The sequence below is a fragment of the Miniopterus natalensis genome, chromosome 21 (genome assembly GCF_054644295.1).
Source record: "Miniopterus natalensis isolate mMinNat1 chromosome 21, mMinNat1.hap1, whole genome shotgun sequence".
NCBI classification, from domain to species: domain Eukaryota; kingdom Metazoa; phylum Chordata; class Mammalia; order Chiroptera; family Miniopteridae; genus Miniopterus; species Miniopterus natalensis.
In genome coordinates this window covers 3,449,669-4,026,384 of record NC_142101.1, presented here as the reverse complement: position 1 = coordinate 4,026,384, position 576,716 = coordinate 3,449,669, and the positions used below count along the sequence as shown (strand labels likewise).

Genomic DNA, 576,716 nt, shown 5'->3' with positions numbered 1-576,716 from the left:
CCAGGCCTCCGTCCCCAGACCCCTGACACAGGCGCTCAGGGCCAGGACTGCTGTCCCCATGTTCTGTTCATGCTCCGGGACCTCTGTTCCTTTGCGGCTGTGTTTCCTCCTGGTAGAGTTTCAGTCTTGAGCTCCTGGGGGTGAAGAGAGCTAAACTTCTCCACGGAGCTGGGAACCTCTGTAGAAGCTGGCTCCCAGTTTTGTGTCACAGGGAACCTGGTACTAGAATATTCTTTCCACAGCATCTCCTCAGTTTCCCAGATAGTGAGACTCCTAGGCTTCTGTAGGCGCCAGTGCTGGTTTAGACTTAGACGCTGGCACCTGGATGGGGGCTGGGGCTCTGCATCCTGAGACCACACCTAGGGGAAGTGTCTGAGGGGCCCATTAGCCCCCGTTTCTGCCAAGGGAGGTCAGAATGTCACTGATTCCCTAATAGGGACCTGGCTGGAGGACCTGTGTCAGCCTGCTGGCTTCAGGCCTGAAAACTGAATTCCTGGAATGTGTCTCCCACAGCCCCTCTGGGGCAGAGGCCCTGGGGCAGCACCAGCCAGTAGCTTGCCTTCCAGAGAGGCTGGGCTGGGCTGAGCGGAGCCAGGCAGGACCTGCCGGCTCTGGATCTGATCTGTGAGGCTGAGAAATTCCTTCTCCCCAGCAGAGGGAGGGAGGGAAGGAGGGGCTGAGAGAGGGGTGTGTGCTGGGGAGTCCTTTGGGCAGTTAGGAGGGGTACAGCATCCCTGCAACACCCCAGGCCATGCAGGATCAGGGATATCTGGGGACAGGTCTCAGGGCTCCTGCAACACTGCCTTGGCTTCTTCACCACGAGGCTGTACTCTGCGCCCTCTGCCCCTCTAAGCTCATTCGACCTGTGACCCCTGCTGGGGTCACCTGTGGTGGCCACACTGGCCACACCTCTGCGTACACAGACCTGAGTAGTGGGTCGAATTCTGAAATCACAAAAATGTTGGCTGTGACCTGTTGCCTGTGTGTGTAACCTCATAACCAGGGGGGAACCTAGCCCCTCTCGACACGCACACTTTCATTTTGGAATACAGATTCACAGGAGTGGTGAAGAAATGCAGAGGGAAGTGCCATGTGCCCCGCTCATTTATTTAAAATTGAAAAATATAGAATTTTTTAAGCTGGCAGAGAACCTGCAGTTATATTTAGGCAGAGTTACTTGGAGAGAAAATTGCCTTGAAAGGAAGATTTTTTTGCATTGATTTTTGTCAGTGACGTTGGCTGTATGTTTTGGAAAATCTAAAAGCAACGTCTGATTATCTGTGCTTCTGGTCCCTAAAACCATTGCCACACCGAGCCTGTGGGTTCTCCAGGGGGGTCTCTGAGCTGGCCAGTGCCTGGGCCAGGAGTGGCGCGGGGCAGTCCATGGGGGCTGGGCATGGTGCACGCAGGCGGCTGCTCTCCCTGCAGTCCCGCACCTGGCCTGCAACGCAGTTGACCTGGGAAACTGAAAAAGTCTGGGGCAGGTGGGGAAATGGAGAAAGTTAGATGCTGGCTGACCTGGCTCCTGACATTTTCCAGGGAAGATAACCTCCAGGAGGGTTTTTTGCTGTAAGTGTTGGAAAAAAGTGATGTGAATAGATAGAGCTATTTAAAAATGGAGCCAGAGCTCCCATCCCAAAGGAACTGCCTTGCACGCGTTGTACCTCAAACCTGAGAACGTTAAAACAGGGCAAAATAACCTTTGGGCTGGGCCTAGGCAACCTTGTGTCCCCCGCATTCCCCCTAGGAAAAAATTGTTTGCAAGGATAACAGGAAATAGCTATGATGACGGCTGGACTGAAGCTTGAGAACATGTGTAGAATTAGCATCACTGTGTTACCTGCAGCAATAGCAATGCCTCTTCCTTCTGTGGACGGCACTGTCCCCTTCCCTTTCTTGTAAATCCCCCTTGCCTTTGACTGCAAACCAGAACACTGTTTAGGCTGCTGCCTGAATCAGTGCTTTTCGAACAGCTATTCTTTTTTATCTCAAATGTTTGTTGCCTCTCACTTTCAAAGGCCCTTTATTTTTGGGGTAACAGTGGTGTTCAGCCACATTTATTGAGCATGTGACCCAGCTAAGCTCCTACAGAATTGCCCTGGTAACTGGTTCCAGAGTTGGTCACAGTCACCCACGAGCAGCTGCATGCCTTTGCTAAGTGGAGCTTTCTGACAGACACGGTGGCCCGTGCTGTTCAGTATTAATTTTCCTTCAGGACCATAGGCCACAACTTAAAGTTCTGTGCTCCTGAATTGCCCTCCTGTTCTCAAACTTTAGGCTGCATCAGAAGTCCTCAGAGGACGAGTGAAAACAGATTGCATGTCCACCCCCAGAGCTTCCTTTCGATTAGGTGGGCCTGGGGTGGGCCTGAGAATATGCATTTGGAACAGGTCCCCAGGTGATGCTGAGGCTGCTGGCCCAGGGACCACACTTTGAGAACTGCCGCTCCAGGCAGGGCGGGAAGGTTCAGTTCCTCTCGGGAGCACAGCTCCTCACTTCCCAGGTAGGTGAGCTCTGAACTTCACAGCTCCGTGTCCTCACAGCTTCCCGCCTCCCTCTGGCCAGGGCTCTGCAGCCTCCTGCTGGGACCCAGCTTCCTGTTGGATTAATTTGGACGAAGGTGTCCATTCAGCAGCAGTGACACTTGCTACCTGGGCTGTGCCCTGTGCCCTGCTGCAAGGTGCTTTCATTTGTTATCCAGTGTTTACCAGACCTGCTGAGGCTAAACTGCTCTCCCTTTACGGGGACCAGAGAGGTAAATGACGTATTGAGGCGATGATGGGTCTTAACTCACGGCCCTTGGCCCTGGGCCCCCTGCCCTTCCCTCTGCCCTGAAGCCCGTCTCAGGAGCACTTGCCTGTATGACGCTGCTGGGAGGGTGCCCGATGTCTGCACGGTGAAGCCTGACACTGCTGTGCGGCTGCTGCCGGGCAGGAGGGCGTGGGGTCAGGGCGTTCACGGCCCTCCCGCAGCTTAGTTCAGCAGCGACTCCTCCCGCTGCCCCCCTTCCTCCGTCTGAAGTAGCGGAGCTGGGAGAAGGGGCCTGAACTGCCCCCGAGGGGAAGGGATTGCAGTCCACGCCTGTCCTCTCCTGCCTCCTGCCTCCCGCGCCACTGCCGGAGGTGGGTTTGGGGGACAGTGAAGGTTGGAAGCCCTGAGCATGCGGCGTGCTCGGGGAGCGGAACTGGAAGTGGAGCCTGTCAAGGGACACTGCCATCCTGGTGTCCTCCTCAGTCTGTGCTCACTGTGCCTGTCCTGTCAGGGCCACTTGGGGTGACAGAAGGCTCGTGAGCCGAGGTCGGACAGCCTGCCTGGTCTTGGCCCCACCGGCTCTGGCTCCGGGAGAGATGTGGGACGTGGGACGTGGGACGTGGCCTTGGTGTCTGAGCCTGTAGCCCTAGGATGGCAGCATGTGGTCCACTCCGTGCTGAGCTCCACAAAAGCGGCCACCGTGTGGGTCGCCCTGTGTCCCACCCAGCCCCTGAGATAGACACCCAGTCAGTGGTTCAGTCAGTGGGTCAGTTCTCCCCCCCCTTCTCTGCCCTTCAGTGATTCCCTTCTCAATTTCATCTGCCTTTTCCGTGTAAAGATTTTCTTAGCCCAGGCCTTAGGCCGGGAGAACCCCACCCTCTGTCTAAACTACAACATTAAAATAAAGCGGCTGGCTGACCCCTTCCAGGAAGACGTCTAGGGTTAAATAACTTCATGTTTTCTCCCTGGATGGAAAGCTCACCTTCCCAGCCCGCATGTAGTAATAATAAAAGTTTTCCATTCAGGGGACCTGCTTTTATTTGGCTCTGTCTGGAACGCTGGCCTCTGAGGAATGGGACCATGATTCTCTCGTGACAAGGAGCTGACTTTAAAATAACAGCGAGTTTCTGGCTTGTGCCTAGTTTATGCTTCATTGTGTGATTTGCTGGTTCTCTTGTGTTGAACTGGTTGGTCCCTAATCCTGTGTCTTGGTTGTTGGCTTTTCATCGCTGATGCCCTACCTCGCAGAGCCAGCACTGTGTAAATATTTACTCTCGCCAGGGCTCTGTGCCCATTTCCCAGGGGGGTATGTTTGGATCCCGGCAGTGAGTTGAAGATGGCCCTCAGCAGGCAAGGAGAGAGCCTCAGAGGAAACCAACTGTGCCGGCACCCTCACCGCAGGCCCCGGCTCCGTCTGTGGCGCAGCAGCCGGCCAGCCTGCCGTGCTGGGCACTGGCAGCGCCTGGCAGACCAGAGCCGAGCTTAACCGTCAGGGCCGCGCGCCTGTGAGTGTCGCACCGTGAGGCACCCGAGCGAGCGTCTCAGTGCTGGCCGCTGCCGACAGCGCGGGCTCCAGGTGCGCGGAGACCGCCCTCAGGTGCAGCGTGGTGCCCCAGGCTCCAGCGGCCCGTCTCCGAGAATGGCCGGCGTGTTCGGGAGACGGGGGAGGGAAAGCGAGGCCGGCCGCACGGCGGGCTCATGTTCACCCGCTGACGTCAGGCTGGAACGGGGCTGTCGGAAGGGAAGGGAGACCCGCAGGAGGCCTGTTCACCTGCATCCCTGTGGTTGGTTTGGGAAAACACATCTCGCTTGTCTCACCCGAGACCACTTTTATTCGTGGTTTTTGGGTTTAGTTCACAACGTGTATGTTCTTAAGTGGTAAATTACTTATCCTAATATTTTTTACTAATGGACAGAGCAGCTGCCCTTCTTGGAGAGTACAGGCGAGTACTTCAGGCAGGCACCCAGGCGCTGATGGTGAAAGTAGAGCTTGGTTTCACGCCTGTCTCCCCAGCTCGTTCCCTCAGCCTCCGTTTTCTCATCTATAAAGTGGTTTAATAGCCTTTTCATCATAGGGGCATTGGGAGGGTTAAGGAGGTGATTTATTTATGGCCGTGTCACACCACCTGACATGTAGGAAGAGCCTGATACATGTCAGATCCTGTGGTTATGTTACTTGAATATCTCATTGAAAAGAACCTGGGGGCCCTGGCCAGTGTGACTAAGTGGTTAGAGTGTGAGACCGAGCACCAGTGGGTTGCAGGTTCGATCCCCAGTCCCAGTTGGGGCGCGTGTGGTAGGCAGCCAATCGATGTGTCTCTCTCACATCTATATTTCCCTCCCTCCCTCCCTCCCTCCCTCCCTCCCTCCCTCCCTCCCTCCCTCCCTCCCTCCCTCCCTCCCTCCCTCCCTCCCTCCCTTTCTCTAAAAAGCAATGGAAAAAATATCCTCGGTGAGGATTAGCCAAAAAAAAATAAGAACCTTGTGGATTCCGGGGTCGGGATGTGCTTTGTTCCAGTGACTGCGCTGTCAGCTCCACTTCGGTTTGTGTCAGAGACAGCAGCCGACTCATCTTTCAGAAGCTGAGTTGTCCCGAGTCTGTGGAGGCGGCATTTCAACACGTGTGGGGTCTCGTAAATACACAGGGTGGGGCTGAAGTGTCCGCGGCAGGTGGCCGGAGCCTGGTTTGGGTCTGGCTCCGACACGGAGCAGTTCTGACCTTCAGCGAGTCTATGAAATCATCGATCCCAGGTTTTGGGGATTGCCAGGTGGCCTGGAGAGCTATGTGGTGTCCCCTCCTGTCAGGCGCATCCCCCCTGAGGCACTGGGCTGGGTCCAAGAAGGTGACCTTCCCAGAGCAGAGGGCAGCTCTGCAGGTGAAGGCGGAGGGAGCTTCCTTCTGTTAGAGCCCCCAGCCAGACTTCACTGCACTGCGTGTGTGTGTGTGTGAGCATGGGAGTGAGTGTGTGTGTGAGTGTGAGCATGGGCATGAGTGTGTGTGTGTGATTGCCAGTGCGTGTCACTGAGTGTATGAATGTGTTAGTGAGTGTGTGCGTGTGTGAATGTGAGTGCATGTCTGTGTCAGTGTGAGTGTGCCTGAGTGGGTGTGAATGTGGGTGTGGATGTGATTGTCAGTGTGTGTCACTGAGTGTGTGTGTGATTGTGAGAGGGTGTGAGTGTGTGTAAGAGTGGATGTGAGTGGTGTGTGAGTGTGAGTGTGTGCGCACACATATTTCATTTAGTAAGACTGCTGTGACACATGCAGGTGGCGTGGAGAGGGCACGGTACCCACGTCAAGGTGGCAACAGGAAGGATAAATATCCCGGAGAGGCGAGGCTTATGCAGTTTGCAAAATGCAGACAGACCACAACCATCCTCTTTTTGGGGGATATTTAGGTCAAGGAAGAAAATGGAAAAGAAATCCTTCGGCTCCTGGTGAAATAGAAAAAAGAGGAAGCAAAGGTTTCTGATACCAGCTTAGTGCCAGGCTCTGTGGCTGGTGCGTCACACAAATTCTCTTGGCTTAAGAACCGAGGATAGAAAGCGCTGGGCCCTGTGCCGCTCCGCGCTCTTGGCGGAGAAGCTGTGAAAGTGTAGGACTCGAGGCCCAGGGTGGGCAAAGGGAAAGCACACCCCAAGAGAGTCGGCTCCTGGTCTGGATCAGTGATGCCCTAGGAATTCTCCCATTTGTGGTGGGGCTGCCGAACCGCTCATTCGTCATGGGGGGGGTTGAGCCAGGAGACAGAATGAATCCTGCAGACTTGAGGCTGGGGTTTGGGTCTCAGGTGAGATTCCGGCCTGATGATCAGATTCCTAATGATCTGACACATTTTTTTTTTTTTAAATATGTCTTTATTGATTTCAGAGAGAGGAAGGGAGCGGGAGAGAGAGAGAAACATCAGTGATGAGGGTCATCGATCCGCTGCCTCCTACATTCCCCCCACTGGGGATCGAGCCTGCAACCCGGGCGGGTGCCCTGACTGGGAATTGAACTGCGATCTCCTGTTTCATAGGTTGATGCTCAATCACTGAGCCAGTCCAGCCGGGCCCAATACATGTTCTGGAAGAGAGGGAAGCAGGGATTCCCAGAGTCGGGGACGGTGGTGACCCGCTGGGTGTGTAGAGCAGAGTGTCCGGCTGTGGGAAGCACAGATTCAGATGCGGGCACCTGATGGAGGTTGTCTGGTGTCCTGGTGGAGGAAGTATATGGATGGTGGTCACCCGTGGGCAGTGTGTGGGTGGCGGTCACCCGTGGGCAGTGTGTGGGTGGCGGTCACCCGTGGGCAGTGTGTGGGTGGCGGTCACTCGTGGGCAGTGTGTGGGTGGCGGTCACTTGTGGGCAGTGTATGGGTGGCGGTCACTCGTGGGCAGACCAGCTAGTTCAGTGGCTGTGTCCTCAAAGTGACCACTGACTGACTGGTGGGCCAAGGTCACCTGCAGGGAAGCTGCCGAGCCCTTGGTTTCAAGATTTTCATCAGGGCTTTTTAACCCTCACCCGAGGATATGTTTATTGACTTTAGAGAGAGGGAGGGGAAGGGGGAGGACGAGAGGGAGGGGAACATTGATGTGAGAGAGACATTGATCGGTTGCCGCTGTGCGTGTCCTGAGCAGGAATCCAGCCCACGGCCTTTTGGTGTGCGGACGATGGACGCTCCAGCTGAGCCACCCGGCCGGGGCTCGTCAGTGCTGTGAATGAGGCACAGACGGAGCTTATGGGATCTGTGGGAAATGTAGGGTTGGTTGTGTTAGTGGCCGGGATCCCGGGGCTGCAGTGGAAGGTCGGGGCCACTGGGGGATGTCCCGTGAAGAGGGAAGGAATGTGGGATCGAGGGTGGTTTAGCAGTGAAGGCCCTTCACATGCTCCGTTGCCGACGTAGGATGGAAAATGGGTTTCTAAATTAGGAAAGACTTAACAGAATTACAGCTATTTCTTTTCAAAAGATAAAAGCCAAAGGGAACATGCTCAGAAACGATGGCCCGTGCAGGATGAATGAAGACTAGTCAGCAAAGACGGAGAAGCAGCCACCCGCTTTCTTTAGAACTTGCTGCCTGATTTTTGTTAGTCTTGCAGAAGCACTCATTTTTGTGATTTCAGTCAAATTTAAGCTGTTTGGAAATATGCCATCAAATAATTGTCATTGAAAGTTAACATGTTTTCTCTTTAAATATGTAAAAATGAAAACCTTATGTATGTAAGGGCTAAAATAGATTTTCCAGAGACTCCGAGATGAAAAGACATTTATGTTTTCCTTGAAGTTACCAAATGACAAGTGTCAGAGTTACAGTTGTGTGTATAACGCAGCTAACACTGTATCGTAATTTGTGTGTGTGCCCCTGTGCTAACCCGGTGCTCCTGTCCCCTCCCCTCCAGTGTAGTGGCTTTTAGACATTGTGGGCTAAAACCCACAGTGGGAATGTCTTGCATGGTGATCCGGTGTGTACACACATACACACACTCATACACTCACACATACACATACACACATTCACAGACCCACGCACACATACCCACCCCACATACACACACATTCACACACACACGCACACGCTTACCCCCCACATATACACACACACACACTCACACATACACACATTCACAGACCCACGCACACATACCCACCCCACATATACACACATTCACACACACACACACATACCCACCCCACATATACACACATTGACACACACACACACTCACACTCATACATACACATACACACGTTCACAGACCCACGCACACATACCCACCCCACATATACACACATTCATACACACACGCACACATACCCCACATATACACACATCCACACACACATGCACACATACCCACCCCACATATACACACATTCTCACACACGTGCACACACTCACCCCCCACATATACACACACACACATAGTCTGACACCCCCCCCGCACACTCATACACACCCATCCACCCCTGGAACAAAAAACTCATGAACTTGCACCCTCAGATGGTTTCTCACATTTCCTGCTTTCTTTGGTTCAGCTCTGTATTCTTTATAAACACTGAGGAAGCCCTCTGTGGATTTGTCACTCGCTGTGCTAAAGTGCTGCACGGCACAGCCTCAGTACCTGCCTAAAGGCTGTGGTGTCCCTCCCGTCCCAGGAGAAGGCGCTTGTTACCGCCTTGTGTCACGTCACTGCGACGGTGTCGAGGGCAGCAGCTGCCGACGGCGGGAGTGCCCGCTGCGCGGGTGGAGCGCGGTCCCCGTGAGCGGAGGGTCACAGCACACCAGCTGCGGTCAGGGCTTGTCCATTCTGGGGTGACTTCCCCAACCCCGTCAGCCGCCTCGTGTCTGGAAACGGGAGGAAGTGCTTGTTTACAGACTCGGAGCTGAGGGGTTGTAGAGATCACCCGTTACAGGTCCTGTCAGTGCAGGGGCCACTCCTGTGGTGTCCTCACTGGACCTTCAGCATCTGCTTGATTCCCTTCAGAGACAGGGAGCTTGCTCATTAGATCTCTGTTTCTGCTGTAACAAACCACCACACATTTAGTGTCTTAAAACAACACACTGTTGTCTTACAGGCTTGTAGCTCAGAAGCCTGGAATGGGCCTCCCGGGGCTCAGATCAGGGTGCCGGCGGCCTTCCTCCCTGAGCGTCCCTGCCTTTCCTGCCCTGGAGGCTGCTCCCTCCCGCGGCCCCTTCCCTCCAGGGCCAGCAGGCCCCCGAGCCTTTCTCACGCCCCATCGCTCGGCCTCTTCTGCTTCCCGCTTCCACTTTCAGAGGCCCCCCGTGATTGCATCGAGTCCCCTCGCCAGGTGAGGTAACATTCACAGGTCCCGAGGACTCGGGTATGGCATTTGGGGTCCGTCCCTGCGCCCGCCACGCTCGCTGTCTTCTGAGGTAGCCCATCCTATTGCCCGGTGGTTCCCATTTTGGAAAACCTATGTGCTGAATTGTGACAGGACTTCTCTTCATGTGCCTGGCGAGCTTTAGAATAAGGAGCCGGGGGGGGGGGGGGGGGCAGCTGTGAGAAAAGCAGCAGCCCTGAGTGGTGAGACTGAGAAAACTCGGTGGAAACTCAGTCACAGGAAGGAACGCCTCTCCCTGCTGGCCGGGACGTTAACCTGTGCATTTTGTAGAGACAGTTATTTGCTTAGTATTTGCCAGAAAGAGGAGAAACTATGAATTTTAAATAAAGGGTCCAGAACGGTCTGTAGGACGTTGGGCTGGTTAGTGTCTTAGCTGCACTGTCTGCTCGGTTGCTGCTGGGAAGGTAGTTTGAAGGTGGCTGGTTGTGAGGGCTTATGGGACATTCTGTGGTAGTTCTGATTCATTTTGGAAAGATTAAAATTTAACAGCAGACTGAAACAGATAAATTAAGAGATGATATAAAAGTATTAGCAATACATTTTCTATACTAAGTTCTTCAAGGTCATTTAGAAAATTATCAAACTGAATGAAAAATCAGTTTAGACACAGTTTTTCAAATTAAGGTACTTTGTGAAAAGCAAAGTAAACGTACAATTAAAGGAGTCTTAGTTTTTCCTTGGTACCTATTTTTGTTTTACTTTAGCGTGGGCAAGAAAAACCTTTGCCACTTATAAATGAAAATATCCGTTTTCGAAATGTCACTTTCTCTAATGTTCAAAACAAAGCAAATGCTGGTAGACACACACACACACACACACACCCAAACATGTGGCAGCCTTCAGAGAAGCTGCTGGGAGAGCGTAGTGGTGACAGCTCTTAGCTGGTGGACCTTCAGATACGCTGCAGAATTTACACCGAGCCCACACGTCCTGTGGGCTGCTCCTGTCCCATGACTAAGCCTAGTGGAGGGACTAACCTGGGCTCCTGCCACAGGGGACTCTTCTGATGGGCAATCCTTCCTCTCTCTTCCCTAGACTCCATCAGCCTTGCTCAGTCTTGCTCAGGGCTGCGCTTCAGTTTGAGGCTCCTCCTCCCTCACCCCCCTTCCTTCCTTCTCTCTTTCGTAGGTGCCAGACATGCATCCAGGTCTGAAGGTTTTCCTTGCCCTCTCAAAGTCACCTCTTTAGCTGATATTAGATTTAGGTGATCCTGGATTGTGGTCAAATATCTGGCAGAAGCAAATGTTAACCTCTGAGAAAGATAACATCACCAGAAGCCTCAAATTACTTATACAAACAATTTTTCAGGTACAGGGTCTAACAGAAATTTAAACTAACCCAGTTTATCACTGGTAGAAAGAAAATTGAGAAAGCCCTACCCCTGAGACACATACACAGGGCTGTATAAGACTGAGGCTGGAATAAGAGAAATGAATAACTCCTGTTCCCACCCTGAGCTTTATTCTGAGTAAAAAGCAACAGCATTGTACTACTTGGGGAGAGGCCAAAGCACAGAGAAATAGGGCCTCTGGCAGAGCTGTACAGAGTCTGCTGAGAGTGAAGGTGGAGCAGGAATACTGAGAAAAGACACTCCAGGCTGCCCCAGCTGGGTGGCTCGGTTGGTTGGAGCATCATCTGTACACCAAAAAGGTGGTGGGTTTGATCCCTGGTTAGGGCACATATGGGAGGCTACCATTGATCAATGTTTCTCTCTCACATTGATGTTTCTCTTTTTCCCCCCTTCCTCTCTCTCTAAAAATCAATAAACATATGCTTGGGGGAGGATTGAGAAAAAGCACTGGCCTGCACTCCGGAGGCTTGTGGTTCGATTCCTGGTCAAGGGCACGGTTGCAAGTGTGAGCCCCACCCCTGGTTGGGCCCATGTGGGAGGCAACCAGTGTGTCTTCTCTGTCACATTGATGTTGTTTTCTCTCTCCTCTCTCTCTCCCTCCCCTCTTCCTTCCACTCTCTTTAAAAATCAATGGAAAAATATTATTCTCACTCCTTGGGTGAAGATTGAAAATTAGACACTCTGGTCCTCACACTAAGCACAGAGTCATGATGGTTATCCCATGGAGAAATCTGAAGTCTGTGGAGCATTGAAGGTAACTGTAAGAATGACAAACACAAACCCAGTTTAACTGTACCCTAGGTTGACTCAACTTCCCACACTAATGGCCTGATGGAAGAGGCGTGCCCATTGCTGGTTGTAAATATTATTCATTTTGGTTCTTTTGAACGGAATGTTTGGCATTAAATTTAAAAAATGAGATAAACAAAAGAGCAAGGGTGGTGGAGAGGGAAAGACCCATGTCAAGAAATAAAATAGTCAACAGAAGCAGACAACGAGATGTCCCAGGTACTGGGACCATTGGACAGGGACGTTGAAAATAACTGATTAACATATTGAAGGGTTTAAGTGCAAAAGGTAAATAATAGGCATGAAGTGATGGGAAATTTCTGGAGGGAGATGGAAACTATAAAAATGACTCAATTAGAAATGCTAAAATTGAAAAACACAGTATTAGAGATGAAGAATTCTTTTGACAGGATGGTAGCCAGCCTCTGAGATGAGCCCTAATGGTCCCTGCCTCCTAGTGTTCATAGCCTGTGTACTGCCTTCACCCACTAACTGGGGTAACCTGTGCAGCTGGGGTGTTGTGGAAATGAAGGTGTGTGACTTCTGAGGCAACATCAGATATGTGGCTGCTCCCTTGCCCTCTGCTTGGTCACAGTGTCTGAGGGACCATCCCACCACGTGATGAAGACACAAGCAGTCTGTGCAGGGCCCCTGAGAAGAGGAACTTGGTCCCTACTAACAGTCAGCAGCACTGCGTCAGTGAGTCATCTTGGAAGCAGATCTTCCAGCTCCAGCCAGCAAGTGGTATGATTGTAACCACGGTGACATATCGACAGCAGCCTCAGAGAGGCCCTGAGCCAGAACTGCCAGCTAAGGTGGTTTTGAATTCCTGACCCACAGAAGCTGTGCTTTAAGCCACTAAGTTTTGGGTTAATTTATTATATAGCAAAGGATATATAATGTCAATGGGCTGGACACTTCAGAGGACAGAATCAGTGAACTTGAAGATAGGTCAGTAAGAGTTAAATCAGAACACACAGAATGAAAAGAATGGAAAATAAGAGAGAACACATCTAAGATCTGTGGGGCAAATATAAAATCCAGACCATTGCACTCACAGAAGGAAGAGATGCAGAAGAATTGTGTTTAAAAATAATGTGAGAGAACTTCCCAAAATTAATGAAAGACAACAAACCACAGATCCAAGATGTTTAGAGAACCCCAAGCATAATAGGTACATGGAAACACACACCTGGTCACATAGTTGTGAAACTGTTGATAACAGAACCGTCACAACAGAGGAATAAAGGTCCTAACACACCTGTCTTCTCATTAACCGTTTTCTCAAGAAGACAGTGGAGTCATAGCTTTAAAGTACTGAAAGAAAAAATCCTGTCAGCCTGGATGTTTTACTTATACAAAATCATTTTAAAAAAATGAAGATAAAATACAGACGTTTTCGGACAAACAAAAGTTGCAAAAACTCATTACCAACAGACCAGGAGTATAAGGAACTTTTTAATGAAGCTCATCAAGCGAATGGAAAATGATAGTGGAAGTTTGGATCTACACGGAGGAATGAAGAGTGCGGGAAGTGGTAACAGTGTGGGCAAGTGAAAACACATTTCCCTCTAAGTATGATCTCCTCAATGAGTAGTAAGTGTGGGGTTGTGGCATCTGTAGAAGTCAAGTCTGTGCCAGCGCCAGCAGAGGGCGACAGTGGAAGTGGCCGATCCCCGTGTGGAGTGGAGTCATCGCAGGAGACAGTCAGGGTAATGTGCATTGTAAACTCTGGAGGAGAGGCAAAAACTAAATAGAGAGACAGTTAATAGCCAAATAGGAGGGATAAAGCAGGGTCAAAAATTCTCAGTGAAAGATCAGGAAAGGAGAGAAAAGAAACTGAACAGATGGAACACGTAAAAGCAAACAGCAAGATGGTAGATACATATAATTACATTTAATATAAATAATCTAAACACTCAAAAGAGGTTGTGGGATTGGACAAAGAAAGCAAGAACCAATTATGTGGTCTCTATAGGAAGCCTACTTTAAGTATATAGACAAGTGTGGAAAATATTTTCCACTCCAGCACTAATCAAACCAAAACTGGAGTTGCTCTAGTAATACCAAAGTGGATTCTAGATAAGGAAATACTATAAGGGATAAAGAATGATATCACATAATGATAAAAGCATCAATTCATCAAAAGACATAATTTTAAATGTTCATCTAATAACTTCAGAGTTCATGAAGGAAAAACTAATAGAATTGAAAAGAGAAATAGATAAATCCACAATTATAGTTGGATAGTTCAACACTCCTGTCTTCATAATTAGTAGAAAAAATAGGCAGAAAATCAGTAAGGACGTAGAAGATTTCGACAGTGTTATCAGTCACAACCTTTGTAGACCATTTCCCTTAATCCAGTCCCGGAAGATGTGCACGGGGGATCCAGTAGATCTAGGAGCAAAGCCAGTGTCCAAAGATTCCATTCCATGGTGGAGCTGGGTCTGGTGTAGTACTAGGCTAGTAGGGGTCCATTAGTCGTCATGTGTGTGGTCCACAGGGCTGTGGGCAAATGCGGGGGAGCCGAGAGAGCACACACCCTGAAACCAGAGTTCTAGGAGTCCCGAAGGCACAAGAGAGTGAACTCCTTTGTTTAGGAGATTAAATATATCAAATCTTCCCCTGCTTGCAGTGGCCACACCTACTCTGGCCAATGACCTGTTCCCAGGTGTGACTCACAGGCAGGTACCTTCCCTGTGTCACCCAGACTTTACTGGGCAGGCGTCTATTCTCCCATCCGGCCCCTTCCCCCAGGATCTGCAGGGAACAGACCAGTGGCTTCCTGGGGAGTGTTAAACTGCGGGTTCCGGCAAAGCTGCACAAATGGCATGCCCATAATAATTGGCCTTCCCTTTGCTCCTTTCCAGTTATTCCTAACTAGGTTAAATTACAGCAGTATCACATAGACTGTAAAAGAAATGAAAAGGTGTATTAGAAAATATTTTAACTGAGTAAAAATGTAACAAAATTTCTAAATCATTTCAAAAGAAGGTAACATAGGAGGGAAAAGGGTATGGGACTCATAAAAAAAGCACATGAAAAGATGGCAGGTTTAAATCCAAATATACCAGTAGTTGCATTAAGTGAAAATCTAAAATTGCCAGTCAGAAGACAAGGATTGTTACACTGGATAAATGAATGAAACTTAAATAGACACTGTTTACAAGAGACACATTTAAAATATAAGGATGCAGCCTTGTTGAAAGTGAAAGACTGGAGAAAGCTAATCAACGTAAACACTATTCTAAAGAAAGGTGGTGTCATATGTTCATTTCACCTCTGGGTACTTATCTGAAGAAACCAATTTCACATCTGGGTATTTATCTGAAGAAACCCAAAATACTAAATTGAAAAGACATATGCACCCATATGTTCACTGCAGCATTATTTACAGCAGCCAAGATATGCAAGCAGCCTGAGTGCCTATCAGTAGATGACTGATAAAGAAGTGGCACAGCCTGGCCGGGCGTGGCTCAGCGGTTGAGTGTCGACCTAGGATCCAGGCGATCAGGGTTCGATTCCCCATCAGGGCACATGCCCGGGTTGCGGGCTCGACCCCCAGTCAGGGGCATGCAGGAGGCAGCCGATCAATGACTGTAATATTGCAGGGACTTTGTGCAGTGTCAGACGGGTGCTAGATTTATTGGGGTGATCACTTAGTAAGTTATATAATGTCAACTCTCTGGCTTGTACTGAAGCTAATAAAATATTGCATGTCAACTGTAGTTGAAAAAAGATTTAGAGAAAATAAATGAAAAAGGTGAGCTCACGGATACAGAGAATGATTGCTGGTCGTCGGTGGTGGTGGTGGGTGGGGAGAACTGGACGAAGAGGGTGTTAAATATAATAGCAGTAGCAATAATAATAGCATGAGTATGCCAACATGAAGGATCCAGTTGAGAGGGTACGTGGATGATGCAGGAGAGAGGGCAGTGGTGTCCTGGAATAGGAGACGGAGGGACAGGGCTTTGTGTTTCCAGCTGAGGCTGGCCCAAGTCAGAGGCTGAGCCCGTCTCCGTGTAGACATGGAGAAGGCGGAGAACATGGATTCAGGTGCAGTTAGTGAGCGAACGGGCAGGGAGCTTGTGCAGTTTTTCTGGTGGTTTATGTTTAGTGGGTGAAGTAGGAGGCATGGTCTTCCACGGAGGGTGAGGCTTGGGAAGGGGTTGGAGTTGTAAGGAGGGAGGGAAAATGCAGGCCTAGGATGCTGTAAGATTGAGTAGGGAACAGCCCACGACTCCCCTGGCCCCACTTAGCCTAGTGTCAGGTGGGCTGGGCTCCTGCCAGGCGCGGTTCTGTCGGGCAAGTAGAGGGAAGGAAGAGGGGACAGGGAACCGGGCGTGTAGGCCCGGGAGGGACGTGATGAGGGCTCGGAGACAACATGGGGAGGTGAGGGGAGTAAGACCGAGGGGTGTGGGGGTGGGAGACACTGGGCTGGTGGCAGGATGAGGGGTTGTAGGGCTCGGGGGGCCAGGCAGCCCTGTGCACCGAGCATGAGCAGGAAAGTGAGTGGGGTGCTGGGGGAATCGTAACCAGCGAAGTCGGGGAGTGGAGACCTGGTGGAGAGCAAGACCACTGGAGGGGAGGGACCAGGCAAGGGCCAGGCCTCACTGGGACAGGGTAGGCGGTGGGGTTTCGACCCTGGGTATAGAACGTGTTCCCAGACTGCTTTCCTCGCTTGAGATTTGATTGAAGCTGGTAAATAATTTGCCAGGTCAGATAGAGACCTGGGTGTGTGGTTTGCGCCGGCTGAAACGGGGTGGGGTCGGGCTCTCATGGCAGTTGAGCAGTCTGCTGTTCCGCCCATTCTGCAGGTCCCGGTGTCATTTAGGCACAGAGAGAAGGTGGAGAGCGGTGTGGGGGTGAGCTGTCCCCGCGTGGCCGGGCCGCATTCCCCTCAGAGGCAGGTGGACCTGCCTCCAGTTGCTGGTGCTGTGTGTGGCCGTCCCTCAGCCAGGACAGGGGCACCCCTGCGGGCCGCCACGCCTCTGTTTGCAACTGTTAGGGGTGTTTCCTTGGGGTTGAAGCCTGGAGCTCACTGGGGTGACTCCCATGTGATTTGTCCACGGGTGGGACTGAGCCAGCCCTTGGGCTGCTGCTGGGACCCTCTGTGGGGGACCCTAGAAAGTACTTGTTTAGTTATTTTTTAACTGATTTGCCTGAAGCTCTGTCTCCCTCTCTCTCTTTTTTCTTTTTTTGTTAATCCCCGCCTGAGGATGTTTTTCCCATTGATTTTTAGAGAGAGTGGGAGGGAGGGAGGGGAGAGAGAGAGAGAGAGAGACATTGATCAGTTGCCTCCCGTAGGTGCCCCTACCAGGGAACAAACCCACAACCCAGAATGTGCCCTGGCCAGGAATCAAACCCGCAACCTTTTGGTGTAGGGGTGAGGCTCCGACTGAGCCACTGGGCTAGGGCCGTCTGAAGCTCTCTTTAATTATAATGTAAAGATGAACAGGGCAAAATAGAATTTAATACTTCCTTTCAAAGCAAGTGGTGAAAGGAACTGTCCACACTTTTTACTCCATTGTCACCCTACGATGGTAGCTGCTGGGGAGAGTGCAGGGCTGCTGTAAGTGCGCTGCACTGATTAGCTTCTTTCATCCTCAGAGCAGACGGTGATGGTGGCTGTTCTCGTTCCTGCTCTACAGGTGGGGAAACTGAGTCATAGGGCTAGTACGAGGCAGGGCTGGGATTCAAACCCAGACACTGTGGCTCCGGACTCTTTGTCCTGCTATCCTGTGTCTCTCTGTAGCAGGAAAGATGAAACAATGGAGCAAAACCATGCCAGGAACTGGAAGTGGAGGCAGAATCCAGAAAACCCAAGTGTAGACCACTCGATCACTCTTCGTTAGCTAGCAAGCTGTTTGCAGCATATTTAGCATTCAAGCTCTTGGTGGCAGGTGACTCATGCTCTCAGTGCCTCATGCAAGGTCACTCGTTACATTTATTTTATCTTCAGGTATCTTCAAGAAATCTTAGTGACGGTGAGGGTGGTGTGCCACGCTTTTCAGTTATCTTTGTTATTTAATACTGGGAGGGAAATGAAAAGAGTTTCACGGGAAACAGGTTTCTCGTTGCTCCTCTGGCCCACACGTTCCAAGTCACTTGGCAGCCTTGTCAGGTCTCCTTACTGCTTCTGTTTACACCAGGTTTTGAGCGATGGCCTTGGAGGGTCCTCGTGTTTGATAGACCTGTCCGGTGCCTGCATCGTCCTGCACTCTGTGTGGTACCACCAGAGCAGCTTTCCCTGCTGAGTGCAGTCTTTCGGGCAGAGGGTGTGAAGCAGAGAGCAAGAGCCCGCTGTGCAGGTGGGCGTGTAGGTGGACTTGCGTGTGCGTCCACCATCAACTCCCCAGTGCCCTTCAAATAGTCAGCTTTACCAGCTGAATTTTATCTGTGTTGTTTGAGGCAGTGAGAGTGGAGAAGTGATACTGGACACAAGGGGACACCTGCCACTACTTGAGCCAAATTAAGCGGAGACAGGGTTGAATCATATATGAGCGTTTATTCCAAGAATGCCAGCAACGTGGGAGAGCAGCCGGTCGCCCTGGAAATTCTGCTCTGACCCCCTTGCCAGTTGTTTGATTATATCCCAGTGAGGAGAAGATAACTCGGGAAGCTGCGAGCTGCAAGTTAACAGGGAAAGGGGAGGGGAGGGTCTGCAGTCCAGCCCTCAGGAGCCAAAGTCCGATAACCAGGTGGCTAAACTTCTATGATGCTACAAACAACGCAGGCCATTCCTGGGACCAGAGAATGGTCAGCGTTCCTGAGGCAAACTCCCGGAGGGGGTCAGGGTCCGGGCACAGCAACTGAATCAAAGCGTGTCCTGTCCTTGGTCTGTTCTCAAAATGTATTTCTTTTCTGAGTGATGGACCCACTGAGGCATCTTATCTTTTTACTGCCTTGCTTCACCCTCCAGTTTCCCAGGATCTGTAAGAAAATCTCTTATCAATAGTTAGTAAGGTGAATGATTATTTAACAATGGTGGCTCTATTATTATTATATGCCCTTCTGCCTTATCAGGAGCAGTTGCCTGTAAAGAGAGTAGCAAAGTGTGGTGCAGCTATAGCACAGGGGTTCTTGGAGAAGTCTCAGATGGGGGTAGAGTTGTGTCAGGGGCTAAATAACCTTGGCTTATTCTTACTGTGAAAAAATCCCACCACCTTCTTAGAGTCACCTGGGCTGTGTGGTGTCCTGCATGCCCCAGTGATAGAGGACTGGTCAGGCCTTCCGCACCCGCCTCCTGCTTCCCCACCATATGGGCTGTGGGACTCCCAGCACACTTAGGACCAGCACACCTGCACTCTAGGCAGGCCCCAGGCAGGTGTGGCATCTTTGTGGTGGTGGTGATTTCAGACCTGAGCTCAGTGCTTTGGCTCTTTCCAGAGCAGTGTGTGTGGGAGGGAGAAGTTGGGGGAGGGAGAAGTTGGAGGAGGCAGAGGGTTTGCCTGTTCAAAGACACTGCAGTGTGAAAGCAAAGCTATGGTTCTTAGTCCATCAAAGGTTGCAGATTTGTGGCTAGAAAGGATGCAGATGAACTATTCTAGATCCCTCTAGCCAGTGCGCTTCACCTTAATGTGCACGGCCTATATTAGGGACCTGGTGAAAATTTACTTTGCTTCATGAATCACCACATAAGCTAATTTGTGTGTGTGCATGGTCTACACTGTAACCATTAACTTTATTTCCCTTAAGGAACATTCTTTGCCTGGGGTGGGAGTCCCAGTCAGCGGGAGCAGGGCCCTTCCTCCACCCTGTTCCTGCACCTTGCCTCATGTTTGCTTGCTGGGCGATCTCTCCTAGACCCCAGCTCTGCAACCATTGGCCAGAGAGCAGGCACTGGCTGGTCGGCAGTGTGGATACCAAAGCTTTCAGTAGCCAACGTGAGATTCCTTCCTGCTGCTGCTATCTTCTTGGTGATGATGAAGGTCAGGTGTGACCCTGAGGTTGTGCTTCCTTCAGAGTTGACAAGAATGCTGAGGATTTTATGACCTTGCGGAGGAACTGGTTATCTCTGAAAGGAACACACTGTTTATTTGCACAGAATACATTAAGATGTGCGATGTGGGTTCCATTAGAATAATATGAAGGATCAAAACAAGACAGTTCTCTCCTTTTAATTGTCAGCGTTGGATGGATTTTAAGCAATTTCTTTTGTAAAGCAAAATTCTTTCACTTTATTACTAAGTTTGCATTAGCAATAATTTTTTTAAACAACTTTAAAAAACTTAAAGGAACTTAATCTACTCATTTTTAAAAATTTATATTGTTGAAAGTATTACAGATCTCCCCTTTTTCCCCCTTGACCCTTTCTACCCCATCCCTGCCCCAGGCCTTCACCACACTATTGTCTGTGTCCATGGGTTATGCATATATGCCTATAAGTTCTTTGATTAATCTCTCCCCACCTACTCCCTGACCCCTGCCTGCCCACTGAGATCCCTCAGTCTGTTCCATGCTTCTGTGTCTCTGGATCTGTTTTGTTCCTCAGTCTGTTTATTAGATTCCACATATGAGTGGGATCGTGTAAAACAATCAGGAAGAGCCAGAAAACCTGAATAGGCTAATGCAACTGATGAAATCAAAGCAGTAATAAAAAAATTCACAGCAAAGAAAAGCCCTAGTCAGACAGTTTCCAGGGGAGCTTTATGAAGCATTCTACTTCTTATGACAGCAGTCCTTTAACATTTTCTGCACTGCTGACTTGGTGGTGATAAACTCCTTTAGCCTTTTTTGGTCTGGGAAGCTCTTTATTTCACCATCTATTTTGAATGACAGCCTTGCTGGAGAGAGTTGCCTTGGTTTCAGATCCTTGCTTTTCATCACTTTGAATACTTCATGGCACTCCCTTCTGGCCTGTAGAGCTTCTGATGAGAAATCAGCTGACAGCCTTATGGGAGCTCCTTTGTAGGTAACAGATTGCTTTTCTCTTGCTGCCTTTAAGATTCTCTCTTTGTCTTGGATTTTTGGCATTTTAATTATGATGTGTCTGGGCATGGCCTGCTTTGCATTCTTCTTGCTTGGAACTCTCTGTGCCTCTGAACTTGTGTGACTTTTTCCTTGACCAGGTTAGGGAAGTTTTCTGCTGTATTTTTTCAAACAGGTTCTCTATTCGTTGCCCACTTTCTTCACCTTCAGGTCGTCCTATAATGCAAATATTATTACATTTCATGTTGTCCCACACCTCCCCTCAGCTATCTTCCTGTTTTTAATTGTTTTTCTTTTTGGTTCTGTCATTGAGTGAGTTTTTCCTACCCTGTCTTCTAATTCATTGATCTGATCCTCAGCTTCCTCTAATCTGCTTATTCCTTCCAACGTACTCTTTATTTTTGCTCTGTCATTCTTAATTTCCTTCGTAGCCTCTGTATCCTTTCTCATGCTGTTGAGTATCCTTGTAATTATTATTCTGAACTCTATATCTGATAAATTTCTTATCTCCATTTCATTTAGCTCTTCTTCTGGAGAATACTCTTGTTTTATTTTTTTTTTTGTCTCCCTATTTTGGCTGTCTGTTTGGGTTTGTTTCTATGTATTAGGTAGATCTGCTATGACACCCAGTCTTTTTGGAGGGTCTCTGGTGAAGGCCAATGTCAGATGCTGTTTGTAACTGGACCTGAGTACTCTTGTTTTAAGTTTTCCACACTCCACAACTTGTGTTTCCCTCTGCTGGGGCTGGGTGTGTTTGGAAAGGACCAAAATATGCACCAAGGTCTACTTTACCAAGTCCTGGGCCCAGAAGCAGACCAGGCAAAACCTCAAAACATCCAGAGATCCAAGAATCTCTGCAGGCTGATTGTTATTCTGAGACTCATAATGTGCCACAGGCTGTAGACCACAGCAAAGTGTAAACTCCACAGGGGTGCAGAGAGAGGTTTTTCAACAGGGTGGGGCAGTTGTTCCCTCCCAAGCCAAAAGCTGCCTGGATGGTAAAGGTCTGCTTGAAAAAGATGTCCTCTGCTGTATGGGGGAATGATTTAGCACAAGAATCAGAGATCTAGCCCCAGAGCTTCCAACCCTGGATTCTCCTCACACAGCTCTAGTCCACTCTTCCCTCCCTCTGCCAGAGCCCAAGGTGAGTGGCTGCACCCCAAATTTTGTGATTTGACCCTCTAAGAGGGTGCCTGCATTTCCAGCTGCCTCTCCCTGGCAGATAGAAACCCTGCTGATTTTCACATCCAGGGCATCTTTCTCAGCTCTGGTGCTCTGAGTTGGGAAGCCCAGCTTGGGATTTAGGCCCCAGAGCTCTCAGTGGGAACCCCCCACAGCTGAGATATCTCTCCAGACCTTCAGCTGCTGCCTGTGGGAGCCCAGCCAGCCCTCTTGTGACTTCACATTTCCTACCAGTCTCTGTGTGGTCTCTGCTTTAGGTCCCTGGTTATGAGAGAGCTCTCCAGCTAGTCTTCAGTTGATTATTCAGGATGATTTTTCTGTATTTTAGTTGTAATTCAAGTTTGGTTCTGGGAGAGTGTCCACAATAATTTGTTTTAACTATTTATTGTTGAGTAGAAAGTTCATACAGCATCTATCAACAAATAAATAATTCAGAAGTGATCACTTGTCTAATCACTCTCCCAGAGAGGACGTTGTCAGCACTCCAGAAGCTCGACGTGCACTCTGCCCCTCTGGATAACACTGTCCTGACTTTGTGATCTGCATTTATTTGCTTTATGTTCTAGTTGTACCTCTTTTGTGCTGGGCATATTATAAAATGCTTGATGTGGTGTTTTCATTAATGTTGTTGTTTATCTCCCTCTGCTAGAAAGAGCTGTAGTTTGAGAGACAAGAGACTCTTATTATTATCTCTCCAGACCAACCTACTTTTGTCTTTTAGAGTGTATAGGCTTATTTTCCTGTGTGTGGAAAAAACAAGTGAGATTAGATAAGTGATTTAATAGTTGTTTTTCTTAAGGTAACATGAAGTTTATGAAACTTCAAAATAAAAACAAAAATTTAGAATTTATTTTCTAAGTTCAGATTTATAAAATTTACTCATTATAAAATCCACAGTGAGAACACATTAGCACATTGGCAGACTCAGCGTGTGAAATTTGTTATGTGGAGTCCCATATTTTAAAGGTGTGCAAAACTGAATGTGCAATATGTGATAAGCACAGGAAAAGATACTCAACACTGTTAGTTATTAAGAAACTGCAAATTAAGCCGCAATGACATAGTATTTCATACCCAGTAGCGTGACTACAATAAAAAAGATAGGTGTTTGTGAGAATGTGAAGCAGCTGTAACTCTCACACTGCTCGTGACGATGTAAGATGGTGAGGCTGGTTTGGAAAACAGTCGGGCATCCCTTAGAATGTTAAACATGGAGTTATCGTATGACCCAGCCATTCCACTACTAGGTATGTACCCAAGAGAGAAGAAAACATACATCCACATGCAGACTTCTACACAAATGTTAACAGCAGCATTATTCGTAACACTCAAAAGGTAGCAGCAGCCCAGACATCCATCAACTAACGGGTGGGTGGGTGCACAATATGTGGTCTCTCCACACGATGAAATATTATGGATTGAAATAGGAATGAGGTACAATCCATGCTACAGTGTGGATGAACCTTGAACACGATACTCAGTGAAGGAAGCCAGAGACAAGAGACCACATATTGTATGATTCACTGATATGAAGTCTCCAGAATGTGTACAGTGATAGAGACAGAAAGTAGGTTAGTGGCTGCCAGGGCTGAGGGTGATGGGAAGATTGAGGTTGGCCACTAGAGGTGCAGGGTTTATTTTTTGGGTGATGAGAAATAGTCTAAAGTGGGTTGTGGAGATAGTTGATGTACTGAAAACACTCGTTTTTGCACTTTAATGGGCGAGTTGTGTGGTAGATAAATCACATCTCAATAAATCTATTATGAAAATGTTGAATGTGCAAGGTGAGTAATAAACTCCCATGGTACAAGGCGGGGAGGAGGCAGAAGTGAATGAGAACCAGGATACAGTCCCTGTGGACAGTGTTTGGGATGCAGCCTTCCCCCGCCCCCCAAACTGAGCACCACCCAGTCCTCTTGTCCACATGCCTGATGTCTGAGGACTTTGTCTCATTATCAGTAGCTGTTGCATTTTCAAAATATTTCTATTTATATTCATTTTTATGAATAACAGGAGTAAAATGCACTGTTTCTAATAATTTAATAAATGCTGGGATGCTTTGTTTTACAGTCTGGGGGCTTGACCAAGCGCAACAGCTGGCTAGAGGCAGTGTTTGGTGGTGTGGTGAGGCCTACTGTGTGCACAGAGCTGCATGCAAGTCCAAGGGAAGTTTTTAATTAGGTGAGGTTTGTTGAAAAGCTAAGCATAAAGGGGTTGATGGCTGCCTGAGTACAATACGTGCTTGAATGTTTATGTTTCTTTAATAACAGTTTTGACAAGTTTGAGATCTGCTAGGAAAGGAAATCAGAATCAAATGTTTGTGGAACCCTGAGCACTTTTGTAGTTTATAAATCACTAGATCAGGTCATATCTTCAGCTTTCATATTTTATTTAGTTTAATGCTATATGTTAATATCTATTTACCTCCATCCAGAGGACGTCATGGATTGCCCTTTGATATGTGCTGTGTAGAATAACCATCTATGCTGGATTATTTGCATGATAGAGTTTAAGATTATCTTCACTGGTAGGGCACAGCCTCCCGAAAGATGTTGGCATGTCCCTCGTGCTGTTTTCTTTCAGTCCAGTAATAAAGTGAATACTTGTGAACCTGTGAACTTCCCACCTGGCTTGAGAACTAAACCTTGGGTGTCCTCTGTTCCACCCTTTTGAAGTTTGTGTTTATTATTTGCTTGCTTGGACCACATATGCACGTTTCCCTAATCATTGTTCTAACTAAACCCAGTTTAGTTATGCTTAGTTTTGAATTTCAAAAAACAAAAGGTATGCTGCAGGTAGTCTTTTGGGACTAGTCTTTTTAAATTAGCACTTTTAAAAAAGATTTTGTATTGACTTTTAGAGAGAGAGGAAGGGAGGGGGAGAGAGAGAAGAACATCGATGTAAAAGCAAAACATTAATAAGCTGCTTCCTGCACGCCCCCTACTGGGGATGGAGCCCACAACCTGGGCATGTGCCCGACCCAGAATCCAGCTGGCAACCCCTGGGTGCATGGGACAACGCCCAGCCAACTGAGACACACTGGCCAGGGCTCAATTAGTGTTTTCTTGCTAAGAGTTACATATGGTTGAATGCAGCTGGACACATTTGTTTTTGCCAATATCAAATATTCTGTTATGTGAACATTCGAGCACTTGTGTCTCCATCCTCCTGTCTATGGACCACTGGGTTCCCGTTTTCTGTAATGTGTCTCTGGGCATCCCCTGCAGGCGCTTCTGTGGTGTGCCCAGGAGCGGAATTGCTAGGCATCGTGTTCCGTTTTCCTCACAGCACTTATGCCTCAGAAAGTGTCTTGTTTGTCGGTTTCCTTGCTTGTCTGTGACCTTCCCTCTGGCACAGGGTGAGCCCTGCTGCAGTCTCGGTCTCGGTCTCGGTCTCGGTCTCGGTCTCGGTCTCGGTCTCGGTCTCGGTCTCGGTCTCCTTTGTGGACAGGTTGAGTCTCACCTGCTGTACACATGAACCTCAGGACCCCAGTCCTGACGTCTGGTTTTTCTAAGGAGACACTCCAGGGAACACCAGCTCCATTCCGGTAAAAAACCACTGAGGAGCGCTAGGAAACTGGTGGTCGCCAGCCTGAAATAGAAGTTTTAAAGGAGACATTATATGCCTTGGCTGTGTTTGTAAATGTAGGGGTCTCTGGCTGTCAGCATCTGTTATTAAAGCTGAAAGGGGTTTCCTTTCCCGTTGCCACTGTGTTTGAGTAAACAAAAGTCACGTTCAAGGCTTTGCAGCCTCAGCAAACAGGGTCATGTCAGTAGTAACAAGAAAGTTCGTGTAGCCCTGGCCAGTTGGCTCAGTTGGTTAGAGCGTTGTCCCGAGATGCTAAGGTTGCGGGTTCGGTCACCGGTCAGGGCACGTACAAGAACCACCCGATGATGCATAAATAAGGGGAGCAACAAATCGATGTTTCTCTCTCCCTCCCTCCCTCTCTCTAAAAATCATTTTTTTTTTAAAAAGAATGTGAGAGTAAATTTTTCCAAGTTACAGATATGCTGATTTAAGAGAATGAGGAGGAGGGATTGAAGAGGAGCATCCACTTGGATAGCAAATTTGACGTGTGGTGGTGTCTTCGGTATAATGAAAACATAATTGTCGAATTTTTCTTAAAAAAACATTTATCAGGTGGCCATGTTTGGAAATGTAGGGAGATTTCGAAGCATGATTTAAAATCTCACTCATTGATTGCACTATTTTTAATTTTTGTTTTTTCATTGTTTTATGTTTATTTTATTTGTCAGTGTAAACAGAACTGTTGACCAGCATTTATGCTGGAACTACACTCCCAAGTCAGTGGACAGTAACCAAGTGTTCACTTACAGTCTGATTTTGTGAAATCACGATTGAATCGCAGCCGTGGTTAACTAAGGTTAACTAAGACACTTGAATTTTTCAAAACCAAACGAACAGACAAAAATTACAAAAATGTGTGCTCTGGAATCAGTGGGCAACAGATCATTCTGTAACAGAGTACTGTGTGTTTTATTATAATACGTAAGGTGTAGGCTATACATCCTACAGTGTATTTATGTCAGTATATTTATAATAAACTTATGTACATATACACATGGGTACTTTTTTCTAAGGAGCCAGTGTAGCAATTTCAGCAGCACACTGACCCCACCTCCAGAGACTGAATTCATTGATCTGGGAAGTGGCCTTAGTGTTGAGATTTTAAAAACTTCCCCCAAGTTGGTGCAGTGTGTAGCCAGTGTTAAAAATCATGGCTTTAGGGGAAAGATCCACTTGCATGGAGCAGAATCTCCTTAAGACTATGTGCTCTGGGGTCAGAAAGCCCCCTGGATGTGACCGGGAGGTGCTGGAGGGAGCCCGAGGAAGGCGCAAGGCTGAGGGGGGTGGAGTCCCCCTGGATCTGGTTCCACTGTTTTAATCGCGTGTTTCCATGTAGCGCGTGGTGTCACAGGTGGAAGTGAGCCCTCTGAGGAGCACACCGAAGGTCTGTGTCTTCAGGAGAGTTGTGGGGTTGACTGGGGGAGGGGTACGTGGGAAAGCAGCCTGGACCTGAGGCCCTGAGGCCCTTTCTCCTGGGAAACCTTCAGATACCGGATACTCGAGGTCCGCAGCACAGTCCTGGCCCTGGGGTAACCCTTCCCACTGTTCAGGACGTGCTTCTCCCCTGGCACTGGCTGCCCGGCCAGCTCTCTCCCTGACTAGTGCAACCATGACAACTTGAATCCTTTCAAAATTCATTTCTACCAGTTCTGTCCCTTCATCAAAATCTCCCTCAGTCCCATTGGGAGGTGGGTATTTTGAATTGTCATTTTGCTGGTTTTTTTCTTTCACTTAGAAAGAAAATGTAATGTAAATCTATTTCCAGGATGTATTTTATGTATTGCTATAACCTATTCTAGTAGTTTAATTTCTGAATTTTAAACCGTAGATTAATCATCCTGTTGAATCTGAAAAAAAGACTACAGTTTGGAGACATCTGCTTTTGGAGTTTTTCCCCCACTTAAAATCTAGACAAATCAGCCATTTATAATTACTTTAGTGTCAAACATAATACCTTTTAAAAAACCGAAATTTGCCCTTAATTTTATACCAGCCTTAACATGGGGGGGACTGTAAAATGCCCTTTGTTCTGGCATGGGTGTGGTCGATGCCTAAACAAAGAAGTCTTTAGGGTCAACCAGACAACTTGAAAATGTAGATTTGAAATCCTAGGAAGCTCTTTTAACCTAAAAATATTAAGTGCCTGAGAAGATCAAGGACACTACGCTGAGTTATATATTTACATGCAAGGGACTGAGAAATCTTTCCTTTTGATTGAAATATAAAAGCAGTTTCTGCCCTAGCCAGATTGGCTCACTGGCCAGAATGCTGGCCCGTGGACTGGAAGGATCTGAAGGTCTTGGGTTTGATTCCAGTTAAGGGCACATATCTCAGCTGCAGGCTCGATGCCCAGCCCTGCTTGGGGCATGTGCCGGAGGCAACCAATCGATGTGTCTCTCTCACATCAATGTCTCTCTCTCGCTCTCCCACTTCCACTCTCTCTGAAAAGCAATGGAAAAAGGATTTAAAAAAAAGCAATATCAGAACATTTTCAGTTTAGCTTAATAATTAAACAAGTGAACACCTTGTTAATCTTGCTAATTTTGAGAAATGTCCTTAGTTCGGTTCCTATAAGAGGGAAGACGTCTGCAGCCATTGTGGTAATAATCACAATATCCTATGAAATAAAGCATCATCGGGTATGGGGGCAGGAGAAACACACAAGCAGTCTGTTGTTTAGGGAATTCTTTCTTCCCTCTTTTCATTTAAATCCTAGTTCCTTGCTAGTCTCTCTCCCTCCTGCTCAAATGATGACCATCTTACACCTTCAGCAGTTGGAGTTTGTCTGGGGTGACCACGCAATCTTGAGATTTCACTGGTGATCACATTTTTAAAATTTCATTGTGAAGTACTTTTTCACCAAGAGGTTGCTGCCGGCCTCCTCAATCTAATTTAACATCAGCTCCTTGATGAGAGGAGCCATTTCTTAACTACTGGTATGTCGTCCTCATGGTGTATCTGACACATACTTCTTGTGACCTGACGGTTTGCTGAGGTGTTTGGAATCCCAGAGTGCTGTGGCTGTCAGAGAATTGGCTTTAACTGAGCATAGCAAAGACCAGACACACAGTCAGTTACTGCAAAGCTTCTTATGTTGGGTTAATAACCAAACATGATGTCAATGGCAATCTTAATGGTCTTCTTAAAAAGACTTCCATTGCTCACCTTGACCTGACCTTGGCTTTCTCATGGTACCCCTACCTGGCTTGCTTCAGGCCAGACAAGACCGCAGCTGAGGACATGCACATGCACGTAGCAGCGCTGGAACTTGAACAAGATCCGTCTGACCTCTCAGCTGTGGCCTTGTCTTTTCTGGGTCTCTGCTTCTGTAATCGCTGCTTCCTGAGAGGCTGAAACTGAAAAGCAGGCACAGAGAGAGCACGTTTGATTTCACGGTGGACCGTGGTCAGGCCCTCAAACAAGAACGTCGCTGATGGAGCGAGGCCATAGGATGGGAGCTGTGTGGAAGCCAGCTTCCCGACAGGGCTGGGACCAAGCCTTTCATTTTTGCGTCCTCAGTGCTTCCCACAGTACCGGCTTGTGCAAAGCCCCTGCATATAGGTGTGGCAGGTAATTTTCTTGGATTCGCAGTTGGAAGGTTGTTTTTTCAAACAACATAGTCCGCACAACAAAGAAAGCACTACAGGTAGAACACAGGATGGTGGAAAGATTGACCATGTGGTACCCTTCACAGGTTTTCAATAATCAGTTTGGAGAATCTGAATGTGCATGGATGAAGTTCTGGAAATCCTCTGAATTTTATGTCCAGAGGACTTACTAGAAATCCACAGATTTTGGCTTCAGAGGCTGTAATTTTGCTTTTGATCGTCCAGGACCTGCTTAGCTCTGGGTGCTGCTGGAAGAAGAGACTTCCGATATGCTACCACGAGGGGCAGGGGTTGAACTTGGTGGTTGTGGTTTTACTCCTTCTGGGTCTCAGGGTCATGACTTTGAAGGTGAGATTTAGCAATAAACAGAGTCACAGAAGAAAGTAGATTGGGTTGATTAACTTTCATCTTGATTTTTACGTCTGATTAATTTCAGGTCTAGGAATAATAATGGTGCTGTCAGGAAGGTAGTTTTCGGGCTGTCTAATTTTGCATTAGGACTGTGCTGTGTCTGATTTTTAATTTTAAGCTTTGGATCAGGACATTAGTATTCAGATGCGATTCTGCAATTGGCAGAACTGTCTGGAGCCCACAGCTTCTTCTGAGAAACACCATCACTTAAAGCAGAGCGTGGACGTGTGCTGGCTCCAGTGTGGGCTGTGTTGGGGGAGGAATTACCCCATCAGAGGCAGGCACCCACACTTTTGGGGCTCTGACTCTAAAGATAAAGTGACTTTCAGTGCTGCATAAGGCACCTCTCAGAATGCTCTCAGAATGGTTATTTCTACATGTTACTTAGAAATAACACTGAGTGGTGTTTCCTGTTAGAGCCGAGCTCTAAGCAGACTCTCAGTGTGCCTGCAGACTTGAGTCAGAAAGACCTAAGTTCAGATTTTGCTCCCTGTAATCTTTCTGCATTTCCTCAGAAGCCCCATGTTCTCATCTGCTGAGTGAAGATGTAAGTACTTTAAAAGGTTTCTCGGTATGTGATACTCAGTTCAACGTGTGACCACTGTTACTGCTGGAGGTGATGTCAGTGTCCAGCTGATGGCTGGTGGAGTGGGCAGGGCCTGCAGTGGGGGGCTGAGCTTGGGGTCAGGTGTTAAGCAATGGGACGGGACATGGCCATCGATCCAGCAGACGCTAGTGAGGGCACTGCACTGTGTCAGTCACTGTGCTAGGTGCTGGACCACATTGGTGCTGGGAAAAGGTGAGTCAAGGTGCGTGTAGAGAGCCTGGAAATACCGACAATAGGAGGCTGTGTGGGTGAGAGCGCGTGGAGGTCTGGATGCGAGTGGACAGTGGCGGGTGCTGGAGGGGGGCTGGGAGAATGTTGGGGGTGCACTAGGAATGGTAAGGCCTGGCATTGGCAGCTGGGTAAACGGCAGTGCCCATGGCAACAGGACACGGGACAAAAGGAGCAAGTTGGTGGGGATGGGAGGAGAGAGTGTCTTCCCCAAAATTCTTTAATTGAGACCTAAATTGTTCTTTAAAAAAACATAACCATGGGCCTGTCCTGCTCATCACTCTTGAGGTGGTTCAGATAGCTGGCATTTTATGAGAGGATTGCGGTGCACGGGCCAGCACCTCTGAAGAAGGTCAGGCCGAGGCGGCTGGCGGGGAACAGTCACGGACAGTCCGAGCGACGTGTCGCAGAGCTTCGTTTTGGTGGTTCTTGGAGGTTACAAACCACAACTCAATAAATATCCTTTGCTTTTTCCTATAAGTTTGCCAACAGCCTACAAATCTACTTTTTAGGCCACAGGTTGGAAATGAACATCATTAATTTAGATGGTGCTTCCGTGAGTTTAATGTATTTTTCATGTAAACCTCCCACGGCTGTGTGGCGTTGGAAATAAGGAAGCAGCCTGCCCCTGCGGGAACTCTTTACCTTTGGGCAAAGAGTGTTCTTAGATTCTGGAAAAACAAGATTAATTAAGATAATGTTATGTTTTTTAAAGATTTGGGGGTTGGCACTTATTTTTCTCAAAATTTCCATTCTAAAGGAGAGAAGTCTCAGAGTGGATGACCTTGGGAAGCAGCTTTGTCATAAATTGATAGATGCGACTTAAGAGGAAGAGGTAGGAATAGAAGCTGCAGTGCCGGGCCCTGGCCGGGTGGCTCAGTTGGTTGGAGTGTCCCATACACCATAGGGTGGTGGGTTCAGTTTCCGGTCAGGGTTGTGGGTTCGACCCCCTGGTGGGGGCCCTGTGCCAAGTTATTTGCCATCCTTGAAGTACATCGTGCGTCCCCCAGTGACAGCTGAAGGGCAGTAGGGTTTCTGCAGGTGGAAAAGGGGACACTGTTTTGCACGTGCCTTCTGCTTCCTGGGTAGTGGTGACCACAGGGCCTCCTAGGAGGGAGTGAAGGAGCTTCCGATGCTTTGTTAACCCTCAAGGTCTTATAAGTGTGCGCTATGTTTCACACTATGTTTGTGGAGCTCCCGAGTGTGTGAGCTCATGGAGGATGTGCTTCACGTAGAGAGTTCTGGAATATGGTGTACGTTGTACCCCTGGATGTAATACTACCATTTGAACCTATCTTTGTGCACAGACGAGCTAAGAGGAGGTGAGCTTAGGGACTAAGGGACGGGGCACCCAGGTCGCCGACCTGGGAGGGAGGTGGAGGTGGGAGTCGGCCTCTCTTCTTGCAGGATCAAAATCATAATGTCCTGAGTGTCCTTGAGTCCATGGGACTCCTGCTTCAAACTCGGCAAGCTCGCAATGACAAGCTCACAGCGACCCGAGGGCTTGGATGTGTGGACTCTGAGAAGGTCCCAGTGGCAGGGCTGAGCTCTGCGTGGCCCAGCCGTCGCCTGGGACCTGTGCTGTTCGTTTGCTCATCAAACAGTAACTAGGCTCTTGGGTTCTAGTGAGAATAAGACACATGTTTGGAAGTGAGGGGCAGACACAGGCAATGCGTAAATAAAAGAAGGGGGAACTGCCCGAGAAGGGCGTGTGCTGCACAGGAGGGGACAGCAGGGCCGTGGCAACGAGGGGCCCTGGTGGCTCACGTGGCCTTTCTTCAGCTGGGTTCACAACTGCAGTGCAGCCTGGACCACAGCTCTTCAAGTCAGTGGTGCACATCTGTATTTACGATTTTGTTTGTGCTACTTTCTGCGTGAACACTTGAGAGAAACAGCCCCCCTCTTTCTGTTATTTCCCAGATTCAGTGGGGCTCTGGCTAGTTCCTGTTGCACCCCCTGCGCCTGTGTGATGTGTTTAAAATCATGAAATACTCCGGCCTGTGTAGGAATATATTTCAGATAGTTATTTGCAATATCAGCGATTTCAGGACCCCTGCTGTGTATTACTCATTGTCTTTTTTGTTCCTGGAATGAGAATGCTGGTGGGGAAGGCAGCACAGTGAGGTGAAGTGCTGGGCAGTTGAAAATCAGTAACGTTATAGGAGCGAAACATTTTCAGGAGAAAAATCTTTAGTATCGTTAACAAATTCATCTGCAGATTCCTGCTATCCTAAGAGAGGTGAACGTTCTGAAGCTGGATCCCTGTCTCTCTGTTTCAGACTCATTTCACCTGAAAGCCCTGGAGAAACAAGTTTGAGAATTACACATTTTTGACACTGGCAGAGACTGGGCCGGGCTTTCTTCCGGTTGGATTAAGTGGTGAACTGGCTGCCCCAGGGCCACAGTGTTGTTTCATAGAGTGTGTGCTTTCCCGTGCGATTCCCGTGTGTTCATGGGCTGGTCCCCTCACAACTCAGCCCAGGACTTGGCTTTGAAGGGACAGGTTCTGTCATCTGTCTAGAGGCCTCGGTGTTTTGCCGACATCCACCTGCTTCTCTGATATTATTTGTGAGCAATGTTTTGAAAATAATATTGGGCAACACCAGTGATAAAGCTGGTGCTTTCTGCATGGATGTGTCTGTAGGCAGAACTATGAGCCAACAAGGCGCTTTGTTTTCTGATGCATGAGCCATTTTACCCAGGGATGGATCCTTTGAAATTTACGATTTGCTACTGTTTACAATGAAATTTAGACTCAAGTCTCTTGGGGCTGGAGCCTGGATTTTAAAATTATTTGGGAAAAATTTTAGTGTGAAACTTTAGAGTGAAATTAGCCATGTGTTTTTAAAATGCACAAATAGACAGAGTTAACTGTTGAAAAGCAGGTAAAATCTAACATATTTTACCCTTTAGGCCTGTTACAATGAGCATTTAAGACAAAAGAATAATTCTCTGGACACGTAAACTCCTTGTTGGCAATGGGAACAATTGAGCATTTGCAATTCTGGTTACAAGCTGTTCTGCAGAGGGATGGTCATCACGCTCCCAGAGCACTCGCTGCTTCTCACAGGGATTCAGAGATGAGAAGATGACCTCAGGGCACACTTGTTAGGTTCCAGGGTCTCAGGCTCAATCTCTGTACCAAGTCATCAGAGAGTGTGCTTGGCATTACATTGCAAGACATGAAGCTAAATGTTTTTGTTTGAACAAAAATATTCTGAAAAATAAGGGAAACAAATAAATGAACAAACAAAACCAACGTCTTTGCTGTGGATCGGCCATTGACACTTGGCCCCCTGAGATGGTTGAAAGAGCTGTAACCAGAGCTGCTTGCCTTGGTTTGCAGAGCTGAGCTCTGCTGAATATCTGATGAGCAGACTGCGGATCTGCAGGGCGTCCTCGGTGAATCCTGCTGGCAGCTTCAGGAGTTGATGCTTTTAGAGATTTCCAGGGGTTTAGTCTCAGGCTGGAGAGCAGAGGAGAGAAGTGTGATTGTGATTGTCCAGTCATACAAGTAGACGCCAGAAAGATATGTGAACACTCAGAATTTTCTACCTTCCCCTGAAAATTCCACGTGCTCTTGGAATCATGGTCCTCACATCAGACTGTCCAGTTCTCCCTATGGGAACAGAGGCTGCTCGGAGGGCGGTGTGTCCCCAGGGGGGGGCAGCTTGCTGAGTAACAGCTCTGGGCAGGATGGTGAGGGTGTCCTTTTGTTTGCGGTCACTTTTCCGCTTGATGAACGGACAGCTTTGTCATTCTTGCCTAAGACTGAGAGGAAGCAGCACAGTCTGTCCGTGGTGGTTTTCCTGGGATGAGGGCCTCCATGTACTCCTGGGGTGTGGCTTGGTCATGAGGAACTCAGATGAGAGCTGTGATTCTAGGTACAGGCTGGCTTTCTTTCCCTTAAAACAAAAACCAAACAACGGTTCTTTCTTTCCTCGTTACCCACCCACTCCAAAGGAAACTGACTTACTGGGATTCTGATCTCAGGTTCTGTTGTGTTGGGGGCCAGGCCGGCTGGACACTGTGGCTGTCAGCGTGTGTCTTAGAGAAGGCCTGTGTGCCACTCCATTCACCTGTAAATGCTCGGTGTGGATCCCGTGGGATCGGTAGGCCTGGCTGGGACCGAGCATAGGGCGACCTGAGCCCCGGCCTGTCCAGGACCAGCCTTCTCGGGTTCCTGGGTGTTAGTGGGTCCCTGCTTGGTTAGGGGTGGAGCTTAAAGGGTCTTATCCTCTATATGTTGAGAGACTGGCTTAGGGGCTTCAGATTGGCGTTTTTGACATCATATTTCTTCTTTGGGTCCTTACCTGAGGGTTATGAACTTTGACTGCTGGTGTCTGTTCTCTCCTCCCCCTGCTGAAGTAGAGTCAGTGGTTTCTTAACTGACTGGTTGTCAAGTTGTAGCTTCCAGGCCCTCTCTCCTCTGTGTCATCTCTTTCCCACTGCCCTAGGGGGGTGTCTTCGTGCCTTCTGAAGACGAGGTGAAGAAATGTGTCCCTGCTGATACTCGGGTTACAGTTTTAGGGGAGATTTAAGAGTGGGGAAATTTAAAATATTTAGATTTCCTTTATCTGTGTTTCCTGGTTTTGTATACAAGTGTGAAAAGCTGGGGAGTGACTGCAGGAGGGCCCCCTGCTTCAGGTGGTGGAGGCCCTTCGTGTGCTGTGGGTGCAGCCTGAGGGCCAGAGTGGCTCTGCCTTTGGCATTTGATCGCTTACATCCCCCCATCCTTTCCTCCCATGTGGCCCATGCCATTGGGAACAATCGGTTTTTCTTCTTTTGTTTTATTCTTTGTCATCAACCAGAAGAACAGAGTTGATTAAATGTTTGCAGAGATATTTAGTCTATGATTTTTTTCACCTTGTGTCTTCCATAATAAAAGCAGGAAACCATGAGTATTTCTGATAGGCCACGGTGGTGGCTTTTTCCTTGGATTGTGATAGAATGAGATGTTTGTGATTGCATGAAATATTAAATCATTATTAAGTTGTAGTTAGGGTGAACATGTTTCATCACTTTCTGAATGTCATCTAATCAGGTTCCAATTTACTTTCCCCCAAACAGCAGGAGATCATTCGATTTTGTCTTGGCTGAGACACGGATGGGATGCTGGGTGTGATTGCTTTCACCAGATGAAACGTGCGTCTAACTTCTTGCTGGGTTTCAAACATAAATATGGCTGGGATTTTACTTCCACATTTCTAAATGAGCAGCGTAGTTGAAATATTTTGAGCAGAGAATAGTGAAGTGAGCAGGTCCGCGGGGGCCTGGAGATAATTGCACCACTTGGACTCAGGCGGTTTTGTTGGCGGGTAGCTCATGTCCTGCAGGACTGTGTGCTGTTTCCCGAGGCGTCTGGGAATGATTCCCCTGAAACTCCCACCGAGTATGGAATGTTAGACTCAACTTAAAACGTCTTATCTAAAAAATCCTCTAAAACTAGCTGTCTACTGTTGATTGAGCCGTAGTTTGGACGTCTTTTCCCCTCATTCATTTGTTGAGCGTTTGTTGTGTGAGGTCATCATTCTAGGTGCTGGGGATTCAGTGGTGAACAACTAGACAAACCCCTCTCTCCAGAAGCTTCCCTTGGAAGACGGAGTGATTCTCACAAAAAATAAATAAGAGAATTGCAGTCAGTGGTATTGTTTTAAAGAAGAAAACACAGCCAAGGGAAAGAGATCAACAGGGCAAGAGGGAGGGTGTCTCAGGCAGGTTGATCCGATGACTCTCTTTTCTGGGTGAGCCATTTGGGTTGAGTCATGGTGGTGAAGAGGAGCCGGCGCTGGATCCGGGAGAGCCGTCAGTGCTCAGAGGCAGGCAGGAGGGAGCGCGGGGTGGGGGCTTGTGGTGGGATTGTGTCCAGTGTGAGGATGAGGGCAGGGAGGTGGGGTTCAAACAAGGACTTGAACTACAACACTTAGCGCATTGGCTCTCACCAGTTTTAGACAGGTGGCCTGGGGGACACCAGTGGGTGACAAGCCCAGTGGACTAATTATAAAATGTGACAATGGAAACAACCTTCTAGTTAATCAAAGTATATATTTCATTTCATTTCACCGTCATAACAAGGCGATGTGTTTTTTGTTTTGTTTGTTTTTTAAATATATCTTTATTGATTTCAGAGAGAGGAAAGGAAAGGGAGAGAGAGAGATAGAAACACCAATGATGAGAGAGTCATTGATTGAGCCCACAACCCGGGCATGTGCCCTGACCGGGAATCGAACCCTTATCGCCTGGATCCTAGGTCAACGCTCAACCGCTGAGCCATGCCTGGCCGGGCAGGCGATGTGTTTTTTAACCTTTAAGAAATATTTATTAAAGTGCTTTGTAAGAATAGAAAAAGGAAATTGGGAAACAAAAGAGGTTATTATCGTATGGATCTAGAAAAGCTTTCAAAAAGCAGTGCCCGTGGTCGGATACTGAGCATCGTGGAGCAGGATGCAGATATAGCTGGTACCGGCTGCCTGAATGTAACAGTGGCTCTGGAAAACGCCTGCACTGTCACTTACACTATCAAAATATTATCAGATATTATTGAGGGACAACCAGAATCTCCGAGGCTTTTCTGGGACTTACTGTTCAGAATCCCCTCTCACCTGAGCTGCTGTCCCGGGCAGCAGTTTAGAAACAGGCTGTGACAGGGCCGCCTGCGCCTGCCTCTTGCTCGGAGGGTGAAGAACACAGAGCTCCGTGCAAACACCAGTGGGCTCTTAGCCGGAATGACACTTCTTTGCTCTGGGTTCTCTGCCTCACTCCCAGGAAGTGACCCAGCGCAGTGTTTCCTGGGCCTGGGCTCTGCCGTAACATCAGACAGCCTGCTGGGTGGCAGGTCGCTGGTTTAAATGGGCCCCTGAAAAGTAGCAGGTTCACAGAATGGTCTCAGGTTAAATGGTCCCCATTTCTACCATGCCTGTGTGAGCGTAATTAGATGACTGTGTAATTCTTTCTCTTAGGGAGGTCTAATTCCTTTTTAACTGAGTTCTTAATGTTTGCTCGTAGAAGAAGAATTGAATCCGGAGGCTCTTTCACTAGACTCTGACTTTCATTTGCTGGGGGAGGTGGGGCTCATCACGCTCCCAGGCATGGGTCCATGGACAGCATCCGGACGATCACCTGGTTTCCATCAAGGAGGCCGTGTGCGACCGTGTGTGTAATGCTGCCACCTGTGAGCAGCATTATTTAAAGAGAGCTGAGATCTAGAAAATTAATGTCACCTGGTTCATAGGCCAGTGTGCAGAGCAAACCAAAGAGATGGTAGTTTCCAAGCTGTTCCTTCATCTTAAATACCTATTTTTATTTTTTAAAAAAGGAAAGCCAGGATTCCAACAAGTAGAATATCCTCATAGAGCCAGTGACAAAATGGAATATTTTTATTAGGAGGGGAAAAAGAGATGCAGGGCAGAAGACAGTATTTTCAGAAATTTACCAGATTTCTTTTGCTCTGGGACGCTTCCAGATAAACCAGTTTTATTGGTTTGTTTTCTCTAAGTTCTCGCTGTGTGCAGAATATTGGAGCAGGAGGACCTCCAGCTTCTGCTAGGTCTGACTGTGACTGTGGGGCCCCAAAGAGGTTCCAGGGGAACCCAGACTTGCCCTTCTGGGGCCGCCTCCAGCATGTATCAGGCGGTGTGCTCAGTGATGCTGGACCTACCTCCCGGGGAAGGGTCTTCCTGCATCACGTCCCTGGCACGTCACATGCCGAAGCCTGAGCTGTCGCCGGTTGTTGCACAGGGTAATCATATGCCCATTGCATCCTCATGGAAACTCTGTTAAGGCGACTGACTACTACCAAGGTCCTATTGACTGACTTCAGGTGAGGAACAGAGGTTCTGAAAGGTGAGTTTGAAGTCGGTGCCTTGTTATAGATGCTACAGGCTCAGCTCAGACTCTCACTGAGCGGCTCCAGACGGTGAGGTGCGGCTCTGACTGCAAAGGGCAGTGCCACACAGCCTGGGGGTGCGCCCCACTGCTCGGCTCGCGGCCTCTGCTGGGGTCTGGGCCTGGAGGCAGCTGGTCTGGGCCTGGCCCTGTGCTAACTAGCCGTGGGCCTTGGGCAAATTACTTAACCTCTCCAAACCTGAATTTTCTCGCTTGTAAAACCAGGGCAGGAGTAGAATAAAACTCATCTTCCTGGGTGTGGTGTGCGCGAGGAGAGTGCCTGCGGGCAGCCTGCTCCCTGCCATTGCCGCTGGTGATGCTGTTATGGTAACAACTTCTCTGAGAAAACGACTGAGCAGGAGCTGAGAAGGGTTTCGGGAGGGCAGCTGGGTCATGTCACAGTCTTTCCCCTCAGGAGTGACTGGTCTCTCTCCAGTTCTCTGCACGCGTGGGCGGGGACACAGCCATGCCTGTTCATCCTCCGTCTTCCTGCGCAGGGCAGTTTTTACGCATGATCCTGGCTGTGCTGCAGGCACTAGAGGATTGGACACGTGTTAACTGACCTTCGGGATAGAAGACTAGCATAGCTTATTTTATTTAATATGAAAGAGGTAGTTCCAAGGATACTTGATTGAGGTAGAGTATTCAACATTAAACAAAAATGTTTCATTTTTCTTCATTCAGTTAGTTTAATATTTAAACAGAAGGCATTCAGTGAGGTTAGAGAGTGGTGCATTTGTCATAAATCAGTGTGGCTCAGTGTTTTCCTCAAGTATTTTGAGTTTTAGTCTGTCCTCAGATGAGTGGCGATATTAAACAATTGTAAACAACCCTTCTGTTCTTGTCATCATCAGCCTGGCTTGTGACACCTCTTGTGGTCTGGCTTCTTGTCTAGTTCTAAGGCATCATCTCTAGTCACTTTCTTCTGAACTATGCTTTGTTTAAACTGAACTTTGATTTCAAATGCGCCTACTCTCTCCTGATGCTGACCTTTCCCATTTATGAACCTTCCTCCCACACCGCCAGCCCCTCACTCCACCCCTAACCTCGGCCTTTGCTGACCTCACTGCCCCATTTGAGATCCACCTTCCTTCCTGTAGTGCTCAATACAGGGAGTTGCAATTACCTATATAGTTCCTTATTTTAAGTTTTATTTTTATTAAATTTATTGGGGTGACATTGGCTAAGAAAATTATATAGGTTTCAAGCATGCAATTCTGTAATACATCATCTGTATATTGTATGTGTGCCCACCACCCACGATCAAGTCTCTTTCTGTCACCATATTTAACCCCGTTTACCCTTTACTGCCCCCAACCCCCTTCCCTCTGGTAACCACCATACTGTTATCTGTGTCTATGAGTTTTTGTTTGTCTTGTTTGGTCATTTGCTGCTTTCAGTTTTATATTCCACCTGTGAGTGAAATCATATGGTTCTTGACTTTTTCTGACTTATTTTGCTCAGCATGATCTTGTCAAGATCCATCTATGTAGTCACAAATGGCAGCATTTCATCTTTTCTTATGGCTGATCGTTCTGTATTTTTTTCCTTAGACCTAATCTGAAATTTACCAACCTCACATTATTTCTGATACACCTACTGCTTCTTCAAATAGCAGTCAGCAGAGTGTGGGGGATACAGTTAATTCATGGTAAGTTTTAGGAGCAATTTTGTAATGGGGCTCTTGTGGGCTCTGCTGTTGGAAATAAATTTCAACAGTGACTCCGGATCAGGATTAAGTGGTGTTCGTAAAGTATTTTAATTACTACCAGGGAAAGGTGATCTAGGTGATAGGTGCTGCATTAAAAAAACCAAGTCATTGGCTCATGGAAGTTGATCAATGAAGGTTAAAAAATGCTATGTTAAGAAGGTTTCCTATTTACAGCATTGCTTAAGAAATATTTTCTCCAGATTTCAAGGGTATTATCATGAGTTAGCCTTCAGGATTGCAGAGCCTCAGTCTTGTAATAGTATGTGACTTCCAAATAAATCCTGCTTATCATAGCAGTTAAATACGCAGATTTTATAATAATCATCTGAAGGCTCATAGTTCTGTTTACTTTAAAAATGTTATTTTTCCTTTGCATTACATTTTATAGTTATATTGTGTACCATATAATCTCTGTACTTTTAGTCTAAATAGTTTCCCCCTAGGGTACCTTAATTATGTGCTGTTGTGTTTGAGTTCTTTTATGTATTTTTCAGAAATAATTTTCCTTCTGATGGATGGATCTTAAAATAGCAAAAATGGTTTCTCTGGAGCCTGCTGTTATGGATGTCAGTCTTTTGGAAGTGTTTCAAGTTATTTTATTTTATTTATTTTATTTTATTATTTTATTTTATTTATTTAATTATTTTATTTATTTATTTTATTTAATTAATTTTATTTTATTTATTTAATTTAATTATGTAATTATTTTATTTTTGGCCTTTAGGACATCTAGTGTTACTGTTGAGTCATGCCAGTGACCTGTGTGTGATTTCTCCCTTCAGTGTGTGTCTGTCTATATACCTGCATACGCGCATCCCCATGCTCACCTGTGCGTGTGTGCATCTGTGACAGACTTGAAATTGGTTGCGGTAGTGGTTTTAGTAGAGATCATTGAACCATTGATGTGAATTCCTTTGGAGTATAAAACACCACTCTTAATGCCTTTGGGATATCTTATATATACACCCAGCCTTCCATATCTGCAGGTTCAGAATCCGTGCACACACAGGCCAGCTGAGGAACTTGAACATCTGTGGATTATGGTATCCGAGGGGATTCCGAAAACCAGTCCCTGGTGCATACCCAGGGACAACTGTAATTTTGAATGACTTTGAAGCTAAAAGCGTCTGATTCTAAGCAGAGTGCCTGCTAGTAACACAGTCCCAGCAAGGACAACCTGTGTGGTTCCAGGCTCACCTGGAATCCTCACAGACAGAAGGGCCTATAATAGGGCCTCTTTCCTCTGTAGACACCTGTGTTTGGAAGCCCATAGTAGTTCTACTTGTGTTCTCCATAATGTTTGCAGGGTGTGCTAGGCATGTTGTAGATATCATAGATTGGGAATTATTTTAAAATTATAATAATTTCCCGTTAACTCGGACAAATGATAAATCTTATCTTATATTCACATTGTAAAATTTTCTCACATAACTTTGTCTAATTATAATTAATAGCGGTTCCTACTTTAAAATACACTATCCTATATAAACATTTATGGTTATCTTATGAAAATCACAGAAATCGGCTGAAGAATGATTATTGAGTTCAGTTACTTAGTTGCACTGAGAGTATTGAAATAAGAAAACCTTTTGTTTTGAGACTTTGAAGTCTTGCTGCTTAAAAGCCACCATCACCAAACTTTAATAGCACAGGTTTCCTTACGGTAACACATGAACTTGATCATTTCTGTCCACTTCCTGAATTTGTGCTCACACTGCCAGTCTTTCTTCCTTGGGAACTACGTGTTCTTTACGAAAGTAGGAATCTTTAACGCTGCTGGTGTCGTTTCTCTCGGGATCCCACTGACAGTAGTGGTGCTTTATCTGGTGCAGTGGGTGGTGTGTCCTGCATTTGCATTTTACTGCCCTGTCTGGGAAGATCTTCCGTTTTGTGTGAACCTTAGCAGAAGGCGCAGGAACACAGTATTTTAAGAAAACTGAGTCTGAAACACGGTAATAGTAGGAAGAGATAAGTGTCAATATTTATTGATGGAGGAGGAAATAATATCTTGATATTTACTGGGATTACCAGTGCTTTCACAGGTAGAGTAACTAGATCTTTTGTAAATGAAAAGATAGTCTTCAGTGCCTGTTAGGCTGCCCTTCAAAACTGCACCTCCTTACCTGCCTCGGAGCTCGGAGCTCGGAGCTGCTTTGCAGCCCATCCAGGGTTTCTCTGCCCTCTTGCTGGGATGCCTGTGCCCAGGCCCTTGGAATTGGCTGCTACTCCAGTCAGCTCCGCTCTCCACACTAGAATTGCTCTTTGATTTCAGGACAGATGTGACAGAGCAAATTTGATCTTAAAATTCTTTTCAAAATTATTCAACATTTCATATTTAAATGCTATTATAGATGTGTAAATTATTAAAGCCACAATCTACTGCAGATGTGTGAGCACCCCCGCCCCCAGCACCATCTCCTAGGGAGTATCCCCAGCCTCGGGAGGCCGTTCCCTGTGAGCACTGCCCTGGTGGGAGCTCCTAGCTTCCAGTCAGTGATCTCTCTCCTGAACTTCTCATTCTCTTGCTTTCCTGGCTTTTTAAAAATTACATATGAGTGTTACTTCGTGAACTTTAAAAATGATTGCAATGCTATGTATATTCTATTGCAGCTTGTTATTTTCACTCAACATTATGTTTCTGATTGATCCACTCTTTATGCTGGCAGCTCCAGGTCATGTATTTTCATGAGTGAGTAGTATTCCATTTTATAAATATATAGTACAGCTAACTCCTGAACAGCACAGGCTTGGTGCTGCTGACCCACCACGGTCGAAAATCTATAACTTTTCGAAAATGTGCAACTTTTAACTCCCCGGAAACTTGTAATAGTTTACTGTTGACTAGAAGCCTTACCAATAAGTCAGTTTTGTATGTTATATTGTTATATACTGAATTATTATAATGAAGTAAGCTAGAGAAAAGAAAATGTTACTAAGAAAGTCAGAAAGCAGAGAAAATACATTTACAGTATTTATTGAAAACCATGTATAAGTGGAGCAGTACAGTTCAAACCTGTTATTCAGGGTCAACTCTAATTTATTTATACAAACTACTGCCAATGGTCGTTGAGCGTTTCTTTATTTTTTCTTTTAAAACCAATAGCTGGCCCGGCCGGGCGTGGCTCAGCGGTTGAGTGTTGACCTGGGATCCAGGCGATCGGGATTCGATTCCCGGTCAGGGCACATGCCCGAGTTGCGGGCTCGATCAATGACTCTCTCATCATTGATATTTCTGTCTCTCCCTCTCCTTTCCTCTCCCTGAAATCAATAAAGATATATTTAAAAAAAAGTAATAAAACCAGTAGCTGCTATGAACAATTTTGCATACATCTTCTGGTGTCCATGGGTGAGTTTCATTGGGACTTATGGCTAGAAGGGAAGTTCCCAGCTTGTAGGGTATGGCAGGCACATAGTCACAAGATAATACCAAATTGTTTTCCGAGTTTTCAAAGAAATGTGTATAAAATATTTACGTGTGGAAAAAATGTTTTCCAGAGTAACAAATGTACGTTCTAGTGCAAGACAGTGCCAGACAGGCGCCTGGAGGTCCCAGCGTACACTCTCCCAGCGAAGTGTAAGAATTCTGCCTGGCCCATGTCCTCACCATACTTGATATTGTCACACATTAATTTTATCCATTATGAGGGATGTAAAATAAAATCTCACTGTGGTTTTAATTAGCATTTCTCTGATTCCCAATGTGCTTGAGTGTCTTTTCTATGCTTATTGGCCAGTTACCTTTCTTCTTCTGGGAACACTTGTCATTTGTCTGTTCAGTGGTCACCTTCCCTGCTTTCTCTCTGTACTCAGGATGCGGATTTTTAGTGCCACGAGCACCTGTCTTCCTCCAGTTTCTGGCTTGTCGCTTCCCTTCCTCTGGATTCCTACAGTGAATAAGCAGCCTCGGCTCTTACAGGAGGAGACTCTCTAAGATTCTCTGTTGTGTTTTGTAGTTAGGACTTTTCTGTATTTGGTTTCCTCACCTGTAAGGCCATAAAGATTTAAAAATATTTTTCTTCAAAAAAATATCAAAGTTTTACCTTCAACCTTTAGGTTCTTAATAACCATCACTTTTTACTTTTCGGGATGTTACGACCTATTTCCCAGCACTTTTTGTTGAACAGGCCCCTTTGCCCGTGGCCACCTTTGTAGATGTGTTTCTGAGCCCTCTTCTGTCACATTCGTTGTCCCTGCCTCGCCTCAGTTATAAGCCATCGTGAAGGCTGGTACGTGAGGGCAGCCCTGGCTCGTGTCTTCAGGAGTGTCTGCCGTGGGCAGGTCTCAGAGAGGCAGACACACTCGCCTCAGGAGTATGTCAGACACACTGACTCACAGAGCCTGTGGGGCAAGGTTAGCCCACTGGTTTCACTCAGCCCTTCTCATTGTTTACTTCACAGGAAAGCTCGAAGACTTAGAACGGAATTTAGAAGCTGGTATTAGATCCTTGGGACCTCCTGGAAATTTTGTAAATCCAGGAGGCCAGGGCGGCCCTCAGAGGCGGGAGCAGGAGGAAGCGAGGGGAAGGGCTGACATTTGTTGGAAACAGTGAATTCCCACTCTATTAAACCCTTTATTTGCATTATTTCCTTTAACTTCCCAGCGTCTCTGCAGTGGATTATTCCTCTTGTCCTGTAGCTGAGCCCCTGGCCGGAGGGGCAGGGTCACTCGGGGACAGTCCCGTGTGCATAGCTGACTCATTAGGGTTCACTCCCAGTGTCTGTACCGGGACCCGGGACCTCCACTCCGCAGTGTGCTCCCGCTGGGCTCTGGGACTGGACGCAGGGACCCGGGGGAGCAGGGAGGGCCCTGCAAGTCACCCTGAGCCTTGGGATCCCATGGTCCCCACAGAGCTTCCCTGGGACTGAATTCTGCTTTGGTGACCGAGAGGAAGCAAAAGGTCAAGAGGGCAGCATGCCCTTTGTGAGCCTGAGGACAGAGCAAGGTGCCCAGTGGCACTGGCTTGCTGACCGCATCTCAGTCTGTGACACCGTGATCGATAGGCTTTGACTCCTAGGCATGCAGTTGATGGGGAATCTCATTTACTGAACCGAATCCTTGTCTTCCACGAGGGGCCACAGTCCCACGTGAGGGTAGTTCAGGATTCCTAGTGGGGCCGGACGGCTGGGTGGAAGGGAGCCTGGGGCCATGGCCTGACAGGGGAAGGCTGCTTTGAGTCCTCAGGTCTGAACAGTGATTCTCTTGTGGGGTTGAGGGAGGGGTGAGCACAGCACCGGGGACCAGTGACAGCGGAGGGCCTGGCTTAGCCCTGGTCTGTCTGTCCTTTCCTTTCAACCGTGGACGGTGCCACTCTGTGTGGCCTGCGTTTCACATTTTTCTGCTTGGACCTCGGTTTCCCTCTTGGTTGCTCTGGGGTACAGACCCTCTGGGCCCTTGGTCTCTAACACACAGCTTGGCTCTGTGTCCCTCTCAGACCTTCCTGATGGTTGGTCTTCCAGAGCAGCGCCTCTTCTCTGCCTTGTCTTTCTGCTCAACTCAGACAGTAATAACAACAGTAACTGTTATTTTTGCTGACCCTCGCTGAGCAGATCCCACCCCTGGGCTCCCTGCTCTCATGCATCATCTCATCTCATTCTCACAGCAGCCCCAGAGGTTCCAGTGACTGCACCCATTTAAGTCCTTCACTCAAGGTCAGACCTGTTGGCGAGTGTGGAGCTAGGATTTGCACTCTGGCCGGGGGGGAGAGAGAGCCCTTGACGTCCTGCCTCCCCGACGGACAGGCGGCAGAGACCAGAACCGTCCAGGGCGTGTCAGCGATTTGGTTGGGGTGATGTGGCGGACCGGGCACAGCAGGGCATGGCCATGACCTGGCTCTGGCATCCTTGACTGGAGACTCAGTGGTATGAAGCAAACGAAGCGTCTGTTGCCAGCCTCCATGTCCTTGGACGTAAGGGCCGCGTGTGGCGCTGAGGCCGTGTGTGCTGAGGGACGCAGAGCAGGTCTGTGTGGACGGCTCAGGACTGGGGCGATACCGTTCCAGGTGGAGAAGGGTCTGTGCCGTAGCTGCATTTGAATCTACGCCCTGGAATAGCCGACTCGCTGTGTGGTGATGGGTCGGGGAGGACTGGAGTCAGGATCCCGCCGGCAAAGAGTGGCCACCGCGTCCCAGAGCAGGAGCAGGGGGTGGACGCTGTCCGGCGCAGGCAACCATGCGGTGGCACCACTCTGGGGCGACCATCTCTTCTTAAATCAGGAACATTTGGTTCATACGGAGGAACACGTGTGCTGTACAGGCCGGTTATGGGCTCAGTGATGAAACGCAGCGTCCAGGCTTCCTCCTGCCCCCGCCAGAGTCCCCTCCTCCCCGGGGACTGCCGCCTCTGGCTCTCCTGTCTCATTCTGTCCTTCAGGGATGTTCCTCAGGGATCTGACGTGTACTCCTCTGTTGTGTAAACATACACGATTTCAAAAAATCTAGAGGTTGGATCAGGAAGATTTGAAAGCCAGGCAGGGGCCAGCAAGATGGGTGTGGATTTCATTCGAAACCCACTGAGACTCCACCACGGGGATCTCAGGAGGCCTGACGTGGTGGAGTTTATGGAGAACTACCTCATCTTACCTTTATGACCCCCCCTTACCTGGGAAACCACCAGGAACACAGTGGCTCTGGTGCAGAGCGAGAGTGAAGACGTTAGGGGGCAGCCAGGCTGCGTCCACCCCCTGCTCCTGCTCCGGGGATGCGGTGGCTGCTCTTTGCTGGCAGGATCCTGAGTCTGGTCCTCCCAGGCTAGTGACAATGCAGTGAGTCGGCCGTTATAGGAATTAGATTCAAATGCAGCAGTGTCATCACGAATCCTTCTCTTTGTCCGAATGATGTCACCCGGCTTCTCAGCCCTCCGCGCACAGGGCTGCCTGCTGTCATTCGCTGCAGTTGACAGTGGAATCTGAGAGTGGGCCCAGCTAAGAGCTTGGCAGAGGAGGAAGGAGACCTGCGGAAAGGGACTGGGAAGGACAAGTTAGAGGAAAGGACTAGCAGCAGCAAAGGGGGCTGGAGGGGAAGCTTGTCCTCGGTGCAGGAGCAGCGGGACCAACCGAGGGCGCAACACCGAGAGCTAGTCCTCCTGGTTCAGTGGGGGGAGCCACCACCCTTCTGTAGCGGCTTTAGGAGGGAAGGGGTGGGAGCCACTGGGTAGCACTGAGGAAATTGCCTCAGATGTCAGTGTGACATATTCAGGTCCAGAGGAGAGACTTTCCAGGGAACAAACATGGCAGCCGGCAGGGGGACTCTTGCCTCAGAAAGAAGGTAAAGAGAGTTAGGTGATGAGAAACAGAGGACTGCGTGACTTCTCAGTGCCCTTCCCGGACCTCAGCCCGATACCGTGGCTCACCCTTGGCTCCGTTTAGACTCACCTTTGCTAAATACCGGTGACCGGGGCGGGGGGGAGGGGCAGGTGGGGTTTGTCTGGAAGTGGGCGCAGCTGGCACTGGTCAGACTCTCCACACCCCCTTTGAGTTTGTCTGATACCTGAAGACGTAGCTTCGGGTTCATATCAGTTTCTGGGGGAGTCAGGGACTAGAACTCGGAAACCCCAGGCACGTAAGGGAAGGAGGTTCCAAACTGGGAGGTCTTGAAGTTGCGTTGATGAGGATTCATGAGCCAGTGCTCTAGGGGCCGCCTGTGTCACTGTCCCCTCTGGAGGACCCGTTCTCCTGTCAGTGTGTAACCTTTGGATGTGCTGGAGGTTGGGCTGGCTCCCCCTGGGGGCCCGGCCTCCTCCGAAAAGCCTGTGTCCCCAGAGTCACTGTGACCAGGGATGTTGGGTACAAAGGGGGGTGAGGGGTTGGCTGAGGAGGGATTTATCTCGGCAGCCTCGAGGCACAGGTGGCCCCCGCTGTGTCTCCCAGTTATGAGCCGGGAAGATGCTGGCCCAGCCTTTTCTGCTCTGGATAGTGGGATACAATTTGAAATAAAGGACCACTTACAGGAACTGTTAATTTAATCAAGAACATGCTTTTTCTGAGGCTTACATGATTTATTTTCTGTTAAATAATAGACATAGCTGTTGACTTGTAGGTTTTTGACAGAGTATATAGACTTTGGCAAAAATAATGCTTACATAGTCTGCTTTTATTAAAAATTAGATAATTCAGGTATCACTGAAGTGGCATTTGGGGCATGGCAGTGGTCTCTGACAGCTGGGGGGTGTTCAGCCTTGTTTTCATACATTGTTAGTGTTTACCATGTGATAATGCTTGTTTTTCTTGCATGGTAATTTCTTTGCAGTTTTTAAGTTTTTGTACCTTTTTGTTAAAAGAGTAGGCCCTCCTGCAGGCACCCGGGAGCGGCACCGTTTCTTCCTCGATGGAGTCGGCGGCCCCGGGTGTGTGTGGCGACGTCTGAGCAGAACGTCCCGAGCGTGACTGCTGTGCAGCTGTGAGGAGCAGGCAGTTAGACCTGACATTTTTCCACGCTTACTTTAGTAGGTTTTGTGCTCTGCTACGAACTGTTTGTGTCATCTTCAAGCTTCCTGGGTCCTTTCATTGAACCTGACCCCACTGTGACGGGTCAGGAGGTGGGGCCACGGGAGGGGACGAGGTCATGGTGGCATTAGCCCTGACACACAAGGGCGCTGGCTGGCAGAGGGCAGGTGAGAAGTCTGCGCTCCTGAGTGGCTGTCACCTGATTCGGGACGTGTTGATCTCGGCATCCAGCCCCTTGGATTTTTTTTTTTTTTTTTTACATATATCTTTATTGATTTCAGAGAGAGGGAGAGAGAGGGAGCGAGAGAGAGAGAAACATCAATGATGAGAGAGTCATTGATTGGCTGCAGCTGGCAACCCGGGCATGTGCCCTGACCGGGAATCGAACCCCGATCTCCTGGATCCTAGGTCGACTCTCAACCACTGAGCCACGCCTGGCCAGGCGCCCCTTGGATTTTGAGGCGTAACTGCCTGTTGTCTGTAAGCCGCTCCGTGCATGACGCTCGGTTACACACCCACGCAGGCTCCTTATCTTCCCTAGAGCACTCCTCATCCACAGACCCCTCCACCAGCTCCTTCAGGACCGCTGATGCCCCTTGGATTCCACAGAGGTGTCGCCCTCTGTCCTGTCACCCAGTGACAAGCGGCAAACCTCTGTGGCCCTGCCATGTGCGGTGGGTGTAACTCTGTGGACCTCTCGTCCAGTGGGAGGGTAGGTGATGGCACATGTGTGGATGCTCAGGGTGAAGCGAGTAGAAGTTCCCAGCTGTTGTCGGGACCGTCTCTCTGGGGCGACCAGACTTGTGTAGACAACGTGTGTCCCTGAGGCCACTGCGGGCCAGGGAGCAGAGGCCTCCCGCCTCCCGCCTCTGCCCCCAGTCAGAAGGCAGCTCCTGGCAGCTCCCTCACAGTCTTCAGTTCACCCGAGTTTCCTACAACTTGGAAACCCTTGGGTGCCTGGTGGAAGTGTTTCACTGCCAGGATCGTATGGGCCCAGCCTGTCCCTGGTCTTAGGTTCCGGGGTCTGAGGGCTGCAGCTCCAAGACCTCAGGGGTCTGTACCTGGAGATGCTTCCCTGCCCTCTTGTGGGTAAAGGAAGGACCATCCTGAGTTATGAGAGGTGGGATCCTGTCCCGCAGGTTTGTGGTTGTGAATCAGGAAAACGTCTCTCTCTTCCTCTGTGTGCAGTTTCCACCTGTGGCAAAGCCTCCCCACTGGTACCCACAGTATATTTAGAACCATCTTAGCCCAGCGTTGTGGTTACATTAGCCTCTGATAACATACGAAGGGATCCTTCATACAATGGTGAGTAGTCAGTCTGGACTCCAGGCCAGAGTGGCGTCCGGTTTCGTTCAGCTGAACCCTGCCCAACGCGTGGGTCTGAGTATTGGAGTTGCTCTGACTTTTTGACTTTTAAGGTGTCCGTGATCCCCAGTTTTTCATTAGATGCTTTGAACTACATTTGCCTCTTTTTATCTTTGGTTACCAAGCCTGAAAGATAAGTTCTGGGTGATTCTTCTGGGCGTTCCCGCTAAGGCGAGAACAGCAACAGCTGAGACCCTCTTGCCTAACGGGCCACTTCCCTGCGCCTGAGCACAGGCTTCTCTCTCCCTCGTGACCCCAGAAACCCCATCGTCTTGAACTACTGTTGGAAATAGAGAGAAAACCTTTCAAACAGTAATCATTCGCGTTTCCCTGTGGTGGTGTCTGGGCGTGTTTGTGTCAGAGGCTGCGGAGAGCACCCCGGGGTGGCCCGGAGACCTGCTGCATCAGCGCCTCCCTCCGCTAAGGTGGCTTCAGGAGGACCCGCGAGGGAGCCTGGAAGGAAGTCAGCTTCCTCCACCTCGGAGCCGGGCAGCCCACCGTGGCCTCACCCATGCCTGGCTCCAGGCCAAGGTCACCCCGTAAGCATGGGTCCTCCCAGCACGCTAGGTCCCTTCCCTCCCACTAGCACTTCCCTCTTGTTCTGCTTAGAGCCATGATCCTCCCGGTACCCCCTCGCCCTGGCCAGTGCTGTGACAGACGGGTCTCGCCGGGAATGCCACATGCTCCTCACTGTGGAGTTGCCCTCCTGGCAGAAGGGAGGGCAGAACCGCACAGCCTTCTGGGCCGAGAGGTGTGGGGGGTGAGAGCCCAGCCTGCACCAAACCCCCTCCATCAGAGCAGGGACTTCTTGTGTTTCATTTTCTCTTCTCGTGGCTACGTGCTTTTTAGTCGTCACGTCCATGAAAAATCGTAGCGCTCTTTGTTGTCTGTCACCACAGACTCCTGAGCCGTCTCCTCTGCTCTCACTTGGAGGTCACTTCTTCAGCCCTTTTGCCCACGTTCCCGAGGCCGGTGCCTGGCCAGCAGCCGTGCGTGTCGCCGTCTGGAACCACGTGGCTCGCTGGCTGCTGGTGCTGGGCTATGGTGACATCTGCCTGCTGTCATTCTGCCGTGTGAGGTCAGGGACTGAGGACGTGCCCGAGTAAAGACACTCCCCAGGGTGGGTCTCAGCACTTACTTATAAACATGGGCCCAAAGGGAAGGTGTTACTGGCTCTCCCGTCAAAGTGGGAAACTGACAGGACGCCTCTGCTCACTCCTGTCCGAAGCTCGGCGTCAGCCTCGGCTGCTCTTTCTGGGTAATGCGGGGAGACGGCTGTGCCGTGCGTGGGTCCGTCCTGGTTGGGGGAGTGTAGCGCCCCCCAACCCTGGCTGCGGCCCAGCGGCTCCTAGCAGAGGGTGACCTCTCTGAGCCTCACTGTTTTATATAAAAAGGAGATCATAATTCTGACCTAACGATTGGGATTATTAAATGAGAAAGTATGGGCAGAGCTCTTAGCACAGTGCCTGGCATGTATGTTCACTCAGTGTTAGCGTGTATCATGGCTTCATTTGAAATGGGCTCCTCGGTGACTTTGTTTGGGGAGCCTGGTGTTGGAGCATTGTTCTGGCCGTTCAGGGTCCCTGGAGATGCTATATGAATTTTAGGATTTCTTTTCTCTTTTTGCAAAGGATACCGTTGGTATTTTGATAGGGATTGCATTGAGTCTTGACTGCCTTAGATTTTATGGGACAAACTGTTCACCGGTCTTAACAAGAAAAGTGAGCCGTTGGCTATAAAGCAGCATTTCTTTCGCTGCAGGACGGCCTGTGCTGCCAAGTTGTGTTCTGAGTGAGCCGGCTAAGGAGCAGCACGGCCCTCCCGTGCGGTGCCACCCGGAGACAGTGCTCTGAAATGGCGAAAAGACTATTTTTAACCACTTTTGATTTGATTTAATGATAGAAACAGTGAGCACTTATTTCTCTTGCTGACAGGTATCATTGTATGTGAAAAAATCTCAATCTAAAATATCAAGTGGCCAGTGGCCAGTTTTGACGGGGGAGGAGGTAGGTGGCAGGCGGGTTGTGTTGGTGCTCTTGTCATTACTATTTGCTGAGTAATATTTGCTACATTTTTGGGTCCGCCCCCGTAAGTGAGAGTAGCTGGGTGTTGTGTAAGTTCCTGACTAACCACCGCCTCTTCCCAACACTTCAGTGAAGGAGGTGGGACGGGAATTTCTGGAAACTGCTTCGTGTGAGGACGTGGAGCTGGGAGGCGTGGGGCCTCGTCCCCGGGGCAGAGCCGAGACTGGAGCCCAAGCTCCTGACACTGTGCCTGTGCTCTGTCCCGAACAACCGTTTCAGGTGGCGTTTAATACATTGACTAGCGATTTTAAATTCTTTGAGCTACTTACACAACAAATTGCACATTCAAATACCAGGTCAATTAATTAGTCTTTAGACAGCGCCTTCCCATGGAGCCAGAGATCTTGGGAGACGTTAGTCATCTTAGAATTCAGGAGAGGGAGGAAGGCAGAGGGCATTTATTTCCAGCTGAAACAGAGATTTGTGATTGTAAATATGATTTAGTAAAAGCCAATTTTTTGACTTTCATTTTACTCCTCTTAAGTGTGCCTTCTGTAGTGGTATTCTGGATGTCATGTAATTAAATAATTTGATGTTTAGAACACAAACATGACATAGAAAAAGCAGACTTGTTATTGTTCAGTATTCTGCCAAACCCAAAATCCGTGGGGAAGATGATACCTGTTTGGATTTTTTCTGAAAATGACATTTCTCTGCTTTAAAAAAATATTTTGAATGTTTTTTGAGTGGGTTCTAATTTGTCACAGTGATGATGTTAACCAGTTAAAACGATTAAGCCAGAGGGAGTTCATTGTCCTCCACAGATCAGCACCCTCACTCCCCAGCTTGACGGTGAGTGTTGCTTTTTGGGGAAGAAGCTGTTGTAAATTGCAGATGAATTTGGATCTCATTTTTATGTAACTCACACTTCTTATTTTTCAAAATCTCTGAGAACTTTGTGCAAATGAGATTTCTCCCGATGTCAAAACTGACATGTCCTCATAAAGAGACACAAATATATTACGAAACACTATGAAAAACGCATAGACATCAGGACTTTGACCAAATTCAAGAAGAATGAATTTGCTACACCTGTCACTTTTTATCTCACTGCATTTCCAGTGCCTGTCTTTCTCTTGAGTCCCCGTCATCTCACAACTGCCATTCCACCTTTCACTTCTCCTCCTTCGTCACCCGAGGGAGGGGCGTCGCTGGTCCTCGGCGCATGTGCCGTTGACAGAGCTCTTGAAAAGCAGTGGTGCTTGGAAATGTGTTTCTTCCGCATTCTCAAATATTTCCTTTGCATAATGCATTTAATTTCTTCTTTTCTTCACCTTGATGGAATCACTGTAGTGTACGGATCTGATTTTATCGTTGCTGATTCTTCTTTCTTATCCTGGACCAGGCAGGGCGGGCTAGGGGGACCCAGATTAGAAATGCACAGAGGAAGAGAGGTTTGTGGCTGTCACAGTTCTGTCAGCACAGAGTCAAGGTCATTCATGACTCTTATTCCTGAACCCTTTCCTGAGCCCGCTGTGGGCTTTGCATGAATGGGACACAGTCCTCCAGGGGTATTAGTCCGGTCCCTGAGGCCACTGCGGAAGAGTGAAGTCGGGAAGCATCCTGTGCTGATGGCAGGTCAGCCGAGATGGAAAGGTACCAGCTGACCCTGGCGTCAGGCAGGCGGGCCCTGAGGTCCCAGAGTTAAGGACCTCGGCACTGACGCAGGCCCCACCCTGCCCGCGGGGCCTTCTGCTCTGAATCGGGGAGCGTGGGCCGCGCCACAGGACTCACTTGCTGGAGAGGAGGGTGACAAGCAGCTCTGCTCTCCTGAGTGACGGGCACAGCCCGGAGTCTGAAGCAGTTTTAGCTGCTGGTTTCCCAACATCACATCGCCCCAGTTGAAGTTTCCTCGATGTAACAGGCAGCGAGGATGTGGGGCTGGACTCCTTGTTCTCTGGTACCTTGGAGCTCGTTTCTTTATAGTAAAGTGGGGCGGGCTCTGCGAGCACATGACATGATCACGTTCGCACAGGCGCCTCCCGCAGAGCCCGGCGCCTGCCAGGTGGTCGGCGAGTGTTAGCGGAACCTGGCCTGTGAATGGAGAGTTTAGCATTTCCCCCCACTCTGAACTCTTGCGCTGCATGCTCATGCTGTTAGGCTCACACATGTAAACATATTTCCTTGTTACTCTTCCAGTGTGCTTGCTTCTACTATCAAAGTTGAACGTGGTGATTGGCCAAATTTTGGAAAATACAGAAACTAAATTAAAAACTTCAATTATTGCCCTGGTTGGGTGGCTCGGTTGGAGTGTCGTGGTTGTGATTCCCATTTAGGGCACAGACCTACGTTGTGGGTTTGACCCCCAGTCCGGGCACGTATAGGAACATCTGAGCTGATGTTTCTCACATTGATGTTTCTCTCTCCCTCTCTCCCTTCCTCTTTCTCAAAAATTTATAAACATATCCTTGGGTGAGGTTTAAAGAAAATAATTTAAAAAATAACTTCAGTTACTAAATTTAATTTAAAATAAAAATAAGTCATTCTGGTGCTTAGAGAGAACCAGCCTTAGAATTTGGAAAGGGTCCTTTGGTGTTTTCTCTGCAGCGACTGGGAGTGTAGTCTGTCCTGGCTTTGCACATGCCCCTTTATTGTATGTGTGGAAGAGCGATCACAAGTGCCAGAATCGGCACCTGGCATGAATTGTGTTCTGGTCTCCAGTCTACCGTTAGTAATTACATAATCTTCAGTGGGCCATCTGACCTCTTCACACCTGTAAAAGGACATTATATTGCCCACTTCATTGTGTAAGGGTTAGCATAATGCCTAGGATTAAAAAACATTTTTGTCAAAACTTATAGAACTGTGCATTTTAAATGGATGCATTTGCATATAAATTATACCTCATTAAAATTCTAAAAAAAAAAAAAAATTACAACCTGTATTTAAGGAACTGTTGTATAAAACATGATCTAAATATTTTTGGTCCAGTTCCAACCTGTATTCCTAAAAGATGGAGCCTAAGCTGTATATAGGTAAAATATTTTAAAATAGTAAAAACAATCAGTAATTTTTAATAGTAAGCAAGAGCTCATGTAAAAGTCTACAATTGATGTTAAATTACATTTTTTTTTTTTTAATATACCTTTATTGATTTCAGAGCGAGGAAAGGAGAGGGAGAGAGAGAGAAACATCAATGATGAGAGAGTCATTGATCAAGCCCACAACCCGGGCATGTGCCCTGACCGGGAATCGAACCTTAATCGCCTGGATCCTAGGTCGGCGCTCAACCGCTGAGCCACGCCCGGCCGGGCTAAATTACATTTTAAATGAATTTTAATACAATAACCTTAGAAAGCTTATTTTTACTAATTTTCTTTCTAATTACTGCAATATCAAAACTGTTAATTTCTTTGTTTTTAAAGCCCAAAGATTTTTCTCTGTAGACACAATCCTAGTAGCCAAATCAAGAACATTCTACCCATGAATATGGTATCTCCATTAATTTTGGTTTCCTTTAATGTATATCTGTGAAGTTTTATAATTCTCTTCATGAAGTCTTATGTACCTTTTGTTATATATATTGTTAGGTAATTCGTATGTGTTTGTTTTACTGCTGTAAATGGAATCTTTAAAAAAATTACCTGTTCTGTTTGTTCCTGCTGGTATATATGATTTTTTTTTTTTTTTTTTGTATTCTGATCTTATATTAGCCACTTTGCTGAACTCTCATTTAAATAATTTGCCTGAAGGTTCTGTCCCCAATCATATTGTCTGTGAACAATGTCTTCTGTAACTCTCATCTTTTATTTCTTTTTCTTGTCCTACTGTAGTAGCTCAGATCTTTAGCACCGAGTTCAGTAGAAGTGGTATCACGAGGGTGTTAATGGTGAGGTGGTTATAGGGCTTTGATACACTTCCTCAAGTTGAGGAAGCTCCTATCCATTCTGATTTCATTAAGAGTTTTTTAATTGGTGTTGAATTTTATTAAAAGCTTTTCTGTTTCTATCAAGTGATCATGCTTTTCTGTCTCTTAGTCTCTTAATGACGTATTTCTTAACTTTATAATCACCTAACAATATGAAGGCAAAGCCTTTTCCAGATGAAAAGGACTTGGCTATTTTTGTCTCAATGAGGAAAATAACAAATAAATCAAGCAAATTTCTCAAAGATGTATTTGTGGAGATGTGGACTGTGGAGTTGATGGGATGAGAGGCCACGTCATCTTGTAGGCATGAGAGTGGGAGGGCTTGAACACCGGCAGGAAGAAGTGCTGGACTTTTGGGATTAGATGGGGGAACAGGAAGTGAATGGATGTTGGCGGCACACAGCTAAGATGAAAATGCACATTTTCCCCCTGGCCAGTGTGCTCAGCTGTTGAGCACTGACCTATGATGCAGGAGATCCTGGTTTGATTCCTGGTCAGGGCACATGCCTGGTTGTAGGCTTGATCTCCAGCAGGGGGTGTGCAGGGGGCAGCTGGTAAATGACTATCATCATTGATGTTTCTCTCGCCCTCTCCCTTCCTCTCTCTCTGAAATCGATAAAAAAATATTTTTTAAAAATGACATTTTCAGTAGCACTGTGTACCGGTCCTGACATTTTTTTTTTTTTTAATTTATCTTTATTGTTGAAAGTATTACAGGCGTCCCATTTCCCCCCGCCCCAATTGACCCTTTCCACCTTGCTCCTATCCCCTCCCCAGGCCTTTGCCCCATTATTGACTGTGTCCATGGGTTATGCATATCACATCTTTGGTTAATTTCTTACCACCCTCCACCCCCCTTCCCTCTTTCCTCTGAAATATGATCATCTCTTACATGCGTCAATGTCTCTGGATCTATTTAGTTTGTCAGATTCTTTTGTCCATTAGCTTCTTCTTAAAGAAGACCCTTCAACATTTCCTGTAGTGCTGGTTTGGTGGTGATGAACTCCTTTAACTTTTCCTTGTCTGACAAGCTCTTTATCTGTCCTTGGATTCTAAATGATAGCTTTGCTGGGTAGAGTTATCTTGGTTGTAGTTCCATGTTTTTCATCACTTTGAATATTCCTTTCCACTCCCTTCTGGCCTGCAAGGTTTCTGCTGAGAAATCAGCTGACAGTCGTATGGGTGCTCCCTCGTAGGCAATTAACTGCTATTCTCTTTCTGCTTTTAAGATTCTCTCTTTGTCTTTAACCTTTGGCATTTTAATTATGATGTGTCTTGCTGTGGACCTCTTTGGGTTCCTCTTGTTTGGGGCCCTCTGTGCTTCCTGGACTTGTAAGTCTATTTCTTTTCCCAGGTAGGGGAAGTTTTCTGTAATTATTTTTTCAAATAGGTTTTCAATTCCTTGCTCTCTTTCTTCCCGTCTGGCACCTCAAGAACCCAAATGTTTGGCCGCTTGAGGTTGTCCCAGAGACTACTTAAACTATCTTCATATTTCTGGATTCTTTTTTCTTTTTGCTCTTTTGGTTGGGTGTTTTTTGTTTCCTCTAGGTGTCCTGTAGGGTGCAGTGGTTCAGCCTCCCCAGTCACCTGAGCTGGGCCTTCTAGGTGCTCCCCTGTGTGGGCTGTGTGCACTGCCCTGTTGTAGTTGAGCCTTGGTTGCTGTTGGCATCACTGGGAGAAATTGACTCCCTGGACAATCAGCTGTGAGGACCAGCTGCAATTACAGTTAAAGGGCTACTGTGCTGGAGACACCCCTATGGAGCAGGATTAACTTCAGTGGAGCTTTGGTGTTCACCAAGTGCGCCCCTTGAGTGTGTCACTCGTGGATGTGGTAGGGTTGTGATCCAGTGTGGTCGAGTCTGACCACCAGGTGCACTGTCTCTGGGGCCTCCAGGAGGTGCAAAGTCAGCCTCTGTCAGTGCCTTGCCCAGGGCCACCCAGCATGAGCTACACAGCAAACTGTAGTTGGCTGCTACTTGTGCTGGGCTTGGAGGTGCCCAGGAGAGGCCAAGCTATGAGCCAATGCAGCTGCCGCTAGTGCCAGGCCTGGGGCCACTTATCAAGCCCTTATGGGGCCAGCTGCTGGTTGTTTGAGAGATTTTAGGAAAGTCCTAAGCATGGGGCTCCAGAGGCCACTTGCACAGAAAAGCCCCTGGAAAGGGCCCGGATGAGCTGCAGGTGGGGAGGGGTGGGGCCTCCGGGAATCACGGGGCGGGGCCGAAGGTGCGAGTCAGGTGCTGGCGACTCAAATATGGCGCCTGCCCCCGGCTGTGTGCGGGGAGGACTCGCCACAGGAGCCGTGGCCTCCGCCAGCCCCTCTGCCCAGGAGGAAGCCGCCCTCCGCCTCTCGCCTGGATCTCAGGCAGGTTAGTTCCTCCCCGAGTGTCCCGGGTCCTTTCAGCTGCTGCCCGGCGCTGGGCTCAGAGGGAGCGTCCGAGTGAGTCCGTGCCGGGACCTTTAGGAGGAGCTGCTGGGCTCCCGCAGCCTCCGTGACCCTCAGGACAGTCCCCGCTGGTTCCACAGCCCAGAGTTGTGGGGACGTCTCTTCCCGGCCCTGGAGCCCTGGGCTGGGGCCTGCTGTGGGGCTGGGACCCCTCGCTCCTCCGGGAAACCCCCGCCGCCGAGATTCCCTCCAGGGTTTACCCCGCGGCACCGGGTGTGGGCCCGCGGCCCGCGTCTCTGTGATTCAGCACCAATTGGCCGGCGTCTGCGCCCCTCCTCGGTGCTTCTTCAGCTCCCTGGTTGTGGGGCTTCTGTTCAGGCAGGTTTCAGGAGGCTCTGGGTGACGGTGGGTCTGTATTTTAGCTGTAACTTTGATGTGTTGCGGGAGGCGGCGGGTGCAGCTGCTACCTCCACCGCCATCTCGTTTCTCCCCCAAGTTAGATTTTTAATGATCTTTATTAAGGATGTTTGATTACAGCGTTGACTCACCTTTTTGAGGGTGTGATCTTTTTCCTAGAATTGTTTCTTCTGTGCCAGTTTGTATGCCTTTAGCATTGATAAATAAGTGAGCAAATCTTTGGTTTTCTCAATATCCTTCTAGCCTGAGAAGTTTTGAAAAATATGAAAGATACAGGTTTTCAGCTTGGAGGGTTTCTCGTTTGTTCTTAGTGTCTCAGAACAGACCAGTTAGTGTCCAGAATTTATTTTGTAATCCACAATTTTTAGGACCTTGGGAAACTGGAAAGATCCAGAAAGTAACTCTGGAAGAAATGTTTTTTTGGAAATTTATTTGATTTTCCCCCATGGAGAAGTGGTAGTTTGTGTCTGACCTAAGAGAGGTTTGCAAGAATTTGAAGGGCTACAGTCTCACCGAGTTGGCCAGTTTTTTTATATTTATACTAAGAGTTTAGCAAACTTAATTAAATTCCATGTCAATGCCATAAAGGTTGTACATTAATCCAGTTATGATTAATCCAGTTAATTTGACAAGTGCCAGTTTCATGCCTAGTGGGTTGCAGGGTCCTGCAATGTGTGTGAACACGTGAAAGGCTGATGTGGCCTTTGACTTTAAGGAAATTTCATTTTCATGACAGAGGCAATGCATTCTTGGGGCAAAAAGGTACAATACGGAACAGCTTAGGATTTCATCAATTCCTGGGATTCTTCCACTCTGTGGATCTACAAAAAATAATGTTATATCTGCAAACATCTCCAATGCATGGAAAAAACTGAATATAAAATAGTTTCCTATAAAAATTAAGTGATTTATCAATATCTACATTTATATTAATTTCAAAATTATGCTAATTTCAGAAACTTTTTGTTAATGAACAGATTCTTGCTCTATACCTGTACTAAGGGCTTTATAACTGATAACTCGTTTAACCTGCCATAGGAGCCCTATGAGATAGGTCTACTATTATCATCTTTTTTAAAGAGAAGGAAGTCAGAGAGGTTAAGTAAATTGTCCAAAATCATACAGCTAATGCATGGTAGAGCTAGGATTTGAATCCTGTCAGTCCAGCTTCAGGAGGCCTCTTTATTTTTAATTTCTTATGTTACTCTTTACCACTTATTTTCAATGTAGTCCTTTAATAAATGAAATAGAAATACTCATCAGAAAATAAGTGGAAAATTTGCAAATTTTAGGGAGATTACTTTTGCCATTCTGGGCATCATTTTAATACTTGTCAGTATGTTGATATTTTGGGTTTATAATGGTTCCCCCGCCCCTAAAACACAAAGAAAACACAGAAAGAGCAAGTGCATATTTATATGATAACGTAATTTTCGGTGCTTATCTCTGAATTTATTTCAAAGGAACCTTGATGTCCTCATCAATTTCTGAAGATACACATACTGTGACCATCTCCTAGTTTTTGCTCCCTGCACTGACTGGGATCTTACGCAGCACAGAGTGTGGGATGCAGCTGGACTGTCAGTCACTTGGGAATCTGGCTCTCTTGGTGTGTCCGTCGTAGAAGGCTGTCTTTAAAAATAATTGCCAATTCTTGTACGGTTCCCAAATCCATTTATTTCTGTTCCTTCTGCCAGGCCCTCCTAGATGGATTTTAATGTTACAGGATAACATTTGTGGAAAGATAGTAATTTCAATAATAAGAAACATCAGAGTATCATTTTTCTTGAGTTATGTTTTTAAAATAAGTCTCTTTTAGCCAAGAATTGAAAATGACTGGACTAGTGCATGTTTGATCTGTGTCTGTAAGAGCCTTGCCTGCTGGTAACCAAATGACAGACATTGCGCTGGCATGATGCCTGCTGACTCTGCATCCATTGTGTCACCCTGAGGTCCTGACTCTGCCCTTGCTCTCACAGGCAGAGCTTCGTCCTGACAGCTGTCTGTGTTTTCTCCCGTGGAGGGCAGGACAGATGTGCTGATTTGCAGCATCAGTTGAGATAGCTTTGTGATTCTTGCTGTGAAATCTCACTTGTATTTTTCTGGTTGTTATAGGGAAACTTCAGGAAGACATGGGGAGCATGTTGTTTTCCTTAAACTTGATGCACTAGAAACTAAATTAGTTCATAGGATCCGTGTTCGCAATAATTTTAGCAAGCCCTTTTCCAAAACTGGCATTAACATCCTTGCTCCCCACCCATTATTATCTCTGAGGCTTAAATGAAGGTCTAGCTTCACCGGTGGGATTCTCACTGGAGGCTGGGTCCTGGCGGCTGCCGTCCTCTGTTGCCCTTGGCTGTGTGGTGACTGTGACTGGGCCATGGGGAAAGTTTAGACGGGCCTGTGCGTACTCACAGTACCCGTCAGGTGATGCACTAAAGAGTATATATTCAGAACTAGTTTGATAAGTACCATCTGGTTCCATCTAAGTTACTTCATTGTATCTACTAATTTATTGAATCCACTGCTCAATGACTATGAGGTAGACTCTCACAGTCTGGCTGGATTTTCCCGAGAAGGCAGCTGCAGGTGAACCTGAGTGTGAGACATGGAGCACCGTCAGTAGGAGAGAAGGCAGGTCCTGGTGCTTGTGAGACATGGAGCACCGTCAATAGGACAGAAGGCAGGTCCAGGTGCTTGTGAGACATGGAGCACCGTCAATAGGACAGAAGGCAGGTCCAGGTGCTTGTGAGACATGGAGCACCGTCAATAGGACAGAAGGCAGGTCCAGGTGCTTGTGAGACATGGAGCACCGTCAATAGGACAGAAGGCAGGTCCTGGTGCATGTGAGACATGGAGCACCGTCAATAGGAGAGAAGGCAGGTCCTGGTGCATGTGAGACATGGAGCACCGTCAGTAGGAGAGAAGGCAGGTCCTGGTGCATGTGAGACATGGAGCACCGTCAATAGGACAGAAGGCAGGTCCTGGTGCATGTGAGACATGGAGCACCGTCAATAGGACAGAAGGCAGGTCCTGGTGCATGTGAGACATGGAGCACCGTCAATAGGAGAGAAGGCAGGTCCTGGTGCATGTGAGACATGGAGCACCGTCAATAGGAGAGAAGGCAGGTCCTGGTGCATGTGAGACATGGAGCACCGTCAATAGGAGAGAAAGGCAGGTCCAGGTGCTTGTGAGACATGGAGCACTGTCAGGAGGAGAGAAGGCAGGTCCTGGTGCATGTGAGACATGGAGCACCGTCAATAGGACAGAAGGCAGGTCCTGGTGCATGTGAGACATGGAGCACCGTCAATAGGAGAGAAGGCAGGTCCTAGTGCATGTGAGACATGGAGCACTGTCAGGAGGAGAGAAGGCAGGTCCTGGTGCATGTGAGACATGGAGCACCGTCAGTAGGAGAGAAGGCAGGTACAGGTGCTTGTGAGACATGGAGCACCGTCAATAGGAGAGAAAGGCAGGTCCAGGTGCTTGTGAGACATGGAGCATTGTCAATAGGACAGAAGGCAGGTCCTGGTGCATGTGAGACATGGAGCACCGTCAATAGGAGAGAAGGCAGGTCCTGGTGCACGTGAGTGTGAGACATGGAGCACCGTCAGTAGGAGAGAAGGCAGGTCCTGGTGCACCTGAGTGTGAGACACGGAGCTCTGTCGATAGAGAAGTGGCACAATGAGGCTGGCATTGACAGAAACCTTGGTGCAAGACTCAAAGGATTCTATTGGCTCTTATGAATTTTCTTATACATAAGAAATTATTTTCATCTTAATGTCATCAAAATCCTGTATTTACTTATAAAGTTCGCATTAAGAATTCCTCAAGATAGATGTATGTGTGATCTGAGGGATATATTTGTGTCTGATGATACTCTGCTCTCATTTCTTTGTCATTCATTTCTCTTTTAATCCTTACTTGAGGATATATTTTATTGATTTTTAGAGAGAGAGGTAGGGGGAGAGAGAGAGAGAAACATCAACCGTACTCACCCCAACTGGGGATTGTTCCTGAAACCTAGGTATATGCCCTGTCTGGGAATCAAACCTGCAACCTTTTATATATTTATTTTTGGTGTACAGGATGATGCTCCAGCCAGCTGAGCACCTGGCCAGGGGTCTTTTTCTCTCATTTCTAATTGCAAGACGTTTTCCCACCTGGCTTTGGTTATGAGCACTTTTACATTGGGAAGAGATTTGGTGATCTTTTGATAACCCGAATGTTTCCGTAGTCCATTTTCTTTGTAGATTATACACAGAGGGGCTTGTTAATGGAAACCTTTTCTGAGCAGTATTCAGTTAATAGTGTTGGAAATGGCCGTGGTGAGTGTTGTTCCTGCTCAGTTTTCCTCTTGCTCTGAGCCCTTAGCTCCACGACGGTGGGCCGTGGAGAGGGACAGGGCTGGGAGGCAGGTGAGGGGCAACATGGTTCGTGCCACCTCCTAAGTGGGATAGTTACTGTAGGAGCAACTTCACAAAGCAACTTAAGGAAAATTTTCTTTTCTTAATGGACTGGGTTTTTTACAATCCTAATCAACCACTTTTTGTATGTGTTTTTATAGTCCATGTAGATGTAATGATAATATAGACATTTTCACATGTTGAGTTTTACAGTTAACATTGTGTTGTACTATTATATTCACCCCATACTTTAAATCCCAAATAATATTGTATCAAGTAGATGTACCTTAATTTACGAAGTATTCCTTATTGTGAGCTATGCAGGTCATGTCCACTCTTTAGCTATTACAAATAATACGCATTGTTTATTTAGAAAATCCTCATTTGATTACCCATCAACCCACTGGAGGCTTTCCTGGGCTTTGTATTTTTATGGAAGAAGCCAAACATTTGAAAAACCAATGGTGATAAAAAATAAACATCAGCAACCGTTAGGATTAGCTATTATGGGAAAAGCCATTTTTGTGAAATATTTTGTGTTAGTTTACTAAACTGCTTATGATGACTATCCTTGTTGAATGTTTCTAACATGAATTATAGAAAAAGTCCATTTATCAACTGGTAGGATCCCAGCACTAAAAGAGTCCATTCTTGGCTTTTGCACATAATTTCAAAACTAGAGTGGCTTGTAAATTTTTTTTTTGTCTTAGATAGGATTTTTTTCAAAGTTGAAGAGTATTAGGTTCTAGAAAGATAAAAGGATTCAATTTGCTTTCAGTGAGACCCTTGTGGTGTAGCCAGCTGTGCCGCCCGGGATGGGCTGTCATTGGGTTGACCAGTGAGTCCTGGGCAGATGCTCACACATTAGGTCCACGTGCTCTGTTGCAGCCAGTGTGCGTTTTTGGAGTGAGCTTTGTTTTGGTGGATTAGGATGTGTGGAGTAGCTAATCATTTCTGAGTTATCTCTGATGACTGTTGAGTCAGGGACAACAGGTGGCGTCATCATGGGGCTTGCTGGCTTCACGATGTGTCCATGGTGGTGTGAATTTCGTGTCCACGGGGATGCTGACACCAGCTGCTGAGGGCTTCCTTCTGCTTAGGGCTGTGTGCGTGGTCCTCAGCTGAGGCCCTCTGTGCTCCGTGACATCAAAAAAGGTGCAGAGGTGCCTGTGTAACGTGATTTCTTCTGAAAACACTTGAATAATAAGTGGTTGCACTAGTCATGCGGAGCAGACCTGCTTCCCAAGATGCCTTGGATACATGGAGCATTCTGATGGACAGACATGATTGTAGAGGTGCTGTCGTCTTACATTTTTATTTTACATGCCAGTACCCGTATCTGACTATGTGGGCGCCCAGTGATTTACTCTGATGGTAGAGGGGCCGAGGTTTGTGGGAACTGGTTATGCTCTTTGGCTCATCCTTTTTAGTATGACAGGTTTACGTCTGCACCTCGAACAAGCGGACATTTTTCAGAGTTAATTTTTTTCAGGTGAGGACATGGAGCCTAGAGATAAGTTTGCTAGTGTTCTCGTAACAGCTAGTAAGTGGTCCGGCCAGGATGAGAGCCTGGTTCTCCCCACACCATGTCCAGGACTTTCCACCACTGGACCAATTCTTAAACCAAACCACGGAGTCATGTACTTCCCAGCAGGCAGTGTCACTCGATGGATGTATGCTTCGCTTTGTCACTTACCCACTTGACAGGACTCTGAACCATGATTGCCCCACTTTTAAGAAACATCAACAAGGCCATGCTTGATTTCCTTACATGCCCAAGTGCGTTCACTGTGCACTGAGCAACTGCAGTGTGTGCTTAGGGACCAGCCCTAGCAGCTCGCCCCCGTAGTTCCCTGCAGCCAGCACGATTTATTACTCCCGAGGATGGCGGTAAGGAGGGCTCTCGCTTGAGGAGGTGTCACCTTTAAGTGGCACATACTTGGGATAAAATGGATGTTAACACAAATGAAGTTAATCAAACGGGTAAATAAGATGTTTGAAGTCAGATCTGCACAGAGCGGTGAAGATTTTGCATATTTTCTGGTAGCTCCATCTTCAGTCTGCTTGGCAGGTGACTAAGCATTTAAACAGCTGCAGATCTCCTCTCTTTTCAGCTGTTTCTTGTCGTGTTTTGTCTGTCTTCTTGTTGTTTACAAAGAATGCTCTTTGAAAAAAGGTTCAAAAAATACTAACAATACAGAAAACATCATGCTCCAAATTATAAGCCTTTTATATTTCTTTAATTTCTATAACCTTATATTCCATTTGAATATAGAGCACTACATTTAATACTTTTTCCAGTATCTTTTTTGCTTTCTCAGTAATTTATCTTCCAGATGAACTTAAGGAGTAAAAATATTCACTGATTATATTTACACAATCTGTGTGAGAAGCATACTTGGAATTAGACTGTCTGCACGGCAGAGGCACCTTGGAGCATGTGTGCATCTGGCACTGAGGTTGACATTGGACGTTTCACAGGGTCTGCTGGTCTGGGCAGGAGAGAGGACATGGCCCGATGGGCTCCTCCAGCAGGTGAAGTCAGACCGGGAAGCGGGATATGCACTTTAGGTTCCTTCTGTCCCCTAAATCAGAACCAGAAACTTGATTCTGGTGCCGGTTTTGCCTCCATTCAGCCCAAGAATTGAGCCAGGAATCCGAGGGTAAAGCAGCCTTGAAATGTCTCCAGAATTATTTGAAACACTTGCCTGGAGGAATATCTGGAGCCGTAGCGAGATCTGCGTGAGGTGCTGCTTTCTCCTTGTGAAGTGCACGTGGAAAGGGGCGTCTCGGCCCGGCTGCAGCGGCTGGGGTGCCGTGGGCTTCTGCTCCCCTGTGACTCGGTCTGCACCCCTCTGACAGTGCGGGGCTCCAGCTACAAGCAGCCGAGCAGCTCTGTCTGTGACCAGCTGGCTCCTCGCCCCCACGCTCTGAGCCGCCCTTCGGGTTCCACTGTCTGTCCAGCCATTGCCAGCCCTGTACTTACAAACCCTCCGCTACTTCCCAGTCGCCCTCTCTGAGGGTGTCCAAGGTCTCCTATAGATCCATATAAGGTTTAAGATAGCCTCTGGTTCTTTCTGCATTTATTATGTAAAAATATGGCTAGAAGTTAGAAGATCAGACAAAGGGCATTTGCTGCCGACCTTCTTTCTTTAGAGTGTCCCTGTTGCTGACATTTTAAATCCTTTTCAGGTGAATAAAATCAAAAGCCAGTAGAGAATAGAGGCTAGATTCTGATTTTGGGAACGAAATAGCCATGGCTCAGCTCAGCCCAGCCCCAGTCATTTTGGATGATTCGTGAGCCTGCAAGTCAGCAGCGTATTTGGTGGAGAAAACCCAGCTCATACTTCAGAACCGTGCAGCCGTGTGCGGGCTCTGCGCCCCTCGTGCGGCGTGGCGCTGGGCTGGCTCGGCTCGGCTGCTATGCTCGCTTTCAGGGCTGTGTTATTATCATTTTCCCTTCCTGAAACAAACTCAGGCTGTAAGGGAGGGGTCCTGCTTATCGGAACTCCTGTGGGTGTTTTTCTTATGTATTTGTGTTTCCACGTGTCCCCTTCCTACTGAACCTTACTTCTCTGTATCCTTCTGGCTGGGTGTTCGGCCCGATAGTGGTCACCGTGAGCCAGTGCAGTGCTTTTATGCTGTTTGCACACAAAGGCACAGGCAAGGGTGAGAAGGCCAGCAGATGTGGCTGCACAGCCTTGCAACTTGGGGAAGTTGCTGTCTCCTCATCTTTGAAAAGGGGCTGGCAGGGGTGACATGCAAGCTGCTTAGCTCAGCTCTGGGCTCACCGCAGGCACCTCCCGTGGTGATGCCACAGCTTCCCCACTAACTCCTACCGGCAAGTGGTTTGGGTGGTTGATGCTGTTTACTGAGTCCCGTGCTGCCAAGATTTCATACTTCAGTGGGTTCACATTTTAGTAAAATAGATTTAGTAAAACTGGATTTTATAGATTGTTGAAAGTCTTTAAAATAGTTTCTGTTTTATTCTAGTGCTTATGTTACGAAGGTTGTGTGAGGTCATGGCGTTTGGGGAGTTAAAAATGTGGAGCTCCCAGGGTCATGTCGGGCCAGTGTCATTGACTCTTCGATTTGTGAAAGTTAATAAGTCAATATTTGCAAGTTTAGATAAATATAAAGAAAAAATATTTCACTAAGGAAAGAACATGTCATATCTTTCTAAATATAAATCCTGTGATCACACACGAAATGAAAAATACTGGTCCAATAAGATCATGTATTAGGGCCTTTTGCCTTCAACTTAACTTCGGTCCTGATTTTTGAAGGCTGGCTCATAGATTAAGTTTAGGTTCCAAATAACATTCAAATCTCTATGAATTCAGTCATCTCCATCATTATATCTGTTTTAGTCGTATGCAGAAGTACTACTTAGCCTTGAATATGTTTTTAAAACAAAAATCTCTCTGCCTTTTTTCCCCTAAAAATCAATAAAATAAAATATTTCAGGAACCTAAAATAAAACAGAAAAATGAAGCTTCTGACCCTTATGTTGGGTGTTGAATTAATTGTATCTTTCAAACATTGTAAAGTGTTCAATACATTACGTAGATATTGCAATTTGAAGCATTAGTATAGGGCCTGGTGTAGCACATGCTCAGTGAGGGGTGGTGCCCTGTACACACTACACGTGTTTAATCAATGTTTGTGAAAGTGAGGGCTGGCCCCACATCTCTCCTGCTCCTCCAGAGGACCGGGAACAACCACCACGAATGTTACAGCATCTAGTCTCTAGGCAGAAGTGGGGCTTCATGGAGTGGGAGCAGGGCTGGGGGAACAAGCCCACTGGAGCCTCTGCCCGAGGAGGGTGCCTTCTTAGGGGCGGCGTTCCTGGGCGCTCCTTCGCTGCCAGGTCCCTGAGAAGTGAGGCGGCTCACCTGTCACTCAGCTCTGACACGGGCGTTTGTCTCGCTTCCTTTCAAAGAAATCTTTATGACCCTTTTGCTCTGTGCAGTCTAGCTCCTGGTGACATTATCGTAATAAAAGCCTTTTCCCTCTTGGTAACTCAGGCTTTGGGTGACTTGATCTACTTGTCTTTTTTTAAAAAATTTATCTTTATTGTTGAGAGTATTACAAAGGTCCCCTTTTCCCCCTTTGCCCTCAACCCTGCACCCCCCAGACTTTCTCCACACTATTGTCTGTGTCCAGGGTTATGCTATATGCATATAAGTTCCTTGTTTAATCTCTCCCCACCCACGGCCCACCCCTCCTTCCCTCTGAGATCCCTCAGTCTGTTCCATGCTTCTGTGTCTCTGGATCTATTTTGTTCATTGGTTTATTTTTTTCATTAGATTCCACATGAGTGAGATCATGTGATACTTGTCTTTCTCTAACTGGCATATTTTGCTTATCATAATATTCTCTAGGTCCTTCTATGCTGCCTCAAAGGGTAAGGGATCCTTCCTTTTTACAGCTGTGTAGTATTCCATGGCGTAAATGTACTAAAGATTTTTTACCTACTCATCTACTGATGGGCACTTGGGCTGTTTCCAGATCTTAGCTATTGTAAATAGCACTGCTACAAACATAGGGGTCTTCTTGATAGAGTCTAAAAGACTTATTTTTTTCAAGAAAATGGGTGGGAAGTAACCATAGGAACACTTCAGAAAATTTAATTTGAATATCAGCTAGTTGTTACCAAGGGCATTAGGTAGTGGTTACAAGTGGAGGCTCTGGTGTCAGTCTCTTGGCTTCGCATCGTGGCTGCACACCACACATCAGCTGTGCCGCCCTGCGCTGGCCACTTCTCTGTGCTTCCGTTTTCTCTGCTGTCAAATGGGGGTAATAACAGCACTTGGGCACTGGATTGCAGAGTGCTTATGCGGTGTCTGTGTTAGCAGTGGTGATGGTGAGATTGTGTGCCAATTCTAAGGCACCGTGCAGGCACATCTCGAAGTGCTTGTGTCCTGTGATTAAATGGAGCAGGGACCACTGATTCCCTTCCCCGTGCCCCCCAGAGGGACTCTGAGGGTCCCCTAGAGGGAGCAGAGGTCTGTGCTCAGGATTTGTTTTCTGTACGTGGAGGCTTTGCTGTGTTTGTTTCAGAGGGCTTATTGCCCTGGCTTTCGGAATATGAAATAACAGTCCATGGGACAAGGGATTAATGGCAAACTTTAAAATCACTCTGTGACTAATAATTTAGTGCCCCATACAGTCGTATCTTGATATGCAGGGTAGCTCTCCTGTTAACATTGCTAAGCTGTTGATGCTTTTCCTCGCACTCATTTTTCATCTTTGCCTCTTCCGTTTAGGAAATATCAATAGGGCTTAATAATTCCCTGTCATTTCTGGGAGGATATATAAGATTATAGATTATTAAGGGTTATTTTTCATTTTGATCATGGCTAAACATTGAGGAACCCTTGCAGAATGAAAACTGTGACTTAGTAGTATGATAACAGGATTGATAGGAAACCACTCAAATGTTTCAGCACTCACAGACCCTTATTCAGTGCTGCTGTGAGATTCAGGAATGCTGAGGACGGTGATGGTTTACTGACTGTCGAATGCCTACCACCACATTAGCTTCTCAGAGCAGTGTTTTCTGCTGAGGAGGTGCAGGCGAGGGGAGGTGAGCGCAGGATGCTACAGGTTTCAACTGCTGAGCACACTTTCTTTCTGCCACACTTTGCAAGTCAAGGCTTTTGATACCACTGGCTTTAAGAAATTGTTTTCAGCTTTTATAAAATCTAGCCTTTTGTAGGAGGCAGTTCGTGAGGGTGGATTTAGTATTTGAGTTATAGAGTCATGGGGATGAAATTAAATAATGTATCACATGAAAGGGACCTGTCACAGTCTACGCTTTCTCTTTACCCGGCCACTGGCTTTGGGTGGGGCTCCCACTGTCCTTTCGAGGTCCGTGGTCGGCAGTCCGGAGCCAGCTGGGGGAGCAGGGACCAGAGCCTGAAGGTGGTGTGCTCTGACTCTGGACAAGGGGCCATTCGGAGTGGGTTTGGGCTGCAAGTAAGAGACTCTTATTTCAAAAAGCCTCATAGGAAAGGGAGTTATTCAACTGAAGCCGAGAGGCAGAGCCGCCCGGAGTGGCTGTTCAGCTGGCCCACCTCTGCTCTGTACGCCAGGCGAGTGCACACCTCTGAGCTCAGCTTCAGGCATCGCACTGCACGTGACCGTGTCGAGAGGAAGGGAAAAGACCGTTTCTGTCTTTCTTTCCTGGTAGAGAGGAACCTTCCCATGCCCCTTAGGCCCTCTCTGATGTCTCGCTGACCAGAGTTTGGTCAAATGCCTGTTCTACAGATAATGACAAAGTAAACCCCCTGCAGCTGGGAGTGGGCGGCGGGCCCCAGGCACACGGCTGCGCAGGCAGGACACTGTACAGCTGGGGCCTGTGTGAACGGGGCCCCCTCACACGGCTGTCAGCGAGACAGGCACCAAAGCCCGGCATCCGAGCAAGGCCCCGCCAGGGGTGTGAAGGACGCGGTGACCGGTGCAGCCTCTCCTCCCACTCAGTTTCCTGACGCTGCACAGACTTGAGCGTCTCGGAGTCTCCTTCTTTCATCGACTCGCCGGGCATCTTCTAAGAGCGAGCCAGGCGGCGGGCACTGCGGGGACCAGGGGCTGGTCGCCTGCCCGCAGGTCCACGGGAGCAACGCCCGTGCTGCCTGGTGGGCTCGACTGAGTGCTGGCCGCTGCGTGCCCGCCGTGTCTGCCCCACGCCGCAGCGCACGCTGTGTCCTTTGCCCGGGACCCTCACAGCCGCTTCGGAGCAGACCCTTCGCCTCGAGGAGGCTGAGGTGAGCGCTGCAGGCGGGGCCGCCGCGCCTCGGGCCCGGACGCCTCAGGGCGGGGACGCCTCAGGGCCGGGACGCCTCGGGCCCGGACGCCTCAGGCTGCAGCGCCTCGGGGTCGGGACGCCTCAGGGCCGGGACGCCTCAGGGCCGGGACGCCTCAGGGCCGGGACGCCTCAGGGCCCGGACGCCTCAGGGCCGGGACGCCTCAGGGCCCGGACGCCTCAGGCTGCAGCGCCTCAGGGCCGGGACGCCTCAGGGCCCGGACGCCTCATGCTGCAGCGCCTCAGGGCCGGGACGCCTCAGGCTGCAGCGCCTCAGGGCCGGGACGCCTCAGGCTGCAGCGCCTCAGGGCCGTCAGGCTGCAGCGCCTCAGGGCCGGGACGCCTCAGGGCCCGGACGCCTCAGGGCCGGGACGCCTCAGGGCCCGGACGCCTCAGGCTGCAGCGCCTCAGGGCCGGGACGCCTCAGGGCCCGGACGCCTCATGCTGCAGCGCCTCGGGGCCGGGACGCCTCAGGCTGCAGCGCCTCGGGGCCGGAACGCCTCAGGCTGCAGCGCCTCGGGGCCGGGACGCCTCAGGCTGCAGCGCCTCAGGGCCGGGACGCCTCAGGGCCGGGACGCCTCAGGCTGCAGCGCCTCAGGGCCGGGACGCCTCAGGGCCGGGACGCCTCAGGGCCCGGACGCCTCAGGCTGCAGCGCCTCAGGGCCGGGACGCCTCAGGCTGCAGCGCCTCAGGGCCGGGACGCCTCAGGGCCGGGACGCCTCAGGCTGCAGCGCCTCGGGGCCCGGACGCCTCAGGCTGCAGCGCCTCAGGGCCGGACGCCTCAGGCTGCAGCGCCTCGGGGCCGGGACGCCTCAGGCTGCAGCGCCTCAGGGCCCGGACGCCTCAGGCTGCAGCGCCTCAGGGCCGGACGCCTCAGGGCCGGGACGCCTCAGGCTGCAGCGCCTCGGGGCCAGGACGCCTCAGGGCCGGGACGCCTCAGGCTGCAGCGCCTCAGGGCCGGACGCCTCAGGGCCGGGACGCCTCAGGCTGCAGCGCCTCAGGGCCGGACGCCTCAGGGCCGGACGCCTCAGGCTGCAGCGCCTCAGGGCCGGACGCCTCAGGGCCGGACGCCTCAGGGCCGGGACGCCTCAGGCTGCAGCGCCTCGGGGCCAGGACGCCTCAGGCTGGAGGCCCGGCCCTTCCGCGGCCTCCTCCGAGTGCGCTGGAGACGCGCCCGCTCGCCTCGGAGGCGGAGCCGCCGGGTCCACCTCCCACGCGGACCACCCCTGCACCCTTCGCCCTCCTGGAAGACGCTGGTGTGTTGCTTCCGTTGGAGAAAGCCTTGAACCAGGACACGGGTTTGAGCAGGCGCCCCCAGGTGGGCCTCGCTGCTGCTGCTCGGACGCTGTGGAGGTTGCGGGATGTGTACCGGGAGGAGGGACGGCCGCCCGCCGGCCCCGCCCCCGCCAGCTTTCACGCACGGACGCCGCGGTTCAGTAGACCTGACGCCCTCCTGCGGCGTCGCCCAATGCCGCGTGACGTAACTGTAGACACCCTTCTTGTGTCTCGGCGCCTAGAAGACTAATGAGGCCACCTCGCCAAGAGCCGTGACAAGTTCCCGAGGTGCCTTCACTTTACGACTCGCGTTCCGCCGCCGGAGCCAAAGGAAGCGGGAGAGCAGTTTACGACAGCGTGGGTCGGATTTACGGCGCCGGGGCTGCGCGCGCACTCCTTCCTTTCCGGCTTCTCTGAGTGCGGGCGATTGCGAGCTCTCTGGCCCGGCCTCTCTGGCCCAGACTATCTGTCGCCATCCGGCCGGCCGAGGCCCTTGCAGGTTTTAGAAGATGGCAGAGTTCCTGACACCCGCGATGCAGGACAACCCCTCAGGATGGGGTCCCTGTGCGGTGCCCGAGCAGTTTCGGGATATGCCCTGCCGGCCATTCGGCAAAGGAGATCGGCCAGGAAAGGCTGCAGACTGACGGGTACCCCAGACCGAGATAAGGGGTGCGCGAACAAGTCCTCCTCTCCCTTGGGCGGCGGAAGCCAGCGCGCTTGCTTCCACGAGGAGGACGAGACGAGCTCCCGGCTGGTGGACGCCGCGCCGCAGAGACCGCCCGCCAGCGGAGCCTCCGCGGAGACAAAGATGGACGGGACATGTTGCAGTTCAATCTGCAGACCCTGCCTGAGCGCGCCGAGCAGAAAGAGAGAGGGCGCATACGACTGAGAAAGAATTTCAGAAACAACTTGGAGTGAGGCAGAAATGGGACCAGAGATCACAGAAACCCCGAGACCCCTCGGTTGAAGTTCGTAGTGACTGGGAGGTGAAGGAAGAAATGGACTCTCCTCAGTCAGTGAAGATGCGCTGCTTGGAAGGCTCAGCGCCCAGGACACTGAGTGTTGTGGGCCCTGGAATGCTGGGACTAAGCCTTTCAGCGCATCACCGCGAGGAGCGAGAAGCCCCTGCGGAGCGTCCAGCGCATCCTCCACACCGTCACCGCCGCAGACCCTGGCATCCGAAAGCTGGCAAAAACCCAGGGGAATGTGTTTGCCACTGACGCCATTCTGGCCACACCCGCTCCGTCTATTCCTGGGACACTGTCGCCCAGAGAGTCGGTTCCAAGCTCTTCTTTGACAAGAGGGATAACTCTGACTTTGACCTCCTGGCAGTGAGTGAGACGGCCAATGAGCCCCCTCAGGGTGAAGGTAATTCCTTCAACTCGCCCTGTAACCTGGCATGGAAGCAACCTACGTCAACCACAACTTCTCCCAGCAGTGCCTGAGGATGGGGAAAGAAAGATACAACTTCCCCAACCCAAACCCATTTGTGGAGGACGACATGGATAAGAATGAAATCGCCTCTGTCGCATACCGGTGTCGCAGGTGGAAGCTTGGAGATGACATTGACCTGATTGTCCATTGTGAGCATGATGGTGTCATGACAGGAGCCAATGGGGAAGTGTCCTTTATCAACATCAAGACCCTCAAGGAGTGGGACTCCAGGCACTGTAATGGCGTTGACTGGCGTCAGAAGCTGGACTCTCAGCGAGGGGCTGTCATTGCCACTGAGCTGAAGAACAACAGCTACAAGTTGACCCGATGGACCTGATGCGCTTTGCTGGCTGGATCCGAGTACCTCAAGCTCAGTTACGTGTCCCGATACCATGTGAAAGACTCCTCAGGCCACATCATCCTGGGCACCCAGCAGTTCAATTCCAATTAGTTTGCCAGCCAGATCAACCTGAGCATAGAGAACGCCTGGGGCATCCTGCACTGCATCATCGACATCTGCATGAAGCTGGAGGAGGGCAAGTACCTTATCCTCAAAGACCCCAACAAGCAGGTCATCTGCGTCTACAGCCTGCCCAACGGCACCTTCAGCTCCCAGGAGGAGGAGGAGGAGGAAGAAGAAGAGGAAGAGACTTAAGCCAGACAGTGATGTGGAGCTGGAGTTTGTAAATCCACCATGCCTAGGGGAGGGCCTTTGATGCCTAGTGGAATGCTTGTCCCATACTTGCTCTCTGGAGTTTCACAGATGGAACAAAGTATAAGTCCCTTTAGTCTCTTTAAAAAAAAAAAAAAAAAAGAGGAGGATTCTCAGGGCCTCTCAACCATTTTGCTAATAACACCGGTATTTGATTTAGTCACATATACTATCAGTTTCCCACAGAGAAGATTCTTTAGCATTTGCTTTACTGCAGATAGATTCAGAAGTGGAATTAGTATCTGGTTGCTTACCTGGCTCGTGATTGAGGCACTTGCGGAGTGTCTGGGTCATGAACCAGAGGGGATGCTCTTCTGTCTGTCCTGTGACTCACTGGAGTGGCCTTTCCTGGGCAGGTCAGTGTGCACGTGGTTTCTTTCCCACATCAGAGGTCAGTGCTGCACTCCTGGCCTGGACCTGGGGGTGTTGTGTTGGCATTTCCCATTTTGTAATGCCTAATGGTTAAGGACCGTGCTCTTTTTTTTATTTTTTAGTAAGTCAGGTATTTGAAATGTGAAGAGGAGCTTCCTGCAGAGCAGACAGAGTGAGAGGTTGTGAGTGGCTATGGGCAGGCACCATGGAGGGGGTGCCAGCGCCACGGGAGGACGCTGCCCGCTCCATCCCGGGTTACTGTGCTTCCGTCACTGTGGCATTTGTAGCATCTTTCAGAAGGTGTCACTGTGGAGGCGGCGCCGGCGCCTGGGCTGGCACCTAACAAACAGACCAGACAGGCTCTGGTTCCTCAGGCTCCTGGACACACCCTGAACCTCTTCTGTTTGGCAGCAGGATCCTGCCTTTTGCTCTCACTAGTCTCTTCCCTCAGGTTCTTGGTACCTGGTGGGGAATGGCTTTCCCCTTCCTCGGGGCTTCTAGCTTCTAGTGAAGGTTTGACAGTACCTGTGATGTAGTTGGACATGAGTTCTGCTCTTAGGCTTGGGAAATTCTAATAGTGCGATACCAACAGCCATCTTGGACCTCCCTCCCCAGACTCATGTTTCTTCATACTGGTGTTTTGAGGGTAAACATGAGTGCCAGCGGGTCCTGGGCCACCCGGGCACACTGTGCTTTTCCAAACTGACCCACCAGGCCAGGCCTACATATTTTATTATGATGATATTGTGGCTGATTATTGTGCTTTTGAAGACATTATCTTCGTAAATGTGATATGAGAGATTCTATTTAGAAAAACACCCCAGATCTCAGAGCAGCACAGCTCAGAATGCAGATCTGAGTGCACACGTTTGAGGCGACTTCCTAAATCTTTACCCTCCAGCTTGTGTCCTGCTGTCATAGCCATTCGAGAGTTTTAACCCTGGACTGCTACTCTGCAGGATAGACAGTGTGAATTGTGTCCTAGTCTGGGAGGCCAGACTTCAGTGTCTGGAATTGCTGTCTGGAGTGGGGTGGGTGGCGTCTGTCACATGGTTTTCAAATGCTTTTTGCTGTAGAGCTTGAGCTCCAAGCCCTTGGTGCATGAAGGAAATACAGAAAAAGAACAGTGATAGCTAACTCCTACCCCTTTTATCAGTGTCCAGCCACTGTGCCAACCACTCTGACCGTTGCTTCGTTCACTTCTGTGGCGTGTCCACCACCTGCAGATATGGAGTCGTGGGTGCAGTGAGAGGTTGCTGTGTGATAAGCCGTAACCAGCTGGGTGGATGTGCTGTGGGGTCTTCATAGCACGGGAGGTGATAGGGTGCTTTGTTCCCCCAGCTTAATCTGTTGAGGGAATAAACATGGAAAACCCTTAAGTTCCCACATATTAATAAATAGGAAATCGTGGAACTTTGCATGGGAAATGTTCTTCGTGGACTTGCGTGCACGTTGGGGGGGATAGCTCCATGTTACTGGAATGTCAGGTAAAAACAGCTCCCAGGGAAATGGCCAGTCCTGTAGTGCACCAGGCTGGTTGCATCATTCTGAGCTGAACTCATGGTCCAGAGTTGTAGCCATGGCCTCTCCCCTGGCCAGGCATCCGTCACCATGTGGACACTCAAATGGAGGGGAGCTTCCCACCAGTGAGTTGGTTCATTCAAGGGGGAGTTCAGTACTTATTTATACTTGTTCCTTTCCCTGAATGGTTGGTATGTCCACTATCTGAGCATCTCCACGTGCTCTCATTTCGGGTTCTCTCCAAAGTACCTGGACTTATTTCAATCCTCAGCTCTATTGATTGCTCTGAACTCTCACGAAAGACTAGTCCCATCTCTCCTGGGGTCCACATCCTCTCTGCATCTGCTTCTGGGTCCCTCATACTGAGCACTTGTTAGAAGTGCAGCATCAACCTCACCCAAGACCCCCTGAGTCAGAATCTGCATTTTAGCAAGACCCACAGGTGGTGGGTCGCATGTCAATGATGGAGTACTTCTTCTGATGACAAACACAGTAAAAACCAGCTGAGCCTCTAGAAGCAGCACAGGGCCGAGGGCTTCTAGATTCAGGTAAATCAGGTGGATGACCAGTGCCTGGAAATGGGTGTCATCAACCTTCTGTGAGTCACAGGTTCCTCTGAGCCCGTTTCCCTCACCTGTGTGTGGGTCATCTGTATGTCTCAGGGCTGTCGTGGGAGTTACCTGAATTAATGCAGGACTGGCCTGTGCTGCAGTTTGGTAAACACACGTTCCTCTCTCTTCCCCAGGCACCTGAGTAGCGCTGCTTTCTCCCTGTCTGTACCTTCTGTCATCTCGTATTCTCATTCCCAAGCTGTCTTTAATTAGTGCATTAATGTAAATGTACTAAATTTATTTAGCTAGCCTCCAGCCTTCCTACCCAGGAGTGTAGTTTGCACGCTTGGTTCCCCGGTGAGACAGAGATGAAGCCTGGTTTCGTGAGGCACGCGCCTGTCACAAGTGCATTCCTTGCCATGTGCCGCACATTTGGAAAACACAGAATGGCTTTGGCCTTGTAGATTACATAAGCAACAAAATACCTCATTATTTTTATTGTAGCCACGCTGAACATGAGTTAATATTCAGATGTACTCATTATATGAAAATAATGAGTTTTGTTTTGTTTTGTTTTTTTTTTAGTAAATGACTTTGTAAATGTAACAGTGGAGTGTTCACTGGAAATTAATGAGCACCTGGAGGGATAGTTGGGTGGTAATTGTGAGAGAATGGACTCGCCTGTGTCAGGTGCTGTAAGCTGTTAGGTGCCCCTGTGACCCTAAGAGGAAGAAAGCAAATGTGCATGATGATGGTTTTAAATGCCGATTAAAGCTGCACTTTCCCAGGTGATACATTCAGGTTAACCCAGAAGACTGGCTTTCTGCTTCCATGTATCCATGTCTCCTCACCTCCATTGCCATCTGCGACCATGCCAGGGTCTGCCAGGTACACTTACATGCCCCTCTCCCTCTGATTCTAACTAAAAGGGTCAGTGAATATATTTGTTCTCTTTGTACTCTGTTGAGTGTCCTGTTTCTTGGAGGTTGAAATGTCAAAATATAAATGGTTAGATGTTTTTGGGAATTTACCACTTAGAATCTGTTAAAGTGAGATACTTTGTTAAAAAATGATAATGGTACCTGCCATTTATTGTCTCTTTAGTGCCTTTGGCACGTCAGTCACTGTGTAGGGTACTTTATGTCTCCACATGGTTTAGGGATTTGCACGTTGCCTAGATCAACTGACCTGCACTGGGCAGACCGGGAGGGGGTTTGGCAGCCACTAATTCTACCCTCCCTGCTCTGGCTCCTGCTGCGGGTACCACTTACCTTCCTTTCCTGCTGGAGTTTCTCCTATAACTTTGCTGAATTCGCTGATTGGAAACCGGGTTTCAGTGACTGACCTAACAGATCGTCTCTCTGTACATGTTTCAGCAAAACCAGGGGCATTTCAGTCATGGTCAGGGCTGAGGGGTGGCAGCAAAGACGGCTTTTCTGGCCCATTGGAACCCTGAAGTTTTGTTATTGACCCATTTTCCTGTGTTGGTTTTGGAATGAGGTGTGTGCTGCCTATTAGCATCTGTTCCATTCTTGATGATACTTAATGTCTAGGAATATGTCAGATAATTCATTGCTGTGCTGCTTTTGATGACCGAGACAGTGTGTGAGAGGGCTGACGTCGCCTCTGGGGTCAGTATTGACAGTGAGAAAACTGTCAATTGATTGCCTTGAATGGCAGACACCGCCCCCCCCCCCCCCCACTCCATCCCCCAGGAAAAGTGCTCTACGAATTAATTTTGTGTTTGTTTTGACAATTGTTTTAACATTTTTCTTTGGTGTTTGGAATGCACTAAAGTATATTCTTGCAGGTCTGGTTCAGACGTAGTCCCATGCCTCATGTGTCCCCCCTGTCCCCGCAGGACGACCAGGTGGTGCTGCAGTGCACGGCCGCTGCCCACAAGGAGCCACGGAAACTCTGCTTGGCTGCGGAAGGATTCGGCAACAGGCTCTGCTTCCTGGAGTCCACCTCAAATTCCAAGGTGCGTTCAAGCCTTTGAGGCTGTGTGTAGGGTCGGTTTGCTCCAGGCGCTGAGGTTATTTATGAGCATTGTGGTTATTTATGGGCCTTGAGGTTATTTATGGGCCTTGAGGGTATTTATGGCCATGCTGATGTTTTCTGAGGAGCAGGTGAATGGAAGTGGACATGAAAGATGTCGTTGCCACTCATTAGGCAGATTTTTAATTGCTCCCCTACTCTTCGAGATGAGTGAGATATGATTGTTCATAAGGTTGGAGCAGTCCTTGCCTGTGATGCTTATAGTCCAGTGGACAGGTAAACAAGTAAACTTTGATGCGAATGCAGAACTAGAGCTACAAGAGAAGCAGAGAAATAGGGCAGAGCTGATGAGGCTGGGACTCCCCATCACAGGCATCACAGGGGGTGGGGGGGCGGCCTTCCTGAGGGTGACATTTGAGCAGAGGGAATGAAATGAGGGAGTGAGCAGTACTTAGTTCTTGGACGTTCTGGAAGGAGGAACCATGTGATTCATGGGCCCCCGGTTAGGAATGTGCCTACAGAGTGTTCAGGGAGCAGCCAGGAGGCAGGTAGCTGCGGGGACTGGTGATGGCCTAGGAGATCTCATGGGGACCAGGCCATGGGGGGTCTGCCCACCAGGGTCGGGAGGTGAGGTCTTTCCCTGGAGTGAAGGGAGGCCACTGGGAGAGGCGAGCGATGCCATGGGTTTAGATATTTGGAGGATTGCTGTGGCTGTCACATGGACTGGAGAGTTTGAGAGAGCAGGAGAGCAGCAGAGACCAGTGGGACAGTGCCTGCTGAGTGATGGGTTTCAGACCAGAAGCAAGGGTGGTGGGAAAACGGGGCATGGGATGTGCATTGGGGACTTAAAGCTATGTTGATAGATCAGATTGTGTGGAATGAGGGAAGGAGAGAAACAGAGACATTAGGGCTAGGAAATCAGTAGAAGGCGGTCAGTGTAATCTGTGCAGCACTTTCTCGTGTAGAGTCTGGTGACAAGCACGGTCTCACCTGTCACAATGAGAGCGTGCACGGTTATGGCTGCCATATCCTTTGCACAGATGGGAAATGGAAACCTGGAGGCCAGGGGTGGCGCCTGGATGCTTCCTGTGTTGAAGAGCAGGCTCGTCAGCAGCAGCTGCTCCCTCTCACACCTCGGAGTTTGGCTCCAGGTCCCCAATTCTTTCCTTTGTGCCACGTCCCTCGGCTTATTCTGTGAAATGGTGCTGAGCAATGTATAACTACAGTTTATTCATCATAATTTCATGCCAAGTAACATTATTAAAAGTGTCACAGTGGCTGAGAAAACAGGATGCATTTTGTAGCCCTGCTTAGATCTATGTTTAACTTGACAAGTGTTGAGCATTCTTTCTAAAAAATTTTTATTTATGGATTTTAGAGAGAGGGAGATGAGGGGGGAAGGGGGGAAAGGAGTTGGATTCGTTGCTCCCCTTATTCATGCATTCACTGATTAATCTCTATATGTGCCCTGCCTGGAGATCGAACCCGCAACCTTGGCGCATCGGGATGATGCTGTAACAGACTGAGCCACCCGGCCAGGGCAGGTGTTGAGCATCCTTCTTGCAAAAATGACTGTGATAAGTGTCAGTCGTGAAAATATTCTCGTTAAAAAGAACATATTGAATGTTTTAATATTTAGCTCTTTCCCTGTGGTCTCTGATACTTGTACTGGCTGGAACTAGGCAGCCCCTTAGTGGGTATTGATTTCCCACATGACATTGAACCCTTTACCAGCTGCTGTCCCGTTGGTGCCTGAACTTACCAGCTTTTTTTCGGTACTGAAAATGAATGCCGCGACATCACGTGGCAGCCAGGACACTGGGACAGGCAGCCTAGTTTCCGCTGCCCAGCTCCCAGCAGGGGTGCTGGACTGTCCGGTGGTCACTGAGGCCCCTGGTGAATGGACCGTTTTAACCATTAGGCTGTTGTCATGCTATCCTTTCTCTTCTGGCTTATCTGGAAATTTGCATATAGGGTGAGATATTGAAATTGTTGAGCAGTTGAAATCCAGTAAACCAGTCTGAATTGTTTTTGAAGTTCTTACAAAATAAATACTCTTTTCTCCCCCCCATCCCCACTCAGATTTCTTGAAGGTCCTCTCCAACTCTGTCAGTTTTTCTCTTAACTCCTTTGCCTCTGTTCTCTCTGATGCGTGATGGTCCTGGACGCTGCCTGCTGAAATGTTTCTGTCTCTTAAAGCCTGTCTCACAAGCTCCTCTTCTGGGCTGCTGTTTTCCAAATGCACTGAGGTCTCTCTGTGCTTCTTAATGCTGTGTTTCTACTTCTGTATTGCCAGTTGGGCTGAATTCTGTGTAATATCCACACCGCCCTCTCTTCCTAAATAATCCATATGTACACTCTCAGATGCACACACCAGCTTCTGAACTCCCTGAGGACCAGAGCATATCTCATTTATTTCCTTATTTCTCAGTACCAAGCACAGTGTGCCTTGAACTAGTAAGTGATAAAATCCACTAGATTATTCAGTTCGAAAGGGAACCACTAGTCTTAGGCCAATTATTTTTTTTATAAGATAGACTTAATTATCTATACTAACAAAGGGTCAGAATTCTAGATTTCAGTTCATGTTTAAACTGTGTAAGCTGGGTACAGGCTTGTTTCATGCAGATGAATCTGGATTGACTTTCGTTGGTAGAAAATTGGAGATGGCCTTTTTCTCCCTCAAATTGGCGTCTCCTGTGTTTATTATAGAGGTTGGGAGAATGGAGTCATTGTTGGCAGTGAGCAGGCAGTCCCTGTAAATTATATATGTGCTCCTGGAAATGATCCCAGAAATTTCTTAAGCTAGAGAATCTGTTAATCAAGAGCAGACTTCTTCAGAAGACTGGTTCCTGCTCCTAGGATATCTGTTCCAGCTGATCTTGGCCTGAAAGAGAGTGGTTCATAATTCCAGTGTAGATTTTCCTGCAGAAAATGTAAACATTCACTCTGATGGTTTCAATTAGTTATTCATAAGTTGTTCTTACAGATATTTGCTGTGCACTCTTTATGAGTAGCTTTTCACTTTTGTTTCTGTGTTTTAGAATTGAGAAGTTGGACTTTTGCTCTTAGTAACCAGTCACGTTCAGAGAGAACTAACTTGGGTATTTCCTTTATTGTTTTCAAAATTTCTCAATTATAGTTGACATTCAACATTTTATATTAGAGTCAGGTGTACAGCATAGTGGTTAGCATTTATCTAATTTATGAAATGATCCCTCAATAAGTCTAGTACCCATCTGGCACCGTAACTGGTTATTATAATATTATTGACTATATTCCCTGTGCTGTACTTTACATCTCTGGGACTATTTTGTGGTTACCAATCTATACTTTCTAACCCCTTCATCATTTTCACTCAGCCCCCCAGCCCCCTCTCTCATCTGGCAACCATCAGTTTGTTCCCTGTATCCATGAGTCTGTTTCTGTTTTGTTTGTTTATTTTGTTCTTTAGATTCCACATATAAGTGAAAACATGTTGTATTTGTCTTAGTCTGTCTGACTTATTTCACTTAGCATAATACCCTGTAGGTCATGGCACACACACAAACTCAAGTTTACATTAAGTTAGAAAGGGGACCAATAATAGTCTTAGGCAAATCATTTGTCAGTAGTCATAAGGTGGTTCCTTTGAAAAGAAAATTCATTGAAAACAAAAGGATTGTTTAATGACCTGAGTGCCACAAAAATAGTTTTCTGGTCTTACTATTTGTGGACACAGAACAGAGCAAGCAAGCGAGTCTTTAAGGTTTGTTTCAGCCCAATACTTCAGTGGTTCTGTATTTCTAAGACGGGTTCATATCCACCGTGTGTATAAAACAAGAATTGATTTTATCAGGCTTTTGCAACAGGAAGGTGAACCTTGGTATAGAACAATATCATGAGCTCTCCCCGCTTCCCCCAGTTTCAGTGGCATTACTTTAATTAAAAGTATTTCCTCTCATAATGGAACATGATAGAGCAATATTTTATCTTCAGTGACTTGTCATTTCAGGGTATTATTCATCCATAAATAATGCAGTAGGATATTAATGATGCATAATAGTTGTGATATTCCAGATGAACTGCTTTTCTTACTCAAGTGAGAAGTTTTGGGTAATAAAAAGTCAGTGTAAAATAAATGCTGTATGACACAAGAATCACTTTGAAAACAGACTTTGAAACATTTTAAACAACAGATGCTTGCTTCTAAATATGTTTCCCCTAAAAGTTAATTGATGTAATAAAACATAATTATATGAAAAGTAAATATTAACATCGTTATTGTTCTGTTCACTTTATTTATTGTGACTTTCAAATAATTTTGGGGGGCCAATGGGAAGGAAAAAGAAAGACCAGCGTGATTGGGAAAAAGCCATAAATGAACAGTAGCCATATTTGTTTCTCAAAATCCTTGTGCTTTAGTTAATATAATTATTTCTTTGCCAATACTTTAAGAGGAAAACAGAGTGGGTGTGGCAGAAAGGAAGTATCCTAATGACAGGTGTGTCGTCTCTGAAGAGTAAGTGATCGCACACCTAGACAGCGCTGGCAGAACACAGGACTTAGGAGAAAATGCCCAACAGTCTTGGACAGATTATTCTATCAGCCAGGATGAAACTGTTTGTTAAATTGTAATTTATATGCTGTGTGGCAATAGTTCTTCGTAGTGTTTAAACATGCATCAGCTGCTACCCAGTCAGGAAGGGTGGTGATGTGACAAAGATGACACAGTTGAAATCCCCAAACTAGGAAGCATTCTGTGGAATTTTAGAATAATTCAGCTTCGATACATTGTCATATCAGCTAAAGACTCGTTCTTGGAATATTTAAAGATTTAAAAGAATTTTCATTGTTGTGAAAGGTGAGTTCCTGATGTCGCATTATGTTTCTTGACATGAAATGAAAACTTAAAACACTGAATGAAATCTAAGACTTCAATCTATTGTAAAACAATCTAATGTAAAGTCTGGGAGACACACCCACTGGTTATAAGTTAGATGGAACCAGTGGGAGAAAGACCAGGAATTTGCCAGTTTTACCTCAAACACTGTGGAAAGATTGGCAGACATGTTAATCCATCACCTGCCTTCCTTTGACCCAGGGGCTGTTGGTTGTGAAAGTGAAATTTTTTTTTCCCACCACCAGTAAAAAATATATTTATTGATCTTACACACAGAGAGAGGAAGGCAGAGAGAGAGAGAGGCATCAGTTTGTTCCACTTCTTTTTGCATCAGTGATTGATTCTTGTATGTGCCCTGACCCAGGGATTGAACCCACAATCTTGGTGCATTGGGACAGCGCTCTGACCAGCTGAGCTTCCCCGCCAGGGCAGAGCGAGCAGTGTTCTCATACTTCCCGCCAGACCCCGCACCGGTGGCCTGGGAATCAGCACGTAGGAGGCCAGTGATGACCCGTGGCATTCTGGGAGATGTAGTTCTCACAAATAAGTACTGAAGGCACATGCAGAGGTAAGGTGTTGGTGGAAGATCAGGAGGGGATTGCAACTTTGATTCTGGAATATTTAGTGTGACAATAGAGGGCAGACCAGGTGTAGGGGAAGGAGAAGCTGCCAGGTCAGGTGCCTGTGAGCAGGGAGTAGGGGCCCTGCAAACCGTTCGCTTTCTAGAGTGGTGGGTGGGATTAGCCATTACTGAGAGAACACGGGCCCAGCACAGCATGGTCTACACGGGGTGGGCGTGATCTACACGGGGTGGGCACCATCTACACGGTGGACATAGTCTATACAGGGTGGGCATACTTTTCCTAGAAAAAGAGCCAGGTAATAGATACTTTAGGCTTCCTGGGTCATGCATTTTTTTGTTACAACTGCTCAACCCTGATGCTGACATTGACATGAAAACAGGGGCAGTGTGCAAACCACTGAGCATGGCTGTGTTCCCCAAAACTATTTATGGACCTGAAATTTGAATTTATGACTTTATGTGTCATGAAATTTTATTTATTGTGATTTTTTTCCTGCCATTAAGCAGTGTAACAGCCACTTCTAGCTTGTGGGCTCTACAGAAACAGGCAGTGGACAGATGGTAGGTTGTGTCTGTCTCCAGACCAACACATGGAAACTGTGACATTCTTAAAGAGAACCTAGAGCAGATGCAATAGGTCTGCTGTGGGTGAGATGGCTGGGGCTCAGTGAAGTTTGATGGAGGTGGAGGCAGGGCATGTGAGTGGGACTCCTCAACACATGGTCATTAGTTAGTTAATGATGTGTGTCACGTATGAGTGAGTGAGAGAACAGTGAGTGAAATAGTATAGATAAGCAGAGTATGCTGTGGAAGGAAGCACTTCATAAGGAGGACAGGACAGAGGAACAGGAGAAACATTTGTCCATGACTGGGATTTCCCAGGTGCCCTCTTGGGGGCGGGGCAGGCCTTCACCTGCCAGGGAACCAGCACAGCTATATTTGAAAGACAGAGAGAGCTACTGAAAGCTTTAGAACAGTGCATGGCATTGTTTCCTGTTCTGTTACCAGCAAAGATAAAGCGGGACACTGGTTAAAGTGGTGAGGGCAGATTTCCATCCATAATGTACTATTGTAACAGGGGAGAGAGCCCAGAGTGAACTGATCTCCGGTGATTTGTACACAGGTGATGGGGTTTTAAAGGGAGAGTGAGAGAATAGGGAGGAGGGTGAGCGGGGGGCCCATAGAGTCAGGGAAGTGAAAAATTATCAAGGGTTGGTCCCTGTAAATATGACTTGGCCCCTGTGTTGGCCAGCTGGCAATTGGAGAAAGTAGGATTTCAGGCAGGAGACTGGGGGACAGAGGCCCCACCCTTCCCAACAGTGACATTTCAAAGGATAGATTTCAGGTCCTTGAAAGACATGCCTGAGTTGTGGGAAGTACGGGCACATCTCAAAGGGACAGAGAAGGGTTCACAATTGTAAGGCCTCTTTAGAAAATGGTCTAAGGAAGGGCGGTCAGGGCCTGTCGTCAGGAGTTGGCTGAACAAACACTAAATTCTCCTGGCAGCCTGGGACTTTCTCAAATAGGCATTCTCAGGGGTCTGGGGTCATCCCAGGGATGTGACCTTGAGCTGTTAGAACCTATGTTAGTGTTTGTTCAAGTCTTTTAATGTGAGGGAGAGGATGGACGAAGTTATTTGTATTGAGCTTGTAATTTTTACAAACTGAAGTTGTGGCCTAGTTGAGAAGAGGGCTCAGAGGCACCTGGCTAGAGTTTGGTCAAGAAGCGAATCTTTGTCATGACTTGCTGATTTATACATTTAGACATGAATACGTTTCTCTGGAAATGTGAACAGCCCAGCTGATTGACTTTACTGCCAGACAATTGCCTTTGAATCTGCTGTTTTCTCTCTTCCTGGAACACCCTTGCCCAATCTTCACCTGAAGGAAGCCTGTTCATGCTTTAGGCAGCTGTCCAATGAGCCTCTTTTGTGAAGCCCGCCTGCGTTTCTAGGCACCCCCTTTCTCCCCTCAAAGGCCTTTCTCTGGCTTTTGCTCTCTCCCTCCCTCCATTCCTCCTTCTCCTTTCTCTGTCTTTCTGTCAAGCAAAATGTATTTGTACACTGCGTTTCTTGGTGCAGAATCACATGTCCCTTTACATTTGCTTTTTTTTTTTAAAATCCTCACCTGAGGATATTTTTTTCCATTGCTTTTCAGAAAGTGGAAGGGGCGGGGAGAGAGAGAAACATCAGTGTGAGAGAGACACGTCAATTGGTTGATTCCCGTACTTGCCCCGACCAGGCCTGGGGATCGAGCCTGCAACTTGTATACATGCCCTTGGCTGGAATTAAACCCGGAACCCTCAGTCTGTGGGCCAACGCTCTAACCACTGAGCAGAACCAGCTATGGCTACTTTTTTAAAAAAAAGAATAGCTTATTGATTTTTTAGAGAGAGAGGAAGGGAGAAGAGAGAAACATTAATATGAGAGCATAACTCCATAGCCTGCCTCCTGCACGCCCCCTACTGGGGATCGAGCCGGCATCCGGGGTATGTGCCCTGTCCAGGAATCGAACTGGCAATGTCTTGGTGCATGAGACTCTGCTCAACCAGCTGAGCCACACTGGCCGGAGCATGTGTGCTTCTTGAAATTATTATGAAATGATAATCATGGAAGCACCTGCAGGCAGAAACAGCACCTCCTTCATCTTGTATCTCAGGTTCATGGTACATTTTTGGAGGAAGTAGATGATGAATAATTGTTGGCTGATTTTAACTGATTTTCCTTCTTCAGACCAATGACTTAATTAATATTGATGTATCCAGTTTGACATTTAACCAATTAATTTGGCTTTTAAAAAATTCTACTGTACTTTCTAAAGCCTGCAGGTCTTCCTGTTTCAAGGAATTAACTTAACTGTCTTTAATGTTACCAGAATAAATATTCATACTTGTGACTGTAGTAATGCTGAATCCTGTAGAGATGTGTAACAGACGTGGCACACTGCACTCTCAGTAATAATTAATTTACTGCTTCATGTAAATGATAAATTTTTGGTAGTATGCTCATGCATAATTAAAAGATTCACATGCTTTACTGAAAAAGAATTAAAAACTATAAATAATTGGTGACAAAGTTGATGTAGAATAAAATGCCAAGATTTTTTTTTGCAAGCATAACTCTCTTGGCATAGAAATATTGATTTATGGTAAGTAATAAAGAACTTTGTATTTCTATTTATTTTGTTAAAATTAAATTATTGAGCAGGCAGCATTACTTATAAAATACTTAACATTTATTTTACCACTGAAATATCCTCTTTGTTGAAAAACATAAATCCAGGCTTCCACCGGAGAGAAGGAACATAAACAGCCAGAGGCCAATGCAGATGTTTACTTCATGGTGTCCAGTGGTGGGCCCTTCAGTGTGGGGGAGAGTCCAGCTCAGAGGAGGCAGCGCCGCTCTGAGGTGGGGGGGGGGGGAGGTTCAGAGCTGAGGTGGCCCAGAGGTGGCCTGACGTAGGTGTGGAGGCTGGACAGCGAGGAGTGTGTCATGTACGCACAAATGGGAAGAGTCGCGAGTGGGCCGTGGCCTGAACTTGAAGGTAGCCAGGATGGGGCTAACGCCAGGAGGAAGGACAGCAGGAGGACAGACTTGTTTAGAGTCGGAAAGGACAGGAGAGGAGAGCATTGCTGGTGGGAGCGAGGTGACGAATGGGAGCAGGAGTCTGGGGGTGGGGACTGGGAGGAGGAAAGGGCTATGTTCAGAGCGGCCTTTGGAGAACTCATGAAGAGTTGTTTCAACCTTGTGCTGAGATGGAAAAACGTCTCAGTGAAGGAGGTAAATAGTCCATGAAAAGATGAGCAATGCATGTTAAAACCACAGTGAACTACACTGCTCACCCACAAAAATGCCTGAAATTAAAGGCTCATAACACCAGTTGCTGACAATACCAAGAGCACAGGCACCCCTGCAGTGCTCATGGAATGGGAGACGGTGCAGTCACTCTGGAAAACAGTAGCTTACAAAGTTAATAAACTTACCATACATTACCCCAGTCCACTCCCAGTTATTTATCTGAGAGTTATTTACCCATGTTTCTGCCCAAAGTCTTGTTCTCATGTTTGGAGCAGTTTCACTCATAGTAGCCTGAAACTGGCAAGAACCCAAAGTTCCATCAACTGATAAAGGGACACTATTTAGCAACAAAGAGAATGAATTATTAATCTGTGCAACAACTTAGATGCAACTCACAAGCACCAAGTGAAGTGACTCCAAGATAATTTGTTGGATGATTCCATTCATAAGAAATTGTAGGCTGGCCAGTGTGGCTCAATTGGTTGGGCATCATCCTGTGCACCAAGAGGTTGCCAGTTCGATTCCTGGTGCCCACGTGCGGAATCAATCCCCAGTAGTGGGTGTGCAGGAGGCAACCTATTGATGTTTCTTTCTTTCCTTTTCCCTTCCTCTCCCTCAAATCAATAAAAACATCTTTTAAAAAAGAAGTTGTAGGAAGACAAAATTACAGTGACAAAAGCCAAGCAGTGGTTGTCAGTGGCTGGGGGTGGGGGCGGGAGTTTATGGTAGAGACAAGAAAACATTTTCATTCCATAAAATAGAAGGAAATGGCCTATTTCATGATTGTGGCAATGGTTATATGATTGTAAACAAGTGTTAAAACTCATTAGGTTTTATGTGTATTAGTGGTGAGTTTTATTGCACTAAATTATGTATAAATAAAGCTGATTAAAAAAAATCCAAAACCCAAATGGTTAAACAAAATAATGGTTTACAACATTAAAATGAATGATTTCTGGATGTCAACAAATTCCATAAAAATAAAAAAAAATAAGCCCCAAGTTGGGAGATGGCATTTTTAACATAAACATTTATTTTAATATAAAATATTGATAAAATGTTACTGTCTAGAGGCTATAAAGAACAAATGAGGAAGAAAGGATATCCAAGTATAAAAATATCCAGAAGGTTTGAAGAAGCAGCTTATAGAAAACTGAATGGCTTCCAAATACTTAGAAAGGTGCTCAAGATCATTAGTAATAAGGGGTGTGCAACTTAAAGTCACAATCTAACCCTCGTGCATGGATCAGCAGCAGTTGCTAAATATGGCATTGTCAAACCGTGGCAAAGACATGGAGCAGCGGGGATGTTCACACATTCCTGTTAGGACTGTGAATTGATGCACCCCTTTGGAGAGCAGTCTGATTATACCTAATAATGTTTAAGATGTAATATCTGGGACCTAGCAAATTCACTCCAAAAAATATGCCTGGCCTGGACCAGCCCTTGCACATGAGCTCCTGAAAATATATACATACGTAGTCATTTGAACAGTTTTGTAATAGCAAAAACAAATAAAACACTGCTACACACCTATTGGAGTTGTGAAATCCTAAACCCTGGTCACACCAAATGCTGGTGAGGACATGGAGCAGCAGGAACTCGCATTCGTTGTTGGTGAGAATGCAAAATGGTGCAGCCACTTTGGAAGACACTTTAGTTTCTTACAAAATGAAACATACTCTTACCATATGATCCAGCAGTTGTGCTTCAAGGTATTTACCCAAATGAATTCAACATTTATATGCACTCAAAGTACACACAGATGTTTATAGCAGCTTTATTGATAACTGCCAAAGCCTGGAAGCAACCAAGATGCCCTTCAATAGGTGAATGGATAAATAAACTGTGGTCCATCCAGATGATGGGATATTATTCATGCTAAAAAGAAATGAGCTATTAAGACATGAAACAACATGGAGGAACCTTAAGTGTATTTACTAAGGAAAATCAATTCAAAAAGGCTACATACTGTATTATTTCAACTATAGGACTTTGGAAAAGGCAAAACTATGGAGACACTAAAAAGATCAGTGGTTGCCAGGGGTTATGGGGAGGGAGAAATGAACAGGTGGAGCACAGAGGATTTTTAAGGCAGTGAAAAATACTCTGTGATACTGTAGTGGTGGATACAAGTCATTATATGTTTGTCTAAACCATAGAATGTACAATGCTAAGAGTGAACTCCAGTGTAAACTATGGGCTTTGGGTGATTAGATGGGTCATTTCAGGTTTACTGACCGTGATAATTGCACCGTCAGGTGTGAGGACAGTGTGTGTATGGAGGTGGGGGAGGTAGGGAGCTGTGGATATTTGGACACTATACTTTTGACTCCATTTTGCTGTGAACCTAATTCTGTTCTAAAAAATAAAGTCTATTTTAAAAACATACAAACTAAAGATACTAAATATTTTCAGTAGGAAAATGGATAATTAAATCATAGTACATTCAAACAGTGTTATACTGCACATAGCAAAACTATAACCATACATATAAAAAAGAATAAATTCTAAATACATGTTGAACAAAAATCAAAATATGGATAGACATATACAGTATGATGCCATTTACATCATATTACAATATGAACAGTTGTGTAATTATTTTAGAATATAGAAATATGTAATAAAATTCTGAAAAAATGCACTTGAACAATAAACCCTAAACTCAGCAGAATGGTTATTATTTCTTCAGGGGACCAAGCAGAATGGGGTCAGGGCTGGGAACCTAGTTAACATCAACTGTGTATGCAGTGATTTACGTTTTAGCTGGGTGTTGAAACATGGGTGTTTATTATAGTACTTTTAAACTATTTTGTACTTCTAAATTTTCCATTAGATTGTAACTTATGGAAAATGATGCTTGATTTGTAGCTAGAACATTTAAAAAATAAACAGTTAACACTGAAGTCATTAATCTAGAAAGTTTTGATTTGTGAATAATAATTTTTGTATTGTTGGGTTTACATTTCTCAAGGTCATTCCTTAAAAGCCTGAAGAAGAAGTTGCTTTACTGAAGATTATTGTAGCTCAGTGTGTAGTTTTGGGGGAGATAATCAGCTTGGTGAATAGGAATAAGGGAATGAGAAGAGCTTGGGATATTTGTGCTCAAGTAGACGGGGCATGAGCACTACCAGCTACGGTTTGGACTTACTGTTCAGGCCACTAGTAAATAAAGTCTACAACCCATCTTTTAGTTCATGAACCTCAACTTGCATAAATGTATGGCCAGGATACAGTCTCCCATACTTATGGAGGTGTGACTGAGCATGGCATTCCTTTCTAATTTTCCCAGACCTAGTCTCTCAATACTTTAAAAATACATTGTTCCAGGTCGTTACTACATCAGTTGCACCTGAAGTGAAACTGATTTGCCATCCTGGGTTTATCAAGATAGGCAAAGTTATGATTTTATAAGAAAAATTGTCTAAAATTGGTAAATTTAACTGAGTTCTTTTAGTATATGTGATAACTTTCTGTAAAAAAGGAAAAAATCAATGCCATGCAATTCATAGAGTTGGTTTATGTTTAAAGTAAATTCTTTATATTCATTAATTCAGTAAAAACTTTGACTGCCTACTGTGTGCCAAACAATGTCCAAAGTCATGGTGATAGGGCAGTGATTTGAGAGAGCATTTATCATCTCATGGATTTTTCATTCTCGTGGATGAAGACACAGAATAAATAATTTAGTAAATAATTAGTGCTACATGATGTAGAGAATGTTACTAGAGAGCTGCCCGAGTCAGAGCTGGCTCTCCCCTCCTCAGCTTTTGTCATACTTATGATAAAGAATTCAGACGAGTGACAAAAAGCAGTATTTGAAGCAAAGCAAGGGAATTTATTAAGAATGTACTTGGTGTAAAGGACAAGTGGGCAATTCAGCTAGTCCGAGTGCCCCGCTTGGTGGGGGTTCAAGGGTTTTATACTTCCCCTTATAGGTTTCAAGGTTCCCTTCTGTATAGATTAGATTTCAAGGTCCCCCTTTTACATTGCTGTGGCTTTTCCCAGAATTTATGAGAACATCTGGCAGGTTTTTTTTGGCAAGTCCTAAGACTGCTGACTTCTTTGTTCAGTAGGTGAGATAAACTCCCCTTCTCCCTTTTTTCCCCTTTCTTTCCCTCCTCCTGCCGCAGCAGCTATCTCTCCTGCCTAACAGAGAACATTAAAGTAAGTAAGGTGGTAGTAAATGATAGGATGTCTTGGTTAGATTGGTTTGGTCACAAAAGGCCTCTCTGATTGCTCAGTAACCAGAAGGAACCAGTCATTGGATATGTAGAGGAAGGAACCTTGTGGGCAGATAGAAAAGATAGTGCAGAGACTCTAAGGTAAGAATGAACATGGACTGTTCAAAGGACAGAAGAGGCCAGTGTGGTTGGAGTCTGGCAGGTGTGGTAGACAAGTGATATAAGATGAGGTTAGAAAGATAGGCCGGGACCAAGTCACCTGGCTTTGCAAGTTTTTAAGTTCAATGGAAAGCTATTGGATGGTTGTTAGCAAGTGTGTTGTATGATTTATGTTTCTAAATTATTGTATTGGATACTTAATGGAGAGGGAATCGGAGAAGATGAGAGAGGACAGTAGCCTGAACTGGGTGGTAGTAAAAGCAATGGAAGTAGTTAGATTCAGAATCTTTGTCAGCTCGGATTTCAGAGGTAAGGGAAAAGAGGAATGAAAAATGTTTGGATTCAAGTGTATTGTTGAGATGAGGAAGGTTGCTGGATGGCGTCTGGAAGGAAGACCACATGAAGAGTTGCATTTAGTGCTGGGTATGTGATATCCAAGTAGAGATGTCATATAAGCAGCTTAGTGTTAGCCTGGGGAACTGAGGAGAGGTCACACCTGACGACATAGATTTGAGAGCCCTGGGTTAAATTATGGTATTTAAGACTACGGGTTTAGACACCTAAGGGATGTGCAGTCAAGAAGAGAAAGGGGCTCAGGTCAGGCACTTACAATATGGAGAGGCAGTTTAGAGGAGACTGACGTCACAAAGAAAGCAGAGTTGTTGTCTTTTTTACTTCTAAGATCAGCATCTTTCCCCGAATCCCTATTGTCTAATATACTGGAAGATGCTCTATGAGTTTAATAACGCACAGAGCCAGGGGGCTAAACTGTAAATACTGTGTACAGTTGAATTTTAATGGCAGCTATATTTTGTCACTGCAAAAGTTAAAAAGTACCTGAAGAATACAAATAATAATAGCTTTGGAAATCATTTAACATATGAGTATATTTGGAAAAAGTCAGGAATGTAAAAGGAATGAAACAGTTGTAAAAATACAAATGATGAAAGCAAAGGTGTAATTATAATCATATCCCTGTGTGGGAGAAGAAGGAAAAATGAAACTAAATTTTTTCTTATTAGGGATTTTTCCCCCTGGTGATTAAGCAGCACTAATTTCTTAGTAATGAGGCTGATAAAACAGAGTCTGATGACTTTTGTATCTTCTCAGTGACAAAAGACAAAAGCAGCCTGGCTGGTGTGGTTCAGTGGTTGAGCCTTTGGTTCAATTCCTGGTCAGGGCACATGCCCGGGTTGTGGGCTTGATTCCCAGTAGGGGGCATGCAGAAGGCAGCCAATCAGTGTTTCTCTCATCAATGTTTCTATCTCTCTGTCCCTCTGCCTCTCCCTTTCTCTCTAAAATAAATAAAAATATATTTTTTAAAAGTGACAAAAGAAATCTAGTTATTACTACAGCCTGATCATCAAGAGATGAAATGCACTTGGTGAGACCAGCAGCCTCACCTGTTGAAGCCCATCCATTGCAGGACTGTCTTAGCTGGAGTGTGGTTGCCTTGTACCCTGTCAATGATACTGTCAAGTCCTTTGAAGCTGCTCTCTTTAAAAAACAAACTGGCTCATGACCTTCTAACAAAGGCACAAGTTAATTGAAATGTCAATGTGGTAGATTTATTATTGCAACATGTTTTGATTTGTGAAATTGTTGGTGAGAAGATAATTGATAATACAGATGGTTCCCAACTTAACAATGGTTCCACTTATGATTTTTTAAAAAAATATGTCTTTATTGATTTCAGAGAGAGGAAGGAAGAGGGAAAGAGAGAGATAGAAACATCAATGATGAGAGAGTCATTGATCGGCTGCTCCTGCACGCCCCCTACTGGGGATTGAGGCCGCAACCCTGGGCATGTGCCTTGACTGGGAATTGAACCCCCAATCTCCTGGATCATAGGTCGATGCTTAACTGCTGAGCCAAATGGCCGGGCTCCACTTATGATTTTTTGACTTTATAGTGGTGCACAAGTGATACTCATTCAGTAGGAATCGTACTTCAGAGTCTGAATTTCAGTCTTTTCCTTGCTCGTGATTTGCCAGGGATTTTGGATATTGTGTTCTGAGCTAGTTTAAGGTGGGTGGGCTAAGCTGTGATGTTCAGTAGGTTAGGTGTATTAAATGTATTTTTGACTTACGATATTTTTAACTTTTGATAAGTTTATCAGGGATGTAACATCATTGTAAGTTGAGGAGCATCTGTATATCTTTAAAAATGCTAAGCCTCAAGCTTCTGCTCAAAGTTTTTCTGTTATTTATCTAATTCATAAACTAATAAAAACAGAATTAAAAATCAGAAACTTGGATAAATGTGACTTCCCTTTGCCACCAGCTCAACAGCCTGACTTAACTTTTGATGTGATAGAGAATCAATATATCAACGTGACTCAACAGTTATGGTGAGAAGACAGAACGGGGGTGGCAGCCTTTTGACTAAGAGACCCGGCCGGGAATGCTGACCGATGTGCATTCACTTAGTAACCGATTCCAAGAGGGGCTTAGAACACAAGTCTCACTGTCTTCACAGTGGTGGACTTATTGAATTGATTACAAGTGTCCCTGGCTCTGCAGGTTGCTCCCGTCCCCACGGAATGGTCAGCTGGATGTCCCCTTCAGAATGCCCTGCATTCTATGGGGGTTGCTACAGGGCTAGGAAATAACAGCTGCTAGGCCAAGAGAATGGCGCCTCATTAGCAGGGCCCAGGCACTGAAGGTGGAAGGCCTGCAGCTGAAATCCCAGCTTTATCACTTATGTGTTTGTTTTCAGGTGTTGGGGTTTTTTTGTTTCGTTTTTGTTTTTGCTATTATAAACAGCACTGCAGTGAACATATACATACAAATATCTCTGGGCACTGCTCAGTTATTTCCTTAGAATGAGTTGTTAGATAAAGGCATATACTTTTTAGAGCCTTTGGTATTTACTGCCATGTTACCCTCTGGATAGTTTACAACCCTTTGAGCTGTGTTTATGAGCATATGTTTTCCCCACTCCCTATCCACTTCAGCATTTTAATTTTGTATAAGAAGCCAGCTAATTGGAAAGGCAAAAAGGTCTCTGTTTTGGAAAAATTGTACTTCTTTGATTACTGATAAGACCATTTATATACACACATGCACACACATTATCATATGTATATAAAAATTGCCAGTTTTCTTGTTAACATATTACTTTAGCTATAGTGTTTTTTGTTATATTGAAGTTTTAACAATGTATTTAATAAAATCTATCAGTTTTGTTTTTTATATTTCTGCCTTTAGAGAGGTTTTTAGAAAGGTCTTTCATACCCATAATTATAAAAATACATGTCATTGTTTTCTTTTAGTACTGCTGTTGTTTTCCTATGTTCTTAATCTTTATAGAGTTAATTTTGATATAAGGCATAGGAGTTTTGAGTTTTATTTTTAATAGGTGATTTACTGGTACAGAATTCAAAGGTACAATGAGAATCTCTTTTACACCCCTAACTATATGAGTATCACTATATTAGAGTGCCAAAGAGTTTAATTTTTAAGAATTTTATGTGTAGTCTTGTGAAAATGCTTTTGCGGTTTTCCTTTTAAAGTATCACTTTAAAAGAAAAGCTGAAAATTTTATGCATTTATGATATAAGCATACATATGTACCTATTCCTTTTTCCTGCCAATCGTATAAATTACAGTCGTCTTTGCAATCTTATCAAACATAGAGCTTTTCTCCAGTTTTCCAGACTCAAGTACATTTGGAACGAGCTCTACTTTGAGGGTAAGTTACCATATTGCTGGAGAACCTAGACACCCAGAGCCAAATCCACATACCTTTTGTCCCACCCAATGTCCCTAGTTCTCAGAGAATTCGGTAATTCCCACCGCCATAGCCATGTTTTGGGTGAGTCTGCTGTGAAGCGCAGGAGACTTGTGGCCGGGGGAGTCTTGACTTACTGGGGATGAGTGGTGGGGGGTACAGTGGCTGCGCTCTAATTCTGTTTTAGCTCTGGTCTCTAGAATTCCTTCTGAGTGCAACATAATCCTTTTATCAGCAGTCAGTACACCCTGACTACAGGGAGGTTTCAGGCTTTAAAAGGACGCTGTCCCCGCCTGGCACCTTCATTCCTTACCTTGGAAGGCAGGCGGTGCTGGTGCTGAAAAGCAGCCGGACCATGGGCGGGAGCCTGGACTTGCTGCCAAGCTTGCCCTGTTTTGGGCAAGTCCCTCCATCTTCTTGCTTTCTTAGTTCTGAAGTGGCCATGATCATTTCCTGCCCACCTGTTAGAATTGTTTGAGCATCATATAAAGTACGTGAAGTCCACTGAAAATACACTAAGCCCCACACGGGTGTGAGCTGCCCTGAAGGAGAGAGAAAGATCCTGCTAGGATCACTCTGTGAACTCAGTGCCCACAGATGCCTTTGTGCTCTGTCACCGGGGCTGCTGGCCTTGTGCTCTGTCACCTGGGCTGCTGGCTTCAATGGCTGCTGGGAACAGATGTGTTCACGTCCCCCAAGCGAGGCCACTTCCATATGCCGCCTTCACGTCCACGTGTGGGAATTGGGTCAAGTGTTCAGAATAAAAGTGAGGAAGTTTTTTCTCTTGGTATTTATTTATATGTAGATTATTCTTATATGTCAATATAACCATTAAAGAGCCATGCACTTTATAAAAATGGGACTTATCAACAAAGCAAAAAGTATAGACTGTCCAAGGAAACCCCAGTGTCATTACTTGGTTTGTTGCCACCAAAAGATGAAATTGAAGACCTAGAGTATCCAGAATATATGGAGTATTCCTGTCAACCAATATGAGAATGACAGATATTCAGACAGCCAAAATGAGACGTGCAGATGAATAGACATGTCTCAGAAGGGGAAATACAAATGGACCATGATGATAGGGAGACATCAGCCTCATTAACTGGGGAAGAAAAAATGAAAGGCACAGTGCTCTCTGCTTCTATGAGTGAATATTTTAGATTCCACATGTGTGTGAGACGGTGCAGTATTTGTCTTAGTCCAACATGTTTCACTTAATATGACACCGAGTTCGTTCATGTCCTTCTGTTTCAAGGCTATTATTACCCCCACCCCCACCCCCGACATTACCTTTCTAAGAAACTGGATTTTACATTGGCCATTTTATTTGTTACTTGCCTCCTGTTTTCTGTTGCGGTTCCTCTCTCTGTTATTTCTTCTTTGTGTTACGTGGTCAGTGTGCCATTTTGAGACCTCTATTTATTTATTTTTCCTACTTGGGGTTTGTTGTGCTTTTTGGGTGGGAAAACTGTTATTTATGACAATTTGGAAGTTACCAGCCATTATTTCTTTAACTGTATTTCTGGCCTTGCTCTTTCTTGTTTTTCTGGGATTCATGTTATGTACATGTTGATGTGCTCGATACTGTCCCACGAGCTCCTGACGCCCTGTTAATTTTCCCCCATGTTTTTTCTCTGTGTACTTCCAATCGGCTTATTTCTGTTGATTGATATTTAAGTTCACTGTTTTTTTTCTCTTTTCATCTCCAGTCTTCGTTTAGCTCCTCTGATGTCTTCATTATTGCAGTTATTATACTAAAATACAGAGTTTCCATTTGGTTCTCTTTGTGTAATTCATACGCTTTATTGAGAATTTTTATTTGCTGATTCATTATTCTACTTTCCTTTGTTCCTTAAAACATGGTTTCTTTTAGTTCTTTATATTAACCATTATCTTAAATATAATATAAGTGTGTTTAAAGGCTGTTTTGAAGCCTTTGTCTACTAACCCAACATCTGGGACACTTAGGGTCAGTTTTCTCCACTATAACAGAGGTTACACTTTTCCTGGATTTTGTTTGTATTTTTTGTCTGTGTCTTAATTTTTTGTTAAAACTATATTGTGGGAGCTTTGATTTCTGTTTCCCCTCTGAAGGCCCTTGTCCCTGGTTTTTGTTGTTGTTGATTAGCAGCTTTCCTGGACTGAATCTGTGCTGCCCCCCTGCGATGTATTGCCGCAGATGTCGCTGTTGCTGGGCTTGTTTTTCCCTCTCGCTTTACCCCAGCCTGGCTCCCGTGGGCTGTCGGCTTGTTCCCACACCCCTGGGTCTGGTGGCCCCTGCAGGGCTGTGCTCAGATCCTGAGCACTCAGGCTCCTGTTCCTCGGTGGGCCTGTGTGTGGCAGAGGAGGCCTGTGAAGCTCAGTCATTGGAACCTGCCCCAGGTTTACCTGCCGCTAGGTCCGTTTGTCTCTTGTGCACAGGCTCCTTTAGGGTTGCCCAGAGTGTGTGGATAGGCTGAGAGCACTCAGTCTGTCTGCAGCTTCACTCGGGAATTTGCTGAGTCAGGCTGTGGGGTCTCCCTGGGAAGTGTCACTTCCACTGACAGCGCTTGTTGTGGCATCTGCTCCTCCCATGTCCGGCCCCTCACCACGCTCCAGAGACAGCAGCAGCCTGGGAGAAGCCACAACCCTCACTGCTCCTCCTCAGGCTCGTGGTTTTCAAGCATTAAAATTTGTGTGTGTGTTTTTTTTATGCCTTTGGTTAAGCCCCACAGCCCTGAAGAGTTATTTTTTTTTAATCCATTTTATCCAGACTGTTTTTTAAAGAGAATTTGCCAGCCTCCTCACTTGGACATAAGGGAAAGGCCCCCTAATTTCTTTTAAAAATGTAGCTTTTAAGCCTTTTAATCTTCCTGAATTGATACTTGAACATAAGTGTCACACTGTGGCTCCAGCTGTAACCAGCTGACAGTTATCTTCCTAAAATACTACAGCCCCTGCTGAGCCAGATTGTACGTTAGAACACAGTCTGGCTTTGTGTCTGGCAGCTTCAGCTGTAGGTTTGTTCTTCGTGTGGATTAGCAGGACTCTCTAGACCACCTCATGCTGTGTCAGGGTTAAGTCTCACAAATACTAAAAACTTCAGTTTCAATTCTGTAGCATTTCTGGGCCTGATAACCTCAAATACCCACCCGGGTTTGCTTTTCCAACTCCACTACCTACCTCTCTAGTCAAGATTCTTTAACCAGAAATTATTATCTCCCACTGAGGTGGGGATTCTATCTGCGGAGAGCAAGGGGAAGACCCCTGTAGCCACCCCCACCCATGGGCACCCATCTGGGAAGCACGACTATTGAAACATCTTGTTACCCTTGGCTCCTGCTAGCACACTCCCAGAGGGACGCATGCCAGGTAATGAGCTTCAAAAATGTGCCGCAAGCCGGAGTCACAGTGTTTGGGGTATTCCTGACTGCTTCTGTGTGAGCAGCATAGAGCATACACTGTCACATTTAGGTTTAATTCATCAATCATAAATGTTAGCTCAGTGGACTAGGAAACAGAAAAGGGAACAGCAGAGAACCAGGCTGATGTTACGCTGTGGGAGGCAGTGGTGTGGTTTAAGGCTAAGCAGATATGCCTCTGACCTAGAGCAAGTTACAGTGGTGCCTCGGTTTTCAAACGTCTCCGTGGATGAACATTTCGGTTTATGAACGCCGTAAACCCAGAAAGAAATGCTTCGGTTTTCGAACATGCCTCGGAAGTCGAACATGCCACGTGGCTTCCACTGAGGGCAAGATCCTGAGGCCCAGCTGTCAGCTGTGGAGCCTTCTGTTTTCGAATGTTTCAGAACTCGGTCTCCCGGAACGGATGACATTCAAAAACCCAGGTACCACTGTATTTAATTTTCTGAATTGCCATTGACTCATTTCTAAAGTGGGAGCAATACTATCTTGTAGGTTCTGATGAAAATTGGGGCCTAGCACAAGGAGGGCACTTAGAAACTGATACAGCCATTACTGTTTACGTAATTGTGTCTCATGGTTATTTTTTTTTCTTGTTACACTTTTGAAAATCTGTAGAAATTCTATTCTAGCAAAATTCCTAGTAAGAATTCCAATGTGTTGAATGTGTCCATCTGAGCCTGCTTGGTTCCAGATTTGAAGTCAGGTAATGATGCTGACTCGAGTCCAGGGGTTTGTTCAAACAAACACCAAGTAATTAATTTAGCTCTTGCCATTTAAAATAACTTGGATGAAATTATCCATCACATATTCACGGGATGAGATACCTTTAAAGGGTGAGATTGTTGGTATATGTGAGGTTTTGCCTGAATAAATCTGCATTGTTCTACAAAGTTAATTAAATTTGAAGACATCATCCTAATGCCTCCATAACTTGATTTGGAAGCCTTAATTCTTGCTTTCACTTTTTTTCTTCTTTTGACTTTCTCTGGAGCTCTAGGTCAGTCAGAATCTGTTGGTTGCCCTCACCCACAAATTCGTGTGAACTGTTCCGCCTCCTTAAGCAGATTTCAAGACGAGGGACAGTAGTTATTGTGGCAAAGGTCCTAGACAGTTGACTAGGTTTTGACCTAGTTATGGTAAAAGTTTGTTTGTCCCAAATGCTTCCAGACAATGAACCTATGAGTAGATTCTACCTAAATCTTTTCACAAAAATCCATGGAGACAACACTGATCATCAGAAGTTTTCACAGGAGGATCTCTCAAGTTTGATCTCCATCTGTGGGTCCCTGGGATCTTGCAGGGAGGATGGCTGAGATTCCCCCATTCTGACAAGCACAGATACTTGGGCCAGCCCGACTCTTGTCTTAGTATCATTGTGTACCTGCTATCAGGGCAGTGAAGTGACCTACTATACATGTAACGAACATGTATGTATTTTGCTAACTCTTGAAAAAGGTCTCAAGTAGAGTGAAACTTTGCTTCAGTAATTTTTGTGGCTGCCTGAACTACAGTCATGGTTCCAGTATTTCCACTACTTTATTTGTTATTTTGTTTGTTTATCTACTTACCCATACATTTACTCAAACAGCTCTAAACTCTGAATTTAGTGGGGAGACTCCATAGCTTTTTAACAGTAGATTTGTCAACTTGAAGTCCAACTTCCCAGAACATCACTGCAATATGCTTCTTTGCTAGAAATTAGGTGTTTCCAATAGAAATTAAGTGTGTATCACTTGGATTCTGGACAGTTTGTCGGGTAAGGTTTTGTTGAGATTGTGACTGATAGAGGGTTTGACTAGCAATGTTTAGAAGCAGGAGGGTACATATGATAAACCATTGGTAACATATGTGACTTTTAAGATATCTGCATATTATTTTGAGGTTTAATTCATAGCAGGAGTCTCTCCTCTGGTTTCCCTTTGAGTGTTTTGCTTTCAAAATAACATGTAGTTGCGTTCTCACCAAGAATGGCTTCCACTCAAGAAGTGTGTGAATAGATCTGGCTTGAGACAGTAGTCCTGTTGTGATATTAGAATGACAAACCATTGCAAGACTTGTATTGACACATCTGAGTCATCTGAATGTTAAAGTGTCAAAAACAAGGTAACTTGCATATCTACTAGTATAATGTTCCAAGGACACTGTATTACAGAAGATAGCAAAATATTGTATGAAACTCTACCAGTCCACTAGGGGGTTTCATAATTAAGTGCTAAATTGGCACAGTTGTGGCCTTTTGCAGTGGCGATGCACTACTAAGTACCAGTCACTTCAGCCTGCTGATATACGCTCCCCCACCTGGACTGTGTTGTCAGGAGTGCCAAGCGGAACGACTGAGTTTCTCTGGAGAGAGTCAGAGGCTTTACGCCTGGGGAGGCGCAGGCCTGTCAGGTTCATCTGTTATGATTACACTGAACCTTGTCTTTCATAGAGCTGATCTGGAAGGATTAATTGATACAGAATAAACATTTCCTTCTCTAAGGCAGTATCATGTTAACCTTTGGGGCACAGTGGCATGAAAAGAAAATAATATTACTGGAAAAGCTGTCCAGAGCAGTGACCCCATGGGACAGTGTGCAGGCCTGCAGTCAGCCTGGTGCAGACTGGGAACGCGGTGACACGGGATTTTAGATTTGAAGAAATACCAAGAGGAAGAAGTGAATTAAGGTTTCCCCGTATCCTTCGTGACATTTCCTTTCCGCAGTACTTGAGAGAGGTCAGTGGGATGCACCATCATTAGATTGGGATGGGAGAAGATGTAAACATTTTAAAGGGTATTATTTTCCACCTGTTAGGTGAATTTTGCCTGGTCCGTATCTCTAGTTGGCAACTTAAAAACAACAGCTTAATCTTTTGGAGGGGATGGTTGGTGTCCCCATCATTTGTGGACAAGTTGACCGTCAGTGGTTACAGTGCCCTGCCAACAACGGTCACTCTGCAGACGGAGGTTGAGCAGAAACCAATGGCCTTAGCTGCACACCATCTGCTCCCCTCTCAACCATGCTGTCCTCACACTTCCCGGTAGGTGATCAGCTTTTCTCTTAATTTATGTCTCTGTGATTCAGCTTCCGATCTGACTTAGGCTTTTCTTAAATTAGGCAGATGAAATTATATTTTATTGGCATTTCCCAGCTTACAATGCATCGATTTTTTAAATTGGAACCTTAGAACGATTCTGTGAAATATGATAAATATTTTGCCACTTAAGGAATGGGGAAGCTCTGAGTCGTTCACCTGAGACCCTTTGGCTAATTATGCACCGAACCTGAATCCCATGTCCTCTGACACAGTGACCTACCCACTTCTGTATGCTCTCAAATTATCAAGATTCAATACCTCATTAACTTTCAAAATACTAGTTAGAGGTATCTCTTTGTTACCCCAAGGTTATTGGAGCACTATAGAAAGGTAATGTATTTGTCTTTCTCTGACTTATCTCACTTAGCATAGTACCCTCTAGGTCCTTCTGTGTTGTTGCAGATGGTGAGATTTCATTCTTTTTTATGGCTGAGTAATATTCCATTGTATAGATGCATTGCTTCTATATCCAATCATCTACTTAGGTTGCTCCCATGCCTTGGCTATTGTAAATAATGCTGCAGTGAACATAAGCGTGCATATAGCTTTCTGAATTAGTGTTTTGAATTTCTTCAAGTAAGTATTCAGAAGTGGAACAGAGAAAGACAAATACCATATGATTTCAGTTATATGTAGAATCTGAGAAACAAAATAATAGACCAAACAAAACAGAAACAAACTCATGGATACGGAGAACAAATTGATGGTTGCCAGATAAAGGGGGGTTGGAAGGATGGGTGAAAAGCTGAAGCGCAAATTACTAGTTATAAAATAGTCATAGAGATATACTGTAGTAGCCTGAGCTGAATGCAGTGCTATGTGGCAGAAAACCTGAACCATTTTCCAGGAGGAACATGGTACATCTAGACTCTCTAGCAGTCATGAAAAATGAACAAGATATGCATCTAATAACAGACAGTGACCTTTAATACATATTAGTAAAATTTTAAGAAATATAATTGTACAAAGTTAGCTCATTATTGGGAAAAGCCAATCTGTATACCTCTGCATTGAGCACACGCGTATATAAATGTATAGAAATAGGCTTGAAAGGAAGTACATCCCACAGTTTGTCAGACTATGTGGCTGCACCTGAGAGGGAGATGGAGTACATGGTTGACCTTGAACAACACGGGGTCACTTATAGACGGGTATTTTCCAGCTTACTTTATTGTAAGAATACAGTATATATTAACCAATGTCACCCCAATAAACTTAACAAAAAAAGAAAAAAGAATACAGTATATATATAATACATTTAACATAGAAAACGTGTTAATCCTAAAGCTCCCGGGAAGCAGTAGGCTATTAGTAGTTAAGTTTGGGGGAGTCAAAACTTACATGCAGATTTTTGACCCCACCCCCATGTTAAGGGTCAACTGTAGTTAAACTTGGAAAGAGAGTTTAAAAATTTTCAGTATTGTTTGAATTTTCAACGAGGAAAATGTGTTTATGTGTAATTTTTATTTATGAATGACTTTAGAATATGAAATAGCTTGTGCAGGTGGGGGCCTGGAGATGGGCATTTCAGGTAGAGAGAGGGGAAGCACAGCAAAGGCATGGGATGTCCCAAGGAGGGTGTGCGAATGTGTGGTTTCCACGGCGCAACAGGAGAGCTGTTCTGCTGGGGCTTGTGTCCCAGATAATTGGGTGCAGGTCAGCTGGGTAATGACAGCTTTCAGCAGGCTTTTCAGTGAGTTAGGCAGATACGTCTGCGGAAGCCAAATGGTTGGATGGAAACCTCAGCTGGAAACCGAACTTCGCGTGGACTCTTGGCGCCTACAAAGCCAGCTGCTGTGTTTGGTTGTTCTTGAGAACTTCCCCATGACTAGATCGTGTTTGTCAGGCGAGGAGAACGGTGACCGGTTTGTATTTTAACATGAAGGAAAGACACACGAAGCTTAAGGTTTGTGAGCTTTGGTCCTGGCCGGTGTGCTCAGTGATTAGAGCTTCAGCCAGAGCACCAGAGGGTCTCTGGTTTGATCCCCGGCCTCGGTCGAGGCTCATGTGGGAGGCCACCAATCGATGTGTCTCTCACTTCAGTGTTTGTCTGTCTGTCTCTCTCTCCCCTCTCCTTCCCTTCCACTCTTTCTAAAAATCAATGGAAAAAATGTCCTTGGATAAGGAATAACAACAACAGAAAAGTTTACCACCTTGCTGAAGGTAGCAGGCATCACATATCCTGGTCAGAGTGGTGGTGTCTCCATATAAAGAGCAGGGTCACCCTCCTCCCTGTCCAACTGGTACTGTCCTGGGTGGCCTAGACAGATGCTCAGATAGACTGGTTTCTCTGGTTTAATTTTGTGTGAGAGACACACCTGCCATGTACATGCCGGGCAGGTGGGTGCTGCGTGGGCCAGGCTGGGCTCCTGGTTGTGTGGTCGGGAGAGGCTATTCACTGTGTCCCCCTGGAAAGCTTGCTGCACCAGGGGCCTGTGATTTGGGGGCACACTCTGTAAGGGAGAGAAAAACTCTTTCAAACTGAAGTTCTGAAAATTAAGTTTCTCAGTAACAAGACTTGAGTTAAGACTAAAAATAATTAAGATTAAGAAAGACGGTAACTTGCAAATGCTTTCGAATCTGAGCTCACGCTGCAGAGGTTTGTAGAATGTTGTGCTCATCTGCTCTGCCGGGTGTTCGGGCTCATTTTGGTTTCCTTTTTGGGGCCATTTACTTGGTGTTTGATCAGTGAAATGAGACCTTTTATTTTCCACTGACTTGAGTTTATTTGGGGAGGTGCTAACAAAGACTTACCATAAATGCTGTGATGTGGTGTATATAAAAATTTCAAGGTTACTGAAGAAATATGCATCTAAATTAAGAAGTACTTTTAGTAGTTACTTTAAAAGGTAACACATCACGGTAATGATTCTTTTGCTAAAAGGACCAGACTGCCCTGGCCAGGTGGCTCGGTTGGTTGGAGTGTCATCCTGATGACAAGGTTTGGGAAGCAACCACTGAATGCATAAATGAGTAGAACAACGAATCAGTATTTCTCTCAAATTAATAAATAAAATTAAATAACCAGACCATTTTTCTTTAGAGCAAAAAAACATAATCCATGATTCTCTGGTTTGTGTTGTTCAACACAACACAAACTCCTGAAAGGAGTAAAAGATACTGTTTTGCTGCCTCAGCTTTTCTCCCACATTTATCTGTGTTCTGAGGGGGTTACGGGCGGGAAGAGAGAGTGATGAAGATGGGTCAGAAGATGGGTTGAGAGAAAACTGTTTCTCTGGGAGACAGATGCCTGCCTCTGTGCTTCGTCTGTCCCTTTATTCCTGCTGACACCCATGAGCTGGAAAAATACTGCAACGGGCACATCCCTCTGTGGCAAAATGCAATTAGCTTGGCAGGATTAATTCATTTCAGATCCCTGTGGTTTTCAAGGGTCTTTAAAATAAATATGAGATATTACAGAGATCAGATTTGAACAGTTTGTTCCAAGTGTAGCATGAAACAATATACATATGCTCAGTACGTAAACTTTTACATGTTTCCAGAAAGTGTCTTTTCTAGAAAATATGAGAACATTTTGGATGCTGTGAACAGGTGCATAATTATTGATTTGTGGTCTCAAACACTATTTCTCCAAAATAGAATCCACTTAAGAATCAATTTTGAGAAGTGATAGTGTTTCGTAAATGCCACAAATGGGGAGAAATGACAATAGGCAAAGCTAGCTGATGAGAACAGCTCACATTACATTGAGTTCAGGTTCTGGTCTAGATACTGATTAACTCTTTGCTCATATTATCTCCCTTATTTTCAGAACAACCCTATGAAAATGGTAGAATTATTACCTCACTTTTCAGGGAAGGAAGCTAAAGGTTGGAAACGTTACAGCTAGTGAGTATGAGGCAGGCTTCTTGCGTAGGTGACTGGACAGGGAGCGCAGAAGTTCATGAGGGGAGGGTTGAGGGATCCAGAGAAGGAAAGTTCATTCAAAACAAAACAACACGGGCTCAGTGGCCTGACTGCATTGCTTCTTTCATCCATAGGATAGTTTCGATTTTAATATTGCTGCCTTGTATTAGTCTTCCCGTGAAACCATGAAGCATTGTTTTCTGCTGAGAGTCACTCTCATGGGGGCCCTTCAGCTGCCTACAGACATAAACATTATAAATCATCATTTTGATGCATTGCTCCTAATGCTTTTTTATGAAGACACGCTCTTGCTAAAAGTTTGTGTTCAACGTATTTATAATGTTGTTCTTCTATGAAAATCCTCCTTTGAGTGTTTTCCATACCCAGTTGGTTGCTCACCAGATGCTGCTTCTCTAAAGCAAAAGCAGATGCAAATAATAATGTATTTGGTCCCTGTGGAGATAGTTCTCTCTAACTTGCCAATTAATTCCCATCCTGTTTCCTTCACTCTCTGGGTAGTTAGTTACCTTTTGGGATTTTCAGCATTTATGGAGCTATTGATTGGAGAGGAAATTTAAAGGAAGGAAAGAGAAGGGAAAAAGAATGAACGAGAAAATAAAGCCATACACAGAACAGAAGTCAAATGACCATAATCTTAGTTAGAGGCCAAATATAATGCAACTTGAGTGAAACAAAGGGATTATCTTTGAGGAGAAGGAGAAGCCAATGTGAATGAGTCTTTTATGTCAATTCAGTTTTATATTTGCTTTAATGTCATCATTTATTTGAGGCAAGCGTTATTCTGTCCTTTTACTTTTTGTCAGCTGACTGCTTGGTAGGTGAGAAGTGAGTGCTTGAGAACTAAAGAAATGTGGCTTCTTAATCCTGGCTTGAAAAATTGTGACTTTGGAAAAGTAACCTAACTTCTCTTTTCTTGTCCACACAATGATGTTGATAACCCTTAGCATAGATGGCCACAGGAGTTATTGATAAAGCTCTGAATGCAGTGCCTATCAGATTGGCACCAAAATGGTAGTTATTGTTATGCATAGATAAAAATGGATTAAGTGTGAGCAGTATAGACAATGTATAAGGGATGATTTGGGAGCTCATATTACATAATTGACAAGTACTCTTACTTTTTGTATGAAAAAACCTGAAGTAACATAAGGTAAATTGGGTCTGGATGCTTGATGATGATGATAATGGCGATGATGGTGGTGATGATGGTGATGATGGTGGTAGTGCTGATGGTGGTGAGGGTGGTGGTGGTGAGGGTGGTGGTGGTGAGGGTGAGAGTGGTGGGAGTTGTAGTGAGGGTGATAGTAATGGTGGTAGTGATGATGTTAGTGATGGTGGTGGTGATGATGGTGAAGATGGTGGTGTCTGGTGAGGGTGATAATGGTGATGATGGTGGTGATGATGGTAATGATGGTGGTGGTGATGGTGTTAGTGATGGTGGTGGTAATGGTGGTGAGGGTGGTGGTGAGGGTGATAATAATGGTGGTGATGATGGTTATGATGGTGATGATAGTGGTAGTGGTGATGGTGGTGGTGATGATAATGGTTATGATGGTGATGATGATGGTAGCTTTCCCTTTTCCACACAGAATGTTCCCCCAGACCTCTCCATCTGCACCTTTGTGCTGGAACAGTCCCTCTCTGTCCGGGCCCTACAGGAGATGCTGGCGAACACGGTGGAGAAGTCAGAAGGGGCAAGTACTTATTGTAGCACTTTTTTATGCAGTATTTTAAAGAACTGGGCTGCTCTATGACTGATTTATTTCACAGATATTGGAGATTTTCTTTTTGCTGAAATAATTCAATACATTTTACTTGTGTTTTCCTTGAGGTTGACTTTCTGCTTCATCTAGCGAACCTGTGATGTCTTAAAGAACTTAAAAAATATATAACCTCAGGATGATCCGTGTCATTCAACCTCATTCTTACGTCTTTGGTTTAAAATGGTATCCTTTGAGCATTTATGTGTTTTCTTCCATCTTCAGAGCTGTTATTATTACTGTTTTAATTTGTCATAATCTTTATTTCATTTTCAAAAGCCTCTAGCATGTACTCTGTCCTAAGCGTCTTTATGGCCACAGCGCTCACTATTTCAAGTAATGAAATTATGGTGACACAGCTTTAGTTGACTGAACTCCTGCAAACAGCTGATCATTTTCTTCTGCAAATTGAAATTCTTATTCTGTCTCCTAGTGCAGACAGTGTTCTTTGCAAGCTTATTTGGTAATTTAAATTATTTTCCATGCTGTGACTTGCTGTAACTAATTTCTGAGTTACTACCAATTCTTAGCCAATTCTTTAAAGTTTAGAATTAAGCAGGAGGATGAATGTTCAAGTGTTTGTTTTCTTTTTTGGCTCTATAATTACTGCAGGGCATGGTTTAATAAACTACACTGTTTCCAGGCATGAAACAGAACAGTTTTTGCCATTATTTTTCTGTGTTGCTTCTGTTGTTAATCATAGTTCAGGTCTGATAAGTGAAGAGATTGAAAAACAGTAATACCCTGTTCGACAGAAAATGAGCCATCAATTATGACGTAATGTACTTTCACTAGCCACCTACTTTTAAAAATGTTTGTGCTACACAGTTAGGATTTGAATTGGCTTGTGCATTAATTCTAAGTTAATTTAAAATTTTTATAGTATACTACTAAGTATGGAAGAGAAACCTTAGTGATTTTTATTTTATGTTAGGCTAAAAGCTTATTTTATGAAAGATCCAAATGTGTACTTTAATTTTCCAAGTTTATTTTTGGTTACAACAAAGTTTGAAATTACAGTATTAAACTATATAAAGTTTAAACATTTTTTTCTATAATGCAAAGCTTTTGGAGTGGACACAAATTAAAGAGGACTAAAATACTTCTCAATTTGACTAGTGTATTTCTCCCTGGAATAAGCCTCCTGGTCTTTAGATGCTGCTCATGCACATTGGCTTTGAAATTCAAGTCTCTCTTTACAGAGAAAGTCATTCTTTTTTTGCATGAGCATCGAGGAAAATATATTGTCATTTCATTGTCTTTGTAGAAACCAACTTACGACTAAATGGCTTTACATTTGATTTTGATATTGCTAAGCAGCTTTTTCTAAATCTGAACTTTTGAAAAGATGTTTTATCTCTCCTAAAGTCATGGAGTTGGACTAGGCCAGCTCTGAATTTTCTGTGTATACATGAAGTGTTGGAAATACAGTTTTAAAATTCAAGCTTACAATATTTATTAGTAAGACATTCTGGACACCACTCCACAAAAATATTTTTATTTTGCTGAGTTTTATTGTGAGTTGCAGTCCATCTAGAAAGGTTCTATCAGAGAGAAGGTGGCAATTATGTGGTGGTTGGAACACCACCTTGTAAGGCCCAGCAGAGCTACCATAAGATGCTAATTAGAAAAAAATGGAGAGAATCCTGCTACGGGAAAGGAATATGCTTCATTGAGCTGAATTTCGCTTCTACTGACTTGTAGGGAGAAACCCTGTCAGATTACTCAAAGGGCTGCTGTGCTTTGGGGAGAGAGAAATTCTGTCTTAGAACAGAGTTTTAATTATACACAGAAATGATATTCAAACTATTTAACAGCTACTTGGGCACAAGCATCAATTAATGAGAGTGGACCTCAGCTAGCAGTGATGCTAGAGGTGAGTCCTAGAGAGACTGTAGGGCTTCTGAGTGACTTGGGGCATCCAGGAGAGGCCAGGGGTGGTCAGCATGAGGGACACTTGAGACTTGGAGCCATGACTGTTGACCAAGAATGACAGATGTTTTCCCCTGTAACGGCCATCTTAATTATAAAACTGCAAATAGCTATAGAGTGGGTCTGATTACACATGACCAGGGGATGCTGCTGGCCTTTGTCGGAATCATGAGTTTGGCCTCCACATGTATCCGCATCCCTGTTCCCGGAGCCTCGTAAGTCACTAGCCTCTCCTTCGAATTCACCACGGGAGTCGATGGAAGCCCTGTGTCAGGCAGGTTGTCATCTCCAGCTTAGTTGATTACATGCTGTAGCTTTGCTTAAAGAAAGACCCACTTTTCCTGGGATGAAGTGTGTCAGCAGGGTGATGCTGATTTTCATGAAATTTTTCTTTCCTTTTAATTAACAGTGTATCAAAAAGAATCTTACGTGTCCCAGAGGGGAGGGGGTTGGGAAGCTGGGTGAGAAGATGGAGGGATTGAGAAGCCCAGATTGGCAGCTACAGAATAGTCATGGGATATAAAATACAGCACAGGGAATTTGGTCAGTAATATTGTAATAACTGTGTATGTTGCCGGGTGGGTACTAGACATAAATGTCTAACCACTATGCTGTGCAACTGAAACTAATATAATGAATGTCAACTGCAATTGAAAAAATTAAAATTAAAATTGATAAAATCATTACATTTTTTTTCTCTTTAGCTTTCTTTATGAAACCTTTCCTTAAAAATAGGTCTTCCTAAATTTTTTATGTAATTAAATAAATTGAATAATACTGATACTATTTAATGTCCCAAATGCTGTCATATACACATAGCAATAATACAAACATACCTGATGATGATGAGGAAAACATTTTCACCTAGAACCGTGCCTTTTCGTGCTTAAGTATCATTTTGCTCATGCTCTTGGGTCCCACTGAGTAGATGCTTGGTTTTTATAAAGCTGCAGGAAACCCAGCAGGGATTTCCACCATCCTGTGTGCCAAAACAATCATGAAAATTACTAACAAAAGGAGATGTGGAAGACAAAACAGGAGAAACATTACCTAACATACGATTTTGATCCCATAGCATTGCTTTTTGTGACTGTTAGTAAAATAATTAAATTTTTGTGGCACAAAAAGCATTCTGAAGGATTTTATCTGAAGGTATTCTTAAAAAGATCTGTTTAATTTTTAAAGTGTCTAAGAACTAGATCTGATATACTGTATATAATTCCACTGAACATCATTTAGCTTTTTGTTCTTACTCAAAGTACATCAGTATTAAGTAGGCCAAGAGCTGTTTGTCTTCACCCCCGTAGCTGCTCACAGAGCCGGCACCGTCCTGCAGGTGGGAGATGTTCCCCCAGCAGGAGGAGGAAGCGGTGCTGGGGCCATGCGTCCCTTCGCCTGCATCCCGTCAGGGCTCTGCACGCGCACCCCCGCTTCTGTCCCTCCTCTGTCCTTCTGGCTGTGTGGTCCCGGATGACTTGTGCGCTCTGCAGCCTCCTGTCACTGTTAAGACGTATTTTGCACACTGCTAACAGAGACAGGGCTGACCAGCAGGGCTCTGGGGCCTTGGAGAACCAACCGTGTGAGAACACCACGCTCTGCAAGGCTAGTGATAGTAGCTGATGGTGTAGAGAGAATATTTGCCATGCATTTAACAGTGGCTCTGGTCATTATTACATACTACATACTACAGTGGCTCTGGTCATTATTACATACTACAGTGGCTCTGGTCATTATTACATACTACATACCCGAACATCCCCTTGGCTGGACTGTTACTACCCCCTGCTGCCTCTCCCTGGCCTTGGCAGCTTCTTTCTCTGCGGCCTTGGCTGGTTTAGTCCCCCCTCCCCAATCCCCCAGTCGCCCCAGTCTCATATCCAACCAGTTCTGGCACATGGTTCTGCCAGTTTAATGATGACACAATTGTGTTAAAATGCAGAATCAGTGATAGCATTTGTTTATTTCTGTGTGTATTTGGTAGATAGTTTAATAACTTAAATGATCTTATGCTCTGGTATTTTATTTTATCATACCTTATTTAATTCACAAACATTTTCGATGGAGACTTTCTCCATACAATTTTATTTACTTATGTATTTTAAAATATGTTTTTATTGGTTTTAGAGAGAGAAGAAAGGAGAGGGAGAGAGTGACAGAAACATAGAAACATCGAGGAGAGGAAAACATAGATTTGCTGCCTCCTGCATGCTTCCTACTGGGGATGGAGCCCGCAACCCGGGCATGTGCCCTGACTGGGAGTCAAACTGGAGACCTCTTGGTTCGTGGGTCAATGCTCTGAGACACACTGGCTGGGCCAATTTTATTTTTCAATGTCTACTTTAATTTTGGGATTCCAGGATTCCATTTCATAGGAGCACAGATTTTAACACAGGTGACATAGTGTTATGGAAAGAATGTTGGTTTTGGGGTCCATGAAGTTTATTGAAAATTATTATTTTTTCAGGTATCTTTAATAATTGTCCCTTGTTGAAAAGGCATTGCTTTTGTTTAATGCCATGAGTATAATGAGTGGCTTACTTGGATATTCTGTTTAGGAGAGTATATTTTAAAATGACAGCATTGCCTGTCCTTTTTAGCCTTTCCGGCGGAGTCGTAGGGCCTGGCCGCCTTTACTTCGGCTCGTGCCCGCCTGACTGTTGGCCCCTGTTAGAGGATTATACCTTGAAGCCAGAAAACACCTGCAGCTAAGCCAGCACCTTGCCTCTTCTCTCCACCCTTTGGTGGGGAAGGAGGTTGGGACTTAGAGTTTAGGTGAATGTGACTGGTATCGTTGACTCAACTTACGCCATATGTTTTCCTCATTATTATAGGTTATAGGTAGGTTAGTGTAGTTTAATTCATGAATGATACTTCAAGAACTATAGCATTCAGAATGTGATATTATAAATGTTATGAATAAAACATAATAATTGATTTATTTAATGCAAATTCATTTATTCGAGCACTTATAAGATGTGCTTTCCAAGGCTCTGTGGATGGAAACATGAGTAATAAGTGACTTTCGTCATCAACACATTCAGGCTCATGCAGGTAAAGGAAACATTACAGTACAATTTCATGTGTGTTGTCATAAGAGTGTGTAATTACAGTGTCTGCATGAGGACTGGGTGTGTGGAACTTGTTATGCCTTTGAATTTTCTACAATAATTTCAGTAATTTCTACAACTATTGAACCGGGCAGAATCCTTGTCCATGGGCTCTACAGTCCGTGCTTTTCAGCTCCTTATTGTGAGTGTCCTGTAATAAGAGAAGAGCAGTGGGGGACCCTGGGGGTGTCACTGCCGCTGCAGGGGGAAGAAAGAGAGGAGGGCTCCGGGGCCGAGGGCCTGAGAGGTCAGAGCAAGGGGAGAGGTGGGCAGGACGCCGCCTGTTGTAGTGTCCATGGCTGCTGTAGCAAGTACCACCCACCTGGTGGCTGAAAACACCATGGATTTATTATCTTACAGTGCTCAAGGCTAGACACCTAAATCCGCCTCCCTGGGCAGAATCCAGGTGCTGGCAGGGCTGTGTGCCCTGTGGGGCTCTGGAGAGACTCTCTTCTGGCCTTTTTCAGATGACCTGCTTGGCCCACGGCCACACCCCATCTCTAAATCCAGCAACACGTGCTCATGTAACACGTTCATAGGTTCTGAGGATCGGGATGAGGGCGGCTTTGGGCACCATAGGTGGCTTAGTCCATCGTGGGAGCGGGCGTCTCAGTGCGATGTGCTGACAGGGTCCAGTGAACACCCGAGAAATGGAGCTGACTCAGGATGGAAAAGTGCTCTGGGTCTGACAGGAGCCTGGCGTTCCTGTAAACCAGTCAATATTAATTTCGGTCTTTCACATACATAGTTCATACATCACTCACATTTAACTTTATTCCCTGAAAAGTTTCTGGTATTTTTCGGTAGTTCCAGAGTGGCTCTTAGTGCTTCTATTCTGCCCTCTTCTTCTGGGGCATTGGCACAGGCCCAGGGCCACCGCGTCTGAAACACTGACTTGTCCAGGCTCTCGGCAGACAAGCCAAGGATCCAGAGTTAAAAGGGCTAATATTGTGTCCACCTGGTTGAGTTTATTTGTGTTTCTTCATTAACGTGAACTGGGGTAGTGTGGAAGAGAGAAAGCTTGACCAGCCTTGCTTGGGGTTTATATAAATAGTCTGTGTTCTGCACATTATTAAGAGTCAGTCTCACAGGTGGCCGGTTAATGACTCGTGGGAAGAGAGGCAGTTTATTTAACCACTGGATGCTGTTCATCCATTTTCAAATAGGTTACCGCTCTGCACACCCCATGTCTCCATTAAAATTCAGAATTAAACAGTTGGGAAGTAAAACTGTGACTACACTTTAAATACCATCGGGACGGTGGAGGTCTGCCTCTGAAGAGAGCAGGCCGGAGGCGCCCACGCTCACGGTGCTTCCTTGCACTGGCCTCCCAGGCACATCTGTGCCGGGCTCCAGTCAGGTGGCCACTCAGTCTTTGTTCATTTGTTTGATTAACAGTATTGTCAAAAGTAATTAGTGCCTAGCATGCATACAATATAAAAATCCACTTAAATTTCAGTTCAACTTCCAGGACCATTTCAGTCTTTGGTTCTCTTAATAGAAAGACAGCAGTGCACAGGTTGGAAAGGCTCCCTCATAGCCCCCTTCCCTCGACGATCACCCCAGCTGAAAGGCTGGTTTGCATTTATCTAGAACACCACACGCAGATGTAGCTTTATACAGCGGCGTCATATTACGGACTGTTGCGCCGTCTTTCACAGCTTAGTCATCTGTGGCTTAAAAAAATAAGGACACGGAGCCCAGAGGACAGGGATCAGGTGCCAGGGTGAGACCCTGGCTCCGATTCTCTTCAGCGTGCTGCCCTGTTCTCCTTGCTGTTGGCCTCGTTCTTAATCTTGCTTCCCTCCTGGTTACAACGCGGCTGCTGCAGTTCCAGGGGTGATACCTGAATTAAAACTATCTGTAGGCACAAAAAGAGGTGACTTTGTTATTTTTGTTTTAGAGAGTAAGCAACTTTCCTCAGAACCCCCTGCTGGACTTCCCCTTGTGCCCACTGTCATATATTCAAGCCTGAATCATTTACTGGCCCGGAAAATGGGCCACCACACTGACCAGAGCTTGGGGAGGGAGAGGACAGGGCACCTCTACACCATCAGGGTTACTTTTTGGATGAAGAAAGGTGGTCATGTGTGTAAATGAGTGTTGGATAATTTCTCATTTGTTGCAGTGGAAAGCAGACATGGAGGTCACATCCTTATGCCTTCATGGAATATTTATTCGAATTGAGATCCTCTAGGTTCTTGTGCCAAACTAGGTCTAGTGAGTGAAATCCTCACCAAGGAAGAGCCATCAGGGCCTGTACTCAGTTGTCTCCGTGGCTGGGAAATGGGAAACCTTTGTCCCCTCTTCACATGACTGATCCATACTCACTGCACTCACTCCAAAAACGTGTCAAGTTGCTGTTGCAAATTCTGGGCTAGACACAGAGATAAACAGGAAAGAGTGCATCCTTGCTCTTGAGGAACTTAGCAATTTAATAGTGAACAGAAAAGGTAAATAAATCCTTCTGATGGGGGTGACACGCGCTTTGACAGTAGTTCAGTGAGACTAGGAAGGGGAGCCCTAGTTACTCTCCCAGCTACTAGTTACTCCTCCACGAAGTAGCACATCCCATCCCAAACAGCTGACATCCTCAGCAGGTCAGAATCCTGAGAAGCTTATGGGTTAGTCAGTTTATGTTGTGGATAATACTATGTGACTAGCTATTTACGTTGAAACTGCAATTCCCAAATATCCACTGTAACTTAACATTGCATTTCCAGAGCCTGGGTTCTGTTCACCTCACTGTGCGGGAACATCCCTGGTAAAACATGAGCATTGCTCTGGGAGTGGAGCTAAATGCTAATAAATTAATATATCTACTAACTGGGCAGGGTTGTTAGTCAGCATCTTGTCCAGAGCCTCTGTACGTAGCCATGTGCCTGTCCTTCAGCTGTGAAATCAGGGCTGTGATTTAAAGAGTGAGTGCGATTAGAATCTCCTAACAGGCTTACAGCTAAAATCTTCACTGAGCAGCACTGTGTCTACTATGTAAAATGTGGCCGTTCGTCTATGGTTGAACCCTCATCTTGTTTTAACTGTCTTCCTGGCTCTGGAAACACTACTTTCCACTCCGAGGCTCTGGATGTGGCCTGTTTCTGGGCATTTGGATGCTGTTTCCCAGAGGGCCTGCGTCAGACTCAGTGAGGAGGCCGGTTCCATCAGTGTGGAGTCCAGCTGCCTGCACAGTTGCGCCTGTTTTAGATTATGAACCTTGAAATGGACAGATTATTTTATTTGATTCGCATCATGACATTTAGACATCTTCCTCAGATTTTTTTTTTGTTTAAAATGATGCAATATTTTTAAGTATAAATATTTGATAGCAAATGAATCAGATGGTAAATTTATGTGACAAACTATTCCTAAATGTACCAGCGACATAAAGATATTCGTAGTCTATTGGGAAGGCAACCTTTAGTTTTTAATTTTCTTAAAATTTAAACTTTGTTTTCTTAAAACATTCTAGTCTAATCTGAGAACAAACTTCCCTCTTCCACCAACTTTGCCAAGTGGGGCCTCCCCTAACCAGCACTGTTTCTACTATACTGTCTGTCCCCTTATAGTGTCCACCCACGAGGACGGGGCTTGGGGCGTGTCCACTTGCTTCCATCAACCCCAGGACAGGGCCTGCCATGACACGAAGTAGATTTTCAATAAGTATTTGCTGACTCAAGATTGTAAGATAGAATTTATAAACCAAAAACTAAGGGTCTGGAAAGTTCTGAAAAGCCTGTTTCTGCTGCAGAGTGATAGTCTTGCACCTGAGCCTGTGAGGTGAGGCTGTTTCATCTCGCCTCCCGACCGTGGGAGGGAGGGAACATTTCCGGAGGGAAATGAGAAAATGAGCGTTTGCAGCTAGGTGACCACACATTTTCGCTTACCCAGCATAGTCCAGATTGACCCCTGAAGTCCGGCTTATTTCCTGTTATGTCCTGCTTCCGCTGTCCCGCATCCCAGCCTGGGTGAGAGATTAAATGGCCATCTCCAGTCATGGACGTTTGTGAATCAGAGGAAAGTGACAGAGCCTTTTCCTAGGAAAATACAGCTAATATGCACACATATAAAATCTTTCACAGAGTTTCAGCCTTGAAGACCTAAAGCAGTGCAGGCAGCTCCTTCGACTTGAAGCCACACTCCCAGAAGCCACACTTTTTTTGCAATTGAGCTGTGGAGAAAGACCAAGACCAGTGGGTAACCCAAAGATCTGAGAGATCACAGGGACGTGCTGACAGCTTGAGGCCAGTGCTGACGGGACAGCCAGCTATGCTCATCTGGTTTCTGAGATAATGGCGAGGCCATTAGTGCTAAGGCCACCTGGAGCTGAGTTCTTTATTGGGATAGGAAACCTTAGACCTGTCCTTGGACCATCCCAAGGGCATGCACGGGACGGCCTTCCCATTGTTGTCCTCAGTCAGCATGGTTTTTGAGAAAGACAAGAAGACACGTTGAAAGCACTGCATTATTGGACACAGAGAAAAGTGTCCCGATGAGATTAGACAGTGCACAGAGAGTCAGATAAATGGCTGGTGAGTACAGCAGAGATGCAGGGAAGCAGCAGTGAGCCAGCGCCGTTGAGCACCTCGTGTGCTGGAGGCAGCTGACCTTGTGCAGGGTGCGGGTGCATCGAGAGTGGCCGCTCCTGGGGGAGCGCGTAGAACCGTGTAGAGTAAACACAGAGAGCCGAGGGGCCAGGTTTCTCTTCCAGGCCAGGACAGAAGTGTACTGTGTGCACTGTGAATGCAAACACTCAATAAATGCGTTTTATTGTGGGGGAGAGGGGATGAAGGAATAAAAGCAAGATTCCAGGGTCAAAGGTAAAAGCTGGGGTTGTTTATACACCCATGGCCTGGAGGTTTGGTTTTGCTGTTCTGCTCATGGTTTACAGCATAGAAATAGTAGTGTGTGCAACTGCACTGTTAGGGGTAGGGAAATGATTACGCCATGTATTTATTCACAAGGTATAGTCCCTGTACTTCCACAGTGGGTGTGAGGTGGATGCTGCACAGATACTTAAATTTAGCAGATTTGTATGTGTTTTCCCCATTAGGAGTGTGGTTCCCCTGGAAACCGTTCACACATTGCTTAGGAAGAGATCTGTGCAGCTGGTGGATTTGGCCAGTGACTAGGTAACCCTCGTGGTGTTCTGTCCAGGACCTGCTTGATCATGTCTTCTTCTAGCCTTTATCTTGCCTATAACTGTTGTGCAGACTTCCCCTAAGCAGACTGTTTAATTGTTACATGAGCTCAGTTTTGTTTTTTTTAATTGATAGAGAGAGAGAGAGGAACACCCATGTGAGAGAAACATCCATTGGCTGCTTCTCCCATGCACCCCAACCAGGAAGCAAACCCGAAACCTGGGAATGTGCCCTGACTGGGACTGGAACCCACCACCGTTTGGTGTAGGGGAAGCTGCTCCAACCACCTGAGTCAGCTGGGCCACACTGGCCAGGGTGCGACCAGTTTTGATGAAGGAATTTAAGGCCCGGGTTTTTCTTTATGTCTAGCTGTAGCTGGTTCCTTTTACTGTTCACTCCCTGCCCATCGTGGACTTTCTGAATGTGATGTTTTCCCAGCTACATATTCTTCTCATATTCTTACCACAGTAATTCTTCATTTAGAATTCGGGGCCTTCCATGAGTTCACCCTATCCTTTTGGGTGGATGTCTTCCACAGTTCTCCCGGGCAGAAGTAATATTTCTTCTTGTAGAATTCCATATCACTGCTTTTTAAAGTTTTCTCACATTTCTCCTATTTTATATTATGTATTAATTGTCTGATATGTATTTTATATAATTTCTTTAGAATATGTTTTTTAATGTCTGAAAATGTTATTTCACTCATTTTTAGAGCAGTTTTAGGTTTATAGAGTTTTAGGTTTTAGAGCAGTTTTAGGTTTATTTTGGAAGGTTGCACACACTCCCTTCCCATTATTAATATCCTGCGTTAGTGTCCTGCATTTGTTTTGATGAGCCAATATTGACACTTGGTTCTCACCCAGAGTCCATAGTTTACATCAGGGTTCACTCTTTGTGCTGTACCTTCTATAGTCTTGACAACTGTGTAATGTCGTGTTTGCCATTACTGTGTCACAGAGCAGTGTCACTGACCTAAACGTCCCCTGTGCTCCTGCCCCTGCACTCCCTGGTGACCACTGATCGTTTTACTGTTTCTCTAGTTTTTCTTTTTCCAGAATACCAAGTAGTTGGAATCATATAGGGTGTAGCCTTTTCATACTGGCTTCTTTCACATATCAGTATGCCTTTAAGGTTTCTCTATGTCTTTTCCTGGCTCCATAGCTCCTTTCTTATTGCTGATAGTCCAAGGTCTGGATGGACAACATTCCCCTAGGTGCTGCCAACTTTTGGGAATTATGAATAAAGCTGCTATGAACTCGCGTGCAGGTTTTCATGTAGATAAAAGCTTTCAACTCTTTTGGGTAAATACCAAGGAGTGTTAATTGCTGGATTGTAGGTTAAGAGCATGTTTATTTTTGTAGGAGACTGCCAAACTGTCTTTCAAAGTGGCTACACACTGTTGCTTTCTCACCAACAAGGAATGAGCGTTCCTGTTGCTCTGCAACACTTGGTGTGGTCACTTTTCAGAAAGTAGCCATTTTAGTGGGGGTGTGGTGGTGTCTTATTGTCATTTTAATTTGCATTTCCTGATGACATCTGATGTTGAGCACCTTTTCATATGGGTATTTGCCTTCTGTATATAGTCAAACCTCAGTACTCAAAGTCTCCCATCTCGAACAGTTTGGTTCTCAACCAAGTTGTTCATGGAAAAATGTCTCAGTTGTCGACCAAAACTTCAGTTTTCAACCTGACAACCTTTTCATGCTGATACCTCATGAAAAGCGTGACAGAAGCGTCTCTCAGGCAACAAATGAAGGGGAGAGTGCTTTCGTTGGTGGTGAAATCCAGACTAGCCCAATTTTAAAAGTTAAAGAGGCATCAAGGTGCTGATGTTGCTGAGGGTGTGACAGGCAACTGAAAAGGTGGAAACACTGTTGTTGATTCCCATAAAGGAAAAGCAGTTAGCTGGTGACAGCCTTTCCAAGGCAGTGATACGTGGAAAAGCGAAGATACTGCACTCTTGGAACGAGTGCTGAAAGGGATTCGGTTAAGGCAACTAATACATTAGACACGTACTGTGTATAAGAAAGGTTAAAACAGGGACTCATTAGGGGTCTGAAACAGATTAATTCAATTTACATTATTTCTAATAGGAAAAAATGATTTGGTTTTCAAACAAATCGCTTCTCGAACAGCCTTCCAGAACAAATGTAACTGTAAGAACCGAGATTCCTCTGTATCTTCTTTGGTGAGATGTCTGTTCAGGTCTTTTGCTGAGCTTTACATTGGATTGTTTATTTTCCTGTTGTTGAGTTTTAAGAGTTCTTTGTGTGTCCTGGACACCAGTCCTTTATCAGATGTGAGTTTTATAAACATGTTCTCCCAGCTGTGCTTGTCTTATCCTTCAGCTACCAGTGTCTTCCACAGAGCAGCAGATGTAATTTTAATGGATCCTAGCTCATTAATTTTTCTTTCATGGATCATCCTTTTGATGTTGTATCTGAAAGTCATCACCAACCCAAGGTCACCTAGATTTTCTCCTGTGTTATCTTTTAGGAGTTTTACAGTTTTGTGTGTTCCACGTAAGTCTGTGATCCATTTTGAGTTAACTTTTGCAAAGGGTTTAGATCTGTGTCTAGATTCTTTTTTTTTTTGCATGAAGATGCTCAGTCCCAGCACTGCTTCATGACAAAGATTATCCGTGTCCATTGAGTTACATCTGCTCCTTTCCACAGGTAGTTGCCTGCACGTGTGCGGGCCTGTTCCTGGGCTCTGTTCTGCTCCCTGACCTGGTTGTCTGTTTTGTCTCCAGGGCCGTAGTCTTCAGTCTTGATTCCTGAGCTTTGTAGCGAGTTGTGATGGTGGGCGGTGTCGGTCCTCCTGCTCCCCTCTTCTCCTTCCACGTGGGGTTGGCTCTCCTGGGTCATTTGCCTTCCTGTGTAAAGTTAGAATCAGTTTATCAATATCCACAAGATAACTTGCTGGGATTTTTATTGGGATTACATTGTTTGTTAAAATTACTGTCTTCCTCTTCGCACTCATCACTTTTTTAAATAGGAAATAGATCTGAAATTTATTTGATTTTATTAGTATATGAAGTTCATTATACTCCTAGTAGATCCATCCAGAGTTTATTTAAGATTAGTTTTGAGTTGATTTTCCCCCAGTAGCAAAGCATCAATCCCCTCGCTGTTCATGAGGGTGGTTCCCGGCCTGACTCATCGAGATACCTCTCCAGTCACATGCTCAGGTCAGACACCCCAGAGGCTACTCTAAACCAGCTCTCGTCACACATGCCTGTCTGTAATTGTGCCCAAAGAGTGCTGATCAGTCACTGTATTTTCGATGTTTTAATATTTGATAGGGCTAGTTCCACCTCATTGCTTTTTTTCCCTCACAGATTGTTCATTCTTATTTTTTTACTATTTCCCCAAATGAATTTATTTATGGTATTCGAACTTAGTAATTTTGATGAGAGCTTACATGGACGAGAGCTACTATGTTATTTGCTAACTACTCATCTGTCTCATTTCGTTAACACTGCAGTTTTTGCCAGAGCCCTTTAGACATATTCTGTGCTTAGAGAAAGGCAGTGTTGGCAATTTTAAGTTAGAAAGTGTATATATGTTCCTGAGGATGGGACAGATGCAGGAAGCAGCGTAAGTAGTGTTACAGGAACTGTTCCTATTTTAAAATAGGAATAATTTTGGAAGCAGTAGATCTTACTCTCCCTTTTTCTAGTTCAAATTTTACAAGAACAATTTTAAACTTCTGAATGACAATCTAAACCCTTTCTTTGAATTAAGTCAGGGGTGTTCGAATGGGAGATTGTCAAGTTTGCTGTATTATGTAAGCCTGTTTCATTGTTTGATAAGCCCCCAGAATGTGAGGATCCTGTCTAATCAATACCAAAATCAGAGTAAAGCCAGGGAATTGGGCTAACGTATAATTCGGTGAATCACTAGACTTACTTTTGTGACTTCATTTGCTTAATTAAATTTATGGTGAGTTTTTCCTCAAAAACCCTTTGTGATCTCATGTAGTTTAAAATGCAAATCACATTCTCTATTGCACGGAGAGGTGCTTTTTTCTTGTAATTTCCCCAACATTAATAACACATCTATTGGTCCTAATTTAATACTTTGTATTTTCCATTTTTTAAATCACTTCCTCCTGAGAGCTTTTGGGTAGAGATGTCAGTTTGAGGTCCAGTGAATTCTTAACTCTGTTATTTTAAAAATATATAAAATGAAATGAAAAAGAAATAAAGAGAAAGAAGAAAAAATGCTTGCTAACTAATAAAAACATAAAACATTATAAAACCAATGAATTTATAAGTCAGGGAAACTTCTTTAATCTGATAGAAACAATGGTAAATCTTTGAATCCTGAATTACTGCAGCTCAGTGTTCCATAAAGGTGGTGAAAGTGGCCACTATTAGAATTAAAAAGTGAATTTTGCCTGGCCAGTGTGGCTCAGTGGTTGAGTGTTGACCCGTTCACCAAGGGGTTGCCAGTTCGATTCCGGGGCAGGGCACATGCCGGGTTGGGGGCTTGATTTCTGCTGGGGTGTACAGGAGATAGCTGATCAGTGTTTCCGTCTCTCCCTCTCCTTTCCTCTCTTTCAAATCAATAAAAGCGTTTTTTTAAAAAGTGAATTTAGTGGTCACTGCTCAATATAACATTTCAGTTACATTTGTATATATTAGCAAAAGGCAATTATAAAATAAAAACTTCTAAATGAACTTACATTAGTGTAATAGTATATTATTATAATAAAAATGAAAGATGACCTGAAAGGACAGGAAGGACACACACTGTTCCCTGCTAGAGGCAGTGTCATGAAGGCTGCAGTTCTCTGCGCTCTAACCTGTAGATCAGGGCGGAGTCCGTCACAGTCTCCGTAGGCTTTCTTTATGTGTGCATGGAAATTTATGAATTGATTCTAAACAGTATAGGAAATTAAGAGGGTCAATATTAGCAAATGTCGAAGAAAAAAGCCCCCTTTGACTACCAGATATCAAGACCTATTTTGATGTCACAACAATTAAGGTAGTGAGGTAACAGCATAGACATAGAAAAATGGGCCAGACTAGAAGCGAGTTCATAAATAGGTCCACGCATTAGCGACCTGATTTGTGACGTGGGTGACCTGTAGTCCAGTGGGCAAGGACAGTCGTCTTGGAAGCCACTGGGTCAGCTGAGGGGCTGGATGAGGGAAAAAGAATCATGATTCCCCCCTTCTTCCCTCCATCTCCATACGCCAAAAAGTCAACACCAGACAGGTTGCAGCTCTCAAGTGGAAGGTAAAAGAATATATTTTCTATAAAGTAATATAGGAGAGTCTTTTCATGACAAAAACCACCAGGCATGAAGGAAAAGATTGATAAATTGTGCTATAATTAAGAATGTCTATCATCAGAGTCACCGGTAAGAGACTGTGAAAAGACACAGGCTGGGAGCACAATACTTGAAAAATATGAACAATTCTGGCAAATCAGTAAGAAAAAAGATAGGCAACCTAATAGGAAAAAAATGGATAAAAGACGTGAACAAAATCCTTCCCAGCAGCAGATATTCTAGTGTCTGCTTTACCCTAGCTGTCCTCAGAGAAGGGCACCTTAGGACTGTGATAGGAGCCAGCCCAGCAGAGGAGCGGACACTAAAGGGACTAGTGATGCCAAGTGCTGGCGAGAGGATCAGTTTATACCCCCACTTTGGAAATCTCTTTTGCAGTATCTACTATAGCTAAGTATTTATAAACCCATGCCCAAGTAATTTTACTCCTGGTATAGGTCCAGTAGAAATATACTCATGTGTTCTCCAAAAGGTGTGTTTAGGAATGTGCACTAGAGAAGTACTTGTAATAGCCCCAGGCAGGAGGTAGCCCTGTGTTCACCGGTTGATGGGTAAGTGAACTGGGATATGTTCATCCAGTGGAACAAGCAGGGGGATGAATGACTGCCACTGCCTGGGGCAGCGTGATGGCTGCTACCCCTGTAACGCCAGGTAGAGAAGCTAGATGAAAGAGAATGTAGTTTATATTTCTAAAACCAATAAAGGACAACTGACTGATGGTGATCAGTCACGCTACCTTTGGGGAGGGTGAGAAGGCAGCCTTTAGATCTTGGTGCTCATTACATGGGCTTATTGACTAGTAAAATTTTAGCAGCTGTATATGGTTTGTATATTTTTCTGCATTTGTTAAAGTTATTAAAACCACGGCCCCTCAAAACCATAATTTTACTTTAAAAAATGTAAATGACTTCATTATATTTTGAATCTTGGAATTTAGTGTGCAAATTTTAAGATTTCTCCCAATCTTAATAATAAACATGTGTGATGGGGAATTATGTATAGGGTAGAGTGTTTTTTGTTTCCCCCTCTAATTTATTATTTTAAAAAATATAACATCAGGGTAATGGATTGTAGGCATGCGTTAAATATTTTAATTACTTTTCCTGTGTAAGCCTTGATATTAAAAGCTTATCTTCCTGATGGATGTTTTATAGTTGTGATGTAATGATGCAGAAATGCATCTCTGCAGAAAACTAGACATGCCGTTTGAACAGTGGAGAAATAACATCGTTGATGTTATGAGTCTCTGGGTGCATTTTACATTCTCTTATCTTGGGTGTATTTACTACGCAATTCCAAATTAAATGTAGACTAACACTATGAAACAAGAGAAGAAGGGTGGTGTATCTGGGATTTTGTGCACATAGAGGTGGCTTGGGAGAGTGGGGCTTTGAAGTCAGAGGTCATGTTTCAAGGCCAGGCTCCATCGTTTAGTAGCTGTGTGACTTTGTTGTTGTGGGAGAGTCATAATGCCTTTATATGCCTTTCGATTTTTCATTTGTAAAATTCAGACAATAGGATTACATGTAAAGTGTTAGCTCAAAGCCTGGCACAGAGTAACTACTAAATATGTGGCCGATAGATTTAATATGCAGCTTGGAATAAGCAGCCTAACTTTTTATTTTATGTGCCCTGAATTAATTAATTAAAATATGAATACAAGTTGTCATATGAATGTTACACCTTTCATGTGATTTGGAATTTGGAATTCATTACTTCTGTATTGTATTCAAGTTGGTATTTAAAATAATACTTTGTGTTTCTTAATGGACATTTTGTTTTTATTTGAAAAATGAGGTTGCCCCTTTTTGTTTAGTCTAAAATGATAAAATATTTAAATTTCCTACAGATGTTAAAATATTTATTTTCTCTGAATTAATGGAATCAATATATATTTTAAAAATCCCACATAGTTGGATAATAAATTATTGGAATAAATATTCATTTGTTTTATATGCTCTGTGGATGTGTTAATTGCTTATACTCTAAAATTGGTTAAGTTTATTGTGAATTCTGTATTTCCCTTGATTGGCTCCATATAAACCATTATCCATGTCACTGTTTACAGTGATTTGATTAAATGATTCTTGTTAACATTCATAAGGGACATGCCATTAAATCACTCTGTTTCCTTTATGCACAATTACAAGTTTATTGCCCTTTTGCCGGTCTTCTCATTCTGTGGACCATCTGTCATCTTGTGGGTTTAGCTCAGAATTTGCCCCAGCACTTGCTGTTGCTGTCTTTTTGAGGGTATTTGGATATTGAGTCTGTTATACTATTGCTATTTTCTTGATACTTAAAAAACTGTTTCTCATTTGTAATACAGATAATTAAAGAGCGCCTATTACTAGTACTAGTAACATGAATCTTGACTACAAGTTCTCTTTTTTCTAGAAAAATCCCACAACACTTTATCTTTGCACAGATGCAAGTGTGGCTTTCCTGATAAATATGAGAACGAAATTATTTCATATTTCTTCGAGATTTTTGGGGGTTGGAGACTAAGTAATAAATACAAGAATTTGTCCTTTTGATGGTAGAGAGTGAATGATAACTGTGTTACACCAGGCATGACTAAGTTGCTTCCCTTTGCCCCAATATCTAAAGAAATAGATTCATCGCTCTAATAAATAGGCCAGTGTTTAAAATGAGGACTTTGTATAACAGCTAAATATCTTAAAAATGCATAGTGAGAACCAGGCTTTTCCATTCAGTAAATTGTTCTTTCTTAAATAACCATTGTGTGTTTTTAATTCAAAGGATGGGGGAGACTTAGAACAGATTTTTCTGGGGACTAAATAAAATACTAGAGAAGCCACAATGCTCTGTGATAAGTAACTTATTGAACCCATTGAATTTCACTGGGGCTTCAGAACAAGTCTGCTGTATGTTTAAGTTGATATTTTTATATCATTTCACAACATTTAAAAAATAATCACTGTGTATGTTGCATTTTCAGCATCTTTGCTTCCAGGAGCTTGCTCACCAGGGATGGAGACACTTAGCAATGGCCCAGGATTCCCACCAGGGGCTGCCTCTTGTTATAGTGTGAAATTTTAGGTAACGCTAGAGATTGGTGTAGAGAGCACTTACTCCTGTTTCATAAGAGATTTGTAGTTAGATCCCATTTGAAATTGACCTTTTCATTAAATAGATTCTTAGGGGACAGCAGTGGTTCCTAGGTAAGGAGGCCTCTTGGGCTTGAGAATGAGGCAAATATTCACGCTTGCTTTTGAATGTACTGTATTATTATTTCCTGTAGCTGCTGCGCTTCTAGCCGAATGCCTTTTGAAGTTCTGATCACTAATTAATTGAGATTCTTTTTCAGGAGATTCAATGTTATTAATTAAAAGTTGGAACAGTGTTTCTTATCCTTTAGAACTGGATGTAGATTTTGGTGCAGGGACCACACTTTCAATCCCCTTAAGTGACAGTAATTGAAATGTTGCCAGGTATTTGCTTGTTTGTTATTTATTTTGGCTTTTTCTTTCTACAGCAGGTTGATGTGGAAAAATGGGTATGTGTTTCCACGGGTTTGCAGAGGAACTGTGACCTAAACACGTGCACGTCTGCTGTTGCCTCTAACCCTTTCCGTGTGGCTGCCTGGTGTGGCTTGTACTGTTTGTCTTCAGAATCACTGCTGTGTTGTGATGAACGAATTGGGACAGTCTCCAGTTAGAACCTCCGTCTGGTTTGCCTCAGCTGAACTGGGGGATATTAAACGCCCTCCATCCCTAGAGCCATGTGGTTTCTGTGTAATTGGCTTTGCAAAACAATATGCTTCTGGTCGACAGGAGGGCTTTTAGTAATATTATATATCTTTTATCAAAAACCTCAACTAATCTTAAAATCCTACGGCTGAGTTCTTGTGTTTTTCCATGTACCACGGGAAACGGCTGTTACACGTATTCGTACAACCTTGAAAAGTGAGATGATCGTCAGTATCTTGAGGAGACAGTGGCAGGATTCCAGGGGCTCAGTTTGGGGACCAGCAGTGTGACAGTTGTGTGACATGGCCAAGCTCCATTACTACCATGGTCTGTTTCCTCCTCTGTTAAGTTAAGGAGCCAGAGAGAGGCGGGGGGGAAGAAACAGGTAGAATTTGTTACTGTGTCGTGTCTATATTGAAGGTCACAGAGAACAGCTACCCCGCCCACTCTCCTGCCCTGTGGGAGGCTTCTCCTCTGTCCCTGGGTTAACTTAGGCTGAGTCCGGTGACCTTTCTTGTATTCAGACAGTGAAAGGCCCCCAACCATCTCAAGTCACACAGTTTCATTTTGGTGATTAAAATGCCCAGCCCTGTGCAATAAGAGGATCTGAATTTAACTCAAGTTAACTTGTCTCCACAGCTCAGCCTCTCCAGGTGGGAGGCCCCCTGCCAGTTCCTTCTGATTTAGAGTCACTCTCTCTAGACAAAGTGGGAGGAGAAGCCCTGGGCCGCTCTCCTGCTGGTATTTCAGGCACCTGTGCAGCCCAGGGAGAGATACACGTGTCCCAGGGATAAAGTGTGAGGATTACAGTAGCTTATCAGACACGTTTGTTCTCTGTTACCCTCCAAGAGAGAACTAGATAATTCCAGGTGCATATATGTGTCAGATCCATTGCACTCAAAAGAAAAGACGTCGGTTAAACACTGTGCAGAGCTGTTGATAGCGTAAAAAAGACAACAGTTGCTACCAAACTGCCTCCCAAATACTGTGAATTCTTCTTAAAAATGCCAGGATGCCAGTGCTGGTCATGAGTGTGGGTAATGTGGGGCGTGGCCGCGGGGCACGGCCGAGGCTGTGTCATCACATGTGCAAGCGGGAGCCCAGCTCCTTTTAGATGCTTCTGGGGCTGACATCCACACGTCTGTCAACAGTGCAGTCTTGTATATTGTCAGTGGGGAGCCTAGAAAATTAAGCAAAAACATGGGATTTTTTAAAAAAAATTCTCACTTGATGTTTTATTGAATTTTAGAGAAGGAAGGAGAGGGAGAGGCAGAGGGAGAGGGGGAGAGACGAATGGGAGGTGGGAGGAGGGAGGAACTACGAGGTGAAGGAGGAACATTAGTCGGTTGCCTCCCATAGGCGCCCTGACCAGGGATTGAACCCCCAACCTTATTTTTGGCCTGTGAACAATGCTCCAAGCAACTGAGCCACCTGCTCAGGGCTATGTGGGATATTTTTATCATAAAACAAATAGCTGAGGTTTTCCACAAGTGTATATTCAGATATACTGTTGGGTAGTATATACTGATACGTGCTTGCAACTTGAAATTGTGGTCTTAAGTTCCTTTTGTCCCCTAAAAGGAATTTGCTGGGAGCATCATTAATCATCATTAGTTTAAAATAGCCACCAACAAGCCCAGGTCTTTGGTGGTGAAATAACTCTTTTGTCAGCGTAGTGCAGTCTAACAGATTGCCCTCCCTCCTAGAGGAGAGGTTACCAGTTGGAAAGTGAGGAGAATCCTGGCGTCTTGATTCATGGAGAGAAAGACTGCAGAAGAGCCCACAGTGTGGTGGTTGTTTGTGTGCAGGGTGGGACAGTCCATTGGGAGGAGGCCTGAGCCAGAATTCGGCCCCGCCTCCAGGATGGTCACATTTGGTCACTGTTTCTCGGAGTCCCCAAATGTTTATTTTGTTGCTTTGTTGCTAATTCCTTATTTTTATAATTTTTGAGAAGACATTTTAGCAAAGGTTCATTTAAAACTTCTAAGACAAATCCATATACCAGGAATATTAATGTTTTCGATGACTTTTCCTTTCAAGACACTGAAATAACTGTAAAAAACTGTCAAGGTTGAGCTGAAAGGCATAGTTATGGTGGAAGAGCTTTTTCTGTCACCCGAATTCCTGTTTCTTTCTTTGAATAAACAGTAACAGGTTGGATATAATTATGCCCTCTCTCAGTGTCCAACGTTTGATTACAATTTTCAAAATAAAGTATTGCAATTCTATTTTTCTACTCATAACCATTTACATATGCCGAGAAAATGCTTGAGGCCTTTTGGATCTACAGGGTCGCATGATACTCCCTTCTTTTTGTCACTCATCAGACTCTGAGGCCACTTGTGCTTGAGTTAAAGTTAACTCTGGTTTCACCCCCTGATGCAGGCGGGGGTCATGCCCTCAGCTCTGGCTCTCGCTTAAGGCTTCACCTGACCTGTCAGTTCTGAAGCAGTTAAACTAGACTGGGACAGTCGTTACTGCCATTTGCAGTTTCAGCCTAAAAAACTAAAATCCCCTGTTTGTGTTTCTGTGTAATTCATCATTATCCGCAAATTTCCTTAAGACAGAAGGCACGTCAGGGTCTAGACTGGTGCCTGGACTTGAATTGTCTTTAAGATCATCTGTTTCTGTATCTTGTTTGATGAAATTTTAGCTCTTATCTAATGAAATTTTCATGAGGAAAATAAATTAATTTCTTTATTGAACTTACCAGAAGCATAAAAATTATATTCTTTACACTGAAATTGAAGCTGTTTTCTTCAATATTTAACTTTCTGCATGTGTTTTGCTTTTTTTTTTTTTAAATCATGTCATCACCTTCAGAAAGATTTACGTTGCTCTTTTTCTGTTGCTGTTTATCATACCTGTGCTCTGTGTACGTTGAGATTAGAATAATATATTTGTCCTTTTTGTTTTAATGTGTCTTTCTTTCTTGCCCTTGAGTGATCTTTCTTGATAAGCTAACGATATTATAACTTTGGCAACACCTGGCCCTTAGGCTAACTTGACAGTAGGTGACTTGTACAAAAAGTAATGCCACAAATAATCCTTCCATTTCTTATCTTTCCAAAACAACGTGTCTTTTACACCTGCCGTTCTTTCCCCTGTAGGAGGATGTGAGTCTGCCGATTGCTCGTATTTGTTCTATCTCACTGTCCCCATGACTTGCTCTGCCCACAGCGTCCACAGCTTAGGCATCCAAACACTGGGCGCCAATAACTCCACTGACCGCTCCTTTTTGTACTTAGCACAATTCTAAAGTAATTCAATCTAGACAACTGACAAAGTAAGACTGAGTACATTTCTGAAAGAAAAATCTTCAATTTAACCTCATGAAGAAAGTGTCTGTTAAAAACCATGTTCTGCAGCAAAATTTTGGAGTTTTGTTTTTTTTAAATTAAGGCTTAAAATGACTTTTCCTAATTCTTCACGTAGTGATATCCTTTTGAAACCAGACACAATGGGTCTGAGGCTGTCTGCCACTGCTTGAGCCAAATTAAGCAGAAACTGGGTTGAATCACATATGTGCGTGTATTCCAAGAATGCCAGCAGTATGGGAGAGCAGCCGGCCGCCCTGGAAATTCTGCTCTGACCCCCCTTCCCAGTTGTTTGACTATATACCCGTGAGGAGAAGATAACTCGAGCAGCTGCAGGGGCAAGTGTAACGGAAAGGGGAGGGGAGGGTCTGCAGTCCGGCCCTCAGGAGCCAAAGTCCTATAACCAGGTGGCTAAACTTCTATGATGTTACAAACAGCTCAGCACGTTCCTGGGACCAGAGAATGGTCAGCGTTCCTGAGGCAAACTCCCGGAGGGGGTCAGGGTCCGGGCACAGCAACTGAATCAAAGCGTGTCCTGTCCTTGGTCTGTTCTCAGAATGTATTTCTTTTCTGAGTGATGGACCCACCAAGGCTTCTCTTTTTACAGCCTTGTTTCACCCTCCTGTTTCCCAGGGTCTGTAAGAAAATCTCAATCTCTTATCTATAATTAGTAAGGTGAATAATTATTTAACATCTGTGGCTCTATTCTTATGACCTGCCCTCCTGCCCTGTCACTTTAGCGATCACATGTAGGCCCATGATTGTTTGGTTTCAACACGAACAGTAGTCACCTGACGTCATTTCCATTGATATCAGTAACAGATATGCAACCAAACAGCCTGTACTTTCCAATCATAAGATGAAATGGTTCTTTACAACTTTTCCTAGAAATTATAATATTAAAAATGAAAAAATCAGTCACAGTAGAATTGTCACTGAGTAACACACATATCACTATGTTTCTATGTTTCAGGGGACCAACTGTGGTATCTATAAATGTGTAGATTAGAAAACCTGCTGTTTTCTGTAAAGCTAATGTGGATTCATGTATCTTTTCTCTGTACGACTGAGATGCTTGTGACAACTCCATTTAGTCCTAGGTTTGGAAAAGTAACGTCATTTCCTCTTAGCTCTTTTCATCTGTGTATGTGTCCTAGGGGTAGGTTAAAGAAATGTTATGGCCTAAAGGGAAACTAAGGGATATATGCATATATCATGTTTTGTAGAAGAAAAAAGAGCTATTATAAATCATGAGAAGAGGCCGTGTCTTTTTAAGAGAAACGTTTCTGTGATGTTTTCTTTGGAACTCATGTCTCACAACGTGTGGTGATGAGGGAGCTGCTCACGGTGATTTTCATCTCAGCACATTAGCAACAAACAGTCTTACCTGCTTCTAACCCACTGTTTTTACTAAAATTGGTTGTGTTGCTGTTTATATCACTGCATTTTCATGCAGAAGATGAAATGAAAAGGTTTTAAAAGCATTTTCAGAGTATAATTTTAAGGTTATATCTTTGGGGGTTTTCGGTTCTTAGATATGTTGTAAATTGACCACACATTAAAGTACACAGCATGTTTCACAGAAGAAGGGAGGACTGATGTAAAAACATTTTCAAAAGCGTTTTTGCTTGCTCCAGCTTTTACCTGGCATGCAGTTGATATTGTTTGTTGTGACAACACCGCGAATGTGTTTTTGTATGTTTATTATTCACATAATTCCAGTTAGAAATCTTTATAAATAAGAACTTTAAAAATGTCTTTAAAATAATATATATTTAATATTTTCTCTCTTTTCTTCTGCCCCCACAGAAATTCATGATGAAGGTAAGACATTGGATTGTCTGCTGTATGTTTGCTTTGTGCTTTTTAAGTCGGGTTTAATTTTTGAATTCATGGCACTTTTCTTCACATTCTAAAATTTCAGAAATTAAATAAAACTTTAGAGCTTTTAACTTTAAATGAATCAATTACATATTTAGATTTGTCAACTTAATAAACAGTATTTGACATCTTTGTGTCATATGGTAACATACTAAGTTAACTTAGCCAAGAATTTTCCCATTAAAACAGACATTTTTCCTAGCTCTCCACTGAGCCTGTTCCCTATGGGGGTTGCACGGGCTGTCCTGGGTTTCAGCACTCCCGCACGAACACAGTAGGACATTCAGATGCCCAGAAGTTAGAAGAGGCACTGAAAAGCTGCTTGAGCTTTGCTTCCTCCAGGAGACATGAAAACAGTTCAGTCGCTTTTCATTTTTCAACCAACTGGAAAAACATAGGCTTTAAAAGGAGACAGGAGAAGAGCGCATGGCACAGGGTCATGGTGGCGTTGAAGGAAATGGAGTAGGGGGAGCAGGATGTCATTTTCTGGGACAAGAAGTAGAAGGTTTTGATTTCAGTTTTAAGCACCTACTTCTTTTCTCATATAACAGCTGAAAGGTTAAGGTCGGTGGTGCGTCGGTGGTGTATGGGCAGGCTAAACAGCTGTCTCAGACTGCGGATAAAGAAAAATTGAATTTATTTAAGGAATGGGGCTGGGGGATGGGGGTATCCAAAGAGAAGGGCTACACAGCACTGAGTCAAAGGGTATTGGGTCCATGATGGCAGCAAAAATATACTTAGGACGGTGAGATAAGGAGGAGCATAGAAGCAGCCACAGGAGAGCCTCGCCGGGGAGTCAGAGAGAGAGGGGGCCCTGGAGACAGGTTCAAGGGGTAGGCCCAGGGCGCTCTGCTGCTGCCCATTGCTCCCCTGGTTGCAAGTCTCGTTGGTCCCCTTGGAGGGAAGAAGGGGGGTGGAGATGGCACTGGTGTGCTCCCCTCGTGGGGAGTGCACCCTGGGTCCTTGGTCCTTTGTATTTATGTCTTTCTTGCAGGTGGAAATCTGAGGGGAGGTCTCAGGGGAGGGTCGCAATAGAATATTCATCAGCTTTCAGGGTCGTGGTCTCTGCTGATTGGTCGGTGCCGGGGCAGGGTTATTAGTCAGTGGAGCTGGTCCTGAGGCAGCCCTGACGCCACTCATCTGGTTTTGCCACTTTTCTGAGCCTGGAGCTGAAATTCAACTGAGGCCTAGATGTTATCTTTAGGGAGGAAACACTCAGGGGTCTAAACCGCAGGACCAGCAATGTGCTGGGGGAGGATAGGTTACCTGGGGAAGAAGGTTGTTGTTTTACCAGTTTTGCTCCTTGCGAGGCATCCGGGGCTTTTTGCCCTGGTGGGTTTCTGTACCTGGGTTTCTGTATCCAGCCCATCATCTTTGCTCAGCGCATGTGTGCCTAACAACAATCACAAAATTTAATTTTTAATTTTAAAAGTGAAGAAACAATGTATAGAGAAATTTACTGTATTCAGTTAATAAAGTTTAAAATTTCAAAAGAACATCATTTCAGAAGATACCATCTCTGAAAAGTGTTAAATCAAAATTCTGGTGTCGAGGAAGAGGCTGCTTGGAAGGGAAGGAAGCAGGGTCCGCGCCTGGCCGAGTGGCTGAGCCGAGTCTCGTTCACACGAGACAAGATGGGACCAGGACGCCTGGGGTGCATAGCCAGGGCCCTGTGTTAGCACGAAGGTGACAGTCTGAACAGGATGGCAGAGCAGAGCAGTAATTTGCAACCCTTTATCAACAAGGACACAAAACGTTTTCCAAAGTTTCAAGTGACTCCGGCTGTTATCTTCCAGCAGAATAAAATACTCTTATTACATGGGGAAGAGAGGACGTTCATCAGCTACTCAGACATATCGTGAAACAAGGGTTTTGGTTAGGAAATTTATAAACAGCAGCAGACAACCATGTCCTCTCCTGGCCCATATTAATAAGTAACTAAAGAGTTTGAAAAAATTCAGTTTTCTTGCTAAGTCTGCGTTTACTGTCCTTGTTCATCTGTCTTGCCCCATCCCAACCCCTTTGCCATGGGAGGAGGGTGGAGGGAACCGTTGCCTGAAACACAGGCCTCAGGACCTTGCATGAGAGCAGAGTCGTATAAAAATCAAGGCCCATCGAGAGGATGGCAAAAGAGCCTCAGCTGGTGGACCTCGGACACTGGAGCTCGGCCCTGGCTCCCCTTCCTGTGGGCCGGAGCCTCGCGGCAGATGCTCACGCCTGCCCTGGACCGTCAGAAGGTTCGAGTGTGACCAAGCAGAGGGCTTGTGCCATCAACGATGGGAATTTAAACCGTGGGGAAGGGAAAGGATGGAAAATGCCTTCAGCTGCCACCTTTCAGTCAGGATTTGGACAGGTGTTGCACAGCCGCCTAGAACCAGGCCGACGCATCCTTGGGGTGGGAGCCGGTTCCTGCTGTTGGTGCTGAACAGTGATCGTCAGTCCTGCCATGGGCCTGGTCTACCCTGGGGGACCCTTGGCTAAAACGCCATCACGAGCAAGCCCTCCAGTGCCAAGCGGCTGCGCCCAAGACAGTGTTCGGCCGGCTTCTCAGACATGTTGATTTTGCGCTGAAGGCAAATTTCTCATTGATCACTGGAATCATCCTGTGAACCTGTCACAACTCACTGGTGGAGGTGGCAGGGCAGCTCGAGTAGCTCCTGCTTTGAAGGACCCACAGGGGGACCAGCAGTCCCTGTGCTCCTGACACCCATGTCTGCATGGGCAGGTCATTCTCAGGTGATGAGAAACTTGCACTCAGAGATATTTTTTATTTTTCTCTCTGAAACAACTCATTACCCAAGTGTTATGTATAATATTTGAGGGTAAACTCAGATATCTGAGCCCTGAGAAAGAAGGGCTCTAAAGCAAATTTCTTTGGTTGTTGCCTCTTGTTTTAAACTTTGGCGGTGAGGTTCAGTTTGCCCACAGTAATGCACACCCCGGAGGACTTCCTCCTGTACCTCCCTGGTGGCAGGTGGTGTGCTAGCGTCGAGGGATACAGAAAAGTTTGCTGTGGAGTCTGATTTATCTAAAAAACACCTCTTGCATAAGGAGGGCCTGGAATTATGAGAAATGATTAACAGCATTTTTGTATAGAAAAACAGAAAACCTTAAATATTTAGTAGTTATATAGCTAGCAAATCAGTTTTTAACATATTAGTACTAGAGACATGTTAATACATGTTAATACACAAATATATAGTACAAACATGTATTTAAAAAACACAGAGCCAAAACCACAAAACACAGAAACAGAACTTTTATGTGTATACAAACCTCTGCAGTTGATCTTAGCCAATACTATCCTAGTTTTATGTATTATTTTTTGGCTTCTTATATGCATTGTAAGCACATGACAGTAAAACGTCAGATGTAGGTACAATGATCCAGTCTGCCCCCTCCCCACAGGGGATGACAGATAGATAAATTATGCCCCAGGACTGCATCTGATTCTAAACAAATATAAATGTAGAAGCATTTCCATCAGAACTGTTGCTTACAGTATGGGTCCCCTCGTTCGACCTTTTTGGTGAGATCCTGGAAGCCTAAGGCTAAATGGTATTAAAATAGTTTGTGGAAAACTTGAGGTGAGGTTCATTTAGAACACATACGACATGTGCTTCGATTTTCTTTGAATGTTTTCTCAACTTTTAAGTCCATCTATAGTTCATGAGTTTGGATTTTTTTAGACTGTTGTGTAATGCTAACCCTGTCAGTCATCTCAGGGGTAATGGGACCAGACCCCCTACAGATCTCAAAAACAATTTTTAACTGATACTTTCAGAAAGTCAAATTTTACCTTTTATTAAATGATACTTGGCTCTGCAATTCCAGGAATATGTAGAGGGAAGATTTTGAAAATGGTAGTTGTTGTTAATTTCCCCCCTAAAAGGACAAAAGCTTCTAGACCCCCATAGCCTATGAGGTGAGTATGTAACAGAAGCTATATCAGGATCCAAGCTCTGCAGCCGGGCCACCAGGGCTGGGGACAGCTCACTAAGGACACCCCAGGCTCAGCCGGTCAGGAGGGCTGCTGGTGTGGTGGGCTGACATTGCATTTCCAGGGACAGATGGATTCCAAGTCACTTGAAAATGTAGGGATGTGTAAGTTCCAGGTAATACTTGTACTAAAAGGACCTGATAATCCATCATGTAGTTGGAGGTATTGAGAAACAGGCAAAGAATTAGTTCTTAAACTTTCATTTTTTTTGCTGATAGAGAACAAAGACCTTGAAGGAAATTACATGGGGCTTGGTGTGTAGTTGTTGAATGAATGCATAAGGCAAAGGAACAGACTGTGAGCTTGTTATGTCTGCACAGTGCCCTCAGCATCATGCACTATACTCCCAGACAGTAGACGCCCATAAACAGGTACATTCTAATCCTCACCGAGGATGTTTTTATTGGTCTTAGAGAGAGAGGAGGGGGAGGGAGAGAGAAACAGCGATGTGAGAGAGAAAGGTCGATTGATTGCCTCCCATATGCACCCGGACCAGGGATCAAACCTGTAACCTGGGTATGTGCCCCGACCGGGAATTGAACCAACAACCTTTCGATGTACAGGACAATGCTCCAACCAACTGAGCCATGCTGGCCATGCCACCCATAAATATATTTTGAATGAATAGGAAAAGATGTGTAATATTTACTGGAGAATTAGCAGGACTAACATATTGGTGGCATTAAAGTGAACTGAAGGCGTATTTGTGTTACTTAAAACAAAATTTCCTGATTCTTTTTTTATTTGGTGCAACTGCTCACTTTACTTATGTTTTAGATTCCAAGGAACAGTTAACAGGTTAACTTCCAAAATCACCAAGATTTTTCTTTTTTTTTGAGGTCTGATCTTGAAGGCAGGCCAGCCTCAAGCTGGCTGCCTCAGTAGCTCACTTGACAGGCATCTGGTTGGTCCTGGATGGCTTCCCAAAGGTCTGGTGGTCATATCATGCGCTATAGGTTTAGGTTTGGGTGGGCAGAGGGAGAGGGACCCTGCTCCAGAAGACTAAATTACTGCTGCTTTTGATGTAGCTGTCACCGGCAGTGATGGTCAGTCCTCACTGAGACTGAGCAGGGGTGTCTGCAGCCCTCCTGCAACCCCAGAAGTGGCACCATCTTCATAAAGTACCTAAGTCCCCTACATTGGAGGAAGTCCGTAAATACAGGGTGGGCCAACTGTGAACCTGCTTTTGTCCACCCTATATTTAGTTACATAGGTTAAAGAAGGACTGGCCACATTCAACAAGAAAATGAAGTCATGCATCAAATTAAAAAACACAGGAAAGAATCACTTACCCCTTTGGATTCATCCCCACACACAGTTCTTCTGATAAATGTTTGTTGAATGAATTAAGCTACCCAACCGGCTCCAAGAGTTGAAATTACACATTTTATTTTATCGGAAACTGAGTCAGTTAGATTAATGTTGTTTAAAACGACAAGTTAGAAGAAAAGTACAGTAGCACATATGACAGAAACGGCATCACTTTGTGATAGCAATGACATAATTAGTAACAATTAATTTAGTGTGGGTTAGGTGCAAACTTGGATGAGTTCTATTAAAACTAAATCGGGCATAATTGGCATTTAAGTGGTGAGGAAATCTCTAGTTAAAATCTATAATTGTGTAAAATCTATAGTTGGAAGAAAATTTAGTCACTGAAATGTCTCCTCTTAGCTTAGCCAATTTGCACATTTATACATATGTTCATATAAACATGAAATGCGTGGGCAGAACTTTACAGTAAAAGGAGCACTTAATCATTTTGGGTTAAGTCTTTTAAAGTCTTGTTTTGACTGATGTGACTGTCAGGAAAGTTCAGCTGGATCCCGTCTTTGGAGCTGTATCTGGTGTAAGAGTTCGGCTCTTGTCACAGCAGTGCAAACCAGACAGGTCAGTAAAAGTGTCCTTGGCCACAGTAGTCACATGTATCACAGAAAACTAGGGTGCTTCCCACAGAGGCCTTGTGCTGAGTGGGAATGTAATTTTACAAAGTACATTTCCCCCCTTTTCTTTCAGTATGTGAAAAAGTGACTTCCCTTTTGTTTTAAAAGCAGCTTTTAAATAATTTTAATAACTTTTAATATCGATTTTAAGAATGGTTCTGAGGTCTTTAGAGCATACTGTGTAAAGTTATTTTAAGAGAGTATTTGAAACATTTGAGAGGGATATATTTTTAGTAAAAAGTATGATAGTATTGATACTAAAGCACAGGCTGTACACTTCTCAAGGCGTATGTATCAGTATCATCAGTCTCATCCCTAAAACACTCAAAGACACCCCTTTCCTTTAGAAAAAAGTGCAAAGCCCTTGGCTTAACTTTCTGTACCCTCTGTGATCTTACCCTGATCCAGTTTGATGGGTCCTGCTCAGTTTCTGCGCCCACCACTGCACTCCGTGGTCCCTTCCCTTCGGAACACCTTGCCTTGTGAACCATGACACCTCGGGTCACACTCCTCACCCAGCCTGGACGGGGCTCCCCCATCAGTTCCTCGTTTATCAATGTTGACTGAGGGCTTTGTGCTGAGGGCTCAGGTCTCTGTCCTTGAGGACTTCACAGTCCGGCCCAGAAGAGAAAGTGCTCACTTTGTGGAGTGATAAGGCCGGGTACCTGGGGCTGTAGAGCACTGAGGGAGCAGCTAACGTTGTGGAAACCAGGTGAGGCTTCGCGGAGGAGGTAGCCTTGAACCTGAGTTTTGAAACACAGCTTATGAGGTAGAAAACGCCAGAGTGAAGGCCATCGTGCCCTGAGGCAGCGCCAGGAAAGCAGCGTGGCCGTTCTGGGCAGGGAAAGTGTGTGGTCGGAGCTTGGGGTGTGGGAGGTGGCCAGAAAGAGTTGAGACAGAATGTTCTCTATACTTGTACTTCTCCAAGTGTGGCCCCAGAACAGCACCGGCATCACCTGGGACCCTTTCGAAGTGAAAATGCCTGTGTTTACCCTGGACCTGCTAAGTCAGGCCCCAGGGGCAGGCCCAGGAGTCTGTGTCAGCCAGCTCCCCGGGGGCTCCTGTGCACACTCACATTGCGAGGCAGTTCTCTAGCTTGTGTGAAGGAATTTGGACTCTTTCCTATAAACAGTTGGAAAGTATGAAAGGTTTTTAAGCCTGTGGGTGATTTGATGGATTTTGTATTTTCGGAAGTAAGGCTCATTCACTGAGCAAGGTGCTTAGTCCTTGCTGTGTGCCAGGCTTCCTGCTGGGCACCTGGAGTACGGTGGCACCAAGGAGCCGTCGTCCCTCCCTCGCAGTGCAGAGCACATGCAGTGAGAGACACAGACAACAAATAACTGAATAAATAGTCACAAGTCATACTAAGTATTTACTGAAATCAGCCCTTTCTTCCTGAACTGGGTGACCTGCACCCCTGTGCAGGTCGTATGGACACTTCAGTCCACATGAGCATCTCCCCACAGCACTTGGCTGCCTGTACTAGCTCTTAACTTTTCCTTGAGAACAGAACTTTTTATTGACTTACTAAGTTTACTGCTTTGGTTTTTCCTCTCTTGTCGACCCTGTGTCCTTCCTCCCCAGACTGCTCAAGGCAGTGGTCACCGGACGCTCCTCTACGGACACGCCATACTGCTGCGCCACTCCTACAGCGGCATGGTGAGTAGGCGCGGCGCGCCGCCTCCCGGGTGAGCCCCGCACTGGGCCTCCTGGCCACTCGGGACAGCGAGGGGCGCGTTAGTGGGCTTGGACGCATCGTGTCGAATGTCTGCACCCTGTCCAGTTCTCTCGTTTGATGATTAGCTTAGATGACCTTTAAGGTCCTTCAATTCTCTCGTCATATGGCTCCTGTTTTTAGTATTTCACTTTTGATAGACTAGTTTTAGAAGATGTGTTAAGAGTAAAATAAGAAATATTCCTCATTTCTGGTGTTGTTTTAAACAGTTTATTTTTACTGAAAGATAATATTAGGAAATCTGCCTGAGTCCCACTGTCAGTTTCCCGCTAACGTCTCTTCCTTGGTGACCAGATGTTCCCTTTCCCCTCCCACATCAGCTCCTCCTCTCACCCATCTTCCCCTCACCCATCGAGCTCCTCTCAGGCTGATTACGCCTGGTTTACTATATATATGTATTATTTGTATTCATGTATTTTATTCTTATATGTGTAAAATACATAAAAGTTTCAATCTGTTATTTTAAATGCTTTATTAAATTATACAGACAATACATCTTCATCCTATAAGATTTGGAAATTATGGAAATTACAGAAGGAAAAATCTTCATGATGACACTAATGAGAGAAAATTCGTTGGAGTGTTTAAAATAAATTTCAGTGTTCTTGTCCTTAAATTTTGTTTTTACATAATTGAGATTTTACTGCATAACTACGTTGTTTTACACATAAGCACAGCTTAAGCATTATTTAAATTCTTCATCAAGCTGATTTTAGTAACATGATAGTCCAGTATCTGGAAGTATAATATAATCTATTTTTCCTTTTGAAAAGAAGGTCATGGGCAAATATGTAAACTGTTCCAGAGCAGGAGACTAAGCATACCTCAATAGCAATAATACAAACCCCACAAAGACCTGTCAGTTTCCACCATGACTACTGATGTGAAAAGTCTGGTTAATAAAATTCAAAAGTGCAGGAAAAGTGCAGATAGGAACTTAGGACTAATAACATTTTGTTTAGTGCGCAACATTGCATCAGTAGGCCAAGTGGGAAAACTACAGTCATCTTAGTGGGTGCTGGGAAAGGGTTTAATGAGACTCCGCGTCCATTTCTAGTAACCAGTGCTGAAGAAAATGTCACTGTCTGAGCAGTGGCCATCTTCTGAAACGCTAAAGCCGTTCTTGGCGGAAGAAAGGTGAGCAAATAAAGAAAGCAAGAGTAGGCTCTCTCACACCGATGGGAGCCTTGGCTGCCATAGCGAGATGTGAAATAAAATAAAGGAAAACACTTGTACGTAAAACAACCTGTCTGCATGTAGCAGTCTTGCATCCCAGCTCCTTGGAGAGAATTCCACTCTCACTGGCCACCAGACAGTGAGCGGGAGAGTCTGTTTCAGAGAAGTGCTGTCCGTACGTAGCAGGCGGGTCAGAGCCTGGACAGGCTGGAGGACCTGGCTCGGGCTTGCTTTCCCACACGCTGCCAGCCTTGGATACCCCGCTGGACTCTGCAGGCCTGTAATTGCATCTGAGAATTTCATCCATTCATTCCGTCAGTATCACTTAGCCCCTGCGTGTGCCGGCTCTGCCCTAGGAGCTGGGTATAGTGGTGAGTGGGCCAGGTCCTTGCCCTCCTGGAACTTGCCTACACCTCAGTGGCATAATCACAGTGTCCGCCTCAGTGGCCGTGGCATTGTGGGAGGAGACAGTGTGTTGATGGTGACTGTGCCCAGGACTGTGATGTTACTGAGAAAGGGTTCAGAAGACTTTAATAGGATCACTTATGTTTTTGCCTAGGAAGTCCACTGTGAAACTTTTTCTCAAGTAAAGTTAGACATTTAGTACATTTAAGTCAAAGTCCATACACCTCAAGGACCTGTCTTGGATCAGACTCACAATCCTCCGCTGGCCAAGAGCCTGTGAGGACCCTTGAAGCCCCTTTTCTATGACTTTGGGAGCCAGGGCTCTGTAGTCAGGAGACAGAATCGGGTTAGTTTCATTTCACATCCCCAGGACACCGACGGTCACGTGACGGGCTGGCACGTCTGTCCCTGGTAGCTCATCTCCTGCCTCCTCACACTAATGGACACCCACTGAGCCTGCCCTTGTCCACAGGAGGAGCTGTCTGTGGTTCTGGGAGTTCTGGGTGCTTGGTCCCAGCCCTGTCCCAGCCCTGTCCCAGCCCTGTGTGCAGGGCCCTGTCCTCACTGGCGGTGCACTGGGTGGGTGTAGATGGTAGTGTCTTGAGCTCAGACAAACTCATCTCTGTCTCCTATGGCTGTAACACTTATCAAGGTTTATGAGGTTGGGGTGGGGACAGGGGAGGAGGCCTGAGAAATTATCCTAAAGTTCATGTTCAAGAGTATAGATTAGGAGAACTTTTGGGGAGTGGCAGAAGTAAGGAGACAGTGGTGTTGCGAGAGTTGGGGTCCTCCTGGGAAACACATGTGCGTCCACGTGATAAACCTCACCCAGGGGCAACATGCTACTCACCCAGATCACATCTGGGTGCACCTCAGAGTTAAAATTTACAGATGAAAACACAACTGGAAGGTAAAAGTGAACAGTTTTCAAGGTTCTGTTGGAGAAGATCTGTCAGATCCGGCTCCACTCCTGCTCCCCATCCTGGAAATCCCACGGGTGAGAGGATGCACCCCGCCCCGCTCCCTGTCTTCCACCACAGCACCCTCTCCTTAGTCTTTGTGTGGCAGATGTGAGCGCATTGCCATTGCTCCTGTGAACCCGGGTACCGTGGAAAACCAGGCTTCCCTCAGAAGCATCCAGGTTTGATGCAGCAGAGAGAGACTGGCACCACATTGTGTGTCAGAGTTCCACTGGAGGGGCCTCTACCTGTGTAGTGACAGCTGCTGGTTCTGTGTCCTGCAGTACCTGTGCTGCCTGTCCACCTCCCGGTCTTCAACCGATAAACTGGCCTTCGACGTCGGCTTGCAAGAGGACACCACAGGTGAGCCTGTGGTCCGCGCTGAGGCTGGGGGCAGAGGCTGTGCTGGACGGAGCTGGGAGGCACCGTGAGGGTCAAACAGACGTGGATTATATATTTTTGAAACAAAATTGTGTATATTAACACATTTATTCTTTCAGAGAATCCAGATAGGAGAATGTAAGCTCTATTTGTGTTTTTGTTCTCAATGCTCTGACTTTACACTTTACATACTTCTGAACATTTCGACTGTGTTATCTTTTTATCTTTACAGTGAGCATGCATGACTCTGGAATTAAAAATAAGTAAAAGACCAAGTAGAAAAAAGAATGGGAGGAAATAGACCAACTATTACTAAGTTGTTCCCTGCACGGGTAGGATCGACCTGTTTTGCACACACCTTCTTCTTTTAAAAATACCCACAGTCTAAAGTTTTCACAGACTACAAATGGATCAAAATGACCAACTTAGTTAAGCTTTTAATAAAGGGACACATTGCCTTATACACAAAATTCTGAGTCTCAAACCTCAAAAATATAAATGTATTATTTCTTTTTCATTTTATGTAGGCTCGGTCATTTCCCTGTATTTTTGCTGTTGTTTCTTTTTTTTTTTAAGTTTTCTCATTGTAATAATTTTCTTCAGCACAAAATTACCTAAAAGAGAAAGTCTTCAGTTCTCTCTCTCAGACGTGCAGGACACGCACGGTGGGAGAGTTGTTTCGTACATTGAGGCTGCAGGATACCAGCAGGCAGCCCCCTCCCGCACCGGGGCTTACGCTGCGGTCCCCGAGCTCTCTGCTGTCTGAGTTACTAGTTAGTCAGTGTACTCACCATTCGTCACGTGTGGCCTTGATCAGAGCTAAAATCACAGGCAGATGATGTTTTCTTTTTTATGGCTGTATCCCCAGCTGCTAGAGCAACAATACACAGAGTGTGGGGGCTTTATAAATGTTTGCGTGAACAAATGAAAAACTCCTTTCTCTAAGCACATGAGTTGACTGAGTAGAGATGAGGAATCCTCTAAGACCCTCAAGGAAGACCGCGGCTGTGAGAAAAGCCACTCAGGGCACCGGTTACGTATTCACTGTAAACATGCTTAAGAAGCAGTATTTGCTGATTCACTTACTCACTTATGCAAAATGAATTTGTATTGAGTGGCAGAGCATTAAAAACAAAAACGCTGGCCTCTGGGGAAGCCCCGGCGAGCAAAACATGAGAGGCCCCTGCTGTTGCGGAACTTACATTCTGGCTTTGGGGAATCAGACAACAAAACAAGTGTTAATGGAAAAGTAAGCTGAGCAGAGGGAGAGAAGCAAGATCTTAGATAACATGTCACTAAAAAATTATCATTTTTGCACAGAACTTACGTTTATGTTTTAAAGGGAACTATGACTGACCCGGCTGGTGTTTGATTCTCGGTCAGGGCACGTGCCCGAGTTTCGGGCTCGATCCCCAGTAGGGGTGTGCAGGAGGCAGCCTGTTGATGATGCTTCTCTCTCACTGATATTTTTCTCTCTCTCTCCTTCCCTCTAAAAATCAACAAAAACATTAAAAGGAACTATGACCAGGCTGAGGAATTGTGTGCTAATTTGTATCTTAGGTTATAGCACTGAGGAATGGAGAACGGGCCTGTAGTTCATGAGGCTTATGCATGACTTGTTCTAGAAGAAATTATTTGATTATACCCAGATATTTTTATAAAGTATCCTTTTATAATGGGATTCTCTTTTATTTTACCCTTAGATTAATAGAAACAACCACATTTTTAAATAACAAAATAATGCATAGGATAGTAGTTTTGATGATAACAGTTGCACCCATTTTAAATCAGCACCCCCCAAAAGTATAGGGTTCTTTAAATAAAGCACATGGATCTTACACTAAGAGGCTCTGTGTTGCACCCTCCACCCCCCAGGCGAGGCTTGCTGGTGGACCATCCACCCCGCCTCCAAGCAGCGGTCCGAGGGAGAGAAAGTGCGCGTGGGCGATGACCTCATCTTAGTGAGTGTGTCCTCCGAGAGGTACTTGGTAAGTGTGGACGGTAGGGCACAGACTTGGTGAGATGATAAATGGCAGGTCAATAAAACTACCTCTTTAAAGTTTAGATTGCAAATTTTCCAGGAAAATTGCTTAGAAACAAGCCTGTATCTCCATTTGATGAGATATAAATAACTCCCGGGTAGGGGAGGGGTGTAACTCTCGGAGGTGCGGCTCCGCAGGCCCGTTTGGACGGGCTCCTGTGCGCCCTGATGCCTGCTCAGGACACTGTCACTAATAGCACCAGGTGCAGTCTGAGCAGCAATTCAGAAACTGTTCTGCAGCCATGAGAGGCTGCATTAGTGAGGTTGTGATTACCAATTTGGATATTTAAGAAAGCAAATTCTTATGTGAGAAATACTTGCCACGTTAAAAAAGCAGAAATGGATGAAGTAAGAATAGGTTGAGGTCTCTCGTTGACGTTGCATTGTTTCAAGCGTAGAGGCTGACGGTGGGGAAATGAAGAAAAGATTATGTTTAATCATTAAACGTAGATTTATTTTGTGGTGAGGCCAATATATATGTATTTAATAGAGCTCATTTAGTGAATTGTGTTTTTGCTAAAGAATAATCATTTGCAGAAGTTTGCAGATTGAAAGATGCCAGTGCAAAGTATTGTTATTATTTTATTTTCTGTCAGCTTTATTTCCATTTTGTTTAGGAGTTTGTGGATGGCAGCTTAAGACCACGCCATGGCTGTCCCATCTGCCTGGTGGCCTGAGCCGTGGGGCTGCAGGTGGCCTTCAGTGGCAACACTGAGCTGGCCCAGAGGGCACCTGGCCTGCAGACCAGTCTGCCACCTCAGGTGGAGCAACAGCGAACTTGGCAAAATATTATTTTTATCTTATGGTTGAAAACTTTAAACAAATGTAAGGTGGGTGTTGTGAAATTTATGTGAATACTCACAGAAAAGCCCACGTGTGTCAGCGGATGATGATTGAGACAAAATCAGAGTGTTGCCGTTGAGCCCAGGCCGTCCATGGGTGTGTGTTCCCACGGCTGTGGCACATCTCATTTGTGTGTTACCAACTTCAGGTTAAGTGAGTAGTTGGTACCTCTGCTCTATGAACATGGCAGTAGGGTGGGTTTGGGGGTTTGCAAATTAGTTTTTGCTTATGAACATGTTTAGTTCCGATTTTGAAATGTTTCTTGGAGGAGGGTTTGTGTCACTTGCTTTTTGGGAGGCATGATGGGAACAGGCAGGGGTGACGGGGCTCAGAGGCCTGCAGGGACTACTCTGGGCATCTGATGTCCACGGCTGTGCATCTGTCCTTTTGTAGGTGCAGAGAGGCACTGTGCACATTTTCAGGCCAGTGCAAGTGTGTCAGTTGTCAAATCTGCATTTATTAGGCACTTGCTGTGTGCATTGCTGTGACGTATTTTGATGCACGGTTTGAGTTGCAGTTTTACTTGGAAACCAGTAGCAGTAAACATGATTCATGCATCCTTCTCAACATGTGACTTTACACATCTTATTTGGATTTCAGCCTAACTATGTGTGTGTTGCTGTATAACATGTACTACCCAGGACATGCAGCTTATTCGACAGGATGGCTCAATCTGCTCTGACCGAGGAGCAAACCCAGATCTCACAGAGGCCGGGCTGCCAGCATCCATGTGCCACTGAATGCCTAAGACCATCACTTAGCTCCCTGGGTTCTGGCTTCCTCATTTGCAGATGGTGATGGTTACACTGAGCACCAAGGCTTCTGGGGTGAAGCAATGAGATCATGGATCTGAAAATGCTCTATAAGTAATAGCAACAGTCACAGTGCAGGAGGTTTACTCTCTGTCACCTTCAGGCATAAGAAAACCTGATGATTACTTAAAAGTCACAAACAATTTTCAAGCTACATTTTAGCCAATTTAACGTTCCTAGAATATGGGGCCCTTGCCTTGGTGCTTCCTGGCTCCCAGGCCTGCCTCTCACCATGTGCTCCAAGCCCAGGACAACTCTTCACTGCCCTTTTGTCCCTGTATCTGTGCGCCTCTGGTACATGCTTCCCTTTGCCACACCACTCCCCTTGTCTGAGCCACTTAGAGGTCCAGGGAGGCCCAGGCCACTCCTAGTTATGAGGTTTCTTGTTTATTAAAAATGAAAATCTCCAAAGTGGTTGGCAATAACTTTGGTATGCGTAAACACTTAGCAAATTAACATTATCAATACACATACCCAAATCCAATGTATGTGCTGACTATTTTGAGACATCTCTAAATATATAAATGGGAGGTCCAGGTGGATCCCGCTGGCTCCTCATGCCCTCATCCCCATGAAATCTGTCTGACCTGTGGAAATGCCACCTGTCCCCTAGCCCCAGTACAAGGACCTATGTCCCGGTAGGGCTGGTCTAAGTGTTCTCTTTTCTCAATTCCTGTAGCACTTTGATGACAGTCCACCTACCATTTTTAATACTGACTTGTAGCATTTTGTGTATATCACTTTCCCTTCTAGATTCCTGGCATCCTGGGGCGGGGAGGGTGTTCTGTTAATATTCAGCACAATGTTCTGTGCATAGTTTATTCAGTGAACCAGGATGAATTAACAAATGGTAACAATTTATTTATTATAATATGACGTGAGCTTTCACTTTAAGTCAAAGTAAAAATTCAGGCATTGGTGTTTAAATCATCTGGTCCTGTTCTGCTCAGAGCCATATGGTCTTATAGAGGTGTTTGTGTGTGTGTGTGTGCTGTGATTTTGGCTCAGGCCATTGAAATAGGTATATTTGTGGCATAACTTAAACTATTTTTAGGTCCAAAGCAGTGGTTCTGTGCTACTTTGAATGTAAAGGTTTTGGCTTCTGCAGGTACTTGTTGATTGAATGATGGTGCTGGATGCTGAGGATGTAGCTGTGAACTGTGTCAGACAGCTGCCAAGAAGAGAAAGAAAGAGGCACTAACGTACATAGTGTGTTGATTGCTACGAAAGAAAATACCTTCCTTGTTTGTGGAAGCAGAACGCATAGGATTTATTTGAAAGTAGTTAAAGAATTTTAACAGTCAAGGAGTCTCAGCTGGGATTATGTGTCAGAGGGACTTGCTGAGGTGGTGAAAAGGCGGGCTGGGAGGAAGAGCCGAGTCAGGGCGGGTTATTGCTAAGTCTGGTCAATCAGCTGGTAAACTTTAATTTTATTGATTGGAAAAATTATTGGTGAGATAATGACATATATGTCAAAACCGCCTTTGGTTTTGTTTTGAAGAGAAAGATAGTGACATGCTTATTTTTGCTGGTGCCCTGAGAATAGCATACTTAGACAAAAGAGCCCCTTGGGGTGCTGAGGCCTGGGGAGCTCACCGGTGTGATGGCTTCACGCTGTGATTCTCTTCGTCTAACGAGGAGGGTCGGTTTCTGGGGATGTTCAGGTATATTGAAACCTTTGAAAGGTCAGGCTGTCTGTCATTTGTCACCAGTATTGAAAAGCGTTACAGAAACATTACAGGAGTATTGGTGATGTTTGTGGAGATGACCCAAGAACACAGGTGGTGGTTCTGTGTGTGTCTGAAATTCTAGAGGCAGCAGGTGGTGATTAGTAAAATAACCGAGGCATTTGGCTGTAAAATTCTAGAGCGGTTTCATAATTTTGTTTTTCCTTACTTATAGTTTGAGAACTCATATATTATGATTCTTAAAATGATTAATTATGATATTTTAATACATTTTTATTTTTAAGAAGGAAAACCTGAAATTTGTATCATCTGAATTGTGGAGGAAATGTATCTGCCTGGTTTTAGATACCTATCAGGAAGTACCGCCATCTAATGGCTATTGTGTCAAATTGCAGATAAAAGTTCTTAAAGGACCTCATGAAGCTAAGACATTGGTCCTGTAGGTTTCACCTGCTTTATTGTCAAAAAACCATCACAGGGTGAGACGTAGAAAACTTGTTATAATTTTAATGGCAGTGCCGCTAGCTGTACAATTTTGTTCATCCATGGGCCTTAAAACCAAATAGTCTATTTTAATGAATATATTTATTTTAGTGTATTCATTTGTGTGTTTTCTAATTAGTGGCTTAAGTTCCTAACTCAGAATGAAGGTGGAAAGAGCCGAGAGTCAGTGGGAGCTCTAGTCTTTTCTACAGCTTCTGCATGTGGAGTGACAGGGTTGAGGTGGGTGCCCTGTGTGCGCAGCTCAGGCCTGGTGCTGGGGTGAGCGGGCGGAAGCAGGTGCGCTGAGACCCCGCAGCTGCAGTGACGCCCTGCGCCTCCCCCGCAGCACCTGTCCTACGGCAGCGGCGGTGGCAGCCTGCACGTGGACGCCGCGTTCCAGCAGACTCTCTGGAGCGTCGCCCCCATCAGCTCAGGAAGCGAAGCGGCCCAAGGTACGCACTCCACTCCAGGTAGAGGGCTTGTCCTCACGCAGGGCGACGGTCGTCTTCGGGATTGTGATGTGAGCTCTGTTAACGAGAGCTTGTGCTAGACTATTCTATAATGTAGCCGCATGACACAACTCAATCAAAATTTCTATTTAAAAGCAAAGTCTGGGTTAAGACTTCCCTTCCCTTATTTTTACACTGTTGTCAGCTGTAGTTTGTCAGTGTGGTTTTATGTGCCAGCTTTTTAGGGTTACTTTCCCCAGTGTTCTGGCCCCAGGGTGTTGCTCAGGTAGACTGGCATCAAGATTTCCCCTCTTCCAGGGTGGGTGGCTGGAGCTGGGCCTATCCATGCGTGTATGTTTAAGGAGGATTTTATGGGTTGGGGTGGTGGTTTCCAGTGGGAATGTCACTAACTGTGCGTGGGGCCCGGGGCTGAGGGAGCGGGCAGGTGGCACCATCCCTCTCTGAGGTTTGGCCAGGAACTGAAGCCTCCCTAGACTTCTGTTTCTCTGTCTGAAAATAGAAGATTGGACCAGTTGATCTGTCCAGCTACCAACATCTGACCATGACAGTTGAGATGTGACTGAATTTCAATCCCCACAGGGTACCTGATCGGCGGTGATGTCCTGAGGTTGCTGCACGGACACATGGACGAGTGCCTCACCGTCCCCTCCGGAGAGCATGGGGAGGAGCAGCGGAGGTGGGTGCTCCAGCCTGGGGCCTGAGCCTTGCATTCCTTGCCCTGATGTAATTTTTTAATTAAGGATATGTCAGTCCAGTCCATTAGCGTAATAGAAAGTAGGCCTCTAATGTTCCTCTGTCCACTGGAGAGGCCCCTCTGTTGGCTTCTTTAGAAGTTTTTTTCTTAATGTTTTTATTACCTATCAATAGAATTGCTGAGAAAAACTAAAACACAGTAAGAAGCATCAAATTAAATAAACTGAGTGGGAGGAGTGAACACATTGAAAAAGCTACTTAAAACTTCATTAAATGTTCATTAGTTTTGATTAATTCTCTTTTTGGAACATTTAGTCTCAAGTTCAGTTTCAAAATCAGATTTCTCAAATTGTACAAAAGTTTATGAGCTATTTTTTACTTTCCATTTGCTGCCATAGATGACAGAACTGACCGCTTTCCCTAATGTTTTATGTGATTATAATACCTCTCTTATGCTAATACCTGGCATTAGGCCAAGATTGGCGTAGCCTGGATCTTTGGAGAAAGTGCACAAATGGTACAAAAGCAGAGAAATACTTAGTGTGGTTTGAATGCTCCACCTTGCCTCCCGAAGTCACGGGTGATGTGATAAGTTTAGAGCATAAATAAGAGATGGCTGAGAGCAGCGTTGTCCGGATGGTTTATTACATGTATTTCAGTTTGGGGGGCATTTCTCATAATAACATACACACGGAGGTAACTATTATTTAATACATTTTTCTTTGTGTAATTTAAAGAAAGATACGGGGAACATTTAGCAAGTTAATAACCATTTACTGGCTGTTTAACTGCGGAGCAGTCTCTCTGAGGTCTGGGTGCCCTCTCACCCGTCGCCAGGGTGAAGAGATGCGGGGCCTGGGAAAACTCCCTAAACTAAAAGTGCTGCTTTCAGCAGCTTCGGAAGGGGATGCTGATGGCATCGTGGGGTTGGTGTAAGAGACGAGAGGGAGTTCAAAGGCCAGATGGTTTGAAGAATTAATTCCAAGCCCAAGAATAAGCCTAAGACTCAGTGGGTGGCAGCGTGTTCTGGGGACAGCCGCTGTTGAGTGACGGGCCGGATGGGAGTGAAGGTGGGAACTGGGCACGAGAGTAGCGGCAGCCCCTTTCCCACCCGGCGCTGCCCCCAGGTAGCAGGAAGCAGTGGGTTTGGGGTGAAGTGGTCAGATCCCGTGAAACGGAACAGCCCTGATGGGCAGGAGGAGCTCAGGTCAGAAGTGGATGAGTCCAGGTCAGGGAATCCAACCAGGAGGAGGTGTTGACATCATTCATGTGAGAAACAACCCGGAGAGTAGCTGCCACGTGCAGGGGATCCCCGGGGGCAGAGACCGGAGAGGTCAGACTTTGGCTGGTTTAGGGATGAAGGACGTATGAACTGTGGGAGGAGGTGCCGATCCAGGGCGGTCGTATGGTTGTGACACTGCGAAGAGATGGTGCTGAGGACTCAGGAGGTGGACGGAGGGGGCACCAGGACGTTTCGGATGTTGGTGAGGGCAGAGGTTCCGTGGGGCATCGGGCAGGAAGTCGGAACTTTTGAGTCTTTAACTTTGACAAAGCCAGTTGGCTATTGATCTCAGGCGGGCAGGGAGAGTGGGAGGGGTGCTATTCCCAGGTGGAGGGAGGAGCTGAGATTGGGGGTGATTTATCAGTTTGGCATTGCTTTTTTTTTTTTTTTTATTGATTTCAGAGAGAGGAAAGGAGAGGGAGAGAGAGAGATAGAAACGTCAATGATGAGAGAGTCATTGATCGAGCCCGCAACACGGGCATGTGCCCTGACCAGGAATCGAACCCCGATTGCCTGGATCCTAGGTCGACGCTCAACCACTGAGCCACACCCGGCCGGGCTTGGCATCGCTTTTAACAGGCTACAGAGCCTAGGCTGGCAAAGCAGAGAGGAGGCTGAGGGTGGAACCCTGGAGAGCGCTGGCTTCGAGAGGGCAGCAGGGTCAGAGTGACCAGGGCAGGTGGTCCTGGGAGCAGAGGCTATCTGCGTGATGTGTCCCTATGGACTCTGGTGAAGAGAGGCCTTTCCCAGTCTCTGGGGTGTTAAGTGAAACACTGACCAGTGGTCTCCAGACACGTAGTGGTTTCTAGTGAAGGCGTCGGGCTCTGCACGTCTAGTGGTATAGCGTGTGCAGGGGACAATCTCTGTACACAGTGCTCTTCTCTGTAAAGGGCAGAAGCATACGGATCCGCTGCTGCCTCCCGGGTGGGTGTGAACATTGAGGGGGAACAGGCCTGTGGGGCCCCTGATGGACCTGGGGAGGTCAGCCCACTTTTATTGTTGTTGTTACTATCTAGACGTAGAGAGTGTTCAGTCAGGCGTGGAGACGTTGGAGGGACCCTGGGCGTGCGGGTGACGCCGGAGGAGGAGACGCTAAACTGCATCCAGGCAAACGCTCGGCTCCTTGACTTGAGTGTGTTGGATGGAGGGTGGTGAGCAAGGGCTCCCGTCCCTGCTCAGGTTCAGAAGCCAAGAATGGATGGGCATGGCTTTGTTTTAATAGTTGGCTGTTTTCATTTTCAAATAATGTTGGGTGTCGCATCCCAGATTCCCTGACTGAGCTCGCTGGTGAGGACTCTAGCACCCCGCTTCTCCTGGGCCTTGAGAACGTGTGTGTGACCCGCTGCTCCAGAGCACATGTCCTTAATTCTTCTGGTTGCTGGTTATTACTGCAGAGAAAAGCAGGGGCCACTTCACACATATTTAATGTTGTCTGGCCCAGCCTTCCCGTGGCACACATGGTGCAGTTGGCTCCTGACATCGATCCTGATTCGATGTTGATAATTTCTGTGACGGCAGTAAGAGCACACCCCCTGTGTCCTCTGCACAGCACGTCTGCACGGGTGAAACTAGATAAATGGATGTCAGATCATGACCTGAAGGTGAACATGAGTCGGAAACAGGCAGCAGGACCCGAAGGACGTTGTCTTGATTACACAGTGAGATTCACCAATTATTTGCATATAATGATAAAATAATTCCTTTATTTTTGCATTATAGAGCACTATGTTATTTCAGATCTCGTTAATATCATTGCATAGACATTTCCCCATCTCCCTCTGTTCTCGCCCTGAGGGGTCAGCGCCTGCGGGAACCAGGGAAGAACAGGACCGCGCAGCCCAGGGCAGCCTTCTGGAAGTGATAGGAGTCGGGGGTTGGGGGGACACATAATGAGAACCTAAAACATGTATTTTGATTCATTTAAAAAAGAAGTAAAAATAAGTTGACTCTTGGACAGCGATTTGAGAGCTGGAGCAGTTCTGGGGAAATACGGAGGTTGTTCTTTCCTGGTGCCTCGTGGCTGCACGGCGGCCTGGCTTCCTCACTGCTGGTGTCCTGTGGTTGAGGCGAAACACTGAAGATAAAGCTGGTGCGTTGTGAGGACTGGTGGGTGGTGAAGGAGGCGCCCCAGGGACACTCTACCTCTGAGGACTTGGGACACTTTCATGAGTCTGTGTTCCTGACTCATGTTTGTGAGTTTGTGAGTCTGCCCAGGTCCATCCAAGGACAGTTACCGCATGTCCAGAGTTATAATTGCAGCGACTAAAATGCCCTCCAGCGAGGCGAGGGGCTCCATAACTTTAGCTTCCCCTTCACGTGGATCTGAATGTGCGTGCGGTGACCTCTGCATCCCCCTGAGTGCTAAGACACTTACAAGAAGAGCATAGATGTCGTTTAATTAACCGGAATTGAATTGGATAACAGCGCCGACCGGTGTTAAACTAAATGCATTTTCCCTTCACTTCTGCTCGGATTCCTTTTATGGATTGAATTTAGACATGCTCCTGAGTTACAGCAACACTATTGTTTTATGTTAGGTTTCTTGAGATTTTTCCAGGAAGACATGTGGCTGTAAAATTACTGGCGTACAACCTGTCTCAACAGCAGTGAAAGTCGTGAGCAGTCTGGTGGAAGGAGCGGTGGTTGAGCATCAGCTGTAGAATTGCAGCTCCTCAGCTCTTATACTTGTCGGACAGAGAGAGCAAGTCAGGGAGAAACAGGTTGTGGTGCTTGTGAGATGCAACATAGGGTTTTAATTATTGCTTTAAAAATAACTTAAATGCACGTATGCGTAGTCCATGGACAGAGACATAGTGTGGGGAAGGCCTGGGGGTGGGTGGGGGCAGGGTGGAGGGGTCAGTGGGGAAAAGGGGGAATATCTGTTATACTTTCAACAGTAAAGATAAAGTTAAATAAATAAAATAAAAATAAATGTTTGAACTGACGGTTGCCAGAGTGGAGGGGGCTTGGCAGACTGGGTGGAAAAGGTGAAGAGCTAAAAGTACAAATTGGTAATTACAAAATAGTGCTGGGGGTGCGAATCACAGCATCAGGAATGTCGTCAGTGGTACTGTAATGACTGTGGACGGTGCCTTGTGGGAGCTAGAACAATCGGGGACCACTTCTAAGTCATGGAAGTGTCTAATCACTGTGCTGTACGCCTGAAACTCATATAATACTGTGTGTCAACTGTAATTGAAAGGGAAAAAAGATAAAGGCTTGGAATTTGATTACCAATTTTTATTTCAAACATGAAATGTTTTATGTGGGGAGTATATCCTGTTCTAGATTCTGTTTGGATTGTATCTTATTACTTCATCCGTTTTTATGTGACTGTAATAAAATGTGCACACATTTATGGATTAAATGTGCACCATTTGAATTAAGGATGTCGTGCTTTCAGTTAATAAATTTTAAAATGGATAAATTGGGGAAATATTATTCAGAATTATTATTTAGGACCTGTGATTTGGAAACCAGTATTAGAGGAACATTTTTTGAGAAGCATTATTTGTATGTTAAACAGGTTTTGCTCATAAGCAGTTTTATTCATTCAATAAAAAATTATGGATTGACCAGCATGTTCTGGGTGCTGGGCTTATAAAAGTCGATATGAAGATACAGTCTCTTTCCTCAAGGAGTTTACATTCTGGAGGGGACATGTTACAAAGCAAACCTAAGTGCTTATTTATAACGCACACAGACCCAGGCGATGTTGGTAGAGTACAGCGGTGACGGAGAGACGTGAAAGCGAGGGGGAAATGGAACGTGTTCTTGTTTGCCCGTGGGCAGGGGCAGGGCTCTGTTCCCACCCCCCAGGCAGTGCCCTTGGCCTGCACTTGCTGTCCTGTTACTTCCCAGCGCAGGCAGTTCAGTCCCTGGCAGCGTCTGAAAGTCAGCGCTGCGTTTGGGTCCGAGGGTGACTCAGCAGGCAGAAGCCTTGCCTTGTGCATGCAGGGAAATGTTTTTCCTCCAGCCCCTTTTCGTATTATGATGATTTCATGAGCTTCAGTTGTAAATAATTGATAAGGCCTGAGATGGCTTTGGCACAATGAATTCAGTGTGTCTCCGCCTGGCCTGGAGAGAGGCATGGCTGTGTGTGAGCGCAGGCGATGACTGGCATTCTTGGGGAGCTTGTGCTCAGCCCCTCCGGGAGGGGGCTGGTCTGGGGGCTCTGTTTACTCCCCGGGTCAGGGATGAAGTGAGCACATAAGGCTCACCCTCGACCGCCTTGGTCCCCCCAGGTCCTGTGTGTACCTTCTTGTCCTGGGTCTGGGAATGGGATGGATTTGCTAAACAGTTTCCATGGGAGTAGGACATGAAGGGGAGCGGTTTCCTCTTCGTTGCCTCTTCTCCCTTGAGGGAGATTCAGTCTTCCCCCCAAACTTGACTCCTGCTGAGAGCAGAGCACCCTGGCCCTGGTTCGGCCCCTCATCATGGAGTCGCCACCGTGGTCGGGGCCCAGTGTCAGGGAAGCTGCCGCTGGACTGCAGCTAGAATGCTCCTCTTTCAGAAACAGTCTTTGAGGACAGAGGACTGAAATAGTCACAGGGATCTCGGTAAACGGATAACAGTCCAGGGTGTGGATGCGCTGAAGTGTGGGAAGCGAAAGAGACACCGGATTAAAGTCAACCTTAGGAAAAAGAATTTCCCATGTTTGCGCCGTGAACATGTCAGACCGTTGTTACTTGTCTGGACACATTTAGGTTATTTGACTTCATGGAGATAAAAGCAAAGTCTTTTGGGAAAGAAAGAGCTTCCTCCTTTGAATCTCACACGCCTGGTGGTGGATTGTGTTCTGTGTGGAGTAAGAGTGAAAGCAACAGGATGTGTTTTCCACTTTTCTGTCTAGTCCCATTTACTTGAGTCTCTTAATAGCGAGTAGAAGGGTTTTAAGGCTTTTAATCCAGGATGATTCATTTACATTTTATACAGATATGTCAGCTCAAAACATATCCGTTTCCCTTGTGCAGCAACTTGAATAGAAGTATTGTTGCAAACCCTGCCCCTGAGGAATGCACCCTGTCAGGCACCAGCCTCCTGAGCCCTGTTACCATCAGACTCATGGCCCTGGCACCTGCCTGTGCTCAGCTGCTCCGCAGAGCCCCTCACAGGCACTTCCACAGAAGACGGTGGAGGAGAGACATTCTCCTGTGACGTGTGTAAACTGAAGCTCCCACACTTTCACTCTGGAATGGCCTTTTAGTCCTGGTCTACTTTTCAATCACTTCAGCTCAATTCCGTGAATGCCTGTTGAGGGGCTTGTATGGTGTAGGCATTGGGCATATGCTGATTATAGAAATGACTGAGAGCCAGCCCATCTTTAAGGAAATGACAGTCTATTAAGATCTCACAACACTGCCCTGGTCGGGTGGCTCAGTTGGTTAGAACATTGTCCCGATATGCCAAGGTTGTGGGTTCGATTCCTGGTCAGGAAACATACAACAAACACCAATGATGCATAAATAGTTGGAACAATAAATCAGTGTTTCTCTCCCTTCTCTTCTTTCTCTAAAATCAATAAGTAAATGATATATTAAAAATCATAAATTTTTAATGATAAAAATGATATATTTAAAATGATATATTAAAAAGAGCTCAAAACACTACACCACATTCAGGAAAAAGTGGATGTTAATCTGGGAGAGGCCAATCACAGTCCTTTAAAAAATTAAATTGTAGAAAACATACGCCCCATTCTACCCTTTGAGGAAGATCGTTGGGCAAAGACTGCTCTGGCTAGCTCAAGAGGGTTTGAGGTCCCCCATTTATATTATTTTGGTGACTCCTGAAAGCTTGTCTGCTTGTCATTTGGAGAGGGGAAGAAAAACCATCTTACTAAATCAGCATAGCAACCTGAGTAGGTGGAAAACGACTTTTTAGGCCTGAGTCCCACATCCTTGGCTAGGATCCTTCCATATGGGAAGCATCTTGACTTCAAGTGACCCCCCAGGGAGGAGTCCCTGTTCCCCCAGCAGGATCCAAGCCTCTTCTCTCTAGGGCATTGCACTGGCTGAGGGATTGAGGGGGGACAGAGCGCCTGGGGGGTCACAGAGTGGAAGTGATCGGAATGGTGGCACAGGACCCAGCAAAGAACAGCGTGCAGGATGGGGCTCAAGACCGCAGCCTTAAAGCAGCAGCCAACCAGAAAGGGACCATCCACAGGGAAAGCACCTGGTTTTTCACCATGACGTGTTGTTAACTGTAGGTTTCTTGTAGATCACTTTTATCAAGTTGAGGAAGTTTCTCTCTATTCCCAGTTTACTGAGAGTTTATCATGAGTGGATTTTGGCTTTGGTCAGATGCTTTCTGCATTTACTGATGTGATACTTTTATTTTTCTTTAGCCTGCTGCTGTGATGGATTTTATGAAGGTTCAGTGATATTTTTATTAATAACCTGATGTGTACAAGAGGAGAAGAGTAATCACCTTTCTTCATACATTGAAGCCAAATATTTCTTTTGAGTTAAAAAATAATGATAGTTTGCCCCGGCCCATGTGGCGCAGTTGGTTGGAGCATCACCCCTTACACTGGGAGAGGGCAGGTTTGATTTCTGCTCAGGGCACACTCCCAGGTTGCTGGTGTGGTCCCTAGTCGGGAGCGTGCAGAACACGACTGATCGACGTTTCTCTCTCTCTCCCACTTCTTCTTTCTAAACATGTCCTTGAGTGAGTATTAAAAATTAAAAAAAGAAATAATAGTTCTTTGGGTACCAATTATGACTTTTATAGTCTATTTTGTTAAGATTAAAAAAAACCCACCAATTTTTAAGTTTAAAAACATTTTTCAAAGGAGAGTTGAATTCTCTCATCCATGATGCATTCATTAAACATTAAGTTAGGAATAAAGAATAATTCTGATATTATGTTACCTCCCTGCATTACAGCAGTGAAAATACATTGATAGGCTATTGTCCCTCCTGAATTCTTTGCAAACAGGCCATAAGCATTTGAATGGACAAGGCAATCCTCAGAGGCTGGTAAGCTATTCTTTTTTTTAACTGTGAAATTGGTTCTTTATTGAAATTGGTTCTTTATCGAAATTGGATGTGACTAATTACCTTTTCTTACTGTTGCGCTGTATTTTGGTGTTCAGCATCTGTCTGGGCAGAAATGAAACTAGAACGGGTGAAAAAGTAGAACTCTAATAGCAACATCCCTCGTTGCTTGAACGTCTGTGGTAGATGGTAAACTTGGGGAAAAGTTTTGCCAGTGGTACTGCAGTAATCCACTTGCAATCTATTCCATTTTAAAATAATATACTAACTTCTTTACACTTCCTTATGTGGAAGAAACAAAAGTAAACTGAAAATGGCATAATTGTTCTTTTTGTAATTTAGGTATAAAACAGTTCTGTTGCTTATCCTTCATTTATTAAACTGAGGTTGTCTTGGATGAGCTAAGTGCTCTGAAACACTCCAAATTTATCTATAATTATCTTGGGAGGAAAAATAATGAATCGTTCACAGTGTGAATATAATTTTGTATTTAGAAATAGGATTCAAAATAGGTAAGTGGATTTTCTATCAGTTACTTATTGTAATGTTTAATTTTATGTGTCAACTTAATTACCCAGATACTTGTTCAAACATTGGTTTGGGTATTTTTGTGAGGGTGTTTTGGAGAAATTTAACATTGAAATTGATAGACCGAGTAAAGCAGATTGCCCTCCTTAGTGGGGGTGGGCCTCACCTAATCAGTTAAAGGCTTGAGTGGAATGAAACCACTGACTCTACCATGAATCAGAGGGAACACCTCCTATCTGACTGCCTTTGTGCTGAGACATTGGTTATTGTCCACTTTTGGACTGAAATGGAAATATCAGGGTTTTTGGGTTGGGAACCTGGTGTCACTCTTTGGCCTGGACCTCACACCGACTGAAAGTCACTGCTGTGAACACTGGTCATTGATGCACCTAAACCCCTTAGGTTATAATGGGCAGATCAGGGTGGTTCTGAGCCTACTGTTCAATTCTGACATGAAAAGTTAGACAAGTAATCATGTCACCTCTTGATGGGAAGTAACAGGAAGTACAAAATTCCAGTTTCTGGACCTGCCAAAACAATCAGACGTCAACCTGAACAAGCTTCTAGAGGCTCATGTTGCAAACACTGTGAGCAGGTTGCCAGCAAAATCAGAATGTGGAAAGTGCTCCAGGGCAGATGATACAGATTTTATTTCAGCAAATAAATGGCAAGAATGAAAATTGGAAGAGAGGAGGGGCATGCTGATCTAGAAGAGGAGATGTTCCAGACACCGGTTTGGATCTCTTGTGTGCGTCTGATTTGAAGAAGCAACAGAAAACAAGACATTTTTGAGATAATTGGGAAACTTGAACACTGAATGGATATTTCATGAAAACAAATTATGTATATATTTCTGGGTTGTATGTGGAGGGGAAGGTAACCAGAGGTTATAGTTGAAGCTGTGTGCTGGGTGTGCAGGGTCATTATAATACTCTCTGCTTTTGTGTACACCCGGAGAGCTCCACAGTCAAGGCAGGAGGAGTATCTAAGTTGGTAAGAAGGAAGGCGGGAAGGCGGGTGATGGTGGTGGTAGAAAACTGTCAGGGCCGCAGGGGCTTCTGCAGTGTTGAAGAAAATCAAACAGCCCACTGGATTTGGGAACATGAGGGTCATTCAGTGGCTGCTTGAAACCTGTTTCAGTGGAGAAGGGAGCCTGGAAGCAGGATCAAAGGGCCTGAGAGGGGGTGCTAATGCGGGGAAAGGAAGGGGCCTGAGAGGAGTGTGGTCAGACAGGTTACTGCCTCGGGAGCGCGGGGCCCTGTGGAGATGAAGATCCGGGGAGCAGAGGCGTCAGGGACTCGGGAGGAAGGGGCGCTGCGTCGGCTCCAGTGTCCTTGAATGTCACAGGGCTTGGCACAGAGGCCAGTTTGGATAATGTGAATAGTTACTTAGCATCACCAGCAAGGGGTTGTCACAGGAGCTTTGGAATTTGAGTATGTGTCACGTACATTCAAGTAAATGTTTCTTTCCTTGTGTGTGTGAGACCTCTTGTTTGTATTTTTGGTGATATTTATACTTTCCTATCTTTTATCATTTTTTTCAGATTGTTATACTAAAATATTAGAATGTGTTCTTATATTTCTTTAAAATGTTCTAAGTATCTAGAACAAAATTTAGAACTGCAAGTATGCATGTGTTTAAATACTAATGTGTTAAACTACACCTAAAGTTATAGCTGGGTGCTTTTACGGACCCCAATTAAATGAGCAAGGTGAGTGTACTCCCTGCGGGTGGGGTACAGTGGAGGGGGAGGTGGAGAGGAAATGAGTGGGATTAGAGGAGAAAATGACCAGGGGATATGTTTACATCGGATGTTTATTTAGGGCAGACTATGCCATCACTGTCAGTGTTTTTGTTTTTTTTTATTTCCAGCTCTATTGTCTCCTCCAAAAAGTATGAGTTTCACTGTTTATCCAGAAGCTTTAGCTTGAAAAGTAGAGTCCAAGAATGCAACATGTTAAAATCGGGCTCTTTTCTTTGAACAGAACTGTTCATTACGAGGGCGGTGCCGTTTCGGTTCACGCGAGGTCCCTGTGGAGGCTGGAGACGCTGAGAGTTGCGTGAGTAGAGCCCCTGAGGGCAGCCTCTCCCATGACAGAATTTTATCCCAATCATGCCTTTTATGGTTGAAAAACTTTTCCTGCTCACTCATACTTCTATGCAATAAAAATATGTATATAAATTAAGTTTATTTTATATTTTTATGATATATGTCAATAACTTTAAAAAGTTCTTCTTTATTAACCCTATTACTTATTTATTGATGTTACATTTCTTCTATATAAATAGTTGGGTCAAGTGCACCTAAACATTAAAACATGATAAACACTGAACTTAAAGGTAAAATTTTATTGGAAGTACATCTCAATGAGATGGAAAAAGAAGACAGACTTACAAAGCAAAAGAAAGAAAGCTCATAGTTTTTATGTGCTTCATAAATTATTCAGAGAGTTTAGGGAAAGGGGCTATAAGGATTTGGATGTATTTCTTTTACCTTCTATAGTATGAAAATGACAGCTCACTAGAGAAACAAAAAAGTTAACACGAGTGAAGTTTGGAGGTGTGTCGTCTTCTGAACAGGTTGCAGGTGTTTTTAAGTTTATAGATAGATACACCTGCGCTTCACGGCCTTGTGCTAGAATAAATGAATTTTTTGTGTGTGTGTGAACAAATGAGGCCCTAAATTTGTCTCAATTTTTAGATTAAAAAAATGGAAGGCCAAGCACTCCCAAAAACCTGGTAGTCTTCACTTTTATTGTCAGCAATGTTGTTGATGAATTGCAACTACATAAATCCCATTGTTCCGCACATCTTTCTCTCTCTTGTCGTGGCCTGATGTTTGGAGTGGGAATAGAAAGCAAGGTACTGGTTTGAACTTTGAATGGGACAGCTGCTGCGTAGGAAGGGCCTGGCCCGGTCAGCGGAGCTGTGTCTATGCTGACTGCCTCCCAGAACCCAGGGGACCAGGTGACAGCAGGGGATGTGGTGGCAGAAGGCAGAGCCGGTGGTTTTCAATCATTTAAAAGGTTAGAGACAGACTATTTTATTCCACTCTGTGAGCCTGATTTATACCATTTGACCTTCCTGTTTACAGTAGGAAAGCAGGAGGCTCATAGGTAATGAGGGTCATTATTTTAAAGAATTATTTTTCAGGTTCTGCTGAATCTTTGAACTACTATCGCTTTATTGTAAACATACAAATTAGGCTGCATTTAATTTACACCTCTAATTATATGCAATGGCCACATAATTGCTCATTTTTCTTTATACTTAGGAAATTCTAGTCAAAGGTCCTGCTGTGTTTATTACAGATGTTTATTTCCAAAGGCCATTGTTTATGTTCTGCTATTTGGGATGGTCCATGTTGGTGCTTTTTCTCCAGTGAGGCTTCAAGCTACATTTTTGTTATAATTTATGTAGCCCAGTAGTTATATGTTTTATATTGCAAACTTATACAAATAAGTTTAATGTTGTCAAAAAATTTTCAGTATCATGAACATTTTAATAAGTTTTATTATTAGGAGTTAGATGAAATAGGAAACATATTCCAGTATTTAACCCCAATGTAAGAACTTTGTAAGCAGGACATATGTTAATTTCTGTAATGGGAATGATTGTTGCAATTAAAAATATGCATTATGTATTTTTCAAATTCTGCTTTCTTACGTTACAAATAAACAAAATCAGAGGTTAATATATCATGAAGAGTAACCACATGCTCCCCATTCTTTTGAGATAATTTGAATTAATTGTAAGTAATACACAGGGAACCGTTTTCTATGTTACCTTAGGAAATTGCTTTATATAACTACAGCACTGCTACAATTTTCAGGTTTTACTAAATATTGTTTTCTTGCCCATTGATTCTCTGGGGTTGTCCTCTTTTCTTTTGGGCCATGGGCATATGAGTAGCCATAAGTTGAAGAAAATGTGCTTAAACTTTACAATGATTTGCCAATAACTGGCCAAATTCCTTCCATTCTTACAGAATCCCCTTGGTGACCTGAAAGGGGCCCCATTAAATAGGGTTGAGCATGTTTTGCAAAATGCCCTCTAAAACTCTGGTGGAAAGCACGTGTTTGGTCAAAATTTTGGATTATTTTGAAAATGAGGTTGTTTGCTATGGTGATCAAGATGAGTCATTATCTGGAAAAATATATTCAAATGCTTCTTCAAATCATGAAAGTGAATATTAAAAATAATAGTGTTTTTCATAGTATTTGCAAAAAATACACTTAATTTTATAAGAAGGGACTAAAGCTTATTATCAGACTAGAAGTGGTGCAACATGCTGTTGTTGGTAGAACAAACTTTAATTCACTTTTAAGATAATATGGTGTGATTATGAGTGTTTATTGGCACATGGTTATTAATTTAGTTGGGGGACTTGTCCCAAGTAATTGTCTCTATAGACAGACTTATGTAAAAATGAACTTATGATATTGTGGTCCTGTTAACTTTCAATGCTAACATCACAAGGCAAAAAAACAGTTTAGGAAAATAGCATAAAAATGACTTACTATTTACTGCAATAGAAAAATTAGCAAAAATACGCTTAATTTGTAGACTAAAATTATTTTTAATGACTGTTTTAAAACAAATTGGTGAACTGATAATAGTATTGAAAGGCTCCATGTCTCTGCTTCCTATCGGTTTGATTTATGATACAGTGATAATTATGTACGCACTTTTCAGAGTTTATCTCCTCTCTTTGTAAAGTACTGAGTGTTCCCCTTCTGCTTTGCCTTGAGTTCTAATTGCCTGACACCAGCTTGGCCATCCTGTCTCCTCAGGGTTTATACCCGTGGGAATTCCTTTCCACTCGTTTATTTTTTGGGTATGTGGTTTTTTTAGAAATTATTTGTCTGTCAGCATGCTTCTTATCAATGGTAAGAGGCCGTCCTTGCTTTGCAGAGTGCCACGGTCACTGACGGTCACTGACAGTCACTGGCGGTCATGCACACGAGACGCTTGCTTCTGCTCCGCTCCACAGCGAGCGTGAGGTGCGGACGCGCTGGGCTCGTGGCTCACACGGCACCATGGCGCGGGAATGGCCCATAGCTCGGTTTTTCTTTCCATCCTTCTCTGAAAGTCATTATTTTACAAGCAGATTTTAATCATCCTAACTTTTTATCTTCCCCTTAGTTTATGTTTCCTGTTGACTGATTTCCCTTTTTTCCCATTTGGACCTTTTTATAATTTTCATTTTCTTGTTTGTTTGTTGTTGTTCTTTGGTTTTTAATGAGATAATAGTTCTTCAGTATTAAAGCATTGGAATAGGTTTCTGTTCTCATGTAAATACTCTAACCTGTATATATATGAATTACAATTACAGTTAATCATAATTAGGCATTGACTTTACCACTAGATTTCAAGTCTGTGCAAATCCAACAAAAGTTTTTAGCTGGTAAATTCTAAAGTATCATTTAAGTGTTGTTTCTGTATCTGTGACTGGTGAGTGGAGGTGGGCTGGGAACATGGGGGGGGCGGTGTCTAGTGTGGCACTGTCGCACTGGGAGTCAGGAGACCTAGCGTTAATTTCACTCCATTACCCGTGTACTGGCGAATGTTCCCTCCCCTCTGAATCTCCTTCTTGTCTGTGAGCTGAGGTTACCCCCTGCAGCCTCATAAGCCCTGGGCCTTAGGCACCCACTGTCTGCGCAGCACCAGATCCTGGCTGACACTCGCGCTTGAACTGCTGCTTCTCCCGAGTGGCTGCTTTGGGTCAAGTCTGCCTGTTTTTGCAGGTGGAGCGGGAGCCACATTCGGTGGGGGCAGCCCTTCCGGCTGCGCCACGTCACCACGGGGAAGTACCTGAGCCTCCTGGAAGACAAGAACCTCCTGCTCACCGACAAAGAGAAAGCCGACGTGAAGTCAACGGCCTTTACCTTCCGGTCGTCCAAGGTGAGCCGGAAACCTCAACGTTGGGTCTCCTGTAAGTGAACCCACCCCCCTCCCCTCCGTGTCAGAGGCGATGGGAGCATGTTACATGCTTTCCTGTCCCCGGGCTCTCCGGACGATGAGTGGCGTGAGCACTAAGTGCACAGTCACTCCTGCAGGGGTGCTGGGCTTTGCTCAGTTTCTGGGGCGGGTCCCAGCTCACCTCCCCCGAGCAGTGGGTTCCTGAGCATCCCCAGTAAGACAGCAGTGTCTGACTGCAGTGTCGCAGAAACAGCTGACGGGTTCAGCTGACAAATGCCAAGCAGGCATTGCATTCATTTTGTGTGATATTTGTATATTTCTGTCCTTAATTCAATGAAGATTGTGAGATTGGTCATAATGATTGGAATGGGATTGAATTACCAGTTAGCTTTGGTCTCAGAGATGCTAAACTTCACTCCCCTGTTTTAGGTAAAGGTAAGTTTGGGTGAAACCAGAGTAGCTCTGGAAAGACAGTGGCCTGTGGGTGTCCCTCGGGGCCCCTGCTTCGGAGCACACAGGTAGTGGGACATGCTTCTGACTCCAAGTCCCGAAATCTCTGGGAGAGTAGCCAGCATAGGTCTCTGTTCTCTATGGTGACAGTGAGACAGAGCTGGCCCACTGCTGTCTAATCTCAGCTCTGCATGCAATATCTGCCATGTGGACCATGGAGCGGCTCTGCAGCGGTGCTTGGGTGCACCTCAGATGGGCAGTGCTGCGGCCAAATTGCTCCTCTCTGGTTGAAGGCATGGTGGTCTCATAGTGAGCATGCATGGTGCTGAGGGCGAAGCAGGGGGTGAGGGGTTCGGAGCTTATCCACTGAGCATCACAGTCCCAAAGGAGCAATGTCATCCCAGGTAGGTCAGTGATCCCAGGTAGGTCTGTCATCCTAGGTTGGTCTGTGATCCAAGATAGGTCTGCTAGCAGAGCTGAGCGCTCTCCGTAACTGATTGTACTGAGTACCAGGGCCCTGGTTTTACAGAAGGGAAGACCAAGGGCAGGAGAAGTGAGTTACTTGCCCAGTCGCTGAGCTGGGATCACAGGAGAGCCAGTGGACACGAAGTTATCGTGCCCCAAACCACCTGGCCATGGAAGATTTCAGTGACCATGCCCAGCTGCAGGCCTGGACCCTGGGCTGGCTCGTCCCTCACTGAGCCCAGGTGGCCAGGGCTGCCACAGCAGAATTGTGCCCTGCGCCTTACCCGGTCTCACGCAGCTGAGGGCCACCCACCCTCCACAGGCTCCACAGCCTGTCCCTGTTGTCTAGCCTGGTCTCCCCAACCCCACTATTGCTGTAGAAACGGGAATATTGAATTCATCTTTCTTTTTCATCTTTTCTATAACAATCATATTCCCAAGGTCTCAAAAAAATCCCATTTTTGCTGTAGGAAGCTGAATTATGACACCATCTTTCTATTTTCGTTTTTTCTATGAAATCTTTATTGCCCAGGAGGTAAATGGATGCTTCTGGCAGAAAGTGGCTGGGGCTAGGTTATTCCAGCGGGTAAGGAATGCAAAAGAGAAAAGTAGTGAACAGATTTTCATACTTTCTGCCATACATGTAGCCATCGGTCTAGCAACCTAATTTTTTTCTCCATTTTACAGGATAAAATAAAGCCTTAGCAAGTAAACTTTCTTGTTTTTTGCCGTGGCAGAGAGTCAGGTGTTTGACAAATGTGATTGATAGCTAAGTGGTATTAGCTACAAAATATATTGACCTGGAAATATTTCTATCAGAACACTGTTGAGTGAAAAAACACACAAGTTATAATGTAATTACAAAATGTTATTGTGTTAACTTAAGTAAACCTCTGTGTGTGTTTGACCATGACTATATAATCTGCTCCAACTTTTAACTTTGGATACTTCAGAAAGATCAAAATAGAAGGTGTGTGGGAATATGAGTGCAGGGAAAATTTTGTTTCACTTTAAAAAATATCAATATCCAGATTATTTTACCTGTCACAATAGCCATATTTCTTTGTAACGAAAAATCAGTTAAGGATAAAACACCCATTGCACTGACGTTCTTGACATGAGTTTTGTGTACATTTTTAAAAGCTGTGAATATTTCCAAAAACTCTTAATAAAAGTTCTTTCCCAAAACAATAGCCTTTGAAACATTTTTTCTCCAAGTCTCTCTCCTAATAGGCACTTGGAGAATTTTGGCTGTGTCTGGATTTTGACCATTCTGTAATGTCATAGCTTAGATGAAAAGGGCAGACGGGATCCCAGCGTTACCTTTTAGTGACTCTCAGTTTCTCTGAGTCTGGTCTCCTGCCTGGAGCTCATGCTGGGAGCCAGTGTCGTGTGCAGGCCGTTACTAACTCGCTGCCCAGCGTACTCCACCGTTCAGCTCACAGCGATAGCTGCATGTGGTAACGTGGTTGAGAGGAGGGAAGGTGAGGCTGACAGCCAGGAAAACATCTTACTTTTAAAATCACAGGAGATTCTAATTTTAAATTAATAGCCAGCTAGGTAATTACAGTTTTTTCCAGGAGATACGGACAGTAAATCTTTTTATTATTTCTTTCTAAAATTATTTATTTATTACATATTTAATGCATAGTCATTATAGAACATTTTTTAAAAGGAATACAAAAATGTGGTAAGGGGAAATTAAAATAGTGTACAATCATCATTTAGAAACAACTCCATTGTGTGGGTATTTTAGTTTTTAACAAATATATACACATTTTGATACAAAATAAAATAGGATGAATTATATACTATGTTGTATGTAATTTTTATTTGATATACTATTATACTCGATGTTTAATAGAATTTTGGCAGTAATTCAACATCTATTATGTAATTTGTCATGAATTATTTAGCCACATCTGTTTAAATGTTTAGTGAGTTTTCAGTTTTGCCTTGTAAATCGAACATTTTAGTCTCCACATATTTCTGCCTATTGCTGATGCTTCCTTTTTGAAAGTTGAACAGTTTGGGTAGAGAATGTGAGGCTTTGGAAGGCTTGATTCTGCAGGCTGTCGGGGGTGGCGTCTGTCTGCACGCACACAGTCTGGCACCTGCCACCTGCTGCGCTGGTGCTGGTCCAGGCATCAGACCCACCAGACGAGGCACCTTCACATTCTGGGCTGGTTTCCATCTGCCCAGCAGTGTGTGAAAGTTTACATTTCTGTGCAGCTTCATCCACAGATAATTTTTACACTTCTTTGCTAATTTTGACTGATAAAAAGCAATCGTATCTTATTTTAAGTTAATTTCCTAGTAGAGGAAACAGACCCATTTTGCAGGCATATTACAATGTTTGTAGGATGAGCTGAATGACACTACCACTGCGGTAAGCAGTTCCTGAAATCCCTTCTCAGTTGCTGAATGCATGTGGCTTTTACAAGCAGGTGAATGTGAACAAGATGTTGCCACACTTGATACTCTGCTCCCAAAGATTCGGACTTCTCCTCTGCAGGTGATTCCCACAGTGTGCTTTAGAATGTACTCGGATTATTTAAAATACTTCATGGATCTTAAATATATATATATCTTATATATGTTTTCTCATATGTATTTTATAGGAGCTCCTAACTCTAATATGGGCCCAATTAGGGTGGGTAGCAATAGCGTGGCCCAGCTCGTGGACTCTCGAACTTACCAGTAGATTTTTTTCTAAAACTAAGCATAAATATATTCGGCTAGGAGTGGAGAGAAGTTCCTTACTTTGAATGGTGTAGAGAATCCTGGTTCTCCTGACCCCTCTTCTGTGGGATGAAAGGGGGAGTGTGGTGTTTGTCTGATGCCCTCTACCGAGTTCCTTGAAACTCCCTGACGGCCTGTTTGGGCTCCCTCTGTTCTTCTGATCAGGCCTAAGTCGGTACAATGACTTCAGAATGTTAAAAGTGGCTTTTGCTCACAGCAATGCCTGGCTTCTAGGATGATTGTCTGGAGCTGGTGACTCAGACTCCCATTCTGATAATCAAAAGTAGAACATGACTTCTTTTTTTGTGTTTTTGGTGGTTTTCACCCCAAAGACAACCCTTTTGTGGCCATTGGGATGTCTTTGACAGTGACGTGAACTCACAATAACCAATCGCAAATTCAGCATTTGGCAGACGAATCAGCAGTGGTTGGTACCTACATGTGTTCAGAATAAACAGACTGAAGTAGGAACTGGTTTGTAATATGATGTGGCTTTTTGTTTTTTTCATTTTTTTTTCAAAATATATTCCTATTGACTCCAGGGAGAGGAAGGGAGAGGGGGAGAGAGAGAGAAACATCAATGATGAGAGGGAGTCATTGATCGGCTGCCTCCTGCATGCCCCCAACTGGGGATCGAGCCCGCAACCCCAGGCTGTAATATGACCTGTGTTGTCCTCTTGTTTTCCCAGCTCTGTCGAGATATAATGCCGTGCAGCGCTGTGGAAGTTTAAGGTACACAGTGTTTGGTTTGGTGCCCATGTGTACTGCAGTGATCATGCTGGTCCTCTCTTCAGGAGAGCCTTTTCTGTGATGGAGAATTCAGCTTGCTTCCTGTGGGCTTTCTTTGGCCCATTTTTCACTTTTTCTGCTCCTGGAACCATCACTTTTATTTAAGTGTGTTGAAATGTCAGTTTTAACCATGAGGTAGATCTTGCCAATTACATATGTATTCTACTTCCCCCAAGATGTAATTTTTAAAAAATATGTTTTTATCGATTTCAGAGAGATGAAGGGAGTGGGAGAGAGAGAAACATCAATGATGAGAGAGAGTCACTGATTGGCTGCCTCCTGCACACCCCCTGCTGGGGATCGAGCCTGCAACCCCTGACCAGGAATCGAACCTTGATCATAGGTCAATGGTCAACCGCTGAGCTACACTGGCTGGGCCCAAGATATAATTTTTAAGCTTAAAATGCCACTAAAATATTACTCTCTGGGTAATTTCCTCCAGTTTCCCTCTCCGTGTACCACCAATAGAAACCCACTGCTACTGAAATGATAAAATACCAGCCTCAAGTTAGACTGCCAGTGAGTCACAGGATTGTTGAGCAAATGAGAAAATAGGAAGAGCACAGTTATTTTTAGGACATAGTTTTTAGTGTGTTATTTTTGTTTGAGATTTTTATTCCTGGTTAAAAAATATTTTAGATGCTTTAAAAATCACTCACACAATGAAAATAAGAGTAACGGTTAATTTATGGGCCAAATGTACTAACTACCTTATATGTATTATCTCCTTTAAGAACAATGTGTTGCTTACCTGTGAGCAGATGAGCACCTATTATAGTTTAGTGATTGATTAAATATCTAAAAAATAAAAGCAAAATGAAGAACATGTATTTTTTACCAAAATAATTATACAAAATTATCATTGTAGATGAATTTTTATTTAGTCAGGATTAAATCCAAAAGAGATTTTTGCAGTAACTCTTTTCAAGGGGTGCTGATAGCATTTAGGAAATAAGGCCAACTGTGGCTTCAAGAAGAGATGGAGATTCAGTGATAGGCTCTATGGTGGTCCTTTTTAACTGCAATAAACAAGAGTGAGCTCACTGAAGCCTCAGAGTTCAGCCAGAGAAACAGAGCCAGTGCGAGATATTAAGAGATAAGCAGTTTGTTAAGTGGATTTGCTTTGTGAGCTCCCGAGGGCTGGTGAAGTTGGCCATAGCGCAAGGCACATGGAAAGGAAGGCCATGAGCAGGCCGGGGTGCCGTGGGCACCAGCTGTCTGTGGTCCCTGAGCTCAGGGAAAGCCTCAGCCCCCTCCAAACAGCTCACTGAGCAAGTATTGCTCTCCCGGCTGATTTGCTCTGAGTCAGTTGATTAGGGACCTTAATTACATCCGAGAGATTCCTTCTCCTCTGCCTCGGGAGGGAACCTGATCACGGGAGTGGTGTCCCTTCGGACTCATCGGCCCAGCCCGCACGTGGAGAGCACTGTAGAGGATACTGGGGGGCTTCTCGAAGGCTCAGTGATTGTTTCACTGCTGCAAGGAACCCCCTGGCACAAGAACATTTTACATCCTTTATCTCCACAGACCCACCCACCAGAGCCTTCTCAGAAGATTTCTGCGCACCAGGGATAAGGAGCTTTTTACACATTTTCCCCTCTGCCCTGGATGGGCTAAGGTTGCCTTGCCCTGTAGCATTTTTAGACTCACATTTCCCCGTGGCCAACTTTCTGTGCTGCAATGTAGCACCAAAAAGAAGCAAGTAAAATGTTTTTGACCTTTAACTTCTCTAACTTTAACTATTATTTGTCTTAAGGAGAACTGGCCCTTACAAAAACAAACACTCCAGCAATTAAGAAGAAGAGGGGGAAAGGCCTTTTGTTTCATCCTTTTCAGCCACTTGGCAGAATAATTTGAGTAGATTTAAGGATGATTTCAGCTAATGCCAGAAGAATCTCTTTGAACTACCTGGTCTGTAGAATAAGAGCATAATCCTACAGGACTAGTTTAAATTTACTAATGAGTCTAGTTCGGGATATGTAAAATCTTACATCACTTAATAAGGACAGTAGTTCAGAAATGATTCGGGCTTTATAATGCATCAGTGTGGCGTAGCCGGTGACAGAATATACTTAGTAGGTTGCAGACTCATCTTTCTTCTGGAGCCATCTTCACATTCATTTGAATGCTAGGATGAACACTAGTTTATAAACATATTTTCTCTGGGAAATTAGGAGGAATATACGATGTTTTTTCTTCTCAAACACTCATTTATTCACTTAGCAAATCTTCATTGAGAATTTAGTATTTTCAGGTCCTGGGAATATGGGCCACTGGGCTGAAGAGACAGCCTGTGATTCCTGTCCTTGAAAAACTAAGTAGTATTGGGTAGACAAAAAGGCATTTGAAGAACAGTTTCAACAACGTGCCAGCATTTCTCTGATGGTTGAATTACGACATGCTATGAGGATACATGAATCAAAAGAGAAAATACGTATCCAAACAAAATTCTTACAGTGAAAATAGAAGTTTTTTCAACCACCGTAGACTGTATCAAAGTTTTCTCTTTGAGTATTTTTGTGGTTCTCAAGATCTCATTCTTATAGGATGGATAGTTAGACTATCAATGTTAAAGTTTTGTAGATGTTAATGAATTCTACGATAATAATGAGGGTTGCAACATTTCCTTGATTAAATGCAGGAGATATAGGAATTAAATTTTTTTACATAGTTTTTTGAAAGAAGTTTCATTTCTATTTAATGGCAAACTACTTATATCAGAGTGCTTTTAATAGCAATCTGATTTTGAGATTGGAAAACTTCTATCTACTTTCAACTTTATGGGCTCAATGTATAACTGCAATCTGTATTAAGATGATTCAATTAATATTATATTTCAATTGATGTTTTTTATTATTACATTTTACTTTTTATAATTTATATTTCTCAACTGTGATTCCTCATCTGTTTTATTATGTATATATTTTTCTTTATGCTCTTATACCTGTTTTATATCTATAATAGTTATTTTAAAGTCCTCGCCTACTGATTGTAAGGGCCATCTTTGCATCAATTTCTATTATTATTTTTTTAGTACAGGTCATTATTTAAAAATTTAGTATAGATCAATTTTATTGTCTCTTCACCTCTACTTATTTTTGAAAGTACATTGGATGTTAGACAGGACATGTTGTAGAGACTGCCTTTTGTTCAGGTTGATTTCTGAAGGGTGATTGGGTTTGGAGGCAGTCAAGCTGGCTGGACTGAAACTCCGCTTTCCTCTCTTTTGCAGCGGGCAGTTGTTACATTTCTGCTTAGTTATTTCATCTTCCATCTCCTGCCATTATACTCGTCCTCCCTTTAGGGGTCAACCAGAATTTGGGTGGATTTTATAAGCAGGTTTTGTGGATACTTCTCTGATTTAGCTGATCTAATTTCCAGGCTGCCGTGAGCCTGAAGCGTGTCCTCTGGTACCTCGGGTCTGGGAGGCAGCAGATCAGGCAGGGCTGGCCCGAGGCAAAGGGCAGCTTTTTGTGAATCACCTGGGTGCTGTTTGTCTTTAGAGAGAAGTCTACTCTTCAATTTGTCCCTGCTTTTGGTCCCTCTCAAGGGCCTTCAAATAGATTTTAAAAAGTATTTTTTTGAAATTTTATAATTATATATGGGAGATTAGTCCAACTAAACTATTCCATCATTTCCCAAAGCCAGAATAATTCGAAAGGAAAGTAAAATTGGAAATGTGATGCTGAAACTAAAGGCCCTAATTTAGATATAGTACAGCTAACACAGAGTCTTAGTGAGATAGTTGCCCGCCTCCTCTGGACACTTCGTTTCTAGTAAAGGCTACTTCTGTAGACGCTTCTGCCAGCCGTCCCATTTTTGGTTCATGTCATACTCATTTCTGTGCTTGTTCAAAGGATCTAGATTATTTTCACCTGAATTTCTCCTAAGCCTGAGCCAGAAAAAAAGACAAGAAGAAGAAAAGAAGTTCTTTGTTCTTTCAAACAGCAAATAACCATACTTTTCCCCCCAATGTCATTTTAGCAGTTCTTTCCAGACCTGAGAATCAGCCATCAGGAAGTTGCACAGTTAGAACTTCTAATCCCGAGTGATGGGAACCACTTCGGTAAAAAGCAGACAAAGCCTAACTTTACATTAGTAACTGTGGCCCCCCAAACACAGTCCACAGTCTAGGTAGACTACACACGGATCTCCTTGGATAAGAGAAAAAAAAGAATCTTAGGGACTCATTGTTTTATTCCGAGGAGATAATGACATGGTTGTATTTTCCCCCAGGATTTAATTTTCCTATCGATAGGGTTGGCATAAGAACATTAGTAGCTTATCTTGTTTGGTAGAATGACAATTGGAATGTTTTATTATCTGTTTTATTGCAGATACTTAGAATAGTGTTTCAGATTATTTAAATCAATTTATAATTTTATTCATTTTCTTATATGGCCTTGACCTTAAGAATTTCAGCTCTGCCTGGCCAGCGTGGCTCAGTGGATGAGCGTTGACTAGGATCTAGGAGACTGAGGTTGGATCCCTGGTCAGGGCACATGCCTGGGTTGGGGGCTCGATCCCCAGCAGGGAGTGTGCAGGAGGCAGCCGATCAATGACTCTCATCATTGGTGTTTCTCTCTCTCTTCCTCTCCCTTTCCCTTTCTGAAATCAGTAGACATATTTAAAAAAAAATAAAGAATTTCAACTCATTTTAATTTTAGTTGTTGATGGAAGGTTATCATTTTTGTGTTATTAATAGAGTGTTTAAATGATATAATTTTTTATTGAATTTTCCTTTTTGTGTGATGGACATGAATTTTACTCCAACCTAATCTTCAGAAACATTATGTAACTATTACTAATTTCAAACAACAGTCAAATAACCAAAGGCATAGAAGAAACTTAGTAAATTTAACAAGGAAAGTTAGACCAAGGAGAATAAGAACCCACTAAATGAGGCATCGCAACTGAAAGAAGGTTATACTTTTTCTATTATTTTAAGGCCTGTACGGAACTTCAGGACATAGTGAGTGGATTAGGGTTAGGAATAGATCAGGATTAAGCGGGGGTGGGGTAGGGGGATTGAAAGGGAGCAGGTCGAAGGAGGAAGCAGTAAAATACAGGGATTTGGAAGGAGCGTTAGCTGGCATCAGGGCATCGGTTGCATCTTCAGGGCAGAGGGACTTTAGCCCAACTTGTGGTTCAAGTTGGAAATTGCATTATTGGAAACTGAGCTGCAGTAGTTTCAAGTAGTTCTAGAGAAATCATCATTGAAGTCCTTGTTAACATAATCACCATTATCATCATCATTTTCATGGTCAGAATCATTAAAATTTAATGTTTATTTTATCCCAGACACGGTGCCTATCTCATTTTTTCTGATACTATGGGGGTGATACTTTTGTAGCTTTACTTACAGATGAGAAAATAGGCTTAAAAACCTTTAACTTTTCCTAGGGTCACAGAGGCAGTAAGTGGCAGAGACTGGACTGAAAAATGGATTTCCTGCCCCATAGACCTATGCTCTTAGGTACCAATAAAGAAAAAAAATAATCTGGAAAGAACATGAAGCCTGTACTATTAATTTTAAGACCTCTGGTCTGGAGTTTGCCATTGAGCAATATAAAATTTTAAGTTATGGCTAAAATAATTTTCTACGAATGTGAATAATTGGAGAATATGTTACTTATTTTTACAGTTTTCTACTTGAATCTTCAGTAGAAGTTGAACTGCTGGAATAAAATATTTGAGCATTATCATTTCAGGGGACTTCAGAGGGCTGGATTTTTCAAGAAACATACTTATAACAAGGAAAAGTTCTTTCAGGATAAAGTCATATTTTAAAAACTTGCTTATCTCCTTTCCTCTCTCCTTAGGAAAAACTGGATGCAGGGGTGAGAAAAGAAGTGGATGGCATGGGAACCTCCGAGATAAAGTACGGAGACTCGGTCTGCTACATACAGCACGTGAACACGGGCCTGTGGCTGACGTACCAGGCCGTGGACGTGAAGTCCGTGAGGATGGGAGCCGTCCAGCGTAAGGTGAGATGCTAGGGAGATGCCTTTCAGCTGTGGTCTCATGGGAAAATACACGGACGCAAAGCAGGGCGAGGCGGTGAGCCCTCAGCCACCCGCTGATGGCCAGTGTTGGTGTGCTGAGGGACACACCCTGCCCTGACAGACTCTGGTTTCGTAAGGTGTGCATGGCTGGGTGTGCCGTCACTAATTTAAGTACTAAGTGAAGAAATACACTGGCTGGGCGTAAGTGCATCCTCAGAGCATCGGATAAGATCCTGGGACAACTTTCCTGTAGACCCAGCCCCACTGGATTATTACCATTACTTGTAAAATTTCAGAGGTAAAATTTATATACACTGAAATGCAAAATACAACTGTACAGTTGGGGCAAGTGGATACATTTGTATGACCCACACCCATCACATTAAGGAACAGTTCCATAGTGTTCAGGAAGGTGCCCACCATGCCTTCCCGGGTTATCCTTGCCCCTTCCTGCACAGGGCACCTGCCTGCATGATCTCTACACCAGAGGTTAGTCTTACCTGATGTAGATTTTCACACAGATGAAACCATGCACACACTCCCTTTGGTACCTTGCTGCTTCCACTCAGCAAATTGTCTCTGACTTTTGTCCTGTTGTTGCATGTTGAGATCCAAAGAGTTGAAGCTGCTTTTTTTGTTGTTGTTGTTAATCTTCACCCAAGGATATTTTTCCATTGATTTTAGATAGAGTGGAAGGGATGAAGGGGGGAGGGAGGGAGAGAGAGAAACATCAGTGCGAGAGAGACATACCAAGTGGTTGCTTCCTACTCGAGCCCTGACCAGGGCTGGGGAGCAAACCTGCAACCCAGGTACATGCTCTTGACTGGGAATCAGACCCTCAACCCTTTGGTGTGCAGGCCAACACTCTAACCACTGAGCCACACCTGCCAGGGTTGAAGCTGCTTTTTTCTTTTTTAAATTTATCTTTATTGTTGACAGTATTACTGGTGTCCCATTTTTCCCCCCCCAGTTGACCCCCTCCACTTCACTCCAACCCCTTCCCCAGGCCTTTACCCCATTATTGACTGTGTCCATGGGTTATACATATACGCATATAACTTCTTTGGTTAATCTCTTCCTACACTCCACCCCCTTTCCCTCTTCCCTCTGAAATATGACCGTCTGATGCATGTGTCAGTGTCTGTGGATCTATTTAGTTCGTCATATTCTTTTGTCCATGAGCTTCTTCTTAAAGAAGACCCTTCAACATTTCCTGTAGTGCTGGTCTGGTGGTGATGAACTCCTTTAGCTTTTTCTTACCTGTGAAGCTCTTTATCTAACCTTCAGTTCTAAATGATAGCTTAGCTGGGTAGAGCAATCTTGGTTGTAGTTCCATGTTTTTCATCACTTTGAATGTTTCTTGCCACTCCCTTCTGGCCTGCAAGGTTTCTGTTAAGAAATCAGCTGACAGTCATGTGGGTGTTCCCTTGTAGGTAACTAACTGCTTTTCTCTTGCTGCTTTTAAGATTCTCTCTTTGTCTTTAACCTTTGGCATTTTAATTATAATGTTTCTTGCTGTGAGCCTCTTTGAGTTCTTCTTGTTTGGGACCCTCTGTGCTTTCTGAACTTGTAAATCTATTTCCTTCCCGAGGTAGGTGAAGTTTCCTGTAATTATTTTTTCAAATAGGTTTTCAAGTACTTGGTCTCTTTCTTCCCTTCTGGTACCCCAATAATGCGAATGTTGGGGCCTCTTGAAGTTGTCCCAGAGGCTCCTTATACTATCTTCATATTTCTGTATTCGTTTTTCTTTTTGCTCTTCTGGTTGAGTGTTTTTTGTTTCCTCATGTTCTAAATTTCTGATTTGATTCTCAGCGTTCTCTACTCTACTGTTGATTCCCTGTAAATTATTCTTCATTTCAGTTCATGTAGCCTTCACTTCAAATTGGTACTTTATTATGTCATCTGTTTTCTCAGTTTTAGTAATAATACGGTTGAGCATCCTTATAAACAAAATTCTGAACTCTGTATCTGTTAGCTTGCTTGGATCTATTTCATTTAGTTCCTCTTCTAGAGATTTCTTCTGTTCATTCCTTTGTGACATGTTTCTTTGCCTCCACATTTTGGCTGCTTCCAGGTGTTTGTTTCTGTGTATTAGGTAGAGCTGCTATGTCTCCTGGAATTTGTAGAGTGGCTTTGTGTAGTAGGTGTCCTGTAGGGTCCAGTGGCTCAACCTCCCCAGTCACTTGAGCTGGGCCTTCTAGGTGCTCCCCTGTGTGGGCTGTGTGCACTGTCCTGTTGTAGTTGAGCCTTGGTTGCTGTTGGCATCACTGGGAGGAATTGACCCTCAGGCCAATCAGCTGTGAGGACCAGCTGCAACTACAGCCAGAGAGATGCTGTGCTGGAGACACCCCTATGGAGCAGGATTTACTTCAGTGGAGCTTTGGTGTTCACCAAGTGTACCCCTTGAGTGTGTCACTCGTGGATGTGGTAGGGTTGTAATCCAGTGTGGTTGAGTCTGACCAGCAGGTGCACTGTCTCGGGCCTCCCGGGAGGTGCAAAGTCAGCCTCTGTCAGTGCCTCTTCCAGGGCCACCCAGCATGAGCTACACAGCAAACCATAGTTGGCTGCTCCTTGTGCTGGGCTTGGAGGTGCCCAGGAGAGGCCAAGCTATGAGCCAATGCAGCTGCTGCTAGTTCCAGGCCTGGGGCCGCTTATTAAGCCATATAGGGCACGCTGCTGGTTGTTTGAGAGATTTTAGGAAAGTCCTAAGCATGAGGCTCCAGAGGCCACTTGCACAGAAAAGCCCCTGGAAATGGCCCGGATGAGCTGCAGGTGGGGAGGGGCGGGGCCTTCAGGAATCATGGGGCGGGGCCAAGGGTGTGAGTCAGGTGCTGGCGATTCAAACATGGCGCCTGCAGGCTGTGTGAGGAGGACCCGCCATAGGAGCAGTGGCCTCTGCCGGCTCTTCTGCCTGGGAGGAAGCTGCCCCTCCAGCTCTCGCCCCGACTTCAGGCAGGTTAGTTCCTCCCAAGCAAGTGTCCCAGGTCCTTTCAGGCTGCTGCCCGGCGCTGGGCTCAGAGGGAGCGCATCCGAGTGAGTCCGAGCCGGGCCCTTTGAGAGGAGCTGCTGGGGCTCCACAGCCTCCACGACCCTCAGGGACAGTCCCCGCTGGTTCCATAGCCCGAAGTTGTGGGGACGTCTCTTCCCAGCCCTGGAGCCCTGGGCTGGGGGCCTGCTGTGCGGCTGGGACCCCTCACTCTTCCGGGAAACCCCCAACGCCAAGATTCCCTCCCAGGTTTACCCCGTGGCACCGGGGGTGGGCCGCCCCAATCCGCCTGCGTCTCCGCCCCTCCTACCGCTTTCTCCTTCAGTTCCCTGGTTGTGGGGCTTCTGTGCAGCCAGATTTCAGGAGGCTCTGAGTGATGGTGGTTCTGTATTTTAGTTGTAATTTTGGTGCGGTTGCGGGAGGTGGCGGGGACTGCGGTTACCTACGCCACCATCTTGTTTCCTCTGAAGCTGCTTTTTAAGGTCTTCAGAAGTGAGAGAGCCAGGAGTTAGGCGAAGTTCAGTTAGTTGATGGGGTGGGGGGGGGGGGAGACAAAAAGGGAAAAGCAGGACTAAGGCGTATGATCGAGACTTACTACCTGTCTCTCTTGCTAGATGCTGGGGACATGACCCACAGGTTTTATTTCTGTATTGCCAGCATCTGGCACAGCACTGGACCAGAGTGGATGCACAGTCCACTTGAATACTTGAAAAACAAGTATATTCAAGTGTAGTTACAGTTGCATTGCTGAGATCCCACCTGCACCTGTTAGCCTGGGCTCCGGCTGTGTAGTGTCGCAGAGTTTGGGACCACGAGTGCTGTGTGAGCTTCTGGAAGGCGAAGAGCTAATGCCCAGATTGTGGCAGGAAAGTCTGATTGGGCTTGAAAGCAAAGTTTTATTTTGATGATGATGCTTGGCCATGGATCTTCTATCAGATTTAACAAATGTTTACCATTTGTGTAAGTACTGCATTTTGAAAAATTTCAAACATACAAAAAAATTGGAAGACTCATCAGTGGGAATCCCTGTATCCGTGAATTAGATTCAACAATTATTAATAGTTTGCAGTAGCTTCTTTCTTTCCCTGCGTCCCTGCTTTCTTCTCTCTCTGTTCAGTGCACATATACATGTGTATGAGTGTGTGGATATTGTATGTATACGTATACACACCTTCCAAGTGAACCTCGTGTCAGTTCCTCTGCCCACCTTTACACCTGTCCCGTGTGCAGGACTCACACAGCCTCGTGACCAGTCTCCTTCCAGATCCCTTTCCTCGTCTCGCTGTGGCCCCCCATCTCCAGTCCACGGCAGGGTGCCGGGATTCTTAATCATTTCTCCACGCCTTCGTCCCTAACCATGGATTAAAGTCAAAATGGGACCTGTATGCTCTGTCCTGGGCCGCGTGGAGCTTGCCTGTTAGAGAAGTTTCCCACAGGTGCTCGGAAGCTGAACAGTGTTGTTTAAGTTCGTGAAGGCACATGCAAAACAGACTCTAGGCCAGAGAAGAGATGATCTCTTTAAGCCTGTCCGGTGGCTCATCAACACGCCAGAGCCGTCTGCAGAACCAAGTCTCTGTGGGGAGACTTCAGCGCGGTTGCGATGCACCTGGACTTCCCAGGTATCTAGGTCTTCAAGTCGTTTCCTTTTCAGGAAAAGCGTGCTGCTGCTCCCTTCCCCTGTCTTTACCTGTTTGAAACTGTTTTTTCTGTTGTTTCAGATGAATAAAAACTTGGTTAGTTAAAAAATATCTGAACCATTTTCATAGCTTTTATTTGTCCCACTTTATGTGAATATTCGTGTTTTGCTGAAAAATACAAATGTTTGTTTGCACAGTGATGCGCAGACTGTGCTGGGGTGTTAGGAATATGTAACTTCTATACCTTTGAAAAAATCTAAAAACTCTGAATTAGAAAATGCATATGTCACCAAGGGTTTTAATTAGCACACTTGGTCTTTTTAAAATAGAGGAGACTTGTTCGGCCACATTGCTTTCTGTTTTCTTCCGGTTGTTAGTTTCCTTCCCAGGAACCCGGCTGGTTCCTCTTCTCTGGGTCCCTCACCCACCTGAAAGAATTCTTATCTTTCCTGCCTGTCTCTGAATTTTGCTTCTCAGGTGTCTGCCAAAATCCTCGCTTTGTTTCCTCTGGAGTGTTAAGCTTGCTCAGTGCCTTTAAAAGCTGGGTTTCCCTGTTGTGTTTCATTGTCTCCACAGACCCCGTTTTGTCCCAGCCTCTCCTCTGTTCTGGCTGTTCATCGGCGTGTGTCCTGGTGGATTTTCACCCTGTTTCATACCTTCTTGCATCCTGTGGACAGTTGAGGAAGCGTATATATTTAACTAGTGGCTTGCTATTCCTGTTTTACTTACATTTTTAAAAATTAGGCAGTAGTGCTATATTTTATCAAATAAAGGGAGATTAAAATGTTTTAGTGTTCTTTAATGTATTGATAAGTCAGTAGACATCATGAAATTGAGGAATCTTTAAATTCATAGGCTAAACCCTATCTGGCCATAGTTAATTATTCTTTTGAAATCTTACTAGATTCTGTTCATATTTTATTTAGAATTATTACATATACTTATTGGTGAAATGAATCTTTATTTATTGATACTGAAATTTGAATTTCATATAATTTTCATGTGTCATGACATTTTTTTGGTCTTTTTCAACCATTTAAAAATGTAAAAACTACTCTCAGTTCACAGGCTTTTCAAAAGCAGGGAGTAGAGGTCGCTTGCTGACTTCTGGGGAACACTAACCTGCATTAAATCTTGGTTCTTTGATGGTGTATTGGATCTCCCTTGTCAGACCATCGAGTCCTAAGGTCTTTAAATATCAGATCTTCAATATTCTTTGCAACCTCTTTTAAATAAACTGATCTCAACAAATTTTCTGCTTAGTTGGGGACATTCTATCGATGAGCCTTAATTTGTTAGGAAGCCACCTACTTTCTGTGGGATGCTCAGTGACGTTTGCTTTGTATTTTTATTGTATTATTTTTGCCAAGGTCGTCCACACAGTGCTATCTTTATAATCTTACAGATTTAATGTCTTTTGCATTTTATATATCATTCTCTCTGTTTTTGCTTTCTTTCTATATTATTTTCTAGCCTGGTTTGTGAGAGGTTTTTCTTTTTTTAATCTTCTTAAGGTATCAAATTTGGAGCTTTAAAAATCTTTTCCAATATCTTACTTGACGTCTAGCTTGGTAAATCCTCTTTTTAACTTCATTAATCCCCCTTTTACGTTGCTTTTCTTTTAGTCTTATATCCAGGAGTCGTTCCTACAGTTAGTCACTGTTTCGGTCAGTGGGGCGTGGAAGCCCCTCATGCCTCTGCACCGGACGCCTCTGTCGTTGACGGGGCAGGTGCTCCACCTCACGTCACTGTCTAGATGGGAACGACCTTAGTTCTTGCCGTCTCACTCGGGTCGCCTGATAGGTGACGAGAGTGTCTTTCTCTAAGTGTTGAGTGAAGGGGGCTGGCACCAGTGGCTGCCCACTGCATGGCCCCTTTATAGACAGCGCACAGGTGATCTTTGCTGTTCAGAGGCAGGCGGTGGGCCCACCGCAGGACGGGCCGGAGGGGAGCTTGGGAGGCCTGAGGCGCTGGGACGTCCCCTCCTGGCTCCGAGGGCTCACATAGTGTGTTCGTTTTGTGAAAACTGTTCAGCTCTTCACGTAAGAATTTTGCCCTTCTGTCTCCTCAGGTCATACCTTCATAGTAAGCTTAAAATCAAAACGCCTAACAGAGGAAGTAATGAAATAAACGTGCAATTTTAAAGAACTTAGCCGCCTTAGAAACATTGCCCAGCGCTGTTCACGAACCAGTCTGCTCGGCGTGCTGTGCGCCTGCAGGGACTGAGCGGCTTCCTTGGCTGCCTCAGCAGTTGGTTTAGACCTGGGTCAGTCCCTGAACAGGAAGAGGTGCAAACACTCCAGTGTGTGTTTTGCTCAACTCAGTACAATAACAGATTCATTCTTTAAGACAGTAACTGAATGGATACATTGAATAGGTAGTCCAGGGACCTATGCATATTATTTAACCTTATAGTACAAGGTAACAACAACTTGCAGTGCCCTCCACCAGCCTTGATTCTGTTTATTGTTGTCACATTTTTAATTGTGCACCTTCTTAACCCCATTTGGAAAGAGATGCTGGGAGTGATGCCTTTGCATCTGCTTCTTTACAGGCCATTATGCATCACGAAGGCCACATGGATGACGGCATAAACTTATCCAGATCGCAGCACGAGGAGTCCCGGACGGCGGGGGTCATCCGCAGCACAGTCTTCCTTTTCAATAGATTTATAAGGTGCATTTTCGTTTGCTGTGGTGGCTGTTTGACATCTTACCTGATTGGATTTACAAAGAAATAATTCTAAAGTATGCTAGGGTGGTAGATATCATGCAGTTTGGAAGGTCAGCAGACACATTCGAAGAAGGTGCCGGTTAGATGGTTTTATGCTTTCTTTTAAATGAACTTTAAAAAAGAAATGTGCTTTTGGAAATTGTGTGTGTCACTTTATCAGTAGCTGTAGGGCAGGATTATTCTACAACATAACATACCCTATGCTGGACCTACTTAATTCCCTTTTACACTTCCTTTATAATTATTGAACTGTATTAAAAAATAAAGTGAACTTGTAATGACTGAGTTTACCCACCTAATAATGGAAAATTGCATATCCAAAAACTAAATCAAGCTTGTGGACAGTGTTTCTGGGAACATTATACCAACATAGACTCCGGCCTGTGGTGAGTATCATACGTCTCTTTAAACTGTGCCAGTTTGATGGGAAAAGTGTTTGTGTATGTGTGTTTGTGTGCACAGATACATATTTATATCTATAACTGTTTTTAAAGTATGCATGTATTTGAGAATTGTGGAAATGGGTATATGTCATATTTGCTGACCAGATTTCTTCATTTATTTTTTCTTTTGTGACTTACCCTATTATTTGTTAATATTTTATTAGGCTACTATGACCTTGTGTTAGAGATTTTAATTTCCTGTCATCATATATAAACTGCAAATATTTTCCTAATTTATTGGTTTGAAAAAGAATATTATAAAGTTTTTAAAATAGTTTTTAAACAATTTTTAAAAGTATTTTTTATATTCAATAAATCAAGTTTTGGTTATAGGCCCTAAAACTCAGCCTAGTGAGCAGTTTTGGATTCTTAGATGGCATTTGTCTGGTAAGGGGCTTTTCCCAGAAAGTGATGGGTGGTTCTGTTTCCAATCACAGGTGTGATTCTTGGCCTAGAGCTGACACTTACTGCGGCTCCTCCTCAGGTTGCAAACGTAGATACTGTGTCAGAGTCTTGTGAGTTCATTCCAGTTAGTGTGATGAGAGTGAGTTTGACTATGTTATAAATAAATAGATTTATGATTCAAATATATCTACGAGTTAATGGGATAAAATGTATAGAAGAGAAATATTTTCATTGTATGTGCATTTTCATTTTAAAAGGGGAGAGAGAATTTCTTCTGCAAAGTCATTTCTGTTGCTTTTGGGGCATTAGAAAAACTTAAAGACACAATAACTCTGGGTAAGAAGAATTCCATTGATATAAGCGATTTGGAATTTCAGGCAAAATCTTTAGAATAATCATGCAGTTTTGCTGTTTCTACTATTTATGAGGCTGAAGTCAAATATTCTAAAATTATTAGTAACATTTTGTAAAGGATACATTTTAAATAATTTTTAGTATAATAAAGTTTGAAAATAAGCTAATTCTCATTTATAAGGCTTTTATTGTTTTTTAAAATGTAATTTTTAATAGTCAGATAATTAGCTAGAGATATTTCCTTGGAATAAAATATTGTCATATATTTTTGTTGATGAAGAGAGCAGGAAAGGAAGTACAAATATAAATATTACTATATCAACTATAATATAGACATTCTCTCATTCTTTTTGGTGTCTGTTGAGTATTTTTAAATAAACTTTTTATTTTGAAATAATTTTGATTTACAAACACCACATGAGTAAAGTTCTTTGCAGAAACATTCAAAGCTCTCTGTTTTAAAACTCAGAATCTCAGAAAGCTCAACAAATCACATTTACATGCCAGTAATACATTTTTCTTCAAAGGCTAGAAAAGCAACATGATGTCATTTCTTAATTTAATTTTAAATACATTTATTTCAGGTAATAGGAAAGCATTTGGTATATTGTTTCCTGATTAGTAAGTGAATTTCATGAGTTCTCATCATTAGAATGTATTTTTAAACAGGCAGAAGTTAAACAGAATGGCAGAGAGTGTCGGTGATCTCATGGCAATAGCAGTTCCTTCTCCCAGAACCAAACAAAAGAGAACAGAAATGTCATGTGGGGAGCTGCACCTTAAACCTTAGACTGTGTAGCGCTTTATAGTGAAAATCGGTTGGTCTCTAAATTTTTTTTTTTTTTAAATATATCTTTTATTGATTTCAGAGAAAGGAAAGGAGAGGGAGAGAGAGAGAAACATCAGTGATGAGAGAGTCATTGATCGAGCCCACAACCCGGGCATGTGCCCTGACTGGGAATCGAACCCCGATTGCCTGGATCCTAGGTTGATGCTCAACCGCTGAGCCACGCCCAGCTGGGCGGTCTCTAAATGTTTATACTATTGGTTTTTAAGGCATTGGTCCTCTATGCCCTTCAGGTTTTTCTCTTGATGAATTTCTCGATGTGGTGTTTTTAATATAACATTATGTACACAGGAAAGAACATACAGGTCCTCATTTGAGTATGTTACTTATTGCTTGTGGAAGTCTAGAATCTTTCTTACATGCTCCTTTTGCAGCGGTGTCCAGAGGGAGAGTAAAGCTATAATCATCTATAAACTAAAATCCTGCATAAAATTGTGTCAACAATTAGAGACATGGTTGCTGTTTGTTTTAGGGGCCTGGACGCTCTGGGCAGGAAAGCGAAGGCGCCCCCAGTGGACCTGCCCATCGAGTCGGTCAGCCTGAGCCTGCAGGACCTGATAGGCTACCTGCACCCGCCAGCCGAGCACCTGGAGCACGAGGACAAGCAGAACCGGCTGCGGGCCCTGAAGAGCCGGCAGAACCTCTTCCAGGAGGAGGTGAGCTGCCAGCCCCTTTCTTCTCTACTGTCTTCCTGGGAAAAGCTGTCCTGGGGGAACTCTGACATCATGTGCTTTGGGTCAGAGCAGCGGGCTACTATTCTGTGTTACCGCTTGTCCTTTGGATGAATGGTCTCAGTTTCCTTAACGATTGACACTCACTTTGAGCAGGCTTTTCGGTTTCAAAACAACCCCGCACTCCATGTGAGCAGGCCCACCGTTTCTGACGTTTCTGATGTGTTTGTCCCCGCAGGGGATGATCAGCCTGGTACTCCAGTGTGTGGACCGGCTGCACGTGTACAGCAGTGCTGCCCACTTTGCGGATGTGGCTGGTAGAGAGGCCGGGGAGTCCTGGAAGTCGATCCTGAATTCTCTGTACGAGCTGCTGGGTAAGGATGGCTGAGTTTCCAAGGCAACCACTCGCGTCTATTTTAAATGACCACAGAGCCCCCATGACTCTCCCCACCCCCAGCCTGGGGTCTCCCCAGCCTCCTCCCTCCTTTCTGGGATCCGCCTTGAAGCTCCAGGGATGCCTGACTAACTAAGGGACACAGGCGTGGTTTACACTGCGTCCCTGTTGGCTCTGTGCAAACACAGGGCTGCATCACCTTTGGTCCAGAGGGTTTCTGCAGCCTCTGCCATCTCCTGTCGAGAACCACGAAAGATCTGAGATTTCACCCTTTAGTGAGCCAGTGAATTAGCCTGAAATTAGGATAAAGGGGGCAGTTTACTTCTCACAGCAATGAGAGGAGCTAGGACATCAACATTTTTCGTGTCAGGTCCTTGGGCCCCTGTTCTTGCAGGACAGTGTGAGGAGGACAGGTGACCACTGCCTACGCTGTCAGGACCCCAGTGTCCTGAACAAACTAGATGCTCAGGGAACGAGGTGCCTCATGGCCGTGTGTCTGAGGGTAGGATGGTTACGCACTGAGTGAACGTTGTTGTGGGTATGTATACGTAACACACATTTATTTATATTCCATATCAGCTCTTTTCATATGTGGTTTGATTGTTAACTGGAACATGTCCAGAATAGGATTTCTAAGTGATTTACCTCTTCAAAGGGCGAGAGAAAAGCTGTGGTGGGAGGTGCAATGACTGATCTCCTACGATGCCTGGGCTCAGACTGCCTCCAACCACAGAGGGCAGCGGCGCACTCGCAAGAAGGAAGGGGGCCTGCCGTGGGTGGGAGGCAGGGCCCACCGCAGCATCCGGGTCAGCTTCTGTCTGCCCCGCCCTCAGAGGGCCGCTGCTTCCAGCGCTGGCTCCCTGGACAGCCTGGGTCGCCGCGGTCAGCTCTCGGCACCCGAGGTGTCCTCTGGGACATGGAGAAGTGACAGGGCTGCCCCTGGAAATCCTCCCGACAAGGAGCATGCCGCTCCATCTCATCAGCCTGGACCGTGGGGCCCCTGACCACTCGTTCTGGCAGGAGGCCGGGAATTTCACAGCCCGGCTATGTCTGGTCCTGGCTTTGACCCACTCGGGAATGGGGCCCACAGCCGGGACTGCCTGGCTGCCAGACAGAGGTGCGAGTTAGAGAAGGAGGCAATAGGGCAGGTTCCACTTCACGTTCACTCGTACAATAAATACATGCGCTGTAGAGGCTCCCACTGAGGGGACCTCGAGCCCTTCACCTCACCACTTGGGCCTGTTCCTTCTCCACAGTTACGTCCTGTTCTTGAAAAACAAGTTTCACCCTCAGTTCCCAGGCAGCAGCCTCTGAGGAAGTGACCCTGCTCCTTGCCGGTCACAGTTCCCCTTAGACAGGTGGTTAGATTTGTGCTATTTTGTCTGCAAGTCGGAGGAAATGCCAGTGCTCAGTAAATACCTGAGAGACAGCACTGAGCCCTTGCTGGTGGGCGGGCTCTGTTGGATTTCTGGCTGGTCTGTGTCCTGTCCACTGACCTTCATTTCAGGCACTGGGGCCCACACTCCCTCCCTCACGAGTTTTCATGAGCTCCAATATTGGGCACATGCCCTTCTTGTTCCTGTGTTTTAGACGCCACAGCCCGTGCCGGCCTGTCCCTTCCTTTTCACCTGTGACCTGGCTCACTACCTCCCGGCCTCAGTGTCGCCTCCTCCAGTCCCTTCCTCCCATCCAGTACTGCCCTGCTTCCAGGCACCTAGACTCACATCTGTATGGCTTACGTTAAAATACACATGCATACAAAGTAATTTCTTAACTATATGAGCCTATTTTCTTGATTATTTATATCCCATTTGGTTAAGAGAGGACTTGAGGAGCTATTACTTCAAATCAACATAATTAGAATCCTTAAAACACATATTTAAGGAGGGTAACAGCATTTCATAAAACAGTTTTAAACAGTTTTAAACTGTTTTATGAAATAAGAGACATACTTCACACACTCACCCACGCGCACACACACACTCACCCACACTCACTGTTAACATTTATATTCTTACACTGCTCCTCCCGAGAGGGATGTTAACCCCCCACATATATATCATATGCTTCTCTTCGGGAGGTTTCCTTCCCTCTTGTTTGATTTTCCCGAGTGTCCTGCCTCTTCATTCGCTGCTTGGCCTCCTAAGGAGCGTCCACGTCACGGAGACTGGGTTGGGTTGGGAGGACATGGGCTTGGAGGCCAGTGAGTCCAGGTTTGAAAGGAGCTTCGTCTGATCCAGTCCTCAGAGAGGGATTGGATGCCCGCTGTGGGAGGTGCCCGGGTCTGGGCAGGAGGGGCCGCAGTGACCGGGACACAGCCCTGCCCTCACAGCTGCGGTTGAGTGAGAGAGAGACGTCATGAAACAGCCTGCCGGGGTGTCCGCACGCACTCACTGTACTGCCTCGCCATCTCCATACAGGCTATTGTGAAGTCACAGTACTAAGGGATTAATAAAAGTGATAAATTTGACCACAGAAAGTGAACAGTTATGGTCCTATCATTACAAAATAAAAAAGATAGGAATTTGGTAAAATATGCAATCTATATGAAAGACAAAGGCCCAGGTTTTGTAATATATAGAGTTTTTCTAAATCCATAAGAAAAGGAAATATCTAATAGAAAAATGGACAACACATGGAGACAAGTAGTTCACAGAACAATAAATAAAATAAAAGATTCTCAACATGATAAAGAAATGCAAATTAAAATAATAAATAAGGATCCTAGTTTACCTATTGTATTGGCACAGATAAAAAGTTGCTAATACTCCATCACTGAGGAAAATGTTGGGTAATATGCTCTTGGTGGGAGTGTGAATTGTTGATATTAAAAATGGAACAATCCTCTGTTGATGTTATGCATGAACCTTTAAATGCATATATCCTTTTACTCTGAGAAATGCCACTTTAAGGAATATATTCTAGAGATGTATTTGTACAAGTGAGAAGATGTTCACTGCAGAATTGTTTATAAGTAACAAAATTGAAAACCATTTCTCTATCAGGGGATCGGTTGCATAAGTAATAGTCCATCTGTGTGGTGTAATACGGGGTTATCACTGAAAATTGCGATAAAAGGTATCATTTGGAAAATTGTATGAAATAGGCTAGATTGCTGATTTTTTAGAATGACAATCTAGGATTTGTTATTCAGTGAAAAAAGGCAAGCTGCTCACTGTATGCCTGGTAAGAGTCCAATTGCATACAACTAAAGATATAGAGAAAGGTACATTCTTGTATATTCATTGGGAATTTCTGGAAGATGCACAGAAAACTTCTAGGTGGCTGCTTCTTGGGGAGGGAGGTCTGCTTTCTGTGCCATCTTAATCTATTTACATGTACTACGTCTATCCTTGAGAAAAGCCGTTAACATAAATGTGCAGTGATACAGTTGATGAAAGGAAGAGCTAGTGTGTTCATTTCAGCTCAGTGAAAATCTAGACTATGTCTACTCCATGCACATGAGGAGACTTCACATGCGCAGGGCAGTTTTTATGGTGGTGGCTCCTGGTGAGTAGAAGGATGAGAGATTTTGTTGTTTAAACGTTCCTTTGACTACTCTTGATTTTCTGTTTTTATTTTAATGAAAACTGATTTCATTATTAGAAAACATAAATAAAATCTTATGTTGACGTAAGAGCCATCTGCCTATTGAAGTCAGCATGACCAGAGATGGGCAGCGCATCTACTCAAGTGTGTACCTCTCAGCGCTGCAGCAGTGACGAGTTCAGCAGGGCATTCATGTCACACTGTCCTTTACCCTCAGGAAGTTTGCTTCAAATATCATTGACTGCAAATTTGGAAAGCCACCTCCCGAGTCTTCCAAGTCAGGAGACAGTGGATTCTCTCTTGGGTTACATATGAAACAAGATTTCTTTTTTTTTTTTTAGCATGGAGGAAAGGGAGGGGTTGGGAATGATAATCTATAACAATTTAAAATTGGACATGAATATATTTAATATATATTTTAGGTAGAGAGTGACAGAATTGATGATTTTGATTTATGAGACGTGAGCCTGCCCCCTGGAGGGCTGGAGGGTGTCCCTGACTCCGGGGTGGGAGGTGGGAGGGCTGGGATGGCTGTGGTCATCTCCTGCCTCTATTCCTGCAGCCACGTGGTTCATCTGCAGGAGCTGCCTCCAGGCTGCTTTTCTAAAGATGTCTGAGAAATGGCTTTTTGGTGAACTGTCTTTGTAATACTCGTTTTGAGGATTCAAAGTATGAAACAGAGGGAGACTGCTGTTTCTTTAGCATGCCAGAAGTTTCTGTGCTTGAAGACTGACCAAGGGTAGAGCAGTTAAGGATTTTGTGGGGCAGCTCATTTCCCCGGGTCTTTGGAGGGCAGGTCTTCCTAGACTCGTGAGGACACAGTGAAAAGGAAGGACATTGGCTTTAGACAGGCTCGTACCAGGTATTGCTCTGCGTGCGTTCATGTATATAGGTATTTTCTATCTTGCTCTCCAGGAAATCCTGGAAGGGCATTTTATAAACAAGACCCATTTTTCCACCTTAGTAACAGTCTATGTCTATGAAATAACAAAGACACTAATATGTTTTTAATGGAAATTTATTTTATAACCGATTCTGTGAGATACCCACTTTATCTGCTTATACACCCCCCCGCCCCCCGCCCTTCTTATCTCTGCTAGATAAGAGATTCAAGCAGGAGGAGATTAGAAAACATAAGTGAATAGAATAAAATCTTATGTTGACGTAAGAACCATCTGACTATTTGAAGTCAGATGTGGGGGCAGCTTAGCCCTGGACCTGAGCACAGACTGTGGAATCAAAGCTGCCTGGCTTTAAGTCGTCTCCTCTGTGACAGGGACACACTGTTGTCTTTTTTACCTGATCAGGGTGAGCAGGGAAGAGAGAAAACCCCGCAGCTCTCACTTCGTCAGGTGGCTGCAGGCCCCGGCTCTGGGAAGCCCCGGGCTGTGGGGCTGTCACCCTGGGGGCCAGGCAGTGGTGAGAGCTGACCTGCCTGTGGGCATGTGACCAGGGGCGGCCACTCAGCTCTGCATTGACATCGGTATTTCCTGGGATGCGTGGAAGGTGACAGGTCTTGGCCATCTAAGGCCAATTAGCAAGCAGTGGAAGAGTATTTTGAGGTTTAGCAAGCTTGTCCTGCCTTAAGGAAAGGACTGTCTGTCTCTGTACCTTGAAGCACCATAGGAAGCTCTTATTGTTCCTAGAGGTGAGAGCAGCTCTGAGACCTCTGATAGCAGCTGCTCTTGTTTCTACTTTTTTTTAACATAACTTTATTATGTTATTTGATTTTAAAATTAATACATCTTCATTATAAAAAATTAGATAATAGAAATGTGGAAACTACTTTTAAACTTAACAACCCATTTTAGTGTGTCATCTTTAAAAAATGTTTCTTTGAATGCCTATACAACATTGTACACATATGACACACCTTGCACACCATTGCACAGGTGGACGGGGCATCGGGCGTGCATGCCCGTTGAAAGCTGTGCCGTGGAGACCTGGGCTGTGGCCCTCCCCCAAACGCCAAGGTTGTGGACTTAGGCTCAGGGCTTCCCTTTGGTGTCTGTCTATTCTAGGGGTTATCTGGTCACACCTCACAACTTCTTCATTGTCACCTGTGTTTCTCTAGGTCACAGAACATCTCGGCGGCAGACCCTCACCTCCTCACAGGTCCCTCATGCAAACTGCTGCTGCTGCTGCTGAGCAGCTGTGATTTTTAACAGGATTTATGACCCCTTTCCCTCCTACCTGTTCATCTTCCCTCCTGTTTTGGAATAAGGAAATTCCCCTTTAGACAAAGGGAGAGCACCCCCCGCCGCCCCAAGACAGTCCTCAAGGTCTCCTTTCTACCCCAGGCACGCAACAGGATCTATTTCCTCAAAAGGCAGCTGGCACGCTCTGAGAAATATTCTGAAAAGCAGTTTCTCTGTGCTATGTGTATACTTACACTGTGTCCCCAGAGTGGAATAGTCTAGCGGCATTCGTTCAGAGCCTGCGGGCACTGCCGTCTACACTGGGCAGCTCTCGGCGGGAGCCGGGTCCCTCTGTCAGCTTTGATGGACGTGACCACCCGGCTGCAGGGATGTGCCCTTATCGCCTGTCCACACTCCGGCTGCCCGTGTTGCGCTGTTATAAACAGTCACGAGCTTCCTTGTAGTTCTTTGCATTCCTGTTACTTTAGAAACTCACTTAAGTGATTTCTTCTTAATTAACTGGCTAAATAAATTATAATAATTCACTGAAGCACCCTGTGCCTGAACACACGCATTCATAATTTCAGTAGGAATTCTGTTTTACTGAGTTAATTTTTTTTTTTTTTGGTTGGGAATATATACATTTTAGAGTTTATGGAGATTTTAACACATTTCCTAATACATTTCTGTCTCATTGGAGGAATGAGCCCTCACTTGACTTAATGTTGCTAACGTACTTCCAAAAGGCATTTGTAAGTCCCATTCTTGTAAAAAGGCTTTTGGATTTACAGTTGGAAGAGTTCCCTCTGCTTTTCTTATATGCACCAGTTGTTAGGCGTTGATATCACAGCCAGGCTATGTGGTAAAGAGAGTGTAGGGGTCTCCTTAGTTTTTTAACTTTGGAGGGTTCAGTTCAGAAATTAACCATTTCTTTTTTTTTAAAGATTTTTTAAAATTGGTTTTTAGAAAGAGAGGAAAGAAGAGGGAGAGAGAGAGAAACATCAATATGAGAGTGAAGCATTGGTCAGCCGTCGGCTGCACGCCCCCTACTGGGATCGAGCCCTAACCCTGGGAATGGAACCCACGACCAGTGCGTGAGATGAAGCTCAGCCAACTGAGCCACTCTGGCCAGGGCAGAAATTACCTATTTCTTAGACATAGAAAAAAGGGGCTCAGTGTTTGACATACTTTTCAGTATTATTCATGGTTTATTATTATTTTTAAATTTTCTCCTTTTGATCAGTTTTGGTGAAAAAAAATATATGAAGACCATTTTTCTAAGTGTTCAAAAATTCCAGCGCAGAGATATATACAGCGGCTGTACTTCTAATTTATTTTTCTTTTTAACTTTGTCCATTTTCTCTTTTATTCTGATTAAAGTAGCTGGTATTTAGCTTATATATTTAAACGTACTTGACTCTATGGATCAGTCCCATTCTTGTTTACATAGATCACTTCTGTTTCTAATGCATTAATTTCTACTTTTATTGCTATTTATTTTTATTTTTTATTTATTTACTTGATGTTCTTTTTCCTATATAGTGGAATCTCAGTTCTCAAACTCAGTTTGTTAAAGCTGCCTGAGATGATTTGTTCAAAAACTGAACCATTTTATCCCATTAGAAATAATGTAAATTGAATTAATCTGTTTCAGATCCCTAAATGATTCCGTTTTGACCTTTCTTATACCAGTACATCTGTAAGGTATTGTTTAATCTGTAAACAAACATTTATTAAACTTATCGCCTCCTCCCCTCCCCCCACTGGCCTTATATGAATGACTTTCAGCACTTGTTCCAGGGTGTCTTTCAGAAGCCAGGATGCAGCATCTTGGCTTTTTCATGTGTCACTGCCTCTGAAATGCTGCCCCTGGCTAACTGCTTTTCCTTTATCCAAATCAGCAACAATGTTTCCACCTCCTCAGTTGCCTGTGTTCATTGTTTCCTGAGCACCTCACACCCTTAGCAACATCAGCACACGTGATGTCTCCTTAACTTTTTAAATTGTGCTGACCATCCATTTCACCAGCAACAAAAGCAAAAACACACGACGGTATTCACAGCGCAGTTTCCTGAGATGTTAACAAGGAGAGGTTTAGCGCTGAACTGACTCCTCCTCGCTCCTTTGTGTGTGGCCTGAGAGATGCTTTTTGTGATGCTGATGTATCAGCTGGAAAGGGTTGTCAGGTGGAGGACTGACGCTCTGTTAGAAAACAGAGACATCTTTTCCCCTGCACAACTTGGGCGAGAACTGAATTGTTCGAGATGGGAGACTTTCTAGAACTGGATTTTGAAAGGAATGTTTGGTTAACATTTCTCATCCTGTTGTTTAGCAGTGGAAGCATTTAGTTCATTTTTCCCTGAGTACAGTTTGACTATCCATCACTGGTGTTTTAGGTAGCATTCCTATTTTCAGTATTTATTAGACATCCTGTGTTTGCAGTATTCCCTGTTGACTCAAAAATTATTTAGGAGAGAGTTTAAATTTTAAGTGCTTTGGTTTTATATTTGTTTCTGCCTTTCCTGCTAATTTCTAGTTTCATTACATAGTTGCCAGGGAACATGCCTATGCCGTTTCTGTTTGCAGTGTTTAATGAAGTTTTCTCTGTGGCTCACTGTGCTCTTCTCTCTTAAATGCCCCGTGATTTATTAAAAGGGTTTATTTTTCCATTATTATTTTTTTAAGACTCACCACCCATTGGAAATTGACACTATTTCTGAGAGATCATATGGGTGTAAGAGTATAATTTACATGAAATATTTGCCAGAGTTATTTGGAAAGGATTGAATGATTTTGAAACATTGAAAGTTTTCCACTGAGTATACAGATTGGGCTGAAAGAGATCAGAAAGGTCACAGCAATTTCACGGAAGGTGGGTTCTTTGTCAAGGAGTACAGAGACCACGAGGTTAAGCAAAGTTAGAATAGGTGGCTTGGCTGCAGGAGTTCTCGGAGCCCCTGAACTGCATGTGAACCTCCGAAAGGGAAGGAGAGACACAAGAGAAAGGTTTTCAGACTCATTGCCCAGGGGCCTCCCACCCGATCCCTGCACGGTGAGCCCCGTCTCTGCACGCCCGCTGCAGTTCCTAGGGGTCTGCACATTGGCTGCTACATTTTCAGGAAAACTAATGTGCTCTTAACTTCCTCATTATGTGGCTGAGAAAACTGAGCTCTAGAGAAACTCAATAATTTAGTCTCATGGCTAATTAAAAGCAATGAGTATTAGATCCCAAGTGAGGGAACTCCCAGGACACTGGTTTCTCCATAATTCTTCATTTTCAGCTCCCAATGTGAGTGTTACTGCCTCAGAATCATCCCTTCAAATGAGCAGTGAGGACGCCTTCCCTGCCCGTACCTCTGCATTCTTTTTGCAGCATCTCCATTGTGTGTGTATTTGTATTGTTTTAGATCTAAAGCACAGGTATTTTGTTCTTGAGCCAACACTTTAGTGCTGCTATTAGCATACACATTTGGAACTAGAAAATCACATAAATGTGAATTGTGCCTCTTCTTTCACAGCCGCTCTAATTAGAGGAAATCGTAAAAACTGCGCCCAGTTTTCTGGCTCCCTTGACTGGCTGGTCAGCCGACTGGAGCGGCTGGAAGCCTCTTCTGGTATGTTTCCCAGTTATTTCCTTGTATGTGATAAGAGTCTTAGAGTTTACGTCCTTAAGACGTGAAAACACTCCGAGGTTCAGTGTGATATAAATGTTTTCCTTCTGGTAGGCTAGATATTTTACCCACTCTATCTTGTTCATTTGCATTTGCAGAAAGTGAGTCCTGCAGCCCCCCAGAGCCAGGTTCCCCTCACCCCCAAATCAAGTTCTCCTCTGTACCAACAAGAGGGTTGGTCTGCAATTCCCATTTTTAACTGTGTCAAATGATTATTTTGAAAGGGTTAGAAGTTAGTTTTCTAAATCGTATAGCATAGGATTTTATTTTAAAGGGATTTAATAAATAAACAGTCTGTGTCATAGTAAGATAGTCACAGGCAGTGAACCTGACACTCCTGCCTCTGGCAGGCACATTAATTCTGTTTGGTGTTGTGGAGACTTCCAGCTGATTCCTGGGCCGGCCCGAACGCCCCAGCACCAGCGGTGGCCTCGCCGCAGCCCGCAGCGAGCCTCCTGCTCCTCCACTGTTTGTGTGGCTCATTAGCTGCCCTCCTGTAGTACTAATGCAGAATAAATGGAAACAGGTGTTGTGTCCTGTTTTGTTATGGTTCTTTCTAAAAATGTTTCTTCTTTTTAGGTTTAAGAACTTAATTGCATAAATTGAAGCAAAATAATCTTTTAATTATATGAATTACCTTTTTATCTTTATGTTCCCATTCTCATTTCTTTTTAGAATTGAGATACAGTTGACAGGACATTATAGTTCATATCAGGTGTGCAGCATAATGACTTGCTACTTGTATCTGTTGTGAAATGGTCACCACATGGTTACAAATTTGTTCTCTCGTGATGAGAAATTTTAAGATCTACTCTCTTAGAAACTTTCAAATATATAATAGAGTATTATTAACTGTAGTCAGCATGATTCCAAGGTCAAGATGCCATCCCGCATATATGTGGAATCTAAAAAAAATAACCAAAATACCATCCAACTCGTAGATACAGAGAACAGCAGGTATGCCCTCCTTTCAAGACCCCACTCTCCCTGTACCATCCTTTCTTTTCCGGAAAAGGGTCGTGAGCATGTCCTGACCACCTGGGTGCTCAGTCCCGCAGGACTCCCCTCTTCCTGCCCTGAGCCCTGCTTTGCCTTTTCCTCGCTGGGCTGATGTTTCCTCACGAGACTGCGATTTTAGTGTCTCTGGTTACCAGCTCCCCTCCCAATACCACCTGTCCCCTGTCAGAGTGCCTGGTGGCCCACTGAGCACACAGTTATAGGGAGGGCAAAAGGGGGGTTACAGTCATTCACATGGGAAATGATACAGTAGTTGATAAACAGTAATGCAGGGATATGCTCTCACCGCCCCCTGCCGTAAGCCTGCTTCTCCCACCCTGTACGTCAAACAGAAAGAACGGAGAGAGAAAAGGGAAGATGCTGGTCGGTGCAGAGAAGCCAGTTGTGTGTTTTCTCTCTCTCTCCTACCAGGTATTCTTGAGGTTCTGCACTGTGTGCTGGTGGAAAGCCCAGAAGCTCTAAACATCATCAAAGAAGGGCACGTCAGGTCCATCATTTCCCTTCTCGACAAGCACGGGCGGAACCACAAGGTGCGTGGCGCTGCACTGCCGCGGTGAATTCTGGGGGAATTTAAGTATAGTTTTAAAATAAGGTAACTTCTGAAAGGTGTGTCTGATGTTTCATGATAATCAGGTAATACCTCAGTGTTCATTCCCGGCGTCAGTGGGAGGACCAGCGTCCTCAGTCTCTCTGGAGGACAGTTAAATGAGTGGCCACAGTACCATGTTGCACGGACATGTGTGTGTCTGTGCCACATGCTGCTGGCACTTGGGTCTGAAAGGGACTGGAGCCAGCTGACTGCGACTTCCCTGCCCAGGTCCTGGACGTCCTGTGTTCTCTCTGCGTCTGTCACGGGGTGGCAGTCCGTTCCAACCAGCATCTCATCTGTGACAACCTTCTGCCAGGAAGGGACTTGCTCCTGCAGACGCGCCTGGTGAACCACGTCAGCAGGTGGGTTCAGGTACAGTGTCACCAGATGCTGGCTAGGTGGCCAAGACTCCGGGTGGTCACTGTGTCACCACACTGGAGGCCTAGCCAGGGGAGTCACACGCTGGCTCTCTGGCAGAGACTGCAGGTAGTGGTCTTTACTAGGGTTGTTAAAATTTATTTCCCTAGTTGATAGAATAAGATTTTTTCTACCAATCATGATATAGCAAGAATGGATGATCCAAGCGAAATCCGCATTATCACAGGGAGTGCACCGGAGCTTTCCGTCCGGTTGTGTCACTGGGTTTTCGCTGACTCGGGAGCAGGCTGACAGCCATGCAGGAAACAGCTGGATAGAATCCTGTCCCCACCTTCAGATATAATAGAAAACACTGCCTTTCAGTTCTGACTTTGAAGTGCTCACCATGTATAATCAAAATATTGAATTAGAGTGTCCCAAATAAAGTAAATTCCACAAATCACCAATAAAACCACATTTGCAGGTAGATCTACCTTCTGAGGTATCAAACGTTGGGTCCTGGGCGCCAGCCGCTGTGTTGAGCCCTTTCACCTGGGCTCCTTCCTGTCTGCATTCTAGGTGCTGGTATCACATTTCATAGATTAAAACATGGGAACTGGCCGTGGCCTCAGGACTCAGTCCAGAGACTGAGCTTGCCAGGCTGCCGTCCTTATGCAGAATAATAACAGTAATGATGATAAAAATACAGCTAATGGTTAAGAAGATGTTATCTGCAGCTGTCCAGGAAATATCATTTCAGTTCTAAGCAGAAATATGGGGATTTGGTGTTTATTTTTATGTTGTGTTTTTAAACAGGACTGATTTAAGACAGCCTTCCTGGCTCTCTGTAGAACAGACCTACGTTAATGAGGGGGGTTTCCTGAGACCTCCCCTGATCCCTGGTGTTCACATAGGGCACAGGTCCCTGTATGAAATGCTGTTAAGTACAACTAACTAGCTGTTCCTCTGTTCGCAGTGAGGCCTAGAGAACAGCAAAGCCGGTCAGTCACCTTGTTCCTTCACTAACAACACCGCCTGCGCCAGCCTCACCCCCCTTGACACAGCTTAGCTTAGGAAGGTGTCTCCAGGGGGAAAATAGGGGACATCTCTAATACTTTCAACAATAAAGATAAATTAAAGACCTCTCCATGTCCTGGATTAATAACAGCTCCACTGATCTGAAGGTCTACTACTGAGTATCTCATGTTAAACATGGTTAATGAAATGAAATATGCTGGAGAGCAATTGAGAAGAAATAGTTTTAGCCCCTGGAGTGACCCTGCCAGGGCTTCGGGAAGCAAACGCCCCTCTCTGAGTGGTAGCTATGGGGCTGCTGTTGCTGTGTGCTGCCTCGTGATTGTCTTAGTGATGTTAAGACTTAAGGAAACATGTATTTATATCTTGGAAGAGCAGGACTAACGCTCAGAATAGTGAGATGTCAATTTAAACAGTGGAAAGTTCGTTCCGGCTTTCTCATGCGCATTTCTCTCTCTTTAAAGCATGAGACCCAATATTTTCCTGGGCGTCAGTGAAGGGTCTGCCCAGTATAAGAAGTGGTACTACGAACTGATGGTGGACCACGCCGAGCCCTTCGTGACCGCGGAGGCGACTCACCTGCGCGTGGGCTGGGCGTCCACGGAAGGGTACTCGCCCTACCCTGGTGGGGGCGAGGAGTGGGGCGGGAACGGCGTTGGAGACGACCTCTTTTCTTACGGATTCGATGGTCTGCACCTCTGGGCAGGTGAGTGCTGGCCATTTGCCCTTGCACCATTGTGGAAGGAAACCTTTGCCCCTGCTGAACTTGGTGCAGCTTCTACTGAGTACATTTATTACTCAGGACTTTAGCACTAAAGTGATGAATGAGAGTGTTAAGAGCAAACTTTCACTAGGGGAAAAAGAAAACTTACGCTTACAGTACATTTCAAAGGACTGTATTGCTTATGAACAACGTACAGGCATCCCCACTTATCCACCAGGGCTGTGTTTCACGGCCCCAGTGGATGCCTGAAACCGCGGATAGTACCGAACCCCTATATATATTATATTTTATCAAGGTACTCAGAGTAGCTCACAGTTTAAAACTTACAATTGTTTCTTTCTGGAATTCTCCATTTATTATTTTCAGACCCTGGTTAACTGGTTTTAAATGAAACCATGGAAAGCAAAATTTTAGATAAAGGGGGACTTATATATTTTAAAAGTGGCATTTTGATTCATGAATCATCTGCAAAAAACGTATTTGTTTCCTACCTACTTTAATTGGTATGTTGAAGCCTTCGCTTCCCATATGAAAAGAACCACAGGCCCTGGGAAATGATGGGAGAAAAAAGGCTGAGTTCATCTCCTGGCAGATAATTTAACCTCAGGGGCCTGTGATTTGTAACCTGTATTGTGACAAAGCAGCTTATTGTCACATGAAACTAAATGTTGTTTCAAAAATGTGGGCTGTTTAAAAAGAAGTGTACAGTTCGTTTCTCCAGCCACCAGCTCTCAGCTCTGCTGGCTGAGTATATTTTTAAAATGAGTCATATATACATATGTAAATAATACTCTTTTCTCTAATTTCTGAAAAGGTGTATTTTGGTTGGCGCCATTTAAAAGTTTAGCTATTGATTATATAGAGGCCGTTTTATGGCAGAGCATGGCTTCTGAGAAGAAGCCGCCTCCTTCGACAAAGGATTTGACATAATGCTACGTGCACTCCAGCTCCGCTCTGTTCCAGGGCTGCGCACTGCACGGGCACGTCGCTGCCCGGGATTCTCTGAGATAAACACGCTTCCCACCTGCCTGCCCCACAGGGTGCATCGCCAGCACCGTCAGCTCCCCAAACCAGCACCTGCTGAGGACTGAGGACGTCATCAGCTGCTGTTTAGATCTGAGCGCCCCAAGCATCTCTTTCCGAATTAACGGACAGCCTGTCCAGGGGATGTTCGAGAATTTCAACATCGACGGCCTCTTCTTTCCCGTTGTCAGTTTCTCTGCGGGAATAAAGTGAGTATGTCTGCATTCTGGGTCTGTGCCCTTCATGCGTATACTTCCACAGGACACTGCTCGGCCATCACCTGCTTCCTTGTCCTCTGTCACTCCGGGCTTTCTGTCCCCAGGGCATCCGCCTGTTCTTACAGGAAGGGGCAAGATTCATCCCAGAGGGGAATCTCGGGGGGCTGGGGGCTTCGGCCACATGTCCATCCGCTAACTCTCCCAAACCCGTGTCCTGAAATATTTCAAGTCCACTTAAGTTCATTTTTTTACTTAATAAGGGAAGTGAACAACATTGTATGAAAAAATACCCCATATTTCCTTCTATTTAGTTTCATTGACTTTCTTTATCTTTTTGTCATATTTCCACACCAGACTCCAAAACCTGTCATTTCTACAGAAACTAAATCTGCGATTTTTGATCAGGATGGCTCCCCTCAGTGTTAACCTCAACTGCTTACACCTGTAAAGCACCTGCCTGTGATCAGCTGACTCAGTGGTTTTCTCTAACCCTTTGCTTTTTGCTACTACCAGAGCGATAGAGAAATTAAATGATAATTCTTTTGAGTTCTGCAAAGGGAACTTTTGTAGGCAATGGTCTGCTGTGGCAAGGGAGTCCTGAGTCATCTACTAATACTTATCTGTATCTACGTAACAGGAGCGGCCACTTACCACAACTGACCCTCCACCTATTCTGGTCATTCTTTTCGTTGCAATTCTACTCAGAGGACTAATTCCTAGTTACAGAAGCACCGTATTGAGGGGACAGAGCGAGCGTGAAAGATCAGCTATCCATGTGCCAATGACCTTTTTCGTGTGTTTATACAAATTATATTGCTTTATATAAGCTCCTGGAATGTTTTAAAGCTTTTGCTTCCCTCGCTTTTTGCTTTTAATTTATTTTACTTTATTTCTTGGCCTGGAACTAAAACACAAATTAGAAAAAGAATTACAAAGAAGTTGAAAATTTGAATTTATTTTTGTAAGCTGATAGCCCAAGAAATCAGTAGTGTTTAGCTATGTTTCAAAAAGGGTTTTGGTGGGACTCAGATGAAATTACTTTAAATAAGTATGACATAGAAAAGATTTTAGTAAGGTTTTGTTGGATGAAGATAAAAAATAGGCTGCCTTTTTTCTTCAGCAAATGGAAGTGTCATTTGAGTCCCTCTAAATTTCACTGGGAAATGGGACACTGGGCGGTGACCCCCTGCAGCCCTGGATGTGAAGGGCATAGATGTTCAGACCATGTCTGCTCTTTCTCGCATGATTATCTGCAGGGCACCTGAGACGTTAAATGCCCAGTTCTGGGGACAGGTGTTTTCTCACCCGGGAATAGGAAGCCTGTGCTTCTGCTGTTTCTCCAGTGAGGGATACACTGTTGCTGTCCCACTAACACTTCACTCAGGTTTTGTCTCTTGGTCATGTCACTTTTGTGATTAGAAGCTCTTAGACCGTAAGGTGCCAACATCACCATGGTACTTAGAAAAAATGTGGCTTCTGATAAAGTTAATTTTTACTGATAAGTTACTGCTTGTGTTGTGTTGATCAGGAATCTTCTGTGCACCCAGAGTTATAACTGACCTGACTTGTCCTTTTCAGGGTGCGCTTCCTGCTTGGGGGGAGACATGGAGAGTTTAAATTCCTTCCTCCCTTGGGCTATGCTCCTTGCTTTGAAGCTGTGCTGCCAAAAGAAAAGTTGAAAGTGGAACACAGCCGAGAGTACAAACAAGAAAGGACGTACACCCGGGACCTCCTGGGCCCCACGGTGCCCCTGACGCAGGCTGCCTTCACGCCGGTCCCCGTGGACACCACCCAGGTACCCGGAGCAGCCAGTGGCACCTCTGCACTGCGGTCATTGTGATACACAGGGCGTCAGGCTCTGGACTGCAGCCCGTGGGGATGCAGCTATTCAGTAACATGGTTTATATGCATGATTGAAACAAGTTTCCTAAGATAGTGCTTACCTTTTCCATGTCAGCTTACCCGCTTTCTGTGCCACTCTGTTTCATTGTCATGGGTGGTCCTAAGCTTGCACTGCTCCTGTGACAGAACTAGTTCCAGCCTCAGGTAGCGGACACCGACTTTAGAGAGCACTTCTCACATGGGCAGACGGCAGTTTTACTTCTCCCATCTAGATAGTCTTACTGTTTTGAAGTGACTTAACTGACCTTTATCTTGGGTAGAGATTGAGATCATGGGCTCTAGACTTAAAATGCTTGGGGTCAGATGCTACCCTGGGGCCTTGAGGGACTCACTCATCTTGCCACTGGGGTGCTGAGAGTATGTTTAATGAAGTTAGCAAGTAACACGTTAGCACAGTACCTGAGAAATGTTAGCCATTACTCTTGCCTTTCTGTTTTATAGATGTGAAAAAATCCTGACACTGACAGTGAATTAAATCTTGCTCTATTGCGATGGAGAAGTAACTTCAGGGGGTTGGCTGGATATTCAGTTAACTTAGTTCTTGAAGATCAAAGACATTACATGTAAAGTTGGAAGCAGAATTCACACCAGGCCTCAGAGGCCCAGCTTTCTAGGACCACGTGTTTATATCCGAGCCATAGTCTTTGTCTCTCCATGCTGGCTTTTTACTTTACGCAGTAAAACAACTCACAAGCTTTGTTCACGGCTAAAATTCAGTTTGCGTGGTGTTGCTGCAGGGCCACCAACATTTATAGTGAACCCCTGCAGAAGGGTGGACGTGGACCTGGAAGGACAGCTGGGTGTGAGGGTAACCCAGTGAGGATTCCTGAGACCTGGGGAGAGACCTGCTTGGGGAGAGGAGGTGGCTCCCTGCGGAACCTTCCCCTCTGCACACGCTGTGGGCAGTCGCCGCTCTGCTTGTTGAGGGACTAGTTTTGGGCGACACAGCACCTCACCTTGAAAATCATTTGGTGTCCTTTGTATAAGTCATTGAATTTCCTCTTTATCATCGGAATATGTAAGATTTTCCCCCTTGTGGTTCTGTTTGGAAACCACTAACAATAGCAGAGGTGAGAGAAAACTAGATCGCTGCCTCAGATACTCACCGGCTCGGAGCCAGGGCCAAATGCCTTCATCTGGTGTGCGAGGGGGCCAGGCTGGGTAGGGACCGCGGGATTCTCTCTTCAATAGCACATGCCCTGGTGGGCGCCCCACCACCCAGGAAGGCGTCTGTCTTAATGGCGGTTGTCCCCACCAAACTCTTTATTCCTACTTTGGTTCATAAATTGGAACCCAAGTTGCCACCTCCCCCAAAAATCCCAAAATTTACCTAAAGAATGTGTAGATGACATCATATTTTTATAACTAGGTTATAATAGATGGCTTAGGACCTCTTGTTACATCTTAGTGGTTTGTGAGACAGTTTTATTTAGTCCAGTTGCAGTGAGGACAGTTAGTGCTGTTCGTTGTATTTTTTCTGATGTGTGTTTGCTTTTCGTTTTCTCCAATTTTAGATCGTGCTGCCGCCCCACCTGGACAGGATAAGAGAAAAGCTCGCAGAGAACATCCATGAGCTCTGGGTTATGAATAAAATCGAACTTGGCTGGCAGTATGGCCCGGTACATAGTTTTAAATTTATTTTCCGATGCGGTTAGTGCAACTTTCTGAAAACACAGCTTTTTCTCGCTCATCTTGCTGTGTGGTGATGGGAATGAATTGGACTGATTTTCTTCCTACAAGTCAGTTTGGTGCAGTTTTCCTTAGTGGGAAGGAACACCATGATTGGCAGGTTCATGGGAGGATGGCTCAGTTGCTTGACCATTGAACAGTTATCCATCTCTAAGCAGAAGTTACATTTTAAGTCGAGGTTAACACAGGCAGACAGTGGGCATTGCTTTCTAAGGTTCTTAGAAGAAACTCAGACGTTGGAAGTGAAAACTGCCCGTGGAAAGAAAGTCAGTTCACGTTCCCCTCGAGGATACTTCTCGGTCCCCATGGTATGGAGTGAGCACATCTTTAGCCAGGGGGCACCGCTGATTTCACAAGTAGGAGACAGGCTGTGAAAGAGTGACTCCTTGTGTTTGCAAATGATTAATTTTAAGGAATGCAGTTTGGAGTGTGTCAATGAAATTTAGATGAAATAAAAACAGCCAGTTTCCTGTTTAATCCCAGGGCATCTGGACCTGTTTTTCGTAGGACATGGCAGTGCATTCATTTCTGTGACATCATTGTCTGTGTGTCCGAGGGCTGTGACATGTTCTTATATCTGACTGAATGTAGAAATGAGGGCATTCATTCAGTCAGTTTGTTGCACTGAGTGCTGAGTAAAGACCATTTATTATTAGTGCCAGGGAGACATTAGTATAGGAGACTCCACTCTCCTTGGTAGGCTTTATGTGTGGAGTCCAAGCTCTGCCTTGTCTTGCATGCTCTCACTTGCAGGCATGAGGTTAGGTTTTCACAGCAGCGCCCAGCCGTGTTTGGTGCCCACAGCTAAGAATTATCACAGAGCTGGATGCCCGGCAGCAGTTAGAGCTGGCAGGGGCCAGGCCAGGACTGGGTCCAGGTCCTCCAGCTTCTGTTTAGAACTGGTTTCTCTGTAAGACCTACTGAGACATGATCAGAAACTGGGGTCCTTCTATTAAGTCAGTAATGGTTAGACGATTGTCAACTCAGCAGATACTTAAGTGCCTAGTTTTCTGCTACATTCATGGACTTTTAAAAATTGGGGAAATGTATGCATGCTAAATGAAAGGCTTACCCTTCAGTTAAAGTCAGTAAAGGAGAGATACTATAACGGTACACGGTTAACTGCCAGAGGAATTGCAGACAGAGTTTACCCTACATTTCACAATGAGGGAGAGAAGATTGCACGTCGGGAAGACTTACGATTCCCTGCAAACAAATAAAAACCCTTTTCAGAAAGCCTCCTAGCAATGGGAAGGTCTCTTGAGCTTATGCCATGAAGATGGTCTCTGCAGGAGGCCTCCTCCCCCACCTTGTGCACTGAACTTGACTTGTGCTTTTTCTTTGAAAACAAGGGGAGCATAAGCTCCCATTAGGGTCTCTTCTTCCAGGGAAGTTCAGGTCAGCTCGTGCCTCCTGCTGTAGCTGCGTCTCTGATCCTGGGAGGGACACAGGATCAGAGCTTCCTTCCCACCCGGTCCCCTTGTCCCTCCCACCTTGTCCCCCATCCCTTCCCTGGCCTGAGGCTGATCAGAACAGCCTTGGTTGGTCCCTGTGCCTCTGGCTGAGGCTGAACACTAGGTCCCTGCTGTCCTGCTGCAGGTACTCAGATGGCCAGTAAATGCAGCATTGTCCTGTAGGCCTTCTGGACAGGCCCAGCTCAGGTTGGAAGACCCTATGGTTAGGAGCCTCTCAGGTTCACCTGTGGAGAGATCCCACCTCCTTCCACATCTGACAACTGCCCTGCGTCCTCACAGGCTTCCCAAAAACTCCTTCCAGAGAAGGGGTGGGAGCCCTGCCCTTGGGGCTTCTGTTGCTCTAAGCTTAGGTATGCCCAGTTTTTAGGCTAATACGAAAAATTGTTTGATATTTTAAAAGAAGTACTCAAGTGTGTTTTACTTTGGAGTGATTTAAGCCTCCCAGTGAGCTGAGTAAGTTGGGATTTTGTGTCTGTTTTGTTTTTGAGAGTCTGGGACCTGCTCCACAGGAGTGTAGCAAGAGCTCTAGCATATGGAAGGCACCAGACAGGCGTGTCAGGCATCCATCTGTCCCTTTCACATTTATTATATGCCTACTGTTTGCCTGACCTCGTCTTGTAGACAGTTTGCCTTTTGGGAGCTTACACTTTAGTTGAGTGATGGACATGCAGTCACAAGCTGAGTCCTTTAACGGCAGCCCTGACAGAGTGGAGAGGGAATACTTAGGTCTCTCCTGGGAAATCAGAGAAGGCTCCCAGGAGGAGGTAAGTCTTTGCTATGAGGCTGGAAGGACCAGTCACCAGTGGACTCACAGTCAGGGGGCAGGTGAGTGTTCTGGGCCAGGACCTGCTATGTGACCTGTGGAGCTTAGGGCACTGCAATGACTCTCAGTAGTTTGGCATTGCTGGAGGCAAAGAAGGTGCTTATGCGCAGAGCATCACAGGTGGGAAGTCTGGCCAGGTAGACAGAGGGCTTATGGCAGGACAGGGTTTATCCTGTGGAGGGGAAAGAGCATTGAAAAGTGGAGGGGGGCATGCTTCATCTGTGCATTGGAAGGAACTCAGCTGTGGGTGTGGGGACAGTGAGCCTGGAGGGGGCAGAGGCTCAGGGTGAGGTGAACATCGCCCAGGTGACAGGTGGGAGTGCCTGGCCCTGGGGATGGAGAGACAGACGGTCATTTGTAATGGTCACCAGAAACAAAAGAATGAATCTTATCTTTAACTTGGTGACTCCTGAAGACTAACAAGCTGGCCGTGCTCGCATGCTTTTGAGTGGTATCTGTAGTGCCTGGTGAGTGTTCCCAGGAGCAGTGTGTCCCCTGACAGCACGTCTGGCATCCAGGAGCTGCCACTGGAGCCAGGCCTGTGTAACTTAGGTCTCTAAAAATGTACATATTTGATTACTAGTGCAGTGATCCAGGCCAGCTTTCTCACTAATTCATCCCTACAATCTTGAATTTCGTTTAGTCTGGTTCCTAATATACACTTTCAAGTGTTAGTATGAAAAACCCTGCATTATGCTAATCGATGTTGTACGGTGGTGGACTGACTCCTGACAGCGGGAAGGAATGTCTGCAGGTGACACGAAGAGCTGGGGCCACCTCCAAGGCTTTGTATCAGGCAGGTTGATAAGCGAGTCTCTAACCCGTTTGGCTCTAAACAGTTAAACATTATTACACATTAAAAGTAAATGGTCACTAGAGTTGGTAAGGATCTGGGCGTCCATCCTGCTTTCCCCTGGACTCCCGTGGCGTGACGGGGACTGGCCTGGGAGGCTGTTCAGGCTGATTTCCTTCCTGCTTTAGGTCCGAGACGACAACAAGAGGCAGCACCCGTGCCTGGTGGAGTTCTCCAAGCTGCCAGAGCAGGAGCGCAACTACAATTTGCAGATGTCGCTTGAGACCCTGAAGTGAGTTTCCCAACTTCTTCCACGCCCTCCACCTGAGAGGGTTCAGCTGCGGCATTAATTCTGGCTGGGACTGTTCTTTGTGTGCAGGAGGATTGGATCAGCATTGATGGGAATAGACTTGGACCTTATTATGTGTCCTTATGCTCTAAGCGTTTCCTAAAGTGTGAGGTCTGTGACCCCATAAACTGCTGCTGGCCAGGGACCAGGCCAGTCACAGATTGTTACTGATTTGAGATAACATAAGTAAAGATGTTAAAACAGTGTTTAGAAATATTTATACCAATTTAAGGGAGCAACTTTATGTTGAATCTAATAATTTATAAAATGTAGGTTTGCATTTCAAAATGAAGGCTTATTCATTTTGAAAGTTTAATTTTCTTTAACAATTTTGCGGTGTTTTATCAGAGACCACGATGGACTGGAAATTAAAATAAAACTAGTCCTTCATTACAGATAGTTTGAGAAGCACTAATCTCATTTATTCAAGAGATGCTGAGTTAAAATAATTAAAAAGGTTTTATTTTTCTGATGGACTTTTGGTTCTGTGACTCTCTCAGAGGGGGTGGAATCCATTCATTTCCAAACTTATTTAACTGAAGCATCCTCTTGTTCAGAGATGCCCTGGGGACCATTTGTCTGAGGAACACTTTGAGAAAAACCACTGTGGGTATATGTCGTCTGCTCTCATGAAGTTTCCCACTAGCATCAAAGATGAGAGAAAGAGGTCGCATGCAGTAAAGAAAGGGAAATAATTTTAAATATTAGTATAGAAAAGCTCAGAACATATTTGGGGAAGACTATAACATTTCTCCTGTTCCTGTCCGTCCTCATGGCCTACAGAACTGGATTTGTTCGGATAGGTCACTTTTCCTAATACAGGCTTATGTTACGTAGGAAACAGCACTGTTGTCCTGCTCATGTGTCAGTTTTGTTAAGAGTAAGGAGCTACCAGGCCTAAGCTTCTGTTGTTCCCCCTAAAATTGTAAACAGACAAGCAGCAAACTGGAGAAAAATATTTGCGACTCATGCCTCAGATGTTTGAAAGGCACCTAGAGTGCAGCAGTGACAACAAATCCCATAGAGAAGTGAACAAAAAATACTCTCACAGCAAAGACGAAGCACAAGTGTCTCTGAAGCGTATGAAATAGGAGCTGAAATGGACGTATAGTAAGAAAAGTGCAAATTAAAACTGCAGTGAGGCGCCTCCTTCAGCCTCTGGCTAACAGAGGTCACCCAGCTTGATGACTGTTTTGGAAAGTGGGGGAGGCAGCGTCATACTTCGCTGGTGGGATTGAAATGGTCACCATCTCTATCGGCATTTTCCAATCTTGGCCCATCTAGGGATTGATCCTATAGACGAGGGCACAGTGCGTGTGTTACAGGCACAGGGCTGCTCTTGGCAGCACTGTTTGTAGTCAGCAAAGGCTGCAAGCAGAGCTCTGGGTAAAAGCGTTGGGACACGTGCAGCTAGTGCAACCCTTCAAAGCTGTTGGAAAATAAACCAGCTTTATATGAAAGGACAGGATTTCAAAGTGATATTGTAAAGTCAAAATAACAAATTGCAGAGAACTGTCTCTTGTGTATACCGCATGCACACACGCGCGTGTGCTCACACACACATCTGCCTAGTGATATGCACACGCTCTGGCAGGACGTAGGAGAATCGGGAGCAGTGGGTGCTTTTAGGGGGAGAAAGGGGGCTGGGGTGAAACCGAGGGGGACTTTTCAGTACATTCTTTTTTGTGCCTTTTCAATGTCTACTCTTACTCTACTCAAAGTAGATAATTTGTCAGTAACTAGGTGTTCTTTAAAAACCATGAAAGACTTTTGCTCTGCTACCCTGTGGACTGTTACCCTGTTTCCACCTCCTGACGGGCTGGGTCACTGGGACTTGGGGGGAACTGTGCTTAGCTCTGGCTTTGCTTTCCAGGACGTTGTTGGCGTTAGGATGTCACGTGGGCATATTAGACGACCATGCTGAGGAGAAGGTGAAGAAGATGAAGCTACCCAAGAAGTAAGTGGAGCGTCTCACAATATTCAGGGGTCCGCTCACTGCCTCAGAGCACCCCACAGCTCACGGGGAGCCCTGGGCCTGCTGCTCCCACTGGCTGCAATGTTCAGACTCAGGATATAAACGTGCCGTGTACACAAAGCGAGACATCAAGTCTGTGGTGTGACAAGGGTCTGTCACGTGGACAGACAGGAAACGAAGCTCAGAAAATATCTGGGAGTGCGTTATAAAACGTGTTCTTTTCCCTGCGTGTGTTTGTGGTGAACACACACGTGCCCCTATTGCCAGTTGATTCAGTATGGTTTCCACTAAAATATAATTTCATTTGGTTTGATGAAGAACATATATTTTAGGGACAGTTATGCTGTTTTAAGATAAAGCTGAGGCTGTGGGTGCCGCAGCGTTGGTTTTGCCCGCTGTGTAGCAGGCCCCGTCTGTGAGGCTGTCTAACATCTCTACACCTCCGCCCTCATCTGCTAGCAAGTCTCGGGACCTGCTTCCTAGAGCAGGAATAGGTGCTGAATGAGTAGGGACGCAATAAATGACAGCGGTTTCATGTTACTGCTTTTTCTTTATTTTAACTTAAATATTCAGGCTGCCGTTCTGAGGTCCCTGCATTGTAAGCAGCAGACCTGGAAATGTGTGAAATAACATCATGGAGACAGAACCAAAGAGGCCACCCCATAGCCTCCGTCACTCACCCCAGGACCCGTTACCCCGTAAACATGAAATCAAAGTGGAAACTGTGTTTGCTTTACAAATGCAGATTCACGCACGTCCTCTAGTTCAGCAAACATTTCTACTCAGGTGCTCCACTAAACACACTGTAAAAAATATATCACATTTTAAAGTTCCAAAAGTTATTAAGTTTAAATAGCTCTATAAGAGGCTATTTTATAGCATATTTCATATATTTATATTTTGAAATGACACTTTTATGTCAATTTTTAGTGTATCAAATAAAAGCAGGTATACAGTGATTAGGTATGTAATATCATCTAATTAAAAACTACATGTAAACTTTATAATAATAGAGAATTTTACACCATTTTATTTTTCTCTTTGAATTTTATTTCCAATTAATTTACCCTATGGAATATAACGTGATTAAAATATATATTTGATCAATTATTCTATCTTACCTCTTTGTAATAAAATATAAATCTTAATTGAATTTTTATTTAATTTTTAAAATTTTTTTGTTTTCTGTGATACAGTCATTGAATTTTTTTATTGATTTTTTTCAGAATCATTATAATAATTTCTGGTATACAAATGTTCAAAGCAGCATAATTTTTGCTAAAATCAATATAAAAAGTAAGATATTACTGGAAATGGCTTATAAAAGAAGTGGATGCAGCTGCTCTTTTTTCAGTTATATCATATATCCATGATAAATATTATTTATTGATAGAGATAAGTTGCAAGGTAAGTTGCATTCTTTGTTCACATAAATAATTTTGTTGCTAAGAAAAATCATTCAGTTCAGTGAACCAAAATTTTATAGTGATTCATCATCAAAAGTCACCTGTAACAATCTGTCACGTGACAACTCAGCCGTGTCCTTGTTTAGTTATTATAAAAGCAAAACATCAGGAACTGCCTTACCTGAAAAACAATTCATTATCCTCTCATTCAAGTCACTTTCTCTCAGTGTTTTGGAAAGTAAATCATAAAGACATTGTTAAGGCTAGAAAGACCCAAAAACCTAGTAGTTATAGCTGTTACTTTTTGACGTAAAGATACCTTATTTAACATGATGTGCACAGGGTAAGAAAACAAAACGGTGGATTCAAATTACCTTTGCAGGTATACTGCGTTTGATCAATTGTTTTTATCATGTGCTCTGTGTGTGTGTCCCATCAAAAGCTTGGGGCAGAAATGTCAGTCTGAAAGGCTACCTACTGTATGAATCCAACTATATGGAATTCTGGAAAAGGCAAAACTATGGAGACAGTAAAAAGGGCTTTGGTCGCCAGGGTTTAGGGGAAGAGGGATGAATTGGTGGAGAACAGGTGATTTTTAGGGCCATTAATGGTGGATTTATGTCATTATAACATTTGTCCAAACCCATGGAATGTACAACACTAAGACTGGATCCTATACTCAACTATGGGCTTTGGATGACATATGTCAATGTAGGCTCATGAGTTGTAACAGATACGCCACTCTGGTGGGAATGCTGGTAATGGGGAGGGCTGTGTATAAGTGGGGGCAGGGGGTGCATGAGATATCTCTGTACCTTGCTCTCAATTTTACTCTCAACCTGGAACTGCTCTAAACAATAAATTCTTTAAAACAATCAAAACCAACATTCTTGGGTCAGAATTTAGCTCACTCAATTTATGGAATTTACCTGCCATAAAACCTAATTAGTAAAGCCAGTTTTTTGTTTGTTTGTTTTTTGTTTTTTTAATCTGCACCCGAGGATATTTTTTCCATTGCTTTTCAGAGAGAGTGGAAGGGAGGGGAAGAGAGAGAGAGGAGAGAAACATCCATGTGAGAGAGACCCATCTATTGGTTGCCTCCCGCCTGAGCCCCGACTGGGGCTGGGAACTGAACCTGCAACCGAGGTACGTCCCCTTGGCTGGAATAGAGCCTGGGACCCTTTAGTCCATAGCCGACGCTCTAACCACTGAGCCAGACTGGCCAGGGCAAAGCCAGTTTTTACTGTCAAAACAGTCATCCCAAGCAGATCCTTTGTCAGAAAAAGTCTGGTTTCTTTTTTTCTGTTGAAATAGTTTAATATATGTCCTTATGGCAGCCATCTCAATTCTGACCTCTAAATCTAAGATAGATAGATGATAGATAATAGATAGATAGATGATAGATAGATAGATAGATAGATAGATAGATAGATAGATAGATAGATAGATAGATAGATGGTAGATAGAGTAAGCACAGGGTTTGCAATAAGTTAGTGTCATTGAGGAATTAAGGGCTCTGTTAATTCATTATTTTTTTTACTACACTTTTTCTTTGTGTTGCTCAGAATTGTTCGTTCTTTGAGAAAAGGTGGGGAAATGGAAAAGGTGAAGTCGTTAAATGAAAACTACTCATACCTGCTGACAGTCTATATTATATCTAAATTTGCCACGAAATAGGATTTTATTCTTACTCTATTGACAAAAATTAAGGAATTTTATATTAAAAAGTATTGATATAGATACAGATCACCATAAGCCTAAAAGCATGGAGTGAGTTTACAACCATTTTTAAAGCAGTTTGGTCTCATTGTGTGAAATTAAGTATTTGCACCAGCAGTATTTGTGACCCAGCAGTTTCACTCCTGGAGATGTGCCCTAGAGAGTCCACACCAGCAAACCTGAACGCCGTTGTTCCAGCAGTATTACTGTAATAGCATAGAAATAAGGGAGAGCTCAGAGGGAGTTAGAGGGATGTTATTCAGTAGGAAGGTGAATTAAGTTGGATATAATAATAAAATGAATTATTATTATAAATGACAACATAGATGAACCTAAAAGATAATGTCAGGAATGGATAGAAACACACCACAGGGGTATGAGATGGGGGGATAGATACACTGGTGGTAGTAATCTTCTAATTCTTACCTTGGTGGTGGATTAACGGAGTTCATTTTATTATAATGCTTTAAAGCATGTTCTTTTGTATGTATCAAGAATAGTTATTTTTAAAAATAAAATATCCAGCTCTGCATTTGAAATGCTCTGGGAGCTCTGTCTTGAGAAAGTGTTACTGAGTGAGAACTTGTATGCAGGCTGTGCTTGCAGTTTGCCAATTTAGTTAAACATCAGAATGTTTTAATAAAATAAAATGATTTTTAGGAGTGGTTAAAAATCCCTTGTGGCTTCCTTACTAAAGAAAAACAAGGAAAAATACTGTTATTTTTCTCAACACGCAGAGTTCTGATTTAAAGCAGAACAAAAATCCCTGTCTGTGAATCTAGCTTGTGAATGTAAACTGTACGATATAAGCAGTAAATAGCCCCAGACCAGTCTAACCTACTTAAAACAAACTCTTTCTAAAATTTTTGTCTATAAATGATTTATAAAACATGAGAAGTCCTATAATGAAATAGGAGTAGCTAAGGTAAAGTCAGCTTTATCCAGCCCTAAAGTTATTTAGTGTGCTGTACATCGATGTATCGTGGTGTTTTTACTGACAGCTGCCATGGGTCAGGCACTGTTCTAGTTCTGGGGCAGCTGGAAAAGCAGTCAGGCCTCCTGCTGTAGGGCGCTTTCCTGACCCTGGTGCCACAGGAGCCCAGAGCAACTCGAGGAGAAAAGGTGACTTAATTTTCCTTAAAGGATGATTTCTCGTGTTCTGATAATTTGTTTTTTTAACTTAACATAATTATCTGGTGAATTTTCCTTTGTGCAAAAAAATAATCTTTGAGATGAACAGGCTTGTATGCTTATCTTACTTGGTAAATGAAGTTAATTCCTTCAAAAAACGTAGCCCGAAGGCTGCTGCTTGCTGGGCGCTGTTAGAGTACCGAGGCACTTAGAAACCTGGGTCACACTGGGCCTGACCTCAGGCGTGGTGATTAAGGGAATGCAGGTGACTGAGAAAGAGAGGCCATGTAAAATCGGCTGTGTACCAGCCTCAGTGGTTAAACAAAGGAGACAACTGTGTGTCTGCGTGGAGCAGCGCAGTGCTAGTGCCCAAACAGTTTGTGTGTTGAAGATTTTACATTTTCAATTTCATATTTCTTATAAAAGATTAAAACTCATAGTCATTGAGAACCTTCTCTCTCCAGCTCAGAGTAGAAAGTCTCCGGTGAGAGTCCCTAACAGACCCAGCCTTCATGATGTTTTGGATGGTTATGGTTTCCTGGTCTCTGTCATCTAGGGCTTCCTAAATTATGTACCTAGGAATGACAATAGGGAAATAATCTGTAAATGTGTTCGTATTTTCCTATAGAATAATTAACAGCTGGTATCTGAAAGGATACACGGCTTTATTAAGTAATATTACATTAATATAACTTTTAAAAGTTGAGAATGAGAACTTTAGTTGAGAAATCCATCAGATCTTCCACTCGATAACCAGTAATTTGATTTGTACTATAGCCCCCACTATTAGGAACACAAACAATGATAATTCCTTCTCAACTTTGGGAGAGAAGTGAGCTGTCCCATTTCTGTTTTACTGGTGAAAAATCAAAAGCATAAAGCTGGTGCGGTCTTTCTTCCTAAGAGCCATAGCCTGAGTGGGCAGGGCCAGGCTTGCTGACCAGTGGTGACCACTGCAGTTCATGGAACATTTGGACATAGGTGGGGCCATGCAAAGACTTACAGGATTTACATGTATGTTTTGCTTTGCTCCGTAGTTACCAGCTGACAAGTGGATACAAGCCGGCCCCGATGGACCTGAGCTTTATCAAACTCACGCCCTCTCAGGAAGCGATGGTAGACAAGTTGGCAGAAAATGCTCACAACGTGTGGGCCCGGGACCGGATCCGGCAGGGCTGGACCTACGGTATCCAGCAGGTATGGGGGGTCGAGGGCGTATTGGCGCTGCAGGCTACGGTTTCCTGAGGGGTAAGTAGCATAGTGTGTAGCAGGAGAGACGAAGTGATGATGTTTTGAAACCTCATGTCATGTAAATACCTTGATGCCCAATGCACTTGAGCAGCTGGTCAGTGCCGGGCCCGAGGCCAGTGGGTGACCGAGCCTGTGTGTTAGCCTGATTATCAGAACAGTGATGTATAATGTGGCTTTGTGGTGTTTTCTCTCTCAGACTGCATTTTTAGGAGAAATTTTTGAAATATGAGAGACCGAGATAAAATAATAATGGAAGAGGTATAGGATTCCTTATTCAGAGCCCCCTGGCCAGGTGAATTTCAGAACCAGAGGTGCCCTAGTTTCCAGAGCATGATGTGAGGGTGATGTGAGGATGTTCCTGTCTCTTCTCAGAGGAGTGACATGAGGGTGTGTTGAATCCTGCCTGGCACCCTCCGCAGGCAGCAGCCCAGAGGCTCACCTGTTGGGTGTGGCAGGTAGGATAATACCAGGAGCCATAAAAAAGACTGTCAGCAGCCTTGAATCCATTCAGATCATTCTTTGCCACCAAATGAGTGTTTGTCAAGCTTAGTAAAAGGAGTTTCAGAGGTTTCTGGGTTAGGTCACAGGTCTGTGAGGCCTTGGGGGGAGCTCTCAGCCCTGAGTGCACATGGAGGCGGCACAGAGCAGGTTAAGAGCAGGTCTCAGCCTTGCTTCAGTGACCATGTGACCTTGTTGGGCAGGCTGCTTAAGTTCTCTGTGACACTGTTTCCCTCGTAGGTCCATCGTTTAACTCACAACAGTGCCAGGCACCTAACAAATACTGTTAGTAGTAGGTACTGGTGGCGGTGCCTGGACTTCTGCAGGCGTTTTCCTCTGTAGGCCACGCAGTCTCAGGAAGCATGAGTGAGTTTTACTCCTGGTTGGCACAGCAGGGAGCCCCAGAGAGCAGCTCACCCAGCGCTGCACACTCGGGCGCAGAGCTCGTGGGGAGCCGCTGGGGCCTCCAGAGCCGACTCCTGGCCTCCGCGTCCTGCAGGGCCTCTAGCCAGCTTGTGGCATTGGCCTTGGCTCGGTGTCTCCGGAATAAAGTGGATTGCCACTTATACACTCAGACTATAGGGCAAGAGGAAGCCTAACGCTGCTTTGAGAAATGGATTTCTGATCCTTCCAGGCCATGGACTTTGTCATTTGGGGGCTACAGAATAGCTGAGTAGCCTTGCTCTACCTCATAAAATGAGAGGATGTTCTTACGTTGAATTAAACTGGCTGTACCTGATGAGAATGTCAGCACTAATTGGTGTGTGTGTGTGTGTGAGACAGAGTGGGGGTTGCTGCCGGGGGGGGTGGTGTCCTGAGCCTTGTGTGCAGAGGGGAGGCTCTAGTTGGTTCTCTACTGACCTTGTCTACCCCATGGCTCTTCAGAAAAGCCAGGGTTTCCTGTGGCTATCTTGTCCTGGGGTGCTCCTTCCTATGGGGGTCCCCCCGCCTCACAGGGTGACAGGCTGTGAGAGGCCCTCATTGCACCCTTTCTCCCCCAGCTCCCTCCCCACTGCCCAGCAGGCTCGCCTGGCTCCCCGGGACACAGCACACCCTGGCTGGACCCTCTGAGTGTTGTCTTTGCTTCCCACACCTGCTCCTTGCTGTGCTCTGGGTCAGACTGTAACTCCGAGAGCAGTGGACCTGTTCCCTCCTCTGCCTCTAGCACCTTGATTTCAACCAGGAGCAGGCAGGAGCCCGAGCCCCAGAGCTGCTGTTATCACTCAGGCTCCCAGCACCCTCTCCCAGAGGGTGATTCCTCAGACTCTTCAGCTTCCATGTGGGAAACCATGCTTGGGGGGAACCATGTTGAGAGGGAGGGTGCTGGGTGCTGTCTGGAAGTTAGAAGCACTGTTCACGCAGCTGGTTTATCTCAAGCAGCTTTGGAATGGTGCCCCCAAAAGGGAGCCCTCTGATCCTGCCTCCAGATGTGACAGGTGCTCCTGCATTAGATGAGGTGTTCAGAGCAGGTCTCAAGAGGAGGGAGCAGAGAGGAGGAGCAGCTTTCCTTGCTCCCGCCCACCTGGCCATGTGGCTTGTTTGGCAGGAGGGGTTGCATGTGTCCCGGCCTCCCACTGCTCTTTACACCCTGTAAATGGAGTAGAGTGTGCCCCTGGGGCTGCATGAGGTCTAACAGAGGGGGCAGCATGGTCTCTGTGAGTGAGCAGAGGGAAGTGGGTCCCTGGGTGGCTGTGCCCTGAGGACCTGCAGCCCAGGTGCCTCTCCACCCCCCATGACTGTAAGGTTTGTTCTTACTCTAAAGTTAAGCATCCTTTCCCCAAGACAGTATGAGAGCCAGTCTTCCTGCTTTGTTAATGCAATTTTAACCACATTTTGTACTTGGAGCCTCTTTTATAATAGTTTGTAGTTAAGTCTGCACTCCGGAATTACCTGATTTCACTGGTTGGTAGATTAAACTTCATACCTATTTTAAAGCTATTTGCGGTCGTAGGATGGCCTTCTGTAACATCTGGGTTTGCTCTTGAGAAGGGGCAGCAGCATGGTCTCGTGACTCAGCCACTGACCAGTGCTAATTTGACTTGTCTCGAAACCAAGACTTGCCAGTCAACTGTGTGGGAAATTACACGTTCTCCGAGTCAGCCCACTGCTGTAGCTGTGCCGGTGGTGGGCTTCCTTTGTTACTGCTCTGGTTATTTTTACCTTCCCTTTGCCAGGAGAAGGCTGCCTTTAAATTGATGCGGCCATTCGTTTGATTCAGTCTTTGGTGTTGGTGGTGTTAGGTAGCTTCTGTCACCAGAGGACAAAGGGACTGGGAAGGGCGGCTTTTACCCTCAGGGGCTTTGCATCTTGCTCTGTTTTGATTTTGTGGGATGGACTGTCACACTTCCAAAAGTCCTTGGCGTTACTTTGATGACGCACCTTTTCCTTCCCGTAGGATGTGAAGAACAGGAGAAACCCTCGCCTGGTTCCGTACACCCTTCTCGACGACCGAACCAAGAAGTCCAACAAGGACAGCCTCCGAGAGGCTGTGCGCACGCTGCTGGGCTACGGCTACAGCCTGGAGGCGCCGGACCAGGACCATGGTACTCAGACTCCCTTGCTCCCCTGCTTGCAAAATCAGGAGAAGTTTTTAAGGCCAAATAAGCGAGTGAAGGGGAAGCACAGACAGGGGCTTTAGGCTGTGATTTCTATGCAGAGTGCAGTTTAGAGCACTTTCCTCCGGAAGGACCCTGAAGGGTGAGAACCTTCTCAAGTAGAGTGGCCGTGACCACCGAGGTTCTCAGGAAGAAATGGGCACCTTCCCCAGGAGTAGAAGGTGCCCACTTACCCGCCTGATTCTGACATCACCCCACCCCTGCTCCAGAGTGGTTCCTCAGAAGAGCTGGTTTAGATATTTATGGGAGTAAATTGTAGTGGGAGCTAGTTTTAGAAACCTTCATTATTAATACTCACTCATGCAGGCAGTATTAATTAGTGCAATATTTTTCTTTAAGGAAAACACATTAGAGTAGGCACTCAATAAATATGTGTTGAATAAATGGACTTATTTTTAAATCCTCACCTGAGGATATGTTTTTATTGATTTTTAGAGAGAGAGAGAGAGAGGAAGGGAGAGGGAGAGAGAGACATTAATGTAATGCACATCACAGTGACTGTAGTTAATAATACTCTATATTTGAAAGTGGCTAAGAGAATAGATCTTAAAAGTTCTCATCACAAGAAAAACAAATTGCAACTGTGTGGTGATGGATGTTAACTAGACTTATTATAGTGATCATTTTGCAGTATATACAAATATCAGATCATTACATTGTACACTAATATAATGTTAATTGCCAATTATATTTCAATTAATAAAACAAATAGGCAATACATATGAACAGGAAGGAAAGCTTCATAGGTTGAAAACATATGAAAATACTTCAGATATCCCTAATCATCAGAGAAATACAAAGTAAAATAATTACCACGTTATAGTCAACAAATTAAAATGATTAGAGAACTGTATGATACCAGATGCTGACAAGGATGTGATAAAACAGGAACCCGGGTGCTTTGGGCAGAGATTTATAACCTGGCAAGGCTGATGAGCGGGAAGTTTGTAATACGTAGTGCCCATGAGTCTGGCCCAGCAATGTTGCACTTGGCTGTGGAAACAGGTGTGTAGCTCAGTCCAGGGTGTATGCAAACGTGTTCATTACAGCATTGTCTGTGATCAGGAAAGCTGGGGGCATCGTGTATGTCTATTTCTTGAAAATAAATTAGAAAAAATGATAAAGTACTTAAAAAACGCAGCAATTCAGAAAGAGTGACCATGAGGCTTGGAATTGAGCAATAACATAATACCGTTAATATCATTCCTAAATACATACACACTAAATAATATTTTACAGCTTATAAAAATACATATCCAAGGAAAACACCACACACATTAGAGTGAAAAGGGCAGGGATGAGAAGTGGGGAGATGCATTTGGTGATCAGGATAAAACAAAACAAAACAGAGCAGCAGAGACACAGCCCAGCAGAATCACACGAGAGAGCTGACCTGTATGCCTCTGTGTTTCAGCTGCCAGCACGTCTCTCTCTCTGTCTTGCATACACACACACACACAACAAAAAGCCAGAGACTAGGTAAAGCTTTGGGATGGGAGCTGCTTAGAAATATTATGGTGCATTCTTACCATTGACTATGCAGCTGTTACCGAGGTGCTGATAGGAAACAGCCTCAAATGTATCTTTTTTAGGTAAACTAGTGACTCTCTGAACTGTGTGGAGAGCATGGCCTATTTGAGTTATAAAAAGGACATCTGAGTCCCTGCACGTGCCCAGGCACTGAGTGTGCAGAGGCAGACGATGGTAGCAGTGATCCTCGGGAAAGGTGCCAGAGGCCGACCCACAGCGGCTGGCCTGGACAGTGACACTTCAGTGTGTGCCATTGCTTTATATTCCGTGCTCTATTTGCAAGACCAACTCAAACAAAAGAAATGCATTTAAAAAATAGTCAGTATCCAAGAAGGGGAGTACATTTTACCCTGTATAAAAAAAAAGTGTAGTATATTCTAGAAAAAAATAGTCAGTACTGAGTGTATTTTAAAGGCCTTTTCAGCTGAGAAAATAAACTGTCATTTACATCTGTTATGTTCACGTTTAGGGCGACTTTATTCCAAGATGATGCTGGATAAGATTATTCTTTTGACGTGTGACATTTTATACTATTTGTCACCTTAATTTCATCTTCTTAGCACACCTGTGGGACAGTGTGTAGTCACCTACTTCTTCAAGAAGAGAGAAGGAGCTGATATTTACTAAATTTAGTTTTTGGTTTTATGCTGCTTTTATATTTCAAATTTTCCTTGTTTTCTTTTTATTTCAGTTCATAGTTAGTGAGCATCTTTTGTGTCTAGTTCTGGGGATTCAGAAATGAATGAAACACTGTTTGCCCACAGGTAGCTGTCAGGGTGGGTGGGGAGGTAGACGGTCCTCACCGCTGTGTGGGGCGCAGGCATTACTGCTCAGTGTCAGGTGCAGAGGCCTAACTCACCTTGGAGGGTCAGAGATGCCTTTGTAGAGGGGTCCTGTTAGTTACCTGTTGCTGTGTAACAAATTCCCCCATAAAACTTAATGGCTGAAAACAGTGAGCATCTGTTATCTCAGTGTCTGGGGTTTAAGTTTGCAGAGTCGTCAGGTTCTGGATCACGGTCTCTCTTCAGGTTCCTGTTAGGTTGGTCAGGGCTGCTGTCATCGGAAGACTCAAGGGGGCTGGAATTTCCTTGTGGAATTGTTGCCAAAAGGACTCAGTGTCCCAGCTGTGGCAGGAGGCCTCAGTTCCTCGCCATGTCCCCCTCCTCCGAGGGATGCTGAGTGCTTCCCCTGGCAGCTGGCCTTGCCCAGGTGATAACCTGAGACAGTGTGTGAGGCCCCCTTGCCTGCCCCACTCCCTTCTACCATGTTCTGTGTTCAAAGCGAGTCACGAACTTCAGCCCACTCTCATGCCCACACCTTTTTTTTAAATCCTCACTGGAGGATATTTTTTCTATTGCTTTACAGAGAGAGTGGAAGGGAGGGAGAGAGATAGAAACATCGATGTGAAAGAGACACATCGATTCATTGCCTCACGCATGCACCCCAACCAGGGCTGGGGATCGAGTCTGCAACCAAGGTACATGCCCTTGGCTGGAATCGAACCCGGGACCCTTCAGTCAGTGGGCTGATGCTCTAACCACTGAGCCAAACCAGCCAGGGCAAGTCCACGCTTTGAAGGGAGGTGTGATAAATATTTGTAGACATGTTTTATAACTATCAGAGCAGGTAACACTGGGGTAAAATTCAGAAGGATGAGTAGGAATCCACCAGGTTCATGTCTTGCAGGCGGAGGGATGTTGTAGACGCAAGGGCGGGTGCACGTGGGGACTTCAGAGAGCCCTGTGTGGCTGCTTGTGGAGTGGAGTCCGAGAAGGGGCCAGAAATGAAGTAAAGGAGGCAGAGATGGAAGAAAAGACTTTCCTGTTAAACAGAAGTTACTCTAGTGGATTTTTGGAGAATGGACTGAATGCGAATGGGCCTAGAGGCGAGGACAGCAGTTGGGTGGCTCTGAAGGAGGTGTCGGTGAGGAAGGCTGAGACCCATCTTAGGTGATTCTGTGACAGAACAGGACAGGGTCGGCTGGCGTTCAGGACAGGGCGGCAGGGGTGGCTTCCGGTTTGGTAGATGTCAGGCACATCCACGTGCACGGGGAACAGGAACTGCAGCAGATGAGGGGGTGGGGAGATTCTGAGCTGATGTGAACGCGCCGCATTTGAGATGCGCGTGAGGCCGCGAGGCGGAGCTCCCGGGGCTCAACCCCGTGTGTGAGCACAAAGCCAAGGCTCCTGCTGTAGAGAAGGGGGGCTCATGATGCCATTCTTATACTGGGAGAAATTTGGACATTTTATATGCTACAGAAAAGAACCAAGAGAAAGGGAGAGGTTGGAAATAAAGGAGAGGAGACCCGGGGCTCCCAGTCAGGATGGAGAGTAGATGATGCTGTGCTCACCTCCTCCCACCACCACATCAAATAACAACGAATCTACAGACAACCCTGGAGACTACCTGAGCAGAAGTCCTGTATGTAAAGAAGCCCCGTGGAGAGGGGTAGGGGGGCAGAGGTGTGGAACGAGCTGGTCCCACACCCACGTGCGGCAGTTCAGAATCGGGAGGAATGTGTTGGATGCAGAGTCCCCCCGAGGAGCGAGGGGCCCCAGCCCCACACCAGGCCCCCAGCCTGAGGTTCCGGTGCCAGGAAGAGGAGTCCCGGTAACTTCTGGCTGTGAAAACCAGTGGGGATGGTGGGTGAGGGAGGCGGAGGCTGCTGGAGTCCCAGGGCCTCCTCTTAAAGGGCTGGTGTACAAACTCGAACTCACTCCCTCTGAGCTCCAGTGCCAGGGAAGCTGCTAGAAAGGTGCCAGGAATATATGAGGAGGAACTGAATTGTCCAGCAAGGTCTGGAATGACAGATTTCTCCCAGGCAGAAGTGCTGGCAGAGCCATTGTTCCTTTGCTGAGCCCTCCCCTTACAGGCACAGGTGGGCGCTGTACCTGAGTCTCCATCAGCCTGGCTGTAACAGCCCGGTCCTGGTGATTCCCTGAGACCCCGCCCCCACTCAGTTTGCAGGCCCACCCAAGCTGTTTCCAGTGGCTTTCCCCTATGAATGGCCAGTCTTGGCTCACGCTGTGGACTTTCCTAAAATCCCTCAAAGGTACACAAACCCCTCAAGCAGCATCTGGCCTCAGCGTGCCCTGTACCTCTTACCAAGCATCCCCAAGCCCAGCACTAGAGGAAGCCGTCTACAGATCGCTTTGTGGCTCATGTTAGGTGGCCCCAGCCAGGGCACAAGCAGCATCTGAACTTGGCCCACACCTCCTGGGAGGCCCCAGAGAAAGTGCAACCAGCGGACAGCTTCTGATCATATTGAAGCACCACTCCACCACTTCCAGGAGCAACACTCTCAAGGGGCGGACCCGTCTGGAACTTGATCCTGCTGAAGTGAATTCTGCTTCATGGGCTCGGCCCCTGCACAGCGGACCCTCCACATTGCTCGTGGCCAGTCCTCACAGCCGATTGGCCTGGGGTAAGTCCCCTCCATTGACATGCCAAAGCCAATCAAGGCTCAACCACAACAGGAGGCCACACACAACCCACAGGAGGGGCACACCTGGAGCACCCTGCTCAGGTGACCGGGGAGGCTGTGTCACTGGGCCCCATGGGACACGCACTGCATTAGGCCACTCTACCAAGACTGGGAAACACAGCAGCTGTACCTGGTACGTAGAAACAAACAGGGAGGCTGCCAAAATGAGGAGACAAAGAAACATGTCCCGAGTGAAAGGACACAACAAAACTCCAGAAAAGGAACCAAGCAAAACGGAGACGACCTTACTAGAGGCCGAGCTCAACACACTGCTGATCAGGATGCTTGAGGAACTTAGGGGACGAGTAGGCGAGCTCAGGGAGAACTTAACACACAGGAAACGTAAAGTGGAAACAGAAAACATTAAGAAGAACAGCCAGAACTGAGGATACGCTAACTGAAATGAAGAGTATGCTGGGAGGAATCGGCAGTAGATTCAGCGAAGCTGAGGATGGAATCGACGATTTAAAACATACAGCAGCAGAAAGCACCAGTCAGAGCGACAGGGAGAAACACCCAAAAATGAGGACCAGAAAGAGCTAATGGGGTTCATCACCCCCAGACCACTGGCACAAGAAATGTTAGGCTTTTTTAAGAGGAAGAAGAAAAAGATAAAAATGTGATAACAAAATGGCAGTAACAACTTACATATGTCAGCAATTACTTTAAATGTAAATGGGTTAAACACTCCAATCAAAAGACACAGGGCAAATTTATATGTATATACGCACAACCCAAGGACATGGACAATGGTAGGGAGAGGGCCCGGGGAGGGGGGTGGGACGGGGTGGAATGGGTCATTGGGGAGAAAAAGGGACATCTGTAATATTTTAAACAAAAATAAAAATTAAAAAAAAGAAAAAAGACACAGGGCAGCTGACCTAAGAGGAAAACAAGACCTTACATGTGCTGCCTGCGAGAGATTCGCTTGGATGGAAAGACGCACAGACTGAAGGTGAAGCAGTAGAAAAGGGTATTTCATACAAAGGGAAGTGAAAACAAAACAAGAAAACTTGGTTTGGGGAAGTTGTGATTTTCACAATGATGATGAAATGAAAAGGTGGATGTGAGAGATTTTTTAGAATAAAATAAAATTAGTCTGGTGACCACTAAGATAAGACTAAAACTATTAGTTTATAATCGGTTTTACTGCTCTTGCCCACATTACAAAAGACACATGAGCATAAAAATTTTGATACGACTGGATCTAATCCTCCATAATTAACCAAGACTATAATTTATTTCTTAGCAGACTGCGTACATGTCCCAGACTGAATGTGACTCGGTATTTGGGATGTTCTCTCTTTGAAGTGTGGTTCTAAATATTGTAAAACATTTGAAAAAGTAATTTTTTCACTCTAAGGTTTTATTAGGGTTTGAATTGCTTAATTAGAAATAATACAAGGAGGGTAAAAGGATGATTGGTTAATGTTAATAACTTTAATTTATGTAAATACATCAAAAGGATTCTAGATATGTGTGAAATTTTAAAGAGTGGCCTCCCTTCCTTCATAGCGTATTATAATTTATGATTTTAATGCATAATTAGATCTTGCCTGCCCTCTATTGGCCAGTGTCTTTTAAACGTACGATTTGCAGCGTAGTGTGCGTAGATGCTTAAGCCCCTTTTGACAGTTGTTTGTGCCCCCTCTCTGCCAGCTTCTGGGGGTACTGGGAGCACAGCATCATTCAGACCTTGCCCTTAATCTTGAGGGGCTTTTTAAAGGCATACTTCCTGAATTTCTTCTTCTTTGACTAGCAACAGCCTTGATAAAGTGCATTAGGAATGTACGGGCCGACTTCATTTTTTAATGTCTATGATTATATTCATTATAACAATGTAAAAATAATTTATGTAACAAACATGAGCTATAATTGCCTACCAAACATATACGAATGTAGTGTGTTTAAAATCAAGCAAAGCCAGGAATTGCACATTTGGGGACAGTAGTGCAGCCATCAGCTATGTGTCCAGGGCTCCCAGAGAGTTTGTTCCTGGATTCAGTTGGGCGGGTGGTTTATGGAGCACCCCTTGTGGCCAGCTGCTCATAGCTACAGGAATGCAAAAACATGTTACAGATTGCCTGTATCTTTTCTTTGTAACTTACCTGGATCTAGATTTTCATTCAGAATTACTGTTTTATCAAGAGACAGAATGCTGAGCTGTTGTGTCTTAAACCATGGATGTAGCCTCCCCTAAACATAAGAAATACAGAATATGAGCTGTGAGATACATAGGCATTGGGGGGGGCGGCTCTGATAGTGTTTGTGAAGACACATTCATTTGAAGTCGGGATTGAGCCTCATTGGTGAGTGTAAAGACAGGGCAGCAGCTCGAGCCCAGGAAAAACACCAGGACTAAGAAAGTCATTGTTACCTCTTATTGCCACACATTTCCCACATAAGCCCCCATTCTTATCAACCATATTAGTGGAGAGCATTAGTGGTAAATCTTTTTTTTTTTAGTATGTTTTTATTGGTTTCAGAGAGAGGAAGGGAGAGGGAGAGATAGAAACATCAATGATGAGAGAGTGTCATTAACTGGCTGCCTCCTGCACGCCCCCTATTGGGGATCCAGCCCACAACCCTGGCATGTGCCCTGACTTGGAACCGAACTGTGATCTCCTGGTTCATAGGTCAATGCTCAACCACTGAGCCACACTGTCCAGGCTAGTGGTAAATCTTAATACCAAGATAAATTTACAGTGGGATTGTAAGGAAAGTGTTATGTTTTTATACCAAATTTGCCTTCCAACATATAAGATTTATGCCAGTATTAAAGTTTGTTTGCATTCCCTGATTGTACTGTGCATGTTAGTAGAGTCGATGTCCTGGAAACAGGAAAGATGCCCTGGAAACAGGAAAGGGGAAAAGAAATCTGTGAGTTTTTTAGTAGTTTAGAATAAAAAAACTTGAATATCCATATGTAGAAAATTGGGTGTTTTATCTATTAGTTCATACTAAAATATAATGTGTGATTTTATTTGCAAATGTTGACATAATTAAAATAAGGGTAACTACACACAAGCTCTTTTCTTTTCTGAAAAGCAATCTCTAGGGTTTGCGCAGTCCTGAGGTCCCGCTGTCTCTTCATCACTGTAGGGAAGGTTACAGCAGGTCACCGTGCTGTTTCTCCAGGAAATAGTAACTGAGAATTTCCTTTCCTTTTTTTGAGTATTGCAGTGTTTACAACTATTTTCTGTGCAGCAGTAACTGCCTTTAAGTATCATAATATCTGGTATTTTTTCTTCAAAAAGTAGTTTGCTGCCTTATCATAAATCATGTAGTCCCTAAGTAACAGAGATGAGCACGTTTATCCTTCGTGGTAAGATGTTTCTGTCTCGTTCAGGCCCCTGTCCACCCCCACCTTGAATGTACCAGAAGCAAACGTTTAATCTTCAGAGAGTGTGCCCATGGTGTATATGCCACATAGTATTATAAATGTGCTGTTCTTAACCTGTGTGAATGCACTTGCTTTTCAGTGCGATGTTGAGTGTTGCATGGCGTGAACGTGTGTGTGTGAACATGAGCACACATAAGGTGGCATTTTGAGTTTGAGGCTGTCAGTGCCGCAGAATGAGAGCAGCTTGGAGCAGGCTGGGTGGTCAGGTGTGTGCACCTGTGTGTGTTGTGGAGAAAAGGTTGGAAAAACAGTGTTGCTTATTCAGAAACTTAACCCAGCTATTGAAAGGTTTATCAGCGGTACAGTTCTGCTGTGTGCCCTATAATCACTACAAACATCCTCAAATAACAATAATTGATCCTTTTATTAAATGAGCTCCTATTATGTGCTACGACCTCCTAGTCCATTTTCTTTACTTCATTTCATTTAGCTTCTTCTGGAGACTTCTCTTTCATTTGGGGCTTGTTTTTTTTGTTTCCCAATTTTGGTTGCCTAGTTGGGTTTTTTTCTTTGTATTAGGTAGACTCCCAGTCTTTTTGGAGGGTCTCAAGTGCAGTCCAATGTCAGATGCTGTTTGTGACGGGCCTCGAGTACCCTCTTTGGAATGATCAACAATCCACAGCTTGTGGCTCCCTCTGTCCGGGCTGGGTGCGTTTGGACAGGATCAAGAGGCGCACTAAGGTCTGCTTTTCCAAGCCGTGGGTCCAGAAGCAGATCTGCCAAAGACTCAAAGCACCTAGTGATACACCTTTGCCTGCAGGCTGATTGTTAGTCTAGACTCTTAATGAGCCTCAGGCTGTAAACCACAGCAGGATGAAAACCCCACAGGGTGGGGCGAGAGGTTTTCCAGCAGGTGGGGCAATTGCTTCCCCCCAGGCAAAAGTTGCCTGGCCAGTAAATGTCTGCCTGTGAAAGAAGTCCTCTGCCGTATGGGGGAATGACTCGGCACAGGAATCCAGAGGGTTGCCCTCTGAGCTCTGTCTCCAGAGCCCACAACCCTAGACTCTCCCCACACAACTCCAGTCCACTCGCCCTCTCTCTGCTGGAGCCCAAGGTGAGTGGCTGCACATAAAGGTTTGTGTGTTGGCCTTTAAGAGGTTGCCCGCATTTCCAGCTGTCTCTCCCTGGCAGACAGAAGCCCTGCTGCTTTTCAGGGCCAGATGTTATCTGGGCACCTTTCTCAGTTCTGGTGCTCTGGGCTGTGGAGTTCAGCTTGGAGTTTAGACCCCAGAGTTTTCAGTGGGAACCCCCACAGCTGAGATATCCCTCTAGACCTTCAGCTGCTGCCTGTGGGAGCCCGGCCAGCCCTCTCGCGCCTCCGCACTTCCTACCAGTCTCTATGCTATCTCTACTTTTTGTCCTTGGTTATTACAAAGTTATGTGATGTCCGTCCTCCCCTTCCAGTGTTCCTTGTGATGATCACCAGAATCTCCTTAATTCACAGCTGCCCGAGCTGAGGTGTGCAGCAGCACCGGGGAACGGTTCCGAATCTTCCGGGCCGAGAAGACCTATGCTGTGAAGGCAGGAAGGTGGTACTTTGAATTCGAGGCTGTCACTGCTGGGGACATGAGAGTTGGCTGGAGCAGGCCAGGCTGTCAGCCTGATCAGGAGCTGGGCTCTGATGAACAGGCCTTTGCTTTTGATGGCTTCAAGGTGAGTGGGCGCTGCCAGGAGGCAGACACTGGAAGCGGGGGTGTGCTCACTGCTGGGAGTGGCTTTCCTCTGGAATATAATGGCAGCAGCTCTTTCCAGAGCACACGTGGAAAAATTCTTCCTAAGAAAGCTTTTAGTTTCAAAGTATTTTCTCTCACAAATGTAGTAAAATCATCAAGAGGATAAAGTATGCACATCTAGCAAAAGTGTTAAAAATGCATATACTAATTAAAAATGCATATACTTTGACACAGCAACTCCATGGGAGAAACTGGTCCTCAGCAGTAATTAATGATAAGCAGACACATTTATACCTATAAGAATGCCCAGGGCAGTGTGCTTTATAATCACAAAAGTTTTGATTTTTAACATTGTTAGTAATTTGCATTTCTTTGGCTGTGGCTTATTTTATTATTTACTTATATATCATGTAAATGTTTAAATATTATTTTATTTGTATAAGTTACTTAAATGTTAAAAATAAAAATGCAGCCTGGCCGGACATGGCTCAGCGGTTGAGCATGGACCTAGGATCCAGGAGATGGTGGTTCGATTCCCCATCAGGACACATGCCCCGGTTACGGGCTCCATCCCCAGTCGAGGGCGTGCAGGAGGCAGCTGATCAATCACTCTCTCATCATTGATGTTTCAACTCTCTCTCCCTCTCCCTTCTCTCTGAAATCAATAAAGATATGTTAAAAAATAAATAAGTAAATAAAAATGCATATATATGAACATAGCCACAATAGAATAATAGTCATTTTTGGTTGATAAAGTTATAGACATTTTATTCTTTTATTTGTATTCTCTGGTTTTCTTCAGTGGATTTATTCCTTGTTTTGGGAGGGGAAAATTTAATCGAAAATAAGATTAGAATAAGAAGCAGTTGTGCAGAGCCTGGACGCTGGGGCCCCAGGGGTGCGTGGACGGGAAGCCGCTCTAGGCTGGAAACCAGCCTGTCTCTAGGGCAGCTGACCACACTTCCTGAACCCGTTCTCACTTCAGATGGGAAAACATTACACCTTTTCATACCTAACTTTGTTAAATAAATTTCTAAAGACTACTAAGTATAATACTTGAGAAGAATCATATTATTGTTTTGTGTTGGTTACTGTATCTCATTACATATTAGGTCACAGTGATGGTGACACGTAAGGGGAAAGTGAAAAGATTTACCTGGCACATTAATGAGCGTGACTACTTTATACCTGCAGATGAGTAGGATGTACCATAGGTTCAAAAGTCACATTTATCACCTGTGTATATCAAACAGTATTGGCAGCTGTGTGCAATCTTTAGCTTTTTATTTCAGCAAACATTTTGAAGTTTGATTTGAAGCTTTTTATTTTGGTTTTATTGTACAGGGTGGGGAAAAAGTGGGTTTACAGTTTGTATGGAAAGTAATACAATAATGAATACGTAACAATGCAAGAATGAACTCTGTTTTGCATACTCACTGAAACCTACTCGTGCCCACCCTGCGTATTGACTGCTTTCAGGCTTCTATTTTGTTAAGCGTCGGTGCCGTTGGTTTCAAGGAATGGAATCTTATTTTGAAACAGATGAAAATTAGAATGTCATTCAATGATAAATGCCCACTCGAGTCTCTGCTCATAATTCTTTGTGCTTTGGGGAGTAGAGGAAACCACCCATGTCCTCATTCGTTGTAGGAAGGAAAATAAATATTTAAAGACATAGAGTTTTTATTTTTATAGAAAGTACATGGAGTAGATTTTTTAAATGATAGACTCTCAAAATGATGAAATAGCATCTGGGCTTTTCTCGACTCAGTACACATGGTGTTGGTTTTAGGGACTTAGGATTTTCCAGCACCCGTCTCTCAGGGCCCCGTGGACAGATGTGCTGGCTGGAGTCTTCCTCCTGGGGGGCGGGGCTGCCGTGAGTCCTGCAGCAGCAGTGGGGTGCGGTTCCCTTGGCTTTCTCTGTGACAAATGACTCCTGTCCCCAGGCGCAGCGGTGGCACCAGGGCAATGAGCACTATGGGCGCTCGTGGCAAGCTGGCGACGTCGTGGGGTGCATGGTGGACATGACCGAACACACCATGATGTTCACGCTGAATGGCGAAATCCTTCTCGATGACTCGGGTTCCGAGCTGGCCTTCAAGGAATTTGACGTGGGCGACGGTAAGTCGTGCAGGGCCAGCACGTGCTCCTTGTTCTGATGCTCTGTCCCTGCCCTGCTTGGCTGAGGAGAGTGCAGGGGAGCTGCGGCTGGAAGGTGCGTGGGTACCCACGCGGCTTATTATTTTTTTTAACTCTCACCCAAGGATATTTTTTCTATTGCTTTTCAGAGAGAGTGGAAGGAAGAGAGGGAAAAAAATCAATGTGAGAGAGAGACATCGATCGGTTGCCTCCTGCACGTGCCCTGACCAGGGCCAGGGATTGGACCTGAAACCCAGGTACCTGCCCTTGGCCAGGAATCGAACCTGCTACCCTTTGGTGTGCGGACTGATGCTCTGACCACTTAGCAACACCTGCCAAGGCGACTCGTAACAGGTTTACAAACTGGGTTGGTCTGATCCAAGCCCAATAACCAATTGGACTCAAGTCTACTAATTTGAACTTCCTGAGCTGTCGACAGTTTATTGTTTCTGGACGTCAAGTAAGGTAACTGGGATAGAAGATGGCGAGCACAGAGGGCAGGGAGGAAGGACCAGACGTTTACAGGTGCTGTGCGCTCATGCATTTGTGGAAATGTTTCACTCTGCTGGAATATTCCTGGGCTTGGCGCCCTTCACACTGATGAACAATTAAACCTCAGTTACGGTGCTTTGCCATGGAGAGTGATGTCATTTATAAACCTGTCTTGTTTAATTTATGGCAGCCGAGAGCATTCATCATTCCCTGGCGTTGTATTAAGTCTATTGGTAACTGCTTATTTGTTTATTTCTCTGTCTTCCCTCCACAGAGGTAAGTTCAGAGGGTCGGGCTCTGATTCTGTGCCCAGGGCCTAGGTCGCTGTTTGGCACGTGGTAGGTATTGATTAGATGTTTGCTGAATGGGGGACCTGATACTGTGTAGAGACCATTTTGAATATAACTTAGAGCAGAAGTTGGCAAACCAAGGCCAGAGGGCCAAACCCAACCTGCCACCCGCCTTTGTAAATAAAGTTTTATTGGGACACAGCCAAGCTCATGTGCTTGCTGTCGGTGGCCGCTATGGCACCACAACTCCAGATTGAGGAGTTTCAACAGAGCCCAAGTGGTCCATGAACCTAGAACCTCTACTGTCTGGTCACTTGGGGCCCTGGCTGACTTTCAGACCCAGCAGCCCTGGCTTTCCTTCCTGGTCACTTGGGAAACAAAGATGAGTCCTGTCTCAGGGGTTGTGAGTGTTCCCTGGGATGAGCATCAGGTAAACGCTCCTGTTGGGGCATGTGGGGGACACTCCGTCCACCGTCAGTGCCTTTAACAGCAGGCACACTGCCGGCACTGATAGTGGTGTCAAAGTGGCTGACCTGCCCCTTCAGCTATGTGGCAACTGCATGTTGCTCTCGTCTCCTCTGGGACCCCATCGCTAGCCAGTTGTCTCAGTAGGAATGTGCCAGTTCTTAAATGTAATTTTAGAAATATTGGTTGTTTTATTGTCATAGCGATTATTAAAACCACATCTTCAGAAGTCGGAATACAATTTAATTTTTAAGTTCTACTTCATTTGAGTTAAAAAGAGAAAAAATGCTAACATACATTTATAGATACGTTTTCATAAATACATTCCTTTAAAGGGATCAAAACAATAAAGCAATAAAAGTACTATCTACAAGGGTGCACCTGCCATAAACCTGAGGAAAAGTTCTGTCTATTTACCATAAAAGTAGTCATTCACAAACATATGCAAAATACAATGGAGTATAATGAAAATAGTTAGAAATATGGCATATTATATATATATTCCCACTAGCCAGAGAGAAACAACTTCTAATGAACTTTTCTCCCAATTAAAGAATTGAGATGTTAAAATAATTTTCTATTGCCCCCCTTTTTAAAATATCTTTATTGATTTCACAGAGAGGAAGGGAGAAAGAGAGAGAGAATTGAAACATCAGTGATAAGAGAGTCATTGATTGGCTGCCTCCTGCACCCCCCCCGACTGGGGATCAAGCCCACAACCCGGGCATGTGCCCTGACTGGGAATCGAACCCCGATCGCCTGGATCCTAGGTCGATGCTCAACCGCTGAGCCACACCCGGCCGGGCTATTGCCACCTTTTTAACTTAATATTATAAATGTTGTCCTAGGGAATGAAAACATTTTAAACATAACTTTTGATTTTTTAAATGAATTCACATTTTGAGAAGTGTCTTTCCTTCGTAAAAGCGCGAGAATCGCAAGTGAATGCTGTGCACCCTCCCCTGGGGCCACGATTGTCCTTCTTTTGCTGTGTTAGCTTTCTCCCTCTGCAGTTTCATCTTGGGGAACCCTAAGCATGATTTTTAATGACTGCACATATTTCATCTTGTGTGCATATCATAACTATCTCTTATTATGCATATTTAGTGTATTTTACCTTTCCCCTATTTTAAACCTAGTTTAGTGAGCGTATGTGTGGGATGGATGTTACAGAGGAAAGGGTGAAAGCTTAGAGAACTTTAGTAACTTGCTGAAGGTCAGATTAGCAAGATTTCTGGATCTGAGGTCACCAACTTGAAGAACATCTATTTGGATCATTTTAAAACCACATCACTTTTGTGCATTTCTATGTGAGAAAGATTTAGGTATATCCCGTTTAATTAACATTTTGCTTTTACAAAGGCTCTCACTTGTTTTCATAATAAAATATACATTCACTGAAAAAAGTGTTAAGTTGAGAGACAGAAATAGAACAAAAAGTTTTAATATCTCACTTGCTTTTTAAAATGAAAGTATTTAGAAAAGACAGCGAAGTTCAACTATTAATGTAACAAGCACCCAGGGATCTGCTCCACAGATTAATAGGTTTCCAGTAGCTGCACATAGGGTAGGGCCTCCTGCAGATAGAAGGTTAGAAAGAAATTGATGTTTACCATCTGAGGTGTTTCTGTCTTGGTGTCCCCTAGTTTATGTCAAATGGATGTTAGATTTGCCAGTCTGTGGACATGCAGTTCAAGGTCTCTCAGCTCCATTGTATTTATCTAAGCCTTTTCTTTGAGTCCTTGGGGGACAATTATTTAAAACAACTTTCCTTGCTTGCTGCTTCAGGAGCTGTCACAGCTGCAGACAGCTGTGGTTTTAAATTTTAACTAGAAACTGGTCATTCACGCTTCCCTGAGCACAGCTGGGTGCGTTCTTGCTTCCTGAGAGGTGGCATGGGCGTGCAGCCGTTTATTTGGATTTATATCGATGAACACAAACTGGGTGCAATCGTTGTGAATTACGGGAGGTAATTTCTATCATCTTGTGCTGTTTTGAGGGTTATGTATGACTTTGATTGCCACTAATTTCAACAGAGGAAGAAGTGTGCTCACAATGGTAGAAAACTGTTGGCTTAGTCTTAGGGGCCACTGCTTTTTGATCTACAAGTTAGGTTCTCTAATTCTTAGTCTGCATTCCAATACTGCCTGTATTTATTGTGCTGAGTACTTGAACTTTTGTATAAAATATTATAGGAAGAAATGAAGACTACATAAAACACCCCCCCCCACACCAAAAAATACCATCTCATCCCCTTGCCAAAGACAATTGATTCCAAAGAACTGAGACAATGAACAGAATTGACACAGCTTTCCCTTGTATTGGATAGTGGAAAGGTGAACCTGCCACACATTAGATTAGCTTATGAAATATTTTATTTGTTTCTCCCCTATTGTCTATTTACTATTGTTTTTGTTTTTTACTTTATTTTAACTTACTTTTCAATTTCATGTCTTAGTTATTTAGGTTAGACGCTCGTTGCCCCGCTTAAGCTACGCAGTGATTGTGACATGGACAGAAAGGAGACAGACGGAGGAGTTTCAGTAGGATTTCAGCAGCTACACCAAAATATTTACTTCTGTATACATTTTTTCCATGCTTAGATCTAATATACCCCAGATAAAGGGCAGACTTTTCAGCCCTGGCCGGGTGGCTCAGCTGCTTAGAGGGTAGACCTGATGAGCCAAGGTTGTAGGTTTGATCCCCAGTCAGCACACAGACAAGAATCGACCAATGATGCATAAATTAGGGGGGCAACAAATTGATCTGTCTCCCCCACTGAAATCAATACATTTTTAAAAAGGCAGAATTCTCTTCTAAACTCAAAAGCGGCCCTCAGTGGATGAAAACCTTTAAAATGTTTCCTCCAATGCTTTCTTCTCTGAGTCCCGTCTGAAGAACCTGCAGCTCAGGCAGTGTTTGGTGTTGGTGCATCTCAGGTTATTAGGCGGAGGTCGAGCTGCGCGCTTCGGGGCTGGCTTCTTTCCTGCTTTCCCTCTGACAGCCATGCACCCCGGGGCTGGCCTGTGGGCGGGGGCTCCTGTGGTTGATCACCTAGGATCCTGGTGGACTGAGGGCTGCTTAGCATGCACCTCATTTTACAGAAGTCCAAGGTGGAGAAGGGACTTATCTGGGGGTTGCAGTTAGTAAATGATGATGCTAAGATCAAGTCCTGCTCTCTGACCTTCCATCTGACACTTGATGTTGGTTCTCTCTATTCCACGGCTGTCTGCACCCTAGGGTGGCGTCTTTCCCAGATAAGAATTCTGCAGCAGTACTTTTGGTCATTTGCATGAACAGGGTCTCCTATTAGTGAAACTGAAGGTTTTGGTTCTTCTTTCCTCCAGGATTCATACCTGTGTGCAGCCTTGGGGTGGCTCAGGTGGGGAGGCTGAACTTTGGAAAGGATGTGAGCACCTTGAAGTACTTCACCATCTGCGGCTTACAAGAGGGCTATGAGCCATTCGCCGTCAACACAAACAGGGACATCACCATGTGGCTAAGCAAACGGCTTCCTCAGTTTCTCCAAGTTCCATCAAACCATGAACATATTGAGGTTTGCCTTTTCTTTAAATATCAGACCGTTGCCAAAAAGCAGGAGTGACTATCTTTACACAGGGGAGCTCTACTTGGTCAGTCACTGTCACTTAAACTGGTGACCCCCATGTGCTGCAGAGCAGCAGAACCTAAGCATAGGCTCAGCCTTGACTTCAAATACTCTACAAGAAGCTGATTAGACAGATGAGTAATGATTAATTCCCTCTTTACGTAGGCAGTGCGAGGCTCAGTCTGAACATATGCACTTATAACATGAGTTTCCCAAACCGTCTCCTGAGGGAGCAGCAGAACTGTGAATATATCTGCTACAAAACCCCGTCCCGTATGGCTGTGTTTGGGGTGGTAAAGATGTGGACACAGTGTCGTTAGAACCACTGGATCCACAACGATGACTAGAACTGAACATTGCTTCTTTGTGCTAGGTGACCAGAATAGATGGCACCGTGGACAGCTCCCCGTGCTTGAAGGTCACTCAGAAGTCCTTCGGCTCCCAGAACAGCAGCACAGACATCATGTTCTACCGGCTGAGCATGCCCATCGAGTGTGCCGAGGTCTTCTCCAGGACCGCGGCTGGGGGGCTCCCAGGTGCCGGCCTCTTTGGGCCCAAGAACGACCTGGAGGATTACGATGCTGATTCTGACTTCGAGGTTCTCATGAAGACAGCTCACGGCCATCTGGTGCCCGACCGAGTCGACAAAGACAAGGAAGCTACGAAACCAGAGTTTAATAACCACAAAGATTATGCGCAGGAAAAGCCCTCTCGTCTGAAACAAAGGTTGCTCATCTCTGCAGCGTCTCAGTGTGTGCCTGTTATGTGGGGCGGGTTACGGCAGCTGTTAGGGGTCCCCATGTCAGCGTTTCCTTTCTCTTCGCCCTCCTCACGCAAAGGGTTCCACAGGGGACAGTGTGGCAACCTGTCTGTCCCCTGATTTGTTACCACAGACATCATCTATCCTGAGTTACTTTCTTAGGCATTTTTATTATGGTAAAAAAATATAAGAAAATTTACCATCTTAACCACTTTTAAGTGCACTTATGAATTTTAAGTGTCCAGCACAGTTAAGAGAACCAGGAGTGGTCACATTGCTGTGAAACAGGCCTTCAGTGCATTTTCATCCTGCAAAACTGCAGCCCTATACCCATGAAACAATTCTTCCCACCTCCCCCAGGCTCTGGTAACCGCCATTCTACTTGTTTCTATGAATTTGACTGCTCTGGCACCTCTTATAAGTGGAATCACACAGTATTTGTCTTTTTGTGACAGGCTTATCTCCTTTAGTGTAATGTCCTCAAGGTTCATCCTTGTAGCAGGTGTCTGACCGTCTTCCCTTTTTTAAGGCTGAGTAATATTCCACTGTGTATACAGACCACATTTTGTTTATCCACCCTGTCCATTCATTCACTGATGGGTGTTTGGCTTGATTCCACCTCTTGGCTATGGTAAGTAGTGCTGTTGTCAGCATGGGTATAAAAACACCCTTTCAAGACCCAACTTTCATTTGTTTTGAATATATACCCAGAAGTGGGATTGCTGGTAGTCATATTTTTAAGTTTTTAAGGAATCTTCATACTGTTTTCCATAGCTGTCGCACCATTTTATGATCTTACCACCACTGTACAAGGGTTCAGATTTATTCACATCCTTGTCAACCCCTGATACTTGCTGGTTTTTTCTTAGTAGCTATCCTCATGGGGGTGAGGTGCTATCTTACTGTGGTTTTGATTTGCATCTCTCTGATAATTAGTGATAGTGCATATCTTTTCATATTCTTACTGGCCATTTGTAGATCATCTTTGGAGAAATCTCTTTTCAAGTTCTTTGCCCAATTTTGGATTGGCATGTTTGCTTTTTTGTTGTTGAGTTGTAGTTCTTTATATGTACTAGATATTAATCTCTTATCAGATATTAGGTTTGCAATTATTTGTTCCCGAGAGCTAGTTTTTAAGATGTCTGTATTTACAGTCTTGGTTGAAACTTAAAGACTATTCTAAGTATTTTTTATGGACAAGAAGGAAACTTATTTTAGCATTTTTATCTTGCACTAAATCTGAATTTCTCAACCTCAGCATGCTCTGGGTTAGATAACTGTTTGTTGTGGGAGTCTGCCTTGTGCATCGAAAGATGTTTAGCAGCATTCCTGGTCTCCACGCACTAGATGCTAGTGGCACACACTTGGTGCCTATCCCCATGTATGACAAAAATATCTCCAGATGTTGCCAGAGGTCCTCTGGGGAGTGAAATTGCCCTCGTCGAGAATCACTGTACTAAGCTGAATGTTTGCTCATGTTTGAAGGAGGCAGAGCTTTTAATGTTGCTTATTTCCAGTCCTGTAATATTTTCAGATTCTTGCTTAGAAAAACGAAGCCAGATTATAGCACAAGCCATTCCGCGAGGCTCACCGAGGATGTCCTCGCGGACGATCGGGACGACTACGACTACTTGATGCAGACGTCCACGGTATGAGGCTGCCGCTTCCGTCCTTACCTCTGCTTGTCACTCATCTTGCTGTACATTTCAGGATCCACTTTGCATCATCATGTTTATCAAGCTTATCTTTAAAATGAGTATTTGCTTATTTGGGGGAACTGAAAAGTTGAAAAATATATGTATATGCAGTAAAACAGTTTTTTAGGAAAAATGTCCTTAATGGCACTTGTAACCCTTATTTTACTAATTTGTTTCTTGGCAAAACTTGAATTTGTAACCTAATTTTTGCAAGTACATGTAACTTCCTTCTTCTTTGCAATACGTCTAAAAGAAGATCATTTATATTTTGTTAGAGGTCAGGTTTTGCTGTCTGCCATTTAAAATTTTCAAAACAACTTGTCCTAAAATGCCAAATGGAAAAACAGGTAGCTGTGCCCCCGAGTACTCCCGTGTTTGAGCTTGAGGTTTTCACGAATTAGATCTGCGCTATTTCAAAGTGATTTCAGGGTGTGAAAATATTACATACTAGCACTGGGAAAGATGGTGCCTGTTCACAGGTAGGTGGCAGGTGTAACGCTCTAGAGTAGATTAGCATCCTGTGTAAGCTGCCAGAAGTTGAAGCTTAGCTGCCAGTGGTTGCTGATTTCATTGCATCAACATATGCTGTATGTACAATACTTCTGGTATTTGTATTATGTATGTACAACATACATGCATACATGCTTGGGGTAGAAAACCTCAAACTACTTAGCATATTTGCTCAGATAGAGTCTTTTCTCGGTTTCCACTATTTCTAGTTTAATTTAGGATCTGTTTTAAGACTTTTCTTATTTTGCAGTGTTAGTCCTTGGTGCTGATAATGTTTTCTTTAGGCCCCATGATTTTAAGTAAATGTGTTCTTTGGCAGCTCAAAGGCATTGCAAGTCAAAGTTTGGTTTTGTTTACTTGCCAACACCTGGCGTTGCTGTCTCTACAGTACTATTACTCAGTGAGGATCTTCCCCGGACAAGAGCCCGCCAACGTCTGGGTGGGCTGGATTACGTCCGATTTCCACCAGTACGACACAGGCTTCGACCTGGACAGAGTCCGCACAGTCACCGTCACTCTAGGAGATGAAAAAGGGAAGGTGCACGAAAGGTTGGTTTTCCTCCGTTTCTTATCAGTGACATCTTATTGAAATGTTGATAAATCTAGGATTTTACTATTTCTACTTATAGGAACAGTATAATCAAAACCTTACTATCAGTGTCCTTTCTGTTGCTCCTACAAGCCAGTAAGGAACCTGAATATATCAAAGTGAAAACCATTATGAAGTCAGAGCAGTGCACCCCTTTGGGGGGTAATCCTGTGTTCCTTCAGGTGACACTGCACGTGACTAACAGCTTGGGCTGTGGGTGTTGGGTTGTGGGTGGCTGAACGGGAGGCAGTTAGCATATGGTCTGATATGCATCTTGGGAACTGATGTGTGGTGGGGAAACGATTGAAGACAGGATGGGCTAGTGGTTTAGACAGGTAGACACGTTTGAACTCGGACTGAGGAGCAGTGGGTTCTTTCCTCAGCTTGGCCATTGACTCGCTGTGTGGCTTTGGGTAAGTCAGTTATACTCTCTGTGCCATCCTTTCTCATTTGTAAAACAAACCAAACTCAAACCAAACCTTCAAAAAAGTGACGAAGGCCGCCTTCCTTCCAGCACTAGACAAGAGGATCTGACCATTGGCATCTCCCTGTCGTGCCTGTGCACCCTCTGGCCTGCTGACAGGTCTTGAGGGGACAGTCCTGCATATGTTGCTTTTTTACATCGCACCTCATCCTTGGTGACTGGAAGCTCACTCTCCTGCCTTCAGGTGTCAGCACTTGAAACTTGAAATTAGACCCTAAAACAGTGGGCCTGGCGGAAGTCTCCAGTGAAGGGTGCTTCATGTCAGGGCCCCAAACCACCTCTCCGGGAATATCCTTGGGGGAGATACTTGATTTTCAGAGAAGGTGACACTATAAGGAAATAACTCGGTCCAGGGGTGGGCCACCTAATAGGTGGTTCTGGTGTAGGGGTAGTCTAGGGGAGGGCTGATGGATCTTATGTGGGTGGTGCAGGAAACACAGCTGACTCTGATTATTCAGAAACTGGCTGTATCGCACCTTCCTGTTTTTTGCCTGCCTTTGGCGCCTTTTTTTCTTTTCTGGTCTCATTAATATATCTGCTGTATAGTGGCAGACAAAACACAAATAACCTACATTTTGTTACCATCTCTGGTGAAGGTTTAGGTGAGGGTGAAACTCGGGCAAGGTTTGCTTTTAATACCACTGACTACGTGACTTGTAGCTAAGTCTGTCTCTCATACAGATCACCGGGATTGTCCATAAAGGGGCGTGTTTGTAGCCAAATGGTAAACATATTGAATGACTGATGGCTCAGGTAGAATTTGCCTAAGGACTCTGATAGTGTTTAAAAAGGAATGCTTCTCATCTCAGAACAGTGTTAAAAAAAAAAAAAAAACACACCAAAAAACCTGTGAGAATGAAAATTACAAATTTGGATGATTATTAAATAAACTTTTTTGAACCTGAGAAAAAGGTCCAGTTTGGTTTGAGTTTTTGGAGGGAAGGTGCAGGTCAGTTCTTACTTGGTTCCATCAGGTGTGAATTTAGGGGCGTCTGGGACCTGACTCAGAACATCCACTGGTCAGTGAGGTTTTGCTCAGAGTCAGACTCGGGCCATGTGCACCTCTCCATCCCGGCATGAGCTTGTTGCTTGCGCAGCATAATTTAGGTTTAGTCTGCAAGATATACCTGCTTTCTATTATACCTGTGGTCGTACAAAGATAAACATGTTTTTTGAAATTCAGCATCAAACGCAGCAACTGCTACATGGTTTGTGCGGGCGAGAGCATGAGCCCCGGGCAGGTGCGCAACAACAACGGGCTGGAGATCGGCTGCGTGGTGGACGCCGCCAGCGGGCTGCTCACCTTCACGGCCAACGGCAAGGAGCTGGGCACGTACTACCAGGTACTGGGCCGCGGGTGCCGCTTCTCCGGAGGGCAGCCTGGTTACCCATTAGAGGAAAACACACTTTGGAAGGTCAAAAAAAATTAGAAAAAAATGAAAACAGAAATGAGTGAATTCTGTGTTTTTACTCTGTCTGAATAATAGCTGTGCCATACGCTTCAGCGTAGAATGCATCCTCTATGAATGCTCATGTGGAAGGAAATGCGCCGAGTAATTATTGAAAGACCATGTCCATGTGGGGAAAGGAAAGCCTCTGGGTCCCTTTCATAAAGTGTTCCTTAGTTGCTGGGAGGGATATATGCTTCCTTTATGCTCCTTCCTTTTACTGATACTATTAAATTCATTGGTTTCTTTAAGGTGGAGCCAAGCACCAAATTATTTCCTGCCGTTTTTGCACAAGCTACAAGCCCCAATGTTTTCCAGTTTGAACTGGGAAGAATTAAGGTAAGAAAGACTCATTCTTGGTATTGTATTGGATTGTGTTCTCTTAGGGAATATTTATTGCTTAAATTAAGTCAGTACTTTATTAGTACTGCTGTTAACCCTATAAATACTCTTTTAAAAGAAACTTAGCCATGTTTGAAAATTTTAGGTCATTAGGAGAACGTAATTAATTAGGCATTAGTTCTCTTTAGGCACCACAAATATAATTGTAAGTAAGACTTGGCTTATACAGAACAAAAATGCCAGATTACACACAGCTCAGTAACCCTTGAGCTCACAGGGCTGAAACTACTCCACCTTGGGGACGGGCTGGGCAGCTGCATGGACAGGGTACTCTGGGAACGTAAACGGAAGAACAGCTAAGTTGCATGGGGTGGGCCAGGTAAAGCTAAAAGAAGAGGTGGAATTTAGGTTGATTCCTAACTGTTGAATAGGAGACCGCAGGGGACATTGACTGGGAGGGGGCGACAAAATGCAATGCCACGTAGGCATGAAAGTGCTGAGCTGAGGACATCATTGTGACTGTGACAAAGGCTGTCTGCCCGTGGAGGTGAAAGTGCACAGAAGCGCACCAAGTCCAGGTTGAAAGGCCTTGAGTGCCATGCTGAGGAGCTGGCAGCTCTTCCGGGGTTGGCAATCCCTGGAAATGTGAAGCGGAGATTGAGGATGATCACACTGTTCTGGGAAAATCTGTTGGTGGCAATGGAGAAATGTCGGTGCTCCCAGGATGAGGGCAGGCAGCAGCAACTCGGTGCCAACTTGGTGGGTCTGCGTGGGAGGTGCAGAGGGGGAGCCACAGAACTCATGATGGAGACACGGTGATACATGGGAAGGCGTTTTAGAGGAGAAATTAATAGAACTTGACCATGAGTTGGATTGATGAGATCTGTTGATAACTTGGACTCAGGTGCTCAGGAGAATGCAGGATCGAGGAGGAGTGTAGACTCTCAATGTGCACGAGGAAGGGATGCCAATGCAGCCACAGCTGGGGAAGTAGCTGAAATTCAGGAAAAGGAACTGGATAGATCCGGCCCTTGGAAACATGGAGAAGCCAGCACACATCCGGGAGTGGAGCAGACAGCTTCACCACACTGGCCATGCGCCCTTGACTTGCCCTTAAACCATGTGAGCCCAGTTTCTGCACACAAAGGCCAATACAATACAGACTAAAGGAGTAGTGACGTTTGTTAACTAGAGGGCTCTAGGAACCTTGCCAGAAGAATTTTGGAAAAGTGATGGAAAAATCTATATGGTAGTGAATTCAAGATGGAAAGTGTGAGAAAGGACGCCCGAGTTTGGGTGATGGTAGTTTCTCAGAACTCTGAGCAGATACCAGTCTGTTTGGCATTTCCATAGGTGTGTCCGAGACTGGACTGCTGACTGTCACTAGCCCTCCTGACCATTTGCTCCCCGCACATGTCCTTTATATCAGATCTGGTTGTTTAGGCCCCAAACCTGGGTGTCACCCGACTTTCTTCTTTGCATTCTCTCCTGGTTCCTCCATCAGCATGTCCTCCTGCCATCTGACCCCTGCCCGCCACCACACTTCCCCAGCACCATCGTCTCTAACCTCCGTTACTGCAGTGGCCTCCTAATGGGGTTCCCACGATTCATCCTTGCCCATCAGTTTATCGTTAAACCATCTGAGCAACAGTTGCCATGTTAAAGTATAAATCAGATCACATCATTCTGCTCAAAACCCTAGACACCCTCTTTCCTGAGAGTAAAAATCCGAGGTCTCAGTATGGTTCTCGGGTCCGAAAGAACCTGACACCCTCACTGTCTGAATCCGTCTCCCCCTGCTCTCCCTCCTCCACGCCTGCCACATGGCCTCTAGCACCTCCGCACTCTCTCTAGGCGCACTGTCTCCCCAGGCCCTTTGCACTGACTGTCCCTCTGCATGGAGACTTCCTCCCTGCGTAGCCACGTGGTTGTCCTTCTGTTCTTTTCTTAACTGTCACCTGCTTGGTGACACCCATTCTGACCACCCTGTTTATTACCACTGGTTCCCCTACCCTGTGATTTTCTTCTCCTCCGATCTCTTTTCTGACATAACTATTAACTTACTTATTGATCCTGTCTATGTCTCCAATAGGAGGGCATTTTGTCTGATTTGTTCCCAGTCCCGAAAATGGTGTCGGGAAGTATTTCCCATTCACAGAAGAAACTAGGAAAGTGGCTGGAGGCCAGGCTGTGTGAAGGACTCCGCACAGAAGCTCCAGAGGAGAGTGGGACTGGCTCGTGTGGGAAGATGGGCTAGGGGTTTTTTGTGGCCCAGAGAGGCCCGCGGTGGGGTCACGATTGTAGCTTTGGCAGAGTGGAGACGGTCCTGGAGAGCAGACCGGAGCAGCTAGGAGGCTGGAGGCTGCACTGGCTGTGGAGGAGGGTGCAGGGGAAGGAGTCGTGGTCAATGCCTGGTAATTCTGCCAGCTTGAGAGTCGGGTTTATCTGCTGAGCTGTTTCTGCTGTACTGCTGGTTACTAAAACCTGACCAACCCGACAGTGAGTAAGGGCGTGGGTTATGGACCACGCGTGTGACAGGACAGGCAGGAGAGAGCCACATGGACGTGACCTGTCTCAGGACACATGGCACTGAGAGCAGCTTAGAGAGCAAATCTGAAGGATGTGGGGACGCTTGGTGGCACCTGCCTTTCCCATGTGCCAGGGCCACTTCCCCACCCCTGCACCTACCCTGAAGGGCCAGGCATTTTGCTGAGATTATTTTCTCCTTTCAGTAGCTTGAGCCCAGTTTCTGTCATTTCCTGTATCGAGTTCCGTTGACATGTGGTGGGTCTTTCTTCTGTTACCGGCCTGCAGAATTCTGGTCACCGTTGCCCAGGGAGTGGCCTAACTGGCTCTTCTGTTCCGTCCCCAGAATGTGATGCCTCTCTCGGCTGGACTGTTCAAGAGTGAGCACAGGAACCCTGTGCCTCAGTGTCCTCCACGCCTGCATGTGCAGTTCCTATCGCACGTCCTATGGAGCAGGATGCCCAACCAGTTCCTGAAGGTGGACGTGTCACGGGTCAGCGAGCGCCAGGGCTGGCTGGTGCAGTGCGTGGAGCCCCTGCAGTTCATGTCCCTGCACATCCCCGAGGAGAACAGGTAACAGGTCCCCCGCGCCCTGCCCCACTGCGGCCCTGGGACCGACTGCTGCCCGCTGGCACAAGGGTGGCCCTGTGGACACAAACTGAGGTTTAAAAATACCTCATTTTACATATTTCGAGTTTGTTTCTCAACCACTCTGTTCCTTAAACAATGATTCTGATGCTGTTGGAGGGGCGGTGTGAGGGGCGTTGCTTCTACCTGTGCCCTCGTTTCCTGTGACAAGAGTGAAGACCCAGGCAGTGCCCCTGCAGCTGGATGAGGGGTACAAAGGGGTACAGCATCATAACATCGCAAGGTGTTAGGGACGGAGTCACAGAAATCAGTCCAACCCTTTTTGTTTGACAGATGTGAAAAACAGACTAAGAGGCGCTAATAAAAGAAAGCTGTGGAAATGTGCTGAGGGCCGTGGAAATAGGCTGAGGGCTTGGAAACTGTGGGCCTGTATCCCAGGCAGTAGCAGCAGTAGCATGGGGTCCAGGCAGCCCTCACAGTGGCTTCATGGATGACATTTCTCATGTTGTAGCCAATTAGGCTGCAGAGGGTTTATTTTAGCAGCTTCATGGCCAAGAATGATCTAAGTTTCTAAGTTTTGGCCCAAGATTTCCCTCCCAAAATGTCACTAAAAAGTTTAGTCCCAGCATGAGAACACGCAGGAAGAATGCAAAGACAAACTCCTGCTGTCTTTGTACCTAAAGTTTTTAATCTTAAATAGTCATGGGAGGTAGGCCCATGTGTACATATTTAGACATTCTTGGCATTAAAAAAAAAATTAATGCCTTTAAAATTTAGCCTGTGCCTTGGAAAACAGCTTGTCAGTTCCTCAAAAAGTTAAATATAGATGTTCCATTTATCCACTAACTCTACTCCTAGGTAACTACCCAAGATAAATGAAAACATGACCCCACAAAACTGTCCGCCGACGTTCAGAGCAGCGTTACTCACAGTAGCTGGAAAGGGAGACCAACCCAAAGCCCCACAGCTGAGACATGGGTCCAGTGTGGCCCTTCCACACAGTGTTAATCTGGTAATAAAAGGGATGCAGTACATGCTACAAAACGGGTGAACCTCAAAAACATTATCCTAAATTAAAGAAGCCAGTCCAAAGAGCACAGATCTGTGGGATTCCATTTAACTGAAAAGCCCACATAGCAGGTCTGTAGAGACAGAAAGAAGATGAATGGTTACCTGTGGCTGGGGGTCTGGGGGTGACTGCTAACGGGCATGGTCTCTTTCGGGCTGATGCAAGTGCTCTAAACTTAGATTATGCTTCTGGTTGCACAAAAACATCAATATACTAAAACCAGGGAATTATGTGTTTTAAATACATAAATTTTATAGGATATAAATTATATCAAAGACATTTTTAAAAATCGAAAGAAAAATTAATGTGGGCAGGTGGATTTATTTATATATTAAATATTTACATATTTTAAGTTAAATAATTAGAAATATATATCATTTGTAATGTCCTCTTAGATAATTAGATTTTATTTTAATTTCATGTTTCTTATTTTATGTGAGAAAAGTTTTATAGGAAATTTGCACCTGATTGAAAAAATTACTCAGCCACCAAAAGGAACATAACATTTGGGAAGGGATTTCTCTTTGTGAGGGGAAATATTTTCTCTGCACTAAGCGGAGAATTTTAAGATTGTAATTAATATGTTGGCATCCCACGGCATATGCTCCTGTCAGAGTAATCTATAATTCATATGAATTAACCTGAGACAAATTTATGGATAATTTATATTAATTATCTGTGACCAGTGAATGGAAAATTTAAACTGTTACTATAGACCATAAGGAAATTGAGTCAGTTTCCTAAAACATATAAAATGCAGACGCCTAAAGAGTGTGATTGGAATGAAGTTGCAGAGAAGAGGGGGAACAGCACAGCCGGGGCAGGACTGGTGACAGTCATTCGTGCCCCGATGCTCTGCTTCGTTGGTCAGGTTCCACATTAGTCCCGTGCTTCCTAGAAGCCAAAGGAAAATCTGAAGAGTTTCAAAATTCAGATTCCAAAAGGGAAATGCCAACTAGTAGTTGAGTAGAATCTTTTTCTTATACCCCAGTGAATTATAACATGGAAATAATATTTTAAATTTTGGGGTGGTTGGAAAGGTACGAGAGTCCTCTGTTTTCTTGTTCAGCTGGACAGTGCACTGTCTTTGGGCAGGAATCGTGTCTGTGCTGTTCACTCCTATTACTGTGCTCAGTGCTTGGTGTGGGACAGACACGCTGTGATACTGGATGAATGAAAGAATGATAGTGAGTCATCAAAGAAACTTCTCCACCAGGGACTGTTAAGGGGTATAATGAGTTATATTAGTCGCTTTTACTGCAATAACCACCCCAGAATATCAGTGGCTGCAAATCAACATATCTTGCTCGTGTTCCCTGAAGACCTGAGTCCACTTCAGCTCAGCCCAGGCTGGGGCTGGCCTGCGGGTGTGGTGCACACGCCTTCTTACCCCAAGCCTGAGCTGATGGGCAGTGCTGATCTGGGACAGCAGTTTCTATGGCCAAGGGCGATGTCCAGGAGGGCTCCAGACACTGCAGCCCTCTAAAGTTTCTTTTTGCTTCATGTTATGTCCACTTAGATTTTATGGGCCAAAGCCAGTGAGATAGTCAGGCCCAGTGTAGGACTGCCCAGCCGCAGGGGGAGGGCGGGGAATATCCTCCGACACAGTGATCCACGCACGCACTCAGGGGTGCTCCGTTATGTGCTTGGCGTTGTCCTCGCTGCAGATAAAATAATGAGTTATTTCTTTTGCTGTCCTCCGGTTAAAGCCATAGTTCATTAAAGTATGAATATTACTACAAGGGAAGACAAATTAGTTGAGGTATGTGCCTTGGTTTGCATTGACCTGAGTGTGAAGTTCAGAGATGCAGACTACAAATCCTTCACAGTTCTCATTCATTCACTCCACAAACCTGCACTAGTGCCCATGGCGTTCCTGGCACTGGATACAAAACGGTGAAAGAAACAGACATGAGCCGGACCTTGCAAGACTGGTTGAGTAGAGAGACAGGTGTTTAAGGAAAAAGTGGGGTATCATCACAGGAATAGTGGGTGGGGCTGGATTAGAGCGACAGCAACAGTGGGGACTGTGGAGCCCACTCATGTCTGACCCTTGGAGACATCCTGTGCTGCTACAGTGAACACATTTGTGTGTTTGACCTTCATTCTGGCTATGAAGCAGGTAACCATCTTCCTGGGAGGTTGAAACCCCGCTAAGATCTGGGAATCATCATACACCACACTTTGAGGGACTCAGTTATACCAAGAATTGGGTGCTGGCAGCAGGGTCCAGAAGTTGTGTGGTGCGGAATCATTTGCTTTGAGATTGGAACGCAGGAAGCTTCTGATTCTGAGAGTTAGGGGGTGGGGTCAGATTCTGCACCATTGAGCCACAGTGGCTTTTCATCCAGTGCCTGTGATCCAGAAAACATGGTACAGTGGATGGGCATGGGCGGGATAGTGGAGTCCCTAGATATGACAAAGTTCATCAATCAGTAATCAGTGATTACTCAGTACCTACTGTGCCCTAGGCTGGGGTCTGGAAGTATATTAATATTAATAAACAAACATGTAATAGCCCTATTCTGATGAGCTTATATCACAGTCTCACCAAGGGCACCTTTCCAGGTGAATGAGTGGCTTCTCTGAAGGAAGTGTTTACCCTTAGAATGGACTCTGTTGCCAAAGGAAAGACTCTGGGCATAGCGTGGCCCTATTTTGAGGTTTATGTGTTGGAAGAGCATGATATATGGCAGAAGCAAAGTGACCAGCAGAAACTTTCCTAAGTGGAAAGGCCGCTATAGTGTGTGTTCCCTGAGCTGCACATACCTGATGGAAACCGGGTGGCAGCGGGGGCCTGTGAGGGAGGTTGGTGAGAAGGGAGGTCCTGTGGGAGGAATCAGCCTTGTTACCTGCACTGACTGGTTAGGGGACAGCTCTCACACGTCAGAGAAAGGGCACAGGCTCCTGAGTCTAAGGCACAGTTTTCTGGGTTCTGGAAACCAGTCAGCCCAGTTGGAAAGAAGACTTGGGGTTTCCCAAGGCGCGCTCACGTCCTGAAAGGTAGGGATCCTCAGGTTCAGACGGAGGCCCAGGTATCTAAGAGGTGCGCAGAGCCTCAAGGGTATGGATGATGAAGGGGGTCCCGGCACGATGGGCGGGAATTTCCAACATAAACTTCCATGTGAAAGAAACCTTATAAACCTCCAGAGCTGCCTTTAAGCACCAGGCCGCCTTTAGCGCGCGCGTCTGCGGGAGCTTTGGCCCCTGTGACCCAGGACCCCGCCCGCAGGTCCGTGGACATCCTGGAGCTGACGGAGCAGGAGGAGCTGCTGCGCTTCCACGCGCACACGCTGCGCCTCTACTCGGCCGTGTGCGCGCTGGGCAACCACCGCGTGGCGCACGCGCTCTGCAGCCACGTGGACGAGGCGCAGCTGCTCTACGCCATCCAGAGCAAGCACATGCCGGGCCCGCTGCGCGCCGGCTTCTACGACCTGCTCGTGGACATGCACCTGGGCGCCTACGCCACCGCGCGGCTCATGATGAACAGCGAGTTCATCGTGCCCATGACGGAGGAGACCAAGGGCATCAGGCTCTTCCCCGACGCGCGCAGGCAGCACGGGCTGCCCGGCATCGGCCTCAGCACCTCGCTGCGCCCGCGCATGCGCTTCGCCTCGCCCAGCTTCGTGAGCCTCAGCCACGACGGCTACCAGGACAGCCCCGAGTTCCCCCTGGACACGCTCAAGGCCAAGACCATGCAGATGCTGACGGAGGCGGTGCGGGAGGGCGGCCTGCGCGCGCGCGACCCGGTCGGGGGCACCACCGAGTTCCTCTTCGTGCCGCTCATCAAGCTCTTCTACACGCTGCTCACCATGGGCGTCTTCCAGGGCGAGGACCTGAAGCACATCCTGCAGCTGATTGAGCCCCGGGTGTTCACAGAGGCCGCCCCGGAGGCGGAGCACCGGGCGCCACCCAGAGAGCCCCGCGCGGATGACTCCAGGCCGGAGGGTGCACATGGGGACGCGGCCGAGGGACTGCTGCAGATGAAACTGCCCGAGCCAGTGAAGCTCCAGGTGAGACGAGGGAAGTGGCTGCAGGTGAGCGGGGGAGAGGGCTGCGGGTGAGCAGGGGCAAGAGGTGCGGGTGAGCAGGGGGAGAACGAGGTGGGGAGCTCAGGATTGCACAAGACCAGGGCACTGAATCTGGCCCATGTGTGGTGGTTCATAGTTGCCTAGAAAATTAACTGATGTCCAGTTGTGTTTTGGGACTTGTCAATCTAATTTTCTTACATTTGGAATGGATTTAATGAATTTTCCAATTGAGTCAATTGGCAATAGTTAATTAAAGATAAATTTGGTATATTTGTCAAGGTGGTTTCTTTGGCTGAGTACCTGTCTGTCTGCCATACATGTCTGCAAGTCTGGCCTGTCACTGTGTGTGTGTGTGTATGTATGTGTTTGTGTGTGTATATGTATATTTTTATGTAGAGATGTGTGTATATGTCTATTTGTGTGTATGTGTATATATATTTTGTGTGCGTGTGTATAGTTGTATATGTGTGTATCTGTATATGTGTGTACATTTGTGTGTATATGCATATTTGTGGGTATATGTATATTTTTGTGTATATGTGTATATATTTATGTGTGCCTAGAGTTGTGTGTGTGTATTTGTGTGCGTATATTTGTACATGTATATTTGCATTCTTATGTATGTGTACATATGTATATTTCTGTGTGTGTACACTTCAGTGTAGGTGTATATATGCATATTTGTGTCTGTAGTGTATGTTAATATGTGTTTGTTTACATATATGCATATTTGTGTGTATGTGCATATATGTACATGTCTGTGTGTGTACAGTTGTGCGTATGTGTGTATACGTGTGTGTCTATCTGAAAGCATAGGAGGCGGGCTTCTGTCTGCCAGCTCTTCTCCCTCCGGTTCCTTAGCCATTCCCTGTGTCTCTCTCTTGTTTCTGCACATGCGTCTCACCACGTTTTGTGGGAAATCCAGGTGTTTGGTAGCCTTTCCTGCCCTGCCTGTACTCTTACCACCTAAGGACACTTGTCCCACAGCCGGATGTCACTTCCTGCAGGCGTTTCTAAGGCACTGAAGGTGTGGCCTGTCTTTGTACTCAGATGTCTGAGGACCTTTCTCCAGCCTCTCTGGTCTGTGAGGGTCACTCCGTGGGCACCATTGGCACGCCGTTTTCCTCCCCGTCCTGAGGTTGGGTCTTGCTCTGAGCCAGGCACGGTGCTGGGTGAAGGGACAGAGGGGGCCTGCCTTAAAGCAGCTTAGTCCCTGGGGGACATATGCCCTAGTGATGCATGTCTTTTACAGTATATCACTGCTCATTACTTGATGATCTGAAAGAGCAGAATGGATTACCCGAAGGCAGAGAACTTCAGCGGGATTGCTGCGAAAAGGCGAGGGGAGGCCACGGGTTGCAGCCGAGCAGCTGAGGAGAGAGGGTGCGGGAGGCAGGGGCCGGGTCACCCAGAGTGCAGCTCTTCGCTGAAACCAGCCATGTAATGGATTTTGAATCTTATTTCAAGCTCAGTTAAAACCAATGAAGAATTTTAGCAGGAAAGTTTTATCCTAAATTCAGTGTAGCTGCTGTGAGTAAAACAGATGAGAGGGCAGACAGAGTGAGGAGGCTGGCACTCGGGCCTGGCCTGAAGGGTGGCACTTACACTGGGGCAGGGCGAGGGAGGTGGAGGGAAGGGGACAGACACTTCAGAGCCAGCATTGACAGAAGGGACTCTCCTGTGGACGGTGACACAGGGTTTGAAAGCCCCTTTCGTACTGAATCACAGTGGCACTCGTGTATTTAAGTGTTTTCTTAAATGTGGGCAGAACATTCTTGGGTAGGCTTGTTCCACCGACTTACTGCACAGGTAGGAATCCTCTTGGCTTCTGCAGGAGAAGCCCCAGTTAGCCAGTTAGTGAATGTGCAGTACGACCACTTAATTAACTTACATGCAAACTCTGGAGGTAGACGGCTCTGGAATGGTGGAACCCCATGATATCATTTGAAACCCAGGTCACAGTGTCCTCCTGTGGTCCTCAGTCATGTTTTCATCCTAAGTGTTACCTCACCTTCCCCAGAGATCAGGTCCTGACCCAGGAACACTCACTCTGAGAAGAGGGTGTCTAGTCTGTTATTAATGAGGGAAAATCTTCCCCACAAGATCCCTGGCAAGCTTCTTATATATCCCATTGCCACCCCACTTATAGCTGCAGGGGCCAGGACGGTGAGTGTCCACCAGAGGGACATGCACGTGCCACTCTGGCTTAGTCATGCTCCGTTTCCTTCCTGGGACCTCCTGCTTCACAGAACCAGGATTCTGTGCATAAATTAGGAGAGTTGGCAGCTGGGCATCTCTGCCATTGATCTTGATTTGATGTCCATTAACTAAAGATTCAGAAATTAAACTTGATGTCTTTTTAATTGTGTTCTCAGATGTGTCTGCTCCTTCAGTACCTCTGCGACTGCCAGGTCCGACACCGGATCGAAGCCATCGTGGCCTTTTCAGATGGCTTTGTTGCTAAGCTGCAGGACAACCAGCGCTTCCGCTATAATGAGGTCATGCAGGCCCTAAACATGTCAGCCGCACTCACAGCCAGGAAGACCAAGGAGTTCAGGTCGCCCCCGCAAGAGCAGGTATAAGACAAGTTGAAAATTCTTCCTTTTTACTTTGGGTTTTGGCTCATTCAGGATCCATGCATTGCAAAATTATATCATAAGTTACAAATGCATTTTCCCCTGTTCTCTTTAAAGTAGCCAAGTTGGTGTAGTCAGTATTCTTAGTTTCACTAATGAATCGACTTGATTAGTTTAAAAAAATAAGAGGCTTATTAAAAGGGGTCAGGTGTATCGTGGCCTCTGAGGAGGCCAGTTTGACATTCTACAAATAGGAAAAATGTGCAGCCACAGGGGGGTCGCCATGGCTGACACGGTTCCTCCCTACCTAGGGAGCTCTTGACTCCTAGGATGCAGTGCTGGACACATCTTTTAATTTAAAATTTTTATTTATTTTTTTACTTTTCAATTACAGTTAATACTCATATTTTTAAAATTGATGTTGGAGAGAGAAAGAAAGGGAAACATGAATTTGTTGTTCCACTTACTCATGCATTCATTGTCGATTCCTGCGTGTACCTGGACCAGATATCTAACCCATAACCTTGGTGTATCGGGAAAACACTGTAACCAACTGAGCTACCAGCCAGGGCCTCAATTTTATTTTACATTTGTTTCAGGTGTACAGCACAGTGGTTAGACATTTGTATAATTTACAAAGGAGACCTTGCTATTTGGTCCATCCCTAGACTGTCACTGCCACCATTCTTGCTAGACAATTGATCCCGTTGGTGGTTTTTCCTGTTGTTTAGCTCCAAACCCAGGTCTCTAGGGTGCAGCTGAACCACAGGCACATGCCTGAACCAAAGAGTAAGCGAGTCTGGGGATGTGAGCTTTCTGGAAGCTTCCTCAGGAGGGAACTCATAGCATGAGAAGTTAGAAATTGTCTTCGGTATCTCACCATTTCCCTTCAGGTTCAAGATGCCTCCAAATGAAAGTGTTTAGAGACTTGCTGCAGAATTTACTTTTTCGCACCAGAATGTAATTTCTTTGAGGGAAGGGACAAGGAATTTTGTTTATTGCGTAAACATCATTTATTGAGTAGAGGACAAGACCAGCATCTCCCATTTTAGCTCCACTTGTTGAGCTGCTATGGGGAGACCTCTACTTCTAGAAAGGTTGGGGAGGTGTTCTTTTTCCTGTTCTGCCTGCTCAGTAAAACTGTCACCCTGGGAATTACACAAAATGCAAGAAGACTGAACAATAGAGAGAAAAAAGGAGACTGGTTACTGGACTCAGAGCCCAAGGAACAACACAGTGGTGAGTTCCTGGGGTTTCTATTTGCTTCATCTGTCCCACGCTTGGAGCTAAAGAAGCCAGAATGCCAGCAAGCATAGTCAAGAGGAGCCCCAACAAAAGCCTACGTGCAGCCAGAGAACCAGAAAAACTCTGTTTTTCTAGCAAGACAGAAAACCTTTAGGTAATAACCGCATGACTCTAACCAAACACTATAGTAAGCACTGTAGCCTGACCCCCACCCCAACCAGCAACACTGAGTGAGGAGCCCAGACCTCCACTCTCACCAGCTGTAACAAGGTGCTCCAGCTGGGAGCTGAGACTTCCTCCCCGAGGCCTCCAGAGTGTCAGTAGAGACAAGGGATGGGGAGGTACCAGCCAGGGCTGTACAGGTTAGTGGAGAACTGGATCTCCCAGCCTTGCCCAGTGGGCACAGGTCTCCTCCTTCCTTCAAGTGTCCAGGAAGTCCAAGTGGGGAAATGGGCTTTCACTCTGCCTGGCAGTAACGAAGGCCCCAAAGTTCTTTTCATGCTAGATAGTCTTGGATGAAGCAAGAAGTTTAAGTAGGACCCAAAATCCGATAACATAATACTCAAAACATCCAGGTTTCAATTAAAAACCACTCATCATACCAAGAACCAGAAAATACTTGAATGAAAAATGTAATTAATAGATACCAACTCTGAGATGACAAAGACATTAAAATTATCTGACAAAGCTTTTAAAGCAGCCATCATAAAACTGCTTCAGAATGGGGGAAAAAAAAAAAAAAAAAAAGTGAAGTCTCAGCAAAGAAATAGAAGATATGAAGAAAGAACCAAATGGAGATTTTAGAACTGAAAAGAACCGGAATTAAAAACCCCTCAATGGATGAACTTCACAGCCAAAATGGGGGGAGCGGGGCAGAAAAGAATCACTGAACTGAAGAGGGGATATTAGGAATTAGCCTCAGGGACCAGTGCAAATATAACAAAAGACCTAAAGTCCAAAGTTTAGGAAAAAGAGGGGGAACTGAAAAAATGCCTGAAAAACAAAGGATTGAAAACTTTTCAGATTTGGCAAAAGATAAAAAGAAAGAGATTCAAGAAGCTCAGTAAAGTTCAAATAGATTACCCAGTGAAATCTAAACCAAGACATAATGTAGTGAAACTTCCGAAAGCTAAAGAGAAAAAATAAGTCTTGAAAATAGTGAGAAAGAAATGACACCTTTAGAGGAAAAATAACTTGAATGACAGCGGATTTTTGCTCATAAAACATGGAGGTCAGAAGGAAGTGGCACATTTTTTAAGAGCTGAGAAAAAAACCTGTCAACTGGAATTTTATACTCAGACAAAATACGCTTCAGGAATGAAGGGGACCTCAAGACATCCTCAAATGGAGGAACACTACGAGAATTTGACTGCAGCAGACCTCCCTGAAAGAATGCCTAAGGGGCATTCTTTAAATGGAAAAAATTTGACAGAAGAATAAAATATGGAAAATCAGAAAGGAAAAAAGAACAACAGGAAGTGTTAAGATGTGGGTAAATGCAATGCATTTTCCTGCTCTTGAGTTCTCTGCATTAAAATTGGAGCATAAGTGGACCTGTGCAGTTCAAACCCGTGTTATTCAAGGGCCAACTGCATTTTCAGTCCACAGTTGGGAACCCATGTATGTGGGGGGCTGACTTAAGTTATACATGGTTTTTCAGGTGAAGAGGTGTTAGCATCCCTAACCCCCACATCATTCAAGGGCCAACTATATAGGAAATATGTAAGTCAGTTATATTTTAAGTGAAAGATAATACGGGACGTAAAGGAGATACGATTTCTACACTTCACTCAAACTGGTAAAATGTTGATACCTGTGGACTGTGATAAATTATGTATCTATAACGTAGCATCCAAAGAAATACACTAAGCTTTACAAAGAAATACACTAAGAAATACCATGGATAATTCAAAATGGGGTCCTAAAATTTGTTCACAGAACCCACAGCAAATTGGGAAACAATAAATCAGAATAAGCATAAGACAAGTAAAGTAACAGACTTCAGTCATAACATACCAATAAATTCATGAATATAAATAATCTAAATGTACCAGTTAATATTAGAGGTTGGCAGAGTGGATTTTAAAAACTTGGCCTAACTATATGCTGTCTACAAAAAACTCACTTCAAATGTAGATAGGTTGAAAGTAAAAAGATGAAGAAAGATTATGAAAAAGTAATCAAAGGAAGTAAGATTCCTATATCAGACCAAAGAAAATTATCAGAGACAGAATTCACTAAACAACAGAGTTGCAAAGCATGTGAAGTCAACACAAGACCAAAACGAGAAATAGATGCACAGTTATAGTCAGAGATTCAATACCCCTCTCACGATAACTGATACAATTAGACAAAATTAAGTAAGAATATGGAGAATGCAGTGCCATTATCAGCTAATAGGACCTTTGGATATTTGTGGAACAGTCTCCTCAACAACAGAATACACATTTTTTTCAAGCGCCCATGAAACACTCACAAAGATGGATTGTGCCATAAAACCACCTCAACAAATTTTTAAAAATTGGATTTTTTTTTATACAAAATTTTTTTTTCTGACTACAGTGAAGTCAAATTAGAAATCAATAACAGAGAGATAACAGGAAAAACCTCTAAAAACTTTGAAATTAAACAACACATTTCTAAATATTCTGTGGTTCAAGGAGGAAATCTCAAGGGAAATTTAAAAATACATTGAACTAAAAGAAAAGGAAAATATCACATCAAAATTTGTGGAAATGGCTAAAGCAGTGCTGAGAGGGAAATACATTTAAAAAGAGAAACACTCAAATCCATATCTAAGCTGCCATCACAAGAATTTAGAAGAGCAAAATAAATCCAAACAAGCATGAGGAAGGCAGTAATAGAGAGAAGAGCAGAAATCTATGGAACTCAACAAAGGACAATTGAAGAAAAATCAATGAATCCCAATGGTTATTTAAAAATTTTATGAAAATTGACAAACCTCTAGAAAGACTGACAGAAGAAAAAAGAGAGACGACACGAATTACCAATTCAGGAATGAGACCTCACTACAGACCCTGAAGACACCCGGAAGCTATTATGGGAATAGGTACATGCATATTGTATGATTCCATTTTTGTAACATCCTTGACTTGGCAGTAACATAGAAACAGAGAGCAGATTTGTGGTTGACGGGACCCAGAGATGAGGAACAGGCTGGAGGGAGGAGGGAGTGGATATGAAAGGGGAGCAGGAGGGATCCTCCAGGCGATGGACTTGTTCTGTATTTTGAGTCACTGTGATACCCTGGTTGTGATACTGCACTACTGTTTTGCAAGATGTTATCATTGGGGAAAACTGGGCAAAGGGTACATGGGAGTTCTTTGTATTGTTTCTTACAATGCCATTTGAATCTATAATTATCTCAAAATAAAAATTTTTAAAAATTCACATACTAAATTCTAAAAGAAACGCAGTCATTTTCTAAAGAAAAAGTATGGGATAGCAACAGAATTTTATTTTCTTCATTCAGAAATTTAATATTATTGTGTTGAAAATTAAAACAAATGGAAGAAAGTTTCTTGCAGTTTGTTTAATTGAATTAACAAATGCATAGTTATCCATTGTATTATTTCTTATTATGCTTAGATTTTTCTTTCTTCTTTACTGCTCTATCTTTCTCAAAGAGAGGTCTTTTAAATATTCAATAATGTGTAGAAATTAGAGAAATGGAAATATAGGAGAAGCAAAATAAAATATTTTTAATAACATTTAGGTCTTGATTTAAGAACTTCAGATATGTGGAATGGAGAGAGGAAGCACATTATATTACTGTTTTGCAGCATGTTAAGCTTTGAATGACTTGATTTATTTTGTGGTGTTTTTGATAGACAATGATTTTTCACATGTTGGGCACCAATTTACAAATACTCCAAAATGGGTTTTGATCAGTTTGGTTTTCAGGATCTCTGCTTGTTGTTCCTGAATCCACTTTCTCTCAGTCTCATTCTTCCTCTTCCTCTTGTTCCAAACCTTCAGATCAATATGCTTCTCAATTTTAAGGATGACAAAAGCGAGTGTCCGTGTCCAGAGGAAATTCGAGACCAACTCTTGGATTTTCACGAAGATCTGATGGCACACTGTGGTAAGGTCTTCATGACTTACAGCTCTTGTTAAATGCACATGTACTGCTACCAAAGTAAATCCGTATGTAACAGGTTCACACATATGCACGATTCCTGTTAGGGTTCACCTAAGAATTGCTATTATGGTGAACTGGTGAACTGACCCTGTGTGGAAGTCAGGAGGGGTAGACAGATCAGAAAGGCCCTCAGACAGAGCAGAAGACCGAAATTATCCCTCCCTTTTCCCTCTTTCCCTCCCAACAGGGCTCAGGAGGCTCAGGAGGGATTGTAACCAGGTGCTTTGGGCAGAGCTGAGTGTTAGGCTGATTGAGTCTAAAGAAATTTGTTCACAAACAGTTGTATTTAAACTGACTGCAAGACCACGTTTTACGACTGGCCAAGGACATTTAGCATATGTGTTATGAAATTAGTTAATGCCTAAGGAAGTCCTGCATTGAATTATATGTTAGCCCAGACCTATGAAGGGAATTCTCCCCTTTTATTCTAAGAACTTTAAAATGGGATTGGATAGATGTTGTGGGCCTGTGCTTCCTTCTGTCTTTATGCTGCAGTGTGGATGAAGGTGAGCTAGCAACCATGTTCTAAGTGATATGTGTAGCACCAGTGGTATTATTTTTATTTTATTGTAATGAGAATAAAAGCACTGCATTGCATATTCGTTCAGCTTGTGGATGAAGAACCATGGAGTGATTTCCATAAAGTTACACCCTATATAGTATGAATTAGGGGATACTCTAAACAGACTTATTGCTTCAGACATACAGCATTCTCTGCCTAAGGTACCCAATTATGCCTGTTCTCCCTGTGTCTCAAGTTATTGAAATTCCACTGACATTGATGAGGCAAGTGAGGGGGTGGAAGTGAGGTTTTCAGGTGGGTGGAACTGCAGCTCTAGGCAGACGGCACCTAAGTCAGAGATGCCTGCATCAGCTTGGGGCAGACCTGATCTTCCTGATCTCGTCTCCTGAGAGAGGAATTTTGTTCTCTGTTTGGTTTTACATTTTGTGCTGGCTGCTGATGCCATGAGCCACAGGAACAGGGGAAAGAGGAAGGAAGAAGGGTCACCAAGTGTGAATGTTGCTGGGAGTGCTCGCGGGCAGGCTTGTTCAGTGCTGTTGAGTTCCAGATGCTGTGGATGGAAAAGGCTGCCGAGCCTGAGAATTATTTCTCCAAAATGTACCTTCTAAATATGTTTTTTCTTTTCTTCTTTCTCTTTGCTTTTTTCACACTAGGAATTGAGCTGGATGAAGATGGGTCTCTGGATGGAAGCAGTGACCTAACAATTAGAGGGCGCCTGCTGTCCCTGGTGGAAAAGGTGACATACCTGAAGAAGAAACAGGCTGACAAGCCAGTGGAGAGCGCCTCCAAGCAGTCCTGTAAGCACAGGGTCAGGGACGCAGCTGCTGTCCTACAAGGCGAGCCAGGGAGAGCACTGAGTTTGCATCTTCCCAGGATCAGTTTCCTAAATAGATGCCTGTAGCCGCAGGAAGTGCTCAGCAGCATCAGACATTATTTGTAGAAATGGAGAGAAAGCAGCATTATAGGGGTGGATGGGCTCCCTGAGGCACTGGAAGTTTAGTATTTGATTGGGGACTATTAAGAGAAAGAAAAAGGGAGTAATTTAGCCTTCATATGTAAATGTTATGCAGTTGGTTTTCCTTATATCAAGTTAAACCTTTTATTAATGTTTAAATAGATTTTGCCTGTAACTCTAATTTGGTTCTGAAATATTTTCTAAAGTTTATGCATTCCTGCTCCATACATATTTAATTTAACTGAAGAGTAACAGCTGATACTCTGTGAATGAAGTCAGCACATGGACAGTGAGTCTCAGGCACCAGACTCACCGAGAAGGGGCAGGAGTTGGTCTGTGAGACCCGCCCACTGGTCACCTCACTCCTAAGGCTCCATGGATGGATGCAGTGCCAGTTTATCAACAGAGGTTTTTTTTGTAATCCTCACCTGAGGATATATTTTTTCCATTGCTTTTCAGAGACAGTGGAAGTGGGGGAGAGAGAGAGAGAAACATCGATGTGAGAGAAACACATTGATTGATTGCCTCCCACATGAGCCCTGACCAGGGCCGGGATCGAGCCTGCAACCGAGGCACGTGCCCTTGGCTGAAATTGAACCCGAGACCCTTCAGTTCGAGGGCTGATGCTCTGACCACTGAGCAAAAGCTGCTAGGGTTCAACAGCTTTTACTGAAAGAAAAAAATAGAGTCATGGAATTGTGGAGTATTTTTTTTCCACTAACTTACAATGGAAACTTTTTATTTATACGATTACTTCTAAATTTATTCTTTAGTGTCACAACCAGGTCTTACTCAAAATCAGAGTTCAACATTTCTTATAATCACCTTTTGTTATTATCAAGTTTAAGAGTTTGAACTGTAAAAATGACAGCATGCCCTGGCCAGTGTGGCTTAGTGGGTTGAGCATTGTCCCAGGCACCTAGAGGCTGCTGGTTCCTGGTCAGGGCACATGCCTGGGTTGTGGGCTCGATCCCTAGTAGGGGGCATACAGGAGGCAACCGCTCAGTGGTTCTCTCTCATCCATGTTTCTCTTGCTCCCTCTCTTTCTAAAATCAATAAAAACAAAACATTTTACAAAACGGACAGCACGGTGAACACCCAGCACGTCCTCATGGTCCTAGGGAGAGGGGGTTTGACTTCTGGTTTTTCACTGTTACGTTTTCTGGATCACCTTCCCAGAGGGCTCTGAGGTGAAGGAACCAGCCCGCATGGGTATGATACCAGACGCTCAGGTGAAAAGTACGCTGGTTGGGGTACATACAAATCCACAAAATGATGGCAGATGTTTATAGAGACTTTTTAGCAAAATGATCTTTTGTCTGATGGGATTTGATTAGTTATGTAAGTATATATATAGTCAAAGTTCTACGAATGTAATTTCTTGATGGATAAACCACATTTTTAGATGTTTCCCTTTTCTGACCACCAAAATAATATGTCTGTAGATTAAACCCTTTCCTTTCTAGCAGAGGTTTCCCCCTCAACTAAAAATAAATAACATGGTTTCCAGATATGTGGAAGCATACTGGTATTTTATCTGCATTTTGTAATTGTGTTTGGCTAAAATTGGTAGTTTTTCTTTTCCCTTAAATCTATTTTCTTAAACAGATCAAAGCATGCTAAACAGCTTTGTTAAAAAAAAAAAAATCTGCCAGTGTAGCCCTGGCCGGGTTGGCTCAGTGGTTAGAGCGGCGGCCCAAGCACCAAAGGATTGAGGGTTCGATTCCCAGTCAGGGCATGTACCTGGGTTGCAGCTTTGATCCCCCACCCGTAAGGGGGCAGCCAATCTGTGTGTCTCTCCTCACATGGATGTTTCCCTCTCCCTCCCTCTTTCCCTCCCTCTCTCCCTCCCTTCTTCCCTCCCTCCCTCCTTCCCTCCTTCCCTCCTTCTCTTTCTAAAACTCATTGGAAAAAATATCCTTGGGTAAGGGTTAACAAAAAACAAACAATAAAAAATCAGCCAGTGTACTGATGATGGGAATTAAGCATCTCACTGTGTATGAATTGGTCACATCCGCCCTGCTTAGCTTTGATAACTGTATTATTTATTTTATGAGGTGTGGAAGGTCTGTTGTTTTTATTTTTATTTTTTAATCCTCAGCCAAGGATATGTTTTTATTGATATTAGAGAGAGGGTGAGGGAGAGGGGGAGAGAGAGAGTGGAAGAGAGAGGAACATTGACGTGAGAGAGGAACACCCATCAGTTGCTTCCAGTGTGCGCCTTCTCAGGACAGTGCTCAGACCACTGAGCACACGGGGCAGGGCAAGTTCTGCTGTTTTTAAGGGCCTTATATTACACATCACACAGCAAGTAATCTTCTATGTGTGTAATGATTTTCACGTTAATAATTTCACAACCAAATCCTTTGGAAGATATTTTAAGTGATTATTGGAGGTCTAAATTTAACTATAAATATAATTATATGAGGTCACTACTGCAGATGACTCAGATGAGGAGACAGCTCCTTGAATGCCCACAACTGACCTTTATAAGGACACATGATGTCAGATCTTCTGGGAAGAAAATAGTGGAGCAAAAAAATAAAAGTAAAAGTAATAGGACATTTCATATTGATTGTTGTATGGCTGCAAGCAGTGGTTGAGAAAAAGTGCTTGCAATTTTGAAACAACTAAAATCCTTTCATTATAGGACTATTTCTTGAAGAAAAGTTTGTGCATTTTTATTCTTGCATGTTCAACTCATCTTTATATATATATATATAGAGAGAGAGAGAGAGAGGGAGAGAGGGAGGGAAAGAGAGAGATATCAATGCTTATAAATGTTTAAATGAAGTTTATTTTCTTCCAAGAATATTCCTAAGTATTCGTATACAAACATACATAGGAGTTTAGGACTATGGGATGTGCAGTTGAAGTGCCCATTTTAATCTGCCTTCTCTTATTATTTCCCTCTTTAAAAACACTGAATAATGACCCCAGCCACACTTCAGCAGCTGATTTCCGAGACGATGGTGCGGTGGGCTCAGGAGTCCGTCATCGAGGACCCCGAGCTGGTGCGGGCCATGTTCGTGCTGCTGCACCGGCAGTACGATGGCATCGGGGGCCTGGTGCGGGCTCTGCCCAAGACCTACACCATCAACGCCGTCTCCGTGGAGGACACCATCAGCCTGCTGGCCTCCCTCGGGCAGATCCGCTCTCTGCTGAGCGTCAGGATGGGCAGAGAGGAGGAGAAGCTCATGATTCGTGGATTAGGGTGCGTTTAATCATTACAACCTTTGGTCTGATAGTTTCCTCCTGATTGCTTATCCCAGTACTAGAACAAGTCGGGGCATTAACGAAAATACATTGTCTAGATTGCATGATTATTAAATTAGATTCTTGTTTTTTTAGAGATTATGTTTTAAAGCTAAATAGGAATTTTGGTGAATAATGAAACATTTAATTTTACAACTAGATGCTAAGATGACTCTGATACACAGCAAATATTTTAGTTTGTTTCTTAATTACTCAGTAGTATATAATCATATCTAAAAATACAGGTTAATAAAGACACTAAAATCCATGGGGAGACAAACACTAGCAACAAACAATAAGGACGTCTGTCTGTATCTTCTGGCCTTTGAAAGGAGAGGGTGAACCAAGAATTCAGTATCATAGGCTACGCTGCATGTAGAGTTGAGGGATAACGTTTATACCCTATGCGTAGTCTAAGGACACCCCCAGCTGAGAAATTAACGTGAAAACTGGCCTGGTGATATGCTTTCTCATCTCAGGTTACTCTGAAATCTTCTAAGAAAAAACCTAAATACTACTAAAGATTAGCCCACAGTCAAAAACTGCAAAGCACATAGAAAACAATTCACCATAAATAAAGGTCAACAGATAGGATAAATTGTAGAGTTAGAACACCTCCCCCAAGAACTTTAGATAATACAGTACCAGAAAGAGAACATAAAGTTCCTGTACACAAAGGAATAAATGAAATTTCTAAAAATAAGACATGCAAAGTCCAGGAAGGTTTGAAAGAGACCCAAGTAGAACTTCTAGAATAAAAACTATGATAATTGACAGAAAAACAGTTAATTAAATAACAGATTAGATAGAGCTGAAGAAAAATTAATAGATTGGATCGTAGATCTGAGGAAATTACTCAGCGCTGAGAAATGAAAAATACAAAAGAGAAGTTATGAGAAGTAAGGGGTAGTGTGGGAAGGTCCAGCATGTGCAGAGTAGGGTTCTGGGAGACACAGCAGGGAACTAGAGAAGGGGAATATTTGAGGAGCTATGGGCTTGAGGTTTTCAGAATTTATGAAGGTTAGGAATTCACAGGTTTGTAAAGCACAATTGTTCCGCATCTACAGCTGCATGTAATGTAGCATAAAACCAGTGTTTTGTAGGCTATTTTAGAAGAAAGCAGAGAGGAAAGCCAGAATTCTTGGAAAGGAATGATATTTAGGATTCTCAATAGCAGTACTGGGGAACATGACTCAGTGCAGGATCTGTTAGCAACTGAGAATCCCACCCAGTGTGGATTTCGAGATGAAAATTTACACCCATTTTCAAGAGTGAGAGAAGAATAAAGATATTTCAGAATACCCACCTGCAGCCCCTCATTGAAAGACCTTAAAGCAGTAGCAGGGAACATCTGGCTCTTGGGCATTATAGAGCCCACAGAATCATTTGGTCTGGCCCTGCCAAGGCAACAGGTGGGACTCGAAATTCAATAAATCTAGGAGCTCTTTTCATAGCTAATTTTTAAGTTGATAATTTTGTATGGTTGCAAATGATGTTATAAATAGCCAAATGGCCCTTGGCAGAAAAAAGGTTCCCCACCCCTGTTCTAAAGACTGTACATTTGAGAAAAGAAAACGGCATTCAGAGAGAAGGAGTGGGAGGCAGTGTGTTAGGGAGTATGTTACTGGTGTGTACAGGCATGTCTGAGCAATCAGTAATTTGTATAACTTGGAGATATGAAAATAAGAAACTTAAATACCAGAGAAAAATGAAAGCTGAAATAAAGCTATATGGTGTTCACAAGAAAAATACTTACACATAAGAATGTAGAAGTTGGGAAAATAGAGTGTTGAAAAGTGATGTAGAAGACAAATATTTAGTTAAAAAAAAAAGCTAATTCAGCTATATAAATATCAGATAAAAGAGACAATGAACGTGACTACTGACATGGATAAGGTAGAATGCAGAAAGTAATAAAAGGATTGAAAGAAACCTAAAGCTGGTTCTTTGAAAAAAACAAATGAAATATAGACTAGTCAGTTTTTTCCTTTGGCAAAACTAAAAAACAGTTGTGAGGAAGAGAAAGTATGGAAAGATTCAGGTTGTATGATATAATCTATATACATTTTAGATTCATAAAACAGTCCTATATATTGCCTTTGGGCCTATTAACTATTTGAAATCATAAAACTAAACTAGAAGGTTATATTCCAATATTGTTACAGTGGTTGCACACTAAAAATAAATATACTAACTGCACAAAGAGGGAGCACAGAAAAGCCTGAACAACACAGGCAACTGTTAAGGTCTTTATTTATAACTGGATGAGCATGAGTCTTTTTGTTTAATACCTTGTCTAACCTGAGGGGCCTTCTCATAAAGTAATCTTAATTCACCAGTCAGTGCAAAAGGAAGAAGTCCAGGGTGGCAAGCACTCCCTTCCTCAAATGAATATAAACGTTTCTTTCTGTGAAACTGGAACTGTCCCTCAATAGGACGCACATAGTAAGTGAGGGCCTGCCTACTTGGCAGTAGAGTTATAAATCCATTTAATTGACCTAGAACAAAGGCAAACAAGATTTCTCAGTTAAATACTTTTCAAAGTTAGGTCCTACCAAGAACTTGAACTGACGAGAGAACGGGCCTCATGATTGTTCCTGGGATTTGGAAGCTGAGGTTCTTGCTGAACATGCCCTGATGTGAAGGGATAAGGCCTTTCATGACCTTATTTTTCCTTTGAGAAACATCAGCTACCTCAGACCTGGGCTGCCAGTCATTTTTCTGAGTTGTGCTGTCTTAAAGCTTTCTGTATTAACACAAAACTAAACTAAATTAAAAGTGAAAAACTAAACCTAAAAGTAAAGGAGGAGGAGAACTATAGAAGAATTTTATATTCCATCTTCCCCATGTAGCCAGAAAGTTAGCATGTGACTAAATGAATGGGTGATGAGTTCATTCAGGAAATCAGATTGGAGGCCAGGTTTAAGTGTAAGTTTGCTTGCAGCCAGCACATCATTTTTGTCTATAGCTCTGACAGGAAAGTGTTCTGTAGAGAAAACTCTCGCATTGATTTGATTTATGTTAAAAGTTAAAGGAGCTCTTCAGTTGCAGAGACTGCTCAATGTTAGGATCATCACAAGTGCCTGCACATGCATATTGTAATATTACTGATGCAGTGACACTAAGAAGGAGCATTTCAGGAGCCATCCGCTGCTGTTTCTTTTCATTGGATGTCCCTTTCAATGAGTTAGATTACTTGTGCCCGGACTTCATGTGTATCCAGTTTCTCTTGGAGAATATGTATCTTTTAAAAGCATTTCATCAGAATAACATAAATGTAACAAGAAATAACACTTTATTATTAAACATACAAATACTGAACATGGTACTAAAAATGGTACTAAAATAGCAAATATACTTCTATATCAATATTTATACAAGAACTTTCCTATAAACGTGGAAATGATTCATTTCTATACAAAAGAAGGTTGAACATGTTTGGATAAACATTAAATCAGGAGTCATAAGTGTCCAAAACTGTATTTAATATTAGTGAATGTTTACATATTTGGTACATTTCTTGTTATTGAAAAGAATAGACAACTTGAATACTGTTTTTGGTAGGCTACCAGTAGTTTTGAGGAAAACTCAATTAATTGTACTTATGAGCTTTTGTGGCTTAACTGTGATGGCTCTTCTGTACATGCCAGTAATTTCTTCCAAAAGGTTGGTGAGGTTTCAGGTAAATGGTTATTGAAATTTTGCTCTGACCTCTGTCTGCCTTCCATGCCTGTGCTCCTTCATAGGGACATCATGAATAATAAAGTGTTTTACCAGCACCCGAACCTCATGAGGGCACTGGGGATGCACGAGACAGTGATGGAGGTCATGGTGAACGTGCTCAGCGGTGGGGAGTCCAAGGTACAGGAAAGCCTTTGGCTCTCGGGGCGGGTTCATTGCAGCCTCCTTGAGAACCTGCATTTCTGACATCCTCCCAAGAGGGCTGCTTCGAAAGACATCTCTTGGAAAAAAACAAACAAAACCGTACTGACTGAGAGTTGGATATACAACTAGTGTTTTTCTTTAACAGTGTTTATACTATGCTATGTTATCTGCTGTATCCTAAATTATTGTCATTTAGGGGATGTTTAGAAACTTTAAAAATTAATACTGTTCTATTTTATTGAATTATAAGTCAGTTCTCTTCACATTACACGCCCACAACACAGACATGTCTTTCAGACCCAGCATTGCCCTTGATGACAGGTGGCTGTGCTAAATTCCCCATCCAGACCAAGACTTGAGAGTGATGCTCTGGAGTATTTGTTGTAAGACTCTAAAGTGAATTGTTAAGGGATTAAAATTTAAAATAAAGTTCTTTAGAACCAAATGAATAGAGTCATATAACAAGTACCTCCATATAAATCAGTATAATTTCATAACATCTGATTAGAAAAATATATTTCAATATTTTTTGAAATTTTACGATGTATTTTTCAAAATATGGACATGAGTCCATACTGCTCATGTTCAGTCTACCAGTTAGACAGACTTACAAATATATTTATAAAATGCTGTGCTGAAGAAGGACTCCAGGCATCACCTGAGCTCCCTGGAACAGGGTCTGGCTCTCAAGGGACATGTAATTGATGAGGCCCAGCTTCTGGTCAGGGTCTCGTTATAGCAGGGGAGTCATGCAAATCAGGGAGATTATGAATGCCTGGATTCTTGATAACACTGAGAGTAAAAATTTATGGTTCCAAATATTACACTGGGCGTTTTTCACAAACCGTCTCATTGACACCCCCCTTTCTTACCTAAAGTGAGGAGTATTATGCATCTTACGTTGGTTTAACAGAACAGAATCAGTGAGATGCACACTTTCCCGAGGAAGCACAGCTGCTCTAGTGGTCAGGAATCACACCTGAGCCACCTGACTCCTACCCTGCCTCATGCCTCCTCTGGTTCAGGGCTGTAGATTGATTTCAGATGAGGCCATTGATAGTAATGAGTTTCCAACTTGAGTTCCAGGCTTGACTTTCTGGCTCAGGGACAGGTGAGTCAGAGTCTGGAATTGGAAAGGACTTTGGGTCTAGGCTCGGCAAAAAGGGGCATACCTGGGTTGACAACATGACTGGGACTGAACTTCTGAACTCAGTTTTAGAAAGATAATTTGCTTTCAACTAATTAAATGCTCTCTATATAGGAGATCACTTTCCCCAAGATGGTGGCCAACTGTTGCCGTTTTCTCTGTTACTTCTGTCGTATAAGTCGGCAGAATCAAAAAGCTATGTTTGACCATCTCAGTTATTTATTGGAAAACAGCAGTGTTGGTCTAGGTGAGTAAATGTTTGACTTTTATTTAATTTTACGATAAAAATAATACACATATTGCAATGTAGTGTAAATTAATTCAGAGTAGTGCAATATGTGTTGACTTAGAAATTAAATTTTAAGTGAAAGTGTGTTCTACATGGAATGCATGTTTGTAGCTCAATGAAGTTTTGTTTGATCTTTGTTTGGATTAACAGCCTCGCCAGCTATGAGAGGCTCGACGCCGCTGGATGTGGCAGCAGCCTCGGTGATGGACAACAACGAACTCGCCTTAGCTCTGCGGGAGCCAGATCTGGAAAAGGTAAGCCCCTTCCTGCCACCACGTCCATGTCAATTCTGCTTGCTCATAACTGTCTCTTAAGGTTATGTAAATACAACTATAATTTAGTTATAATTATGCCATTATAATTATACATAAATGTTACATAAATAATATTATAGTTATATAGAACAGATATTTGAGATAAGTTACTTCCTTTAACCACATGCATTTTGCTCTAAAAAGAATCACCTTACTGTCTCTTTTCCTGTGTGTTTTTGTCCTTTCCTGATATCTGCTGTCACATTTGTTTTAATCACACAGTTTCAGGTTTTTTTAAATGTCAGAGACTGAGTTCTGGAGCTGGAGGGGAGGGTCATTTTATCCCCTTGTGCCTGAGAAGCGCCTGTTTTCCTGTGCAGTGCTCTCCCTCCACACAGCCAAACCCTGGTCTGTTTTAGCCTGATGGACCCTGCTGGCCTCATTGTGATGACTCCCTGAGACTCTCCCCCACCATGGCTCTGCGAATCCCAGGCAGATGGCAGCTGGCCTTGGTGTATCCTGAGACTTTTGCTGAACGGCCTCAGACCGAGCACTGGCAGAAAATTTAAATCTCTATCAACCTGGTGAAAACCACTGGCCCCTACCTGGTGACTCACTGAGAACCTACCTCATGCAATTTGCCTACTGCCAGAGCCTCTTACAGTGACTGAGTCTAACAGGCAACTGGTGGGTGGAGGAAGGAGGAGGTGAATCTCAGGATGCCTTGGACCTTTTGCTCACCTGCCCCCAGGCTCAGTAGTGGTAGAAGCCAGTCTTTGTGTGCAGCTTGGACCTTCCCATGCACAACCAGGCCCAGCAACGGCAACCACAAACTGTGGGTTTCTTCTTTGCTCCAGACAGGTAGCCCAGGGTCAGTTATAAGCAGTGCCTGACATTGACCTACACCAGTCCCTCCCAAGAGGCCTTAGAACCAACACACCTGGTGGCGGGCTTCAGACAACCTCAGAGCAGGATCGAATTAGCTCCACAAGTGGCATGCTGTGGAGATCTCGGTAGGCACCAGACCCTGCTGGTGTGAATTCTGCTTCGTGGTGTCAGATCCCACATAGCAGCTTGTATACTGTGGTCGGGATCAGTTCTCATAGTCAGCCAGTCTGAGGGTCAACCCCACCCAGGAACAGGCCAACAGCAGTTAAGACTCAACTATAACAGGAGAGCACACATAACCCACATGAGGGATACTCCTAGAATACCTAGCTCAAGTTATCAGGGAGACTGTGCTACTGAGCCCCACAGGATACCTGCTATATAAGGCCACCATACCAAAACTGGAAGACAGTGCAGATCTGCCTAGTACAGAGAGATACATGCCCCAAATGAAAGAACAGGAGAAATCCCCAGAAAAAGAACCAAGTGAAATAGAGGCAAACAAACTGCCAGATACAGAGTTGAAAACAATGGTTATAATTATGCTCAAGGAATTTAGGGGAAGAATGAATAAACTCAGTGAGAAGTTAAAGAGATAGCAAGCATAAAGAAAGACATAGAAATCATAAAAAAAAAGTCAGAAATGAAGAATACACTAGGAGGAATAAACAGCAGGTTCAATGAAGCAGAGGATTGAATCAGTGATTTGGAAGACAAGGGAGCAGAAAACTTACCCAAGCAGAGCAGCAAAAGAAATAAAGAATTTTTAAAAATGAGTATAGTCTAAGGGACCTCTGGGAAGACATGAAGTGTAGCAACATCTACATCATAAGGAAACTAGAAGGAGAAGAGAGAGACCAAGGGATTGAGAACCTATTTAAAGAAATAATGACTGAAAACTTCCATAGCCTGGTGACAGAAAAAGACATGCAAGTCCAAAAAGTATAGAGAGTCGCAAATAAGATGAACCCACAGAGGCCCAAACCAAGACACATCATAATTAAAATGGCAAAGGTTAAAGACAAAGAAAGAATCTTAAGAGCAGCCGGAAAAAGATAATTACCTACAAGGAAATTCTTATAATACTGTCAGCTGATTTCTCAACAGAAATGTTTCAGGCCAAAAGGGATTAGCCCAAAATATTCAGTGATAAAAAACAGCTATAACCAAGACTACTCCGCACAGCAAGGCTATCATTGAGAAGTAAAGGAGAAATACCAAGACAAGGAAAAGCTAAAGGAATTTATCACCAACAAACAAGTATTATACGAAGTGTTAAAGGGACTTTTTTAAGAAGAAGAAAGAAAAAGGGAACATTTTATAAAGAATAAAGTGGCAATAAATACATACCTATCAATATTCACTTTAAATTTAAATGGAGTAAATGCTTCAGTCGAAATACATAGGGTAGTGGAATGGATAAGAAAACAAGACCCATATATATGCTGTGTACAAAAGACCTACCTCAGAACAAAAGACACACAGAGACTGAAAATTAAGAGATGGAAAAAGATATTCCATGCAAATGGAAACAAAAGAAAAAAGCCAGGGTAGCAATACTTGTACCAGATCAAAGAGACTTTAAAACAAAGGCTATAATAAGAAACAAAGAAGGACATTACATAATGATAAAGTTATCAATCTAACAAGAGGAAATAACCCTTGTAAACATTTATGTACCGAACATAGGAGCACTTAAATGTATAAAGCAAATCTTGATGGACATAAAGGGAGAGATAATAGTAATACAGTCACAGTAGGGGACTTTAACATTCAATTGACATCAATGGATAGATCTTCCAGAAAAAAGTTAAAGAAACAGTGGCCTTAAATTACACATTAGACCAGATGGAGTTGATATTTTGAGAGACTTAACACCTCCAAACTGTAGGATATACAGGTTTTTTAAGTGCACATGGAACATTTTCCATGACACACCACATCTTAGGCTATGAAACAAGCCTCATAAATTTAAGGAGATTGAAATAATTTTGAGTATCTTCTTTGACCATAATGGTATGAAATTAGAAATTGGTTATAAGAAAAAAAAACTGAAGAACACTCGAATACATGGAAGCTAAATAACATGTTATTAAATGGGTTAATACTGAGATCAAGGAAAAAATCAAAAGATACCTTGAGCCCTGGCTAGTTTGGCTCAGTGGTTAGAGCATCAGCCCATGGACTGAAGAGTCTTGGATTGTATTCTGGTCAAGGGCACGAGCCTCGGTTGAGGGCTCGATCCCCAGCCCTGGTTGTGGTGCATGTGGGAGGCAACCAGTCGGTGTGTCTCTCACATTGATGTTTCTCTCTCACTCTCTTTCTCTCTCTCCCTTCCACATACCCTGAAAAGCAATGGGAAAAAAGTATTCTCCAGTGAGGATTAAAAAAAAAATTTTAAAAAGATACCTTGAGACAAATGAAAATGAAAACCCAAAAATCCAAAGTCTGTATGGTACACAGCCAAAGCAGTTCTAAGAGGGCAATTCATAGCAATACAGGCCTGCCTCAAGAAACAAGAAAAAATCTCAAGTAAACAATCTCACCTTATACCTAATGCAACTAGAAAAAGAACAATGAGCAAAGCCCAAGTAGAGGAGAAGGAAGGAAATAATAAAGATCAGAGTGGAAATAAACAAAACAGAACCTTAGAAAAAAATACAAAAGATCAGTGAAACCAAGAACTGATTCTTTGAAAAGATCAACAAACAACATTGATAAAACTTTAACCACACTCATCACGAAAAAGAGAGCGGACCCAAATTAGTATAGTCAGAGATATAAGAGAGTAACAACTTATGCCACAGAAATACAAAGGATTATAAGAAAACATGACAAACAATTACATACCAAAAAATTGGACAATCTGGAAGAAATGGATAAATTCCTAGAAACATACAAGCTCCCAAGATTGAATCAATAGGAAATAAAATTTGAGCAGATCAATTGCAACCAATGGAATCGAGGCAATAATAAAAATACTCCCAACAAAAAAGAGCCTGGGATGGCTTCACAGGTGAATATTACCAAACATTTAAAGAACTAACTCCTATCTTAAACTCCTGTCTTTCTCCTATTCCTAAAAAAATTCAAGAGAAGGGATGACTCCCAGCCCAGTATTGTCCTGAATCCAAAGCCAGACAAAGACACTATAAAGAAAGACAATTACAGGCCAATATCCCCAATGAAAATAGATGCAAAAGTCCTCAACAAAATATTAGCAAACTAAATTCAGCAACACATTAAAAGGATCATACACCATGATCAAGTGGGATTTATTCCTGGGATGCAAGTTTGGTACAATATCCACAAATCAATTACCGTGATACTCCACATAAACAACAAAATGAAGGACAAAAGTCATACGATCACATCAGTAGACGCAGAAAAAGCATTTGACAAAATCCAGCACCCATTTCTGATAAAAACTCTCAGCAAATTAGGACTAGAGGGAACATACCTCAACATAATAAAGATCATGTATGACAAACCCACAGCGAACATCTTACTCACCAGGAAAAAACAAGAAGCATTTCCCTTAAGATCAGGAACAAGACAGGGGTGTCCACTTTCACCTCTCTGAGTCAACATCGTCCTGGAAGCTGTAGCCACAGCTGTCAGACAGGAGAAAGAGTAAAAGGCATTTGCACATGATATGATACTGTATGTGGAGGAGCCTAAAGATTTGGCAACAAAACTACTATAACTGATAAATGAATTCAGTAAGGTAGCAGGATAGAAAATAAATATTCAGAAATTGGTTGCATTCTTATACACCAATAATAAGCTATCAGAAAGGGAAACTAAGACAGTCCCATTTACAATTACATCAAATAAATAAAATACCTAGGAAATAATTTAACCAAGGAGGTAAAAGGCCTGTACTTGGAAAACTATAAAACATTAAAAAAAGAAATCAAAGAAGACTATTAAATGGAAGCATATACCCTGTTCATGGATAGTAAAAATTAACATCATTAAAATGTCCATACTACCCAAAGCAGTCTTTACATCTGGTGTAAGTCCTATCAAAATACCAGTGGCATTTTTCACAGAACTAGAATAAATAATCCAAAACTTTGTATGGAAACACGAGACCTCGAATAGTGGCAGCTATCTTGAAAAGAAGAACAAAGGGAGATATCACACTACTTGATTTCAAATTACACTACAAGGGTATTGTAATCAAAACAGCATGGTACTAGCATAAAAACGTACAAGTAGATCAATGGAATAAAATAGTCCAGAAATAAACCTACACTTACATGATCAATTAATGTATAACAAAGGAGGCAAGAACATACAGTGGGGTAAAGACAGACTATTTAATAAATGGTGTTGGGAAAATTGGGCAGATACATGCAAAAAAAACGAAACTAGACCAGCAACTTACACCACACACAAGAAAAAACTCAGAATGGATAAAAGACTTAAATATAAGACCTGAAATCATAAAACTCCTAGAAGAAAACAGGCAGTAAAATCTTGGACATTTCTCGTAACAATGTATTTTTTTATATACTTCCTCAGGTAAGGTAAACAAACAAAATAAACAAATTGGACTATATCAAACTAAAAAGTTTTTGCACAGCGAGGAAAACCATCAACAAAATAAGACAACCTACTGACTGGGAGAACATGCTCACCAATGATACATCTGATAAGAGGTTAATATCCAAAATTTATAAAGAACTCAGGCAGCGCAACACTGGAGAAACAAACAGCCAATTAAAAAGTGCACAGAGGACCTGAATAGACACTTCTCCAAAGAGGACATGCAGAGGCCAGTAGACATGTGAAAGATGCTCAGTGTCACTAATCATCAGAGAAATGCAAATCAGAAGCACGAGTTATCACCTCACAGCTGTTAGAAAAGCTGTCAGTGATAAACCAACACCCAGCAGGGGCTGGCGAGGGTGTGGAGAAAAGGAAAGCCTCATGCACCTTTGGTGGGAATGCAGACCGGGGCAGCCACTGTGGAAAACAGTATGGAGGTTCCTCAAAAAATTAAAAATGGAGCCGCCTTAGGACCGAGTGTTTCCACAAGTGGATATATATCTGAAGAAACCCAAAACACTCATTCAAAAAATATATCCACCCACATATTCAGTGGAGCATTATTTACATTAGCTTTTACAAATACTTACATTCTGTTTACAAATATAAAAGCACCCAAATGTCCATCAATATATGAGTGGATAAAAAAGCAGTGGTGCACATATATAAAATGGAATATTCCTTGGCTACAAAAAAGAACAAAATCTTACCATTTGTGACAACATTGATGGTCCAAGAGGGTGTTATGCTAAGTGAAATAAGCCAGACAAAGACAAATACCATGTGATTTCATATATGTGTGGAATCTAAAGAACAAAATAAAAAAGCAAAGAAAATATAAGTAGACTTATAGATACAGAGAACAAACTGATGAAGGCCAGAGGAGAGGAGTGTTGGGGGATTAAGAAGTACTGATTGTTACAAAAACAGTCACGAGGCTGTAAGGGAAAGCATAAGGAGCATCGTTAACAACACTGCGGTACCTGTCTGTGGTGCCAGGTGGGCACTTGAGTTATTGGGGAGGACACTTCGGATGTCTCTGCTGTGCTATATGCCTGAAACTAACACAAAAAAGTGTTGAATGCAACATAAAATCTAAAACATATATAAAATAAAATATCAGTTTAACATCTCATACATACATTTTATATTATACTGAAGTTTATATATTATAGTTTAAGGCATTAGTGATATACTAAGTCCACGCACTCTCAGCACACTAAGCCACATGCATGTTTGCCAGGATGTAGGTAAATTTCCCCCATATTTTAATTGCAGTTGCATTCTGAGTGCTCCTCCAGATCCCTCCTTTGCTTCCTGCATCACAGTGAGGGTAAGACTCTTAAGGGACCATATTAATCTCCTGCCAGAACTCCTTAAAGACTTCCTGCCTCACTTCCGGCAAAAGTAAAGGCATTGCGCCAGCCTCGCGTCACTCCTGCCGCCCTGCGTCTCCGTGTGCTCCAGCCACGCTGCACCCTGCCGTCCTGGAACTTGCCGAGCGCGCTCCTGCCTCAGGGCCTTGGTACCTGCCGTTTCCTCAGCCTGCAGTTTTCTTCTGCCAGACGTCCTCATGACTTCTTTCCAGACATCCTTCCAGCCACTGTCCCACGTCCCTTCTTTCCAGCTTTTCCACATTCACACCATTGAAAATTGAAGCCTCTTCTTGCTTCCTAAAGCTCTTCCTGTCGTCTTGACTGCGTTGTGTTCTACAGTTGAAAAAACATGAATCTGTATCTTATATGCATGAAATACATTTTTATTTATATCAATATAGTTTAAGATTATATTTTAAAATACATGTATTTTATAGATCTATATATTTATTTATTTAAAAACTCTATTCCCTGCCATAACGCTCAGTGGGAGTTGGGTTTTTTCCTATGCCGTCCGCTGCTCTGTCCCATCTGAGAGGACAGCACTGGCTCTGGGTCGATGCTCAGTGCACAGCTGTCGAAGGCACAAAAAGGTGGATCTTCCCCAACCCTCTGATGTGCCACTCAAGGGGCATGAAGCTCTGCGTCTCTGACTTACCTTGGGAGAATCTTCTCCCGTGTGTAATTTAAAGTCTTTCTCTACACGCTGATTAAGACGGCAAATATTAAAGAGGTTGATGAAGCCAAGTGGTGAGGGTGTGGAGCAGCGAGACCGCCACCTGCTGCTTTTGGGAGGAGAAGTGGCAGAGTCGTCTTTTCACTCCTGTGAGTCACTCAGTAGAAATAAAGTGTATGTCCACACACAAATATGTTCATTCAGCTCCAACTGGAGATGCTCGATGTCCGTCAGCTGGCGAATGGACGCCGGGGTCTGGGGTGGTGCGTGTCCAGCGGGCCGCTGGGAGGCAGTGAACAGGGTGGAGGACTGGCACTGCCTCCGCGGGAATGGGTCTCACCCCCTTCTGAGTGCGAGCAGCCAGGCGCAGGCAGACCCATGGATGGCACGCGCATGTGTCTTGTAGGACGTGCAAGCTGATGGATTGTGACAGAAGGCAGGTGGTCCAGGCCCAGCATGTGGGGAAGGGACCTGAGGCGCAGTGGAAACATGTTTTCACAGATGTATAAGTCTCAAAGCTCATTGAACTTATACTTTAAATAGATGAGTTTATTGTACATAAATTACACCTTGATAGAGTTGATAGAGGATATCGTTAGCTGTATCAGTTATTTTTTTCTGAAACTGAGTTAGCCTGAGCCTCATGTAATTCATTTGGTAAGTTGATCCTCTGACTATTTTCTACCATGTGATTGCTTTAGGGGGTTCTTTGAAAACTAGATCAGTTATGAAATATTGTAGAGGACCAACGGTCATATAAAAATAATATTTTAAAAGGCTAAGCTAAGCAGAAATTTTGATGTGTTAATTTCAACAATATTAAGAGGTAGGTAGTAGTCTTCCAAATTTTATAGACAGTGAATCTTAAAAAGTTGAGTGACTTGCCCTAGCTGGTTTGACTCAGTGGTTAGAGCATCGGCCTGCAGACTGAAGGGTCCCGGGTTCATTTCTGGCCAAGGGCAAGTACCTCGGCTGCAGGCTCCATCCCTGGCCCTGGTCGGGGTGCATGGGGGAGGCAACCGGTCGATGTGTCTCTCACATTGATGCTTCTCCCTCTCTCTTCCTTCCACGCTCTCTGAAAAGCAGTGGAAAAAATATCCTCAGGGGAGGATTAAACAAAAAGTTGAGTAACTTGCTCAAAATAATGAAGTGACCTGGGTCAGGTGCGAAGTGTGAAGCCAAGGACTCTGGACTTCAGCTGAGTTTTCCACTTCTCTGTGGGTGTTACACACTCCCCTCTTCCCCATTACGTTGAATGTAATTCGCTTGAAAATATCTTTGTATCTTAGAAGGATCTTTCAATATCTCAGATGGGCCAGAGATCATTAGATATTTCAGAAGTTTATCAAATATTATTGTTTTTATAGGTAAAAGTCATGAATTAAATTATATGAAATTTAGGAATTTTTTTTCATAGAGTTGGTTCATAAATATAATAGCATTTTGTTATAATTTTTGAATATCTCTTCATTCTAAGGTTTTGCTAAGTAGAGTTCAGGTGATCATCACGAGATTAAAAGGAACTTTCAAAGCTGCATCTGTTGCAAACCACCCTTGGACATTGTCTCTCACCATGTCTAGTGTAAGCATCTGACATCTGAGTTGTCACCCAAGGGTCACGCTTTTGCTCCTGTCCTGTTCACAGGTTGTTCGATATTTGGCTGGCTGTGGACTGCAGAGCTGCCAGATGCTGGTGGCCAAGGGGTACCCAGACATCGGGTGGAACCCAGTGGAAGGGGAGAGATATCTCGACTTTCTCCGATTTGCTGTCTTCTGTAATGGTAGGACTGTGGCTTGTGGGGTCCTCTTTGGTCATTGTTAAAGCTGCATAAAAATAGTTAAATAAAATGATGGTACATCCCAGCATTTTCATGGAGGAAGTAAATATTAGGAAAGAAATAGATTATTTTGTAATCTGTTTTCTACAGTAACAATTTGTTGTATATTTGTTTTGATAGTGATGCTGTACTTCATTATTAAATTTAAAAATTTACATACTTACATTCTTATAAATTTTGGTAATTGGATTCTAATAGTGCCTAGAACTGTGGTTTTGAATTGTGAATTACACATTGACAAGTGAACAGTCTGTGCCTTCATTATGCTTTTCTTTACTCTGAAAATTTTAAGTGCAAGAACGGAACGTGACAGTCTTACACACCATGTTCGTTGGATGTTGTTATTTCTCCCTAAGTATAAGTGAATTAACGCAACACTCTTGCTTGTGCCCAGGGGAGAGCGTGGAGGAGAATGCCAACGTGGTGGTGCGGCTGCTCATCCGCAGGCCCGAGTGCTTCGGGCCCGCGCTGCGGGGCGAGGGCGGCAACGGGCTCCTCGCAGCCATGGAGGAGGCCATCAAGATAGCCGAGGACCCCAGTCGGGACGGCCCCTCCCCAACCAGCGGCTCCAGCAAGACCCTGTAGGTCTCACACACACACTCTCAAGAGTAAATTGTGCTGCTTGACCTGAAATTGTACAAAACATAATCTGCAGTCTGTCAATTGCAATGTAACTCATGACGTCCTCCCTTGAAAAGCAAATGTGTTGGATGTGGAAGAACTGGGAGTTGGATGGGATTTGCCTCTGGAACAGGCTGAATAGAGGGACCCGAGGAAGACCAAGTGGCTCTAGCAGAGAAGTTCAGGCTGTGGGAGGTTGTACTTGGTGACCTCTCCCAGGGGCTCTGTAATTTACTAATTACACATGATGAAACTGGGGGAGAGTTTAGTGGGAAACTAGCTAGAATGGGTTTTCATGAAGGAACCTTTAGCAAGAGAATGGCGGACTTGGTCCAAAAGAGGGGGTGTCGTCCTACTGGGAGTGAGATGCTGGATCAGAGCCCTGGTGGTGGTGGGGAGGCAGTAACACCTCACATTTGCCCAGATATTTGCAATTTGTTAATACTTGGTTTCAGCAATGGACTTGAATTAGGCTAGCCTGCTTCTCCTGTCTTTTTAATGTGGGATGTGATGGGCCTGCCAGGGCTCATGCCTCCCCACTCCTGGCCTTACTGGTACAGAAACGACACAGGGCCTGTTGGGGCAAAGTTTAAGCACAGACATGGTCCAACCCTGTTGCATGGACAGCCCTGCACAGAGCTCTGTCCACACCAGGCCAAGGCTCCAGACTGGGATGTTGTATATTTATCAGTCAGCCACAGGGAAATAGGGAGGCCTCAGTGTCTTTAATCCATAGAAAATATACCAAGAGACTGGGCCCCGACCACAGCAGCAGGTGTGCCCTGAGGGCCCTGGAAACAGCCTTGCTCTGAGTCTGGCCGAGGCAGCTGACTGCTGAGCCCCCACAGGGGCATGGCACCCTCTCCCAGGGCCGTCCAGGTCCGCCTCTCAGTGAGTCATGGAGTAGTTATGTTTTCCTCACAGGTGGGGTAGGGGATGTGCAGATTATTGGGAGTGGGCTGGGTAGGAAATGAGTGATGAAATCACATTTGTGAAGTTCTTACTCTGGGAAACTGCTGCATGCCCTGTATATGGGACCTTCTAGGGCAGAGCTTTCTCACCCTTTCTCTAAAACCATCTAGTCACAAAGTGTTACAAACTTACCAAGTCCTGCCATCAATCACTTCCCTTGGTAATAAGCTATCTGCCTCTACAAGTGAGCAGAATCATCACATTAGCAATTCGTTTTTCCCCTGGAAAGGATCTTAATATTCAGGTTCCCGGTGTGTGTTCTTGGTGATAGAATCTCGAATCTGGTCTTTCACCCATTGTCATTTTGCTTTAAAATGTCCAGCTATAAATTCAACACAGACAGAAGCATCCGAAAGAATTACCTAGGGGTCCCTGTCCCCTGAGAATGTGTAACACACCAGAAATGCCCCTTCATGGTCTGTTTGCCTTGCTTTCTGTTTCTCTGGGGTGACGTGAAAGTGACACGGAGGAGGAGGACACCATCCACATGGGGAACGCCATCATGACCTTCTACGCCGCGCTCATCGACCTGCTGGGGCGCTGCGCCCCCGAGATGCACGTAAGTCCCCTGGCTCCTCTGTGGAGACGCCAGAGCTGCGAGGGGTCCCCAGCCCCGGAGCAGTGCCCCTCGTGCTCCCTGAGGATGACACGGAGCCTCGTGGCCGAATGAGAGTTTGTGCAGCTGGAAATGTCTTGTCGGCTGTAAACTTTAGCAAGGAGACTTCAGTACGAGTCAGTAGTAGTAGAATAGTCAGGTCTGACGGGCCTCTGACGCTCACCTGGGCCCCTCACTTGAGGAAGAAAAGAGCGTTTCCCTACGCGATCTCCTCTCCCGTTTCAGCGCGTGCAGAAGGCGGCCCCTCCTGCCATTCCCTTGTACAGTATTTAGTCCCCGCGAGCAGCTGCTCCGCGCTGTCCCCTCCTTTAGGGGAAAGTGTGGTGGGGCAGGTTGTGGGGAGGAAAGAGCTATTCAGACCTGATCGATTAGTGTTTTCTGGACTTTTTAGCCAAGATGAAGTTAAAGCTTCATGGAATAATACTTAGCTTTTACTCTGTAATATGTTCTGACATTTTCTTCTTTATTTTCCAGTGTATTCTCTTTTATTCTATTATAGTCATTTAAGAAATGCTTGCCAGGGCCCATAAAATTAGCCTCATTACCCACTAATGGGAAACCACACGGGTATGAAACACATGGACCAGCTAGGGTAGAAGGTAACAGCTTCCAGGTGGGTCTGAGCAGGGTGTGGCTGTGCTAGCAGATCACCTCTCTCCCCCACCCTGACATCTGTGAGGGGTTTTTGTTTGTTTACTAGGTGTTTTTTGGGGGAAGGGGTCTTTTTCTCTCTCACATTCATTAGTTAAAACTTTCATGATTGATTTAATTTTTTGTTGTGAACAGAGAGGTGTCACAGGATGGAGAAATGTCAGCATATTAGAAAACCTAGTGTCTGATTTTTGTGAAAACTTAACTTGCTGCTGATGAGATTTAATCATACAAATGGATTTTAAAAAATGTTTGCTGGGAGTGATTGCGAACACAAAAGCTTTATGATCACAATATTTATTCATTTTGCTCTGAAAGTGAAAGATCGAGTAACCAAGAAAGAAATTAGGCTAATAAATAGAAGCCTTTTGTTCTGTTAGATTAAGGGGGAAATATAAGTGGCTTAATAAGGGACCAAAGGTGTCACTTCTGAACTGTGTTCATCTCAGTACCTGTGGTTTGAGGACCTCCTGTGTGTCAGACCCTGTACCTGTTTCACCCCGTGGTGAAGGACACAGATGCCAACCTCGCTCTGAAGCCTGCCTTCTGTCCCAGGGACCGGCTGCCTTCTGTCCCAGGGACTGGCTGTCGCTCTTGACTGTATCAGTCATGCCATCATAGGTACTTCGTTAGCTAGCCAGGGATGGTCTAAAGACTTGTTAGATTTGTGTTCACTGTTTGCCCCCATATGCAGACCCATCCTTGGGAGAAATCAGGGTGGAAAATAGATGGATATGCAATTGTATTTTCATCACAGAGCAAGAACAGGTAAATCAATCACAAATATTAGCATATGTTCAGAGCCTAAAGATAATTATTCTGATGTGTAGACCAGCTGGCCTAGGCCATAGTGTGTTGACATCAATGAAAACTGTGGGCAAGTAAATATCTGTCTGTAAGCCTGAGACAAGTTTCTGAGCGAGGCCTAACTTTACCCATATACTTAACAGGAAGTCGTTTAGACTCAGATTCCTGTACTTCAGGTTTGTAGATAATATGACGTGGATGTCACACAGGACTCTGACTCTCCTTTGTTTTCTTCCTGTAGCTGATTCATGCTGGGAAGGGAGAAGCCATCAGGATCAGGTCAATTTTGAGATCGCTCATTCCCCTGGGAGACCTGGTGGGCGTGATCAGCATCACCTTCCAGATGCCCACGGTCGCCAAAGGTGAGGTGCATTCAGGGGGATGCTGCATGACATGGATTATCAGTGCTCGGCATTGCCCTCCCTGCTACACGTTTCTTTAAAACAAGAAAAAACTATAAAGTACGCTATTTTATAAGATACTCCTCTTCTCATTGTTTCAGAACAGCTGTGTTTCCCATCAGAAAATCGGGGCCCGGCTGTCCGTCTTGTCTAGGGGGGCTCCGTGGTCCCTGTAGTCCTCACAGTTCCTTGGTCACTCTCTCTGACCGTTTTCACTGTCACTTTCTTCAGATGCTTTTTCCCAAAAACAATGAGCATAGCTTTTGACTTAGAGATTTAAGAATTGCAAGTATGTCGAAAGAAGTGCGCTTTTCAGGATTAAGGAGAACATTTAAGAGATTGTTTTTCTTCTATTTGACCCAACATGTCATTTTTAGTGTAGAAACTGCTTGGGGTTAGTTTTCCATATTAATTCAAAAGCATGTTTAATAAAACAGCCTCCTACCTGTGTCATTGCCCAGCAGCCCTCACCCCCACCCTCACCTAACCCTCACTCCCACCCCTTCCCTCACTCCCGCCCCTACCCTGACCCTCCCTCCCCCCTCCCCCTCCCCCCCACACCCACCCTCACCCTGCTGCCCAGGGTGGGTGGCGGAGGACATTAGGGCTCTGCAGCACTGAGCTAAGGCTGGCGCTGTGCTGGGGCAGTTCCCACCGACAGGGACCCTGCACTGCCCCGACTGCAACAGAGAGGGCCCGTGGCCTCTGAAGGTGCTGCCCGCCTTGCCCATAGGTCATGAGAAAGTGAAGCTCTATGTCTGCTAACCTTACACATCCCAGTCTTCACGGAAACATAATCAGCCATAATAATTAAACACTCTTTATAATTTTAGGGGAAGTTGGAACTTAAAAATGGTCTCAGAGCTTTGTGTCTTCCCCACTTCAGGCAGTTTTTTTCCGTCTGTGCTCAAATTACCCTCATCTTTCCCCTCCCTCTGAACTCACATTGACTTAAGTAAAATATCTTTTCTTTCCCCTACATTTTGAGTCACAGAATTGACATGTCAGGATAAAGATAAGAATAATACCAGTGACACAGGTTAGGAAATAGAGAAGTACTGAATTTTAAGGTAAAATTAGTGGTCAAAGCACCAAGAACGTGGACTACACGTGTCGGACGCCCTTCTTGCCCCGGGTCCCCCTCACCGCTCCCCCTTCTCTGTCTGCCTTCACCAGCCGTCAGCCTCTCAAGTTGGTGTCTTTCCTGTTCTACTTAGTTGTGCTGTAATATTATTTTATAATGTTTTCTTCACAAAGAGACGAGTTATATTGTTTACCTTGGCATATGAAGGATTTTTTGTGAACTATCACAGCACAACGGAAGTTTTTTAAAGCGCGGTCCGTTGGTCATTGTGAAATTCCTACACTTCTTTACAGCTTTCCTTTTCTGGAGGCCACGGGCAGAAACCTGTATGTTTCTGTTTTGCTCTGGGGTGCGTTTCAGCCAACTTCAATTAACACCTACACCATCAGGGTTTCTCCATATGTCTCAGTGACAGATCAGCTGGTTCCTCGAAGGTTTTCAGTAGTTGTTACTCTATGTTCTGAATTTAGGGTGTGAAGTTTGCCTCTGAAGATTAGCACCCCACCCCCTCGGTGTTAGCTAAGGCCTTTCTCACACATGTTTATCACACCTGTTCTGGAACAGGAGTGTGGCCCATAACAAAAGGGGAGGGAACCAGAAGCCTTGCAGGCCAGCATGTGGCCTTAGAAGGAGACTCTGCTCCTGCAGCTCTGGGCCCAAGTAGGTGCAGACTTCCAGGTGGTGACTTCAGGCACATGGACCCTGCAGGTCCCAAGGGTAAAGCCAGTGCCCAATGTCCCCCTTCCGCTTCACAGAGCAGACAGAGGAGGCCGTTCATCGGCTTTGTTGTTTTCAGTGTTTGGGGAGACGGTGACCAGACAGAGTGACCAGAGCAGATCAGTGAGTCCTGGGTCCCAGGTGGATGCAGCTGTCACATTCCTTAAGTGAATGAGTATTTAAAACACAAATCTTACCTTAGGATCAGTGAGTTTCTCACCATTTCCTTAGACTCAACTACATGTTAAAATAATAGAACTTCATAAATTTAAATTTTGTATCATGTGATTTTTAGGAAACCTCACCTGGAATTCCATATAGGCTTTTAATTGAAAAGTATACGCCCTGGCCCAGTAGCTCAGTTGGTTAGAACGTCTTTGCAGTGCGCCAAGGTTGGGGGTCGACCCAGGCCAGGGCACATGCAAGAATCAGGCAATAAGTGGAACAACAAATCGATGTTTCTCTCTCTCTCCCCCCCTTCCCTCTCTCTTCCTAAAATTAATAAAAAAAATTTTCATAAGAGAAAATTAGAGCACACTGAGTTAACACTAGAGACTGAATCAACTTTGGTTGGATTTTAAATCCATTTTTACCTGGTTTAGATCTAAATTTGCCAATTAGTAGATGTACAACCTTAGTCTTTAATTTTCCTTGAAACGTTGTTATTTTTTTATTTTCATGATGTAAATATCAAATTCATTCATTGACGATGAATGAAAACAAGAAAGTTGTGACTTTTTCTTCTGGGGTGATTATGGCCGTGTATCATCTGTGGTCTTCCCCTGGGTCCTTGCTTCAACATTGCATCATCGTTAAAGATTCTGGGGTATCCTTTGTGGCATCTTACGGTGTGTTATGAGCAGCAGTTGGAATAACTATCACATGGCCAAACAGGAAACACACCATTTTCCCAATAATTTAAATTGACAGAAAATCCCATAATTCTTCATACTAATGGTCCCCAACCTTTGAATGTATGGAGTTATGATAAGGGATTTAGTAATTTATATGGGCATCAACACTGGTTGTTGAGAGAGAAAATAGTATGACTCTCAAATATTGTTTTAAATATTGTTAATTCTACTATAACTATGGTCATGAAATTTACTTTACTTGAAAGTCAAACTGGTTCATAGAGTTGTTTCATCATTTTGTGATTGCCCTGTAAATATGTAAATGCTCCGTGACTATCACAGTGGTTAAAGAGTTGTATTAATGTGCAGAAGAGGCTCCCATTCTGGAAAAGTTACTTTACCTTTTAACCTTTCATGGTGTTTACTCCTGGTTTTACAATGTGGATTTGGGCGCCTTCCTGTTTTCCTCTCAGTAGCTGGCATCATGCTGTGTCCTTACCACTTACCAGTTAATGAGCATATACTCAAACACACTGGGGTTTGGACTGCGCTGGCATGTGGCCCGAGCCAGCTCCGGCCTTTGCCTGTTCCGTAGAATTACAGAAAACCAGTGAACAGATAACTGCTTAAAACAGGAGGCTGGAGAATAGCCATTTGTACTGTCTCTCCAACGGCACAGCCATTGACGACAATGTGTCACCTTCTCTCTTTTAGATGGGAATGTGGTGGAGCCCGACATGTCTGCGGGGTTTTGCCCAGATCACAAGGCAGCCATGGTTTTGTTCCTTGACAGGGTCTATGGAATTGAGGTTCAAGATTTCCTCCTGCATCTCCTAGAGGTTGGCTTTCTGCCAGATCTCCGGGCTGCTGCTTCTTTAGATACGGTAACCATTTAACTACCCGCTTCCTCAGCTTCTGACTTCAGCCTCTGGCTTGTGACATTTTTTCATAGATATATTTATTCATTTATTGTCACCAGATGTTTATTGAGTGCCTGTTATGTTTTTAGGCAAGCGGTGGGTAAACAAGAAATAAAATAGACTCTTTCCCCAAGGAGTTCACTGAGAGGGGAGAAGATGGCAGCCCCAGGAGTAAGATGGGGGTCCTGCTCAGGCGCAATGGGAGACACTAAGGAATTCATAAAACCCTGACGGGGGGGTCACAGTGGCTCCTGATAACCTCTAAGCCGACCTAAACAAGTATTATCAACAAAGCAGTTAAAGTGCTAAGAAGGTTTAATGGACATTGTTGAGCATGTGCAATGCCATCCTGGTGTCTCCGTTGTTGACGTACAGATAGGCTAAGATCTGTGCCGTGTGTCAGTGCCCCATGGAGACCCTGCCACCATCAGTGTCGATGTGCTGCCCTTTGAGCATGTGGAGTGAGCTTAGCTCTCCATGTTGTCCAGTAGTTTTAACAGTACCTCCTTTTATTCTCAGCTAAGTGGGGCTTTTTCATTTCAGAGGGAAATCTATTTTTAGCTGACAAAAAGCTCTTTCATTAAAGCCCTGAGAGGGGAATCATAAAAATGAAACTTACGTTTTTTCCTTTGGGTGTGTTCACATGAAATTCTGAGCCTAAAAGTATGGTTGAGAACATAGTAAGAGTCAGCCCTTGGTTATTGATGCTGATGGACATGAGCAGAAATATGAACAGTACTAATAAATAGAATTCAGAAAGTGCCTGAATGTGGAATAGAGTTTGAGGAAAAATCTTTCCCCTTTCCTTCCCTAGTAAAGTACTCACATTCTTTGATATAATCAGTGTCTTCATCTTTCATTTCTCCTACTATTGATATTTTATTATAGAATGTGAACCTCTTGGTCTTAGGCTCTTTGAGGAGATATCACTTCATCTATTTTTGTTGATTTATAAGCAATTAAAAGTTGATTATTTTTAGCAGTAAAAATCATGTGAACCACATTTAAAGATATAACTGAAGGATACATTTCCAGTTTTCATTTTTTGGTCATTTTCTAGAGAGCCAACATTTTGATTCCCCAGACACAAATGACCTGCTCTCCAATTCCTTTCAGGCTGCTTTGAGTGCTACGGACATGGCCTTGGCCCTCAACCGGTACCTTTGCACGGCCGTGCTGCCTCTGTTAACGCGATGTGCTCCTCTTTTTGCTGGCACAGAGCACCACGCCTCCCTCATCGACTCGCTGCTTCACACCGTGTACAGGCTTTCTAAGGGCTGCTCCCTGACCAAAGCTCAGCGCGACTCCATAGAAGTCTGCTTGCTCTCTATTTGCGGGTGAGTGGGCGCTGACTCTATACGAAGTCTCTTCTTTAGGAAGGAAAGTTTATTTACTATGTGCCCTTGACAGATAGTTACGAATTTTGGAAACAATTTCTGTACCAAATAAATTAATTTCTTTTAGGTAGTCCTGTGTACTAAGGTCTGAGGCAAGCTCGGGAGTGGTCCCCCAAGCCTCCCGAGGGTATCTAGCCGTTGGATGTAGTGTTGGACCAGTTGTGCTGTTCTGGATGTCGGCAGGCGAGGTGACTGGGTGGGGAGTCCCTGGCCACTGTGCTGGAAGATTAATAGATTCTCCCCATTTGACTGTATGGTGGTTTCAACTCCTCTGCCAGAATAGAAAAGAGAGAGGTCCTTACTCTACTTAAAAAATGGCTAGTACCAATCATACCAAGGCATCACTCACGCGCAGCAGGGATGAAGGCTGCTATTCCCTCCAGCCGGAAAAAGAAGTGTTCCAGTGCCTTCCTATGAAAACCAGAAACATCCCCTCGCCCTGGAGTCTGACAGTGAAAGGGGCGATTTCCCAGGCCCTAGGAGGGGTGGAGGCTCCTTCTCACTGGACGGGAGCTCTCGGGGGCCTTGCTGCTGGCCGCGCTGCGAAGGGAAGGTTCCCACCCACCGTAGAGTGAGGGGCCTTGGAAGCCAGGTGGGACCGAGAGAGGAGAAAAATGAGGGTCCATCTCTTCCCTGATCCCCAAATTCTGTAAATGGAATCCAAACACGCATCTCACAGATCGTTCTGCATATGAAGTGGGCGGGCACTCAGGGCTGCCTGACGTGGCCGGTGGCAGATGTCCGCCAGGTGCGGCCACCTCTCCTTCATGCTCTGGCAGAAGTGCAGCCTCAGCCCTTTCTCCCTCCCGCGTCTCACCCCCCCCTCCCCCCGGCTTTCTGCTTCCAGCCTGGTCACTGGAGACCCTTCTGCCCCCGGGAGTGAGGGAAGACGTGTTTATTAAGTTAATGGAGACCGTGGGGTCAGCAGTTGTGTGTGTTAGCAAGGGAGAGAGCGGAGGAGAAGCGTCTCCTGTAGGAATCAGGGATCAGTCTTCAGATCGGGGTGGAGACAAGGTACAAGTGGAACCTCTTATAACACTGGGTAACTGTTGGTTACTCTTCGGGTTGGGAGCACGTAAAATTAAGATCCCCTGAAGAGAGGTATAGGTACTAGTTAGTGGCATATTTAATTTAGTCTAATGAATTATCTGCTTAGTTCAGACATGTTAACTCCATTATTAAAATCAGCCTTGTTCCACCAGCCAACTGAGGCCTTCTATGATGCAGCACTTACTCAGAAGATTAGTGTTTGACGTCCCGTTATTAAATGAACATGCAAAGATGCCTCTCAAGGTAAGGATAGGAGACGTCCATGCTTACTGGATGACTGGGTCCTCTTGGTGGAAGTAGGGGATCCCTTTCCCCACTGAGTGCTGGGGGTGGAGTCCTTATGGTATCTTGAGAAAAAAAATATTCTGAGACTTGCATGGGAGGATGAGTGATTTTTATTTGCATGGATTTACATCTCTGGGTTTCCAAAGCCCTGTTTCCCTAATCCAGTCCTGGAAGATGCGCAGCCGGGGACTCAGCAGAGCTGGAAGCAAAGCCAGTGTCCAGAGTTTCTGTTCCATGTTGGAATGGGCCTGCTTTAGCATCAGGCTAGTCGCAGCCCATTAGTCCATGGTGTGGGGTGCACATGGCTGTGGGCCATGTGGATAAATCAGGGGAACAGGAGAGCCTGAAGCCAAGAGAGTGAATTTCTTTGTTCAGGGGATTAAATATCTCCCATCTTCCTGTGCTTGCAGTGGCCGGGCCCTCTGACCAATGGCCTGTTTCCAGGTGTGACAGATTGGCAGATACCTTGCCTGTCACCCAGACTTTACTGGGCAGGCGTCTGTTCTCCCTGTCCAGCCCCTTGCCCCAGCAATCCGTGGGGAACAGACCGTGGCTTCCTGGAGAGTGTTAAACTGCAGCTTCCTGGAGAAGCTGCCCAAATGACATGCCCAAATGGCCTTCCCTTTGCTCCTTTCCTGTTATTAATAACTAGGTTAATCACAACAGTATCAGTCTGACTTCTTGTTACAGACTGTACATCTCTTAGACACATCATGTTTGATGTTTGATGTTGGAAAATTTCTTTCAGTTATTGAAATGGGCATGTAAGTATAGATATGTGTATATCAACTTAAAATAAACAAGTAATAAAAGACCATAGAAGTTTTAAGGTTGATTCACTGTAAGTCAGTGGAAATGGAAATCAGTGGAACAAATGGGCAAGAGAAAGATGGTCCAAGGAATTCTCAGGCTGGAAAGCCCGGTGCAGGCCGGCCTCCAACACTAGCAGCCTCCAGGGGTGAGGAGCGGCTTTGAACCCAGCCTGAGGGAAGAAACGGAAAAGTATAAAGCTGTCTTTACCTCATTGCGTTTGTGATTGTTTTCCCGTAGCTGCTGACAAATCATTACGAAAGGTGCTGGAAGTACTACTGTCTGCCCGGAGGGTGGGGCAGCTTTGGAGCTGCCTCAGAAGAAGAACTTCATTTATCAAGAAAACTGTTCTGGGGCATTTTTGATGCCCTGTCTCAAAAGGTGATTTGATATTTTGTGAGCTTATTTGTGTGCTAGAATAATTAACACAGACTTACATGGTTTTATCTCTTTTCTGGATTTATAGCAAATGTTAAGAATGAAGTTCATATTGGCTTTTCATAATTGCTCTGGTAACACGTTTTTTTGTGATCAGAACACTTTCTGAATTGAAAATGGCTAAAAGTTTTAGGACATTATGCATATGGGTTGATATGTTTCTGGTGTATTAAGACTTATTTGGGCTTAAACTCCCCCTAGTCACCTCCCCAATGTTACAAAACCTGAAGAAATCATGTCAAGTATGAAAATATATTAAGTTTCCCAGAGTAATATTATGCCATTGGTTCATTTGCCTCCTGATTGCTGCTGGGAGATTCAAGAGCCTCCACTCAGACATTTCCGGAGACTTCCATATTTATAGGGAATAATTCATTTACTTTCAGAAGACTGGATGGTCGCACATGAGAGAAAACCGGAGCATCATGCTGTGTATGATTGTGCTTAAATTATTCGTCAAAACATTTGACTTCCCAGATGGACTCTATTAGGTGATTGGAGCACTGTAGCCAGAGTTTGCTTCCTAATGGGGGGAAGTTCACCTGTGACTTCATTTACTAGCGACTTCTTAATACTTTTTCTCACTGAATTGTCTTTGGTAAATAGGGTCCTTTTAAAATAATATGTAGAAAGTATTTTTAGAAGAATTACGAATATCAATTTAAAATTGAATGGTTAAAGTGAGATAACTTTTAAGTTATTGTTATTTTTATTTTTTAAAAAAATCTCTAAATACAAATTTAATGAATCAGGTAATTAATATACAAATACCTCTTCCCAGAAATTTTGATTTTGCATATTTCCCGTCTTTTCTTCCCGGCTCGGAGCTGTATTTTGTATACCTCTGTACTGCAGTGCAGCTCAGAGCGTCTTCCCCCAGCATGCCCTCCTGCAGGCGTCTTCACCTGTGGCCTGTACAGCGTGATGCCAGTAAACTGTACTAACTGAGAAGTGCAGTCCTCGTTGCCTGAATTGTGTTCATGTTGTAAAGACGTGTTACCCACTCTGTCATACACTCAGAACATTCAAGGATACGTCATTCAAATATCGAAGGACACATTTTAGAGAAGCAGAGATTTCTTCTTAGTCTGCAGCTGCAGCGAGTCGCCGTCAGCTCCTCATGTTCTGTGGGATTTCGGGCTGAATGGTCCATTTTCTGGGGCAGAATCTGCTGGTGAACCTAGTCAGCCGGGGTTCAGGTTTCTCCTAGAGCATCTCACCCTCCACAGGGATCGTGAGGACAGCTTTGGCTAAATACTAACATACTGGGGTTTTTTGTCTGTTTGTCTTTGGTTCTCCATGTCCTCGCAGAAGTACGAGCAGGAGCTCTTCAAGCTGGCCCTGCCGTGCCTGAGCGCCGTGGCCGGAGCCCTGCCCCCGGACTACATGGAGTCCAACTATGTGAGTTTGATGGAGAAGCAGTCGTCCATGGATTCCGAGGGGAACTTCAACCCACAGCCCGTTGAAACCTCAAAGTATGGACTCTTTCTACTGCATCATTTTTGTTGTAAATGCTGTGTGAAGTCTGAAATTGACTAAGGTACTAACGAGAACTTGCTCTCCTCCGTGCTCCCTTTTACTTGGGTCCCTTTTCTTCATGAAACGATGGCAACAATAGCGATTTTACAAGTATCAGAAGTAGATAAGATGGGCCTTCTAGATCACTCTTAGCAGAATCGGGGTCTCCGTTTATAGCCACACAGTAGGTAAATCTGTAGTAATGAGAATCAACAAGGCATATTGGTTATAGCGTTAGTTGAAAATTTACCCAAAATATTTATTGAAATGGCAGCAACCTCTGTGTGGCGGACGTGCCTTTGGGTGCTCCCGGCAGGAGCCCAGCACCGTCCTGCGAGCTGTCGCTTTGTGTCACTTCACTGCAGCTGGCCTGAGGTTGCTGCTGATGTTCAGCGGGTGGCGCACAGCGTGAGGTTGAGGGATTATGAAATGAGGACGTTTGTGGGGAGGTGAGTGTGCAGTTAGAATGCAGGGTGGCCACTGTGACTGCAGGTGAAATGCCACTTAGCGAGATGGAACTTCTTCCGTGGGCTCAGTTGCATAAATTGTTCAACAGATAGGATGTTTGGGGACCTCTGGTGTTTGGAGTCTCAGGTGCTACTGTTTTTAAGTAAGACCCAGGTCTCCTATTGCAAGGAAAGCTGCCTCTTCAGGCCACATTATTGTACCAGTTCTGTGGTCGCTCAGCAAAATCAGTATTAACAAGGTTGTCTCTCGATAGTCACTCCCCGGCCAGTGAACTTGCTTTGGAGTGTAACATTCAGCCTTCCACAGCCCCCACTGGCTCAGCCCTGTCCCCAGGTCACTTCAGCCCTAGTGGTGAGCGTCAGCTTGATTACACCTTAAATGTAGGTGTTTGGTACTGGATGGCAGTCCTGTGAGGACTGAGGTCCACCTGAGGTCCACCCCAGTGTTGGGCTTATGTGACTGACCCTTTGTATTTCTTCCAAAGTAAGTAAGCCAAACCACACGTTCACATCCCTACATGGTAAGTTTGTGGTTTGCTGACAAATGGTAGAATCTAGAATTTAAAAATAACATGGAACAATGTCATAGTTTTGATTAAATCTAATTAACTAGTAAGTGTTGGGCCTGGGTATTAATTTACCTAGGTTTGCCCTTTGGGGACTTCTTAATAGGTTAGGTTTAAACAGTAATCTCGATAATTTCTGTCCCTGTGATTTTTATGTGTTGTGTCTGAAGTAGGTGTGTAATTCAGTCACTGATGATAAGAGTGCTGGGAAGGGACAGTAGCCGTCTTATTACACCAGGTGTAGTTAGAAGTCTATTCTCAAGGTTAATAGCCGTGTTTGCTAAAGAATGAAATTATAGATATATTTTATTTTCATTCATAGATATATTTGATATTCACAGGTATCACAATTACCATCAGGCTTGGTGATCAATCGCAGGCACTCAACAGCTGGTCAAGAGATAAATATTTATTTAAACATGGAAGGAATCAAGAATGTTATAAAATCATAAAGAATGTGTTAGTTACCTTTCCCTCTAGTCTATATTAGTAACGGTTAGAAGGGTATATATAGACTATTGGTAATTAAAATTACTAACATCACTAGTTGCGTGAAATTAATGTAAAACTCTAGTACACTTTAATAATGTAGCAGGTCAGATTTCAGTGTCTTTTACACATGTAGAGATGTCACAGGAGAGAATTAACTAAAATAATGAATGTAGGAGATGTGCATCTTTAAGCTTGTTTCATCAACTGTATCCACTCAGGTTTTTAAAAAAACTTTGGTATGATGTGTTGTCCCCATCTTTGAATATATTTTAATTACTTTTATTTATACTGTGTGTAATTTTATATATAACTCATGTTAAGACATAATGTGTGAATCAATATATGATAAGCAGATAGACTTTTCTTATATTGTTCCTATCATATGGAAAAGTACTACATTTAAAAAACATATGCTTTTATTGGTTTTAGAGAAGAAGGGAGAGGGAGAGAGAAACATTGATGAGAAACATCAATCAGCTGCCTCCTGCACGCCCCCTACTGGGGATCGAGCCTGCAACCCCGGGCATGTGCCCTGACTGGGAATTGAACCAGGGACCTCTGGCTGCACGGTATGATGCTCGACCACTGAACCACACTGGCCAGGGCCAAAACAATTTTTTAACAGCTGTGCATTGAGTGGGATTTAAGCAGTCAGAGTTGTGAGTAAATTATTCTTGTGAGTCCCTGCGATTCTGTGAAAATCAAGTCTTGCTCTCTGTTTCTCCCACAGTATTATAATTCCTGAGAAGCTGGAATACTTCATAAATAAATACGCTGAGCACTCTCATGACAGATGGTCCATGGACAAGGTAACTGTGAGGCCGCTCTCCGAGCAGCACCTCGTGTGCGCCGGCATCGCTGCCGATAGTTCTGATCATGGCGGTTCTCTCCGTTAGAGTGAGAGCTTGCCTAGGCTGGGAAGAACATGTAATTATGACTGCAAGTACAACATTTCACCAGCTCTGCCACTGACACACAGGTGATACACATATGAATAAGGACTTTTGTGTTTGTAAAAAGCACAGCTTTAAATTCTAAAAATCTGTTAGATCACAGATATCATTTGTAAGCTCACATTGTTTATGGGAATAAAAGGTAATAACCATCAGGGGCTTCAGGAAAAGTAGTGATTCTGGGTCAAGAAATCTTTTAAAGAAACTTGAGCTTTATGTGTAATTTTATATTAGATAAACTTTGAAATTTATTAATCAGAATTTAGTGATGGTATTTCTAATTACCAAGTAGATATTAATGTCACTAAAAGTAGATTACAAGGCAGGATGATCCATTTTCTTTGTGTTGTAAAGAAACAAAACAAAACCCTGCCTGAATGAGGTGACGGGAGCAGTCTCGGTCCAGCGCCTGAGTCCTGTGCCGTAGGAGATTTTTAAGGGAATACTGTGCCCGAGGAGTCACATTTAATTTACGCTTAGTTAATCATGAAAGAAGATGATTAAAATAGGTTCTATAGGGAAACTGAGCTGAGAGGATGCGAATCTGAAGTAAGGGTGTAGCGATGTGGGGCGGTGGAGGCCAAGCAGCAGACTGCACGGGGTGTTTGTTACACAGCAACGAGGCTGCGGCCGCGGCTCTCAGGTTCCTCTCCCGCCCTGGCCCTGGCCCACCGGCCCTCCCTCTCACACCCCCCTTTTGTTTTATAGATGTGGCTCTTTACTGAGTAATTTAGTTGGTCTACTAGGCAACTCAGTGAGAACTAAGTGTTTTATATACTCCTCTAGGTAGTGTGTTGGTGCAGGACGTGATGGAGACAAAGTTTACAGGAGGCAGTGCTGGGCCATGCCCACGGTCACCCAGATGCCCTGGGCGGATGTGGCAGGATGTGCACAGAGCTGTACGGCAGAATCGTGGGGAACAAAGGTTTTGAGAGGTGTTGGGTGTAGGAGTGGGCAGCACAAGTACATTATTCAGGGCGCTTCCAAATGACACGCTGCTCCAGCTTCCCTCCCTCAGAGTGTCGCACAGGCGCCCACCGCAGTGGGTGCCCCAGCACGTGTCCCGTGGATATCACGGGCCGCGCCACGGGGCTGCTGCCTCGGGAGTGCTGACCGACCCAACCAGAGGCCCTGGTCTGTTAAGGAAGACTGGGCACTTTAATCTCAGGATGAAAAGATTCATTCTAGGTGATTCCTCAAAATAAAGTTGGTCAGGATGGAGATTTTTGTATTAACTTATGCTCGATAAAATTCAGACCTTAATCCTTATTGTGGTTCAATTTAGATGGATTTCATCAAGCACACATGTAAACACATACGCACTTACACTCGCTAAAATTAATACATGCAGAACAATTGATGTTTCTTTTGTTTTTTTAGTTAGCCAATGGATGGATTTATGGAGAAACCTACTCAGACTCGTCTAAAGTTCAACCATTAATGAAGCCATATAAACTGTTATCTGAAAAGGTGAGGGTTTTTTAGGTTATATAGTTTTAATTTTTTTTTCTTCATTACATAATTTCTTATTAAAATTTCTATTTTACTTTATATATACTATTTTTAACCTTTATTCAAAGGTTCCTTTTTTATCTTTTATCATTTGTTTTTTTTTTCTAGTCCCATTTTCTATCATTATTTAATTGGTTATTTCCTCTAATATTTTTCTGTTCCTTTTTTCTGTTCCTCTCCTGTATTTTTTTTTTTTTTTTAAATATCTTTATTGATTTCAGCGAGAGGAAGGGCGAGGAAGAGAGAGAGAGATAGAAACATCAATTATGAGAGAGTCATTGATCAGCTGCAGCCCACAACCTGGGCATGTGCCCTGACTGGGAATCGAACCCCGATCTCCTGGATCCTAGGTCGATGCTCAACCGCTGAGCCACGCCCGGCTGGGCTCCTGTATTTTTTTAAAATATATCTTTATTGATTTCAGAGAGAGGAAAGGAGAGGGAGAGAGAGAGACAAACATCAATGATGAGAGAGAGTCATTGATCGGCTGCCTCCTGCATGCCCCCAGCTGGGGATCGAGCCCGCAACCCGGGCATGTGCCCTGACTGGGAATCGAACCCTGATTGCCTGGACCCTAGGTCAATGCTCAACTGCTGAGCCATGCCCGGCCGGGCCCTCTCCTGTATTTTTAAGGACTTTAGAAAACATTGTTACCATTCTTAAGAGTTTCTTGATAAGGGATTATGAAGAAATATTTTAATATTATTTTTTATAAGTTTTCATATACTTTGCAGACCTGAATTTGACTTCAGAATTAATGGACAAAATTTCCAGTCTGTATGTCATATGTGAAAATTAACACCCTGTTAATTTTAAAATGCGTTTAACCAAAATTTGCTTATAATTAAATTAACAGGTTATTTTTTGTAATAATTCACTGTTATTTTTAACAAGTTTTAGTGAATAAGCCATATGTTGGAAAAAGCACTGTAGTAGTTTCGCTGACATAAATATTACATCTCTATAACTATAGTCTGCATATTTAAGTCCAAATGTCACCACTCATAAACAGTGTTCAGGAGTGATTAACGTGATTACACTGCATTGTAAGAGGAAATTGCTCCTGTTGTCACAGATTTGAGTTCCTGCAGCTGGTTAACCTGTGCTGATGCTCCCAGGTGAGCTAAGCCAGGCCCCCGCCCTGTGCAGGTTTACTCCTGGTGACTGGTGAGTGCACACACTTACTACACCTATTCAGTAGAGATTTAAAAATGCAGTAATACATATGGAAAACTTTTCTGTGAAATTAAAGTTTTCATATATACTTAATTTTAATTATGCAAATGTGTCTACATAAGTAAAACAGGTAAATTAACTAATTTGTCAATTTTTTGACATATGCATTCAGAAAACCTACTTTATTATATAACAGACTTTAGGCTTTAACAGACAACCCCTCGCCCAAATTAGTCCCTAATATCGAGGTTTTCATGCATTTTCCTTCCCTGGGGGAATCAGCATCTTGAGAATGAAGGGGGAAGATCTTCTCGCCTGGTCTTATGAGGGACTTACATCTCTTTTCATTCCAGTGGTAGAAGAGCCTTTGCTCTCTGCCACCTAACCCGCGCGTCTTCCTGAGGCAGTTTCTCTCGGTTTCTGTAGTGTCAGGAGCTGGGCAGCTGAAGGAAGGCAGCCTCCACGCCGTGAGGAGCGGGGTCCCTGTCAGCAGCATCTGTCAAACTGGGGCTTCGTTCACACTCTGATTCTCAGGATTTTTACTTTCCTTTTTTATTGTTGAATGAACCATGTCAATCAATTTCTTTTAATGAAGTCAGCCTATTTCAGAGCAAAGTATTAACTGTTGTTTATATTAATTTGGATTCCTTACATCCCCCCGCCCCTTTTATTTTCTCTTCTTTTCCTTCTCTAGGAAAAAGAAATTTATCGCTGGCCAATCAAAGAGTCCTTGAAAACGATGCTGGCGTGGGGATGGAGCATCGAGCGCACGCGGGAGGGGGACAGCATGGCCCTCTACAGCCGGACTCGGCGCATTTCCCAGACCAGCCAGGTGAGGGCCATGGCGAGGAAGCCTCTTCATGCTGTTGAAAAATAATTTTAGTCTTTTATTTAATTATTGGCTTTTCAAAACAGATACTCCGAAAATTCTGAATCTTAACATAAAGTTAGAGAGGGTAAGACCACGTTTGTTCCTTTTTAAAAAATGTTCAGTGACGTCTTGATGGAAGTGCCTGTGTTCTAACCAGGCCATGATCTCCTGGCCAGGCGGTGACGCAGGACCCAAGGGCGCGGTCTCAGAGCGTCTGGATGAAGCTGTGGGGTGCGCTCATTGCGTACCAGTGGGTTGTCTGGCGCTCTCTCCCCCTCTGCAGTAGGAACCAGAGGCTGTTCTCAGGGTGCAGTGGTGCTCGGACAGGTGTGATCCAGACCTGGAGCCCCATGCTGTTCCGTATGGGGTCCAGGTGAGCTTGAGCACCTGTCCACTCCCAAGGGCAGCTCTGCACCAGGAGAGGCAGAGCAGGAATTCCGAGACCTCATCTCTAGTGGCACATACCAGGAAGGTGCCAGCCTTGCAGCTTAGTGTGCTCGAGGAGGCACAGCCTAGACCTGGAGAACCTGAGGTTCAAGGTCGGACCAAACACCAACTCTCAGCGTGGCCCTTTTAATTTCCTGAGAGCGAAACCTGTTACTGTCCAAACTGCTCAGGCCACTGTGTTTCGTTTACACAAAATATTGTGTTTATATTGCCATTTATACAGATAACATTTTTGGGGGGAAAAGCATGTGAAACACATATTTGAAATATATTTTTAAACAGATTAAGTTCTGATTTGGGCATATTGTAGCTAAAATTCTCTTAAATACATATCACGCAGCTGGAAGCTATAAAAGCCCATTTACCTTTTTGTTGTGCATGCACATGCTTCTAACTAGATTGCATTTGTTTTAATGTTTCAGCAAATACTGAGCACAAATTGAGCACTAGGCGGTAGGAGTACAAAGGCAGTAGGTCCAGTTCGAACCCTGAAGACCCACAGCTTGGTGTTGGAGGTACAACAGCGCAGGGAGGCCTGCAGCTTGCAGATCCCTCTTTCTGTTTTCCCTGTGTGTTGGATGGGAAATAAGGAAATTACTATGTAGTGGAGGCGGCTTTGAGCTTTGCCAGGAAAATAAGGTAGATCCTTCCCTGTCCTTAAAAATTACGGGCTCTAACTTGAGGCTGGAGGTGTTGTATGTGTTCCCTCCCTCCCTGCTCCCGGCTCCTCGTGCAGTTCTCAGTGCACGGGAAGCCCTCAGCACAGCTGATACCCGTCTGCCCACTGAAACCACCTCTGAACTCTTCCTGATCAGAGCCACGTGTGCGATGTATGATACACACTCGTAAATCCCCTACGTGATTTCCAAGTATGAGGTGTGCTCCTGCCAGAGGCACAGGGTATGTACAGATCAGGAGGAGGCTCGGCAGGGGACCAAGTGACTGCTGGCCTCCAGTCCTGTGGCCGCCACTTTCCAGAAATCTACTCCCCACATGTTACTTAATCTGTTTGCCTCAGTGAATGTTAATTCCTATTATCATTATTATTGTTTAAACATTTTCAATGCTGGAAACCACTTCATTAATGGTAAGGAAAAGAGTGTGTTTGCATTTGTAGTTCTTTGATCTATTAGCAGTAAAAAAGAATATTTCTAATAGTATCAGAAATGGAGAGCAAATTCCAACAAATGCCGCAATATATTTATAATCCTTGTGATTTTCACTCAAACATTCTTTAAGCATAAACCAACATTACTGGAAATGTTAACATACTCATTTCTTATTTGCTAAGCTCTCAGTATATCCCTTTTCAACTATCATCTTGACAAACTTTTATTTTTAATATATCTTTATTGATTTCAGAGAGAAAGGGTCAGGGAGAGAGAGAGTTGAAACATCCATGATGAGAGAGTCGTCATCAATCGGCTAGGCTGCCTCCTGCACGCCTCCGCCTGGGGACCGAGCCCGCAACCTGGGCATGTGCCCTGACCGGGAATCGAACCCCGATCTCCTGGATCCTAGGTTGACACTCAGCCACTGAGCCATGCCCGGCTGGGCTTGACAAACTTCTTAATGTCTTTTTTTCTCTCTATTACTGATTTCCCATAAGATTATAAGGATAGTTCCTGTTATGGACTAGATCAGCTCCTTTCTGAGACTTAAGGAGCAATTTTTATGGCATTGGTCGGTAGTGAGGAATATAAATGGATGAATTGAGATCACATGTGGACATGATTCTGCGGCCTGATGTTCTCAGCTTCCTGCCCCTTGGGGCTCAGCACGCACTGTGAGACAGAAGTGGGCAGAGTCTTACTCAGCCAGATCTGTAGGGTGCCCGGCTCCTGGTCCTGCCCACACCCCTCAGTGGCCCTGTGAGCTCCGGCCAACTGGCTGACCTCTCCATGCTGCTGTTTTCCCTTTAGGACAAGACAGCTAAGAGCATCCACTTTAGAAGACTTGTGAGGATTAAATGTTATAAGGCTTGTAAACCACTGAAAACAGAGACTGGCCTCTATTTTAATAAGTGTTAGACCTAATTATTATTATTTTTATGTGGATCAATGTATTATTAATTCTTTTGTTTACCATGAACACCACAGGAAGACATGAATCATGATTACATGCTCAGTCAGGGATGTATACTTTGCATGTGTAAGGTAACGGTGACAGCAGGGACAAAGCCAGTGGCAGCTTGATAGGATGGGTTTAGGGCAGGTGCCACAGGCAGACGGGGTGTGAGGATGTATGGGGTGTGAGGACTAAGCAGGGAGATTCGGCTCCTTGTTAAAGTCAGCGTGAGTGGGGGTCATCTCCAGCCGTCGGGTGCATTCCACAGGTTCTCAGCAGTTATTATATGCTCCCAAATTCCGACTTCCTATTCTGTATCTGTTTTTCAGTATTGTAAATATGGGATAAAGACTATTGAAACAAATTCTAACCCGGGAGGGGGAGGGGGAGGGGAAGGGAGTCAAACTTTTGGAAAGTGTTACCCATCGAGAACCAAAATACAGCCTAGGATAAGGGAGCCACCCGTTCATTCCTTCAGCAGGTGTTTATGGAGCACCTACTGTGTCCCAGACATGGTTCTAAACTCTTCAGATAGGTCAGGGAGCCAAATAGACTACAGTCTCTGCTCTCACGAGGCTTATGCTCTAATGGGAAAGTGGAGAGAGCTGTCAGTATGTATGTGCTGTGCTACAATATGACAAATGTTGGGGTGATGAAGCTCCCACCGGGAGGGCGGGGGAGGGGCTGGAGGCTTGGGGGGGCAGGGTTGTCAGACTGGATTTCATTGAGAAGATGAACGGAATGGAGACCAGCAGGAGGTGAGTGAGCCTTGGGGATTTGGGTAAGAATGTCCCAGGTGCGCAGGAGCTGAGTTGGGAGAGCCGCCTGGCACTTGAGGGATATTGGGGGCCAGTGAGGGTGGGGCTGAGTGAGTAATAGGGGGTGCAGAGGTCCCAGGAGCTAAATCACATAGGACAATGGGCCATTTTAAGGAATTTGGTAAGTGCATTGGAGTCAGACAATTACTTTCCAAACTGGATTCTGCTGTTTGTTTACATGATACGGGTTAATCCTTTTGCACCTCTCCTTTCTCATTTTGAAATTGTGACAGGGGTGTCTACTGTTCAGAGTTGTTCTAAAAATTAAGCGCGAGGATCTGCATGTCCCGTTCGCAGAGTAGTGGTTGCTGTCGTTACTATTATTCTAGTAAGACTAGAGTTAATTAAGTTAATTTTAAAGCTCCCAGTTCAGAGATGGCGCCTGCTCCAGGTGACGTGTGGTTGTAGAGACCTGGCCAGTTTTCCCATTTCTGTGCCTGTAAAGGGGAGAGAGAGGCCATGGAAACACAAGGAATCCATCCCTGAGTGAATGAGTATCTGCTTATGTACTTTAAAGCGGCTTCAATAATTCAATCTAAAGCTAAAAGGATACAAATTATAATATGTAAGGAACATGGTCTAAGAGAATATTAAATCCTGCAAATTTTATTTTAGGAACAAATAAAGTTATTGATATCCACCCTATTTTATTTATTTATTCAACAAAGTTTACAGTCTAATACTATTTTTTAATCAGTTTTAAGACACACACCTTCCATGTTCCCCTTTCTGTGACATTGAGGATCATTTTATAATTCCTAACTTGACGAGAGGTGGCTGTGCAGGGCTCCAGGCGCACCACAGTGCATATGGACCAGCCACGCCCAAGGCTGTGTCCTCTGAAGCGGGCGGGCTCATAACTCAGGGGACAGCAAATACGTGTCTGGAAGTATACTTCTGACAGCAGAGTGCAGAACGAATCAGAGAAGAGGGGTGAGTGGCAGAAAAACAACGTCCCCCTCGGTGAGGCAGGAAGCAGCAGTCCTGGGGCAGCAGGGAGGGTGATGAGCTTGGTCTCAGATGTCGTTTTAGGCAGAATTACGGCCCTACAGATGATCCTGTCACTGGAACATGAAAACGCTGCTTTGCTTGGATTTTGCCAATGTGGTTAGTTCACCAGTGTGGTCCAAGTTGAAGGCCTGGAGGTGGGGAGATTACACGGAATTGCTGGGGGCCCAGTCATCACAAGGACCCTGAAAAATGAAGAACCCTTTCTGGCTTCAGACAAGGGCATAGTGAGGACAGCAGGCTGGTCAAAGATGGGACGCTGCTGGCGTAGGAGACAGGAGGGGCTGCGAGCCAGATGATGTGGCTGCCCTTTGGGAGCTGGGAAAGGCAGGGGACTCCTTCCATAAACCTCTGAAAGGAGCAGGGCCCCCTGACACTGACTTTTCCCATCGAGACCCGGTCAAACTTCTAACAACTTGGTGGTGTAAGCCACTAATTTGTGCTGATCTCACACAGAAGTGTAGAAGGTTAATGCAGGTAGAGACTGGGCAGCGGTGGGTGTGGCGATGAAGAGCTGAACGTTCAGTCCAGAGCTCAGGAGCAACACGGAGCCAGGTTAATTGGTTTTTGGGTTTATTAAGAAATGGTGGGTAAGCTAATATTTAATGTAGGTATGGGTATGGACACTGGAAAAGGCATTTAGAATAAAGAAACAATAGATATTTAAAGGTGATTTATGGGAGAAAAGCCAGAGGGCTAATCTGAGGAAGGAAGTCAGGGGAGCAGAGAGTGTGTTTGCGAGATGCTGGCAAGTGGCGGGCAACGCCAGACCTAGAAGGACCAGAGTGACAGTCACTGGAAAGGGGACTATGGATTTAGCAACTTGGAAACGGGGACAATTTCAGAGAGCAGTTATTAGGCTGGTGGGGGGAAAAAGCAATGTGGTGTATGGAGGGTGGGAGAGGTGACAGTAAGCGAGGAGTCGGCTTGAACTCAGACACCCAAAGTTGGGATCTGCCTGCTTGGATTGTTAGCTCTATCACCTGTGCCCTCTGAGTCTCAGATTTCCTTTTAGGAGTATTTAAAGGAGGAAGAAAATGTTATTTCATTCAACGTCCCACTATTAGGGGGTCCTGAGTGTGGTGAAGTCACAGAGGCCAGGGCTCAGGCGAAGCTGTCCAGACCTTTTAATGTGGCCCTGAACCCTTCATTAGCAATCACACAGCAGCAGCTGTTGGACTTCACAATCACAGATGTGCGCTGCATTGTGTCAGATGTGCACCACATTGTGTCAGATGTGCGCTACATTGTGTCAGATGTGCGCTACATTGTATCAGATGCATGCTACATTGTATCTTTTATATTGTTTTGTGTTTGTCCATCTAATGAGAATATATACATGAAAGGTAATATATGTACATTTTGAAGTATATCTAACATATTTTATATGATAATATAACTATATTGTGAAATATATCAAGCTTTAATTTTAGATTTACGAGCATGAACCAGATCCCAGTTCTGTGACTCACTGTCACTAATATGCCTCTGGGAGGAATGTGTTCAGAGTCCAGGGCAGTGGGACCTTTTACAGTGGATGAGAGGATGTGTTTCACTTGATAAATGCCAAAATTTAAAAATTAAGGAAACCTACTGGTTATTGAGGATATCTTTGTAAATCATTGAATACTATAATGTTATACTTTTAAAAGTAAAAAGTTGGTTATATTTTATCTTAACATTGAGCCCATAAAGACATTTGTAAATACTGACCTCTTAGAATCATTGCACAGTTTGTTGACTTCTGAGTATTAACTTTTGGGGCTGGCAATCCCTGAGATGCCAGGGAATATTATGCAGTCATAAATAATTATCAGGCACCCAGATATAATTTAATTTGCTAGATATGTTTGTGGAATCAGTTTGTGTAGATACCTGCTGGTTTTATCTGAGGAAAGGTGTTTGGAAGCCTGTTTGCCTCGTATTTCTGAAGACCCTCTCAAGTCTCTCTCCACAGGGCATTTTAATGAGATACTACTTTTCACACAAATTGTCTAGGTTTCTGTGGACGCTGCCCATGGGTACAGCCCCAGGGCCATTGACATGAGCAACGTCACACTGTCCAGGGACCTGCATGTAAGTACTGGTGACCCTTTAAAATATTCCATGAATCTCATGTTTTAAAAGCATATTGTAACTTTCCTTTGTATATTTGCAGCATGTATTATTTGAATGGGGCAATCGTCTATTCTAAAGGGAATTTATAGATTATGTATCCCAACTTTTCCATGCTATAAAAGTTGATATGACATTTCCTAGGATGTTTCTTTCAGATAACACATTTTTTGAGGATAATATCCATGATGTTAAAGCTCTTTAATATCCTAATATCATTAAATGGCTGTGGTGAGAAGAAAGCCAGTCAGTCACTAATGATGCTCTGCTTAGGAAACTTTAATGTTCATTAAACAATGTGAATTTTTAGTTGTTTATCCAGGAAACTGATGGCATTTTGCTTACTCCCTGCATAATTTTAAAATTATTATTTTAGATTTTATTTTTTAATTACAGTTTATATTCATTATTTTGTATTAGTTTCAGGTGTATAGCATAGTGGTTAGACAAAGTGGTCCCCCAATATTTCCATTACCCACGTGGCCCCAGACATAGTTATTACACTATTATTGTACAGGCATATGAAAAGATGCTCAGTGTCATTAATCATCAGAAAAATGCAAATTAAAGCCACAATGAGATATCACCTCACACCTGTCAGAATGGCTCCATCAACAAATCAACAAATGACATGTGCTGGCGAGGGTGTGGAGAAAGGACACCCTGGTGCATTGCTGGTGGGAGTGCAGACTGGTGCAGCCACTGTGGAAAACAGTGTGGAGTTTCCTCAGAAATTTAAAAATGGAGCTGCCTTGTGCTCCATCTTCCCCTTTGTCGCTAAGGAACACACTGTGAAATGGCCATTCTGAGTGAAAGAAAGTTTGTTGCCATAGGACGTAAGTTAACAGGACTATATAATGGTCAGACAATGACATTGGCGTTGTTAGTATTAATCCAAGAGAAACAAGTATAAATATAGAGGAAAAAGTCCATGTGTTGTTAACTTGCTCCCATATGAATGTGTTGAAATGACATAGTAAACTTAAAAATCAGAAGTGAAAAGAATCTTAGGAGTTACCTTGTCCAATCTAAAGGTCCACAGAAAGGCGAACGAGGCTCATCCAAAGTCTCACTCAGTTAGGGACAGACTGTGGTCTAGGGCAGTGATGTTCGACCGCTGCACCACCAGAATTCTTAAAACATGCCACACCTGACTTCAGTCAGGGGCACTGGCCTCTTTCCCCTTAGATAGATGGGCAGATAATAAAATGACAACAGCCAGCATAACAGCAGCCATTCATTGTGACTGAATCAAATGTATACCTATTTTTTGTCAGATTGCCAAAAAATATACTTTTTGGTATGCCGAAGAATTCTGGTAATTCATTTATATGCCATGAGATGAAAATCTAGACTGTTCGTCTGATATTCTCTGCCGTCAGTGCTAAGGCCTAGATTATCTTTTAAAGCTTTGGGAGTTAAAATAAGAACTTGTAAATAAAATTTTTTTGATTGAAGTCCATAGCTAATTTGAAGTTTCATTATTGAATTAATCAAACGTGTCTTTGGACACAAATAATAATGACCGGTCCCCTCAGATCTCCCGTTTCCTGTACTCTCACTGTCATTGCTGTTCTCTGGGCTTCAGGTTCCAAGGAAGACAGTTGTGGTCGATTGTATTCCAGGTGTGCTTTAGCACCAACACGCTGCGATTTATTAGTTTAAAGCATATTTTCATATTACATATTGGAAACCAGAGTTACCCTTTTCCACTTATTGAAGTATGACTTAGTTCTACATATTTTTTTCATTTAAGGCTATGGCAGAAATGATGGCCGAAAACTACCATAATATATGGGCAAAGAAAAAGAAAATTGAACTGGAGTCCAAAGGTAATGCTTTCTTAAAACCCGCGCTGAGAAGCGGAGCTTTGCCACATGAGCGTGGAGTGTGGGTTAAATGGATGCTTTAGCACAGGCCCTTGTACCTTAAAATCGCAAGAATGGTTCGAGTAGGCCTGTCACAGTGTCAGGGTAGAAATTCCACAGTTTCCTGACTGCTGGTGTGTATTTCCTCCTGCCTGAGGATTCCTGCGGCTCCCTCCTGCCGTTTTAGGCGTAGCCATCTGCACGGCTCATCCTGGCACCCAGCTGTCCTCCCTCCGTTGCTGGGCCTCCTCCCCAGCCGCTCGGTTGTGTCCAGTCTGGCTGTTATTGTCTCTTCGTGCTTTTGCTTAATATTTCTGCTGCTTTTAAAATATTAAAATGAGCTAATATTCTCTCAGTCGTTTCTCAAACATTTTCTTATTGACAAATATTTTTCCGTTTAATGCATCCTACTGATGCTCTGTTATTGTGCTGTCACCTAGTGGTCACTGTCAGGCAACGCGAGCGCCTGGAAAGGCCTTTTCTCCCCTGCCTTCCTGTTTGCGTGTTTCCTAAGCAGCGCGAATCCAACGCTTATGATGGGTTTAGTAGCTCCTGGCTAAACCTCATTGGACACCAGCTTAATAGGCTCAGTGTTGCCACCATAATTCAAACAAAATGATTATTTTCAGTTATTCTTTTCTGGAATTCCCTGAGCAGTTGTGTCTCAGGAATCCCAGCAAACACACTGTCCACCGTGTGGTGTTTTATAAGCTTTAAGTCCGGGGCCTGCGCATATTTGCTTTGATGCTGATGTAGTGGCAGCCTTGTTTCAGAGCCTTTATATCTGCAACTACCAAGGCAATTTTTGAAATTTTTTAATTTTTACAACATTTTTTACAAAATTTTATTTAATTTTATGAAATTATTTTTACAAAATAATTTTATGAATGTTTTTCTCATTATTAGTTTTTTAAAACCTAAATAATTCCTAGAGTTTGTAAATCTAAAATAATGCTTTTAGTATTTCTCACAGGAATAGGTAAACTAGAACCCTAGACACTCGCCTCAGTTTTTAATCAGCAAAGTACATATGTTACTCTTATTAGATTTTTAAAGGAGATCAACTTTTCTTAAATTAATTTTTAGAGAAGGAGGAAGGGAGGGAGAGAGAAACATTGAAGCCATCCATTGCCTTGACCTAGGGATTGAATCCACAACCTAGATAAGTGCCCTGACTGGGACCCAGCCCTTGACCATCTGGTGCACAGGCCAGGGCTAAAAGAGGTCAACCTTGAACTTAGCACCCTCAGGGTGGGTTTTGTTATAAAAACTCAGATGTGGGAGGCTTGGTAAAAGCCCCTTATGTAAGACTTGTTTTCCCCGTCCCTGTGGGGCAGGAAAGGAAGCGTGTCCCTGCGGCAAGCAAGTTTCGCAGCTTCCCCAGCCCGGCCCTGCCTCAGCGTCTGCTCGCAGTCTCCCGGCAGCGGCAGCGATCCTTTGAGTGGGGAGACCCCAGCTGCTCCTCCCGCCTGGGCGAGCAGATGCTGCGGGCGCCGGGCTCACGAACGCCTGTGTGCTCGGGGCTTACTTGCCTGCGAGAGGCACTTGACAACCTTCCCCGGGATGTTAGTGGTGCTGGTGAGGGAGGAGCCTGCGAGAGCCCTTTATCCCCGGGTAGGGGAGGACACGGAAGCGTGCGATGTGACCCAGTCACACAGGCAGCCCGTCTCACCACATGCTCCCCTGTTGCCTCTGTGTTCCTGTCTGGACGTGTTCTTAGGAGGCGGGAACCACCCCCTGCTGGTACCGTATGACACGCTGACGGCCAAAGAGAAAGCCAAGGACAGGGAGAAAGCGCAGGACATCCTCAAGTTCCTGCAGATCAACGGGTACGCTGTGTCCAGGTACGAGAAGCGCTCCTGCTCCAGACGCACATCTTGCCGGAAGACTGACTGTTTCTGCAGCCCCCTCAGGTCCCTTAAGGCTTGAGAGCCACTGCTTACTGCGCTCAGACGCTCCGGTCGGGACATCCGCGCCTTCAGCCCTTTGGCACATTCCTTACTCGAGTCAAAGCACTGCTTACATTAGCCCCCCGACCGTCATCAAGGCTAAATCCAGGCAAAGTGACACTTTTTGCTAAAGGCAGCATCTGCTGCATAGTAACAGAGCTGTTAGCTACAGTGTTATACAAAGAATTCAAACTGTTGATGAAACCTCATTTTGCCTTTAGCTAGAGAATGTTAGGTAATCTTCTAAGTTTATATATGTTATATGTAGGAAACTTTGTTAAATAGATAGTGTGATAGTCTTTGTGGATATTGGTTTCCGTATTTCATTTTGTTCTTACAGAGGGTTCAAGGACCTGGAACTGGACACCCCTTCTATTGAGAAGCGATTTGCCTACAGTTTCCTCCAGCAGCTCATCCGCTACGTGGACGAAGCCCATCAGTATATCTTGGAGTTTGGTGGGTACTGCGTCCTGCCGCTGACAGCCCGGTGTTACTGTCGTCACAGCGTCGGGGCGAGGCCCCTTCCCTGATGGCACACACTTGCCGTCCATCCTGGGACTGACCAGAGTCTGACACGCTACAGGCAGACATGTAGGATGGGTGTGTTCTGACAGCTTAAAAAAATCTAGCATAAAACTCTGTTCTCCTTATAAAGCTCATGGCCATTGACTTTTCACTTGGAAAGGTACAGTGGGCGTGCATCACAGTTTAAGGTACAGTTAAATCTTTTCTTATGAAAGTAATTGCTCTGCCAGTGGATTCCTGAAATTTCTGGACCGTGCAGGGGCCTCAGCTCAGCCCCTGCAGGGAGCGCTTGCGCTGGACTTTGTGCGCGCAGGTTGGCACCCTCTCGGAGCGTAGCGAGGGCTCCTGCCCATCAGCCCAGTGCCACCTGTGTGCGAAAGGATCCTTATTTTAAATCTAGATTCAGATCACTCCACCACCCAGCACCTTTGGCCTCCATTACTTCGGGACCGTCAGCGGCAGGTGGATTAAGTTTCTGGTCACCTGTCACGCACCCTCCTGTCAGGGTGCCTCCCAGCTGCTGGTGGAAGGTGCCGGGACTAGAGCCTGTCCCTCTGGGAAAATGTGTCTCGTCTGGTGGTGATTTTTACGTTTTCTTTCCCACTCTGAAGGTTTTGGTTTTGTTTCTTAATTCTGTTCTTTCTGGTCTCTGCACGTTTCCTCTGCACCCACACCATCGGCACTAGATCCCTTCACCATCCCCGCCCCTCAGCACAGGCGCTTGGCCGGTGTTTTCTCAGGATTCACCGTTGGGCACAGTGTCTGATTAAAGCCCATAGAACCCAGCTAGGTGTTTTCTTGTCCCTGGCCTCCCGTGTCCTAAGTGTGGTGAAAGATTTTCCAACCGATCATTATTATTTTTTTAATTATTTAAAAAATATTTTAAAAACTTTAATTACAGTTGAAATACAATATGTTAGTTTCAGGTGTACAACCTATTGGTTAGACTTTTATATACCTTACGGAGTGCTCCCCCTAAGCCTGGCACCCACTGGCACCACGCCGTCATCACAGCATCATTGACTGTTCCCTGTGCCACCCTCTACGCCCCGTGGCTGTTCTCAAACCTGGCAGCCTGTGTTGCTCAACCTTTCACCTGTGTCATCACCATTCTCTTCGAGAACTTCCCTGTCCTGAGACCTGTCCCTTTATCGACAGTCCAGCAGCTGTATTGTTGCTCCCTTTTTCACAAGAGCTAATTATGCAAATGATTTATAGGTAATCTCTTTATAACTCAGTGATATTTTTTGAAAATACAATTTATGAGCCATTCTGACAAGTAGCTAAATTAGTCTGAATTAATGAAATTTGACCAGTGAACAGCAGTGAGGCACTGTGAATTTTTGAAGCTGCTGTGCACAAAGTTAGATGCTCAGACGTCTCTCCCACATTTAAAAGCATCTGAGGTGAGTGGCAGCCCTGAGAGCTGGTCTTCTTTTTTTTTAAAATATATCTTTATTGATTTCAGAGAGAGGAAGGGAGAGGGAGAGAGAGAGAGAAACATTCATGATGAGAGTCACTGATTGTCCGCCTTCTGCACGCCCCCGACTAGGGATCGAGCCCGCAACCCGGGCATGTGCCCTGACCGGGAATCGAACCCTGATCTCCTGGACCCTAGGTCGATGCTCAACCGCTGAGCCACACCAGCTGGGCAAGAGCTGGTCCTATTTTTGGCAGGAGAGAGGAGCAGAGGTGGGGAAGGAAGAGGCAGGGGACGGCCCTTTGGAGAATTGCTGGTTGGTTGGTTCTTTACCTTTGCACAGATACCAGAAACAGCAGTTTGAAGGGTAAATTTGTTTTGTTTTATGCTCATTCAAGTTTCCAAACAAACCGCCCAGGACAGTGTTCGTGTGCGGGGAGAGGTGAGCATCACGTCACAGAGCAGGCTCACCCCTCCGCACGCCTCCCTCTACCCGGAGAGCTGAGGCAGAGAATGGAGCTGCTGAAACAAGCTTCATCCCATCGCTGATGCTCCAGGGACTCTTCCTGAGGCCGTGGCTCTGTTAGAGGAGCCCATGGGGTGGGAATTGCCCCCACCTCCCTTATTTTAATTTTAACTTTCCATTGTTACTGCAAATAAAACTTCTCTAATGCCTTCTCTGTTTATCTGTCGCTTCGCTGCCTCTGCCACACATCTGTGATTCTCGATGTGAGCTGGTGGCGATCGTAGGAATATGCATATGCCCTTTTCTGATTTTTGTGTTAAATTATACGTCACATTCCCTCCAAACCTTTCTCACATTTTGCATGTACCCATTTGTGCTAAAATGTGTAATGAAAGGAGAGATGTATTTAGTTCCTTGAACTATTAGCAGATTTAGCTGTGTACAAAATTCTGCCTTGACACATTTTGTATGAGAAATGGATCCAGCTACTTGTGTGTCTGCTTGAGAGAGATTTAGTTCAAAAATGACAACAGAAATGAAACTAGCAAGCCTTAGAAAGTTGTTTTCTTTTACTCTTCATGGGAAGAACATGTGATTTTACAAAATATCATCTAAAGTCCCTACAAACTCTCCTGACTGCCTGTCTAGGATTTAGTATGTGTATTGCAAATTGTTTTCTATTTGCAAAAGAACTTTTTCAAGCTAGTTTACTTTGATTCTTAAAAATATGGCAGCTCTGCTTGCCAGTTTTACTAATCAGCCTTCATCTGACTCTGAATTGCTTGGCTCCCGTGTTCTGCGTGTCCTCGTGGCGGTTAGAGTTTATGGCTCCCCCTCCCTGTGTGCGAGCCTCCTCTCCTGCAAGAAGGAGGGGGAAAGGTCCACCTTCTGAGCGGAGCCCTTCGGTCAATCAGTTCTGAACCTGAGTCATTTTCTGCGCCCTGGGGAAACGTGGGAGTCTTTGCTTTGCTTGTGGAAACTGCTCGGCTTGTACTCACTGCTCCCAGCCCAGGTGCTCCCAGAGGGGTGCCTTCCTGTGCTCTGTCCATTTCTCCCCTAGTCCCAGGGGGCTCAGGGCTGCACCCTGTGGTGCTCAGAGCCACATAGCTGGGCTCTGCTCAGTAGCTCTTTAATTTGAATTTGCCTGTTTGTTTAAATTCCTTTTTATTTAATACCCTGCCAAAGCTAGCCTTGGTGGTTTGGTTGGCTCTTTATGTTCAGTTCGGTGGGACAGCCATTGAGCAGTGTGTTCTAGACTCTGCGTTGGGGTGAGTATCCGGGAAGGGGGGAGTGCGACCTGATCCTGAAAACTCTTTCCTGTCAGCAGATGGCGGCGGCAGAGGCAAAGGGCAGCCCTTCGCGCACGAGCAAGAGATCAAGTTCTTTGCTAAAGTACAGTATCTGGTCCTCTTGTTTTTGCTTCACTATGTTTGCTTACAAAACGTACCTTTAGCTCTTTGCCTTTTTTCAGAAGCCACTTGTCTCTAATGTGGCTCCTCTTGCATGCGTTCTGTGGCCCCCACAGCTGCATGAACCCAGTGGGTGGGTGGCTCCCACACCCCTCTCTGCCCTCCCTGCCTTAGCTCGCAAAGGGTTCTCTTTTTCTGGCTTTATTATATAACATAGAAGAAAATTATCTGTTTCTGAACATTTGAATGCTATGATTTAGAATCCTTAGGTGAGCATTTTTTTCCTAGAAAGGAAGGACACTAGCTAGTTTGTAAATGGGCCGTGATTAGGGCCTTTGCAACGGGGTCTTTATTGCGAGACCTCAGTCCCACTGGCTTGCAGATGGGGAGGCTGAGGCCCAGAGATGATCCATGGCTCACAGAGAGAGCACATCCCATTAGTAGTCATTCCATTTAGCACAATTTATTGAGAATTTGCTATTTGCCTGGCACACTTAGGACTTTCTTTCAGGCAGTAGGGAAGGTTGTAGAGTTGGCTACAAAGTTTCCGTGTTGGTTTATTGAGTGACTCAGTGTTTGCTCAGTACCTGGTCTGTTAGGCATCAGGCTGTCCCAGAGTGTCCCTGTTGTGGGCACAGGATGCCCTGAACACTTCCCTGTGTACAGTGTTTTGCAGTTATAACCTAAAAACCAAATGAATTCTGCCAGTTTCCTTTCAGAGTAATCACAAAATGGCCTGTTATTCTGATTGGCTGATATTTGACCTCCATTAGGTGTTTTTAGAACTGTGCCCTTCACTTTAAGGAGATTTCGTAGGTCTTTTCTTCTACTCAGTCTGTATGAAGCATCTGAAGTTTATTCTGAGCTGCACGTTGCTAGTTGCCCATTTTTTGGGATGCAGTCCCCTTGGTAGCCAGTTGTCAGGAAGTTGAATTCATGGTCTGTAACCCTATATTTAAAAGCACACTCTTGTGTCTCATCGCCTGTTGAACTTAGCACCCCAGGGGTTTCCTTTGCAGATGCCTAGTGAGGCTTAATTTCTACTAAATCTGTGATTCATTCATTCACATATTTATTGAGCACCTGTTATATGCCAGTCACTAAGTTCAGGCTATGCCACGGCTTTCTAGGAGGATCACCGAAACTTCCGTATTCCCACCATATATAAACATGCTAGAACACATTGCAGGGAAAATGTAGTTAGATGGACTCGAGTCTAACTACTAGTAATGCCCATTCTTTTTTCATTCATTTATTCAACAAATGTTGGCCCAGCAAGGCCCTCAGCACTGTGATTGGAGGTGACTGACCCAGCAGGGCAGTCTCACAGTGTCCAGGAGAGGCTGATGGGAAACAGACGCAGGAAGGCTTCTGGTTCTCTGTCCTGTGGTCGCCTAGGGGGAGGGCCTAACCCAGATCACAGATGAAATGCAGGATTGCAAATGGTGTTCAAAGAGCAGAGAAATGGGGCCTCTGTCTAAATGAGAGTGAGCAAAGGCTATCTGAGGAGGAGCCCCGAGCCCTGAGTGAGGCCTGCAGGAGGGAGTGTGGGTCACGGGCGTGGGAAGAGCATTTCAGACAGGGAGTGGCGTGTGCAGAGCCCTTGGCGTGAGTGGGCAGGGCGGAGAGGGGGACTCCACCAAAGGCTGCAGGGCCAGCTCAGGAGGGGGAGGTGGGCCTTGAGCTGGCCCCTGAGAAGGACTTTGAGGAGCTGGGGCAGTGGCAGGCGACTGCGAGTGAGTCCCGCCTTCTCTACATCTCAGTTTATTACCTGCAGAGAAGGGATGCTGGCACCTGCCACAGAGTCGCCACCCGGTGAATTACATGCAGGGTGTCAGGGGCAGTCCTCACACGTGGCAGAGACCCCATAGTGGCAGGCATTGATTGGGACTGAACTGTGTTGTATGAATTATTAAGAATATTTCATTTTGATAAAATACTAAAAATAATTCCAAACGGCTGAAAATTTAGTATGTTCCCCATAATTAGCCCCCCCCCCCCCCCCCCCGCAGGAACAGGAGGCAGCAGGGGGAGGTCTGAGAGCCACTCTCAGAGATGGGGCTGCTGTGGCCCTGGGTGCTGGGACCTGCTGTGTGGACACTGCCTGCTGGGGGCCTCCATGTTCACTCCTCCCCCACATTCCACTGTGTACACCTGTCCTCTTTCCCTTCCTTCCAGGTCGTTCTGCCTTTAATTGATCAGTATTTCAAAAACCACCGCTTATACTTCCTGTCTGCTGCGAGCCGGCCGCTCTGCTCCGGGGGACATGCCTCGAACAAGGAGAAGGAGATGGTGACAAGGTGAAGAGCTAAACCCCCAGGCCCTGCACCCCCAGGCCCTGCACCCCAGACCCTGCACCCCAGACCCTACATCCCAGATCATGCCCCCTCAGACCCTGCACCCCGCACCCTGCCCCTACAGACCCTGCACCCCACACCTTGCCCCTGCAGACCCTGCCTCCAGACCCTGCCCCCACAGACCCCGCACCCTCAGACCCTGTACTCGCAGACCCTGCACCCCCAGACCCTGCACCCCACACCCTGCCCCTGCAGACCCTGTCCCTAGACCCTGCCCCTGCAGACCCTGCCCTCCAGACCCTGCCCCCGCAGACCCTGCCCCCGCAGACCCTGCACCCCAGACCCTGCACCCCAGACCCTGCCCCCACAGACTGTCTGAGTGCGTTTGCGCTGGGGAGGGAGGGACAGAGGAGGGCGGGCCCTGAGTGGGCTGCTGGCTGCCCATGGTGGCGCCCTCTGTCCTGCCTGTCCCCCTGCAGAAGGGGATGGTTTCTGCAGATTAACCCAGGGGATCTAGATGTTGAGATTTCTTTCGCTGCTGAATGGGAAGCTGAATGGAAGGAATAAAATACTCAATAGGATTCACAGGTGGAGGCTGGAGAGCACCCTGTTAGGATGTTTGGGGGATGGTGCTTTTGACATTAATTTATTAAAATCCCTTCAAATCTCATGTTTTTGCCAGCCTTAATTTTTTAGGAGGGAAAAATCCTATTTACAAGAAGTTACGATTTTAAATATTGTTTAAAAAATGTCAACTCTGGGAAGAAAATGAAGTAAAGTGTGGCCTTTCTGAATGTTTCTCCTCACTCCGCTCTAGCTAGCACGATAGCAGCACCTTCCCAGTTTTGTTTAAATCTAAGTCTTTTCCATGGATTTATTAGTGATTGTTCTGGAGACTTCCAAGTTTGATGCCTCAAAGTTCCCCCAGAGTGTGTGTACGTGAGACTTGTTGGCTAAGGGAGCCTTCTCCTACATTGTGGGATGCGCGGGGGTCATACAAGCTTTTACATGCACCTGAACTCTTTCCTATAAAAGTAAGTGGCCTGTGGGAAGCAGAGCAGGCTCCCTTTAGACTTGACATCAATAAGAGGCTGAATGGCCCTGCAGTGTCAACCTATAGGGTAGAGAGAGGTGGGATTGAACAACAGAGAGAGAAAAGTGAGACTTCTATGTTACATAACATTGGGAGTGGAGACCTCAATGGAATTTTAAGCTCATCTCTTTACTCAGATGTAGGGTATTTTCCAACTAGTAGCCGGTCGTGCGATGGAGGATTGCAATCGCATTAGAATGTCCCCAGACTGTTAAATAAAAACCTTCCTGTGGAGTGATAAAGCTGGTTGTACCAGGGGATCCATCCCAAGGGCGTCTGCTCACTTCACAGGGACCCCCCCAGCTCGGGGCCTGCAGACCCCTGTGGATGGTGCGTGCGCACAGGGTGCCGAGTTCCCACCGGCCTCAGGCCACCAGGGCCCCAGTGGACTGTCCTTGTTCTCCCTGGGTGAAGTCAGCCTTTGTAACACAAAATGTGTTCCTAGAGGGCAACGGTCCTTTAGACACCCCTCAGTACATAAATCCAGAGAACTTGCAATCAGAGCACACAGGACAATAGAGAATCGTGCCGGTTCCGCTTTTCCCCCTCCTGTGTTGTCTGGTTGCCTCCTTTAATTTCCAGTCTCTAAGAACTAGCCACTGACCACAAGGGACTTGTCCTTGCTGCGCGTGCCCCCCAGAATAAACCAGAGCATCGCCATTCGGTAATCTGGGGGAGACTCGGGTTACTCAGGTTCACTGTGGAATGTTGTCTGTCATCAATACTAGCTGCCAGAATAAGCTGTCTTCTTTCTTCTTTTAAATTTTTAATTTTTTCACTTAATTGATTAGCACTTAATTGAAGAAGCTTCTTCTGTGGGAGAGGGGTCAGAGGTGCTCTGGCAGGAGCAGGGGTGCGGAAGGGCCACGCTGGGGCGAGGCAGGCGGCAGGTGGGGAGGAGGCTGCTGTGACAGATGCGCCACCTCCCGGGCGGGCCCCTGGGCATGTCCCGCAGATGCTCCTGCATCCTGCCCTGGACAAGATGCGGTCCTAGCCCTGGGATGTGCGACAACAAGTCCCTGACTGTAACGAACCCAGGAGTATGGCTGAGTGGACGCAGACATGTGGCATTCACCCTAAATGTATGATGCGTGGAGGTGGGGACATGTGAAGCGCTGGGTTAGAGAGGGTGCTGTGTAGATGGAGAAAAGGGCTGGGTGTGGGAGGCTGAGAGACAAACCAGTCAACCGGGCAAGTCAGGGGGAGGCCAGTGCGGTGCTGAGGTGTCAGGATGGGCGGCTGGACACTGTTGTGTCACTAGCACCACTGAGGAATTTTGGAAGATCCAGTTTCTAGAAGAGGTGAAGTTTGGCTCGGTATTTATTGGCTATTAGCAGATTATCAGGCTGAAGATCCAGCAGAAAGCTGGAAACACATTTTGATGGAGAGATCAGGGCAGGAAATGACTTATTCGGGGACTATCTTTACCCATGAAATGCTTGAAGCTCTGAGCGTAGATGAAACTAAAGGACACTAAGGGAGACGGCAAAAGGTCTGGATTCCTGAACCTGGAGAATTGTTACGGGGGAGGTTTGAGAAGTGGGTCTTGGAAGAACACGGACCGCTTAGGGGAGGAGGGCAAGGATCCGGAGTGTCACAGTGTTGCCACCACTGAGAGCTCCCCGAGGGAGAAAGTCAGGTGTGCTGGTCAGGGTCCTGGGAACCTCAGGGGCGTCCAGTGGGGAGCAGTGGCCCAGCTGCGAGTGGGTGCCGAGCGAGCGTTGGTGCTGAGGGAGAACCCACGCGTTGTGAATTCTCAGGAGAGTTAGTCATGAGGGGAAGAGACCCCAGTATTATGGGGATATTTTTAGAGAAACTGTAGGTAGAGCTCATAACAGTCAAACCGTACAGTTGGCACAGAGCTCACACCCTGGGCGTGGGCAGCCCAGGAGGCCCCAGCTTCCTGTGTATCGATGTTTCTCGCTGGTGGCACATCAGTTACTGTTGGAGCAGTTGATGTTGTTAGAAGTCATTTTTCTCTGACAGGCCCTCAGACGTTAAGTGTAACCCAACAGAATGGGATACGGAGCAGCTCCGTTTAACATCGCAGCAAAGTATCCGAGGTCTGGCGAGCTGGGTAAAACACAACCCTTGCATAAATTCAGCATCATCTCAGGTTTCACCTGGACACCAGCAAGTACCCACTAGTGAGATATAAAAGGTATCACAAGATAGATCCAAAGTGTGTGTAATTCCAAGACGTAATCGCTCTTCTTAAACAGGCAGATCTCGTGCAGTGAGCAGGCGTGCAGCTCGGATGAGGGCACCTGGAGAGGCTCGCTCTGGTTTCATTGTCTTTTTGTTCAACCAGCACAGCTCAGGGGTTAATGTCATTATAACCTGACATCTACTTGAGTAGATTATTGTTTTAAAAACTTTTATCCCCAAATAGATTTCCCAAGACCTCAGCTTCACGTAGGCACCTGTAGATGGGCGTAGTCTTGAAAGAGCTACACAATGCCCTGTATAATTAATTTTCATCAATAAACAAGTCCACACTGTAACTGAAGTGAGATATGATGGCCGGAACCTTCTATAGAGGAGGTCAGTATCACAGATGCGATTCTCTGTCTCCATCCTGCCATCCTGCCATGAGCAGTTGCCTAATCTTATTCCCCGGCACAGTCTGTCCCCGACACTGGTGAGTGTGCGTCTGCACGGTGCTGGTCACAGGAGAGGACGGGGCATTCAGGACACAGCACTTGGGGAAGTCAGGCTGAGTGGCTGGTGCCTTCAGATCCCAGGTGAGAGCTCCAGTACTGGCTGTGCAGAGCCTGTGCTCTCTGAGAGGTCAGAAGGGTGCAGGTAGATGTTAAGACAATGTCAGTTGTAATATGGGAAGTTAGACGTAAGGATAGAGGTTTGGGATGACAGAGGAGCTCTGGGTGTTAGGACAGGCTTCTTGGAGTAACCATGTCTGAGCTGAGTCCTGCGGGAGGGGCAGGAGGGGGAAGGACAGCGTGGAGTGAGCAAGGGGCATTCCTGCAAAGAGGACCTGCAAGGAACCCACCCGCCTGCAGCCTGGTGAGAAGGCAGGACAAGAGCAGGCACTGACCTGAGGGTCCGAGCACCCAGGCCTCTTGTGCCGAATGGAGGCCCCTGTGTGTTCTCTCCCACTGCTGATGGCAGGGAGGACAGGAGGCCCAGGAACCGCTCTACAGGAGATGAAAATACATATGCTCAACTCATGCGCCAGCTTTAGGAGCCTCAGGGCATCACCTCCTGAGGCGCCCTCAGTGACTCAGCGGCTCAGATTCTGCCTCTGCGCCCTGGTGCTCTAGCCCTGGTGTTAAACAGCGCCCACCCCCGCAGACGCCAGCCGGCACCTGGACAGGGGGAGCTGGATCTTTCCCTGTGGCTGTTCAGAGTTATATTTCTGAGGGGTCCATGTAGATCGCTTTTATATTAATTAGCTTTGCCTTCAGTTTTTTTTCTTTACTTAAAATACGTGCTTTTTTAACCATGGTTGTCCAGAGCACTCAGAGACTCTCCTCAGTGCCTTCATTCCACATTCCGCTCGGGGACTCGATGCTTTCTGCTGACATCATGTTGCTTTTTCCGGCTCATATATCAGCTGTTTGTTTTTCTTTTTTCTTCTTTTTTAACTTTATTTTAATTTCTCCCTGTCTTTTCCTCCCCCCTCCCCCTCTCTCTCTTGTTTTCTTTTGTCTTCAGCCTGTTCTGCAAACTCGGAGTTCTTGTCAGGCATAGGATCTCACTGTTTGGTAAGGAGACCCCGCACCGACGCCAGCATGGCCGCGCCGGTCCGGTGCGGTGGCACGTGTGGTGTGCTGTGTTGCATGCGCACGTGGGCGTGGCTGCATGTGCTCGTCTGGGCTGAGACGAGGGCCTCCAGGGTGCTCCTGAGTGGCGTTACCGGTGGAGAAATGGAAGGCTAACTTTCTTATACTCATCCGAAGCACATTCGAAGATCAAAGGTTATACTATGAAAGAGCAAATGAATGCGGTGGCAGCTCTGCTGTATGTTATTCTGGAGGGTGCAGCAGAACTGGGCCCTTGGATTTGTTTGGTTATCTTGATAGATTAATAATGAGCTGCTATAAATGAAAACGTTTTCACTACACTTGCCTTTTAATTCACTTGACCACACACTTGCATGACAACTGCATTTCAGACGCTGGAGCTTCAGCGTGGTTAGTGAGGCCAGGGACTCACTTAGCAAAAGTGACTTTTTAAGAACTGCCCACCCCATAGTCAGTTTGTTGGTTCCTGAGTTCACGCAGCTGAAGTCCCTGCTCCCAGCACCTGCTCCCACTGTGTGCAGGGTGGCCACCGCTCCCATGGTGTCCTTGCGGTGGGGCTGAGGGACGCTGCAGCAGCTGGCAGGGTGGGTGGGACCTTTCCTGCACCTGCTGTTACGAGCTGACACAGCAAACGTGAGCTCCATAGGTTTCCAGGCAACATTAGGGTAATTTCATTAATAAAACAGTGTACTGAAAAAGTTTTTACAAGTTTAATCCATTTACAATAAAAACTAAGGATTAAGTCAGCTCTATCAAAGGCACAGTGAATGAGCTGAGGAGTAGGTGTATGTGTGTGTATGTCTATGTACATGTACAAATGCACACAAATAACTTGTAAGTTCTAAACATTAAATTTGTTGGAGAAGTAATAGTTTCTGAATATAATTACTTGATGTCATATTTGGTTTCTAACTTATTATATCCAGTATTTGGTGTTTTTAAATTTAGTAATTAAAAGTTATATTTCATATAGATTGCCTGAATTTTTTGCATTAATATTTCAGTTATCCAAAATTAATGTGGAAATATCCTTCTTTTTTTAAAATTGACTTGAGAGAGAGAGGAGGGGGGAGAGAGAACCACTGATTGGTTGTCCCACTTATTCATTCGCTCGTCGGTTGGCTGGCTGATCCTGTATGTGTCCCGAGCGGCGATGAGCCCTTGGCCGCGTGGTGGGTCAGGAGGCTCCCTTCTGGGTGACTGCCAGCGGGCTGACTTTAGCTTGACTTCTCTTCCGCGTGGCGCAGCTTCTGTGTAAAGTTCAGACGGGCGCTCACGCCCCCCTTGGCCTTCTCGTGATGACTGGGTTCCAGCATCCCCCATTTGTCTGCAGGGAGAGCTTGATAGGGACCCCGTTTCTCAGCTGCACTTTGCTTTTTAACCCTCACCGAAGGATACATTTGGGGAGAGAGAGAGAGACAGAGAGACCACTGTGAGAGAGAGACATCGATCATTTGCCTCCTGTACACACCCCAACCTGGCATCAAACCTGCAACCTGGTATGTACCCTGATGGGGGATCGAACCCACAACCGGTGTATGGACGCTCCGACTAACTGGGCCACCGGCCGGGGCTCAGCTGCACTTTTTGCATTCTTATTAACGAGCATAGTACTTCTCTTGTGCTGTTTCCAACTTCTTACATATGGAAACTCTTGCTTTCCTGTGTTACTTCCCTCTATAACTTCCTTTTAATAATCTGTGAGGTGTTTCATACACGCAGCAAAGCACACACCTCTTAAGGACAGCCTGAGGCTATAGCTTGAAGACATGTTATGTGTCTGTACCCATTTGCTCGGCCAAGGCGTAGAATATCTCTAGCGTCCCTGAAGCCTCCCTCCTACCTTTCCCCAATTTATAAGCCTCAGAAAAGGAACTATATGGAGACTTCCGCTACCACGGATTTTTTTGACTGTTCTTTAACCATCTTTCCTTCTGACTGTGTAACTCGTCAGACCTAGGAGGAGAGAGAACTGGACTTTAACATTTTTTCCATCTCCATGTGATTTTGATATTGCTTTCAGGAATTGCATTTTAAATCCCTTAGCATTTAAATACTATTTTTAAAAACTTTAATAGGAACTGACTGGAGAGCTACCATGTGTCTTTTCTTCAACATCATATTTTTGTGAATTCTTTATATTTTTCTAGTGTCTGTTATTGTTTCAGATTTGCTTTGGCATTTTCCTGTAAAACAACCCAAACCTCATGAGGCCTTTATTAATCAAACGTACTCCACTACGGACATGCCCAAGTGTCAGATTCTCTAAGTCGTGCAAACTGTCTTTTCCCCCTTGCATACCAAGAGGCACTTTATTTTTAATCTGTGATTGTTTCTTCAATAGCTGTTGAAAGCTTTTCTGGGTTGTTTTTACAAGTTATTAACCCTAATACTTGTGAGCCCCATTGTGGTCGCAGAAGCACGTGTGATCAGGACCCTTGAGACAGGGCTGTCTCGGTAACTTGAGCACAGCTGTGTCATCACACTCCTTAGTCCTGGGGGTTACGTGAATTTACCTCTGTGCATGATAACTTCATGCCAGAGCAGCTGCAGGCCTCCCTCTTTTTTTAACTTTATTTATATTGTTGACATTATTACAGATGTCCCCCCTCCACCCCTGCCCACCTCCGTAAGACGCATAAACTTTAGACGATACAGTTGCAGCCTGTGTCCTAGAGAGAGCAGTGTGGCTTTGAGTCAGAGGACCCGGGTGCAAGTCCTGTGTGTATAACTGAACCAGTGAATGCTCTGGGCAGGGTCTCGCCCTCCCTGAAGCTTAGGCTTTTATTTTTGAATAGGTGGAAATAACTAGCCTACTAATCTTTTTTTTCAAATTTATCTTTATTGTTGAAAGTATTACAGATCTCCCCCTTTTCCCTCATTTATCCCCTCCCCCCTGTACCCCTACCCCCAGGCCTTCTCCACACTATTGTCTGTGTCCATGGGTTATGCATATATGCACATAAGTTCTTAGGTTAATCTCTCCCACCCCTTCCCCCATCCCACCTTCCCTCTGAGATCCCTCAGTCTGTTCCATGCTTCTGTGTCGCTGGATCCGTTTTGTTCATCAGTTTATTTTGTTCATTAGATTCCACAAATGAGTGCGATTGTGTGATACTTGTCTTTTTCTGACTTATTTCGCTTGGCATAGTACTCTCCAGGTCCATCCATGTTGCCTACTAATCTTAGAGCAGTATGGCACACGTCATGCTGGGTGAGGAATGTTGAAGTCCCATGTAAGCTGTAACCTTACGAGTTCCTCCTGTAAGGTTCCTGGACGGAAATGGGAGTTGAGGTTAACAGGAAACCCGTTAACCTGTGTCTGTGAGCAAAGGTAAACTGTAGAAAGAGTCACGTTAACCTGAAATGCGTTAGAAAGTGCAACTGAGACGGGAGCCTTACGGTAAACCAAGGGACAGAACTCTCCTGCTGGTGGGGGCACCTGTGGTGAGCTGGTTTGATGAGTTGCAGAGTATTTGTCCAAGTGGGATGCCAAATTGTAGTTATATCTGCAAACCCCACCTTAGTTAAAAGATTTTTCTGATCTATAGGGTGAGGAATCCCAAACTTGGACTTAACACCTTGCTGACTGGTCAGGAGATAACTTGTGTCTGCACTTACATGAATTTAAGTAATTTTAAACACCTTGCTGACCAGTCATGCATATTCAAATGCGGAAAAGTCGCTGGCTGCACAGACGAGTTCTAGCTTGAAATAGCCAGTCAGCAATACAGTTGTGTGTGTCTTTAATTATTTCCTAGCATTTGAAGCACACTCTCTGAGAATTAAAGAGATTAATAGTGTTTTTATGCTTCAGATATTCATTTTGAGATGTTTAAACCATTCATTTTATATTAGAAAAAGGTAAGGTTTTAAAAAGGGGGACTGGCCGTATGTTCCCCACAGAACAGTAGATCACTTGTATCCATTAAAATGCGTTATGGGAAAAATACGGAAAAGATGGCATGCTGCTTGTGTGTAGGCGGCCTCCTGAACCCTGACATGCTTGCAGGTGACTGTAGGTTCATGCCCCCTTGTATTTTGGAAAATCCGTTAGGACCTGGTCAGGATCAGCAATGAGTGTCCCGTTTGCCATTTTCAAGGGCCCGTTGCTGACTAAGGAACTAGTGCCTTTAACCCCACCATTCCCCCACTCTTGCTTAGTGAAAATGGCGATTGTTGATTTCAAGGCAGGTAGAGCGTACAAACCCTCGGGTCCCAGCCCAGGAAGGCCTGCAGTTGGTAGCCGAGGTGGGATGCGGTTGCAGGTGGCCCAGGTGCGCAGAGCGGGCCTTCAGGCTGTGCTTTCCCTGGGCCATGAACCTGACGCTTCCTGACCTTTGCTCAGTGAAGCTTCGCTGAAGGTCTGCTGGGCGCCAGGCCTCCTCCAGGCTGTGAGGACAGAACGGTGACTTGTTACCTGCCAGCGCCCCCCAGCCCACCTGCGGGCATGTGTCGCCTGCCTCCCCGAGCACTGCCATCCTCTCTGAGTCCCCGCCCAGCTTTCAGACAACCTGTCTTCCCCAGGACGCAGCCTCACGTGCCCTCCTACGCATTCAGCGGCCCCCGCTTCTGCAGAGGAAGGTCGGGATTCCTCATGTGCCCGGGAGTGCCCCGTCCGTCCCCTCGGCCCATGGCGTTCCTGAGCAGCCCTCGCTCACTGCACTCGGCCTCTCTGCTGCTCGGCCGCGTGGATTCCCTCTCTGCCCAGGGCCCCTGCACATGCTGTCCTTGCCCACCGGCATGGTCCCCGTACAGTAACACTCACCTTGCCCACCCCTCATCCCCACCATGGAGTCAGCGGCTCATTCTCCAGAATTCAACCCAAACCTTCCTCAGCTCAGCTTCCCCACCTCCTGACGCCTGCTCTGGGACAGTGTCTCGGCTCCTGCGCCTGCCCTCCCCTCTCTGCTGACCACCCTAGATTAGCACCTCTTTCTGGCACAAGACACTCAGCTCTTTGAGGACTAACTGCTTTACCCTCAGTGCCTAGTGGGAAGTCTGACACATAGTAGGCATTTTATAAATATTTGATGACTGCATGAGTGACCCACCCCAGTCCTGCCTGCAGGAAGCCTACCATCTAACAGATAAGTGAGCAGATGTTTGAAACAAGGAGATACGGGCTGTCAATTTGAAATATTCCTGCTTTCACGCATAACCCAAACTTAACATTTTTTGCTTGTGATTATTAAGGAACATGTGGTTTCCACGTACCGTACAGTTTATGAGAGCCCCATGTTTTAAGTTCCCGAGCAGAAGCCGCCCATGAGAACATGCAGGGCCCTTCCTTTGACCTGGAAGAGACACATAATTAGTGACTCTTCAAACAACAGGCCATTAAGCTAACCAGCCGAGATCTGTCCTTTGAGGAACTGCCGGAGAGGCCGACACACACAATAGTGACCATTTGGGGGCTTTTTCTACGTTTCCATCTTCTGGTGAATTTTTCACGTACTAGTGAGACAGGTCATTGTCCAGAGATTCCCCAGAGTTACTGGAGAATTTACAAACTTGATAACAGAGGCTCCTAGAAACGCCCGGCGAAAAGCAAGCGTTTTGTGACACCATGAGCATAACTTCTGTGCATTTCTTCCACCCAGCATTTCTTCTGTGGGACCTCGAATGGCCCTGGAAGTCAGAGGCCACATCACCACTCAGCTCTAGTGTTAGCTGCAGAGCACCCAGCAGGGTGAGTTCTGTGTTTAAATGAAGCTCTAGGTCTTGTTAAATATTTTTTTCCCTCCTGGGCGAGTACGCCTGACTTAAGCAGTGCATAAATTTTAATGTTACGTTTGAAAGAGTTTCAATAGCAAATAGAGTAATATATGGTGGATTCTATAAGTTGGTATCTCTCCTTGGTTAAGGAAGTAGTGGGTTGAGCTTACGTTGACCTTCTGTACCTGGTCCCCAAACCCACGCGTGCGCCCACATGCGGGCTGTGCGGTCTTATGTCAGGAGATACTAGAAACAGTACATGTTTGTACCATCCCCGAAGATGTCCAGATTGTGCCTGTGTTTGTTTAATAGGATGCATGAGGAAGGAAAAGCATTTAAAATACTCAGAGTCTCAAGCTCGCGGGCGTCGTGGGGGGCGGGGGGCCTTCATTGCGCTGAGAGTGGAACGGTTCCCCAGCACCACCTGCTGCTTGTGTGGTCACCGAACCTCATCCCTGGGGGGTAATGAAGGTCTTTCTTTACTTAAAAACCCTGTAGATTACGACAGTATACATGGCAAAGACAAGAATGACCTGGACTTAGGTTGTTTATTTGCCACATAAAAATAACGCAGTCTGATGGAGAGGCAGGTCAGGTCGGGATATCGGAACCGGGCGCTGCAGTGAACACAGCGTCAGCAGGCAGTGTTACAGCGGCGCAGGAATCCGCTCGCTTGAACGCACCGCTGTGAGGGGCTCCCCAGCTTTGGGACAAATGAACAGTGTGTAATTATCTGAAATATGTTTTCAGATTAACTGAAATACCTCACAAAATTAAGGGATTAGCAATTTTATTTTTTCATTATCACAGATTCCAAACGTGACAAAGTCATTGGTGCTCTTTATTTCTCTCTCTTCCCTCATAATTTTGAGGGAAAGTATCTTCTAGGATAATTTTATTGTATACTATTAATAAGGATTCTGCCAAGATTAGTCTTTTGTTCAAAGAAGAGAACATATTGAAATCCCGCGGCAGCCGCGCAGGCAGAGAGGAGGGTAGTGAGGACCAGCGTTACTTCCATGGCTGTCACTGCCTCCCGAGGAGAGGTCAGCACCCTGGGGACGCCCGTTCGTCAGGTCACAGAACCAGCCACACTAACATGTCAGGTTTCGGATCACACTGAAAACTCCTCAGTCATAGAAACTTATATTGAAAACCACAAGCCATTCGAGATTAAAATACAAAAAGACCCTTTGACTCTGACGGTGTTAACTTTGTTGCTTACACTCAGAGCGGCCTAGTTCACTCGAGCTGGTCCAGGCCGCCCGTGAGGTTGATGATGCTCCTTAAGGCTCCCACAGCCTCGATGACACCTGGCGCTCGACCCATGACTGTGTCCCTGGGTGTTTAGAGGTGATGAGAGGTAGGTTTGAAGACAAGGAGAGTAGCTTGGATCTTGAAAAAGTAAGTTTAAAAGTAGCCAGCTTTGTCTTTTTATGCTACTCAGAGCAGTTAAGCAATTATGTGTAGTTAATACATGAAAATATAATCATTGCTTCCAAATTTTCCCATTTCACTGCACTTTTTCCCTAGCCTTTCTGTTCCTGCGAAGTAACGTTTCTGATGGCCGTGCTCCGGATGGCCCTAAGGGGCCCGATTTAGATTGCTCTGATTTCATTACAAGCCTGTCACATGCTTGGCCTCTTCGGCTAACCGTGGTCACACAGACGCTTTCACTTGGTCTACGTGAAACGCTTTCCCTGCATTCCTTAGGCTCCTTTTCTACAAGGTGTTTCCACCTAGAGTTGTACTCTCTATCCCTTATGGAGAATCCGAGACGTGTGCATTCAGGGAGCTGACAGATTGGGGCTTTACCCATCACAGAAACCTCATATTCACCAAACGTTTTCATTTGACACACACCACTGTCTGCCCTGGCTCTCTTCCCAGCCACAGAGATTTAACTGAGCGCCTGCTGTATGCTAGACTCTGTCCTAGGTGCTGGGCTACAGCAGGGGCCAAAGGAATGGCCTCTCGAATGCCTAGGGTGGTGGTGAAGATGCCCCTGGCAGGTGGTAAGGGCCTGGCTGGCTCTACAGACGCTGGTCCTTTATACAGAGACAGCAGAGGGAAGGGAAGGCGACTGAGAGTTAGGGAGAGAGCGAGGCCAGCTTCTCAACTGCTGCTGAGGTTAAGCCGCCGGAGCCCCCTACCGGCTGCCTGTGAACCTTCCCCTGGGCCTCCCGGCTCCTCCTGTGCTGCTCCTTCTGTCCTTGTTCTCACCGTCTGTCCTCCAAACACTGGGCAGGCGGGGCCTTTCCTCAGTCATCCGTCTGCCATGCTCTCGCTGGTGACTTCCCTTAGGCCCACGAATTGAAAGTCGTCTGGGTGCTTATGGTGCCCACACTCGCAGCTCCACTGCCTCTCGTCTGCACTGCAGGTTTTCTTCCAGTCGCCCAGCCCGCATCCCTAGGAGATGACAGGCCCTGCCCCCAGCCTGGTGCCCAGAGGACACGCCCGCCCCTCCTCTCAGCTCGCTCCTCTCCTCTCACCACATCTTTAAGTCCTGTCCCACTCACCTGCTCACACAGCTGCTCCCCGACAGTCTCGGAGTCACTCCTGCCTCCTGTCCCTCTCACCTCCCATTTAACCCATAAGGAAAACTTAAAGATAGGTTCCTAATGTCTTCACAAATGCTGATCCAAACTCACCGCCCCCACCCCTCACTCCACCGCAGCGGCCCCCTCAGCAACTTCCACTCGGCCCTTCCAGAGTTTGCACGTTGGGATTTTTAGAATATGAATCAGATTCCAGTCTATTCAAAACCTAGGTATGTCTTTCTGTTGCACCCAAAAAAATACCCAGAGCTCTTGCTCCAGTTGCCGGCGCTAGGACCTGGCCTCCCCTCCTCCCACCAACCTCTCCTTCCCCTGATGCGCGGCATCAGCCACCTTCACGTCCCTGCCTGGAGCACCAGGCTCACTTTCTGCCTTGGAGCCTTTCCCTCTGCCTGGCTGTCCACACGGTTTGTTCCTTCATGTCTGCTCATTTGCTACTTTCTTGGGGACCACTTACCCCGTTACCCTGTCCAGTTGCTCTAATCCCTACATCCTGCCGTGATTTTTACTGTGGCCTGATACTGTGTTACGTAATGGTTTTTTATTAGTTGTTATGCATATCCCCTGTTAAAATGCAAGTACCTTGAGAACTCTGTTTTGCTTATTACTGGAAGTTTGGGAGTGTCTGGTATTTAACCTGTATTTATTGAGTGAGTGGATAATTAAATGATAATATTTTCAGGGACTACAGTCCAAGCCCTGAGATTGCCACCAGCCAATAGACAGGGACATAACAGATTCTGCCCTTCTGCCCTTGTCTTCATTACCCCCCGAAATCCTGAGATACAAGCTTAAGGCAAACGGAACTGTCCTGGAAAACCCAGGGCCTGAGCAATGAGTGCCTCATTCCTTCTCTCGTCTGTCTCTGTCGCTAACTGGCTTGCTGGCATTCTAAAGCTGTTGTTAATTCCTATGTGTACTTAATCCATTCAAAAGAATGCATCATACACAGATGTCATAAAAACTTAACCTCAGGACCCAGGAAATGGCGATATGTTGCACAGTGAACACTCAGTGTGTACATTGTGAATAGAATACGGAATGAAGAAGCACAGTCTCAGACTGTGTGAGCATGTTACACAGTGAACACGCAGTGTGTACATTGTGAATAGAATACGGAATGAAGAAGCACAGTCTCAGACTGTGTGTGAGCATGTTACACAGTGAACACGCAGTGTGTACGTTGTGAATAGAATACGGAATGAAGAAGCACAGTCTCAGATTGTGTGTGAGCATGTTACACAGTGAACACGCAGTGTGTACGTTGTGAATAGAATACGGAATGAAGAAGCACAGTCTCAGACTGTGTGTGAGCAGTGAAATCACTTTGTAACTTTGGACATGCTTTTCTGATCTGCATCATAAAGTAATATACATGTAGTAATTGTATGATTCACATTTCTGCCAATCAAAATGAGTGAATTTCATCTTTCATGAAGAGTCAGCCTTTTTCAGGTATCTCATGAGAGTAGAATTTAATTTTTTCAGCTTCTGGTGCTTTTTTACATGAGAGCTTGGTGCTGCTTTTCCACCAAAACCAACAACATTCAGGCAAATGAGTTCTTCTGAACGCAGCTGACTGCAGTGGAAGGCAGAGGTGGGGCAATAATAGTGGTTACATTGATTAGACTTTCAGCCGCCTCATTTCAGGAAGGCTGTGAGCTGGGCTGACCTGAGGTCTTTGTGCAGTGGGAGGTCAAAGTGAGACGAGCTGGTGGGGGTGCGCGGGGCTGTGTGGGGGCGCGTGGAGGGTCGGTGGCCCCTCAGCCTGCTGCAGCGCTGCGAACGCTTCCAAGCGGTCAGCTCCTCCCTGGACCACTCCACGCTTCTCAACCTACATCTGCTTAACCACAGCAGAAGCTGCATGATGTTAAACTCCATTATCAGAGATGTTTTAATTGAGTTATTATATTGAGTTGTGCTGTGGGCTGATTATTGAAACACAAGTGTTAGTAGGAAAGAAGAACACTGACAAATCCTCGGAGCATTTCACGCAGCCTTTTCTTCCTGTAGGAAACGATGCAGCATCCATTGTCAACTGTCTCCACATCCTGGGGCAGACTCTGGATGCAAGGTACGTGGACATGCGTTTTTCAAGCTCATACAACGGCATTTTGTTATTTTATGATCAACATAAATTGTTAAATTTGAGGTGCGTCCTGCAGCAGTACAGTATGTGGCTAGGGCCGTCCTGGGAGGTGACAGTGGCACCTGCAGCCCTGGAGGTCATGCAGGGGTTGAGGCGCGGTGCTGGGCTTGGGGCTGTGAAAACACTTAGCTTTACAGGGACATGAGGGTGTCATTCTCAGATTACAGCTGAGCAGAGTGGAGCTAAGACGGCACAGGGGGTGTGTGGCCGGCCAGCTCCCCGTCTGTGCCTTCCTCCTCTGCCCTCCACCAGCGCGGCCGGGGGCCCAGCATGTGGCGAAGGCCGTCAGCCCACTTAGCATGACTGACAGCCTTGCAGCCACATTAGATTCATTTATTACCCAGGGTAAATCTAAATGAAACTCTCTGAGCATCTCTTAGAGACAGTCTTCCACGATTCCTTGGATTATCTGTGCTTGTGTTTGAAACTTTATTTGGGGTGTTTTGTATAATGAACGAAGAAAGAGATGCCATTGGGCACCTTCGTTCTTACTAGAAATAGCGACCAGGAGGGTCCCTCCGCTCAGCGCCCAGCCTGTGGAGGCTCCTTAGGAGCCGCTGACTCTCCCCCGCAGCACAGAGCATCTCTCATTCGGGGATGGGTTTAATGGCCACTGGATGCTTCTTTCACAGCCGTTGCCTCAGGAACACTCTGGTTCTGTTGGATTTGGGGTTAACTGAAGCGGCTCAGAAGCTGTGTTTGGTCCGTTGTAAAATAACTGTTCTCAGAGGCTGAGGCCGCTGGTGGACACACGGCCCCAGCCGGCCCTGGGTTCCGAGGTTCTCACGGAGCTGACTGAGGAATTTAGGAGCAGCCTTGACTTACAGAGCAGTGTGGCTGGAACTCCAGGTATTGAGAAGGTGCCTGAGGGTGGACTTAGAAAGTCACCAGGCCGAGGGAGTGAGGAGCAGAACGCGCGTGTTCGCAGCTCACTGCCCCCCCCCATTGCGTCCCCCCAGGACGGTCATGAAGACGGGCCTGGAGAGCGTGAAGGGCGCGCTCAGCGCGTTCCTGGACAGCGCGGCGGAGGACCTGGCCAGGACGCTGGAGAACCTGAAGGAGGGCCAGTTCGCGCACACCCGCAGCCAGCCCCGCGGGGCCACGCAGATCGTCAACTACACGACGGCGGCCCTGCTGCCCGTGCTGTCCTCGCTGTTCGAGCACATCGGCCAGCACCAGTTCGGAGAGGACCTGATACGTACGTGCCTCCGCCACCGAGAGCTGCCTTTCTGAGCAGCGGCCAGAGCTGTGGAAGCCCCGGGGGCTTCTCCGGCGCCATTCAAACACCCTAGGTCTTGTTGTGCAGAGCGTTCTGGGTGGCGTGTGACTCACAGATCCGTGCTCACAGGTGACCCCTGAGTCACACAGCCTCCTCCCCACAGCCCGAGTGCCACTCCCGAGTTACCGTTCGGTGTGGCCTTTTTCCACGGCGACTTCTAATGTTGTCTGACCACAGGACATGCCGCGTGAGATGTTTTCCAGTCTGTGCAGATGGTTTCCACAGGCTGCAGAAACCAAGTCTGTGTCCAGATGCCTGGTCCACTAGGGTGGCCACACAGCTTCTGTTAACGGGTTTCAGTTGTTTTCATTGGGGATCTGGCAGCTGTCTTTTGGCTGAAATGCTGTAGTTATTAATATCCACAGAATGCCCAAAGTTATAACACGTGACCCGCCCCAGTGTCCTGCTCTCGTGCCGATACGAGCACGAGAGAAGTTGTGAGCCCTTGTCAAGCAGCCTTGACTGCAGATCCAGACACAGACTCAGCACGTAGGCCCCAGGGGAGTGCAGCTCTGCACGAAGCCCACCGCGTGCCTCGGTGACGACACGCTGGCTGCGGAACGTGGGCCTGAGCCAGTGGCTGCCCCGCTTACAGTGCACTGTGGCTGTGGAGACCGTCTGGAGGACAGGGATGGCTCCTCCCTCAATGTGCGGTGCTTCCCCCAGGAAACGGAGGCAGAGCTGGAGTTAGAGAGTCAAGGCTCTTAGGTCTCCTTGTCTATAAACAGATCGTATGGGGTCATAGGTCATCTACCTGGTTTCGTTTGATTCTCTAGCTTTAAAAACTACCGGAGTGACTCACTTATAGGTAAATGTCAGGTGGTTTCAGAAATAACTAATACGCTGCACCCTCTGGCATTCTCATGCTTGTCCTTTGAGACCTGAGACAAACGGTGCCGTGTTCTGTACCTTGGGAACAGAAATCAGACATGTACCTGTCCTCTCAGGTACTCTTGTGTTCCATTTTACCCTTGAAAAAATCTTTTATTCTTATAGCTAGGGAAAAAATTGTGAAGAAATTGTTCCTGATAATGTTCTGAATGATCACAGCATGTCTCTAGACTGCCTTAAGCTCCTGAAGGAAAAGAATTTTGTTTGAGAAAAACGTCTTATATTTCATTTTACATGTTGTCTGTTCTTACATCACTGCTTTCAAACATTAAAATACTGGTGTGCCTTTACGATGGAGTTTTTGTTTTCAGCCTGCACTTTCTTAGGACTGAGTCTGAATAACGTGTTTTTTTCTCGTGTGAATCTCCCCCCCAGTGGAAGATGTACAGGTGTCCTGTTACCGGATCCTGAGCAGCTTGTATGCTTTGGGAACCAGCAAGAGTATTTATGTGGAAAGGTAAGGTTTTCAGTTTCAACTCGTCTTAAAGCTGTTTCAAGTGTTAAAACTATGTCAGGTGTTATAACAAGAATATTCACTTTATAACTTTTTCCTTAGTTATAAATTAAACAGCCAGATTAATGTATTGAATTCTTTGGGAGTAGTTAGACAGTCTTTAAGATAAATTAGAATTGTTGGATAATCTTTAAGATAAATTTGAGTTGCAACAATAAAAGATGAATTGTGGGGGAAAAGGCAAAGTGATGGTAAAGACTCTAAAGTTTCAACTTGACTGCTTATGAGACTTACGAAGGAATCTGCTAGTGTGCTTTCTCATTGTATATCAAATGTACACATAGAAGCCTCACATACCTCCCTCCGTGGGAGCGAGACGTTGACCTAAGTGTTGTCGTTGGTGTAGCACTTGTACGTCTTTGTACTTTATAGGTGCCCCGATATTCCTTACACATGGCACATTTTCAGGAAATTATATTAGTTCCTAGTATTCAGACTTTGTTTTTTAATTTTTATTAACCCATTTAATCACATAGCAAGAATTCTTTTTTAGCAGGTCATGATGTTAAAAAAAGGGGAGAGAAGGAAAGAAAAGTAATGCCCAAGCTTGTGTGATACCCATGGGCTTTCTCTTGTTATTTTGGTCTGTGCTATTTTTAACTTCTTTTTAGCTAAAATATAATTTAGCTTTTTAAATTTTGAATGGCTTTGCTGTTGAAAGCATATGATGATTTCCAATACAGTATGAAAATTATATTTGAGGAATAATACTATTAGTAGCACTTTATTATCCCTCATAGGTTAGACTTGCCAATTTTAATGTAACTTTTTCAGATTTTTATTGGGAGAAATAAAACTTACAACCGTTTCCCTAGGCAGCGCTCGGCGCTGGGCGAGTGTCTGGCGGCCTTCGCTGGGGCCTTTCCTGTGGCGTTTCTGGAGACTCATCTGAACAAACATAACAGCTACTCCATCTACAACACCAAGTCCTCGCGGGAGAGAGCAGGTGATGCGGCGCGGGGTGACCCTGAGGCGCGAGTTCCCTGCGGTGGCCGGGTCTGTCCAGGCCCTGGCCCAAGGCACCTGCTCTTACCTGCTGTTACAGAGAATTTTTCAGAATGTTGTGTACTATTCCTGTGGTGTTTCTGAAAGAAAATTAGTTTAATTTGCTTTAACTTAATGAGCCACAGACAAATTAACAGTCTTAAGGATAAGACGAAATAATCAGCAGATAAGAGAAACTAGGTCAGTCGGGTTTGGACTCGGTTCCCTCTCGTAGGTGAGGGCACCGCGTTCCTATTGGTCACATTTGTAGGTTTGTCCCCTGCAGTTTTCTTTGTTCAGCAGGTATGGTTCCATTATTAGGACAGTTTAATTCCATGTGAGTTTTTCCCCCTAATAGTTTTGTCCAATTTTTATCATTTACGGAAGTTAAAAACATAAACCTGAAGCAGTTAATCACTGACTTTAATCTGCACCTGACCCCAGCGTGTGTCCCTGATTTCACGGCTGTGCCATTGCTGTCCACATGTACTTACCTGTCAGGTCCCTTTCCGCTCGGGAAACCGGCTTATTTTCTGGGGGGATACGCCCATTTCTCTCACTGTCCCAGTCAAGAGGCTGGTAGAACCCTGCCGATGAAGACGAGGACTGGCCTTTGAGAACCTGTTAGAATTATCTGCTAGGATTTGAACTGAGTTGGATAACAAATAGTTAATATAGCAGAAGGAGGTCATCCCTCTAGTCAGCCATTTAAAGAAACATGATGGAAGTTTCAAGACCTGGACACAGCACACGTGGCCTCCGGTCTTTTTTTTTTTTATTTCCTTTAAGGCGAGCACCTTGCTGCTCACAGAGCTGAGATGGTTTCCCTGTGTGACTTGTGCTCTCCAGGGGCTGCTGGCTGCACGGATGCAATAGTGCATTCCATCAAATAAAGGATCTTAAAAATAAGAATATTCATTGTTATTTAATTTGCCTATTTTATAATTATAATTTCATATAACATAGGAAGTTAACAGAAATATATTAAATGTGACTTAGCAGTATTTTTCTACAAAATTTCTACAATATATTCAGAAATAGTAAAACATGGTTGAGTTGAATTATTAATCATCTGTGTGTACATCCTATTAAGGGACCTCAAACTGGCTCCTCTGCAAGGGGACGGGCATGGGTGATGGAGCAGCAGGGCTCATGGGCAGAGACCTTGATACTCGTGTCTGCTCTGGATCTGAAGGGGGGTGGGGCAGGGAAGGAATGTGGGAAGGAGAGAGAAAGGTTGACGTTGCTGCTAGGAGAGAGGAGCAGGCCCCAGAGGAGTGTGGGCTCGTTGGGTCTTGAAGCCCAAATGACATGGTTCCTTGTGACTGTTATGTCAGGGAGCACAGCCCACCCGGTCCGGGATGTTCATGGTTGTTCATCAGTGAACACCATTCATTCTCCTGTGTGTTCCTCTAGCTCTCAGTTTGCCAGCTAATGTGGAAGATGTTTGTCCAAATATACCATCTTTGGAGAAACTCATGGAGGAGATCGTGGAGCTCGCCGAGTCTGGGATCCGCTACACGCAGATGCCACACGTGATGGAGGTCATCCTGCCCATGCTTTGCAGCTACATGTCCCGGTGGTGGGAGCAGGGGCCTGAGAACAACCCGGACCGGGCCGACCTGTGCTGCACGGCTCTCAACTCCGAGCACATGAACACGCTGCTGGGGAACATTCTGAAAATCATATACAACAACTTGGGGATTGATGAGGGGGCCTGGATGAAGAGGCTGGCAGGTGAGGCTGGAGAGGAACGTACCACTTATTTTGTTTCCAAAAAGATTCAAAATACGAAAGAGCAGACTTTTTCTATCTCTGCCCTTATTAATATTTTTTTCTGTGCTGAGAAGGATTTTTATTTGTCATGCTGTTCTTTAAAAAATAGATTCCATCAGCCATTAAGTAGCTTTTGGTGTACTTGCTACTTTTAAGTAAGTAAACATTTGCTTTTTGACGGCCTCTCCACGATCAGTGAGTAAACACTGCAGAATAAGCTAATGATTCTGTAGAAAGAGGCAGAGATAAAACTGGACTTGGAGACGCCCACTGTCAGCGACCTGTCCCACCAGGAGGGGGGGGGATGAGCAGAGATCACGCAGCCGGTACCTTTCAGTTATGTGCGTTTGCTCTGTTCATGTGGAATAATGGGAAGCAATTTAAATGCCCAGCGCTGGGGTGTGGTCAGCCAGGTGGGCACATTGAGTAGCAGAATACAGGCCGTCTTTAAACAGTGGGGCTCGGCAGTGTGTCACGACTTGGAAAATGCCCAAGATATTGTGGAAGATGAACGGCAGAGTATTTTAAAAATTGAATTCAGAAATGCATATAAATATATATTTGTGAAGTTATTATTTATAAAAACTCCAAAGAAATGCATGAATGTCTTACTAATTATGTAGAGTGATTATGGTTGATTTTAACTTTTCTTTTATACATTTCCACAATGGATGCGTGTTACCTTCAGGGGAAAAAATTCCTTTTAAAAATGTTCAAATCAGGTTTAGAATGTTGCTAAAGACGACAGCTCTTCTTGAACGAAGGAGCAGGGCGTGGCCTGTGCTCCAGCCCTTCCCTGCACGGGGCGGGCGCAGTGGGGGAGGGCCGGCACTCAGTCTCATAATTACCGAGCGGTGTGCATCTCTTCTAAGGAGAGGGCCTGGGGGCCTTTTCCGTTTGGGGAGAGTTTTCTGTTTTGTGTGAAAATTGATTTGCAAAGTGAATGAACATCCTTTTTTTCTGTCCTGAATTCGCTGTCGGTCCTTTTTTAAAATCATGGAAGCGCATCACGTTCACCCCTTGCCGGTTTGGACTGGGGGGGGCGTCCTTGTTGGAGCCGGGACTGTAATTACGCTCGGTCTGCAGGAGGGTGACCTGCGCGTAGCTCAACATTTACGTCTCTCTCCACACAGTGTTCTCCCAGCCCATTATAAATAAAGTGAAACCTCAGCTCTTGAAAACGCATTTCCTGCCGCTGATGGAGAAGCTGAAGACGAAGGCAGCGGCGGTGGTTTCAGAGGAGGACCACCTGAAAGCCGAGGCCCGCGGCGACATGTCCGAGGCCGAGCTGCTCATTCTGGACGAGTTCACCACGCTGGCCCGAGACCTCTATGCCTTCTACCCTCTGCTGATTAGATTCGTGGACTACAACAGGTAGTGTTCGAAAGCCATTGATTCCTCTGATCCCCTCGTGGCCTTGCTGTGCTAGCCTGTCCCCAAGGAGTGGCTTCATTCACCAGCTGCTCGGCGACGAGCTGCCCTGGTCCTAGCGTAACCGCATGCTTCTAGACAAGGCTTTTTTTGCTCGCAGAGCATCTTAAAATGGCAATCAGAAAGCGCGTTCTGGCGGACAGTTGCAATGTTTAAATTGTTCTAAATGTTACAGCTTAGACGCAGGCCACCTGCGCTCTGTGGGAAGCTGCTGCCCTGTTACTTGGTTTCAGATGCAACTTTGGGAGGGTCATTTTTTGAACTTTGAGTCGTTACGGAGGAACCACTGTATTTATTTTGTGATCCAGGGCAAAGTGGCTCAAAGAGCCCAGCCCGGAAGCCGAGGACCTGTTCCGCATGGTGGCCGAGGTGTTCATCTACTGGTCCAAGTCCCACGTGAGTAGCAGACATGGCAGGGCTTGCTGTCTGCGTTATGTTAAGGACCTTCGGGAAGTTAGACGATTTTCCAACCCCTTAGTGCTTCTTAAACTTGTCTATTGGGCGTCACTTAACTGGTGAGGAGAGAGAACAGGTTCTCCTGGGGAGTTTGAGGCAATATCAACCTTCTTTTGAGTTTTGTAATTTATCCTCAGAAACTCAGGGATTTTTAATTATCCCCCATACACATTTCATGTCTCCCCTGAGTCTTAGGGTGATGTGGACATAGGGATGCCAGCCCTGCTCTTTGCTGGCACTCGCTGTATCACCCCTGAGAGCACTCCGGCCTCAGTTTGAGAAACTTGGACACAGACTCACATTCCACAGGACACACATGTGTCACTGCCTTAAAGTTCTTGTCATCACACATTATGTTTCTATAGGAATTTTGTTTTGCTCACATTAGAAGAAAATAAAGCTCCTGCTGGGAGTCCTGTTGGCAGAACTTACAAAGTGCATCTTTAGTGAATTTTCACTGCTTTGTATGTTGCAAGTACAACTATGTTTTTAAATCTGAAAAAGATTTTAATCCCGAGAAGCACTTTATAGTACTCTATAACTCTCAATAACTAGCAGAATGTGGGTAAGTGAGCATTTATTATTGTCCCAAATTATTTCAAAAGCTGAGCAGTTTTGTATCAATTGTAATTTTGTGGTACTTTGTAAATGGGAGGCTCCGAGAAAGTAAAAATAAACACCTCAAACTCTGTTTCATCCACTGAGGTGATTTCCCAGTTTATTTCATCAAATTGTTATATAAATCAGATTACTTTGAAAATGTACTATTTTCTTAAAAGTAAAAATTTTACACCTAATATTTAGTATATAAGTATTATTTGTTGCCTACCTTGAGGAGTCTATTAAACTTAATGCAAAAATGTATATCAAAACATACATTAAAAATACCATCACACAGAAATGATAAGTGAAATGGTGGCTTTTTAATGGTGAATTTGTATCTTCACATTAACATTTATTTCCTGTGATGTCACAAGAAATGATGCTCCTCTGAATAGAAGTCGGTGACTTCCTGTCCTCTGTAGCCCACGCTAAGGGGATGTGTTAGATCCTCTGGGCACTTCTAAAGGAAATTTGAAAATGCAGAGCCCAGGAAAACGCACGTAAGAAAACCAACAGCTGCCTGTTTTTCCTTGAATAACTGAGAACCTTCAACTTTATCAATCTCTTAAAACACCAAAGAAACCCTAAGTTTGTCTGCAACACAGAGCTTTGCAGCAACAGTATTTGTCATGCTCAGTAGGTTTTTAGATGAATGTCTACTAATACCTTCAAGAGTAAGAACAAATCTGAATATGTGCTTTTGCACAAACCTCTTAATATGTGTCACGTCTACCCTTCCTGGACATTTGAAGACGAGGCTGGCTGAGCCCCGTGCTATCGATAGTGGGGTCAGGATGTGAAAGCTGGACGCAAGTCCGAACTTAGTCTTCTCACTGTTCTTCACCCAAACCTCGGTGACGTGTCACTCGCCAGCATATTTAAGGGCTCACTATGAAGTTTTCAATTTGAGTTTTGCTCACCTGATAAAGGAAGGCATACAGTTAGCTTGCTGACCGCTCCTTAAACTCTGTGGTCATTTCTGCTTTCGGTTTGTGGTGTTTTATCTACTGCTGCTGCTCCGTACCTCCCCCAGCCAGCGCTTCAGTGCCCCTGAAGTAAAGTGAGTGAGGGGATGCTATGGAATTTGAAACAGCAGGTGACTGTCTGCCCGGGCGGAAAGCTCCTCCCAGTTGCCCTCGGGAAGCCGTTTATCAGGAGACAAGACGCTGTCCCGCTGAGTCGGTTAGAGCGCCCATTCTGCCTGCGGTACATGGGTGCCTCCGTGATTTAAACTTTCTGAACTTAGTTTTCCGACCTTTGAAACATAGGTTTTTATATCTAGTTCCCAGGATTGTTGCCCATAGCTGAGTGCTTTCACTGGATATTCAACAATTACTTGTCCCCTCTCTCAATGAGTCTTACGTAACAAATTAACATTTACCTTTGTAGAAACCTGAGTCCTGTGCAACCTCTGAGCACATGGGACTTATTGCTTATGGGCTTTTAACTGAAATTTCCTTTGCAATTTCTCAGAACTTCAAGAGAGAAGAGCAGAACTTTGTCGTCCAGAATGAAATCAACAACATGTCTTTCCTCATCACCGACACCAAGTCAAAGATGTCAAAGGTATTTCTCTCTTGTTTCACGGCCCGAGAAAATGTCCGAACACAACTTTCACTCGGTGATTTTGTTTTGTTTTGAAGGTTTATAACTGAACTTTCATAGATTCAGTAGTGTTCTTTACTGAACACACATACACACACGCACTGACACCCACACTGACACACTGACACACACATACACACTCAGACATACACACTCACACATACACACAGACACACACACTGACACACACAGACACACTGACACATACAAACACACACACTGACACACTCACACTGACACACGCACACACACACACACACACCCTTGCAAAATCACCAGGCAGTATAATATACATATACCTAGTCAATATCATGTACAATCGTCCCTCCAAGACCCCCATGGATGCCGGAAACCATGGACAGTACTAGATCTTGTATATATTATGCTTTTCTCATATCCAAACATACCTATGATACAGCTTAACTAACTAATTAGGCACAGTAAGAGATTAACAACAATAATGATAGAATAGAACAGTTATAATAATATACTGTAATAAAAGTTATATGAGTGTGGTCTCCTTCCCTCTTAAAGTATCTTTTGATTTCCTGGAATTTCTTATTTTCAGACCACGGTTAACCACTGGTAACTAAAAGCTCCGAAAGTGAAACCACTGAAGGGGGTGGAGGGAATGGGCACTGTGTCTGTCAAGAGTAAATGGCTGGCATTCTGTGTGCCAGTGTGTGGCCTCTGAATCGGTAGCTGTGTTGTTAAGAAGCACATGGGTGGATTTTTGCTCTGCACACAGGAGAGGGGAAGTTTTCTCTATCACACCTGTTGGGGAAGGAGGAGCTTCCTTTCAAAACTCATTAAAAGGTGTGCCTCTACCTTGGATCGATCACTGAATAAGAAAGTGAGTGTATTACATGGGTAACTCAGAAAGCATGCTGCCCAAGGGCCTAAGACACGCAGGAGTGTGGCATCTGGCCAAGGGAACTGTCCCTCCCAATTCAGCAAGTTGTGGGTTGAGGGCTGTGTGGGAGGGGCACCTCTACCCACCCCAGGTGACCCATCATCTGGCTGGTGTCATTGGTGACCCCAGGACAGGAGACTAGCATCCCTCAGTACCTCTAGTCTTATCTGGAGTTTGAGATGCCATGTGTTTGACATGACTACACATGAACCAAAGATAAGCCAGCTTTGCATACCTCAGACACATGTCCTTCATGTGATGTGCTCTAGAAACACACACAGAAGGGGGGCTTCTGTCCTCTGGGAAGACAGTAAGCCGAGAAGTTGGGGGGCTCCTCCGGGAGTTGCCCTGTGGACAGCACATGGTCACAGGTATGTGCACTGGGAAGTGTGGTGAATTTCTCTGCTTTTTCAGTTCAGGCCAGAGTTAAGAGTGACTTCCAGAGAGGGTGCAAGAGGCCAGTGTTTCCTCTGGAAGGATAAGTGACTCCAGGGGTTCGTCAAACTCGGGACAAAGCTGAGGCCTTGAGAGTGGAGGTCTGCGTGTCCCAAACGAGTCCCATGCCCTCCTTTCTCTGTCCTAGTCCAGTGACTCTCACAGCACAATTCACACTCTAGACTGAGAACTAGACGGAGGCATCCACAGGCATCGCCCAAGTAACGTTTCTCCTACTTCCAGGGAAAAAATGCAAAGTAATGGATAGGAGCCTCTCAGTCTTAATGTTTTTCTCCCCACATTTTCTCAAACTTTTTAGTCCAAGACAAGATAGAAAGTAAATAATATTGATGAAAAATTTGGAAATTAGTGATAATGCTTCACTTCCTTATTTTTATTTTTTTGGGTTTTGCCTGCATATGTGCTTGAAATTTTATATTACATTAGTGCAATATAAACTTTTCCCCAGAAATGACATTTCTAGTTCAAACTGTGGGGTCAAGCACACTAATCTGTTGCGTTGTTGTACTAAGGGAGTCATGGTGTCCTGCGTGCCAGCATTTGGACGGACCTGAGAGTCACTGTTGGCCACACAGCAGTTTAATCAGAGGTCCTCTGCTGACCTCAGATGGGGATGGCATGAAGCAGCCACAGCGGGGTGTAGTTGGGATCAGTAACTCCTGTCCCCAAGGCTGTACTGTCGGTCTCGTGCCAGCAGGAGGGTGGCACTAGGTCTCCTGAAGCTGAAATGCACAGAGAGATGTTCCCATGCAGTGCTGAGAACAGAGCTGCAGAGCCCAAGACCTCAGCCATGTGCCAGAGGTGTCGCAGGGCAGACAGATCCCCCGGACTCCCGAGTTAGATTGATTTAAGAGAGGTCACTGATGCTTCTGTCCTTGAGTATGCCTGCAGTTGACCAGATGTTGCGCAGTCATGTCTGATTCCCACTCAGGGAATAGATAGAACGTGCAGTGTTATGCAGATGTAATAGTTCCAGCAGTTCTCGCATTATTGAACTGCTCCTGTGGGTGAGGCACAGTACTGGGTTCTGTGTATACAAACAGGAAGAAATCAGGCACCAGACACACAAACAAACCCTCCCAGGATGTGCACGAGCAGGTGTGACTGCTGTGGTCTCAGGTCTCCGTCCCAGGAGGCGGACACTGACACCCGCAGTGCTCAGAGGCTCCTGACTTCTCTCTCCAGTCACAGATTCCCGTGACAGCAAGGTTATTGTTTCAGCATAAGGAGGAATTAATTTATCTCTTGTTCTCAAAAGTGAGCGTGTATAAGTTGCCTTTAGTGTCCACTTAAATTCTATCCTTATAAGGTCACTTTATTATTTATAAATATCAAACCAGGTATAAACTCCTTCTGCTTATACAACCACAGACCCCCCAAAAAACTCTACAAGTTAAAATCAAAGAAAACTCCAACCCCAATGAAATACTTTAATGTATTGAATAATATTGTTTTGCTGAAAACTAAATTACCAGTATTGGACAGAAACACGTTTGCATAATTTGTATCCATTTGTTTAATATTTGGGATGGTGGTTCCTCATTTGGGTAATTATTTTTATCACTGCGATTATGCTTCCTTTTGGCAAAGAGCTCACTTAAAACCACTGATTCATTATTTTATGGGTTAATCAGTTTAATAATGTAAATGATTACTGTGCTTTTTCTACTAAATTTACTGAAATAATCTCTTAGAAGTTGGTACAGATAAAAGTAGCGCCCATGCATAAGGTCATCGCTTTGGCGAGTGAATATGATTCTCACCGCTATGGTTCAGCTATTAGAGGTCTGATACAGTGTATCGATATGCACTGTACATGTAATGATATGTTGTAATATATAATTATCATAATATAACCCATAGGCTGCCATTACTGTAAGATGATTCCATTGTTTCCCAACTTAAGGGAAAAGCTTTCCGTATCCTCTTGTGATATCTTTTGCCTTCTTTTGGGGAAAGCAGATTATTTGCATATTAAATACTCTTCTGTATTTTTCTCAGTAGCCACAAACTATTACAATATGTCATTTCTATGAAAATATGAAAGTATCTTCAATGTTTGATTTATTGCTACAAAGAAATTTGACATGCACAGAGAAGTGGATGTGGGACAGTTGTTTTAATTGTGACATTAGAACACACCCTCTTAGTGGAAAGACCAATACCTACTATAGTGAAGTTAGACTTTGGCATTTGCGGTGACCCTAAGGCTCAAGCATAATCTTCAACAAAAGTGAGAGACCCCTGAGGAGGCACTGCTGTCCTCAGGTGTAAACAGGTCACCAGAGATAATCTCAGATATTTACGTATCGCCGATCAGTCCATCACCTCCATTTCTGCCGGAATGGGGTTAACGCCAGGGCCACAAGTCTGCAGACCGCACGGGAGGGAATGCACTTCGTAATACTTTTACAGATTCCCTGTGTGTGTGCAAAGCAGGCATTTGTGAAAACGAGTACATCATTTATTCTTAAGTTTATTTCTTCTTAAGTATTGAAAATTACAAAACATATAGTATCTAAACTTACCATGGAGTTTCCATACAGCCATAGCTCCCCTAGAATTACAGTGTGCACACCAGTGAGTTGTCATGATTTGGGAATCTGAGCATAGGACTTAAAATTAGAAGAAAAGAGAAAAAGTGTTTCCAGGGGAATTTTCTAACATAGTGAGCAGCTGAGAATGTGGAAGGTGAAACCACAGTCCAGTTGGAAAGGTCAGGTCCTGGGAGAACAGCGGTGGCAGACCCCAAACCTGTGCTGGTCCCGCAGGCGGCCGTTTCTGACCAGGAAAGGAAGAAGATGCGGCGGAAGGGAGACCGCTACTCCGTGCAGACCTCCCTCATCGTGGCCGCGCTGAGGCGGCTGCTGCCCATCGGGCTGAACATCTGCGCCCCCGGGGACCAGGAGCTCATCGCCCTGGCCAAGAACCGGCTGAGCATGGTAAGGCCCTCTCACAGCAGGGCGCGAGCACCCGCTGCTCCGCTGCCAGACCGCAGCCCTGTCTCAGGGCTCCCTCAGTGCCCGTCTGCGTGAGGGCTTCAGGGAGGGGTCCCTGCACAGGCCTAGGGCTCAGACACAACGACTGCCTATTCCTCCTGGAGGCTGTTTTAATTTCTAAGTTACGTTAGTCACCTCAGGGCACATTCAGGAACCACATGGAAAAGATACAAAGAAGTCACTGGTAGTGAAAAAAAGTAATTTCATATGGACGCCTATGTAAAATGTTTGGTGAGCGGTACATTCAGATATTTTTTTAAATATATCTTTATTGATTTCAGAGAGAGGAAAGGAGAGGGAGAGAGAGAGAGAGAAACATCAATGATGAGTCATTGATCGGCTGCCTCCTGCATGCCCCCAACTGGGGATCGAGCCCGAAACCCAGGCATGTGTCCTGACCAGGAATCGAACCCTGATCACCTGGATCCTAGGTTGATGCTCAACCACTGAGCCACGCCGGCCAGGCACATTCAGATTTTTGACGGGTGGGTTCTCGGTGTTGGGAGCAGACGTGTGAGATGCGGTGCTGACTTTGGAATCAGCAAGCATCAAGATTTAGGTGCTCAGGATTTCTTTATGGCCTGTTTTTCATCTTCATGGCTATGCTTATGAGGATACAATTTTTCAAAAATATACACGGGGTTACTGCTTTGTATTTGTGTAAATCGGAGGCACTTCCGTCCCGTCCTGAATGCTCTGAAGCTCCCGCGGTCTGGAGTTGAGCTGCTTTCTGATCCGTGGTCCTCGGTGGGCTCCTTGCCTCTGCATGGTGGGCATGTCGTAGGTGCTGCATTGCTCTCTGCACATTTCGGGGAGAGACTCATTTCTGTCTGAACCCCAGGGAATGTGCGTCTCCCTACTTGCTGTGAACTGGAGACTGAGTTCCATCGAGTTTTAATGCACTTACTGTGTGTGGAGTTCAAGTGGCTTGTTTCAAATCACAGCAGTAGTGAGAAATTATCTGACATAGCACCCCCCCAATTTGTGGCATGCTTTCAGATCCTATAAAGGCGCTGCTCATTCACACACTGTTGTGAAAGAGTGTGTGTGATTTCTACTGACTTATAACAGGTGCTATTTCATAAGACTTCTATGTGACATTTATCTTTTGACAGAAAGACACAGAGGATGAAGTCCGAGATATGATCCGCAGTAATATCCATTTGCAAGGCAAGGTAAGCCGAATGCTTTCTAAAGCGCGTTTGGTGTCTATGCATTGGTTCTCTCTTTAGACTAGAACTCCAAATAATGTTACTTTAGCAGATAAGGTACTGAAAATACATTGTTTTAATCAGTCCTTTTGTATTAAGGACCCTCAGTGTAACAAATGTGTGTTTAAAGTAGATCATCAGAGATTGTCAAACCTTGAAAAAAAATATGTCACCAGTTGAAATAAAGGTTGGAAATTTCCTTCATCTGCCTGAGTTTGAGGACGTGGAGGCAGGGGTCTGTCAGAATTTGGGAGTTTACATCTAGGGCTCAGAAATCAGATACTGTGCTGTATTAGTCATTGGTACATAGAAGATAAGAATTGTTGAGAGAGGGACTATTGAATTACCTAGAAAAGCAAGGGTACATTTAGAAGAAGCCACAGATGGAAACCACGCAACACTTTTTAACGGTGGAAAACAAAAACTGCTGGAGGTGGTTTTTGTACTTGAGCAAGCGTGGGTTGCCTCTTGGGAATTTTTTGAATCTAGTGGATAAATTATTCATTTGTTTACAGAACCTGATATGTGATGTAAGAAGTCCAACAATGTATCATTTTGACTCAGCCTGTGCTCCTAGTCTGGTGTCCCTCCTGCCGGGTGTTTTAATTATGAAAGTATCCAAATGCCAGACAGTAGTGACTACAGCGGAATGTGTCTTTCTGGGTATTAAGATGTTTCTTTCCAAAGATCCAAATCACATCTTTTTCTTTGAACACTGTGGGCTCTGACATGATGAAGGTGAGACAAGCCTTTGCCGTATTCACAGCACATCAGTTACCGAGAGCGAAGCTCAGGTGCACTTGGCTGGGACTGAGTCGTGTACTTAGTAAGAGCCTGCCCAGCAGGGGGGTTAATTCCAGGGGAGCACCATCTCCTTTCAGAGCGCAGAAGATCTGGAACATTTTATAAATGTTCGTAAAGCCTCCAGTGGAACCTCCAGCGAAGAGTTTATGCTGCACATGTGGGGTGTTTGAAGAGGTCGTGTCCCCGGAAAGGTCCTCAGGGTCCCGGGGACTCGAGGCCCCGCTTTGAGGACCGTGGTCCAGGACAAGCACTGCTGAGTAGAGACAGGACATGCCTGTGCCTCTTGAGAAGGGGCTCATGCCGCCTTCAGGACGCGGCCCAGTGGAAGGTGGTGTTTGGGTGAGCAGAGGGGGTTCTCCCACGCGGTCCAGAGGCCGCTGTGCGGATTCTTCCAAGTCTGGGTTGGGGGTCAGGAAGAAAGGCCAGCAGGAAAGGAAACAGGGCTGCAATTAATTCCACCTCCCGTGAGTGAGACCTGCCTGCGGAGAGGTGACGCACCAGGGCCTTTCTGACATTTCATTCTGTGTGGCCCGTGCCGGGGGCTGGACACACGCGGGAGACACCAGGCTGGCTGGCAGCGAAGCCCAGGTTCCTGGCTCCTTCCTGAGCACCTCCTCTCAGCACTGTAGCAGCAGTGCCTCTGCGGACAGGAGAATAATTGTACGTTAGAGAATGAGAATTGTACTTACTTGTGCCAGATGCAAGTAAGTCTGCACAAGGAAACCTAGGAGAGCCACACGCAGGTGAGAGTGTGTGGAGGAAAAGAGCCTCGCTTTCCCGAAGGACTGAGCCGTTTGCAGCCCGCCAGGCGGAAGCCCTAGCGCTGTGGGTGCCTCCAGAGGCCTGGCGTTTCCAGCGAGGCCCTGCCGGGCGAGGCCTGGTCTGCTCGCTGGGGGAGCAGAGGCTCTCTCTGCCCGTCTAAGTGGCAGAGTTAGTCGGTTATTTCTCGGAAGCAACCTGCTCTGTCCCCTGCAAAGATGCTTATGTTGTCTGTTCTGATTTATAATAATCTTGGTTAAGAACACCCAGAATTCAGTTATATCTTTAACTCGGAATCAGACAGTATTAGGAGGAGGAAGGCATGGATTCCTTCGCCATAAGGATGTGGCTGCACAGCCCTCCACTGATTCATATCCGTTGATATTTCTGTGTCAGTGAGACTGAGCTGAATCCTAGAGCCCTGTGTTTATAGACAGTGTGATCCTAGGTCGTCTGTGAACACCTCTCAGGCTCGGCCAGGAGAGGAGAGAGATGTGAAAGGACGTTGCCTTTCTCCGTTTCCTCACTGCCCTCGGCTCTTCCTTCAGTCCCAGTTGAAACCTCACCTGTGTAGGGAAACCTCCCAACCACCAGTGGGCTAGGTTAAGCCTCAGGGTGCCTTGTATTTCTGCTCAGTCGCCCTCATGGCAACTGCAGACACATGTGCAGGTTTGTCTCCACCCTGGGGGTTGGGGCCCGCCGTGTCTCCAGCTCTGCGTGCGGGAGATGCTCTGCTCGGCGTAACTGCAGAGGCCTGCGCTGCGGCTCCCTCTTCATGTGGTCACTTTGCACGTTCTGAACTTTCTCCCTTGTCCTGCAGCTGGAGGATCCTGCTATTCGGTGGCAAATGGCTCTTTACAAAGACCTACCGAACAGACCTGAGGACAGCGCTGACCCTGAGAAGACCGTGCAGAGGGTCCTGGACATAGCCAATGTGCTCTTCCATCTTGAGCAGGTTCAGTTTTGTGTTGATTCTGTCACATTTGCCCAACACATGCAAAAATATTTCGCCAAGAGATGTATTAAACTGTTAACCATGGGCCAAAAATTATGTGTTCAGCACGTTCATTATAAAAAATACACGACTCAGGAGCCCTTAGTATCTAATATATACAATTTCTAAGCATATCATTTTTGTAGTGATATATAGACAATGTATTTGGGGAGATCAAGGCCTTTGTCTTATTATTTTATTTAAAATAGTTCCAAAATTATACAGATAATTAAGATTATATACTTAATTTTAAGTCATCCTACCAAAACTTTGAGGAGTTACACCTGATTTTAAATGTTATATGCATCTCTCATTTTTTATTATTGCTTATGACATGGAGATACTATCTTTCACTGGTTTGATGTTTGAATGTTTTGTCACTTGCTTAAGCCTTTTATTAGAGAGATTTTTTAGTTAATTTTCTCTAAGATCAACAATATATTACATTTAGAACAAGGCATTGATATTAAAACCACCTGAGAAGAGTGCTTTATATAATTTTTCAGTTCTAGACTAATTTAAACTAGAAAGCTCACTGTCTGAGTTTCCCATTCCTTGTCTTGGCTCAAGAATCCCCAAACCAGTCGTGTCTGAAACATTATCAGTTGGTGGTTTGTATTTTTATAGAAGGGATCCTGTGGCTTAGTGAGATATTTGTGACCTAGAGACAGTCTCTATCCCTCACTAGGTCCCCTCAGCAGAATAACACAGTGTCATCTGTCATTAGCCTGCCCGGCAGCGCCCCCCCTGACGTGGCAGGTAAAATAGTAAAATGCCCTGTCATCCAGGATTCTGTCATTTAAATGCTTTGCAGGACATATTAGCATCACATTAGTAAACCTTTTGCTTGGGTTCCTGTTTTACATTATCTGATGATCTCCTGTCCCCGTCCCAGCCGTTAAATAACACCGTGCCCTACGCTTCATCACTGTGCCCTCTCGCACCACGTGGCTAACACCAGGTTTCTGCATCACGCAGCACCGTGATATGAGCAATGTAATGGACTAGAGTAAAATGTAAGGGAGGAAATTTAACATTTCCCTACTTCCACAATATTTTCATGAAACATTAAATACAAATTATCACCCACCAACAGATGACAAGAGTTGAGGTGATGAAATTTGAAGTGATGTATCAAGTCAGAGTGGTATTTCTGGAATTATGCACCTATTTAAGAAAATGTTAACTAAATGGCTGCTGGAGGACCATTTCTGGCATCGTCATCTGCCATAGGTTTATTCTGTTTTGTTTTTTGTTAATCTTCACCTGAGGACATGTTTTCCGTTGTTTGTTTGGTTTTTTAAGAGAGTGTGAAAGGGAGGGGGGAAGGAGGGAGAGAGAAACATTGAAGTTAGACACATCGATTGGTTGCCTCACACACACACCCAGGCCGGGTCCAGGAACAAACCTGCAACCCAGATATATGCCCTCAACCAGGAATCAAACCCGAGACCCTGCAGTCCCCACGCCAGTGCTCTAACCACTGAGCACCGCACCCAGGGCTCTAGCATAAGTTTTAATTCTTCCTGGTTTTCATGCATATAGCTGAATTTACTTGAATGCATTTTAGATACGTTAAATGAAGCGTATTGAAATCTGATTGTTGTATTATATTAGGATATTATATTTTCAGAAATATATCCAATCATAATGAATGATGTCATTTGTGAAGCAGTAACATTCGTTTCACTGAGCGGCCATTCATTCCCTGAACATTTCTTGAGGACACATTTCTTATTCTAGGGCCCCACCCTCTTCTAGGGCTCCAACCATTCTAGGCACCACCCCATTCTAGGGTACCAGCCATTCTAGACACTGCCTATTCTAGGCACCAACCGTTCTAGACATCACGTATTCTAGGGCGCAGACCGTTCAGGCACCTCCTCGTGGCTGCACCGCACTCAGAAGGCAGCAGGACTGAACACTCAAGTCGCCCAAGCTCTGGTGGAGGGTGTGACACACGCGTGGATAGATGTTGACGAGACAGCTGTGCTGGGACACAAAATGTGCTGAAGAGGAAATAAAGGTCCTAAGCTTATTCTAGTAGGTGATCCCTGTGCAAATGTTAAGTGAGAAGTAGGCATCATCTAGGAAAAGACGGAGTCGGATTTTAGTTAAGGCCGAGTGTCCCTCCCATCTTAAGGATAGGCGTAAAAAGAAAGCATCACTGATCACAGAAGGAAAGCGTAGAGACGCCCATGTGGAGCATTCATGCCGTTCCTCCCTCTGTTTTAATGTTAACTGGGAACTGAGTTTGCAAAGAATACTTTCAGTTGCTAAAATCAGTGCAGACACGGCGGGTGCACAGGAAGCACTTGACTTAACTTATCTCAGGCTTCAGCGACCTGAGTGTTCACTGTCTGTTGTGCACCTGGTAGCTTTTCTCCTGAGAGTGAGCTCCCTCCTCGCACTTCCCGATGCTCACACTCCAGCCAAGCTCTTCAGCACATCCAGGCCTTCAGCGGCTGCCTGTGGATCACAGGTCTTACCCATCCCTAATTGATTTGTAGGAAAACTCACTATTTAAAGTCTTTTCTGTGTAATAACTTGCTCTGCCAAATGGCAGCTTCATGATGGCAGAGACCTTTCCTGCCACTTTACCACTGTCATGTTCTCATAAAATGCGCCATGTAAAGTCTTAGATCTCAAAATGGAATTTTAAGTGGAAATGTGTGGGGTCTGGCTGGGCAGCACTACCCTTGATTCTGTCTCCTGCAGTGTTCACCTCAGCAATGTTTCGTTTCACTCAGGGACAGTTGTCACGAGTGTTCATTGATCCTGCAGAGAGAAGGGCCCCAAACCAAGCACTGCCAAGTTACAGAAGTTGCTTTGTTAAAATTTCTAAACCACTGTAGTCCAGACATCCCTAATGTTTCTTCAAGCATCACCACATTCATATTTTGACCGTTTACTGTAAAGGATAGTAAATTTAGCTTTATTTTTTTCAGCTAACATACCATTTTTATTTCTTCTAGAAATCTTCATGTATGCGTTGGAGATATTACAGTATGGGAAGTACAGTGTTCACTTGCCTAGAGATTACTGATTAACTTAGAATTATGTGTTGGGACTTTTCCCTCTAATACTTATAATTAATCTCTTTTTTTCTCTTGGAGTTCCAAACACCATTAGCTAAATAAATAACTCACTTGCATCATTTACTACAGCTTTGAAATTCCCATTTGTCCCTATCTAACAAAATAGTTACATATTTTAACAGTTTCGTGAAATTAAATCCTTTTATTTACTCCTAGTAACGTGCCCATGAAGCCAGGTCACCTCGTGTCCACCCTGTTATATTAAGGAACAGTAGGCTTTTCATTAGCATTTTCTTTAACTGCCTATGTAAGTTTACTGCTGTAACTCTTATGATAAAAGTAGTTAAAATGCTACATAAATAAAAATGCCTTAATTTTTTGTAGATGCGGAAAATATGTTTTAGAACCACAACCAAATTATGCAAAAGATGGAAACTGATATTTTATGGAGTGGTTTTACATCTCTTTGATTTTAGAGATGACATCACTTCTAAAAGACACACTATTGGGAAACTATTTTTTATTTTTGCTAAGAAAAATATGTAGCATTTTAAACTATTTTAAATTGAGGACATGGGTTCCATGATTTTAAGGTACTTTTGGAATTTAAATTGCAAAAGGTTTTAGTGGAAAGGCGTAGCTGTCAGTGCCGTGCCTGGGGCTTACCGTGTGCTGTGCGCCCGCAGGTGGAGCACCCGCAGAGGTCCAAGAAGGCCGTGTGGCACAAGCTGCTGTCCAAGCAGCGGAAGCGGGCGGTGGTGGCCTGCTTCCGAATGGCCCCGCTCTACAACCTGCCAAGGTCAGAACCCCGTTCGTGTCCGTAACGCTGAAAGCTGCCCTTCCCTAGTTAGTGATGGAGTCCAGCACCCACCTCGCGTGGGTACGGCCGTGCCAGGGCAGACCAGAGGGCTCATTGCTCTTCTGTGTAGTAATCGACTTCGGTTTCCTCGTTGGCTGTCCTCAGAGGACTGTGGTCGGTGAGGCAGCTGTCAAATGGCTTTTACGTGGAGGCCGTGCCCACAGGTGAGGCGGGAGTCGCACGGCCTTGGCTGGAACCCCTGCGTCTCCGCTTTCGGCTGCGAGCGGCCCAGTGTCCTCTGACTTCCGTGTCGTTTTCTCTCTGGACCATGACAAGATTTGCCCCCAGACTTGTTCAGGCTCTTGAAAGGGCTGAGAGGTGCAGAGCGCTGAGGCGCGCTTGTTGGCAGAGCGTGACCTGGTGCCCTCCGGTCCCTCGGTGCCCGGGGTTCCTCTTCAGCCCCTTGCTGCTAAGAGACTCTCTCCCCTTCTCCAAATGTAGCACGAGGACATCATCACACATCTGGGGAACAGGCCCCGGTGCAGCGACCTCTCTTTTTTGGATCATCTCTGACCCAGCCCCTCCCCGCCCCCATGCCGGTCCAGCTCTTCCTCCCCTTACGCGGTCCCCACCTCTGCCTGGAGCACCCCCCACAGTGCCAGCTGCTTGTCTCTGACTCAGATTTGCGATTCTTTAGAGTCCTGTCCAGTTTTATACCCTCAGCACCCAGAACACTGACACTAAGAGAATAAATGAATGACTGAAACAGACAGGGAGTAAGCACAAACAGAACAGCGTCACCTCCCCTGTCACCGAGGCCCTGGCTTCTTTGCCATCCCGTCGCAGCATAAAACCATGCGCTGCTCCTGCGGGGCACCGTGCCCTCAGGTGGATCGTCCCGCTCAGACTGCTCCGTGGGGCCGAGCTCAGGCCTCATCGTGGTTTTCTCTGACCTGTTGCCTCACCCTGCCCGTTGCGCCACCTCCCGGCGCCCTGGCCTGTGCTTCCTGCCCGCTGAGGGGCCCGGATTCTGAGCCGCTTCTTCCTGTTGGAGCCTGCTGTCCACTCTCTCACATGCCGTTTTCAAAATGATACCAGTTCCAGGGCTTCTCAAACCGGTGCTTCTAGCAAATACACTGAGGTACACGTGAGAAGGAGCCGAGCCTCCCCTGCGGAATCGGCGCAGCGAGGGCCAGCGCGGGTGCTGCTTGAGGCCACACTGTGCCTCTGGTGTCCTGTGGGCTTGGGCTCCCTGGTCACGCCTCTCAAGTACAGGAGTTCATGGTGGTTTCCAGTGGTCATGTCCTCTGCCTGCTTCACGGCCCTTCCGTAACCCCAGCCACACGTCCCAGCCTCTGTAGCCCCTCTTGGTGGCTGAGCTCAGCTTCCCATCCTGCCAGGGTGCTGGCTGATCTTAGCACCTCTGATGCTCCCCAAGGGCTCCCTTACGTGATCCATTTGCACGTCTCGTTCTCATTCTGGGACATTACCTACACCTCCTGCCTTCATGGTGGGCTCGCTGTCATCTTTCATTTCCTGGGCACCTGTCTCTCGTCAGTCTCCAGGGTGGAACCTTTGGGATGTGCTCACCTGTGCTTACCTGATACACTGGGTTCTGTCACCTGCGAGCTGGTGCCTGATGTTGGCTTGGACGCTGAGTAATTCCTCTGTTGAGAGTTACCGTGTGTCTATCCAGAGCCACTGTATGTCATAGTAGCTCCCACTGAATGAGTATCTACCCAGTGCTTTATATTTTTTATCCCATTGAAGTCCCACAAAACGGAAGTGTGTGAGGTTGTCCTAGTTATGAATCAGAAAAAGGAAAGTTGGGAAGTTGGATAACTTGACCAGTGTCATGAACTTGGGAGCAGCTGAGCCAGGGTTAGGACCAGGTCAGCGTGATCCCAGAGCCGTGCGCTGTCCAGGCAGACGGCCCCAGCCACCACGGGACGTTTGTGTTTATTTAGCGCACAGATCCCGTGATAAAGCACCACCTAGTTAGTGCCTTTTTAATTTATTAAAAACCCAACAGTGCACTTGAAATTGTGCTTCTCTTTCAGGCATCGGGCCGTCAATCTCTTTCTTCAGGGATATGAGAAGTCCTGGATTGAAACAGAAGAGCACTACTTTGAGGATAAACTGATAGAAGACTTAGCAGTATGTCTCCAGTGGGCGGTGAAGTGAGGGGCCGGGCCTAACGGTGTGAGCGGCTGCCAGGGAGCACTGGGGGAGGCCTCGGCCCCCGTGTTGGCCGCAGGAAACTTCCTTCTCAGTGGTTAACGCGCTCAGTGCTTGGGGAGAGTTCAGAATTCAAGATCAATTATGCAGGTTTCTTACTAACTAAACTTTGAGAAGGAGGATTTTGTTATTCTTTTATCCTCAAAGCTCCTCAGGACCAGAATGAAACTATGAAAGCTGAACCCCAAAGTTACTCACCAAAAATAAGTGGAAGGTTAGCAAAAGCGAATGAGAAGTAGCTGGGTTTTGCTTGTTTGTTTTCAATCCTCACCGAGGATATTTTTTCATTGCTTTTCAGAGAGAGTGGAAGGGGGGAGAGGGAGAGAAACATCCATGTGAGAGACACAGTGATTGGTTGCCTCCCACACCTGCCCCGACCTGGCCGAGCCTGAAACTCAGGTACATGCCCTTGGCCAAAATCGAACCCGAGACGCTTCAGTCCCTGGGCCGATGCTCCAACCACTGAACCAAACTGGCCAGGGCTGAAGTAGCTGGTTTTGAAAACATGCAGAGCTGAGAATGGTAGACAGGGCACAGGCAGGGCCTGAGTGAGGTCCGTGCTGTCGAAGGCGAGGGGTCCTCAGCCCTGGGAGGGGCAGGGCTCAGGAGCACCGTTCACCTCCATAGGCCGGCTCCTGTTTAAGAACCTAACCAAAGCCATCTTCTCAGGACGAGTGGCGAACGTGCTCACCCACAGAATTTTGCAGACTAGTTAGAGGTTAAAGATTCTCAGGTTAAAACACTCTTGTCTAAAAGTTATTTCTTTGTCATAAATTATCAGGGATATAATGGATAAACTAATTCAATTCATGAAAGCTAATCCCAATTGGCCCCAGGTATTTTAATGAATTCAAATTGTCTCTATAATTAAAACAGCCATAGAATATTGGATCTATTGTAAAAATCTACCTGGTTTCTGCAACGTTAAACCTTAAAGCCAGGAAAGAACATTGTGTATTTACAGAGAAAACACCGGTGTGAGTGGGTAAGTCAATGAAAATATAAAATTCATTGTCATTCAGCAAAAAGTCAGGATTAATTAATTTTACAGTCAGTAAAAATGCTTAATAATTTTCCTCATGGTGAAAGTTCTATTAGTACAAACATTTTTTAAGTCTTAAAAGTAAATGAAAATGGTAAAAAATAACTGACACACACACACGCACACACTCACATGTACTCACACACACACATATACAAACACATTTAAGCATACATGCTCTCAGACACATGCACACCCTCACGTAAGACTCACACATTCAAGCACACACACAGTCCCATGCACATGCAAACTCACACACACACGCACACATGCACACTCATGCACACACACATGCACACAGTCACGCACACCCTCACATGCTCACACACCACGTGCACACTCGCGCACACACTCATACGAACGCATGCTTAGGCACACATGCTCACACACGTGCGCGTGCACTCACACTCGCCCATGCACTCACACTCATGCACACACTCGCGCACACACTCGGCCACAGCAGAAGAGAGGGCTTTACTTGGAGTTGTTCTTAGCCCGCATGTTGCTCCTGGATTTGATCGACCATTTTATTGAAATGTGAACTTAAAAATTTGACTCTTGTAGAAACCGGGGGCGGACCCTCCAGAGGAAGACGAGGGCACGAGGAGAGTTGATCCTCTGCATCAGCTCATCCTTCTGTTCAGCCGAACGGCCCTAACGGAGAAATGGTATGGCTGGGGGGCTCGCCCGAGCCAGGAGGGTGAGCGCAGGGCCGCTGCGCAGTGTGTGTGCGCCTTGGTGTCTGCCACCTGGCTGGTTGGAGAGGGACCGTGGCGGCTGGGCCAGGCTGGCACGCGCCCGCGGCCCGTGACTTTCAGTGTCGCGCTGTAATGTCTGCTCTGGTTTCTCTTAGCAACTTTGTAATGAGCTGATGTAGTTGATTCTGAATCTTCTTTCAAAATGATTTTTCTCTTTATCACAAATAGCCTTTGTAAATAAAAGAGCTCACAGCAAATTTCAGAACCAGAAACAATGGAGACCAGTAGTGACAAGCTGTCCTGGTGGATAGTGGCGCCGTTGCGCAGGTCTTAGGAAACCTGAGGGGTGGGGAAGCCGCCATCTCAACTGGAAGTTTCTTCCAGGCCTGTTTAAGGGCACCCTCCACTGGTCTTGGCTCCTACAGTCTTGATCATATGAATTGACCGCAGCCGCAGAGGGCAAGCCTCTGTGGAGTTACTAAGAAGCGCTCTAGGGCTGATAAGATGTGCTCAGCTCCGGCGCCCGCAGGCCGCTGTGGAGACGGCTCTTGCTGGGACGGCTCAGAGGCCTTAAACCTGGTGCCCACCTTCCTGCCTCCTGGAGGAGCCTCCTCTGCCAGGTCCCTCATGGTGTCTGCAGGACCCCGGGGACAGTTAGTTATCAGGCCAGAATGATGCGTCCCTCTCCCTCTTGCCGCTGCGGCCGGTCCTTCTCTGGGACTTCTCTCTCCTGCTGTCTCCCCACCGACAGTCATCCCGTCCCTAAGCATAGAGCAGCTCCGCCTGGCACTGTCGGGTAATGAGGCATTTCTCCTAAGTGAATTTTTCTGATGGCTGAAGTTAGAACTGCTAACATAACTCTGCACGTGAGTCATTTTTTTATGGAAGCCATTCTTCATCGATTAATGGTTTCTACACTTCTTGAAAAAAAGATATAAACATGTTTAAACTTTTCTTAATTTTTAAGAATCACCATGATGATTTTGTAGCATCATAATTTGGGGAGTCTTTCCATCAAATGACAAATATCACTTCTGCTGTGAAAAGCCCCCACCTCACTTAAATTTACCTGTTCAGCGTTTATAGTTTCAAGAGAGTGAAAGTTACTGCTTTTGTATGTAAGTCCATAGACCCTTTATTTTGTGAGAAGGGGTCTCTCCTGGGAGGTGAGGTGGGACTGCAGTTTGGGAGGCCTGAGCTCTTTGCTTTCTGATGCTACAATATTTTTGAATGATTACTTTGCCTAAGTTTTGTGTTTATTTTATTTTAAAAAGTAATACTTGTTGAAAAATACAGGTTATTTTATAAGTGATGGTAATTCTGCATATGACTAGCCTTCTACTTGGAAAACAATGTTTTTTCTTGTTTTCCATAGCAACCTGGAGGAAGACTATTTATACATGGCTTACGCAGATATTATGGCAAAGGTAAATACATGTCAGTCTTGGTTTGAAAGTGTGATTTTAAAAAGGGAAATCATTTCATCTGAAAAAGGATAAGACGGTATGTATACAATGCTGTTAAACCTTAGACTCTTGAGGTGCATTCACCCCAACTTTCCACTTGTTCCGCGAAGCTCAGTTCTAACTTCCTTGACAGGTAATCATTGATTTAAATGAATGAAATGTAATCACATTTAAATCAGTTTCCTCCTTTAACATTGGTTCATGGGGAGCTCACTAACTTTCCGCATGCATTCAGTCAACAAGTAATCACTGGGCGTCAAGGTGTTGGAGACGACATGGTGAGTGAGGAGAGACTACACCCCACCGTCTTGGGGTTTTCTGTCTGATGGGAAAGACGGTTTAAACAAATGACGGCAAAACGTGCAGGGCGCTCAGTGCTGGAGAAACCGGTTACCTAGCACATAATGCATTGCGCCCAGTCTAGGGTTTGAGGGGTCCTTGCCTGGGGAAGGGTGATGTGTCCCGAGTGTTTATGTCCTGCACGCCGCACAGCGGGAGGCGACTGAGGGGCTGGCCCTGGCCGAGGAGGCAGGGCTCCTCAGAGGCTTCTGCCCAAGCAGCTGGGGAGATGGTGGTGCCATGGGCACGGTGGTCACCCTGCAGAGGGCCAGCGTGAGAAGAGAGGCGGCCTCGGACCCAGCCTCTAAGGACATGGATGCTTACAGGATGGAGAGAGAAGGAGCTTAAGGGGTGGATAGAACAGGAGAGAACGTTAAGCATGAGGGTACACAGGAGCTAATGGAGAAGACGTGGCCAGCGGGGTCTCATTCTGAGGTTTGAGCAGGAGAGAACCGGTCACCTGCTCGCCGTGTGCCCTCGGTGAGCGCAGCTGGCAGAACTGGGGTCTCATTCTGAGATTTGAGCAGGAGAGAACTGGTCACCTGCTCGCCGTGTGCCCTCGGTGAGCGCAGCTGGCAGAACTGGGGTCTCATTCTGAGATTTGAGCAGGAGAGAACTGGTCACCTGCTCACCGTGTGCCCTCAGTGAGCGCAGCTGGCAGAACTGTGTAGAGGGCTTTGATGCACATGCTCCGGGGAAGAGAGCAGAAGTTCACCTGGGAGGAGGTGCGGCGTGTTTGTTTCCTTTTGTGCTTGCCTGTCAATCTAATGTCGTTTATGGATTTCTGTTGAGTGTTATCAGGCATGCCTGTATTTCGACAATGGTGTGCTTTCTAATTAAGCACAGGGTGTCATTTCTCTGATTAGTGTCAGACCATTGCCCACAACCAACCTGTTTTCAAAGTTCAGCTCCATCATGTGGGTCAGATCCCTCTGTCCATGTGACCAGTTCCTTCAGCACTGAGCTCCGACTGGGAAGTGCTCCCGCGTGTCTAAGGGGCGGTGCTGGGACTGACCACAGGCCTCGCAGGACGTGTCTGGGAGGCTGGCTTCATTTTCACAATCAGCACCCTGGCGCCTGAGCTTGCCAGTGGCCTGCCCAGGGCCTCCAAGTTCACCAGCAGTCATGTTGCATTCGCTGTGATTGTTTGTGCCTTGGGTCTTGAGACTTGAACTCAGTTCGAGACGTTGCCCTCATGTCTTCCTTCACCATTGTGGGACCTTTGGAAGGCATCATTTACTCTGATTAGGTTTCATTTACTCTGATTAGTTTTAAGTGTAGGAGCACAGAGTTGGGTTACTCGCAGCTCTGGACTCATGACACACTCTCATCTTGGTCCATAGTGGCCTCATTTTATTTAGTCAGTCATTTCAGAAGCTTCCTTCCTGCCGTGGGTCTGGGCCACATAATGCTCCTAATTCCAAACCAGAGTGATAGTAGGTGGGGAGTTATTAAAAGCTTATTATTTTCCAGACACTTGCTCTTAAGTGGCAAACAATTGACACATATTAATTCATGTGATCCGCTCAAGACTTGGGTATCTTTTCTTATTCCCACCTGAAGTGTGAGGACACCAGACCAGAGAGGTCAAGGAACTTGCCCTGGCCTAAACAGCAAGTGACTGGGCTCAGCGAGGCTGGAGCCGGGCGCTCTGCGTCCTGAAGCCTGTTGCCAACCTCACCGCTCGGCCTCCAAAAATAACTTTAGCTGTGGGGGTAGACAGACGTGGGCATGGATAGCACAACGCCTATCTCATTTCTGGAGAAACAACTCAAAATAATACAGTAGTCATTCCTTTTTACATATAAAGAAGTATTAGCAGTTACATTTTCACTTTTTTCCCTTGGACAAAATACAATAAACAATGAACTTAAAAAGTGATGAGAAGTTTTATCTTAATTAACGGACACTGCTCTGTATTAATTTGAATTCATAGCTGTTGCAAGTTCCTGTGCAGTGCCTGGATCAGGGCATTGCAGTGGCGGCACCTCCGAGGGGACGTGACGCCCGCTGCCTAAGCTTGCGTGCGGCCTGAGTCATGAGTGAGCAGTGTGTGCAGCGTGACGCTGGCCTCGCCATGCCTCATGGGACGTGCGGTGTGGGTAATGAACACTCTAACTCTGTAAGAGCACAGGAAGGCCCCCTTTTAGGTCATGAGTCATTGACGATGGCACCTGGGGTTACTGTGCGTGAGGTATCCGTGTATTTAAACAACGCGGATGACGGCTCGGGCAAACGCTGCGGTGCGCTGTGCTAACTTCCTTCCTGGCTTTTGTCCCCTTCCACGGTGCCGTGCGCCAGAGTTGCCATGATGAGGAAGACGACGGTGAAGAGGAAGTGAAGAGTTTTGAAGTAAGAGGGGTCTTTCTGGATTGGCCTTGCTCCACGGGGAAGCCCTGTCTCATGGCTTATAACCGACACTTACGTTTCTCGCTTCATGGCTTACCCTGGCTTACTGTGCGGAGGAACTGCATGTGGGAGCCGGGTGGGCAGTGCGAGTCCTGCCGTTGCTGCAGTTAACTCCCGGGACCATACGATAGTTAAGCCATCAGACGCCCATATGTGCAGGATGAGTGCTCCTGAGACCCACAGAGGTGGCTTCAAATTGTCTCATCTCGGTGAATGTCGTGACCTAAAATTTCCAACAGGCTCATGAGGAAAATACTCACTGAAGAGCAACATGATATTGAGTTTTAATTGAAGCCTTTTTTTGATTTTCCTTTGGAATTGAAGTCAGAGGTTTGCCCCCTGTGACTCCTTCCCTGTTCGGTCTCTCATTCCTGCACATATGGGGCGGTGCACACACGGTGCAGTCGGCTTGCATGAGGCAGGAGTGCCGTCTCCTAGGACCACCTTCTAGCTTATGCTTATTTTCTCAAACCTTTCAGGTTTTAAATATCCACATAATTTGAGATACTGCTCAACATTAACTAGCCAGAAGGAAAGGAAATGTTACTCCCGCCTTTCCTTAGACCATACTTTTGCTTTTTATGGGAAAAACTAGGTGTTTGTTAGCTACCACTCGCCTTATTTATTGTTTTCTTTATTTGCTTGTTTTTAGAATTTTCAAAAAGAAATTAAGTGGAAGGGCATAGATTAGATTCTTTTTAATTTTGCTGTTGACTTACATGTCTGGACTCTGAGCTAGAAGTCCGGAAGTACAGTCGGACCCCGCAGTGAGTCCTTAGTCACAGTGCACCCACGAGAGGGTGTCGGGGGGGCGAACAGAGTGCCTCTCGGGAGCAGTGACTGAGCATCTCCGCTGCATTGAAGTCCCTGTGTAAGAAACACAAAGCAAGCAATTGAGAATCACCTGTGACTGTCGCTGGCTGTGGAAGATGCCCTGAGGCTCATTTCCGTTATGGCACTATGATCTTTTCTAATGTATGTGTATTCTGTTCTCAAGTCCATCTTTCCTGATAAGAAACTGAGGTAAATTAGAATGGGTTGTAAGCAGCAAGTAGCATTTTCTGAAAGTGTAACCTCTTGTGCTCTACCAGCTGTCTTTAGAGCGATTGTTTATTGCCGTTTTGCTTCTGTCCTTACCCTTCCTAAGGTCACAGGATCCCAGCGCAGCAAGGTAAACTGTGTATGTGTGTGTATTTGTCTGGGTCTGAGTTTTGGTTTCTGTGACATTTACCTTTTTGTTAGACCCAACATTTCAGATTCTTTTGTAACATAAGGCCTTCCAGTGCTTCTAGAAGTGTCTAGCTCCAGTGCGGTTGGTCTCTTCGGTATCCCTTCCTTGACAGGCTTATTCTTCTTGCAGTTTCAGTAGCTCATCACTTCAAATTTACGTTACATGGTAGCTGTGAGCTGCACCCCGGGCTGGGATAGAGGAGCCCAGCCCTGAACTGTTGGCAGGGTCTTCACAGGGCCTGTGCCTCTTGATACTGTTTTATAGCAGCCTCGTCACATGAAAACAGATGCGATAAATGGCATTCCTGGGGACAATGGAAATAAGTCTGCTTTTCCAGTGTGCTGGTGCCGGAGATGATAGTCCACAATTTCAACGTTGATTTCAGCATTTCAGTCTAGGGAGGATTATTTCTACCTCTTAATATCTTGAAGAGCTAAGTGCTTGTAACATTTGCTAAGAGAAAACATTTTGATCTAGAATTACAAAAATAATTTGAGATTTAAAAATGAGGCATCATAAGGAAAATTTCTGTGAGGAATAAAGTAAAGCTCAAGAAATGTGGAAAACAGGGTGGGGACCAAAATGCCAAGGGTTTGCCGGCCCGTTTCTTCCGCAATCACATGTACATTTTACTCGTATGATCCTGTTGAACTTGCCCAGTTGAACTTGATAGTTTACTCCCCTGCTTCATCTAGAATACTGTTTCTACAGCTACCTATCTAACAATTCACTGAATATGTAGTTCATTATATATATAAGCTTTTTTAGATTTGAGTCTACTGCAATATTAAAACTAAAAAATACAGGTGAGCCTGGTTGATGTGGCTCAGTAGTTGAGCGTCAACCCATGAACAGAGGTCCCTGGTTCGATTCCCGGTCAGGACGAATGCCAGGGTTGTGGGCTCGATCCCCAGCAGAGGCGTGCAGGAGGCACCTGATCGAGGCCTCTCATCGATGTTTTTACCTCTCTCCCTCTCCCTTCCTGTCTCTCTAAAATCAATTAAAAAAAATTTTTTTAAAAGACAGTTAAATCTTATAAAGAGGTTAAAATTGACTGGGAAGAAACATTTGGCAGTTACTGGAATGTTCATCACTGCGGTTGGATGCTTTATTTAGTTTGGAATGTTTTATAAACCAAAGCAAATAATAATAAATAATAAACGATGATGTTTAAAGTCAGATAACTTCATATCTCTGAGCATGTTGGGTTTTGCCCACCGAGATCATGAGGAGCTTTGGTACTAGAGTGGACCACGTTTTCAACTATGATTTTGCAAAATACAGAGAACCGTTCTCTAGATGGTTATTCTTGTCCATTCTCTAGGACCTGAGGCAGTGAGATGAAGCAATAATGCGGTGAAAGTGTTTCTGTGGAACATTAGGGAGCCATAAGGCAGATTTATTACTTACCGAAGGGCCTAAATTAATGACAGTGGGGCCTTGCGGAAGCCGGAGGGATGGAGCATTAACCTGCCTTCGAGAACATTTTTCTCAAACATTTTTCTCAAACATAGGGCAAGTTGCACATCCTTTGGCAGATGCCCGATTTCTCATTTGCGCTGAGTTTTCTGATGAATCCCTGAGGTCCTGTTACTCTGCACTGTTGATTACAGAGAGTTCTTGTGTCTTAAACACTAAATTGTCTGTGGCAGAGTTTACGTTCGGTGATAAAAACAGGAGACTAACTCCATGGTCTCCCCGGGCCTCGGGAACAGTGAGACATCGTTCCTGTTGAGGCACCCGGCTCGCAGCCACCCTGGGCACCGTTAAGTAGGGAAGAGCCGATTTAGGTTCAAACGGTCTCACAGACTGACGTTCCGTAGCTCCACCCAGGGATAACAGCCCTTTTATCTGCCTCTCCAATGATCTAAATTTGAATAGAATCCTTTATTTTTAATACATTCTGCAAGAATAAAGTGGCTGTAAGATGTACCCTAATAGCTACACAAATTGATCTTTGAATGGGTTTCTTTCTTTCCTAGGGACACAGCAGTCTGAATTAGAAGGCTTCCTGAATCTAACAAAAAAATTAACTCTTAAATATAAAACACTGAAGACATAGCTATGTATATAAAATACTGAACAAATTATTTCTCCTCTCAAGAGAATGCACAATTTTTAATTGCTGCTGTGCAAGCTCTGTGGGGAAGGGGGAGGAATTGTGATGGCCAGTGTTCTCTAGTACTCATGCCTGTCACTGCCACCGGCCAGCTGCATTTTTATATAACGAAATTGTTAATTGCAAGTAAAGCCCTCATGTTGTAGCCCAGGTTCCCTAGGAAGCAGAGTGAAGAGATTATGTGCTAACACTTCACTGGGCTTGGGGTCTTGCAGTCCCAGGGAGTGTGAGTGAGCGGAGGTGCCCCACACCGGGAAGGACAGAGAGACACAGGCAGTGCACCTGGGCTGGCCACGGCCGCTCGTCGGTTGCGGGCTGCCCCCGGCAGACCCTGTGCGCCCGGGAGGGCGGGCGAGCGCTGCATCTGCGGCCCGCCCCACCCCCTACCTCCAAGGAGTCACAGGGAGTCAGTCCCTTCCTGCGTCCTGCTGGTATTAACCAGCCTTCCCGCGCAATCCCTGGGAGGCCAGAGCCCGCTTGGGTCCGGCCTGCGGAGGGGGGGGAATTGTAGTTTCTCCAAGTGCATCAGTGGGGGCTTCTTAGTGAGTAGTGGTGTGGCACCGGCCAACTGTCATAGCCACAGTGATGCTCTGAGTCATTTCTAGGGCCCCTCTTGCTCAGAAGCAAGGCAGGTTGCCAAGGCTTGGAGAGAAGGGGGCTGGTCCTGGGATGAGGAAAGTTCCCAGCAAGCACAGCCCTGTGTCCCAGATGGCAGTGTGTGCCTGTGTGTGGACCCAGAGGGCAAACTCTATAGCGGGCATACATTTGAACATGCAGCTGTGCACACTTGACGTGCACAGTAATCTGACTTTAATGTGCTTTTGTTTTTAAAATAACCCCAGTGGAAGCTTATGCTTGACCGTAGCATATACAGTAAGTGGGATGCAGGGAGACGTGAAGAGGGCAGGAGATGGGCCACCTGTTCTTGAATCCCAGCTCCAGCACCTGTGATCTTAAGCCTCAGTTGTCCTGTCTGTAAAATGGGGCTAATTATAGTACCTACTTTGGAGGATTGTGATGATGATTAACTTAGTTAATGCAGGTGAGGCGCCAGGGCATTGCCGAGCTCTTGGTGTATTTGCCATTGTTACCTTCGGTCAGCTGCACTTCCCTACGGAGGGCAAGCTCCGGAGGTCACGGAGCACCAGCAGGGTGGCGAGCACAGCACTGCCCGGGCGGGAGCCGCTCCCCCAGTGCTGGCTTGGGACCTGCAGCAGGTCACATTTAATTGCTCCGCACCTCACCTTCTACTGTGAGCTGAGAGCCTTGAACAGGATAGCCTCAGGGTCATGATCACCTTTAAAATGATCTGATTTGCTGTGAAAGAAGCAGCTCTTTTCATTTTCAGGGAAATTTCGTAATTCTTCTAAATGCTTAAATACTGCTAGAAGCATATGCATTTTCTTTAGTTTTCTTCCGTTCTTTGGCGGAGTGTTGAGGAGGAAAATAAACCCCTTGGTTCTGTAGAATAGGAATGTCACAGTAAATGTTTTATAGAAAATAAGGTCTAGCTTCTGTACATATATATGTATCTCTGCCTTTTCCTAATTTGGGACTTATAATATTACACAATTATACACAATGCAGTCAGATGAAGGGGAGACGTGTCGAGGGAAGAAAGGGTTTAGGGACATGAAGTGGAGCCTTCCAGGAGGGAGGCTCAGCCGGAAACCCGCACCAGTCCTGCTGATGAGTGCAGATTGCTCGCACTACTGATTCCCAGTTTTCCAGGAGCCAACTTGAAGGCACAGACCTTTAATAGTTTACTGTATTAGTAAAATGAAGACAGTCTTCTTGTTTGGGAGAAACAAAAATTTCTGAAGCATTTTTCCCTGAAGATCTTTGTAAAGAGGACAATACATTATGTAATTAAAAGGTCCTTAGCAATTCAGTGAAAGTAATTTTTACTGGATTTTTTTTTTTTTTTTTTGAAAATCAGGTTTTGTTTTTATATGAACAGAAGTAGACCATCTAGAGAATTTATTTGAGAATTTATACAATAAAGTTTATCAGAAGATGGCCTGGCATTGGACGAATACAAATGCCTGAGGATGGGGGACTGTGTATTCTTAGGACAGTCTCCAGGGAAGTCCTTCCCTCAGCTAAGCAGGGACACATGCCGGGAGTCGGAGACTGAACCCAGTCCTTGGACTGTAACTGGTTCTCAAGGTGATCTGGGGTAGGATTAATACACCATTTGTAAAAACCAGAATTATAAACTTTGGAAGTACTGGCACTGGGAGATCTCTGAGTCCAAGTAATGAGTTGTTATGATCTATCCATGATAAACTGTACTCTAACTTTGCCTTTTCCCACTAACTAGCTGACCTTCTGGCACCTTTGTGATCTAACCAACCACTTCCGTGGTTAAGAGGTTAGCAGTCTCCTCATTGCTCGTACACTGTCCTTGGTCAGGCTGCAGTAGTGGGACTCACAGCCCTTCCTTTCTGTGTCCAAGGCAGTATCCGGTGCTTTTAAAGCTTAAAGAACAAACAAGTAAATGAAGGCTGTTATAAGCCAACGTTGAGCTCAGGACAAACCACATTCCCTCTAATAATACGTCCATCTAACTTTGCTAATTTGATAACCTCTGGTTTTAATGAAGCCACTTGTGGTGTGGTATGAATTTTGTCATCAGGACCCTAACAGAAAATTGCTTCTACTCAGCGGGACGCTATCACTTCAGCATAGTATTTAGTTCTAAACGTATTGAGTCCAGGGGAAACAATTTTCCAACCAAAATGCAACTAAGTGAGGCACAGGAGGAAATAAGCCCTGAGGTCACCTCCACAGCACCTCAAACATTAGTCAAACTGCATCTCTCTTATATAGTGTTTTTGTTGTCTCTGGGAAGATATTATTAGTAAAACTTTGGCATTTAAACAAAGTTCGCTTTGTGGAAAATCACACTTTTTCTCCTTTATTTATTTATTTTAAAGAGAGAGCACTAGCAACTATGCTCCTCTTATAAAAATAGAATCTGGAAGGTGATATGCTGTTTGATAGTTCAGCCACAGAGAGAATTAAATGAGCTAAAGACTATAATTTGAGAATTTTGGGGTATAACTCTAGACTTCTCTGACTATGTACTGAGAGTAAGCCAGATAATTTTTTTCACATTTATGGCTTTGTAACTCTTCCAATGAAAAGTTAACATTTGTAAAATTTTACATTAATTGTACATAGGGCATCATATCGCATTATTTAGCCCTTCATTCACTCACATTTTCTTGAATATTTATTGTGTGCAGGTAATTGCACTGGATGCACAGTGCATATGTACTGGCATCATGGTACAAACAACAAATAAACAAAGCAGCTATGGCCACTTTCCTCAAGGTGTTCCACATCTTGAAATTTCACATGCATTCATTTAATTTTTAAAAAATCAAGTTTCAATCTTAAAGATTTGGGGAACCTCTATTATTAAACAAGGTTATAATTTTGTCTTAGCACTGAGTCAGCTCTATAGGATGTAGCCAGCCTACAGCCTCAGAAGCTGGGACGGAGAACAGAGTTCAGTGAAGTGGAGAAGGTGCCCTTGCGTATGCTTTTCTTTCCCATAGTCTCTGTTGGCCTGTTTGTGTTATAAACAAAATTATTGGCCCCACTTCACTGCCTTTCATCTTTGTCCTCATAGTTATCTAGTTGAATCATCTATATCTCAATCTTTTTTTTCCTTATAATATTGAGGGTCAACATTACCTTGTAGGTTATGACTAAATTTAAGATGCCAGATAAGAGTATTTAATGTTAATGTGTAATTGGGAAATATTTATAACATTAACTGATGAGAAGTATTTTTAAAGCGAGCTCAGCTCCTGGACGTCCACATGCATTATAACTAGCTCCCACATTCGTTGTAGGAGAGCCTGAGAACCTTGCCAGCAGTTGCCGTAGGGTAGGAAAGGCAAAGAAAAGAGACGCAGGCCACGGGGCTTGTGTGGCCTCGCCTGTGGTGCGCACATTGCCCGGATGCCCCCCGAGCATCCTGAAGGTTGTTCAGCCTCAGTGTGAATGATTTTGCTGTCATCAGGCTGCCCTGGTTTAAAATTCCTGTTCGTCTCCATTGTGGGGATAGATGATTTTCTCCATCGAGTAGCGAGGGACGGTTGTAATTGATTCTTTTTGTTGCAGCGATTTTTTCTCTCATAAAGTTGTTGAAGAACAGAATGGGAGGTTTTCTTGAGGCCCGCCCCTTTCCCCCATCGGTGCTGAAAGTGTGAGCTCTGTCAGACCGAGGGGGAGGATATTAGCAACTTTATGACAGGCCGCAGTTATTCTAAAGCAAACCACGATGCTGAGTTCTCCATTCACCCTGTGATGTGATCGTGGTCTGATTTATGAACCCCTTGACCTTGAAAAGACCCATAACAATCTTGTAGGAAAACAGCTAATACTCTTGGGAGTGGAACTGTTTGTATGACAGAAAATTCAAACTGGGGCTGCTCTTTTCCTTACCCCGCTTAACCTTTCCTTGTAACCTTGGAATAATTTAAAGACTAAACAGCAGGTTGAAGGAATAATGTTAATTTAAGGCCCTTTGGCAGTTTTAGGCAGAACCTGGGGTGGGGCGGGAATCCTACCTTTAAAAAGGTACTTTGGAGTGGATTTCCCTAAGTGAGATAGTTTTAAAAGATTATCTCCAATTTGCTTAAAGAAGCAAATCTGCAGTAAATTTGAAATGAAAGTATTCTTTTCTTTACACCTAACCTATCATTTTATTGTCTGAAAACTTCTGGTCTAGCTGTGAGGGTTTTATTTTTTATATTGTGATAGAATTTCCGACAACAAGATTAAAGTATATACTGAGAAGCATTTGTCAAAGGGTCAAGCACCTGAAAGAATGATGTTGAAGATCTTGAGAAGGGAGAGCCCCTAACCCAGCCCACTGGGGGGATTTGGGGAGGCCACCCTGACCCCTCGGTGACGTATGACCCCTCCTGCCTCTGGGTTCAATATTTGTTTTCAAATGAGTGTCCTCATCACCCCTGAAATAGTTACTATTATAGAAATTAGATGCTGTAGAAGAACGATGAGAGTGATCTTTGCCCAGAGTTTATTTTTTAAAGAAGACAACTTGACCTTGTTTCTTGACCCTCCTGCACCTCTCCGTCCCACGTGACTTAAGTTACTGGAAAGGACCCTGGGCCTTGGGTGCCCTGTGCGAGCTGGTGGTCTGGCAGGTCTTCGGGCCGCTCTGCCTACTCTGGAAGCAGATTGGCGAAGGTTGCCGTTGGGTTTTGTTCTCCCTCGAGAATCTTTGGTGTGCTGTCTTTCCTTGGGTGTCCTCATGACTGTCTCTATGTTCTGCTGGTCAGTAAAGAGCCGACCTCTTTCACGCCCTCGCCTCTGCCTTGATGACAGGGACAGAGCGGTTCCTAAGCCCATGGCTTCTTGCCGCCGTCTTACCGGAGCTCACGGGAGCCGTGGGCGCCGGGAGCGGCTCGGGGGTGGCTCGGGGGCGGCGGGTGGCCGGGCCTGGAGGGAGCGGGCGCGGCCGCCGGGGGCTCCTCCCCGTCCTGCGGCTGTCGCGCGGCCTGTGGTTTCGTGTCCGTGTGGTTTCGTTTCTGTTCTGTTTCTTCACAGGAAGAGGTTTAAACATGAAGGCGAACCTTCTAGGTGTCAGCATGGCTACCACAGAGCAAAGCTGCCTTTTTTTCTGTTCTCTGCTTCCATTCGGGCCTGTCACATAACTTAAGAAACAGTAAAACTTCACCGCAGGAGCTCTAACCGTAGTGTGAAAACCCCTGATCGATTTTGTTTTCGCAGCACGATATTATCAAAGATTTAAGAAACCCTTTTGCCAGCATCGGCGAGAACTCTCTGGTAACGGCGTTGTCTGTGTCGGTTGCTTTGGTTCAAAGGTTTCCTTTTCGTTTGTTTGAGCCCATTCGCCCCCTTTCAGTTTACTTTGGTTTTCATACTCTGTAAGCAGCAAGCCTTCATTTTTCAAACCTCTTCCATCTTCCAGTGTCTGTTTCCGTACTTTGGATGGAAAGTTTATGGCAGCAAAGTGGCCCCTTGCTGCGGCTCCTGCTCTGCGGTCACCTTGTTTTGGCCGTTGTGCTCACGGACATGACGCTGACATGTCCCATGACTGAGCTTCCCCGCGCCACCGCGGGCTCGCTGTCACAGGGCTCTATGCAACTGCATTCTGCGACTTGTGCTGCTTCGTCCCGTCTCGGTTCTCCAGCGAGCTGACAGCTCAAGTGGACGCTCCTTCCGGCCTGGAACCTGCTGTGCCTTTATATTTTCTCTTTATTTTTTTCTTCTTTATGTTTTCGGTGGTAGTTTGAGTGGAACAGAGCAAACTCCAGCCATTGCCTCAGCAGCACCATGCAGTGTGTTTGTTGCCACCAGAGAGTACAAAATATAAAGGCACATGGCTTCTTTATTCCTTGGGGCACTGGGGAGATCTGTCTCATAAGTCCGCTACTTAGTGGAAGCCCACTTTTTATCCATATCAGCTTTCGATTTTGCTTAAACTCCAACCCGTCTCAGCCAGCGTTTCTCGGTCACTCAGTGATACCTTGCCACTCGAGCCATTTGCTGAGCAGTATCAAGTTATGGCCATGACACGGAGACTGTTCAAAACGGGACAAACATGCACAAATGTACAATTCAGAACGTGCAAGTTTCGATGGCGACGTGCAGCCACTTCGAAACTATGCTGCAGGCTTGGGACTGATCAAGTCATTAAAATTGAACAAGTCCATCCTGATAAACAGTTGAAATAAAACTGAGTCCAATATGTGAACCTCTGTATAATAACAATGTTGGTGTTGAAATGGTCCATAATGTTGTCATAGAGCCCATACATGGAGAGGTGACTAAAATGTGGTTTTAGACAGCTGCCCTGCTGACTGACCGCCACAACTTAAATGGTTGGGATTTGTGTTCAGGAAAAAGAAATGGAGAAGCAAAAGCTTCTGTACCAGCAAGCCCGGCTGCACGAGCGCGGCGCCGCCGAGATGGTGCTGCAGACCATCAGCGCCAGCAAAGGTGAGCCCGCGAGGCCTCGCTGCACCCCCTCCCCACCCCCTCTCCCCGCACCGCCCCTCCCTGCCCCTCCCCCGCATCTCCCCTCCCCTCCCCTGCATCTCCCCTCCCCCGTCTCCCCTCCCCCATCTCCCCTCCCCCATATCTCCCCTCCCCCTCCATCTCCCCTCCCCCATATCTCCCCTCCCCATCACCTCCCCTCCCCCCGCATCTCCCCTTCCCCCATCTCCTCTCTGTGCATCTCCCCTCCCCCACATCTCCCCTCCCCCACATCTCCCCTCCCCCGTCTCCCCTCCCCCCATCTCCCCTCCCCCTCCATCTCCCCTCCCCCTCTATCTCCCCTCCCCCATCTCCTCTCTGTGCATCTCCCCTTCCCCATCTCCCTTTCCCCCATCTCCCCTCCCCCACCTCCCCTCCCCCACCTCCCCTCCCCCTCCATCTCCCCTCCCCCTCCATCTCCCCTCCCCCATCTCCTCTCTCTGCATCTCCCCTTCCCCAATCTCCCCTTCCCCCACGGCCCCTTCTCCCATCTCCTCTCCCTGCATCTCCCCTTCAAGCATCTCTGCTTCCCGCCCCAGGGCTTCCTGAGGTCAATTCCACCAACTTACCTAGTCTCAAATTTCTGGGTCAAGACCAGGTCAGTGACTTAACAAATGTGAGATGAGCCCTCATTTACTCAGTGCAGTTGTGACTCTTTTCAGAGTCTTATTTAAAGATTTGTTTCATTTCTGCTTAAGAAGTCTTGTCTTGGAATGTCTGTTGTGACACGCTCTAGGGAGCTGCACAGCTGTGCAGTCTCTGTCACAGCTGCAGGAAAGCAGCTAGGGACACTACATAAGCAAACAGTGCGGCTTTGTTTCAATAAACCTTTATTTACAAAACCATGACAAAGCTGCATTTGGCCTTTAGGCCACAGTTTGCAGACCCTTGATACAAATGTAGACTTTGAAAGCGAGTCCTTTTTAACAAAGTAAAAGTAGTATATTTTTTAGTAGCCAGCCATTTGAGGATGATTTTTCTTACATTAGTAATATTTTCTTTTTGAAAACATTTTTGCTATAATTTGTAATGGAATGGAAAATTAATGGCGGTGCACTCTGTAAATAGGAGATTATGTCTAAGATAAACAGAAGTGGGTAACCTAAAATATACTAAAGAATAGTCAACTAGTTGAGTTTAAAATTTTGCCATTATTATTTTAATAACAAAAATTTTGACTAGTCACCCTCATAAAGCAAAACTATAACATATTAGGGTAAAAGTGATGAAATGATAAAAGTTGCTGAAACATAATATTGTTGAGGGAGGTGGGAGGGAAGTTTTCCTTAAGAAAAATTTTAAGTGGCTTATATTAATCCCAACATTATTTTAATACGCATAGTTTAGAATTTTAATCATTTTAGGTCTTCGTTTTTCAAAATCAGTTGTTTCGTCACATTTTTTTTGTCCTCCTATGGTATCAGCTTTGTCTGTATTACACAGAATTTGGAAAAGCACTGATGGCATAATATGCATCATCACTTTTTAAATATTTTTTGGTGTATAAGTCAGTCCCCTCCACATTATAGAGATTTGGAGGGGTGGTAATAATTTTAAAAGTGCACATTTTGAGGTAGAACAGGTTGTTGCAGCAGGTGAAGTGACTTAAGGAACTCTCTTTCTATATTTTGAAGGTGAAACGGGCCCAATGGTGGCTGCCACTCTGAAACTCGGGATTGCCGTCTTGAACGGCGGGAACTCCACGGTGCAGCAGGTGAGGCCTTCAGCCGCTCACACTCACTTTGCAAACAAGGACCATTAGTCCTCCTGTTGACTGCGTCAGTCATCCTACAAGCACTATCAATTGTACAGTGTTTCATTTTCTATTTAAATGTGTCTTTATTTTATGGTCATCGTGTCTCAGCATCTAAATATCCTCTAGGTACACTAAACTGCCCACGTGGGCACTAACTCCTGTAGAGTCTTAAGTCACAGTGTGTGGTGTCACCTGGCTGCGTTTCACACGACCGAGTCAGCACTATGGCTGGTCTATTTCACAGTGAGAAACTGGTTCTGACCTGGGCTTTGCTGGGTAACGTGTTTTCTCATGTTACGGCTCCTGTAAAGTGATTCTGCTAAGTGATTCTGGATTTTGCTATGTATTTGGTATGAAGCCTGCTCCTAGGTTAACATGGAAACAGGACGCTCTGTCAAGAATTACTTCAGTTGTAATTCTTTCTGGTCTCCCAAGAAATGAGAAAAATCCTTCCCAACCAAGTTTTGAACTATGTTCTGTTTAAAAGTTAGACATGATTTGGGCTGGGATTTTAATAACTTCAACCAGTTTCGACAGAGGGTGCCATCTGTATGTCCACCTGAAGGACAACGTCTATGAGTTTGTTAAAAATGACTGTAAGAAACAGACTGTCACAGGTCATGTGCTGCACACCTTGGGGACATCACTGACATGGCCTATAGTGTTGTCCTAAACTCGGGAAAAATTCATATGCCAGTTGAGAAACAGCAAGACAAAACATAGCTTAAGTAGTAGATTGTGTTATTCTAAAGCTAAAATCTGTCTCATTTTTACATTTTGGCTTCTTCTGTATGAGCAAGAATGGTTTATGAACGTGGAACTAATAACTGCTCTTTCTTGGGCAAGTTTGTGTGAGGCAGGTAAAGGGCTCCCGTGACAGAGGGAAAGGAAGGCCAGTGAAAACCTTGGAATGCTTGACCCCAGGTTGCTGTGAACCTCAGAGTTGCTGCCGTGGGGAAGGGCATGATATGCTTCTAGAAGATCTTGAAGTCTAAGAAAAGTGAAGCAGAGGAAACTTGGTGAAGTTGGACTAGGTTAAGTAACAACACAGAATAGCTGAAAAACTAGCTCATCTGTGCATTTTTCTCAAATTGTGTACTTTGCTCTGTGGATATAATCATTACATTTTAAGTCTAGAAGAGAACACAGATACAGTCTAACCCACGGTTCTTGGCTTTTGCTTTTTAATGCTGCTGGGGTTTAGTGAGGCCTCTGAACTTGGTCAGGGCAATGTTTACAAACAAAGTAACATTGCTCAGGGTTCTTGACAAAGAAGCCCAATGTGTCAAAGTGTGGTTATCAAATATACAGCAGGCTTTGGGTAAAGGCCCATGTGTTTCCTTATGAGCTCATTAAGTAAAGATCTGGTCCTCGGTCTAGTAAATATTGAGAATAAATGATGAATCTAAACATTTTAAAACAGCAGTAGTGATTGTAATGTACTCTGAAAATACCTGGAATTTCTCTTAGTTACAAGACAGGGACTGCTAGTCCTGCTGAGCAGCTGCTTGGCTAATAGCTGAAAGGAATGCTGAGTTTCAGAAGTTAGTGAAAACAAAGATACTTTTCCCATCTCATTTATAGATGTTCTTTTTTTGGTTTCCATAGTAAATTACTGCATGACTTTAGACAAAGGAAAACTAATCTTTCCACAGTATTTGGTAAAAAATCATTTCTCTTGCCTTATGTTTTACTTTAAAAGAGCTTAATTATATAGTATACATAGTCAGAAATTCTTGCAGCCAAAAGGAGCCTCGAGAGATTATATGGAAAATAATACAACAATTAACACATACTAATACAAGAATAAACTCTGTTCTGCATACTCACAATGGTAAACCTACTTTTGCCCACGCTGTGTGTACCTGTTGTTTACACAGCTTTTCTTTTTGCTCTAAACTGTTAGATACATCTGCTGCCCCTCCCTTTGGCGCTCCAAGCCATGTGCTTTTCGTTTTAAAGACCAGTGATGAATAAGTGCTTCATGTTTTATTAGATCAGTAACATCACCACCCTCCCCAAATGGCTGTTTTTCGTGCACCTCTTTGTGTTCAAATGTGTGGGTGTGTGTGTACATACACATGGTAGGTGTATGCATGTATTCTACATGTGTGTGTAGGTATGTGTTCATATACAGACATGTGTGTACATAGGTACATGTGTGTATATAGGTATGTGTGTAAATACATACAGATATGTGTTTATATAGCTACATGTATGTGTATATATATACAGGTATGTGCTTATATAGCTATATGTGTGTATATTTGCATATGTGTGTGTATATAGGTGTATGTGTATGTATACATATACATTTCTAGGTATATGTGTGTAAATGTATATATGTATATATACATGTGCATGTATATAGTTATGTGTGTATATACATGTGTGTATAGGTGTATATGTTGTGTGTGTACATACATGTCTATATAGGTATATATTTGTGCACATGTATATACTATATATTCATATGTGTGTGTGTATGCAGCCTTTACATATTTAATTTTATATTACATTTGACTCTGATTCCTGAAAAAAGATTATTACCAAATAGTTGACAATTTAGCTGAGCCCTGTTTAAAGAGCACTGATCATAGGAATTATTCTGTATTCAGAATTCGGAGAAGAGCAGCACCTTCATTATGTTAGAAGCTTTGCAGTGCCCTCTGTCATCTTTTCATCTTGTATGTGCTCATTTGAAACCTCCGACACATTTTACCCACCTTTTAAATAGCTGCTCCATTTTGATAGGTAACCATAAGCTAGCAGCGGGAACCACAGAATCTGGACATCATTCCCAACAGGAGGAAGTTAGCAGGGAGGGATTCCCGCCTCTTCTTGGTTTAGGCCTGGCCGTAGAAACTGACTTCTCTCTGTGCCATCAGCACATCCGTGCGGCTCTCGGGCCGCAGTGCTGGTTGGGGAGCTCGCTCCTGGGGGCGCCTGTGACTGGCGTCCAGGTGGGCCTCTGCCCCGTGGGCCTGCAGTGCCTGCGTCCCAAGAAAGAAGGATGGTTGCCCGGGGCTCGGGGCTTGCTGGTGGTCGTGGAGCTCGCCTGCTCCCTGCCTTGGCCGTGCCCTCACCGCCTCCTGGGAAAGGTGACAGTAGTGGTACCCGTATGCACTGAATATTATCTTGTCTTATTTCAGAGTAGGAAGCGTGGTTTTGTTGTTTTTTTCTTAACGATAACAAGAGTTGTGCTCATTGGCCGTGCTGTTCATGTGTTTGCTGCAGAAGATGCTCGACTACCTGAAGGACAAGAAGGACGTAGGCTTCTTCCAGAGCCTGGCCGGCCTGATGCAGTCCTGCAGGTGAGCCGGCCGGCGCCCGGGCTCCTGTTGGGGGTCTCCGTGACCCAGCACTCCTCAAAGGGGGCGACAGTTACTGTCTTGTTTTCTGCCTGCTTGTTAGGTGCTAATAGCATTTTAATTGCTAAATTACTCAGTGTTAATATGTGTTAAAATAATCCTCCCTGTGCTTAAGTGGGGACCTTGGAGAATTAATATGCATTGTGAAAACGAATGAGGGGTGCATGATTTTTAAAAGAGAAAAAAAGTATTCTGCTTAGTTTTACCTGGGAGCTTGTAGACTATTTCTCATTTTTCCTAAATAAGTGGCCCTTAGCCAACTAGTTTATGGTAATTACTTTCTATTTTCAAGGCAAGTAGAGTCATTCAGACAGCATCTGATAAGGCCCCCGACACACTATGTAATGAGCGCTCCACCTGGAAGCTATTCCAAGGTTACTATAGTTACGCTTAAGTGTGTCTGCCAGCTTCATAATGTCCTCCCGAGGTGGACACTGATGGCTTGTGTTTGACCTCACACGGGCCATCTCTGCGTGGCCCCCAGGAGAGGCTTGCCCGCCACCTGGAAATGCAGCTGGTGGGCATTGAATGGGCGTGTTCCCAGCATCCATTAGCATTCCGGTCACATTTCAGGATATAGGGTTTTCAGACATGAGCTCCTGTGAAGAAGGAACATTTTCTAAGTCCTCTGAGTGTCTCTCCCTGTTGCAGTGTCCTCGACCTCAACGCCTTCGAGCGACAGAACAAGGCGGAAGGACTTGGGATGGTGACCGAGGAAGGATCAGGTATTGATGGCTCACACTAAAAGGGCCACCCGCTCCCCCTCCTGTCCTGAAATGAGTCAGCTACCAGTTACCTTTCAGTACCGAGAGCTGCAGGGTTTTCTTTAAGTGGACAAAATGCTCCTGTAACTCATGAAAAAGCCCCTAATGGGACACCCACGCAGGTCACACCCACATCCAACTTCCTTATTGTTTCCCACCTACAGCCAGGGCCTCCCCCTGGTTGGGTAGCAGAAAAAGATCCTTATAAAAGAATTATCCATAAAATGAGAAAGCACACGGATGAGCCAAGTTAGAGAACGTGGCTTCCACAGTCAGGCTCTCGGACCCTGCAGGACACTGCTGCCCTGCTGTGTCCCTTTCAGCAGTTACCCCTGTACCTCATGGGTCCAGACATCTTTGCAAGTGCAGATTCTTTAATGAAAGAAATTGAAGAGTAATGTCCATTTAGATGACTCTGATCACCTAATTTTCATGTGCACAAAAGTGACCTGCATGATCTTAGAGTTTTTCTCTCTCTAAATACATGTGGGTATCAATTAGAAAAATTAGTACACGGTGCAGTTAAAGCAAAAATACCTATTGCCCATTCATATTTATTAAGAAAAATCCTTGATATTTTTTGTTTTGATTTGTTTTTATACTTCTATGTTTGATTTTTAAATTCACTTAGTTTTTGTAAGGCTCTGTGTTTATCTGTTTTTGTTTGATCTGGTTTGGAGTTATCAGTATATTAGTTTTGAAACATTGGGTCGTCTATAAAACCAATCTTGCTGCAAAAAATAAATTTCCTGCCATCTGCCATTTGTAGTCCACTTGCCTTTCTGAAGTAATTTAGAATTTACTAATCTCTCTATCTCTGTATATTTTTATACAATAGGAGAAAGAATTAGTGCGTATTTCTTGCTGTATTTTAAAAATGATCATTTAGACACTTTATAATGCTGCTGCTGGTGCTGTGGGTCCTGCGTGATTTTGTTATCTGCTTGGCAGTGGAATGTGTAGGTTCCATCAACAGGTATCAGCCATCCTGTAACTTAGTTGTGTGAGCTGCCCTCAAGGAAAACCACCAGCCACAGATCGCTTAGGTTTTCTGAAAATGAAGGAAAATTTCTTCATGTTTGTGTCAGCAGTCACCATACCTGGCCTGCGGCCCGGTGGAGAGCTCAGAGCCTCAGTCTCAGGCCTGCCTCTCGCCCTGAAGTCCAGGGCGTGTCCCAGCTGTAAAATGCCCAAAAGTGAATGGATTCTCTGGTCAAAGTCTGACTTCCCTGTCTTGGAATTAGAAATCTTTTGTTTTTCCTTCAAGTTATTACCGAGTGTCCCAAAGGCCCTGAACACAGTTTCGGGATTCGTTAGTCGCTGCTCATATCAGCTCCCACGGGGGAGTGGTGGTCCAGGCTTAATTTACCGGGTCTCCCGCCCGTTGTTGGCCAGAGCAGGACTGAATACCACCATCACCCCAGGTCAGAAACAGCCAGTGAGAGCGGCACTATTTCCTCTCTCATCTCTCACTAGGAGGTTGGTTTCATTTGTCTGTGCCCACGGTTTCTATTTTATTTCCTTACAAGCAGCAAAACAGAAACAAAATTTCAACTTTTCTTTTTCCCCATTTCCTTTCCTTTTGACCACTGTTCATGTCCTGCAACAAGCATTTAATTTATGTTTTTGGATTTGTTATGTTTTGTTTCTTTCATTAAAAAAGTTCTACGAGGCCTAGTGTTTGTGACTGTTGGAACACAAGTGGCCCTGGGTGTGCTGTCCCTCGGGCGTTCTGTTGGGGACCCACTGTGGCTTTATGGCTGCGCCTGCCAGAGCACCGGAAACCACGGCTCCCGGGTGGGCGGCCATGGAGTGTCCTGCTGCCAGGGCTCCGCAGTCCCCTCCCCGCACAGAGAGGCTACGGGCTTTCTCTGTTCCTCTCGGCACATCACATGTGTAAAGCCTTCTTAACATAAAAACTAATTTTTATTCTTAAGACTGAATTCAAAGAACACTAGAATAGTAGGAATATTTACTCTTCAAACTCATGTAATAACAAAGATGGTATTAGAATTTCACATAGTCTCTAAAAGACCTCCTGTACCGTGGGGACAAAAAAGGGATGAGATGACACAATTTTCCAGATTAAGTTAGCTCACCTGACTCTCTTCGGCAGATCTTAAAAATGTGCTACACGGCCATTCTTTTAAGATTCTACAAAGGTTAAGCAAAATTTGTTATCCTCACAGGAGAAGGAAAGTGGCTCATTTCTTGGGAATTATATGCAGAAAACCTGAAAAGTATAAATCTGTCAGTGATGTCATTGCTCCGAGCTGGAGGCTCCGGCTCCAAGGACAGGCTGTGGGCGCTCAGGCTTCTTGTCTACCCCTCTCTTTACTATGCAGACTTCTTGGTGTGGTAAAGTGACCATATGTTGTAGAGCCAGGGAAAAGGTGTAGCTTAAACACATAAGCTTCTGACACCCACCAGCACCCTCCACGAGAACTCATGAGGGAAGAGATGAGAGAGAGCCAGGTTCCGGGCTGGCCGGGCCACACGGGCCCAGGACTGAACGGGTGCTCTCCCCGCACCGTCCCCTTCACAGCTCCGGAGCAGGCCCTTGCCCACCTGCTGCCAGCATGTTGGCTTGGACAGTAGTTTTTTGTCCCTTTACCTACTGGCATGGCTCCCTTCAAAGACCCCCAATCTATTGTCAATTTTTGCAGTTACTGTGGAAATTTTAAAGCCACTTTTGAACTTTCTGTGGTGACAACTGGTATTTCTAATCTGGAGCTATGATGAGGAAATCTCTGTTTCTTTAAGGTTTTTACATAAATTCAGGCTATTGGTTTGTATTCCCTTTTCTACCACTGTTACGTCATGGTGGCCCAGGGCCTGTCCCTCCTTGATTAAGCCCCTTTCACAGGAGCCAACCTCCCACTTGTGTTTAAGAAAACAAAGGGGGGACCCATCCTTCCGCAGTGCCTTTGGCACACTTGTGTTGTGATCAGTGTTTCCTCTGCATATTTTCTAGTCATATGTATTTTCTTTTAACATGTACTAACATTTAAAGCCCGAAACCTCTATGGCTGTTTAAAATTTCATTCCATTCCAGGATTTTTTGTGTTTTCCCAGAACCATTTAACCTTGCTCCTAATCATGAGTTTGAGGTGCAGCCTTACCTCTTTCAGACCCCGCCAGCGGAGCCCAGACGCTCCGTGTCACTCTGGGCCACTCTGTGTGGTCCTAGGCTTCAGAACAAAATGGAATTTTGAAGCAGATCTGACTCCTCAGAAATCGTTTGATTTATATAAAATTTATATAAAACATTAACTACCCCCCCTTAACCTTCCCGAGTCTCCATCTACCCGACACTATGTTGCATCAGTTCTTACTGGTCTTTGTTGTGACTTTGTCAAGTTCATGTAAAGCTAAAGCAAAAAGCATTCATTTTTAATTAATTTATCACAAGGACAGAGAAAGCAGCCTAGGTGCTGGTTGACCTGGATTGTCACTGGTTTTGGAGCTCCCTTCCTTACGGGCTGCCTCCCAGCCCGATTCTCAAAGGCCTTTCGGGAGTGGGCGCAGTGCCCGCCTGCTGTGCCTGTGGGCGCACTCTCTCCTCAAGGACAGCTGGGGTGGCTGTGGCATGCTGGGCGCTGTCCTGGGCACTGGAGTCCTTGAGAGCACAGGGTTGTGCAGACAGGTGTAGGCAACGACTTCAAAACAGCCAGCGCTGTGTGGGAGGGAGCCGAGCGAGGTGCCTCCCACCCTGGTACAGGGCATGTCACAGTGGAAGTTCATCTGGAGGGTGAGGAAGGCAGAGTGTGAGGTACAAACTGTGTCGGGACAGGGGCCCACCAGCGTGGCTGAGTGCGAGGTGGGGAGACGGTGGATGGGGGCCGGGAGGGGCCTTCTGTGCCCTGCCCAGGAATCTGCACCTTGCTTCTGAGGCTGTGACGGCCACTGCACAAGTAGCACCTAAGCGATACTGTGTGTTGTGTCATGATCCAGCTGGAATTAAATTGCTAACACCCAGTGTTCAAACACGCTTCCATCGAACCCCCGACCCCACGCACCTCTCGTTTCTCAGCGAGGCTCGTAGGCTGGCTGGGCATCTTTCTCCAGTGAGATTTCCTTCCGGCCTCTGGGAGCTGGGAGGTGATGCTTCCTGGCAGGTCGTAGGGAATTCTTGAGAGCACACTTTTCGTAGTTACCGTGAAAGGAAGTCAGTCTGTGTGTGGGTTGCTGACAGCTGTGGTAGGCAGCCCGTGTGCAGTGTGATGGGTCCTTAGGGCGCTGGTGTGTGGAGTGTGAAAGATCAGGGTTTCAGTGAGAGGAGCGAGAGCTGAAAGGCAGCCAGAGAAGGTTCCAGGGGCAAAATCTGCGGGTCACATTGAAAGCAAAGGGACAGTCCCCCCACAGCTAACACGAGCTGAGCTCTTAGCCACGCACATACCTTCTCGTCTACATGGTGGCCGCTCTCAGTTTGACTGTCTTGGGATTTAAAATAAATTCATTTCATGTGCTGGTGTCAGGCTGTCACCTCAATTTATATCTACACTTATAGGACTTAGAGATTGTTATCATATCCACAGCCCACGGAAGTTCTGTTTAGAAATTAGCTTTTTTAATTTTCTATTTATTACTGTTGTGCTTTGCATATTTCAAAGCAGTTATACTTTTTTGGACCAATTTGATTCTCCCAGAAGCCCTATGAAGTAAGGAGGTCAGAGATGGTTAATCCCCATATCAAAGATGAAACAAAAGCTCAGAAAGGTAAACTGCCTGTCCCAAAGCTGCACACCTAGAACACGTTTTCCTCGGGCCTGAAGTGGTGGAAGCAAGCAGGAGCTCACACTTTAAGTAGCATCCAGCGTGAGGTCCAAGGTCCTTAGCCAGGGATTTTGCTGATTGCTGAGGAGGCCTTTACAAAGTGTAGAAACTATGGCACCGTGGATTCTGGAAGGCGGTGTAATATTGACATTGCCTGTTATTGCTTATCTCTCCCATTAGACTATGGCCTCCTTGAGTTCAGGAATTCTGTCCATTGGTTTAATCCCCAGGACCTTACAAGGTGCTTAGCACAGAGAAGACACTAATGAGTGTTCATTGTAGTTTGATGGATTCAAACCCTTGACCTGCAGTTAATAGCCGCAGGAATTTCTCAGGTGTCTACTGAACCACAGACTGGGATTCATATCACCTTTGGACTATTGCGTACCTGAAATGAAATGAGAAAATATATCCAGCACAGTGCCTAGCACACCATAGTCACTAACTAAATGTTGATTGTGTATTTATTTAAAACTTTCATGGTTTGTTAGTTGAGTTGAAACATAATTTAAGCAGCTGCATTTAAGCCTTTTAAGCAGTGACATTCAAATTACCCACGTGGAGTCAAATACCTGCCTTTTCACTATTTAAAAATATTGTTATCCTTAATTCTTCAGTTTTTCGAAGATACAAAATAGATATTTAAGTCCTCTGAAGATCAGTAATCAGAATAATTTCCTCCATGGCAGTGAGGGGCTCAAGTCCGTTTAACAAGCATTTACAGGGAATTCTTAGGTAGACCAGTCGTATGTTCCATGCTGCTCGACTTGTAGCTTTCGGCTGTTGGAGATACAGCCATGAAAAGACCCACGGCTGAGGGGACCTCAGTTTCTGAACTCTGTTTGTCCTGATTCTATTTTTTATGTATACTCAGTAGTCTTTTTACTTATTCCATTAATTTTATTGACAATTATTGATAATTATGAACAGTTAGTAACAATGAAGCCAAGCTTTGTCTGGATACAGGGCCACACAGTGATCTGTGACCACGGATATTCTAAGTAAACACAGTGAGCTTTTAAGGGGATAAACCAATTGTGAGTAGAGCAGTGGCCTTTAAAAGTGTGAACCTTATTAGATCTCTAAATAAGTAAGGTCTACCTAACATTATTTCCAAGTGAAACTATATAATTTTGAGAATATTTTGGTCCCATAAAATTAAGATGGGCGAACGCATTTAATAAATATGTCCAGTAGCTGCATTCACCACCTAGGCGTGCTATGCCTTTATTTAGTGCTTTTGCCACTGCTACTGATGCTAAGCTGTCCATAGTTTGTAGAAATGGTCCCTTAGGTTATGAAGAGCCAGTGAGGGGACAGTGCTCATTGTCTCATTCTATAGATGAGAAACTAAGACACAAAGAACCAACCCGTCAGCAGCAGCGGCACTGCCGTCACTCCCTTTATTACAGTATTAGGAATTTCAGGCCCCTTATAATTAAAACGAAGGCAAGGAAGCTCCTCACAGTGGTTACATTTGCCGTCACGCTGCCGTCACAGGTGATACTGCGGGAATGCAAGGCCCTTGGGCCGCACCCTGCCTCGTCTCTGTTACTGCTCTCAGGTTCCACGTCCAGTGGGCTCTCTGCTGACCGTCCCCAGGTGGGCTGTCCTCCGGAGCCTCCTGCACCATAAGCCTCGCCCCTCTCTGCACCCCTCGGGGTGGCAGCATTTTAACCGGGTGTACGTCAGTGTGCAGGGCCGAGCACTTCAGGCCACGGGGAGCACGCCAAGCTCATCTCAGCGTCAGCTGTCTGAGTACTTCCTATCGAGGTTCCTCGTTCCACAGTGAACGCGTGAACGCTGAAAGCGTGTACATGGCTTATTGGTTTGATTTTCTGGGGGAAAATACACTGTAGATAGGCTCACAAGAGACAAGTCGATGTAACTGCTAATATTTTGATTTAAGTATTTTAGAGACTCTTATGATTAAAATAGCTCGTTAACTGATAGGAAGTATCGTGGATGAAGAGTGTAGTTCCTGGCCCGCCTGTCCTCCCCTTCCTCCCCTGTCATGACCGTAAACACTGCGGAATGGGCTTATCAGCCGTGTAATGACAGTCTAAGCAACGTGCGTTTAGCGCCTGAACCTGCCACAGGACCGATTTGTGTACCTGGTGATTTTAGTTTGGTCACCAAATGTCGCATCTTACAGGCTCACAGGGACACCAGTACAGTGATTTCATGTACTTTTTTTAATGTTTATATTAGTTTTCAAAATGGTTTTGCTTCCTAACCCTCCCATTATATGAAGCCTGTCACTTTGAAAGTCACAGACTGCAGACTGGTAAGTCCATCAGCTCTGTCATTGTCATCATCGCACTTTCCGTTCCAGTGGACACGTGGCCATTGCACAGTGTTCTCCTTAACCGCAGTATCTCCAGTCTGAGAATTTATTATTTTTTAAATATGTAAATACATTCATTCACTTGCCAAACAACATTTTTTGTCGTTTTCCTTTCTGAGCTGATTCAGATTCCAGAGCATACACTCATATGTTGAACATTTTTTCACGGACACTTTTTGCTTTTAAAATCAACTTGCATTTGTGTGGTGCTCGCTTTTCGTTTGTTTCTTTGTGTTTTGCTTTCAGAGTAGCTTGTGGTGAAGATACATTTAAGTTGAAACGTAGGTGGAATATCTGAGCCCTTCTGCAGGTCACCCTGCCCCACAAACGCACTGTGACGCGGAGTGTGCAGGTTTCACGTTAACATTTTGAGATGCAGAACCGTTTCTGTACATACCTGTCAGAAACTTAGGAGAAGAGAACAAGTTTAAACCTTCAGGGGGGTTTCTAAAATGTTGCCAAACCCATGCTGCTACTTTTAACAGAAATCGGGGTGTTAAGACCCCAGTGTTCTTTTCCGACAAAGAAACGTGCTTCTCTCTGCAAAGCGCATGGTCTGTGAGCTTGAGAGAGGCCGTGCGAGGGCTGCGGGCCTGGGGGCGCTGCGCCGCCTGGGGCCGGTGGGCAGGGCCGGCGGGGAGGGCGGGCGGGAGGCGCGGGGCTAACGTGTGGACTTCCCTGCAGGAGAAAAGGTTCTTCAGGATGACGAGTTCACCTGTGACCTCTTCCGCTTCCTGCAGCTGCTTTGTGAGGGACACAACTCAGGTTGGTGAAGCCTGGGGCCACGGGAGGGTCTGGGGGAAAGGTGGTTGGAAGGCAGTGCCAGCGGCGGGTAACCCTGCAGTCGGGACAGCCCGAGTGCCGCGTGGGCACCGGCAGCCCCGTTTCCTGTGAGCATCGCTGCCTCAGAGTCCCCTGTAGCCACTTCACTCGGCTTATCGGTGGCTCTGCTGGAGAAGGCAGGTGGCAGGTGAAAGGGTACAGACTGGAGAGATCTCTGGGAAGACTGTGCCTTGTCCCCTCTGTGCCCCTTCTCTGCACTGGGGAAGGTGTTCATGGCGTCGCTGAGCCTGATGCTTCCACGGCCAGCGATGGGCCCAGGCGGGCGGGAGCTGGCGGGAAGGTCACCTTTCCCGGCACTGAGCACGTCCGGGAGGCACAGGGGACCACTGAGTGTCTAACCACTGTCCTAAAGGATGGGACCCTTCACGTCCCCGCGCCCAGCGCTCCAGCCAGGAATCGGGAAACGCGTCGGCAGCCTCTTAGGCAAAAATGGAGTGTTTCTGTTCTGTGAAAGACCCAGATGTGCTTACGGGGTGGTCACTCCCTTTCTATGGAAACTGTGAATTACTTCATGTTAAAACTACTCCTGGCCACAGTGATTTTGCTGGAGACATCATTTGATTTTGGAGTTTTTCAAATAACAGGTCATTTTAAACTCTGGAGTGAGATTTAATACCATTTTTTGGTCTCGTACAGATTTTCAGAATTATCTGAGAACTCAGACCGGCAACAACACCACCGTGAATATCATCATCTCCACCGTGGACTACCTGCTGCGGGTCCAGGTGCGCTGCCCCGCGTCCTGGCCCAGTAGAGGGCTCGTGCAGCTGCGGTGACGGGGCGGCCGGCGTGCCGATCAGCTGGCCCGTCCCAATGCGCTCTGGTTCACGGCTCGTCAGATTTTCAGACTCTGCCTTGACCAGTCTTTCCCAGGCCTGCTGGCGAACCCGCCACCCTGTCCCGTCTTTCATCCTGGCTCCACTGGGCTCATGATTTTCTTTCTATAAGTGCAGACTTTTCCCTACATTTTTTAGCTTTGATGGCGTTTTAAATTTTCTTTCCACTTTGTAAAGCGCTCACATGCTGTGCTCCTTCTGCGGTTGATGGATAAACGGGGAAGAACATCCCGGGTGTTCTCAGGAGGGAGAAAGAAAGGCTTTCAAGCCTCCCATGTACTTGAATTTAATGCCCTCGGGTTAGGTCTTCAGCCATCCTAATATTTGAGTTAATTTTAAAATTCATCTTAACAAGCAGTTAAAGTCCCTGTGATACTGTAGTAATTGATTCCACATTAGCAAGACAGTCTGAAGGTGGAGGCCTCCTGAGGAGAGAGCCTGTGTCACCTTCATCTCTCATTTTATTTCTAAGAGAAGCCAGTACAGAACTTTGAGAACCTGCAGACTTTGAGTTTTCCCCTTAATCTGAGTATGTAAAAGCACAACACTTTTTTACTTAAAGCTTAGTGGAGGAAAAGATCTATTTGGAAGCAAATATGTACATTAGGAAGAGTTGCTAAAAACATATTTGTGATTTTTTAAATTATGGCTCAAAACCCAAGTGCAGTTTACACGCTAGACCTATTGTTCATTTAGCTGACAAAATTCCTTCAAAATGTGAGTATTGTGCAGATATCCTGTCGGGAAGACTTGGTGTACACTTGCCAGTATTTATCCGCAGTCCAGCAGTTTCTGGGGGATCCAGAGGCAGGACATCCTGAAGTCCTCCCCCAGCAGGTGCTCACACTCTGCGGGGGAAACGAGGCCAGGCGTCTGAAACCCAAAAAATACCTAATTTCTGTGCTTACCTAGTAAAACCTCTAACTGCTCAAGGGGTAGATGTGCACTAACCTTACGATCCTTATGTTTATGAAGTTCTAGGTCACCAGAGACAGGAGGTCATTTTTAAAGCTAAGTTTTGTGCTTCTCCTCTGCAGCTCTAGGGAGGGTGTTGCCACATTGCACGTGTAGGAAAATCGCTGGGGGTTGTATTTACTTCACCGTATTTTTTTCACTTCCAAATCTGTGCTGTCAGATGACTTACGTTAGCGATTCACAGCTGGACAGTGGGCGCAGCCTCCCATGTGCCCTCACCCCTCACCTCTCTTCCAGGAGTCCATCAGTGACTTCTATTGGTATTACTCCGGGAAGGACGTCATCGATGAGCAGGGACAGCGCAACTTCTCCAAAGCAATTCAAGTAGCAAAGCAAGTCTTTAACACCCTCACGGAGTACATTCAGGTAACGGCCACACGTTTCTGCTGTTGGAAGAAAGAGAGAGAAAAGGAGTCAGCTGGCTGGCCGGCTTCAGTACGCAGAGTGCTCCCCGCGCCCTTTCTGATGGGCCTCGTCCCGATCCTTAGCTGGTCGGGCTGAGGCGTGAATTTGTAGGGAGGGAACTTGCCTTTCCATCTGGAGACTGAGGCGGGTCAGCCCCTGGGAGGCGTGAAGCGTGGGTGGACCGCGGTCTCCGGGCCGGTGCGCTCAGTAAGCTCCAGTAGCGTTGGGGAGGGAGGGCGCTAACCCGCTCCGCCGTATTCCGGGGAAAGTGAGGAAGAAGCTTCATGGAGACTTTATTAAAAAGAGGCTAGTGTTTAACGGCCTCATTTTGGAGCATGTGTGTATAATTTTATAATATAATATGATAGAGGTACAACTCCAAGTACTACGAGGAATAGAAATATTTTTAAATATTGCTTTGTTTTACATCTCCTTAAGCTAAATTTGTCTTAACCTGCGAATTTTGAAAAGATTTTGTAGAATCCTGTTTTTTTCAACCGGCAAAAGTTCGCGGTTTCCTGGAAGGCCTGTCTGTCCTTTCCTGTCTCTCCTCTGTCCCCCTGGATGGTGCTGCTCCCAGTCAGTGAGCCTCGGGTTTCAAATCCACATGCTGAGGACACACGGGCGGGAGGAATTTGCAGTTTGCTTCCTTAAACTGAACATAATCTTTGGGGGAAGAGATGTGAAAATAGCAGACCGCGTCCCCAGAGGTCCTGTGGGCAGTGTAGTAGGACGAGGCACCGGTGAGTGAAGGACTCCGGCCGGGGTCGGAGGGCGCCCGACCTCGGCCCTCCAGGCCCACCCCTCCCCGTGCTCCTGCCTGGAGGCCTCCCCCTTCCCCCCGTCATCAGAGAGGACCCTAATTTCAGCATTTCAGAATGGAAAAGCCACACATCATCCTAATAACTTTGCTTTAAACCAAGTCAGAGCTAATTTTAAATCAGGTTCAATTCACTCTCGTTTCTATTTCCTCACCTCCCCGCTTCCACTGTGGCTTAATACTCCCGTCTGCGTCTAGAAGATATTACTCTCCTTAGTGTGACCTGCACTGATTAAGTGAGATTAACTGGCAACATTAGCAAGCTGGCGAAGGTTAGGGAACAGTCGGGAAAATGGTATCTATAGAATGAACGAAATATTCAGCTAAGAGTGGGCATTTCTTGGTTCCTAACATGAGTCAGGTTCCTGAATTTATGTAAAACCAGGAGCCCCACTAATCTTTCACTGTGTGCGAAATTCTTTCCTTTAACTTGTTACATGAACATTCAGGGCAGCAGGCAGAGGAGCAGGGCTTCAAGTACATTTTAATAAGAACTTATTTGGGGTAACTTTGGCTATACAGAAAGGTTACAAGGACAGTACAAGAGCTTCCATGTGGGATTTGCCCAGCTTTCCCCAACACTAACATTTGTCACCCTCATAGGTCAGGCACAGTATTGCGTTTAGTGGGTCAGGTAAGTCAGCACCGGCCTGGACTTGACCACAGGGAGTCCTGAAGGTCCTTGGCCTAGACTTGACCCACAGGAAACCTGAAGGTCCTTGGCCTGGACTTGACCCACAGGAAACCTAAAGGTCCCCTGCTCTGAATCCAGAGAGACTGTAACAGCCAGACAGACTGATGTCCACTGCCAAAGTGCCACCGCCTGGCTGGCTTTGTGAACTGAACTCACCAGAATGTTAAAGCACCTCATTCCTTCCCAGCACTGTCTCTTCAGACGTGTTCTGGGGACTGTTTCTTTGGCGGTCTTCCATTGGCTTTTGAGCACTGGCCACGCTCAGATCAATAAAATCCCTTGGGCCGCTTTGTCACCTCTCTTCAGGGGTAGGACAGTGGCACAGCTACTTCATTCCTGTTCAACTGAAACCTCCCCTTGTCCTAGGCTGACTCCCTGCTGGGAAGGCCTCAGGGGGGCAGGGGAGAGGGGAGGGCAGCAGGGACCTGGGCTCCTCCTCTTCCATCTGTCCAAGTCCCTCAGCCTCAGGCTTCTTTGGGTTTGTACCTGGGGAGGGAGGAAGAGTGGGGGAGGCGGGGTCTCCAGGACTCGCCTGGACCTGCCCTCTTACTGCCTTCAGGGCATGGAAATGCCTCTTTTCCTGCCCAGTTTCTGATTATTCTGAATAATCTGGGGGGCCCACTGCCTTGGAATCTCATCACCCCTTCGGACACTCTTGCAGGGCAATGTTTGAGCAGGTTCTTCCCTCCTGAGTAGACATAAAAGGAACACCTGTTTTTGTCACCTGTCTCTCCTTCACCTGTTCTAATATCAAACCTTATGCACCCAACTTGGCGGGTTCTCCTGATGTCTCATCTGTCCCCGGTGCCAAGGGCTGGAGAAGCAACCCTGGCCTCCCACGGTCGCAGGGGTGGAGGGGGCGGCCTGCACAAGAACTCGCTCCAGCATCCGCTCTCAACTTCAGCCCCTTCACATCCTTGGGGTGGAAGACCTGCTCAGTCTCCATTTATTCCCAGCTGCGGGGGCTCAGCAGAGGCTGAGACAGGACAAAGTCCTGTTGTACCTCATCAGTGTCTGCAGTGCCGCCATCTCCCCCAGGCACTGATTCTGGAGTAACCTCTGGAGTGTCTTAATGCTCTCTAATATATACTCGTTAGGAGTCATCCCTCTAAACTTTAGACTTTAAAGGAAGGGATGGTTTGGAAATTAGGAACTGTGTTGTGTATCTATTTTTTAAAAATAAAATCCCTATTACGTCTCTGGTTGATGTGGTTGTTTACAAAACTTAGAGGTTATATAATTTTCCCTTGGGAAGTAAAAATAGAAATTGTCTCCATGCAAACCTTCTACCTGCTACTGTTGTAGGCGGTGGGAACAGCACCAGGAGTTAGACCTGAGGGGTCACCCTGGACCTGGGTTCAGCAACCTGGGTACTTGGGTTCTGTCTAGGAAAGAATTCAGAGTCAAGACTCAGACTATAAGAGGACATGTTTTATAAAATTATAGAGGTAGAAAAAGTAATTCCTAGAAGAAATGGGCTTTGGAAACAAATTATAGAGGCAAAGGAAGGGCCCTTGGAGCTTGGGAGAGAGGAAGGTAATGGTAACTCGCCTGGCAGGGGAGGGGAAGGTGAGGGTGAGCTCCCAGGAGGGAGAGTGAGCTGGGTCCTCTGTCCTAAGGGCTTTAAGGGAAGAGATTTTAGGGGAGGCCCCAGGGGAAGATCTTAATGCAACATTCAGCAGTTTTCCAGGCGTGTCCTTTTAGGGTTGTGGGCTTCACTGATTCATTGGCCCCTGTCGGGTGATTGGGGTGGTCTTTATCTAATGTAACTGGTCCTGAGGTCAGCTGTGGTTGGTTTTGTTGCTTTTCTGAGCCTGTAGCTGAGATACAACTGAGGCCTAGATGTTTTCTTGAGGGAGGAAAGGTCAGGGGGCCAAACCACATGACCAGCAGTGTGCTAGGAGGAAAGGCCACCCTGGGGGCGAGGTCCCACCCTACAATTGTTGGTTGCTAGGCACCTGGGGTTTTCCACCCTGATGACCAGCTGTACCTGGCCCATCGCCCTTGCTCTGCTCAGTCTGTCTAACTGCCTCCCACACTCCCACACACTATGTTGCCACATAAGGATCTCCTGAAGTGTAAGCTTAGAGAGTAGGTAGGCTCTGATTGTCTTGGATTCTGGGTTTATAAAGCTAATGACTAATGTTGATGTAAGAAACATCCAGGCCTGTAGAAAAATTTCATGAGAGTTTATTTGAGCCCAATGCTCTTGAGAACAGTTTTGCAGTTTCTGTTATGTATGTGGAATTAAGGAGGTAATTTAAGGAAGATCACACACACAAAGGTGGTTTCCAGAAAGCACATCTGGGGCTTGAATTACAGGATAGCTGAAATGACTGCTCACTTGAGGGCGGTTAAGCCCTGAGGGGTCTGGAAAAGAGGGTTACTCTTGGCATTTCAAAGGGGTGTTGTCCTAGATGCATGAGCAATGGATGGGGCTGCTTAAGGCAAAGATAAACTTTTACTAAAGAAGTTATATGCCTGGGGCGTGACTGCCCACCAGGACCCGCCCAGTCAGGAATTTATGATCAGATCTCCCTGGGAGGCTACTCTGACACTGAACTTGTCAGCTTTATTACAGACCCCTTTCACCCACACTAAAGTATTAATCTCTTAAAATGCCTTATCTGTATGATTGGAGAGGCAGCTGAACCATGAAGAGGGCATTGAAGAGGAGCTTGTCTCTGTACAAACGCTTTATCCAGGGTACTATTTAGCACTAAGCAGTGTTGCTCTCCCATTTTAAACATAATCTCAGATTCTTTTCATCCACGGTAATAAATGCTGATCGATTTCACTTAACTGCCTTCTCTAAATAGAAACCACAGCCAGACGAAATGATTCACCTTTTTTGTCAATGTTCCATTGTTTATACAGAAACAGAACATGAAAATCCTTGGGGCACTTTTGGGGATTTATTATATTAAACATTTCAAAGAAGGGTGTGCTTATCTCCTAAAGGTGCCATTACCATCACTGTGCATCTTTCCTGTTGGGGTTTCTTGTCAGGTGACAAGCTGTTGTGAAGTTTGTTTTGCCCTTAAGCTATCAGAAGTGATGTGTTGGTCTGTTTCCCATAGGGTCCCTGCACTGGGAATCAGCAGAGCCTGGCCCACAGCAGGCTCTGGGACGCGGTGGTGGGCTTCCTCCACGTATTCGCCCACATGCAGATGAAGCTGTCTCAGGTAAAGAGTCCACTGTCCACCATCCTAAATGATGCCAGGGACAGTAATCATTGGCAAATTAAGCATGCTTTCCTTTGTTTGAACACTGCCTTCTTTAGATCATTTCTTTATACATCTTTTACTGTACATTAAAAAGCATTTTCTTAAATAAAAGAATTTTATGCACCCTGGCTGGTATGGTTCAGTTAGTTGGAGCATCAAGAGGTTGCTGGTTCAATTTCTGGTCAGAGCACATACCCAGGTGACTAGTTCAATCCCGGGTTGGGAGGCAACTGATTGACATTTCTCCCCTCACCCCCTTCTTTCCCTCCCCCTTCTTCTCTCTCTCTCTTGAATCAGTGAAAACATGTCCTCGGGAGAGGATTAAAAATAAAATAAAATAAAGTATAAAATAAGAATTTTATGCAAGCTGAGAATAGATGGGAGCGTTTATTCAAGTTTGAGAACAAAAGATATAAAAGACTTGACTATATGGAGAAGTAAGAGTTTAGTCCCCAGCACAGAACATTTACAGTCCTTCAAAGACCCACTTCTCCAAGGTTACTCACCAAAGTTCCCTCCTCCCTGCAGATAAGTGGAAACATCTGAAATCTGAGTCCGTATTGAAGGGAGAGGGTTTTCTTATGGGGTCCACACAAGCGGCTGTTCTCAATAAATGGAATGCACCCACTAACAGGAAATTTAGCTTCGAGAAAGTCAGGAGAAAAAAGCACCTCTAAGGATAAGCCAATAAAAATAGATTGTCCACTGTGCTCTGATGTTAATTTGGGAGCACATGTTGAAAATACCAGCATGGTTTTCTTACTACTGTGTCTGTCTCATTTGAAGCTAAGAGATACACGAATAGAAAAATCCTTACTATAAATCTTGAGTAAATCTGTTATTTTAAGTGGTGGGTTTTGCTGGGTGTCCTGAGAGCTGACATATCTGAGGCATGGTATTTGCCAGGTGTCAGGTGGAGGAAAGAATGCTGCATCATAAGTCAGAAGCTTGTCACGTGTCCCGGGAGGAGCCTCACCCCACCCTGGCCTGCAGCGGGAGCTTGTGGTCAGACATAACAAAGCTGGGCTCTGGTTAAAGTGGTCAGGACAGACCACCTGTTGCCACAGGGACAAGCCCAGTGTGAACTCCCCTCCACTGATTGTACAGAGGGGACTGAGTATCTTAAAGGGAGAGAGAGGGGATGGGGGTGGGGATGGGCAGGGTCAGCAGTCAGGGAGTGAAAGCGCACCAAGGGTTGGTCAGTGTCAGTCCTTAGGGCAGCTGTGACTGCCAGATGGCAGTTAGAGAAGTGAGGCTCCCACTCTCCCCGGAGACTGAGGGTTGGAGGCTGTCCTTGGGTGTTGGATGGAAAGAAAAGTAAATTTTTTGGCAGCCTCGGCTTTTCTCAGAGAGGCAGTTGAGGGGCAGGGTCCTCCCAGGGATGTGGTCCTGAGCTGTTAGAAACTGTGTGTTCATTCAACTCTTTGTAGACGGATATTGAGAAGAGAGCTGGATAGAGTTTGACCAAAGAGAGGATCTTTGTCAATATGCAGTTATACACATACAAGACAGTTCTCATTCTGATATATTTCCACATTTCACTAATACCCGGTGCTACCTAGCAGCTAGAGACTTGGTCACGGTGACAGCTGTAGAAAGACAGCGCCTCGTTGTCGCAGCAGCGTAGAAACTTAGCTTCGTGTGCAGAATTCCCAGCTGCAGTTGTGATGTGCATGGAGCTGGCTCCGCACTGCAGGCATGGCAAGGTTTAGACCCAGCACATTTGTGTAAAACAAATTTTCATGGTGAAAAAATAAAAACAAATCCACAGAATGTTAACAGAAATATCAGAGCGCTTAATGAAGCTGGTAAGTCAGATACATTGTACCCCGGGAGTGCAGGTAACACTCATGTACACTTTTGGCTCGATTTATGTAAAGTAAGTTTATCTCATATCATTTACATTTTTTCTCAGGATAAGTTAATTTTTACAAAATATACAACATCTTTGTATAATCAGTTAAAAAGGAGAAGAAAGGAGGCCTGACAGACTTTTCTGTGGGGGGCCGTGGGATGTGCGGGGCCCCTGGGTCCTGCCTGCGCGGCCCACCACTGCCAGCCCCTCTGTGTCCTTAGACTTGCTCGTGTCGTTGCAAACACCATGGTAAGCGGGAGTTGGAGTCAACTGCAAATACTCTTTATTCTGAGGTGGACGGTTTTAATAAGCTGCATGCTTATCTCCGCCTCCCCTTTGGTCCTGCGATGCTGTGAGGTGGTCACTGTGGGCGGGGCGGTGCTTCATATGGTCTCACGTGCAATATGTCACTGTTTCCAGGATTCCAGTCAAATTGAGCTACTGAAAGAACTGATGGACCTTCAGAAGGACATGGTGGTCATGCTGCTGTCCATGCTGGAAGGTAGTTTCGACTTCACTTCCATTCAGATTTATATCGTACATATCCCAGTTGCCTTTATCCGTTTATTTTAGGGATCAATATTTCAGCATCCTGCAAAGAAATAAACTCCCACGCTGAGAGGTGATGGATGCCTGGATTTATTGGGGGCTTTATAATCTTCCCTCAAGTTAGTTTTTGAAAAGAGAAACCCAGGCCTCTCAGGTTACGTGTCAGTGGGATGAGCCCGCAGTCTTCACAGCACTGCTTTTCCTTCCCTGGTGCTGCCCAAAGGGAAGGCTCCTCTGGGCCCGGGTGAAGATGTCACTTGTTTGACTCCGTAGGGATTAATTCAGGCACCTGGAGGAAGTCTAGCCTGTGGGTCTGCCGCTTCTAACTGTAAACTTTCTGGGCCGTGAAGAGATGCAAGAGAGCTGCTCACATTTCACAAGAGAAAGGGCGCCCTTGTCTCAGGGTCTGAGCAGGTTAACTTACTTTGCTAACCGCATTTCCTCAGTAATAAAGTCAGAATAATGAACAGTACCTCAGGCATAGTCTATGACAAATGATTTTTCAACCCCGAAGGGCTGTGTAAATGCTCATTTTTATTGTTAATGGGTTTGGGTTTCGGTCTCTGGCTTTAGGATATAAGTGTGCCCATTTTCTGTACCCTAAAACATTGCTGCTTTGACCAATCTGAGGGGAGAAGGCTGGCTTTTGTTCAGATGTTTTTCTGTGGTTATTAGTATAATTACATTGTCAGTATGGCTTTTCACGGTTTGTGTGGTCACGGCGGTTATCTGGCTTTTCCGAGGCTCCACTGGAAGACGCACAGGAGCTGTGCTCGCCTCGGTGTCCTGAGGGATCTGCACTGGTGTTGCCTCTGTAGACACCCGTTTTATCAGCAGCGCTCATTTTAAACAGGCGCCGTTCTCTGCCACAGGTAACGTTGTGAATGGAACCATCGGCAAGCAGATGGTCGACATGCTCGTGGAGTCTTCCAACAACGTGGAGATGATCCTCAAGTTCTTCGACATGTTCTTAAAACTAAAAGATTTGACATCTTCTGATACATTTAAGGAATACGACCCCGATGGCAAGGGAGTCATCTCCAAGAGGGACTTCCACAAGGCGATGGAAAGCCACAAGCACTACACACCGTCGGAGACCGAGTTCCTCCTGTCCTGTGCGGAGACGGATGAAAACGAAACCCTGGACTACGAGGAGTTTGTCAAAAGGTTCCACGAGCCCGCGAAGGACATCAGCTTCAACGTGGCCGTCCTGCTGACGAACCTTTCGGAGCACATGCCCAACGACTCGCGGCTGCAGACCTTCCTGGAGCTGGCGGAGAGCGTGCTCAACTACTTCCAGCCCTTCCTGGGCCGCATCGAGATCATGGGCAGCGCCAAGCGCATCGAGAGGGTGTACTTCGAGATCAGCGAGTCCAGCCGCACGCAGTGGGAGAAGCCCCAGGTCAAGGAATCCAAGAGGCAGTTCATTTTTGACGTGGTCAACGAGGGCGGTGAGAAGGAGAAGATGGAGCTGTTCGTGAACTTCTGCGAGGACACCATCTTTGAGATGCAGCTGGCGGCCCAGATCTCAGAGTCGGACCTGAACGAGAGGTCGGCCAGCAAGGAGGAGAGTGAGAAGGAGAAGCCGGAGGAGCAGGGCCCGAGGGTGGGGTTCTTCTCCGTCCTGACCGTCCGGGCGGCCCTGGTGGCTCTCAGGCACAACCTGTTGGCCCTTCTGCGCATGCTCAGCCTCAAGAGCCTGAAGAAGCAGCTGAAGAAGGTGAAGAAGATGACAGTGAGGGACATGGTCACTGGGCTCTTCTCCTCCTACTGGGGCGCTGTGACCGGCCTGCTGCACGTCGTGGCGAGCGTGCTCAGGGGCTTCTCGCGCATCGTGGGGGGCCTGCTCCTGGGGGGCAGCCTGGTGGAAGGCGCCAAGAAGATCAAGGTGGCGGAGCTCTTGGCCAACATGCCGGACCCCACGCAGGACGAGGTGAGGGGGGATGGGGAGGAGGGCGAGAGGAAGCCCCTGGAGGCCGCCTTGCCCTCGGAGGACCTCGCGGACCTGAAGGAGCTGACTGAGGAGAGTGACCTGCTCTCGGACATATTTGGCTTGGACCTGAAGAGAGAGGGAGGGCAGTACAAACTCATGCCTCACAACCCGAATGCTGGCCTGGGCGACCTCATGGGCAGCCCTGCGCCCCTTCCCGAGGGGCAGGAAAAGGTTCAGGTAACTAATCTCAGCAGCAGCAGCTCCCAGGACACCCAGGGAGCTGTAGATGGGCGCGGGCGGGGGTGCAGGCCCGACGCCCTGAGGTTCCAGAGAGAATCGGCCCCTTGGTCAGCAGAGCCAGCTCTTGAAGGCTCTTCACAAGTTGCTGATTTACCTTAAACTACTGGGTGTGACACAAGCACACCCCCAGGGGACCAGGCGGCGAAGCAGGCCATCCACCCACAGGCGCCCCCCTTCACAGCGGGGCTCACACTGCGGGGTGGGGAATGAAGAGAAGGAGGGGCCGTGCCCAGGGCCTCCCAGTGGCCTGGGGGAGTGATTAGGAAGGGATCTAACTCTGACGGACAGGACAGGACAGGACCTCACTCAGTGCCCGTGGACGGAGAGAAGGCAGGGCCAGGGCGGCGGGCAGCGGTTAGAGATCTGCCCAGCGGGACTGGGCTGCCTTGAGGCTGAGTGAGGTCTGAGCGGGTGGGTGAGGTAAGGGCAGTGTTTCTGAAAAGGGGAGCGGGGCGCCCAGGAGGCTCGTGTGCGGGAGGGAGCTGTCTCCACAGAGGCGGGGGTCGTTTTAGGTCCCAGTTTGGCAGCTGGGGCAGGGCTCCCTAAACTCGTCCAGAGGAGATGTGTGACCTGCTTGTGTCCCCCCCTTTACTTTCAAGGAGCAGGAGGCCAAAGAGGAAGGAAAGGAAGAGACAGAAGAAAACAAGTCGGAACCTGAGAAAGCCGAGTACGTGTGGTTTCCTGTCCTTTCCTGCTCCCTGCGCGCCCTCCTCAGGGCACAGGGTGGAGGCCTCTGTCCTCTCCGCGACAGGTTGGGCGCCAGGACCACCATGCTGGGGCACCAATGTGGGCGGTGCTGCTGGGCGCCAGGCCAGCCTCGCCCTCCCGTTCCTTCTCCCTGTGTGTCCCACGCAGAGAAACCCTGATGCGCCCACAGAGCCGAGGGCTCAGCTCTGGGTTGACTGCACATGCGATTCTGCCCTTGCCATTGCTGAGGTCCTTAAGGAGTGTGTCCCTCTGAGCTAGTCAGGGGCCACAGGCATAAGACACACGGACTCCTGGGCCCGCCCTGGAGATGCTGACTCAGCAGGTGGCAGGGACTCGGGGTCTTCATCTCGCCAGCACCCTGCAGCAGGGATGTAGGCCCAGCAGCCGGAAAGGCAGAGCTGAGGTGAACAAGGAAGGTGTACAGTCTCCTCCCCGCAATGGCTTTGTTCCAGTTGAAACTTGCCCCTTTCCCCAAGTTTAAATTTTATATGCACATTTTTAAAAATTGGGGAAATCAGGTTTTTAAGGGCCTATAGTACCCTATTTGCACATGGTGTTTTATTTCCCTCCTCCATTCTGTTATTTCTTTGTCATTTCTTGCAGTCACGGAGCTTGTACTGTTGGGCCAGTTGTGAATGTGGCCACAGGATGACTGTTGTGGAAATGCAGACACAGGCAGGGCAGCTGTCATTTCAGTGGCAGTTGTTTAATATTAAAAATAGTATGAGATGCCCCTCACATGGGTGAGGTTGGGGTGGGTTACGTGTAGGTGGATCCTGAGTATGTGAGCTCACGTACACAAACAAGCTCCCATGGAGGACTGGTATTCTGCAGCTAGAGGGCTTTCAGGTAGCAAGTTTTAGTGCTTCTACTTTCATTATTACCTGAAAAATTAATATACTGGCATCTTCTATGTATGTGAACAACCAAATGCATGTCTCTGATGATTAGTCCTAAAGGCTAGTCACTTAGAGATTGGCTGTTAAAACCATAATTTGCAGGTGAGGTGGGCTGGGGGTTGTCACGGTTAGTCTCCTCTGTGTGGTGTTTTACTGCACGGTTGGAAGGGACATGCTACATGTGATAGAGACACTCTGGCTGTAAAATGCCGTTTAGGTTTGAATGTCACAGAATTGCCCTCCTGCAGGAGGCCACGGCAACATGAATCCAACCCTGAATTCTAAAATTCTGAATATTACAGTTCATTGGAAGAGGAAGTTTTCAAAAGTGATACTGTGGTTTAAGTATTTGTTTGTTTGTATATTTTGGCCCAAAACCTGTTTGCTCTTTAGTTCCTGGGTGGCTTATGTTTACTTGTCTGTGTTCACAGAGGAGAAGGCGGAGAAAAAGAAGAGAAGGCCAAGGAGGGGAAGGACAGACAGAAGCTCCGGCTGATCCACACGCACAGATACGGGGAGCCAGAGGCGCCCGAGTCGGTGTTCTGGAAGAAGATCATAGCTTATCAGCAGAAGCTGCTGGTGAGCGCTTTAGGGGGAATGCTGATGTGATACCTTACGAGACCTGATAACTCAGGCTCAGCAAGTACCCGGGGCCTCCCCTGGGTGGCAATCAGGGAGCCATGTTGGCCCTGAAAGTACGTTTGGTTTGCTCCCTGTGGTCACACCCGTGAGCTCAGCACTCGTTCACATAACCAAGACCTCTGGATGTAGTGGCTGCCTCCCCAGTGTCTCCCACAGAGATAGGACGGCCCGGGCAGATCCCCAAGCCCACTGCAGGCCACTGCGCAGACTCTGTGGTCAGACCAAGGGCCATAGCCTTCGGTGCAGGTGTACATAGTGCTGTCCTGCGTGGGCTGCCCAGTGTTCCTGGACATCACCCTCTTATTAAAAACCCAGTTATAGGAGTATCAATGCAGTGAGCCAACTGCATTGCTTAGAAGGTCTATTCAGAATTATTCTTTAAATAGAAATAAGTTAAAAAAAAATGACAGAATGAAGTGAAAAAAGATAGGTCTCTATGTAGTGTCCTACACATTTTTCAGAAATGCTCCCCACTTAATAAAATACATATTCATATTTGGAAAATAGAGAAGGCAGTCCCTATTCTGTCTCAGCTTGTATCCATTCAGGATGGAATTCATAAAAATTTAGTTTGAATGGCCTTTGGTATGTGCATGTGTATAGATACAGGGTGGGCAAAAGTAGGTCTACAGTTGTGAGTACCTGAAACACGGAGCTTATTCGTGTGCTATTATTTATTAATTATTGTACTATTTTCCATACAGACAACTGTAAGCCTACTTTTGCCCCACCCTACATTATACATAATTTTATAGCTGGAAGTTTGGGGTGAGTGTGTAGAATAAACCTACCAGAGGTGCTGACTGGTCACGTCAGACCTGGAGGCAAGCCCAACACTCCGCATTTTCATACCACTCAAGCAGCTCAGTCACACTTGGTGACTTACAGCCCTTGGGTACCAGAAGCAGTGAAGAAACTCGGTGGCTTAGGAGCCTCCTATGAGGGAAGTGACTATCCAGAGATTAAATATCCTGGCGCTGTGTGTACATAGAAGACACATTTTATATGATTTAGGCAAATATGTGTGTGATACCGATAGTTTCAACTATGTTTTCTTAGCTCTCTGTACTGTCCCTGTCTAGTGAGTACAGAGCACACTGAGTGTACACGTGTTCTAGAAAACGCTGGGTGGTCACCAGCTTGGGGAGTTCTGACAGTTGCCAGGGCTGCTGGTGAGGCTGCAGGTGGGGCAGGAGGCTCTGCACGGTGGCTTTCTCTGCTCACCAGGTAGCATCCACGAGACTGGTCATGGTCACCTCAGGCCACCACAGGCCCCGTGTCCCCAGGACTCTCACCTCCCAGCTCAGACAGCCAGGGTGACTGACAGCCTCTCTGACCCAGTTCTGCCTTTGGGGTGAGCTGGGGTGACTGGCCCAGTTTGGGTGTGGCGGCCCCCATGGTCCAGTGAGCTGTGGCAGTGAAGGCAGAGTCCCCTGTGGGAAGGACACCACCAGCAGGGCCTGTGTGCAGAGAGGGACGCGAGGTGTGTCATCACAGTGATGCGGCCTTGACGCTCCGGCCCCTGGTGTATCCACTGGCACACCTGCAGAGACCTCCCGCTTAATATTAAAACACATGCTGACCTTTCTCAGCCTTTTCCTGAAACCCACTTCTCCAGGTTTTGTTCAGCTCAACCATTTACTTAGTTGCTAAGACCCCCAAATCCAGAAGTTATCCCCTGAGTTCTGTCTCTCTTCCCACCTCAAATACACTCCAACGGCAGTTCTTCTCAGCAGTGCCTTCCCAGTACTTCTGCCCAGCTTCCAGTCTCCGTGGCGCCCACCGTGCCAGCCTGCGCCGGCAGCGCTCTCTCTCTCTGCCCCTGCCACGTCTGTGTAGCCGGCCCCGGCTGCCACTCTGGCTTCCTCTGTTTTCCACACAGACGCTGGAATAATCTTTCCAACTCAGCAGCTGATGGCATCAAGCCCTCCTCAGATCCTCCTAGAACAAAATAATTACAATTACAATACCAAGATTCACAGCAAGCTTTCCTCTGTTAGCGTATCTTATCCTCACAGCGAACTTACGAGAACACTTCTGTTTTATCCGCACTTCGCAGACGAGGGAAATGATGCTACAGCAGTCATTAGGTTGCCTGTGCACATCCCCCTGGCAGGCTCCGGAGATCACAGACCCCACACAGACCTCATCAGGGGCCTGCAGAGCTCGCCTGGCCCACCTCTGACCCCAGCCCTCCCGGGCTCCCTCCTCACTGGCCTCCTTTCCACCCTCAGAGGCACCCACAGCATCTGAACTCGGCTTCACCCTGCATGCTTGTCTCTCACGCCACTTGTTCCTCAGCTGTTCTCTGGACTTGCCCCTGAGGCACTCAGGCCTCTGCTCCAGCACCCAGTCCCCAGGCCCATGTCTCCCGCAGCACTGAGCGCTCCCTGAACTTCGTCTCATCTATGGGTGTGCGGCTTTATCACTGGTCTCCTCCCTGGTGGCTCAGATTTCCTAACTCAGTCTGGAGAATGGTGCTCAGTACATGCTCAGGGCTCGGGAAGTAGTTTGGATAAACAAACGCTTTATTTCAGTGTCTGTAAACTTCAAGTCTCTTGATTCATTGACCTTTTAATCTTTCACCTTCAGAACTATTTTGCTCGCAACTTCTACAACATGAGGATGTTAGCCTTGCTGGTCGCCTTTGCCATCAACTTCATCTTGCTGTTCTATAAGGTGCGTGCGCCTCAGTCTTTTGCTCACAGCCCGACGCTGTAGGCAGCCTGGACCGATGTAAAGGTGTCCCAGACCTGCTAGTGAGCCCTCTAGCCCTGCTCCAGCATGGGTTTTGGTGGGAGAGAAACCTAAAGCTGAGGCCTGGCCCTGATTGTGCGGCGGGGACAGGTTCCTTCCTCCAGCGCAGTGAGAGTTCGCTCGGGCGGGGCTCGCGGCTGCTCCCAGCCCATGTGGCTGACCTCACTGGCGGCTGGGTGTGTCACAGTCAGGCCTTCTGCGCACGAGAAGGCAGCACAGCCACCTCACGGCCCCCTGTGCCCATCCGCCTAGCGCTGGGTCCTTAGCAGGAGGCGCAGCGCCCAGTGCCTGCCGTTGGTGGGGAGCCGTCCTCGCGCTGCGCGGGGCTTCGCGGCCGCTGACTGTGGACGAGGCTGGGCTTCCGCTGTGTCTTGTTGGCACCAGTACCTTGGAGGGAGTGAACTGACTGCGCTTTCAATGGCTTGAATCAGGTCTCCACTTCTTCTGTGGTTGAAGGAAAGGAGCCACCCCCTCGCAGCTCAGGCGGGAGCGCCCGGGCCAGCAGCCTGGACGGGGGCGCGCCCGGCGTCCTCGCGGTGCACTACGTGCTGGAGGAGAGCAGCGGCTACATGGAGCCCGCGCTGCGCGTCCTGGCCGTGCTGCACACGGTCATCTCCTTTTTCTGCATCATCGGCTACTACTGCCTGAAAGTAAGTCGGAGGGCGGGCTCCTGCGCCTGTCGCCGGTCAGACTTCTGGGGAAGCAGATTCTAAGGCAGCGTGACAGGCACAGAGCTCATCCTGGAATGTTCCAGAAACCAGCTCCTGTGGGAAGTGGGGGGAGCAGGAGGCAGCGGAGGGAAAGGGGGGCTGCCGGGCAGGCACGAGCTCGCTCTGGGAGGCGCGGGGCCTGCAGGCGTGTCCTGGGCCTGGCGTGGGGACTCCACGCTCCCCAGGCGCTGGCCGCAGGCTGCCCCGGGAGGGGGCATGGCCTGGGGTGGTCTCGCTGTAGCTTTCTTTCACACATTGGGAAGGTTCACATAATGACCGGTTTCGCCTGTAACGCCCCCAGAAGCGACCCAGTCGCTGTCTCCCAGCAGTGCTCCCTGTATTAGGAATCAGAGGCCGCGGCCTTCACACCTCGCGTCACTGTCGACTGTTCTGATACTAGAGACCTGTCTGCTGCCCTCCTGGGCGGAAATGCTTCCAGTTTGTCTCACTTCCCCGAGATAATGCAGCTCCCAGAACCCCTGCAGGGAACAACAGGTTCATTGGGTGAATGGCACCCGGGAGGGAGCCTGAGAGCCAGGGCTGCCTATTTCCCTGTGAACTGCTTCATTCTTTCCTTGCAAGAGGCCCCCTCCCTGCACTGACCCCTGCGTTGTCCCTGCCTCCGCCCGGCAGCAAGAACCTCTCCAGACCCAGGACCAGGCGGCAGGCAGGGTGCAGCTTCTTCAAAACTCCTCTCCATCCCTCTTCCCTTGTTTTAAGGGGATGTTCTCGGATGCTTCCAGAGGTCTGCATCTTTCTTGTGTAAAGTCTGTGCATATGAAAAGGGAGTCAGAATGTTCTGGAGACATCTAAATGTGGACAAAGAGTTTTCCTGATGTTGAAATAAAAAATTATTTCAAAATGTGGGCACGCTGAGCAAGGGAATATTAAGAGATTCCTCAAATAAAACTGCATTTTTAAATAAAGCATGCATTCTGAACCCTAGTAAATTATTATATTTATTGCCCCATTTCATCGTATGTATGTATCTATAATACGCTAAAGAAAAACCTTTCTGTATAATTTTTTTCTTTTTAATATTTAAAAGGGACTTCACTAGTGCAGTTACCCAGGAACTTGTATTTAAAAACACAGGCAGAGATATAATGCCCTTTCTGTTTCCTGTTTTCCAAAACCAGATGCTTTGTTCTGCCTAAATCTAGCTGATTCACTTTCATTCAGTCTTTACCTTGCTGGAAGTAACATGGGAAATACTTCTTTCCAAAGCTGTTTTGTAGTGATAGTGACCACAGGAGATCCCAGTAAATCTAAACTGATTTAACATGTTTGTTTCTCAAATGTAGGTCCCGCTGGTTATTTTTAAGCGTGAAAAGGAAGTAGCTCGAAAATTGGAGTTTGATGGGCTTTATATCACAGAACAGCCTTCAGAAGATGATATTAAAGGCCAGTGGGATAGACTCGTGATCAACACACAGTGAGTAAAGAATTAAAGAATATATGAGACATTTCAGTGCTCAAAGATTTCAGAACATGAGGTGCTTTGCTGGAGTCTCCTGCAGCTCTGGCGGAGGTTAGCAGAGGTGATTAATGGGTATTTATTCAGCCAAGAAAATCAAAAGGCTAAGCGCTGTCCCTTCCGATGGAGGCCATCAGTGTTTGCCTTCTGTGTTCCGAATTTCTTAATCAGAGGGGCTTTGAGGCCGGCCCATAGCCCCCATCACTCAGTGCTCAGAAAGGGTGCGGCTGGGGCAGGGAACCCGCAGCACAGGGTTATCTGATCCAGAGCCCAGAAGGAGCAAAACTGCTCATTAAGGAAGTGGCTGTGGCATTAAGGCAGAGATACTGAATTTCACACTTTCAATGTGCCTATGTTGTAAACTCTCGGTTGGTGCCATCAGGCAGCGTGGCAGAAATCCAGCTGAGCGTTGTGACCTGTGAAACAAGACAGGAGTCACACTTTTTCTACACAAATTATTTAGCCTTCTAAGAGCAAGACCATGCTCCTGGTGCTGTGCAGGTGTAAACCCACCTCAGCATAATTTTCCACTATTGAGAGAGTAGTGAAGCAGTGTTTTTGGAGTAGTTTGCAGCACTCGGGGAAATACCTCCTTTTCATTATGATTAGTTTTGCTTATTTTTAAGAAGTTATCATTTCTAATGGGTTCTGGGTTTTCAAACGGGGGCCATTTGTTTGTGGATAATACAGTAAATGTTGGCTCTGAATGCTCCGTGATTTGCTGAGCAAATCTGGCGGTTAATACTAAATCACATTCGGTCTGTCCTGCTGGGCGAGCTCCGTTCTAGCCAGGTGCCAGTGCCACACTTGGTCCCATGATCCAGTTTTCTTGAGGATAACTGGTGCCAGTGAGATTTCTTTCACTTCACAGGAAAACAATGACAGGCTTCTAGGTACTTTAAGGACACCTGACAAAGCAATCTATGTATTGACACATTAGAAGTAAATAAAAGACAGAACAGTCAGTTTACTAATAAATGCTTATTTCTTCTACATTAAAACATTAGCTCAGAGCCTTTCTGTGAGTTTACCTATGTATATATATTTATATATTAACATTTAAAATAATATTTGATGTACCTGTGATGCAGAAAATGTGATGCAGGATAAAATGGGAAACGAATGCAGTCTAATGTTTGTGAGTGGAAGACTGTGTTTACATATTATTTTAAATATTTTTAATATTTCAAACAATATTTTGTTATTTATATTTTAAAATGGATACTTTTTTACTTCTATGCTTTTCTATCTTTTAGGTCATTTCCCAACAACTACTGGGACAAATTTGTTAAAAGAAAGGTAATACTTCTTAGAAGGACTAAATTCATTATTTTCTCCCTAAAGCACAATTCAGATTTGAACCGATGTGGCTCACGTGTAGAACGAGGCCCTGAGTGTGCGCTCTGTGCTTGTGCGCGTCCTTTCAGAGGGCAGTAGAATCGAATGTGAATTCAGCACTTGCCCGTGAGAAACCCAGCTCTCAGCCACAAAATGAGTGAGCACGGCTCCAGCCACCTGTGCCCTGACAGGTGACACTGCGGTGGGCGCACCTTAACCAGAACTGGTGGGAACTTCCTCAGCTTGCTCAGGTGGCCCACACTGGGGAAGGCCCCTTGCTGTTAAGACAACTGATAAATCACCAGGGTAGGGGCCTCCTTTACACTAGAGAGGTAAAATAGTTGCCTGGCAACAAATAACTGAGTTTTATTTACTTAATATAAACTGTAAAGACCTTACTTTGTGGGTTTTATTCTGATGCAGACTACATCAGAGGGTGCTAGGAAGAAGCTGAAATGGAGCTCAGCTGCTCACCGTGGCACAAAGCTCTGACCTGGAGAGTCAAGGGTCATGTCCGCCCTTCCTACCACACAGGACTTTAATGTAGATCGCCTTTAAAATGAAATACTGTATGTCGCAGTCCCTGCACAGTGTAGAGTGCTGCAGTCATTGTTTTCTAGCTCCTACTGCCCCTTGAGCCCCTCCAGTGGCCAAACCGACTCCGTCGCCCTCTGTGCCCAGGAGCTGAGCTCCAGTGGGCACCAGTCTGGAGGGAGTGGCCACACGTGCTTGTTGCATAAAATGGTTTCCCCTTTGATTCCGCCAGGTCTGTGCTGCTCACATGGAGGTTGGTGACAGGCAGCCACAAACCTTCTCTAACCAACTTGAGGGCAGATACAGAGCTTGCACCAGGAGTTTATTTATTTTATTTTTTGTTAATTCTCACCCCAGGATATTTTTCCCATTGATTTTTAGAGAGAGTAGAAGGAAGGGAGGGAGGGGGAGAGAGGGAGAGAGAGAGAGAGAGAGAGAAACATAGGCATGAGAAAGACACTGATTGGTTTCCTCCCTCACAGGCCCTGACCCAGGCTGGGGATCGAATCCGAGACCCTTTGGGCGCAGGCTGACACTCTACCACTGAGCACACCAGCCAGGGCATGCACCAGGAGTTTAAATAAAGTACATCATTGAGCACATTGACTTTTTATTTTAATAAGACTTTCTAGTTGAAAGAAGCAGTGTGTCTGCTGATTTTTATTTTGGTGCAAGTTTTTATCTCCTTGAGACCTGGCTTTTTGAGTAGCATTGAGCGACTGACTGCTTAGACAAAAGCTTTGAAAGAATAATTTTAAAATAATTTTAAATAGATGATTTGAATATTTTGCTTTCATTAGCTAACAGAAAAAAAGAGGCTTCTACATTGTTAAAACAAAGTCAAATAAAGAGATAAATTGTCATTGCAGCTCAGACTCTCCATGGCCTGCCTTCTCTGTACCCAGCTTTCCCCGGGGGTGGGGTGAGAGCGCAGCCCACAGGGAACCCCTCAGATCAGCCTGAGGGTTCTTAGTGCCACGAGAAGAAAGCCAAACAAGTTGTCTCAAGTGACCTAAATAACCTATGTCCATAGGTTTGTAGCTACCATTGTTCTCTTATGTTTTCTTTCCCTGTACCTGATTGCACACATCCAGAAAAGGCCGGTGTTTATCTTGCTAACCCTTCTTTCTTCCCATCTTTGTATTTTTCCTTCATCTACTCAACTCCTTAACCCCCTCCCTTGTTCTCATTTGCTGTTTCTCTGCATTCCTGTCCGTCTTTCCTGCCCCCGCTTTGCTACCAATTCTCTCCTCTCCTGCTCTTTGTTATTTGCCTTTTCTGGTTCCTCCCATCTTTGTTTTTCTTATTTATTTAGTTTTAATTCTCTCCTGAGGATATGTTTTTTATTGATTTTAAAGGGAGGAAGGGAGAGAGAGAAAGAGAGAGACATCGATGTGAAAGAGAGCCATCAACTGATTGCCTCCCATACGCACCCGACGGGAGGTGGAATCTGCAACCTGGGCATGTGCCATGACTGGGAATCAAACTGGCAGCCTTTTGGTGTATGGGGCGACCCTCTACCCAACTGAGCCACCTGCCAGGGCTGTTGCCTCCCTTTTTCACTGTTGTTTGGGATGTCCAAGAACTGATCTGAAAACATGGCACATGGGCAGAGCCAGGCAAACATGACAGGAGAGAGGGGCAAGGAGCCGAGGGGGCGCCAGGAAGTGGTTTCAGCGACGCACACAGAATCCACACTAGCAGTATTCACCTGAGGACCGGAGGGTGGCGGCAAGGCCCCATGACCAGGTGTTATTGAAGAATTGCTGGAGCCGGGATAGTACAGGGGGGTCCAGACCCAGGAGGGGCCAATACTGCAATGGCCAGCTCATGGCCTGCAGTGGTCTGTGCAGAAGGGAGCCTGGCTCTGCCCAGTGCTTCCCAACCCCGTCTAGTCCCAAGCTTAGCGTCCTTGGGCGTGTTATGTTCTGTAAGACACATTTCTTTACCTGCAGAATGGGGTGCCAGTAACACACAACTTCCATGAGGTGGAGTCACCTGAGGGGAAACACGTCCAAGTTCTTAGCGTAACTCCTGGTGCAGAGTATGAATTTGGTAGATGTTTCTTTTATTCCGCTTCCTCCCACTTCTTCACCCTGTACTCCAGCCCGTCTCTTCCTTCCCTTCCTTCCTCTCTTGTGTTAGAAATCTTGATCCTCGATAGGTGCTATTTACAACGCTGTAACTTTGCTCGGACCTGAAGCAGTGTGACCACAGGGAGGAGTGAGCCACGTCCTTAGATGGTCCCTGGCACCATTCAGCGCCAACAGGAATTCCCAGTTAGCGGTGCAGTGAAGAAGGAAGCTTTATCCAGGCAAACAGTTCAGTGCTGATACAGCACAGCTGTGGGAACAGCACGGTTGTGCAGCGTCACAGTAGGGCTACAGCTCCATTACGAAGCAGCCCGGCTGGGGCTGGGGGCCGCCCTGGGGCAGGGCCCCTCCTGCTAGACAGCTCTGCTCCGCTCTGCACTGGGAGACCTGTCAGTGTTTCATCTTTGGCGTTTCAGCTCCTGCTAAGGAAACAGTCTTCGGTCTCCCGTGAAAAGGGAAAGGAGCTGACCTAAGACAGAAGCCCTGCCCTTGACTGGTGCATCCTCACGCAAGTGAGGCCCACAAATCCTTGCAGGTCAATTGGTCCAAAAAGCACTGTCCTGATTGGTCAGAATGGAGCCGCTCTGATTGGTCAGTAAAGATGCTCGTGGGATATAACGGCCCAGCTTTGATTGGATGGAAAGGCAGCCCTGTTGGTTGAACCAGGAGAGCAGGAGCCTCATCAGTCAGGGCTGGCCCAGGGCAGGGCCCCCCTGACCTCGTGTGCGCGGGGCCCTGCGTGGAGCGGCTACTTGGCTCTTACTAAAAATTTGAACACAGTTAAGCCACTGAGAGCCCCTTAGTAGGTATTTTCTTTTCTCAGCGTTCACAGCCATGAACTAGATTTCTAAGTGAACTTTAAAATAAGACAAATATCTAGTAACTATAAAAATAATTAGATGGTTGTATGCACACACATAGATGAGGTTACTTAATGGTTGAGTTTTCTTTCTGTCTCGTAGGTTATGGATAAATATGGCGAGTTCTATGGCCGGGACAGAATTAGTGAGCTGCTTGGCATGGACAAAGCCGCCCTGGACTTCAGCGATGCCCGGGAGAAGAAGAAGCCGAAGAAAGACAGCTCCCTGTCGGCTGTGTGAGTGCCACCTCTGCTCTGTCCGCAGCTGAAGGAGAAAACTGTAATACTGCCTGAACCTGCAGAAGCCTCGGCTTCCTTTCCCTTAGTGTCAGGGGACTAGAGAGACGAGGGAACACAGAGTGCACATAAAGTCAGCGTGCATGCCTCTGGCTCTTTCGAGCTATGGAATGATTGGATTTTTTTCCTATTAATTTTGAAGGTGCCTTTTTCAGTATCTACGTAAAGCAAAAGAAAAATTACACTCTTAATTTAATTTGCCTTTTCTATCCTTAAATGCCACTTAAGTCAAAGTAAAACATATGCAAAAAATGCAATGTATGACTATGTTTTCTGATACTTCTTGTTTGAAAAGTTAATTTTCTTAAATTTTGAAAAAGGGAACTATAGAGTCTTTTTAATAGAAATGTTCAAAGTCCATTTTTAAAACTATAATTATTTTATTTAAATAGCAAAGACTTAGTATGTCAGAAATACTATGCTACTGCCTTATTATTTGGAAAACTTACTTTAAAATTAGGTACTTTTAATCTAATGCTGGAAGGAAGTAAAGATATATGATGATTTACTAAAATGATGTAAAGGAGTTGAATTGAATTCACTGAAGATTGATTTTCATGCACACACATAGACACGTGTGGGGTGAGTACATGAACTCATATCTCAGAACCATCTGGCAAAACTCCTCAGCTTCTGGCTTATTGGTCTCCTGGAACCACCTGTGGCCCAGGGACTGCCCCCTGACTGGCCCAGGTCAGCCCCCCGTTCCCACCCACGCAGGTTCACTGCCACCACCACCGTCACAGCGTCAGCGCGAACCGCAGAGGGCATGCGCCGTGCTGCTTGGCGGTGCTGAGAGCAAACTCGTCACTGGAATGGGTGATGGGGGGGAAATAATCATGAGAATATTTTTTAAATTAAAGCAAAACACTACCGCAGGAAGCTTGGACATCCTGATGTAAGCCCCGGCTTTGTTTTAGGCTGCGTTCAGGGAAAAGGATCGTGCTCTCACTCTCACACTGATGCCCTGCTGCTTGGTTTTTACCATCTCTTCCCCTTTCATTTAAGAAAAGTTATTCTTATGTTAAAACCCATTGTAAATATTTATGGAACTTTAAAAAAATGCTCTTTAATAATAAATTAATTATAGTTCAAAGACAACTTACTTTTCTTACAAATAAAAAAATCCTAGGCTGCCCTGGCCAAGTGGCTCAGTTGGTTGGCACATTGTCTGGTACATGACAAGGTGGTGGGTTCGATCCCTGGTCAGGGCGCATGCACAGGAGGCAGCAGATCCGTGTTTCTCTATCACATCAGTGTTTCTCCCCCCCCTCCCATGCTCTCTCTTTCTCAAATGAATGAAAACATATCCTCAGGTGAGAATTAAAAAAAATTCTAGACTAAGGTAAATTAAACCTTAACCATTAGGGAAAAGTCTAAGAAGCGAGCTTTGATTGGCAGCTGCTTATTCTTGCACTTGTAATTTAAGATTGGCCTAATTAAAATAAATGATTAAAGAAATAATTAAAGATTAAAACAGTAAGTCTAGAGGAGCCCTTTAGGAAATAATATTATTTTATAGAATATTGTATCATCTGTCATATCAATTACCTGGAATATTGGAAGGGCTCACAAAGGTATCATAATTTCTAGCCCATAAATCAGTGTGGCAAGTTCTAAAAAAATGAAAACTAAAAAATATATTTTTATATGTGTGCATTTTAACCTACAAAGGTCATGAATAATTGTGTAAAGATTTATTCATTTCAGATGTTTATTGAGACTTTCAGTGTGTGAGATGATGCGCCTGACACTGGGGAGCTCACGGATTAGCCAGAGAGGCAGAAGCACCCCCCCCAACCCAGCTAGGAAAGTGCCAGGGACACAGGACAGGAGCGTCTGCAAAGAGCTGTGGGCACCAGGGGAAGGGGCAGTTCCTTCTTGGGTAGAGAAGGCGAGATTTCTGAAAACAAGGAAACAAACCAGAACGAAAGGCCCTTTCCTCGGCAATCGGTGTAGCTGTAGTCGCTGAGTGTTCAGCCAGGCGTCTGGGCCTGAGCGTTGTTCTGTGGGACTGTGCATGCAGCGCTAGGAGGATGCTTTGGCCGCATGGCTAACTGAGGCGACAGTTTCCAGGAGTAACTGCCACATACGATGCGAGTTGCCCTTATATTTAATGTAGGAAAAGAGATGGTGAAAAAGAAAGGCGTTCTTTCTTTGTTTCCCGAGAGCCCGCCAGCACAGCCTCATCGAGCTCTGGGCCAGGTCCTCGGAGCTCTGGGCGCGTCCCGGCCCCTGGGGTAGGACTGTCCCGGGCGGTGCCCCCTCACCCGGGGGGGCGGGGCAGGCGGCTGCTCTGCGTGCACGTCCGCACACGCTCCTCTGTCTTTCCAGACTGAACTCCATCGACGTGAAGTATCAGATGTGGAAACTTGGAGTCGTGTTCACTGACAACGTAAGTTCGGAGCACGGCTCTGCTGCCGAGGCTGTCGGGCGGCGGGTGTCACTCACTGAAGTCGTCCAGTCAGTTCCCTTAATGCGGACCCGGCCGGGAAGGACCCGAGGGGATGTCTGATTAATGGGCTGCCTCTCCTCCTCCCAAGCGGAAAGGTTAAAACTAGAATATATTTACACAAGAAAAGACTGAGGTGCAAATGTATGTCATATGCATTTAGTTTCAATTGGGCGGTGGCATACTTCAAAGTTTTGTAGATGTTAAGAAGAACTAAGTACAGAAAAATTTAAAAACATTCATTTGTGATAAATTTCAGTTTCTCTGAAATATTATTGTGTTGATCCCTCGTTTATCAAAGAGCCTTGGAGCCTATGAAATAAACACAGGGCCCATGTGTTGTGTGTATGTGAGTGTGTGTGAGTGATATATCTACACACCATACAGTGGAGGAAACCTCTTGGTACCGAAAGCTACCTGTCGGGCAGCTGGTCACATCCACCATCCTGGCGCACTCAGCAGCGCCACAATTTTGATCTCTAGGATTTTCAGTTTAAATAATTGTTACTATCAGTTGCTGTCCCTGTTTGCTGGCTGTGGAAGTCGCCGGAGAGAAGCAGGAGACTTGGCTGAAGAGGTGGACGAGTGACATTTGCTATGGGGTGTCAGCCCCGCTTCTCACGATGGCCTCTCGGGTCCCTCCCTGCCTCTCACCCCTCGAGCAGGACGGCACCTGGCCGTCGGCTGCTCTGGCTGCGGCCTTCTCCCTGTACAGCTCGTTTAGCCTTGAATCTCACTTCAATTTTAGCATTGACTTTTCTAGTGAATGTGAGGTCCATTCTCCTAAAGACTGGTGACACCCCAACTTCTCCTGCCTCTACCCCACCTCGCCAGCATGAGCTCCGATGCTGGGATCTTAGAGAACTCTCCTGAGAGCTCAGAACCAAGACTTGGATGTTTTAGAACTGCCACCTGTCAATAAGGTGTCTTGCAGCAAAATCAGAGTGGCTTTGCTGACGGTCACGGGCATTTTCTGACAAGCTTGTGTCCGGTTTCGTCTTAACAGTCCTTCCTCTACCTCGCCTGGTACATGACCATGTCTGTCCTTGGGCACTACAACAACTTCTTCTTTGCTGCCCATCTTCTCGACATTGCTATGGGGTTCAAGACGCTGAGGACCATCCTGTCGTCAGTCACTCACAATGGCAAGCAGGTGAGAGTTTCTTTTTTCCTTCAAAAACTAAAAGGCAGCAAATATGCTGACAAAAATAGAACAGACCTCAGGTGACAATGTACAGTGTCACAGATTTTTTTGAACAGAGACTCTGCTGGTTTCTCTTGTAAACCACGAGGATTAGTAGTTAGAGAGCCACCTGGACCTGCATTCAAGTCTTGGTGACTGACTCGCTGTGTGACTTTAGATAAATCATTTGATGCTTTTATTTATTTTTTATTTATTTAAAATATGTTTTTCTTGATTTCAGAGAGAGGAAGGGAGAGGGAGAGAGAGAGAAACATCAATGATGAGAGAGTCATTGATTGGCTGCCTCCTGCATGCCCTCCACTGAGGATCGAGCCCGCAACCCGGGCAGGCGCCCTGACCGGGAATCAAACCATGGCATCCTGGATTATAGGCCAACACTCAACCACTGAGCCATGCTGGCCAGGCAAATTATTTGATGTTTTTAAATTTCAACTCCCTCATTTTGTGAAATGAACACAATAAGAGTCCTACCTTATAGGGTTTCTGTGAAAATTAAACATAAATGTGGAGTGGAGCCTTCACACAGGCCCTGGCACACATCAAGCACTTGGGAGAATAGTCATTTTGTTCCTGGTCAGTATTTGTTCCTCTGATACCCTGGGGAGCCCGGGGGAGCTGCTGCACCTGGCGCACCAGCTGTTAGTCAGGAAACATGAGGTGCTGTGCCCCAATTTAATATAATACTGTAAAACTGGATATTCATGCAATTTTTCCTCCACTTTTAAATTGCACAAAAAGGACAGTAATGTTGCAAACTTGCCAAGGTCATACTTGGAGGAAAACTTGACTCATTCCAGAAAGTCAGCTTCTGTTCTAAGGAAAGCTAAGTGTGATGCTGACGCAGTTCTTACTGGGGAATTAGCTTGGAAGCGTGCATTTATTGATTCATTCTTTACTTATCAAGGGGCACTGGGAGGTGACATTCTGTGTCAGTTATTTAGATTAACTGAGTCCTTCTTTTCCAGAGTCATAATCAGCATATTTTTATTTATCTTTTTTTTGTTAAGTCCTCACCTGGGGCTATTTTTTCCATTGATTCTTAGAGAGAGAGAGAGAGACAACAATGGGAAAGAGACACATCAGTTGGTTGCCTCCCACATGTGCCCCAACTGGAGCTGGTGATGGAACCTGCAACCCAGGTACATGCCCTTGACTGGAAATTGAACCCACAACCCTTTGATGTGGGGCCGACGCTCTAACCACTGGGCAACACTGGCCAGGGCCAGCCTATTTTTAAATCAGTACTCCTCCCAAAATCTGGAAGCCTGTCCATAGCAAGTTCACATTATTACGATCTCTGCTTTTCTAAATTTCTGCACACTGTTCTCATGTTTGTCCTTCAGTTTCTGAATCTAAGTATGACGTGAGTGGCACGTGGTTCCAGGGACACAGTGCCTGGTGCTGGTTCATCAGCCAGCACGTTGGTTTTGTGCTCCTGGCATGTTTATAGAACCGGAGATGCTGGCTCTATGGAGTAGTTCACTCAAAAGGTCAGCAGTGCTTAAAACTAATTTCTGAACTTGTGTTGTGATGGCTGCTTTATTTCTGAAGTGCCAATTTTTCATTTGCAGAAATATATAAAACTTTAGTAGTCCTTATGGCTAAACATGCAGGAATTGCAGTGGCTCTGTCCTTGATTTATAGAAGTGAATTAAGCTCTCTATGGAGAGAGCCTTTTATACAGATGATTACGAAGTGATTGTTAAAACACTGAGTACATGCCCCTCAGGTGGGGGCACAAGGATGTGCTGCCACCCCAGGAAGCAGACACTTCCCTGGTTTAGGGTTTCTGTGCTGGCACCATCGATGCATTTTCACCAGCTGGCTGGAAGCCACGTTTAACAAACACATTCTCTGAGAGTATAGTTTGGAGTTGAAGAAAGATTACATAGTTGAAAGAAGACCTTTTCCACTGACATTAATTACACAGTGAAGAGGTGGCCTTGGCAATGGTGCTGGTATCGGCTGTTAAGTCTTTCACGTTGATCACTGCTTCCTGTTAACAGAGCAGGACTTCTCCGTTTTATTTTTTTAATATTTGTATTACATATTAATAGTGTGTATTTCCAGATGTTAGAAGCAATGCATATTTCTGTTTAGTTTTAGGATGTGATTAAAAGAAAAAATGATTTAGAATTGGTCTTACTATCATAAATGAGATAGTTTTAATAAGGAATATATATTATTTAAAGGGAATAGATGTTATAAAAAGAAAGAGCTAAATGTAGTACCTACTATTAAGTATTTAGATGATAGAAAGATGAACATTTAAGCTGCTTATTAATATTATCAATTTGGATATGGAATTAAATCAGAGTTTATTTATATTCCAGCTATAGTATGCATTTGTTAGCCAACTAAGTGGTCAAGTTTTACATAAAATAGTATGACAACTTGATAAAATATGAAAACATGACAAGAAGTCCCCCCTGGGTGGTCGGAAAGACACCAGATCTGGGTCCTTTCTGTCTGGGCAGTGAGTCGAGGTTTGTGCCCAGCCGTCCCCTCCCTCCCACATGAACGTCCCCTCTCCCCCCACAGGTCACGTGTCTCAGGTTCTAACACATGTTCAATGTCGCATGCTTTCCAGCTGGTGCTGACCGTTGGCTTACTGGCTGTCGTCGTATACCTGTACACGGTGGTGGCATTCAATTTCTTCCGAAAATTCTACAATAAAAGCGAAGATGGTGACGCACCAGACATGAAATGTGATGATATGCTCACGGTAGGTTCATGCTGTGTAGTCTCGTAGGAAAGGAATGACTGTCTGCCCATCGGTCTGAGAAATGTGTGTGGTCATCCTTCAGCAGCGCAGGGCAGGCAGTGGTCACAGCATGGATTCGTGTGGTCTTTAAAGAAGGATCACTGTCACTTTCAGGAACACGAAGGACGCTTCTGCCTCCCCGCCTGGTGGGGGCGAGCTCCGCAGGTGTGGGAGAGGGAGGGCTGGCAGGGACGCCAGGGACGCCGGGTTCACCGGGTCCAGGCAGCAGGGGACGGGATCTCCCTGGAGAGTGGCTTGAAGCCTTAGTTATTTGTTCACCTTAACAACTTTACCTAAAGTTAATAAAGCTCAAAGTATTTATCTTTTTTTTTTTTTTGGTTAATCTTCACCCAAGGATATTTTTTCCATTGATCTTCTAGAGAGTGGAAGGGAGGGAAGAGACAGAAGCATCAATGTGAGAGACACATCGGCCAGTTGCCTCTGGCATGTGCCTGACTGGGGCCTGCGAGCCCGCAACACAGGGACATGCCCTTGACCCAAACTGACCCCAGGACCCTTCAGTCCAAGGGCTAAAGCTCTAACCACTGAGAAAAACTGGCCAGGGCTCAAAAATATGTATCTTAATAGAACCATAAGTTTTTGCTTATATTGAGTATCCTGGCTTAAACGACCTTCCTGGCCTCGGTTTTAAAATCAACAGATGTTAAAGCTTCATGTTGCTGTGTCACTGTCCTCTAACCTGCTCCGATATTGGCAAATCGGAACTGACCGTAGGTGAGACCTTAGGTCAGGAAGGGACATTAGACCAAGTACATCCTCTGAGTGGAAGGAAATGACTCCCTCCCAGCTGGCCAGCGAGGTGCCTACATAACGGGTTGGTGAGTGAGTACCAGAGACCGACGTAACGATGCTCGCGTTCCTCTAGAGAAGAGACATCCCAAAGGCGTACAGACAGAAGCAAAAGGCTGGTGATTAAGACAGTGTGTGCAGGAGAAGTCAGTGGGGCAGAGTAGAGAGTCTGTAAACAGGTTCAGGTACACGCAGAAATAAAAACTATGATAAAAGTGGCTTTGAAGTCATGAAATGCAAAGCAACTCAGTAAACGGTTTTGGTTCCATGGACACACCATTTGGGGAAAACTGATAAAAATGGAGCAACTTAGTTCTTTAAATCAAAATAAATTCTGAGTGGAACAAACACTTCAATGCAAAAAAAAAAAAAAGGAAACAATAAAAGAATAGAATTGGACCTTTGAAATGATAACAATATGGGAACAGTTTTTAAACAGGGAAAGGTTTTCTGAGTATGACATAAAACCTTAGGATCATGAAAGCATAAAAACTACTCTCAAAAGGAGCAGCCGAAAGCAACGTCTTAGACAGATGGCAGACTGGAGGGACCTGTTCGCCATGGTAGCGGAGGCCCCGTGTCCTGGGCCTGCAGCCCTCACGGGGGCGTGGAGCAGAGCCGACAGAAACGTGAGCGAGCTGTGTGACTGGACAGCTCGCAGGCGATGCGTCCAGTCGGCCGTGACTGTAACTGTGGGAGGTTCTCAGCCTCCATCACAATTAGAGAAATGAAATCAAGCAGCCTGGTCCCACTCTAACCTGTCAGGTGTGTAAATATTACATATGTTAATACCCAGAGTTGTTGAATTGAGGGAAAAGCTAGCACTTTCCTGAATAGCTGTTGGGAATTTAAATGAACAGTTTTAGAGTGTCACAGTATCTATCAAACGTGTAAGTGTACTTACCCTTCCCCTGTACCCTGCTGGTAATGGACCTAAATGTTTACTCACAAACACACCTCCGCATGTTCAAGGATGTGAGCAGCTGTCACAATTTGGAAATAATGTAAATTGTCATCTGTAGAGTCCTGATCAAGGTAGACCATACACAGGAAAAGCATCAGCTACTTAAATAGACAGAGATGCGTGTCGTATCGAGTGGGGGAAGCCGGGCCCTGGGCATCGTGGTGTGGGATGCTGGCCGAGGCCGCGTGCCCGCGCAGGGCTGCATGCAGTGTTCCTGAAGGAAGCCTGAGAAACTCTGAACAAGGCTCCCTGCAGGACCAGGGCCATGGCCCGGGAGAGAGGGGCCTGTATCTCCACTGTGACCTCCACCAGAGTTGCCGACCCACACTGAGCACCCTCCGCTTCACCACATCCCCACGCACTCCAGGCCCTGGGAGGTGGAGATGTTAGAGATCCTTCGCCTCCTTCTGCATCTGCCTCTACAGCCCCTCGGTGTCTACCCCGTGACCCTGAGGACGTGGGGCAGCAGCTGGCCAGAGGCAGGGAGCAGAGCAGAGGCAGGAGGAGGGCCAATAAGTACCGACCGCAGGCACTGCGCCCACAGTTTCTGTCCTCTGGGAGCACCACCCGGTTCTAAATCTCAGCCCGCCGGCCTCGGTCGGGGAGTCGTGCTGAGTCCCGCAGCCAGAGGGCGTGCTGCTCGGTGACCTGCTGGGAGTGGTGGGAAGGAGGGCGATTCAGGTGGGGGGATCAGCGTCTGTGAGATGGTGGAACAGTCTTCGACCCCCGCCCCTACCGCAGGAAGACAGATTCCTGCGGGGCCCTGCTCTCACACCGGAGCCATAGCTGGCTCTGCCCTCATGGTATCCTTGCGTGGCCACGTTTGAATCTCCCTCTCATGTGAGTTTCCACTGATTTTGTTCATTTGAAGAACCGTGCGTTACTGAACCAGAGGTGGGCCAGGAAGACGGCCTATACCTGGCTGATTTTACCCGATTACCTGGGGTGTGTACAGAAGGTGGAGTTTTCCTCACTTGAGGGGAAGGAATTAAGGCCTCCTGATGTCTCCAGGTGTGGACTCAGGACTGAGCGAGAGCCTCGGTTTTATTCAGTTTGGGCGATTTCTGTCCTTGTGTGTAGACTGCCTCTGCGCCAGCTCTGTGGGTGCTGGCATCTCCGCAGGCCACAGGAAACGTGCTCCCGGGCCTTTGGCTGGGGAGGTTGGAGGCATCATAAGTGTGTAGCTTAGATGTTTCTCTAATGCCAGAGAAAACTCAGGGACAGGACATCAGCCCTCTCAGCTCCAGGCTCTTTGCAGCTGCGGCTGTGCACTGCACACACCGAACCAGACTCGGCGTGTCCAGCTGATTGTCTTTGAAACTACTGAGTAAGAAGCTACACGATTAACCCTACGGTTTCAGGACTACAACCCCCCATTTTTTATTAGTTTTCTTTTTTCAGTTTACACTCTTATTTTGTATTAGTTTCAGGTGTGCAGCATAGTAGTTAGACAATCATATACTTTACAAAGTGTTCTCAATATTTGCAGGCCCCAACTGGCCTCTTACATAGTCATCACAGTATTATTGACTATATTCCTGATGGTGTACTTTATATCCCCGTGACTAGTTTGTAACTACCAACTTGTACTTCTTAATCTCTTCACCTTTTTCACTCAGTTTCCCAACCTCCCCCTCCTCTGCCTCTGGGAACCATTAGTCTGTTCTCTGTATCTACAAGTCTGTTTCTGTTTTATTGGTTCATTTATTTTGCTCTTTAGAGTCCACATATAAGTGAAGTCATACAGTATTTGTCTTACTCTGACTTATTTCACTTAGCATAATACTCTCTAGGTCCTTCATGTTGTTGCAAATGGTACGATTTCATTCTTTTTTATGGCCAAGTAGTATTCCATTATGTATATGTACCACATCTTCTTTATCCAGCCGTCTGCTGATGGGCACTAGAGTTACTTCCATATCTTGGCTATTGTAAATAATGCTGCAGTGAACATAGGGGTCCATATATTCTTTTGAATTAGTGTTTCGGGTTTCTTCAGGTAGCTACCCAAAAGTGAAATCCCTGGGTCATATGGAAGTTCTATTTTTAATTTTTTGAGGAACTTCTGTACTGGTTTCCATAGTGGCTGAATCAGTCTGCATTCCCACCAACAGTGCATGAAGGTTCCCTTTTCTCTACATCAGCACTTGGTGTTTGTTGATTTTTTTTTAATGATAGCCCTTTGACAGGTGTGAGATGGTATCTCATTGTGGTTTTTTTTTTGTTTGTTTTTTTAAAAATATATCTTTATTGATTTCAGAGAGAGGAAGGGAGAGGGAGAGAGAGAGAAATAGAACCATCAATGATAAGAGAGTCATTGATCGGCTGCATCCTGCAACCCGGGCATGTGCCCTGACCGGGAATCGAACCCTGATCGCCTGGATCCTAGGTCGATGCTCAAGCGCTGAGCCATGCCCGGCTGGGCTCATTGTGGTTTTAATTCCCATTTCTCTGATGATTAGTGATACTGAGCATCTTTACATATGTTTATTGGCCATCTGTGTATCCTTTTTGGAGAAGTGTCTATTCAGAACCCCTGTCCATTTTTTTTTAACACTCTTTAAAATTGATTTTGAGAGAGAGAGGAAGGGAGAGAGAAACATTGAACCGGCTTCCTCCCACATGCCCCCTACCGGGGATCGAGCCTGCAACTCAGGCATGTATCCTGACCGGGAATCGAACCAGGCAACCCTTTCAGTGCACGGGACAGTGCCCAACCAACTGAGCCACACTGACTGGGACCTCTGTCCATTTCTTAATTGGATCATTTCTTCTTTTGGTGCTGAGTTGTATGAGTTCTTCATAAAATTTGGATTTGAACTCATATCAGATGTATCATTAGTGAACATTTTCCATTCCCTAGGTTGTCCTTTTGTTTTGTTGATAGTTTCCTTTGATGTGCAAAATTTTTTAGTTTGATGTAGTCCCATTTGTTTATTTTTCATTTTGTTTCCCTTGCCTGAGGAGATGTATCAGAAAAAAATATTACTAAGAGCAATGGCAGAGAGTTTACGGACTATGTTTTTTTCTAGGAATTTTATGATTTCTGGTCTTACATTTAAGTCTTTAATCCATTTTGATTTTATTCTTGTTTATGGTGTAAGAAGGTAGTCTAGTTTCTTTTTTTTACATGTATCTGTCTAGTATTCCAAATACCATTTATTGATTAAGCTGCCTTTTACCCCATTGTATGTTCTTTCCTCCTTTAACAAATATTACTTGACCATTTAGGTAGAGGTTTATTTCTGGGCTCTCTATTATTTTTTCCATTCATCTATGTCTCTTTTTATTCCAGTACCATGCTGTTTTGATTACTACGGTCTTGTAGTGTAGTTTGATATCAGGTAGCGTGATACCTCCAACTTTGTTCTTTTTCAAGATTGCTGTGGCTATTTGGGGTCTTTCGTGGTTCCAAATAAGTTTTCGGAATATTTGTTCTAGTTCTGTAAGAAAACACCATCAGTATTTTTATAGGAATTGCATTTTATCTGTAGATTGCTTTGGGTAGTATGGACATTTTAATGATGTTAATTCTTCCTATCCATGAACATGGTGTATGTTTTATTTATTTGTTTTTGCTTCAGCTTTTTTCCTCAGTGTCATAATTTTTTGAATACAGGTCTTTTACTTCCTTCATTAAATTATTTCCTAGGTATTTTATTTTTTTAATGCAATTGTAAATGGGATTATTTTTTTACTTTCCCTTTCTGATAGTTCATTATTGGTGTATAAAAATGCAACCAATTTCCAAATATTTATTTCGTATCCTGCTTCTTTAGTGAATTCTTTTATCAGTTATAGTAGTTTTGTGGTGGAATCTTTACGGTTCTCTATGTACAGTATCATGTCATCTGCAAATAATGACAGTTTTACTTCTTCCTTTCCAATCTGGATGCCTTTTATTATTCTTGTCTGATTGCTTTGGCTACAACTTCCAGTACTATGTTGACTCAGAGTGGTGAGAACAGACATCCCTGTTTTTTCTCTAATCTTATGGGGAATGCTTTTTGACTTTTCCAGTTGAGTATGATGTTAGCTGTGGATTTGTCATGTATGACCTTTATTATGTTGAGGTATTTTATTTCTAGTTTGCTGAGAATTTTTATCATAAATGTGTGCTGGATTTTGTCAAGCACTTTTTCTGCATCTATTGATGTGATCATATGATTTTTATCCTTCATTTTGTTTATGTGATTTATCACATTAATTGATTTGCGAATATTATACCAGCCTTGCATCCCAGGAATACATCCCACTTGACCATGGTGTATGATCTTTTTAATGTATTGCTGAACTGAATTTGCTGATATTTTGTTGAGGATTTTAGTATCTATGTTCATCAGGGATATTGACCCATAAATTTATGTCTTGGTAGTGCCTTTATCTGGTTTTGGAATTAGGATAATGCTGGCCTCACGTATAATGAACTTAGGAGTCTTCCCTCCTCTTGATATTTCTGGAATAGTTTGAGGAACATAGGTGTTAGTTCTTCTTTGAATGTTTGGTAAAATTCACCTTTGAAATCATCTTTGTTGGGAGTTTTTTGATTACTGTTTTTTGTTGTTGTTCTTTTTAATGTATTTCATTGATTGTAATCGGTCTGTTCAAATTTTATGTTTCTTCTTGATTCAGTTTTGGAAGATTGCATGTTTCTAGGAATTTATCCAGTTCTTCCAGATTGTCCTTTGTTGGCATATAGTTCATAATATTGTCTTATAATTCTTTGTATTTCTGTGGTGTCAGTTGTTACTTCCCTTTCATTTCTGATTTTACTTATTTGGGTCCTCTCTCTATTTTTCTTGATGAGTCTGGTTAAGGTTTATCAATCTTATTTACCTTTTCAGAGAACCAGCTCTTGGTTTCATTGATCTTTTGCATTGCTTTTATAGACTCTATTTTATTTCTGCTTTGATTTTTATTGTTTCCTACCTTATACTCACTCTGGACTTTGTTTGTTGTTGTTTTTCTACTTCCTTCAGGTGTAAGATAATATTGTTTGTTTGAGATTTTTCTTGTTTCTTGAGGTGGGCCTATATTGCTATGAATTTTCATCTTAGGAATGCATTCACTGTGCCACATAAATTTGGGGTTGTTGTGTTTTTATTTTCATTTATCTCAAGGTACCTTTTAATTTTTTTCTTTGATCTCATTGTTAACCCACTGATTTTTTAGTTACATGTTATTTAGTCTCCATGTGTTTGTGTGTTTTTCAGTTTTCTTTCTTATAACTGATTTCTAGTTTCATACCATTGTGATCTGAGGAGATGCTTATATGATTTCAGTCTACTTATATTTATTGAGACTTGTTTTGTGTCCAACAATGTGGTCTATCCTGGAAAATGTTTTATGTGCACTTGAAAAGAATGTATATTCTGCTGCTTTGGGGTGAAATGTGCTGAAAATATCAATTAAATCCATCTGGTCTCATGTGTCATATAAGGCCACTGTTTCCTTGTTGACTTGTGTCTGGAAGATCTATCCAGTGATGTCAATGGGGTGTTAAAGTCTCTGCTATGACCATATTACTGTCAGTCTCTCCCTGCATGTCCATCAAGATTTGCTTTACATACTTAGGTGCTCCTGGGTAGGTAAATGTTTACAAGGGTTACACCCTCCTGTTGGATTGCTCCCTTTATCCTTAGGTAGTGTGCTTCTTTGTCTCTTACTATAGCTTTGTTTTGACATCTATTTTGTCTGATACAAGTACTGCTACCCCAGCTATTTTATTGTTTCCATTTGCCTGAAATGTCTTTTTCCATGTCTTTACTTGCAGTCTCTTCTGTGCCTTTCGTTCTGAGGTGGGTCTCCTGTGGACACGTATGTCTGTGTCCTGTTTTCTCATCCATTCTGCTAATTCGGTCTTTTGATTGGAGCATTTAATTCATTTACATTTTTAAAAAATATATCTTTATTGATTCAGAGAGAGGAAGTGAGAGGGAGAGAGACAAAGAAACACCAATGATGAGTCATTGATGGGCTGCCTCCTGCATGCCCCCTCACTGGGAATGGAGCCCACAACCCGGGCATGTGCCCCGACCGGGAATCGAACCGTGATCTCCTGGATCCTAGGCCAACGCTCAGCTGCTGAGCCATGCCTGGCCGGGCAATTCATTTACATTTAAAGTGATTATTGATAGATACCTATTATTGCCAACTTATGACACATATTTATGCTCCTTTTTTCTTCCTTTCTTCTTCTTAAAGAAATCCCTTTAACATTTCTTGTGATGCTGGTTTGGGGATTGGGTGTTTTTTTAATCCTCACCAGGGGGCATTTTTTTCCATTGCTTTTCAAAGAGAGTGGAAGGGAGAGAAAAACGTTGATGTGAGAGAGAGACATCGATTGGTTGCCTCCCACATGCGCCCCAACCGGGGCTGAGCCTGCAACTGAGGCACATGCCCTTGGCTGGAATCGAACCCAGGACCCTTCAGTCTGCTGGCCGACGCTCTAACCACTGAGCCAGGCCAGCTAGGGCTGTAATGCTGGTTCGATGGTGACAGATTTCTTTAGTTTTGTTTGTTTGGGAAGCTCTTTAGTTTTCCTTCCGTTTTAAATGATAGCCTTGCTGGGTAGAGTAGTCTCGGTCTAAAGGCTCTATTTTTTTGCATCTTGCTAATGTCTGCGCAGTGAGGTTTTGGAAAGGAAACCGTGTTTACCGTCATGCCTATGAAAAGCGACCAGCAGGGAGCAGCGTGGCCTGGGAAGTGACTGGCTTAGTTTCTTTAATTCAGTTCTCAAAGGAGAACACCTGCTTTAAGCCTGTCTCCTTCGCGTTTTCTTTCACAGGCTGAAGTCCAGCATAGCCCTGAGCTGGATTTCCTCACTTGTGTCACATTGTAGGTACATCATCCTGAGCTTCCATTGCCTGTTGTTTCAGGTTGTTTGTTTCTTGGGGTCTGAAGGGACATCACAAGTTTTCGCAGGGACAGGATTCACCCTGAAGTGCTTCATAATGCACAGCAGGGGGCACTGTCGCCACAGTTTCTCAGACTTGGGCGATATTTGCATTTCTTTCTTTCCTGTGTACTTAGTTATTTAAGAGGATGGTGTTTTTAGCCCTGGAATCTCATTAAAACAACAGCATCCTGATAGAATTTGAAGCTTGTCTGGAGGATTGTAGGAGGAGAGAGTGAAATATGACCTAAAGTCTAAGGGCAAAAGTGTATTGTAGCTGGAGAGCCAGAGGAACTGACTGGGCATATTAAATGGGCACCCATCTTGCAAGGAGGGATTTTCACCTGGGTACACAGGAGTCACAGGGCAGCTCTTAAATCCACCCTGGGCCCTGGAACCAGAAACTGCAGGGGAGATAGCACGACCTGTGTGCTCTGGGAAAAGCTTTCCAGGTGCTTGAGATAGAAAGTCCAGTCCCAGGGTCGTAGCTGTGAGGTAATGGGTCCGAATCACTCACCTTACCCTGCCTTCCCAGCAAATAATCTTCTCTCTCTAGTTCACACTTTCTCACTCCTTCTGTCACTTTTTTTCCCCTCCGAGATAAAGATCTTATGAGAATCTTCACCAACCTACCAGACGCTGGTCGTCCTCATGTTCCCTACAGGCAACATGGATAGTGGCTCTCCCCAGGTGAAGCAGCTCAGGAGGTGCACGGGGGGGCACAGAACCGTAGATCCCGAGGACTGACAGCTACTCTTCCTGGTTTGTGTGGCACCAGACACCCTCTTTCCTTATTACCAGATCCTTTAAGCAAAGTATATTTTTTGTTCTTCAGAATTACTTCTTTCCATTCTCTGGCTCTTGTTACCCAGGTTTGAGCGGATGCTGGGAGAAGGCCAGGGGATGGAAGGATTTCCATTTTCTGGAGCAGAATGCTAATTTGACAGCTGAGCTGGCAGCCCCTGTGAGTGGGTGTTCACACTCGGCCTCATTCCACCCAGGCCAGCTATCTGCCAGTTCTGGGAGAACCAGGGAGTGGGGGTAAGGGTGGGGAAACCGGCATCAAAATCCCACAGGTGAGCTGTGCATTTTACTCTCTGTACACTGGCATTTTATTGAGCCTCGAGAATCAGATCCACAGGACTCTGCCTATCTTTTCAGCAGGGCCATCAGTTTGTTACTGGATTATGGTGGAACCCCTTCTTCAAAACCCTTAGGGCTGTCGCAGAACACAGGTGAGCAGGGACAGCGATGTGCCCAGGTGAGGCAAGATGGTGGAAAGAGATCTGAAAAGATCACACACTGTCTTTAGTAATTTAGCCCCATCCCGGGGTAGTTTCTTCAACTTTACAATAGAAACTAAAAATGACTCATTCTCTTGAGGACAGACTCACATTAACCAGGCTCCTGAGAGTTCGATGTGTGAGTCAGAATAACAACATCCTGCTCATTAAGAGCTCGTGCAACAAGTCCACACATTCCTTTCCCTGTGGCAGAACTCTACGTGGGAAGCGGAAATGTAGCCCAAAAGTCTTGGTCAGGAGGAATTAGTGAAAGGAGTCAGCTGGATGGTCTTAGCCACAGACATGTCAACTGAGCAGGTCCTGGCGAGCAAGGCATTCCAGGCCCACCTGGGTGTTGGTGTGGAAACCTGAGAGCCAGAGTTGGCCCTCGGGATGTGCTAGGCCAGAGCCAGGTAGATTGTCCAAATTGAACCCTCTGCCCATAGGGGGGTTGCAAACAGAGCGGAGCCAGACAGGTGGCAGGGGCCTGCCTGCTGTTAGTCGTTAAGTAAAGAGGGGGCAGCTGCAATAGTGATGCCACCCATTTACTGTGGCCCCCGTTACATTCATAAGAAGACAGATTTGGAGAGAAACATGTCACCCTGATTCTTTCTTAATAAGAAATGCATACGGTAAAACAATCCCAACAGGATGCAAGAATGTACAGTCAAAATAAGATTTCTTCCTCCCACAGGTTCACTGCTAATCGATTCAAGCACTGTTTGAGACCCGCAGTCCTGAGACATTAATGCTAATGGTTCTTTAAGTGGCTGTCTGCAGATGTTACTCCCAGAGGCTGATTCTGTCAGTGGTGCAGGGAATCTGAGTGTTCAAGTCTCGGGAGGCCTGGGTGCGGGTCAGGCCCAGGCACCAGCTGTCTCACCAGCTCTCTCTGGAGGACTTTCTGGGCCCCCTGTGGGAGAGACCCCTCCCCCAGCTCAGAGCAGCGAGCAGTGGGCAGGGGCAGAGCTGCTCCCGGACACTCCTTGTTCATTGTGTACCCGACTGCCAAGCCTCACTTGTAATGATTATGAGTGACATAGTCTTTAGTTAATTCTGCTCATTAATTCCAGGCATTTGGTATTTTCTGCATCTGCCGGTACTTAGCTGTTGAACCGTGAGCATCATGGGGTCCCCTCACTGCCTGTTCTTTGCCTGCACTTTTGCTTTGTAAGGTGATCTGAGAATGTGAGGTCTGTTCACTCCTCGCTCCTCCCACCGTGATGGGTACGGGCCTCTCGCGTGCTGACGCTGTCTGGGCTCTGATGGCCCTTCAGTAACCAGACTAACTCTTGTTATAATGGAGCCCATTCTCATGGAGTGAGATTGATAGAAAAACGTAAAATAAGTAAGTTGGACATACATGTCTGGAATTTAGGAAAGAGACTCAAGGTGTGAAGAGAAGTTATTTAAGTAAATGGCACAGAAATGATAGTTAAGTGTGGAGCTGGAAGCTCCCCAGTGAGGGTCCTGGGTGACAGTTAATGAAGAGATGGGATGGGAGGCAGCCGGGGCCATGGGGGTTGAAGAGGGGAGTCCAGGAATGGAGAGGAAAGCCGGGGTGTGGCTCCTTGCCAGGGAAGCTGTCAGAGGTGGGTGACATCGTTGGGTAAACCAGTGTCTGGAACAGTCCCGGGAGGGTTCGTGGAGGAAGGACTTTAACTGAGGTCTAAAGGGTGAGAAGGAGTTGGGTAAGAATGGAAAGGATGTTGCGAGAGAGAAGGTGCCAGGAGGTCTGGGATCGGGGATGCTGTTTTGAGGACGCGTGAGTCCAGCAGGTGAGCTGTCAGCTGGGGGACAAGTGTGGCTGAGGAGGGGCCAACCTGGAGAGCATGGGCTTGTCCTGAATGGAGAAAACACTGGGTGCTCTAAGCCAGTGGTTTTCAACCGGACATGGTTTCCCCCAGGGGACACTTGGCAATGTCTGTCTACATTTTTTATTGTCTATGGGGAAGGGGTGCTATTGGCATCTAGTGGGTATAGCCCAGAGATCCTTCCAAAACACACTGCAATGCCCAGGACAGAACCCGCAACATAGAATTATCCAGGTCAAAATACAAACAGTGCTGGGGTGAGAAACACCCCCCAACCTCTCTGCTGACCCTGTTTATCCACCGTGGGCACCACAGCTGCACCTCAGTGGATGCTCCCAGGTGTCAGGTGTACACAGTGAGCGGCATTTCCTCTTTATTCTGGATACTAAAGTAGAAAATGTTTCAGGATTATACTCATATGAGATGCATGAGGAGACAGTGTTGCTGAGGCTGGTTTTTCTAGCTTAATGTCTAAGATTCCATCTTGTTATACATTGGGCTCTTATGTCCCCTTTGCTGTGTCTGTTATATGCCAGGCGTGACAGGTGTGGGCAGGGTGCCAGGTATGACAGGTGTGAGCAGGGCGCCAGGTGTGACAGATGTGAGCAGGGTGCCAGGTGTGACAGGTATGAGCAGGGCGCCAGGTGTGACAGGTGTGAGCAGGGTGCCAGGTGTGACAGGTGTGAGCAGGGCGCCAGGTGTGACAGGTATGAGCAGGGCGCCAGGTGTGACAGGTGTGAGCAGGGCGCCAGGTGTGACAGGTGTGAGCAGGGCGCCAGGTGTGACAGGTGTGAGCAGGGCGCCAGGTGTGACAGGTGTGAGCAGGGCGCCAGGTGTGACAGGTATGAGCAGGCCGCCAGGTGTGACAGGTGTGAGCAGGCCGCCAGGTGTGACAGGTGTGAGCAGGCCGCCAGGTGTGACAGGTGTGAGCAGGGCGCCAGGTGTGACAGGTGTGAGCAGGGCGCCAGGTGTGACAGGTGTGAGCAGGGCGCCAGGTGTGACAGGTGTGAGCAGGCCGCCAGGTGTGACAGGTGTGAGCAGGGCGCCAGGTGTGACAGGTGTGACAGATGTGTGGGCACGTGCCCCGTAGCCTCTGTTTGAAGGACAGCAGTGTGAGGCAGATGTTTGCATCACATCACAGATGCTGAAACAGGGACAGGGAGCGAAAACTGAGACTCAGGTTCCGAGTGGGCTTAGGAAGTAGAGAGAGAACTGAGGCTGCGGAGTGTGTGCGAGTGACAGTGTCCTCGGAGGCGGTGTCCTTGGGAGGCATTGTCCTAGGGGTGGTCTCATGGGCGGTGGTGTCCTGGGGGGGGTGGAGTCCCGGAGGCAGTGTCCTCGTGGGGGCAGGGTCCTGGGGACAGAGTCCTTGGGGGTGGGCTGTGTCCTTGGGGGGAGTAGAGTCCTTAGGGGGTAGTGTCCTTGGGGTGCGGAGTCCTGGGGGTGGATTCCTTGGGGGGCAGAGTCCTGGGGGTGGATTCCTTGGGGGGCAGAGTCCTGGGGGTGGATTCCTTGGGGGGCGGAGTCCTGGGGGGCGGAACCCGAGGGAGTAACCCTCTCTCCCCAGTGCTACATGTTCCACATGTACGTGGGCGTGCGAGCCGGAGGCGGCATCGGTGACGAGATCGAGGACCCGGCGGGGGACGAGTACGAGATCTATCGGATCATCTTCGACATCACCTTCTTCTTCTTTGTCATTGTCATCCTCTTGGCTATCATACAAGGTAACAGCGTCTCTCGGCCACCACACAGGTCACAGCGCCTCTGGGCCGTCACATGAGGTCACAGCGCCTCTCGGCCGTCACACAGGTCACAGCGCCTCTGGGCCGTCACACGAGGTCACAGCGCCTCTCGGCCGTCACACAGGTCACAGCGCCTCTCGGCCGTCACACAGGTCACAGCGCCTCTGGGCCGCCACACAGGTCACAGCCCTTCACAGGCGCGGACGAGCCGGAGTCCGAGTGGCAGGGCCCCACCCACAGGTGTCCTCCGGGAGAGCCAGGCAGACCTTTCCGCTCAGCGTCTCCCACTTGACTGCGCGGAGCGAGGGGCGGAGCCCCGGGTCCTTCGGGTGCAGGGGAAGGTGCCCGGCAACACCATGGAAGGAGCCCTCTCCTGGCTCCGATGCCGGCCCTGCCGCCCGTGAGCGTTACAGCTCGGTGGCGCCACCCAACCTCTGGGTCTGTCAGACGGAAATGATCATCTCTGAGCCTACAGCTGTTGAAAAGCTTCTTTATAAATGAGGCATAATTGCCCTCGTGGGTGTGGATCAGTGGTTAGAGCATCAGCCTGCAGACCGAAGGGCCTTGGGTTTGATTCCGGTCAAGGGCATGTGCCTGGGTCGTGGGCTCCATCCCCAGCCCCGATTGGGTGTGTGTCAGAGGCAACCAGTCGATGTCTCTCTCACATCCATGTTTCTCTCTCCCTCCCGCCCTCCCACTCCGTCTGAAAAGCAAGGGAAAAAAGGTCCTCGGGTGAAGATTAAAAAATAAATAAAAAATGAGGCACAGCCAGTGAGCCTGTGGGATGGGGGTGGGATTCTCATTGGAAGGAAACGAGCCCCCACAGGTCTAAGTAATGGGCCCAGGCACAGTGAAGGTGGCAGGGCCGTCGGGACCAACCATGGCCCCTGGAGCAAGGCCCCGGGGAGTGCAGGTTTCTCTCTCAGGGAGTACTCGAGGTCTTTGCTGCTCATACCGTTATCCTGGCTTGAATTAAACGTCAGTAAATGTGATGTTATCTCTGAGTTCTTTAGTGAAGTACGGGAACAGGTCCGTCCTCGGTGTCCTTACCGAGTGTGACGAGAATGTTTCTTTTGAGGGCCAAGTCATGACACCCTTGGGAGAAAGTGTGCTGCCAGCATCCCAGGAGAGAAGCAGTTGGGGTCTGCAAAGTTTATTTATAAGGAACTTGGGGGAAAATGACTTGAGACAAATTCCCCCAGTTGATATGGTCTTGCTGGGTTTTTGAATTATTACCTGAAAATCATATGAGAGGAGTTTTCTGTGCATCACGACCGTAAACCCCAGTTGCTGTTTTTCAGCGTGGAATTGGCTGTAACAGTCTGTATTCGCCACGTTGTCTGAAGGTTTCGCCTGCCTGTCACCTCATTTGTGACCCCTTTCAGGGAGTGCTGGCCCCTAACTGTGCACATTTCTGCCCCCAGAGAGAGAAGGCCCAGCCCTGTTGGGAGCACCAGGTGTGCGCACGATGGTTCTCATTTCTGAGCGCTGCACGGCATGGCTGTACACTTTCCCTTCCGATAAAGGATTAGCCAGGGTTTGTGAATTTAATTATGATTCTCTGATAAATATTAAACAGTTCTTTATTTGACACTAGGTTTAATTATTGATGCTTTTGGAGAACTGAGAGACCAGCAGGAGCAAGTCAAAGAGGACATGGAGGTCAGTCCCCCCGCTTCTGACTCGACCGTGTTGACGAGTGTCCCCATGTTCCTCACTCCCCTGTCAAGGAGTCCTGAGTGTGTGAGCAGGAGAGGAGGGGCATTGGGTGTGCTTCCTTTGCCTGCTTTCAGCTGCCAGGACACATGACCGAGCAGTGTGCTGGGCTGGAACTGGGGGGCCTGGGTACGTGCAGTCACATGACACCATCCACCCCTCAAGGCATGGCAGACTATCCATTCAGAATGACGGGTTCACTGGGAAATAAGCAAACAGGTGGTTACAGAGCAGTCCAGGGGCCCTTACAGGACGAAGCCCTGAGAGCTGGGGTCTGAGCTGCTGTCTGCTGTCCCCTTCGATGTTCAGGGGAGTTCCTGAAAGAAGGGGTCCCAAGCTGAGTCGTGAAGATTGCAGACCTTTGGCTGTGAGAGAGCGAGCAGGACAGTGTGGCAGCCTCCCTCCCACTGGCCCCACTGTGCACATCTCCAGGGTCACAGCCCATGTGAGCTTCCATGGGTGTCACCACCCAGGATACATCCACTAAGACTCGGATTTTAGGGAATTTAAGTTTTTCTTAGAAGCATGCGTGGTGGTTCAGGTAGAATCATTGCTCCCTGGGGCTGGGGAGTGTGAGGGCTGCATGAGGCCAGCTGTTTAAGGGAAATTTGCAGTGTAACTTAGTCTGTGGGACATAAGAAAGCGTTTAAATGGGGTAGTGAGGCGTTTGGACTTACACTTTAAAAGATAATCATGGTCTAAAATAGAGGGAGTGACCTAGGAAGTGGCCATGCCAGGGGCAGGGCCATGGCCATCAGCATTTTCTAGGGAGGAGGTATGAGGTTTTTGCTAAGAAGTGCCCCTGAGGACAAAGGGACCAGACAGACTCAAGCAGTACTCTGGACGTGGCACGGGAAGACCTCGCCACTGGCTGGATCCAGAGCATGAGGGGTTTGGAGCAGGCAGAGTGAGCCCAGTGTCCAGATGAGCCACCGGAGGATGGCAGCTCAGTGACACAGGGTAGCTGAGAGGTGACACAGAGAAGAGCAGGTGCCAGGTGGAGCTGCTCCATGTGACCCAGTCAGTTGGGAGACTAGGTGTTGGGAAGACTTGACAGCTGGGTGTCAGCAGCTGCTCAGTAACAGAGAGAACTCCATACATTGTCCTAACCACCTTGATTCTAGGCCCTGGAATCTAGAGCAAAGTAAATAGGCCTCCAGTGGCATTAAAGAGCTTCCTGTTTGCGGGGAAGATGAGTGTCTGGGGCCCCATGAGGACAGGTTGCTGAATGCACTCGAGTTGGCATGTGAAATTCTAACCCTAAATGGCAGCCCTGCTTGTCCTCGGGCTGGTGGGGAAGGCTTGCGGGTGGCAGGTCCCACAGGTGCTGCTCTGCAGGCCCCGAGGAGGGAGGCGTGTTTGGGACGAGGAGTGGAAGGAGCAGGCAGCCCGCTCCTGGAGCTGGAAGTTATCCCCTTGCGTGTGTGTGGCTGAGCTGTGTGCCCAGCACAGTGCCTGACCCAGGGCAGCCCTTAGGGTGGAGACTGAATGCCTCGCAGCTTGGTGCCCCTGGGGGAGGTTGTCTGTACCTGCCCCGTGTCCTCTGACTTGGTCCAGGTGGGTTTGCAGATTCAGGGGAGCACACGTTCAGTCTGCCCAGGTAACTTGAGTCAGTGTCCTGGGCAAGTGTGACCACTGAGCCTGGTGGTCTCAGTTTGGCTGGAGAAAATAAGGAAGGTACATGTGCTGCTTTCCTGCCACCGGGATCTGTGTGCGTCCTTCCGCCTCTCAGTGCTGGCTCCCATGTGCCTGTGTGGCTACACCCACGTGAGACACAGTGCGCCACAGGTTGCCCATAGGCCACGCTGCACGCCTGCCTGCGCGTGAGCGTAATTGGCTTAAAGGAAGCAGCGGCCCCTAGTGGTGAGTGGAATCCCTTGTTCTGCTCTCAGCTCTGACCTCTCGATCCGTCCTTTGTCTTCCAGACCAAGTGCTTCATCTGCGGGATAGGCAATGACTACTTCGACACGGTGCCACACGGCTTCGAAACCCACACCTTACAGGAGCACAACTTGGCCAATTACCTGTGAGTGTGCCCGTCGGACGCTCAGCCTCTACCAGGCCCCGGGCCTGTCTTGCGGACTGAGAGTTAGGAGAAAGCTTGCTTCCTTTCCTCTGTGTGACTGAGCGCAGGCTCCATGTGCCTCTGAGAGACCTGCAGTGAGGGTTCCCCTCCCTCAGGAGCAGGTGCACGTAGGGGAATGATTCCCTCTAGAACGGGAGGGTCATGGGGGGTGGACAGGATGAGCAGGAAGGGAGCTGGGCCTCTGGGAGGGCCTCCCCCAGCCGTTCCCCATTGCCATAGGAACCCTCCAGCTGTCTCCTGAGGACCCAAGTTCTCATAGGCACTGTTAGAAACAGTTAAACGTTGCTTTCAAAAAATACGTGAGAATTGGGCTGTTGCTTGGGACTAGCTCTAACTAGAATTTGGTAAAATATCCCTCTTAGTTTCTGACCCAATTTTAACATCAAGCAAAAGAGATGCAGAGTAACCCAAAAAGGGGGGCCTGGAATGCACAACTGTGTGACATTGGCACTTAGCTAACATTTTAATCCTCAGTTTTGCATTTAGGAGTGTGATTCCTGCCCTGTGAGTGGATGTGGCCCAGCTCAGGTGGGTCGCCACTGCCCTGTACAGAGCAGCTCCTGAGCTGTGCTTCATCTGTGTGCACAGTGCAGCTTCTTGAAACAATAGTTTAAAAGGAGGGTAAGCTCTGGATGCTGGAGCATTTTTTTCCAGCTCTGACCCATTTTGCTCCAGCACCAGCGTGAATAGTTGGCCTGCAGTGGGCTCAGAAGTGTCTGTTTATGCTGACATCCCACACAGTCCCTGCTGATTTCTCTCTGTCTTTGCAGGTTTTTCCTGATGTATCTCATAAATAAAGATGAAACAGAGCACACAGGACAGGTAGGAAAGGGTGACCAAATCCTCAAGGGCTGCACTTTGAAACAAAATGTGTGCATTCAACACTAAGGGAGTTCCCTTCGTTCATCACAGCACCTTCACATGAAACTCCCGGGTCCAGGCTGAGTGTGCAGAGCTCTCCTCTGTAGACAAGTAGGCTCCACATAGGAATAAACTCTTGTTAGCGGAACATGCTGCGTTTGGGTTTTGATCACTATAATGCCCTTGGTTTCTTAGATAGCAGATGATTTCACATGAACTTCAACCCACACAGCATTATGTCAGTTAAAATAATTGCATGTTGAATGTCTAGGGTTGTTCTTAAGCTATTTGAAATTCTCTCTCCACAAAATTCACTTCCAATTGTTAATGGTTTAAATTCGAAGGAGTAAATTAACAATAATATTTTTAAAAGATCCCTTGAAATTATATCCCACAAATGAGTTTTTTCGCTATTATGTTATGGTCCAGGTGAAGATTATTATTTGTTCATTACTAGAAGTAAGTAAGGTCTGGTAGAGGTAGGATTGGAGTGAACTTGGCTTCTCCAGCGACATCTATGTCTATGTGTAAATGCAGAATCGCACTATGTGATATATAACAACAGATGTGTGTTTCTTACATTTTGCGGGAACAGACGGCTGTTGGGGGAGACCTGATACCAATGCATTCTCTCTGCTTTGACAGGAATCTTATGTGTGGAAAATGTATCAGGAAAGATGCTGGGAGTTCTTCCCTGCAGGGGACTGTTTCCGGAAACAGTATGAAGACCAGCTGAATTAACTCAGACCCAGATCCCCTGCGAAAGCCCGCGCATCCTTGCCCTCCCTGTCGCTCTCTCTGACTCTCTCTCTGTCTCTCTCCCTTTCCCCCTCTCTCTGTCTCTGAGTCTCTCCCTCTCCCTTCCTCCCTCTCTCTCTGACTTTCTGTCTCTCTCTGACTTTCTGTCTCTCTCTCTCTGACTGTCTCTGACTCTCTCTCTGTCTCTGAGTCTCTCCCTCTCCCTTCCTCCCTCTCTCTCTCTGACTTTCTGTCTCTCTGACTTTCTGTCTCTCTCTCTCTGTCTCTGACTCTCTCTCTGTCTCTCCATCTCTCTCTCTCTGTCTCTCTCTCTCACATCGGCTGTGTGTGAGCACTGGCCCCCCTGCCTCGGGGCGCTGAAGACCTGACCGGCTGTCCCCCCACCTTGAATATTTGCTTTGAGAAGACAGACCGAAGAATAATCGAAGCTCACATGCAGACAACATAGGACCCTGGAAAGAAAGCCATTCTGGACTCAGTGCTGACACTGACGCCTGGGCTCCTGGGGGGTCGCAGGGGCGGCGGCCGCGCCCACGGCCCTCACGGTCCTCACGTCTCCACCGGGGGGCGGCCGGCGAGGAAACAGTGCCTTACTCTGTGGGTCGAGCTATGCAGAAGACGCGTGCATGAGAGCACCGTGGTCCCTCACATCCACTCTTCCTTAGGTTGCTTTGGCGAGGTCTTTTCCTTTGTCTTTTTTCTTTGGGGGAGGGTAAGAAAAGCCATCTGTGCACTTCGCAAGGAGACGGGCCTGTCCCGGGCAGGGCCCTTCATATCCGCTGTCCCCTCGCGCCCCCCCCCCCCCCCCCACGCTCCAGCCCTCCTCTCCGTGACGCTGATGCAGCCCTGCAACTCCGAAATCTGTGTGTGGAACAGACTCTAAAAAACACACCTTCAAAAGAAATAACTCATCGCATGTTGATTATGCAAGTTTAAACCAACAGAGAAAACCCTCGGGAAGCCAGCTGCCCCCGCGAGAGAACGTCCGCGACAACCGTTCTCAACAGCGTTGCACAAAGCACCGTGGGCGCACGTGTGTCCCGAGCCAGCGCCACCCACCAACAACGTGACTCTGTGGACCTGACCTCTGTGGGTTTTCTCTTTTCCTTAGGCCACCCGTGACCAGCTGTTGAGTAAGGACCTCTCATCTGGCCATTTTTTAATACCAGTGCTGAAGCAATATCCATTCAGGGAGTTCATCAGTTGCATCAACAGACACGGATGATCAATCAGTCACTCCATTTTGAGTCCTTTTAAATGTAATGCTCTTTACAAATAAAAAGGCAGGTTCAGAATGGAAGCAGTCATTTTGCAAACATTGGAGCTCTTTTATTACAAGTCTGCTTGTTAATTTTAGAATTGTAAAACTGCTCTGATTAAACTATTTAACTAACCTGCTCACCTGCTCTTTCTCCATTTCCCTTGTAACTGGGAGGCATCATAAATCGGGGGGATTTAAGGTGAGGAGGTCCCAGGGCCAGCTGCCCGGCCTCAGCACGGGCAGGCCCTTGTTCCCAGGCAGGGTTGCTGCGTTTAGGATCCAGGAACCTCAGTTACTGGCATTTTGAATCACCTACACCTCCCCCTCCCCCATCAGTTCCCTGGTTTGGGATCACCTAAAGCTCTTGAAAACCGCGAATGACAGAAAAATATCTATCTCCCAAATTGTTCGATTTTTATACAGCTCTTATCTTGGAAAGCTCAGGGTAAATTAGTTTTCCTGTAATAACAGGGGTGCATTTCCTGAAATAATATGAAAGAAAGTAGGTATACTGCTGAGTGGTGCATTAAACACTCAACCACTGGCATTTGCTCTGTGCCAAGGACTGTGCTGGGTGCCGCTTGTCGTGTTTCCACTGATTGGCACAGCATCAGAGCTATAGTGCTTAGATTTTTATTTATCTTTTGGTATCATTTTTATTGGGGAGAAGGAATCAATGTGGCCACCCGGGATTTTCTGAGCCTGCTCAGGGAGCTGATCTTACATTCCGAGGAGTCTGAGTAGAGAAAGTCAGGTCAGCTCTGTACACATCACAGAGCGCAGCCCCTTCGCCAGGAAACACTGCCCAGGAGGCGCACAGTGGAGAGGAATCTGTCCTGTTTTAGGACATAAAATCTGGTAAGAGTCAGGGCTTCAATTTATAATGCCAGAGTCAGAGCTGAGAGGTGCAGCTGAGAGGTGAGCAGATTCCCGGTTGTCCCTGGATTTCGCAGTCCCCGTGGACTCTCCTGACTGCCTGCTCTGGCTGTGGTGCCCGGAGAGGTGACAGTGCTCAGGGGGAGAGGGAGCTCCCCTCCCGTGGACTTGGGGCGTTCCTGGGGGAGGAGTGAAGCAGGCACTTCTGCAGTTCTTGACTCATCCCCCCCCCCCACACCCCAAACACCTCTTGATCCTAGTGCATGAACTAAAACTAGAATCATAGTTGAAGTTGACACTCTCCAAATGCACCAAATGGCACTTGCATTTGGATTGAAGGTCATTATTTCCAAGCGCAGGAGGCAGATTGTTCTGAGCCCTGCAAAACTCATTGAAAAGTCATGTAATGAAAGTGCTTTCTGCTTGACTGTAAAGCCTGTCTCTGAAAATTACACATTTTCACTGCCCTGCTCTACCGGGGAGATGTTCCCATTTCTTCAGCTCCAGGTTCCTGGGCGAATTTGCCGGTGGGTCCTGTCACTGCGGCGAATGCCTCCTCTACAGACACAGTAAAAGACCATTTAAAAAAATGTATTTGTTACATTTGTCCAAACATGGCACGTATGTAAATTTGACATGGAAAAGGCTTGAGCCATTCCCCAAATTATTTCATAACTATCGTGTTGTGAAGAGAATGACCTGGTCACCGTGTGGCGACTTCACCCAGAGCCCTGAGACCTGACAGACGCCGGGAAAGGAGCATCTCGACCTCCCTGCAGGTGCGCATGTGGCGCCTGGGGTATTTCATGGTGTAAATATTAATAGCACAGGTTTCTCAAGGGGACGAGCTCTAACCTGCCAAGTCTAAAATGGTCTCACAATATTTAATCCTGCCGGCTGTGTGAGCACTGAACCAGCTACACGAACCCTGGGAGCCCGTGTTCACAAAGTCAGTGTTCAAAACGGCCCAGCTCAGCACGGAGCGGGGCACTGACCCACGGCCGCCCCTGCCTCTGGGGTGCTGGGGTCGGGGGTCGGGGGGGTGCTGGGGGGGATGCTGGGGCGGGGGGGGCAGTGCTGCAGCTGGGGGAGGCCATCTCCACGGTGAAATGGCTGAGGTCACGGCGCTGGTTCTGGGCGAGCTGGACCGTCTTCTAAGAAGTCTGGCTGCTTTGTAAATCTTCTTCCCATTGCGGCCGGGTGGTCTGAACGGCGGGCTCTTCTCCGTGACCGAGCAGACGGGAGCCGGCGGGCCGAGCGTTCGTGCTGCTGGGCGGTGCGGTGGGAGCGGCGCCCTGGGAGCGGCTGCGGGATGGACACCAGTGCGGGATCCGCCGGAACACGCTGCCTGAGGAAGGAAACCAGGCGTCGGCTGAGTCCAGGGCCGTAGGCGAAGTTTCATCTTGACATTTCATTTCAGCACCTGCCTTATTTCCTCATGGAGTCTACAGACCGGTGCATTGGTTTTCGTAGCTGTTTATAAGTTACTTTATTGCATCTAAAAATTCCAGGTCCAGTTACAATAGTCACATGGTCAGGATGATGGGTTCATATTTTCTTAAGGATTTTGGACCCCATCAGCTGAGGAAAGGTTTTCGGGGACCTGGGAATCTACTGTTAGCCTGTCGGTGCTGTTTCCTGGAAAAGAGCATCGAGTCTGCTTTCTTGCCCATGGACTCCCACACACTGGGATGTGCCCCAGTTCTCGCCACACATCAGAAAGTCTGTTTATTTTCTGCTAAGAAACCTGTGAACTTGGTATATGTGCACGCCACTTGCAGTCAGCATTGCTCAATGGGTCTGATTTTTTGTGGAGAAAGAATGGACCCTCTGCAAACCTGGTTAACACGGCTAAGTGTTAGTCTCCTAACACGAACAAGACTGTCAACATATGAGCAGACACTGGAGCGTTAATGATTTTCTAAAAGACCCGAAAGTCATTGCACATTGTTACCTACAGTTTTGAATTAACCCTTTGCGGTCGTATTAAATTTGGACATGGGTGTCGTACTGGTTGGAATTAAGAGCTTTCAGAGAAATTATGAACTGATACATGAATGGAGTTAAGATTTGTACAGTTCCTTGCTGTGGTGGCTGAGAGCAGACATACGACTGGAACGGTAAAAAAGCTTTGGTGGCTGAGAGTAGACAAACGACTGCAAAGGGTTAATGTTCAAATGTATTAAAATTAGGCAGGCCTAATATTTTATGTATAAATTTAGAAATACAGACAGATATAGGCAGACATAATGTCGAAAATCAAAGTAATAGAAAGGCATAAGATGATTCACTCTTTATTGGCAGAAAGAGAAATTGGAGATATCTGTTTAAGCTTTTTAACATTATGACCAAACCAAAGGCCTCCCTCCTACATAAAATAAAGATGGATGGAGCAGAAGCCTTAGCAAGAAATTATAAAGTATTTTAAATTTCATAACAGGTGATGGTCAGTTTCTTATTTAGGCAGGTTTTTTCACCAGCAAGGAAACTGATAGAAACCCTTATCATTTTGTTTGAAGAGCGTAAGTCCTGAAATGACTGTCTGCATATAAAAGTGTCGTGAAGACTCAGTTTAGAATGAGCTCATGCAAAGTGCTCTGCACACAAAATAAATAACCTATGTTCCACACTAGGCATAATAGCAGGACAGGAATGGTTACGTTGACTCTGGCCACTGCTCCCTGGCACTGTCTCAGCCAGGTTCTCCCAAACGCAGCACGAGGCAGGGCTCCTGGGGCGGCCAGGCAGCAGGGCCCGTCAAGAAAGATGTGTGTGGTCAGTGCACACTCATGCCAGATGCTCTGAGGGAAGTTGTGTCTTGGACTGGCCCATGGGAGGCAGGTGGGACAGGGAAATCTGTCCCTTCTCTCCCATCTCCTGTTTCCCATGTTGGAGTTCACTCTGAGGCAGACCAAGTCCCTCCTGCGCCTGCTGGATTGAACCATCGGGTCCCTGTAGGAGCCCAGTCTGGATACCAGATCCAAACCCTGCAGTGGGAGGTGATCCAGGTCCGAAAATAGTAAGAGGAGCCCGAACCCCCAGGGTGCTGCCAATCAGCCTGGCCGCACGGGGCGGAGGGAAGGGGCCCACTGCCCGGAGCAGGGACGGGTCAGCTCCAGGCAGCAGAACCATGAGGGCCTAGGCGCCGCTACAGGGGGCTCAGTGGGGTGCAAGCAGCACTGAGGAAACCTGGGGGAGCACATGAGGTTTGGGTCTGATACAAGAGTCATTGTACAATTTCTCACTTGCTATTTATACATTTGAAATATTTAATACTAAAAAATAAATGACAGCCCTGGACGAGTAGCTCAGTTGGTTAGAGCTTCAATCCAACGTGCCAAGGTTGCCAGTTCAGTCCCAGTGAGGGCGCATACGAAAATCAACCAAGGACACATAAGCAAGTGGAACGAGATCCAGCCCCCCCCAACCATGTGTGTGTTTGTCTCTCTCAAAATCAATCAATAAAAATTTTTAAAAATGATAATGAAAAAGTAGCTTCAAAGCTTGAGAATGCAGCATAATGCTAACAGGTCACAGGAAGAGAACAACATTTTCTTATATTTTCTTCCATTTCTCCAACAAGGAGAGTGGCACAATTGCTTGAATGAAAGTATAGATCATCTGCTCATCAAATTTGAAAAATTTAAGTTCTGAAGATGTCGTAGAAAAAAAAACATTTTTCTGTTTTGTTCCAAGAAGTTAGAACCACTTGTTAGAAGTAATAAAAAGAGGGATTTAGTCAGGTTTCCAAAAGCCTTTTAATACTTTTGCCTAACAGTTGGCTGGGCAAGGTTGGCGGGTCCCCTGCTTCCTTTGGTAAGTATTTAAGCAGAGGCTGTATGGTAGTGTGTCAGTATCCCCAGGAAGATATTCTCAGCATAGGTGCGTAATAAAGACATCTGGAAATTTATAAACGACTCAGGTTCCTCAGCCATACCCCAAATACTCCACTGTGGAAGGTCCGATAATGCCAGGAAATCCGCATTTTAAATCATTTCCCATTCTCCCCCAATGCACAGGATTTTTATACAAGTGGTTCAAAGGCTACAGCTTAAGGAAATGTTAGTGATCTTGAAGCCCAATGAGCCTCTATTTGACCGTAATGCGATACTATGTCCTTCCTGCGTGAGGTGCTAGTGGACTGGCCTGGGGCGCGGTGACTTAGACCTCAGCCCTGGCTAGTCCTCACTAGCACTATAGTTCTGGTAAATTTATTTAACCTGCATTGATGAAGTCATTTAATTTGGCTAAAACTGGATTACTTTAGCCCAGCTGCATGGCTCAGTGGTTGAGGGACGACCTATGAACCAGGAGATTCCAGTTCGATTCTCGGTCAGGGCACATGCACAGATTTCACGCTCGATCCTCAGTGGGGGGCGTGCAGGAAGCAGCTGATCAGTGAGAAACTTCACTGATGTTTCTCTCTCTCTCTCTCCCTCTCCCTTCATCTCTCTGAAATCAAAAACATATTTTTTAAAAAATAAAACTGGATTACTTTATATGATACTTAATGGCAGAATTCTGAGGATCAAAGTTTATGCAAATGTTAAGAATTGAAAAACAATTAAAAGTAGGGACTTTATATCATTAACTTTCCCAAAGGAACAAAATGACATTGTGCAGGAGATAACACTCTAAAAACCTAAAGATTTTTTAGGACTAAGGAAAAAAAACTTTTTTCAGTTCATTGTGTTCATAACTATTAAATTCTGTGCCTTAACTTCTCATTAAGCAAAGCTAAAATGCTTCATTTTCTTGGCAGTTCTTATAGTTTAATTTGTTTCTACTTTATTCTATGTGGTCGTAAAAGAGAATATTTAGAAGTTATGTTTATTATCTCCTGTAAATTTCATGCTGGGTTATTATAGGGTTCCTATGGTTTTTCCAGTACCAAAAAGGGAAAGGGGGCATTAACTTCCCAGGGCAACGGAGGCATCAGGTTCAAAGTTCACAAATAATTTAATTATTGCCCACTTGCATTGAATTTCACCTTTGGCTGTAGTACTGAATAAAGAACTGTTATGGAAAAAGGAAGCAGTGAGGCTGTGATTAAAGGTCTACATTGGGAGGAAGGTGAGGAGGTTGGATTGATGACCTCCTTCTTTCCAAACCCTAGTATAAAAATTAAAGGCCAAAAGCCAGTTAGGAACCAGAGACCAGGGACCAGGGTTATAAGTACTTTGCCACTTTCTTATGTTTGTTTGTTATTATTGTTAGCCCTGCCCCACCTTTGCCAGTTGAAATAAAAACTCTTTAAAAGGAAAAAGATAAGAACATAGAAAATATGTCAAAATTATAATTAAAATTGAATATATCAAAATGTATGGGATGTAGCTAAAGCAGTATATACAGGCACATTAATAGCTTAAAATGTTTGCATTAGTAAAAAGGAAAGGTTTAAAATCAGTTGTGGTGCTTTTTATATTTAGAAGTTAGAATTTAAAAAAAAAATAGAAATTAAACCCAAGTAAGAAGGAAATAAGAAAGATGTGAGCTAAAATCAATAAAATAAAAACAAAAATCAATAAGATTAACAAAGCACAAGTGGTTCTTTGGGAGAAACTGAAAAGTTGTTAAATCCATAGCAATACTGTCTGAGCACTAAAGAAAGAAAGAGAAATCAGGATGTGACAGCTGTTTACAGGATACTGAACCACTATATGGCAATCCATTTGGCAATTTAGAGTTTTCCTAAAGTAAAACGGACAGAGTCCTGAGCAGCACATACCACACTGACAAGATGAATAAAAATGTGGGTAGCCCTCGGTCTACTGAAGTGTTTGAATTTGTTATCAAAGAGTTTCCTTCAAAGGTGGTTTTACTGGTGAAGTCTACCAAACTTTGTTTCTTTCCTGCTAGTTCAAGTTCCTTTTGTTATGGTTCCCATTATACTTGCACAAGAAGGGCCTTTTTCGGTAGTTCAAAGGGCAGCAATGAAGTAACCATACCCTTGACTCGTGGTGGCCACTGGGGTAGGGAGCTGACAGATGGTCCATCAGAAGCAAGCCTGGGGCTTTTCATGGATGGATATGGTACGTGATGTGGAACATTCCCTTGGAAATGAGTCTGTCTCGCTGGATCTGAATGCCAAGCACTGCGTTCGGGCTGTCCAGACAGTCACTGTGCCACCGTGAGAGAAGGCAGTTGGAGGATGCTGCAGACAGAGCTGTAAGCAGCAGGGAGAGCCACAGAGAAACAGAGCTGTCATCCTGATGTGGTCGTGGACTTCTAGATGAACCATCTCCAGGAGCCAGCTGTCATCTTTCATTTATATAAAACAATAATATTTTCATTTCTGTTGAGCTAGTTTGAACTAGTTTTCTGTTATTTGCAATAAGAAATGTTTGCACAAATCCTACATTAAGACCATATTTGAATCACTAAACTTTAAAATGTTGTAATATGTAGTAGAGCAAGCCTGCCATCATTATTTATTATTCCTCCCAAACTCTCAACTTTTCTAATACTTTAAATCCTTCCAGATAACACTTTAAACCATTTCTCAAGTTCCAAAAAATCCCCATTGGGGGTTTAGTTATAATTTTATTAAAATTATCGATTAATTTGTAGAAAATTGACACCTTTATGGTTTGTTAATTATGAACATGTTGAATTCCCAGTTTATTCATATTATTTTTGGTGACAAAGCACCACAAGTGAGTTACTTAAGCAGAAGTTTATTGTTTCAGCTCTAAACCTTGAAATCACGCCTCTCCTTGCAGCTGTGAGGGAGAATTTGCCCACGGCTGCCCCTGGCTTCGGGTGGTGGCTCCTTCACTCTGACAGGGCCACGCCAATGGCATTTTCCCTGTGAGGGTGTCTGTCCATATTTCTTCTATTATAAGGGCAGCGGTTATGTTGGGTTAAGCAAGGCCCACCCTTAATGACCTCATTTTAACTGATTGCCTCTGTGGAGACCCTGTCTCCAAATGAGGGCACATGAGGTACTGGGCAAGGGCACCAACGTATCTTTGGTAGATGGGACACAGTTCACCCCGTCCGTCCTGAAGTAATGGGCCTGCGTTTCAAGTGGATCGGCATGTCTCAAACTGACGTTCAAGGGTGCGATCTTTGGTGTCAGTGAATTCTCTATAAGATTTTAATTTTTTAATGTTCTATCTTCAATATAAAAATCAGTTCTTTAAGTTAATGCTGGTTAATTTCTCATGTCACCTGGTCTTAATTACCCAGACGTCGCTAGGAGCCTGAGGAGGCTGAGGTGGTGAGTGTCCTGTGAGGAGAAAACCAGAGAGAGCGCGATGGAGATAAATAGAAAGATAGATGGAGATAAACAGAGATATAGAGATAGCGGTAGAGATAGAGATGGCGATGGCGATGGAGATAGAGGAGAGAGAGACAGAGAGAGGGAGGGCGGGCGGGGGGGAGAGAGGCAGGGAGGTGTCCGGCTCTGTAGACGTGCGGAGGGTCCCCCTCTGGTCTTGAGCTGAGTGATGATGGACGGAAGCATCTGAGGAAACTACCTGAGTCCAGGGAGAGAAGCACCTGAAAGAATTTTCTCAGGCTAAAGGCAGAAAAGAGGACTCAGAGGGACTGATATTGTGACAAGAACTCAGCCCCCTGTTGCTGGCTCTAAAGATGGAGGAGGGATGCCCGGCCGGCGTGGCTCAGCGGTTGAGCGTCGACCTAAGATCCAGGCGATCGGGGTTCGATTCCTGGTCAGGGCACAGGCCCGGGCTGCGGGCTCATCCCCAGTGGGAGGCGTGCAGGAGGCAGCCGATCAATGACTCTCTCATTATTGATGTTTCTATCTCTTTCCTTCCCTCTCCCTTCCTCTCTCTGAAATCAATAAAGATATATTTTAAAAGTAAGTAAAAAGACAGAGGAAAGGAGAAAGGACAGAGAGCACAGGAGCCTGGGGGCTGAGAATGACCCAGCCGACAGCCAGCAAGGACGGGGCCTCCTACCCACAGCTGCACGGGGCTAGTGCTGCCAGAGTCTGGCAGGAGCTTGAAGCGCCTCCGCCCGCGGCCTCGGGGACGGGCGCCCTGCCAGCCTTGAGTCACCCAGAGGGCCCAACGCACAGGGCCCGCCGAGGCACAAGCCAGGCTGCCGGCCGCAGAGCTGAGCTAACAGGTGTGCGGTTCTAAGATGCCAAGCCCGTGGTGCTTTGTTTTGACAGCGATAGAAAGTGAAAACCAGCAGAGACACAGTAGCCTACCAGTAGCGTCTGAGATGACAAGTATGTGAGGTGGATTAAGAGAAGCAGGGGCTGTAGAGGAAAGAATGGTGAACTTGAAGAAGTAGCAGAAAGGAAACCCAGCTGAAACACAGAGAAAAGAGACTGAAGTGGGAGCTTTATTTAGGAAATAAATTAGCACAAAAAATACTTGATCATCTCGGTAGATGCAGAGAAAGGATTTAACAAAATCCAATACCCTTCATAATAAAACAAAACTCTTAGCAAACAAAAAAATAGAAATTTTCTCACCCTGACAACAGTTCTACAAAAAACCCCAACTAACTGCATAATTAGCAGTGAAAGGCTGAATGCTTTTCCCCAGCGCCAGGAACAAAGCAGAAGTGAGCACTGTCCGGCGAGCACTGCTGTCTGCCTGCGGGGGGCGCAGCAAGAAGGTGGAGTAAAGGGCGTCGGACCGAGAGGGAGAAGCCAAGCCTTCCCCGGGCAAACTCGGGACACGTGCTGCTTACACAGGCGCGCGGGGCAGGCCCGCGCCCGTGCTCACGAACCTGCGCTGCTCTCTGCAGCCCGAGGGCGTGGCGCCTCCCGCAGGTGGACACCCGCCCCTTTCCCCGGAACAGGCTCACTCGCTGGGCCGGTGCTCCCCGGGCCACCGCGCGCGGGGGTCACACCCTCCGTCACCCCATCACTGTCCCCGGCGCCCTCGGGCTCTGACATCCCCACAGGCTGCAGGCACCCCATCCAGTCACCACGGCCACCGGCCTGGGCACTTTCCCCCAGTCTAGGCGCCTTCCTCAGCCTCAGCAGCCACCTCCAGGCTGCCCACCACCTTCGCTGTGCTCTCCCGGAAGCAGCCCCCTCGGGCCGCCACCATGCCCCTCGTCACCCAGGGGCCCCGCCAGTGGGTTTTAGGCTGAACTATTAAGGAGGGGTGCATGGGAGGGAGGGAGGGAGGGAGGGAGGGAGGGAGGGGGAGGGGGAGGGAGGGAGGGAAGGAAGGAAGGAAGGAAGGAAGGAAGGAAGGAAGGAAGGAAGGAAGGAAGGAGGGAAGGAGGGAGGGAAGGAGGGAGGGAGGGAGGGAGGGAGGGAAGGAAGGAAGGAAGGAAGGAAGGAAGGAAGGAAGGAAGGAAGGAAGGAGGGAGGGAAGGAAGGAAGGAGGGAAGGAAGGAGGGAGGGAGGGAGGGAGGGGGAGAGAAGGGAGGGAGGGAAGGAGGGAAGGAAGGAAGGAAGGAGGGAAGGAAGGAAAGAGGGAGGGAGGGGGGAGGGGGGGAGGGAGGGAGGGAGGGAAGGAAGGAAGGAGGGAAGGAAGGAGGGAAGGAAGGAGGGAAGGAAGGAGGGAAGGAAGGAGGGAGGGAGGGAGGGGGAGAGAAGGGAGGAAGGAAGGAGGGAAGGAAGGAGGGAAGGAGGGAAGGAGGGAGGGAGGGGGGAGGGGGGAGGGAGGGAGGGAGGGAAGGGAGGAGGGAAGGAAGGAAGGAAGGAAGGAAGGAAGGAAGGAAGGAAGGAAGGAAGGAAGGAAGGAAGGAAGGAAGGAGGGAGGGAAGGAAGGAGGGAAGGAAGGAGGGAGGGAGGGAGGGAGGGGGAGAGAAGGGAGGGAGGGAAGGAGGGAAGGAAGGAAGGAAGGAGGGAAGGAAGGAAAGAGGGAGGGAGGGGGGAGGGGGGGAGGGAGGGAGGGAGGGAAGGAAGGAAGGAGGGAAGGAAGGAGGGAAGGAAGGAGGGAAGGAAGGAGGGAAGGAAGGAGGGAGGGAGGGAGGGGGAGAGAAGGGAGGAAGGAAGGAGGGAAGGAAGGAGGGAAGGAGGGAAGGAGGGAGGGAGGGGGGAGGGGGGAGGGAGGGAGGGAGGGAAGGGAAGGAAGGAAGGAAGGAAGGAAGGAAGGAAGGAAGGAAGGAAGGAAGGAAGGAAGGAAGGAAGGAAGGAAGGAAGGAAGGAAGGAGGGAAGGAAGGTCTTTCTGTTTCCTGGCTATTCCTTACTTTCTTGCTAAATCGTCTATGGTGTTTCATAAGGTGGTTTTGCTGTGTGATACTATCTACTAAAAGCAACTGTATGCAAACAAAATTCCGCTACTAGGTATATACCCAACTGTATGTACATGTGTGCACCCTGAACATGTGTGTGCATGTGTGTGTGTATAAATATCAAATATATATAACGATATTTGTCATAGAAGCATTATCCATAGTAGCTAAATGCTGCGGGAAAATGTCCTTCAACAGTTCCGTGGACTAATTCCCTACTATGTGCTGTGGTCCCACAACCGAGTACATACCCCAGTGAAAATGAGCGGGCGACCACGCACGCCGCAGCCGGGACGTGTCCCAGGCGGCGTGAAAGAAGCCAGGCCCCAAACAGCAAACACTGCCTGATTCCCAGCAGGCAAAAGCAGCCTGTGGTTTCAGTCTGCTTGAGGGAAGAGGGGGTGGTGGCTGAGATGGCCCCCGGCTCTTGAAAGCGCCTGGTGGTTGCCTTCACTTTGTGCTGACCCAGTGATGCAGTTGTTGGCACATTTTCAGCACCTGTGGTACGTGAATAAAAATGTTGACCTAAAGGAACATTGGTTTTCATATTTTGTTTCATATTGTCACTTGTTTTTCCTGGGAGGGATGGTTAGGGTGGCTCCCCCCACACCCCCCCAGAAATGAAGCGTCTCCTCTCTACTTTGTGTGGATTTTTAAATATCACTTTACGGAAACAGGAAAAAGCCCCAATCCCTCAGTTTGGCTTTTACTAGATGGTGGGATCCGGCAGGACAGCACTGTGCCTGGGTCTGCTTTTACTCAGCAGGGCCTAGAATATTTCCAGGGAGAGGCAGCTGTCCAATGGTCTGCAAATGAAACGCTTCTGGGTTGACAGTGGCATCTGGCTTTCTTGAATGGCACCCACTTGGAGGGGCCTTGGTCTCCTCTGGCTTAAGCTGTGGATTTGGGGGCTTTTCGTTGGAAGACACAGCTGTGCATCCTGCGTCAACATTTCGGTCGAACGCTCCGTGGTACTGAAACCGTTCCGGCTGCGGTAGGGACACTGCGCGGCCTGATCTCGCCACCGGAGAAGGCGAGGAGCGATCAGGGCCGGGAGGCAGGGGGCGGGTCTAGGACAAGCAGCTTCCACCAGCCCCAGCTGCAGGCCGGGTGCCTCCCTGGGATCACTGACTGTGGGGCGGAGGCCTGGAGCCTGGAGCGCCGGGAAAGCGCCCTCCTCCTGCCGGCTGAGCACAGCAGGCCTGCCCCATGCACTCGCTGCACCGTCACCTTACACCCCGGGGGGGGGCTGCCGCCGGCAGGGCCACGTGCCAGTGGAAGTGGGAGCCGATGCCCCTGCTGGGGCCGCTATGGCAGGGTCTCCAATGTGGCAAAATGCTGTTTATCCTCTCAGTTCATATTCTGAAACTTCTCTGAAGAGGCTTCACTTTTGTCTCCTGAAAACATATTTCTTCTCCTTTCTCTCTTTGCCCTGAAACATGGCCATGACTGCCAGATTGTTGAACGCTTTGGAGTTTATTTGTAAGGATGGGTTTTTGTAGTGACTTTGTTGCTGTACATTTCCTCTAGTCATTTTTTTTCACTATCTTGGATTTTGGGACTAATTTTTGGTTTGGAAAATGAGGGAACGGCTGCCCGGCACGTTCGAGCTGCTCTCTCCACAGGCGTTTGCGCAGCTTTGGTTGACACCCCACGGGGCCAGCCCTCAAAGCACCGAGGGAAGGGCTGTGTGTGTGGCTCACTTGTCTGGGTGGCTGCTGGAGGTTTACAATACGAAACTCATTTCAAACAGTGTCTCACGGCCCTGTTGGGAATAAGCAACAGAGCAGAGCCGTAAAGATTGGGCAGTAGGCAGCCCGGGCACCGTCTGGGCGGCTCCGCTTCGCTCTCATTCCCTTGCGATCATGTATCCAGCAGGTAGCCACTCAGTGCCTCCCTTAGCCAGACACAACTCGGCCCTGTGCACACCCCGTAGCAAAACGAATACGGCACGTTTCCTAACGTTTAAAATCTGTTTTCTCTTCCAGAGTGGGGATCGCAGAGTCTCACCCCGTTGCACTGTCACGAGAATTAAATGATACAGCGCCCAGCACTACTCTGTTCCCGAACAAAGCTCAGCCAATAATACCTTTATCACACTGACCAAGCTTCAGGCATGCGGTGAACCCGCTGCATTGGGCGCCCCTGCTGTTTTCAGTTGTTTCAGGTTTTCTTTTTTTTAATTTATCTTTATTGTTGAAAGTATTACAGATTTCCCCTTTGATCCCTCCTCCCCACATCCATACCCCTCCCAGCCTTCACCACCCTATTGCCTGTGCCCATGGGTTATGCATCTACTCATTTAAGCTCTTTGATTAATCTTCCCCCACCTACTCCCCAACCCTCGCCTCCCCACTGAGATCCCTTAGTCTGTTCCATGCTTCTGTGTCTCTGGATCTATTTTGTTCCTCAGTCTATTTTGTTTATTAGATTCCACATATGAGTGAGATCATGTAAAACTGAACCAGGAAGAGTCAGAAAAACTGAATAGGCCAATAACAACTGATGAAATCGAAGCAGCAATAAAAAAACTCCCAGCAGACAAAAGCCCTGGTTTGGATGGCTTCACAGGGGAACTTTCTAATTCTTTAAGTTGTAGGGTTAGATAGTTTACTAAAAATGTTTCTTGCTTTTTGAGGTAGGCCTGTAGTGCTATGAACTTTCCTCTCAGGACTGCTTTCGCTGTGTCCCATAGATTTTGGGTGGCTGTGTGTTCATTTTCATTTGTTTCCAGGAAGTTTCTGATTTCTTTCTTGATCTCTTTAGTAACCCATTCATTGTTTAATAACATGTTACTTAGCCTCCATGTGTTTGAATGTTTTTGAGTGTTTTTACTGTAGTTGATTTCTAATTTCATGCCATTGTGATCAGAGATGCTTGATATGATTTCAATTTTCTTGAACTTGTAGAGACTGGTTTTGTGTCCTATCTTTGAGAATGACCCATGTGCACTTGAGAGGAACATATATTCTGCAGCTTTGGGGTGAAATGTTCTGTAAATCAATTAAATCCATTTGGTCTAGTGTGCCATTTAGAGTCACTGTTTCTGTGTTGATTTTTTGTTTGGAAGATGTATCCAGTGAAGTCAGTGGGGTGCTAAAGTCCATGACTATGACTGTATCGGGGTTGATTTCTCCCTTAAAGTCCTTAAGGATATTATTGATATGTCCTTATTTATTGCCATTTTAATGCTTTACACCTATGTTTCTCTCTATATTTCTTATTATTACAGTAGTCCCTTCAACATTTCTTGCAATGCTTCTATTTCTACTTCTAATTACAGCACTTCCTTTAACATTTCCTGCAGTGCTGGTTTGGTGGTGATAAACTCCTTTAGCCTTTTTTTTTTTTTTTTTTGGTCTAGGAAGCTCTTTATTCCACCATCTATTTTGAATGATAGCCTTGCTGGATAGAGTCTTGGTTTCAGATCCTTGTTTGGCATTACCTTGAATACTCCATGCCATTCCATTCTGGCCTGTAGAGTTTCTGATGAGAAATCAGCTGACAGCCTAATGGGAGCTCCTTTACAGGTAACATTGTTTTTCTCTTGCTGCCTTTAATATTCTGTCTTCATTTTTAATTTGTGGCATTTTAATTATGATGTGTCTGGACATGGGCCTCTTTGGGTTCTTCTTGCTTGGGACTCTCTGTGCCTCTTGAAGTTGTGTGACTTTTTCTTTGACCAGGTTAGGGAAATTTTCTGCCATTATTTCATCAAACAGGTTCTCTAACCCTTGCTTACTTTCGACTTCCTCTGGCACTCCTATGATGCAAATATTGTTATGTTCCATGGTGTCCCACAGCTCCCTAGACAGTCCTCCTGTTTTTTAATTGTTTTTTCTTTTTGGATCTCTGATTGAGTGATTTTTCTACCCTGTCTTCTAATTCGCTGATCTGATCCTCAGCTTCCTGTAATGAGCTGTTTATTCCTTCCAATGTATTCTTTATTTCTGCTATGTCATTCTTCATTTCCTTCATGGTTTCCATATCTTTTTTCATGCTGTTGAGCATCCTTACAATCAGTATTTTGATCTCTATATCTAACAGATTGCTTATCTACATTTCATTTAGCTCTTTTTCTGGAGACTTCTCTTGTTCTTTTGTTTGGGGCTTGTTTCTTTATCTCCCCATTTTGGGTGCCTATTTTGGTTTGTTTCTATGTATTAGGTACGGACTCTCAGTCTTTTTGGAAGTTCTCTGCTGCTGGCCAATGTCAGATGCTGTTTGTGACTGGCCCTGACCCTGTTTGGAGCTACCAACAACCCTCAGCTTGAGGTCTCCTCTGCTGGGGCTGGCTGTGTTTGGACAAGACCAAGATGCACACCAAAGTCTCCTTTTCCAAGACCCAGGTCCAGAAGCAGATCAGGCAAAAACTCAAAGCACTCTGAGGTCTGCCTCTGCCTACAGGCTGATTAATCTGATTCTCTTAATGAGTCCCAGGCTGTAGGAACTCCACAGGGTAGGGTGAGAGGCTTTCCAGAAGGTGGGGTAATTGCTTCCCCCTCAGGCAAAAACTGCTTGGAAGGTAAATGTCTGCCTGGGAATGATGTCCTCTGTCATATGGGGGAATGACTCGGCACAGGAATCCAGAGGAATGCCCTCTGAGCTCTGTCTCCAAAGCCCACAACCCTAGATCCTCCTCACACAGCTCCAGTCCACTCTGCCCTCCCTCCACCAGAGCCCAAGGTGAGTGGCTACACACAAAACTTTGTGTGTTGGCCTTTAAGAGGGTGACTGTATTTCCAGCCATCTCTCCCTGGAAGAGAGAAACCCTGCTGCTATTCACAGCCAGATGTTATATGGGCACCTTTTTCAGCTCTGGTGCTCTAGGCCGGGGAACCCAGCCTGGGGTTTAGGCCCCAAAGTCCTCAGTGGGAACCCCCCTCAGCTGAGATCTCCCTCTGGACCTTTAGCTGCTGCCAGTGGGAGCCCAGCCAGTCCTCTTATACCTCCGCACTTCCTACCAGTCTCTATGGGGTCTCCTCTTTTCCTCCTTGGTCATGAGGGTGCTCTCCAGCTTGTCTTCAGTTGCAGTTGATTATTCAGGATGGTGTTCCTGTATTTTAATGGTAATTCCAGTTTCGTCCCGGAAGAGTGTCGGTGTAGCTTCCACTCAGTCTGCCACCAGCTTTAATCTCCTCAAGGTCCCTGTTCTTAATGTTTGCATCTCACTGTGAGATATGAGATCCGTTGTTTCAGTTTAAAATGCTGCAGAGTCTCATTTCAATTAGGGTTTTTGATCACTCCACAGCAGTCTTAGCAATGGGACTGTAATGAATTGAGTCTGCCCCAAGGTGACACTTTCCTTTGGCACTTAAGAGAAACTTGAAGGATAGGCAGGTGGTGTTTATCATTTAAATTTGCTTATGGAAGCTGACAGCCTCTAGTTCCCCTGTGTCCCTTGGCTGGACGTTATCTTCCACACAATTTGCACTCACCTTCCACCTCATGTTCCCAAGTCAATTACAAAGCACGTTATATACTTTTAAATTTGTTTTAATCCCCTTGGTGAGAATTTTGAGAAGGGAGTGGATCACTCTGTAAACGTGCTGGCAGGCTGGTGCTGTGTGGCTGCCTTCCAGAGCAGCTCTCTTCTTCTCTCCTTCCTCCCTGCCCCCAATCTTACTGTTTCTCTTATTGTCAAGCTCAGCCTGAACTCTTTGCCATGTCTTCGGTTCCAGAACCTTCTCACCTCTACTGGGGGAGAGTAAGATCATGGCTTTCTTTTCCTATCCTTAGTCATTTTCACTGAGCTGCAGTCAAACACCCAGAGCCCCCAGACCTTCATCACTATGGTCAGCCTTCAGCTCATTCTTGTTGATAAGGTGCGGCTGCCTTTAAGTTGCCTTGTTTCCTAATGCCTTGACCTTGTCTGTTCCTCCCTCAACACCTTATCTTGTCTAACTCCCCACACTGTCTAAAGGATATCACTGGCCTTACAAATGTTCCTCTTTGGTCTCTGTCCCACCTGCAGGATTCTGTCTGCACCCCACACCCATGTGCCTCACTTTCTCTCCATGGTCACCCCTCCTGCCACTCTCTTTCTCAGGCCCCAGCTTACTCCACCTTGTCATCTGGGATATCCACGTGGTCCAAACTTCCAATGTTTCGAGTTAGAAATAGCAGAGACAAATACCACAAGACCTATTCTCCTCCAGAAATTTTGAAGGATTTTTTTCAGGTGAATATCCCACCAGGTCAGGCTCTGTTCTGAAAATATCCTGGAACGAGAAAGCTGGAACCAAGTGCCTGCGGTGGACACAGGGAGTGGCTCATGCTTCCGTGGTCTGGAAGATTGCTTCCCCTGCAGGACCTGCATGGTAGTCTTTCATTAACTTAGACAGCGAAAGTCAGGGTTTCCCCATGATCCGAATATAAACCGCCTCTTGTCAGAATCTATGACTGATCCCTGAAAGCACCAGCTTTTCCCTTCCCTGCCTCAATGAGTGTCCTTTCCTCCTGCTCCTCAAATATGCCATTAGCCACAGGTGATAGGTATATAAGCCAACTCCCTGCCTCCAGGCCTTTGCACATTTAAATTTTGATTCTAAATTACTTTTGTTGTGGAGTAAATATACAAAAATGATCCATTTGCGTCACTTGAAACCACTTCAGAGGCAGATCTCGGCCTCAGAGAAAATGGTTTCCCAGGGCTCCCCACATGTAAGGCAGCATCTTTCTCTCTGGCATCTTCCTGTCGGGGGTTGGAAGCCACCCATTCCCACTCGAGTCAGTGCGGAGCTTTCCAGGCGGCCCCAGCCGGCAGGGTCGGTGTCATGCTGCCGGCAAACGCTCCTGCCGCCTTCTGATAGAGACCATCTCTCCCTGCTTCACTATGGACCTCATTCCCCCCAACTCTGCGCTTCCCTTGAATATGTTTCCTGGTGTTTTAGTGCAGGTCCAGGTGACTGGAGTCTTACAGTGCCCTGTGACATGGTCAGGTCCAGGTGACTGTGGAGAGTCTTACAGTGCTCTGTGACATGGTCAGGTCCAGGTGACTGGAGTCTTACAGTGCTCTGTGACATGGTCAGGTCCAGGTGACTGGAGTCTTACAGTGCCCTGTGACATGGTCAGGTCCAGGTGACTGTGGAGAGTCTTACAGTGCCCTGTGACATGGTCAGGTCCAGGTTACTGGAGTCTTACAGTGCCCTGTGACATGGTCAGGTCCAGGTGACTGTGGAGAGTCTTACAGTGCCCTGTGACATGGTCAGGTCCAGGTGACTGTGGAGAGTCTTACAGTGCCCTGTGACATGGTCAGGTCCAGGTGACTGTGAAGTCATGCAGTGCTCTGTGACATGATCAGGTCCAGGTGACTGTGGAGAGTCTTACAGTGCCCTGTGACATGGTCAGGTCCAGGTGACTGTGGAGAGTCTTACAGTGCTCTGTGACATGGTCAGGTCCAGGTGACTGTGGAGAGTCTTACAGTGCCCTGTGACATGATCAGGTCCAGGTGACTGGAGTCTTACAGTGCTCTGTGACATGATCAGGTCCAGGTGACTGTGAAGTCATGCAGTGCTCTGTGACATGATCAGGTCCAGGTGACTGTGGAGAGTCTTACAGTGCTCTGTGACATGGTCAGGTCCAGGTGACTGTGGAGAGTCTTACAGTGCTCTGTGACATGGTCAGGTCCAGGTGACTGTGGAGAGTCTTACAGTGCCCTGTGACATGATCAGGTCCAGGTGACTGGAGTCTTACAGTGCTCTGTGACATGATCAAGTCCAGGTGACTGTGAAGTCATGCAGTGCTCTGTGACATGATCAGGTCCAGGTGACTGTGGAGAGTCTTACAGTGCCCTGTGACATGGTCAGGTCCAGGTGACTGTGGAGAGTCTTACAGTGCTCTGTGACATGGTCAGGTCCAGGTGACTGGAGTCTTACAGTGCCCTGTGACATGATCCACAGCACCCAGCATGTCAGCATGTTATTAACACGCTAGGAATTAGTTCAATTTTCTGTCTACCCTTCAGCTGGAAATGAGCAGATCAGCTATAGGAGTAGAGGAAGGGTTGTGAGGTTTGTGAGCTAGATGGGAAGTAGAATATTAGAGGACTGACGGTGCACCTGCCAGTTTTACGTCCAAGACGCCACGTGGGTACTTGTGCTCCACGCAGGCCTCTGTCATCTTTGAGCTGCTGTCCCCAACAGCGCCTGTGCTGTGGACCTCCTGCCTCCTGCCGGGCGCCTCTGGCGCTGCAGCATGAGAGGCCTGAGGGTGCCGGTCACCTCTGAGGTTACTCACACACCTGCCACCCCAAACCGCCGCTGAGGAGGTACCCTGCGAGGTTGCCCTTGATTGATAGGCGACCGGAACCCTTGGATAAGTCTGCTCTGACTTCCCCAGGGGAGCACAGGTCAGAGCCATCGTCAGGAGCCCCTCGGAATATGGCAGAGGTGGAATACCTGCCCGGGCAGAGCGGCGACGCGCCGTGTGGGAACCGCCGAAGGAGCCCCTGTGTGGGTAGAACTGCTGTGGGTGGACCACCTGCTGCAGACGGAGCACCTGCTGTGGGCATGACGCGGGGTAGTAAGAAGCTAGGAGAATTACCGGACAAGCGAGAAATAGAGAAACGGAGACAGTTGAACAGCAGTTTGCAGCCATTTAGTAAATCCTATCTTCCCTAAACCAAAGACACTTAAGAGTAAATGGTTTACACTTCTCCCCAACCAGAGGGTAAATAGTTTAAATCACCCAGCTCAGAGAGACAGATACAGAAATCCAATCAGTGCCATTTGCCAGCCACACCCAAGGAGAGATGAGGGTAAGGGAATAAATCTTATTTTGGCACATCAGCATAAAACTCGTGAATATTCTATTGAGATCCTCCCCTAAGACCCCCCTAAACTCCCAGTCTTTACAACGCCTTAAAATGAAGGTCCTGGCTCACAGTCTCCCTCCCGAAAGCACTTCTGTGCCTTTCCCCTCCCTCTCCCCCTCTCCTTCCCACAGGCGTGCATCTCCTAAACTCTAAGGGACCCCACAAGACTTGCAACCAGGGAGCAACGGGCTGTAGCAGCTTGTCCCAGGCAAACCCCTTGACCCTGTCCCTAAGGCCCCCTTTTTTCTGATGTCTTAGTGAGCCAAAGCAGCCCAGCCTAGGCTCATTTACCCACCTAGTCCCTCTCCTGTTATCCTAGGCCCTTCCTTGTTTCACTGTCCCCAGCTTTAATAAACACCCTCTAAAATTCACCTGGACTCGAGTTTTAAAACTTTTCCTACACAAAGTCAAGAACCCACACACTACTGGCCAGCCCTAGGCAGACCCGCTCAGGGCCAGGTCCCCTTTCTGGTAACAGGTAGAGCATCTGATGCTGGTGGAGCACCTGCAGCGGGTGGAGCACCTGTGTGGTGGAAAACCTGCCACAGGTGGAGCGCCTGTGTGGTGGAAGACCCGATGCAGGTAAAGCACCTGCTGCAGGTTGAGAACCTGGTGGGGATGCAGCACCTTCAGTGGGTGGAACACCTGCAGCGGTGGGGCATCTGCAGCCCTGGAGCACCTGTGGGAGTTGAGCCCCGCCCACTGGAGCAGTGGCTGGCTTGGCAACATGCCCTGCATTCCTCTCACCCCTTCCCCGTCTGTCCTTTGTGTCCCTCACTCCTGTCCCTGTGCTGACATGTCCTGCCATCACACAAACTACCTGCCCAGAAGACTTTATCTGGGTCCGTTCTTTCAGAGAACCCAGGCTAGGACCAACTGTTTAACCAGTTCACTTGGACCAACTGAGGGCTTGGACCTCTGTGGCCACCAGTTTTCTGCTTTGGAGGGAGAGAAAGGACCAGCTGGCAGAGAGAGTCCATCGCAGGGCCACCAGCTACACACGCGTTAGCAAAACAAAATCTCACAGACCAATCACACTAATGAAGGGGAGGGAACTGAGTAATTAAGATAAAATCTCCAGGAAAGTGAGAGGGGAAGGGACATGGCTTTAGCAAATGCGTATTTAATGACTTAGCAAAATGAGATGATGAAGCATCGTCGCCTGGGCTGGGGGAGGGTGGGGAGAGACAATCACAACAGAGGCATCTGAGCTCACGTACAACACAGGTCTCAGTGCTGCTGTGGCCCCAGGAATTTAACTTTTAAAATATTTTTATCTTTGACTCAATGTTTGAAGAGCTGGTTCTGTGTAAGCAGCAGGCGGGGGGCCGTGAGTGATGGGGTGGCACACGGGAACCCGCAGACCTGGGAGTGGGCGCCCCAGCAGAGCCGAGTCTGCATCCTCAGGCCCCTCCCATGGAGACAAGGGTCAGGCTCTCTGCTGGTGCCAAAAGCCTCCCTATTTACCCCACAACCACCCTTAGAAGTAGGTGTCCCCATCCCCATTTCACAAACAAAACTGAGGGGCAGCTGGGTTCTTTTTTTTATTTTAAATCCTCACCGAGGATATTTTTTCCATTGCTTTTCAGAGAGAGTGGAAGAGGGAGAGAGAGAAACACTGATGTGAGACTCACATCCACTGGGGATCCAGCGCAGGCCCCTCCGCCCGCGGGCCGCCGCTCTAACCGCTGAGCTACCAGCCGGCGGCAGCTGGATTCCTTAGGGCAGGTGAGACCTGAGTCCCGGGCCGTGTTCCTGCTGAGGGGAGCAGGATGCAGAGGACGCTGATGTTCTCTGTCTTCCTTCAACAGTGGGCCACGTGCTGCGTGACTTGGTGAACCGCCTGGAAACCCGCAGGCTGGGGCAGGGTCCAGTGTTCCCAGCGGCTGGAGATTCGACCACCTTCCTCCCCTTGGCCGTCGCGGAGCTCGTGGAAAGCTCGCCCTTAATGTTCTAGGTCGCCGGGCAGCCGGTGGGTCTGTTGGGTTGGACTTCGTGTCAGTTCCTGAGGGTGAGTCAAGTCAGAAGAAGGGGTGAAGCGCCAGGAGCTCAGCGGGCAAAGGCCCAGGGCTCTCGCCGGTTGACCTCGCCACCTCCCGTCGCGCCGGGTCCTCCTCTCAGAAGCCGCTCAACCCCCTCTCCGCGATTCACTAACCTGGCTGAGCTACAAGGAGGGAGCCCTACACCGGTACATGCTAAGCATTATCATTTTCAATTATAAGTCACGGTCAGGAACATGACTGCCAACACCATGAGGAAATTATGGATTCAAAAATTATGTAACATGTGGCATCTACGTGCTAGTTGCTGTTGTTACCGGACAGGCTCCGGCCTGGAGCAGGTCTGCCCCAGGCCCGCCTGTAGTGTGTGGGTCCTTGACTCTGTGTAGGAAAGATTTCACAGCGTGAGTCCAGATGGGTTTGAGAGCATGTTTATTAATGCAGGGGACAGAGAAACAAAGGAAGAAATTAGGGCAGAAGAGGCAACAGGGCAGAGCCTAGGGGGTGCTCTGCTTTGGCTCCCTAGAAATGTTACAGGAAAGACGTGAGCCGGGGAGGGGCTGCTTTAGCTCCCTGGGAAGTGAAGGTCACAGTGACAGAAGTGAGCCTGGGCGGGGCTGCTGTTAGCTCACTGGGAAGTCAGAGAAAAAGGGGGCCTTGGAGACAGAATTGAGGTGAGCCCAGGTTGAGCTGCTGCTGCCCACAGCGCCCCTGGCTGCAAATCTCATGGGGACCCTTAGAAATTAGGAAGAAATAAAAAGTTCATGCCCAGGAAGGGCACAGGTGTGCTCTAAAGCGAGCCCACATTGAGGCTTTGTCCTGAGGGCTTTTTATCCATTTTTTTCTCTGCAGGCAAGTATCTTAAGGGTTTCAGTAGAATATTCATCAGCTTTCCAGGTGCATTTTTAATACGCTGATGCATTAAAATGAGTGTATAGGGGAGTCTTGGATAATTCTTTGGCCTCTCTTACTGTTTTACTTTTATCTTAGGTCTGTCTGGCTTTAGTGGGGTTTTTGTTATTTGTTCCCCAACTTCATCCGTCCTTGGTTTTGGCTGGCACAAAGGGCATTAATTGGGCCCTTGCCCTCTATTTCCCAGGCTGGGGTTGTTTAGGCCATGTGTCCTCTGGTTAGGGAGGAGGGTAGAAACCATTTGCTCCCAGGTGTCCTCGGTTGGGGGAGAGAAGGTCTTGCAGATCACGAGCTGGCTGCGAGCTGCCCAAGCTGTTTGGCCTTGTTTAATTTTCTTGCCTCAGTTTCCCCCTTCCACTTGCCCAGGGACTTTCCTAGATTGTTACTATCTTGCTGCACTATGGATACAGAGATTAGTGTTAATAAAAATAATAGCTAAAATTTATATGACATATATATACTGTGTGTCAGGTACTATTCTAATTATATACATTTCTAAATATATGTATTTTTATTTAATTCTCATAATAACCCTATCATTTTCACTTTACAGAAAAGGAAACTGAGGCAAAGGGAGGTTAAGTAACTCAGGAGACAGCCATCCTGAAAGAATTCATTTTGAGTAATACAGAGACAGAGAAACTACCCAATAATGTGATGATGCTATGACAGATGTGTTATCATCATAATTAGCAAGTTAATATTAGTAATAGGAAGAGAGCAGAGGGGAGGCCAGGCATTATGAGCATGTCGTCTGGGCAGCTTCACCAGGAAGCCAAGCTTCACACTCCCCAGGGAGCCACTGGTCCACTCCCTGCAGATCACTGGGGAAAGGGGTCCTACAAAGGGGAGATGGGCACATGTGCAGTGAAGTCAGGCGACATAGGGGAGGTGCTGGCCTATCAGTCTAGCCTGGGAACATTGGCTTGGCTAGGAGGGTGGAGCCACTGCAAGCACGTGAAATCTTGGAAGGTTAAAATCCCCAAACGGAGAGTTCCCTCTCCCCTGTTTCCGGAAACATAAGCTAAGCTGCCCCGATGCTGGACTGGACTGGGCTTTAACATGGAACAGAAACTCTGGACCATGGCCTTGATCTTGGCCTGCAGAAGACAAGAATCGACTGCTTCCCTGGCGAGATGGTGGGAGATGGGACCTTGGAGGGGAACCTCCTTTCATGTTACATCATCAATAAAACTTTCCATGAAACCTCACCTCCCGTGGAGGCCTCAGGAAGTTATTTTCCTCAAGGCACCCCAAGAACTTGACTTCCCCCAATAACAGATGGCGACCAGAAGGGACCACCACAGGGAGGAATACTGGCTCGTGGAAGGGGTGGGAAGCACCCTTTCTCTGCTCTTCTCCTGCTAAAGCCTCCAGCAGGGCCCGCAGCCCCCAGACCTGCTTTTCTGGCCCACATGGGGCCACACTCGAGAAAGCCCGGCCTGGATTACGGTGAGAATGGAACCTTGCCTCCCTGGCCTGGGGGCCTTGTAATTCATTTCTTTCTCTCTCTCCTGTATTGGTTCCTGGATGGGATTTTTTTCTGCCCTCCATCGCCTTGGTTGCGGCTGCTTCAGACTCAGACCCAGGGCCAACTTTGGGGGTCTGGGGTGAGCTGCCCCAGCCCCAGCCCCAGCTGCGTGTGGCCCAGGAAATAACAAGGGCAGGACCCACTTTTCCTGAGCAAGTCCTGGAGCCCCTTGGGCAGTGTAGTCTCAGTGCCCGTTACAGCCGCCCCGGTGCTCTTGGCCTCCGCGGGGCAGGAGGCTGCTTGGCTTCGGGAAGTGCAAAGTATTGATAATGCATTAATATTGGTTCATCAGTTGTAATATATGCATCACACTAAAGCAAAATGTTAATAATAGGGCTGTGGGGGGTCAAAAATAACTTTCCTTCCACCTTTCCAGGTTCTTCTGGCCGGTAACAATGAAGTCGACATGAGACAGGTTAACAGGAGAAACTGTCTAAAACTGTATCAGGACACACACGTGGGGGAGCCGTAAGGATGCGGGCCCAGGAGGCACTGGGCAGCTGAGGCCTATATCCATTGTGGGGAGAGGAGAGAGGGCCTGGGGCTTCAGAGGGAAAGCAGGTGTTCCAGGGAGGGAAGGAAGAGCGAGCATGTGCCAGACAAATGCTTGCTGGGCCCCCAGGAACAGAGGGGCCCAGAGGGGAGTCAACAAAGAGCTCTGCTAGATTCCTCCCCATCTGAAACATTTAGCTCCTGACCTCTCCTCCCCAGAGAAGCATCTAGGGCTCAGTGTATTTCAGCTCCAGACCCAGAAAAGCGGCAAAACCAGACCAGTGGTGCTGGGGCTGACCTCAGGACCAGCTGCATTGACCAGTGACCCCCTGTCCTGGTGCCGACCAATCAATCAGTGGAGAGGAGAGGACACACCTGGAAAGCTGCTGAATATTCTATAGACATCTTCCCCTGGGACCTTCCCTAAAGTTTTAGGAGGGAGGACCCAGCTCACTCTCCCTCCTGGGAGCTCACCCTCGCCCTCCCCTCCCCTCCCCTGCCAGGCGAGTTACCATTACCTTCCTCTCTCCCAAGCTCCAAGGGCCTTTCCTTTGCCTCTATAACTTGTTTCCTAAGCCCATTTCTTCTAGGAATTACTTTTTCTTTTTTTTTCTTTTTTTAAATATATCTTTATTGATTTCAGAGAGAGGAAAGGAGAGGGAGAGAGAGAGATAGAAACATCAATGATGAGAGAGCCATTGATCGAGCCCGCAACCCGGGCATGTGCCCTGATCAGGAATCGAACCCCGATCGCCTGGATCCTAGGTCGAAGCTCAACCGCTGAGCCACGCTCGGCTGGGCAGGAATTACTTTTTCTACCTCTATAATTTTATTAAAAATGTCCTCTTATAGTCTGAGCCTCGACTTTGAATTCTTTCCTAGACAGAACCCAAGTACCCAGGTTGCTGAACCCAGGTCCGGTCTGACCCCAGGGGTCTAACGCCTGGTTCCCTTCCTGTCACCGCCAACATTGCCTTCATCTTTCCTCATGTGCAGGCTTGCTGTGTCTTTGTTTGATGACTTTTTGATTTAAACTCAGTTATAATTATTTTGTAATGTTCTACACCAAGCTTGCCACTTAAGACTATAACACGACAATCTTTTCATGGTATAACAGTTTTCATAAACGTACATGATAACTGCTGTAATCTTCCACTAAGCAAATATATTCTAGTTTATTTAACCTCTTCCCTGTGCTTGGCTAGTTCAGCATGTCAGTTCCTCCACTTCCTGCTGTTAGGAAAGGCATCAGGGAAAAGCATTTGAGGTCGGAAATAAACAGCTCCAGATCCAGCCTTGCTGTTGGTCACCAGGGCCTCCGAGTGAGCTGGTCTCCTTGACTCTGATCCCACTCTATAAAATGGGCTTAAATCATTTCTATGGCAGAGGTATTTGAGCACTAAATAAATATTATATGTGAGGCAACACATACAATGCTTGACTTTTAGCAAATGTTTAATAAAACTATTTATTTCCTACCCCTTTCATAAGACATGAACAAAATGCTTTGACTGCCGATAGTAGACATTAGCTCGCAGACAATCACAGGTCACAAGGGAAGACAAGGGCTTTGATTGACCAAAACAGCAGCATTTGTCCTAAAAGGCTTTATAATTTAGAGTTAGCCATTCTCCACCTGTGCCATAAACCAGCATAAAGTTTCATTTACTCAGGACTGCCCTGGAACGGTAATCCTCAGGTGTGACCCCAATGTGAATTCCCAAACAAACAGATGTTACTGCTTTGGACAGAATCACCCCGCGTATCTGCCTCTGTGTCTCTGTAGCTATGTATCTGTCTACATTTAGGCCTGGGTGTGTCAAATAAGTTAGGAGGCTTCCTGAGGCACTCCTGGCTGCCGGAGACTGTGATCCTGTCTGTTTGCTGAGTGGGGGACACGCTTACGGTTTGTATGAAAGCTGAAGCAGGTGACCTATATCTCATTTCAGCTGAAGGCTGCCAGGGTCCCCTGGAAACTGACTCGCTAGTGATGAGGGTCCTCACTCCTTGGGGAGCACCGGTGTGAGGCGGCTGTCAGAGCCGTGCTAGGTCAGGAGGCAGGAGACAGTGACGGGTGTCTGGTGGTCCAGGCAGAGGGACACCGGGATCACCACCTGCTGTGGGGATGCTGTGATGGAGGCTAGCGGCTCGGCCACGCGCTGTGTGGTGATCACCTAGTGCTGGTGCTGGCCGCGTGGAGGCTGCACAGACAATGATAAAATGTGTGGTCCTGCCCGGGTCTGTCTGTCCATCCTAAGAGCCAGGTGGCATTGACAGCCTTCTACTCTCCCTCCCCTGTTCTCAGTGGAAATGAATTTAAACCCTGGAGCCATTGAAAACCGGACAATGAATAAACCAGACACCTTCCCCGGGGAACTCGGATGGGCTCCGAAGGGGCTTATCTCTCTCCCGGCAGCAGGTCCCTGGGGGGGCTGCCTGCCGTCCAGATCCTGTCGGCTCCTTGGCAGCTGGAAGTCTGTTAGCTGCTCCTTTGTTTTAAAGGGGGAATATTTATGTAAATGGCCTCAGTCCCGTGAGCAGATTAAACTGCCCTGAAAGGGTCTAATCGGTTTCCTCCGGCCAAAACCCGGAGCTGATTGTTTCCTGCACCTGGTCTGCCTTCCCAGGGGTCCTGGCGGAGGCCCGTCCCTCTGCTGCAGGGACCCCATGTTGCCTTCTCCCCTGGCCAGTCCTCGCAGGCTGGCTTGGCGATTACCCTCAGGGCGCCAGAGCTGTGCCCCCGGTGACTCGGGGGCTTAGACCATGGGATGAATATGAACTACCCGAAATGCCCCCTGAGCTGCCTGAGAAACGCGTCAGATGTGGCAAAGCTTCCACTCGGCCTGGCCTGCAAACAGCGCAGATGGGTCTGGATGCTGGTTGCCAGGCTGCCCAGACACACCGATTCTAGAATGTTCTGTGCTGCCCGACTGAAGGGTTTTCGCCTCACTCACAGAACTGGTGGCCCGACTGGTTCTGTACTCCCGTGTGTGTGTGTGGAGTGTGCGTGAGCATGTGTGTGTGTGTGTGTGTGCACGAGTGTGATTGTGTGTGTGTGCGTGTGACTGTCAGTGTGTAACTGTGTGTGAATTTGGTCTGAGTCCTGCTTTCATTCCTGGGGGAGCAGCTAACTCTCCATTACCTGAAACCTTTCTGTGACCACCATCTACCAAACCCTTGATACATGGCCAGGTCAGCTAAGGCCAGTTTGCCGGACCTTTTAATGATTACACAGATTTACACACATTAACATGAAGATGCCTGTGATATGTTGGCGTGTTTGCTATCTATCGCCGTACAACCTACTCCCAAACTTAAAACAGCAGTGACCACTTGTTGTGGGTCACAGCTTCTGTAGGTTAGGGGTTCGGACAGGGCGTGCTCTGCCTCCCGAACGTCTGGCGTCTCCCCTGGACGACTGGAAAGCCAGGGGCTGGAGTCACCTGGGGCACATCCCCTCATGCCCTCTGGGGACTAGCTGGGGCTGTGACACCCTGGCCTCTCCAGCTAATCTATTAGCTAGAAGCCAGCCGCCGGGCCCCACCCCATCAGGGCGAGGCCTAGGCCCCACCTCTGCCTCGGAGGGAAGGGTGTCGGAGAACTTGGGGAAATATTTTAAAACCACCACAACTGGCAAAAGACAAAGAAACAACAAAGAAAAAAATGAAACACAAGGACATTAAATACAATCCTATTTTGGTAAAAAGAAAAACGGGTATTTGAGAAGTTTGGAAGAGCACATTCTCCAGGGAAATGTTTATCTTTTTACTTCATGCATTTTCTAAAATGCTCGATGCACACACATGTCTCCTCTCATAGTCATGAAAGGCGGTGCATGACGTCTGTCTTCACTGAACCTAAAGAATGCGTGGACATGCTGTGGAGCTCAAACAGGCTACATGCACTGAAAAGTGAAATCGTCATCACTTCTGCCTTTTATACACGAAGCTCACGACGTGAGGGGCTCCCTGGGCTGCCCTGTCCCACGTCTCAGCGGGCTGGCCGTCTCGCTTCCTTCCTGCCCCCCCGGGCTCCGGCCCCCTTGTCCTCCTAACCCGTCACCCCCAGGCTAACCCCCACGCCGAAGCCTTCCCTCCCACTCGGGGTGCAGTCAGCACCCTCCCCCACCTCCACTTGCGCTGCAGTTGCCTCAGTAAGTGACTCCCTAGGCCGGCGACTGCCCCCCGCTGTGCCACAAGAATTCTTAACACGTGCGACACCTGTTTAGTCGGAGGCCCTGACCTTTTCCCCTTAGATTGTCAAATTAAAAAATGACAACCGCCAGCACAATAGCTGTCTGGTGTGAATGAATAAAAATGATACCTTTTTTCTGGTCAGATCAGCAAAAAATACATTTTTCAGGGTGCGGCAGAATTTTGGTCATTAGTGCATGTGCCATGAGATGAAATGGTGACATCGCCGCTCTGGACTGTGAGCTCTGATCCTCATCACCTCCCTCACCCAGCGCCTGCTGTTTAAGAAAACTTTGAACAACAAATTTACTTTTGTTTCCATGTGGGTGCGTGTCCCTCAGTCTGGCCAAGGAAGGTACCAGATGGGGGGGAACCACCACAACCTTAGTCAGCCTCTGTGACAGACCCAAGAGAGGCCTTTGGGTAGATCAGTAGGAGTCTGCTTTTCTATGACTATTTTAATCTATAGGATGGCAGCCTGCCCTACTATTCAACAAGTTGTGCCATTTTTGTCTCTGTGTATATATTTAACAGCTGTGGTATCTTTTAGGGTAATCATAAGGGAATTTACTGTGCACACAACAAAAGTCTGGAGATAGGTTGACTGGGTGGATCAAAGGTGTCCACAGGAATCCAAGTACTTTCCGTATCTTCTCGCTTATTAATCCTTACCTGAGGATATTTTTCCCATTGATTTTTTCAGAGAGAGTGGAAGGGAGGGGAGCAGAGAGAGAGGGAGAGAGAAACATCGATGTAGAGAGACACATCGATTGGTTGCCATCCGCACGCACCCTGGCCAGGACTGGGCATTGAACCTGCAACCCAGGTACAAGCCCTTGATTGGGAATAGAACCTGCAGCCCTTTGGTGCCTGGCCGATGCTCTAACCACTGAGCCACACCTGCCAGGGCTTTTTCAGTATCTTCACTCCATCACCTTAGGTTCCACCTGTTAGCATAGGCACAGTGTACATGGCGACCGTGGCTTTAGATGTCACAGCCACACACAAAATACCCGAAGGCAGGAGAATCCCCATAGCTTTCTCTTAGGAGGGAGACGTTTCCAAATTCTCTCGGCAGGAATTCTCCAGGCTCAGAGCCAGGGCTGGTCACATGTTCACTCCAGAACCACTATTAGCAGGGGATGGGGTTCCTCTTACACCCAAGAGGCCTCCTAGGGAAGGGTGGGGTGGGGTCGGCCTCACCTGAACACAGACGGGATACCTGACAAAAGAGTTGTCAGGAGGGTGGGAGTGGGTCCCGGGTAGCTCATTGATCTTGCTTATTTGGGGGGGGGCGGGGGCAGGGTTAGTTCTGCACTGCCAATAAGCCTGTATTTAATAGCATCCCATGGTGAAAACATGGCAATAGCAGTGATGATGTCAATACTAGAATGTCTACCATTTTGTGTTCATTTTAGGTGCACTGAGAGGAGAGGCTCCCGCACAGCTGCGGGACTCAGGTCCCCAGACCCCGTGCGAGCACCTGCAGAGCCCCCGAGCCAGGGCTGCTCCGTGGAAGTGTCAGGACCTTTCCAAAGTAAACTGGAGAAAGCACAGAGGAGTACGTACTGGGACAGGGAGCAGGGGGAGCACCGCCGTGCAAAAGGCCTGGGGCCAGGAAACCTCAGGAATCAGAACGAGGCTCTGCGGTCTGGCTGGCGCGGGATTCGCACGCGCTCTGCTTCCCGCCCGGGGAGGCCGGGGCGTCCGGGGCAGAGGGAAAGGCAGAAGCTGAGCCGGGGCTGGACGCCGCGACCTGACCGCTCCTCGGCCGCCCCGAGGGCAGGCGGGAGGGTGTGGGGCAGCCAGCGGCACCGTCACTCACGAAACGCTTCCGGTCTCGGCTGAGCGGCGGCCACTGGATAGAATTCAGACGTCTCGCGCTCTCCTCTTTAATCCTCACCAGAGGGTCTGTTTGTTGATCTTGGAAAGAGGGAGGGAGAGAGAGAGAATTGATGGGTTGCCTCCCTCACTCGCCCCACCGGGAATCAAACCCACAACTCCTGTGTTCAGCATGACGCTGGAGCCACCCAGGCACCCGGCCAGGGCTCTTTTTAAGACGCGAGTGCCAGCGTTACCCACGGCAGAGGCTATCGGGAGCCTTAAGGAAAACCGCCCAGGCAAGCGGCCTACACTGCGTCTCGACGTTGTCTATGCCCCCAAAGGGTGATTACGTTACGCTTTCTAAACATTTATTTCCAGGATTAAAACGCACAAATTAATCTTTTCCTTTTAACAGCACCTGTTTCATAGAATAGCCTCTCCCTTGGCTAGGTCAGCAGGGCCGACTCTGAGTAATTCCACACCTCATTTTGTTTTTAACTTTGCCCAGCGCATCACTGACGTGACATAAATATTTATTACAACCGCAATTCTAAATAACACTGCTCTGTGCAGGACCACTTTGCATTCATGTTCTGAGATACTTTCATTGTGCCAGCATATTTCAATTATTAGAGTTCCCATATTTTATTTTTCTTTTGTGGCCAAAAGAAGATGGTTCCTGAGACGCCAGAGATTTTTTAAATGGCTAACATGGTAATTTAGGAATCTTACAATGCACACTGGGGTGAGGGGTGGGGAGGACTCATGCACCGGAAGCACAGATCACCGAGCCCATGGCCTGAAGCCACCCGGGGCGCTGAGTCACCCCGAGGTGCTGCAGGGCTCCGGGGTCAGTTGCGGCCACTCCAATAGACTGAATTAAGTGTGTCTGCGCAGTCGTTGCAAAAGGGTTGACTCATCGAAGTTAAATGTGCCTTTGGCAGAGGGCTTCTCCCAGCCTTCTTTACAAGGGGACCTGGTCATGGACTGTCACCTGTCTGCAGCTTCCTGGGCAACAGGGTGCTGCCAGGTATAAACCACTGAAGGAGACAGGACACAGTGACAGAGCACTGTCACGAGTGTGGAGCCTGAACTAGTGCCCAAGGCAGACACGACCCAGCTCAGGCTTCCCACCCCCAGGTCTGCCTCAGGGAGCTCAGCCCAACACGCTGCCTTTCCCCCCCAGGGTCAAATAAAAGCCAGTCTGTAAAAAAGATTTTCCCTGTGTGTCCACAGGAGGACACAAGGGCACATTTACTGCTATTCTGATTTTAATAAATGTTGATTTCATGCTAAGCATGGGCCTTCTGGTCATCCTGAGCCTGCCGGTCCTTACGCCGTGGAGGCTGCAGGCCTCTGGACACGAGACAGGCAGCGCATCCACGTGGAGGAGCACAGCGGCGACACCCCGCCCGGGGCCTGCAAGGCGGTCGCCTTGGGGTAACCCCGCGGACCCCACACAAGGCTTGTTTCTGGACTCTCGTGCAGGATGCTGCTGAGGTCAGATATTTCAGGAGGAGCGACTGGCACAGGGAAGGAAGTCCTGTTCTTTTTATTTGTGCTTTTCTTCTATATGGCTTGAATATTTATTTCTAATTTTGTCATACCCTTTAGTATTTTCATTCGTAGGATTATGGGCCCTCCCTTGTATTGTCTTGTACTTTTTAAAATTAGAACATTGTTCATTGCAAAGTGTTACTTTGCAATGAGACAAAAAGAGAGATAGTACATGCAAACATAGACTCACAGTGAAGGGGTGGAAAACGGCATCCAGAGAAAAGCAGGGGTAGGCAATGTTATATCTGACACAATAGATTACAAGATAAAAAGGGTAGAGACAAAGATGGACATTTTATAATGATAAAGGGGTCGGGACAATCCATCGAGAAAATATAATACTTACCAATATATATACACCTCGTCAGGGAGCACCAAAATATATGAAGTACCTACTAACAGAACTAAAGGGAGAAACTGAGAAAAATACAATTATAGTAGGGGACCTAAACACCCCACTGGCAGCAACGGATAGATAATAAAAACAGAAAACCAATAAGGACATATCAGCTTTAAATGATACTTTAGCCCCAATGGATTAGTTGACATTTACAAAGACTTTACCAGGTTATACATTTTCCCAGTGCACATGGAACATTCTCAAAGATAATCCATGTCTATCCTCCACAAATTTAAGAAGATTGAAATTGTGCCAAGCATTTTCTCCAACCACAATGCTTTGAAATTGGAAACCAACTGGAAGAAGATAGAGGGAAAAACAATAACTATGTGGAGATTAAACAACAGGCTACTAGGGAATGATTGGGCTACAGAAGAAATAAAAGGAGAGATCAAAAAATACATAGAGACAAGTGACATGCCAAAACCTATGGGATGCAGCCAAAGGAATAATAAGAGGGAGGTTGATAGCATTACAGGCTTGCTTCAAGACCAAGTCCAACTGGCCTACGGTGATGGAACCCACAATGGGTCTTGCCTCCTGGAGGTGCTGACTGGGAGCAGGGATAAAGAAACTTTCTGGGGGTGCCTCACATGTCCCATCTGGGTCTAGGTGGTGCTTAGGAGGTGTGTGCATACATAAACATTCAGCAAGTACAATCAGCATCAGTGTACTTGATATGCTGACTCAATAAGAAAGTAAAACAATTGTCAGAGGCTGTTAAACACCTAATCTCTTTGTCAGGTGACCCGGAGATTCATCCTGGCAGTGGCCTGGTTAACCTGGGGCCAGAGGTTCTTGGAACTGAGGGGTGTTGGGCCCCCGGAAGACAGAATTTAGTGTTGGAGACAAATATGTAGCTCCATTGAACAAGTAGCTCCATTGAACAGGGGGAGAAGTATTCGCACTGACAGTTTGTGGTGATTGGTAGAGCCCACGAGCTCCACATCCACAGAGCTTCCTCCCAGTTGGCTTTTTACCTCCTCGTGTGCACGGATGAGACTGACATTTGAAGAATACTAACAATAAAGAGGAGAGGTCTGAGGAGAAAGTGCAGGACAAGCAAGACGTGTATTTACATGAAAAGTAATAGAATGTTTCTACAAGTCTCGGTAAGTCATGTGCTCACACTAAAGGAGAACCAAGGAAGCAAAGAGGCGACTAAGAGCATTCACCTGGAAACGAGGGGGAGGGAGCCTAGGTCCCTGAGGCTCTCACTCCAGGTGGGCGCAGGCCCACATGCTCCTCTCCTCAGGGCTGGTCCCGTGCATTTCATCTCACGTAGGTCATATATAACCCGCGAGGATGTGACCTTCTGAGAGTGCTTCTAAATGACAGGAGGACACTATATTAAAAGGACAGAATTTAAAATTATGATTGAAATATTTTTTAAAAAGAACAAGACCTAGGAGAAGTAGAACCTAAAGATACACAAAAGGTGAAAACGAAAGCACTGAGTAGGTGGTTTAATAGCCAGAGAAGAATTCTGAAACGGGCAGGAGAGAGTCAACCAGAACTTTCCCCCAAGTTGAAAGCCATACCCCTAGACTGGAATTTTTTCTATCAATCGGGTACAAGTAAAAAACTTAGAAAACCAAGAGTACTTAGAATGCTGATAGAGAATATTCTAAGTCTGAAGCATACAAAATACCCAAGGACACACGCTACAGAAGAACAGAAATCGGAACGCCAGACTCCAGCACTGAAAGCCGGACGGCAATGCCTCCAGGGCAGTGCCTTTGACAGAGGGCAGCCGCTCCTCACCTGGGTCTGGAACCTGGGAACTGCCAAGAGCAGGGAGCTCCTCAGACACACGTCCTCAAGGTCAGTCAGCCGCATGCATCGTTCTTCCTCAAGCTGATACAGAAAGGGATATGCCCCGAGAGCTGGGTGCTGAGCCGGGAACAGGGCCGGGGCGCATCCCGAGGGAGCGAGGACACTGCGGGGACCTAGGCCGCCAGCGCTGAGCCGGGAGGCTCCACTCCGCATCAGCAGAGGAGGCTGCGCTGTCCCATGGATCCCAGGTAAATCAGCGCAGGCACAGGAAGGAAGAAACAAAACCAGCAATTTTATCCACAAAAAACCCAAAATATACAGGAATGAATTACGTTAGTCAGGTTGGATTTGAACCACCTTTCCGGCAGACGGTAGAGCTGTTAACTGGAAATCAGTTTCATTACATCAGGAGGGTACCGTGGAGGGAGGGAAGAGCTCGGGTGGGGAGAGTCGCCTAGAAGAGACTGGAGACCAGCAGTGCGAGGCAAACGCCAGGGAGCAGTGCGAGTCTAAGCCGGGCCTCCGGCCATACGCGAGTTTCCAGCTCAGCTGCGCGACGTGTACACTAAGGAGCAGCAGCTCAAGTTCATGGGCCAACGACATTTCACTTCACAAGAGTGATTCGGCCCCCGCAGGTAGTTTTGGCTGGGGGCTCTTCAATTCACAGGTGAACTGTGATAACTTCTACCTGGAATATTCCCCTCTCCCTCTTGAGAAGCCAAGTTCCATGGATCCCTGGGTAGAAAACCAGATAAGCCTCCAGCCCGTGGGAGGTTCACAGAGCACTGATCCAGTCAGCCTGGGCAGCCCCACTAGAGAACCCGGCAGGGTCTCGGTCAAGGCTTATGTTTCTCCAGTTGGACCCAGATTTGACAGAGGTGTTACCACCCTCCCCTGAAAAGAAAAAAAATGACAGTGTCGCTGAGGAAATGACCTGCCAGGCCCTCTGCCAGAACCGCTTTCCCTGGGCTGTGGGTACCGAGACCCCTGCTTTTCAGAAGAGTTCGTTTTGAGGACCCGACACACTGGCTTCCTTTCAGAGGGTGAACCAGGAGCTCGTGGCCACGTCTATTTGGATTCTCATGGGAAGCAGCAAACATGACTTGGCCATCCCCCTGTCACTTATTGCCTGACATTTGTCTGCCTCAGTTGTGGGCAGTTTCCCTGGACTGTTTCAGTCCCCGTACCTAGTCAAACACCTGTCTCATGCCACGTCCAGCACATGTGTGATTTGAGTGAACTCTAGTCACAGTGTTCTTAGCTTCTACCAGATACATTGACAGACACTTGAAATGTGGTGAGCACAAAAATTTCCATTTAACTTTAAAACAGCTCTTCTATTCAGCTACTAAAATACTTGGGAACAATTTGGGTTTGTGAATCTTTTTCAACTGCAAATCTTATAAAACCTAAAAACATACTATTGCTAATTACCATATAACCTGAAAACAGATTCGCTAATACACATGGGATATAAAAAACAGCCTCCAGTTAGTCACAGGAAAGTACTATTTTAGATTAAACACAATTAAAATGTTTTATCTATTCAAGGTTGCCAAGAAAAACTGCAGGTATACTCAGTAATGAAGGTGTCTCATGACTGAGTTAACCGCTATGTCCCCTGCAATCAAAGACCGTGGCTCTTCCCTTTGAGACACGTAGGCTCAGCACTGTAGAAGGCAGCCGACAGTGACAGACCTTTGCGTCCAGACATCTAGCTCAGCCGCAGCGCCCAGCATCAGGCAGACGGGCCAGCCTCAGAAACCAGTCAGGCGGGATCTGTGCCACTGGAAATGGTCCCCCTGAGAGCTGAGTGCTTTCAGGACAACATGGAGCCAAGAGCACAGGTCTGGAGTTGGAGCTACATTCCAGCTCTACCGTTACCTGACCTGTGATACCGGCTTATCAAAGCAGTTTCTCGTAGAGGCTCCACACACTTGCTTTGTTTCACAGGGTAAGCTATTTGACCTCTATATGTCCCAGATCCTGGAAATTGGGGATGAATGCTCACCTTATTAGGTTTTCATGAGACTCAAGTGTGTTATCAAGCATTTAGGATAGTTCCTGTCCCCTAAAGAGCATATAGTGTCCCTATCAATTAAGTAAGTGGTGGGGTTGACTTGATCAAAATGTAGCTGTTAAAAGCCAAGATTAATACTTTGTACTTTGCTGAAAGGTCAAGTAACCAAAAGTTTCTTCTTGCAGATAAGTGGGGACACCTGATTTACTAGGGTTACTTTAGTATCAGGTGGAAAAGGTAGAGGCTGCCCTGGGTATAACCAACAGCACTCGCTAGCAGGGAGTTCCTGGAGCGGGGCGTTCATCGCGAGAAGCCTCCCTGTGTGTCTATGAGCCTTAAGAAATACTGACCCAGAAAATTACTTGGTTCAGCTTCAAAACTAAGCCTCTTCTGATCAAGCCACCTCCAGTTAACTGATCCAAGACCAGATCCCTCCTCTTAGTTGTTTGAGACACTGGTTTTCAAAGAATGATTTTTGAAACAGGAAGATCAGTATTACCTGAGAAATGGTTGGAAATACAAGCTCTTAAGTCTCAGGGCAGACCTACTTAATCGGAAAATCTGGGGAGGAGGCCGGCCATCTCTTGCTGTCAGCCCCGCTTTGAGCCTGATGCTCTGACATTTGAGAGACAGGGGTCTAGAAGGCCAGGACGAGCCGGCCTAGTTCTGCCTTAGTCTGATCTCCTGGAAGAGTTTTGTTTTGCACATCTCTTGAGCTTGTAAAAAGTCTCTGCTCAGTCAGATATTTAGCTCTTGTATATGCTGTGAATTGTCAACTATGAAATTCTACTGAGATGTTCAGAAGACAGAGGGCTGGAGTGGAAAGAATAAAAACCACGATACCTTATTATTGGGTAAAACACACCCTTGCCCCCCCCCCCCCCAAGATGGAAAGAGAAGATGCCAACAGCAAATAGGCAAAGAGCTAAAGAAATCAGCCTTTCAAATGAGAAGCTGGGCACAGGCTGCTGGTGAAATCTAGTTTTATTGACACGTTTGGTCTGAGTAACTCATCTCCACTTCTTGATAGCCAGGTAGGACACCAACAAGACTCCAACAGCTAAGGTCCCAGAGAGGCCTGCCACCCACAGAGCGTGGGAGCCCGCAGGGGGCCCTGGAGGATGGAAAGGGGTTAGCGTGGGCACCGCGTGCTGATGAAGACCAGTCTTCAACAAGCTAGTGGCCTTTTCTGAGGGCCACACCGATTATGTAAGCAGGGAGAGGGACAGGGGGAGAGGAAGCAGCTTCGGTCTAATGGTTCAGGCAGGTAGTTAAGTCTTCTACTCACCTGAGTACTTAGGAAGCTTTTCTGAAGGCTCCTCCGGGGCCTGGAGGAGGACCATGGGGCCCCTGCTAGAAACGTCGGCAGTGCTGCTGCCGGAGGGGACGCCGGGGCTCCTCCTTCCTGCGAGAGAGGACAGCGTTTTGCACATGGGGCTGTGGGGTGTCAGGAAGCGAGTCTAATACAAGGCGGGGTTCCTCAAAACACACAGCTTTGCTCCATGCCTTGAGAACTCAATGTGGGAAACCCCGTATTCGTGTGTTAATACAAATTTGAGCAAGGTAGACTTTATCCAGCTCCATCACCTGTTTCACCAGGATTTGGGATACAGATCATGATGGACTGCCTCAGAACTGCCATTCTTTCTTAAACAGTTAGACAAGAACATGCTAATACCAAGGCCCTCTCCTTGATGCAAAGGTAACTGATAAAGGCCTTGGAAAAATTAATCCAAGTTTTAGTTTTCTAGAAGTATATAGATTATATATCATTGGAGTTAGACATTCAGTACTCAATGTAGAGGTGTTTTGCTGTTTTGTTTTTTGCCAACAGGGACTTAAAGCTTCAGGGGTCATGAATCCAGTTAATTCAGGGACTAGATATAAATGTTAGTAGCACACGTGCACACACACACACACACACACACACACACACACACACACACAGAGAGTAGGGGCTTTGGGCCTCACCAGCATGAGTGCATACTCTAAGCCTTCAATCATGCCCACTTGTCGATCTTCAAACCACATAGCCAGACCTGCCTTCAAGCAGGTGTAGAAGTCTACGTTTGTGAGCGATGCACATAGAAGAGTGTGTGTGTTCCTGTGTGTATGTGTGTGTGTTGATTGGGCCATATGTAGGCCATGAGACAGTTTGATTCCCGGCTCAATGAGAACTCATTGGAAAAGCTAGGGCTGAGAGTTACTTGAGGACTTTTAGCTTCTATTTAAGAGGCCTGGGGCTCTGAAATGTGAGGTCTTTCTGTTCTGTGTCATAAAGCCCTTGGAGCGGCCTAATAGGTTGAATCTCCATTTGATTCATTGGCACAGGGTGGAAGGTTACCCTGAGACTGCAGTGTAGACAGCTTGGATACTCACGCCTAGCCACAGGACAGGTGACACAGGACAGTGTCCCCGCAGGCTGGCAGAGGGACACACTGCAGTGCAAGTACACCTGCAAGCCAAGAGAGTGGGAGCACGCTGAGGCACCTCATCGTGAGAGGCTGGACCGCTCCATCCCCAGGACAAGTCCAGGCGAGTCAGAAGGTCCCGACAGCCCAGGCCGTCATAGCAGCACTAGAGAACGCAGCCTAGTTCACAGACGTCACACACGCCGTCAGCACCAAGGATTGTTCTGAGGCAGTACCGACAGCCAGCCTCAAAGGCTGCCTTGGCTGAGGACTGGCAGGATGTGGAAAGACTGAGTTGGGGGGGGGGTGTCAGCCCTGCTGAGGGCCATGGGAGGAGGCATCATACCGGTCCCCTGAGCACTAGTCGGGCCTCCGAGTCCACAAAGCTGAAGGTGAAGATGCTGAAGCGCTGGGAGTGGGAGGGGAACTCCACACTTCTGGCCTCTGGGACAGGAATCAGGTGGGTCCAGTAGTTGTCTCCAGCGTAGGGGCATCTAAGCCAAGATATCCACAGTCAAGGTGGGCTTCCGTGAGGGACTCTACCAAGGCACTTAAAGGAACCACTCACCCCTTCACCAGCAGGGGCCACTGCGGCTGATGCAGAGGGTCTGGGCTGGGTGTGGCCCAACAGTGATGGAGCAGCAGCCTGAGGTTGGGGTCAGTTCTGTGACGGACGGAGACCTCCACATAAATGGGGTCCCGGAGTAACTTCACCACTGGGTAGTCACCAGCACTGTAGTAGGAGCTGTAGTTTTCGTCTGCAAGAGGCCGAAGTGAGTCAAAGCAGTAAAGACAGAGCCAGTAGCTGTAGGCTGCTTGAGACAGACCATCTCCCACATCAACTCCTCTAGCAAGTGTCTTGTGACCAAGGCAGGGTCTTCATGCTCACAAGGTGACAGGACTCAGACTGTAGTCCAGATGCTCCAGCCAAAAGGTTCTTACCTCTGGCAATCTGAAGTTCCAGAGTGAGGGGTCCAGGCTGGGTCTCAGGCTGGGGCAGTGGGGGACGGACAACCTGGACATTGACCGGGAGGGCGTTGCTACTTATGGTGTAGGTGCAGTGGACTCGGAGCCTGCGGACAGACAAGGGTCAGCCAGCTCAATGGGCCGGCTGTGCCACCTTTCATTGACTGCTCAAGGAATCACTAAGTGCCAGGTGTTGGACAAGTTTGTAAACATGGGCATGGTTCCTGGCCTTGTGGGAGCTCTATTTTTGTTGGGGAGACCAATATTAAAGGGATCAATATTCAGGAGTGGACAGTAAGAAACACAAACAGACAGGGCCTGTGAAAGAAAGGCGCCTTCTATAGAAAGGGAGTCAGGGAAGATCGTACAAGGATTTGCTATGAAGGAAGGAGGAACAGTCACTGAGGTGCAGGAAGGAGGACAGTGGACAGAACAGTTATGGAGGCGAGAAGGGCTGAGGTCCTTCAGAGACTACAGAAGGGCATTCGGGCTGGAGAGGAGGGGTAGAGACTGAGACTGTTTAGGTCTGGCTGGAGAAGTCCCAAAGGCTACACTACGACAGAGTTAAAGCCCTCACTGTCATCCCACAGCTTCCAGGACACTGAGCTGAGATTTTAAAGGGATCCTTTTGGCCACAGCATGCACGACGGATGCAGAGGGGAAAGGTCAAAAGGAGAACCAGGCGATGTGTTAAACGAAATGCAAGCCCAGGCGAGTCTGAGACTTAGACCATCCGGTCGGTGGCATCAGTGCAGGCAGACCTACGCAACAGTCAGCGAGACCGGATGACCAAGCAGACAGGCTCTCGCTGCTAGGACTCGTCCTGTGGATTCGGCGCTTACCTCTGGACCCCTGCTCCATGCAAGAGGGCTCCACTCTAGCCGAGCAGGTCAGGTTAGCGAGGACTTTTACCTGAAGGTACTTTCGCGGGTGATGGAACCTCGGCTCCAGGTTCTCACCTCCCTGGCTGCCTCTAGCTCGTTTTCGTACACTGCCTGGTCTCCAGCGATCTGGGGGAGCAGGTGAGAAAACTTGTCACTCCTGCGGCCGGAGCCACAGCCCCCTGCCCTGCTCTGGTCTAGCCCTCGACGCTGCCCTGCTGTTGGCTGCTGCATCTTCTCCATGAGCAGAAGCAAGGGACGGAGCCACTCCACCTTACTTGAGGACAGAGGGAAGGAAGGAGCTTAGGTCCTCAGATGAGGTGACCAGGGGTGCTGCCACCGTCTCTGGTCAGGCCCCTGCTCGCTCCCGGGCAGGGCGGCCAGAGGAGCCTGTTCTTGCCCTCTACCTGGCGAGTGCCAGCGCCCGCGGAGCACAGCTGCGAGGGTCGGGGCCGCTGGCTCGGGGGTTGTTTCAGAGTCCCTGGGATGAGCTCTCCTGTCCGGGAGACCGTCCCCTGCACAAGCAGGGTCAGGTAGAGCCTTCGTGGCTTGTGTTCCAGCTCCCCCCAGCCATGAGGACATTCCTGCCTCACCCCTGGAGCTAGGAGCACAGCTAAGGGCCCGCGGTCTCACCCATCTGGTAGTACCACAGGCCGTGAATGGAAACCGGAACAGGGCAAAGGCTTGTGTTGTCATCACAGGGTCGCATTCGCTGTCGTTGCTGAAGGCCATGTGCACAGAGTTCAAGAGCAGTGGGGGCGAGGTCACATTGAGGGCCACAGCAATGGAGAAGTGGCCGTCCTGGGTACAGTGTGAGGTCACTGAAATACCAGAGGGCTGTGCTGAAGGTGGGTGTCTCCCCTGCTGAGCCCTGGATGGAAGCCTAGTTAGTTCCTTTTGACCACTCCCCCTGAGAAGGTGGCAATCCCGGCTGTGACCTTGGTGCCAGTCCAGCTGCCCAGAGCTTAGTCAGGCTCAGGGTCAGTGCCTGGGTGTGAAACTTGCCTCCATCACTTAGTGTGTGACCTCTGACAAAGTGTAACCTCTGGCTGCAGCTCCCCCTGAAGTGGGGCAGTGCCTGTGTTATGTTGCTAATCGGTTATTTTCAGAGCTTAGAGAAGTGTGGCCTGTGCTCACTGGTGACAGTCACGTGAATTACAAAGCCTCAGTAGGATTGGGGTATAGAGAAAGTGTTTGAAAGGAGGTCCTCTAGTCAACCCAACCATCAGCCACTGGAGCAGGAGGGGCTGTTCCTGGGTCACGGGTGGTGTCTGGCGCCTAGACGTAGCTTCCAGAGACCGGTAGTGTTGTGTCTGTATGTTCGGTTCCTAGGAGCGCAGACAACAGGAGGCTGTGGGAGCTCCATGTCAGGGTCAGGGGCTCCGGGTGCACTGGGCAGGCCCTTGGGCATGTCCAGCATCTGCCTTCGGGGGGGGGTCTGAAAGGCCTCCAGGTTCAATTGCCGGTTATGGGCACTTCTCAGCTGGTTTCAGAGACGCCTCACTCACCTGTGTTTCCATAGTAACAAGACCTCCCACTGGCGTTGTAGCAGCAGCCCAGCACCTTGCAGTCTCCTTGTGTGGTGGGTGCGGGAGCACAGGGCAGCCTGTCCCCCAGGGGGACAGACTCACACAGGTCAGCACCCGGAGCAGTGAGGGCTGGATTTTGAAGAGAACAACAACTCAGGCTACGGAACAGAGCTCGGGCTCCAGGAGAAGGTGTGGTGCCCGGCCAGTGGCTCGGTGGTTAGAGCATCGGCCTGTGGCCTGAAGGGACCCAGATCCTATTCTGTCCAAGAGCATGTACCTCGGTTGCAGGCTCCATCCCTGGCCCTGGTTGGGACGCGTGCAGGAGGCAACCAATCGATGTGCCTCTCACATCCATGTCCCCCCCACCCCCACCCCCCGGAGAGCAATGGAAAAGATATCCCAGGGTAAGACAGTCATTGTCACAAAGCATGATGTTCCCATGAACATCCAGGCCACGGGCGTAGAAGCACCCATGTTACCACTGGACTAAGTCTCAGGGAATTAGCAAGTGTTGTCACCTGGCAGGAGTCCCTGAAATCAGAACTTCCTGAAAGAGAACCTAACAAGGTCATTGAAGCTGTGGGCTCTTCAAGGAAGAGACTCTTGCCCGGAGGTGCTTCCCAGCCTGGCGCCCATGATCCCTGCGGTCTTTCTGAAACGCAGGCCCCAGTGCAGCAGGGACGGGCTGTCATCGGGCCTCATCAGCAGTGCCCCTCTAGCTACAGCGAGTCTGCTGTGGCTCAGTGGGCTCCCAGGTCACCAGGCGAGGTCTGCGGGGGCTGCGTAACCTTCTCAGCCATCGGGGCTGGGTGGCCAAGCAGCCCCACCCGAGGGGTGGAGCCCTGCTCTTAGCACTCAGCTGCCCTCGGAGGCCAAGTCTCCCTGACACTGCCACATCCTTCCTGACCCCCAAGGCCCAGGCGCTCCTGGTCCTGGTCCGGTTCCTGTTTGAGGTCTGCCCATGAGGGGCCCAGGACCACACTCTGGGGGGGCAGTGACAGCACTGAGGGCACAGGTTGGGGAGAGAGTCTGGGGAGCCCTCCCCACGGGCCGCACCTGGTACTCTCAGGTGGAAGTTATCCTAAGAACGCCTGTTGGGGGAAGGTTGGCAGACCATCCTTCACAAGTGTCAGGTATCACTGCAGAGCAGGTCGCAGTGGCCCAGCACTTACCTGGGAGACCCACAGGACACCTGAGCAGCCTGGTCTTGGCCACTGTCCTGTGCCCGGCTGCGTCTGTCCCCTCGACTCCGACTGGCATGATGTGATAGGAGTTCTGGGAGACAGGCCCTGTGTTAGCCTGGGTGGGGCTGCATGGCTAGGGTTCCTCGTGATCAGGTCCTACTCACCCACTGGCTGACATAGCAGCTGCCGTAGGCTGCCTCCAACACCATGGAGCTGCCGGGGCCCTCCGTCACCTGGGTGCCACAGCCAGAGTCATTCTGCAACAGGTGCAGCAGCCCATGGTCATCTGGGGAGGGAGGGGCAAAGTCACAGCGGCCAGTCACCACGGTGACCATGCAGGGAGAGGACAACCCCAAGGGGCAACCGCCAAGGAGAGGGGTAGACCAGAGGGGCCCGGCTTAGGAGTGAGGGGTCATGTCTACAGGGAAGCTGCAGAGTTTACCAGCAGGGACAGGGTTAGGACAGGAAGCTAGAGGGCGGCTGTAGGTGGCAGAGGAGAAGAGCCTCTGCCCAGGCCAGCAGGTGAGTCGTCACACTTACCCCACACTATCAGTGCCTGGGGAGTCTCTGTCTCCTGGTCAGGAGGGTGGACAGTGTACCGGAGGCCCTGAGGCCCACAGTCAAGATCATCATCATCTTCCAGCACCTCGGGCTCACGCAGGCCACTCAGGGCCAGAGACAGGGGCAAACAGAGCAAGAGGGGCCACAGCCACATGGCACCACCACGAGCCTCCTAGGGGTCAGTCCCACGGGCACTAAGTCCCACAGGTCCACCTCCTTTGCGAGCCAGGCTCCAGGCTCTGGAGGTTCCCTTATATAGAGGTGTACAGTTGTCACCGCAGGTGGGAGCCCTGTAGGGAGGGGCTTCCTCCAGCTTCATTCATTTAGGCCACAGGCTACAGCTGCCTCAGTTTAAGCAGCACAGCCCAAGCGGCCTGCAGAGCCCAGGAAAACTTGGTGCCTGTTAGCTCCAGGAGGCCTCCCAAGGGTGCTCAGGGCAGCACAGACTACTCCCTGGCCTCAGGGGACCTTCCTATGGACCCTGCATGTCTGAGCGAGGCCCAACTCTGCCAGTCTCATGCCAGGTGACCCAGGTAGGCTACCACCTGGTGGCATCATTGTTCCCACCTATAACTTGGGCACAGTAGCTCCTGGCTGGAGTGTCCGTGTCATGTGCCTGGCACACTGCTTTTCAGCATGGTCAGGGCCCTCCAGGACCCTGCCACCTTCCCCACAGGTCCTAAGCTTCAGAAGTCACTGCACAATTAGAGCCTGGCTTGAAATCCCAGAAAAATATCAATCAGTTCCTGATAAAAGCTGACTTAGAACCTTTCCCTGGTCCTAAGAACGAAATCCCCCCAAGGAGTCCTGATGAGTCGCAGAGCTTTTATTTGCCATTTACATGTATTTCAGTTACATTTTCATAGACATGTTGCAGTTTCCTACCTGCCTGCTTTCCACACCTCTGCTCTCCTCAGGAGCTACGGTGCATGCCCTGCACTGGTCAGTTTGGTCACGGGGCCAGGACAGGTGGTGGGGGCATCCGGAGAGGTAGGGATGGGGACCCACTCCTCCCTGTGAAGTGATAGCAAGGACTTCCACCAACGTCCCCAGATGGTCTCCTAGTATATTTAGCCTAATTATCATGAAAAAATTCCCCAAGCTGGCTAAAAATCTTAGCCAAAGCCCTGAGCATTACACTCAGGTATCTCTAATTCTCTCTCACTAATTAAAGCGAACAAATGAGCCTGTGTTCTCCCTGGGAAATTATACAGCCTATTAACCACATGGGGATGACAACATTGAGGGACTGTGAACTCTGCCCTGCCACCACAGGTGGGACATGGCTTTGGGACACTCCCCACTGGGGTTGAATTTGGCCACTGGCGCATCACATCCAGTGTCCTCGCTCACAGCACTGGCTACACCGGACTGTGATGACCACTTACTAACTCAGTGTCCCTACTGGAAGCCCTTGGGGACAGGGACCGTGTTCTGTTTCATTGCATCCTGGATGCCTGGAGCCCAGTGCTCAGTGTTCTTGAGTAAAGAATGAATCGATGACATGCTTTCACCAGTGGTGTGTCCAAGGCTAACTCGCCTACTTGAAAATGTGGTTTCCAGACCTCGCAGGTTCCTCCTATTTTCAATGATGAGCAGATTCCTAACCTTTAGTAACTATACGTGTGATTGCAAGCATGAGGGACTGAGGGTTCGATTTGTGGCCGATGTCCCAGGAGCTAAAAGGCCAGTCTCCCAGCTAGACTCACTAGGGCTGCTCCCTAGAGCAATGAAGAGTCGAGGAACTGCCCATTTTGCTAAGGATTGGAGGCAGAGGTGGTTGTATGGATCTGGCCGCAAAGTCTGAGTCATTTCTTGCCAGCTCTGTGACCTCTGCCAATGAGTTACAGCTTTTACATCTGCAAAGTGAGATAACAACACCCACCTCACCTGGGAGATGTTCTTATAACTTCCAGGTTTTGTGAGATGAAATGAGACAATGTAAGCACAGTGCTTATCACACAGCCTGCTGCACAATCATTGCTCATTAAATCGTCACTGACGTCAACAGGACCGTGATGCGTGCTTGGAAATGAAGGTGAGATGGGAGGCAAACAGGAAGCAGGTGCCATGCAACGGGCATCTTTGATCAGTGGGGAGTCTGCAGATCGCCTGTACCTGTGGGACTGCGTCCCTAGTGAGGTTGTGTGTTTCCTTTACAGTCAAGAAAGAAACTCAAGTCTGCAGCTGTGTCGTGGTATCTGGAAGTCCTCCAGGATCACGTGGTCACCGGATGCCACAGTGGGTCAGGATGAATCTCAAGGTAACGCCAGAAGGACTGGGATTAGGCGATGTCATGCTCACATCTGTGCTAAATCCCCTGCGGAGGTCTTCATTCAACTACCACGGGTGGGGCAGGTCCAGCAGCCCGCGGGCTGTATATGGCAGCGAAATCGTTGGGTCTGGTCCTGCCAAGGCAACAGCAGGCGGGACTCGAAATTCAATAATTTTAATTAAATGCTTGACCAAATCTAGCAGGCTAAGTTTTAAGTTGATAATTTTGTATGGCTCAGGAATGATGTTATAAATATCCAAATGGTCCTTGGCAGGAAAAAGGTTCCCTACCCCCGATACACCATTCAGTTTCCAGAGAGAAAAGCACTGATAGCGTGATATGCACCTTGAGAAGCCCCCGTTCTAACCACTAAACACAACCCTCCCCCGATTATCTCGGAAGGACTGGCGGGGATATTTGTCTGGAGGCCCCTGCGAATGTTTCCATTTAATCTAGAGGCGAGGCCCTCCCTGGAGCAGGCGGGGCTGGGGCGGGGCTCGTTTCCTCATCCCGGGGCGTTGGGGCACCTGATGCGCAGTCCTCGGGGTGTGGCATCTGCATGGTCCCCACGCTGCGGCTGGAGTGTGTCCTCCCCACGGGGCGAGGTGTCAGGTGCGCGTGAAGAAGAAACACGACCCCGCCAGGTGTGGGGGACGCTGGGGCCCTCGGGTGCCTACCGCGACTCGGAGGGGCGAGGGGCACCCAGCGGCTCTGGGCGTGGGGCGGGAACGAGGACACTTGTCTTCTGAAGGGCGGTGGCAACTGAATTTCCTGTAAGAGCGGACAAGCTTTCCCTTTTCAACAAGAAAGGGTGGAGTGTGAGCTGAGCTGGCTGGGAGGCGGTGAGCCCGTCAGCAGGTGCCTCATCCTGGGCCACACGGCCCCTCCCCAGTCCCACCGCCTGGCTGCCCCGCACCCACCGCTCAGATGCTTTTCACCCTCCTGCCCCAGCCATGACCACCACCAGCAGGGGCTAAAATTAAGGACTTTGGGGTGGGGATTTGCCAATACATTTGACATGAGTTTTCTGGCCCATAAGGTGTCGCTGTTGGCACAGGTGCCCTCCTTAACTATGTTCATCTACTTAAGCGTGGGACACCAGTCACGCTGGATTAGGGCCCACATGGATGGCCTCACTTTAACTCGATTACAGCCGTACAGGCCTGTTTCAAATAAGGCCCCATCCTGAGTGGAGGCGCTGGGGTGAGGACCTCTCAGCTGTGTTGGGCAGGGACACAGGTGAACTGAGAATACCTTGCACCCATCGTGACACGTGTCAGTCATGTGAACCTTAGTTTGGGCCATTTTATTTTATTTTTAGGTGAAGTGAGAACTGTGCCTGCTAATGCCTCAGTTCCTTTACTTTACAATCTTATTTCCTTGTTAAAATTGCTTTAGAAAATTCTCAGCCTTGCTTTGGCTCAACTGAGGGGCTTTTAGATTTCTTTTGGTTTAGGGGGAAGGGGCCAGTTATGTCCCCAAAGGCTGGTGGTTGGTCCTCGTGGCCGCCTGGTTTTGGAGCAGGGACATGGCAGGATGGAGAACTTAGGGGGAAGATGCAGGCAGCAGGGACGCCCTGCTCCCCGGCCACTGCCCGGGGGGGGGTCACAAGCCTAGCACAGCTGTGCTCGCTCACCGGCGCTGGCCGGGCACTTTCTCACCAGGATTGTGTGTGATGCTCTCTTCCACACTCACCTGCCTTACATTCTGCCCCAGCCCAACTGTGATCAGGACACAGCCTTGCCTCCCTGGCCACGTGCCGTGGGTGCCCGGTTTCCTCCCCTCGGGCCTGCAGCCTCGTCGTCGCTGTTGGACCAGTTCCTCGCTTCTCCAGGTCCTGCTCCTGCGGCCAGTCCTGTGAGCGAGAAGGCTGGATGGGGTGGGCCGGGGGCCAAGCCTGACCCCGGGGGAGTGTTGGGAGGCCACGGCCCACCTGTGGGGGCAGAGTTCACAGTCCCTCGATGTTGTCATCCCCATGTGGCTATGGCCATGTACTTTCCCAGAGAGGGCACGGGCTCATTTGTTCTTTTATTAGCTAGAATTAGAGGTACCTGGGTGTAATGCTCAGAGCTTTGGCTAAGATTTTTAGCCAGCTTGGGAAATGTCATCAGTGAAAAATTAATATGAAAAACGTTTAGAAGGCCCGAAACAATCATCTCCCTTTAATAACAGAGGGCAGGCTTCATAAACACCCTTTATTTCCCCTCAAGCGGAAAGTGAGCAGCTGCTGGGCTCTTAGATCTCACCCTCTTTCCAAACTGCACACTGGAACTGTTGCTTATTTCATTTTTCTTCTTAGACTCCGTCGGGTTGTTGGCGTGCATGTGACAGGTCCTGCCTTTCCCTTTATTTAAAAAGACAGGAGACTGATGCCCTTTGGAGGTAAAGGAATTGCTTCTCATTTGGTTGAAAATTATGAGCTTCGAAGATGGATTTTTCCATTACATACTGAGCCGTGTTTATTGCCTTCTCTCCTGTGTGTAGAAGGGAAAGAGACTGATGCCCAGAGCTTAATAGCAAAGGCCATAGGAATTGAGGGGCCTTTCCAAAGACACCTCCTTTTAACATCTGGGACCTGGCCACTTCCATAGGGAGTGGGGAATGACCTCCCTGACCTTGTCCACACTTCCTCCCTGATCAGACATCTATTTTGTGCTATTTTTTTTGGTTAGGAATTGAAAAGAGTAATAATAATAAAACTCAAAAGAACAAATCCAAATTTTTAACCAGAAAATAAAATTTTAGATTTAGACTATTTGAGTTGAAAGAAATTTTAAGGATCTCTTATTTTTACATAAGAATATAGAAGATCATTAGTTTCACTCTGAGTAGTTGAGAATTGAGGCAAGAAACTAGGACTTTGGTCATTTAGAGAAGGGCTTTGAGACTTAGATGGGAGCCTAGGCAAACACAGGGAAGAAATTAATAAATAGAGCAAAATTCCAAAGCACGAAATTAATAAATAGAGCAAAAATTCCAAAGCACGAATATGAGACATTATATAATCAGGTGAAAGCCATGAGAACCCAGTAGGAAGGGCTGGGACTCCAGGCAAGGCCAGTGGCCCTGCGGTTGACACTGTGCAGAGGTGGCATCGAAGTTGCAGTGAGGATGGTTGGATGGGGAACATAGATGGTCAGGAATGAATGATTATTGAAACTTAAATGACTAAAGAGATGAACAAACACCGAGAATAAAGGAGTCAGCAGGGTGTAGGTGGGAACAGGAGAAGGGTCTCTGCTGGGAGGCAACTTTGATAGGTGACGTAGCCTTAGCTCCTCTCAGGAACCAGGCACTGGGAGTGTCAAGGCAGGGACGAGTAATTTAGATCTGGACACGGTTACATTGGAATGTCAGACCTGGAGCCAGAACCCAGTTCTCCCTAACCCCCGCCCAGGGACTTGCCCCTGGAAGAAAGTAGCTTCCTGCGGCTGTTTCCTCGGGAGGTGTGTGTCTATGGGCTTTCTCTGCAGCTTAAAAGCTCAGATTCATGCCTGCCAAGATGGACAAGGAATCTGACTTTGTCTCAGCATAGAAACCACCAATCTATTGCAAAAAGAATGAAATCGAGAAAATCCAAGAGGATAGTGGTGGTGACGGTGTCCTGGAAAGCCCGAGGGGTCAGTGGCAGGGAGAGAATTTGGAAGTAAATACAATTGACATGAAAACTGAGAACATTCTGCAGGTTGGAAAACCCAGGTTTTCCCTGAGCGATCAGGTGCACTGCCCTGTCCCACCAACCGCTGCTTTCTCTGCTTCTAAATGCTATGGCAAAACCACATTTCTGCAAGGAAGCAGGGGAAAAAAGTACTTGTTTTTTGATTCCTGCACTGCATTTTCGTGCTCCGGGGCATCGAAGATTTAGCAGCGGCTTGAAACGAAGGAGAAAGTGTCCAAAGTCATATGGGAATTTGATAGTTCCATTGGATTCAACATTATTTGTGTGACTTTAGAAATAATTAACTTTCCAAATCTTTATTGTCAAACAGATGTTGTTAGTCTATGTTATGTAAGTCACCCCATGAGGGTAAGTGACACTCTCAGGTGCCACATGGCAGCCACTTCACTGTCTTTGAGGAGAAAAGACGTTGGCCTGACAGTGAGGAGACCTGTGTCCTGGGTCCAGGAGACTATTCCTTGCGTAATGCACTCATCTGTGGAATTGGTCGTCAGTGAAAACAAGCACTTGTTTAACCTCGACCCTGAAGCTAGTCTCTACTCCAAAAGGAGAGGTAATAGCACATCCATGAGAAATTTCATATTCAGGTCTGTCAATATATCAGGAGAAAGAAACAAGTAAACCTTGGGAAAAGATAAACAATGCTAGGAAAATGCCTTTCCAGAGCTACTTAAGCTATTCCATATTGGTTTAATTTCCTGCAACCTTAGTGATCCTGCACATTCCTCCTTGGGGACCCGTGGGTGTCAGCTCTCCCGAGTTCTTTCTCTGGCCTACTCTTGTCATTCCAGCTGAGCTCATGTGCTCCCAGAGCTTTAACTGATTCCTCACAAATCCACCATCTCCATTTCAGACATTCACCCAGTAGGTGTGTGAAGAGCACCTACTATGTGTGAACAAAAAGCCTGAGGGTAGAATATTGAACAAAATATATATGATTTTGGCCCTGATTGTGAAAATAGTCTTTTGGAGAAAATAGATAATCAACTACTCAAAAAACAGGTATGCAGAAATTGTGATAAATGCAATGAAGAAGAACCAGTGCTGTGAGCCTGGCTGGGGTAGCTGAGCGAGGGGGGCGGGGCTGGTGGAGAGAGGGGCTGCTACACAGACGGCAGGAGCCTTTGGAGCAAGCCCGGCATTTCATTCCTTACCAGGAGAGCCATGGACACCCACGGCCTGGTTTTAAGCCAGAGAATTAAGTGAACGGACTTAGCTTTGACATCCTTACTGTGGCTGTGGTAAAAAGCCCAGATTGAAGGTCAGTATTGGATACGGGCGGGGTCAGTAGCCCAGGTGAGGTCAGATGGTACTTTGGTCTGGGCTGGTGGGTACAGAGCAGTCAGGATGTGGAAAGCAGGTGAATGACAGGGCTTGGAGATGTGCTCGGTGGCTGGAGACAAAGGGGTGGTGGTGTCAGGGTTGACCCTCAGGTTTCTGGGCCGCAGAGCCTGATGGTGTGAGCGCCATCAGCTGAGACTGCAAGACTCCAAGAGGACTGGGTTAGGGGCAGAGCCTACGTTTGGTTGGGGGTATGCCTTCGGAGCTCCGCGTGGTGCTGTTGACCAGGCAGTTGGGTGTGTTGGTGCTGGAACTCAAAGAAAAGTCTGGGCTACATATTTAACTTGGAACTCATTGACCTCGGGGTGATGTCTGCAGCCATGAAATTACCTAAACAACGAGTCCAGAGTGAAAGCACATGGGGACCAATGGCTAATTCCTGAGGAGCCCCTTCTGTAAAAGGCACCAACCATGAAGACTGGAGAGCGGCCAGGGGAAAGCAGTGGGCACGGTGCCATCAGAGCCCATGGAAGAGGGCATTTTAGGAAGGAAGGTAGAGGTCTCTTGAAAGGTGAAGTGAGATGAAGACTGAAACTCCTGTTGGATTTACTGTCATCACTGTCACTGAGAACCTCTGTGGAGTTATTCTGTCGGAGAAGGGGGCCCGCCAGAGGGAAGAGAGTGAGTTTGGGGAGGTGGGGAAATGAAGACAGTGTTGAGGCCACACAACATGACCTTGACATTTTTGTCTCCGGGGAGGGAGAGAGCAGCAGTGGAAGAGTAAGCAGTAAAGGCGGGAGGGAATTCACTTTAGGATGAAGGAGACTTCGGATGTTTAAAAGCTGAGAAGTGAAATCAGTAACTAGAGAGAAGGAAAAGTGCTGGGAAAGGAGAGGTCATTGGTGGTGAAGTAAGAGCCCTGCACACGGTGAGAGACTGACCTGAGGGAGGAGAAGGGAGAAACAGACCCGGTTCACCTCCGAGGTGTGCAGGCCGGACATGAGCAAGGCGAGGCCCTGATGGTCCCTGTTCTGTGCGGCGGGAGGTGAGCCCACGGCGCTGGCTGCTGTGGGCTCTGCCGGGCGCCTCCGACCAGGTGGCACGTCGGGCCCCGCAGGACCAGAGGCCTTTGCTGGGTGATCGATGACTGGCACAGAGGCAGGCGAGGTACTGCCTCTGAGAACTTGCTGATGTGGAGACCATCAATGTTGTATTGCTCCCCGTCTGTTTTAGCCTGTAATAGCCAATTCTGCAAGCAATGTATCTAATATAATGAGCTGTATCCCCTTAAGTAATTAATTTATCACAAAGCTAAAAAATTAGACTTGAAAAGTTATTTCCATTATGTAACGTACTGATCATCAAAAAATGTCTGTATGAGTTTCATGTTTATGCTTAAAGAGATCAGCAATTATTTTCAACAGTAAGCTTCTGAGTGGAGTTGGCTCTGCCACGGCATGAGCAACCTTAAGCATATAAATGATCAATGTTAATGCATGAACAAAATATAACCCACTCTGAGTTTTTTTCTTTAAATGCCTTTCTTTTAAAAGTGCAGAAAAAAGTAATTATAAAAACCAGTCTTCAAGGGAAAAGTGAAGGTTGGGCTGCTCACTGAAGGAGAACCAATATCTCAGACATGTTCATTTTCTTGGACTCTGAATTAAATGGAGCAGGAATTACATTAGAATATATTTTCCAGTTAACAATTTGAAACCTATGCAGAATATATATAGATACATATAGTTTAAAACTTTAAAGCTACTATTGCCCATTTTTCTTAATGCAAAAGCCCTGAAGTTCAATTAACCTTGTCCGAACTCATGTCCACACAGAATTACTTTTTGGTCAACAAAACAATTCCAGAAAGCCTTTTGAGCTAGTTTGCTGAGGTTGTGAGCCAGTTTTCTCCGACTTTCTGATGTCTATTTTTAGAGGCTTTCATTCGGGGCTGCCAGTCAGTGTGTATGTGATTCGTGTTCATCAGGCCCTGGAGGCTCTTCTCACTGAGGAACAGGTGATCCTTGCTGCAGTTTGGACCACTTCAAACACGGTGAGGGTGTCAGAAAGACGCTGAAAGTAAGTGACACCCTGGCATATCTTTAAGCACACAGGGCCCTGTCCAGACGCAGGAGTTTTAGCTGAGGGGGTCACTGGGACCCAAGTGTTTACTGGCACCCGCTGAATTCTGAGCACTGCGCCGGGGCTGGGCGGACAGAAGATGAGCGTGCATTTTGCCCTTAAGAAGCTAGAATAGCCGATAGATGGCTTGTAAACCAGGCAGCTCATCAAAGCCTGGTCCTTGGAGAAGACAAAGGAGAAAGTTGTTAGTTCAACAATCGGTTAAGCTATCTGGTGAGAGCAGCTCGGGCACCTCGGCGCTCCCCCCACGGGACTATGGAAATCTCCCTGTTTCTTCCCCAGGCTTTGCTCGGCCTGTTCCTGGCCTTTCCTTTTCTTCGTTCGCACGTCTTCCTGAAGCCTTCCTGGCGGGCTGGCCGAGGTGCCTCCCACGGGTGACTGTCACCACCGGCCTCCGTCACCGCGCATCTCTTCCAGGGTGACGTGTGTCCGACCCTCTGCTCCTCCGGCTCATTTCGTCAGGGCTTAGTTGTCTGCTCCGTTATATTGTTTATCTCCTGTTCTCTCCATCTTCAGTTCAAGTGATTATTTCAGGTCTGTCTTCCCATCCACTAATTCCCTACTCTTTCTTTGGTTGTGTTTAACATACTTTTTAGCCCATCTACTGAGATGTTAATTTCAAAGATTATATTTTTTATGTATAAGTTATATTTAGTTATTCTTTATATCTGCTTGCTCATTTAAAAAAATATATGTTTTTATTGATTTCAGAGAGGAAGGGAGAGGGAGAGAGAAACATCCATGATGAGAGTCATGGATCAGCTGCCTCCTGCACGCCCCCTACTGGGGATGGAGCCCACAACCCAGGCGAGCGACCTCCGGGTTCATAGGGCATCACTCAACCACTGCACCACACTGGCTGGGTTCTGCTCACTCTTCTTTTTAACCCTCACCCAAGTATATTTTTTTCATTGCTTTTCAGAGAGAGTGGAAGTGAGAGAGAGAGAAACATCAATGTGAGAGAGACACGTTGTGGTTGCCTCCCCCACGCACCGCGACTGGGGACAGGGATCGAGCCTGCAACCAAGGTGCGTGCCCTTGGCCAGAATCGAACCTGGAACCCTTCAGTCTGCGGCTGACGCTCTGTCCACTGAGCAACACTGGCCAGGCTGCCCACTCATTTTTGATGGCATCTCCCTGCTCACTTTTCCGTTTTAATTTTAATGATTTTTCACACATTGTTATTGTCTATTCTGTACCCATTAATCTTATTAACTATGGTGCCTGGGGCTCTACATTTGTGATGAGTTGTTTCCACCTCACCTTGTTTCCATGCAGCTTAGTGACATTCGGTTGTGACTTGTTTAGCTGCCCCTCAGCCGTGGGTGTAAATCGGGGAGTCCTCCCCCGGGTTTGCTCTCCATGGGTTGGGAGAGATGACAAGTATTTGTTTTATTTTTTATACTGTTCTCACCGGATGATAAAGAATAATGTGAATTAAACACAACTTTAGGATGAAACATGTTAAAACCTTAAGAATCCATCTCCTTAAGCAATTTAGTGAAAAAAATGTACAGAATAGGGGACTTAATTGAGGATGTCTATTAAATACCCGAGACATTGCTCTTCCTCCTGGGTGGGGCCCTGGGAAGGCTGGACACTGCAGGCGGGGGCGGGAGGCTCCCCCAGTGAGGACCCAGCAGCATCAGGAGCTGGCTTTGCAGAGTCGCCCCGACATCGTGGAACCTTAATGAGTCACAGTCCTGGTTGCAGAATCCTTGTAACCAAGGAAATGGAAACTGGGCCAAAAATACAAAGGATTCTGTTTGCAGAATCCTAAAGGAAACAGAGAAACCGACAGCAAAGGACAGGTCAGCTCATTGGCTCTTTTTCCATTTTAAGAATCATCTTTGTCACAATATTAATTGCTGATGTATGATTTTCTTTCTTTTTTAAAAATCTATCTTTATTGATTTCAGAGAGAAGAGAGGAGAGGGAGAGAGAGAGGGGAACATCAATGATGAGAGAGTCATTGATCGGCCGCCTCCTGCACACCCCTGACTGGGGATGGAGCCCACAACCCGGGCGTGTGCCCTGACGGGGAATCAAACCCCGATTGCCTGGATCCTAGGTCAACGCTCAACCGCTGGGCCACGCCCAGCCATGATTTTCAAATGTATACAGACATTAGTTAAAATTGATTGGGCAAGTCTTAGAATGGACAGAACTTTTTCCCCATTTAATTAAGCAGCAAAAATGACAGACTATTTATTAAAGAAAGTAATGGAGAGTCAGAGGATTTGCGAGTCTCATGCATGTGAGAGTCTCCCCTCTAAGCTCACCCTGGGAGTTACTTTGTACAAACGCCTAAGATGCTCTTTGCAGAAATGCTTTCCTTTCACGCGGGTGGAACCCGCCGTTTCAAGTCTGGTGGGAAAGCCCAGCGACCGGCCCTTGAGAGGCGGCCTGGCCGCCCCTTTCCCAGCTTGCTGGGGTGCTGGCGGCGATCTGTCCAGGCAGGACGAGTCCAGGCCATTCTGAGCAGGCAAAGGAAGAAGAAGAGTGGGACCGAAGGAAGAAAATGCAGGCATGCGAGGAGGAGGGAGGGGGAGGGGGGGGGAGGGAGGGGAGGGCGGCGGAAGGAAGGGAGGAAGAAGTGAGGCACTTGTTGTGCCCAAGATGGCAAGAGGTCGTGTGTTTACAGACTTCAATGCCCTGCAGTTCCCTGTGTTGGAAGGGGAATTGCCAGTGGCGGCTTTGAAATGACCCAGGGACGCTGCTCACCACCATTAAATGTAAATTTTACTGTCTTGGTAACAGGACAAGATGTGACCGGACAGCTGCCCAGCACAGCGCCACGGGCGACCCGCCTCTGCGGCCCCAGAGGCACGGCCAGCCCCGGGCAGGCAGGAGCCACGCCCGGCCCGGCTCAGACTGAGGACTCGGGAAGCGACTGGGCCGCCCTGCAGAGGGAAGGGACCTGGTGGCCCTGCTGCTGGCGGTTCTGTGGAGATGTCGAGGCTAGCCACAGAAATGGGAGAAACCTAAGAAAACGAAATGTTATTTTGTGCTTACAGATAAATAGTGGTTGTTTATACAAAAAATCCTTGGCTGGGGCTGGGAGGCATGGGGGCTTTTCCTCAGAACTGGAGGGCACGTCGCGGGGAGAGGGCGTCCGTCTGTCCGGCTCACCCTCTGAGCTGACAGGGGCACCGCCCCGCCCAGTGGCAGGTCGTGAGCGCCGGCGAGACAGGCGGAGGGGCTCCTCCTCCAGACTTCTCACATCTTTAAGATGCAGAGAATAGTGCTTGTTTAATAGGTTGGTTGTGTACGTGAAGCTGTGAGTAAATCACCTCGAATACGGATACTTAGATTGATGGTGGAGAGGCTAGTCACTACATGCTCACTTCGCCTTTTCAGCGGTGCTCAGACGGCCGCAGCTCTCCCGTGCGCTGGGCAGCAGGAGCGGGTGACTCGAACCTGCAGTCCCCGCCGGTGACAAGGGGCAGGTGGAGAGCACATCCCCGCAGTCTAGTCATTTTGCTGCAAGACATTTCTGCACAAATATCACGGAGCATTACCCTGAGGCTGGCTGTGATTTCCCACAGGAACACTGCTGTAATTTAATCCCACGGATGTGAACTGAGCTCCACCGTGTCCCGGGCACTGCGTCAAGGGCTGTCAAGGTTCAAGGACTGATAAGATGATGCTTTTCCACCCCATGCCCCCACCCCAGCCCCACGCTCCCTCCCCAGCCCCACGCTCCCAGATTCGCAGTCAGACGCGCAGAGCAGGCCCAGAAACTACTGACCTTAGTGCAAGGAGGATTCTGCCAGGGGTCAGGTCCAGGGCTGGTTTGGAGTCGGTGGCCTGGGTTTGAATCCCAGCTCTACCATTTATGATGCGCAGCCTCCTGGCACTTCTGCACCTCGTTTCCTCTGTAAAACTGGGTTAGTGAAACCTCGTTATGGGGATGGCAGGAGGGTGCAAAGGGGAGAGCTCTGCAGCCTCAGGGCGCGCCACACGGGACACCGCAGCACGTCAGTCACCACGTTTACTGAGAGAAGAGCCCAATATATTATGATGAAGGGACTAGGAAGATTCTTAGACTGTGTTGTTGTTTTTTAAGTTGGATAGGGTAGGATTTTGATCAGAGTAGGAAGAGGGCTGAAAGGAGGGGGGGAGGGGAGGGGAGAGGAGAGGGGAGGGGAGGGGAGGGGAGGGGAGGGGAGGGGAGGGGAGGGGAGGGGAAGGGAAGGGGAAGAGGAAGGGAAAGGGAAACAGGCAGAGGGAACTGCCCAGGATGGAGTCCTGCAAATATGATGGAAGCTGGACTCGGGGCAGGGGTTGGAGGTAGAGGGCAACAGAGTAGCTCGGGTCAGAGTACAGAGGCCTTCAGTGGCCACCCTCAGGTTGCCGTCCTGTCCAAGGATTCAACTTCAATACAGGAGAGCTGTGTGCTAGACAAAGGAAAGATAACACAACTGTAAACCTATGATTATTTAAAATGCCAAAATGCAATGTGAAGTCTTGGAACACGGGCATGAACATGCATTGATTCTATAAGAGAGCATAAAACACTATGATGTACTGAGTAGGTGCAACGACACCACCAACTAACGCCAGTGGGAATATCGTCAGGATTTAAGGAGAGTTTGCCTCTGTAGAACTTAGAAGGACTTTGTCGGGCATGATTGGCACACAACGGCAGGATTCACAATCATTCCTTTGATTTGAGACATATCCTCAGAGATGGGATGCTGGATCATTTGCTTCAAAGTAGTCCCTACAGAGGTGAATTACTGGATCATATGATAATTCTGTGTTTCGGGTAATTTTCCAATTGTTTCCTGAAGCGTCGGCACCTTTTTCAACGCCGCCGGCAACGTGTGAGGTCCCCTTCTCCGCAGCCTCGCCAGCATTGCGCACGGTCTGTCTGATCACTGCCATCCTGTGGATGTGAAGTGATATCTGACTGGTTTTCACTGGCGTTTCCCCAGTGGCCAAAGATGCTGACCATCTTTTCATGTGCTTCCATTCGTGTATCTTTAGAGAAATGTCTACTCAAGTCCTTTGCCCATTTTAAAACTGGATCATTTGTCTTTTTATGATTGAGTTACAAGTTTTTGTGTTGTTTTTTTTTTAAATAAAATTTGAACACAAGTCCCTTCTCTGATATATGATATCTCTCATTCTTTTTTTCCACTTGTGCTTTTGGTGTCATATCTGGGAAATCAGTGCTTAACCTACAGTCATGAAGAATTATGCCTATGCTTTTTTTCTAAGGGTTTAATAGTTGTAGCTTTTACATTTAAGTGCACACATTTTGAGTTAATATTTGCCTGTGATATGTAGTAGGAGTCCAAATTCGTACTGTTGTTTTCCCCACTGAATTGTCGTAGTCCCCTTGCCACAGGTAGTATTTCTGGCCTCTCTGTTCTGTTCCCCGGATCTGTAGCCCACTGTTACGTCAGGACTGCCTGGTCTGGGTGGCTTGACCCTTGTAGGAAGGTTTGAGGTCAGGAAATGTGTCTTCACACTTTATTCCTTTTCAAGATCGTTTTGGGTACTGAAGTCCTTTGCATATCTACATGTTTTCAGGATCAGCTTGTCAATTTATGCAAAAAAGAAAGCTGAAATTTGGGCAGGGATTGTGTTAAATCTGTAGATCAATTTGGAGAATATTGACATCTTTATAATATTAAATCTTCCAATCTATGAATATGGGATTTCTCTCCATTTATTTAGATCGACTTTAAATTTTATCACTGATGTTTTGTAGTTTCCAGTATATAAGAAATGTATTTCTTCAGTTTAATTTATTCCTAAATATTGTGTTCTTTTGAATACTATTGTAAATGGAATTTTTTCCAAATTTTATTTTTTATCTTTAAACGCTATTATATGTAAATAGGATTGATTTTTGTACATTGATGTTCTTCAATCATAGAACTTATTTATTAGTTCTAATGGTTTTCAACTGAATTCTTTAGAATTATCTATATTCAAGATTGTCATCTGTCATGTACTTCTTCCTTTCCAGTTTGGATGTCCTTTCTTTTTTCTTTCTAATTAGATGTAATTTTGGCAGATCCATGTACTTTGTCTCTGGTAACATCTGTTTCTTTTAATATTCAGTATGCTTTTCTAGACTTTATCTTGGCAGATGGTCTTCAGGTAGCACAGGCATTTGTCTGTCCAGCTGCAGAAAGGGAGCCTGTCCAGAGGTTTCTAGTAGCACCAGGATGGGGTACATAGAATGACAGTGTAGAATGACACTTTGGAATGACACTGTAGAATGACACTTTGGTTTTCTTCTTTTTCCCTTTTTACTTTGAGGATTAGGTAGAAAGACAAAGAAGAGCTAAAGTTTACTATGTGTAAGGCACTAAGCTAAGAGCTTTAGATTGATTATCTGCGTATAAATCAATGAAGTAGATATGACTAACATCCCCACTTAATAAATGAAACTAAGCTCAGCGAGGTCAACCAATTTGTGTCAAGTCATGTGGCTTGGAGATCGTGGCTGCAAGAATGGATAGATGATGAATGGGGGTGTTTCCCAGAGTGAACAGTGATGTCACCTAAGAGGAATCTTTCACAGGTGGACAATCTAGGATTTCCCATAAGAAGTGTGAAGTTGTCTTATCAGTGTCCTTGGATCTATCCTTAAAAGATACAGTCGTAATGTCATCATTATGAGATAGCGATGTCCTTAAAAATACAGACTTTTGCTTGAATATGGCTCTAATAATGAACTCCGAGGGAAACAAGTACTTGTAACACCCGCTGGGAGTTCAAGTTCTTCAAAGGCCCCTCCCCATTTAAGTTATCTGGTCTTCATGTGGATCTTATACATATGTCGCTATAGTTATGCCTAAATGTTTCATTTATTTGGTGATGTAAATGTCATTTTGATCTGTAATTTCAAAACCAATTGTTCATTGCTAGTACATACAAAGTAATTTGATTTTTGTATATTAATGTTGTATTCTGCCACCATGTTATAATCACTTAGTTACAGGACTTATGTTTTTGTTTTTTCTTTGTTGATTTTCCTACACAGACAACCATGTCATCTGAGCACAAAGACAGTTTTGTTCCTTCCTTCCCAGTCTGTGCACATTTCATTTATTTCCTCATTCCATTAGGTAGGTCCTCCAGTACAACATGAACTGGGGTAGTGAGGACCAAATTCCACACCTTGCTCCTGACCTTGGGGAAAGAACATCTAATTTTTTCCATTTAGCATTAAGCCAGCTGCAGGCTCTTTGTAGAGATGCCTTTTCACACTGAGGAAGTTCACCTGCATCCCTAATTCTCTGAGAGTTTTTAGCATTGATTGGTGATGGTTTCTGTTTCTACTAGTATGATAATATAACTTTTCTTCTTTAGCCTGTTGATGTGATAAATTAATTGATTTCTGAATATTGAACCAGACTTGTATACCAGAATAAATACCATTTGGTCACAGTGCATAATTCTGTTTTACGTTGTTGGACTCGATTTGCTAATATTTCGTTGAGTTTTGCATCTATATTCTTGAGAGACATTAATTCGTTTTTTCCTTTCTTTTAATGTTCTTAATCTAGTTTTGATATTAGGGTGATGCAGACCTCGTAGAATGAATATGAAGCTATCCCTTCTGCTTCTGTTTTCTGAAAGAGATTGTAGAGAATTGTTATTTCTGCCTAAAATATTTGGTAGAAACCTCCAGGAAACCATCTGGGCCTAATGCTTTCTGTTTTGGAAGATGTTTAGTGATCGATTCAACTTCTTTAATAGCTATACCTCAGCTTACATCACCTATTTCTCCGTGTGTGAGTTTTGGTAGATCGTATCCTTCGAGGAGTTGATCCATTTAATCAAAGCTGCCAAACTTGTAGGTATAGAGTTGTTCATAATATTTCTTTACTATTTTTTAATGTTCATGGGGTCAGCCGTGATGGCCCTCCTGCATTTAATAGAAGAGAAGACGTGTTCGGATGTGAAAAGCACAAACTTAAGAGTGTCTTTTCTCCATTTTAAATCAGTTCTCCAAACAACAAGCCTTTCCTGAGCACTCGCAATAGGCCAGACACAGCTTCAGAAACAGCGGTGAGCAGATGGATGCCTCCCTGCCCTGGGGGGGGGACAGCGAGAGGTGCCTACGTGTTCAGTACAGTCCAGCGTCTTGGAGATGTTCCCACGTGCCACACACCATGTCAGCACTTCCCCCGCCTCTAACCTCCAACGTCGACGGCCCGGCTAAGTATGGTGTTGATTTAGGCCATCGGACAGAGGGTGAAACTAAACTTAGAGGAAACGAGGAATGCCCTCCACCTCACGGCCACTGGCTGGAAAAGTCAGTTTCCACCACGCCTGATTCTGGCCTCACCCTGAAGGTTCTGAGTCTGACACGGAGTGTTTTAAATACCTGGATGTTGTTTTCCTGAGAAGGGCCTCGTCAGCTTTTCCCTATAAATCAGAAACCCTAAAGCAAGATTTTTCAAACAGAAAATACTTTCAGCTTTTCAGGAAGCTTTAACTTTTTCAAATAAGACATGAGTCGATTAGATCTGTTATTTAGAATGATTAGAGCTGTTCCGGTCTCTGCAAATCCTGTGAAACTGGTAAAGGCCTGTGCTCTGATCTGACAGGGACCAGCGTTTGTTACTTCATTCCAAGGTTGCCTGTTGTTTTCTGCAACATTTGCCAAATGATCTGGAGGATTTCAGCCACTAGAACAGCTGCTTTACCACCCACCTCCGGAGGCTCCTCAGACTGAGACCGGTGCAATGCTCTGGATCCATCGGCACTTGCCGAAGATGGGCCCTTGGGAAGATGCTATTACACGTCCAGCCTCCAGTTAGACCGACACCTGCTGGGTGATGTTACTATTAACAAAAGCAGCTGGCTTAATGCTAAATCTTGTTCTTTAAAAGAGCAAAGAGCATTTTCTCAAAGAAGTACAGTGACCACACATTTTTAAATGTGAAAATTCAGTGATAACTCTACTTTAAAAATTAAATTTATTCTTCATATTCTATTACCTGAACTTGTATTAGTCATTAATTATCTATAATTCACATTGGCTTAGATATTTTCACAAACATCCAATAGACACACAGTTTTAAACAGTATTAAAAAGTATTATTTGAAATTCCCCCCCTTTAGATTTGCAGAGAAACAGTGTTGCCTCAGAAGACTTCTTTATGGCAGCTGTTGCCCGCAGATAGATGGGTAAGGCACTGAAAGTTATTCTGACAAACCGTCAGATTGCTCAAGGACCCCCAGCAAAAGGCAGGCAAGGCCTCTGTGAAACCCTCCCTCGTCCAGCTGGTGGCCGCAGCCCAAGCCCACGCACGTTCCGCCGGTTCCCAGGCCTGGCCTCACGCCGGTGGGACCCCAAGTGCTGGACTGTAGAGATTTCCAGTTTATCAGGTGTCGCACAACAGGCCCTCACACCGCTTGCTCGTGTCTGTGAAAGCTGGGGAAGTGTGATTACTTGTCTTCCAACTGCCCAGCACATGTCCTCTACAGTGTTTCTTTCTGTCTTTTATCCTTCGAGGTGAAACAGGTCGCCAGACCAGTGTTTCTGGAAGTACAGCTGAGTCTTTAGCTGATACCTGACACCCGGCGGTGGCCGCAGTCTTGCCTGGCACCTGGGGGACCACCTCCTTCCCAGAACCACCGCGAGGGAGGGCGCAGCCTGAGCCAGGCGTCCTGCAGGGTCACCTCCTCGCAGGTAAGGCATCTGATCCCCAGCAAGTCACTTAACCTGCCTGCTTCTTGGTGTCCTCACCCGGACAAGGGGTGATGGCTCTACCCGCATCGGGCACCTATTCAGTAAACATCGGAGTTCACCAGTAACATTGTATTTGTTCCCAGCACTTGACCGGGATTTGGTTGTTTTTCCCCAGGATCGAGTGTTGGGTGGGTCGTGGCTGTGACTCACTCTACTATTTCTAAGGCCAGTGCACCGAAACCTGCAGTGTTTACCTACTGAACGGCGGTTATGAAGGATACAATATTTAGAAAGTTATTTTCATATTCCACTTGATTGAGGAAAATAAAATATTTTCAGAGTCATGCAACGTAAGTAAAAATATGGCACTCAATACTGTTTTTTGGTTTGTTTGTTTGTGTAAAAGAGGTACCTGTCCATCACTTTACTTTTTACCCAATCCCGGAGGCCCCCCGTTTCTTTCTTCCCCCGTCATCTATCACCAATGAACGTCCTGTAACCCGCTTATGTCTCCTCTTGACTGTAATGTATAAAACAAGGTGCAGAACTGCCATTCTCTGGGGCACTATCTCAATGCCTTGAGATTTTGCTTCCCGGCAGGTGTCAGTTTGGCTCAAATAAACTCACAAAATTTCTCTACAGGTTTGAATGTTTCTTACGTTGAGAAATGTAAATTGAACTAATTCATTCCAGGCTCCCAAATGATTCCCTCTTTTAACCTTTCTAATATACAGTACACGTCTAATGTACAATTCAACCAATAAACACTTATTTTCTTAAATTTTTCAAACCACTATTAGCCTTAAATAAGTCACTTTTAGCACTTGTTCCAGGGGTGTGTGGATGAAAAGGAGCCACATACTAAACCTGACAGCTCAGGGGAGGCCTGTGTGGCAGCCTTACAAACTCAGAGACCCACAGTAACCATGTGGGATGGTCTGAAATTAAAACTTTTTAAACTAAAAGCAGTTTATGGACACACTGCCTCATGTCCTAAGGCAGTATTTTTCCCTAACAAAGGTCAATCTTCACCTTAACAGAGTCTGTCCATCTGTTTTTTTGCATCTAGGATAACACACCTGATTAACACCCCTTCGCAAAACAAAGCAATTTCCCCTTTTTTCCAGGCCCTCAAAGCACGGAGCTGAGATCACAAACCCCCTTAATTGTCTTTATCTTGTTAACTGTTGACTGTTAACGATCCCGCACCCAGCTAAGTAAAAGAAGGTGTGTCTATCACTTTGTTTTTTACCCAGCCCCAGAGGTTCCCCTGCTTTGCTTCCCCCGTCTCCCTAACTGATCACCCCTAGACTTCATGTAGCCCATTTACGTCTCCCCTGGGACTGTAATCTGTAAAGCAAGGTGCGAATGTGCAGTTCCCCTGAGTGTTCTCTCAATCCGTTCGGATTCTGCTTCCCCGCAGGTGTGGACAGTCTGGCTCAAATAAACGCACAAAAATTCTTCCCAGGTTTGGATGTTTCTTGCGTCCACAGGTGTCTTTCGGGAGGTCAGGGTGCAGCATCTTCGCTGTTTCACATAGCAGCGCCTCTGAAACGCTGTCACCGACAGCTGCTTTTAGTTTATCCAAATCAGCAACAGTTTTCTGCCTCTTCAGTTGCCTGTGATCATTGTTTCTTTCACACCAGTAGCAACACCAGCTCACGGGATCCTCTTTATGATTTAAAATTGTGCTGATCATGCATTTTACCAGCAACAAAAGGAAAAAACACACACACAAAGTACTCACAGGGCGTTTCCGGAGATAATGCTGGAGGTTTAGCAGTGAACTGACTCTTACTTGCGCCCTTTCTCTTTTGTTTGTGGCTTGAGAGACTCTTTTGTCATGCGGAGGTATCAGCCTGAAAGGGCTGTCACACTGAGAGCCAAAATTTTGACAACAGAGACATTTTTTCCATGAACAACTTGGTCGAGAACCCAACCGAATTGTTCCAGATGGGAAACGTTTGAGAACCGAGGTTTGATTGTATTTTGTTGTGACAAGTCACCAAGTCAGAAAGGGAAGAGCACACACTTCACAGCAGGGTAACCAGGCAACGGCGCAGCACTGGTGGGCTCCCCGGGGGTGGTGTCCCTGGACTCCCGCTGTGGATCCCAGGCCTTTGATTCCCTTTGTTGTTACCACACAGGCACAACTGGGTTCTCGCTGCATTGAAAATGCTACTTCTGGATCCTCAGGCCTTTCCTTTTGTAAATGTAGGAATGAGCTATCAGCTTTCAAGGGAAGCAAAAGATTTCTGCTCTTAGAATGACTTCAACTTTGTTCTCTGCTTTCTATAAACCAATTACTGATTAAAAACACACACAACAAACCTTTGAGACAGAGAGGATTTAAAATCTTTTACGATTCCTGTTGAGCTTAAAATGTAAGCTGGCTGCCAAGAAGCTGCAGGGCACGCCAGCCAAGTTTTTGAGTCCCCTCGGCATAGACACAGGCTGGGGGAGGAGATTCTGCTGGCACCTGAGGCTCTGTAGCCAGGGGCCAGGCAGCGAAACCCACCGAGAGGGGAATTATTGGATTTAAGATGCTTCCTTGGCCATTCATTGTAAAAAATGGGTGATTATTCTGCCAGAGGTGCACATGTAAAAGTATTTTGTGTATAATAGTTGCATGAACTACAGGAAGCGTAAACAGGTCAGTTTGCCAGCGAGATGGACACTAACGCTGGACACAGCCTTTGTCCACATGTTTAACCAAGATGGGAGATCCTTGACTTGCTATGAGCTTGGCTTATGTGGAAAGTGATTAATGGTCATTTCTCTTCATTTAGAAAATGGTCTTTGGCCTCCTGTGGCTGCTGGGTGGAGGCACTCAAGCCCACGGAGACGGGACAGCGTGGCGTGGGGCCGGTGTGGACTCCTCCGCCTCTCCTTCTGCAGCCTTAGAAAGAATCTGCCGGTTCCCATGTGTCAGAGGGTCAAGGCAAATGCCTCGCACTGGCCTCGGCGTGTTTGGCTGGGGCCAGGACGGGGCAGGATGTGCCAGGCGACTGGCCTTCGGTCGCCTAGCTGCTCACATCACAGCTGGTGACAGTCTGGGTCGCCAAGGCAGCTGACCTTCACATGGATTTTTCCTCTCTTTGTTTGTGGTACATTTGAGAAAAAGAGGGTTCCATTCAGTACCCAAATAAACATAAAATTGCTGATTTCCTACATTGCCTATTATCAAAGATGGGTGTGGGGCCAGCTGCTAGTGCTTAAAGTTGTATAAGTAACTACCATTAGGTGAGTGTTTGTGCTGCTTAGAATTAGAAGACATGCAAGGGCTCCTTTCTGTGGCTATGAGCAGGACTGGGATAGGGGATCTGTTAGTTTTTCAGGGGCAGACTGTTAAAATTACTCACTGTCTATATATCTATCTAAAAAATCTTTTAAAGTTAAAAATAGTATTTATTATAGTTAAGTTATACACTCAATGTCACACTGAATATATTAATTTTGCTCTCAGCTCTTAGTTTGTTTCCACATTTGGGGAACATCATATGCAATGTATGATTTTCTGCCAAATAGTATAAAAAAGTTCATGAAAATTGTCCCAATGTACAGTGAGATGCTTGGTGAAGGAAGCGTCCTACTGCTTGAGAGATCTGGGGAATACTGTGTTTTGTGTTCTCTCTCTCAGATTTACAAAGCTAATTCTCAGCAAAGTCTTTTAATAAACAAAGGTGTTTAGCATAATAAACAAAGGGATTTCCCAAGCAAGAACCCTCTTTTAACAGTGTCCATGAACATCTCCGGGAATTGCTGGGGACGCTGGTGGCAATGTGGTGTCTGACCTCTGGAAGGCCCCTGGGAGAGGTCCTGCTGTGCACTGTGCGGGAGGCTGAGGCTGAGGCTGCCTGGGGACCCGCCCACCGAGGCCCCATTCTCAGGTCCCAGGAGCTTGATTCCTACTTTAAGTTGTTTTCATGTGCAGATGCTGTTTTCCAGTTGGAAGTCCTAGAATCTAGGTCACTCATCCCCGCTCTGTAACAAAAGCCCTGTCTGCTGCCCCAGTCCTCTGAGGCCCCTGGCTCTTCTCTGTGGACCCGGTGCTTTTGGGGTGAGGTCTCTGAGGGGCTGCTGGACGTGCTGGCAGGTTGCTGCCCACTAGCACATCTGCTCATTGGCCGCCGATGAAAAGCCTGGGCAGCTCCCTCACGTCCAGACGTGGATCTTCTGAGTTACCTCAGGCCAGCCCCTGCAGAAGGGGGACACCCGAGGCTGGGGTGTGGCAGGCCCAGGGTGCTGCTCTCAGGAAGCTGGTGCCACAGGTGGCCCGTGGTTGTCTCCTGAAACTACATGTCTGGTTTACCCTCGGAAGGCGTCCTGGGGGCATAGCAGAAGGGATATGAGGGAGTGAGCTGGGAAAAGCATTTCAGGCTGGGGGAACGGCAAGTGCAAAGGCCCTGAGGCAGGACCACGTTTAGCATGACAAGGTAAGCAGGAGGCCTCTGCACCTGGACAAAGATTCCTAAGAATTTTTCTACCCACAATTCCAGTCACGGGACTAAACTTCTGGAGAAGTAGGTGTGGCCGTGAGGGGCTCTCCACAGATGGTTCTCCGGGTTCCACTGGGAGTCTTTTTACTTTCCTTTTTAATAATTTCTATGCATGATAAAAAAAAAAAATTTTATATTGTTTTGAAGAAACTAAACTACAATTTCTGCTTTCCAATATACACAGCTACTTTCACGTACTTTTTGGTCAATATCACATTCCCCAACCTGGGAAAATTGGGGTACAGGTTGCTGCCCCTCCTGCCCTGTCCTCCTGCAGCTTCCCCCTCCCCATAGGTTTCCTATAAATGATATAATCCCAGGGTAAGGTAAGGTAAGTATTATTGTCTACAGTTTTCAGGTGTGAAAATTAAGACAACTGAAAGTATAAGGTATGAACTCAGACCCTTTGACAATTTTTCTACTGCTCCCTGGTGGTTGGGGCTTAGATTAGCGAGACTGTATCTGGCTTGCTGTTTCTACAGTCCACAGGTGAATTCTTGGGTTTGAATCTGCCTGTGATATCCCTTTGCCTCTCAAAGAATCAGCTCCTGCTCTGAATCTTCTGTCCGGACCCCTAGTAGCCATCTGACGTGCTCTGGCTGTTTCCAGTGTGGCCTCGGTGCCCCCTCTGTGCCCTTGCCTGCACTGTGACAACTGGCGAGCGCTCATCAGCAGGGATCGTCGGCTCCGATGCCCTCTCCGTGAGCCCCTGGTGGATTTTCTGAGCTGGTTGAACGCCTGCAACAGAAGGTGTGCTCCAAGTCAGAGGAGATTTGATCTCCTCCCACTTTCCCACTGCAAATCTGACCTCTTGCTCGTATCTCTGAAAGAAGTCTTAAGAAACTAATCCTGCTAGGATTTGATGGGTTTGGCTAGAACTGGAATCCAGCTGAGAGAGTTCAGCGGTTTCCTGGCAACAGGGGGAGCGCAGAGCAATGCTGCCGGGCAGGCTTTGGGGGCAGCGAAGGAGGAGCGGCTGCCCCGCCCTGAAGCCGGACACCAGGCTGCAGCCAGGAGCCTGCAGCTGAGGGGGACCGGGAGCATCCGGCCTTGGGAATGGGACGGGAGCCACAGAGGCAAGGAAAACAGAAACCAAGGATGCAGCGCCATCCAGCAGAAATAAAACCAAGCCCCGAGTACAAGGTGCATGTGTGTTAAATTTTCTAGTAGCCACATTACAAATAAAGTAAAAAGAAACAGATGAAACTAATTTTAACAATATATTTTATCTAACTCAATTATATCCAAAATATTATGTCAACATGTTATCAAAATAAAACATTTTTTTTTATATATTGATTTCAGAGAGAGGAAGCGAGAGGGAGAGATGAGAGAGAAACATCAATGATGAGAGTCATTGATCCGCTGCCTCCTGCACCCCCCGGCCGGGGATCGAGCCCGCAACCCGGGCATGTGCCCTGACCTGGAATCAGACCCCGATCGCCTGGATCCCAGGTCGTTACTCAACCGCTGAGCCACGCCCGGCTGGGCTACATGGAACATTATTAATGAGATACTTGGCCATCTCTTTATCATGGCACATCTTCAAAATCAGAGACCATTTTTACTTGTAGCACATGTCCCTTGGTACCAGTCACAATTTCCTGTGCTCAGGAGCCACGTGTGGACTGTGCTACCGGGTCAGACAGGACAGCTCCGAGCCGGAGCCGGAGAGGAGACGCGGGCAGAGTCGGAGGGAAAGAGGCCAGGGAGGGGTGGGCCCGGGACCGCGCCACTGGCTCCACGCCCTTTCGATAGGCGAGAGCTCGGAGCTTCCTTCTTCAACTAGCGTTTTGCCTCTTCTAATTTATTCTAGTAAAAAATAAAAAAATTCTTAAAAAATTTTTTTTAAATCCTCACCTGAGGATATGTTTTTATTTATTTTTTAAAAATATATCTTTATTGATTTCAGAGAGAGGAAGGGAGAGGGAGAGATAGAAACATCAATGATGAGTCATTGATCGGCTGCAGCCCGCAACCCGGGCATGTGCCCTGACCGGGAATTGAACCCTGAGCACCTGGATCCTAGGTCGACGCTCAACCGCTGAGCCATGCCCTGCTGGGCTTATTTTTTATTTTTATTGATTTTGAGAGAGAAAGAGAGAGGGAGACAGAGAAAGAAACATCAATCAGTTGCCTCCCACAAGTGCCCCACCTGGGAATCAAGCCCGAAACCTAGTCCTGTGCCCCGACTGGGAATCGAACGCGCTCCTTTTGGGGTACAGGACAGTGCTCCAGCCGACTGAGCCACCCGGCCAGGGCAAAATAATAGAATTCTTTACCTTATTTTATTTTATTTAAATTCATTTAAAATTTATATTCTAAAGATTCATTATTATAATGCAACTCTTTAAGGGGCGTGGCAGGAAGTATAATATCCGAGCTGGAGTTTCTCGGAGGCCTGTGTGGGGTGGGGACCGCAGTTGCTTTCAGCTCCGGAATGAAGGTGATCAGTTGCTCGGGCCGTCGGACGCCGTGTTGAGTCGGACGCCGGGGTCATGTCTGGCTCAGGAGGAAAGTGACTGTGGCTGCCTGCAGGGTGTGGCACATACCTGCCTTCAGGATGCAGGGAAAAGACCTCCGTGTTCTGAGACCAGGGGCTCTTTCAGGGGGATTCTAGGGCAACTTTGGAATTCTGCTCTTCTGAAGCCTCCTCTCTATCAGTTGTTTTCAATTTTTAAAATTTGCATTTATTTTTCTTTGTGACCTAAGCAAATATGTAGACGCATAACTAACAGCAGAGTTTCATAATCCAACTCCTGCATTTACTTGGTATTTTTCTGTTTCTTTCTCTTCTAATAGATTCATTTAAAACAAAACTGATTTCACAGTCCACTAAATGACGTGGCCTGCAGCCTGAAAATGCTGCTTGGACAGCCCTTGGGTTCCATCTAGAAGGTTTCCAAGGACCTGTCCTTATAGGAGAAACCGTCAGAAGCTCAAGCTGACCATGAGTTGGCAGCAAAGGTGGGTCAGAGGGTCCGGCCATCACAGGCCGAAGAGGGGAACAAGGTGGGAGTGGTGCTTGTTCCAAGTGTCCAACCTTGGCCATGCCACAGACTTTAGTTTTCCAAAGGTCCAGAAGAATATCCACTGAAGGTATCTGTTCCATACCATTCCATGCAACATACGGTATTATTAAGCATATTTAATAATTATATTTCTTAAAGTAGCTGATTTTTATGACATCACTAAGGGAAAAAATCACAAGATAGTGACCCTCTTCTATGTAAAATAAACATATATATGCATAAAAGTTTTGTGCATGTGTGGTATATATGTATATATATATACACACACACATACATACACATATATATATAATGGGATATAGATTTTATTATTGCCTTATTTTTCCTAATGATAAAACTATTGTTTTTATTTTTCATTTAGAGTTGACATTCAATATAATTTTATATTAGCTTCCTATGTACAGCATAGTGGATAGACAATTATATAATTTACGAGGCTATTCCCCTGATAAGTCAAGTACCCATTTGACACCATACCTGTTATCACAATATTTTTGGCTATATTCTCTGTGCTGTAGTTTACATCCCCGTGACGATTCTGTAACTGCCAACTTGAACTTCTCAATCCCTTCACCTGTTTCACTCAGTCCCCCAGCTCCCCTCTCATCCGGCAACCACCAGTCTGACCTCTGTATCTATGAGCTTTTCTGTTTTATTTGTTCATATTTGTTCTTTAGATTCCACATATAAGTCAAATCATATGCTATTTGTTTTTCTCTGTTTGACATATCACTCAGCATAACACATTCTCTGTCCATCCTTGTTGTAAATGGCAAGATTTCGTTCTTTTTTATGGTTGAGTAATATTCCATTGTATATATATCACCACTTCTTTATCTAGTAGTCTACTGACGGGCACTTGGGCTGCTTCCAGATCTTGGTTATTGTAAATAATGCTGCTATGAACATAGCGGTGCATATATCTTTTCAAATTAGTGTTTTGGATTTCTCCACATAGATACCCAGAGGTGAAATTGCTGTCATAAGGTAGTTCTATTTTAATTTTTTTGTGGAGCCCGGCCGGGCGTGGCTCGGCGGTTGAGCATCGACCTAGGATCCAGGCGATCAGAGTTTGATTCCCAGTCAGGGCACAGGCCCCGGTTTTGGGCTCGATCCCCAGTCGGGGGCATGCAGGAGGCAGCTGATCAATGACTCTCTCATCATGGATGTTTCTGTCTCTCTCTCTCCCTCCCTCTTCTTTCCTCTCCTTGAAATCAATAAAGATATATTAAAAATAAATAAATAAATAAATAAATAAATAAATAAATAAATAAATAAATAAATTTTTGTGGAGCCTCCATCCTGTTTTCCACACTCGCTGTACCAATCTGCAGTTCCACCGGCAGCCCACGTCTGCCGGCCACCTGGATGTCCTCTTTGGGTTGGTGTTGGTGCTGAGCTGTATGAGTTCTGTATAAATTTTGGATATCAACCCCTTATCAGTGGGGTCATTGCTGAGTATCTTCTCCCATTCAGTAGTTTGTCTTTTTATTTTGTTTTATTTTCCTTTGCTTGAAAAACCTTTTTAGTTTGCTGTAGTTCCGTTTGTTTATTTTTCTTTTGTTCCCCTTGCCCGAGGAGATGTATCAGAAAAAATATTGTCAAGAGGAATGAGAAATGTCAGAGAGTTTACTGATTATATTTTCTTCTAGAAGTTTTATAGTTTGGGGTCTTTCGTTTATGTCTTGAATCCATTTCGAGTTTATTCTTAAATTTTTTTTTAAACCTCACCTGAGGATATATATATATTTATTTATTGATTTCTAGAGAGAGGGGAAGGGGGGGGGAGAGATCAATTGGTTGCCTCCCGTAAGTGCCCCGACTGGGGATCAGACTCGCAACCTAGGCCTGCACTCCCACGGGCATCACCCACGGCCTTTGGTGTCTGGACAGCACTCCAACAAGCTGAGCCACTGGCCAGGGCTCGAGTTTACTCTCGTACATGGTGTAGGAAGGTGATCTAGTTTCGTTTTTTGCATATATCTGTCCAGTTTTCCTAACACCATTTATTGCATAGACTGTCTTTGCCCCATTGGTGGTCTTGCCCCCTTTTTCATAGATTAATTGACCACATGGGCGTGGGTTTACTTCTGGGCACTCCATTCTGTTTCATTGACCTATGTCATTGTTTTCATGCCAGGACCACATGTTTCAATTATTGTAGCTTTGTAGTATAGTTTGATATCCAGTAGTGTAGTACCTCCAACTTCATTCTTCTGTCTCAAGATTGCTGACTATTCATAAAACTATTAAAAATAGTTTTAATAATATGTAAAAATAAAGATATTTACATATTCTAACTCCACAAACTACTTCCAAGCTCTTAGCACCATGTGATATTCTGTGGGGAAGACAAAAGAGGCTTGAGATGGTCCTGCTGTGCCTTCAACAGAGGAGGCAGGAAGGAGGGTCGAGAGAAAAGGAGAACTGACTTCGAGCCCCGGTTCCAAATGGGACTGACTGTGAATTGTGTAAAATACAGGTGTTACCCGCCCTGGCCCTGCCTGTCAGGAGCGAGACATTCGCTCCTTCCTGCCCAGTGCCCTGGTGCCCACCAGCAGAAAGGTCACCCTGCTGCCCAGGGCTGGGCATTTTATTTTGAGCCTGTACTTAGGTAAAACTAAGTGGCACATGTGGGGTCAAGCCTTATTCTTTCCTCGTTAGCCTCTTATATGACCGATGAATTCAGTAGCCCATCTGTGACCTGTGTTCAAATCCGCTCAGGTTATCTGCATTCCTGTTTCCTTCGTGTTAAACTCCAGGAAAGTTGTGTGGTGGGACCCTCAATTGGGACTACCCAGGGGTTTGACAAGGTTTTTATGATCCACAAACTAGGCTTAGCTGAATTTTAACAAACCTAGTCTATTTTCCCTCTCATCTGTGTCTGCAACATGTGTAACATTAGCTTCAGATGACTGGCAGGGCGAGCAGCTGCTAATCCATTCCTGGCATGTCACCATCTCCTTCGGGCATCATTAACCTACAGCTGTTTGACAAGATACAAGTCAACGCCTCTATTGAAACAGTTGGGCTGTGACTTAGTATCCATCCAGGGAATCTTGTATCTGTGCTGTTGCTGCGATGAGCTATTGGTTCCATGGGTGTAGTTAGGGTTTATTATGCCAATTTGTATGTAGGAGTCACAGAAGATACTGGTCCGTGTGAGCAGAGTAATGCCAAGTACTGATGATCCCTAGGACGTTGCTGAGCACAAGTAGTGGGTGTTTGAAAGGATGTGCTTGAGGGACGTTGCTGCGTGTGGAAGTGAGATGACCTACACCTGCTCCCGTTCCCCAGCCGCCCTGACCACAGGGCTATTGCTCTTGTGTTTGTACCAAGATCGCAGGCGCTTCCTCAGCAGCAGTGACCGCGGTGTCTTCGTGGAGGTCCCTGGTAGCAGGCCTGTCACGGACTTGAACTTCTTTTGAGGAGCACAGGCACCTCCCCTGGTCCTCCCTGTGAGCTCCAGGTGAGTCCCACCAGCGCCCGGGCAGCTTTGCTTCAGCCACTGGCGGTGTCTCCCCTGCAGTGACCTAAACACATATTGAGGTATTGGTTTAAATTCTCACTCTGGGGAGTTTATAGCAAAAACGCCCTTTACCCCGTCATAAAACATAAACAAGAATAAAAATGCTACCGTCAGATAAAGAGAAATATAAGGTAAAGTAGAAATTTAAAGCCACAAGGAATATTTTTTCCTCCCAGGAAGTTCTAACCCTTCAGTTCTGAGCCACTTAGAACTAATATTTGTTGGAGAACTTCTTGCAAAAAAAAAAAACCCCTCAAACCAAAACCAAACCAAGAGAACTCTCCGCCCCACTCCCACATGATTGCTGCCTACAGTCCAGGTCCTCCTGGGTTCGCCGAAGTCCGAGCACGGATCAGTCCTGGCTGGACCTGCGTCAGGCCTCGCGAGGCCTCGCTCTGTGTGCAGAATGTCAGCTGGAGAGGACACTGGTCACAGAGGAGCCGGCTGCGGGGACGTGGCTCAGGGCCGGCCCCCGTGCTCCAGGCGCTGAGCTTTGTGCGGAGGTGCGCGTGCAGTGAGCGGATGGTGGCCTTCCCACCGCGGCAGCCCGCCTGTGGCCTGGGGGACAGCCTGCTGAGCGGAGGCACGGAGCGTCGCCGGGAGCAGAGGGGCGCTGGCTCGGAAGAGCAGAGCGCTTCCAGGATGGGGTCGCCTTTCTCCCCACGCCGGCCCTGAAACCGCAGGCCCTGCCTTCCCTCCTCAATGACTACGGATCTCCCTATGTCGTCCCAAAGATGTTTTAATTTAACGTCCTTTTGCATGCAACCTCCTGACTTTAGGATGAGAGACAAGCCTGTGCTGGGCAGAGGAAAAAACTTTCCCTCTGCTCCCCCCCATGTAAGCAGGTTTGTAGCAGGAGGTAGTGGGACGGTGGTGGTCGGATCCTGGGCTTTAAGGCCAGACAGGGATAAAAACCCAGCCTCACCAGGACTAGCCGTGTGACCTTGGTCCATGTCGCCGGACCTGTCTGAACTTTATGAAGTGATACATGTAAATGAGCAGAGTCAGTGCCCAGGGTGTGGAGCCTCCCAGCCTCCCCTCCTGTCTCCCTTCCCGGCGAAGGCTCAGGGCAGTTAACACATGTCGGGAAAACCGTTAATTCATTTGTTTAACTGTTTTTTCATTCATTTGTTCACTCAATTCCATAAACAGGCTTTGACTTACATGCCATAGGTACCAAACTGAAGTTTCTGTTCTCAAAGGAATTATGGTCTGGGGACATATTCCAAGTAACCTACCAGTAAGGATGTGATGCTTCCCGAAGGCCCGGAGCTGGATCTGCGCCCTTTTGTGGAGTCCTCCCTACGTTTCTGTAGCTAGGGCTTAAGACAACAGGAACAGGGGACTTCTCAGCTGCCCCACGGGGAGGAGAGGCAGTGACACCCCAGCCAGCAGGCGTGGGCGAGGCAACGCTGTGTCATGGCCGGTGAGTGGACCGGGGCCCAGCAGCCAGCTATCAATACAAATGCCAAATTATTGGTTTAGTTTAATCACCGATGGGCCTGAATAGTGGCTACGTTGAGTATGCATTATCTAGTCTCAAAGGCAACTTAATATCTTAAACTGCCAATGTCTGGTGAGAAATGTGAAAAAGGAAATCGTAGCCATTAGTGACTCTGGTTCTCAGAAACTGTTTCAGTTTAGAAAGACATTCCGTTCATTCAAAGGCTCCTGATAAGCACCTAGATACAATGGGCAGAGCGTTAATTTAGACCGTAGGGTGGCCCTTTAGTCTATGCTGTTCTCTTTAGGCATCGAACTTCAGGTAAATTATGCATGTTTAGTTCCATGTGTATAGTTTTATTCTGTAAAGAGGGCACACAGCTAACAGTTTTCCATTTTCAAATGTTAAACTCAATTCATGTTACTTGCATTTGAAATGAGAAAATTATAAAAATGCTCAAGGGTTGCACGGAGAACATGAACTTGAAAATGCCAGTGGAAATTAATGGAGACAATTTGTTTTTTAACTGTGGTAAAGCAAAACCATCTGGCATCCCCCAAAAAATTAAAAAGAGAGAAAAAGCCCTCTAGATTCTGGAGTTCAGAAGCTCTTAGAGAAATCATCGGTGTTGAAAGAGCTTTATAATTTTATTAAAACTCTCTGAAATGAGTACAAGAACCAACATTTCCCCCCAGAAATATGCCTCATCTAAAGAGGGAGCTTCTACTATCAGGGCAGCATCTGCACGTGGGACCCTAACGTGGCTACACCGTGGCCTTGCTTTTGGCATGTGGGACCCTAACGTGGCTGCACCGCGGCCTCGCTTTGGGCACGTGGGACCCTAACGTGGCTGCACCGCGGCCTCGCTTTGGGCACGTGGGACCCTAACGTGGCTGCACCGCGGCCTCGCTTTTGTGGATGGATGGAGTAAGGAGGCAGGAAGGGAGATTAGCTGACCAAGAATCTGTGACCACTTCTGCGGCCCAGGAAAAAAGGTGACCAGTGTCTAGTTTCTCGTTTCCTCGCTTTTCCACTGGGATCGGCTGCTTCTCTTTCTTTCCCCGGCGCCTGTCCAGCCGGAGCCGGGGCCAGCGGGCCGCTCTCCCGCCGGGCCGCGGCCCCTTGGCCCGCTCCTCCCGAGGCATTTCCCCGCCGCGGAAGCAGGAGGCTCTGCAATGGAGGCGAGCACAGCGCCCCGCGGAGAAAGACAGGACTCCCACGCTCGGCAGGAGGAGGCGACCGAAAATCCCCGGGAGTCTCCCTGGTGAGGCCAGCCGGCGAGGGCCGGGGCCGCTGTGGGCGGGGGCCTGAAGGGTCACCGCCGCCGCCTGGGTAAGAGCCGCTGTGCTGGCCGTCGCCTTCCCGTGCAGCCAAGAAGGTCCAATGCCTGTGCCGTCAGGTTTGCAGCGCCCGCTGGAGAAAGCAATTTCGTGCTAAGCTGTTTTGGCCCCATGGGGAAGCTGGCTGGCGTCACAGCAACTCACCCAAGCCTGCTGCCTGAGGCGAAAGGCTTTGTAAATCGATGTCATGTTCAGACAAGCGCCCGATGCAGCAGAGCGGCCGCCCCTGGTGGCCGTGGGTTAAGGTCGCCTCCGTCTATCGCCAGCTCCCACCACCCTGGGCTTTCAGGCCACTGTCCCCCCTCAGCAAGGCCCACTGCCTTATCCTCGTGTGCTCCCTCCAAATGGGGGAACCTCAGAAGTGACGGGAGGCGTTCTGCTCTGCTGTAGCCACGCGTTTTCACCTCGTGCCGCCTCGTGCCAGCGTTTGGCTAATTCTTTGAGATCTAACTCATACGGCTCGTGGTAGTAGAAGGTATTGGGGCGGCCATGGACTTAACACACTTTGCTTAGTTCTGGAAGGAGGGGCAGGTCCCGGGCTGTCCTGGGCTGGGGGCCCTTCTGTTCGGTGTGGCTGGGTGCTCCAAGGTGGACCCGACCCCCAGGGGACCAACCTGATTCTTAAAATAAGGTCGGAGACGCAGGACTCTGCGAGCAGAGCCGTCGCCCCGCCTCCGCGTGACCACTGGCTTCAAGGTGCCCACTTCCCTGCAGGGCTGTCGGGCTCCTGTGCAGGGGCGGGTTCTGCTCACTCTAACTTTCCCTACGGCGCCTGGACGGTGTCTTGCCCGCACCTGTTCAGATCATGCCCGTCGAATTTAATGGAATGAACAGGTGTAGCATTTTCGCCATTGCTTACTAATCTCTAGGATGAAACATTAAAAATGGGCCAGGGTGACGTGGCCACTAGACTAAAGCTACACATGCTGTCGTAAGAGGATACATGGAACACACATGCGAAGCTTGGTTACGGAAATGATGACTTCTAAACTCAATACACTGAAACATTTTCAACTTACAGAACAATCAAAAATCAGTCCCTAATACTTCAATTAATATTCTCTAAATTACATATATATGGTCATCTGAAACGTCTTGGGTTGGTGTATGTGCATACATGTGTGTGCTTGAGTGTGTGCATGTATGAGTGTGAGTGTGTGTGCGAGTGTGTGCACGACTGTGTGAGCATGGGTGAGTGTGCGAGTGTGTGCGTGAGTGTGAGCATGTGTGCACATGACTGTGTGTGTGCAGCATGAGTGTGTAAGTGTGTTTGCATGACGTTTCGCCGTCTCCATCTCCCCGCAGAGCTACAGCTGTGGCATGTTCTTCACTATGCACACGCGTGTTCCATGCTGGGTTGAGACCCTGCATCGATGAAACCGTGGACCCAGATCTTTTCTGAATGTTTGCAGCAACCAGGAGAAATCTCTCACTTTCGTTTCTCCCCCCAGCTCCCCTGCTCAGTGCTCCTCTTCCCTGCGCTCTCTTCCCTCAGCTGACATTTTCTCTTTGCAAATTAGAGCCCAGTGTCCTTGCTACCCTGGGAAGTGTCAGATCTTACAACTCTCATCTGCTCACGAACCCAGAAAGCCCTTACGTGTGTGCACATGGATGCCGTGCGACACCGTCCACAGGGAAGGCCTGGCCTCAGGGCCAGGAGTCCCGCATTCCCGACCCTCCCCCTCCCTGCGGTGACAGGAGCCAGCCTTGGGGACCCCGGGCAAGTGGCACAGCCTGACTGACCTCGGGGTCCCCTGCAGCTCGCAGGTGATAATTACAGCCGTGACTCCCACACAGGGTCTCGTGAAGAGCAAATATGACTAAGTGTGTGAAAAGTGTTTACTGTGTGAGCCAAAAAGTTCACCCAAATGTTAATGGATTTGCTTCTTTCTTAAGCTTGAATTATACTCCATTGTGTGTATATCCCATTTTTTATCCATTCACCTGTGGATGGAGATTTGGGTTGTGTCAATAACATGGCTGTTGTGGCTGATGGGGCAATAAACACGGGCGTGCATACGACTCATTGGGATCTTAATTTCAATTCTTTTGGATATATGCCCAGAAGTGGGAGTGCTGGATCACATGGTAGTTCTATTTTTAATTTTTTGAGAAATTTCCATACTATTTTCCATAGTGGTTGCACCAGTTTAGGCTCCTACCAACTGTGCGAGGGCTTTAGTTTCTTCCTGCCCTCGCTAACGCTCTCTCTTTACAGCCTTGCTAGCAGGCGCGGGGTGACGCTCGATGTAGTTGTGATTCACACGCCCCTGGTGACACTGCCATGGGGCAGCCAGCGTGGGCCTGGAGGCATTATACGGAGCGAGACAGGGACACACTGCATGGCCCCACGTACCTGAGGTCCAGGAGAGGATCGAGCTGTGAGAAGCCGAGGGTGCCATGGTGGCTGCCAGGGGCGGGGGACTTGGAAACTGCTATTTGATGGGTAGAAAGTCTCAGTTATGCTGGATGAATATGTCCTAAATTTCTGCTGTACAACATGGTGTCTGTAGCTCACATGTCTGTGTTGTGCTCTTAAAAATTTGCAAAGAAGGTGGATGTCATGTTAGGTATTCTTATCACAAAAAAAAATATAAACACAAACAAAGGGCCTCAGGTGATGGAAGTGTTCGTACCTGGATGGTGGTGATGGCATCATGGGTGCTTGCAAAGGAGTCTAAACTCATCAAGTTATGCACATTAAAAATATCCAGTTCTGCCCGGCTGGGTGTGGCTCAGCGGTTGAGCGTCGACCTAGGATCCAGGAGATCGGGGTTCGATTCCCGGTCAGGGCACAGGCCCGGGTTGCGGGCTAGGCAGCCGATCAATGACTCTCTCATCATTGATGTTTCTGTCTCTCTCTCTTCCTCTCCCTTCTTCTCTCTGAAATCAATAAAGATATATATATTTTTAAATCCAGTTCTTTATAGGTCAGCTGTTAATGCGATTGAGTAGGACAAGTAATAGTATTACTACTAATTGTAGCAAATGAATTACTACTAATTCATCTAGAGTATGAATGGGATTTCAGCACACTCAAAAGATGAAAATATATGTAATTCAACGGGATAAAAAAATTTCACTGGTAGTCATTTTAGGGAAGGAACTGTGGTTAACCCTTGAACAACGGGGGCGCGGACTGCGCGGGTCCACTTATATGTGGACTTCTGTCACCTTTACAGAAGCAGGCGTTTCATTTCAATACTGTACTATGCTCAACAAACGGCAAACTTACAGTGTTTATAATGCAGTACTGCCAATGTGTTTTCTCTTCACTGTGATTTTCTTAGCATTTTCTCTAGCCTACCTACTATAAGAATATAGTATGTAATACATAGAACATAAAATATGTGTTAACTGGCTGTGTTGTTGGTAAGGCTTCCTGTCCACAGCAGGCTATCTGTAGTTAAGTTTTGTGGGAGCCAAAAGTTATACCTGGTTTTTGACTGCACAGGGGTGAACGGCCCACCGCCTGCCTTGTTCAGGGGTCAACTGTATACATGTCTGTAAATGTCCCCCGTGAGTACTTGGGGTTAAAGCAGCTGGGTGTGTGTAGGGCTGGTCAGCACGTGGTGTGGGAGGCAGCTCTTCAAATGCTTCAGGACCGAGGGTGGGGGTGAGAGAGAGAGGAAGGGTGGCCATGGAGCCACAGAGGTGGCCGGTGGTGTCCCTTCCCGTCATTCCCACATCATGAGTCCACCCAGAGCTTTTCATGTGGGGCTGGTGAGGGTTCCACCGGCACCGGGCGGGTGTGGCCCGGGAGGGACAAGGCAGAGAGAAACTCGTGCTCTGAGCCAGGGGGACTCGCGGAAATGGTGGGGCTGTGGACAGTCACTGGCCGTGGAATTGAAATTCAGGTCCGCTCTCTGCTGTTTTCTTTCTTTCTCTTTTCTCTGCAGTTTTCTTAAGGGTGGCTAATGTCTAGGATATTCTACTAACCAAGCACCAGGCTGGCTCCACGGCTTCTGGTGACACCACCAATATTTCCTATTTTCCTCTGTGGCCTCACATCTAGCCGGTACTCAAACCCTGGCAAAATTTTATTCGACTATTAGCAGAAGTTGTTCACAACATGCACGAACCAGTCATTTCTAACCCTGACACCTCTTTCCTTGCCAATTTAAATTGGTTTCTGGGGAGGCTGGACTACATCAACATTTAGAGTAATTACATACCGCCCGATAATGATCTTACTAGCACCCCAGCTGTTTCAGAAATATCGCTGTCATTTCGCGCAGAATTGTGGATACAGTCCCCTGATTGTTTCGGACAAACAGCCTCATTGTAAACAGCCGTTCACTTTGCCTTCAGGGAAGGTTTGTTTTATTTACACAGGTACCTTGAGGAAAAACCAGGCTGTGCAGGGGAGGGTGACTGATGCTGGAGCGCGCAGGGCACAGGACTGCGCCGAATCGTGAGTTCCCCACAGAGGCTCAGTGTCACCTCAGGGTGTCCGCGGACTAAACCACCCCCTGGTGTTCATCAGACGTGCATCCCTGTCACTGGTGTTTCCACGCTCGAGTAGGAGACGCCCCGTTTGTCATCCTGGGTTGTTTCCTGCCTTTGTTTTAAGCAGGCTGCCCAGAGGAGGGAGCGATTGGCAGGACGTTCTGGGCGAGTTGACAGCTGCTTGCTCCAGGCGTGAGCACTGGGCCGAGGCAGCGGAGGGTGGAGCCGGTCCCTGGCCTCCCCTCCTGCCCACTCTCGGTCCAGGTCCTTCCAAAGGAACCTGTCACGGGGATGCGGCTGACCCTCCCGCACCCTCGTTATTCAGAAAACTTAAAAAATGTCCTCTATTAGTTAAAATTACTTACTGTGCTATAAACACAGTGTAGGGAGCGATTTGGATCAATACAGACGGATTCCGTTGTTCTGTCTGCTGGTCCGGGTCTCTGCTTCCTGGTTTACAGCAGTGACATTAGTTGAGACGGTGATGGCGTTTCCGCTGGGGTCGGGCTGCGGACACAGAATGAAGAGGAGAAGGCTGGTGAGAGCCGGGCAGGGTGCCAGGAAACGTCCAGAACCTGCGCTGACGGCAGAGCCCGGAGCGACCTGATGGGGCAGGACCACTGTCAGGCAGGGGGGGAACCCGATCTCTAGGCAGATGCTCGGTGCTGGGTGAGCACTGGGTGGGGGCCTGCCACCAAGGAGGGGCAGGGCAGGGGCAGGGGGTGGGTTGGCAGGGACGTGAACCTAGAGGGAGGCTGAGGGGCAGAGCAGCCGGACTGACTGACCTCAGCCCATGGACCAGGCCGAACTCAGACCTTGGGCCTCAGTCCGTACAGGGACAGAGGGAGGCTTGTGGCTCTAAAGATTCGAAGAGCAAGTGACTGGTGGAGGCTCAGGCAGGCGGATCGGCAGTGGAGAAAGCAAAGCTGCAGGCCGCAGACACAGCAGCCTGCTTTCTGAGACGCCAGGCAGCCTCGGGCAACCTGGCAAACGGCGTCCGTGAAGAACTGGGCTGAATGTTGCCTTCTAGACGCAAGACCTTCTCAGTTTCTCCCCGGCTTTGCTTGTCTCCCCTGCATTCTGCACCTTCTCGAAACAAGGCTGTGTCTCGCTCCCCTTGGTGTCTCTACCGCTTGGCACAGTTCTTGGCACAGGTAGGAAGAGCTGCTCCTAGGAATGCATGGGGGTTAGTGCTGGGACCCCTGCGGATACCCAAATCCAGTACCACTGTATCAAATCAGGTCCCTTATATAAAGCTGCCCTGGTATTTGCGTATAACCTTCACACATCTCCTGTGCACTTTAAACCCTTTCTAGATCACTTATACCACCCACTGCAATGGAAACGCTGTGTGAATGGTTGTTATATTCTATTACTTAGAGAAAAATGACAAGAAAAAAAAGTCTGTACACACTCAGTGCCGACACACGATGGATCGTAGGCCTAGCTACATAGTGCAGTCAGCAACAGCCGAGCATTTTTCCGAATATTTTTGATCCGTGGTTGGTTGAATCCACAGAAGTGGAACTTGTGAACTCGGAGGAGGGCCACTATATTTAGAAAAGCTAAGGAAATGGATTAAGTCGTGGACTGACTCAGAGGCACAAACCAGGCGCTGAAGCGGGAGTGCCAGGCGCGGGAGGCGAAGGAAGCCTGACAGCACTGGGCACGCGCCTAACTGCCTGAGGACGTAGAGTCGGGACGGGCTCCTGGTAGACGTGCGGTGAGGAGCCTCTGGTTGTGGAGTTTCAAGTGTGATGACAGTGGGCATCTGATCATTAATTACAATTTTTTTGGAGTGATTATCGCAGAGGGGAAAAGTGCAAAAAAGATGATGATATCTGTTAACTTTTGTTGCATAAAAATCCATCCCAAACTTGCTGGCATAAAAGAACATTTGAACTTCCCATGATTCTGTGGATTTGCCCAGGGTCTGCTGGTCCAGGCTGGCGCCTCTGGGGCTGGATGGTCTCCAGTGGCATCACCCTCACGCCTGGTGTTGGGGTGACTGGCTGGCCGGGAGAGGGTCCCGGCTGAGACAGCTCGTCTCTGCTCCGCGTGGCCGCCCCTCTTTGAGCAGGTAGCTTGCGCTTTCCACAAGGCAACCGCAAAGCTCCAAGTCTGCTTGCATTTGCTCTTGTTGCCCTGGCCAGGGCAAGATAAGGGTGAAGTCCGGGCTCGAGAGGAGGGTGGACGGAGCCCGAGCCTGGCGGGAGGGACTGCAAGAATCGCATCGCAAAGAAACGAGCGCGCCGCGTGAAGCGTGGGGCCGCCTTTTGCCATCCGCCGCGTCATTTTGTGGATATTTATGTTTCCGTTCTGTAGGCTTATAGGGGACAGAAGAGAAAGAAGAACAAAGGAGTGGGAACATTAAAGCAAAGAAAACAATTTATTTGTAGGAGGCAAATCAATCTGAAAAAGTACGTTTCCTGGGGAGAGCCTGGCAGGGTCTGGAAGCCCGGCTCTGCTAAGTAACGTCTGTGTGAACGGTCCTCTAGTTCCGTAATTTTGGACTAACGGCTGGTGTCTGCCAGGCTTCTCCACTGTAGAATTTGTTCTTCCCTTTCCACAGTCTGTCCTTTGGAACTGAGTCAGCGAGTCGTTGAGTCCTGGTCACACTGGGTCAGGGCAAGTGGTCCCCAGTCTCACCTCCAAATGCGGGGGGGGGGTAGCATTTTCATTCCTGATATGGGTCATTTGTTTTCTCTCTTTTTTCTTGATTAGTCCTGTTTGGTCCTATACTTTTTTATAAATCCTTTCAAAGAAACTACTCCTGGTTTTAAGAAAATTCCTTTTCTGTGTTGTATGTTTCTTTTTCTCTGTGCTTTCTCAGGTCTGCATTCTTGGCTTTTCCTTGCAATTTGTTGTGTAGCTTTTCGAGGTGGGTTATTGGTGCACTGGGTTTGTAGTCTTTCCTCTTTGCTGACGTATTTATCAAGGTCACGACTTCCCTGGACTCAGCCGCAGCCCGCAGTATGCCTTATTCACACCAGCATTTGGTTAAAACTGTTTTCTATTTTTCCCTCTGGGCCCTGGGTTATTTCTGTGTCTCTTCTGACTTATGACCTCTTTTCTATAGGTTATCACGAGACTCCTGTTAAAATCTCTAACTGTAAGTGTGGCACTTTCTTCTTGTAGCTCTGGTTTGCTTTTGTGTGAGGTCAGGCCGTGCGAGGAGGTGGGTACAGGCTTCAGGTTATTGCACCGTTTCTTGGAGCTCACCTCTCACCCCCAGGAAACGTTCCTTCCGCACCCAGCGGTGCTCCTCTCAGAGGCCGCCTGGCTCGCTTCACTAGATCCACGTCAGCTTCTGGGGGTAGTGTTTATTATTCTATATCCCTGGTTTGTCTGCTTTTTTACTTTCAAACCATCTGTGTGTCTCTTGCAAGCAGTATATAGTGTTAAAACAATAGAGCCCAGCAGTCTTTTAATTGTAGTAAGTAAAGCATCTACCTATAATAAAATACTAATGACTTCAGTTTATGCCCGATGAATTCCTATTTCTATTTGTTCTATCTGTTCTTTGCTCTTGTTTCTTTTATTTCTTGACTTTCTTTATATTAATCAATTGTTTTTAATTTATTCCATTTCTTCTTTATTTGCTTTATATCTATACATGCTTTTATTCTACTTCTATTAGTCACTACAGACATTAAAATGTACCCTCCTCCAGGGTTTTAACCCTGTGAGGGGCTATACATGATACCGCTCCGACCTGCAGCAAAGGGCAGTGTTCCTGCCTCAGTGAGAGGGGCTCTCTTCATGGTCATATTGGGATAACAGATGGAAGCAAGGCCATCCTGGGCCAGCTTCTCCATATGATCATCCTCTGAACAAGACACCCATTGGTGAGGTCTGCAGGTGAGATTAGCAGCCACTTATTTAATTAGAGGTGGTTCTAGGCCCTGGAGAGCCACATAGGATGTTGTTGCTCGTTGTAGTATTTTGTATTTTTAATTGAATTATAGTAATGATATTATATTAGTTTCAGGGGTATAATATAGTGGTTCTGTATTTTTATACATCACAAAATGATCACCACAAGTCTAGTCACCGTCTCTCACCATACGCAGTTACTGTGATATTATTGACTATATTCCCTGTGCTGTACGTTACATCCCTGTGACTTATTTATTTCGTAAATGGAAGTTTTAAACTCTGAGTCCATATATCTGAGTCTTTTCCTCACATAAAAAGTGTGTGTTGGGCGGTGGGGGAGAAAAGAGTGCTGTTACAGGGGAGAGCGGAGCGGGGAGGCTGATAAAGGGCCCGCACAGGGACTGCTGCTCGTGGGTGGTGTGAAGGGCAGGGATGGAGAAAGGGGTCGAGGTAGGCGAAAGTGTCTGCCAGCTGGGGAGGGCCTATCTAGAGGAAAGTGAAAGAAGGGCCGGCGAGGGGCAGCCCTGGGGAGGGCCTGGGTGGTCCCCTGGAACTCGGTTGGCAGAGCTGCCTGCAGTCCCACTGCTCCTAACACCGAATGCAGGTGTGCCAGCTGCTTTTTTATGAATAAAGTTGATGTTTTGCTCCCCATCTGAGCACCCCCAGTGTCTGTCTCCCAAATGGTCCCACAGTCAGGCAGAAAAAGGGTGTCACTGGTTTGGCCTCTAAACACAGACCATTTCAGTTCTAACTCTTTACAGTGACAATGGCCTGGCCTCCAGCCCTCGCCTCCCACCCTTCAGTGGACGCGTGGGCTTGCGGAGAACTCTGCACATGGGGGTGCGGCCTGCGGGCCGACTTCAGAGTGTGGATGGTGAGCAGCCAGGCTGACCCCAACCCCACCAGACCCCCCACCAGACCAGCCACAGGCAGAGAGGAGAGGGGCTCTGACACCCCAACGAGGACACCGCCCTCCCTCCCAGGAGGTGCCTGTGACGAATGTCACCTGTCAGGCTGCAGAGACTTCTGAGCGTTCTGACGACACAGCTGTTCCCTAGTTTGCCGTCATTAACCAGGCTGCCTCGGTCACCACTCCCACCCCACCTCCAGGCCTGGGGCTCAGCTCGGAGCCAGCTCTGCAGGAGCCCCAGCCCCTGCCTGTTCACACTCTCCTTCGAGAAAGCGGCAAAACTCTCTCCCGCGTCTCCCTCCTTCCCTGCGCCAGTTATTTTCTCTGTCCTTTGTCCCCCTTGCAAAGACTTCAGACGGGATAGACGCTCATACAAGTTCTTAGTAGGTGGTCGGAGCCTCTGCTGGGCCTCCCAGAGCCGGGATTCTTTCCTGAAAGGCAGACAGTCCCACTGAGCTTTGACGGGCTCAGAGCCTGCGTTCTGCACATTAGGGACTCAGTACATGACCACTTTCCACATAGTACTTATGTGATATACGTGGTGGTTTTGGTCACTTTGGTGACAATAAAAGCAACACTCAAATGAGCTCTCATTAGGGCTCTTCACAGATATTCCAGGGATTCTGGCTCTTTCTCCCAGCAGGCACGCAGTAGGGCTCCACCCCCCCTTGGAGTCAGGGGTGCCCGCAGGACTTGTCTCAGCCAATTCGGTGCTCGGGAGGAAGGGGCTGCCGTCCGAAAGGAGCCTGTGGGGGCCAAGCCTTTGGCCCTGGTCTTGGTGATCCGAGTATTTCAAGGCTGTGGCTGCTGAACTATGCTGGTTCCTGGAAAGCCAGCTGGACCCAAGCTGACCCAAGGTGACCTGTGGGATGGAAAATAAACAAATCTCTGTGGCATTAAGGCCCTGAGCTTGGGAGGTTGTTACTCGGAACGATCCAGCCTGTTCGAAACCCCCCACAGCACGTCGCCCCCGCCCCCCGCCCGCCCCCTCCACGGAGTGTCCTCCTGCGTCCTCAGCAGCGGCCCCTCCCCGCCAGGTGCGGGCCTCGGCACAGGCTGAACTGCTGTGCACTGGGTGTCGAGTGCGGGCAGGACTAAAATTCCTATAACTTCCAGCACTTTAAACAATGATGGGTTGATACTGGCAGCTTTTTGAGACACTATTTTGTAACAGAAAAAGTACGACTGAATCCAGACAGACCAAAGTTGGACTGCCAGACCTCCCAGCCGCCACAACCTAATTCACCACCTGAAAGAAATGCGAGCATCTAAACCTTTAAGGCCTGGGCACTTTATTTTGGAAAGCACAGTTCCTGCCACGCACATGGAGAAGAAGCAGCTCCCCCCGCGGTTTATCTCCGAAGGCGGGAGAAGCCACCTGTTGCAGCCGCCAAGGCAACCAAACCAGACAATCAATGTGCAACGTCCTGCTACATCCTGCCAGAGCCGAGCTCTGCCTGCCCCACCCCTCAGGGGCTCACGCACAGAACAAGGGTCTCTCTGGGTGGCCGGTTGGCCTCTGGGTGCTGATCGGGGCCTGGGTCCCAGGTTTGGTAGGACTCGGTCCATCTCCTCGTTGACTTTGCTTCTCCAGGGTTTGCATCTGAGAGCCAGGAGCATTTCCTGGGCCATCCCCCTCCCCCATCCCCTCCACTAATCTCATATTTTTCTCATGAAAACTCCATTCTGCTTTTCATAGGGCTTGTGCTCGGGATTTCAGTGAGAATCCTGCGGACCACTTTTGTTACTTAGAAATACGTCTCAAATCTTTGGGTTCCATTTCCAATATTCTCAGTTTTTCATGCTAATTTTTGCACACATGTGGTATATGTAAATAGTTTTCAATCTACCATCTATCTATCTCCATCTCCTCCCTCTCTCTCTTTTAACCTGTAACATAGCATTCCCAGTACAACTGTGCTCCATTCCTTTAAACACTCTCTTTAGATTGACATCAAGGTGGTTCCATTGCTAAAAATTTATTTATTTTAGTATTATAAACAATGACAAGGTAAACTATCCTCAAAGATTGGTAGTGTGCTTAAATTTGAATAAATATTCTAAATTGCATTTCAACATACTAAAAAATCAAAAGAAAAGATCATCTGCTTCCAGCTACGTCACATGGTAACAGCAGGAACAGTGGAGAGAGTGTCTCTGAGTGATCTCATTACAGTTTCTGGTTTTCTCTCCATGAGATGCAGACGGTACCAACTCCTGAGTAAAGACCTAACGGAAGTTCTTGTACTTATTGAAAGGGTTGGTTGGGGGAGGGAATTAAACCAGATTATGAAGGAATATTATGATTATGATGTGAAACGGGGCATTGAATTGTCATAGTTTAAAGAGTTACGATGACCTTGAATCATGGCAAGTGATGCAGGATATCAGTTATATTTCACCTGGCCGGTAGACAGGTGATTTACACATTCCAAAAATTTTCTTGGAAGCTTTGTATTTATAGCTACTTTGGGTTACATTTTACCAAAAATTATAACTTAAATGGACCTGATATTAGAGATAAATGATGTTCTGATTGTTTTAACGTGCTCTGTGCTTGGACCATGTATCAAAAGTATTGCCATGCCTACCAGTCAGTTAAACTAAATGTGAATAAAATGTCAGAGATGGGGGGGGGGTTGGCTTTAAGGGACTGGCTTACATGATCACTGGGGCTGGCGAGTCTGAAATCTGCAGGGCAGGCGAGGAAGCTGGAGACAAGGGGAGAGGCACGGTTGGAGTGAGACCAAAGGCAAGTGGAGGCAGAACTCCTCTTCCCTGAAGCCCTATCTTTTCTTTCCCATTGATTGGATGATGCCCACCCCCCTCATGGAAAGTGATCTGTTTTACTCAAAGTCTACTGATTTAGAGGTCCCTTTCCTTTAGGAAAACCTTCTCAGTGACATCCAAACTGGCATGTGATCAAATATCTGCACAGGTGGCCTAGCAAGACTGACACATAAAACTGACCCCTGCAAAACTGTAGGACAAACAAAAGGATTTAGACAAGTTAAAGGTAAGGAATAAATGTTAACCTCACAACATAGAATTTACTACCGAGGTGACTGAAGGTGGGAGATAGAAGGTGAGGGAACAGTGGTTGGCATTTTAACCTCATGGGGGGAAACGGAGCCACCTAGAGCTGCAGAACCAGGAAATACAAACTCAATATAAAAATATAGAAAATGAGTAGAATCACCTAAATTTGGAAAGAAGGGTGAGATAGGAGTGTCCCTGTGAATCAGAAAGTCCATAGTGCTCGCGGTGGGAGCCAGCGCGGGCTTATCAGAGCGGGTGAGTGCAGGCCTCTTCTGGCTGAGTCAGATCTGCAGCAGGGAAGTAAGGCTGGGGCAGGCACTCCTGAGAAAGGATTTTCCAAATCTTTACCCCTACACCGTGTCCCCGCCCAGCCCTGGGGACCCCGCCCGCGGCCTCCGTCAGGGCTGCGTGCGGGCTGGTGTCTCGTCCCGCTCCACGTCGCGCCGTGAAGGTGCCACGCGCCCCTGGAGCGTCGCCGGTGCACACTCACTGTCCACGACAAGAAGAGCTGACGCTAATCCGCTGCAGTGCTCGGCTGCTCGCAGCAACAAGCAGCGTCAACTTAGGTTGTCTGGAAAAGCTGTAGGGGTTGCCTACGGCCCCAGCCCGAGGCTCGCCGGCTGTCAAGGTGAAGGGAGTGACAGGCAAAGTGCGACGTCGGGTTCCACAGGCAGAGCGTGAACTGTGGCCCCAGCGAAGACCGTGTGGGGAGGACACCATCACGCCGAGCATCACGCCGACTCAATTTACAGAAGGAGGTACAGCACTGATTATGGAGACCCAAAAGCTACCAGTTTCGCCTTTCAAGCAATGGCAATAGAAGCCTTCACTGACTTATCACTAGGTTAACTTTAAAAAGAGCACCTGTGCTATTTCCCAACACAGTCACCTAATGGTTTTAACATCATTTTCTACCTTAGAGTTAATTTCATTAGCTTTTGCAAAAAAAAAAAAAAAAGTGTCATGTTTTACACATTTATTAACTAGAATTCTTCTAAACAGCTTCTCCTTGCCAACAGGGGCATTTGGTCATCCTAAAATTCAGTTCTAAGTAACTGCTTGCTTCTGTCCCTTAATTACCAATTTTCAAACTGAGAAATTGGTTTAACAGCCTCTTGAATGAAGGAAAAAATGAGAATTTTCTGACTTTTATGAGTATTATTATTGACTCATGCATGCCCAATGGTTTTAATGTGTTACACTCTCCTACTATTCTTTTTTGTGTTTAAATTGTTATGATTTCAGCCCCTAGGAACCCCTTCAAGCCAGCCACTATGCCCTTTTGACATGGCATTAAAAGTTTATTTGGTTTTTGACCCATCAAAATGTCCTAGGAGACCAAATTGGTGGCAGATTAGGTGAAAGCTACAGTAACCTCCTCCTAGGACCAAACTAGAATGACCACTAAATTATAAAAATATCATCCTGAACAACCAACTGAAGACTAGCTGGAGAGAAACCTTATAACCACAGACTTACAGAAGAAGCCACGTAGAGACTGGCAGGAAGTACAGAGATGCCAGAGGGCTGGCCGGGCTCCCAAGGTGGCAGTTGAAGTTACAGAGGGATATCTCAGTGTGTGGCGGGGTTCTCCCAGAGGAGTTTGGGGTCTAAACCCCAAGCTGGGCTCCCAAGCCCAGAGCACCAGAACTGGGAAAGCTGCCCACATAACACTGGGCTGTCAAAAACAGGGGGGTTTCTGCCCTCCAGGGAGAGATGGCGTAGAGACGCGGGCACCCTCTTAAAGGGTCAGCCAATCAATGTGTCTCTCATCGATGTTTCTCTCCCCCCCTGCCCCCGAAAGGCAATGGAAAAGATATCCTTGGGTGAGTGTTAAAACAAAAAAGATGCCAATGGAGTATTTCACAGAACTAGACCAGATATTCCAAAAGTTTATGTGAACCCACAAAAAACTCCAAATAGCCTCAGCAATCTTGAGAAAGAAGAACGGAGTTGGAGGAATCACACTACCTGATATCAAACTACACCACAAGGCCACAGGAATCAAAGCAGCCTGGTACCGGCATGAAAAAGACATATAGGTCAGGGGACCAGAACAGGGAGCCCAGAAACAAACCTTTATAGTCAATTAATATTTGACAAAGGAGACAAAAACATGCAATGGGCTAGAAATAGTCTCTTCAATAAATAGTGCTGGGAAAAAGGAAACCAGACCACCTTCTTACACCACACACCAGAATAAACTCAACATGGATTAAAGACTTAAATGTCAGAGCTGAAACCATAGAAATCTTAGAAGAAAACATAGGCGGTAAAATCTTGGACATTTCTCATAGCAGTATTTTTTCTGATGTCTCCTTTGGGCAAAGGAAACAAAAGCAAAAATGAACAAATGGGACTACATCAAACTAAAAAGGTTTTGCACAGCAAAGGAACCGTCAGCAAAATGAAGACAGCTCACTGAACGGGAGAACATCTTTGCCGATTCATCCGATAGGGGCTAATATCCAAAATGTATAAAGATCTCATACAACTGAACTCCAAAACACCAAACACTGCCATTGAAAGCAGGCAGAGGACCTGAACAGAACTTCCCCAAAGGGGACATACAGATGCCAGGAGACATGAAAAGATGCTCCACATCACTAATCATCAGAGGCGCTAATAAAAGCCACAGTGAGGTGTCACCTCACAGCCGTCAGAATGGCTCCATCAACAATAAATTAACAGACGACAGTGCTGGCGAGGGTGTGGAGGAAGGGACCCCCGAGCACTGCGGGTGGGAACGCGGACGGGTGCAGGCGCTCTGGAAAGCAGTGCGGAGGTTCCTCAGAAGACTGAAAATGGAGCTGCCTTAGGACCCAGGGATCCCACTTCTGGGAATTTAGCCAAATAAATTCAAAACACTAATTCAAAACAGTATATGCACCGCGATGCTCATTGCAGCGTTATTTGCAACAGCCAAGATTTGGAAGCAGCCCGAGTGCGGGTTAGCAGATGAGTGGATACGACAGCCACGGTGCCTGTCACCACGAACACCACTCGGCCACAGCTGTGAAGAAGAAGAAATTCCCCTTTGCGACGGCGAGGAGGGACCCGGAGAGCATTACGCCAAGTGAAATAAGCCGCAGAGGAAGACAAGAATCATGTGATTTCACTCAGATGCTGAATCTAATGAACTAGTTGAACTAACAAGCAAAGTAGAGACAGACCCTGGGATAGAGAGGGGAGGGGCTGAGCAAAGAGAAAGGACTCAAAGGCTCGGAAACGGCCTGGTGGTCGCGGGGGAGGAGCGAGGGGCGGCGGAGGGGATGGGGGATGGGCGGTGATGGAGAAGTGTATATATTTAAATAACGATCACAATAAAATGCCCTAAGCCCGCCTTCGCCTCCCCTGCCTTTGGCCTGTTGGAGAGGAGCCTGCGTGAGCTGCTGGAGGCAACCAACCGCCAGAGAAGACGCTTGGGAAGAGCGGCCGCCGCGTCCTCCTGCAGTGACGCGGCACACGTGCTGTTTCTCTGTCTAATGTACTTTTTATCTTTTTAAAAATCTTGTGTACTTACAGGGCTTGTAGACTTTTTCAATGGTTAGCTTTGTGTTCACCTCCCTCTTGGTGCCCTGGGCCCCTGTTTGGAACGAGCCGCCTGCTGCGTGGCTGGCGAGCCCCAGGGGCTTCTCCGCGTCCCGGCCTGGCCTGAGCGAGGCAGCCGCTCACGGCCACCCCTCCTGTCCCCTCCTTCCTTCTTGGTGGTGCTGCTTCCGTTTATCACATCATATAACATGTGACATGACTTCTATCACGGATGACTCATCACCGCTGTCTTTGGTTTTAAATAAACCCCCCCGGTTAACTCGGGGCGCGGGCAGGTTTGGGCCCGTCCTTCTAGAATCCCTTCTCCAGGCTGAAACCGAAGGACTAGTCAGCCCTTCACGGACATAACCTTCAAATAAGATAACTTACCTTGAATCCGCCGAATGACACGGTCGTGCATCTCGCACCTGGTCCAGAACAGATTCCAGAGACTCGCTGCCAGGCAAGACGGGAGGAAAGAGAAACTCCAGGCACATTTGCTACGTGAATGAAGCAAGAAACAGTCAAGTCTCGGAAGAAACTGAGTCACATATTATGACCCCAGCGGGTTCGGGCACCTTGGGGTCCCCCACGTATATGAATAAGGGACAGAACAAGCATTTTCTGGGTGCTTACGGTCTGTCCTAGGGGCCGGGAACGCAGCAGTGGAACAGACCTACAATCTCTGTGGCTTAATGAAGTTTAAACCCTAATGAGGAGCCAGACAGAAATACTTAAATATGTAAATTCTGTGTTTGAATCATTACAAGAGCTAATGTGGAGGCGAAGTAATAAAACGCGTTGGAAAGGGAGGGACAAAATAATTACTCGGGGTAGGAAAGTATGTGGACTTTAAAATGTTCATTTTGATGACTTAAAGTTGGACTTTTTTGTACCTAATATCTGAAATGCCCGTGCTGTTTTGCTCCCAGAAACATTCTTCTTGAAAATCCATCCATTCTTCTTTTATGTTTTGGGAAATAAGAATCGACTGCCCAGAGGACAGCAGGATTTTTATTTGATTCATCCCTTTTATTTTAAATTTTTATTTGTCCCTAAAAGTCTTTTATCATTTACAGATTCTGCACAGGGAAGGCAGTGACCCGACTGCAGAATCGGGCTGCTGTGCTACGTCTGTCTACTGCCTGAGTCTGCTCCTAAGAAATCACTTGAGAGTCTTCACTGCCCCTTTTCTCGCCAAGAACAATCAAAATGACTTAACTCTTCATGCCTAATAACATGAGCAGAGTGCTGAATGGCAACGGTAAGGAACATGAATTTAATGCCACTGTTTAAGGCTGGCTATTTGTTTTCAATAACTTCCCAGTTATACAGTCGAAAATACTCAGCATCATTCAGTCCTGCTGAGCTTCTGGGTTTATTGAAATTATTGACACTGCGAAGCCCAGGCAGGAAAAGCCTAATGAAGGCAGAATTACCCTGGATGCTGCTCGCCGTGGCTCTTATGATATAGTGGAATTACTGAACTCAGGCATGGATATTTATTATGTTCTTTAACTTGAGACCTTGTGAACATCATGATTTAATGTAAATGGCTGACTCAAACCCTGTGGTAATAAATTACATAATTTGCATACAATGAATTATAAAAGGTATAGAGTGGAGCCTAACCACAGGAGAGTTCCAGGCTGGGTCCATGACTGAAGAAAATTAGCAGAAGTTAGAATTGTGATTTTCTTTGAGGTCAATGAAAGTTTAGTACGTGTACAGCAATAAAAAATGCCAAGTGTGGGGCGGCCCGTTTCCTCTCTCTGGTCTCTCCTTGGTCCCGGGTCTGAGCTGGAGGACCGGCCTGCTGGCCGTGCTGGCTGGACGCGAGGGAATGGCTTTCCCCGGAGTCCTCCTGGGGGCCTGCTACTGTGGGGCCATGTCTATTCAATATTGTGGTAAAAAAAAAAAAAAGTGACTTGTGCAGTGGACAGATTCTCAGTAACTCCCAGGGACCCCCGGCTCCTGGTGTTCACGTCCCTATAGCGTTCCCTGCCCTTGGATGTGTGGCTTCTCCTAACCACGAGAACATGGTGAAGCTGAAGGGGCATCGCTTGTTAGTACATTATGTTCTATAAGTGTTGTCCAGCTAGCAGGTCACTTTAGGGACTCTGCCTTCCTTCCAGCTTTGGTGAAGTGATCGGCTGTGTTGGGGTCCCATGTGGCAGGAGCTGTGGGTGCTTCTAGGAGCTGCATGACCTCCAGGACAGCCAGCGAGCCAGGGTCCTCAGTCCTACAGCTTCAAGGAAACGAACTCCACCAGCATCCTTCCCCACCGAGCCAGCGGGTGAGACCCCATCCTGACTGCAGCCTTGGGGAGCACCAGCTAGGCCCAGGTTGCTGACCCAGGGACTGTGCTGTTCTAGGCTGTGAATGTGGTAATTTGTTACACAGCAACAGGTGACAAATACACACTGCCTCCTGGTTTAAAGGCTGAGAGCCGATCTAATTAGGAGACTGAAAATTTCAGAATCGGAAGCTTCCCAGCAAAGCCAGCTTGCCAATGCCTTTCCTGTCACTTGTAACCTAGGATCTGTCACTCTCCACCTGCGCCTCCCTCCACTCTCCACACCTCAGCCCTGCCTTGTGCCCAGCAGCTGACCTGCATGGATGGCCCCTGGCTTCTGGTCGTACTTAGGTCACGGGGCACCAACAAAGGCCCGTGGGCTTGGAGGAGAGTGACCATTTACTTCTCTTATCCCTCCCTGGTCAGTGTGGGCATCCGCTGAAGGTGCAGTTTCTCTCGGGCACCCAACAGCTCCCGCCGGGCTGGGCAACTGCCCGGACCACCCCTGCGGGCGAGGCGGCGCTGCCTCCGCTGTCCTGAGCTCCGGTCTGCACCGTGCCCGCTGCCCTCCCCGAGCTCCGCTTCCTCCCTTGTAAATGGTCCCTCAACTAAACTAACATCGAATGATCCGATCTGAACGCACTGTCTGTTTTCTGATAAATAATACAAAGTTCAACCATGTTTGTGTGGCCGTCAGGGAAGGGACGGTGTGGAGAGCGTGGCACGTCTGCTGCCACTGAAGTCTGCATGCAGAGCCCTCTGTCCACGAGGACACTGAGTGCAGGAATAAGAAGGGACACTAAGACCTCCAGACTCTTCGGAAAAGGGGAGACGGCCTCTGTCTGGCCGGCACAGGTGGACAGCTGCGTGGAGGGTTCTCGCGCTCATGTCGCTTGTTCAGAGCTTTGGAACCAGATGTGAATACAGAACAGGTGAGTGCCACGTACAGCACCCTAGCTCACATGTGCGTGACCCAGAGGTGATTCCGGAACTCAGTGTCGTATCCAGATGTGAAAAACATCTGGCTCTTCATAAGTTCACAGAAGGTGGGAACAAGGGCCAGACTCTCTTGTGAGCAGCATCCTGGCACGTGGCTGTGGCGTGGCTCCCAGTGTGGCCACAGCGTGGCTCCCAGTGTGGCTCCCAGCGTGGCCTCCCTGCAGGACCCGAGGGAACAGAGAATGAGGGCGGTGTGCACAGGGTGGAAACTTCAGGGAACATGCACCTGCCCTCCCTGCTCCTGACACCGGGCCATCTCTTAACCTTGACTGTGGGTTGGAGCTGGGAGGGGACGAAGCCACTGAAATATGCGGGTTTGCCTAAGTCACGTGTGAGTCTGGCTTGCAGCCTAATTTCTGTGTCCACGCAGGTTCTTCCACAGGGTGGCTGGACCTCCGCGGAGATGCTCACCCAGAACTGGCTCGGACGCTTCTGCGCTCCTGAAATCCCTGATGGAAGAGCACGGAGGCTTCTCAGCAAAATTGTCACCACCCAGGCAGGGTGCAGGCCTCTGCAATGTCACAGAAAGTGGCCAAGTGACTGGTGGGCCCCCCGGGAGCCTGGGCCTTCCTGTTCCTTGCAGGGAACTGTACCTGCCCAGGTGGCGCTTTGTCCTTGGAGATGGACACTGGGCTTTATACTCTCTCTCTGACACACACACACTCGCACACACACACACACTCACACACTCACACACACACCACAGACATCACACACCCCTCTCACACTCTCACACACACTCACACACGCACAGCCACACTCACCACCTCCCGGGCTCAGCTCTTGCTCACACTCAGGAACATGATGCTGTCAAGTACTTTTGGCGCAGCTGTATTTTCAGAGGAGATGAATTGTTAGTTGCTCATCTCAGGGTGCAACCTGCTCTCCGTAAGAAACAGCCCCTTCTTGTCTTTAAAAACCAGTTTAATTTTATCCGGGGCCCCCTCTCTCGGGAGGTAGAACCTTTCTCCTGGGGCCCCTCTCGCTCCTGCGGGCTGTGGGGCCTGCTCCGTCTGCGTCTGTCCGGGCATCTCCGAGTCCCCATCATGTCTCAGCTCCTCCATCTCCAGGGCCACAGCGCAGCGTCCCTCACTCCAGACCCTCGGCTACGTCAGGGCACCTCTGGTCACCCAGTTGTCTCTACTCTGCTTCCCCGACAGGCAGGTATAGGAAGCCGGTGGCTGTTGAGGGCCCTGTGCTCACTCTTCACTGGGGAACAAGCTCCCTGGTCCTCGGAGCTTTCTGGGTCCCTGTCAGGCCCACAACCCAGAGCAGGTGTGGGGCCCCTTCTTGAGCCCGGAGTCCCCTGTCCTTGCTTCCTCGCGCCGACCTGGGACTCCGTCTAGTGGGCCTGGAAGCCTTGCCCAGGCTCATCAGAGGCTCCTAAATCCGTTTCTTATGCTCGCGTCCCCCATGAGGGTTTAGACTGCTGACAATTGAGGGGCTCCTCCCTGTCGGTTCTGTCCCCTCTGAGGTGTGAACAGGCTTGGCTCCAACTGTCAGGGAAGGGCTGGGGACAGGGAAGGGCTGGGGACAGGGAACCCGAGGAACAGCAGCCTTTGTTAGTGTTTCTAAGACCACCGAGGCCTTAGCAGAGGCATCTTCTAGTGATAAGTGCAGACTCTCCACAAAGCATAGACTATACTATAAACGAGTTTATAAAGCTTTAGAGTTGGACACTTCAGTGTTTTAAATTTAAACATGGACTTGAGGCTACACCACAGTTTTCCCTCAACCTGGGCCTTCTGTGGCACCTTCAACTCACACACACATTTTCTTTGCTCCCTCAGTAGCCCCTCCTACAAGAACCTCCATCTAATCCCCTTCTTGGGTGTTCGATGTGACAGGCAGACAGTCACAGCAGTACGGCGCCTGAGATGGAGGGGGCAGGCGACTACCCGGTGTCACCAGCACCCGTCAAGAGGGCAGAGGCTGCCACTCCGGAGCACAGGGTGGGTGCTCTGAGCTGCACAGGGAGTCCCGAGGGACATGGGAGGGGGGAGGGTGACAGTGAGGGGGCTATGTCCACACCCAGCCCAGCATAAGAGGGTGTCGTAGATGCACAGGGAGGAGAGAACCGTAAGGAGACAGTTCAGCTTAAATGAACTCTGTCCATTTAAAACAGAAGAGTGAAAAAAAAGAATTTATGAGACGAACTGATCTGACAAGTAGGCTGTGGCTGGTGCCGGCTCAGCGGGAAGGTGGGTGAACCCGAGGGGAAGGGAGCTCAGGAAGCGGGCACTGTGAGGGCACACGTGGGAACGTCTACTGCTTCATTGCTAAACACCAGAGAGTCTTGAGAGGTCTGACTGACAGAGGAGAGAGACCTGGAGAGAATTAGGACTGAAAGTAAAGACGAGACGCTAACGGGGGCAGGACTGGCGTCACGGAGGATGCGGCCAAGAGCCTCCTCCCGCACAGCTGGGTCCAGCACAGCCTCTTCGGTGTCATTCATTCATTCATTCATTCATTCATTCATTCATTCATTCATCAAGCATTATTAAGTACCTGTCATACCCCATTTTAGGCATAATTTAAAAAAATATGTCAAGATCCCAATCCCATAGAAGCTCAAGGAAAAAGGGATAGAAAAACAACCACAACGCAGTGTGATAGTCAAAAGGTGAAGCTATGCTCTGGAAGCACAGGGGTGGAAGACAGACAATTTGCAGCGGTGAGGCCGGGACTGGGGGTTGAAGGCTGGGTTTACACTGTCCTTTGGGCCTGAAGAGGGGCGTCTGGCTACCTGAAGAGGCCCGAACATGTGATTAATTAGTGAAGACGTCAGGGCCCTGTGCCAGGCGGTGCTTCATCTCTCCCCTGGCATCTCAAATAGCAATACCCACCTGGACACTACTTACATTTTGGGGGAACATCTATAAGCAAGAACAGTAGAAAGAGGGCAAAAATGAGAAAATGACTAGTGTTCCTCCTGGCAGGAGCTCTCATGGGCCTGTTATTCCCAGTGAAGCGGGAATCCCGCCTCTTCACACTCTGAGCTAAGCGGACTCGGTGGCTGCCCCGCGGAAACGGCCGACGGAGCCATAACCTCCTGAAGCAGCGGCCCAGCCGGACAGGCCGCCCCGGGCTTCCACCTGCGAAGTCCCGCGTCGCTGGTCCTCAAAGGCCACCCGGCTACCGGCAGCCCGCGACTGCTCCCCTCCATCCGTGTCCAGCAGAACTTGCCTTCATTGTTACTTCTAACTCTCACGACCTCGTACATTTCTCTGTCCCTGGGTGGACCTTCAGTTCCAAGAGACCATCCCAGTGGGTTCTGAGGGTCTCGCTTCCAGAATCCATCAATTTCATTCTGAAATTTGAAAGGAAGTGGAACCCTACATGCAGAAACCACCCCTGAGCACCTTGCATCCACTCCCGTCGCAATGTCCCCTGCGGCTGTGGTCACAGTTTGGCCTCTGGCTCGTGGGAAAAGGCGTGGCGCTCCTTTGTGCAGAGAAGAGGCAGAGGGCTTGACAGCACTTGTGAAAACTGAGACAGTTTTGTGTTTTTGTTGATTTTAGAGAGAGAGGAAGGGAAAGGGAGAGAGAGAGAGAAACATTGATGAGAGAAACATCATGGATCGGCTGCCTCCTGCACGCCCCCTACTGGGGAACACGCCCGCAACCCGGGCATGTGCCCGGACCGGGAATCGAACCAGAAACCTCTTGGTGCACAGGATGGCCCTCAACCACTGAGCCACACCGGCTGGCGGCAGGTGAGATATCAGCCCAGCTCTGCAGGCCTTGCTGAGAGGGCGTTGTCTAAGGAAATGCAGACTCTAGTTGTGAGGGTCGCTGAACTAAATAAATCACCATAGAGAAAAGGCTGTTAAATGGGATTCGAAATGTACATATATTCTTAGAATTCTCTTCGTAATTTTAATCTCAAAAAGGCTTTGTTCAGTTACCAGGAGACAGGTTGTGCTGTGCCTGGAACAGGGAGAGCATCTTTCAGGGGATTCATTTTAGTAAGAAGCCTTTACAAGTGGAAGAGTCCTTCGCACGCTTCTGGAACCAGCACAAATGAAATAAACAGTGAAACAGGACAGTGTTGATTCTGGAATGACTGACAGACAACTGAGTCTCTTCCTTATGTTACGAATTTCAAAATCACAGAAAATGCTTTCTTTTTTCCTAAGTATCTTTCTCACAAGAAACCCTGAAGAATACCTGGCATGTAAAATGCTGAGAAACATAAATAAAGGAGAGCTGACTAGGGCCACCGGGAGGAGGCCCTAAATTGAGAAAATTTGGGCAGATGGGTAGATACTTAGCGCCATGTCTGCAGAATGGAGACTGAGTTTGTTTACAGGTGAGAAAGGGGTGTGTGGAAGCTAATGCACCATTCAGGTAGCAGCACAGGGCCCTGCACTAGGGGCTGTCTTCCTGGGCACGGTGTCAGAAATGACGCGTGTTGACAGAGGCCCACAGGCTGCATTTATTCTTACGCCTTTCCACTTAAAGAGATCAGAGAGTGGAAGAGAGAAGGTCTGCAGTGTACGCAAAGTATGCATTGTAGATAAAGGGCCAGTGCACAATCGGGGTTCCTCTACTTAGGTGGGCTCTGGGCTACTGAGGGGTAGAAGGAGCCATTAACAGTTTCTTGTTTCATAAAACTATTTCAGTTTATTGAGCACCTCGCATGCTCGAGATTAGAGTGCAGTTGCCAGGAAAGCAGGACTTTGTCTCATGCACACTTTCATCTGCAGCGCCCAGAGCAGTGTATGGAATACACTAACTGTTCAGTAAGCATTTCAGCACGTGGGTTGGTTGGAGAGCACTGACGTGGGTGCTGTGGAGGAAGGAAGCGGTCGGAGACGCGTGGCCCTCACCTCCAGGGAGCGGCCGCCCTTCTTTGTGGGAACTGGACCGATCCAGGACGGGCTGCTTTGGAAAGGTGCGTGGGGCACATAGTCAACAGTATCCTGATGACTATTATGGGCCTGGTGGGTACTTGAAGTATCAGGGAGGGGGACCACTTTGTAAAGTATATGATTGTCTAACCACTATGCTGTGCACCTGAAATGAGCGCAAAATAATATTGAGTGTCAAATGTGACTGAACATATAAAACAGAGCGGTCATGATTTTGAGGCAGTGAGTGCAGTTTTTGATGTGCGCTTGGCTTCACGGACAAGCAGCCTCTCATTCTCTTCACTGTCCCCCTCGGCAGCATCTCTCCCTGCTTAATGGGGACCCACTGAAAATGAGGGTTGGGTCCAGGACGTGTTAGCTGGAGATGCTCAAACGGGCCTGTCATGTTTGTAAGCACATTTCCAAATCTCGTTAAACTCAAAATAAGAATCACCGTTAGAAAAGATATACTAATAACAGAATTTCCTTCCATCCCATAGGCAGTGCTATTGCCTGTCGGCATTTCTATTGAGTGACACTATTGCTCCTCTCATAGGAAGCCAGGCGCTGATAGCTGGAGTGGACACACTTGGCTGGACAGTGGCCTCTCTGCCTGAGTGTGCATCACAGAGGGAGGGCTTCTGCTTCAAGGAAGCCAGACACCGTCCTGAAATAGGGAGTGCCTGGTTTAGTAAAAGTAAACACTTAACATTTGAATGCTGACCATTATTGGTGCCTGAGAGTGGCCTGTGTTTGAGTTATGTTTAGAAAAGAACACGTGTGTTTTGTTTGTATGGGGTTTCTTGTCAATGTTCCTGCCCGATTTCTTTGATCTTATGCATTTATAAGCGATATGTGTGCGAAATGATGGAGGGGAACCCAGTGGGGAAGGGGAGAGTCAAAGAAGCGCATCTGCCCCCAGCTTGGAGCAGCCTAGGCCAGGCAGACTGAGTGATTTAAGGGGGGAAGAGCTGTTTTATGAAATTATAGTAAAATATACATAACATGACATTTGCCATCTTAGGGTCCAGGCCTGGGGTGGAGGGGGTAAGTGGGGAAAAGGGGCCTCCACAATACTTTCAACAATAAAGATACATTTAAAAATGGATCATCGTAACCACTTTAGGCGCACAGCTCGGCGACATTAAGCACATTCACACTGTGGTGCAACGATCACCACATCATCTCCAGGATCCTTTCATTTGGCGAAACTGACACTCTGTGCTGATTAAATAGCAATTTCCCGTTTCCTCCTCTCTCCAGCCCCTGGCACCACTGTCCTGCTTCTGTGTCCATGGATTTGGCTCCTTTAGGTGCACATGTGGGTGGGACGGCAACTGCTGTCCTTTTGGGCTGGCTTATTTCTCTGGGCATAGTGTCTTCAAGGTTCACGCAAGCCGTAGCAGGTGTCAGGATCTCCCTCCATTTTGAGGCTGAATAATATTCCTTTGTGTGGATGGACCACATTTTGTTTGTTTATTTATTTATTTATCCATTGATGGATGTTTGGACCGACTCCGCCTCTGGGCTGCTGTGACTGGTGCTGCTGGGAACATGGGCGTGCAGGTGTCTGTCCGAGTCCCTGCACATGCTCCGAAGTGGAGCTGCTGCATCCTGTGGCAGCTCTATTTTTAATTTTTTGAGGGATCCCAGTACCGTTGTCCGCAGCGCAGGAGCCGTTTTGGAGCTTCGGATGAGCGGCTCTGCGTAGGTTCCTACGTCACTCCGGAAGGAGCCACGGACGGCCCATGCTGCTCTGTCACTGGCGACGTTTCCACTGGTTTTACCCGGAGTGCTCCATCCTCTCTCTTTTCCTTATCTGAAGGACTCTTGCTTTTCAAATGAAAAACTAGTTCCAAGATACTATCTTTGATAAAAGGATTGAAAATACCTGGGGTAAAGTTTACTCACTGCCATGATATTGCACCGGCTTTTCTGAAAATACCCATTACTGAATGCCTCCTGTGTAACTGGGACTTTATAAATGTGGGAAATTAAATTTGTATTGTGTTTTAAAGATAACCTCTTAGATTCACTTATTTTATTTTTACTTCCATAAATGGCATGCCTACAAGTGAAGTTCTAACTTTAAAAAAGCCATATATTATAACATTATCATAAGTATATCTTAAAGCTCTTTATATTAATATAAGGTCAAAGAGGCCACAATTAGGCTAATTTTCAAGATATATATGAGCAAAAAGGTGCATTTTCATTGTCATTCCAATTTCTTCTTTGATCCATAAGTTATTTAGGTGCAAATTTTGATTTTAAAAAACTCTTGTTATTCTTATCTTCGTGTTATTAACTTCTAATAGCTGCATTTGGCCAGACAAAATGGACTTTTAGACACTAACTCAGAACTTTGCTGAGACTTGTTTTACGTCCTGAAACATTGTTAAATACTCAGAGGATACAGTTTTCGATGCATTTTTTCAGTACAGAGCCTCTGTTGAAGGCGGCTGCCTGTTATTTGGCGGGTGACACACGTTCCCGAGTCACCGTCACGCTGAGTGGAGGAATCTGAGCTGGCGACTCGCGCGGGGGTCTGGCCTCAGCCCAGCGCCCGAGGCCCGGGTTTGCCCGCTGCGCTCTCAGGGCGGCGGGGCGAGCGCTGGGCCGACCGCTCTGCCGAGGCCGCGGCCGGACGGCACAGCCGCAGGCAGCTCCCGCTCTGTCCAGGCCCCTCTCCATTTTTGAGCCGAGTTTCGTCTGCTTAGATTATTGGACATTCAACTGTGCTCTAAGTGGATGTTTAGACAGATGCTTTGCAGCAGGAAGGGTGATCAAAGTGTCTGTTCTACCACATTTATTACTGAAAACAACTGCTTACGGCTTAAACCATCGGTGCAGCCGGGCAAGGCCGCCTCACACTGAGTTAGGACAGTGCTGCTTCGTTTGGCTTTGTGCTGCCTGGCCGCATGTTGTTTAATCTGCATGAAAACTCTAGGATATACACAAGCCATCATAATATTTTTTAGTTGAGGAAAACAAGACGTTGCCCCAGTGCCCGGGAGTGGCAGGTCCCGAGTGGATCCCACGTAGACCGGGGTCCATCGGCTGCGCTGCGGGGCTTCCCAGATGCTGTGCCTTTCACCTTCAGTTTTCTCCTACAAACATTTGGGTTTCTACGACACGTGAGGTGTCATTTATTTTATTTATATGACTGCTAGGTGCTGAGGGATAAAGATATGTTGGAAACATCGTTGCTGTGAAAGAATTTGAAATGGCAGAGCTTCAAAACCATGCGGCCAGCTCAGGGGCAGGCACAGATCTGAGGGTGAGATTCTGACGCACTAAGTTTAACAGCCAGCGATCGTGTGATTTGGAGCCTACATTTTTTAGTTATGCTTTAATTTTATTTTTAAATATTATTTTTGTTTATAAAACGCAGAATAAAAAGATTCCACATAATAAAGTACTTAAAGTCGTAGTCACTTGATTTTTTTATCAAGTGATTTGAATTTCAATACTAATAAAACCTCAGTCCCTGGTAATATCCCAAGTCTACCGTCGGTGGCTTTCTAAGAGGTGAGAGGCTCATGCACGCTGATGTGCTGTTGGAAACAATGTGCTGGTGGACTGAGTTACCTGAGGTTTAGTAAAACAGCAACAATGACAAGGTTTTATGAACTCCTTTGCCACCTATTACTAGGACTACGATGATAAGAGGATTCCAGTTTTATCAAACGTGGCCACTTTATGTCACATCTGAGGCTACTGCTGCCTTTTACAGATAAATTATTTTAAAAAATACAGACCTCCAGTTCCCCACCGGGATGCCTGTGGGTTGATGCTTGTGTTTACACAGATGCAGAGGCCACATGTCAGGCGTGTTGGTTGATGCCACAGAGGCGGGGGTTGGAGAGACTCCGGGCGTTTCCTAGTCGTTAAGGACGGTGGAGCCTGTGAGGAGACCGAGAGTGGTCACCAAAGCGCAGGAGGCCAGGAGCAGGCATCTTGAAGCCCAGGATGGAGGGAACGGCCGAGAGAATCAACGCAGAAGACGAGCTCCTGGCGAGACGGAGAGAAGGGGAGAATGGGATGGCGAGGTGTCGGGGGAAGGAGAGGCACGGCCCGCGGAGGAGGGGAGCCGGAGGGGCTCGTGATGGGCATCCAGGCAGCGAGAGCCTCAAGGTTTGGGTTTCCAAAGCTGTAGCTGTTCACCTCGTGCCATCGTCTGCGGGTTTAGAATAAAACTCAGATCTTGAGCTTTCCCTTTGCATCCCTTGCTGCAGTTGAACGGTAGCTAATAAACATAAGACGGGCTGCACTTCTTGGACACTGAAATCGCTTTGTTTTGCCTCACGTACACAGTGAGCCGCGACGGGGTGGAGGAATAGCCCCGAGACGGCTCGAGGGAGCCCGGAGGCCGCAGGGGACACCGCCTGTCACGGCCTCATCCGGGGACGTTCATGCTCAGAATTTGCAAGAAGTCCAGGTAAGATTTAGCTCCAAACAACCCTCAGAGGTAACTGTCAACTTTTGAAGGGGGCCTTATGGAGAAGGAAACGCCCAGTGCCAGGAAATAGGCGTGGAGACCTGGCTGGGAAGTGGGCTATTAGAAGATAAATGGATTAGACAAACTGAAAAGGACCAACAGTTTTAAGTACATAACCGACAAAGGATATTAAAACCACATAATGCGATTCAGGTGGCTGCCTGGGGTATGCGTTGGTGCAGATTAACGTGGGGGAACAAACCTTCATAAATATGGATCAGCTGTTTTTGTGTCGACTTAAATTAACTCAGTGGCCTTAGGAAAAGATTGCAGCTGCCGGCAGAATGTGTTGGCAGGCCCTAACAGTTCTGGTTTTTCACTTAAACTTTGTATTTTAAGATAATATTACATTTACAGAAGAATTGCAAAGATAGCACAGCGTGTTCTCAAATACCCTCACCCAGCATCTTACAGAACGTGGGGCTCCCGTCAGCACTGAGAACTGGCCACGGTGTGGCCTTATCACTGGACGCCCACCCCACTCAGGGCGTGGGGCTCCCGTCAGCACTGAGAACTGGCCACGGTGTGGCCTTATCACTGGACGCCCACCCCGCTCAGGGCCTCCTCTGTGGTCCACTCGTCCGCCTCTGCCCTTAGTTACCACAGGCCTTCAGTCTCCTCCAGTCTGTGACAACTCCTCAGTCTCCCTCCATCTTCCGTGACCTTGACAGTTTGCAGAGCACCTCCCATGCTGTGTCTGATGTCTTCTCATGTGCAGGCTGAGGTGAAGGACAGTTGTCTCTTTGGAGCCAGTGACCCTTTTCCTGTACTCTAGCTCTGTGCTCGCTGGTAGTGGGGTTTTATCTTCCCTCACTGTAATTCTTTTTTTTTTTTTTTAAATATATCTTTATTGATTTCAGAGAGAGGAAGGGAGAGGGAGAGAGAGAGATAGAAACATCAATGATGAGAGAGTCATTGATCGAGCCCACAACCCGGGCATGTGCCCTGACCAGGAATCGAACCCCAGCTGCCTGGATCCTGGGTCGACGCTCAGCCGCTGAGCCACGCCCGGCCGGGCTCATTGTAATTCTTAAGAGTCTAAACTTAATCTTTTAAGTGCCTTGCCTCACAGGGCTTATTTTTTTATTTTATTCTAACACCAAAATCAATGAGAATGTGTTTTGTGCGGGCACAGCACACTGCGTTGTGATAATGAGGAGGGGTCAGAAAGAAAATGGCTCATTGGGGGATCAGCCCACGGCCTGGCGGATCAGACGAGGCCTCCTGTTATTGCCAGCACTGACTCCTGCGCAGTGAGGATTACAAGGTAGATGCTTTATGATAAAGAAGATGTTGCTTTCCTTGCTTAGACATGATTTTTAAACTTTGAAGATTGTCAATAAACCACCTGTTAATTTTCTCTAAAAATTTTAAATATAAAATATAATTTAAAGAGAAACCGATCATTAAACTCAAGTATCTCTCCACCTAATAGACAAGATACAGTTTCTTTCCAGTGACATCTAACCGTGTTAACCTGAAATGCTATTTCCAAGCTCCCGGTTCTTGATTCCGCATCCTGAATGCAGACGGCGTCAGTGGTGGGAGGGAAATAGGTGGTAAGTTTGGGCTTTTGCAGACACACACTGCGTGTGGGCAGCAGCTCCCGGGCACTCGGCGCCCAGCTTATTGCTTTCTGATGCCGTGATCAAGCAGCATGTCCCTGCTGTGACAGCGCTCTCCCTGCTTTCCCGTGACAATGTGAAACTTTACTTTTATATGTCTGTAGAGTAAAAACAAACCAGTGTGCGAGTTGCCATGGGGACACAGTGCCCATGGTGAGAGCTGAGCCCGTGTTTCCAGGGCGCTGGGTGAGGGGGGTGGGCCACTGGGATATACAGTTGTTTTAATTTCTACTACAATTACGGGGGCACTTTCATTACACTGTGGGGCAGATGGACAGGCCCACTCCGGAGTCTCCGGGAACTGGATGGGAAGGGGCGGCGACTGTGTTGACAAGAAGCACAGGTTCTCTCAGGCTCTGCTTCCCTGAGTCCGGGGCTGGTACGGCCAATTCCTTGCGAGAGTTTGGGAGGCTGGCTAGTGGCCTCCACTCTCAGGCAACCTATCTCCCTAAAAGCTGTTCTGGGCCTCTATAGGTAGCAAATTTAAGCCCTGGGACAAAAGACGCTTCCACCAGGAAGCCTCCCAAATAGCACATGATCTCTAAGTAACAGGGTCTCTGGGTGGCTGTCTACCAGAGGGGCAGACCCTCCCTAGGCAAGCACGAGGCTCATTACGGTGCCCACCTCACGGGTCAGCTCCATGCTGTGGGAGCGGAGGATGTTCCACAGTCAGACCCTGAGAGTCAGTCGGGCGCCGCACCCCGCAGCGAGGTCCCGGAAGCCTAGAGCCCAGGCCGACGACTTACGGTGGATTTAGTGAGCAGCCAGGAGCAACGGCCAGCAGTGCCTCAGGCCTTCTATCGAACGAAGGTGTGTGTGTGAGTATTTGTGTATTGGGGACGGGGTAACATTTAATAATTAGCTATTTTAGAGGAATAGTAATAGGGAGAGAAAGCTGTATGTAGGCCGAAGAATACTCATTCTAGAAGATTTTACGTACAGGAAATTGTCCGAGCCCATGTGTGGCAAAACCCACAGGGTTCCTTCCTGGGTGCTGTGGGTGAACTACGCACGTGGTTCAGGAGCCCCTGGAAATAATATGCAGGAGGGAAGCCAACGCTGCAGACTAGGGAACAGGGAAGGGGGGATTTTCCTGTAGGTGTACAGGAAAAAATAGAAAACATATTGGCTACACAACCTCAGAAGGAAGCTATTCTCCCTACTCATATGTGTTCACACTCAATCCCGTGGCTGGCCCTTGATTTTCAGCCTTTCCTGGGAGGAAGCTGAGGGCCGCGATGTGAGCAGTGGCCAGGAGCTCGGGTGAAGAGACGATGTGCTGCCCCCGAACATCGGGCGGGCGACCGGACACAACCCGGCGCGTGGGCCACGGGGGGGGGGGGGGCGCCTGGCCACGTCGCGCCTCCGGTTCCTTAAACCTCACTTTTCCCTTTGGGCTGAAGTTTAATTATTGGACATTATATACTAGTTAATTTTGGCACCTCGTGTGTTTGGGATCTTCTTTGTACCAACACGAACCACAGCCACTACTGGTTTGGTTGTTGGTCAGGTTCCGTCTCTGCAGGTAGCTGAGCCTCTGGGAGGCAGTTCCGAGTCCTGGGCCTGCCGTGGGAACCGCGTGGGGTGCGCGTGGAAACTGAACACTAATGAAATAAAGTCCAAGGTCTTTTCTTTCAAACGGTGATATTTTCCCACTTCTCATAAATTGCTGGAATTCAGATAATTAGAAAACACTAAGTGCCCCATTTCCCAGGCAGGGGCACCAGCTATGGGGCAAAGTGGAGAAAATGTAGTTGGACGGAGGAGGCAGATGTGAAAAGAACTGGTTACAACGCACGTGGCAAGTTCGAGCTGGGGGCCAGAGGAGGCACCGGCAGCCTGGGGAGCGAAGGAAGAGCGTGCAGGCGGGGTTTAGAACCCGCGAGGTTTTATCCCACAGAGCGAGGGGCACGGGGAGCCTGAGGACCTGGGCGGCGCCTTGGAAGCCGAGCAGCAGGGTCGCTGGCTACGGGCAGGGCGGAGGGGGATGGGCAGGGTGGCGGGGAAGGCGGCGCCGGTTCCCTAGACGCTAGGAGCGAGGGCTTTGCCTGCGGACGCGGGGAGGGAGGCGGCCACACATCCCTAGAAGCACGACCTTGCAGGCAGACCTTGCAGGCAGAAGGCCAGGAAGGAAACGTTAGGGCCAGGAGCCGGCAGGGGCTGTCGCTGCGACAGTTGAGAGCCGTGGGCGGGAGACAGGGCAATGGCAATGAGTCTGCAGACTCACAGGAAGAAAGGAATCCAAAACACCGGAGCGAAAACGAAGTATCTGAGCCTTTTTAATCGTTAGTAATTTAGTGAAATAAAAAGTAATGAATGCATGAAAATGTGCAAATACTTTCAAAAGCATGTACTGTCCCTGGAGCGAGGGGAAGCAAGTGAGCGTCAGCACTGAAGGTGTTGGCTGTAGGAGGGCTTATTTTATTATCTTCCACTTTTCTGTAGTTTTGAATTTTTTTCTAAATTACCAAGTTGCTGATGTTTGAGCTGCTGACATGATTAAACCAAGAGGACTGAGGGGTTGGGGGGGACAAGACAGGCCTGGGGGCGCGGGCGCCGCCTGGGGCCGTTGCCAGCACCCCCACTGCCTGTGTCCTGGGCAGAAAGACAAAGAGAATGCAAATTTAACAAATTCACATAACTTCAGAATTAGAATATTTTTATCACATAAGAGAAATTGAGGCAACTTCGAGTATCTGGTACAGACCCATTCCCAGGCACGCTAACCTTCCGTGCGTACTTGGCAGGTCTACTTGCGCCCGGGTGTCCTCGACTCTCTCTGTCCAGCAAGACACGTGGCCAAGCTCTCGACGTTTCCTTGTTCGTTCATTAGTATCCCCCTGCAGCCTGTCAGTTTTTAACTGGGTGACATAAGCAGTCCTTGCAGGTGAAACGCAAGGAGCTCTGAAAGTGGCTGTATCTCCAAGTGTGAGGCTCCACTCATTCACCCATGGTTGAGAAACTTGTAGAGGATGATATTTTATTTTCATCTCATTTTATATTCTTTGTTTACAGGTCACATTTAGGTATATAAAACCAAAAACTTTCCTTGTTATCCTCACCTGAGGATATGTTTTTGTTGATTTTAGAGAGAGAGGAAGGGAGAGAGGTAGAGAGAGAGAAACATTGATGTGAGAGAGAAACCGCTCCCTTGCCTCCCACACGCACCGACCAGGGATCGAACCTGCAAACTTACTGGTGTGCAGATGATGCTCCAGCCAACTGAACCACCCAGCAAGGGCAAAACCAAAGACTTTTATCTTGGTTTTAATATGTCTACAAAATGTGTGTGTGTGTGTGTATGTGTGTGCATGCTGATGTGTGTATAATTGTACTGTATCTTGAATTTCTGAGATTTTATTTGTATTTTAATGTAGGTGTGAGGCTCTGGCCTCTTGGGACCCTGAGGTTAGGATCTATCTATTTGCGCTCCACCTCCCTCCGTCATTCCCCACCCCGACCACGGCGCTGCACCTGCGAGGAGGCCGTGAGCCTCGGGGTGCCGCCTGAGTTTTAAGGGATGGACATGCTCCTCACTGAACCAGCTGGGATGCTGCTCAGGAAGGAGCGTGATTGAACGTCCTAATCAGGTCCCATCACAACCCGGCCTTGCACCGTTTTCCAGGAGCGGCTTGATTCCTGGGCCCCATCGTGCTGAGTGGGGCCCCACTGCCCCGGCGCTGCTGAGACGTGGAGCTGGCAGGTTCCGGGGGAAGGTGGGCTCTCAGCCGAAGCCCAGGGGCTTCTGGGGATGGCGGCATCCATCTGTCTGGTTCCAGTTCTGCGACATGTTGAATAAACTGAAATGGCTCCATCCAGAACTGCGTGTGGGAAAGGAAAAAAGAGACTTTGGCACAAAATCTCCACTTGAGATGGAGAGAGGGGGAGGGGGGCAGGCATTTGTCCTGTGCCTTCGCCCAGGGCCCGGCTGTCGTCCGTGAGCTCTGCTCAGTGCCGCGGGCCCTGGGGCTGACCTTCTGGCTCAGCCTGGCCGCTGTGGCGCAGGCCTGGGGCAGTGGCTGCTATGGGAGACTTTGGGGCACAGCAGGTCCTGGAATGCTGTTGCTCATGAGAGGGTAGGGGGACCTAATTTTGTTTATATCGATCAGCCTGTGGTAAAATTGGCTCCGTTATACATCATTTTGCTTAGAGTCGCCGAACCCGTCACCCACATTAAGCGAGGACTTACTGTCTAATGTATAAAACCTTCGAAGTGTCCATTCTGTGCTGTCATTACGCTTTGATAAAACGGAAGGGACCTTAGTGGTCGTCCAGCACACGTTCCTGGACATGTCCCCTTCCCAGCGCGGCTCCTGGACCAGGAGCTGCTTTACGTCCACTCTTCTGTTTCTCTGACCCCCTGAGGTTGCCGATCGTTCCTGTGTTTTGCTGTCGTGAGATCCCAGAAGCGGTGGGACTGCTGTGATCTAAGGAACTCGTTGTCCCAGGAGCCCGGGGTCAACAGTTGCGTCCAGTCACCCACCTGATTTCTCCCAAAGCTTCACTCCCTCCTTCTGGCCGTGTGGTTCGGGGGCTTCAAGCTCCAGCCTTGGACTTGATTGGCTTCAGCAGTTTGGGATATCCCAACCCCCAGAGCACAGTGGCTGGTTCGGGGACAGGCCCATGAGCCAAAGACATTTGAACACAGTTCCCGGCCCCTCTTTTCCCTGTGGAATTGATCACAAGAGACTTTCCTTTTTGCAGCCGTGGTGGTGAGGAACTCGAGTGCCGAGGATGATGGGTGGCCGCTCTGGGACCAGGGGGGGACAGTTGCTTCAGATGAGACCCTAAAGTGATGACACTGACCCCCCCAAAAAGACACTGGGAGACTGGATCCTGGCTAGCCTTGGGCTCTGGTTTAAGTGCCAAAATACTCTTCTGTTCAAACCACTGTGTAAGTCTATTTTAACTGAATATGTTTTATTTTAACCATAAAGAGTCGTATATGACACGCACAAAACGTTGCCTAGGCTGGAGATAACCCTCCACAATATCGTCAGTGATGACAGCGCAGGTGAGACAAGGAAGACCCTCCGTCGCAGGAACGAGGTCACGCGTCCACGGGTTGGAGTGGGAGCAGTGGAATGTCCCCTGAGGGCCGGGCACCTGCAGACAGCAGCCTGGCCTCCTCTGTGGGCCCTGCGCGGCTGTGGGCTCCCAGAGTCGGGCGAACCCCCGAAACCATTTACCTCTGCTGTTGGACAGTCCCGGTTCTCGGAGCCTGGGCTTGGTGAGGACGGGGCGTCTGACCGGGGCGTCTGACCCTGGAGCTGAAGCATCTGGTCATGAAAAGGTGCGAAGTTCAGGGTCAATGAGCTTTTCACTTCAGGGTGTGTTTACTTCACGTGAGCTCTGAAACCTTAGTTATGAAGTGTCAGCAGATGCTTGAGGAAACCCAGGTGGGAGCTGCAATGCTGGGCACCGGCTCTGGGGACACGCTGCCCAGAGACACGCCGTCCCTGGAGCTGATCGCGACTCCACCTGCAACAGCTTGAAGCCAGGGGTGCTTCGGGAGAGTGAACTATACATGTGGGTGTCTCCGCAGAGGCATGAGGCATGACTCACAGGCATGAGCCTTGATTTAAACTATGTGGGTGTAATAAAAAATGTGGACTATTTGATTAAAGACCTTTGGAAGTTATTAAAATGTGAAACTCTTTGGAGATTGTCAGAGTTCAGACAACACAGACACAAAAAGATAGAGGAAAGCTTTCCATTTAGAAAACAGAAAAGTTTGACACGATAAATACTAGTCATAAATAAGTAATAAAAACTGCTAGTGGAAAAGTACGTATCTAGAATTATACCTCCTGCTCCAACTGGCAAAGCACATCTCTGGTTTAATTTTAAAATTCATTAAAGTGCTGCTTCCTTAGCTTAGGCCTGGAATGAAGTGTGTTCGGGTATGGAGTAAAAGGGGGGCTCTTGATGACTGAGGAGTTAGAGGGAGGATTGCTAACTTGAAAGTCTCATTCCTCAGGGAAAGAAGAAATGAGGGCTTAAGATTTTCATAAAGCAGTTATTTTCAAGTCTGGTATTTGGGGACTTCGGTATGAACCTCCTAACATCCCACTTCACTTTGTAGGAAAAGTTCTACATGCATTTGTTGAAACTTTCTGAAAACCAGCCTCCCCGACGAGATGCGTAGATATCCACGGGGCGAGAATTTACAGAGGGGCCAGGCTCTCTACATCCCTGCAGGCAACGCCCAGGAAAGGGCTTCTGGGTGCTGTTCAGGAGGCACCTACATCAGAGCCAAGGGGCAGAGGTGGGGGTGGGTGTAGAAATTTAAAAGAGACAATTGCTTCTACCCTCATAATAAGCCAGATGCACTGCAAACTACAAAATCATAGTTTAAAAAATCCATCAGAATTCTGAGGACAGAAATAGAGTTAAATAAACTAAGGTCTAGGAAGTGATAATCTAGGAGCTAGGACACATTAGTATTTCATGCTGGGTGGAGCGGGGAAGGGATCCACCATAGACAGGGGCCAGGGGGAGGCACAGGAGAAACTAGTAGAACTTTTATTAACAAACTTTTAGTGACTACATTTGGGCTATGATAGATTAGAATACTAAAGAAATCCAGCCACCAAGGGAGCCTGCACACACCTGCCCTCTACGTCCCCTGTCCCTCACCGAGCCGATACGGGTGCCCAAGGCTGGGGCGGCCGCGTGCTGAGGTAAAACCTGCTGGGAGGCCCTGGGGCAGCACCACAGACCCTGCAAGGGTAATAAGAGAATGTCGTGGACAACTATGCAATAGACCCAGCAAATTACACGAAACCGACCAAGTCTTTCAGAAAACACAACATATCAAAATGAGCAGGAAACAAAGCAGAAAATCTAATATATCTATTGTAATCGTAACAAAAAGCCTTCCTAAAACAAACTCCAGGCCCAGATGGCTTCATGGTGGAATAAATATTACCAATATTTCATAAACTCTTTCAGGAATTAGAGCAGGACAAAATACATCTCAACTTGTTTTATGAGGATCTTTATGTTAAAACATGGAAGAGATGTTAAAAGAAATTTGTAGACCAACATCTTGCGTGAATGCAAAATCCTTAATGAATTAGTGAATTAAAACAGCAGCATGTAGAGCGTCGTGATCAACTGGAAGTTATCTCCTTGGTGCAAGGCTGTCTCACCAGTCAGAGGTCAAACAGCGAAATTCACCGAATTCACACAGTAATCATATACGTTTTTATATGAGTCTCTCAATAGATGGAAGAAGAGTTTGAGGAAATTCAAGTCCATCCATAAAAGAAAAAGAAAAAAACTATCAGCAAACTAGAGGCTGAAAGGAGCTCCTGCAGTCTAATAAGGTCATTGACAGAAAGCAATAGCCAACTTTATACTGAGACGACAAACATTAAACTCTTTTCTCCTAATATCAGGAAGGAGACAAAGACACCTGCCCTCGCTATCCTATTAAACGTTATGCTGGGAGTCCTGAACAGTAGCCACAAAAGATAAATAAATGACATAGAATTTGAAAAGGAAAAAAAACACACCATAGTCTTATTTGCAGATTATATGTTGTGTACTCATAAAACCCTATGGAAACATACACAGACTACTACCAGTAATAAAAATTTAGCAAGGTCATGAAATACAAGGTCAGAATATCAGTTATATTTCTTAGCACTGTCAATAATCAATTTGAAAATGAAACTAAAAATGCCATTTACAATGGCATACAAAGCCCAATACCTAGGAATAATGCTAGCAAAAAAATCTTTGATTTGTCCTGTGGCTGCTATAACAAATTGCCATAATTCAGTGGCTTAAAAACACCAGGAATTTGTTGTCCCCCAGTTCTGGAGGTCCAAAGCCTGGGCTGAAATCAGTGTCAGCAGGGTCCTCCTCCCACCCACGGGGGAGGCCCTAGCCCTTGCCTCTCTCAGCTTCGGTGGCTGCCAGCCTTGCTCGGCTTATGGCTGCATCATCCTCATCTCCAATGCCAAGATCTTCACAGTTATCTCTGCTCCACCTTTGTGTCCCTTCTGTTCCATGTCTCTGTAATTGTCCTAGGCCCCCCTTTCATAAGGCTACCTGTGATTATGTGTAGCACCCACTGGAAAGCTAAGGTAAGCACTTTAATCACATCTGTTAGGTCTCCCCCCCCTCCCCCCTGCCTTTGCTACATAAAGTACCATCCCTAGGTTCTGAAGATCATGATTTGAGATATTTGGAGCCATTATTCAGCCTACTACACCTATTGATTTTACAAAAACTTCTACTAAAAGTAATAGTATTGAGTAAGGTCATGGGACATGAGACTGAAATACAAAATCAATCATATTTCCAAATGCCAGCAATAAATAATTTGAAAATAAAATAAAAATATTGCTTTCAGTAACATAAAAAACAATACCTAGCGATAAAACTAACAATACATTCAAGACCTTCGCACTGAAAATTACGAAATACTGTTGAGAGTCCTTGAAGATGGCCTAAGGAAATAGAAAGATCCATCATACCCATGAGTTGTACTGCAGGATGTTATTAGTGCATGGTATCTGTGCTCACATCAGGGATTCAATGCAGTCTCAACCAAATTCTCAGCAAAAACCTTTTAGAAAAGTGAGAAGTTATTCCAAAAGTCATATGGAAATACCAAGGATCTAAAATAGCCAAAACATTTTGAAAAAGAAGGAAATGTTAAAATCACCCAACTTACTATAGAGCTGCAGGAATGAAATGTAAGCAGCTAGGGGAGCGGAGCGGAGGGGCCAGGCGAGGACATGCACCTACCTTGTCAACTGAATGTCAGTAAAGCTATTGAGTCAACTCAGTAATGAAGGGAATATATATTTTAATGAATGGTGCTAGAACAACAGGATATACATATGAAAAAATGAATATTAAATTCTAATTCACTCAATGCGCAAAAGGTCATTGAAGTTGGATCACAGAAATAAATGTAAAAATTATAACCTAAATATTCTCGAGGAAAACATCAGAGTATATCTTTCTGACTTTGCTGTGGTAAAGATTTAGTAGAAAGGACACAAAAAGCACAAATAATAAAACAGTGTAAACTAGACATCAATGTAAACACTTTGCTTTTCACACTCTCTCTCCACAGTGAGGTCGCCAGAGCCTTTAGGCTGATCTCGGTGCTCTGTCCTTGTTTGGAGAACGCGCTCACCGCAGATTTGGGATCGGCTCCTTCACTTAACTTTGAGCAGCAGCGACGGGTTGGAGCAGCTCATTTAGCTCTTGCAAGTCTTTCTTCTTGTCACGTTTCTCCAATTTCTTTTCAGCTTCACGTGGGCGGCCCGACGTGGATTTTGTTGACCACATTTAACCTGATGCGAGGCAGCCCTGATGAACGTCTGCTGCTCGGCTCCTTTCTTATCCTTTAGACCAAAAGTTTTGTCTCTGACAGTCTCCTTTCTCCTGTGCCCGGCCTTTGTGCTGCCTCTGGCCTGATGCTGTTTCTTGGGGGCGCTGAGGAGACAGGTGGCACCGCCGGCCAGACTTAGGCGCGCAGCTGGGCACCGTCAGGGTACCTGGCGGGGCAGGAGCGGGAGGCCGACCATCGCCGCAGCGCACGGAGGCTGGCAGGCGGCAGGCGGGTGGCAGGCGGGTGGCAGGCAGAGCGCTGTGGTGGTGAGGCCCCGCTGCGGCTCTCTTCTTAGACGTGCCTTCCCTCCTTCAGTTTTGCTTAAAGTCCCAGAACCTGACTGATGACTCACGACGGTACATTGGGCACATTGACGCAGCAAGTGCTTCTCGGCTGGAAAAAGAAGCAGGCCAGTCAGGGAGCCTGAGTGCATCGCAAACATGTCGTGACACAGGAGTGTCCTGTGGCTCTATCCATGTGACGCTTGAGACAGGACAACTTGAGGCTGCTGAGGAATCAGCGAGCTCCACACTCCGCTCCCCACAGCGAAAACCGGAGGGAGGTGGCAGGACTTTCTGAGATGAACTGCCCTGCACCTGGTTTGAAGGTGGCTACACTGAGGCCAAATCTCACCAGACTGAACACTTGCGACCTGGGCACCTTGTTCCTCTATATAAATTATAAGTCAGTTTAAATAAATGATTTCACTGGGCATTTGCTTATAGTGCAGATTCTCAGGCTCCACTCCAGAGGAAACAAATTAAGGCTTCAGGGATAATCTAAATGAATATTAAATTCTGAACACCAGTGTCAATGGTATTTGACATAAAGCGGGACTTTCTCTTAGGTGACTATGTAGAGGGGAGAGAGGCTTTTCTTAGACAGACACAGAAAGAAACTTATTTTTGCACAAGATGGACAATAAAAGTGAGAACTGTTCAGGATGGCCTAACCCTTCCTCGAGCCAGAACAAGGAATAGTTCCAGGGAAACAGGACCCATCTCCTAAAGGAAATGGGATTTTGAACGAAGGGTGGTTTTGCAGGACTGAAATGTTATGAGGGACTAGACCCAGTCGCAGTCTGGGTTCAGTCTTGCCAGCTAGCCTGAGACTTAATGGGCATTGATCTTCACTGCCAGCCTGAGACAATGCTTCCTGAGTTCCCTGCAACTGACTTACAAATGAACTTGGGAAACTCAGCCAGCTGATAAATTGAGGACAGCCTGTGCTGGAGGAAAATAAAGTCCTTATTTACATGACAATTGAGAGAAGGAAGAGTGTGGCAAAGAGTACAGGTTTGTGAAGTGAGAACATTTAGTGGATTGCTATTTTTAAACTAAGTCTCCTCAAAGGCAGGCTTGCTAATACTAAGTAAATGCTCCTTGTGTGCTCCCTTCCCCCAGCCAAGGAAGCTTTTCCCTGGATTTCAGCAAAGTGGACAAACACCCGAATAATTCCAATTGGATTCCTTCTCTTATCAGGTAGCAGGTGGGCACTGGGCGGTGGTGGGAGCCTTTGACCCAAGCTCAGAATTTAGGAACTGGTCCTTTGAGTGTGCCCCCTGGGAGGAATTTCAGCCTCTGCTTTGCCTTAAAGGGTTTCACACAGAAACCAGCATTACCTCCTGAGGCAGGAACACGAGCTGAGGCCTCAGGGAGCACACAGGAAAGGGGTCAGGTGCGGGAATGGCCAGAGCCAATGTGTTGGAAGAACAGAAGCGCACAGGTGCCGGCCAGAGTCTGTGCTCAGGTAACTCTAAATGACCCCAAAACTATGGGGGAGATGGGAAAGGAAAATACAGGAATTCTCTACTGTATTGTTTTTCCAGCTGTACCATTTTAAAAAACATTTATTTTTCAATGACAGTTGACATACAACATTATATTAATTTCAGGTGTACGAAGTAGTGATTAGACATTTATATACCTCATGAAATGATACCTTATAAGTCTAGTACCCACCTGACTGTCATTGGCTATTCCTGTAAGTCCAAACACTCCACGCTGTTCCCCATACTGGTGCCAGAGATGCCCAAGGGTGTGACCACATAACCTCTATCCAACAGCCCTACCAGCAAAACCAGGTGTGCGCATGTGACCTCTATCCAACACCAACCACCAGAACACCCAGGTGTGAGTAAACGATTTCTCTCCAACACCAGCCACCAGGAAAGGCAGTTGTGAGCACCTGACCTCTATCCAACACCACCTGCAGCAAGCCAAGGAGTGACCGCCTGACCTCTATCCAACACCACCTGCAGCAAGCCAAGGAGTGACCGCCTGACCTCTATCCAACACCACCCACTAGCAGCTGCAGGTGTGAACATGACTTCTATCCAACAACACCCACAGCACACCCAGGTGTGAGCACGTGCCCTCTTCAACACCACCCACCAGGAAACCCAGGTGTGAGCACATGACCTCTATCCAACACCACCCACTGGGAAACCCAGGTGTGAGCACGTGACCTCTATCCAACACCACCCACCGGGAAACCCAGGTGTGAGCACGTGACCTCTATCCAACACCACCCACCGGGAAACCCAGGTGTGAGCACATGACCTCTATCCAACACCACCCACTGGGAAACCCAGGTGTGAGCACATGACCTCTATCCAACACCACCCACTGGGAAACCCGGGTATGAGCACATCCCATACCACCCAGCAGCAAACTGAGGCGTGATCACATGACCTCTATTCAACACCCCCACCATCAAACTCAGGTAGGCTTCTCTGAGTCAGAAGAAATGAGAGAGAGAGAGAGAGAGAGGATGAGTTTCTGGCTCCAGCTCCAGCTCTGTAGTTCTGGGCATATTATTTAATACCTTCCCATATCTCAATTTCCTCTCTTTAAAACTGATTTAATGCCACAAAAAGGCTTTGGTAAAGTCTGAGAATACATTTGGAAATTACCTTCCCCAGAGGAGCTGTTCAAAGGCAGAGATGCTGAGCATCCCTCCTGAACATTGTGCTGACACGCTTCATTATTTGGCCCAGCGCCGTCTGCAGTGTCATCGCTTCCCCCCAGGGCCCAGCCCACAGTCTGTGAGTGACTCCTGAATGTCACAGGCCGCCTCCGAGCTCCAGTCTCGATTCCAGCTTTCTCCCTTTGTTCTCTCTGGAGCCGGCCAGACATTTTATTAGCACATCTGCGTATGGGCTGACTCGGCCCCCTGTCCCGTCTAGGATAGACAAGGGGCCGTGTCTGTGCTTCCGGGGCCCGCGCTCAGGCCGCGGGAGGCACTGGGAGCAGGTGAGCCAGAGCAGCAGTGGCGCCGCTGGCCCTCGTGGCAGCAGTGGACGTATTGTGGCACCAGCATCAGCCCAGCGCGTGCCGACCGGCTACGTGAGCATTGCATCACCTCACGTACACTCACAGCCACTGTATGAGGCGTCGATCCCAATATCCTCATTTTACAAGGACATAGATAACCCGTGCACCACCCCTTCAGCAACAGACCTCACCCCAGGGTCCCCTCCAGCACTCGGTGTGAGGAGCCTGCGAGGTGAGAGGGTCCCGCGTGGGCTGACTGCCAAGCTCTTCCCTGGGAATCGCCACTTAGAACAGGCTGGGGACGCTGCTGAGTCATCTCTTCAGGCGTCATCCTGAATCCATGAGGAAATGGGTGCGTAAGCCGTTTGTGACAATAATCTGCTGAGGGTAGATGCCCCCAAGGATGCGTCACGGTGGGGCCCCACCCCAGCCAACAGTGGGGGCAGGCTGTTTACAAAGGCAATGCTTCCTGTGCAGATTGTCTCCATCCCACAGACAGTGTGCTGGCAGCGGACATCCATCTGGTCTTCTGAACTTCTGTGCCAACCGGGCAGCTGGCAGCGTGGGGGACCGTGGTTCCCCGGTGGCTTCAGGCCACATCCCGGAGCAGCCGTTGGACGCCACATTGGAAGGCACTCATGACCCTTACCTGAGAGGTCCCTGCCCCTGACCCCTCACTGCAGCTCAGATCCCTGGCGACGCTGAGCCAGCCAGCCCCCGGGGTCGTGCAGGTCGGAGGCCGGCTGCCCCGTCCCCGAGGCCCGAGCTCGCAGCCCAGCCGGCGTCCCCTGTGCATTCTGAATCGTTTTGGTACTTTCATTCTCTCTTAATTGTCTCCCTAGCAACTGGATATTTAATAAGCCAACTTCTAATTAGGTCTCCTATTGTGAAGTCTATGTCAGGGGCTCCCGAGCTTCTGTGGTCAGAGACGCCTTTCAGACTCGGGGGGACTCCCGACTGTGGGTGACCTACAGACACGTGGACCCGGAGTTGAAACCTCCCGTGGGGCCTCTTCTTCCGTTAGGATTCCTGGTCTCTAGTGGCTGAGTGACTGTCCCGCATCTCCTTCATCGTGGGGAAGGCGGCCGGGGGATGGTGGACGAAAAACCATCTGCTGCTCTGGTCTTTTTGCCCCCCAAGTTCCCTTTATGAGCATAAGATGAATGCTAGGCAGCGTGGGTTTTTTGTTGGTTCTTTTTTTTTCCAAATTCAGCAGAAACTGCCCATTTGCCCAACGGTTTCTGAAAAATTACTGCCAATGGAAAATTACAGCCACCCTTGTCCTTAAAGAGATCATCTGAGACCTCTTGTGGCTTATTAAAATCCACGCTATTTTGCCAAATGCACGGGCCTTTAGACAAGAGCGAGGGGGTCTACGCGCACTCACACAGTGACCCTGTAAGGCTGGGTTCTGTGCGTGTGAAGGAGGAGGCGCGTGTTTTCCTAGGACGGCGTGCTCAGGACTGAGGCTGTGCACACCGCAAGCGCTTCAGGTAGCTACCAACACTGTGACGCGTCACTGGTGACGGCGTCTGAGAGGAAGGATCCTGCCTGGGGCCTATTGCTTTCCTCTTGCAAACTCTGTGGGAGAACTGACTGGCTGTGACAAGGCTCTTCCCTCTTCCGCTGGCTCTCCGGTCCCCTGAGACGGCCCGCGGCACCCCGAGCTCCCTTCAGGAAGGCCTGTCAACCGTTTCTCTCCTCCGCTTCATCTGCGGTAACTCACATTTGAGGTCCTGTGTCATCAGATCTATGGAACAAGCCTCACGTTTATTCTGTGAGTACCCAAAGATGTCAGGAGTCTTCTTTTCTCTCGCCATTGACTGAGTGTTTGCACTTATAGTGTTTCACTTGTAGCATCAATTTCTGAGATTTACTCTCTGTTTTCCTCTCCCAGGTACATAAGCTTCATTCGATGCTCTGGAATAGTCTGGAAGCAGGTAAAGAATAGACGCTGAACCAAAGCGTCTGCTTTACAGCCTTTCCATTAGTCCTGCCTTCCTTCTGTGCTGCATTCCAAGGGCCAATTAACGTAAGTGAGAGCAATTTCTATGAGAATAAAGGAGATGAAAAATTTAGCTACGATACTATGTTTAATATCACAACTCAAAGGACATTCAGAAAGGCCACTGAAAAACAAGACCTGGCCACTGCAATGAGCCTGAATTGCAGCTAAATATAGCGTTAATGAGAGACACCCAGCTTTCACTGAGTCCACAGTCTAGTGAGGGAGACAGGAGACACAAGGGCCATTGCACCACCATGTAAAGGTGCAGAGACAGGAGACCAGGTGTAAAGGTGCAGAGACAGGAACCAGGTGTAAAGGTGCAGAGACAGGGGACCAGGTGTAAAGGTGCAGAGAGAGGAACCAGGTGTAAAGGTGCAGAGACAAGGGGCCAGGTGTAAAGGTGCAGAGACAGGGGACCAGGTGTAAAGGTGCAGAGACAAGGGGCCAGGTGTAAAGGTGCAGAGACGGGACCAGGTGTAAAGGTGCAGAGACAGGGGACCAGGTGTAAAGGTGCAGAGACAGGAACCAGGTGTAAAGGTGCAGAGACAAGGGGCCAGGTGTAAAGGTGCAGAGATGGGACCAGGTGTAAAGGTGCAGAGACAAGGGGCCAGGTGTAAAGGTGCAGAGACGGGACCAGGTGTAAAGGTGCAGAGACAGGGGACCAGGTGTAAAGGTGCAGAGACAGGAACCAGGTGTAAAGGTGCAGAGACAAGGGGCCAGGTATAAAGGTGCAGAGATGGGACCAGGTGTAAAGGTGCAGAGACAAGGGGCCAGGCGCAGGAAGGAGGGAGTCATCTAGTGAGGACCAGGGTTCCAGGCCGCAGTGTAGAGTGTCTGTGAATGTCAACTCTTCTTGGCCAATCATCTTATTACTCATTGATGTACCGGATCTTTACATGAAAATCAAGTACACCCAGACGGTTCACATAAAACCAGTGGTTTCCTAGCCAAAATTCCCTCCTCCATTTATGCCCATTCTTGCTTCTTCTTTCTTCTTTTTGAATACGCTTGTAACTATGGACATCAGGGGCTAGATATTCATTTCATACGAGAGCTATGGGACAGCCACACTAAAAGCTCTGTTCATGTTGGAAAACATACTGGGCCCTGCTCACCAGCTGCACAGTTATTAAGCCACTTGCTCTCACCGACCAAGTAAATGATCAGAGCGAGTGAGGCTGAGGCCAAGTTGCCAGCTGGGCAGGTGCTGCGCCTGGAGCAAGGAGCACAGGCTGGGGGCCTGGGGTCCGAAGGCCTGGTGGGTGCCTGGGCTGGAGCTCTCCACTCAGGAGGCGTCTGCCCAGCTGGCGAGATGCGCGTGGTACAGGAGCTGAGTGGGATGAAGCTGGAGTCCCATTTGAGCCCAAGAGGAGAAGGTCGTCATTTGGTTTTCCTGTTAGACAAGTGAGCTTAGGAGAGAGTGACCCAGCATCTCAAAAGGGCAGCTCCCCATGCCCTGGCTGTTGTGGCTCAGGGGGTTGGAGCGTTGTCCCGTATACCAGAAGGTTGTGGGTTCAATTCCTGGTTAGGGCACATACCTAGGTTGTGGGTTCAATTCCTGGTAGGGGTGTGTGTGTGTGTGAGAGGCAACTGATGAATATTTCTCTCTCTCTCTCTTTCTCTCTCTCCCCCCACTTCTTTTCTCTCTAAAAATCAATAAAAGCGTATCTTTGGGTGAGGATTTTTTAAAAAGCAACTCTCATCGATGTTTCGATCTCTCTATCCCTCACCCTTCCTCTTTCTCTAAAAAACATCAATTAAAAGAACATATTTAAAACAACACATGAAATGCACTGGGAGTTGCAACTCAATGTGATTGCCTTAATCTACTCACAAATCCTTTGGCTAAGGGTAACTCTCTCATACCTTCCTGAAAATATCTCATTGTAAGAGATTAGATTGCTGCCTAACAAAGCACTTTATATTTGATAGCTTATTGCAGCAAGTACTATTTGGTGCCCAGGGCCTGTGGAGCTGCTTTATTTTGCCTGGACTTGACTAGGTTCCACGCTGCTGGTCGGGTTCTGGTCTCCTCCACCTGCCTCTCATGGGATCCTAGCAGGAGGCAGCTGCTGCTCCAGGGCAGCTCTTCTCAGTAAAAGGGGAGGGGAGGGATGCTTGTGACTTGCAGGGAAAGCATGGCAGGTGGAGGGAGGGAAGGAAGAATTGTGCACAAATAATGCCATCTACCCCCCAATGATGAAGCCAGAGAGGATGACATCCTGCAGGTGCATGCGGGGACAGGGCGGGCAGGGCGAGGAAGGCAAAGAGTCGTACTTTTAAAGATGTGAGACTTCTCGGTACAATCTTTGCAAGGGCTTGGAGAAATGATCGCATTAAAGTGGACATGTGAAGTGAGTGAGTTTTCTTTTTTGCTGCATAGAATCTGTGGGAATAGATTGCCAAGTTGTCAATAATTAAAATAATGTCTTTCCTCCCACTTACAGGGGACCTGTTGTCAGCTTTGTTTTTAAGTTATAGTAACTTATGAGTTTTGCTAGAAAACAGCTGGGGGTTAAATAAAGGCTGCAACGTCAAAAGATGTTAAATGAAGCATAAATTTATGATGAATACTTTCAAATAAATTTATGCAACCAAAGAAATTGGATGAGAGAAAATTTGCATTATTTACCATCTCTTGAAACACTTCCCATGTCCTCTCCAGTATAGGTATAAAGTAAACAGCGATTACAGTTTATTTTTAACTCACAGAAGGGACTCTTTTGAATGCAGGTCTTTTGAGCGTGTTAAATGCCTTTGTTCAGCTTTAATTTGAGGATCCAGAGGGTGTGGTGCTGCTGTGCAGCCAAACCTGCCGCCGCCCGTCGTATGCAAGTGCCGCACACACGGTTACGCACGGTTCCTGGCACCTGACGTGACCACCCACACTACCTCCCTGGCCTGTGTGCACACTGTGCTGAATGTTTCATTGTCCCTTTGGAGCGGGCTCTTTCTACTTATAAAAAGTTTGCTGTAAAATAGCCCGTCTGTCACGCAGGCGGCAGCCTCGCGCATGGCACGTGTGCCCACCCGTCGATAGCAGCGCGTCCTCTTGCGCTGGTGTAGTCCCGGGCTGTTTCGTACAGAAACCAGCCTTACGGGCTGGGAGCCCAGGAGGGACGGGCTCCGCCACTTGGGTTTGTGTAAGTGCCCCCCACGCGTCCGCACAGGACGAAACCACGGAACAACACATCTTCAGAACGTGTCCCTTCGCGAGGCAACTCTGGCTGTGCAGGAAAGGCCTTTACCAGGCCGCTCCTTCAGGTCCAGTAGGTCACAGCTACTGACCATCTGCACAGGCCAAGAGGGAGAAGGGGAGGGGAGACTGGAGGTTATTTTGTTTAAAATTACTTATTGATATTAATACTATTTATTACTATTCAGTGGCCTTAGACTAAAAGTAGTCTATTTCACTTAAAATAATACCGTTACTGCATTTATATTATTACTTATTAACATTCTAAAATTAAGAAGCAAAGAAGCAGAAAAAACCTATAATTCCACAAGAATAACTGATAGCATTTGCGATGTTACCCTGTGTGTGTAGAAGGCTTTCCTGTGCACAGGTACAGATGTGTCACACAGTGCTATCACACTGTGTGCACAGTCTTGTAATCCACTTTATTCACCAAATCACATATCATATCATGAACATTTTCCATATCGTGAACATGTTTCCAAAGTAATGTTTTTAATAGAGTCTAGCATTTTAATCATTCAAAAACAGTAAAGTAGGAAGACATGTGGGTTGTTTTTCTTTGCTATTTTTTGTGTGACATTTTTGTGTGACATTTCTGTGCATGTACCTGGTTATATAATTTTAACTTTAAAATCTTTGAAAGGTTTACATAACTTAAAAAATCAAATTTAAGTTTAAAAAAGGAACACTCTTCATTCCAGGGTTAGATCATGAAGGATTAGTGGATTGAGTCTTTGTTCTCAAGTTGTAAACAAGTATAAAAGTAAAGAGAAATGTATGAAGCAACTATTTCCAGGCACTTAAAACAGACAGGGCATGGCTGGGACCCTTGGAGACAAGGGGACACACAGGATGAGATCCGTACTCACCAGCTTCTATCTGCAGCAGCTTCCCTAAGACAGCACTGGGAATTAGGACCTAAATAGAGATCTGTGGTAGCCATTGAATGGAGAAAAAATAAATTGGAGCTCAGGAATTCTAAGGTTGCTAGAATCTTTGGGACAGGTTACAGAAGAAGAGAGCTATGCAGGGAAAAAAGCTCCAAAAGTCTGCATGGGAGTCTCCTTGAGTCTTTGGCTGAATTGTTCTTGAGTAGCATGAGATCCCAAAGGACTGGTCAGACAACAGCTGCCTGAGGACAGTGAGCTAAATGGACAGAAGCGTTCAGGCAGTGCTGCGAGACATTAGAATTTAGGTCAGTAACTGTGAGAAAACCATGCTGAACACCCCAAGCGTTGGTCTGAGATCACAGAAAGGTGTGCTTGAGGAGGGAGGCCTTAGGACTCTTCTTTCCAAAATGGTAGCCTCTACCTACAGGTGACTATTCAAATTTAAATAAATTGAAATAAAATAAAAATAGTTATTCAGTTACATTAGCCAAATTTTAAATGCTTAATTGCCACATATGATTAGTGGTTATGACATTAAAGAGTAAATATAAAATATTTCCATCATCATGGAAATTTCTATTGGATAACATTGATTTAGAGTACTGGCTACTCTACACCAGCCTCATCAAAGTGTAAGCCTTAAAAACTAAGCCTTGAAAAACAAGCTGATCCATCATTAATAAACTGCTTTCCAGAAGAAAACACAATAATCTTTAAAAAAAGAAAAAATCCAGACTCTCAACAATGCAATGCAGCATCTATAGTGAATAAGTTCTAATAAAAATATTATGTATGACAGAAACAAGAAAATGACATCCATAATCAGGAGACAGAACAATCAACTGGACAAACCCAGGAATGATAGAGATTTCGGAATTAGCAATAAAGGACTTTAAAATGGCCATTGCAAATAGATTCAAGGGTTTAAAGGAACAATGAGTGACAATATAGGGCCCCAGCTGAAAGAGGAAAACTGTAAAGAGCAACTGAAAGAAAAGTCTAGGAATAAAAAAATGTACTAGGTGTAAGGCTTAGAGCAGATCTGACACGGCAGAAATAAAGGTAGGTTAACATGAAGCAAGACATTAGAAACCCACTGGAGCTGGATCACAGAGAGGGAAGAAATGTTGGGGCTAAACCAAGAGGCTCAGTGGCTAGTGGTAAATGACACACACACTATCGAAGTCCCGGAAGAGTAGAGATGAAAAGGAATAGCAGCAGGAAAAGCATTTGAGCAAATAACGTGTGAAAAAAAATTAAATTTGATGAAAACTATAAAATTACATACTGAAGAAATTCAATTAACCTCAGTCAGGATGAATACACCTAGATATGTAATAGTCAAATTTATTAAAACCAGAAATAAAGAGAAAATCTTAAAAGTATCTAGAGGAAAAAAGACAGGCTATCCAGTAACACAATAAAGAGAATAATGGTTGACATGCAATGCGAAACAGCGTTAGCAGAGAAACAATTAGATTGCGCCTCTAAAATAGAAATTCTGTACCAGGGGAAAGCCCTCAGCGCGGCTCGATGGCCTCCGCGCGCCTGGCCGTCGCTAACGGGCTTTCGTGCGTCCGAGGCAGCCTTTTGCATCCGACGGTTGCCTTTTGGTTTTCACCGTGGACCTGTGCAGTGCAGTGTGAGCCAGCGGCAGCCGGTCCTCTCCGAACCGCCTGCGGGCGCGTCCTGGTGACCGGCCACCGCGAGCCGCCTGTCCTCCCGCACGCTCTGACTCAGGCCTTCTGTGCCCACGGTGCAGGTTTTCTGAAACGAGATTGAGTGTTTCCAGAGGTGAGGAATAAACACTCCAGGTCTCCACCAGTTCCTGCCTTGCCCTGGTGGCCTCCGAGGCGGCCGGCTCTGCCGTGAGTCGGCGGCGGCTTATCTCACACCTGTCGGTGGAAAAGCTCCACGCTGCGTCCTGAGACCACCACCCGCAGCCCCGTGGGTCCCTGTCCATCACCCGAGGGGCTGTGCGGAGGTGGCTCTGGGCTCCAGGCAGCTCTACCGCCCTTAGAGGTGGTGACAGGAGTCTGCCCCGAAGCTGGGCCTCACCGAACAGTGCCGGGGACAGGTGGGGGCTGGGCTGAGTAAAATGGGAAGGGGGCTCCCCGAGAGCGCCCCGAGAGCGCGTAGAGCCCGCCGCAGGAGCTGAGCCGAGCGGGGCGCGGCTGGAGCTCGGTGCACAGCGCACGGCCCCTGTGCCCTGGGACCGCCCTCTAACAAGTGTCCATCTTTTACCACATTACCTACAGCGAAATGCCCAGATCTTTTTAAAATTGTGATTAAATGTGCATAACACAAATGTATCACGTGAGCCTTTTTAAACTGCGTTCTGTGGCCTTAGTTACCAGCACAGCGCGGGGGCGGCAGGTCTGCAGTGGACGGACAGACAGTTTCGGTAAAGCAGGAGTTTGAATTCCTTCTGCCCCTCCAGGGTAACGTTTAAGTAATAAGTTATTTTTTTTCACTTTAGTCTTTGTCCATCAAAAAGATTCATCAGTATAGAGAAAGGACAGAAAAAAGACCACTCACTGAGGTAAGTCAGGGACCGTCTGCCGTATACTGAATCCTTAAGTGGCCCAGGGACAGCAAGCCATAGAATTCAGAAGAAATGAGGTTTTTATAACTGAGCTACAGCTAGAAATGGTCATTTAAGGGGAGCGAAAGTAGGTTTACAGTTGTCCACATGAAAAATAATACAATAATTAATGAAAATAATACTGGAATAAGCTGTTCTCATACCCACAACTGTAAACCTACCTTTGCCCACCCTGCAGAAGGATTCTCGAGGCTGCTCTCCCTCCCAGCTCCCGCCAGGGTGTAAAGCAGTGTAGACGCAGAGAGCCCATAATCCCAGGCTTCTCCCCGGGAAGATTTTCTGTTCCACAGGCTGCTGAAAGCAGACTCTGAATATAGACAGGGGGGCACGGGGGGAGCAACGTGCACCAGAGCACCCCTCGCTCCAGTGCAATCGTCCCTGGCTGCAAGTGTCCTGTGTTCCGGGGCCCGGTGAGCTGTGCGGCCCGGCTGAGGCCCTGGGGCAGTGAGCAGCACTGGCCAGATGTCCTTGTGGTTTAAATGGGGACCACAGAAGAACCACAATAACGGGGAGAGACCCTCTCCTTGTCACACTGAGCAGCTCGGTGGGTGCCATGCTCAGGAGTGGCCTTATGGAGACACTTCTGCGCGTGAGCTGGGGCAGGTCAGGAAGGAGCAGGTGGGGCAGAAGGGCAATTTGTGGAGTGAATGACCTCTCAGGGAGGGGCGCCCACTGCGCCAGCTGCCTGGTGATGGTAGCTCCGCAAGTTCGGGGGGTGGGGGATGCTGGTGGTTTGGCGCGGTGGGGAGAGCAGTGGGGTGGGACTCCAGCCGAGGGGGCTGCGGGCTGGGACCAGGGCCACTGGTGACTATCTGTGTAAGCAGGCCCTTGCTGTGGGTCTCCTCAGCTGTGCTGGCCTGGAGGTTGTCTCCGGGCATTTTGAGAGGCTGGACCTGCTCTCACTACCCAGCTGCACTCCCCTGCCCTCCCCCCACCTCGCCTCAGCTCGCTCCTGGCTGCTGGGTTCAGAACCCAGTGGCCTAGGCTTCAGGGCTCCAGCTACGATGGCCCAACTGAAGGGGCCTGAACTGCACTAGGGACCCGTGGTTGCTGCAAAGCTGCCTTTCTCCAGAAGCAGGTGACCCAGGTGCGCTGGTTGGGTGAAGACGAAGGAAGCCTGCCTGGGCCACCACGTTGCCTCCCAAATGTGCGGAAATGCCAGTGAATGATCAGGGTGAGGCTGGGATTCCAGACCTGCAAGCCTTGGCCTCAGGACGCCAGCAGAGGGTCCCAGGCTGTCTGCCAGGAGATAGGAGGGGACATTTCCGTTGCCTGTGGGGAGTAAGTCAGGCCATTCACATGTCCCATCTGCACAGGCCTTCTGCAACACGGTGCCAGGGCCCACTGTGGGTGCGACAGAGGGAACCCTGGAAGCAGAGCCTGGTGATCTGCTCCCTAGAGGCCTGTCCTGCCTGTGAGAGTCCTGAGGGCAAGACACTGGCTGCAACTGGTGCTCCTGGCGCTGCTGGCCTGATGCCCACGGGCCACCGTGGAACCCGACTGAGCGCAAGGCACTGACTGTTGGGTTGAGCAGGTGGCCGGGATTGGAGGGTCATCGCCTGCCAGAGCTCAAATGATGGGGGCCAGATGGACAGTCCCCGTGACGCTGCCTACAGGTGGCACAGGACCTCCTGCTCCAGCGCCACGGAGTCCACTGAGCCCTGGGCTGCTACTCAGCGGTCATTTCCTGGCCAGTGGCAGAGGGTGTCTCTGACCTGCCGGCCGGTGTGGCTCTGTTCAGGTGGACACGCCCCGGAGGCAGTGTTGTTTAGTATCGGCAGCCTGTCCGGGACACAGTGGACAGGAGGAGATGAATACATATACCTTGTGGCGGGGGGTGACCAGCCTCCTCTCCTCGGTCGCTGTTTCCTTCGGGGACCTCGAGCCACAGCTTGGGCAGCGTTGGCTTTGAGCTACGCAGCTGCTTCTGGATGGGAACCCGGAGCAGTCTCAGCAGAGGGGTGACCATCCAAACACGTGTGGCTGAGAGAGCACCAGAGAAATGTTCTCGAGAGAAAGTATCATGTCTCACCCTTAAGAAGAAAAAGAAGCCTCCTGAGTTAAAGGACACTTCCTAATACGTTTATGTGAAACTGGGGGAGGCAGGTAAGGTACCCTCACCATGTTTAACGCGGGTCCCAGAATGAAGGGCTGGGCATTGGATTGCATCATAAATGTCACTTTTCTGTGTTTTAATTTCCAGGACCTCTACCATGTGGACTGTGGGGCTGATGCTTCCTGATCTGAGAAAACGCAGATTCTGGACGGGCCGTGTTTCACGACAGGTCCCAGGCCTCCCTGTCTCTGGGAACAGCCCCTGGGGAGCGAGGGCTGGTGGCAGTGAGTGTGGCTGTCAGGACAGCCCCTAGCGGCCAGGGTGGACTTCCATGGTTTCTAACGAGTCCCCTTGGGAGGCTGCCGTCCAGGGCATTTTAGTCAGCGCTAATCGGGGTTTTGTTGCAATGCGATCGTGCAGAGGTCCCCAATCCTCTAAGTGACAGAGGTGCTACTGGGTACTTGGGCCTGACTTAGGCAGCTCGGAGGCCTCACAAGCCCGACTGCGCTGCTCCCGAGAGTCGTCCCACGCACAGCAGCGTCAGCCTGTGCCCACGAAGCTCCCGACACCCTCCTGGACCGCCTGACACGTGGCTGGATTGAATGTGGTGAGAACTGCCTATAGGTTGATGCTAAAATTTAAAACCCCATCTAATAGCATTTAGAGATTTAAGATGATGCAAACATCTCTTATTGCAAAGCTGGGTGATGAGATGGGACAACAGAGAGTGAAACGTGACCCCAGGGAGCCAAACTCCTGGCCCCGTGGGTCCTTCCCGCACATCCCATGGTCCTGGCTGTTTCTCTCCATCAGCATGTGCGCCTTCAGGGGCAGCCCCATGCTGCTCTGGTTTCCTGCTTGTCTCCTTGTGTTTTTGGGCAGCTCTACAATTCTTTGTAAGCTGTGTGGTGAAGCTCCTCTCACAGCTAACGAGCAGGAAGACCTGAGGCAGGATGCGGGCTATAAAATGGGCAGTAATCTGAGGAAGTGCAGCTGGAATAACTGGGAGTGTGGGTGGGACCTGGGGGAGAAACGCGCCAAGCCTGCGGTGACCCCGATCTTCCATCTTCGTAACAAACACAGTGAAGAGAAGGCAGCCTTGGCCTCGTGGGACAGCGCAATACACTGCAAGTGCCCGAGACCCCTGTCACGCACATGGGGTCACCTCTCACCACAGCGGGGCGGGGCGGTGGTGGAGGGGGTGTAGTCCCCAGTTATCTGAGAGCTCCCAGGAGTCACTCTGATTGGCCTTGGATTTCAGACCCTGTCCCCCGTTTCCTCCATCACCCATCCTCCATTCTCTCACCCCACCCGTGACACCACAAAGTAGTCATAAAAAAGGACACTGTACTCAATTCAATTGACCAAGCGCATCCTAAAAAATTGTTGCACTATTTAAAGAACAATTTACTCCCCAAAATATCTTTATTTATGGACATAAGCTCTTTCAAACACAATAGCAATGCGGTATCTAACAATTTCTGTATCTGTGTAAGGACATAGCATTCATGGTTATACTCTTTATAAAAATATGAAATACAAAATTTATGCTAGGAATAAAGTTACAGTTCCAAAATTATTTCAAACTTGAATTTAGTTTTCAAATTTGATCAGAGATATTGCAATTATTACAGCCCAGAAAAAAGAAGGGACTTTAGGAGACTTCTTGCTGAAACTGTGATTCTAAATAGACAAATAAGCATCCTGATAACAAGACTGTGAGCTACTCAGTTTAAAAATAGGCTCATCCCATTAAGATTATTAATCTCAGAGGCATTTTTTGAAAAGAGCTTTTGAAAATGCATTTTTTGCAGACTGTCATCAAATATTCATGGATAAAATAATTATGTGGAAAGATGGAAGTGGAAGTGAGCTGACAATGAAGACGCTGGATCCAAGGTTATGCAAACCAGCCAGTTTCCAGAGGGCTTGGTCTGAGGCTGACCGGAGGTCCTGGGCTCCAGCCTTCACAGCCCCCACCACTCTCGCCCTCCGGAAGGAAGGTGAGCTTAGGGGACGGTCACTCTATTCAGGTGGAGACTGACTCCCACAGGGGTTCCATTCTCCTCTCGCTGTCTCTGCATCAGCCCCTCCTGGCAGCCCGAGCCAGCGCTGCTCAGAGTCAGTGTTGCTGGACCGGCGGCTGGAGGCTGGGGAGGAGGCCTCTCCTTGCTAAAGGCCAGTACACAGGCATTTCATGTTTTATGGCTTTACAGCTAACCCTGACTGGAATGAGAAGGACTTGCAAAATTAACAAACTTAATTATTTTATAGCTGAATATTTGATGGTAGAATGTAGGAAATTCATTTCTAAAGCTCTTCTGGGTCCCAGCTGCTGTCCCAGCCTAAGGAGCTGCAGGGCCCCTAGTGGACCCTGTTCCTGCTGAGCTGGGCTCTGAGTTAAGTCAAGTAGCCACAACACCAGAGGATAGCGACTTCCTAGGCATCTGGAAGTTTGGACAACACGGAACACAGCTTTTATTAGGGCTCCCAGAGTGTTCAGTGCTCTGTGGTCTGTGGGACCGCTGGGCTGGGGGGGGGGGGCGGTAGGAACAGCCCAGGTAAAAAGTCACAGACCCTCCTCTGAGTTTCACTAGTTTCTCCTGCACAGATAACGTTTAGTTTGTTCCACAGCTTAATTTTCATGTGTCAGTTAGTTTTAGTTGTTTTATCAGCATTTTCATTGTTTTTGCAAGAGGGTGGCCCATGAGGGCCTAACTCCCCCACTCGGCCCTGGAAGTTGATTTTCTATGGTAATTGACAGGGACAGATGAAAATGGCGTTAGGTTAGTCCCAATAATCTCCAAATTTAAACAAATGGTAGAGAGGCTGTAAGTGTGAAGGGGATGGAGAAGGGACTTCTCAGTGATGGGATGAGCCCAGGGTCTTCATTTGACCCCAGCTGATGGAGACCAGGGGTTATCTCTGAGATAACCCCGAGGAGCAGTGGAAGTTATCTACAGTTTAAGGGCCTGTGGGTGGGGGAGGTGAACCCACCAAACCCACCTTAACCTTCCATTTGGGGTGGTGGCAGGAGGAGACAGAGCACAGAGACATCTGCAGCGTCCTGCTCAGTGTCACCCTGTTCCGGTGTTTAATACCCAGGATGCTCTGCACTCGGGGAGAAGCCTCCACTGCAGAGGCTGCTGTTCCTGGGTGGGTGACCGAGGCCCCTCGAGCTCTGACCTCCACCCACATGTGGGATGGAAGCTGGAAGATTTAGAAAAGGTTGCTTGGTGCTCAGGGGAGTCGCCTGAAACCTTGTGAGTGGTCAGGGATGTGGCACTGGCTAAGGATGCCTTTGTGCCCTGTAATTAGGGAAGCTGTACTAGGGGCATTGGTTTGCAGTTAATTGTATTTCGTGTTGGCAGGACCTCACATGGAAAGGACAGATGGCTTCCTCAGGGCTAAGGAGCCCTCCCTCCCTCAACAGAAAGCGAGGGTGCAAAGAGCCTGAAGACGCTGCGCACTGGTGGTTCTAACAGACCCATCACGCCAAGCGGGCTCCTGTTTGCCTGCTGCGAAGGGCATCCAAGCTTAGGGCGGCCCTGCCCTGGCATCTGTCCCCCCCTCCATGCCATATTTTGAACTTGGGTCAGATTCTAACTATGCTTTGGAACTGGGAGCCACAGGTCCAGTTCATTGCTGTGGTGTGGAGTGTTTCACCGATGCACAGAGTGAAAAATGGGACCTTATTCCAAGGGCAGTTTCATCTTCTTGGGAAAATCTCAATACAGTTATTATGGAATTAAGGGCCAGGGAGACTGAAAAGCTGTGTGGGCAGGCCAGTTTGGCTCTAGCCATCAAATCTGCTCTTAGGCAGAGGGAAAATTTTACTGTAAGTGGTTGAGAAGAAGGGTTCAGGGTCTAACGTAAGAAGAGGGCTTAGAGGGAAACAAAGGCGGGGCAGAAAGGGCATCCACGCTTGCAGACGACAGGACTGGGGGGCAGAGGAAACGTGGCGAGCCACTGAGGGAGACAGATATGTCGCCGTGTGGGAGAACAGGGGGACATACGCTGCGTCTGTTGAAAAGGGTGCAGGAACATTGGAGGTAAATCTGATACCAGAGGCGTGTCCCATGACTGGAGGACAGTGGCAGACATGCATGTTTCTGCTGCCGCAAAGCAGCTCGCTTTACCCTGGAAAGTGAAAACACAGAGGGGAGCCCGGCAGGGCGCACACGCTGAGGCCAGGCCTCCTCCCGGCCCCGGAGGGACGGCTTCGGAGGCAGCTACTCCTGCCTGCAGCTCAGGCCTCTGGAAGGCGCCTCTCCAGGGGGCCAGGCCTGAGGACCGAGGAGAAATCTCCGAATGGTGCAGAATTCACAGCTTACAGAGAAGCAGAGCAGGTGGCTCAGGCGGCAGGATGAGAGGCTAGGCTAGGATCCCGGTCAGGAAGAAGCACAGAGAAGCGGGCCGGGCAGCAGGAGATGGTTCTCTCCCCACGTAGAGGCTCCAAGGGGCCCCTCGGCCATTGGGCTCTGGGGTGCTAGGAACTCAGGGAGTCCAGGTGAAATAGAAAAAAAGGTGATTTACGGACACATGCTGGGCGTCACGGTGAACATGGGGACAACCTGGGGTGTGTGGACTTTCCCCTTGAACTTGAGAGCTGTCTGTAGTTGGGAGACAGGCCTGCTTTAGGTGTCACCCTCTGAGACAGGGTGTTTCCTCCTGAGGAGGCAGGAGGCACAGTGCAGAATCACCGTCCAGTGGGGGTTGCCTCCGTTTGAATTTCAGTTAGCAGGTTGGGGACTGGGCACTGATAGGTAGATGGCACCTGGGGATGTCCTGCAAGAGCACTCTCACTTCTCTTTATCTTTGATTCTTCCAGATAACACTAGTTTCTGCCATGCTTTTTAACTGGTGATGTGCCTCTAAATTATGAAGGGTGTTGGTTTATCAGTTAAGATAATTTGGGCTAGAAGAAAAATAAGACCACAACTCAAAACACATACTATCTCACAAGAAAAATATATTTTCTCATAAACAAGAAATCAAAGGGTAGTCTAGGCCTGGATGTTGATTTATCCGGCCGCTCACTGGAGTAACTGAGGGCCCCCGTTTCTTCCACCTTCCTCCTCCCACTGCCCAGGGGCCTTGGGGGGCTGTGATGACTCAGCAAAGCTGGAGAGTCTCCGAGAAGACCCCTCCTCTGTAGCTCTGAGCTTGGAGGGCTACAGGACTGACCTGCAGGGACTGAGACGTGAGAGGTGAGGCACAGGCTCATGGGGGAGGGGCTGCTCTCCCTGAGCCCCGGCTGCTCCTTGGCCTGGGGCAGCCGCGGGTCAGCAGCCTCCGCACCTCCTCCAGCCCCTTCCACCTGCCGAGTCCTGCAGCAGGCGTGTGCGCGTCTCTGGTGAAGGGCGCCACCCGTCTGTACGGCCCACAGCATCAAGCTCAGTGCTGTGAGAGGCCGACACAGATTTCCCTTCGTTTTCGCGGGCTCCACTTTGTCCTGTCCTTGTGCCACTCTCCGCGGCTCCCCTTGCCTGCCCACCACGCTCACCTGCAGGAGCATCGCACCAGCTCCAGCCGCAGACACAGCCTTCCAGGGACCTCCTCCCAGCTCCCTTCCCAGTCTCCGTTCAGTCACCTTCCTGGGATCCCTTACCTGGCCCCTTCCCAGTATTTATTGCCCCAGCTTCTCCTAGAGCTGCGGCGGTTGAATCCCTATGGGTCAGTCCTGACTCTGTAAAACCCCTCCCGGCTTTGTTTCTCTGGGCGAACCTTACCTGATAGAGCCCTCGTGATGTCACAGAGGCTCCTGGTGCTCGGCTGCTAGGCTCCGGCCTCAGGCAGACGTGAGGGATGCGGTGGGAGAGGAGGGCTGGGGTCGGCACTCAGCTCCCCTGAAGCTCTTGGTTTTATAAGGATGATTGGACGTTGGAGCAGAACCAGGCCCCACAGCAGGCGGAGGGAGGAGAGAGCTGCCGGGCAGGCTGCCCTTGGAGTAGCTGGTGTTCATGGAGGCTGAAGGCTGGAGCTCTCTGTCGCCTGGATTCTGAAAATCTGAGAACACAGACACTGAGAGGTCTGGAATTGGATTTGAAAGGGCTCCATCAGCTTCAGCGGAAGGCGGGAGGGCTGCAGAAGGAGACAGTGGGGAAGCGAGCGCTGGGATGAAGAAATACAAGGGAACTGGTCAGAGACGATGGTGTAACTTTAATTTCTCTGGGAACTTAATTTCTCAGTGGATGAATTATTTTACTTAGAGACTTTACTCCTCAATTTTGTAAAAAGAAAACAGGACTTCTGTTTTGGGAATTTTTGTTTTTTGTGTAGAAACAATGTTTGGAGTTAATAATTTTCTGACTTGGGGAAGACACATAGTACTTGGATTGTCTTGTAGTTATAGTCATTTTTGGTGAAATACTTTGGACAACAAAGCAAGGTCTGCTTGAAGATGGAGCTATACTCTGGGTTGAATTTATGATGAGTTGATACTGTAATCTTCAGATTAACTTAATTTTTATATTTTCCTAACCACGCATAAAAATTTCCTAGGCCCATACTGAACTCCGGTCTCAATGGTCCCAGTTGGCTGCACCCCTACATTGTAGCACAGGGGCAGCCCCGAGCCGGGCGGGCTTCCCCAGATCCGAGCTCCAGGGGCAGCTGTGCCCACGGTTGGCCGTGGACTGACTCCCCTGCATCTTGGGACACGGACCTGCCTATAGGAGATGCACTCATTTCTGTACTTCTGCCTGTTGCCCTACTTGCCCCACTGCTTCCTTCTTTAAAAAAGCAGATTTGCTAATAAGACTAATCAGATGCTGAGCCATGTCTGCAATGATGGGTTCACCTTAGCACTGTTGACATTTTGGACCAGAAAATTCTTTGTCTTGGGGGCTGTCCTGTGAATTTTAGGATTTTTTTAAGGATATTTGGCAGTATTCTTAGAGATGAGTAGCAGTCCCCAATCCCGACATTGCCACATGTCTCCGAGGGGACACAACAGTCCCTGGTTGAGAGCCACTGAATTAATGGGCATGTGTTTCGGTGCATGTTGGTCTTTTGCCCTATGTGGTCTGACTGTTGTTAAGCCAAGGGGCCCTTGAGTCCTAGCCATTTTCCTGTCTGTGGCAGACACTTATAGTTGTCCATCCAATAGGCCTTCTTACTGAGTCGCCAGGACTGTTGTTGATTTTTCACAAATTCCCTTGCAGATACGGTGGCCAGTGGGATGTAAGCGGATGTCATGGGTCCGGGCATCCAGCACAGCTCATTACTGACGCCCTTCTGTCCTTTCCCATCCTGCTTCCTGTGTGGAATGTACAGGTGTCGGCCAAGTTACCCTGCGATATGGGGAGATGAGAGCCACGTGCTAACAGTGATAGGGCAGAAAGATGCAAGAAACTACCCTGCCTGCCACTGGACTCGGGATTTAAGAGAAAAACAAAGCATATCGTGCGAGCCCCTGTTACTTCTGATTGCTTACAAGCAGCCAAATTCAACCGTTAGTGACCGAATGCTCTCCCTTCACAAAGTGCTTGGGCGCCTGGGCATTCTCAGTCCTCTGGACGTGAGTTGCCTGGTGGTAAGAGCAGGACTTGGAGGGAGAGAGGAGGCCTGCTTACGTCTGGCTTCAGTTACACCTCCTAGCAGGGGCCCCCGACCTGGCTGCTGAGACTTTTAGCTAAGGATAAATTCATATCTTGAAACTGCATTTTCATGGTTTTCTCAGGAATCACAGAGAGGGCTGGTTGGGCCAATGGGGCGGTGCATCCTTCTGCAATTCTGGGCTCTGACACCATCTGAAACCATCAAAAGATCGCGTCTAACAAACATCATTTGAGAAGACACGAGGACACAAGAGAGCTTGTTATGTTCGGGAAAAACAACTATTCCCTTAAGGTTGAACATGAAATGAAATCTGGGTGAGGCAGAGACTTACGGACAAAAGGCTGAGGACATGGAGCGGAAGAGAAAACATCACCAAGAGGCCTCACGAGCCCACTGTTACTCTATAAAACGGGCAGGCCCAAGACAGGAGCAAAGGAACCGAGACCACGAGATGGTTTAGCGGCCCCTCCGGAGAGGTTTGGAAGCAGAATAAAGGGCAGCCAGAACCTGTCTACATGACGCGTGTGTCGCCGCAGGGCCTTCACGCACGGGGGCAATGGGGCCGGGGAGGGTTGGGCTGATGTCCCTGGATCCTGAGCCACATTAGAACCATTTGGGAAACTTAGAAACATACCGATGTCTGGGCCCCAGCCCAGATGCCCTCTCTCTCCTTCAAGGTTTCCTGTCCCCCTGCCCCCACCTGCACACCTTCCCACTACCTGCGTCCCTCGATAGAATGGTACTTCTATTGCAATCAATGAACCTACCGCTGGATACACTGGACATAGAAAAGAAAGAGGTGAGAGGACTGCACAAGAGTGTTTCCGTCCAGCCCACAAGTCTCATAAAGCCTGCTCTTATCCTATCAGCCAGAATGGCCCCTGTGGACCACCTGTGTGCTGTGGGGCTGGAAACCCTGGTGTCCTAGTGTGAGGAAGAGCAGGAAATGAGCTTGGTGATGTTATGGGTGGAATTATGTCCCCTATGAAGATATATAGGAATCCTAACCTCTGGGACTCCATAATGTGACCTTATTTGGAAAGAGTCATTGTGATGTAATTAGTTAAGATGAGGTCACACTGGAACAGGGACTCCATAATGTGACCTTATTTGGAAATAGTCATTGTGATGTAATTAGTTAAGATGAGGTCACACTGGAACTTAGCTCAACATGATTGGTGTCCCCCTAAGGGGAGGAGAGCCACACAGGGAGGAGGGGGCCGTGTGGTGACAGGGTCAGAGGTGGAAGCCACGTCTCTATGGGACCTGTCTGGGATTGGCAGCAAACGTCAGAATCCGTAGGAGGCAGGGAAGGACTCTCCTCCACCGGGCTCGGAGAGAGAATGGTCCTGCCCACGTCTTGGTTTTGAACTTTGGCCTCCAGAACTGTTGACAATACATTTCCGTTGTTTTAAGCCACCATCTGCGGTAATCTGTTACATCAGCCCTAGGAAAGAATGTCAATGAGCGCTTAGACCGTCCCTGCGACAGCGGTTTACTTTTCCTTTGTGTTCCAAGAGCCCTGATGGCACAGACTGAAAGCTGGGAGAGGAGTGAGGCCGAGGAAGGGCTAGGCCAGGCAGCCAGGCAGAGGAGGGGCGCCACCCCCAGACCAGCGCCTGCCCCTCTTGCCTGTTCCTCTAACACATGCTGCCACTTGAAGTGCACCTGGGACAAAAGTGAGACTCACCTGCGATAGGTCTGCTGTCCAGAGTCACAACCGCAGAGAACTGTGTGTGTGGAGAATTATAAAACCAATATTGTAAGAACAAGGGCGATAACCTCAGTGTATACTAAGCAAATACAATTAACAACCAAACCGAACCAAAACCGTTCCATCACCCCTCATGGGAGTCTCCGTTCCCAGTTCTCAACAGTGAGCAAGACACACTCGAGTCCTTTGCTCGGGAGCCTATTGTGAACATAATTTGAAAGATAAATCCTTATTCAAATGGGAAGTGTAATAATTAAGCAAACCATAAAATATTGAACAAAGGCTCTGAAGAATCTGAACAACTGTGTGCTTTGCTTTCTTTCTGAGAGAAGAAAACAGTGCTCATACACTTTTCAGAAAATAACATACATCTCTTTGAAAGTTTAAAGCTTTAAGATTACTTAGGGAATTGCGTATCTCCCTTCCCTAAAACATTATATATATGATTTTAAGCAACATCCTTGTACAATGGAGAAATCTTATGCCATTTGGTGACTACTGATTACTAAGCTACATCAGCAAGGACTTGTTCAGAGCTGGCTTTTCCTGGGAATTCATCTCAACACAACCTTCATTATTTTGGTAGTAAGAAGTCAGTGGCTCTATTATTGAAAACATTAGGTTATTAGTGAAATGTATTTAGCTCTTAACTTATTTTTTTCCCCAATAGACTATTTTATACAGAGAACAAAGTCACTTTTGTGTACATTTTCTACATTTCTGTGACGATTTTGTGTGAATCATAAAATAATATTAGAGGTATTGTAATGCTCAATGAATTTTTTTAAAAAGATAAACTAGTCAGTCTTTTAATTTTAATTATAATTATGCAGATATGAGTTAGAATTCCTAACACCTCAGTTCAGAAACTATAGTAATTCCGGTAACTCCGGTCGAGAAAAGCATGGATACAATGGGAACAAACAGCATTGCTGATTGAGCCGGCTTTCCTGGGGCCGGCTGCCTGGATGGATGAGTCACAAAGACACACCCATGGTCCCTGGTCCTGGGAGTGAATCTTGGAGCCTCGGAGCTGCCCTGGGGATGGCCCCGCAGGGGAGCTGCTGCCGGTCCTCGAGCTTCATCTTCACCCGGACGCTATGGAAAGCGTGTTCTTCCCAGTCCTTCCTGAGGACACCCCTCCTGCCTCCAAACCAAGTGAGGCCTCTGCAAGACAGACGAGGAATGGCCGGGGAGGGCGGTGGGGGAACTGAGCCGGAGCGAAGGAAGCAGCTCCACTCCACACCTACAGGCCGGCGCCTGCCCCCCACGTGCCCCTGCCCTCAGGATCCCTGCTGTTCAGCATTGCTGTCTACTTTCATTTAAGGCAGTTTCATAATCTACCTACTATATTTTAGTGTTCAAGGGCATTCAGAGAGCCCGGCATAGACATGGATGGATGTGCGGGTGGGAAAACTAGCAGTAGGTGATAGTGTCTATAGTTCTAGTGGACTTATAACATTTCATGCATTTTCTTCTTGTGATGTTTAAATGCATTTTGTTACTTAACTATTTTATACTTATTTCCTCCCCCAAAATGATTGGAAATATTCTGAGGAAACAAAAAATTCTTTATTCTTCATAGCCACAAAGCACTGAGCTAAAAGCATTCTCTGCAGCAGCCCCTCAACCTCTTTGCCATGTGAACGGCACACTTGCCACCTGCTAGGCGGTGAATCGCTGTCTGCTCAGCTCTGCAGGGCCCAGGCCTGTGGGAACCAGCCCACCTCTGCCCTGCTTCGCTGGCTGTGATGTCAGCAGGTAACCGAAGCGTTTTTATTATTGTGACCAGGGTGAGCGCTTCACTCCAGTCTCTCAGTGTCCAGGGAGGAGATACACAGCTGTGGTAGCCTCCCTGGAATTTGATCTTAACCAAGCCGCTTTCCAACATTTGAACACAGTACTTTCATTTACGCTCCTCAGCATGACGGAAAATACCCCAGAAGAGGGTCACATCCCCCCTTAACTCCTTGCTCCCCGGCCCCGGATTTACACCTCGTTGCCTCCTGTGGAAGGCTTGTCGCGTCTTCATATGTGACATACAGTCGTCTAAGGAACAACTGCCCCTTCAGAGCGTCAGCATGCGCTAGGTAATGGAGGTTTCCTCTGGCTCACAGAGGCGTTTTGGTTATATTAGTAAGAAAGGGTGCACCAGTCCTTTTGCACTACGGTTTTTCTTTGCTATAACAGAGGCCAGCGTTCAGCACATGTGTATTTATATATTTCAAGAGAAATAATTCATATCTCTACAAAGCATCCAACCCAGATAGATCCCACGTAGGAGAAAAGCGGGCCGCACCCTGGGAAACTCTAAGAATGTTAAGCTCTCCGTAGGCTTTTCCTCAACAGAACAGAACAGAGTACTGGAGACAGTTTAAAATACTACACTTTTACAATAGAACTATAGACTTAATATAAGAGCAAGAAGGCATTAACTATTTAAAAGTGTATAAACATGTAGAATTTTTGAGTTAGGGTGGCCCGTGGTGTTTTTCTAGTCTAAGCCTCTCATTTTAGGAGCTGGGAAATGCTGCTGAGCTGAGGCCTGGGGGGCGCAGGGGGTGGGACCGCCCTGCAGGGAGCCGACGCGGGGCGGGGCTGGCTGGTTCGGAGGCGAAAGGCCTGAGGAGGGCAGTGCACGGAAAGTGAATCAGGTGCCTGGTGCCTCCAGGAGTCGGGGCGGGTGACGGGGAGGCCGAGGTGCAGAATCTGAAGGAAACACAGGACGAGCCGTAGGGACAGGAGGGCGTAGAGAGAAGCTGCGTGTCCCGGTGACTGAGAGGGGCTTCTGCCCAGGTTAAGGGGCCTCCTGCCTCTCCAATGGGAAAGAAATGAAGGTGTTTAAATTGAGTTTAAGTAACATTGATTTAACTGAAAATCCTCCACTTTTAACAAAAGTAGAGTTATCTTTTAAAAAAGAGCTCAAACTAGCTTTCTTTCAAAATACCAGTCCGATGTACAGCAACCGCCGTTTTCAGGAGTATTCCCTGCTTGCGTGTGTACTCTGTGTCACAACTTTGACGTTGTAAGCGGTGACCCTGTGACAAATGAGCAGCCTGTCATACACCCCGGAGGTGGGAGGCCAGTCCAGCTGGGAGCAGATACCCCAGGATCCACCAGCGGCATTTCTGGGGATGTGCCCTGAGGAGCTGCTCAGAGGCACCCACAGGGAACCCTGACATGCTGCAGGAGAGGGTGTGGGGGAGGGGCGGCCAGATTCCCCAGCAGCCCTGAGAGGGGAAAATACAGGACCAGCAGGATGAGATTTGGAGTAAAATTTGCATAGACCAAACAGACACCCAAACTACATATTTTACAAATGCAATTTGCATATGAAACATATTAGGCATTTGCCTGTCTGCAGGGCTTTGGAGGCTTGAATAAATGAAAAATTAATGAACAAGTAAAGAAATGCTTCTAAGGCAAGAAGTGTATCTCGCATGAATGAATGATGATTATCTGCAACAAACAGGAATCCGATTTAGCCCACAGGCTGCATCTGAAGTCAAAAGAAAGAGCAGAAGGGAGACAGACGGAGGGCAGAGGGCAGACAGGAGGGCAGGTCCCAGCCCGCAGGGGGGCTCCCCCGTCTGCAGAGCCGGCGAATGAGGCGGCGCCAGAGCCGGGAAGGTTAGTTTACGGAACAGCCGCTCCCTTGCCGTCTCCGCATCAAATTAACTGCAAATAACTCTCCTGCGGTCCTTATGCAGCTGCGAGGGAAGGATGTGGGGTGCGGGCTGTGCCTCGTGTTGGGCCTGGCTGCGGGCTGCGGGGAGGTCAGTGTCCTCCAGGTGCTGCCCCGTGTCCAGTTCGCCAAAATCCCTGCAGGCGCTCTCACTTACAGGTTTAAAGAGCGCGCTTACCTGCACGGCTCCAAGCCAAAATAACAGAAACAGGCCTCCGCTCATTTAGAAAGTTAAAGATACAAAGTACACACTTGCGAGCTCCAACCACACAAAACGAAACACGCTTGAGGAAGTTATGTGGAAAATTCAAATAGAAAAGGAGCGGGAGGGGCAGTGGCTGCCCCGGTCTCGCTCCCAAGCCAGGCCGCTGGCCCTCCCGGTGCCCGCCTGGGAGCCCTCCGGGCCTGCGCGTGCGGGTCCCAGCCTCGGGGAGAGCCACCCTGAGGGCCTCCCGCAGGAGCTCGCGTGGGGCCTGCCCCCCAGTTCAGCCACCTCCTCCGCCAGTGGCCCCCCAGGTCCTGGCCACGGTCCTGCCCCTCAGGGCTCCTGCTCCTGGTTCTCCGGGGTCAGCCTCCCTGGGGAGCCCCACAAGGACAACTGCGGGGTTTCCAACCAGCTCACATCTGAGCTGACGTGATGTCCTGTTAGTAACCCCGCCTACCAACTTCCTTCTGTAAAACCATAATCACAGTCACAACAAGGAGACTAGTCATAGTCCCCACTCGTGGTCAAAGTCCAGATTAACACGGGGACCGCAGACACGGGTAGGACGTGGCCTGTGGCCTGGGAACCTTGGGGTGAGTGAAATATGTGGGTAATTATTTAGCCCAATATTTGCTTTTACCTATGCATATGTTTTAATATAACGGTTCTTATTTAGTCACACGCGTTTGAGACAGTCAGCAAATCCCTGGAGTACCCGGCAGGTTTTGCAGCCATCTTTCAGAGGCTGGAATTGCTGGCGGGGGAAATGATGCCAGGCGCTCGCCTCCGATCAACCGTCTCAGTCCTTGGGTTCTGGCTGAGAAAAGACTTCAGAGCCAAGGCTCAAACTATCAGAGGAAGATTTTTAGTATGTCACAGAGGTAGAAGAAGTGAGCCGTGAGCTGCATAAGAAATGGGCTCAGGAAACAAGTCACAGCAAAAGAAGGGTCCGTGGAGCTTAGGGGGAGAGCGGGAGAGAGAGATGAGGGGGAGATCCAAGCTGCTGTGCGGGGGGGCAAGCCCTGGGGGGGTGGGCGCCGGGTAAGGGATGGTTCGTCAGCACATCTATGCATCTGGCCCCGGTGTCAGCCATGGCAATGCTCCACCTGGCCTTGCTGCTTTCCTGAGTCTGGAGCTGAAAAAAAGAGACTCGTGGACACAGACCACAGCAGGGTGATTGCCAGAGGGCAGGGGCTGGGGGAAGCAGCAGAGGGTACAGGGGGAAGAATGGTGATGGAGGGGGACTTGACTTGGGGTGGTAAACACACAATACAATATACAGATGATGTATTGCAGAATTGTACACCTGAAACCTATATAATTTTATTAACCAATGCCACCCCCATAAATGTCAAAAAGATAAATTAAAAGTCAAAATGACGAAAAAAAGGAGTGGCTGTGCAAAGACCTGTGGCTTT

General features: G+C 46.6%; 2 protein-coding genes and 1 pseudogene across 3 annotated transcripts; 2 read left to right on the top strand and 1 right to left on the bottom strand.

Moving 5' to 3' along the window:
- The first annotated feature begins 72,375 nt into the window (after positions 1-72,375).
- LOC107527208 (eukaryotic translation initiation factor 3 subunit D pseudogene) lies at positions 72,376-74,010 on the top strand (annotated as a pseudogene).
- Positions 74,011-132,294: 58,284 nt separating this feature from the next.
- On the top strand, positions 132,295-430,467 carry RYR2 (ryanodine receptor 2). 2 transcript variants are annotated; one of them, XM_087828992.1, is made up of 101 exons: positions 132,295-132,309; positions 139,894-139,968; positions 142,869-142,947; positions 144,841-144,953; positions 149,179-149,284; positions 149,882-149,978; positions 160,789-160,863; positions 164,551-164,707; positions 174,994-175,158; positions 182,354-182,475; positions 185,054-185,237; positions 185,491-185,626; positions 194,852-194,947; positions 196,433-196,551; positions 196,839-196,972; positions 198,467-198,708; positions 199,766-199,958; positions 201,546-201,762; positions 203,384-203,488; positions 206,838-206,941; positions 208,872-208,955; positions 214,267-214,426; positions 217,374-217,521; positions 227,455-227,663; positions 229,633-229,807; positions 234,420-234,628; positions 235,053-235,405; positions 236,974-237,088; positions 238,035-238,195; positions 239,903-240,062; positions 240,420-240,506; positions 243,382-243,608; positions 247,925-248,705; positions 251,099-251,299; positions 256,544-256,649; positions 257,883-258,026; positions 261,125-261,398; positions 265,186-265,300; positions 266,586-266,718; positions 266,911-267,014; positions 276,157-276,292; positions 276,744-276,930; positions 278,402-278,501; positions 280,258-280,378; positions 283,787-283,956; positions 285,109-285,329; positions 286,592-286,682; positions 287,775-287,915; positions 289,284-289,447; positions 291,746-291,824; positions 293,349-293,438; positions 295,351-295,488; positions 301,866-301,943; positions 303,739-303,814; positions 305,571-305,694; positions 306,140-306,255; positions 309,538-309,602; positions 311,798-311,919; positions 316,685-316,734; positions 327,063-327,123; positions 328,158-328,396; positions 329,744-329,825; positions 330,698-330,828; positions 332,283-332,603; positions 333,776-334,016; positions 334,382-334,469; positions 336,606-336,698; positions 340,878-341,048; positions 342,221-342,280; positions 344,700-344,834; positions 347,849-347,893; positions 348,598-348,710; positions 350,771-350,867; positions 352,555-352,658; positions 354,064-354,115; positions 356,795-356,845; positions 367,158-367,257; positions 368,928-369,007; positions 372,287-372,363; positions 373,072-373,145; positions 380,992-381,072; positions 381,787-381,875; positions 383,199-383,327; positions 387,961-388,065; positions 390,383-390,464; positions 391,384-392,681; positions 393,344-393,411; positions 394,783-394,930; positions 397,586-397,672; positions 398,182-398,400; positions 399,765-399,895; positions 401,194-401,236; positions 404,865-404,998; positions 407,393-407,453; positions 408,517-408,663; positions 411,305-411,439; positions 424,812-424,968; positions 426,584-426,648; positions 428,628-428,728; positions 429,559-429,610; positions 430,295-430,467. In XM_087828992.1, the coding sequence occupies exons 1-101, from the start codon at positions 132,301-132,303 to the stop codon at positions 430,388-430,390; spliced, it is 14,586 nt and encodes a 4,861-aa protein (XP_087685118.1). In that variant the 5' UTR covers positions 132,295-132,300; the 3' UTR covers positions 430,391-430,467. The 2 variants fall into 2 exon arrangements, with proteins under 2 accessions (XP_087685118.1, XP_087685119.1); XM_087828993.1 differs by lacking the exon at positions 347,849-347,893.
- A 38,756-nt stretch (positions 430,468-469,223) lies between these two features.
- Positions 469,224-475,925, bottom strand: ZP4 (zona pellucida glycoprotein 4). The gene is given in 13 exon segments (XM_016219717.2): positions 469,224-469,256; positions 469,259-469,353; positions 469,540-469,644; positions 470,619-470,694; positions 470,997-471,144; positions 471,219-471,408; positions 471,593-471,723; positions 472,529-472,626; positions 473,131-473,318; positions 474,006-474,155; positions 475,199-475,301; positions 475,375-475,496; positions 475,751-475,925. Coding segments are annotated over 13 exon segments (1,614 nt in total).
- Positions 475,926-576,716: the final 100,791 nt, after the last annotated feature.

Coding starts and splice junctions, on each gene's coding strand:
- RYR2 (XM_087828992.1), top strand. Junction 289,448..291,745: donor CAGCCCGTTGAAACCTCAAA/GTATGGACTCTT, acceptor TTTCTCCCACAG/TATTATAATTCCTGAGAAGC. Junction 398,401..399,764: donor TCGGCTACTACTGCCTGAAA/GTAAGTCGGAGG, acceptor TCTCAAATGTAG/GTCCCGCTGGTTATTTTTAA.